Here is a 510,221-nt window from a genome sequence, read left to right as displayed (position 1 = left end):
AGATTAACTTTCCCAAGGTCATAAACTTAAGAGATAATAATTTGGGGCTCGGGATATGGCTCAAGCGGTAGCACGCTTGCCTGGCATGCGTGCGGCCCGGGTTCGATCCTCAGCACCACATACAAACAAAGATGTTGTGTCTGCCAAAAACTAAATAAATAAATAAATAAATAAATATTTTAAAAATTAAAAAAAAAAAAGAGATAATAATTTTAAGTCCAAGAGTCCATTCTGAAGCTTGACCCACCTCTGAGTTTTAACAGGAACTAACACATCTTTATTAGTTTATTTGTGTTTTTTGTACTGGAAACTGTAACTCCCTAACTAAAACAGATGAGTTTGGGAATGTGGCTCAGTGGTAGAGTGCTTGCCTAGCACACATCAGGCCCTGGATTTGATCCCCCAGCAACACACACAAAAAATAAATAAATAAATAAATAAATAAAAGCCCTGAATTTGAATTTTAGTTCCAATAAAACGTGTAATGTTCTACAGGTAGAAATATTAGTGCCTCACATTTTTATAGGAATTGTGTTTACAGAATGCTGTGGGGTATTCTAGACAGAGGGAACAGCAAACAGAAAAAGACAAGACTATGAGGGCTGGGGATATAGTTCAGTTGGTAGAGTGCTTGCCTCACATATACAAGGCCCTGGGTTCAATCTCCAGCACCACCAAAAAAAAAAGACAGGACTATAAGCTAGAAGAAGGTATGAGTTGAGAAAACTAAATGTAAAGGGAACTGGTTTTTATACTCAGCTTGATAGAAAATGGGAATCATTGGAAGGTTTGCACAGAAAGTGCTTTCAAACTAATCTGGTTCAACCACCTTGTTAACCCTCCCAGCAACCCCACAATGTTACTTCCAGCTTTGTCCCCATGTCACAGATGAGGAAATGTAACAGCCAATGTCTCAACACATGTAGCAACCAGGATTTGAACCCAGGGCTGTCTAAGCCCCAACCATGCATTCAACCACTTTCTCTCCCCATCATTAGAATTAATCCTGCTGGCCAGTCATAGTGGTGCACGCCTGTAATCCTAGCACCTCGGGAGGCTGAGGCAGGAGGATCATAAGCTCAAAGCCAGCCTCAGCAAAAGCAAGGCACTAAGCAACTCAATGAGACCCTGTCTGTAAATAAAATGCAAAAGAAAAAAAAAATAGGGCTAGGGGTGTGTCTCAGTGGTCGAGTGCCCCTGAGTTCAATCCCTGGTACACCCCCCCAAAAAAAATTAATTCTGCTGTCGCAAAAAAAAAAAAAAAAAGATGGCAGCAGTCAGGTCAAGCTGAATTCCTATAAGCCGAATCCCATCTGGAGGAGGTAGAAGAGCGGGAGAGGAGAATCAGCATGTGGAGATGAGGAATGTTAAAAAGACAGAGGCTTGTCACCTGCAAAGTCACCTTGTCTTCCTCATCTGCCTTTGACCAACTCATGGCAGCCAGGAAGCAGAGAGAAAGAGGCAGGAAAGCCATGGGGACAGACAGAGTTCCCAGGCCATGCATGCCCCCAGCGAACTACTTCCTCCAGCCATGTCCCACTTTTCTTATGCCTCACCCAGTAGTCCATTCACATTAATAATCCATCAGATGGATTAATTCACTGATAAGGTTACAGCCCTCACAATACTATCATTTTGCCTAACATGAGCTTTGGAGCAAGGAAGGGAAGAGGAAGAAATCCCTGATACAAACCATAATGGATAGATACTTCCCAGGCCAATAATGCACTTTCCAGTGTGGATGGCACCATATCTTTCCTGCTCTGAGATTTGGGAATAAACCCTCTCTTTGCTCCTACCTGATTGGGGTAAAGAGTAGTCCCCGCAGTATTGCTTCAAAGCCCAGGATATAGCCAGGTTTCTCCATTGCAAATTCAAAAGAAGTCAGGCTAACAGAAGCATAAGAGAAATTAATCAGGAGTATATATGAGCAGTTCCCAGAATTGATAGGACGGCTGGAGAACTCAGAAAATGAGCCAAGGGGATGGGAGCAAATACTTGAATGTTGCTGTGACTCTTTCTTCCAGATCTTGTCTTTCATCTCTGCATGTGAGCTATTCTCAAGATTGGACACTCAGCTGCAACAGCTGTCACCACTCACAGCTCTCGGCTGCTCCATCAGAGCAAACGAGGCATTCTGCTTCTGGTCTTAAGTACAAAATTTTAGGGAAGGACTTTGATTGGTAACCATCCCTAGACCAGTCATCTATGACTGGAGGGCTAGGCCCTGTGATTGGACCAGCTTAAGCCAACTACAACTCTTTAACCAATCATTGTGAATGGGAGGTGGGACATATAAAGAGATCTTAGCAGTTCAGCTGGAACCATACAGCCAAAGAAGGGGAAGGTGCATTTGCCATAAGATGTGATGCATGGTGTGAGTAGATTAAATAATAGATTTTTTTATTTTAACCTACCCAGAGACACTTTATTGCTTTCCTTATTGCGCAGCTCTCATCCTTCTTCCTTTATTCAGAAGCCTTTAATGGCTTCCCATTGCCATGCCAACAACATGGATCAAAAATCCAGATGCCTACAGGGGGCAGAAAGTAGTTTAGGAGCAGGACAGTAGGACATAGTGAACTGGAGAGCACACACCACACAGATACGGGCCAATTAGTCAGCTGTTGCTAGGATTTAAGTGGTGAGATGCAGGATTTTTCAAGAGAGCCCCCCCATATCTTAATTTTCATCTGAAATTTCCCAGTTTTTAAATATTGGCTCAAACATTTTCAAATTGCCCCATAAGAGCCAAATAAATTTTGTCTACAGGCCAATTATGGTAGACTGTGCTCTGAAAATTGGCATTCTCTGGTCTTTAGGATAAAGTCTATCATTAGGCACCTTTGAGGTCTCTGTTATCTATTGCTCTATACCAAACCACTGTAAAACTTACTGGCTCAAAACAATGATTTGTTACTTCTTATACATTTATTGGTTAACCAGGTGACGTTGGATGGGAAAAGCCTCCTCCCATCTCTACCTCCACATTTTCCAGTATTTCTTTTTCAATCCCATGAGTCATTGATGCCTCCCCCATGAAGCCCACCTCATCTTTCCAGCCAACACAGAGTCTAGATAAGTGTAAGTGAAATGTTCTGCCCTCCCAAGCTTGTCCTTTACTTATAACTATTAGAGCATATATCCAGCTCACCTTGGACAGAAACCTGTCTTGTCCATTTTTTGTACCCTTGTCACTCTGGAAGTCCCCATAAATGCTATCAGTTTAGATTGAGCTGAATTAATCTTCGGAGATGCTGAGTCCAATTTGCCCCATTCTATAGCTAGAGAACTAAGCTTACAGAGGGAAACATACATCAGGTACACTGAAAGCTGCAGATCAAAAGAATTGCAGAATAGGTGAGGCCCTCGCATCTTGACTCCTAATGTAGAGTAGGTTAAAATCTATTTAATTCTTGTCAATGTGGATGTCTAGGACCTGAATAGGAAACATTTCTCATTTCAGGTGCATCCATTAGCAAGTCTTAGCCAGGATCCTGGCCCTTCCTTGTATTCAGTCATTGATGACACCAAAGTCAGAAATCAGATGAATAGGACTCTGTTCAAACCCCAATCCTGGTACTTACAGGACAAGATCCTCAAGCTTTGTATGCCCCAGTTTTCTCCTCTGTAAAATGGGCATAAATTACATTTACCTTGAAAGTTATTGTGAAGTCTAGAAATAATGCACGTAGTATCCCCTGACACATAGAAGGTGCTCAGGAAACAGTAAGCTCTTAGAATGATGGTTATTGATGATGAAGAGGATGGAAAGCAAGAGCTCTGACTTCTCAGAGAGGAGAGGATCATTCCTGAGGCTCATCTCTTGAATGACATAAATCTATATCTTTTTCCTGAATAAATCCCCTTGTTAGGAAGAAAGAAAGGAAAGCAAGGATAGGGAAAAGAAGAAAGGAAAATAGACAACAGGGAGGAACGCTCTTCCTGAGCCTCACTTTGCTACCCCCACACCAAACTCTGGTCCATTCCATTTCCATGCTGAGCTCAGACCATTCACAGATGTGTTCATGAGAGACTACCAGCTTTGAGCCATCTTGACTGGGAGGAAAAAAAGATGCATATGGTATAATCAGAGAACCCCCGCAGAACAGCAGAGAGCAGAGCATACTGTCCCTCGCCCTGTGACTGGTGGCTAGAGGTCTTAAAGTTATGGGGGAAGCTCTCAAAGCAAGATATGTCTCTCATTCATTCCCCACTGGCTCAGAACCCTTGCTCTCTGCCTTCCTGCTGCAACTCCATATTTGTTTTGTTTTGTTTTGTTTTGTTTTTAAATCAAACAAAGGACAGCCTGGCATCTTTAAATTATGGTCTCCATTAAGTAGGAAGCAGATCATTCCACATCTTCCCTCCCAAGGCCTCCCTCACCAGTGCCTTCAAGCTCCTAACAAGAGGGGCACCTCCTCCCACTTCCCACTGACCTTCCCCCTCACCCCTGCCCCATTGCATCTACGAGCTGCACCACAGAGATCAGATGCAGCAGCGTTAATTGAAATTGACATTAAGGGCTCACTTGCTCAAGCAGAAGCATATTAGAAGAAATATAAATGAGGAAGGCATTGCATCTTTGGCATTTGTTTTAATGAGAAAAACCATTTCTGAAGTATCTTATTCAAAAAGGATTGCATGCCCAGGAAATGACAGATACATATAGACTTCCACCCCCACCACACTCCCAGTGTTCAGAAGAATCTCTTACACACACACACACACACACACACTTTACACTTTTCCAGAGACTTCCCAATTAATTCTGCTTTGGTCCTGGTCTCCCAGGTGCATTTCTTCAGGTGACACCTATCACCCTCCATCTTTTATTCTCTGCTTCTCCAAATTGACTTCTCTTCTATTTTATTTTTTTAATTATTTTGTGGGGGGTGGTATTGGGGATTTAACTCAGGGGCACTCAACCACTGAGCCACACCCTAACCCTATTTTGTATTTTATTAGAGACAGGGTCTCGCTGAGTTGCTTAGCACCTTGCTAAATTTCTGAGGCTGGCTTTGCACTTAGGATCATCCTGCCTCCGCCTCCTGAGTTGCTGGGATTACAGACGTGCACCACCACACCTGGCTTTGACTTCTCTTTTATGTGTTTATTTTTATTCTATTTTATTACATTCACTTATTTGTGCTGGGTATTGAACACAGAGGCACCCTACCACGTAGCTACACCCCAACCCCTTTTTAAAATTTTTTGAGACACAGTTCTGCTAAGTTGCTAAGGCTGCCTCAAATCTGTGATTCTCCTGCCTCTACAGGAGGATCTCTATCATGCCTAATCTCTTCATATTATTTAAGAGTTATGGCCAGATGTTGGACCCAGATGTTTTTATTTGCTGTACCTCACTCAGGACTTCTTGATCAGATGGCCTGAAAACTTTTTGGTTTTGAATCCATCAAGGATTCTGATGGCACCTGAACCAGATCTGGCCATTCAGGACACTGCACAACCCTGCCCACTATGGAGTCCTTCTCCACACATGGACACATGTTGTGGTTTGGATGTGAGGTGTCCTCCAAAAGCTCACGTGTGAGGCAGTGCAAGAAGGTTCAGAGAGAAATGACTAGGTTGTAAAAGTCTTTACCCAATCAATGATTTAATCCCCTGATAGGGATTAACTGAGTGGAACTGAAGTGGTAGGGTGTGGCTGGAGGAGTGTGTGGCATTAGGTATATATTTATATCTGGCAAGTGGACTCTGTCTCTGCTTCCTGACCACCATGTGAGCTACTTCCTTCTGCCACACTCCAGGCAAAGGCCTACCTCTTCACTTAAGCCATTAGACTCCAGGAATAATTGCAGAAAACTATTATTTTGTTGGCCTTCAATGAACCAGGCTCCTGGGCATTCACACTCCTTATGTAGTCCTCTCCCACAGGAACTTGGGGCTTGGCCAAGTGTTGTACACTGGCCAACAGGCCATCAGCAAGCAGGATTCAAGCAGGAGCTTGATAAATGCTCCCCACTGGGGTCTGGTCTTCCTGGAATGTTCATTCTTGGGAACCCTGGACAACTATTTAAGAAGTCTAGGGGCTGGGATTGTGGCTCAGCAGTAGAGCGCTCACCTAGCACAGGCGGGACCCGGGTTCGATCCTCAGCACCACATAAAAATAAAGGCATTGTGTTGTGTCCATCTACATCTAAAACATAAATATTAAAAAAAAAAGAAGTCTAGAGAGACTATGTAGGGGGGAAAAGGCCCTAAAACTACATGGAGTTGGGGGCCTGGGCTTGTAGCTCAGTGGTAGAGAGCTTGCCTACCACATGTAAGGCACTGGATTTCATTCTCAGCACCACATATAAATAATTAAAATAAAAGTCCATCGCCAACTAAAAACATATTAAAACAATGACAAAAAACTACATGGAGTCAGAAGCCCAGCCATCAATCAACCTGCCAGTTATATGAAGCCACAAGAGTGATCACTGCCCACCTGCGCCCAGCCCAGCCTGAATAATCTGCAGCAAATCAAATGGTTATTATTTTAAACCACTAAGTCTCAGGGTGTCACATAGCAGTAAACAACCCAAACAGCAGTCAAGTTCAACTGTATTTCGTAGCTCCATAGAATCCTCAAGCCCTTCACTCCTAAGAGAATGGAATTGTTATTACCCCCATTTTACAGGTGGGGAAGCTGAGGCCCAAAGAAGGAAGGTAGCAGAGTCCCAGACAAGCAGAGGCAGAGCTGCCAAACTCACGTATCTGAGCCAGCCTCTTCTGCTGCCTTCCACTGCTGGAGCTCTCATCCAGATGAAGAAGTAGAAACAGCCGTGCTGTGGGAGCGCCAGGCTGGGAGTCACAACGGCCTAGTTTGAAGCTGCCCTTTTGATGGCTGTATGGGAGCGGACACCACTCAAATCACCTCCCGCTCTGAGCCCCAGCCTTTCCAATTGTTCAGTGAGTGGGGAGACAAGCTCAGATGGTCACAGGGACCAGGCATATAGCAGAGACCAGGGAGGCAGGCCAGGGGGGACCATGGTGGGTGAATACACACCTGTTGAAGGTAGGGGGTCACAGCCCAACTCCAGCTAAGGGTGACCATGTGGAATCTGGACTCCGTGTGGCCAGATTAACAGATTTGTCTTTCCTGAGTAAGGCAAGAAATATATGTTACGAAGTGAAATTTCCCAACATTAAAATAGTCATCTGCATTTAAAAACAGTATTGTGTGAGATAAATTAATACACACACACCCATTAGCCTTCAGGCTACTAATCTGAGACCCTTTAACTACGTTATTTCATAATGTCTTGCCAAAGGTTATGCCAGCATCAAAGGATGCCTACCATCCCACACCCAAAGAATGGTTCTTTCTGCCTATCCCACCCCCATCATGGGGCCTGAATATCAGGGAGGGCTTGGGTGTGACTATCGTTGTTCCTTCCTCAGATTTTCATCTTCAGTCCTCCCATCCCCTGTCTGCAGGGAAAAGGTACAGAGACCCAGGCTCAACTCTGTAATGCAGTTGGAGCCTCCTAGGAGGGCCAGGAGTGGAAAGGAATTAACACCCATTAAGCACCTACTGTGGGCTAGACATACAGTAGAATCTTTGCTGCATCTTATAATAGTGAAGGGCCCAGGCCATCCAGTCAAACAGACCTGGGTTCTAATCCTGGCTCTGCCACTTGTGAAGTGAATATCCCTAGGCTACTTCCTTGCCTCCCAGTCTCAAGTTTACTCATCTATAACAGCAATCACGTTTCTGGTCTCTCAAGGATTTAGTGGGGATTAGATAGGAGCATGCATTATGTGGTAGATACCATAAATCAGCTGCCTCCAATTGTTTCCAGCCTCCCTTGCCATTCCCTTGGCTTGATTTCTTAGGCTCTCTAGCAGGTAGGGTTGGTCATGGGACATAGTTTTGGCCAATGATATGCAAGTGGAAGTTGCTTGGTGTACCAGAAGAGGTATTTTGGTTTTTTGTTTGTCTGTTCGTTTGTTTTAAGAAACATAGGAGGCTGAAACAGGAGGATCATGAGTTTGAGCCTTGGCAATTTAGTGACACCATCAATAACTTAGTGAGATTCTGTCTCCAAATAAACAGGGCTACGGATGTAGCTCACTGGCAAAGCATCCCTGGGTTCAATTCCAAGGAAGAAAGGAAGGGAGGAAGGGAGGAAGGAAAGTACTCAACTGGCAGTCTTCAGCCTTTTGCATTCCCTCTCTCCCTACCCTCCATTCTCTGCCCCCCATCTCCATGTTCTACCTGGAACACAAATATGATGCACAGAGGCACAGCAGCCATCTTGAAAACTCGAGAACAAAACTTGACTTGATGAGGATGGCAAAACACAAATAAAGAGCCTGGATTCTTTCAGACTTTTTGTTATAGGAGATAAACAAAGCCTCCTGTGTTTGTGCTGCTGTTACTTTTGATTTTTCTTCTTTCTGTCAAGCACATTTCTGACTCACACAGCACAATATCTGGTTCACTGTAGTGCTCAATAAATATTAGCTATAGTTACTTTGCCTGCGTTACCTTTTATAACCATAACCACCTATGCTGTGTGTATTATTAACCTCAATTTAGAAAAATGGATTTCTTCCCAAGGTGGGTTTTAACATTTCACTGAGATGGGTAGGCACCGCTTATCTGAACTGATACAGTTCTAAATGCTTCCTATAAGCTGGGCACAGTGGCGCACACTTGTCATCTCAGAGGCTTGAGGCTAACACAGGAAAATTGCGAGTTCAAAGCCAGCCCCAGCCATGGTGAGGTGTGGACTAAGCAACTCAGTGAGTCCCTGTCTCTAAGTAAAATACAAAAATACAAAAAAGGGCTGGGGATGCGGCTCAGAGGTCGAATACCCAAAGTTCAATCCCCGGTACCAAAAAAAAAAAAGAATTCCTATATATTAACTTGCTTAATCCTCAGAGCAAACCAGGAGTAAAATGCTATCATTACTCCCTCTTACATGAGGAAACAGAGAAGTTATGTTGCCCAAGGTCATACAACTAGCCAACTGCAGATCCAGGATTCAAACTCAGCAGCTTAGGATACTATGTGGGGTGAGTGTGTGGTGTGTGTGTGTGTGTGTGTGTGTGTGTGTGTGTATGTGTGTGTGTGTATGTTTTAATTATAAAGAAGAGACTGCATAGTCACACATAGTCAGAGAGAGGTGTGTCAGGATTTGAATCCAGATCCAGCTGACTCCAGAGCCACATCATCCAGGGGATCCTTGTAGGTGAAGAGATGTGTGGCCCTGCAGTGTTGAGGCTGCTGCCCCATCCAGATAAAGAATCCAAGGCTCAGAGAAGAAAAGTAACTTGCCTAAGGTCACCGGACTAGAAAGGGACATTGCAGGGACTGGGATCCCACTCTACGACTGGAGACACGCCTAAGGGATGCAGGAGCCCTTTTCATTCTGATCACAATGAACCTTCAAGACAGGCAGCCACAGTTGCAGCAGCAGCAGGAAGGGATGGCCCAGCTATGAATTACACAAATTAAGAGGGCATTCAGTAAAAGGGACACACACCAGCCCTTCGGTCACCAGCCAGTGCTCTGACAACCTCACCATTTTCCGAAAAGGCCAGCTGGGCTTGTGTAGGGCTCAGAGAGTAGCCCCTCACCCCATGGCTCTCTACTAAAAGCACTTAATTGTCTGAAAGAAAATACTAGCCCTTTTGCCCAGCTCTGGATGAAGCTGTAATAAACTAATTGAAATTAGATAACTTGGATCTCAGGAGGAAAAAGGCCACTGGTAGAAAACCTAGAGCGGGTCTTTTTCAACTTATATTTATTTCACATCTTTTATGTGCTTGGCACAGTGCTACATGCCACGAACATGGTAATGATCAAAGAGAGAGACACCTGTCCTCATGGAGATCATATTTGTGAGGATGTTGAACTTTACCTTCTATAACTCATAGGCACACACACACACACACACACACAAAAGTTAAGAGTCTTTATTTTCTATAAGTAACTAAACTTTTTTATTATTCCTTTTTTTTTCTTTTACTGAGAAAGAAAAACATAAAACTGATTATTGACTATAATCTAATCTCTTCCAGTTTAAAATGGTGTCGCTCATGTAGACAATTCCTTCTTTCTTTTCCTTTTGGGTGCTGGAATTTGAACCCAGGGCCTTGTGTAAGCTAAGCCCATGCCCGACTTCTGAGCTATGCCTTCAGCGCTTTTGAGTCAAAGATTTATCTTTTGGTGTTCTCTACCCTTTCTTCTACTCAAATTGGTGTCTGGGTATTGGCAGTCCCCACACAGGTCATGCCATCATCTGGAAATGTTCCCTGAGAGGACAGAGACAGTACATGGACCTATATGTAGACCACCCTCCCTTCCCCTGATTCAGTGTTAGGGTTGGATAGACCCCAGGAAGTCATAGTTTAGAGGAATAAAAATTCTGCCAATGTCCCACCTATATCTTCTCAGCACTCCAAAGGTATTTACTACAGCAATGACCCTGAGGGTTCCTGGCCATAGGAGCAAGCTTGGCCACTCACTGGACACAATAGAAAGACTAGAGATGTAAAACTGCAGAAATATCCTTTAGCCAATGACAGATGAAGAGCTGACTCTGACACTGCTGTTCTTCCCCATCATATAGGATAACTCCCAAGAGTGTGTGTCTGACTGTCTTCCAGGGGTCCCAGGAGAACTAAGCCCCAGTTACTCACAATGGTAAATTGCTTTGACACACATGATTTATTGGCAGCTCTGTCTCACTCTCCACTCAAATTCTGTTGCCTCGGCTCATCCCTCAAGCAAACTACTTGGTCTCAAATTTTTGTCCCAAGATGTGGATCTGAGGAAACCCTGAGACTATTTTTTAAATGTTGCATCCATTATGTATTCTATTAGGGGGTGATATACAATATACATATATGGTAAAAGCTCCTTCATTCCATATAATCAAGACAGACTTTTAGGGGTGTAGATAGTGGTAAAGTGTGTTTCCCTAGCAAGCACCAGACCCTGAGTTCAATTCCCTGTAACGCACACACACACACACATGCGCACACTCATATTTAGCCTGTCGATGATTATTAATTCAAATGTGAATTACTCATAACAATGATACATATATATATATATATACATATATAAATATCTTAGCATACTTTAAAATGAATAAACATAGATGACAATCTTTTTTTTTTTTTTTTTTGGTGTCAGGGATTGAACTCAGGGGCACTTGACCCCTGAGCCACACCCCCAGCCCTATTTTGAATTTTATTTAGAGACGGGGGTCTCACTGAGTTGCTTAATGCCTTGCTTTGCTGAGGCTGGTTTTTTGAACTCGTGATCCTCCTGCCTCAGGCTGCCGAGCCACTGGGATTACAGGAGTACGCCACTACTCCTGGCAAGTGACAATCTTTTGACAAAGGGCCAGTCTTCAGAAAACTCCACATCACTCCCTAGGCTTCTGAGCAATTGGAGATACTCTTGAGGGCAGATTGAAGAAAAGGCAAGGGAATGACAGAAGGGAGTTGATTGGTGGCATGGCAGAACCAGCTCTGGAACTCAGGCTGGTGAGTCCCAACCCTCATGTCAAGGTCAAAATGCTCCAAGCCTCAGAGTCACAATTACAGCAAAGCTGGCCAGGAATCTGCCCTCCCATAGGTTCAGGGACAGGGGGCAATCATGTTTCCAACAATGCTGCCCCAGAAAGCTGCCAGCTGCTGCCTGGTTTTAGACAGCTACACTGGTGGCATTTAATCTGCCCCAGCCACTGAGCCACAGGGACCAAAGCCAGAGGGCCACCAAAGAGAGTGGGAAAGGGAGCTGCCTCCCTGAATAGTATGCTATTTTATAGCAAGGTTGGTCATGGATTGTCATTGTGGGAGGGACTTCCAGATCACCCCCTCCTACCCTAATGTACAGATGGGCCTTCTGAGGTGCAGACTGGGGAGAGGGCTTGCTACCCTCTGGGTGATTCTCATAGGAGCACTATAGTTCATACAAATTAAGTGGTTTCATTGTTCCCAGTGATTTCTCTGTGGCCACATTGGTGATTGCCACCTTTGGACATTGTTGGTTCACGCTATGCACATTTAACTCAAGCCAGGCCAATGAGCTTGTAGCTTTTTACATCAAAGCTAAGGGGAAAATGTTCTCTATGCTCTGGGAGTTGCTAAAGCCAGACAGCTGGGGTTCTAGAGTTGCCAAAGTTCATACTCCTCTCCCTGAGAAGAAAGGTCATCTGTGATAGGCACAAATTGCTACAACAAACAAAGAGCAGTAGAAAAAAAAAAGAAAAGCCTTGATGGAATTTGAATATTTGAATCCAGGCATCCCTGGAATCAGTTCACCTTGCACTGTCCAGGGTTTGGTTATGTGAACCAATAAATCTCCTCTCTTGCTCTAATTAATTGCTATTGGATTTATGTCACTTCCAACAAAGGACCCTTTACCAATCATGGAAGAGGAGGAGCCTTCAGGTGGCCTCCCAGACATAGGCAGGGGCTTGACAAGAACAGGGTGGCTATATAGAGATAGTTGCCAATAATTGGTCTTTGGGCATGTAAGAAATACCTTGCAGCGACTCCTAAGAATACACATATCTAAGGCTTAATTCTTCTATACACACACATACACACACACACACACACACACACACACACACACACACACATTCCAGGGATAAAGGAAAAAAAGTTTAGGGAAAACCTATCACCATAACACAGCATCCTAAGTCAGGAGCTCTATTATATAACCTCTTTGTGAAGCCCATTCCCCAAGTTTGTTCTCTTCAGTTATATAAGGCAGCAAAGAAAATAGATGTTTTTGCTATTGTTCTGGTTCCTATTCTCTCTCTCCTTTCTGAATCATTTCTAAATTAATTTATTACCTTTTATAACCTTATATAACCATAAACCGAGAACAAAGCCACTCTTTATGAGGAATTGCTCAATACACATCTCCTCTCAAACAGAAGGTCTCCTGGGCCTGTGAAAGCCTGAGTATAAAGCACTGGAGTTACTATCAAGTCCTTCAAGAGCAGGACCTAGCCCGATGGGCAGAGGAGGGAGCTCAGAAGCATAAACTCTAAGGCAATATTTTATTTCTTCTTTATTATTGGGGAAAACATTGGTTAATTAAGAAAAAGGATTATAAATTGCTCTAAAGCCCTATTCTGGGAGATGGGGGAGGCACCCATCATGTGAATATTCATTATTCAAGTTTTCATTCTACTTCAGTACTTATTTTTCCCCTTTGGTACTGGGGATTGAACCCAGGGGTGTTTTACCACTGAGCCACATCCCCAGCCATTTGCTTTTCTTTTTTTTTTTTAATCATTATTATTAATTTTGTTTGTTTGTTTGTTTGAGACAGGATCTTGCTAAGTTGCTTAAGGCCTCAGTAAGTTGTTGAGGCTGGCCTTGAACTTGTGATCCACCTGCCTCAGCCCCCTGAGTCATTGAAATCACAGGTGTATGCCACCACTCCTGGCTCTACTCTGGAACTTTGGGGTTAAAGAGAGAACACAAGGAAGAATTTACAAAGAGGGCTTGAGGTCCCATATGAATAAAAAAAGATAAGACCAACCACAGGCTTTTGATAGATTAGCTTGATGACAGGAGCATTACCTCTCTTGCCTTCCACTTCCATGAGTGGAGCATACTTCCTCACCCTGTGACTTTGGGCTCGACCATGAAACTTGCTTTGGCCAATGGAATGTCACCAGACACAAAGCCAGTGGCCTGAATTAGGCTTACATAGTTGGGCATGCTTTCTTGCAATTCTATCCTCTTCAAAAGCTAAGAGTGTTCTGGTCCCAGGAAGGGGACGGGAGATACACAGAGCAGAACCACCCCAGCCAACTTATGGAATGAAAAAGAGTCACCCAGCTGACTAGAAACTCAGGACCCTAAACGAAATGCCACCAACAGTTTGAATTTGGTTGTTATATGGCATTATGATAGCAATAACACATTGACACAGCCATTAGTGTGATTTCCCTCGAATGTTCAAATTAGAGAAGCCCAGCAACATTTGGGTTATTTTACCAATAAAAGTTAAAGTATTGGGACTTGGGCTGGAGCTCAGCAGTAGAGCACTTGCCTTGCAAGTGTGAGGCACTAGGTTTGATCCTCAGCACCACATAAAAATAAATTAATGGGCTGGGGATGTGGCTCAAGCGGTAGCGCGCTCGCCTGGCATGAGTGCGGCCTGGGTTCGATCCTCAGCACCACATACAAAGATGTTGTGTCCGCCGAAAATTGAAAAATAAATATTAAAAAAAACCTCTCCCTTTCTCTCTCTCTTTAAAAAAAATAAATAAATAAAAAATAAAAATAAATTAATAAAGTTTTTTTTAAAAAAAAAAGTTAAAGTACTGAAGTGAGCCAACTGTACACTTTTTATTATTAACAGTTAGAGTTGAGATGAACCCCGTATTACTTCTACCCTGCCATTTTACTGACCTTAGGCTGTGCTTTCAGGAGTGAGGGGAGGCAGTGGCAGTGTTTCAGCTCTGGGACCTCACGGCACCCCCTAGCCTACCTGACCTGGACCGTGGGGACAGGGATATGCATGTGCCCAGAGCCTCCCTGTATGTTCTTTTTTTTTTAGTTGTAAATGGACACAATACCTTTTATTTATTTATTTATTTTTATGTGGTGCTGAAGATGGAATCTAGTGCCTCAAAGCGCTCTACCATGGAGCTACAACTCCAGCACGCCCTGTGTGTTCTTGCTGGATGTGCCAGGAATAAAAGTTCCTGACCCTACCCTTGACTCAGGTCATTTCTCAGGGTTGTATTTGCAGCAAGCAAACTTGAGGAATGAAGTCATGTCTTCCTCCACACAAAGATCAGGCTTGCACTGCTTACTGTAAAAGTGGTAGCTTCCCCAAGCTCAGTATTCTCCTGTGACACAGCTCACCTTGTGTGAAGGCCCACCTGTACCACCTCCTAGGGACTTGGGAAGCACCAGGAATCAGGCAGAACTTGAAGCTCTGCCTACGTTTTCTCTGTGACAAATATACTTCCTTGTCTCTGACCTAGGAGTCTGTGTCTTTTGCCAGCATTCCAGAAACAGCCTAGCTGATGAATCTGCAGATAGAGTGAAACCTCAGACTCTTCACAGCTCCTAACATGGGTTACCTAACTGCTGCATGCATTACATAGGAAAGAAATTTGTGAACTTCTTCAGAGAAGTGAGATTTCTGGGGCAACACGCAGAGATAAGCTGGAAAGGGAATCTCATGTATCCTCAAATGTAAAAATTAGAAGAAAGAGACTTTTGTGATCAGAAGAAAAGTGTTGTGCAGTAATTCCTAGAAGGGGTTTTGCCCCTGGTGGGCCACAAGATAATTTTAGTTGACATGTGGAAAGTATGATTTTTAAATTTTAGTAGCATTTTTTCTAATATTTGTTATAAAAGTATTTTAAAGATATCCCGTTTATTTATCTATTTAGACAGGATCTCACTATGTTGTCCAGGCTGGCCTTGAACTCCATGGCTGAAGGGATCCTCCTGCCTCAGCCTCTCAAATAGCTAGGGCTACAAATGTACACCAGCCAGAGATTTTCCCCTTTAAAGGCATGTTTAAATGAAAAGAGTAGGTTGACTTAAAGATATAAATAAATAAGACTACAAATATGTATTAAATCACAAGAACCAAACACAGTAATCTCACATATTGAAAAGACTGAAAGTTCTAGCTATTTCTGCCTAAAAATCAACTCACTTCAGTGATGTAAAACAAAGACAATTTTATTCTGCTCCCAGGTTCTCAGGATCAGGGATTCAGGTGGGGCACAGTGGGAATAACTTCTTGGTGTTCAAAAGAGACTTGCATGGCAGAAGGTTGAAATCGCCTGGAAATTTTTTTCCTCATATATCTGGAGCCTGGGCTGGGGTGACTCAAAGGCTGTTTGCTCAGTGGAGCCTGTTAACAGCTTCTCCAGGTGGCTGGGTTTCCTCCTAGTATGGCAGCCACAGTGGAGTCAAAATTCTTACACAGTGGTTCAGAGCTCCAGGAGCAAGAATGCCAGGGAGCAAGATGGCAGCCACATGTTCTTTTGTGATCCAGTCTCTGAAATGATGCAGTATCACTGCTGCTGTACTCTATTGATCAAAACAGTCAAAAGCCCACCCATGTTTTAAAGGAGGAGACAGGGCTGGGGTTGTAGTTCATTGGTAGAGCACTTGCCTAGCAAGTGTAAGGCACTGGGTTCGATTATCAGCACCACATGTAAATAAATATAATGAAGGTCTATCAACAACTAAAAAAATAAAGGAGGAGACAGATACCACTCTTTGAAAGCAAGTACAGGGATCCCTTGGTATCCTTGGGGGTTGGTTCCAGAACCCCAAAATCTTTAGATGCTCAAGTTCCATACATAAAATGCCATAGTATTTGTATATAGTCTTAATTATTAGCTTACTTATAATACCTAATGCCAGGTAAGTGCTGTGTAAACAGTTGTTGTGTTGCTTAGGAATAATGACAAGAAAAAAAGCCTACATATTCAGAACAGACACAGTTTTCTTCCCCAAACAGTTTTCATCCATGTTGGTTGAATTCATGGATGTGGAACCCACAGAAATGGAAGGTCAACTGTATATCAAAGAATTTACAGGGCTAGCAAAGACTTAAATTTCCAAAAGACCTTCAGCAGATAGCTTTAAATATATCATTTTTTTAAAAAAGATTCTAGATTTCTGTACTTGAGATGCTGCCTGACACTAACTCTAAAGTGCTCAGAAAATTGCTTATTATGATCACTCAATCCTTCCAGATTTTTCCCCACATGTATTGTACTATATATAGGTATTTAAGTATCATTGCACACCAATGAGATATTATAAAATTCTATAATTTAAAAAAACTGCAATGTGGGGCTGGGGTTGTGGCTCAGTGGCAGATTGCTCACCTAGCACATGAAAGGCCCTGGGTTCAATCATCAGCACCACATAAATATAAATAAAATAAAGGTATTGTGTCCAACTACAACTAAAAAATAAATATTAAAAAAAATTGCAATGTGGAGCTTGGCATGATGGCACATGCCTATAATCTGAGCAATTTGGGAAGCTAAGACAGGAGGATTGCAAGTTCAAGACCAGCCTCAGCAACTTAGTGAGATCCCATCTCAAAATAAAAAATAAGAAGGGTCTGGGGATGTGGTTCAGTGGTAAAGCATCCCTGGATTCCATCCCCAGTACCAACAAACAAACAAAACAAAAACAACAACAACAACAAAAACCTATAGCTATAAAATCATCCCTTTTTAAAAATGTTTTCATTGCAGAAAATTCCAAACATATACAAAAGTAGAGGGAATCATGTAACAAAGACCCATGGGCCCATCACTCAACTTCAGTGATTATCAACTTGTGGCCAGTGGAGTTTCATCTCTCACACCCGTTTCCTTTCCTCCTAGAATACTTTGAAGTGAATCGTAGACTCATTTCATTCGTAAACATTTTAGTATGTATTAGAGATCCTTTCTCTCTCCCTTTTAGATGATAAAAGCAAATACCCGATTGTTATACAGAAACAATATTTTAGACACAAACACAGAAAATAAATATTCCTTATAGCCACAACCTCTAGAGATATCTGCTATTAACATAATCTTAATGAATACCCCTCTAGATCTCTCTTTCTGTGCATGGACTAGCATATATTAATGTTTTTCAAAATAAAACAGGCCCATTTGGTGCATTTATTTGCAACAGGAATATTTTACTTAGCATCGTATCTTGGACATTTGCAGTAAAGGTTTTGTTTCTTTCTGGTAGAGTCTCCCAGCTCCTGAGACTGTGGGAAGATGCTGCAAGTTCTGGTGTGAAGATTTTGAGGGAAGCCACTGTGTAAACTCAGGAAAGCCAGCGTTTCCACCCTCCCTCTCCTCCTCTCCTGTCTTGGTTAGATTTCTAGTTAAATTGGTTCAGCTCAGTCAGGACTAGTAAGGGTTGGGATTTGACAGGAGTTCTGAGCTGGTTTTGACATGGCTCCCCAGCTGCAAACCACACAGCTGGCCTACTGGTCTGTGCCTAGAAGTGGCAGTGGATCAGCGGAGTGGTGAAGTGTCAGCCCCGGTGGCAAGCACGCCGGTGGCCCAGTGGTACCTGGCATGAAGGCGTGGCCAGCCTGAAGCACCGCAGAGCCAGGGCAAGTCACCCCGGGCCTGCACACAGTAGGGATGCCTGCTGCAGAAGCACACTGAGGGCATCCCTGCAGTCCCATCCCACGACCTCCACCTCCCACTTCCTGACCTGCCACAGGAAAATGGAAGTGGGACAGACCTGAATGAAAGTTGGGACTCAAGAATTGACCAATACTGTTAGTCGTTTCCAAGTCCTAATTAGCATAAGTTTGGACCAATGAGACTGAACCACGTGGTACAGAAACCGCTAGACTAGCGTACTCAGAGGTAGGAAACCGGCTGTGTGGTCCCATTTGTACTGCAGGAGTTCTGTTCCCGGTTCTGGTTTTCAATGAACCCTACTGTTAGGCTCACTGGTCTGTGAATTTCACTCTAAGAATTCAGTAGACCGCGAGCTGCTGAGGTCTGCGGCAACGCAGGAGGGCATGGCCCGCTATTAAGAGCTGCAACACAGATCCGCTGCAGAGGTCTGCAGCCTGACACAGACCTCACCCGCCGGCAGAAGCAAAGAATCCGGTTTGAGTTCAAAACTTTCAGTTTCAGTTTCTCCAGGAGCAGCAGTAATGGGGGGTGAAAGGCAGACAGGCCCTTGTGTGAGCAGGCTTCCCAGTACACGCAAAGACTGGAATTTTGTACACCTAAACCTGTTAATCTTGACTCTGACCTTTGCCTCCTTTATTATGGATAATGTATTGAAACAGCTCTTTTCCAGATAGCTTGTAAGGATACAAGAGAGGAAATTGAGCTGACAAAGGTGCATGCATATAATCCCAGCTTCGTGGGAGATAAGGCAGGAGGACTGTGAGTTGAAAGCCAGCTTCAGCAATTAAGCAAGACCCTGTCTCTAAATAAAATATTAAAATGGGCTGGGGATCTGGCTCAGTGGTTAGTTGCCCCTGGATTCAATCCCTAGTAGCAAAAAAATAAAAAGGGAATTGAGGTCACTTTTTAATTTTTTTCTTTGGTACTAGGGATTGAACCCAGGGCCGTTTTACTATTGAACTGCATCCCCAACCCTCTTTATGTTTTATTTTGAGATAGGGCCTGTGTTGCTGAGACTGGTCTTGAACTTGTGCTCCTCTTACCTCAGCCTCCCAAATTGCTGAGATTACAAGTATGGGCCACTGTACCTGGCTGCCAGGCTTCTTCTTAATAGGTCATCATCTTATTAGGCATAAATTTGGAAAAGACAAATATATTGCTACTTGGAGGAAAGGATTATGTAACTGGAAATATTTTAAAAAATCAATTAATAAAAGAATTCAGGGCTAGGGATGTGGCTCAAGCAGTAGCGTGCTTGCCTGGCATGCACGGGGCGCTGGGTTTGATCCTCAGCACCACATAAAAATAAAATAAAGATGTTGTGTCCACTGAAAACTAAAAATAAATAAAATAATAAGTATTTTTTAAAAATTCTCTCTCTCTTTAAAAAAAAAGAATTCAATAGAATAACATGGTAAAGGATTAGTAACAACTACTGCTTTCATATGTGCAAACAGCAACCAGCTAGAAAACATAATGGAAGAAAACATCTCATTTATAACAGCAATAGATTTGAACAAATAAGAAAACATATCATGCTCCTGGATAAGAGAACCAAATAATGCAAAGACATCATTTTTCATGTGTATTTGTGTTTGTGTGTGTGTATGTATGTATATATATACACATATACCAGATATATACATGTGCGCACGTATACACACAGACACACATACACCCCAGTTAAGATTATAAAGGTATAAGAGTAGGGAGGGAATTGATGTTGCTTTTATTTATTTATGTAGTTTTTATACCTTTACTTTATTTATTTTTATGTGGTGTGGAGGATCAAAACAGGGCCTCACACGTGCTAGGCAAGCGCTCTACCACTGAACTACAGCCACAGCCCCTGAGGTTGCTTTTTAGTATATGTTTAAATTGATGCCTTTAAGAATCCAACAGACTTATAGTTTTTAATTAAATTTAAAAAAAATTTTGGTACTGGGGATTGAACCTGGGGTGCTCTACCACTAAGTCACGTCCTCAGCCCTTTTTAAAATCTTTTACTTTGAGACAGGTTCTTACTAAATTGCTTAGGACCTCATTAAGTTGCTGAGGCTGGCTTGGAACTTATGATCCTCCTATCTTAGCCTCTCCAGCTGCTGCGATTACAGGCATGCATCACTGTGCCCAGGAAACAAGGTGATTTTTAATTTCTTTTCTTTTCGGTAGTACTAGGGATTGAAACCAGTGGTGCTCTACCACTGAGCCCAGTCTTTTTTTGATCTTTTTTTGGTGGGGATTGAACTCAGGGGCACTTGACCACTGAGCCACATCTCCAGCCCTATTTTGTATTTTATTTAGAGATAGGGTCTCACTGAATTGCTTAGTGCCTCACTTTTGCTGAGGCTGGCTTTGAACTTGTGACCCTCCTGCCTTAGCCTCCAAGGCTGATGGCATTATAAGCATTTGCCACTGCACTAGCTGTTTTTTTGTTTTTGTTTTTGTTTTTTTTTTTTGAGTCAGGGTCTTAAGGTCCTGAGGCTAGCCTTGAACTCCTGTCTCAGCTCCCTGAGTCACAGGGATTGTAAGTGCATCATGCCCAGTTGATTTTAAATTTCATTAGAAAAATAAATAGACAAGAATAATAGAAAGGGCTAAGGATGTAACTGAGGGTAGAGTAGTTACCTAACAGACCGGAGACACTGGGTTCAGTCCCTAGCACTTTTAAAAGGAACAAACAAAGGCTGGGGTTGGGGCTCAGTGGTAGAGCACTTGCCTAGCATGTGTGAGGCCCTGGGTTCAATCCTCAGCACCACATATAAATAAATAAATAAAGGGATTATGTCCATCTACAAATTTAAAATATTTTTTTAAAAGGAGACAAATAAAAAAGAATAACAGAGAGGATTTGGGGTGTAACTCAGTGGTAGAGCATATGTGAAGCCCAGGTTCTACCCCTAGTTCTGGGTGAAGTGGGGAGAGAGACAGGGAAAACTCTGAAAAGAAAAAATAGTGAGAAAGCCCTATCAAGCATTCAAACTTACATGGCCATGACAATTTAAATAGGGTTGTGATGATGCATGAATAGTTGAATGATCAACTGAACATACTAGATAGCACAGAATACACTCAAAATGTATATAGGATATAAATATATGATAACAGTGGCATTTCACATCATAAGCGTTAAGAGACTTTTTTAAAGAGAGTTGAAGGGATAACCAGATAGATATAAGGGAAAAATTCGATCCATGGTTTCCTTCTTTCTTTTTTCTTTTTTTTTAAGTTATACTAGGTGAGCGTTCTACTGCTGAGCCACACCCTAGCCCCTAGATCCATGATTTCTATATGGATCAAAGAATTAACTTTTTAAAAGTACAAATATTACAAGAAATCAGGGAAAATCTTTTTAGGGAGTGAAAAAGGCCAATTTATGGCTCAATATTCTGAGATAATTGTCTAAAAATGACAAAAAAAAAATCTTATGCATAGTAAAAAATACCATAAGTGAATTTAAAAGACAAACAGTAAATTGGAGGAAATTTTTCTTGAAATTCACATCACAGATGAGGGGCTAATCTAACATGTAAAGAGCTCCAAAAATTAAAATAAACAAACAGTAACTAAAAATGGATGAGGGATAAGAACAAATGATTCACAGAAAATAAAATACATGAAAAAAACACTCAATTTGATTTGTGGCAAAAATGCAAACTAAAGCACACTGAGCTACTTACCACTTTTCACTATCAGGTTGACAAAAACCCTAATGTCACTCTGTGCTGGGGAGGTCAAAGCAGTCTCATGTCTCTCAAGTGAAGAGAATGAGGAATATGGGCATACAGGGGAATTTGGAAATATAAAATATTTAAACATATATGCTCTCTAACAGAATAATTTCATTTCTGAGAATTTACAACAGCAATATATACCATTCAGTGTAAAATGAGGAATGCACAAAGTTATTCACTGTGGCATTGTTCACACTGGCTTATGATTAGAATCTAAGTGTTCATCAGGAAATTGATTAAATACATTGCAAAACATTCACATAACAGTACATGGACATAAAAAAAGAACCTGTGGGACTTCTAGTTCCATCAAAATGCAATAGCTCTATTTCTCTTAGGTCCTCTTGCTTGCAAATAAAAAGCCCTGAAAATAACATAAGCATAGGAAGGCTCTGAAGGGTAGAAAGGAATAGACACACTACAAATCCATAGCAGTTAGCCTGGGGATGTAGCTCAATGTAGCTCAGCAAAGCGTTTGCCTAATGTATGTGAGGCCCTGGGTTCAATCTCCAGTAGTGAAAACAAACAAACAAACAAAATCACTCTTATAAACTTATATTAGCAAATCAAATCCAGCATTGCATAAAAAGAATCATACATTGATAATACATACACCACGATCGAGTGAGATGTATTTCAGATATGTAAAGTCTGGTTCAGCATTTGAAAATAATCGATTTGATCTATGATATCAATAGGCTAAAATAGAGAAATATATCATTGACATAATCATGAGAAAACTCTCAGGAGACTGGGGAGATGGGGGAATTTCTTCAATTTTATAAAAAGCATCTGAAAGCACATGAAAGAGAATACAAAAAGAAAAAGAAATGGAGGCTCTCTTTCTCAACAGACCAGTGATGCTTTATTCAGCACTGGAGAAGCACATCTGGGGGAGGGCAGGGCACCACCAGGAGGGTATGAGTTTTACAGCAGGCCCAGGTCATGGGATGAGTTGGTCGGTTACTTTTGGCAGGCTCTTTGGGGGTGGGACAGGAGGGCAAGTAAGGAAATTCCTGGGGCCTATTGTCCAGGGGCCAGCTGATTCAGTCAGGTGGGGGTCAGGTGAGAGTTCCCTCTATGTCTTTGTTTCCTGCCTTGCCACTGACTGAGGACTGGGCTTCTAAATGACAAAAACTCCAATTTACCACAATGTCTTCTTGTACCCAGGGAGGCAGGTAGGGGGAACAGCTGCAGATAGGGGAAATGACTTGGGGCTTATTCTCCATGTCCTTTAGCATCTACAAAAATCCTACTGCTAATATCATACAACAACAAAAGACTGAGTGATTCCCTCCAAGATGTGGATGTCTGCTATTACTATTCTTTTTTTTTTTAAGTTTGCAAAATCATTGTATACTTACTATATTTAGCTTATTTTTTTGTTTTTTGTTATTTATTGGTTTGTTTGTTCTAATCAGTTACACATGACAGAAGAATGCTCTTCAATTCATTCTATACAAATGGAGAACAATTTTTCACTTCTCTGGTTGTACACAAAGGAGGGTCACACCACTTGTGCAATCATACTCTTTTAAAAAATATTTTGTTAATTTGTATTTGTTTTTTTTTTTTTTCAGTTGTTGATGGACCTTTATTTTCTTTATTTATTTGTATGTGGTGCTGAGAATCAAACCCAGTGCCTCACACATGCTAGGCAAGTCTCTACCACTGAGCCACAGCCCTAGCCTCAATCATACATTCTTAATTAACCCATGTCTAGGAGTTATAGACACTGCAATATGGCAAGGAAAAAAAAATAAGAGATAGGAAGAAATAAAACTACCTCTGCAGATGACATGAGTGCTTATACAGAAAATCTCAAAGAATCATTGTTTTTGTTATTTGTTTTTGTGGTGCTAGAGATTGTGCCCAAGGTCTTGCATATGCTAGGCAAGTGCTCTCCTATGGAGCTATATCCCCAGATGTACAATCATTGTTTTTTAAATCTTAGAACTAATAAGCAAGTTCAGAAAGTTTATGGATGTAAGATCAACACACACAAAAAAAGTGTTATCTATGAACTAACATGTATGTCTACTTACTAACTATAGACTGACATTGAACATGTGGAGATTGAGATTGAAATTTAAAACACAATAAATATCATTTATTGGGCTGGGGATGTGGCTCAAGTGGTAGCGCGCTCGCCTGGCATGTGTGCGGCCCGGGTTCGATCCTCAGCACCACATACAAACAAAGATGTTGTGTCCGCCGATAAATAAAAAATAAATATTAAAATTCTCTCTCTCTCTCTCTCTCTCTCTCTCTCTCTCTCTCTCTCTCTTTAAAAAAAAATAAAATAAATAGCATTTATTATGACTCCAAAGAAAAATAAATACTTAGGTATAAACATAACAAAACATATATAGATCTGTATTATGAAAAAAATCACAAAATGCTGATGAAAGAAATCAAAGAATACCTAAATAATTGGAAGAGCATATTATATTTTAATTGGAAGACTTGATATGGTAAAGATGTCAATTCTCCCCAAATACATTCTAAAGACTTAATGTAACTCCTATCAAAATTCTAATAAGGATTTTTTTGTAGACATACAGAAGTTTAGACTAGTTAAACCAATGTTGAAAAGGAGAAATCACTCTACTGATATTAAAGTCTACTATGAAAGTATGATAATCAAAACAACAGTATTGGCAGAGAGACAGACACATAGATCAACGGAACAAATGGAGAATCCAGAAATAGAATACACAAATATGCCAAACTGGTTTTTGACAAAGGGGCAAAATTCAGCAGAGGAAAGATAGCCTGTTTAACAAATAGTGCTGAAACAAAATAGGCCAATAATAATAATAATAATAATAATAATAATAATAATAATAGAAGGAAAGAAGGAAGGGAACAGGGTATGGTGACATACACCCATAATTCCAGAGGCTTGGGACACTGAGGCAGGAGGATTTCAAAGCCAGTCTCAGTAATATAGCAGTGCCCTAAACAACTTAGTTTGACCCTGTCTCAAAATAAAAAATAAAAGGTGCTTGGGATGCAGCTCAGTGGTTAAGTACTCCTAGATTCAATCTGTAGTACCACACACACACCCACAAAAAAAAAAAAAGAGGAAAGAAACTAGACCTAAAACTTAAACCTAATACAAAAATTTAATTAAAAATGAGTCACAGACTTAAATATAAAACTATAAAAATTTTAGAAAAAAAAATAAGAAAAAACCTTTGGGATCTAGTGCTAGGCAAAGAGTTCTTAGACTTGACCCCAAAAGTATGGTTGGTAAAATGGATAAGTTGGTCTTTATTAAACTTAAAAATATTTTCTCTTTAAAAGATCCTGTTAAGCGACATACTGGGAAAATTTAAAAAAGCGACAGACATATCTGAGAGACTAGTATCTAGAAGATAAAAAGAACTCTCAAAACTTAATAGTAAAACCCAAACAATCCACTTAGAAGATGGACAACAGACATAAATAGACATGTCACCAAAGAAAATATACAGAAGGCATACAAGAACAAGTGAGCCCTGATGGACATGCCCATCAAAACTTGAATGAGATGTCACTATGCACCTACAGAGTGTCTAAAACAAAAAAACAATGACATAACATGCTGGTGAGGATTCAGAGGAACTGAATCACTCATATATTGCTGGTGAGAATGTAAAATGATACAGCTACTCTGAAAAACAGTTTAGCGGTTTCTTATAAAAATAAGCATGCAGGTGGTTGCTAGGGGCTGGGGGAGGAAGGAAGGGGGATAACGAGCACAGAGTTTCAGTTTTGCAAGGTTAAAAAAAGTTCTGGCGACAGATGGTGGTGATAGTGCGCTGCAACGTGGATGTTCTCAAAGCCACTGAACTCTATGCTTAAAAATGGTTAAAATGGTAAATTATGTTGCACATATCTTACTATTACTAAATATGCAACTACGGCACCATCCGGCAGTTACATGGTTGGGCATTTATTCTAGAGAAATGAAAGCTTACGTTCCCATGGGAAACCTGTATACAAGTGCACCTAGCTGTGTGACTAACAGTAACCTCAAACTTGAAACAACCCAGATGTCCTTCAGTGGGTAAAAAGTTAAACAAGCTGTGGGGCAGCCATATCAGGGTCTACTTGTCCATGATAAAAAGAAACAGACTATTGATACACACAAGAACCGGCATGAATCATCAGGAATTATGGTGACCCATGCTGTGCAGGGGTGGCGCTACCTGTAATCCCAGCAGCTTGGAAGGCTGAGGCAAGGAGATTGCAATGTCAAAGCCAGCCTCAGCAATTCAGTGAGGCCCTAAGCAGTTTGGCAAGACTCTGTCTCACAATAAAAAATAGGGCTGGGGATGTGGCTCAGTGGTTAAGCACCCTTGGGTTCAATCCCCGGTACCAAAAAAATCAGTCCCGGAAGGTGACATAGTGCATGATTCCATAGTGACATAGTGCATGATTCCATTCTTCAGTTAACAAAATTATAGACATGGAGAATAGATTAGTGGATTCCAGGGGAAAGGGAAGAGTGGGAAGGAGGAGGCATGGAGGAACCAGTGGGGAGGAAGCTGACTGTGGCTGTAAAAGGACAACACACAAGACCTTTGTAATGATGTAACAGTTCTGTGTGTTGACGACAATCCTAACAGTATGCAGGTTGGATATTGTACTATGGTTTTCAAGATGTCACAGTTGGGGGAAATTGGATAAATGGTATATAGGCTCTCTCTGTATTATTTCTTACAACTGCATGTGAATCTATAATCATCTCGAAATAAATGTGTTATGAGAGAGAGAGAGAGAGAGAGAGAGAGAGAGAGAGAGAGAGAGAGAATGAATGAAGATGCTCTCTGTACTGATCTGGAAAGATCTCACTGTCAAGTAAAAGTTAAAAGAAAAAAAAAAAGAAAGAAAAGTTCCCAAGAGTCTGGGTATTTGTATGCATAGAGAAATCTGGAAGGAAGCACAAGAAATTAGAGTGATTCCCTGAGGAGAGGATGGGAAGAGATGAATGGGCGAATAAGAATACACATTTTAATAATGTTTGGCTTTTTAACTATATGCAAAAACGTATACACGTTTTTTATAATGTTTAGCTTTTTAACTATATGCAAAAACTCAAAAAATGAAAAGAATCCAAAAGCTGCTATGTTGAGAGTAGACTGGAGAGGCCAAGTGTGTAACTGGAAAGAACAGAAAAAGGGAGAGTCATCGTCACCCACCAGACAGAGTTCCACACTTCAAAGCTGCCTAGCTTGCCTTTGAGAACAGAAACCTTCATACCCCTAGTTCATACTCTTGGGACAAAGGCAGCAGCTCAGCAAGGCGCTGGGGGCACTTGGTCCCCAGCTGTCCTTACCAGGCTCATCCTCTCTCACAGCCTCATCAACCATGATGCTGTCTTTGTTCTGTGTACTCTGTGCCTTTGCATACGCTGTGCCTGCTCCTGGAATGCGTGTCCTGAGGATTGTACCCTGGGGGGTGATCTATTACTGAGCCACATCCCCAGCCCTTTTAAAATTTATTTTGAGAAAGGGCCTTGCTAAGTTGCTGAGGCTGGCTTTGAACTTGCAATCCTCCTGTTTTGGCCTCCCCAGCCATTGGAATTCCAGTCATGCACCATGGTACCCAGCTGACCCATTCATCTCAACTGCTTTCTGTTAGGTGTCCCCAAATACTCTGACATTTTATCACTTGCAAGATTGGCAGAGGGCTGGGGATGTGGCTCAAGCGGTAGCGCGCTTGCCTGGCATGCGTGCGGCCCGGGTTTGATCCTCAGCACCACATACAAACAAAGATGTTGTGTCCGCCAATAACTAAAAAATAAATATTAAACTTCTCTCTCTCTCTCTCTCTCTCTCTCTCCCTCTCTCTCTCTCTCTCTCCCTCTCCCTCTCCCTCTCCCTCTCCCTCTCCCTCTCCCTCTCCCTCTCTCACTCTCTCTTTAAAAAAAAAAAAAAAAAAGATTGGCAGGTACTCAGGTGTCACTGTAATTAATTGTTGTTAAATACAGATGCTCCTCGATTTACAATTGGGTTATGACCCAATAGGCCCATCCTAAAGACAAAAATCTGTAAGTTGTCTGTAATTGAGTGGTCGTTTGTTTAATAGCCCTTTTCCCTTATTAGATTGCCAGTTCCAGGAAGGGTAGAGCCCCTGTCTATCTCAACCTAATTGACTGGGACAGTGTCTAGGATGCTGGAGCTCACTGCTAAGGACTTCTCTGAAAGGCCTGGGATCTTGAATCTCCACTGTCTTAGTCTGTTTGTGCTGTTATAACAAAGTACTGGAGACTGGGTAATTTATAAAGAATGGAAATTAACATCTGGGATTGTAGCCCTGTGGTACAGTGCTTGCCTAGCACATGTGAGGCACTGGATTTGATTTTCAGTACTAAGTAAAAATAAAAAATAAAATAAAGGTAAAAAATAAAATAAAGGTATTGTGTCCATCCACAACCTAAAAAATATTTTTTCTTTTTTTTTTAAATTTATATATGACAGCAGAATGCATTACAATTCTTATTACATATATACAGCATAATTTTTCATATCTCTGGTTGTATACATAGTATACTAAAAAATATTTTTTAAAAAATAATAATAGGGGGCTGGGGATGTGACTCAAGCAGTAGCGCACTTGCCTGGCATGCGTGCGGCCCAGGTTCGATCCTCAGCACCACGTACAAACAAAGATGTTGGGATCCAACATGGCGGCGGGCGGGGAGGCAGCGCTTTCAGTACCTCCTCAGTAACGGGGTCAGAGAGACGCATTGATACACTTGGATTCAGGGCTGGGGATGTGGCTCAAGCGGTAGCGTGCTCGCATGCAAGCATGCGTGCGGCCCAGGTTCGATCCTCAGCACTACATACAAACAAAGATGTTGTGTTCGCCGAAAACTAAAAAAGATACACTTGGATTCTACCTGCTGAGAGGCTCCTGGCGAAATTCCTCTGAAGAGAGACCGGCCGGCAATTGGTAGGATTTTTGGAGGTGACAGTTTGCCCCAGACGAGTGAATCTCTGCCACACGGCGCAGAGGTCCAGACCTGCCAGCCGCTGCCCGTGGGACGGCGACCATCAGCCGCCCACCCGCGGCCCCCGCGACCCCTGCGACTGGGCTGCTAGCCTCTGAGGCGCGGGTCAGCAGGAGCAGCACAGGGACGCTAGGAAGAGGTCTCTAGCCAGGCCTTCATGAAGTAGCGAACTGGGAACTGAGACCAACCAGAAACAGACCAGTCCCACCCCTCCCTTCGGACACTCCGGCAAGGAGCCTGGGGCCCGCCATAGCAGAGAGGTGACGTCACCGGAGTTGAGCCGACAGAATTCCTTCCAAGCGGAATCCACTTTAGCAGGTGTGTGACTCCCACCCCCTCCAGATACAAGCAGCCAGGAAACCTCGGGAATCTCTCTGGGGGCCTGTCTGTAGGGAAGCAGAGGGGATTCCCGATCCCCAACTCCCCTTACCACCAGCGGTGACACCCAAGGTCTTAGCCGCCAGTTTCCAGGGGCATGCCCACCAAAGGGGTCCAGAAAAATTAAACTGTTGGTCCCCAGATCACCGCATCACAGCACTGGGGCTTAGATGAATGACAGAGAGAGTCCTCAGTCATTCGGGAAATAGGACACGCGGTGGGGCTGCAAGTGTAACCAGATCTTTGGGGAACCGCCTCCGGTGAACAGGACCTGGCTGGCTGGCTGGCAGGAGGAAGGTGGGTGAGGGGCCGGAGAAGTGAAACGGCTCTGGACTAACAGGATTGAGAGACTCCTAGGAGCCGCCTTACAGGGATTGCTATCGGCACATAGAGGGCAGAAGCTTGGCTCGGAGGGCACACTGGAAGAGAAGAAAATGGATCTCTAAGACTTCAATTATTTTTTTCTCTCTTTGTTCTTTTCTCCCCTTTCCCTTCTTTCTTTCTTTCCTGTTTCAAGTTTTATTGTTCTTTCCATTCTCCTCTAATCTATCTATCTCTCTCTCCTTCTTTCTTTTTAAGAGCACCTTCCTTCCCCTACCCCCCAACTTTAATCCCAAGTATTACGTCTTCCATTACGTGTAATTGTCTAAATGCAAATAGGTGAATGTTTCGAGGCTGTCTATAGGGCTCCTAAATATCTAGCTACTACCAACACCCTGATCCAATCACCTGTTAGTATCCCCCTTCAGTAGAGCAATCTTCTAAAGTAGCCAAGACATACTAACTCTCATACCATCATAGCACCTAACCTAAACATAAAGTCCTAAGAACAGACAACAAATCACTATATGCATACAGAATTCAGAAGCCTTTTATGAATTGAATGAATCAGGTTTAAAGTACAATAAAGCCCAACATTTCTAGGCATAGTCTCCCACCACAAAGGAGAGACAACAGAGATATACAAAACCAAAACAAATTTATAGGAGAAAGCAGAAACACAGCAGTCAAACAGAGCTGGAAAGTAATGTGAACAACATGAAAAAACAAGGGAAAAAAGGATTACAAACCTTGCAGGACAACTTAAATCTACAGGAGGATCTAGAGGCATCAGAAAAATGGACAGAGAAAGAACTCAAGTCATACCTAACTCAGATGGAATGGAATATTAGAGAAGACATGAGACAGCAAGTCCAAGCAATGAAAGTATATTTTGAAAACGAATTAAACAAACAAATTCAAATGGTAAAGAATGAGCTCTACCAGGAGATAGAGATTTTTTTAAAAAATCAAACAGTAATCCTAGAAATGCAGGAAATCATAAACGAAATTAAAAACTCAAACGAGAATATTACAAATAGACTAGATCAAGTAGAAGTCAGAACATCAGATAATGAAGACAAAGTTTATCAACTTGAAAAGAATATAGTCAACACAGAAAGGATGCTTAAAACTCACGAGCAATCTATCCAAGAGATATAGGATGTCATAAAAAAACCAAACTTGAGAGTCATTGGGATAGAAGAAGATATAGAGGTTCAAACCAAAGGAATGGAGAACTATTAAATGAAATAATCCTAGAAAACTTCCCAGATATGAAAGATGGAATGGATTGCCAAATCCTCCTACAGGACCCCAAACATTCAACACCATAATAGACCAACTCCAAGACACATAATTATGAAGATATCCAACATACAGAACAAGGAGAGAATATTAAAAGCTACGAGAGAAAGGAGGCAGATTACGTTCAGGGGTAAACCAATTAGGTTAACGGCTGATTTTTCATCACAGACGTTGAAAGCGAGAAGATCCTGGAACAGCATATTTCAAACGCTGAACAATAATGGGTTTCAACCAAGAATACTGTATCCAGCAAAATTAAGCTTCAGATTTGACAATGAAATTAAAATATTTCACGATAAACAGAAGTTAAAAGAATTCGCAGCCAGAAAACCAGCACTGCAAGGCATTTTGAGCAAAATACTACAAGAAGAGGAATTGGAAAATAGCACCCAAAACTAACAGTGGGAGGTATCTCAGTAAAGGGGGAGAAAAATAACCAAAGAGGAAAAACTAGCCAAACTAAAATAAATAAATAAATAAACATGACCGAAAGTACAAACCATATTTCAATAGTAACCTTAAATGTTAATGGCTTAAATTCACCAATCAAGAGACATAGGCTAGTAACCTGGATTAAAAAAACAGATCCAACAATAAGCTGCCTTCAGGAGACTCATATGATAGGAAAAGACATACACAGGCCGAAGGTGAAAGGTTGGGAAAAATCATACCACTCACATGGCCCTCAGAAGCAAGCAGGAGTGACCATACTCATATCGAATAAAATCAACTTCAAACCTAAGTCAATCAAAAGGGATAAAGAAGGACACTATATACTGTTAAACGGAACCATCCACCAACAAGACATAACAATTATCAATATGTATGCACCAAACAATGGTGCTGCAACGTACATAAAACAAACTCTCCTCAAGTTCAAGAGTCAAATAGACCACAACACAATAATTATGGGTGACTTCAACACATTGCTCTCTCCATTAGACAGATCCTCCAGACAAAAGCTGAATAAAGAAACTATAGAACTCAATAACACAATCAATAACCTAGACTTAACCGACATATATAGACTATATCAACCATCATCAATTGGATACACGTTCTTCTCAGCAGCACATGGATCTTACTCAAAGATAAACCATATACTATGCCATAGGGCAACTCTTAGTAAATATAAAGGTGTGGAGATAATACCATGCACCTTATCTGATCATAATGGAATGAAACTGGAAATCAATGATAAAAGAAGGAAGGAAAAATCCTGCATCACCTGGAAAATGAACAATATGTTACTGAATGATCAATGGGTTACAGAGGACATAAAGGAGGAAATCAAAAAATTCTTAGAGATAAACGACAATACAGACACAACATACCAGAATCTATGGGACACAATGAAAGCAGTTTTAAGAGGGAAGTTCATTTCCTGGAGTTCATTCCTCAAAAAAAGAAAAAACCAACAAATAAATAAACTCACACTTCATCTCAAAACCCTAGAAAAGGAAGAGCAAAACAACAGCAAATGTAGTAGAAGACAAGAAATAATTAAAATCAGAGCGGAAATCAACGAAATTGAAACAAAAAAAAAAAATTGAAAAAAATTGATAAAACTAAAAGTTGGTTCTTCGAAAAAATAAATAAGAAGAGAGAGAACTCAAATTACTAACATACGGGATGAAAAAGGCAATATCACAACGGACACTACAGAAATACAGAAGATAATTAGAAAATATTTTGAAACCCTATATTCCAATAAAATAGAAGATAGTGAAGATGTCGATAAATTTCTTAAGTCATATGATTTGCCCAGATTGCCCAGGAAGAAATAGAAGAAGCCATCAAAAGACTACCAACCAAGAAAAGCCCTGGACCGGATGGGTATACAGCGGAGTTTTACAAAACCTTCAAAGAAGAATTAATACCAATACTTTTCAAGCTATTTCAAGAAATAGAAAAGGAGGGGGCTGGGGATGTGGCTCAAGCAGTAGCACGCTCGCCTGGCATGCGTGCGGCCCGGGTTCGATCCTCAGCACCACATACAAACAAAGATGTTGTGTACGCCGAGACTAAAAAATAAATATTAAAAAAATTCTCTCTCTCTCTCCCTCTCTCTCTCACTCTCTCTTAAAAAAAAAAAAAAAAGAAAAGAAATAGAAAAAGAAGGAGCTCTTCCAAATTCATTCTATGAAGCCAACATCACCCTGATCCCGAAACCAGACAAAGACACTTCAAAGAAAGAAAACTACAGACCAATATCTCTAATGAACTTAGATGCAAAAATTCTCAATAAAATCCTGGAGAATCAAATACAAAAGCATATCAAAAAAATTGTGCACCATGATCAAGTAGGATTCATCCCTGGGATGCAAGGCTGGTTCAATATATGGAAATCAATAAATGTTATTCACCACATCAATAGACTTAAAGATAAGAACCATATGATCATCTCGATAGATGCAGAAAAAGCATTTGACAAAGTACAGCATCCCTTTATGTTCAAAACACTAGAAAAACTAGGGATAACAGGAACTTACCTCAACATTGTAAAAGCTATATATGCTAAGCCTCAGGCTAGCATCATTCTAAATGGAGAAAAACTGAAGGCATTCCCTCTAAAATCTGGAACAAGACAGGGATGCCCTCTCTCACCACTTCTATTCAATTTAGTTCTTGAAATACTAGCCAGAGCAATTAGACAGACAAAAGAAATTAAAGACATAAAAATAGGAAAAGAAGAACTTAAATTATCACTATTTGCAGATGACATGATTCTATACCTAGAAGATCCAAAACGGTCTACAAATAAACTACTAGAACTAATAAATGAATTCAGCAAAGTGGCAGGACATAAAATCAACACGCATAAATCAAAGGCATTCCTGTATATCGGCAACAAAACTTCTGAAATGGAAATGAGGAAAACCACTCCATTCACAATATCTTCAAAAAAAATAAAATACTTGGGAATCAACCTAAAAAAAGAGATGAAAGATTTATACAATGAAAACTACAGAACCCTAAAGAGAGAAATAGAAGAAGTTCTTAGAAGATGGAAAAATATACCCTGTTCATGGATAGGCAGAACTAACATCATCAAAATGGTGATATTACCCAAAGTTCTCTACAGGTTTAATGCAAAATCCCAATGGCATTTCTTGTAGAAATAGAAAAAGCAATCATGAAATTCATATGAAAAAACAAAAGACCCAGAATAGCAAAAGCAATTCTAAGCAGGAAGTGTGAATTTGGAGGTATAGCGATACCAGATTTCAAACTGTACTACAGAGCAATAGTAACAAAAACAGCATGGTACTGGTACCAAAACAGGCAGGTGGATCAATGGTACAGAATAGAGGACACAGAGACCAATCCACAAAATTACAACTTTCTTATATTTGATAAAGGGGCTAAAAGCATGCAATGGAGGAAGGATAGCATCTTCAACAAATGGTGCTGGGGGCTGGGGATGTGGCTCAAGTGGTAGCGTGCTCACCTGGCATGCATGCGGCCCGGGTTCGATTCTCAGCACCACGTACAAACAAAGATGTTGTGTCCGCTGATAACTAAAAAATAAATATCAAAAAATTCCCTCTCTCTCTCTCTCTCTCTCTCTCTCTCTCTCTCTCTCTCCTCTCTCACTCTCTCTTTTAAAAAAAAAATGGTGCTGGGAAAACTGGAAATCCATATGCAACAAAATGAAATTGAATCCCTTTCTCTCACCTCTCACCATGCACAAAAGTTAACTCAAAATTGATCATGGAGCTTGATATCAAATCAGAGACTCTGCGTCTGATAGAAGAAAAAGTTGGCTCCGATCTACATATTGTGGGGTCAGGCTCCAAATTCCTTAATAGGATGCCCATAGCCCAAGAGTTAATAAAAAGAAAAAACAACTGGGACTTACTTAAACTAAAAAGTTTTTTCTCAGCAAGAGAAACAATAAGAGAGGTAAATAGGGAGCCTACATCCTGGGAACAAATTTTTACCCCTTACACTTCAGATAGAGCCCTAATATCCAGAATACAAAGAACTCAAAAAATTAAACAATAAGATAACAAATAACCCAATCAACAAATGGGCCAAGGACCTGAACAGACACTTCTCAGAGGAGGACGTACAATCAATCAACAAGTACATGAAAAAATGCTCACCATCTCTAGCAGTCAGAGAAATGCAAATCAAAACCACCCTAAGATACCATCTCACTCCAGTAAGATTGGCAGCCATTATGAAGTCAAACAACAACAAGTGCTGGCGAGGATGTGGGGAAAAGGGTACACTTGTACATTGCTGGTGGGACTGCAAATTGGTGCGGCCAATTTGGAAAGCAGTATGGAGATTCCTGGGAAAGCTGGGAATGGAACCACCATTTGACCCAGCTATCGCCCTTCTTGGACTATTCCCTGAGGACCTTAAAAGAGCGTACTATAGGGATACTGCCACATCAATGATCATAGCAGCACAATTCACAATAGCTAGACTGTGGAACCAAACTAGATGCCCTTCAATAGATGAATGGATAAAAAAAAAATGTGGCATTTATACACAATGGAGTATTACACATCACTAAAAAATGACAAAATCATGGAATTTGCAGGGAAATGTATGGCATTAGAGCAGATTATGCTAAGTGAAGCTAGCCAATCCTTAAAAAACAAATCCAAATGTCTTCTTTGATATAAGGAGAGCAACTAAAAACAGAGCAGGGAGGAAGAGCATGAGGAAAAGATTAACATTAAACAGAGACAAGTGGTAGGAGGGAAAGGGAGAGTGAAGGGAAATTGTATGGAAATGGAAGGAGACCCTCAATGTTACACAAAATTACATATAAGAGGTTGTGAGGGAAAGGGGGGAAAAAAACAAGGGAGAGAATTGAACAAGAGCAGATGAGGTAGAAAGGGAAGATGGGAGGGGAGGGGAGGGGGGATAGTAGAGGATAGGAAAGGTAGCAGAATACAACAGCCACTAATATGGCATTATGTAAAAATGTGAATGTGTAACCGATGTGATTCTGCAATTTGTATTTGGGATAAAAATGGGAGTTCATAACCCACTTGAATCAAATGTATGAAAGATGATATGTCATGAGCTTTGTAATGTTTTGAACAACCAATAAAAAAAAACATTAAAAAAAACAAAGATGTTGTGTCTTCTGAATACTAAAAAATAAATATTTAAAAAATTCCCTCTCTCTCTCTCTCCCTCTCTCCCTCTCTCTCTCTCTCAAAATAATAATAATAATAATGGAGCCAGGCACTGTGGCACACACCTGTAATCCCAGCGGCTTCGGAGGCTGAGGCAGGAGGATCGTGAGTTCAAAGCCAGCCTCAGCAAAAAGCAAGTTACTAAGCAACTCAGTGAGTCCCTGTCTCTAAATAAAATACAAAATAGGGCTGGGGATGTGGCTCACTGGTTGAATGCCCTTGAGTTCAATCCCTGGTACAAAAAAAAAAAGAATGGAAATTAATTTTCTTTCAGATCTGGAGCTGAGAAGTCCAAGATCAAGGTGCCAGCAGGTTCAGTGTCTGGTGAGAGCTGCTCTCTGCTGCTGAATCCTCTGGAGGGGACAAACACTGTGTACTCACATGGCAGAAGAGACACATGGGGTGAGCTTGCCCCCTCGAGCCCTTTGATAAGACATAAATCTACTCCTAAGGGCAGAGCCCACATGGCCAAATCACCTCCTAAAGACCCACCTTTTAATACTGTTGCACCAGGTGTTAAATTCAACACGTACCTTGGAGGTGAGGCCAACATTCAAACCAGAGCACCCACTCATCTTAGAGGAACAGCGTTCTGCATGTGATGCCCAGAGCATGTTCTAATCAGTGGCTCCTACATCCCCATTATTGGATCCCTACCTAAATAGGTGACTGATCTTCTTGGGCTTCCAGCCCAACAGAGTCAAGCCCCTGCCGCATAGGTCAGAGTGCATGTCCAATACAGGAGCCATGCTGTACGTGGCCATTTATATTTAAATTAATTAAAGTTAAGTAGGGTGTGAGTGGCTCACACTTGCAATCCCAGCTACTTTGGAGGCTAAGGCAGGAAGATAGCCAATTTGAGGCCAGCCTCAGCAATTTAGCAAGACTCTGTCTCAAAACGAAACAAAACAACAACAAAAAAGCTGGGGATGGAGCTGAGTGGTGGAACCCTCCTGGGTTCAATCCCCAGTACCACACACACACACAAAAATTAATCAAAATTAAATAAAAATTCAGATCCTGAGCCAAGCTAGCCAGTATTTTAAATGCCCAATAACCATCTGTGGCAAGTGGCTCCCGTAAAAGACAGCACATAAGATTAGAAAACATTTCCATCATCACAGAAATTTCCACTGGACATCACTGGACTAGAGAATTACCATTTACTATTCTTACTACAAGATACAACATCTGGGCTGGGGCTGGGGCTCAGTGGTAGAGCGCTCAACTAGCATGTGTGAAGCCCTGGGTTCGATCCTCAGCACCACATAAAAATGAATAAATAAAATAAAGACATTGTGTCCAACTACAACTAAAAAAGTAAATATTAAAAACAAAAACAAACAAACAAACAAAAAGGTACAACAGTCTGTCGAAGCATCTCAGAGGGCATGCTCTAGGACCAGACTGGTTTTGAGCCCCAGTCACCAGCTCTGCCAATCGCTAGCTGTGTGACCTTGAACAATATATCTTGCCTCTCTGTGCTTCATTTTCTTCAGCTGTAAGTTGGAGAATCACACTACTATCTACCTCACGAGCTTCCTGTGAAGATTCAACGAGATAATACGCATCAACCCCTTGAATAATACTCTGATCCTTAGTGAAACCTCAGCACGTGTTATTTTAATTGATGCCTCGCCATGGGTGCTATGATGATTCCCATTTACAGATAGGGAAATTGAGTCCCAGAGAGTAGGAGGAACTTATCCAAAGTCACATGGTGATACAGTGGCCAAGCTGGCTTTAAACCCCAAAGTGCGCCGTTTTCTAGACTCAAGCTCCTTTGAGGAGTGGGAATGGATCTGTCTGAGCTCCAGCTGGAACTTGGTCTTGTTCCACAGCTCTCTGTGCCAGATGAGCTCCTGCCAACCCTACCAGGGGCTCCAAGCACTCCAACGGTGTGCCCTGTTCCCATCAGCAGGGACCTCAGCCTTCATCTGCAACCTGTCAGAAAGCCTTCTTCCTGCTGCCCTGGATGAGATGCTGGACCCGGAGCGCTGTGCAAATAGAACATGAATTGTGCTGACAGGGTAATAATAAGGCTCCTAAATCAGCACTTGGGCTTTTTGCTTTACATATATTACTCAAATTACATGTCAGGGATTAATATACATTATAAACCAGATGTGCTAGATGCGTATTTCTCTCTGAACGCTCTCCGGTGCCTCCTGAAACCGCCAGTGGTGTTAATCACACATTCTCCCCGCCATTCTTGAGCCTCGGTGAGGCCACACAGACAGCCGGAGGGACTGGGAGGGGTCAGGAAGAAAGGGCAGCCTACAGCTGCTGTGAGGGGTCCCTGAGGCTGATTTTCTGGCCCTGGATCCAGGCCCAGCTGTGTGGAATTTCACAGCCACTTTGCTGTCTGTCCACGGCCCAGTCTGCGTATTTCAGCTCGGGATCCTCAGTTCTCAGAAAGGATCTTAAACACAGTACATTTTCAGAGGATGTGACTGAGGCTGCCGATTGCCTGCCCAAAGTCTATTCTCTCCTTGTTTCTAATTAAGAGGCTCCTGATATTATTTGGGGCTGTAAAATATCAAGCTAAAAATATTCTTCTTCATATTTCCTTTGTCAGTGAGATAAAAGAAGAAGTATGCTGGGGATTTCTAGGAAATTTTAACATGAGGATACTCCTTACTTCTCAGCTTCCTTTTCTCCCTGCCTGTAATATAGGTGTGATGGTCACAGTGGCAGCCATCCTGTGAGCATGAGGATACAGGCTTGGATGAAAAGATGGGTAGAGCATGGAATCCTGTGGCCATATCTAGCTTTTGCACCGGCTCTGTTCTGCCCACCCCCCCCCCGACATGTGAATATGCAAATAAATAAAATAAATAAGCCCTTATTTTAAACTTGCAGTTACTAGGACTTATTGCATTCCTGATGCATTTGCTTTCAGTACACTTGAAAACCACAAAGAAGCAATTCTTGGGGTGGCCCCTCAGCCCTTTTCTCTCTTCTCTGAAGTGTGCCTATCACCACATTCCCGCCCAGAACCCCTTGTAGACAGTTTCCACCACATTCTTTACTGGTGGGCAGTGGATGGTGGCCATAATTGGCTATGCCAATGGAATAAACCTGACCCAACCCGGTTGTCTTCCTGACAATTTCAAATGGACCCAGAGATTTACATTCAGAACGCACCAACTGGCATCTGCAGTCTGTTGTGGCCTCAGGAAGGTTTCACTTGGCCTGAACAGTGTTTTTTTAGATTTGTGGAAAGCATCCGACTTCACATAGAAATCTGGATTCCTGGCTTCACTTGAAGCCATGGAGAATCTGGCATTGCTGGGCTCCTATTCCACACCGCAATAAATGGCTGTTGCTGAGAAGTGATTTTCTCTTCCAGATGGGCTCAGGTCTCCTGTTTTCCCATGGTTCCCCCCTGGCCCTGATGTGGCTGTGTACATGGCTCCCCTCACTCTCTCCTGGTGCTTGTCTGGCTCTCGTAGGCATTGGAGTGTATGACGCTGCTCTAGGGAGTCTCCACGAGGCTCTTGAGTCATGACGGTGATAATAACGGTGATTATAAAGATAAGAGCAACTGTTATTGTTGGGTACTCTGAGCCAAAGAGCTTGGTGAGAGCTTTATACGCATTATCTTATTTAGTCCTCAAATCAAGGCAATCCCAGTATTATCCCCATCGCACAGTTGAGGAAACAGCTCAAAGAGGTGCAGTAACTTGACCCAAAGCTCGTAGTTAGAACACTGCTCGTCTGGGATTTTGAATCCAGACATTCTGACGTGAAAATGGGGGCCTCTTCCTAACTAATGGGCCATACGGAAGAGCTGGAGAGGATAGGGCAGAGAGAGAGAGAGAGAGAGAGAAGGCTCCACAGTGAAAAGCAGAGGGGGGTCTGCCTGGACTCTTTTCTGTCTCTTGTGAGTGCTGCACGGGGTGCAAGGAAATCTCCCCCTGCTGGGATTCATAAATGCAAGAAAAAGAGACTGGCTCTGGGAATTTAAGCAGAGGAGGAATCAGTGGGAAAGATAAAGGGGAGCTTTTGGCTTTTCTGGGAAGAGTGGCACACAGACCTAGAGGCCATGATGGCAAAAGCACAGAGCTGATCTGGTGGCGACTCTGCTGCCCTCACTGCAGGGTGCAGACCCCTCGGCTTGCCCCTCTGACTCCTCACCTGGAGACTAGGAACTGCCACTGGCTCCACCACCCAGGCTGCTCCACAGGCAGGATGGTGCTACTTCTATGCCCACCAACACCAGGCTAGCCCTCCTCCTCTAGTCCTTGTGCCTCTGTGTCACTCCTCCTCATTCAAAGCCTAGTTTGGGCCTCTGACTGGCTGAGCTTAGATCACATGTCAGACCCTAGCTGCAAGGGAGGCTGGGAAACCAAGAACCAGCCCTTCCACTTTCCATATGGGGAGTGAGCTAGACGTCCTTCCCAGCAGGACTCATACGGTGGGAAAGATCCCAGATGTTGAGTATGGATTTCTGAAGTTGCGCAGCCAAAAGGGACAATGATCCCTGTAAATTCATGGGTGTCCTCTTTTAAAGCAGCTAGCTTGAGTGATTGTCATGGTTGAGTGACATCAGGAGAGAGATGATGAACATGGAGCAATAGCGGAGCATATCAAAGTGCAAGGGGGTTGAGGGAAGCCAACAGGAAGGGAAGAGGGACGTCATGACTCAAGGCCTGAAGGAGCAAGGAGAGAGGGTGCTTATGGGTCTGCAAAAAAGAGCTGGAGTTGTAGAAAGGTCTTCATAATGATTCTGGTCCTTGGCTCCAGTGAGAGGACACTGGGGGAATAAATACCCTCATTTCTCCTCCCTCTAAACTCCTGGCGGTGGCTCCCATAGAAGCCGGACAGCAGGGAATCCTGTGGACATAGTCCCTAAAGGAGAGTCCCTGGTGCACGCCCAGGTGGGCAGGGGGAAGGATAGCTCTGCAGGGCCAAACAGAACTGCTACCAACTGTGTGTGAGCTTGGCCTATCACTCTGAACTGGTTTTCCCACTTAAGCTCAGGGGTCCTAGCTGGGTGTGGTGGCGCACGCCTGTGAAGCCAGCAACCCAGGAGACTGAGGCAGGAGGATCACAAATTCCAGGCCAGCTTCAGCAATTTATCAAGACCCTAAGAACTTAGTGAAACCCTATCTCAAAATTTTTAAAAAAAGAAAAGAAAAGAAATGGGGTTGTGGCTCAGTGATAAAGTGCTCCCAGATTCAGTCTCCAGTAGAATAATGATAATTCTTCATCTTCATCATCATCATCATCTGAGGTGTCCTGACATGTTGTGGTCCTCTCAGGTCCCCCCGTTGGCTGCACCTCCAGCAGTCTCCTTTCTGGCCTGCCTCTGTCCCTCTTGCAGCCTCCACTGAAAGGTCAAAGCCTTTGGTTTCCAATATGCAGCGTCTCTTCTGTGTGGTCACAGGGATTCTTCGTTGTTGCCAGTGGAACCAATTCTCTGTCCAGCTTCTCAGATTCTGATGTGAGAACTCCCCAGGAATTTTGCTGTACAAGCAATTTGCCCTTTCAAGGCATATTGTCTGCCAGATTTCAAGAGCTGCCTTGGTGGGGCTGTTTCTTTAATCCTTTAATGCCTCACTTGCTGTCTGTTTTCCTCTTAGGCTTGATCTTCCAGCCAAATTCCACCCTGGCTTCCCACAGTCCCCCTGGAGTGATCATTTTTCTGTGACCCAGATCTCCATCTCTCTCTGAATCCTGTACCTTAGCTACAGTTTGGTGACTCCATTTCCAGCATGGATTGAAATTGTTCTTGCCCAGATCTCTAAAGGGAGAAGCAAAGTTGTTCCTCATTCCTGGATAAATGAGCAACGGTGCTCTGAAGACAGGGCTCAAAACAGAGACTTTTTTTAGCTGGGGAGGGGGGTTTACAGGTATTGAACTCAGGGGCACTTGACCACTGAGTCACATCCCCAGACCTACTTTGTATTTTATTTAGAGATAGTCTCACTGAGTTGCTTAGCACCTTGATTTTGTTGAGACTGGTTTTCAACTCACAATCCTCCTGCCTCAGCCTCCCAAACTCTGGGATTACAGACGTGCGCCACCACGTGTGACTCTCAAAGCAGAGACATTTAGCAGTGTGATCCTAGGGAAGGTATATGTAGCTAAGGTAACAAATTCAATAAGGGAGTCCAAAAGTGTAATGTATATCTGTATCATGAGTGACAGTCTTGTTATTAAAGTCAGCATCAGAATTCTTAGGGAGCTGTAGCCATGGAGCAGAATCTGATTTCCACACAGACCCTTTGACTAATGAAGGAATTATTCTGCCAGCTACGAGGAGTACAGTTGACAGATGACCCTTAGCTATACACACCCTTTAGGGAAGGCCGCAGCCTCTATACAACACTGATCAGCTTGAAAGCCTAGAGGTTTGATTCCCTTTGCCCATGGAGTCAGTCAAAGCCTGGTTCCGACATCATTGTTGAACTACTTCCTTTCTTCATTCAGCTGCTTTCTCTCTTCCACCAACATTGATCCCAAGAGTCCTCCTTCAGTAACCTCCTGCATGCTCAGCTCCATCTCAGAATCTGCTTCCCAGAGAACCCTACCTGGGGTTCCCTCCCCACCATACCCACACCCCTTGGAATGTGAGTTAGCGGAATCTGAAGAGATGGAGTCTAATTTTTCCACACCTTGGATCTAAGCTGGTCTTGAGACTTGTTTTGGTCAACAGATTGAGGCCAAAATGACCTTGTGCCAGTTCTGAACTGAGTCTCCAGGAAACTTGCATGCTTCTGCTCTCACTCTTGGAGCCCTGCCACTGCCAAGGGAACAAGCCAGCGCTAGCCTGCTGGAGCTAGATAGCCAGGCCACCAAGCCACCACTGACAGTGAACCAACCCCTGAAGCAGAGTCACCCAGATGACCACAGTGTGTGAATAATCTTAGCCTAAACCAGGGATAATACCTCGTTTCACCCACAGGTGGCCAACCCAGAGACTCATGTGCTTGATAAATTGTGTTTTAGGATGGGTTTGCTGTATAGAAATTCCTGATCCCAAAGGGAATTGTGTTTGAGAAGCCACTAATTGTGAGAGCAGGAGTACCAGGTTCATAACAACCAAAAAAGATGATTAAGCAGCTTTTCATGCGAAAATGGAATTTATTTCTGGCCTTTGTGAAGATGGGTGGGAGCATAAGAAGAAGGAAGGAGGAGAAAGTAGTCAGCAAGAGGGTGTGTGCAAGGAACAATGTGGGTTGAAGATACAGGTGGGATTCCCCGAGGGGCATGCACCTAAGTTCAAAAGGCCAAGTGGCAGGAAAACACAGAAACTCCCAGGTGCCTAATAGTTATTTTGAACCTGGTTTCTTTCTTTCTTTCTTTATGTATTTGCTTCACTGTTTATTCATATTCCATCCAAATTTTCAGAAAATCTCCTTATAAAACAGGAGCCTTCTTACTCTCGCAAGTGAAGCATAAACATGGCACAGCACTTTGGAGAGTAATTTGGTAGTATTTATCCATGGAAGTACAGAATGGCATGCCCTTTGACCAGGAAATTTCACTTCCAGGAATTTACAGAGAAACTCTTGCACCTGTATGCCAGGAAATACATACAGCAGTGTTTGCTCTTCAAAGCATTATCCGGAACAGAGGAAATTTGGGGAAAAACCTTAATTGCTTACAAGTAGAGCTTTAGAGAGATACATGTATAAATATTTATGTGATGAAGTGCCACATTACAGTTAATATGAATGAACTATATATGTATTTGTCCATATATATCACCAAAGATAGTTCTCAGAAATACATTATTACATAAAAAGCATCTTGCAGGAAATAAAATATGATAGCATTTTTGTGCATTTTAAAATCACACAAGACAAGCATTTATGAATACATTATCTACCATAAAACTATAGACACAAGATGTGGAAGGGCAAAAAAAATCAAATTTCTGATGGTGGATTCCTCTGGGGGTGGAGGTATGCTTAGATTTCACTTTTAATCCTATTATGTTTTTAAAAATCAGAAGTAAATACTGTAAAATGCTAACACTAAATTCTGAGAGTTGGAGGGCATGGGTATTTTGTTAGATTACTCTGTGTTCTCTTCTGTATTTAAAATTGTTACCAACTGAGAAAAAAAAAAAATCTAATTATACCCATGAGTGCTTTTTGTGATTTGAGTGGTTATTTGTCTGTGTGTGGCTGAGTTTCACATCTGGGTCACTGAGATTCATGCCAGAATCAGGACCTTGGAGGCAGATGTTACTAAGCATGTGAGTCCTTTGGGGTCTGCAAGCGCTTGAGAAGCGCCAGTGGACCTACAGGCAATGGAACTGGAATGGAGTCCATGTTCCTGAGAGACCCTGGGGAACATCTGGGTAACACGTGTAGTTATTACAGGCACTGGCACCAGTAGTGAGCAGGTCTCATAAATTAAAAGGGTGGTGAAAAAATGCTTCTCAATTTGCTAATTTCCCAGTGTCTATGATCTGGCTTGATAGAGAGGGTTATTCTCTGATATAATGTATAATCCCACATGCATTTAAAGAGAAGTTTCTGGAATTACTGAGATGTCAGCATTGGTTCATGAGAGACAGATCAGAGCAGAGGAGGCATGGGGGAGTTAGGAATGAAGAGAAGGCTCCCACTACAGGGGTCAGGAGGCCCCTGGCTCTCAGTCCACTGTGGGTGCCTAATTCACACCCACCTATTGCCTCTCTGGCTAAAATTTCGTCTCCAAAATCTCTTACCATATCGCTTGCCTCACCTTGAGTCCTGTCCTGGCCCTCACAGAGTCATAGACAGCTGGCTTTACATCCCATATTAGCTGTGTGGTCTTGAACAAGTCACTGAAGTCCCATAAAATATGGATTGCAATCTTACTTTCCCCATAGGACTGTTATAGAAGATTAAGTAAGATTACAGACATGCTAGCCGACTCATAATCTGTGAGGCACTAGATAGAACAGTTACAAGCTATTTCATAACTCTTGGTAGCAACTGCTATAGATCTTTTTATTTCTTTAAATTAAATCTAAAAGTGACGGGAGCCACCCCACATTGCTGTCACTGCTGTTGCTCTGCTCTGCCGGGAGAGGGAGCGATCACAGTGGTGGACCTCCTGCGTCTTTAGGTGCTGTGGGTCTAGGCTGCAGCAACATCTTGCAAGACTTGTTGTAGCCTGGGCCATTGTAGCCTTGGAAGGAGGACCTTCCACTACTCTGGGCCGGTCTTTGACACCAGGTACTCAGGTCACAACTCTTGTACCCAGCCTTTCTCCTCTGGAGTACAGATGTTCAAGAGGCTTTTTTTTTTTTTTTTTTTTTTTTTTTTTTGGTACCAGGGATTGAACTCAGGGGTATTTAACCACTGAGCCCCATCTCCAGCCCATTTTTGTATTTTATTTATACACAGGTTCTCGCTGAGTGGCTTAGCACCTCGCTAAATTGCTGAGGCTGGAGTATAGATGTTCAGAAGGCTTTCTTGCCAGAGCTATTTAGACGTCTTTTCTTTATAAAAACCACAATTATTTTTCCCTCTTTCTGGTCTAAAGGATAGATCAATTTCCTTCAGGAGGGATGAGGGCAGAGGTATTAAAAATAAAGAAAAATGTAAAGAACAAAATAATAACCCATATTTTACCATGTTTCATCTTGGCATATTTTCTTGCAGTCATTTACAAAATTAACCCTATTGTTTTGTGAAAATGATACAACCCTTTTATGAACAATCTAATAATGCAGAAAAGGAAGTCAAAAGGAGAAAAGAAAATCATTCCAAACCCTGTGTTTAGAAATTACAAGACATGAACATTATTTAAAACATCTCTCTATGCCAATATAAAATTAGAATGAGAGAAATATTTTTATTAAAGTGGGATTATATTATAAGTTCAAATTTTAATTAAAAGCATTACTTTATTTATTTTTATAATTTACAAGAAGAAATAAAAACAGAAAGGAAAAAAAAAACTAAACAAATCACTGAAAGCCAAATAAATGTTTTTTGTACTTCAAGAGATAATTTCTTGAGGCTGGGTTGTGGCTCATTGGTAGAGCACTCGCTTCGCATGTGAGAGACCCTGGGTCTGATCCTCAGCACCACATAAAAATAAATCAACAAAATAAAGATATTGTGTCCATGTATAACTAAAAAAATATTTTAAAAAAAGAGGTAATTTCTTAAAATAGCCCATTTGCAACATTGAAGTTGGGGTCATTATGTTTTTATTTCAAACTTTGGGCTTCATATTTGTTTGTCTTCCTTTTTGAAAATGATGAGACTAGCACTCTTCCCTCCTTGTTTTACCTCTTAATTTTTATTACTTATTACTTATTATGTTGTTCAGATTCTTGTCAATTTTTCTAATGATAAGTTGAATGGATTTTTGTATACATTTTCATTAAGATTTAAACCTTACAAAGAAGTCACTAATTTTTATATGTGTGTGTGTGTGTGTGTGTGTGTTTAGCTGTAGATGGACACAATACCTTCGTTTTGTTCTATTTGTTTTTATGTGGTGCTGAGGATCAAACCCAGTGCCTCACACGTGGGAGACAAGCACTCTACCACTGAGCCACAACTCCAGCCAGAAGTCACTATTTTAAAGTATAAAATTTAGTAGTTTTCACTAAGCAAGATTGTGCAGCCATCACTGTTATGTAATCCCAGACTATTTGTACCACCCTAAAAAGAAATCCCATTATCTGTCACTCCCCATTCCCACCCTTCCCTTCTCCCCAACACCCGCTGGCAATCATTTACCCACTTTGACTCTCAACAGATTTGCCTAATCTGAACATTTCTCATAAATGGAATCCTGCAACCTGTGGCCTTTGGGCCTAGCTTCTTTGCCTAACATAATGTCGTCCAGGTTCATCCATGTCACATCATGTTTCTGTTTTTCATTCCTTTTTGATATTGAATACTATTCCATTACATGAATATACAATGTTTTATTAATCCATTCATCAGTTGATGGACTTTTGGGTTGTTTCCACTTTGAGGCTATTAGGAGTAATGTTGCCATAATATTTGTGTGTATATTTTACTATGAACATATGCTTTTAATTCTCTTGGATGCAGACCCAGGAGTAGAATTGCTGGGTTGTATGATAGTTCCATTTAACATTTTGAGGACCTGCCAAACTGTTTTCCAAGCGACTGCACCATTTTACATTCTCATCCACAATTTTTGAGTGTTCCAATTTCTCCACATTCCCCCCCAACATTGTTGGCTGTTTGGTTTTTGGTTTGGGTTTTCAATTTGCATTTTTCTAGTAGCTAATGATGATGAGCATCTTTTCATGTTCATCTTGGCAATTTATATGTCTTCTATGGAGAAAGTCTTTATAAATCCTTTGTCCATTTTTAAATTGCATTTTTTTAAATGGTTGAATTGTGAGAATTCTTTATATATTCTAGATACTAGATTTTTATCAGATACACAATTTGAAAATATTTCCTCCCATTTTGTGGATCTTTTGCCCTATTATAGCCCAGAAGTTTTTAATTTTGGTGAAGTCCAGTTTTTCTACTTTTTGTTGTTTGTGGCTTTGATGGAAGCTATTGTTTGTCTCAGCCAAAGTCACAAAGGTTTTCCCTTATTTCCTTCTAAGAGTTTTATAGTGTTAGGTCTTACCTTTAAGTATTTGACCCATTTTTTAATTACTTTTTATGGTGTGAGGTAGGGTCCAACTGTATTCTTTTCTATGTGGATGTTGTCCAAGTGCCATTTGTTCAAACAACTGTTGTTTCCCCATTGAATTGTCTTGGCACTCTTGTGGTAGGTTTGGTCTCATACGTAATATTTCTTATTAAAATATTTCCAGCAACACTGCACTTTTTCTACCGAAGATTTGTGCTTTTTTTTTTTTCCATTTCAGAGAAATTCACTTGCTTTATATTTTGACTCTATCTTCTTTTCATTTGTTGTATTCTCCAGTTCATAGATGTCAGTTATCTGAGAAGAGGAGGGGAGGGGAGGGCCACAGGGAAGATGCACTAAGTCATCTTTGTCTGCCTTCCATATTTAGTAGTTTCTAATTGTTTTAAACCCACATTCTTTTATTTGAATTTACCATTATTATCTCACGTCCTTAATGGCAATAATAGCTATTAAATAATAGTTTTGCCATTTTTCAGTGGTATAAGTTCTTTGTAGCTTTAAATTACTAGTGCCATAATGAAGCTATTTTGACCTTTAGCTGTTTTCTTTGAATCCTATCTATCTAGATTCGTCATTTTGATCATCTTTTTTTTTTTTTTAATGAGTTTGGGTGTTACAAGCTTTTTTGTTGTTGTTTTAATATTTTTTAGTTGTCAATGGACCTTTATTTTTATCTATTTATATGCAGTGCAGAGATTCTAACCCAGTGCCTCACACATGCTAGTAGGTGAGCACTCTACCACTGAGCCACAACCTCAGTCCTCATTTTTATCATCTTATCTTGAGCTCTTTTTTAAAAAAAAATAAAATTAGGGGACTGGAGATGTAGCTCAGTGGTAGAGCACTTGCTTAGCATGAGCAAGGCCCAGGGTTAGAGTCTCAGCACAACAAAAATAAATAAATAAGATTCTTATATTTTTGAAATATAAAGCTATTTTCATTAATTTTTCGTCTGTCTTTGAAGTTATGTTTTCTTCCCATGTATGCTCTCTAGTTGTACTATTTTTTTTAAGAGAGAGAGAGAATCTTTTTAAATATTTATTTTCTTTAGTTTTTGGCGGACACAACATCTTTGTTTGTATGTGGTGCTGAGGATCGAACCCGGGCCACACGCATGCCAGGCGAGCGCGCTACCGCTTGAGCCACATCCCCAGCCCTAGTTGTACTATTTTTGATGGTGGGAAAGAGGGGTGTTTGCACATGTGTATGTACACACACACACACACACACACTAAAGAGCTCTGGCCTGTCTTCTTTGCATTTGGCTCACTTTTTTATGGTTCTGTCTATATGTATTCTGTTTGCTCTGTATTACCCTGTCCCACCATAATTAAAATAAGTTTAGGACTGAGGATGTGGCCCAGTGGGCAGCCCTGGGTTCAATCCTCAGTACCTGCCCCCCTCCCCCCCAAAAAAAGAAAAAGAAATTTACTTATTTTTCCCTCTGAAACATAGTATAAGAGTTGTACATTTGATGTCTACTTTTTTGCTGTTTGTGGAAATTATGGAGGGAAGGGGACAGAGCTCAGCTGTGATTGTGTGTGAACTTCCCTCTCTTCTGAGCTTTTGCTGAACAGCTTATTCCAATGTCCACTCCACCATGGCCAGGGGTGTGTCCCATTCCTGAGGGAGAAAGCTAGCTTCAGCTTTTGGATCAGTCTCTCAATTCAGTGTGTTTACTTCATCAGCGAGACACAGCAATATTGCCCACTTATTTTCACCTGATTCTTTCTGGTAGCCATCTCTACTATTATTCCATCTGGAGAAGGAAAAGATGAGGATGCTGTTTTAGTCAGATTTCCTGGCTGTGACCAAAACACCCAACAAGAAAAGTTTATTTGGGGCTCACGGTTTCAGGAGTCTCAGTCCATAGATGACTGGCACCATTGCTCTGGGCCCAAGGTGAGGTAGCACATCATGGAGGATTGGCCCAGCAATGGCTCAGAAAGCAGAGAGAGAGGGAGGGAGAGAGAAGAGGAGGGGAGGGGAGGGGAGGGGAGGGGAGGGCCACAGGGAAGATGCACCTTCCAGGGCACATCCCCAGTGACCCTCTTCCTCCAGCCACACACCACCTGTCTACAATTACCACCCAGTTGGTTCCATTTAAGCTAGAATGGACTGATTAGGTCACAGCTTTCATATCTACTCCTTTTACGTCTGAATATTCCTACAAACAGGATCTTTAGGGGGACACCTCATATTTAAACCATAACAGATGTTCACTCATCTTGCTCTTCTCCAAATTTGGGTGTTCTAGGGAATTCTGTGGATTTTGTCAACTCATCAGTGTTTCAGGTTATGGGCTTACTCCAGAATCTTCTAGTTCTTTTTTTGATTATCTGTTCTAGAAATTTTTCACATTGGGTCATGCCCTTTCATTATTTTACCATTATATTAGTTTTAGGCTGATATAACAAAATAGCAAGCTGGATGGTTAAAAACTTATCAGCGGACAGTTTCAGGACTGGAAATCCAAAATCAAGGTGTCAGAAGGGTTGATTCCTTCTGAGGCTGTGAGGGGAGGATCTGGCCCACACTTCTCCCATTGGCTTGCACACGGCCATCTTCCCATGTCTCTTCACATCATCTCTACGCGTGTCTCAGAACCTAAAGTTCCCCTTTTAATGATGATGTCATACTGGATCAGGGCCCACCCTAATGACCTCATTTTAACTTGATTACCTCTGTAAAGACCCTATCTCCAAATAAAGTCACATTCTAAGGCACTGAGGTTAAGAGATGTGAATGGGGGAGGGGGGCGGGTCACAATTCAACCCATCTGTGTTTTTTTTTCGTTTTTTTTTTTTTTAATTGGTTGTTCAAAACATTACAAAGCTCTTGACATATCATATAACCCATCTGTTTTGTTTAGTTTGCTAGTTTGTGGTTCTGTCATTTTTCTTCTTGCTTTTTATTATCTTTTGCTCATATTTTTAAGTATAAGAGAAGGAACATTTCAACTGATTCTCTTAACCCGAAAACCTCTTTAGTTTCCTTTGTAACCCTTGAATTGCAAAGGGTTCATTCTATTTCCTTAGCTTCTGGGAAGGGTTATACCTACATCGTCCAATGTGGCTAGTGTGAGCTCGGTGCTGTGATGCTTGACCTGTAATCCCAGTGGCCTGGAGGCTGAGGAAGGAGGATAGCGAGTTCAAAGCCAGCCTCAGCAAAAAGCAAGGTGCGAAGCAACTCAGTGAGACCCTCTCTCTAAATAAAATATAAAATAAGGCTGTGGGTGTGGCTCAGTGGTCAAGTGCCCCTGAGTTCAATCCCGGGTACCAAAAAAAAAAAAAAGAAGAAGAAGAAGAAATGTGACTAGTGTGAATCAAGATGTGCTGTAAGTTAAAGTTCACACTGGATTTCGAAGATGTGGTTCAAAACAAGAAATAATATAAATAGAAATTTTAGGGCTCAGGGACAGAGTATTTGCTCAGCATGTGTGAGGCCTTGGGTTCAATCCCTAGCACCACACACAAAAAAATTTTTTTTAGAACGATGTAAATTCTTTTGTATTACGTATATCACATTTTACATTCATTTTATCACATTAATAATTTTATACCAATAACATGTTGAAATGGTATTTTTATTTATTGGGTTAAATAAAATATTAATGTCATCTATACTTTCTAGTGTGGCTACTAGAAAAATCTTAATTACAAATGTGACTTGGATTTGTGGTTCATATTATGTTTCTACTTGTTCTATATATTTCTGGAACTATACAGCCAACCCTCAGTATCCATGGGGCCTTCGTTCCAGGACCTCCTCTCCCAAATATCAAAATCAGAGGATGCTCAAGTCCTTTATATAAAATTGCATACGGCTAGGAATATGGCTCAGAGGTAAAATGCTCACCTACCATGTGTGAGGCCCTGGGTTCCATCTCCAGCACTGCCAATAAAGAAAGAAATGGAATAGTATTTTTGCACAAAATCTATATGCATCCTCTTGTATACTTCAAATCATCTTTAAATGACTTATAATACCTAATGCAATATAAATGCTATGTAAATAATTTTTAGACTGTATTATTTAGGGAATAACGACAAGAAAAAAGTCTGTACGTGCTCAATACATACACATTCTTTTTTCTTTTCTTTCTCTCTCTCTCTCTCTTTTTTTTTTTTTTTTTTTTTTACAAATATTGAATCTGCAGATGTGAAGCCAATGAATACGAAGGGCTGACTGACTGTATTCTCTATTTGGGGGTTGACCTGGACTTCAGAAACTCCATGATATTCACCATGGTGCTGGCAGGGGTTGAAGGTTATCTTGCATGTCCAACCCAAGAACAGGGTGATGTACCAGTAACTCTTTTGTTAAAGCAGAAAATGCACAAGTTAAGTCTTCCCTGGGCCGCTGTGCTCCTTAAAGCATCAGTAGGTCATCTCAGTATATATCCACCAGTTTAAGGTATTGATTATTATCATGACCTCGGGTGTTCCTTGCTTCTCCTGATCTCACCCATCGTAACTCATTTTGGAACGGAGCCCCTGAGCTCTGGTACCTACCAGCTGGGCCTGTAGCTTCACTTGGAGGCAGCCTGCACTCGAGCAATGATTTATTCTCTGAATTGGCTCCTGCCCAATCTTTGCAAAGGATCTGCCAAATTGCATCTCCAGATGAGAACAGCCTCCTCCCCTTTTCAGTCCTTTCTATCATTTTAGAATATGTAAGACGATGTAAATTTCCCTTCATCTCGGTGAAAGTGTGAATGAGTAATGCCCACCAAAAAAAAAAAAAAAGTAAACCTACAGGAGCCTGAGCCACTTACATGAGGAAGACTCAAATATCCATTCCAGATCGCACACAGGCCCCCCAGAGGGAGGCATTCAGTGTGAAATTCAATTACCAGACTTGGTTTCAGCTGTTCCCTGGAAGACCAATTAATTTCCCCCCTTTTTCTGCATATGGAGCCTCTTTATAAAGCTGCAGTTAAGAGGCTTCCAAAAGCAAAACCAGTTCTAAGTTTTAGGTAAATACGATGATAGGAAGCAGATTCTTATTCTTTCTGTAAGAGGGGAGCCCAAGGCCCAGGAAGTAACCCACACCTGTGGACAGAGCCCCTATCCAACTCTCCATGCCTCCCCCACCACCACCTGGGTCTGCCAGGGAAATGTGGAAATGCAGTGCGATCCCTTCTTTTGTGTTTGCAGAGGATCTTGGAACTCCAGGATCCCCAGGACGCTGGGACAATTCTGAAGGACAAACAACGTCCAGCTGCTGGGAGCCAAGGGCTAATTGGTGTAATTAGCATCATACAGCTCTGTAAAGGAAAGAGGCAGGCGGTGGGATGGCAGGCAGACACCTTGTCCCATTGCCACTTTTTCTAGACTCTTATTTTACTTTATTGTATCTTTTTGTTTGTTTGTTTTCATCAGAGGACCTTCCTTAGGGCTACCTAGGACGATCCCTAAACATCCACAAGGCACTGTTTAAAAGCCCCTGGGAGCTGGCATGGTGGTGCACACCTGTAATCCCAGTGGCTCCAGAGGCTGAGGCAGGAGGATAGTGAGTTCAAGGTCAGCTTCAGCAATTTAGTGAGGCTGTAAGCAATTCAGCAAGACCCCTGTCTCAAAATAAAAAATGAAAAGGGCTGGGGATATGGGTCAGTGGTTAAGTGTCCCTGGGTTCAATCCACGGTACCAAAAAAAAAAAAAAAAAAAAAAAAAAAAAAAAGCCATGGAGTTGAGAAGTTATCTCCAGAATGTCCCTCTTAACTGTCTAGTCCAAATCCTTTCCCAAGCTGGAGCCAATAGGCAATCACATTCTCATCCTGACTTGTCCAAATCTACAAGCCTCCTGGTGACATCAGAAGCACCTACTTCATTAGCTTGTAAGAATGAAATGGGGAGCGCATAGCACAGCCTATGGCACACAGTGGGTATGTGATTGTTCTAACAGTTCTTAGTCCTGGACTCTGACACTCAGCAGGTTGCCTCATCTGGCAATTCATCACGCACTGATGCACTGACAATGGGCTCCTGCCTGGCCCCTGGGTCTGGATTCCCACCCCCAACCTGCCCTTGGTCTAGGAGGCCCCCGGCCCAGGCTGGAGAACTTCTGGTCCTGATGCATAGGGAAGAGTCCTCCCAGGTGCCAGCTTTGATTCGAACGGGTCTTAAGTTCTAAGTTATTTTCACAGGGCCTCTAGGCCACGTCTTCTGACCTACATGGTATTCAAACCCCTGTCCCTTTTCTCTTGCTATAGTTTGGCTCTTGGAAGTCCCTTTGCTCATGTGTCAAAGACTTATGTCCCAGCTTGGCGCCATTGGGAGGCGGTGAAAACTTTAAGAGGTTGAGCCAAGGGGGAGGTCCTCTGGTCATTTGGGGTGTTCTCTTGAAGGGACTCTAGGACCTCAGTCCCTTCTCTTCCTCTCTCACCACAGGCTCAACAGGACCAACCAGCCATGGACTGAAACCTCCAAAATTAAAACCCAAATAAACCTTTCTTATTTTTAAGTTGATTATCTCAAGTATTTTGTAATAGTAATGGAAAACTGATCAACACATTCCTAAAGTCTGTGGAGATGCCCTGGTACCTGCTGCAACATCCGCTGAAAGTTTATTTTCTTACTTGATGATCCCTCATATTTTCATACACTTAGGGATTTCCCTTTCCTCCTCCTAAACTTAGCTGTGTATCAAATACATATGTTTTAAGACTTTTCTCTTGCATTCCCATATGTTTGCAGCTGCAGCAAGCTTGGTAGGTTACATTGCCAAAATCAGATTTTTCTTTCAAATAATGGTGTAAAGACTTCATGTTCATTTTTACTCTCTTGTGCTACTAAAAGCCTGGATCTCTTTTTTTCTAAGGAAAGTCCTCCCACACTGATTGAGTAGTAGCTGTCCTTCTCATGTGGGAATTATGTCCTAACTTCAACACTGTAAGGCATAAATTACTCCTTGCCAAAATGATCCTGAAAATTCTGTATAAATTATCTTCCAATCAAAGATAATTTTAATTATCTTTCAAATTCCTAAAGACCTAGATTTTTTTTTTTTTTTTTTTGGCTTCTCTTTCTATTCAATTGTGCCTTGTTTTACCTGAAGCAGTGAGAGTAGAGATCTGATGAGAAAGGGGTAAGAAGGGTCAAGGGTAAGTGCAGGATAATACATGTATATTGTTGCTAATAGTTGAGCCCACGTCATTCATATTTTGTCTATTATAGTCTCTACATGCCTGTAAGAAGACACAGCATTTCTTTTTGCCTGGTGCAGTGGTTCATGCCTGTAATCCCAGCAACTTGGGAGACTGAAGCAGGAGGAGTGCAAGTTCTAGGTCAGCCTGGGAAAATTAACCAGACCCTGTCTCAAAATAAAGATAGAAAAAAAAGGGCTGGGGATGTAGCACAGTGGTAGAGGCTCCTGGGTTCAAAACAAAGCAAACTGATCAAGGCAGCATAGTGTTTCTTTCTTTTTATTTTTTGATTAATTAATTAATTATTTTGAGTTGGAAATAGACACATATCTTCATTTTATTTATTTTTTTATTATGTGGGTGCTGAGGAGCGAGCTCTTGCCACACCTGCAGTCCCCACAGTGTTTCTCTTTATAATTTGCACTGCCTTCCAAGGAGGGGAGGGCGGGTAAGTGGAAGGTGTTTGTGTTCCACTGTGGGTGGGGAGGGTGAGGCTGCTTGTGCAGGGAGGCTGGGCGGGGAGAGCAGAATTAATCTCATACTTAAGGCAGAAGAATCTGGAGGGGGAGATCCAGAGTCAAAGGGGGAGAGATAGAAATGGTGGAGGAACAAGGAGCCAGAGAGAAGGTGGAAGGGCGGGGGCTGGGTGGGGTGCCCTGGGGAGGGCCTGTCGCAGGAGGCCTGGAGGAAACTAACAACTCTCATGCTGGGCGAGGCTCAGTGGCAGAACGTGGCCTCGCACGTGTGAGGCACTGGGTTCGATGCTCAGCATTCATATAAACAAACAAACAAATAAAGAAAATGAAGTTCCATCAACAACTAAAAAATATATATATATAAACTGTCACATCTAAAGATCAACCTGAAGCAACTTGTGTAACAAACAGTAAACCCTTCCTCTGCCATCGTACCCTCGTGCTTTCTGTAAGCTCTACCATATTTACAAAACAAACTATATAAAGATATATGCTTTATTATTGTGTGTGTGTGTGTGTGTGTGTGTGTGTGTGTGTGTATATATATATATATATATATATATATATATATATATATATATATTTCTTCTTGATGTTGTTGTTCCTTTTTTCTTGGTGGGAGCGGGTACCAGGGACTGAACTCAGGGCCACTCAACCACTGAGCCACATCCCCAACCCTGTTTTGTATTTTATTTAGAGACAGGGTCTCACTGAGTTGCTTAGGGCCTAGCTTTTGCTGAGGCTGGCTTTGAACTCATGATCCTCTTGTCTCAGCCTCCTGGGATAATAGGCGTGTACCAACACGCCTAGCTTGTTATTATTTTGAGGTGAGGGTCTCTCTATGTTACCCAAGCTGGTCTTGAACTTCTGCACTCAAGTGATCCTCCTGCCTCAGCCTCCTGAGTAGTTGAAACTAAGGGCACAAATCACCACACCTAGCTAAAAAAAAAAAAAAAAATTCACATTGATTTGTTTTTTTGTTTTGTAAGTTTTATTTTAATTTTTCAAACTGTTACATAAAAGCCTAGTTACATATTAAGGGTGTACCATCTAATATTCAAAGCAACAATTTTTTTGAGTGGGAGTTTATATGTGGGAATTAAGAAAGATATGGGATTTCACATCTGGATCAACAAAGTACAAAGTAATACCAGCTGAACCTTATAGGATGCTGTCTGTTTGGGCATATTAATTTCTTTAACCTTTATAACAACCTGAAGAGGTAAGTGCTATTATTATTTCCATTTTGCATATGAGGAAACTGAGGACCGAAGAGGTTAACTTGCCCAAGGTCACTCATAGAGTAAGTATTAGATCTGGGATGCAATCCAGGAAAGTCAGACTCAGAGTCCACACTCTTTTTAAAATTAATTAATCAATTTTGGTACCAGGGATTGAACCCAGAGGCACCTAACCTCTGAACCACATCCCCAGCCCTTTTTATATTTTATTTTGAGACATGGCCTCACTAAGTTGCTTAGGACCTCACTAAGTTGCTGAGGCTGGCTTTGAACTCGAGATCCTCCTGCCTCAGCCGCCCAGGTAGCTCGGATCACAGGTGTGTGCCACCACCTGCCAACTTCTGAATTTCACCGTCTCTCAAGACAAATATTCCAGAAACCTGTAATCAGAGGCACACAAAAGTGATTCATAAAATTCACAGGACATTGTCTAGCACTGTTCTGATCCTTCATAAGCACTAACCTGTATACAAGGGGCAAGTGGGAGATTTGAATTCATCTTAGGCTGATTCAAGAAGCTGGAAGCCCTGCTTTGATGGGAGTTGCACACTTTATCTCACTGACTCCTTGCAGCAACTTCCTAAGGCTGGCATTGTCCCCACAGAATTGACATGGAGCCCCAGGATCAGGGAAAAGACATCTCCTGCCCAAGATCACCAGAATGTGCAAGGTTCATACTGCAAAGCTAGACGTTGAATGCACATCTACCTACCTACCTCTGAAGCCAGGCCCCCGGGGTCTCCTAAAATTCAGTATCCTCAAGGTGTAGACCCAATTGGGCCAGTGCCCAATGCCCAGAGCAGGGAAGCAAGCAAGTTGTTTCCAACAGTTTGCAGATTAATGAGGCAGTCACTGGCTCATCCAAGCAGCTAAATGGCATCTAAACACGTTTCAGAACCACTTAGCAGAGGCTTCGGAGATGGCTCCCCTGAGCCTAGGGAGTCTGATTCCACAAAGAGTAACAGGACAGGACAGGGAAGTCATGAATTAGACAAGGCACACAGCTTCCCCAACCAATGCACAAGGGTAAGTCATTTGCTATGTGTTGACAAATACAGCCCTGGAAATAAAACGGATGGGACCCAACTTCAAATGACACCCACATTTCATCCTCTAGCTCGAAAGCCACAGTATATTGTAAAATATTCAAGATCTCAGCCTGGGCTGCTGGAGAAGCTGGGGTGGTGGTCCAACAGGCTAAGCAATCATCTTACAGGACTATATGGAAATATGGGGAGCAGAATAAGCCCTCTGCCCATTTCATGGATAGGATAGGATATAAGCTATGTCTTAAGGCTACAGACACAGAAAGGGACCTAACACATAGAGCAGGGAAACTGGAACAGAACTTGATGTTGGGGGCTGAGCTCCAGTGGGAGAGCTGTGGCTGAAATTCAGCAAGTGTCTCAGTTACTATTGCTGCATAACAAAAACTCCCAATTTACTGTCTTAACACAGAAACCTATTTCTTTAGCCTGCAATTTTGGCAGAGCTCTGCAGGGACAGCTTATCTTTGCTTATGCAATGACAGATGGGCCATCTCCACTGAGGTTGGAGTATTCTCCCAGATGGCAATTTGGCCTTTCCATGTGAGTCTTTTCTTAAAGCAGCTTGGGCTTCCTCACAGCATGGTGGCTAGGTTTGAAGTATGAATATACAGGCTGGGCATTCACGTAATCCTGTTGAAGGGACAAACGAGACAAAGCAATGAAGATAGCAGGAAACAGTTTTATTTGGCTGCAGCCAGGTTCAGAGGGCACAACTTTTGCTGTAATCAATTAATCCCCTGAACCCCGATTTCAGGCAGTTTCAGAATTTTATACCCAGCATGTAAGGGGAGGGGGTCAGAAGTTCACAGTCTGCAGAAGTTCACTGTTCTGGGCAAGTTAACCCTTCAAGGACAGCACCTGAGACGGGGAGAGCTGCTTCTCCCCTTGCTTTCCTCCCGCTGCCAGCTGTTACCATGGAGCCCAATTGTAACTTATCTTAAAAATATAGACATCTCTGTGAAGCCCCAGCTCCAGGCCAGAGGCCTTATTTGCACATTTCTTCAAAGTACTATACTGGATATGTTTGTGAACAACTAGTAAGGGGGTATCCAGCACCTGGAGTGCTGTATCTTCTTGGCCAATGGCCAAGTATAACAGGCAACATGAAAATAGGAAGTTTATCTACATTGAACTTTTTTGCAGAGACTCTTTTACTGACAGTCCTAAAATCAGTCTGGGTAAAGATTTCTGGAGAAGCCCAGTTAAGTCTTTTCTGTGGAGAAAGAGGGTGCCACTTCAATCTCAGCTACTTGGAAGGCTGAAGCAGAAGGGTTGCAAGTTCAAGACCAGCTTTAGCAACTTAGGAGACCCTGCCTCAAAATTTAAAAAAAAACGTGGGGGGCTGGGGATGAGAGCCTGGATTTGATCCCCAGTATCACAAAGAAGAAGAAAGAGGAGGAGGGGAGAGGGGAGGAGAAAGAAGAGGAAGAGGAGGAGGAGGAGGGTTCAAAAAAACAGAAAGGAGTTGTCAGTTGCCAGCTTCTGAAGACCTGCTCCTGGAAACTGGTATAACGTCATTTCTGCCATATCCTATTGGTCAAGCATTCACAGTGCCCAGATTCAAGAGGAAGTATCATATGTACCACCATTTAGTAGGAGGAATGTCAAAGAATTTGAAAACTTTATTTTAAACTGCCACAGCAAGAATCTTCCCTTGCATCCTTTTATCATAAAAAGTCCCATTTTGTTGACCTCCTCCAATTCATTAGAAGATATGGCTGGACCACTGTACCGAGGAGCTGGGAACTGTCCTCAGCCTCAGCAGGAAAGAATGACATGACTGATTAGTGACTGCATAGACACAGGAGTGGGGAGTAGAAGCATGTGTGCAACAAGCATTTGCCATCTCTCTCTCTCAAGGGTTTAGGTTCCAGAGCTGGAATATCTCTCCAACACTTTGTTCTGTTTATTCATTCATTCATTGATTTAAACAATATTTATTAAGCACCTACTCCGCTGCAAATACACCACAATAGTGGTGCATAAAGCAGACCTGGAAAGCACACCCATGGAATTTATGTACCATGGAGGAATCAGATGATAAGCAGGTAAACAAACAAATATGTATTTCTTTTCTCTCTCTCTCTTTTGTTAAAAATATTTTTTTAGTTGTCAATGGGTCTTTATTTTATTTATTTATATGCAGTGCTGAGAATCGAACCCAGGGCCTCACATGCTAGAGCTCTACCACTGAGCTACAACTCAGTCCCCCACCTCTTTTTTTTTTTTTTTTTTTTTTGGCACCAGGGATTGAACCCAGGTATACCTAATCATTGAAGAATATGTCCAGCCAACCCAATTTTGATACAAATTGTCGATAAATTGCTGAGGCTGGCCTTGAACTTGTGATCCTCTTGCCTCAGCCTCCCAAGCCACTGAGATTACAGGTGTGAACCACCCACCGTGCCGGCTCTTCTGATTTATTTTTTTTTATGTTTCATTAATTACTTTATTTTTATGTGGTGCTGAAGATCCAACGCAGGTCCTCGCCTGTGCTAGGCGAGCCCTCTACCGCTGAGCCACACCCCCAGCCCATCTTCTCATTTCTTATAAGAATACTTGTCACTATATTTATTCCTTACCTGGATAATCCAGGATGAGCTCATCCCCAAATCCTTTAATTAATTATATCTGCAAAACCCCTTTTTTCCAAACAAGGTCATGTTCACAGGTTCTGTGGCTTAGGATATAAATGTATTTTGGGGGGGAGGGGCACAATTCAATCTAAACTACTGGGGTTACAGCTGATACTTAAAATCAGGGAACAATGGGAACAGAGGGTCACCACAGAATGAATCATCTCTTAAACAGAGTATTAGATGTTGCTGTGGCCAAAGTCAGCTCCCAAACCCCACCCTGTCACCACTGTCTTGACTTCTTCCACCCTGGGCTGTTGGCAAGCGCTCTCTTCCCCATCTCCCCTCTATGTGTTATTTACAAACATCATTAAAATAAAGTGCTAAATAAGGGCTGGAAATAAAGAGACGGGCAAAGATATACAAGGCAAAGGAAAAAACCCACACTTGGGAAAACCCAAAGGCACAACACCACTGGCCCCTGGCAGGCATCTCATCCACCCCTGGCATTCCTTTGCCTAATCAAATAGGTCTTTTGAAATATTTTCCCAAACAAAAGAACTGTTCTCACAAGGAAGGATTCCAACATCTGCCCACAGACAGGGATTCCCACAGACTGCCTGGACACGGACACGCTCCCTCCCAGCACCCGGAACCCCAAGTCCAGGCAGGAGGAAGGGCTTTCAGGCTCCCTGTTCAAGAAGGGATTTTGCTGGGACTGGAAAAGTTGTGGGTCCAGGGACTATTGAGCTAGACTGTGCTCATCATTGTTTTCTCCAATTGTTCCAAACAGAAAAACAACCCTAACTTATGTGTATGTATCTGTGATTTTTAAATTTTTTTTTTGGGGGGGGGAAGGGATGTCCTTTCTCTGGGCTCAGGTTTTTTTTTTTTTTTTTTTTTCCTGTCACCAACACAGGAGGGAGAATGCCCAAGACATCTGCAGAGAGACCTTGGAGGTTGCTGCCTGTCATCTGTTCCATGTTAGGTTCCATGTGACATAAGATTGAAGGTGAGTGAGCTCACCGACTTCTAAGGGCCTGTTGAGTTCTGCCTTTTGTTGGGCTGTTCAATACTATTTACTGACCCCTGCTAGGCCCCAAGCACTGCTGTAGGTACTGTGGACATGGCCGTGAAGCTGACAGGCACAGATCCCTGCCCTGGATGGTGCAGCCGCTGGGGTGGGAGGACAGGAGACCATTTTCTTTTTAAATCAAATTGTGCATTCCACTAGGAGGTAAGGGATGCTCTGGAAAAGACAGGGGGAGATGCAGTGTTTAAAAGGGCCACCAGGGAAGATTTCCGCCAAGGCAATATTTGAACCCATCAAAGGAAGTGAGCAGTGAGCCTTGTGGGTATGGGGAGGAGCCTGGTGACCGATCTCCCCCATGCAGGCTCCAGGTCCTCGGTCCTCTGCTAGCTCCTCAGACTGTGTCACTTGTCACATTTAGCTGAAGATACTCTGTGTGGGCTCTGATGGATCTCATGCCTGGACCACCCATCTCATGCCGCTTGCCCCAGAAATTCTCTGTTGATGCTGAAGTAGGGGACCAAAAACTTACTGGGGGACCCCAAAGGAGCCACCAGGAAGGGCAGGAGCGTTCATGCCCCACAAGGGTGAAGCTCTGCCAGTGGAACCTCTGTTCAGTGGAACTGCGACCAGTGGATGGATCTCTCCCCACTCCTCCCTCAGGTGGACAGTCCTGAGTTGACTTCATTGACATGGTCTCTCAGAAGATTTCCATGGGATCAGTCAGGGGCCACCTGCTTGGTGGTACGCCCTTGTCCTGGGTCTTCCCCCTTGGAGTGTACCTCCTAGCAAACACACACAATAAACAAGCAAAGGAAACGGGAAGTGCAGAAGCCCGAGACAGGAGCAAGTCTGGTGTGACTCAAGAACGGCAGGAGGAGACCAAGTAGCTGGAGCAGAGGGACAGAGAAAGGGAGAGGGAAAATGGTAGAGGGGACTAGGACAGGGGCTGAAGGAAGACCCTGGGGGAGCGCTTAGGCCAGCCTGTGCTTCTCAAATTTGATGTGCATATGAATCACCTGGGAGCTCGTTAAAATATAGACTGTGGCTCAGCAGGTCCAGGGTGAGATTTGAGATGGCCCATTTCTATCAGGTCCCTGGAGATATGGATGCTGCAGGACCACACTTTGAGTAGCAAGGTGTTGGCCATAGTAAGTTCTATGGCTTTTACTCTGAGAGGAGAGCCACTAGGGGGTTTGAGTGGAGAGAGGACATGGCCTGATATTCATTTTTAAAGGATAACTCCAGCCGCTGAGAGGAAAATAGATGGGGGTAAGGGCTAGTGAGAGCGGAAACAGATAAGTTAGGAGGCTATTTCAATAATCCAGGAGAGAGAGGATCTAACGAGTGCCTAGCGTTCATGAGGCCTTGGGTTCTATCAGCACTGCAGGGGCCACCAGTTAAAGCAGGATCTTGAATTTCTCAACAGCTCATCTCAAAGTTTGTCTTTTAAATTTAGTATTTATAATCATCTCCTAAAATGTAAGAATCAAATCAATGCTAGTATATGAGATCATTGCAGGTAAGACAAAGTAACTGTGCTTTATTGTGAGTTATGTGTTTACTGAAGCATGTTTAGTTTTCATTGTAAGTGATGATGGACAGTTATCTTTTCAAATAAAAAATTCAAGTTTATGAGCAACAGTTGATTTAAAATAAACTACTAAGTAAATTAGCAGCGGTGACATAAATCTTATGGTAAATGTGAAGGTGGTTCCAAAAGACCTGAGGTCCAGGAAACACTGACTTTAAAATTCATTATTACTGGTGGTTGTTTATTTCATTAACTTATTATAGGTAGTAATTTTTTTTAAGTTCTTGAAGAAAGTGTCTCATAGTCTCTGATTTTAAAAAAGAGAGAGAGAAAAAAAAAATTGGGAACCAAAAATTCACACCGGCTTTGTGAGCTCCTTTCAAAAATGCATCCTAGAGTTTGATTAACATTTACTTTTCATAAAATTGTTGTCTAAAAGGACAGTAATGGAGGGGCACCCTTGAAGGATCCCCCACAGTGGCTGATTCAGGGGCCACCAGTTAAAGCAGCTATCCTCAAATCCGGCAAACCATGGAAACCTCTTTGAAAGAAAAAGAAAGCGCAGGCCCCAGCCCAGGTCAGTCACATCAGCCTCTGAGGGTCAGGTCTGGCGGGGCTGAGTGCTGAGAGCTCCCAGGTGATACACGCCTGTCCGTCTTCTCGCTCCCAGGTACAGAGGAAAGGGTTAAGATAGGCCTGGGTTCAAGTCCTCCATTTATATTCGGTGTGATCTTGACACTTCTTTAGCCTTTCTGAGCTCTGTGCTGCTTATCTGTGCAAGAGGAAGAGTGGCGCCCACCCCTGAGGGCTGCCGTGACTATTCAATGACACAGAATCGGCCATGTGTCACAGTAGAGGTCTGAGCCGACTATTTGGGGGAGTAACAACGACTGTGAATCAAATCCTTAATTCATTATTTTCCATTTAATTAATATTTAATTATATTAGATACAGTTGAATCACTCTTTTTTTAAAAAAAAAATTAATAGAATGTTATAAATAAAGCACAAGCCTCTTTGCTCATTCCCCACAATCCTGGCCCATGGCCTCCTTCCCAATCTTGGATTTAGCTGGTACCTCCCAGGCATTTAAAAATACACTTACAGAGATGGAAGTGGTAGAATGAGTACCTAGCATTCATGGGTTCTATCAGCACTGCAAACAAATATTATCACACTGTGTAATGGGGTTTTAGTGAATAGGTGATGATTTTTTCTTTTTTTTTTTTTTTTTGGTACCAGGATTGAACCCAGGGGGCTTAACCCCTGAGCCACATCCCCAGCCCTTTTTATTTTTTGAGACAGGAGATTGCTAAATTGTTCAGAGCTTCACTAAGTTGCCGAGGCTGACTTTGAATTTATAATCCTCTTGCCTCCAAGCCACTGGGATTACAGATGTGCACCACCATGCCTGCCTGATTTTTTAATTGTATATATCTTTATGCAATTTCTCTTCATGCAATTATAATAGAGGTTCACTTGTTGCTTTGACTGTATCCCTTGTGGCTTTGAAACTTACATGTTTTTTTTTTTCTTTTCCCCAATCTTCTTTCCCTAAACTTCTCCCTGATCTTCTTTTCCCTGATCTTCTCCTTCCTGATCTCGTTTTCTCTGAATCACTTCTATAAAAGTCCCCTGCGCTTCTCCTTTGCTCGCAAACCCATAAACCTTCTTTTTTCCTTTTCCTCAAGACCTTGTCTTCATTCTTGAATGGGCGTCAAGGACGAGGACCAAGCTTTCAGTTACAAGTACAATGACCTATTTGTAGGATTCACTCTTAGTGTTACATACAGCTGAGCTCACTTTTTGACTCTTTCATATTATTCAATTATAAGAATGCACCATAATTTTTGTAAGTGTTTTCCTATTGATAGACATCTGTCAGGTGTGTGTGTGTGTGTGTGTGTGTGTGTGTGTGTGTGAGAGAGAGAGAGAGAGAGAGAGAGAGAGAGAGAGAGATGTTGGGGCTCGAACCCAGGGCCTGTGCATCCTAGGCAGGTGCTTTCCCACTAAGCTATATCCCTAGCCTAACAAAGCTACGGTACCCACCTCCTCATACTTACGTGTATCTTTCACCTTCACTGTTACTCTTCATTCATTCAGTAGTGGAATGAGTACCGGATTGGGAGCCAGTGCACTTTGAGCTGGTTGCCCGGAGCCTCTGAATCCTAGGCTCTCTACCCTCGCGACAGGTCTCTGTGGCCTTTCCACCATGATTCTCTCACCTTAACCGTGACACCTCCCTCATTACTGAGCTCCCTGTCTCTGGCTGGATCTCTGGATCTTCCCAGTCTGCCCTGTCATCAATCATCATGTCCTGCTTAAAAGAGGTGAAGCATGGGAAGCTGAGGCAGGGGAAGGGGACAGGCAGAAGCACTGAGAAGGGCCACAGGGAACTAGCTGGGTGTGGTGGCACATGCTTGTAATCCCAGCGACTTGGGAGGATAAGGTAGGAGGATCCAAGTTTGAGGCCAGCCTCAGCAATGGAGACCTTGTCTCAAAAAAAAAAAGAGTCCAGGGATGTAAAGTGTTCCTGAATTCAATCCCCAGTACCAAGAAAGAAGAGGTGGGAAAGGAGAGGGAGAGAGAGAAAAGGGGCACAGGAAGGGGACAGCATAGAACTACAAAGACATGGAAATGGCCAGCCTGAAGACCTCCCCACCAAGCACTCAAACACCTCTCCCCAGGAAGACTACCTGGGTGTGGTGCCATCCTACCTCCTATTTATTAATTATTCACAGTGCTGGGCTCAATCCCCAGGGCCTTGTGCATGGGGAGCGTGCGCTACACCACTGAGCCCGCACTCCCACCTTGTGTGCCCCGTGGGCCTGTGTCCTGCTACTATTTCAGCACCTTGCACACTGAATGTTAGCACGTCATCTTGCTGCCTGTTTCCCCTTTGGCCTGGAAGCTCCTTGGAGCCTGAGAGTGTCTCTAAATGCTCAGTGACCAGGGCTGGCTTGATTTAAGTGAGATCTCTGAATCAGTGTTTGTTGAAGAATTGAGCAAGCTTGGGCTCGGAGCTGGATGGGCTGGCCAGCAGAGCAACCCTGACAGGTGGCCGGCTTCTGGAGAGCCACATGTGTGTCAGTCCAGATTTCTGAGTTTGACAAGATATAGTGTACAACATCCAAAGTGGCAGACGGGGAGCCCGACTCCAGTCCTTAGAAGGGCTGGTGTGTCAGTTGCCCATGTTTGAACAAGCCTCTCCTCCCAAGGCTCAAAATGATTTATTATTATTTACAACTGTGGGGATGGCCAGGCAGAGCTGGGCAGTTCTGTTCCACTGGATGTTTGAGGGGGTCATTCCCACATTCAGCTGGGAGATCAGGGGCTAGAATTTTCACATGGGAAAGCTCTGGCCCCTTCCCCATCCCCGGGTTCAATCCTGAACCTCAGCCCCAAACTCCTCCTACCATGGTCCTGCCTCTGTGCTCTGTTGGGAGTCTGGACTGTCAAGGGGAGTCTGGAACAGGGAGGGGCTACTTGGTTCTCATTCTTCTGCAGATTAGTTGGACTTCTTTCTCTCTCAGAGCTCCAACAGAGCACCTGCAGCCCAGACTCTTAGGACTAGGCCAGGAATTGGCACAGTAGCAGGTGAAAGCAAGTTACAAGGTCAGCCCAGACTCCAGGGAGGAGAAATGGCGCCACCTCTTGACAGGAGAAGCAGCATGTGTGCCCAGGGATGGGAGATTGTTGGCGGCCATCTTTGGAAACCGTCAGCCAGGGTTGGGAAATCCTGGACTCTTCTCACCCACATGCCAGCCTTTACAGCCACCTTTTTCCAGGTCTTAGCTGGCGAACTGGTGGGGAGAGGACAGGTGGTTGGTGAAGCCCATGAGAGCGGTCCAACATTGGTAGAAAAAATTCTAGATTTGTCAAGAACTGCCAAGAAATTTTAACCTAAGAGACCACAGGTCTCACTCCCCAGAAAGGGCTCTGGATCCTTCACCCTTTGAAATCATTCCTGAGCCCACCCCATCCACACCTGAAAGCAAAACAATTTTATTCCAATATCCTGCAGTTATAGAACAAGGGCATCTGTCCAGTCTCTCTCCTGCTAATAAATATTTGAACAGTGGTTTGTTAATTTTTCTTACTCTCTACAACAGAGATTAACTGCTATTTTACATTACACTCAGCTTCTATTAGCTTAGGATTTACTCTCTTGGTGATATTGCTAGCATTGGGCTTCAATAAAACATTTTAGCCCAGACAAACTCATTATATTCTTGAAGGCAAGTGGACAGAGAGGAGGGGGAACAAGCCCTAGTTTTGCAATTTTGAGGCATCAGTTAAGATCCATCAAGCAAGTGTCAAGCAGATTGGGGTTAGGGACATACTAGATGGTGAAGGGTGGAAGCCACTGGAAGGACAGTTGTTCAGTCCTGCTGGCCTCAGCCATCAGAACCAGCCCTTACCCAGAGACAGTCCCACTGCTCAGCTGACTTCTGACCCCAAGTCTTCACAGTCTCAGATCCATAGAGCTTCTCCTGACTCAAATAGGAATCCATTTCTCCGTCTGTTTCAAATCATCCTACCTCTGACCACTGACTGGGTCATATTTTTAGGATCTGATTAACTTCTCAGACTTCACACTGAACCATGCAGAGAGTGGAGCTTTCTCTTCTGTAACCAGGAGACGTTGTGATCATGGTCAGGTTCACCATCATTATTATCATGCTTCCCATGCTGTCCTTGACCCGAGAGCAGGACCCCGCCTGGAGATCCCCCATCACCTGTGGTACCTGCCCATCTGTGACAGTCACGCCCTGTGTGGATGAGAACCCCTGTTGCCCAGAAGCCAATTTACCCACTCGTCTCTGACCCTGTTCCCTACAGGGTCCATTCCTCTCTCACCGTGCCGAAAAAGCCCAATAAATTCTGGAGGAAGAACTGAAGGAGAAGGTGTTTAGATTTTAGAAATATAATTTATGATCTTCCTCTCAGTTTCCTGGAAGACTTCCAACTTCTGTCTTATTTTTAAGAGTTTGACCTTAATCCTTCGACTTGACATTCAGCTCTGCTGAGAGGAGGGAAACCACATGCCCAGGGTAACAGCTAGAGGGAAGGAGGTACAGAAGGCCAGTGTCTAACATGCTCATCGGTACAGACTTCCTCTGTACTTGTGGCCGTTTTCCATGCGGGTCTTTGTCATTTTTTCTCAGGGTCCTCAGTCAAGCTCATTCCAACCCATTAGGATCTGATCATGTTTTACCCCCAAAGAAAGGAGCAGGAGACCTCAGTTCCTGACCTTCCGGCAGCCCTTGGCCTGCATGCAAATTTGCCCAACTCAGCTCCAGACACCACAGGTCTATTTGGAGGGGCCTATTTATGATGCCACAGAATGCCTTTGGTGGTGCTGTTCCCCCAAAGCAAAAGGTATCCACTAATTTCACAACTGCATATTTCAGAGGGAAGTTTCTGGAAGAGTTCAAAGAGAATCTGCTGCACCTGGTTTGGGAAGTTTATTGAGTAACACCTGACTTCCCACTTAATAAGACCACTTGGAAAGTCAAGGGGAGAGACGCGGGCAGTGCTCAGGCCAACAGGAGAGCCTCGGGACTTTTCACCCTGCCCCTGTCCTGGAGTTCATGCTTTCTCCCCTCCCCCAGCTTCCTTGGCTCATACTCCTTTATACTGTTCACACGCCACCTGTGTTCTGGTCCCCCAGAAACGGACCCTGAGACAAAGATTCATGTAGAAGTAATTCACCTGGGAAGTGATCCCAGGAAATTCTGGTAGGGATGTGGGAAAGGGAGACAGAGACAGGGAGGGGGCATGGTGAGGTCAGTTAATGCTGTGGACAGTGGGGACCCAATCCTACCAGGGGGCTCTGGACACAAGGTAGAACAAGGATCCGAGTTATCTGACTCCAGGGCCAATGGAGCTGCACTGAGCCCCCCATCAGTTCCCTGGGCACTAGCCCTCTGGCTCTGGTGCTGCCTGAATGCAGATGCCTGTGTCCAGAGCAGAAAAGAACCAGACAAAAGCCTTTAGGTGGAAGGTGGCAGGTCCCCGGTGTTTGCAGTAACATGACCAGGATGTGGAGCTGGGGCTCTTGTAGCTTTGGGTAGAGAGCCAGCCATGGCTGTTCCCTTGTCCCAGCCCAGACCCCTGCCCTTTGTATTTTGGGATTTGTGTCCTCTCAATATTTGTGTGTTGAAGCCCTAACCTCCAATACTCCAGAGTGGTTATCTTGAATATAAAGCCTTTAAAGAGGAGATTAAGTTGAAAGGAGACTGTTGGGGCAAGCCCTAATCCCATCTGACTGGTGTCCTTCTAAGAGAAAATGTGAACACCCAAAGAGACTCCAGGGATTCTCGAACACAGAAGGAAGGCCAGAGGAGGACACAGTAAGAAGGCATCCACCAACAGGCTGAAAAGAGAAGCCAAAGGAGAAACCAACCTTGCTGCTGCCTTGATCTTAGATTTCTGGTCTCTAGAGCTGGGATAAATAAATTTCTGTTGTTAAAGCTGTCCTGTCTGTGCCCATTTGTTACAGCAGCCCTAGTAAACCCATACAGCATTCCCTGGTTCCATCTTTTTCATTGCCAGAATTGCCTCTGCTTGGTCCATCTCTTTGAGCCAGGCTACAAGTCAGAACCACCTTTGGTCAGATGTCCAGGAGAGTCCATCAGCTGTTAAGGGAAGCACAGCCACATGGTCAGGGCTGTGGCTTGGCCTGTACCTCGGCCTGGGATGCTCCTGGACTGAGCTGGCCAGTCACCCACTTACTCACTTTCATCTGGGCCATCTCCATACCAGTGTCTGCCCTGGAGCTGGGTCGTTCGGGAAATAAGTCAACACAGTGCTGAACATATAGACGCTGCTTCCAACACCCCACACCTTGGGGCACGTGTGGGCTGGTTTCCTGGCTCAGAGATTGTGACAAGGAAAGCTCCAAGTCCCGTCCACTGGGACTGAATCGGAAGATGAGAGGCACAGCTCGCCTTGTCTGGAAACCAGCAGGATGTGATGCTGACAGTTAATTAGGTTAATTAGGAAACCATGCCTTAAAATGTAATGCTGCTTTCATGAGCTTTTAAAGCCTATCAAAATGTTTGCTGAGCTTTATGGCCGGTAATTAACAACCTTGTAAAAATATACCAGGAAACAAGCAGATATGAGGCAGCTGCCAGGCCCACAGAGCTTGGTCCTTACCTTCCTATCACCTAGGTTCAAATCCCAGCGCTGCCCCAATTTGCTGTGACTTCAGACAAGCCGCGTACCCTCTCTGCTCTCTGGATATGGATAGCTTCTTCTGTCCAAGGAAATGACTGGGCGACCTCTGAGCCCTGGGCCGCCATGTTTCTCAGGCTCTCTCTTTCTTGCGCTTCAGAGCTCAGCCTGCTGAACTCTGAGGGCTCTTTGATTGTCAAGATTGGAGTGTTTCCACAGTAGGGTAGGAACCTAGTATCTCTGGGGTACCCTTACCATCCCACTGCATGGAAGTGGACATACATAGCTTTTGTGGTCCATGCACCCTACTTGGGTAACCAGCTTTACCTTCGGGAGGCCACTCCCTCACAGTTCACAGTCTGACTTAGAATTCAACTCCACCCCTAGTGCTAACGGGTTGTTCATGTGACTCAGCTTAGCCGATCAGATCATCTTAAGGATAATCACTTGACCTAGTCAGAACCAATGAAGCACAATGGACAGTCAGGCTCTCCATTTATTTCCACTGAGATGACTTCAGACGTGGCACCATGTGGAGTGTGAACGCCAGTCCAGCGTGGAGCAAGGCTGAGCCAGAGGGTGGAGAAAGACCAAGTACCATTGTTTGGGCTCCTGAGTTTAGCAAAGTCTTAAATTTACCCCTGAACTTTTCAATCCCATGAACCTCCACATCCTGTTGTTTGTTTAAGCTGCTTTGAGGTGAGTTTTCTGTTAGTTGCAAACAAGAATTCTAATAGTTACATGGTGTGTTTGTAAAGGTAAGGGTGTGAGAGAGAAAGGGGGAGAAGAAGAAAAAACAAAGACATAAAACAGAGAAAAAAAATTTAAGTGTATAAAATAAATGCCAGAATTGGTATATGTCATTCTCTGTGCACAAAATGGTATTGACTCTCCTTTTCCCTTTGAGAATTCCTATTCTTCCTCTCAAAACCTCAGTGGCGTCTCCTCTTTCCCATCTCCCCAGGCAGTAAGTTGGTCACCCAGTGGCCCTGGGGTGGTTGACATATAAACTTGACTGATTTCCTTTCCCCCTTCTAACTTTAGCCCTGGGACTCACCATATTTAGATTGAAGTGGATACCCAGGGCAAGTACCTGGGTCAAGTTGTCAGAAAGGGACCAGGAAAAGAACATTCAAATTTTTCAATTTCTCAGCTTGAAAATAAAAAATGTTTGGAAAGGAGATGAGAGCAGAAAGAACTAAGTTTTGCCTGTTCCAGCTGGTCCTCTGCCTCTGTGTATTCAACCACCCATGGATCAAAAAGCTGTGTCTGTTTTGAACACACACAGACATTTTTCTTGTCCATATTCTCCAAATAATACAGAATAACAACAGTTTGCATAGCATTTACATTGTATGAAGTATTCTAAATAATCTAAAGATAAAGTAGTCTAGGGGGCTGGGGATGTGGCTCAAGCGGTAGCGCGCTCGCCTGCCATGCGTGCGGCCCGGGTTCAATCCTCAGCACCACATACAAACAGAGATGTTGTGTCCGCCGAGAACTAAAAAATAAATATTAAAAAAAAAAAAAAAGATAAAGTAGTCTAGGAACAGTGGCACATGACTATAATCCCAGCAGCTGGGGAGGCTGAGGCAGGAGGATTGCAAGTTTTCAAAGCCAGCCTCAGCAACCTAGTGAGGCCTTAAGCAACTCAGTGAGACCCTGTCTCTAAAATAGAATACAAAAAAAGGGCTAGGGATGTGGCTCAGTGGTTAAGTGCCCCTGGGTTCAATCCCTGGTACAAAAAAAAAAAAAAAAGTTAAAGTAGGAGTGTGAACACAAGTTATATGCAAATATGACACCATTCTATATAAGCAAGTTAAGCATTTTTTTTGTGGGGGGGGGTCCTAGAACCAAGCCTCTCCAGCAGATACTATACTCAGTATCTGGGACTGAGTATAGGGACACCTGTACTCAAACCTGTTCCCCTTTTTCCATAGGAATAGGGCTTAAACCAGGCACATGGCAACTCCCCAGCTCCAGACAACATGTCCCAGCCTTCTTTGTGGCTACTGTGGCTGCACGGCTAGTTGTCACCACTAGCACGTGAACAGAGGAGGCAGAAGCACCTTCTGCCTGGCCGCTCTTTCTCCTTCCCTGACCACAGATGTGCTAACGCCAAGCTCTGACAATGGCGCTGAGCAGAACACCCTGAGAGATACAGAGGAACAGATGCAGGGTCTAGGGTACCGATGGGCAAGCAGAACAGCTACCCGCAAACAGAGCCACCTATCTGCAGGCTGTTCCACGAGAGTGAACACATTTCTATTTTCTTCTCGACACCATATTTTATGTCCTTTTTATTTCAGCTGCTTAGGCTTCTTCTAATTAATATGTTCCCAGGCTCCTCTAATGATCAGAAAAACCCTAAGGATGAAATTTTGGAGGAAAAAAAAGAGAGAGAGAGAAGAGTTCAGGCTATACAATCCACCTGCTGCCCTTTCCCCTGAAACAAGCCACTGACCTGATGGCAGAGGGAAACACAATAAAACTCCTTTTGAAATTTGGGGGATTAAAGAATAAAGAGAACTCATGTCTTATTTCCACCTGGAATTTGCACTTCCTGGTAGGAGGTGAACATCTGTTACTTTGTCTCCCAGCATCCCCCACCCTTCTTCTGATCATTGTGCCCCAGTATCCTGGGAAACCACCTTCTCGCCTTTGTAGAACCTGAGAAATGCCCGGAGCTGTGTCTTGTCACACTAAGCCTGCTTTTTACAGCTGTGTGGTTTGCGCACTGCACAACCTTTGGGAGCACATTTCACATAGGCCAATGTGTGGCTCCTGGAGTTGAGTGGCAGGGCAGTCCACACTGGCTAACTCTGTTCTCCATAAAAATGATCCCTTCCTCATGTGGCTTCCTCAGGAACAGAGCCATTCTCAAACTGGATGGAATCGGCCATGAATCCATGATGTGATAAACACTTAATGAACATGACAGTGTCTCTCCCACACTGTGCTTCCCATGACCAGTTATATCCTGGGAGAACACTGTTCCCCTGTGATTCTGCTATAACCCTATTGTTGACGACCTTCATTATCCAATACCTCCTTTGTAAGAATTCAGGATAAATTCCAGATTGGGCTGGGCGCCTTGAACAATTGGGAGATTTCTTTCTTTAGTGACAGTTATGGGATCCTTTGCATTTTCCTTTTGTTTTCCCCATCACAAGACCAAGATCTAAACTAAGTGCTCTTGTCAAGGTCACCAATGGCCATGACCGCCACGTTGCTAAATCCAGGCCTCCCATCAGCAGCGCCTGACACAGAAAACCGCTCGCCCCTGAGAACATTTTCTGCATTTGGCTTCCAGGACCCTTTGCTCTCAGGGTTTCATTCCTGTTTTACTGGCCACTTCCTACTCTCCTCTGTTGATTTTTCCTCATCTTCCTGACCTATAAGCAAAGGAAGCTCATAGTGTCCGTCCTTCTCTGTGTACTAATTCTCCTCTGGCCATCTCTTAGTCTCATGACTGTAAATACCATCTTGTTGACCTTCTCTGGACTTTTCTCCCAAGCTCTGGACCCGTATATGCAAACACAACTATTTTTTAGTTGCAGTTGGACACAATACCTGTATTTTATTTATTTCTACGTGGTGCTGAGGATCGAGCCCAGGCCTCACACTTGCTAGGTGAGTACACTACACTGAGGCCCAGCCCCAGCCCCAGCCCTGTGCAACTGTCAATTTTGATATTTCTTCTGAAACACCTAACCGACTTCTCAAACTACACATGTCCAAGACTAAACTCCTTCTCATCAAATCTCCTCTACCCACAGCTTTCCTCACCTCAGGAAGTGAAAATGATCACCTTTCAGTTGCTCAGGCCAAGAGCCTCGGAGACCCACAGCCTGCTCCAGTCTGTTAGGTGCAGGACAGGCTGGCCTGCAGGTCATGCCAAACAAAGTTAGCAGCAGGATGACCTGGCTTCTCAAACCCTCTGTCTGGTTCTTTATCTCCTGTTTGCTTCAAGCCCAAACGCCCAAGCCCCCGCTCAAGGCCAAACATTTAACCCCCCTTGTGCCAACATGGCAGCTTGCAGACCCAGAGACCCTGTTAGATTTAGGCAGCACAGCAGAAGGGCTATAAAAGCCTTCCCCAGCCAGGCCCCGCCACTTCTCTCTCTCTCTCTTTTCTCCTCTGTTGCACTGCTGCAATAAAGATCTCTTGGTCGCTCCGAGTGTTGTGGTCACTTTCCTTTCACAATCCATCAGCAAATTCTCTCACCTCTGTCTTGAAAATATATCCTCCACCCGACCTCAGCTCCTTGCTGCATCCACTCTATTCCAAACGACCAGCATCCCTTGCCTGGATGATGACAATCTTCTAGCTGTTTTTCCTGCTTCTACCCTGCGTGAGCTTTCCATTACTGTAACAAAAGACCTGAGATAAGCAACATAAGAGGAAAGTTTATTTTGGCTCATGGTTTTGGAGGTTACAGTCCAGGGTCATTTGGCCCCAATCTGTGGATGGTGTCTCCTGGAGTTATCTGGGGCCTTTGGCAATACAGCAGATCATGGCAGAAGTAAAACCAAGAGCAAAACCATTCAACTCATGTCTGGGAAGCAAAAGAGGAAGAGGGGACGTGGGTCCCACTCTGCCTTTCAAGGCCATGCCCCAGCAACCTCAAGCCTCCACTAGGCCCTGTCTCCTATTAGAGTTCCCACGACTTCTTAATAGCACCATGGTGGGTGAAAGTGTTTGACAAACAGACCTGGGGAGATATGTCGGGTCCAGTCCATAGCATGTCCCCATCACTCCCTGGTCCATTTAAATCATCACCTCCAAAGAGATTTCTTTCAAGCCGTCACCCTATCACGACATCCTCTGACCCTCCAGTGGTGCCTGCATTCTTGGAGTTAAGGCCAGAGCTTCTTACCTGGCCCATGTCTGTCCCCCCACCTCTGATCTTTCCCATTGATGACTTCCTCTCGTGCAAAGATGGTGAGGTGTGGTCGTGGGAGCCGCTGAGGTCATGAGGACAAGGGGAGTAAGCTGGAGGAGAGGGGAGGGGAGAGAAAGGGCGAGGACAGGGGCCTGGGGAGACCTCGGGGTGAGCTGAAGAAAGGGCTGCCAGAGAAGAAGGAAAGAAGCCAGGTAAGGTGGGTTCAAGGCAGGGCCAGTCTTAAGAACGAATGATCTCAAGTTCAAAGCCAGCCTCAGCCGCTTAGCCAAAGCCTGTCTCAAAAGAAGAATAGAAAGGGCTGGGGAGGTGGCTCACGGTAAGTACCCCTGGTTTCAATCCCTAGAACCAAAAAAAGAGGAGGGAATGACCTCTCACTGAGATCAAGGCAGAATGTCCCATCCCTTTCATGCTGTTAAAAATTTTAAACCTTTTCAGATGATGAGCAATTTATCAGGGAAGCAGCATCTTGGCAGCCAAGCTGGGGAAGGAGAAAAAATATCAGCATCTCTCGACTGGTCATTTTTCTCCCTTTTCAGCCTCAGCAGGCCAGAGCCAGTTCCCATGATTAATAGATGCATGTTTTATTGACGGTATAAAGACCAAAGATTTGTAACTTTAATAATCCAGATTCTTATTTCAAATTCTCCAACATTATTACTCATTGATCGGCTGGGGGTGTTTCTTTGGTGATTGCCAATCTGCCAGTTCCTGGAGGGAAAATACAAGTGGTGGAATTAGAGGGGCAAGTGTGGGATCTGACTCAGTCCACGACAAGATGAGCACCCTGTCCGCGCCAGGCCCCAGGATAGACAAGGCTCAGCCTGCACCTAACTGGAGAGGCAGTCAGATAAAGTCATACAGAGACTGTAATGGGCAGGTGTGTCAGAGAGGGACAGAGTTGAATGGGGCTATGGTCTAGGTGAGTGTCCCCCAAAGGCCCAGGTGTTAAAGGCTTGGTTCCCAGGGAGTTTTTATGAAGGGAAACTTTGAGAGGTGGGGTTTGGTGGGAGATTTTAGGCCATTGGGAGCATGCCCTTAAAAGGGATGATGGGACCCCAGACTCTTCCTCTTCTCTCTTTTGCACCCAGGTTTGAAGTAGGTGAATAGGCCTCATTCACCATGTACTCCTGACAAAGCAACAAGGCTAATCAGTCATTGACTGCAACCCTCAAAACTGTGAGCCCGGCAAACCTTTCATCTTTTTAAATTGATTAACCTCAGGCATTTGTTATAGTAATGGAAAGCTGACTAACACAAATAGTCAATTTTTTTTTCCCCTCAAATTAGGAAGATTAAAATCTCAGGGGCACAATTTACTGGCTGTTTGATCTTGGTCATGATGTGTTCCCTCTCCAAACCTCAGCTTGTTCATCTATAAAATGAGGATAGCACAGGGTTGTCCTTAAGATTAATTTAGCTGGGCTGAGGTTGTGGTTCAGTGGCAGAGCGTTCACCTAGCACATGTGAGACTCTGAGTTCAATCCTCAGCACCACATAAAAATAAATAAATAAAATAAAAATTTTTTTTTAAAAATATTAACTTAGCTATTGATGCATACATTGTGTTTGGATGGTAGTCTACATGTAGTCAGCCCTCATTAAGCTCTAGCTAAGGTGGTAGTGGTGATGGTGACATAATGGGGAGCACATACTCTGGGTGTTAATTCTTTCTGGAGGAGGGGTATTAAGAAAAGTTTTCAGAGAGTAGCATACATTTGAGCTACTTCTTTTCTTTTTTCTTCTTTCTTTCTTTCTTTTTTTTTTTTTTTTTTGAGTACTGGGGATTGAGCTCACAGCCACTCACCCACTGAGCCACATGAGCCACATTCCCAGCTCTTTTTTTATATTTTATTAAGAGATAGAGTTTCACTGCGTTGCTGGGCTACCACCCTTCTGCTTTCTCTTTCTGATTTGAACTACTTTAGATTCCTTCCTACAGTGTTTGTCTTTTTGCGATGGTTTATTTCACTTAGCAAAATGTCCTCAGGCTCCATCCCTGTTGTCCAACACGGCAGGATTTCCTTCTTCTTAGAGGCTAAATAATGCTTCAGTGTGCAGATAAATCACATTTTCTTGACCCAGTTTTACCTTCAGGGGTGTTAGGCAATGATGTGGTCCAACACGGTCTGCGATTTAGAACGGTCGCTCTGAGGGGGCAGGGTGGTGACTAGACTAGCACAGAGGGGCCAAAGTGGTAGCAGGAGTCCAGGGAGGGGCTGGCACAGGGGTTCAGGTACAAGATGACAGCGTCCTCACCCCAGGTGGCAGAGGACTTGGATGTCAGAGACATTCTAGAGGCAGAATGGTGGACTTGTCCGCGTGGTGGGTGGTGCACTCCTGTAATCCCAACAGCTGGGGAGGCTGAGGCAGGAGAATCATGAGTTCAAAACCAGCCTTGGCAACTTAGCAAGGCACTAAGCAACCATGAGACTCTGTCACTAAATAAAGTATCGAAAAAGGACTGGGGGTGTGGCTCAGTGGTTAAGTGCCCCTGGGTTCAATCCCTAGTACAAAAAAAAAAAAAAAAAAATGAAGTGGTGAGATTTCATAATGGTGACAAGATATCTGTTCTAACTTAGAAATACAAAGGCAGCTTAGGTCTTACCAAAAAGAGGAAAGGAGAGTCTAGTTGGTCCCCTACCAGGGTGAGGAGGGAGCTAGAGGTTGCTACGGTGGGTGAAAGGCCTTCAGCAAGTTCCTGCCACAGGCCCTCCCTCCTCCAGCAGGCCGGACATTGGGCAGGATGGCAGACCCACTATGTGGTGAGGGAACACAGCCCCGAGGCAAGAGGGAACTCTTCCCGTCCCCCAACCCCTCGAGACTTGCAGTGTGACCTTGGATAAGGCTGCCCCCTCTCTGGGCCTCCGTTTCTCTGGGTACTGTGGGCCCCGGGTGCTGGTGGTGGTGGCAAGGACGGCAGCCAACTTATTCTGAGCACTGACCCCACGCCAGACACCCTGCTCCTTGCTTCTCAAGCCTTCATGGATCCACTTCCTCTCAGGCACTATTATCATCTCATTGTCAGATGAGAAAACGAAGGTGCCTGCTGGAGGTCACAGGGACAACAGAGAGCTCAAATTCAGATTCAGGCAGCCCAGCTTCAACCAGTACAGCCCTGGAATAGAGCATTAAAATGTCCGATTCCTGGGCCACCCCAGACCTGCTGGCCCAGGGCCTCCAACGCAGTCCCCGGCAAACATGGCTAAGGCCTTCTCTGGTCTTAGAGAAGGTGGGGTTGGAACTGTGGGTCCCACGGAGACGTTCAACTCAAGTCTGGCCTGAGAGAAAGAGAGAAGCCTGACTCTCCCGCCTGCCCTGAGCATGGTTTCCGTGGGCCTGGGGCTGAATGGCCCTGTTGGGGGGAAACCAAAGTGGGTGCCCAGGTGGCTCCCACCCTCTCATACATGGTCTCAAGGGAGCAGCCCCAACCTCCCAGCCCCCATCCCCAGCCCTGCAGAGAGGGTCCCTGCAGGATCCACAGGAAACAGGCGACAGACAATCCTCAGAAAAGACACTCAACGTCTGGTAACCCAGGAAATGGGGTTAAAGCAGCAAGAAGACGCCCTGGAAAGAGGGGAGAGAGGTGGCCCGACGCCCTGCTGATCAAACCCAGCCCTGCTCTGTCTGGAACTTGAGTGTAGCTGAGGGATTTCAAGAGCTGAATCATTCCTTTATTTTTTGTACATTCTATAATGACAGTATTAGACTCATGAATATCTTAGCATTTGGTTTTTTCCTTAAAGCATGACATTATTGTCAGACTAGATACCAACAAACAGTTATCACTAATCACTTTTTTCTTTTCCTTTTCTTTCTTCCTTCCTTTCTTTCTTTCTTTCTTTCTTAAGTACCAGGGATTGAACTCTCAACCACTGACCCCTTTTTCGTATTTTATTTTGAGAGAGGATCTCCCTGAGGTTGCTTAGGCTCACTAAGTTGCTGAGGCTGGCTTTGGACTTGCAGTCCTCCTGCCTCAGCCTCCCGAGTCCCTGAGATTACAGGCGTGCACCCCCATGCCCTGCCACTAATTACTTTTTAAAATTTTAGTCTAAAAAGGAATTCAGGAATGACTGCTGCATACAACAAGAGGGAATCTCGCAGATGTAGTGAATGAGGAAAAAAGCCAACACAAAAAACTAGATACCAGCGATTCCATCTTATGAGTTTCAAGAACAGACAAAACCAACATGTGGTGGTAGAAGTCGGAATACCGGTGTCTTTGAGGGGTGTTGACTGGGAGGGAAACTCCCCGGGGGACTGGGAATGTCCTGCCTCCTCCTGGGGGGACTTCATGGGTGTAGCCAATCAAGGTTTTCTGGGCTGTACTTTTGGGATTCATGCACTTTACTGTGTGCAACTCATAACCCCAAACTGTTTGAAGGGTTGGAGTTTTAAAGCTGAACGTGGGTGGCACACACGGTAGTCCCAGCTACTCTGAGGCTGAGGCAAGAGGATGGGTCGAGCCCAGGAGTTTGAGACCAGTCTGGTCAACATAGTGAGACGCTATCTAAAATAATAATAATAATAAAATAATAATAAATTTTTTAAAAAATTTAGATTATTAGTTCTGTGTGGCTATCCCTGTCTCTCACTGAGATTCAGCACTGACCAAGTGCCTACAGCGAGTACAGTCACCTGCACGGGACAAGTGGCAGAAGCAATGGGCCACCAGGGCTTTGCTTTCTACCAGCCAGAAGCTGGTGCTTGGCTCTGGACCTAGAACAAGGCTTACAGTGGAGGCCAACGGTGCTTGATCCCCTGATATCCCCACTCCCAGACGCCTCCCCAAAGACCAGGGCCAGACCCAGGAAGCCTGCTCCACTGGGTGGGAGATGACAGTCAGCCCAGAGAGAGACCAGAGACATCAACTCCTGCCCAACGTCACACAGCAAGTCAGGGAATGGGTCAGGCCGGGACCCCACGACATCATCTGGATGCTCCAACCGCACCTGCCCTGATTCTTCGGAATACGTGCATCATTTTAAAAGTGGAGGAGAAGAACCATCCCACACTACCCCACAGATCTGTGCCATGTGGGGAAGCATAAACAAACAGAAAGAGTGATAATGACTTCTAAATCCAGGCGAGGTTTATGGAACGTGAACCGTTTGGGTAATCGGCTGGGGCGGTGCCATGAAGTGGTAATTAATTTGTGTTTTTCTTTTTTTTTTTTCCTTAAAATGCTTTACTTAATTAAGGGAGGTGCTGATTTATATCCACCCGTCCCCTGGGGATGGTTTATAAAACAGGAGAAAATCCTGACCATCCCCCTGCCACGTTTTTCTTGGAATTATTTCATTACAGTCAGATACACTTTTGCAACACTGATTGTGACAGATTCCGGAGTTATGAGCTCATAAATACTGGTGGGGGGAGCCCAAGACGCACACTTAATGGGAAATGTTCTCATAATCAAAAGAATATTTCAGGCTGTGACAATGCAGGCCAAGAGAGGGAGAGGGAGCTGCTTTTTTTATTTTTCCAAAGAATAATGGATGCTGAAATCAACCAGCACCTGGGATTTTGTCTCCCTGGAGTCAGCGGGGCTCCCAGGTCTCAGCCGGCACGGGGCGGAAGTCAGGAGAATGTGGATCTTGCCCTGGCTTTGTCATAACTCACTTTGAACTGATAATAGCTTAACTTGGTTCTTCCATTTATTCAATTACTATTTATTGAGCACCTTCTACGGAGCTGTGAATGTAATACTGAACATCAAGGCTTGTTTCATGCCTCCATGGAACTTCTAGTCTAGTGAAGGAAAAATACTATAAACAAGTGAAAGAATAGCTGGTAAATATGTGCCCATTTTATGATCTAGCAATTCCCAGGCATATATTCAAAAGAAATCAATGCACATCTCTACCAAAAGACGTGCAAAAGAAAATGTTCATAGCAGTATTATCCAACAGCTGAAATCAGGAATATCCGGAAGCTCCATCAACAGAAGACTGGATAGATGAATTGTGGTATATTTCTATAATGAAATAGTACACAGCAAGAAAAAGGAACGAAGCTCCTGTAGCAGGTAACCACTTGCAAACATGGGCAAGTCTTACAGTGACAAAGAAAGAAGGTGGACAAAAGGAGCGTAGACCACAGGATTCCACTAAACTAATCTATGATGGAAGGCAGAGGTAGAATAGCGACTACTCTGGGGGCAGGAAGCATGAGCCCATTGGAAACATTCCATGTCCTACTATTGGAAGTGGTTACATGTTTACAAATATGACAGCTCATTGAACTGTACACATAATATTATACCTAAATTACAACAAACCTTTCTTTTAAAAAAGAATACCTAAATGAAAACCAATCCTTTTTGTATTATTTTTTTAGTTGTAGATGAACACAATAACTTTTATTTATTTGTTTATTGTTTGTTTGTTTTTATGTGGTCTGAGGATCAAACCCAGTACCTCACACAGGCTAGGCAAGTACTCTATCACTGAGCCACAACCCCAGCCCCAAACAAATGTTTTTATAATAAGACTAAAAGCCTGGCATGATGGTGTGTGTCTGTGATCCCAGCAATTCGAGAAGCTGAGGCAGGGGGATCACAAGTTCAAGGTCAGCCTCAGCAACTTAGGGAGACTGTCTCCAAATAAAAAATGAAAAAGGGCTGGGGATGTGGCTCAGTGGTTTATCACCCCTAGGTTCAACTCTAGTATTTATTTATTTATTTACATTTTTTAATTTTTTAGGTGTAGATGCACACAACACAATGCCTTTATTTTTATGTGGTACTGAGGATCGAACCTGGGTCCCGCCAGTGCTAGGCGAGCTCTCTACCGCTGAGCCACAATCCCAGTCCCTCAAATCTAGTATTTAAAAAAAAGAATTGTTATGGGCCAGGCTATATGGGCAATTACCAAACAGACGCCACCTACCCTGAGACTTCCTATCATGTAAGAAATGCTTTTCCCGTGGGAAAGCCCCGCCTCTGTACCCATTAATAGTTACCTAGCATAACATACTTGGCAACGCAAAATAGCAACTCTTTTTTTTTAATATTTATTTTTTAGTTTTTTGGGTGGACACAATATCTTTATTTTACACTTATGTGGTGCTGAGGATCGAACCCAGTGCCTCGTGCATGCTAGGCAAGCGCTCTACCACTGAGCCATAACCCCAACCCCAACCCCAAAATAGCAATTCTTATACAATGTAAAATCATTCTCTTTGGTTTCCATTTTTCTTGGGCAATCTACTTTGGCAGAGATTGACTGTCCAGACGTTAGTGACCATTCTCTAACTTATACTGAACTAGGGTCATTTTGACCCCCTTCCCTTCTGCTTGCTTACTGCCCTGCCAACCTGGAGACTCCCGTGGGAAATACCAACGTGCCCATTGCATTGTCTCGCTAACTGCCCAGTCCAGCTTCTGCACCTGCTTGCTTGCAGCTGCGTCAATCTGGATGTGGTTTTTGTATAAATATGCTAATGCTCAGGCTCAGGGCTGTTCCTTGCAGAGACAGTTATGGGTCCTGCGGGGGCAGTCTCTAGCCGGCTAAATACAGACTCTTCCATTTGGACAGAACTGGGACTTGGCGTGTTTTCTGAGCGACCTGCCCCACAACAGAACGAGAGAAGTTTTTATACTAATAAATAGCTAATAAGTTCACACAGTGGCAGGAGACAACCAGGCGTGGTGACGGGGAGGGACTGAGGGTGGGAGTGGAGGTGTGGGCAGTCCTAGGGGAGAGGCCAGGAAGGAAGAGGCCCCTGGGAAAATCAGGATGATTGTCCCCGACAGAGGACCCAGAAAGGACAAAGCCCAAGTGGGAGCCCCTGGCGTGTGTGAAGAGCAGCTGGAGTTCCAGGTGGGAGGGGAGGAGGGGGAGAAGAGGCCACAGAGGGGCTGGGTGGGTTTGTAATGTGAGCCGCCCGAGAGCCAATCCGGCAGAGACCTGCCTCAATTAATGGATTTTAAACTCTGAGGCTCTCCACTAGAGCAGGAAAGAAAGGAAAGAAAAAAAAAAATACTAAGAATACCAAGTGCTGGTGAGGATATTGAGCAACAGGGACTTTTACACATTACTGGCAGGAATGCCAACTGGTACAGCCACTTTGGAAAGTGCTTTGGCGGTAAGACGTTAAGCATACCCACACCAAACGACCCAGAAAGCCTACTCCTCAGTATTCACCCAAGTGAAGCCAAAGCCTGCATTAAATAAAAAACCCGGATGCAAATGCTCATATCAGCTCTACCCCCTCCATTTGGGGAATAGATTGACAGTCACACAGTGGGGCACTAGTCAGCTATAAAAAAGGTCAAGCAATTGACATTTGCAACTACTTGGATGAGTCTTAAGTGAATTTTTTTTTCTGGAAGAAGCCAAGGACAAAAGGTTACCTACTATGTGAGTTCATTGATGTGACTTGGGGAAAAGGCAGAACTAAGGATGTAAAAGTTCTGTGGATGCTGGAGGGTGAGGGAAGGAGAGGGGAGGGGTTGGCGACAAGGGGGTATTACAAAAGAACCTGCAGGTTGACGCACTTCCTCCATGTAGACAGTTCTACTTTTGAATGTGATGGTAACTTCAATTCTGCATTTCTCAAAACTCAGAACTATACACCAAAAAAGAGTAGATCTTACTGCAAGTTCAAAAACAAATTTTAAACTTAAAATAAATAAATTGGGTTGTACCTTTCTATTAAAAATAAAGACCATCTGGCTGGGTGCAGTGGCGCATGCCTGTAATCCTAGCAGCTTGGGAGGCTGAGGCAGGAGGACCATAAGTTCAAAGCCAGCCTCAGCAACTTAGCGAGGCTCTAAGCCACTCAGTGAGACCCTGTTTCTAAATAAAACACAAAAGAGTACTGGGGATGTGGCTATGGTTAAGCACCCTGGGTTCGGTCCCCAGTAAAAATAAAATAAAATAAAATAAAAACATCTGAAAAGTTGAGGCCTTATGGGTTCAGGATGTCCCGGGGAGCAGTCCAGGCCCTCTCAAGTAGGAACTGGGGAAAGAGTCCCCTACTCACACTCAGCCTTGTCTCTGGACACTAAATTTTGCGAGAGCCCACTGTCCCCATCTCAGAGGGATCAATTTGGCTGCAGATCCAAAGCAAGGATCCCTGGGTTTATTAAGGTTGTTTCTACCAGGAGCTGGTGACGGGGCCTGCGGGAAGACGGGAAAGAGAAGGAGCCACACAAGGTGCCGCTTCAGGGACAGCCCCAGCCTCAGCCTGGCAGCCAGCTGGGGAAGGTCTGAGTGTGTGACAGGGGACAAGGGAGCAGGGGCAGGGGAGGGGTATCCTACTCCTGGACCCCCTGGTCTACGGCCCAGGACCACCTGAGGGAAATGAACGCAGGCACTCTCAGGTCCCTGCAGGGGCGGCAGGTGGCTCCAGGAGCCCAGGGCCATCCTCTGCTCTAGGATTCAACAGGTTCATTGACAAGCGCATTCTGTAAAGGTGAGGAGTGAGTTGGGAAGTCATGGAGAATGGAACGCAAGGTCTCACGCACACTAGGCGAGTGCTCTGCCTGAGCTACATCCCTAGTCACCAGGACAGCAGTTTAGGGCTCTGGAGGGCACAACTGGTATTTGTCCCAAAGCCCGACTATGTTCACATCTTGGTTACTATGAAACTCACAGACATCCTAGCAAACCCCTTTGTTTTCTCTCTCTCTCTCTCTCTCTCTCTCTCTCTCTCTCTCTCTCTTTTTGGCATATTTTTAACCCAGGGGGGTGCTTAACCACTGGGCTACATCCCCCGCCCTCATTTAATTTTTTTTTTTTTTTTAGTTGCTGATGGACCTTTATTTATCTATCTGTGGTGCTGAGAATCAAACCCAGTGCCTCACACATGCCAGGCAAGTGCGCTATCACTGAGCCCCAGCCCCAGCCCTTCTCATTTAACTTTTTAAAACATTGTTTGTCACCCTACTTGTTCCCATACTTTCAGAGGGACAGAATATGACTGGAGTTTGTTTCACGGATGATGAGACTGATGGGAATGTCCCAAACCATTTCATTTGTGACTGACTTATTATCTTGGGAAAGGGGGAAAAAAAGACCCACTTAGATCCTCTCCTCAAAACGTCTTCAAAAGTCATTGCAGCTAAATGTAAGCAAACATTTAAATCTAGAGAAAAAAAAAAAATAGAAATAGCCAGGCATGGTGACTCACGCCTGTAATCCCAGCAACTCAGGAGACTGAGACAGGAGGATCGCAAATCTGAGGCCAGCCTTAGCAACTTAGCAAGACTTGTCTCAAAATATACAATAAAAAGCATTAGAAGTTTAAAAAAATATTCATCAAATGGGATAAGATTCTTTAAAGTCAAAAGCACTGGAGAAAAAAAAAAGTCATGCTGAGAAAAAAAGATTGATAGATTTGACTCTCCGAAGTTCAACCACCTCTACAGAAACCACTCACAAACTGGGCATGTAGGCAAGCAATGAATTGGGATGATAGTTGGCCCCCCAAACATCCTTAATATAGATATTTCTTGCAAATCAACAGGTAAAACGCTAAGATCACCAACAGATAGGGTATTGACAGTTTTATACAAGAAGAATTACCTATGGTTGATACATGTTGGATTCAAATGTTCAGTATTACAAAAATTCAAGAAATCTGAAGAAATTGAAAAGTTCAGTTTTTATTTCTATACAGTAAATTAGTAAATATTTTAAAAGAAATATCAATTGATGTTGGAAAGGGTATATTTAATGGTTACATATACAATTTAAGCATGATTAAAAATTTGTTTGGATTTTGGGATTTTTAAAAGTGAATTGCAGGGCTGGGGCTGGGCTCAGCGGCAGACGCTTGCCTAGCATATGCGAGGCGCTGGGTTCGATCCTCAGCACCGCATGAAAATAAATAAATAAAATAAAGGTATTATGTCCAGCTACAACTAAAAAAAATTAAAAAAAAAAAAAAAAGCGAATTGCAGGCTGGGGATGGGATGGGATGTAGCGTGGAGGTAGAGCATCTTGCCTGGTGTGCATGAGGTTCTGAGTCCAACCCCCAGCACCGCAAAAAAAAAAAAAAAAAAAAAAAAAAGAAAGAAATTGCCCTAATAAGGCTTTTCTCTGCTCTCTATCTTTGCCTCTGTCCTCTGGAAGGCTCCTCAGTCCTAATTGGCACCTAGGATCTCTACTGATGGTGTGTGAATGATATAAATGGTCATTAGAGAATCTTCATTAGATTGAAACAAGTGTTAAAACTTTATTAAAAGGACATCACATGTGTTTTCATAGCCTGGCTATAAGCTTGACATCTTACAGTCAATATGTTTCTCAATTTATATTTATTATCCTACTAAAAGTCTTAATGACAAAAATACTGGGGGGAATGGCATCTCTAAAATGTTTACAATTCTTGGACCTTGATTACACTTCAGGAATATGAGTCTAAGAAATAGTCTGAAACAGTGTGAGACTTTATATACAAAGTTTTCTTTTAGTCACTGTATTGTGATGCAATGACTAAAAAAACAACTTTAAAACAATCCAAATTTCATCTGGGCATGGTGGTGCATGCCTATAATCCCAGCTATTCGGGAGGCTGAGGCAGGAGGATCACAAATTCAAGGCTAGCCTCAGCAATTTATCGAGGCTTTAAGCAACTTAGTGAGACCCTGTCTCAAAAGCCGGGGGGGTGGGGTGGGGTGGGGATGTGGCTCAGTTGTTAAGTATCCCTGGGTTAAATCCCCAGTACTGAAAAAAAAGTCCAAATTCTGGAATTATCAGTAAATTTCCCAAACAATGGTGTTCAGTATAATTATTAAAAGTAAAATCATGCTGGGTGCAGTGGTGCATACCTGTAATCCCAGCAGCTCAGGAGGCTGAGGCAGGAGGATTACAAGTTCAAAGCCAGCCTTATCAAAAGCAAGGCACTAAGCAAATAGTGAGACCTTGTCTCTAAATAAAATACAAAATAGGGCTGGGGATGTGGCTCAGTGGGTAAACGCCTTTAGGTTAACTCTCCAGTACCAAAAATGAAAAATTTAAAAATTTAAAAATCATGTTTGCAAAGAGATTTTAGGGGTATGGACAAATATTCATGTAATAATGGTAAGTGAGGAAAAAAAGCAAGACATCAAATTGTATATTTGCTGTGTACTCAATTATGGGAAAAAAGGAAAAAGAAAAAACAAATGAAAGTTAATAGTGGTTTTCCCGGGAGGTGGGACAATGGGCAATTTTAATTTTTCTACTTTGCTATAAATTTCCCAAATTGTCTACAATGCCCACGAGTTGCATATATATATATATATATATATATATATATATATATATATATATATATATATATAACTTTTATATACTTTTTACTTTGTTCTAATTAGTTATATGTGACAATAGAATGCATTTTGACACATCATACATAAATGGAATACAACTTCTTTCTCATCTGTCTGGTTGTACATGATGTAGAGTTACACAGGTCACATAATCATATATGCACATAGGGTAATAATGTCTAATTCATTCTACTATCATTCCTACCCCCATACCCTCTCTCCTCCTTTTGCTCCCCTCTGTCTAGTCCAAAATACCTCTATTCTTCCCCTGCCCTTTATTGTGAATTAGCATCCACATACAGAGAAAACATTTGGCCTTTGGTTCTTAGGATTGGCTTATTTTGCTAAGCATAATATTCTCCAGTTCCATCCATTTACTGGCAAATGCCATAATGTCATTCTTCTTTAAGGCTGAGTAATATTCCATTGTGTATATATACCACAGTTTCTTTATCCATTCCTCTGTTGAAGGGCACCTATGTTTAGCTATTGTGAATTGAGCTACTATAAACATAGATGTGGCTGCATCACTGTAGTATGCTGATTTTAAGTCCTTTGGGCATAAGCCTCGGAGGAATAGCTGGGTCAAATGGTGGTTCCATTCCAAGTTTTTATTAAAAGGGGAGATTTTTTTGGAGACAAGGGAGGTTGATTCCAGGACAGAGGGAGGAGCCCCAGGGAGGCAGGTGAGGGCGGAAGTTGAGGCAGAACTTTCTCACAGACAGCACCAGGCCCTGGGGAAGCCAGCCATGTCAGCAGGGAGAGAGGCCCCACCCCCAGGCACACTCAAGCAGAGACCCGGTGACCCCTTGGCAATGGTGCCACCAAAGAGGAATTCAAGGCTGGAGGGGGTTAGGACGGATGAGGAAGGCTCCAGTTTGCCCTGCCAGGAAAGGGTGAGGGACCGTGGGAGACCCTCTGTCGCCGAGCAAGGCAGCAGAGAGTTTTGTTCAGAGAGGGGAACGGGATGGGGGATTGGTGTCCTTCCAGCCTGGGGGCAGAGTGACCCATGGTGACCATTCTGGGTACCGGATGGCACTTTGGGCTTTCTCCCCTGTCTTGGCTGGTGACAGGAGGCTCTGAGGGCGAGCCTTCCACTTCTCCTACCTTCCCTGTCCTGGTGAGAGGCCCTGGGTCCTGATAAAACCCTGAGGCGGGACTGTTGTTGACCTGTTTTATAGGCAAGGAAGCTGGGAAGAGGGAAGGAAGGGTCGGCCCCCTTTACGTGGTGTGCAGAGACTGCCTCTGAAGCTTCAGGGACTTTCTGAGGAGCTGAGGGGACAGGCTGGGCCACCCACACCAGCTAGACCCTGTGCTTCACCTGCTGGGTCTTTCCCACCCTCCTGTGAGACAGATTCCGTTCCTGTACTTCAACAAGTCCACCATGGCATCGATAGGCACCATTATTATATTACCGCCAAGAAAGAAAGGAAATGTTACTGATGAAAACTAGGACACACCAGCTCTATAAGATAGTCCATTTTCAGTGTGAAATCTATGATCCTGGAATCAATAAACTATGGCATATTCCCATTTTTCAGATGAAATCACCAAGGCAACAAGAGTTAGTGTTCTGTTCAAAATTACACAGTTAATAAGCAGCAGAACCAGGATTCAAATCCGCGTCTATCTGACCCTGAGCCTAGTTCTGAGGCTGCCATACACTATTCTGCTGAGTTTTGTCAGACAGGATGAGCCCTGGACGATGACTGGTGTCTCTGGGAGTTGTGCAGTGCCCATCCTGAGCAGCTGTAGTTGGCAGTCCTGGATTTGTTCCTCTGAGCCCAGCTAAGTGGTAGGGTTAGGATGGTAAAGAGCATCTCAGGAGCAATGGGATGTACACAGCCAAGGCGCTCGGGTAGGAACCACCATGGAGCCTGGGGCTGGAAATCAGCCTGACTGCAGAGGATGCCAGACATCTGGCTCCTCTACTGCTCACCTAGGTTTGCAGCTGAGCTGTTGATATTCCCGCCATGATCCAGCTGGCGTTTCCCTTCCCTTCTTTCCCATGGCCATTGCAAGTTTCATCAAAAGGACACTTGTCCAATGTGTGGCCTGAGGATGCTTGGCGCCTGGAGAGGTTATTAGGAGGGCTCCTGGGGAAGCCGCCTCGCTTCACACCTGAAGCAGATCCTGCAGTTGACAGAACTTGTTCCTGATCCTTTTGATCCTTTCTCTCTTTTCCATCCTCAGGGCTGCCGGCCCAGCAGGCTTAAGCAGCAGGGAGGTGGTATCCCTCTGTCCCTCTGTCCCTCGTCCCTGCCTTGACTTCCCACTGTGCAGACGCCTCTTTATCTGACTCCCAGGTGTTTCCAGGATGAGGCGAGTGTGGCATCTCTGGGCTCCCCAAGAGCAGGGAAGAAGCCGGCAGCAGCCACACACCAGGACAGGTTAGCCAGAGCTCCCGCAGCGCCCGGCGAGCTAGTGAGGAGCTGTAAGGAATGCTGAAGACCGCGATTTATAAAAGAAAAGGTTGGTTTGGGCTCATGGTTTTGGAGGTTTTAGTCCATGATCAGTTGGCCCAGTTGGTTTGGGGTCTGTGTCAAGACAGTATCACGGCGGATGCATGTGACAGCAAAACCACTGCCCTCATGGCCGGGAAGCAAAGAGCCAGGCACGGTGGTACACGCCTGTAATCCCAGAGGCTCGGAGGCTGAGGCAGGAGGATTGTGAATTCAAAGCCAGCTTCAACAAAAGCAAGGCCCTAAGCAGCTCAGTGAGACCCTGTCTCTAAATAAAATGCAAAATAGGGCTGAGGATGTGGCTCAGTGGTTGAGTACCCCTGAGTTCAATCCCTGGAACCTGCCCCCGCCCCCCAAAAAAAAGAGGAAGAGAAAGAGTCTCAGTCCTACTCTTCCCTTTAAGGTCACAACCCCAAGGACCTGAAGACCTTCCAACAGGCCCCCCCCCTCAAAGTTTCCACCACCTTCCAATATGGCCATGGGATGGGACCAAGCCTTTAGCACAAGGGCCTCTGTGGGACTTTTTATTTTTGGAGGTGCTGGGGATTGAACCCAGGGCCTTGTGCATGCTAGGCAACCGCTCTACCAACTGAGCTGTATCCCCAGACCCCATGTGGACATTTTAGATCCAGACTGTAGCACTCCTTCCATGGGCGTTCGCCCAGCCATGGGTGGGGAGTCTGTCATCCAGCACAGGTGACAGAAACCCAATCCACACCAGCTTCAGAAAAAATGGAAACTGCCTCATGCAAACCGGAGATAAGCTGAACAACCACCACTCAGGCCAGGGAGGCACACCTGTACCTTGGTGACACCTGGTACTCAGGACTAAAGGTGACCATGGTCCCTTCCCTTACCTCTTGGCTGTTTCTCCGTATGCCAAACTTGTCCTCTCTCGAGTGTCCCCCTCCTTGCTCCAGAGAGCAGAGCTGACTCTCCATTACAGATTCAGGGACTCCTCCTGGCCCAGCTGGATAGCTGCGGTCAGAAGTCGGGCCACTCGGCTGCGGTTGGGCGGGAAGGGGCCGCTGTCCCAAACCTGAGGCTCCCGCTAGACCCAGGTTAGACCAGGAAGGATCAGGAAGGGAAGGCTGGTCCCGAACATCAGCACAGCCAGGGTCCCATTCAGGTGAGCATCACCCCGCGTTACAGTTAAAGAAACAGCAATTGCTGATCAGGAAGGGAGGAAACAAGGCATTCCTCCAAACGTCTCCCTTATCCAGGAGGAAATCTTAACAGAAGCCCCCAGCACGCTTGCCCTTCCTTATTGTGGACTGGAATTGACATAATAATTTGGATCACTCTTAATTCATCCCTGGCAGCTGATCACATGGCTGCCTGGACAATAAGGCATCTAATTCCCCATCTTCTAGGACTGTCACCTTCATCTATTGGCTGGGTCCACGTCTGGGCTCAGGTGGAGATGACTCCAGGGCGCCCCCTGGGGTTCGCTTAGGCTTCTGCTGGCCCAACCCATCGTCCCCAGCTCCCTGAGCGCACTCCCCAACAGCCTTCCCACTGTCTCCACCAATCAGTCTTCTGTCCTGCTGAGCCTGAACAGAACCTCAGAATCCTTCTCAACACAGCCTCCCAGACCACCACTAACCATGGGATCAGATTTATCACACCAGGTACAATCATTAATCTAATCCTTGGATCTAAGAGAAGAGCTCAGAGAGAGGAAAATTCCAGTTTGTTCCAATTTACTTTGAATTGATCAAAAGAAAAGACACTTTACAAAGGAACCCGTAGATAGACAGTCAAATAATTGTGACAAAGATTTCCAGATTTCCCCAAGTCCCTGAGGTTTTTCCTCCCAGCCCACAAAAATAGCTGCTACCCGTCAGATGTCCTCTGTTAAAAACTAGTTAATGATCGCCTAATAAACTTGATAGCTGCTGTCCCTAATGGTGACAGTTGGGCCCTACAGAGCAGTCTCAGTATATTTCTGTTTCCCCTGTTCGGAAGGCCAGCCCTGGGGGGCGTGAGCACTGTTTGACATGCCAAGACAGTTCACAGACAGACCAGCGTTTTAACCTGCTCACACACCTGTCCTTGACTGGGCCCTGGTGGAGTGGGAAGGAACCCCCTTCAGCTTTCTAGAAAGATGGTATATTTCTCCGAATGTCTCTGTTATTATTATTGATCTCCCTGAGTTTCTTTATGGCCAGAAATAAGAAATACAATTTGATTAGGGACAGATTTGGCCTCCAAGGCAAGACGCATCAATGCAAAGCCGAGACTCAAACAGGCACGGATCTGGTTAGAGTTGGGGGGGCACAGGGTGGAGCAGAGCCCACCCTCGCCCCTCAGCCACCCCTTACAGTGTCAGCCACTGTCACTTCTCTGCTGACCCCCAACTGAGATGAAGGGTAATAAAGAGACAGGCACCAGGCACAGCCAAGGGTAGGGACATCCCACGTGTCCACCTCTGTCCTGTCCTCTCTCTGGTGGTGCAGAGAGGTGACATGCTGGCTTTGGAGTTGGACCCTCTTGAGTTCAAATCTTAACTCTCAGGTGCTGGAGGGCTTCAGGTCAGTCATTGCCTCTGAGCCCCCATTTCTCATTTGTAAATGAGCATGATTATCGGGGTCCCTTTGGGTTCCAGTGGCAGAAACCCTGCCTCAATCCCTTATCCTTCCTTCCTTCTTTTCTTCCTTCCTTCTTTTCTCTGATGGTCCTGGGGATGGAACCCAGGATCTCTTTACCCCTGAGCCACCTTCCTTTTTATTTTTTATTTTGAAACAAGGTCTCCCTAAGTTGCTGAGGCTGGCCTTGAACTTGCGGTCCTCTTGCCTCAGCCTCCAGAGTCGCTGGGACTACGGGCGTGCGCCACGGCACCGGCTCAAACCCTTATCCTCTCCAAGCCTTACCCAGGCTCTCCGGGGCCCTCCAAGGTGCCCCATCTCCTGCCCAGAGCCTTGCAGGTCTCAGCCTCCAGGACATTTCTCCTGCCTCCCTCTCCCTGGCCCTGGGTCAGGGGTCCTGGCTTTGGACCCCGTAGGGCTGTGTCCTCGTGTCACGGCCCTCATCTCTCTGCAATGCCAGGGCCTCCCTCATGAGTCTGTGAGCCCTGGGAAGGCAGAGACCTCATGTTTCTTTTGTCCCTTGTCCTCCGTGTCCACCACAGGACAAGGCCCAGCGCGGGCACTCAGTGATTGGATCAGGCGGCCTGTGGTGATGAGCCACTGTTCTGTGTCTGTCACTGCATGACGTCCACCCCCCACCGGCCTTCAACCACTGCTCTGCTGGGCTCACGGGTGTGAGGGTCAGCGTCCAGCAGGGCACAGCGGGACCGGCCTCTCCTGCTCCTGGAGGTCTGCAGTCTTGGCTGGGGATACTGGACGGTTCGTCACCTCTCCCTCGGGGTTGGCTGCGGGTTGAACCCTCAGGGTGGACTTTAAGCACTTGCAGGTGGCCCAGCTTCAGGTCGGGCCGTGGCGGGGTAACTGGGAAAGGACAACAAATGCGGTCACCCTTAGTGACCAGCTGTGGGCAGGGAGGGTGCGGGATCACTGAGAAGGCCCCACCCCCAGGCCCAGGGACACCACAGTCACCATCTCAACAGCTGGAGCCTCTGTAAGTGACAGGCCCAGGCCCCGACCCGGGGGTAGCGGACCCTCATGGGGCTCACCACGGGAGGACCCGGGGGAATCTGAAGACCAACTCCGGGGACAGAGTGGCACAGAGGGGCGTCAGCGGAGGAGGGCTTCCGGGGAGCCTGTCCCCTGCTCTCAGACCCTCCTCGTCTCTGGGCCTCAGATCTCAGAAGGGGAGGGGTGCCACGCAGAGGGAGCAGCCCCCCATTCCCGGTGTCTCTCGGGTCACCCCCTCAGCTCCTCTCCCGGGGAGAGCCAGGGCAGATGGCCAGGCAGAGGGGACACCTGGGCCTCACCCTGGCGCCTGGGGAGCCAGCGTGTGGAGGTTCCTGGAAGCCATGAAGAAGGCCCGGGGGGACCTGCCGCGGCCCCGGGGAGGGCTGGCTGCCGGCCACCGAGGGCCCGGAGGAAAGCAGGGGGTGAGCTGTGGGAGAGAAGGAGGCAGCGGAACTGGCCTTGGGGGACAGGGGCCGCTGAAGGACACCCATCCATACCACACATGAGGGCCACCATTTGGGTACGGATGACACAGAAGTCTCCAGTGGCCACTCGGGTGGACTGAGAAAGGACATTGGCCGCCAGGAAGTATGAGGTGAGAGGCCCTTTCCCTGTCCCCTCCCTCTTCTGGCCTGGCCCACCTTCCTGTCCCCCTGGGGGACACACTGTTGAGTTGACTCAGATGAGGTGGGGGCTGCCTGGTGGGGACTTCCTCATACGCCACAGCCATCAGCCATCCAGGGGACAAGCTCGAGGTGTCCTGAAGGGACAGGGAAGCCGAGTCCAGGGAGCACAGCGATGGCAGTGGCAGGCGGAGAATCAAACCCAAAGCACTGAGCTCGGTGCCCACGAGAGTCTCTCCAGCCAAGCAGTGACGCGGGACACAGCCCTGTCTTCACTGGCTTTGACTTCTTGTCCCCATTATGGCTCTGGGTAAAGATCCAGTTTCCCCAGAGGCAAGAGCCAAGTGCCATTAGGTGTAATTGGGCCCTGTCCCCCGACCCCCAGAAAACGTCCTGTTGATGTATAACCTCCAGGACCTCTGAAGGTGCCCTTCCTTGACAGCAGGGTCACTGCAGATGTGACTAGTTAAGATGAAGTCATATGAGACCAGGGCCAGCCCCTGACCCAATGCGACTGTGTCCCTACGAGGAGAGACCACGTGGAAACGGGGGGCGGCCACCGATGACAAGGGCCAAGGCTGGAGTCACCTGGCTGAAGCTGAGCCACACCAACGGCGCTCTGCAGGGCTCCCAGGGCCTCACCCGCTTCACCGCAGCTTTCAGACTTTTGGCCTTGAGCTCTGTGAGAGAATGATGTCTGCTGTTTTAAGTGACCCAGTTTGTAACAGCCGCCCCAGGAAACTAATATCTTTGAAAGCGTGTCACATTCTGCCTGAAAGAGGTGGCTGGCACATCCCCAGGTGGACAAATCATGATCAGATTTAAATAATTAACGAGAACTGATATCTGTTGCTCAGGAAGTGTGCCTACTATGTTTGGGGTCCCATCCTAAGCACAGTGCGTGTATTAACCCAAGCGAGTAGGTACTGTTGCAAATCTATCTCACAGATGAAGAAATGGGGGGCTGGGGATGTGGCTCAAGCGGTAGTGCGCTCGCCTGGCATGCGTGCGGCTCAGGTTCGATCCTCAGCACCACATACAAACAAAGATGTTGTGTCTGCCGAAAACTAAAATGTAAATAAAAAAGAAAAGAAATGGAGGCACAGAGAGGTGAAGTTATTTATCCCAAGTCACACAGCTAGCAGTTTTCAGGGTCAGAATTTGAACGTAGGCTGTCGGACTCCCAAGCTAAGTCTCTTAATCACCCCATCTTCCTGAACATATCTGTAACCCTGTTCCCTGTGCCAGGCAGAGGCCCATTCGAGGGGCAGGGGATGTAGCTCAATGATGGAGCGCTTGTCTGCCCTGCGTGAGGTCCTGGGTTCACTCCCCAGCACCACAAAATAAATAAAAATATAAGAATTCTGATTTCCGTTTGCGAACAATCACACATCTCCCCTCTGTCCCAACCCTCCTGGGAGCCAACACCCAGGCAGCCTCCTGAGGCCGAGTGCGGACTCCCTGGGGCAGCGCAGACACCGCCAGCTTGGAACTGACCTGCGCTGAGCCTGCAAGTGTGAACACCATCTCCGCCGTGGAGCTGGCCTGCTGTGCTGTGGTCTGCAGGATGAGTGACTGCCATCGGTGTTAAATTTGTGGTTCCCGGGGTGGCCCCTTAAGGAGGTGATGTGATCTTTTAAGAAGCAGGGCCTAGTGGGAGGTGCTTAGGTCATTGGCAAGGTGCCTTCAAAAGGAACCCTGGCTGGTTCTCTCTCTCTCTCTCTCTCTCTCCTTCCTGGTTTGAGGTGTAATCACTCATTCCAACACACACTCCCATCACGATAAGCTACTCTCCCCTGAAGCCCAAATCCACAGGGCCACCCGGTATTTTTTTTCTGGGTGGTACCAGGGATTGAACCTAGGGGCTCTTTTTTTTTTTTAGTTATACATGGGCACAATATCTTTATTTTGTTTATTTATTTTTATGTGGTGCTGAGGATGGAACCCAGGGTCTCACACATGTGAGGTGGGTGCTCTACCACTGAGCCACAACCCCAGCCCAAACCCAGGGGCTCTTAACCACTGAGCCACATCCCCAGCCCGGTTTACTTTTCATTTTGAGACACAATCTCCTTAACTTGCTAAGTTGCTGAGGCTGGCCTCGAACTTGCAATCCTCCTGCGTCAGCCTCTGGAATCTCTGGGATTACAGGTGTGTGCCAGCATGCCTGGCTGGGGCTGCCCAGTCTTGAACTCGAACCTCCCAAACCCTGAGCTAAATAAACCTTTTTTCTTTATAAGTTACTTGACTCAGGCATTTTACTGTAGTAATACAAAGTTAACTCTAATATATGGTCAGAGGCAAAGATACAGAGCAGGGTGCATGTGAGTGTCCCCTATCCATGTGTACACACATCTGAGCATACATGGGTGCTTTCACGCATGTACTAGTGAAAGTTTGGAGGGGTCTTCATATCAGACTCTGTTGCTGCACAGAATTAGGATTTGTCCTCTCCTTCTATGACCATTGATCATCTACCATGCACCAGGCCCTGTCCTAGGAGCTGGGGTCCACCAGTGAGCAAGACGATCGAATCACTTGCCCTAAGGCAGATGGTACACGGGAATTTCAGATGATGAGAAAATAGTTGATGTTCAGTCAGCGCTGGTGGCCGTGACAAAATACCAGGGAGCAGAGCCAAGACAACAGAAATTCCTCTCCTCCTAGCTCTGGAGGTTGGAAGTCCAAGATCAAAGTTCTGGCAGAACTGGCTTCCACTGTCCTTGGCCACCTCCTTGTGGAGCCCTTGTGCCTCATCCCTGGTGTCTCTTCCTCTTCTTTGAGGCCCCCAATCATGTTGGGTTAGGGCCCCACCCTAACAGGCTCATTTTAACGTAATCGCTTCTGCACAGACCTTACTTTCAAATACAGTGACGTTCTGAGGGACAGTGTTGGCAAGGCCTCGTAGGTCACAGGGTTTTGCTCTGTTCTTTTCCTGCTTCATCAGAGATCTCTGGGATGCTGTAAGAGGTACCGGCACACAGTGATAAACCCCCTCCCACTGCCAAGGGGCTCCCAGGCCAGGCAGGCAAGTAAACAGAGGATGTAATCCATCCCCACCATCCTGAGGCACAGGGAGTAAGGGGACCCCAGAGGCCCAAAGTGCCAGCTCTGCTGAACTTTGTGGGGTCAGATATCTCCAGAGGGCTGCAGTATTCATGACCTGAGGATGCACTGCCCAAGATAAAGAAACAGAAGCACCTTCCAGGCAGATGGAACGGCATGGGCAAAAGCTTAGAGAAGTGAAAGGGCCGCGGGTGAGCTCAGGGAGTCTGAAGCGTCCATCACCTAAGAGCTTGCTAAAGTAATTGGGTTCAAATCATGCCTTAATCCATCATCTGCTGCTGTAACAAAATACTTGAGACTGGGTAATTTATAAAGAAAGGAAGTTTATTTGGCTCATTGTTTTGAAGTCTGGGAAGTACAAGGGCTGGGCATCAGTGGCTGCTCAGAATCTGTGGAAGGCTTTCATCATAACACGTGGAAGGCATCACATGGCAAGACACAACATGCCGGTGCTAGCTTGAGTCTCTCTTCTAAGATAAAGTGACTAATGGTATCATAGGACCCCACCCTTAGGACCCAATCTAATCTAATCTAATCTAATCTAATCAACCTCTCAAAGGCCCCACCTCCAAATGTCATTATCATATGAATTTGGGGATTGTGTTTCCAACACAAGAACTTCTGGGGACACAGGAAAATCATCATAAGCTGTACAGTGGACTATTATGCAGCCACACAAAAGAATGTTCCAAACTAGGCATGGTGGCACACACCTGTAATCCAGTGACTCAGGAGGCTGAGGCAGGAGGATCGCAAGTTCAAAGCCAGCCTCAGCAACTTATTCAGGCACTAAACAACTTAGCAAGATACTGTCTCAAAATTTAAAAAATAAATAAATAAATAGGGCTGGGGATGTGGCTCAATGGTTAAGTGCCCCTGGCTTCAGTCCCTGGTACTAAGAAAAAAAAATGCTAGCTCTCTCTCTACAGATCTCCAAGATACATTAAGTACAAAAAGCAACATAAAGAACCATAATAAGCTAACATACCAGTAAAACTATGAAGGGTTTGAGATTTTGCTCACATTTGCATGAACTCTGGAAGGATTCGTGAAGAACGCAGGCGGTGGGGCTGGGAACTGGGTAGATGAGGGCTGTGGGCATGAGACGTGTTCTCCTATGTGCCTTTTGAATTTGCTGTTTTGTTTTGGTGGTGCTGGGGGTCGAACCCGGGCTTCTCCCATGCTAGTTAGGCACTCAACCCCAGCCCTTTTTTTTTTTAAATTTTTTATTTTGAGACAGAGTCTCACTAAGTTGCTGAGGCTGGCCTCAAACTTGTGATCCTCCTGCCTTAGCCTCCTGAGTCACTGGGATTAAAGGCACGCACCACCACACCCAGCTCAAGTTGGATTTTTGTAACCTCTGATTGTATAACCCATTAAAAAATAAAATAAATAAAACTAAACAAGAATACAGAGGGTGAGTACTGGGGGCAGAGTGCTGCAGAGACCAGAGTACTATGGGACACATATCTTGGCTGTGAGATTAATGACAGCCCTAAAGCCCCCTCAAGCATCTCACAGAGTGACACTGTGTCACTTAACAGCCTGCTGCAACCTGGCCTGGGGGTTCCCAGGAGACAAGGCCACCCTGCACAGATGCGCCTTCGTGAACCTTCCAAGAGGCTCTCCCTGATGCGAGTGGCCAAGGGCTGCCTTCTGAAAGGACCCCCTGGCACCGCAGCAGCCGGAGGCGGGGAGGCCGGGAGGCCGGACGGAGGCCCATCATCCCCACTATCCAGCCCCGCCATCCGCCTGCTCCTCTGTCTTCCACCCAGGAAACGACCTGAGCGCCGGACGCGTCCACAGCTCACCTTGATGTGAGTCCAGCCAGGACAGCAGCCCCCCGGGGAGCTGGTTATGGAGGACCTCCGGGACCCCAGCCATGACAGCTGTCTGTCACCTGTCACGCACACAGGGAGGAGCCATGGGGAGGGAGCCCAGAGGTGGGGAAGAGATAGAGGTGCAGGACATGCCCAGACTTGTGCGTGGCCAGCGGGGAGAATGGCTTACAGGGGGCAAGACCAGAGCTGCCAGGGCAGCACAGAGGGGGCCGGTGTGACCGTCCAGCAAGGGGCCACAGAGGTCAAAGGCAGAGTGAGTGAGGCCTCCGCCGTGGGGCGGGGACAGAGGCTGTCAGTGGTCCTCCCCCATCTGAAGGGGTGGGGGTGTCGTGCCCAGCCCCGCCCCCAGCAGCCCCGCCCCTCGCCAGGGCCAGCGCCGGCCCCAGCTGAGCGCCCGGTGGAGGGTGGGAGGCTGCGGAGGCCGGACCGAGCCAGAGCGGGGGAGCCTCCCGCGGGCTTTGGGCAAACAGCCAGCCCGGTCCTGAATGGGACCCCCGGTCATCCGTCACACAAGGCCACTGCACCGTGGCGAGGGCAGCGCCGCTGACGAGATCAGGCCGCCATCCCCGAGGCAGGGGGGGAGGGCCGCTCGCGGAGGGGCGCAGGCAGCAGGTGCGAGTCACCAGGGCTCAGCCCCGAGTCCCTCTCTGCGCAGAAAGGTCCCACCCAAACCCGCCGGCTCTGCTCCCTTACAGGGGAATGCAGTCTCTTCAGAGCGGGGAGAAAGCCACGTGTTCCTGCCGTTGCATCAGGGGGTCGCCGTGGACAGACCCTTCTGTCCAGGAGACCAGACCAAACGGTGGCGGTATTGAAGATGGGGTGCTGGGAAGGTCCAAGCCGGCAGCCTCTCGGGCGGCTTCATGGAGCCATTCACCCGCTGGTTGGCCACCTGGGACTTCCAGTTGGGAAGGGGTTGGTTTGTTTTTTGGTACCCGGGATTGAACCTTGCTGAGGCCGAACTTGAACTTATGATCCTCCTGCCTCAGCCTCCCGAGCATGCATTTTTTGGTGGTGCTGGGGATTGAACCCTGGGCCTTGGGTGTATGAGGCAAACTCTCCACCAACCATGTCCCCAGTCCTGGGCTGTGGTTTTGATGACTCCCTGAGACGGAGCTTGAAGTTCCAGGCCCCTTGACAGGCAGGAGCTGGGCCTCCTCCGCTCCCCACCTGGGGAAAAAACTGGAAATGAGCTGCTGCCCCATTCTGGAATGGGAACTGGAAAACAGCCCCAGTTACCCGGGGCCTGCAGCCTTCAAGAAGGTTCCCTGCCCTGACCATAGAAGGAAAAAGCCATCCAAGAAAAACTGGCCAGGGGTGGGGCAGAAACTCAGCAGAGAATGTCACAATGGTCCAGTGGATTCATTTGCCAGGGCTTCTATTAAAAAAAAAAAGATACCACCCATCTAGTGGCTTCAATAACAAAGATATATTTTCTCACAGTCCTGGAGGTTGGAAGTCCAAGACTAAGGTGCTGGCAGTCTGGGTTCCTTCTGAGGCTCCTCCGCTGGACTGGCAGATGGCATCTTCCCTCTGGGTCCTCACGTGGTCTTCCCTCTGTGTGTTCCCACCCCCATCCTCCACCCCTGTCCTTTTGAGCATCCAAACCTCTTATTATGACCCCGGTCATTCTGGGTTAGGGCCCTAACAGCCTAATCACTTTTTTAAGGGCCTTCCCTCCAAATGCAGGCATATTCCACGGGCCTGGGGTCAGGAGTTTGGCAGGAACACAGTTCAGCCTGTACCGTTTAGATACCACCGAAAAGAAACGCTGCCCAGAGGACCTGTCAACCCAGAGTTAGCGCACGGAGAGATACAGAAATGCAAATATGAAAGAGAAGACCCATCACACCTGATAGGCAGACTCCAATGGAGACCATAAGGAGGCACCGGGAGGGTAACTCAGACAGTCCTCAACTTACCTACCATCTTTTGACTTTATGATGGCGTGAATACCCATTTGTTGAAACTGCATTTTGAGTTTTTAATCTCAATCTTTCCCCTGGCTAGTGATATTCGGCGGACACTCCCAGGTGTTGATGAGCAGTGGCCACGGTCCACAGCCCCCGTGAGTCATGTGATCACAGGGGACCAGCCAACACCCTCGGGTGCTCTGTGCTGCTCAGCTCTGAGGTTCAGCAGGCAGATGGATCAAATGGCTTAGGATGTTTTCAGTTTGCAGTGGGTTTATTGGGATGCGACCCCAAGAAAAGTCAAGGGGCACAGGTCCCACCACGGTTAGACTGTCGCATGGATGGCAACCAGAAGATCCTGGACTGACCAACATCAAGCTCCCAGCCAATGCTCTATGACCCCTCTGGGAATACAGAGACCAGGGAGTGACGGCAGAGTCCCATGGGAGATCCAGAGGCCCACCCTCCCCGCAGAGCACGTCTTAGGGAGATGTCTTCCACCTGCCCTGCTCCGAAAAGCGCCAACTCAGATTCACCCCTCCGCACACCTTTGCCAGGGAAGAAGTCGGTGTGGTCCCGCTGCCTTCCTCTCTGAGCCCCAGGGGCTGTCCCACTGGACGGGGCTGGAACAGCCTGACTTCCCTGATTGGTTCATCAGCACAGCTCCCAGCCCCTCTGTCCTGTGAGCTAGGGGTCCACACTTGGGTCCCAAAACCCTGAGCTCAGCAATGGCTGGGGCTGTGGTTAGTGCTCCATCAGGAGGAAGTTCACAGACTCACGGCTATTTCTGAGCCTCAGCAGAGTGGCAAGGAGTGGGGTTTGGTTTTTGCTGGGCCTGAGCCCTGCCCCTGCCACTCCTGAACCTGGACAGGCGTTTTCAGCTGAGTAGGGCCAGCTGGCCCCCACCTGACCACGTCTCTGGGAAAGGTGCTGGCGAGGCAGGAAGGCCCTCCCTGGGGGACCCCCGGAAGGAAGCCTGTTATGGGGCAACTGCTCAGAAAACACTCTTAAGTCTGGATTTAAATCAAATTAGAGAGTCTTTTATTATCTGGCCAGAGACTGTTCCTCCCAGAGTCCAAGGGACCCTAGGGAAGAACAGCAGCCATCTGTGAATAGGCCAGAAACCACATGTCATGAAACCTGCGAGTTGAAAGCCAGCAGGACACAAGGGCTGAGAAGGCAGTTTGCAGAACAAAAACAACCATATCCTCATTTATGCGGCTTACATCCTCATTCGTATGGGCGGATACTCAAAACAATTTCTTTTAAAAAACATCTTAAGAACAGTCTATATAACAAGTTTATAGAAGAGTCATAAAATGGAGTCACTATGGCTATGCTCATCTATATTTGTCTATGGCAATACTGACTTAACCTTGTCTATAGCTAGTGAATCAATTAGCCTACCCTTATCCATACCTACTGACCCAAACTTATCCCCTTACAGCGTAAATCCTGTGTCTTACACTTAGAAGACTGTTCTACTTATTGCTTATGCTTACTCATGAGAAACTAATGTTTATTGCTCCTAACTTATAACTACAGTAACTTAACATTACTTGTCTTAAAATACTATTATTTATTAATATTTTATAATCTATAATCTGTAATCTATATATCTATATTGACTATCTACATTTATATTGACCAAGCTTAGACCATAACAACCCGAGGCAAGCAAAATCCCCTCTCAGTGGCATTGACCAAGGGCAAGTGGGCAGGACACTGGCCATGTCCACTGCAGGAAGGTCAAGTGTGGTGTGGCTTCAGAATAGAGGAGACAGGAGGTAGACTGCAAGGATTCCCTCTCTCCCCAACTCCTCCTCCTCCATGTGTTAGTCAGGGTTCTTCAAAGAAACAGAATCCATCAGAGAGACAGAGAATTTTTTAAAGGAACTGGCTCACACAATCGTGGAGCTGACCAGCCTGAAATGTGGGGGGCAGGTCTCAGTCCAGGCACTCAGGCAGGATTTAAGCTGCAAACTTGAGGCAGAATTTCTTTTTCTTCTGGAAGCTTCCCCTTCTGCTTTTAAAGAGGCCCACCCACATCACCTTTACTTAAAAGTCACCTGTCCACTTTAACCTCATCCACAAAATACCTTCGCAGCAACCCCCAGACGGGTGTTTGAGTCACCACAGCCTCGATGAGTTGACATGTGGGTCCGTCATCGCACCCTGCTCCTCTCCACTGTCCCCTCTCCTTCCATGGAAAGGCCCCCACAGGTTTCCTCTCACAGGCGGGGAAGGCTGTCAGCCTGCTGGCTTGGGGACGCCCCCACCACCCTGTCAAGGAACCTGGAGATGGCACCCACCTCTTCAACACTAAGGTGCCCCAGCTTCACTGTTCTGGTATCTCCTCCAGCCATGCAGTCGACACCCGCGTCCCGGGAGGTGTACAGAGGCCCAGAGCAGACCTTGCTCAAAGTCCCTCAGCTATTAAGTCGAGGGTCCAAGATTTCAACCCAGGTCCTCGTGAAGCCAAAGCCCAGGATGGAAACTTCTCAAAGCTCCCTTCTCCCTCTTACAAACAGCCTTTCTGGAAAAGCAAAGATCTGGAGTTGATTCAGATTTGAACCAAACCTTGGTGCCCCCAGTGTGTTCAGAAAGGTGAGGTCTGGCCACGGGGACAGTGCTGGGAGCAGGGAGGGTGCTGGTGTCTCGTCCCAGCTTCTTCTGGGTCCCCACCACTGGCCACAACTCTGACAGCAGCTGCCCTCACGCTCTTGCCTAATTAAAAAATAAAATAAAAAAGAAAACGTTTTATTGTACTTCCCTAATGGTGGAAAAGAGTTTCAGACATAAAAAGGCATTCAGCTGGCGACTTCCCAGGCGTCAAAAATTAACAGCCACTACATTTTATTCTGAGGAATTAATGGAAATTTTTACATGGTGGTGTAAAATGCAGGGGACAGGTTGAAGGACAGGATTCTTCATGGAAGAGCTCAGCCCCTCTGAGTCTGCCTCTGCTCTGAGCAGGAGCCACAGGGCCTCAGGGCCTAGAGGGGAGGTGCAGGGGACAGGCTCCAAAGCCTCACATTTGACCCTGCCCTGATGAGTTGGCAGCTTTCCTGCAAGCCTCTCTTCCCTTGAAATAATTGCTGTGGTGAGAACTTCAGCCCAAGGGGCAGTGGGCCTAGGTTCTACTCCTGGTTGCCTCAGTCTCTCCATCTGTGAAATGGCCACAAGAGCTCTGGGAACCCTCTGGCCCCAGGTTAGATATAACCCCCAAAAGCTCACCTGCGAGACAATGCAAGCCTATGCAGAGGCGGAACCACTAGATTATGAGAGCTGTAACTTAATTAGTGGATTAATCCACTGATACGGATTAACTGGGTGGTAACTATAGGCAGGTGGGTGTGGCTGGAGGGAGTAGATCACTGGAGGTGTGACTGTGGGGTTTCTATTTTTCTCTGCTTGCTGGTTGCCTGTCCTGAGCTGCTTTCCTCCACCACCTTCTGCCGTATATTCTGCTTCACTCGGGCCCAGAGCCATGGAGTCGGCAGACCATGGACTGAACCTCTGAAACCTTGAGCCAGAATAAGCTTTTCCTGCTCTAAGTTGTTTGTTTGTTTGTTTGTTTTTGGTACCAGGGATTGAACCCAGGAGTGCTTAACCACAGAGCCACATCCTCAGCCCTTTTTTACATTTTATTTAGAGACAGGGTCTTGCTGAGTTGCTGAGGCTGACTCTGAACACACAATCCTCCTGCCTCAGCCTCCCAGGTTGCTGGGATTACAGGCGTGCGCTACTGTGCCTGGCTTCTAAGTTGTTCTTGTCAATCCTTTTGGTCACAGCCGAGAAAAGCCGACTGAAACACACGGTCATGGTTTTCACCTGTAAACCTGAACAAGAACCTGAGCTTCGGAGCTGAGCAGACCTGGGCTCAAATCCTAGTTTGACCGCCTATTGGATTTCTAGCCTTAGTCCAGTCGCCTTTTGGAGCCTCAGCTTCCACCCCTGTCAGGCTGACTGGAGAACCTGGACTCTGGTTCATCTCGTCTCCTCTAGTTTGGGGACCTCCCAGGTGAACTAAGGACACAGGCTTTAGCTCCTCCTAGTTCTTTCCTTTTTTTTTTTTTTTTTTTTTTTTTGTGTGTGTGTGTATGGAGTGTGGTGTGTGTGTGTGTGTGTGTGTGTGTGTGTGTGTGTTTGTGGTGCTGGGGATTGAACCGAGGGCCTTGTGCCTGTGAGGCAAGCACTCTGCCCACCGGACTATCTCCCAGCCTCCTCCTATTTCACTCCCCCCAGGCTAGTGAGCCCTCAACACTTAACCACCTCCATGTCGGGTGGATTATGTTACCCACAGCCAACTGCTGGAGGCCCCCTTTGGAACAAAGAGCAGAAGCAGCGCTCAGATACTCTCTAGAGGGTAGGATGAAGGGGCAGGGAGGACAGACGGCCTTTTCATTTTGTTTGGAGCGCCAGGGGTAGAACTCAGTTGTGCCCTGCCACTAAGCTACATCCCCAGCCTTTTATATAAATTTTTTATTTTGAGGCAGGGTCTCACTAAGTTGCTGAGACTGTCCTTGAACTTTCGATCCTCCAGTCTCAGCCTCCCGAGTCACTGGGATTAGAAGTGTGCCACCACATCCAACTTCACAGACAGGTTTTTAAGAAACGTATAATTTGGGCTGGGGCTGAGGCTCAGTGGCAGAGCGCTTGCCTTGCACGTGTGAGGCACTGGGCTCCACCCTCAGCACCACAAATAAATAAATACAAAAAAAATTTTTTTTTAAAGAAATGTATAATTTAAGTCTATTTGGGAAAGGCCATATCTAATTCAGATATCATGTCTCTACTTTTTCCTTAAAATGTTTCTAAAATCCAAATTTTGAGTATATCAACATATTTATTTTAAAAGTAAATATTAATATTTGAGCTAATATTGATGATGAATTTCTCAGAGGGGCGGTAAGCCCTGCATAATGTCACACTTCTCTGGGGGCTTTCTGTCCCCCCTGGAGCCTTACTGGTCCCCTGCCCAGCCTTGCTCAGGCTCCTTCTCAAGCTAGATCTTTCTCCAGACCATGGGTGCTGTGCCTCTGGACTCTTCCTCGAAGTCCTTCCACCGAGCACCCAGTGCAACCACAGGTGCTCCACGGTCCCCACCCTGACTCCTCCCACTCATGTGAGGCAGAGTCCCAGGTGCCAACAGCCCCCCTGGGGATCCTCCCCGTGGAACTGGAGTCTGTCCCCTCCTCTCCAGGCCTGCTGCTCTCACCCTAGCTCGGGCTGTCACTTGACACCTCCCTGGTCATTGCCTCCCCATGCAGGCGGAATGAGCTTCCTCAACACCCTGCCCTCACATCCCTCCCCTGGCCCCAACAATCACTGGCTCCCTAGGGCCCAGGCCAACACCCCCACTCCTCAGCACCAACGCATTGCAGGACCCGGCCCCTGTGGGTCTCTCCAGCCTCATCACTGGAGCGTTAGGTTCTGGTGACAATCACACAGCTCCATAGCCCTTTTACAACATCCTGACACCAAGCTTTGGCTCACGCTGTGCCCTCTCTCTGGCATACTTCCCACTCTTGCCTCCCCTACCTCATCTCCACATCCTTTGCACCTCACCTTCCAGCCGGGTTCAGCCAATTGGCAACACTGTTCAAAAGTGTGTCATGAAACCCCAGTGCAAGGGTACAGCCCACAATCCCACTATTCAGGAGGCTGAAGCAGGAGGATCACAAGGTTGAGGCCAGCCTGAGAAACTTAGTGAGACCTTGTCTCAAAATTTTAAAAGGCTGAGAGTGGACTGAGGCTGGGGCTCAGTGGTAGAGCGCTCACCTAGCACGTGCGAGGCCCTGGGTTTGACCCTCAGCACCACATACAGATAAATAAATAAAGGCACTGTGTCCAAATGGAGGGGAAGCCAATAGGACTGGTTTCCAGAAGAAGCCTCACACAGTGGAGGAACCCAGGTTGGCTCCCTGGGGAGAGGAGGCGAGCCAGGCTGGCAGAGGAGGAGTGCGGAGCCTGCGAAGGAGGAAGGAACCGTTCCACAGCAGAGAGCCCAGCGTCGGCAAAGGCCTGGGGCTGCCATGTCTAAGGAGGCTTGACTCCTCCCAGGGGCTCCTTTGCCATGGACTAGATCTGGAACATTCCCCACCCTCCACTGCGCTGCCTGGAGGAGGGCCTCTCTGAGGACAGGACTTGTTTAAGTGGTTGTAAAATGAAAGCCAGGCCAGGGCTGGGCAGGAAGAGCGGAAAAGGAAGCAGAGGGGGGCCGTCCTCCTGCCCCAGGGCCCCCCAGCCAGCACCTTCCCTCTGCCCAGTGCTCCTCCAACACAGTTCCTCCCAACCACACACAGTGAGCACCTGCTGTTTGCCACCCCTGAACCAGGTGCCAGGGATTCAGCTGCTAAAAAGAAAAAGGCCCTCCTGTCAGCCAGAGATAGATAGGCCAGAGGGGCTGCCGCCAAGGTGGCAGGAACCCTGGGGCCATGAGAGCCAGAGGAGGCCCTGACCCGGCCTGGAGGTGAGGGGAGTGAGAGGGCTGGGTGGGGCGGCCTCCAGGGCAGAGGCCAGGCTACTGCCTCAGCAGAACCCCCTCAACCATGGCACAAGACCCCTCTGCCTTTCTAGGGGGCTCCATCTCTGCCAATGGTCTCTTTGAAGATTCCTTCTCTCCTGCAGGGATGGGACAATAATGGGACAATAACAGCTTACGATCCAATAATTCTCCTTTCTCTGTCCCTTGCTGGTTTCCTGCTTATGGAGAGAAAACAGGAGGAGGGGTTGGGAGGTGGCTGGGACCGCAGAACTTGCTGCTCTGCGGCGAGGGTGTGTCCAGCCTCATGCTGAATCTGCTCCTTAGAATGTGGGGTATCCCGTGCCTTTGCCTGACTCCAGTCACTATTTCTGGGGCCACAGAATCCTTTAATCCGGGATCATCCTGCTACGCACACAAAGATGTTCACTGGCCCCTTATCTGCAAAACCTGGACTCAACCCTAGTGCCCAATAGTGGGAGAGGATGAGAACCCACAAGAGCAGGGACAGCATCCTTATTTTTCATGGTTACATCCCCAGTGCCTAGGGCACATAGTAGGTGCTCAGGAAACATTTGTGGAAGAAGGGGAGAAGAAGAAAAGGAAGAGGAAAACTCTGAAAGGTTCTTCCAGAATCCCAGAAATGTCCCCTTCAGCGGAACTGAGAAGACGAGCTTTCAGAGGTTGTTATTGTTCATTTTTAAAACTTCCATCAAATGACTCCAAAATTCAATTCCACCCTGAATGTTTTTCTTTTTCATTTTCGCCCTCCACCATCTTCTTAACACTCTCTGTTGAATTTCCTGTTTGGAGAGGCTGATTGAATTGTGGCTCTGGGGACTTGTGACAGTCACTTTAGACACTTAGAGTTCCAATCACGCTGCTGCCATCCCAGCCCCCCTGCCTCAGTGCCAGAGAAACCATCTCTTGTGAGAGCTGATTACATCTTTACAGCCCAGAACGTCACACTCTAAAACAGGGGCTGTAAAATCAGAATCCTCTGGGACTTACGTAGTCCAGTGAACATACTAAATGCTCTTTTAATGGGAAAAGCCTGATTAGGAAAAATTCCAGCGCTGGTGACGTCATTGGAGAATCACCAGGAAGAGTCTGGGAAGGCTATGGAGTCACCTGGCCAGGAGTCCAACATCCCTCAGGCCCTGGGGTTTCCACAGTCCTCCCTCCAGAGAGAGCGGCAGCCAAGGAAGTCCATGGGGGTGAACCAGGGTGGAGGGTTGAGAGGGATGCACACTGTTTGAGCACCTACCGTGTGCTAGACACAATCTCACAGAATCCTGGGAAGAACCCTATCAGGGAGATTTATTTCCACCCTTTTACAGAGGGGGTTTCCTGCAGGGTCTCAAAGGCTGAAGCAGTGGGAGCAGGTGTGGTGGCACAGCTTGTTATCTCAGCAACTTGGGAGGCTGAGGCAGGAGGATCACAGTGTTCAAGGCCAGTCTGGGCAACTTAGTGAAATCCTGTCTCAAAAAATAAAAAGGACTGGGGTGTGGCCCAGTGGTAGAGCACCCCCAGGACCAATCCCCAGTACCAGGGAGAAAAGGGGAAAAAAAAAAAAAAGCCTAGGTTAACTCACTTCTCTTATTCCCAGGACCCATTGGTGATCCCCGATCTAGAAAGAGATGAGAAAGGGACACACAGGAAAGAGAGAGATTGCAGAAGGAGGGGGCAACATGGGAGGCTGCCAGGAAGTGAAATCAGGTAGGGCAAGAAGGGCTTGTGACATGCAAGTACATACTGGGCCACACATGCACGCACACACAAGAAGAGTGCACACACGTGCTCACAGACACACGGGTGCACGCGCATGCACGCAGGCCCACATGCACCCCTTTCCATACACAGGGGTGACACCAACGAGGAGGAAGCGAACACGCACACGCAGACATGCGCACTCAGACCCACGACGTGTGTCTGCATGCAGACGGGCACACACGTGTGCACGAAGCCCGCGCCCTCCCAGGGTCCCTGCCCACACCTCACAAAGCCCTGCCGGTTCCAACCCAGCAGCCAGCGACTCAATAAATATGACAAACAGCCCCTCCAGATGGCGCCGCACACGCCCCACTCCTCATGCTCGGAGGAACGGCACTTTCTATGCCAATAAATCCTCCTGTTTGGAAACATTTGCCTTCTTAATTGGCCCGTTTATGGGTAAAATATGTTCCTGGGCACAGCTCTGCCAGAACGGGCCGCGCCGCAGGAGGCGGGGTCTGACGCCCCGCCCACGGGGCCCGCCCACCCGCTCCCGGGACGCGGCCTGGGTGGGTCTGGGGCTCCCGGGGCCTCCCCGCCCCGCGCCTGGGTTCCTGATTTCTCCCGGAGGACTCACACTTGCTGAGGCGACTGCACCAGCGCCGAGGTCTTAGAGGAGAGTCCTGGGGCCCTCACTGTCACTTCTCTGTGAGGTGTGGTCCACTGTGACATCCCCGGAGTGGGCTGAAGTGTGGCCCCCCAGAGGATATGTCCACACTAGGCCCCGAGACTCTGAGAACGTGACCTTAGTGGAGAAAAAGCCTTTGCAGATACAATTGAAGGTTTCGAGGTACCATCTTGAATGGGGCTGGGGATGTGGCTCAGTGGTAGAGCACCTGCCTGGCATGCACCAGCCCTGGGTCCCTTCCCAGCGCCACCAAGGAAAAAAAAAAGAAAAAGAAAGATCTTGAAACCCCCCAGTGGCCCTGAATCCAATGACAAGTGTCCTTACAAGAGAAGACAGAGAGAACAGAAAGTGATGAGAGATCAGAGGCTTCAACTCCAAGGGCTGCAGGCTGTCGCAGCAGGGCAGCCCCCCAGAAGAGGCAAGGAAGGACTGTGCCCTAGAGCCTCTGCAGGAGCGTGGCCCTGCTGACAGCTTGCCTGGAGACCTGGGCCTCCTGGGCCCGAGAAAGTAGTTGCTGTGGTTTCAAGCCAGCCAGTGGGAGGGGATTTGTTATGGCAGCCTCAGGGACGGCTGGTTTACATGGAGGCCTCACACCTCCTGTGGGTTCTGCGGGAGATCCATGCTGGAGGTGGGGAAACTGAGGCCCTCAGAGGCCAGGGCATCATCCAGTGCTAACCAGCCCCCTGACCCTCCTGGTGCTGCACCTCCTGGCCGGTCCTCTCTAGGCGCAGAGCAGGCAGCTACACCTTGCCCAGGGCAACCTCCTCCTCACCTGCCCCCCACCCCAGGCAGGGGGCACTGATGTCCATTCCCCCCTTGCTCAGCAAGCGTCTCTCTAGCTCCTGGGTCACATCCCACCCCAACTCCTGGGATTTCCAACCCACGTAGCCAGCCTGCCTCTGGGGGAGGGAGGTCGCGGGGGGGAGGGGGGGGGCACAGTTACTTCCCAGGGCCAGGAGACACAACCAGGCCATAGACGGCCCTGGTTCCTCTTCCTCTCTTGTCCTTAAGAGCTGGTGTATAGTTCAGTGGCCCCACTGTGCCTGGGGGCCACAGTGGGTGGGAAGTAGGAGTCCCCCACTGGGTGACTTTGACCAACTCATTCCCTCCTCTGAGCCTTCACATATTCAACTACACAACGAAGATCATAATAATAACCACTCCTGCTGGGCACAGTGGCACATGCCTGTAATCCCAGCAGCTCAGGAGGTTGAGGCAGGAGGATCTCGAGTTCAAAGCCACCCTCAGAAATTTAGCAAGGCCCTAAGTGATTCAGCAGGGAAAGAGGGCTGGGGATGTGGCTTGGTGGTTAAGATGTGGCCTCTGGGTTCAATCCCTGGTACCAAAAATAAATGAATTAATAATTATAATGATAATAATTACAATAATAACAACCATTCCTAAGGGTCACTGTGAGAAAATGGTGGAAAAACTCCAGGGAGCCCTTCTCAACATGCTGGGCACCCAAAAAGTGCTTAATAAATGCTGGCAGGTATTAAAGAGAGCTTAGAGGCCTGTAAGAAGGGGCGCTTAGCCTCTGGCTAAAGGAGGTCACCTGACCAAAGAAAGGCCAGGGTGACAGCAGAGCCAGGGACAGGCAGGCTGCACCAGTGGCCGATGGCCCCATGGGGCTGCAGCCCGCCCCCGCGCTCTACACAAGACACCAAATCCCTTGCTCGTGACTGTGACTCAGCTTAGATGCTGCTCTCAGAGCCCGGGGGTGGCCCAGGGTGATCCACGCACAAGGAGGAGGGGAGCTCGGGATATCATCTGGATTTACGACCAGTGTGACAGCCAAGGTTCAGAGTCTGGCTAATATGAACGTAAACCAGGTTATTAACATGCAGCCAAGAGGTGTTGACTAAGGTTAAATGTAGGGAGCACAAAGGAGACCTGTAATAGTGTTGTCACCAAACCTTTCACAGTTCTGTAGAAACACTGAGTGTACCATCCAGGCCAGGGCCTCGGTCTCTCACCCCCACTGCAGGCAAAGCCACACAATACCTGTGGATACAATGGCAGCTGCTCTTGTGGAACTTACGGTCTGCAGCGGGGGGGACTGAGGCCTGCAGAGGGTCAGGGCATCACCCAGGATCCAGACCCTGACCCTCTTTGTGTTACACCTCCGTGTAGACAGTACCTTATAAGTAAATGTAAAGTTTCTACAGCAATGAGAGCTAAGCAGGGACACTCAAGTGACAAACTATGAGAATATATACCAAAGGAACCAAGGGTCAGGGAAACAGACCAGGCAGAAGGGCCTCTCCCAGCTCATAAGGGCAGATGGGATTCAGGGAAGTGACAAGACCTGGCTTAGATATTCAAACACACCCCTGGCTGCTGGGTGAAGCATAGTTTATAGGGGGTCAGGAGATACAGGAAGGACAGAGAAGAGGTCATGACTGGCAAGTGATGCTGGTGAGCTGGATCAGAGACAGCACAGATGTCACCAATGTGAGACCTATGCAACTATACAGGGCCCTCAGTCAGAAGGGTCCACACTAGTTTAAGACTCTATTGTTTCTGTCTTGAAATTCTTAATAATTTTGGAGCCACAGGCAGTGTGTTTTCACTTTGCACTGGGCCCTGTGGGTTAGTGACCAGCCCTGACAGAAGTAGCCTCAAAGACACCTTTCCCCCCTTGTGTGCTGCAGCTGCTGTCCCACCTCCCAGAGCCAATTGGTTCATTTTGATTTTTTTCTTTAAAAAAAAAAAAAAAAAAAAAAGGTTTGAAGGGGCTGGGGCCTTGGTAGAGCGCTTTCCTTGCATGTACAAGGCCCTGGGTTCGATCCCCAGCATTGAAAAAATGGTTTGCAACTCACCATTTACGGAATTTTTGCAGCAAACATTAGCCCCCAGCCCCAAGGCTGTCTTTATCAGCTATTCCCAGAAAACATCTAAGGTCCACCTCGCCCTGGGCTGAAAAGACAGTTTTGGGCACCCTCCCTAGGAGACGGGTCACCACAGTCCCCTAAGTCTGGAGGTCCAGGGCAGGAAGGCAAAGGCCCTCATGGGAGAAAGAGGCAGAGGAAACCAGTTTTGTGGGGTGGAAACACTTGGCCTGGGCTGCTGAGGTGGGCTGCTCATTAGGACAGAGAGGGCAGCAGTTTGGGGCCCCAGCTTCAGTGTCCACTGCAACCACTGAAGTCCCCAGCCTTGGACCCGCTTTCCCCCACTGGATGGGCAGTTAGCTGTCCCCCAGCCAAACCAGGAAGAAGGTCTGACCACGTGCTTTCCTCCTTGGCCAGACTCAGGGCCCAGGAGGGACTTCCCAGAGGGTGAGGAGCCCCCACAGCAGCCCTTGGCCTGGCAATGCAGGGCCCTTGCAGAGCCGGAAAAGGAAAATGACGACGATTGTCACCACTGCGTCACCACTGCTGTGGTTGCACCGGTCCCACCTTCAGGCTGGCGTGTCCCACTTCCTACTCCCTCTCCTACCCGCCAGGACCCTGCGGGAGCCAGGACACATTGCACCCCCTGCGTGTTGGGCTGGCAGGGGTGAGGGGGGTGGGTGAGGGAGTAGGAGGTAACAGGGGTGGCCAGGGACACGGGGGTGCCGGGATCCTAAGTGGACACCCCTCTTCACGCTCCACCTGGCAAAGAACCCCCCCCCAAGGACCCAGCCTCCCCCGTCAGGCCGCGCGTGGGCCTCACTGCCTGGGAGATGGCGCCACCTGCAGGCCCCCTGGCGCGCTGCCGCGTTGGCCCCTCGTACCCTAAGCCCCAGGCCCTGCTCCCTCTCAGGACTGGGTCACTCTGTCCCTCAGCGTTTCCCAAATGGTGTCGCTCCTTGATCCAGTAGTTTGGGAAATGTCTTGGAGATTCTCAACGCACATTTGACTTGAGTTTACTCCTCAGTTCCCTGAATCCTGAGGCTGTGGGAGAAATGACTCATTCTGGGCTTTGGTTTCCTCATCTGCAGAATGGGCTGAAGGTGTTGCACTAGAAGAGATGATCTCAAAGGCAAGGTGGGATTTTCAGATTTTAATGAGATGCATCTGAACGCGTATTTAAAATTCAAGTTTCTGGGCTGGGGCTGAGGCTCAGTGGTAGAGCACTTGTCTGGCATGTGTGAGGCCCTAGGTTCGATCCTCAGCACCACATAAAAATAAATAAATAAAACTAAGGTATTGTGTCCATCTACAACTAAAAAGAAAAAGAAATTAGTTCAAGTTCCTGCTAGATGTGGTGGCCCACGCCTGCAATCCCAGCAACTGGGAGGATAAGGCAGGAGGGTATCCAGATTGAGGCCAGCCTGGGTAACTTAGCAAAACACAGCCTTAAAATTTAAAAATTAGTTCTTAATAAGCAGGAGGGAAAAAATAGGGGTGTGACTGAACAGTAAAGCACCCTGGAGTTCAATTCCTGGTTTCATAAATAGATAAATAAGCAAGCTCCTGGGCGCCACACCCTTAGAAATTCTGACCCATGCAGGAGTCTGGTGCAGAAGGTCTGCCCAGCCCAGGGTGAGATGTGGAAGGAACAGGACTTCAGTGGGCTACAAAAGCAGGCAAGGGCCAGGTCCTGCTGGGACCTGATGTTGTGACATCCGGAGGTCAGCAGAAGCCAGGGGAGGTTGTAGAGGGTGAGTGGCAGCCCTTTAGAACACTCACTCTGCCCCAACAGGTAGGAGGGAGGCACTGGTGGGAGTTGGCCAGGTGGGTGGCAGAGACCAGGGAGGTAACTGCAGAAGTCACCCAGAGAGACAATAATGTCCTGGGCCCAGTGCTGGCAGTGGAGGGGGACAGAGGGATGAAGCAGATTTCAGGGGTAAATCCTTTCCCTTCTTTGGAAGATAGGAAGAAAGCTCTGGAATCTTTATTATGCTTATTCTTATACCGACCTTTAAAAACTTCAGTAAGTTGTAGATAGCTCATTACACACTATAGCAGTATAGTAGTACATATATAGAATAGATAGATGAACATGATATATATTCAAAATATTCAAAAATATTCAAAAATACTTTCAAGGGCTGTGGCTGTGGCTCAGTGGTGGAGCACTTGCCTAGCATGTGTGGGGCCCTGGGTTCGATCCTCAGCACCGCATATAAGGACATAAAATAATGGTCCATCTACAACTTAAAAAATATTAAAAGAAAAAATTTATCTTAAAAAAAATACTTTTGACATGAGTCGAGAGACCAGGTGAGTTAGCGGAATACCTGGCACACACGAAACCCTGTCAATTATCACAGTAGACTGTGTTTCCCAAAGATGGACCCAGTGACATCTCCTGCCCTACCCATGCTCTGAGAACTAACCACGTCCCTATCAGAGGTGGACTCTTCTTCCCCTCCTCTTGAGTCTGGGTGGGTTTGCAACTCACTTATAATTAATGAAATCAGTAAAGTATCCTTGTGGCTTCTGGGGCTAGGTCACCAAGGTGACACGCCTCCCGTCTTACTGGCTGGGACAATAGCTTTGAGAACCCTGAGCTCTGACGGTGTTGAGGCTGACATGATGTAAGGAAGCCCAGGTCACAAGGAGAGACCACATGTTCTCGCTGACAGACCCAGGGCAAGTCCCAGTGGCTAGTGACATCCACTCACTACCACACACACAACATGACCCAAGAGGGCAGAGAGTGGTCCCTGCCTCCAGCACTGGGTCACTCCAGCCTCCACGCCTTCTCAGGTAGGCCTCAGTTATCACAGATCAAGCAAATCACTCCACCGAGGGAGGGGGGTTTGCAAATTTCTAATCCACAGAATCTGAGAGTTCATTAAAATAGTCCTTTTCCCAAATAAGTTTCAGAGTGGTTTCTTTTTTCTTTTTCTTTGTTTGGTACTGGGGATTGAACTCAGGGCACTCGACCACTGAGCCCCATCCCCAGCCCTATTCTGTGTTTTATTTAGAGATAGTGACTCACTGAGTTGCTTAGTGCCTCGCCATTACTGAGGCTGGCTTTGAACTCACGATCCTCCTGCCTTAGCCTCCCAAATCACTGGGATTACAGGCATGCGCCACTGCACCCGGCTCAGGGTGGTTTCCTGGAAGAGGCCTGGACCGAGAGAGACGGGAGCCAAGTTCACGCCTCAGCTCTACTAGTGAAGCTCCCAGGCACCTCAGCGCTGCAGTTGCGTCATCTATAATTCATTTCCTTGATATCCGCTGTGTCCATTGACTCTGTGCCATTGTCCTGCTCAAGCCCAGAAGCAAGCCTAGAGTGGCCCCGGGCCTTTGCACATGCAGTGAACTGCGACCTGTCTCTGCCATTTCATTTCTTTTCCCATGCTGAGTCCTCATCGCCCCTCGACCTTGGCTGAGACAGTACTTCCTCCCACAAGCCCTCCTGAGTCAGGGGCCTTCTTTCCAGTGGGTTTCATCACGCTGGTTACCCAGTCTGTGGTGGCAACAAGGAAGAGGTAAATAGCAAGGGTCCTTTTTGCGGGGAGCGGGTAGCCAGAGACTGAACCCAGGGGCATTCAGCTACTGAGCCACATCCCCAGCACTGTTTTATGTTTTATTTAGAGACAGGGTCTCACTCTTGCTTAGTGCCTCTCCATTGCTGAGGCTGGCTTTGAACTTGCAATCCTGCTGTCTCAGCCTCCAGAGCCGCTGGGATTACAGGCATGCGCCACCGCACCTGGCTGCAATGTCCTTTTTAGTCATCCCATCAAACCGTGAGCTTCATGAGCACTGGCACAGAGGTGCTCAGATACATTTGCAAGGTTTCAAGTGGTAGAATTCGATTGGCAGAATGTCGGGGGCTCTGGTAGAATGTTAGGGGCTCTGGGTTCCATCCCCAGCACCACAAAATAAATCAGTGAAAAATAAAATTTAAAAAAGGGACCAAGAAGGCTGCAAGGAGGAGAGGAAGGCCAAGGGCCAGAACTCTGGGTAACAGGAGTTGGGGGGATATAAAGGAAGGGGCCCATCATAGAGGGGCCACGAAAGCCATTCTGAGAACTGTCCACCTGAATACTCCAGTGTGGGTCCCAGCCCATCTACATTAGAATCACCCAAGGAGTGATTCTCCAGGCCCCAGTTCTGGGGCTTTCAACCAGCTTCTTGGGTGATTCTGAGGCACCTTTAGTTTTCCAAACACAGAAGAGAAGGTAGAGACTGACTAAGGGGTTTGAAAGAAATGTCATGATCTGACCTGCTTTTAAAAGAAACCGGTAGCACTAACCACCTTCGGGTTTGTTTGTTGGGTCTGATGATTGTGGGTGTCAGCTACCCAGCCACCATCCCCCTCTTCTTCCCAGGTATCAAGTGGGCGGGCAGCAAGAATCGCAGGGAAGGGTGGCCCCACGCTCAGCCTTACGGGAGAATCCTGACTGAACCCCTTTGTCTGGCTCCCACTTTCCCAGACTTCCTTGGAGCACGTAGTAGTCATGCGCCAGGCATGACCCATGAGTCCTGAGGGCATTTACGTGGGTCTTCCAGGAGTCTGCCTCCTGGTGACGTGGGCAGGGTGAAGGCAGAGTCAGCAGGTACTGATGACAGGCTCCTGGCCTCTGGGGTGTGACGCAATGCCAGTTAATGACCCAGAGGTGGCAAGTCCAAAGAGGAAAAGCCTATGTGCTCAGGACAGCAGAGCAGAAGGACCCCAAGAGCCTGGTTCCTGAGGACATGGTTGAGCACTGCCCCCAATCCCCAACCCACCACTACTACCAATCCTGAGATTAGAAGATTGTAACCAACCTGAAGGTAGAGACCCCACCTGTGGGTCATGCACTCCCAGTGCCTTCAATATACCTGGCACAAAGGAGGTGCTAAATAGTTTTTAAAAATAAATGTTTATTTTGTTATTGGGGGTGCGTTACTGCAGATTGAACCCAGGAGTGCTTAACCACTGAACCACGTCCCTGGTCCTTTTCATTTCTTAAGACAGGATCTCACTAAGTTGCTTACCGCCTCACTAAATTACTGAGGCTGACCTTGAACTTGCGATCCTCCTGCCTAAGCCTTCCAAGCTACTGGGCTTACAGGCGTGCACCACCATGCACAGCAACTTGGAGTGAACTTTGAATGAATAAGTGAATGTCACTTAGGTCTGTTGGTTGAGTCTTCTGTTGCAGGTGAAGGGGGGATGCACGGCCACTACTCTTCTTTTTTTTTGGTACCGGGGATTGAATTCAGGGGCATTGACCACTGAGCCACATCCCCAGCCCTATTTTGTATTTTTTATTTAGAGGCAGGGTCTTACTAAATTGCTTGGTCCCTCAGCATTGCTGAGGCTGGCTTTGAACTTGTGATCCTCCTGTCTCAGCCTCCCGAGCCACTGGAATTATAGGGGTATGCCACCATGCCCGGCTTCCTGGTTGGTTTTAATCTTAAGAGGTTCGGGGAAAATGCGATATCCTTACTACTGCCAATTTGCATGCATACTTTGCGATGAACATGCATAATCTATTTTGCTTAGAGTCTAAAGTGTTCATCCAATTCTCCAGCAGGTACAAGAGTTAAAAAAAGTGGAGAGAATGGAATAGGCTGGACCACAGTCACATGGCAACCCGCAGCAGACTGGAAACAAGGGTTTGTGTTAATTCTGTCACTGCCTACACTTCCTCCCCAGGGAAAGGCCAATTTCTTCAATCCCACTGGCCTTGCCCAGTGGGAGCACCAGGGTTTCCAAGAGGAGAGGCTCCTGCCCGTGGACATGGACAGAAGAGGACGAAGACCCTGGAACTACATGAGAGCCAACTCACCTGAACTGAGCCCAGGGGATCCCCAAGCAAGGTGAGCCTCACAGATCCAGGGCCTCTAGAACCAGAGTAGATGTCTGATGAGATAGGATCCGCTCTTTGGCTCAGACTATTGATATATGTCATGTTCAAGTTTTCCATGTTTCCATAGACACCACTGGACCCCATGCTGGCCTGGGAAAGGTCAGCTCCCAAGGTAAATGACAGACTAATTGAACACAACGGCAAAGTATGAAAATTAATTGAGATATTTAATAGACAGTGCAAACCATAATTTCATCTGAATATAAATGTATGCACATGTTTCCAATGAGTTATCTATCAGTTATCACAAACAGCAACAAGGACCTTAGAGCCATGTTAGAAAACCGTAAAGCTGGAATTTAATTCTAACAATCTCACTTGCTCTCAAGAGAACACATCCATTTCAAATCAGTGTCACAAACTCCAAAAGAGCAGGGGGGTGGAAGTGAGGAGGGCCAGGGTGGTAAACACGGGGGCCAGTACACAGGTGACAGACAGAAAAGAAACACAGCTCTCGAGGAAGCCAAAACCAATGCGATATTACAGCTAAGGACAAGGAAAAGCCTATGGCTTTTAAAAAACGACTTTTCTGCCAGTACCATACAGTCTTACAAAGAGATGTGCGACAAGTCAACTGACTTAAAAGGACAGAGGCTACATTTTCAGATCATTTCAACTGCAAATGGTCGACCCTTTCCATTGAGGATTCAGCAGTGGAGTTAGCATAGTCCAGAAGCTCAATGTTGGATTTGCAAATACAGTTTATTTTACAGAAATTCAACATTATAAACAGCAGGCACCTCCCTCCCGCCCGCCCGTCCCTCCCCCCGCCCTCCCGCTGGGCGCAGACCATGCTCTGCGAGAGTGAGCAGCGATGCGGCCTGCTGCTGCTTTGGAGTGAGATTGAGAGCGATGGAGGCTGCCTGCACCACATCCTGCCTGCCCGCACACGCAGCGCCTGCCCGCAGCGCAGGCCACCAGAGTCTGTCTGGGCCCAGCCTGCACTGGACCAGTTATATGGATCCGGCCCAGTTTTCCAATTCCTTCATGTCGTCGTCCTCCTCTTCCTTCTTCTTGGCTGTTGAAGACAGAACAGGCTGTTTAGGGGCTGGCTGAGAGGATGCTGGCGCACTCTGGCTGGGGACCAGGGCTGCGCTCCACCCTGCAGGCCCCTGGCCTCCAGGCTGTTAACCAGCGGCTCCTCAGGGCCTAAACTTGTCGCACAAAACTCCAGGACCCCAGGCTCTCCCTCCCCAGCACCTCCCCTCGGTCCAGCAGGGGCAGACAGATGAGGAAGTCTCCACACTGAGTCACCAGCATTCCCAAGAGGTCTCAGTCTCAGAGCACCACAGGCGGTAGAGAAGGGAAGCAGTTCACAGGAGCTCGATCCTCGCCAGCCTCCCACCTCCACCCCAACTGCTTGAACCCCCAGGGCACGGCCCCAGGAGGCTTGCTGGGCACTGACTGTGTGAGAGGCCTCTCCTCTTATACAGAAGACACTGGTGACTACAGCCTGGTCTCACACCACTGCCTGGGTGCTCTCTCCACACCAGATCAACTGCTTTACCTTTTTTTAAAAAATATTTTTAGTGTAGATGGACACGATACCTCTATTTTATTTACTAATTTTTATGTAGTGCTGAGGATAGATCCCAGTGCCTCACACATGCCAAGTGCTCTGCCACTGAGCATTTATCAAGAAGCTCTGGGTGGAATATTTTTATCAGGGGTGAAATATCATGATGGGGAGGGGAAAAGTGACAGGGAGAAGGAAACCATGGGACAGCCAAAGCTGTGCCCCACCAGGGGCTGTCTCCGAGGGCCTGGGCTTTTCAGGTGTGCATAGCACAGGATACTAGATGGAGCATGAGCTACTCGACTAAAATTCTCATACCTTCTCACAGTGCCTAGAACTTTCTCTGGCGAAATATCAGTCTAGAATAGGGGCTCTCAAATGAGAATGAGTCCCCAACCCCCACTGCCAGAGGACATTTGGCAATGCCTGGATAAGCTTTTAGTTTCACAAAACAGAGGGCGTTGCTACTGGGGGAGGCCAGGGGTGTTGTTATTGCCCACAGTGCACAGGACAGCCTCCCAGGCTTACCCCTACCTTCAGAATTATCTGGCCAAGTCCACAGTGCTAAGGTTAAAACAAAACAAAAACAACAAAAAAAACCTGTTCTAGAAACTAGAAAAACTCAGAAGTCATTGTTACTGTGGCCACTGCAACACATTCTGGTTCTCAACCCTGCACAAGCCCAGGACCCAGACTGAAGTCAACCAACCATAAGACACCTCTCACCTGGTGCCAGTAGATGCTGGCTGTAATAAGAAATACTCACTGGGTTTGGAGGGTAGGGCTATAGAGGGAACATTTGGTAGAGGAACTGTTTCGGGTCCACTGATCTCCAGCAAATTCTTGTCTAGCTCCTCCTGTTCTAGTTCTTCTAATTCTGCCATGAGCTCATCCTGGTGAAAGAAAACAGAGTGAGGGAGGTAAGTTAAGAGGCTAGGCTGGTTTCTCCTTATTTGAAGCAAGTCAGAGAACATAAAAAATTTGAGAAGGGCTGACCTTCAAGGGACTCAAATCTAAGGCATAATGAAGTATCCTCACTAGGGGCTGCTACTGTATTTTAAAAACCCAAGGGACTCCAAGTCCCAAACTGTAGAGCAGCAATGAGTAGGTAGGTGGCCAATGTCCAGAAGGATGGTTCAGAGATCAGAGCTAAAAACTCCTTCCCTGGCTTTTCCTTTATGTCAGAGCTGTCCGAGGGGAAATCCTGTATACTTCTCCAGGACATGGTCACCTCTGCTCCCCCACCTCTGAGCCCAGTGCCCACCACGGAAAGGTGCAGGGTAACTGCTTGTTGAAACCAATTACGGAGCTGACGCCCGATGAAGGTTCCTTTAGGTCAACTACCCAAAACTATGACAGCATCCCTCAAAATCTAGCATTCAGGAAGACTTAACACCATGCCCGTCTCTATCCAAGTCTGGAGGGGTAAGAACTGGTGATTTCCAAACCACACACCCCTGCTGAGAACCTTCAATAACACATCAAGGGATGGCCTGGCCTGGGTGTCGCCTGTGAGGTTTCTGTGATCTGAATGAAACCACTTACCTCATCAAATTCTTCTCCAAATCCTACAGGTTTTGAAATAGCTGTTGAAATCTCCTCTGCAAGTTCTTGCTGGTCAGCAATGTCCTGCATTAACTCATCGACTTTATCGATGTCCCTTGAAATGAAATGAACAGATTGTCATATTGGCCGACAGGTCTGCGTGAGGAGCTGCAAAGCATAGCAGAAACCCTCCGCACACAGCCCGCTTCCCAGCTCCATCGCTACCACCACTGGTTCTAGCCCCAGTTCTGTCCATGCTCACACATAACCCAGGGCGTGTGGCCTTCCTCCTCTGGGATACAAGCTTCTCCTTTTGATGAGAAGACTTCCCAGCTTAAAAAGTACGCTCATCACAATAGTAAAGAATCAGGCAAAAATATATTTTTTTCACCCCACGAGCTTTGCTTCCAAAGGCAACAGGATTCATAATTATAATTCATTTTAGAAGGCTCCCCAAAAGAAGGCAGATTAAATCAAATTCGGGTGCTTAAATAAGTCAAGGGGTCCACCCTAGGACACAGCCTGAGTGTGTGCGGCAAGCCAGGGCTGCCCTGCACTTGGATGTTCCTTGCACCAGCAGTGACACGTACATGTTGTCATGGGCAGCCTTCATGGCCTTGGCGGCATAGCCCATGTTCTTGAGCACCTCGGTGTTGGTGTTGGCGTTCTCCAGGGCCTCCCGCTGGAACTCAATGGTGGACAGCGTGCCGTCAATCTGCGCCAGCTGCTTCTCGTACCTCTTCTTGCGCTTCAGCGCCTGTAAGGCCGCTGCATGGGGAGAAAACATGATTTCAGAGAGCCCAGACTTGGGAGATGTCCTAGAAGTCACTTGAGCCTTCCCCCAGTTGGGACCTCGGTTGTCGCCTCCACTACAACCAATGGTTAATAAAATATTCTCTTCTACAAAGAAAGCACATTAATTTTCTAAGAAAACACAAAAAAATTGCATACCTCAAAGTGCAGCCAAGGAGCAAGCACACAAGCAAAAGTTCACACCTCTGCCAACACACACCCAAACCAAAGCACCCAGAAGACCACTTCGAGGTCAAAGTCCAGCTCCCAGATGTTGGTGAGCTAGTAAGCTTCCTGCTAGGTTCACTAGCTAAGAGTAAATAAAATAATGTATGTAAACACCTAGCACCTTAACATGCAGACACCCCCGCCTAAAGCCCAGCAGCACTGATTATTATAAAGCAAAATTAAAGCACCAATTAATGCCAACTAATTCTAAAAGTAATAAATGCCTATACCAAATACTAGGTGAATTCACATTAAAATGCTAAGCCAACAACTCTATAAATGTTTGCATGTGCCATAGTACCCAGCCTGGCTTCTTAAAGACTGTAGGGGGTACTGGGGATGTGGCTCAAGCAGTAGCGCGCTCACCTGGCATGCGCAGGGTGCTGGGTTCGATCCTCAACACCACATAAAAATAAAAGATATTGTGTTCATCTAAAACTAAAAAGTAAATATTAAAAAAAAAAAAAAAAAGACTGTAGGGGTGATTTTGTTTTAAAGGCCCAGTCAAAGCAAGCAATTTGACCAAGATGAATTTGTGAAAAAAGCGGTGCCAAAACTACATTTCTCAAACCCAGATTTCCTTCCCATTACTGTCTCAGTTCCCCTCTTCAGCACCCATCTTAGATGGGCATCAAAGGCAAAAAGGCACCTCAGCAGCCTGAGGCAGAAGGAATGATTGAGCTGGGCCACACTGGGCTGTGCAGGCTGCCCAACCCCACCTCAGGCCCAGGAGCACCAGGCCCACAGACACACACAAGCCTATGCGCTCCCTGGGGTCCAAGAGCTACAGAACCAGAGCCACCTCCTGCAGGCTATAGGTTACAATCACCCCCCCCCACACACACACACACACAGGGCTGTGGTTTCTCTGTCACACCAACATGAATAGCTAACAAATTTCTTCTACTCACATACACTGTTAGTCTAGGATTCCTTCCTGAGAACCACTCGCCAAGGGAAAATGGCTTGGCCTCTACGTTAGTGTCCACAGGTCCTCCAAAAGCAACAGCTGAAACAACCAGGAAGAACTCCCCCAGCCAAAGGATAAAGCAGGCTAAAGAGAACTTGCAGCAAAAGTGAAGAACAATAAAATGTGCCTCATTAAATCTGAAAAGCCACTTAATCTGTTTCTCTCTTGATCCTGACATGAATCACTAAAATGGCTGACCCCAAAACCCTTGCTGAAAACCCTCACCTCCTGCCACCACTAAATCACATGCATGCTACAGAATTCCTCACAACGGCTACCCTGTAGGCAGAAGAGGAAGCTGAGGTTCAGAAAGGTCCCGTAACCCAGTCCAGGTCGTCAAGGTAGTGGAGAGGGATTTAAGCCAGGTGTGGAATCCCAGGTCCATGCATGTCCTGCCTTTCTGTTGTGCCTCCCACTTGATGGAGAGGGCAGGATCTTGCCCTGGAGGGGCTATGAATCCATCAGTGAGTGCCCAGGGGACTGTGGAACAGAAGAGGGAGTGAAAACCAACCACTCTTTTGCTTGAAAAATCTCAAACCCTCCATCTGCCCCAGGACAAAATTTCCACATGGTTTCATGTGGCCTGAAAGGACCTGCAGAATCAAGGGACTGGGATTCTCTTCATAAACCTGAGTCTTGGGAGCCCTAGCACCAGGTCTTCAACATTACCATGACAGAGAAAGCTACCCTGGGAGAATCCTGCGGCTGCTGACCTGCTTCCTTCCTGGGTAACTTCCTTGCTGCTTCTCCTGTGACAGAAAACGGCCTAGACACACCCTAATCACCCAGTGACAGTTCAAGCTCAGCTCAGGCACCCTTTCCCAGGTTTCCCACCCCAGCCGTCCCTTGTCTACCATTCTAGATTCACCAAGGCATTCTAAGAGCCTGCCACCAGCAGGGCAACAGTCCCACCCATCTCATTTCATTGAATCTTCTGGCACTCAGTGATGATAGAGAGCCAGACCCCACTCTAACACGGACAGTGTGGGTCAAAAGGATGAAAGGACACCCAGGCCAGCTGTGTGATGTGAGGAGGGGAGGGCTCGGCCACTGTCTGTGTAACTCCCAGCCCTCTGCTTTTCCCTACCACAGGCTCAGAATGACAGCAAGCAATTCAGGGACAGTTCTCAAGAACAAACACAGAGATGATGGAGCAGTCTTGCTTTTTAGTGTCCCAAGTGTAACAGGAGCCTGATAAAATGTTTATGAAGCTGATTTTATACCATCAACATCCTGATCTGTAAAAATTAAAGTTAGTGTTTCCAAGGGGAGGGGGCCTGCGGGTAGGGATGATAGTAGAATGAATCGGACATTATTACCCTGAGTGTAACTACATCATGTACAACCAGAAGAATACACTCCATTTATGTATGATGTGTAAAAATGCATTCTACTGTCATGTATAACTAATTAAAACAAATAAAAATTTCAAATTAAAAAAAGATAAAGTTATTGTTTCCATATTAACATCACAAATTTAGAACTGCTTTTTCTTTTTTGTGTGTATGTAGGGGGGTGGGGGGGGCACTGAACAAAAAGGATGCTCTTTCTCTGAGCTATATCCTCAACCCTTTTTAATTTTAAGACAGAGTCTTGCTGGGCTGCCAATGGTAGCTTCAAACTTGTGATTCTCCTGCCTCAGCTTCCAGTAACTGGGATTATAGGCTTGTGCTATCACACCCAGCTTGTTAAAACATGTCCACTGGCAGTGACTTCTTGATGCCAATCCTAAATTTCTCTAACCTCCACCTCCTCTTCTCAGCATCCCCCAAGCAATAAATGATCTGGAAGCAAATACTACTACACAATGAAGATAAGCAAGAGACACCCTGCAATGAAAAATCATGATAATACTATTTATCTTTGCAGACTAACATCTAGCACAAGGACTAGGTTCACAATATGTACCTAGTATATATTAAACTGAATCTCTACTTTCATCTGTTTTATAAGATTTCTATACACACATAGTCTCCAATTTAGAATCTTTCACTTTACAACAGTGCAAATGCACACCTATATAACCACTTCGATTTTCATTTTCAGTATGGTATTCAATAAATTACACAGACATTCAACAATACTTCATTATAAGTAGGCTTTGTGTTACATCATTTTGTATACTTGTAGGCTAATGTAAGTATTCTGAGCATATTTACAATAGGCTAGGCTAAAATATGATGTTCAATATTAAATGCATTTTTGAAGCACCTATATTCTGGCGAGGGTTCCCCATGTGAGTGCAATTCCGCCTAAGAGGAAAAATGACAGCATCTTGTTGAAACTCAGACTAGAGCAATCATCTGGCATGATCCTCTCCCTGCATCTCTTCTGTTCATCAAATAGGACCTTCTACAAGCTACTCACCATGAAGTGTACCCCTCTGAGACTGGGAACGGGTTCCCAGCAAGGAGCCTGGTTCCAGCAGCCTCTACCTACTACAAGGTTGGCGTAGCTGCCTCCCCTCCAGGCAGGTTCAGGGACTGGTGATCTTTTTTACTCCATCTAACTTCCACATGTATTTCTAATTCACTAAGAATGACAAAAAGAAAAGGTATATCCTGAGAAAAGCCTAAACACGATTCACAAGTAAAGTAACCCTTTCTGCATGTGGGCTGCAAGAATGTGTGTCAATAAATAGTCACAGCACTGGAACCATCCCATCCCGTACAACCTGAAGCACCGCAGTGGAGTGTAACTTGGGGTACACAGAAGGCTGAGAGGAGCCCATTGCTTCTAAAGGTAAGCAATACCCTTCCTGAACAATATCCTTAAAACTTCCTCCAACACAACCATATTCCTGACCATAGAGATTTGCTTCTACATGTAGCCAAAGTCCAAAAGGCCAAGTCCAATGTTTACATAAAAACATCCAGGCTTTTAATGCTGTGCCTAAGGTTTATAAGTTCCTGATGGTTAGATTAAAAAACAAGCATTTAAGGACTGGGGATACGGTGCAGTGGCAGAGTATCTGCTTAGTAGGCAGAGGACCCAGGTTGGATCCCTAGTACTACTTCTTATTTTTGACTAATGAGGGGCTGTTCATCAAAATCAAATATTCAAAGAGGTAGCCAAAGAAATTCCTTTTCTGCCAGAGAACTCCCGGTGTCATTTGTAAACAAAATGGCTTTAATAACTGAAATCTAACCCAGACCAGGCTGATAGAAGTTTAAGAGGTTGCTTTTAGATGGAAAAAATAGTCCTTGGAATCTCCATATTTAATTATGCCTTTGCTGGTTCCAAGAGAGTAATTACAGCAGCAATTACAGAATCTAATAACCAGCTTTATTGGCTCTGAAAGCTGAAGCAAAAACAACTCCAACCATGTTGAAATAAACATTGGTCTCCAGACAGTTGCTTCATTAGACCCTCCAACAGCTATTTGGGAGAAAGATACAGAAAAGACACCCTAAGAAGCAAAGAGACCAGTGGGAAAGACATTCACTTAGGATCAGAAACCTTTTCTGCAAGGCATCTATTGTGACCACAGAAATCATTTTCAGAGACTACATCAGTTCAACACAACTAGATAGGACACAGCTATCTCCTAAGCAAAGGCCAACATCGCTTTGAAGTGGTGTGAGAGGAAGGCAAGGCTGCCTGCTACAATGTGCCCGAAATTCAGCACAGGGCCAAATAGCCCAGAGTATGTCTAAGACGCCACAAAGTCATGACCACGCAATCCCTACTAGCACAGAGTCTCTGGCATGTAGAGGAGGGCCCAGTGATCTGCTCTCACTAAACACACAGTGGGGTCCACAGCTCTTTCAAATCCAAGATCCTACATTTGAAGGTATCTAACAGAAGGGCTGGGAGGAAAGAAGTGCCCACTGTCAGCATGAAGAAGACAACAAACACAAGCACACTCCAAAGGACACTTACACACAAATGCAACACTGAACTCCAGCTATGGGGAGAATTCTGAAGAACCCTCAGCAGCCTGGGGGCACGCAACAGGGCACTGGCAGGCAGCCAGGCAAGTGAGGCCAGGGAGCCCCAAGGAGCCCCGTTCTCCCTGCCTCCCCCCATCGCTCAGACATTTCTGGCTCATTATGCTTGTGAATCGACTTCAGATGATGAGGGAACCCTAAGCCAGAAGAACCACATCTGGCCCCCAAGCCACTAGCCACTTTACCAGAGGTGGGGTGGGTAGGGGTATCATCTGTCATCTGCCTCCTGTATCTGAACAAGATATTGAAAGTCAAACCCACAAAATTAACCAATGCCAAAGAAACTCATCCTGTGGTACCATCCCTGTACCACATGACAATGTGGTATGAACTTGACCAGTTAAGAGTTATAATCTTTTTTTTTTAAAAAGAGAGAGAGAATTTTTTAATATTTATTTTTTAGTTTTCGGCGGACACAACATCTTTGTTTGTATGTGGTGCTGAGGATAGAACCCGGGCCGCACGCATGCCAGGAGAGCGCGCTACCGCTCGAGACACATCCCCAGCCCCAAGAGTTACAATCTTGGTATCAAGGGCAGAGAGGTCTCAGAGGTACTGAATTCAGTCCAACTCTTCTCATTATATAACTGAGAAAAATGATGTGCAGAGAAGTGGGCACAGGCTGCCAGGACCTCACAGAAAGTCAGAAAAAGAATCAGGACTAGAACTAGCTCAGAACTAGTTACTAGTTCAGGTAGTTACGCTACCTCAACTCTGTTATCTACAAATTAACTTGCTAAAAATAAATCAGCAGCTCCCCTTGCCATAAGAAAATATCTGCCTAACTCTCTTTCAAAACTCTTCTCTTTGCAAACCCCATTTAAAAGTTTGTGTCACTAGGAGGCTGAAGCAGGAGGATAGCAAGTTCAAGGCCAGTCTCAGCAACTCAGCGAAGCCCTAAGCAACTTAGACCCTATCTCAAAATAAAAAAAGCAAAAAAGGCTGGGGATGTAGCTCAGTGGTAAAATCTCCATTACCCCCCCCCCAAAAAAAAAAAAAAAAAAAAGTTCCTGTCAAGTCAGGCTTGTGGCACATGTAATCCCAGCTACTTGGGAGGCTGAGCCAGGAGGATCCCAAGTTCAAGGTCAGCCTCAACAACTTAGTGAGACTCTGTCTAAACATAAAATTTAAAAAAGCTTGGAGATATGGTTCATCTTGCCTTATGAGTGTGAGGATCTGGGCTCAATCTCCAGTATCCCATAGGGAAAAAAAAGTGCATGCTAAGAATCAGAAAGCTATCTAATTTGCTCTTAGAAGTCCCCAGTTAGAAGAAAAAGAAAGAATGGAAAAGAGGTGTTAATTGGCCTGAGTCATGAGTATTTTCCCAAATGGGTGCTACCAGTCTTACCTACAGTTTCAGAAGATGGAGACAGGGTGGGGCTCCCATTTCTCTACCCTGTACGGAGGTGGCAGGAATAGCATGGATCTATAAGGCTTACAGAAAATTCTCAGATTTTGGGCTGGAGATGTAGTTCAGTGTTATAGCACCTGCCTAGCATGCAATTCAATCCCAGAACCACCAAAAAAAAAAAAAAAAAAAGCTCAGAAACCAAATGCACCTTTGAAGCCCTAACAGACCGTTTTCTGTCAACCACTGCTCAGTGTCCAGGCTCACCTGCAGGCCTGAATGCCTCCTCCTGCAACAGTCCTGGACTGCTGTCCCAACACTGCTGTATTTTTCTCCCAGGTACTTGTGGGCAGAGTGGTTGAGGCCAGAGGCACAGACACATTTTCCAGAGCAGCCTCCTTCTCTGTGATATATCTCCCTGTTCCCCTAATGTACGCTCCGTGGCCGGGAGCTAATATGCTCCATTTAGAGATGGTAAAATAAGTATTTGTGTATGACCAGGAAATCAGAGTCTGAAGCCCTGCTGACTTCATCAGCAAACACACAGGGAGTACAGTACTCACTGCAAAGGAAAATTCTGGAGAAAAAGAAAGCCTTTTATTATTTTAACAGGGACAAAGAAGAAATAAGCTAGCACCACAATAAACAAACTAACAAAATAGCAAATGCTCCAAAATCATTTATTTACTTTTTTGGGGGGAGGAGGTACCAGGGACTGACTGAGTTTACCAGGGATTGCTTAACCACTGAGCCATATCCCCAGCCCTTCTTATTTTTGACTTTGAAACAGGGACTCACTAAGTAAGATGCTAAGACTGGTTTCAAACCTGTGATCCTCCTGCCTCAACCTCCCAAGTCACTGGGATTACGGGCTTGTGCCACCCAAAATCATTAAAATAGCATATACAACTGATGTTCTTTATAAGGCTTGATGAGGCACCTGAGCAGTCAAGAAAGCTGGGCCACTTCAAATTACAATAGTGGTTTAAGGTTATCCAGTTTTCCAGCTTCAACTTTCAGTTCCACCATCAAGTCCCCCTAAGCAAATTACTTAACCTCACAAATCCCCATGATAACAACAGCACCAGCACACAGGGCTATTGTAGGATTAGGATGAGGCAAGTATGTGATGTGCCAGCACAGAGCCTGAAACACAGTGAAGCGCTAAGTGTCTGCCACTTGTATTTGTAACTGCAGGATTTCTCAGAACCTGTTTTAACGGGAAGAGAACATACCACCACCACAATCCCCGACCCCTCGGAAACCATTTGCAAACCACATTGGGAAAAGTAAATTTAAAACCACCTTGATCATTTTAGCCAATGCAGATTTTGTCACCCCTACCATGGCTGAAGCTTACCAGCACTGTAAGAAAACCAGGTCAGAAACCTGTCTCTAACCCTGAGTGTCAGGTAAGTTACTTCAACTCAAAATGGGTGTGATACCACTACCGCCCGGGACGGATGAGCTCTATGAAGACACTTGATGAGCATGGTGTTCTCTCCCGCCTGCCTGCTTCCTCCTCCTCTGCCTCTCGTGCCCTGCTGGTGTCCATTATGCTCTCTGGAATCTCTAACTTCCAGTTCTTGTCCCATCTCCTAGTTTAGCATGTCCCTCTAAGAAAGAGTATGGTAGAGAAAAATACAATCCTGTAAGTAGTCCCCCTTACCTGTGGGAGCTCGGTTCCAAGAACTGGGTAGGTGACTGAAACTGTAGACAGTACCAAACTCTATAAATAATATTTTCTCCTATATGTACATACATGTATGTACATAAAGTTCAGTTTATAAGTTAGGCTTAATAAAAGATTAACAATAATAAAGCAGAAAAATTAGAACCATATATTCTAATAAAAATTTTATGAACTGTTTATTTCTGGAGTTTCTCATTTAATATTTTCAGATCACAGATAACCTGTGAGTAATTGAAATTGCAAAAGGCAAAACTGCTGCTAAAGGAGTGCTACTGTATGAAACAGAGTTAACATTTATGAGGGGTGCTAACCACCATGAGTGGTATGTGCTCACTGGCTATGCAGGAGTTGTTACTGTTCCACTTGGCAGATCAGGATATTGAGGCTGGTCAAGGTCACTAAGTCATATGGTTATACAGTGGCAGTCTGGGATCAAAGCCAGGATATGCCTGTCTGCATAGGGCATATTCTTTCTCTGCAAAGGAACACCTATCCTGCCCAAGTAGGCAACTGGGCCTGTTTCTGCCCTAAGCCTGGCAATCTGAGAGCCTCTGCATCCCACAGATTCTGCAAGCTAGCAGTCTGATACCAAGGGCTTTCAGGGGCTTCTCGGTCTAGCCAGAAACTCCACTAACTGGTAATCCAGGTGGGAAGGCAATAAAAGCCTCTGAACAAAATTTCTTTCTCATGGATTTTAAATTGGTTAAAAGCACATGTGATAAAATTCAATCACTTTATCATCTCCCTGCACTTATGCTGATGATTTGACACAGCTGGGAAGTGTACAGAATTCTTCTTTCTAGGTTTCAAGGGATAACTGTCTTCTCCCATGCCTGTCCTATGTCTTCCCTAGACAAGCAGCCCCTCAAGGGCAGAAGCTACCTCTCTGTGTCCCTAACAATACTGAGAAAGGAAGAAAGGCAAGGCATACCAAAATGCTCAGTCAGGTCCTGTCACTTCTTTACCAGTCAATGCCCTCTGTCTCCTAGTGGCCTTCCTTCTACATGCCAGAGGTCCAGGGACCTTCGCAAGACCTTAAGGTTTCCCACATTTCTGTCATTGCCTGCTTTTTCCCTACGTTAACCCCATTGAGATTCCAAAGGGTCCAAAGGGTTTGTTATCAGAGATAGTCAGCCTGGGACCTCCCCTGTGACTACCTGGTACCACCTCAAGGGAAGAGGCACAGACCCAGAGTGAGCAGTGGTCTGTTCCAGAACTAGGCAGCAGGAGTGGCCCAAGCTATGAGAAAAAATGGCTAAGGGAAATCAGGCCCACCAAAGGGACCAGCAGAAGGGTCTGTGTGGCTGGCTGTGGCTTCCAAAAGGGTGGCTGATAGCTTCCCATAGCTCTGTTGCAATTAGATTCTATTCAGACAGAAAGAGGAGATTGATTTTTTTTCTTTTACTTTTGGCAGTGCTGGGATGAACCCAGGGTCTCCTGCATGCTAGGCAAGCAATCTACCACTGAGCTACACCCCCAATCCCAAGAAGAGCTGTTTCACTTCCCAGACACAGCAGGCAGCAGAGAATATGTAGCTCTTAGTGATAACTCAGGGCCAGGATGGGATAACTAGGATCCTAGGAAAGAAAGTGACCTACCCCTAGTTATTGAGAGTCATAGTCAAAGTCTATGCTCTGAAATCCAAGGTCAAGGTCCTTTCTTATACACAAAAGTTTACAGAATTTCATTAAAACAGCTTTCAGAGGCTAGCACTGAGCATCCATGAAGCCCACAGATTTTTTTTTTAATAGTTGTAGATGGACATAATATCTTTATTTTTATTTATTTATTTATTTATATGTGGTGCTGAGGATTGAACCCAGGGCCTCACATGTGAGGAGCAAGTATTGTACCAACTGAGCTACAACCCCAGCTCCACACAGATGTTTTAATTGTTCCAAGTCTTAATTAAAACATGTCTTAATATGTAAATTTGAATGTTACATATTTCACACAAAAATTCATCTTTGGGGTTTCTTTTGTAAATTCAGAGTATCTGAAACCACACTGGCACCTAGCAACAATCCATTGGAACTGAGTAGCTGTCATCTTTTAGAAGGAGCACACTCCCATTCACCTCAGAACCTACCACTGCCCACCACCTGCTTCTGGACTGGCCCTCTAACACCTGACACTAATCTGGAGGAAACTGCTAGGAGTTATCTGGTACAAACTGCTTGCCTTCAAGCAATTAAGGTTATGCCCAATTTAAAGCTAGTTAAATAAAGTCCCAAAAGTTTGCTTAAGGTCACAAAATTAGAGGTAATAGACAAAGAATCCAAGCCAAGTGTCCTGAATAGCTTAACGCTCCTTCAACAACTCCTGAAAAGACTTGTGTCCAAATACCACCTGCAGCATGGTCTTGTAGTCCTGTATGTGGCTTTCATTTCCAACTATGCCAAAACCAAATTATGTCACTAAACAAGTTTTCTCACTTCTTAGGACCTCAGACTTCTCATCAAAGACAAGGGGAAGGTAGATATTCTAGTCTTCCTCCAAATGAAACACGATACAGGAAGCCATGTGGTTCTAACTAGATTTAAAAAAAAAAAAAAACTTTTTCTGGTTGACCTTGTGTGATCCTGAAAATGTAATTAACATCTTTACAATCCATTTCCTGAGCATGTCACATAATCAAGTTTGCCCTGTCCAATGAAATTAGCAGTTTCTCTCTCATTTTAACTGATTTCACAAACTGAGTTAGAAAGATCGGAGACTCCCTCCAGCCTCTGAACTCAGCTGCTCCAGCTGGGTAAAGGCAGCCAGTACTGAGATTCAATGCTCACCACAGATGTCACTCAGGAAGAAGAGGTAAATGCAGTCAGAATGTGAACCCAGATGCCTCACGACCTTACAAATTCTAGCAGTGTTGCCCTCTTGCCTGAAAATCCTCTCCTGCCAGCCCTGGACGACACCCTAGCATGGCTCCCCTACCCAGCAGCCATTTCTTCCCCCCCCCTTTTTTTGACAGGGGAACAGGGCTGAAGATCAAACTCACGCATACTAAGCAAATGCTCTACCACTGAGCCACACCCTCAGCCTTAGCCATTTCTTCTTGTGCATTTTTCCTAAATCCTTTCCTTCTTCTAATTCCTAATGGTTGGAGCTCAACCTTTGGTTCTGAGTTCTTCCTTTCTCACATACTAACCTAAGTTAACACCTATTCAGAAAGTTGGTCTTTCATTTAATCATCATAGTAAGAAATACATTTAGTTAGCCTATTTTGCAAATGAGATTTGAGGCCTAGAAAGATTAAAAGTGACTAACTAAACTCTAAAAACTTGTGAATAATGAATGAGCAGACAAGATTCAAATAAATGCAGCGCATGGTGGCTCGTGCCTGTAATCATAGCAACTTGGGAGGCTGAGGCAGGAGAATTAAGTTTGAGACCAGCTTCAGCAACTTGATGAGGCCCTAAGCAACTTAGCAAAACTCTGTCTCAAAATAAAAAAATAAAAATAAAAAGGGCTGTAGATGTAGCTCAGTGGTAAAGAGTGGCTCTGGGTTCAATCTATAGCACCAAAAACCAACCAAACAAACAAATAAACATTTTTGCTTCAGCTAAGATAGAGTGGAAGGGACTAGATTTACCCTCCCACCCAAGATAAATGAAAAAGTAGTTTTCAAGACACTGAATATCAGGCAAAAAAGGACAATGATCCCTGAAATATAGGCTATAAACAAGGTGAACCCATGACTGCCCCAGTCCTTACTGCTTTGAGAGTTTCTAGGCCGAGGTACAAGAAGGCAGACTAAGCTTACATTCAGGGTTGACAAGACAGAGCTGAGAGTCTGCAGAGACCAAAGTAGCTGTGGCAGAACACAGGGCACCAGAGAAGAGAGCTGCAGAGGGTAACCCTGAAACAGCAGAATAGTGACCAGCACACACGAAGCAGCAGCAGCTACCTAAGGAACCATAAAAAGGATGAGAGAGAACAGAAGTAGAGGCCAGTTGGAGTACAGTTCCTCAGCCAGACGGGAAAAGCCTCATAATTCACAGTTTTTCAGCAGGGTCTTATCTCGAAGTAGGGAATAAGTGCCTTGTACTAGATTAACACTGCTCCGACCCTGCCTAACAAATCTTAAAAGCAAGACCCAGAAGGACAAAATGTTACCAAGAAAATTATGCCCAAGACAAAGGTAAAAAACATGTAAAGGAATACAGAAATTTTACCAGAGTAAAATTGATATTTGACATCCAATCAAATATTAGTAAGCATGCAAAACAGTGGGTAAATAATATCCATAATAGGAAGAAAAACAAATCAACAAACTATCAAGTAATTCAGAACTAATGTGGATGTCAGAATTAGCAAAGACTTTTATTAAAACAGTTATAACTGCTATGTGTTCAAAAAGTTAAGGAAACATATGGAAGATTTTTTTTAAATCCAAATTGAGCTGTGAAAGATTAAAATTATTAAATGTGATTAACAGCAGATTAACACTGCAGAAAACAAGACTGCTAAACTTGAATACATAACAACATAAACTATCTAAAAGAAACACACCTGGTACTAAGTGAAAGAAATATTTCAAGAAATAATGGTTTAAATTTTTCCAATTTGATAAGAAGTATAAACCTACAGATCCAACCTCAACAAACCCTGAACATAAGAAACACGAAGAAAACAACACCAGAGCATAGTACAGTAAAATTCATCAAGACCAGAGATTAATAATAAAAAAAAAACTCAAAAGCAGCCAAAAGAAAATACAATCATTATTTATGAGTGTATGTATGTATGAGGAACAACGATAAAAATGACAAGTAGGGGCTGGGGTTGTGGCTCAGTGGCAGAGCGCTTGCCTAGACTGTGTGAGGCACTGGGTTTGATCTCAGCACATAAAAATAAATACAGGGGGCTGGGGATGTGGCTCAAGCGGTAACATGCTCGCCTGGCACGCGCAGGGCACTGGGTTCGATCCTCAGCACCATATAAAAATAAAATAAAGATGTTGTGTCCACCAAAAACTGAAAAATAAATATTAAAAAATTCTCTCTTAAAAAAAATTAAAATAAATAAATAAATGTGGTCCATCTATAACTAAAAAAAAAAAAATTTAAAAATTGAACTTCTAGCCAGACTGATCAGGAAAAAAAGATTACAAATACCAGGAATGACAGATGTAGTATCACTACAGATTTCACAAATAAGAAAGGGATAAGAGGGGCTGGGGATATGGCTCAAGTAGTAGTGCGCTCGCTTGGCATGCATGAGGCACTGGGTTCGATCCTCAGCACCACATAAAAATAAAATAAAAATATCGTGTCCACCTAAAACTAAAAAATAAATATTTTTTAAGAAGAAAGGGATAAGAAGGAAATATTATTAAAAACATCATGTCAATAAATTTGACTACTCAGATGAAATGGAAAAATTCTTTGAACTATCCAAACCTATGCTCTTTTTTACTATATCAGAGATTATATTTTGCTCATGATATTTTGCTAGGAACCTAAGGACAAAAATTATACAGTCCCAAGGCTGAAAGAGCTCCCAGGCCAGTAGAGACAGGTAATGGGAGACAATGAAAGAGGTAAGCACCAGGTGCTGGAGAAGACTTGAGGAGGAAACCTGACTTTGAAGTTTTATATATATATATATTGGTACCAGAAATTAACCACTGAGTCACATCCCCAAATCTTTTTATTTTGAAACAAGCTCTAAGTTATTTAGGGCCTTGCTAAATTGCTGAAGCTAGCTTCGAACTTCCTGAGTCAGAGTTATAGTTGCCACCGCACCCTGCTGAGTTATCACACATTTTAAAGGATGGCAAAGGGCCATCTCCCAGCGGGAGGAACCCAGAGGCACCCAGAGTAATAAGCAAAGATAAAAGTCTAGGAGAGAAACTAAAGAATAGACTTGTATGTCTGGCTACGGAGCTGCTGGACTTTATCCTAGGGTTACTAGGAAGCTATTAAAAGATTCAAAACAGGACAGAAATGTGAGCAGATTTACATTTCAGCAAGATCCCCCTGGTTGCTGGGGGAAAAAATATTCAACCACTGCAATAATCAGAGGGTTTGGTGTCAAGGGTCTGAACTGAGGCCACAGCAGAGGGCTGGCCAGAGGGCTTGCACTTGAGACACTCAGAGGAAGACTCCAGGGGCCTGTGCCACCTGTTTGAACATCCAAGCAAAGGAAATGGAAAGAGATTCAGGATCAACTTCCAGGTTCCTGGCAGGGGTAGCCAGGTTATGGAGATGCCATTTAAAAAAAAAAAAAAAAAAAATCACTCAGGGAAGACAGGGCCAATACCAGAAATCACTCTCCAGATCTTTCTGTGGAGCTGTGGCCTTCAAAATTCAAATTAGCACCTGAGATTTGAATTCTCATTCTCATCCATATGATGAAGATGAAATTCAGGAACTTCTGAATGGGTCAAATCGAAATAATTTCTCACAAAACTATAAAGAGCACAGGATTCAAAGGTATCCTAAGAAGCTGGGAATGGTGGTACACTCCTGTAATCCTAAGGGCTTGGAGGCTGAGGCAGGAATAAGTTTTGAGGCCAGCCTCAGCAACTCAGCAAGACCCTTGTCTCAGTATTATAAAATAAAAATAACTGGGGCTGGGGATGTAGCTCAGTGGTGCAGTATTTGCCTAGCATGTGTGAGAGGCACTGGGTTTGATTCTTAGCACCACATATGAATAAATAAAATAAAGGTCAATCAACAACTGAAAATTAAAAAAAAAAAAAAAGACTGGGGATGTAACTCAGTGGTAGAGTTCCCCTGGGTTCAGTCCCCAGTACCTCCTGCCCCCCCTCACACACACTCGAAAGGTAACCTAAGAGTTACTATTTATGCATGTGTGTGCATCAGGAGACTGTACAATCATGCATTTGTATTTGCAGGGACTATTTTGGGGCCTCATAGCCGGTCACCTTTGAGAGACATAGAGTAGGTGGGGAAGGAAAGGTACTTTTAAAATTATGTACCATTTATAGGACAGGCTAAAAAAAGTATAAACAAAAAAGCAACAGCCAATTTCTTCCTCTCCTCAGACAGAAAGTCAGTTGTATTTAAAACAGCAAAGGTCAGCTAAGAACAGCCTAATTGCATGACACTGGAGCTACAGTCTGTCCCACCCATAAAAGTGAAGGCCCTCCCCGCACCCACCAGATCCCAGACTGGATGCTCTTAGCCAGACTTGCTCGGGTGAGCAGGTTCTTGGCTGAGACAGAAGGGGAAAAGGCCTCCCTTGGTTTCCGTTCCCAGGCTGGGATGCACTGTTTCTTTTCCAACTGGCTTTTCTTCCTCTGCTTCCAGCTGAATCCATGCCAACAAGAGCCCCCTTCTGCCTGAACAAACACAAGAGTGGCAACTGAGAGGACAACAAAGGGCTAGGGACTGGGACATTTGTAAGGAGGTGGGGGGAGAGGGGAACATAAGTAGAAAAGTATTTCCAACTTGTGGATGCTGCTCTTGTTAGAAGAGCAAAGCAACAGGGAAACTAAACCAGCTAGTTCTCCTTTAGCAATCAAAGAGAAATGCTGAGGGGGCGGGAAGGGTTGGGGGTTGGAGAGACAAATCATTCTCCTGTGGTGGCGAGGGATGAAAGGAGACGCAGGTTCTCTCTGGGAAAAGGTAGCCTTCCCTTGGTCCACAAAAAATGTGGCACACAGTCCTGGTATCCTACTGAGTATCTCCTTTTTAAACTTCATGCAATTTAACTAGAATGTTCACTCCTGGAGGACAGGCACAGAGCCATATTTACCTCTGAGTCCTTGGTACAAAGGAGGTACTCAGTGTTGACTGGTTCAACACTCGTACTGTCAGGGAAACTAAGGCTCAGGAAGTAGATGCTCAGCAAAGTCTCCTACCTTTCCCATCAGCCCTGCTGGGGTTACGCACCAACAGGAGCTAGGGAAGAGGAGAAACAGGACCAGGCAACTGTTTTCCTAAGGACCAACTTAAAGACCAAGCCTTTGCAAACAGACTGGCCTCCCAGGCCATAAAGTGGTGGGACAAGCCTGGGATCCAAGCTAAGACAAAGAACCTGGTTCTCTGGATTATAGTGACTGGCTAGCCATGAGCACATGATCCCTGGAACCAATCAGAAGCCCGCTCTGGGATTTTTCTAATATAGCAGGGAGAGAACTGAGATAGATGGAGGGACTTTCCCTCCAGGAACCAAAACTATAAACCTTAGTGGCCTGCAGCCATGGACTTGGACTCACAAGGAAGTCAGTACCTAATAAAGTCAACAGGCAGAAAGAGAGCTACCCTGCCCTTTCCCCACAGTCATGAGAGTCAATAATTCCCTTTCTGCAAGGTAAAATGGTATGAGCAAGCATGCTGTCACCTGTAACTAAAAAGTACAGTTAGCAAGGTGGAGTCTGAATTCAAACTCAGTTCGCTGACTCCAGAGCCATTTTTACAGTCGAGGGCCCAAGCTCCTAGAGGTCAAATAGCTAATCTTAATGGCAAGAGCCAAATATAAGCACTATTTTACTTAAGAGCGAAACAGATTGGTACAACAAGAAGTGGCACAGAACTGCACACTTATAAATGGTTAAAATGGTTAATTTTATGTTGTGTATATTCTACCACAATTAAAAACAACAAAAACTGGGGATGGGAATATAGCTCAATGGTACAGTATATGCCACTGCATGAAGTGATATACACGCATGAGGCCTTGGTTCAATTCCCAGAACCAAAATAAAACCCTAAACACTCTGTACTCGTCTCCTTGCCATAACCCTTGCCTAAACTGATTAGCGCCTTCATGATCCATCCGACATAAGACCTGATTCTGGCTCCAGCTCTGCTGCCAGCCAGCTCTGATCAAAAGTCTTATTTTCCTCATCTGTAAATGGTGTAGGTAAATGGACCTAAATGATTTCTAGGCCTGTATTTCTGATGAGACACAGTAACTCATTGGAACCCCAACAAGAGTCAGTCAGGCTGAGCCATCGCCCTTCTTTCTTTCCTATCTGCTCTCTACACATGTACCAAGATGTGGCTCTGTAATGTTCAGATGTCCTAGGGTGCTGTCTCTTCACACTGCCCCTACCTTAGGAACTGGTCTTAATTACCCCAGCTGCCTTTCTTTAAAGAAGACAATCCCTGTGCATCCACTTTGGACATGGCCTTCTTGCCTCCTACCAACCACAGAGTCATATGCCTTTATTAGCAATTAAAATCAAACAAAAACTTGATTCTCATGCAAAGGCTCAGAAAAGCCCTTCCTGGGTATGTTTTCACTTAAGAAATAGAAAAGTCTACGTTTTAAAGTATACCACCGGGCTGGGGATGTGGCTCAAGCAGTAGCACTCTGGCTTGGAATGCGTGCGGCCCGGGTTCGATCCTCAGCACCACATACAAACAAAGATGTTGTGCCTGCCGATAACTAAAAAAAAATAAATATTAAAATTCTCTCTCTCTCTACCTCTCTCTACCTCTCTCTCTCTTTAAAAAATAAAAATAAAAAAATAAAGTATACCACCAAACAGGGTAGAGAAAATCAGGCCAAAATTACCTCACAAGACAAAAGAGAAGTCAGCTGGGCTGGGGTTTAGGCTCAGTGGTGGAGCTCTCTCTCCTGGCATGTGTGAGGCACTGGGTTCAATCCTTAGCACCACATAAATAAATCAATAAAAATATTGTGTTCATCTACAACTAAAAAAAAAAAAAGGAGAGAGAGAGAGAGAGAGAGAGAGAAGTCAGTTCCTCAGAGCCTAAGGGCTAAAGAAGGGAAGGAAAGCTTGTTTTTGCTTCTGCTTTCAGCCATGCTGTCCCAGTTGCCACATGCTTCCCAGAGGAGAAGGCAAGGCTGAGCAAACTCCACGACTACAGATCTTCAGCCGGGCTTGTACCATTCCAAGTATCAACTTGGCTGGAGAATGCAAAGAACTGGCTAGAAGTGGCTATAGTTCATGTGGGTTTACAAACACTTCAGAGACTGGGAAACTTAACACGCATGTTACATAAACATGCACACACTTTCCTCTCCCCCAAGTTTTTTCTCCAGCCCTTCTCACTTTTTCCCTTGGATTCTGGTCATAATCCCTTGTGGGCTATAAACCCAAGACAGAAGCCAATCATTCCTCATTTCTGTGCTCCCAGCAATACCTAGCACAGCATCCTGTACTATAAGGTGTTGGGGAAACACATGGAATGAATAGAAGGATAAATGGCCTCTGAGATTCTTAAAGAAGTTGGGGGCTCATGCCTGTAATCCCAGCAGCTCAGGAGGCTGGCAGAGATTGCGAGTTCGAAGTTAGCCTCAGCAAAACCAAGGCACTAGGCAACTCAGCAAGACCATCTCTAAATAAAATACAAAATAGGGCTGGGGATGTGGCTTCATAGTTGAGTGCCCCTGAATTCAATCCCCAGTACCAAAAAAAAAAAAAAAAAAGAAGTAGTAGTTGGGGTAAACAAATTCTGCTTTCTTTTCAAGTCCTCATCTGTTAAAAAAAATCATCAAGACTGCTACAAATGTGCTCTACACTGCCTGAATATACACACATATGTATACATTTGTAAAAACTTACTGAGCTACACAATTAAGACTTGTCTGCCTTATTATAAATATGTTGAACCTCAATTTTTTAAAAAGACACCAAAAATTGCTATTTATGTACACCAACATTTTCTTAGGTCTATCTACAGATTTCCTAATCCTCCCCAGTCTTGTAAAATGGGCTCAAAGAAATTATTCTGAACTGTTAGATGGGAGGAAGCTGGGACACACGGAGAGACAGTTACTTATCAGCCTGCTCACACAGAGTCAGAAATGTAGCAGCAACAAGACCTTGGGATTTGTGATTCTCCACTCAGGCTGTGCCAGCTCACCAAACCACTGACAACCAGTTACAACTCCAAAGAAAACAACCCCCTGAAATAGCAACTGTTTGCTCTGCCTCTCCTGTCAGCTGGCTTTCTGCATGACAACTTTAACTTTATTTTCAAAACCTGGCAGGTTGGGAACTGGCCGCCACAGAGGCTGTTTGAGGAACAGTGAGGCTGCAGAACTCACTGGATGAGGAAACCGGAACCACAGGTTCCCAGTACCAGCTCTGCCTCCAGTGAGTTGTCTCTATTAACAGGTCACCTACCCTCTGGGTGTGGAATTTCTCTAGGTATGGATAAGATGAGCTCTGAAGTTGTGTGATTTTCCAAAGCTGCTTAAGAGACAGGAATACACTGTGCACGTTAATAAAAGGGCAAGAGCTGATTTAATGGGCACTAGTAGGGACTTGAGGTTTTAAAGGTCCTAATTTAGAACCAGGTGGGTGATGTTTTCCATATTCCTAAGAGGCTTAGCTGCTCCTGCTGGGGCCAGGACTTACATTAAGCACAAGAACACAGGCCTCTTTCCAACACTCCCCACATCACCACTGGAGATGGTGATCACTAGTCACCATCCTAAATTAGAGTAGATTTAACCACAACCACTCAAGTCCCGCCAGCCCTTAGCAGCTGCTTTGGTTCTCCACTATTCTTACATAAGAGACAAATGCCTTAATACCCTGTGGTCCCACAGGTGGGTCAGTGATCAAGTAAAGTCCTGTCACAAGGATGCACCCCTAGTGTGCTTAACTGGTCGCTGCTGGGTTTCTGTCCAGTAGGGCTTGAGCCTGCTCATCCCCAAAGAAATCTCTGATTTGTCAAAAGGCTGGCAATAAAGTCAGGGAGGCAGGCCATTGATTGAAAAGAGGCCCAAGCACCAGGAAAGTCTCCCTCTGGCATTTATGCTTCTTGCCTAGATGGAGGCTCAGGGGAGCAGCCAAAAGCCATTATTCAGCACTGGCCTCTGAACCAGGAAATCAAAATGGAAAAATGTCCAGCACCTCTACAAAACAGCCTGTGGCCGCCCTCAACTTTTACAATGAGCAGAGGCATACCCAAGCTGTTAACAGACAAATGAATGCTGAGCTACTCCATCATTTTATGCCGCAAAACTGCTTGAAGCAACACCTGGCTTTCTGGAGGGTCACTGGAACATTGCACCTGTTGACTCAGAGGATGGTAGCCAGGAAAGAACCTCAGACTCATTTAACACAGGCTTCTCTTTTTATTGTTGAGAAAACAAAGTCCCAGAGGTGGGAAGGCACTTGCCCCAAAAAACACAGTAACAGAGGAGAACTAGAACCTGGGTGCACAGAGTCTTGAAGTCCCCTGGCTCTGTTTGACTGTCATGGGTGATGAAGAGAGCACCCAGGGGTGTGCTTCTCAAGATTTTTGTAAATGAATTCAGAGTCTTAGCTGAACCTAAGATGTATTGCCTCAGAAACAGGTCACTGTCAGCCAAGAGAGGCTCCCACAGACCCTTCCAATGGTCCTACCCCTCCCTTCCTCTGTCCCAAATCCCATTCGTCTGTCAAGACCCCATGAGAATTCTCCCTTCCATGCTGGAATTCATTTCTCCCTCCTTCCTTCTCCTGCCATACTTTAAATACCAATGACAATGTGCCTCATTGTAGAGATGGCTGTCTTCTCCAGCGCTCACCAGACTGGAGCTCCTGGAGAGTGCTATACTGTGTCCTACACATGAAGTTTCACAGTGAATACTCAAAATGTTTGTCTAATTGGGTGGAACTTACTCTAACAACATTTTTCCTTTTACTGTCATTGTCTGAAAGATGCCCAGGAGGAGCCTGGAAGGTTTCCTCTGTTTTAAGGGGACATTTGTGTGGCCTGGCCTCTCTACTTCTCATCTCTGAAATAAGAATAATAGTTCCTGTCTGAGAAGCTGAGTGCTTTGAGATGAGAGTCTCTAGAAACACAGATTCTCAAGTTCAAGGCCATTATTTTAAATTCCCTTTAGACCCTTGCCCCATTTACCAACTAATGCTAGAAATTTAAAGCTTGTTTCTAGCCAAATGCCTCTTCTTTGATCACAAATGCCCCAGTGTATAGCTGTTGAGAGAGCTGCCCTGAGGACTCTGGGTAGCCTGTTGACTTTTCATTTCCAGAGTGTGGAGATTTCCATCTCAAGTGTAGAGACAGTTCATGGTTTCAGGAAAAGGCCAGAGTTTCAGACCTGCTATTCTCTTGAATCTCCTGGTAAAATGCTTCTAATAGTCAGTTCTCAGCCTACAGGTTGTGAACCCACTGGGTTCCCAGTTAGCACTCCAGTGCTCTTGACAATCTGCCTATAAGCATACCACACTCTAATATAGTATCTACCACTTGACCACCTGCTATCACTTATGACAGACAGCCCTAGGCTAGAGACACAGAAAAGTGCATGCTTAATGAAAATTGGTTGAAGGAAATTATACGCTGTATTTTCTCATTAATGGATACTAAAAGTACAACTATTATCACATGACCATTCCTGATGTGTTTTGGAATTAGAAAAGGATTGTCCAACCTGAAAATACTGAGGATCTTTGGGATTGATTAAAAAAAACCCTGGGTGGGAAGAATTCAGGTTTGGGTCCCAGACAAGCAAGACTCCCAGAAAGCAAAGCCAGGTTGCCCTGAGCTAAGACTCTAGTCTTCAGCTTCCTCAGAACAACAAAAGTGTATGACTAAAAGTATTCTATCAGGTCCTCTAAGCCTGCTCTTTATGACCCTTTCATCCTTAGATCTGACTCTGGCATTCTAGAGTGATATGCCTCGGCTGACAAGCCCTAGAGCAGTGGCACTCAACTGAGGAGCTTCTGTCCTCCCAGGGGACATTTAGGAATATTGGGAGACATTTTAATTGCCATAACTGGAGAAGGATGCTATGGACATCTAGTGGTTAGAGTCTAAAGATGCTGCTAAACACCCTACAATGCACAGGTCAAGCTTCCCACAACAAAGAATTCTCTAATCCAATGTCAATAGTGCCAAGGCTGAGAAACACCATTCCAGAGACTACAAAGAAAATTAGCCTGTCATGGGAAAAGGCAGAAGCCAGGTGAGGAAATGCACAATGCTGATGTCACAGCAGACTGTGAGTAGATTAATATAAATGAATAAAGGTTATCAAATCATTCCAGACATGTATAAACAGTCTCTCTTTCTGCCTTTCTGGCCCTAGTACCACTGTATGCAGTATGATCCAGCCACACTAAGGACTCCATTCCCAACCTGACCTACCTACTACAAGGCTGACACACAGCCTTGCTGAAGCTGGCAGGGGAAGCTGAAAATGAGAATAGGAAGGAGCCAGGTGGCAGTGTGACATGGCAGGAAAGCGCTAAATATAGATCTTAAAGAGGGTTCTAGCCTTGACTCTGCCTTTGGAGAAACAACTTAATCACTCTGAGCCTTAGTTTCCTCTTCTACAAAATGGGGCTAAATATCACATCCATCCTCCCCTGCTTGCTTTAGGGCTTTGCCGAGTTTCAAAACCAGATTACGACAAATAAAAAAATTAAAATTAAAAAAAAAAACAGTTTATGATGGAAAACTGATTTGGAAGCCATAAAATCCTGTATAAACATGAAGTACTCCTCTACAGGTGCTCACACTAGGGAGGAAATATTATAAAAATTCTCTCCCAATAAAAGCATTCTGTCCACTGACAATTTATGAGCACTCAAGGATGTGGAGTTCTAGCCTATGTGAACACCAAAGACACCAGAATTCAACGGGACGCAGTCCAATTCAGGACCCCCAAGTCTGACTTGGGACAGTCCAGTGATTCATGTAATCTGAACACTTTCTCATCTTTGAAATGGGACAATACCACTGAACACATGAGGTTACTCTAATGATCAAAAGTGATCAAGTTTACAAAGTATATGACATTTCCAAAAGATGGGGGATGTTATTATTTTTTATGATTTTTCCCCCTCCAGAAAAAATTTTAAAGTTTGAAATACAGGGCTGATGATGTGACTCAGTGGTATGATGCTTGCCTAGCACACATGAGGTCGTGGTTCGATCATTTGCGGGAGGGAGGGAGGGAGGGAGGGAGGGAGGAAGGAAGGAAGGAAGGAAGATTGGTCAATCAATCGATCATTCTTGGGGGCGGGGATGATGAAAATTACCTAAGTATTTCTATACTGTTATCTGTTTTTCCTGTATCTGTTCTTTACAACTCTAAAATCTAAGCATTAGAAGGACTATGTGTAAGCCAGGTATGATGGCACATACCCATAATTCCAGCTTCTTGGGAGGCTGAGGCAGGAGGATTTTGAATTCAAATCCAGCCTGGGAAACTCAGAGAGATCCTGTCTCAAAATAAAAAAGGGTTGGGGGGATATATCTAAGTCGTAGAATCTTTGCCTAAAAATGTACAAATCCCTAGGTTCAATTCCAGTTTTTTTTTTTTTGGGGGGGGGGGCGCGGGGAGTGAAGGACTGTGTGAAAGCTCTGAGTCCTGCTGCCCTGTCAACTAGGAGTCCTGAGCTGTACGGAAAGCAGGCTGACACCAGTTCCCCCCTTGCATTTGACCACAGAAAGCTACCTATGCATTTACAACTTGACACTCAAATCTTTTAACTCCAGACTTGCCAAGAAATCAGTGACAATGAACTACCGGTGTGTAAGACTCTAAGGGGAGAAATGCTTTGGAGAGGTGAAAGCCACTGACCCACTGGAGAAGAATTAGCTTTTTTTTTTTTTTTTGTGGTGGTGCTGGGGATTGAACCCAGGGCGTTGTGCATGCGAGGCAGGCACTCTACCAACTGTGCTATATCCCCAGCCCTGGAGGGAGAATTAAAAACTAGCAATCATTTGGGTTTTAAATGTCAGCTTTGCCAGTCAATGACTTCAAATTTTAAGAACACTGGGACACCTTCATAATCAACTTCTTCACCCCAATGGGGAAGTCACAAAGTAAACACTTCATTCCGGGTGCCTAGTCTGGGCAGCAACTCCTCTCAAAGCCTCTGCAGGGAACAGCAGCCAAGTTACACACATGGACAAGACTTGCTTTTACTTTTATAATTATCAGATCTTATAGGAGTACAACAAGGAATTTACAGTCCTGCTTATGCAGACTGTAACAGAGAAAACATTCCTTAGATTTCTTAGATCCTACTTCTTTTTGTAGGAAGCAAGACAAATTAATTATCAGAATATACTATGTCTTAAATTTAGTATTCCAAGGCTAATTATTTTATGACTAACCTAAATTAAACATTGACCCATTCTTATGGCCCCCCCACTCTAGGGGTTTCTGATTCAGATAAAGTGCTTTTAAAAACTACTACATATATTTCCTTGTTACTGTTTTTTTTCTTTCTCAAAACACTTTTCCTATCAATTCAAAGATATACGCACTTGCATATTTTGAGTTCCTTTCTGAATTAACATTTCACTACTCTCCAAAAAAACTATTCAATAAAACAGATTTGGGGCCCCTCCAATGTAGCTGAAACTGCCTCAGCTCCCTCTACTGCATGTCAAGTACTCTGGATTCTGAACATGCCTCCAAAACAGATCACACTGTACCCCCAATTTTTACCTGCCTGTTAGACTACAAGCTCCTCAGAGACAATGACCTGACTTGTCTGCACTTACCTAGCAACTAGGACAGTATCTGGCACATAGCTCCACTTAAAATATGCTTATCTTATCAAATGGATTCAGGAATGAAGCAAAAGTTTCCAGCTACTTTAAAAAAAAAAAACAAACATGAAATTAAATGCAAATGTCCATCTATGCAGCATTAAGACTAAAAATATTAAATTTCAACACTGGAATCCCTAAACAGTATTTCAACACTGGAATCAGCTTCAAAATACCCTAAACTTTAATCAGTATACAAACCACCTAGGGAATCTCATGAAACGGCAGGTTCTGCTTCAATAAGTCAAGATGTGGCCTTGGAGTATGCATTTGTGACAAATTCCCAGAAATTTCCACAGACCACAATTTGTACCAAAGCCATAATACTGTGATCTGATTTTTGCAGTTTTAGAAGCTACTGCTCACCAGGCATGGTGGTGCATACCTGTAATCCCAGCAACTTGGCAGGAGGATCATAAGTTCAAGGACAGCTTCAGTAACTTAGTGACATCCTGCCTCAAAATAAAAGATAAAAAGGACTTCGATATAGCTCAGTGATGAAGTGACAACAGTGACAATTACTACTTAGGGATACGAGGAAACTTGCCTAGAATTACAAAACTACCAAGTGGCAGAGATAGAATGTGAACTCACAGGTCTTCTAACCCCAAACCAGCACCTTTCACTATGCTGTGTCACTAAACTTTTGAGCTAAATAGCCACAACCAAAGGGATGTATAGCTTCCCCGACTCTCTCAAATAAATTCTCTAGGCAGCTTTGCCCTTTAAGAAAGAAAGAGAGGTTGAATTATGGGAGAATAAAGCCTGTCAGTTCTTCATGTTAACTTCGTGTTTATTTCTTTTTTTTTTTCTTTTAATAAGAATTTTTTATTTTATGTTATTATTTATTTATTTGTGTGTGTGTGTGTGTGTGTGTGTTTTGCTAGGGATTGAACCCAGTGCCTTGTGCATGTGACGCAAGCACTCTACCAACTGAGCTATATTCCCAGTCCCTATTTATTGGTTTTCTTTTTTTTTTTTTTTTAAGGTATTGGGTTTTGCACCCAGGGCATTCTTACTACTGAGTTACATCACCAGCCTTTATTTTTTCTTTAGAAACACGGTATCACTAAATTGCCTAGGATGGTCTCAATTTTGCAATCCTCCTGTCTCAACCCTCCTAGGCGCTGGGACTAAAAGTGTGCACCACCGCGCCCAGAGCTCACGTACACCTCAATCTTTCAATTCTTCAGCTAAGACTTTTTTTTAATTTTTTTTTTTTTTTTTTTTTTGGTACTAGGCTTTGACTCAGAGGCACTTAACCACTGAGCCATATCCCCAGCCTCCTTTTATTTTTTATTTTAGGACAGGGCCTCATTAAGTTGCTGAGGCTCGCCTTGAACTTGCAATCCTGCCTCAACCTCCCAAGCTGCTGGGATTATAGGCATGTGCCACCTTGCTGGGTTCTTGACTCTTTAAAAAGGGGTTGGAGCTGTAGCTAGCTCAGTGGCAGAGCACTTGCCTACCACTTGCAATGCACTGGGTTTGATCCTTAGCACCACATAAAAATTAACAAATAATAAAGGCATGCTGTCCATCTAAAACTACAAAAAAAAAAAAAAGAAGAAGAAGAAGAAGAGGGCTGAATAAGGGGCTGAGGGTGTAGCTCAATGGTAGAGTACGTATTCAGCATGTGAGGCCCTAGGTCTAATCCCCAGCACACACACACAAACAAAATGGAATGGCTGTACAGAATCTAAACAATTCTTTCTTTTTTTTTAAATATTTATTTTTAGGTGTAGATGGACACAACACAATGCCTTTATTTTTATGTGGTGCTGAGGATCGAACCCGGGTTCCGCCCAAGCTAGGCGAGCGCTCTACCGCTGAGCCACAACCCCAGCCCCTAAACATTTCTTTATTATCAAAAGGCCACAGGAAAGTAGGATTGCTTTTTGGTTGTGGTGGGGGATCTGTCTCAGTAATATGGAAATTATCAGGGCCAAAAAGCTACAGAATTAAATTAACTCCTAAACAAATGACTTGACCCTGTATGTTCTGGTCTGTGCTACTCAGACCCTGGCTGGAATATTCTGAGTATTCAGCTCTGCCCACTGCACACTATGAGAGCATACTACAAGAGCAACATGTGAACAGGAGTGTATCTAGAGGACGATCACAAGGAAGGAACAGAAACACCACGTAATGAATAATCAAGGGAACTGAGGTCTATCCCAGAGAAGTGCAGGCTTAAGAAATAAGCACCATCTTTCTCCATCTGTCACCTCGAAGGGGGATCAGATCCAATCTCTGTGGCCCCAGGATGAAGAATTAACAGCCTGTTTTCCAGTTTACAGTTGTCTAATGTCTGAGCTGGGATTTGCCCCCAGACATTTCATCTCCAACATGACTCCACCAGCCCAGGTTGCTCCCCTACAAAGCTACCACCCCAATCTGTATCCAAGGTACTGTGGAAATCAGGCCTCAGTTTCAAATAAAAAGGTGATTTCACAGTCAGAGCTGTCCAAAGACAGAGTAGGCTGTGATATGCGAGGACAGAGCACCTAATACAGATGCTGTTAGCACAGGGGTTCAATTGGAGGTTGATCACTAGGCAGGAATACTTACAAAGCGAATCTGGGCTTGGATGGGTGCTGGGTAAGACCAACTCCGTCAATTCCAGAAGAATTCTCTCTTCCCGCTGTGTTTTCTTCTAATGCTTCATTTGTATCTTACTATAGTCTGTCTTTCATCATGGTTACTTGTACCAGTGTGGGTTTTCCTTGCTGAACTATTGAGTCCTGGTGAGAAGGCAGGACTTCTCACCAGGACTTACTCTTAATCCTTACTCTGCCTAAGACTATATGGAGGAAGCCAAGGAAACACCTCTCTCCTATGTGCCAGCCCCTCTGCTAAACACTTTGTATACACACACCACTTATTCCAGACCCTCACAAGAAGCCTATGAAGAAAGTAGTAGTATTTGCTTTTAACACATGGGAAAACGAAACGCAGAAGAGGGTAGTAACTGCTGGTAAGTAGTAAAGTTGTATGTGAACTGGGAATCTTTTGCCTACACCACCACGCTGCCTTCCTTCCAGAAGGCAGCTGACTTGAGCTCAACACCTTAAGAGCAGGTAAGTACCATAACAGCCAGATCTGTTGTTTCCCGTTGGTGTGCTTAAATTTTCCTTGCAAATATACTCATCCTTCCTCAAAATGACCAATCTAAAGTTGTTTGGGAAAATCCTCTCTCAAGACTGGCACAGCACAAAACAATTCTGAGCAAGAGGACTATGTTTTCAGATCTTTGTTCCTCCCAGTGGGCCCTGACTCCATGTCAGGACTCTGACCACTGGAAATAAGTGAGATCCTGGCTTTCTGCCTCAGAAACTGGTGGCCTGTCTACATCACAGGCTGTTCTCTGGGACCTCACTCCCCACACTCAGTTACAACTCTGGACAACTCAAGATCTCCCCCAGCACAATGGGCCAGCTTAAAGGTCCTCACATTGGTTAAATTTCCAAGCAAAATCTATCTTGAATTTCAAATCACATTATAAACCTACTCCAGCAGGCACTTAAAAATATTTAATCTCCCTGCCAAATGGGGCAAGAAAAGATTTTGTCATTTGAATCAAAGGCGCCAGCATGTTTGTACAGCCAAAACATAGGGCCACTCTGACACTCCATCTGTCTTAAGAAGTAAAGCAAACCCAATCTGGCCAACTATTTCTTCTAATGAGAAATTTCAATATCACTAAGGGAAATTCTCACTGCTTAGTTCCCTGGGTGGGTTTCAGGTTTTCCACCTCTGGGTTTCTGGGATAGGAGCTCCTGTTGGCACATATACCCTTAAGATGCTGTGGTTTTCAACCTGATATCTTGAAATGCCAGAGAATCAAAAGGCCATGTTCACTATAAATTTAACTTATTAAGATGTCTTCCCATATGCTAATGTTTTAGAGTGACTTTATTAAATATGAGAATGCCACCCTTGTTGCAGCAATGAGCAAGAACTCAATGAGGATATATTTCCCATGAGCTCCTGGCCTCTTTGAATCCATCAACATTCTCAGCTGAACCTAAATTAACCTGCAAATGAACTGATTTGCATCCATAAATCCACAGAAATGTACCAATGTAGGGTGTTTGAGATACCCAGTCTCCATTTCCTAATCTCACACAATTCTCTTATTGAAGTAAGGTCCTTTCTACAAATCATTTTCCAATTTATTAAAACAGGGGAAAAAAAGGGAGGTGGGTAAAATCTGAACCACCTAGGGTAGATTTTTTCCCTTAACTTGTTACCATGCCATAAAAAGAAACTGATCTGTAGCTGGGCACAACAGCACATACCTGTACTCCCTGCTACTTAGGAGGCTGATGCAGCAGTATGGCAAGTTTGAGGTTAACTTCAGCAACATAGTAAGACCCCATCTTAAAATGAAACATAAAGGATCAAAGATACAGATCAAATATATAGCTCAGTGATTGCCTAGTACAGCAAAAAAAGAAAGAAAAGAATCTTATGTTTCATTATCTTTTTTAGGTAGAAAACCAGAGGTATCATCACTTTTCTCTCATTTCTTTCTCACTTAGCACCACACCTTGTATAGGTGGGGCATTTAATAAACTAAGAAATAACAAAGGCCATGATGATACCTTTGGAGATCATGGGAGTAAACAGAATGCAAGAAGCCCGCAGCCACCAAATATATTAGTCTCTGAGTTGAGTTCCACCCCCTTAAGCCTCATTCTCCTCTCTGTACAATGGGAACACCAGAACATACCCACAACACTGAGCATTAACCAAATGCCAGGCGGTGTGCTGGGATCACAGTGGTGAGCATGATCATAACTTCCTGCTGTGAGCCTCGAATGTAAGAGTTTCATAAACTTCTGTACTGTTATGACACTTCTCCCCCTGTTTCCCGGCTTGCTTAATGGCATCACCATCTACAACAGTCCAAACTGTAAACTTTGGAGTTGTTCTCTTCTCTCCTTCATCCGACCCACTCCCACAATTCCATTAAATCACCAAGTCTTCCTTGATTCTCCTTCAGAAGTCCCTGACATGTGTTATTTCTCTTTCTGTTTTCCATGCTTCTACTCTGGGCCCTCTGTTCCCACCTGAACAACTGCAGGTCTCCCAGTGATAATGATAATGGAGGGCATTTATTGATCTCTCACCATATGGCAGGCACTATGCTAAGAGCTTTGCATACATAACATATTTCAATCCCATAAGGCAAAGACTAGAACCGTGATTTATAGAGGAAGACTCAGAGGCTTGGAGTAACCTGCCCCTGACACACAGCTAGAAAGTAATGAAACTATAGCTCAAATCCAGGCCTTCGAGATTCTATCCATCCCTTACTGTATTCCTGCCTCTCAGTCCCTTCCTGGTCAGTCTACACTCCTTTATTTATGCTAATGAGTATAGGACAGGAGGTAAACTGACACCCTCCAATAGGGCCCACCTCATTCTCCTTCCTCTTCAAAGCCCGTAACAGCCCTTCCACAGAAACTCACCTCTTCAGCCTCAGCCACGTAGACATTCATGCTTTAACACTGACATAATTACTCTCCACCCTCCCCCACCCCCACACTTCCAATCCTGACTTCCTGGAGGGCAGGCACAGTGTCTGCTCATCTCTGAAGCTCAAGGTCCCAGCACTGTAGCAGGTCAATAATTATGCTGAGTGATTGGTATGTAGGTGGTGGTGTTAACACCTCACAGAAGCATTCCAGGAAGCAGATAAGACCCTTCTTACAGAGGACAGTAACAAAAAGACAGGCTAACTCAAGGACAGACTAGAACCCAGCCCTGTGTTGAACACCTGAAATCCCAGCTACATAAAAGTCTGAGGCAGGAGGATTCCAAAAAAGAAAAGACTACTTTGAACAGTAATTGCCAAGTGAGACTGATGTTCCAGCATGCCAGCAGCCTTTCTCCAAACCTCCTGAAAGCCAATTCAATCACCTGTACAACTGCAGAAACTACAGGACAACTGCTCTCTCAGATGGGAGAGGAGGTAAACTGAAACCTCCTCCACTACCCTGCAACAGGACAAGCTTTCCACAGTGCAGACAGACAGAAACCATGATTCTAATTACCACTGGCAAATAACAGAATCCTAATCAAGGGAGAGTTCTCAGAGAAAAAAGCTAGTGACAGCAAAATACAGCCTTGCTCTCTATCTCCATAGTTACAACTGGAGTCAAGGCCTCAGATGGACATCTACAACTGCCAGATGACCCGCCTCCTTACTCCAGCCCTCATCCCCTCCCACTTTCCAAAGAGCAGTTAGACAATGTTTTAAAACTCTTATCACTGATTAGGGCACACTCCAACATAAAACTCCAAAATTCTTCTATCCACTTAGAATCCAATCCTTGAACTTACAACTGAAAAGTTTGGATTCTAAGTTGAAGGTCCAATTGGACCTTCTCCTTATTTCACATCACTCTCCCTTCAATCACTACACTTATTTTGCTTTCTTTCTCTTTTGGCCAACTTCCTGGCCTTTTCCCTTGCACTTCTCCCAGCCTAGAAGGCTCCTCCTTCCATCTCAAGGCTCAGTTCAAACTTTACCTTTTCAAAGAGGCCTTCCCTGATCATTCTATCAAAAGTGACATCCCTCCTACCCATCACCTGTTTTTCTTGTTCAGTACTTAATTCCATCTCCAAAATGAATTCTTTCTTCATTTATTGTTCTGTATCTGTCTCTCCCCCACTGGGGTGGAGGTCATGTTTTGTTCACCCCTATGAGTACACCATTAGGCACTCAGGAAGAATTTCCAGAATGTTTGTTGATTATTGCAGAATAGTATTCTTGGGATACACAATTTTTTCTTTTTTAAAATGGCAAAAACAACTATTTAGCTCCTACTATGTGCTGAGCACTGTGAATCCAAGATCTTCCTTTCAGAAGGGTAAATTAACTAGCTCAAGGTCACACTACAGACTTTGCTAGCTGACTTCTGAGTTAAATACTTGTTTGACTCTTAAACCCCTCTCATTTCTGCCCTCTTTGAGGGGAAGCACTGCTACTACTATGATTCTTTATCACATTACAGCAACAAAAAAAACAAGCTTTACAGTTGTCAAAGCATTTTCACATTCACCTCACTCAAGAAAAATAAAAAGTACTTGCTCAGAATGCAATAAAACAACAAGAAGTAAAGTAAGGGTGCCTCAAAGATCAACAACCGGGAGTGTGGACTGGGGAGGAGTCTGGCCAATGAGGCTTGGAGTCCATATTTCTAGTTCAGAAGCGATGGGGAAGCAGTGAGTCACAGGATTGCAATACAAGGAAACTGATAAAGCCAAGCTGAGGCAACCAAAAGTGAATCACAGAGCTGGAGGACACCTTAGGCCTCATGGAGGCCAAACCCTAGCTGATGGATGGGGAAACTGAGGTCTCAGGGGAAAGCAACTTGTTCAAGTTCACTTAGAATGTAAACAGAGCTGAAAGGGGGGGGGGCTCTTGTCCCCCAATCTTCTTTTTTCTCCATCGAGGAGAGTTTTCAAGGAGAACCCTGAGTCAGGGGTAGGGAAGGGGCTAAGGGCAACTCAAAGACTCCACGTAGGGGTCGGGAGAGGGCAAGGGTGGGGCCAGGAAGCACTTAAATGTTAGGATGGGGGAGCAGACAGGAGCCAAGAAGAGTCAGAAGCAGTGGCCGGGAAGGTGGGTGAGAACAAACAGAGGAAAAGGAGGAACAGACAGGAACAGAAGGCAAGTGCTGCCAGATCAGGGTCTGAAGGGGCCTGGCAGGGTGAGGAGAGCCGGAGAGGAGAGGGGTGGCAAGAGTCTGGTGTGGAAGAGCCCAGGGTCGGGAGATACTGAAGAGGTCAGAGGCGTCCCAACCCGGAAGGCCACAGAAGGGAGTCTGACGGGGAAGAGTTCCAGGGTCGTAGAAGACCCCGAGGCGAATCAGACGAAGGTAGAGTCCGGGCCCGGGGAGCCTGAGGGGAGCGAGTGGGGAGGTGGCGGGGCCCGGCTGCCTCACCGCGCTTGTTTTTGGTGCCGTGCTTCTTAGCGGCCGTCAGCTCCTGTTCGATCTTCTTCTCCAGGAACTCCTGTTTCTTGCTTAGCATCTCCTCCGTGTCCCGCAGCCGCTGGATGGCCTCTTGGGGGGTCGGGCCGCCCTTGCCGGCCTTACCCCCTCCAGCCCCGAACAGCTTCCCGAACACCGACATGGTTGCTGCTAGCCGAGGCGGCCTTCGCCGCCCGCTCCGGCTCGGCTCGGCTCCGGCGCCCGCTCCCGGCCCCGCCGCTCCCTGCCGCCGTAGGCCTCTCCTCCGCCTCCGCCCCGCAGCTGGGCCCGGCCGCGCCACCTCCCACAGGCCCCCACGCCCGGCCCGGCCGGCGTCAGGGCAACGCGCCGCCGACTACAACTCCCGGTGTGCAACGTGCTGGCGGCGCCTCGAATCTAATGGTGGGGCCCGCGCTGCATGCCGGGAGGCTATAGTCTTCCGGCTTGAGGAGCTCCACGGCGCACCTTTTTGGTATCGCTGGGGTCAAAGGGCGAGGTGGCATGCTGGGAAATGTAGTCCCCTAGGACTAAATTTCTGTAGGGCTGGAAGAACAGGAAGGGAATTAACAGCATTAAAAAGATAGGAGTTGGGGATGTTGTATCAAAAAGGCAGGAGTGGTTGGATGATGTTAGAGCCCTGAGTGCGATCCTAGCTCCTAAAAGAATAATAATTATAATTATATTTATAATATAATAATATAATATTATGTTATCTTATATATTATATGATAATTTTTAAATATTATATTTAATGATGTTATAATTATAATGTTATAAAATATTATAGTTGTTATGTTAAATGCTATATGTAATATATAGTGTGTACTATATATTATGTGATATTATATAATTAATGGGCACATTCTATGAACTACACATTGTGAAATGTGTTTTACACATATTATCAAATTTAAATCCCATAAGCAGCCCATGATAGATAATACATGTTCCTATTTTGTAGATGAGAAAACCAAGACTCAGAACTGAGTGACACAAACTAGTTTAATGTACTAGCCCTATTTTTACAAATGCTGTTCCCTCTACATGTAATGCCTTTCTACTCTTCACACACCTAACAGGTTTCTTGAAATAAGGGAGAGGCTAACTACCTTGGCACAGGGCTTAAACTGCAAAGCTTCAAAATTTGCCTTGACAACTTGGGCAAGTTACTTCCCCTACCCTGTGTGCCTCCCTTTCTGCAACTGTAACTGAACATGATGATAACAGGACCTCCTAGAAGTTTATGTGAGATAGGGAATGTAAACTGCTTACTTAGCATAGACCTGGCACACAGCAGGCAGAAGCACTCAAAAATGTGTATTTGAGCCAGGTGCTTACCTGTAATCCCAGAAACTCTGAAGGCTAAGGCAGAAGGATTGCAAGTTTGAGGCCAGTTTTAGCAACCAGTGAGACCCTGTCTCAAAATCAAAACCAAAAAGGACTGGGGATGTAGCTCAGTGGTAGAGGGCCCCTGGGTTCAATCCCCAGTGGGGGGGGGGTGTATTATTCCTAAGCATTCTGGATCATCACTATGGGCAATTATAATTAAATCAGGGGGCAACCCAGCACTTTCAAAACTAACAAAAGTGTTGAGGATTTTTTCCCTTTGTAGTAAATATGCCTCACCGGTTCTAGAGCTGCATTTCATTGTTATTCCTTATCTTTGCTGTCAAGAATCACTTCTCAGAACTGTAGATAAGGCTGGAGCTGAGTGGTAGAATGTGTCAAGGCCTGAGTTTCATTCCCAGCACTGCAAAAACAAACAAAAAGAATCACTTCTCCGTTAATAGCTGATTCTTCTCCAAATACATCATTCTAATTTGCTGCTTTCAATCTTTTGCATTTGTTAGACTCACATGAAAACAGAGTAAATCAGATCTGAAGTGTTCTACAATAAAGAAAAATATGATTTCTCAAAGGTCTTTTATTCCTCCCTGGACCTTTCTACGTTACTTGGAAAACAAATTTTAAATAAATGAGAATTTAATGAACTTCTCCTCTATTACATGAGAAAATATAGAAGAGTCTTATCTCCTCCTTTGGCTACGATCCACATATAAATAATAACCACGACTTGGATATTGTTGTTGTTGTTTCAATATGCCACAACCCCTACCTGCACATACAGACAGCCACTCCCAGAGGGGTAGAGTTCATGTTACCCAACTTTCCATGTTGGAAGAAATTTTCAAATGTGGAAGATATGCTAGAACTGTCAAGAACTCAAAGCAGCACAAATTGTGAAATATAAGTCACACTTGTGTTTGCTCTGTAATTGAGACATTGCAATGCTTTCATCAAAGTAAACAGAGAGAGAGAGAGAGAGAGAGAGAGAGAGAAAGAAAGAACCAAGAATGTTTCAACTAAGCCCTATAATGGGTACAACAACCACTTCAGATCTGAGCAGTCTGCACCCTTGCCTCGTATCTAAGTCATGCTCGCAGGCACACAGATGATAAAAGATTTGCTAGGTTTGAGCCTTTTACCCAAAAAATATATGAAGAGGCAGGTGCTGCAGACCTCACCATCCACAGTCTCACAGTGCTGTGGGGCAAGCTGAGCCCCTCATGTCATAACTCTGTGAACCCAGAAAAATGTCTTGGGAATATTACAGCAGAAAACTCAAATTTAATCTCAAGTACTAGCCCCTAAGCAATTGGCATTGGCCACCTGCGCTGCTTGGTTAAGAATAATTTTGAGCCTACCTCAGGACTCACCTTGGTTAAGAATAATTTTTTCCCTACCTCAGGAAAAAAGTGCCAAGATCAATTTGTGATGTTCACCTAAGATGCAGGATGGGAAGTGGTGACACGTGGGCAAAGGAAGCTGCATCTTGGCTGACGTTTCAGCTGCCATGGTGAGTCCTCACAGGGTGAACTGCTTATCAATGGGGATCCTTGGACTTTAGTTTTCTGGGCTCTTGTGCAAATGCACAGCCTTTTCAAACCTTGACCAACTGGTATTAGTTCATTTAAAACTATGTGAAAAAGAATAAGCCACCAGTACATGTAAGCTTGGAAGACTAACAGGTATTATAGTGAGTGAAAGAAAGCAGACATAAAAGCCTATTAAGAATGTTCAAGCTGGGGATGTGGCTCAGTGGCCAAGTTCCCTGAGTTCAATCCGGAACAAAAAAAAAAAAAAAAAAATGTTCAAGGGGCTGGGATTGTGGCTCAGTGGTAGCATAATTGCCTGGCATATGTGAGGCATGGGTTCGATTCTCAGCACCGCATGTAAATAAAAAATTTAATTGTCTATCAATAACTAAAAACAAACAAAAAAAATTTAAAAAAAAGAATGTTCAAAATTGGCAAGGGGCTGAGGTTATGGCTCAGTGGTGGAGTGCTCGCCTAGGATGCATGAGGCACTGGGTTCGATCCTCAGCACCACATAAATGTAAAATAAAGATATTGTGTCCACCTAAAACTAAAAAATAAATATTTTTTTAAATAGGCAAAACTAATCTATGATGATAGGAGTCATAACAGTGGTTACCTCTGGTAATACAATTACAAGGTATTGGACAGGTTCAATAGCAGGATTCTATGGTGTTCACATGGTACATGAGAATTCACCAGTCTTTACACATAAGATCAATGCCTTTACACACTGTATGTACTTTACTAACATGTTATACTGCAATGTAAAAGCCATCTCTAGTTAGAGCAGCAATAGAAGCATATGGTTTTATTTGAAAAATACCTTTGCATACAAGATCCTATCTCATCTCCATCATCCTTCAAAGCCCTGTAATATATAAGCATACTATATCACCTCCTATTGTACAGCCCAAAGATAATAGGAATTACCCAAGGTCACACAGTTTAGGATGCCCAGTCATCAATTTGTAGTTTTCTTTGAAAACTTGTCAAAAAATGAAAAATTAATAAAACCTTAATAACTTGGTCTCATATAATTCTGTTAAATTAAATATGGAAGATTTTGCTGATTTTTAGTTGCCAAGACAATCAAGTGAAACCAATATATTCTCCTGATTTAAAAAAAATTTTTAAAAGGCTGGGGTTGTGGCTCAGTGGTAGAACGCTTGCCTAGCATGTATGAGGCCCTGGGTTCGGTTCTCAGTACCTCACATAAATAAAATAAAGGTGCATTGATAACTAAAAACATGTTTTAAAAATTAAATAAATAAATAAAAATTAAAAAAGATTTAATGAACTTTAGGAGAGATCTGCTCAAACTGGTTAAAGGATATATCTGAGAAATCCCAGATAATATCATACTTAGTAGTGAAAGACTAGAAGTTTCTCTCCTAATCAGGAATAAGATAAAGATACCTATTCTCACCACTTCTATAAAACACCATAGTAAAAGTTCTTGCCAGGGCAATTAGACAACAACAACAAAAAAGATCCAGATTTAGAAAATAAATTAAAACAATGTCACTTTGCAGATGACATGATCTGAGATATATATATATATATATATATATATATATATGATATAAGAATATATATAATATATATATATGATATAAGAATATATATAAGATATAAGATATATATAATATATATATATGATATAAGAATATATATATAATATATGTGATATAAGAATATATATAAGATATAAGATATATATATATATATATATATATATATATATATATGATATAAGAACTAAAAATATAAATCTCTTAGAAGGAAATGTGTAAACTCTGTAACCTCGAATTAGGTTAAGTTTCCTAAATATGACATCAGAAGCAGAAGCAAAAGCAATAAAAGAAAAAAATAGATATTGAACTTCATCAAAACCAAAAATCTTTTGGGGGCTAGGGTTATTGCTCAGTGGTAGAGCATTTGCCTAGCGGGTGTGAGGCCCTGGGTTCCATCTCCAACTCCGCAAAACAAAATAACCATAAAACCCTACAAACTCCTTTGCCCATCAAAAGAAGTTATCAAGGGGATGGGGATGTGACCTAGCATGCGCGAGGCACTGGGTTTGATTCTCAGCACCACATAAATGTAAAATAAAGATATTGTGTCCACCTAAAAACTAAAAAATAAATATTAAAAAAAAGAAATTATCAAGAAAGTGAAAAGATAACCCTCATAATGGAAGAAAATCTTTGCAAATCATATATCTGATAAGAGGTTAATATTCAGCATACACATGTGTGTGTTTCTTTTTCTTTTCTTTTTTTTTTTTTTTGCAGTTCTGCAGTGCTGAGGATAAACCCCAGCGTATTCAAGCACTCTACTACTAAGCTGCACCCCCAGCCCCCAGAATATACTTTTTAAAACTCAAGAACAAAAAGACAAATAATCCAATTAAAACATAAGCAAAAGATTTGAATAGAGCTCTTTTCAAAAAAGTTACATGGTCAAGAAGCACAACCCGGCCCAAAGATTGTTAACATCATTAGTCGTTAGAGCAATCAAATGAAAATCCCAATATCACAGTGAGATGCTTCATTCCCACTAGGAGGGCAGAAACTCGCCAACAAAACAGAAAATATTGAATGTTGGCAGGAATGTGGAAAACAGAAATTCTCATATATTGCTGATAGGATGTAAACTAATGCTGCTGCCGTGGAAAACAGTTTGGCAGCTCTTCAAAAAGCTAATCATAGAGTTACCATATGACTCAGCAATTCCACTCCTACTTTTATACCCAAGAAACATATGTTCACAAAAAAACTTGTACACCAGTGTTCATAGCAACATTATTCCTAATAGCCAAAAACTGGAAACCACCATTGATATCTAACAAGGGTAATGAATAAACAAAATGTTCTATATTCATACAATGGAATATTATTTGGCTGAAAAAAAGAAATGAAAAAAAGAAAATAAAAAAGTTAAAAAACAAATAAAAAGGCATGAAGTTCTGACTCATGTTAGATTCATAAATTAACCTTCAAAATGTAGCACTAAGTGACAGAAACCAGACACAAAAGGCCTTATGCTATATTCCATTTATATAAAATGTCCAAAATAGGCAAATCTGTAGAGATAACATGTTAGTGGTTGTCAGATGATCGGGAAGGGAAAATGAGGAGTGAATGCTTCCTGGGTACAGGGTTCCTTTTGGGAAGATGAAAATTTAATAGAACTAGAGAGTGGCAATTATCACACAAAATTGTGAATATGCTGAAAAGCACTGGATTATATGTGTTCAAATAGTTGAAATGATGAATTTTATGCCATTTTTTTGATACTGAGGATTAAACTCAGGGGCGCTCAACCACTGAGCCACATCCCCAGACCTATTCTGTATTTTATTTAAAGACAGGATCTCACTGAGTTGCTTAGCGCCTTGCTTTTGCTGAGGCTGGCTTTGAACTCTCAATCCTCCTGCCTCAGCCTCCTGAGCCGCTGGGATCACAGGCCTGTGCCGCCACACTTGGCTTTATCTCTATTTTTTAAAATATGATGAAGTAATGAAAAGAGAATATGCTTTGGTGCCCACAAATACACATTTAGATTACAATTGGGGTGCAGGGAGATTTGTGGAGCTACTGATGTAGCTCAGGAGCAGAGACAGGGCTAAGCTTGCATGACAAGAAGCCTTGGGTTTAACCCCAGCACCAAAAAAAAAAAAAAAAAAAAGAATCAAGGCTATGGCATTCTTTCATGTACTTTACTTGCCTCGGTTTCCTCATCTGTAAAACAAATGACATCATCTTCCTCACCATGTCATTCTGAGAATTCAATGAGAACACAGAAAAAAGTACCTGATACTGAGTGTGCATCCAATAAGTATTTATAAAATAAACAGCCATCATAGGAATAAAAATCAACAGCTGTCGAGCCCCCACTCTGGGTTAGACAGCTCACATAGAATATCCTATTTAGGCTGGAACTGGGGCTCAGTGGGAGAGTGAATGCTGAGCATGCAGAAGGCTCTGGTTTCAATCTCCACCACTAAAAACACAACCCCAAAAAATCTCATTTAGGGGCTAGGGCTGGGGCTCAGTGGTAGAGCGCTTGCCTGGCACGTGTGAGGCACTGGGTTCGATCCTCAGCACCACACTGAAAAATAAATAAATTTTTTAAAAAAATTAAAAAATTATAATTTAATCATCCAATTACAGCCCTGTGAGGCAGATAGGTTACAGCTGAAAAAACAGAAGCTTAGAGGTTGAATAACTTGCCCAAGATCACACCATCATTAAGTGGTGAGGCTGCCACTTGGACCCTGAGAAAATAATAGAAAATCCTTATGGAGCACTTTTAAAGCCACACCAGACACTGAGCTGAGCTTGCTACGTGCATTATCTTGTTTCGCCCACACAAGTGCCTGAAGTGGTCCCCATTTTAGACATTAGGAGCTGGAGAAACAGGCGGAACAGCTTTCCAAGGTCACATGGTTTGTAGGCTGCAGAGCTGGGATTCATACTGTAAAGGGCAACAGCTCGGCCGCTGGCCTGTCCTGCCTGCATCCAAATGAATGAATGGACAGAGAGACGAAGGCACAGAGGAAAGTAAATGAAGTGTGGTTGGTCTAGGAGCAGGTGTGACCTCCCTGGGGAGGGGGTCAAGTTAGCAGTATGGTAGATCAGACCCGACCCGTGGGTTGGAGAGGGGCCTACACTTGAGGTGATGGGGGGTTGCAGGGCCTACTCCATGCCCATTCAACTGAGCACATACTGACCAGTTGGCAAGTACTAGGTTCTCTCAAGGGCCACAGAGGCTCCAGGAAATGACTTGTGACCTCCTGACCTTACCCCAGAGAAACTTCCTCACCCAGGCCTAGGCCCAAGGCCAAGGTAAACTAGAAATTTCCTTCTGCAAGGAAAGAAAGGTCCATGTCCAAACCTGTAGACTATCTGGTTTGTTCAAAATACATCCAGAATCCCACTATTCGTAACCATTTTCACAACTGTCCCTTTGGTCCAGGTCACCATCTCTTTTGCCTGGACTATTGCAGGAGTTTTTTGTCTTCCGAAGTTGTCCATGTCCTTTCCCTAGAATATCCCCTTAAGTGGACTTTGCAGGGCCTGAGACAGGGAGAATATTCTAGGGTATCTGACTGGATACAATGTAATCATAAGAAGGAAGCGGAGGGTCAACGAAAGCAAAAATAATTGAAATGGGGACAGACCTCAACAGATGGACGATGCCTTTTATTAACAAGCAGCAGGGTTAAGCATCAGAGGGACACCTTTTCAGGAAAGATGACAACTGGTTAAAAGAAGGGTCTGATTTTTATAGGGTTTAAGTGAGACTTGAATCATAGCAGCATCTGTCCTTGGGCAGCCTGTGTCCTTGGGCAGCCTGTGTCCTTGGGCAGTCATCCCTTGTGAAAGTCCAAAGCCTACTGTTTTCCTTCCTCCCCAGGACCCGTTCCGTCCCTGGGGGTTCTTGTTCCCCCTTTTCCCTGGGGGCTGCTGTTTTCCATATCCTTCAGTCAGGGTGAGAGAAAGACTGCCAGATGCTACCCTGCCTGCTCTGAAGCTAGATAACAGGGCCACAAAGAAGGAATGTAGGTGATTTCTACCTGCTGGAAAAGGCAATGGAGCAGATTGTCCTCACCTCCCCCACAGCCTCTAGGAGGAACACAGCCCTGCCAGCCACCTGATTTGAGTCCAAGGATAAGTACAGACTTCTGATTCCCATTCCTGTAAGATAATGAATTTGTGTGGTTTTACGTGTTTGGTAACTTGTTACAGCAGCTATGGAAGCCTCATACACTTTACCACTGGCCTTCCTTGCCCCTTCCACCCTCTACGTGGCAACCAGAAAAGTCTTTTAAAAAATATGTCAGATGCAGGGTGGGAGGGAAAGGGAGGGGGCAGGGGAGTAGCAAGGATGGTGGAATGTGATAGACATCATTATACGAAGTACATGTATTAAGACTTGAATTGGGTGTCAACATACTTTATATACAGAGATACAAAAATTGTGGTATATATGTGTATTAAGAATTGTAATGAAAAAAAGAAAAAAGAATAGCATTACCTTAGATTAAGTAGAGGGAAGTGAAAGGAGGGGAAGGCAGGAGATGTGGGGATAAGAAAGATAGTAGAGGGCTGGGGATGTGGCTCAAGTGGTAGCACACTCGCCTGGCACGCGCAGGGCGCTGGGTTTGATCCTCAGCACCACATAAAAATAAAAAGATGTTGTGTCCATCAAAAACTAAAAAATAAATATTAAAAAATTCTCTCTCTTTTTTTTTAAAAAAAAGAAAGATAGAATGAAACAGACATTATTGCTTTATGTATGTGACTGTATGACCAATGTGATTCTACAATATGTATACTCAGAAAAATGAGAAATCATATCCCATTTATGTATGATATATCAAAATATATAAGTACATTCTACTGTCATGTATAACTTACTAAACAAATTTAAGAAATTTAAAAAGTTTAAAAAAATAAAAAATTTAAAATTTTTTTAAAAAATGTCAGATGCAGTCAACTACACTGCCCACAACCCTCCAACAGCTCTCCATGTCCCATCAAGAGTAAGAGTCAAAGACCTTTCAATGTCCCTCTATGATGTGTCATGTTCCTCCTGACCCCTCCCCTGCTAGGGATTGAACCCAGGGGCACTTAACCACTGAGCCAAAACCCCTAGCCATTTTTTTTTTTTAGGGTCTCACTGTGTTGCTTAGGCCGTCCCTAAGTTGCTGAGCCTGGCTTTGAACTCACAATCCTCCTGCCTCAGCCTCCCAAGCTGCTGAGATTCTAAGCGAGCACCACCACACCTGGCCCCATCTTCCTTTTCCACATGTCATTCCAGACACATTGGCCATTCTGCTGCTCCCGGAACACGCCTGCCCCAGCCCCATGCTCCCCATGCTCCCCAAACCTCTCCTGATTTTTTCTTTTCTTTTCTTTTTAAAGAGAGAGAGAGAGAATTTTAATATTTATTTTTCAGTTCTTGGCGGACACAACATCTTTGTTTGTATGTGGTGCTGAGGATTGAACCCGGGCTGCACACATGCCAGGCGAGCGCGCTACCGCTTGAGCCACATCCCCATCCCTCCTGATTTTTTCTTTTCCGGTACTTAAAGGCTGCCAACACATTACATGGTTCACTTTGCTACTTGACTTCTGCTCTCTCCACAAGGGATCATCACAGATCATTGTTTCTGATGTCCTTTAAATGCCTAGAACTGTGCCTGGCACGTAGTAGGTGTTCAACAAATATTTGTTAAATGAATTTATGAAAGGACCAAGGTAGCAGTGACCTAGGGGGCAACCTTTCTGCAGCCTAAAGCTGGCCTTTGGCCACCAGCCCTGGGCTCTGTGTCTAAGTATGCACCGAGCACCCTGGGCAAGTACCCTTAACTCAGAGGTGGTGCTAGCCTTCCTGGTCGCCCCTCTCAGGTCCTGGGAAGCCAGGCCCTCACTCACTGGCTGGCTTCTCTGGCTGCCATGGGGGCTGGGACAACCTGCAGCTGCCACCTCTACTCCTTCCTCCCCAGGGAGGCAAACTGGTATGACCTGTTTTTCTGGTCCACAGGGACACCTGCTCTGTCAACTGAAACCTCCCAGCCACTGCCTCATGAGATTCTTCCTGTCTTCAGTTTTATCAGTATTATCTCCCAGGATTTGGGGCCAGGGGTGTTTCAGCCTACATGCAGGCTCTCACTGGGGAAAACGCACCTCTTTCCCTACCATGGGAAAGAGGATGGGTCAGGTGTGCCTCGTTTTCTCAAGTGCTCTTGTTCTTCCGCCAACAAATACTGATTGAACAATTCCTGGGCACTCCTAGGCACTGTAAATGGACCTGTGAACAAAAGAGGCAAAAGCCTTGGCCTTTGTGGAACTTTTGTTTGTAATGACAATAGACTATATGTCTAATGTGATGTCAAGGGTGATGAATAAAAATAAAACAGGACAAGGAACTAGGAGAATGTTGGGGGTCAGGCTATTTTAAATAAATCCACTGAGAAATGCCACTCTGAGGAAATGACTCTGAACAACTGTGAACAAAGGGAGTGGGGCTTGCAAAATGAAAATCTATAGGAAGAAAATTCTAGACAAAGGTAATAACAAGTGCAAAGGGCCTGAGGCAAGAATTAATTTATGGGGCTGGGGATGTGGCTCAAGTGGTAGCGCGCTCGCCTGGCATGCGTGCAGCCCAGGTTCCATTCTCAGCACTACGTACAAACAAAGATGTTGTGTCCGCCGCTAACTAAAAAATAAATATTAAAAAAAAATTCTCTCTCTCTTTCTCCTCTCTCACTCTCTCTTTATAAAAAAAAAAAAAAAGAATTAATTTATGTACTTGTGGAAGAGCAAGAAGATAGATGTGGTTAGAGTGGAGGGAGAGGAGAGAGTGGTGGGAGACAAGGTTGAAGAGTTAGTAGAGGCCATGTCAGGAGAACCTTGCAATCTATGGGGGAAATGTTGGATTTCCTGTTGGGAGAGATCAGAAGCCACTGAAGGAGCCAGGTGTGGTTGTGCAGGCCTGTAATCCTGTGACTCAGGAGGCTGAGGCAGGAGGATTCCAAGCTCAAGGGCAGCCTCAGCAATTAGTAAAGCCCTAAGCAACTTAAGCCTGTCTCAAAATGAAAAATGAAAAGGTCTGGGGATGTGACTCAGGGGTTGAAAGAAAGAAAAAAAAGAAGCTGAAATTGACACTAGAGCCACTCAGGCAAGTCAGCCATGATGGGAACGCCCATTTTGTGTGTGTGTGTGGTTCTGGGGATTGAACCCAGGGCCTTGGGCATGTGAGGCAAGCACTCTACCAGCCGAGCTGTATCCCCACTTTTGCTGCTAGAGAAAATGAGGCCAGCAAGTTCAGAGGGTGATGGAGGACCACAGGGGAAGAAGGGAAGGAAGCAGGTCCCCGGGGTCCAGTCACGTACCCACAGAGTCCAGACAACAAGATGGATGAGTGAACCCGACAAGGAATGTCGAAGACCACGTGGCTCTTCCTGGCCACCTTGTTTTCCTACTTTTGCGAGACATGGAACTTATAAATACTTCTCTATAGTATAGCAGATAGCAACTGATATTCAGTCACAATGTCAGGAAGACGGCAGGGAAGAACAGGGACGATGGCCACCTGGAATGCAACTGTCCACCTAAAGGGACTGGCTAGATCGGCTCCACCTGCTACCACACCGTGCCAGATTATCCAATTTTTTTTTTCATTTATTTATTGTGCACTGCTGGGGATTGAGCCCGGGCTCGTACACATGCTAGACAAGCACTCTACCACTGAGCTTCATCCCAACCCTTTTTATTTTTTGAGACTAGTTCTCGCTAAATTGCCCAGGCTGACCTAAGTTACCATCCTCCTGCTTCAGACTTCTGAAAAACTGGGATTACAGGTATGCACTTAGGTCCTTAGGCTAAAGTGACTCCATTTAGAAATTCAGCACCTGCCCACCCAGGTATGACCTTCCCATTAGGCCTACCCGGAGGGAGTCCTTAACTACCAAAACCACAGATAAGACATCAAGTAACAATCACAGCACAGACGGGTTATTTTTTATTACTCCACTGTATTTGACTTTAGAGTTAAGAAGTTTTTTTCCTAGCAGGTTGCTACGCCTTACAGAAGGGCAGCCTGGCAGATATTCTGTCAATAAACCTTTGCTTGAACTCAGAGCTGTCTCTCTTGTGGATATTTGTGCCAGATACCCTAACATGCACCATTTTTTTTTTTTTTTTGGTACTAGGGATTGAACCCAGGGGAGCTTAACTACTGAGCCACACCATGTCCCCAGCCGTCTTTATCTTTTTTATTTTAAGACAGGATCTCACCAACTTCTTAGGGCCTTACACGTTGCTAAGGCTGAACTTGTGATCCTTCTACCTTATCCTCCTGAGTCACTGGGATTATAGGCTATGTGCCACTGCACCTGGCTAAAATGTCCTAATTTAATTACATTTTTAAATTTGCCTCTAGAGTAAAGGAACACAGTAAATTTGTATATATTGATCAGCTATTTCAGCATCCTTGCTATTATCTTATCCTTTCTGATTCTTTTATCTTTTTCTTCTCTTATTGCGCTGGCCAGGCCTCCAATGCTATGTTGGAATAATGATAGAAGGCATCCTTGGAGGCTGGGGCAGCACTTGCCTAGCATGCGTAAGGCACTGGGTTCGATCCTCAGCACCAAATAAACAAACTAAATAAACAAATAAAGGTATTGTGTCCATCTACAACTAGAAAGAAATTACAAAAACAAAAACAAACCCATGGGGGGAAAAAGGCATCCTTGTCTTATTCCTGACACAGAAGAAATGTATCTTACATTTTGCCATTGCAGTATGTATTTTTTAAAAATATTTTGTTTTAGTTGTAGTTGGACAGAATACCTTTATTTTATTTCTATGCAGTGCTGAGGATTGAACCCAGTGCCCTGCATGTGCTAGGTGAGGGCCCTACCACTGAGCCACAACCCCAGCCCTGTAGTATATTTTTAACTTCATAAGTTTTATTAATTTATTTCCATAATGCTGGTGACTCAACACTGTGACTCAATACAGTATGCTAAGCAAGTGCTCTACCACTGACCTACACTCCCAATCCAAATTTCATTATTTTTAAGTGTAAGCTCACTTTTTTTCAAAGATCATAAATGCCAATTTGTCTGTTGGCTGGATTCAATCCACGAGTTGCCAATTTGTGGTCTCTGCTTTGTTTGGATTATTTCCCTGAGTTATAACATCTGAAGGATACGGAAAATCCCAGAGGAAAAGGGGAATAACAACCTTCAGGGAGAAAAGAAGAACAGTGTGACATGGGAGGTGGGGGAGGGGGGAGGCAAACAGCAGGCCCTGGGCTCTGGAGTTCCACCCTTTCCCAGCCACAGTGGTTATGGAACTTTTGCAACTGTTTCCCTGACTTTGAACTTGTGCAACTGTTCCCCCTGACTGCCCAACCCACAAACTTTGCAAATGATTCAAATCTTATTTCTTATGAAATAAGAACTTAAACATTATAAAAATAAATATATAAACATTATAAAAATCCCAGACATTTTTCTCACCTGAGAATGTGCCATTCTTCTGCCTAATAAAGAAAGCTTGCTGATTCACTGAGGTCTGTTCCCCATTTGGGTTATTTTTGCTTTCAACATCAATCTCATTGGGGAGGTATGATTATTATTTTTTTAATATTTATTTTTTAGTTATTGGCAGACACAACATCTTTGTTGATGCTGAGGATTGAACCCAGGCCGCACTCATGCCAGGCAAGTGCACTACTGCTTGAGCCACATCCCCAGCCCCTGATTATTCTTTTTAGGGACATGAGGAGACTGAGACTCAGAGGTGAAATGACCTGCCACAGCCAAAAAGCTTGGAAGCAGCAGAATCAGCTCAACCTGATGCCAAAGTCTGTTTTCTTTCTGAAGTGAGAGAGGGACCCTGGACCCCTTGGGCCACCTTCTCTTCACACTCTGCCTGGCTCAACATCTTGGGGCCCTCCAAGGGGGCTCTGGAGTCCTTGTCATCAATTCTCTGTGACCCTACCCAAAGGCCTCTTCATCTCTGGGTCTCAGCTTCCCTATCTGTTAACCTAGGAAGGACTCAAGTAGGGGAACCCCAATACTGTCCCAGCCCTGTCCCCCCATCCAATTCTTCATCTGTGAAACATCAGACCTGACCTTTTATTTCCCTTATTCTGTGGCCTGCTTCTGCAGCTTACCTGCTGTGATACTTGGACTGCTTAACCTTGACACACCTGTTACCTCATCTCGGCTGCAAAATGGGGTTAAAAGCAGTACCTACCTTGGTGTTATGGCTCAGTGGCAGAGCGCTTGCCAGGCATGTAGAGGCCCTGGGTTCCAGCCCCAGGACTAAGAAAAAAAAAGTAATACATGCTTCGAAGTTCTTGGAATAATACCAGCCCTGTGATAAGTGTCTAGTAAGTGTTAGTTTTCATGATCACTAGTAAGTGTGTGTATGTGTACGCTGACAAGAAGAAGTTGTACTAGAATAGAGAAATGGTTCTATTAATGTCATTGCTCCAAATTAAAACCCTGTTTGCTGCGTCCCATGACTCCTGCATTATAGAGAGTGAAGTCCAAATTTCTTAACTCAACATCCAAGGCTCTCCTTTGCCATCCACCCATGTTTCAAAAGAGCAAAGCAGCCAGGAGCCCGGTGTGGAGGCAGGTCTCCTGGTTCCAACCCCAGCTCTGCAGCTCACTATCTACGTGAGCTTGGGTGAGGAACTTTGTCTCTCTGGGCCTCCGTTTCTCAACTGTAAAATGTGGAAAGTAACAGCACTCACCTGATAGGCTGAGGCAATGTGAAGTAAAAATGGCTTAGCCAGCATCCATCACAGGGAGACGGCTTAAAGAACTGGCAATTAGGGGCTGGGGATATAGCTCAGTTGGTAGAGAGCTTGCCTTGCATGCACAGGGCCTGAGGTTCAATCCCCAGCACCACCAAATAAATAAATAAAATAATAATAACTAAAATATATATATATATGTAAAATCATCCCTGCCCCCGTCCAAGTCTCTGGTCAGCCCCAGCCCTCAAGGTCTTAGCTTGCACCTTGCTCTTCACCATCTGTCCATCCAGCAGAGCCTCCTCTGCAAAGGGCCCAGCTCAGATGTCGCCTCCCCTGAAACTTCCTGTCCCCACTGGTCCCTCCTCTGGCCTCCTGCAGGCTGAAATGCTCACAGCCCTCACCATCAGCTTTGTCCCCGCTGACACACCACGCCCTTCCTGCCCAAGGATGCCAAAAGTGTGGCCTGCTCTGAGCTGCAGCCCTGGATGCCAACACTGGGGCCTGAGGGACGCGCTGGTCTCTGAGGAAACTCAGTGTCTGCCCTGGCCGCCCTCCAAGCTCAGCTTCCTCGCCTGTAACAAAGGCAAAGTGGCCCCGGGGCCCTGAAGATACATGGGAGACCTGGTCAAGGCCCCTTTCCTCCCTCCTGTCTCGCACCTGTACTAGCTGGGGAGGGAAGAAGAGGGGACAGGAGAGGCTGGCGTTGCTGGCCATGCAGGGGTCCACTCAGGATGGGCTCCTGGCTCTGGGCAGAATTCCTGGTTCTGAAAGGTTGGGGCGAGGCCCGGGATCCTGAATTTTTCTCAGGCAGGTATAAGCCTCCCCCGGGGTGTGTGCCCAGACCAGGCTCTGTAACAACCATCCCAGGAGCACACACACTCCTCCTCATAACCTCACAGTGGCTGCAATGTGCCAGCTTCCCAAGGCTTTGGAGGAGAAGACTGTCACCTAGGGGCTAAGAAAGGAACTGCCAGGCTCGGGTCTGAGCCATTTGGACACATATGATAGAAACATTTATTGAGCACTTTCCCAGCGCGGGCACCACACCAGACCATCTGCACATTTCGCCATACTGAACCCCCAAACCAACCCCAGGAGGTGGGGCCATCACAAGCCCCACTGTATGGATGAGGAACAGGGGCTCAGAGAAGTGAAGTGACTTTACTGAGGTCACAGAGTAAGTGCTTGGCAGCTTGGGTTTGAAGCCAGATCTGGCTCACAGCTGCCATCTACCTGCCATACTGAAGTGCCTCCTAAATGCCTACCTCACACAGTTTTCTGGGGACACTGTGAGGAACCCTAAGGGAAAAGGTCCACTAGGTAAGGACTCTGACCAGTCTCCTGAAGAGAAGCTTGATTAGAGGCCATCCCAGGCGGCTGGAGAAGGGTGGCTAGGGCCACCCTGTCTGCCTTGGAGGTGGTCTCACCACCAGCCTAGCTTAGCCAGGCCCGGGCTTCTCAGGCTCCGGCCTTCTTTCTTGCCATTGCTCTGTCCTGGGGACGAATCCCAGGATGCTGCAGGGCCCTCCAGCAGACTGAGGGCGCAGAAGGGCAGCCAGGGGCCCGGGCTTACATTCCAACAGGGCTTCTGCCACGGCTCACTTCCCCTGGAAGGATCCCTGGTCCGCCTGGGCCGCGGGGCCCACAGGCATCAGGTTGGCCTGTGGGAGCAGGAGCTCCACCTCACTCGGAGGCCTGGATGTAGACAGGTACCGCGAGCATGGCACACGGGCCCTCGGCCCCCGCCTGCAGCTCTGCCAGTGCCAGGTTGGAGCCCAGCCCCTCAGCGTGGCCTGGCACTACCAGCTCAGGGTCCCCGCCTACAGCGCCACCCACTACAATGGACAGCACAGCATCCTGCTCCGAGAAGGGTGGCTTGCCGGGGGCAGCCTCGGGCACTGGCCCGGCCCCTGCATCCTTCAGTTCCTCTAGCCCCAGTGGGTCCTGCAAGGGGGCCACCACCTTGTGCCCACCACTGCTGCTGCCGCCGCCACAGTTGCTGCGGGGAGCTGCCCTCCTCCGGGGTGGCCGCCGGGTTTGCAGGTCCTTGTCTTTTGGGGGGCCAAGGCGGCAGCGGTGATCCTTGAGGTACTTGTGGCGGGAAAAGCCCTTGGCACAGCCGGTGCAGCGGAACTTGTAGTTGCCCGTGTGGGCGCGCTGGTGCTCGGCGAGGTGGGCACGACGGCTGAAGGACTTGCTGCACAGGGCGCATTTGTGCAGCTTCATGCCTGAGGGGGCAGAGGCAAGTCAGTTTGAGGCAACAGACCCTCACCCTGCAGGGGTGCTTTGCCCAAGGAATGACACTCAGTGTCCTGACTACTAGCTCCTGCGGGATCTGGCCCTGGCTTCCTCCACTCTCCTCTCCCACCTCTTCCCAGCTAGTCACTCTGTGCCAGCCACATACTTCCTTAATGCAATAAGCTGGCTCCTGCCCCTGGGCCTTTGCACTTGCCATTTCCTCCGCATGGACCAGTCCACTTAATCCTTAAATCTTGGTAAACTTTGCAGGTCATCATGATCTCTCACCTGGATGACAGAGGCAGCTACCTCCTCTGGTCTGCCTACCTCACTACAGGGAGCTAGAAATGTCTTTGCAAAACATACAAACCAGCAAGGTGTTCCCTGTTTCAAACCTCCCACTGATTCCCTATGTTCCCTAAAAAGCACGCTGCTGTCTGGCAGCCCCCTCACCTCTCGGCCTCATCTCGTCTCCAACCAGGCCCTGCGGCTTCCCACCTCCTTCTCCCCCACCGTGAGGTCAGCTCTGTTGCCCCCTCTCCCACAGAGCCATTTCCTGGCTCTTCTCATCCTTCGGGACTCAGCTCCCAGGGGCCTCCCTCATCCCCACACCCTTCACTCTCCGCCCTGTTTCCCTCCTCCCTGCACCCAGTGTGCTTTGCTGCTTTGTATTTATTTGCTCACTGTTTACTTTTGGTCTCCCCACTAACTGGGAAGTTTCCCGAGAGGGCTGGGTGAGTTCTGCCTGTCTGATGCCCCATGCCACCCACGCCTGACCCAGGGCAGGCCTCGAGGCACTCCTGAATGCACCCCTGCTGCTTCCACATCACCCTCCAGTCAACCCAGCTCCTGCTCACCCTGGTCCATGCACATGCCCTTGGTCCCCGCAGCCTTCTTGGGATGGAGGCTCAGAGAGGCAGTGACTTGCCCGAGGCCACCCACCAGCAAAGTGACAGCCCTGATTCAAACCCAGATCCTGCCTCAACTCCTTCATCTACTCTCAGTTTTCAGGGTTTCTTTAGCCACTGAGTCCTGTCTGTGACCAGTGGTTCTCACCCCGGGGGTGACTTCATCCCATCCCCAGGAGACTCTTGGCCATGCCTGGAGACACGGCTGATAGTCACACTACTGGGGGGAAAGCCATTGACACCAAGTGGATAGACACCTATCAGGGCACAAGACAACCCCCATGACAAAGAATTATCTAGCCCACGGTGTCAAGGCTGCCAAGGTAAAACACCCTCTTCAAGACTAAGCAGTGGGTGGAACCCCAGAGATGCTGCTCTACGGAGCCCCTGGGAAACGAGGAGTGGTTTGAAGACCCTGCCCAGCCAAGGAGCCTCCCAGCCACATCTTGGATCACACCTGATCCGCACTCCTCACACCGGGCACCACTCCAATTCAATTGTCCCTTCTCAGGCTGGCTTCCCCCTCAGACTGGGGGGCTGTGAGATTCGTCTGTACCCCTCAGGTTCCAAGCACAGACGGCTTCCAGCCCACGAGGGCAAGTCCGTTGGCTGGACTCCACCAAGCAGGGACAGTTGGCCTGGCGGGTGTGTCTGCTTTTCCTCCTCCTGTCCTCGTCACCCAGGGCTTGGGCTGAACCGGCCACCTGGCAGACTGTAGGTCCCTTACCTGAGTGGGACAGGATGTGAGCCTTCAGCTTGTCTGGCCGGTTGAACTCTTTACTGCAGCCCGTGTGTGTCCTGGAACCCACAGCCATGAGTCAGGGGAGCACAGCAAGCTTGGAGCCCTCTTGCTGGCCCCCCAGTGGCCCTGGACAGGACGGAGGGACACCCTTTCGCCCTAAGGGCTGGGAAAGGAAATAGAGCGGGGAGTGAGCAGGACAAGCCCGAGGAGAGAGGCCTTCTGCCTGCAGGCCTGGCGTTTTTAGGTCCAGCCCTCCCTGTGGGGACTCCACACTCCGCCACCACCTGCCACAGCTCTACTCACGAGAAGGGACATTTGTATTTCTTGAAGGGCTCGTGGATCAGCATGTGCCTCTTCAGCTTGTCCTTGCGGTTGAAGGCAGACTCGCACACGGGGCATTTGTAGGGCTTCTCACCTGCAGGAGACACCCCACCAGAGTGAGGGTCCCAGGGCTCCCCACTGAGCCTCTCAGGGTAGCAGCTCCACCACGGAGGTAGGCTGGGAAAAACAACTTCTCATTTCTTGATTTTTGTTTTACCAGGGAGAAGAGGGGGCTTTTTTTTTTTTTTTTTTTTAAGATGGGGTCTCGCTGCATTGCCCAGATGCCTCTGAACTCCTGGGCTCAAGGGCTCCTCCGAGGGACTATTTTCAACAGGCTGGTGGGAGAGGCCTCTCCGGTACAGCATCTCAGGAAGAGAGACCCCGGGACAGGGAGCTGCCAAGGAAACGCAGGCAAGGGTCCAGGCAAGATGGGAAGCAGAAGCATGCTGGGGTTCCTGAGGAGCCCCGGGAGGCCCGCATGGGGAGGAAGGGGCATGGGTGAGGTCACCAGGCAGCTGGCCTCATGGGAGGACCTGAGCGGCTGAGGTAGGACCGTGGCTTGCATTCTGAGCCAGATGAGAAGCCAGCAGAGGGTTGGAGCAGAGGAGGGACAGGCCCCTCTGGCTGCGTGTGGAGAGCAGACTCGGGGGAGTCGGGGTGCGGGCTGGGTGGAGGCTGGGCAACCGGGAAGCGGCTGAGGACAGGCCAGGTCGGGGAAGTGGGGTCAGCAGCCCTGACCAGGGGATTGGCCATGCATGAGAGGAAGAGAACGTCCAGCATGAATCTAAGGTGTGCCTGAGTCATGGTGGATGGTCACAGTGTCAAAGCCATCGGGTCCACAATGGAGAGGGAGACTCACACTTTATCCAATCAAATCCGTGCCACAAACCCTGAGGTAAGGACTACTATTGTCCCCGTGTTACAGCTGGGAAAGAGAAGGTCAGGGTGACCAGCCCGCAGTCCACACTCTGGCTGGGCAGCTAGGATTCCAGCCCAGCAGTGCGATCCAGAGCCCACCTGAGCTGCCCCAGGTCTTCCTGCTGCTAAGCTGAGCCCATCCAGCAGTGGAGGGGTGTGTCTCACCTGATGGCTGCAGAGCCCTCAGGACACCAAGAGAGGTGCCTACAAAGCTCATGCTCTCTGGAAAGGGCTATTCCGGGCTGATTTGATTTTCTGTCCTTGTGTCCTCTCTGTCCTCCCGCAGAAGGAACAGTGCTGTGGAAAAACTTCAGTGCAAGTGCTTACGGGAATTCTGGTGCTTACTATGGAATGGTCTGCAGCCAGCAGGGTGCAGTGGTGCATGCATGCCTGTAATCCCAGCGGCTCAGGAGGCTGAGGCAGGGGGATTGTGAGTTCAAAGCCAGCCCAGGAAAAGCGAGGCCCTAAGCAACTCAGTGAGACCCTGTCTCTAAATAAAATACAAAATAGGGATGGGGGATGTGGCTCAGTGGTTAAGTGCCCCTGAGCTCAATCCCCAGTACCAAAAAAAAAAAAAAAAAAAGACAAAGGTCAATCTGTGTTCTGTTCTCTCATCTGGAAAGATCCCTTAGCCAAAGTGGCAGAGGAAAACTATAAGGTAGTTTAACAAAGTCACTTTCTTGTTAGGAAAAAGTATGATCCTTATGCCTCATAAAACCCCAGGGGAAGCAGGGTATAGTGGTGCACACCTGTAACCCAGCTAACACGGAGGCTGAGGCCAGCTTGGGCAATTTAGTGAAATTCTGCCAGGACAGGTGACTAAATCAGTCAGGGTCACTACAGGTGAACTGGGTTGGCACTGAATAATCACACAGAGACAGAGAAAATACCTTTTTCTTGGGGTTCAACGACAGCTCCTTGGCCCCAGCTCCACAAGGGAAGCAAGAGAGGCAGACAGAAGAGCGCCCGCCTGCAGCCCTGTTTATTGGGGGGGAGAAAGCTCCACCCACATGAGGCCAGGGATTGGGTCTCAGTCTCACTGGGTGACGCCCACTCCCAGAGCTTCATTCCTCTGCCAATTTTGAGATCCACCTGTTTCCTGTGCAGGGCAAACCAGTGGATGTGCACGCTCAAAGCTAAGGGTGCTCAGCTCCTATCAAAAATCTTGTCTCAAAAATAAAAAATAAAAAAGGCTGGGAATGTGGGCTCAGTGGTTAAGTACCCCTGGGTCCAATCCTGAGGATGAAAAAACAACAACAAAAATTACAATACTTAAGACTTTCCTTTTTTATTAAAGGTAAAATATATATAATATAAAATTTACCATCTTAGCCATCTTTCAGTATTCATGTTGTTCAGTGGCATTAAACACATGTGCACTGTCAGTAGCCAACAAGACCATCCATCTCCAGAACTTTTTCCATCATTCCAAGAAGAAACTCAGTACTGCACTTACATTTTATTTTTATTTTTTTATTTTTATTGCTACTGGGGATTGAACTCAGGGCATTTTACCATGGAGCTACATCCCTAGCCCTTTTTTTACTTTTACTTTTTTTTATATTTGAGACAGGATCTTGCTAAGTTGTTGAGGCTGGCCTCCAACATATGATCCTCCTGCCTAAGTGGGGAGTCCTTGGGATTACAGGCATGTGTGACCACACCCAGCCTGCACATACATTTTAATCTAGCACTTTCTTTTTTTTAATATTTATTTTTTAGCTGTAGTTGGACACAATACCTTTATTTTATTTATTTATATGTGGTGCTGAGGATCAAACCCAGGGTCTCGAACATCCTAGGTGAGCACTCTACCACCGAGCCACAACCCCATCCCTTAATCTAGCACTTTCACTGCTGGGAATATATGCTACTGATCTATACCTGAAGTTTGCCAAAGGACCCACATAGCATCGTGTGAACCTTACAAACTAACAGCTGAAAAATAACTGAAGGGCCTGCCCATTGTTCTGCTCAACAAAGGAATACTATACAACTATGAAGACAGAGTTGCTATTCAAGAACATCTTCAGCTATACTGACAAGGAATTCTGACACAGAATTCCAAATTATATTCTATGTTCATCTACATAAAAGTAAGCAAGTATGTTGTACAGATATAAAATAAAACCAGGGCAGCCCCTACTAGGTCCTCTCTCACCCTGTGAGAACTCTGGCTCTTTTCTTCTCACTTGAATAAATCCTATTATTTTATACTGGAAAGAATGAGTGAATAAATAAATAAATAAAATAAAACAAAACTAGATTGACCCAAACTAGACAGTAATAGCAGTTACTTTTAGAGAGGGGATTAGGAATGTCTTACAAACTCCCAAGTAGCTGGGAATACAGGTACATGCTGCCATGCCCAGTTGGTAGTTATTTTAAAAATTGAACATAATTGAAAATATTGCTTTGTGAAACTTTGGTTTCAATATATCCTATGTGCATGTATGGATTTCCTGGGTTGTGATACAAAATACACTTTACTAAAAAGAATTTGAAAACTGGATCGTCCATGTAATAGAGCACTAGCCTAGCAAGCGCAAGGCCCTGGGGACCGTGGGGGGAAAATAACATTTAAAGATTAAAAAAAAAAAAAAAAAATCAATGTCTCAACTGAGGAGAGAGGGTTTCGCCCAGATTTGGGTGGGATTTTGGGAATTTTGCTCTAGAGTCCCGGAGCAGTCTACGGGAGCCGACTCTCGGGGCAGAGCCAAGGTGCCCCCACCAGCCTCTAGGAGCCTCTCCCTGCTCTAGTGCTGGTGGGCACCCAGGGTTCATGAGCGAGAGCTGGTGGCCTGGAGGCCGGGCGCAGGGCGGGAGGGGCGGGGCCTGGGCAGGAGTGGGCGGGGCGAGGCACCCACCTGAGTGGATGTGAGCGTGCAGCTTGAGGTAGTGCTCCCTCCGGAAGAACTTCTTGCACACCTGGCACTTGAACCGGCCTCCGCTGCCATGCGTGGGCAGGTGACGCCGCAGATAGCGTTCACAAGGGAACACCTGGAGGCAGAGGGCTTGGCTTCAGTGCTGCCCCCCCAGGCCCCCTCCCGCGCACCTTCAGAGCTCACGAGCCCCTCGTGTCCACCCGCAATGGAGATACCCTTCCTTCTGCTCACCTGAGACCAGGGCCCGCAGCGGCAGACCCAGCCCTCAGCACCTTGTGGGCTTCCCTACTCACCCAGGAGACAAGCCCAAAATGCACCTTCTCTGAGTTTCTGCCCAGGCTGTTCTTCCTACCCGAGGGCCTTTCTCTCTTAGTCTCACAAACTCCTACTCATCCTTCAAGACCCAACTCGGATGCCAGTGCCGCTGTAAAGCCTTCCCTGAATTCCTGGTGCCAAGCAGGATCCTGCCTTCCGGTGATCACTCACGTTTTAAAATCAGCATTTAACCCACTGGACTAGGATCCCTGGCTTACATGGGGACTCTAAGAGGGCAGAGAGGGACTTTCATTCCTCAGCAAAGAGCCCGGGTCAAACGACTGTCGGGTAAAGGAATGAACAGGAAGGTAATAAAGACCCAGAAAACACAGGAACCCAGACCTTTCCCTGTAGACGGAGGAAAGGCTTCACTCACTCACTGGGTTAAGAGAAGCCGTCACGGGCACAGACACAGCGCCCCACCCTCATGAGGCCCATCACTTCCTAGCTAGGTGGCCTCTCCGGGTCTTGTTTCCCCACCTGTAAAACGGGGATAGGAAGAGTATATCTGCCCTCCAGGGCTAAGTGGGTCAATTCAGAGAGAATAATGGCACCCGGCAGGTGCTTTTTTCTCGATTCATGATACTTTTTGCTTAGACCACAAATTCTGAAGTTAGGTATGTAATTAGAAACATCTAGAACAAGGCTAAAGTGAAGAGGAAAAAAAAAAAGGCTGTCCTGGAAAATCTGCATGTAAGGTTGTCTCTCATGAGTAGAACCTGGTGACGGCCACCCAGGGGAGCGATCAGCAAACCCAGATGGCAGGAAGCCCCACAGGGCCGACGGCCCAGTTCCTTCAAGAGATAAATTAAAAGGGGGAATAAAAAAGGAGGCGCTGGGGCAGGGCGCGGGTTAACAGAAGCTTCTGTTGTGTGGATAACTGCAATATAGGGACTGATTCAAATCAACCATGACACTTGAGCCGGGGACAATGGAAACACTTCCTGGATATCTGATGGCATAGGAGCAGGTTTTAGGAAGGACTTCCAGAGTCACCAACAAGAAGGTCCAATGATGACGACTGGATGGTACATTGGGAAGCTGGAGGCCACACTCAGATGCCTGTGGGTCCCCCGCACCCACTGGCACTTCCCGAGGTGGAGGAGAGACAGAAAGGGCGAGACATTTACCCGCCACCTCCCTTGCCACCACCCGTAGGGCCAGCATTGGGGGGGAGGGGCAGCACCCACCTTCTGGCAGTGCGGGCAGGGGAAGTTGTGAGTGGCGGTCTGCAGATGATGCTCCAGGGCCTCGGGAGTGGAGTACTTGTTGACACATTTGACACACCTGAGTGGGGAGGAGCCGCAGAGGTGAGAGCAGCTGGGCAGGCAGGTCCAATGTCCGGCTGCCCCAGGCCATCGTTAGGAGGCAAGGGCCTGAGTTTCCCTGATTCTCCAGTCAATCCACTCCTCTCTCCTGCCACTGCCTCCATCCTCCACCCAGCTGCTGCCCCCTCCTGCTGGGACATGCACAGTAGCCTCTGGTTCAAGTTCCTGTCCCCAACCTGTCCCTGAACATCCATTCAGAGGGCAGGCAGAGGGAGCCTTTAAAAATAAAAATCAAGGGCTGGGGTTGTGGCAGAGCGCTCGCCTAGCATGTGTAAGGCACTGGGCTCGATCCTCAGCACCAAATAAAATAAATAAATAAAATAAGGGCATTATGTCCATCTACAACTAAAACAAATATTAAAAATAAAAAAACAAAACCAACAAAAATCAAGCCAGCCCTGGTGAAGAACACCTATAATTCCAGCTACTTGGGAGGTTGAGGCAAGTTTGAGGCCAGTCTTGACAACTTAGTGAGACCCTGTCTTAAAATAAAAAATAAAAAGGGCTGGGGTATAGTTCAGTGGAGAGCACACTTGCATTCGGTCCTAGCATGATAAAGGAAATCAACCAATCAATCAATCAATCAGTCAGTAGCTCGGTGGTGGAGCGCTTGCCTAGCGTGCACGAGGCCCTGGGTTCCATCCCCAGCACTGCACACACACACAAATCAACAAATAACTAAAAAATGAAAGTGACAGTGTCCCCCAGTTGCTTGCACTTTGTTGCACACCGTGGCCTGTGAGGCCCTACGGTCTGACCCACTCCTACCCCCAGACCTCTTCCCCTACTCCCTACCCAAACTGCTCTGCCCCAGCACCCTGGCCTCCTTGATGAACCTTGTGCACAGCAAGATCATTCCTGCCTCAGGACCTTTACACTTGCTGTTCCAGTTCAAATGTCACCTCCTTGGAGAAGCACTCCTTGACCATTCTGTCTCAAGTTGCCCCCCACAGTCTACCCCAGGCACCCCCTGTTATGTCACCCAGCTTATTTTCTCCTTAGCACTAATTACTAGGAATTATTTTATTTGCTTGCTTGGTTATGAACGGTCTCCTCCACTACACATGGTCCCTAACAATGGAACTACACCTTTCCTATTCACAGCTTGCTCAGGGCACCAGTGAGAATCTGTCATATGCAAGAGCCACACAAAGGGACGCAGGTCCAGCTCCTTCCTGCCTGATGCTCTAGGTTTCCTCACTTGTGACATGGCCCTGTCTGATGGTCATTCTAAGACTGCCACAGAGTCGAAGGACACAACTGTGCAGAGTGGCTCATAAACTGCAGAGTGTGGTAAGCACAGCTCCTGTGGCTGACATGCCCTTGGAACAGCACGTTCAGGGGCTGGGTGATCAGTGGTAGAGACTGTGCTTAGCATGTGCAAGGCCTGGGTTCAACCCCCAGCACCACAAGGAGAAAAACGGAACAGCACTTGTAGGTCCTGAGCCACTCTGACTCTGAAGGAATAAGACCACCATCTCCCCACCAGGAAGACATTCACCAGCCAATGGACCCCTGTGGGGCATGTCATAGGTGAGCAGGCAAATCATGCCAAAACACAAACATGTGAGCCCTGTCGTCCTTACACTAGTGCCACCCACAGGAAGCCCCAGGAAGGCGGTACCCTTGGTGGATCTAGGGTCCCCTCAGACCACACTCTGAAAACCATTCACAAAGTTCTCCAGACAGCGAGAGGGAGAGGGGGTGCACTGGAGGGAGATTCCAGGGGAGCAGAGACCCAACAAGCTGGTGAGGGGACAGGACAAAACCTCAAGTCTGGGGCCAGGGAGATCAGCAAAAGCCATGAAAATCAAAACTCCCTGCCAGAAATACCTTCTTCACTAAGTCATCCAAGGCAGCACAACAGGTTACGGGACACATGATCATTATGTGCCTCCTGAGATGGTGCCCGCAGAGGGACAGTGTCACTAGTGATGTTCCTGCCAAAAGTACACATCCTGGATATAATAGCAAGGTAAAATCCGGCAGACCCAAACAAAGGCATTCTACAAAACAACTCAACGACACTAAAAACATCAAGGTCAGGCTGGGCACGGTGGTGCACACCTGTAATCCCAGTGGCTCTGGAGGCTGAGGCAGGAGGATCATGAGTTCAAAGCCAGCCTCAGCAAAAGCGAGGAGCTAATCAACTCATGAGACTCTGCCTCTAAATAAATACAAAATAGGTCTGGGGATGTGGCTCAGTGGTCGAGTGTCCTTGAGTTCAATCCCTGGTACCCCCCCAAAAAAAAACCTAGGTCAGAGCCAGGAGTGGTGACACACACCTGTAATCCCCAAAACTTGGAAGGCTAAGGAACAAGGGTCACAAGTTCAAGGCCACACTGGGCAACTTATCGAGGTCTCATCTCTAGATGAACAACAGGAAGGGCTGGGGATGTGGCTCGGTGGTTAAGCACCCCTCGGCTCAATCCCTGCTCGCTCTCTCTCTCTCTCACACACACACACACACACACTCAAGGTTAGGCTGGAAATGTCGCTTAGCACAAGAGCACTTGCCCACGTGCCCAAGGCCCTGGGTTCACTTCTAGTTCTTCAAGGTCATGAAAAGCAAAGAGAGGATGAAACTGTTCCAGCTTCAAGGAGGTGAAAGAGGCATGACAATGAAGGTGAGGTGTGATCCCAGGCTGGACCCTGGGCCAGAAAAATTGTGTGTGTTTTTCTTTCTTTTTTTTTTTTTTTTTATAAAGGATATTAATAGAACAATATGGAAGTTTTGAATAAGGCCTGAAGATGAGCTAATAGAATTATACTGATTTTTTTTGTTGTTTTGTTTCGTACCAGGGATTGAACTCAGGTGCACTCGACCACTGAGCCACATCCCCAGCCATATTTTGTATTTTATTTAAAGACAGGGTCTCACTGAGTTGCTTTGCATCTCACCATTACTAAGACTGGCTTTGAACTCTCAGCCCTCCTGTCTCAGCCTCATGAGCTGCTGGGATTACAGGCATTTGCCCTATACTTCCCTTGTTTGGGGCAAATGCACACAGAAGATAAAAGGGGAAAGAACATCACATCTTCAAATGACTCTGAAATGCTTCCAAATATGATAAAACAAACGGGATATGACGTGTGCAATTGGGAAATTGGGTGAAGGGTAGATATAGGAATCTCTGTACTAGTCTTATAACTCTTTGGGAAGTTGGAAATTATGCCAATATAAAAAGTTTTAAAAGAACTTATTTCTTCACAGTAGGGCCTCACGCATACAAAGCTAAATTTTTTTTAAAATTTTACTACCTGTGATATTGTTACTGGAGTCCTATATATATTCTTAGTGTTTACTTTGAGTATGTGGTACTAGGGCTTGAAGCCAGGTGTCACATCCCCAGTCCTTTTTTCTTTATTTATTTTGAGACAGGGTCTCACTAAGTGGCTGAGCCTGGACTTGAACTTGCCATTCTCCTGCCTCAGGCTCCCAAATCACTGAGATTACAGGCGGGTACTACTACACCTGGCAGTTTTTACTTTTGAAGTTAAATTTGGAACCTATAGATCAATGGGATAATTATAATCAAGTGGTTCTGTTTTCAACAAGGACTACATAGGTTAAAGCATTGGCAAAAATCAAAGGATATTTCTACACCTCTCCTAAGTGGATCTCACTCTGACTTTCAGATATGGCCATATTGATTAAAGTTCCATTCCTACAGTCCCCAAAACTGAATCCATCAGAAAAACCATGAGCTCAAAAAGGCAGAAGAAATTGTTTTTCTTAATCATAGGTTTATAGCTGTGAACAACAAAACAGTAAAAAATTCTCTCTAGTGGGCACTGAGACAAAATCGGTACTTTCCATTATTATGCAAAGCACAACAGAGATATCCTCAAACTAGCCTGGTTTCTCTGTGTACCTCATGTCTCTTCCCTGCTAAGTGGTACCACAAAGTTACAGAATCCAGACTTCCCTATTAGACAAAGGGCAGAGGCCCGGATTGGTTTAAAAGAACCCACACTGGTTCAAAGGAACCCCAAACAATAAGGAAAAGGAGGGGCAAGGGCTGACATGCACCATCAGGGAGAACTTACCAGGGCTCAGAGTTCAGGGCCTGTAGGTCCAAAAGTTTATTTCTCTGCTTCACCAAATCATGCTAAATGCAGCCAATGCTGGCCCAGAGTGGAAGGAAAAAAAGAAATCCCTGAAACAAAGATAGTTTCAGTAGCTGCAAAAAACTGCCCTTTCCTTCCCTTGGCCAGGCTGTCCAGGGGCAAGTAGCTGATGCCCAAATGTCTCCTGGCTGGCTCACCAATATGTTTGTCAAGAGTCCTAGGCCGGGAGGCCTGACTCCAGGGGTTCCACCAAACCAAGTCTAGCTATTCACTCAAAAAATGAAACTAAGAAGTTAATGGTAAAAAGCAGACAAGACTTTAATCAATATGGCCAGACTGGGAAGTCAAAGTGAGACCATGCAACTCAGTCCTCTGGGGTGTTCACATGAGTTTTAGATTTAAATAGAGGAAGAATCAGGGGAGGGGAATGAGAGATATGCAGAATTAAACAGTTTTGGTTCAAACTGTGGTCTGGACGATCATGATCTCACTCTGGTTCTGTAAGGTGTGGCTCAGGAGAAATCCTTATTACTCGAGGGGGCAATTTCCATTTTCTTCTTAGAATGCAGGAGGTTTAGTTATCAGACCTGTGATCCAGGAAGCGGGTAACGTGGTTCCTATGAGACAAGTGCTTCTGCTTAGGGGGCAGTCTCATCATGGGTGATTTGTCTGCAAGATTCCACTCTTTCTGGAAGGTGTGAGGTAGACTGGAGATTTCTTTTTCTTTTTCTTTTCTTTCTTTCTTTTTTTTTTTTGGGGGGGGGGGGTGTGAGTGTGGTGCTGGGGATTGAACCCAGGGCCTTGTGCATGAGAAGCAAGCACTCTACCAACAGCTATATCCCCAGCCCAAGACTGGAGATTTCTAGGGACCACTCCAAGGTTCTGAAACAGGATGAAATTCAAATGTCCCTACAATCTTTCCTCAGACTTGAAGGGAGACAAAGACGGTTTAGGTAATTTAGGGCTAATAAACCTTATATTGCCAGCTTTTAAATGAACATTCCTTAAAGAATCAACATGCCTAATGCAGAGCTGAGCAGGTCATAAAGTTTAAGGTGATAAAGGAGACAGATACAAATGAAGGCAGAGAAGCCAGGTTTTATCATGCTTTTAGTTCCCCATTGGGCACCTGAAGGCCTAAATGAAGAATCACTGCTGTTAGCAAAAGCAGCTTCTCTAAGTTCCTGTTACAATGTGGAGAAGTGGGTCAGGGTAGATGAGGAATTCCTACTCACTCTGTGCCCATTTATGGTTTTTAAATATTGTACTATTTGCACATAACAATCATTTTTTGAAGGGGGCAAATAATCTTTTTTTAGAACCTTCATGGGTCTCTGACTTGCAAAATTGTTTCTAGGAACTTACAAATGAGTAAAGACGTATGTCCAAAGTTATTCCCTGTAGTGCTGTTTATAATAATGACAATTGGAGATAACCAATTATCTAGGAATGAGGGATGGTTTAAATAAGTTATAGCACATCCGTGTGCAAAGGAATACTCAGCAGCTGTCTAAAAGAATGAGGCAGATCTGCTTATGCTGGAAAGTAGAGATGTCTATATTACAGTTTAAGTTTTATAGTTTAAAGGCTGAAATAACACAAGGCAAGAATGGATAAAGGGAGGCTGGAATTGATAAGTGAACACTACATGCATGTGTTAAAATATCACACTAAACACCATTTATGTGTACAATATGTTAATCAAAAATAAAATATATAATACATATATAAGCATGTACACGTGTGTGTGTGTGTGTGTGTGTGTATGTGTGTGCGTGTAAGACACAGAGTCTTTCTGTGCGGCCCAGCTGGACTTGAACTTGTGATCTTCCTGCCTCAGTCTCCTGAGTAGCTGGGACTACAGGTATTTACCACCATACCCTGTTAAAATATATATTTTTAAAAATAACAACACTAAAGGTACAGAGGAATCCCTCTAAGTTTCAGTCCATTTGTCTTAAGCTGCACAATAGAAAGATGGCGTGATGAATTTTCACCAAATCCTATGACCATGTTTAGGATTACCAGACTCAATGTGTGTGTGTGTGTGTATATATATATATATGATATTTATATCTGTATCTATATCTATAATCGTATACATTACAGATATATACCAAAATACACCAAGAGATTAACAGTGGTTATCTTTGGGTGATAGGCATTGTGAGTTTTCTCCTGTGTAAGGTTTTTTAAAAATCCTTTCTCAGGAGGCATGATGGCACTCGCTTGTAATCCCAGCAACTCAGGAGAATGAGGCAGAGGATCACAAGTTCAGGGTCAGCCTGGGAAACTTGGTGAGACCCTGTCTCAAAATAAAATTTTCAAAAAGGGCTGGGAGGGCTGGGGACATAGCTCAGTTGGTAGAGTGCTTGCCTCACATGCACAAGGCCCTGGGTTCAATCTCCAGGGGGAGGTGAGGTAGGGCTGGGAATGAAGCTTAAAGGTACAGCACCCTTGAGTTAAATCCCCAGTTCTGCCCCCACCCCAAATCCTTTTTCTCGGTATTAAACATGGATGACTTCTGCAATCAGGAAGGAAAAAATCAATTACATATAGATGTAACTTACATATGCATATAAGTTTCATATAATGTAACATGCATGTGTGTATGTGTATTTTAAATCAGGCACACTTTACTACTGAGCTACATCCCCAGATCTTCTTATTTTATTTCTCATTTGAGGCAGGGTTTTACTAAGTTGCTGAGGCTGGCCTTGAACTTATGATCTGCCTGCCTCAGCCTCTCAAGTCATTGGGATTATAAGCATGCACCACCAAACCTGGTGATACCCCTTATATTTAAAGTAAAAATATAAGGCTGGGAAGGCAGCTCATTGGTAGAGCATCCACCTAGCATGCACCAGGCCCTGGGTTCAATTCCCAGTGCATCCCCCCCACCAAAAAATAATCCTCAGCAACAAAAGTGAGGTAGGGGGGATTACAACATCAGAGCTTAAATTAAACTACAGAGCTATAGTAACAAACACAGCATGGTATCAGCACCAAAACAGACATGAAGACCAATGGTACAGAATAGAAGACACAGAGATAAACCCACATAAATACAGTTATCTCATTCTAGACAAAGGTGCCATAAACATACATTGGAGAAAAAATAGCATCTTCAACAAATGGTGTTAGGGAAACTGGAAATCCATACATAGCAAACTGAAATCAGACCCCTATCTCTCACTCTGCACAAAACTCAACTCAAGTGGATCAAGGACCTAGGCATTAGACCAGAGACCCTGCACCTACTAGAAGAAAAAGTAGGCCCAAATCTCCATGTCAGCTTAGGAACCGAATTCCTCAACAAGACTTGTAAAATGCAAGAAGTAAAATAAAAAATAAATGGGGAAAAGGTACACTCATACATTACTGGTGGGACTGCAAATTGGTGCAACCACTATGGAAAGCAGTACGGACCCAGCTATCCCACTACTTGGTTTATAACCGAAGGACTTAAAATCAGCAGCCACATCAATGTTTATAGCAGCTCAATTCACAATAGTTAGACTATGGAACCAACCTAGGTGTCCCTCAATAGATGAGTGGATAAAGAAAGTGTGGTATATATAGTCAATGGAATACTACTCAGCTTAAAAAAAGGAGTGAAAGTCTGGCGTTTGCCAGTAAATGATTGGAGCTGGAGAATATCATGCTAAGTGAAATAAGCCAATCCCCAAAAAACCAAAGGCTGAATGTTTTCTCTGATATGTGGATGCTAATTCACAATAAGGTGGGGGGCACTAGGGAAGAGTAGAGTCACATTAGATTAGGCAGAGGGAAGTAATGGGGGAGGGGATGTGGGGATAGGAAAAACAGTAGAATGAATCAGACATAACTTTCCTATGTTCTTATATGAATACACGACCAGCGAAACTCCACATCATGTACAATCACAAGAATGGGAAGTTATATCCATGTCTGATATGTCAAAACACATTCTACTCTCATGTATAACTAAAAAGAATTTTAAAAAATTAAAAATGCAAAATACATATAGCATAAATACAGCAGCAGATATAAGATTCACTTCAGAGCTCTGGGAAGGTACTCACAGGCAGGCCAAGGCTACAGGACTCCCAAGGAACAGAGCAACCACAGGCTCCGACAGGCCTGGACCTCTAAAAATATGAAGGCACCACACCTGCTCCAATATTAGAGAAATTCTCACCTTTTTCAGTTACCATTACTCTGGGTCTCTATTTTATGCAGTCAAACCTACACTGAAGTAATCCAATAACTGTAGCAACCAACTTCACTGAGACCCACGATGTTCCAGGCACCATGTCCACATGCCTCATGCCTGTCTTTCTAGATCATAAAGGGTCCAACACGGTAGGCACTATCATGATCCCCATCTAAAAGATGAGGAAACTGAGGCCCTCGGTAGCTGAGTGCTTTGCAGTCGTCAATAAGGCTTGCAGTTAATGGGATCCTAACACAGGTAGTGGCTCCAGAGCCCTACATTACCCATGACACCATTCCACCCTCGGGTTTTGCCGATGGCTATCTGCTCCTTGACCAAACTTTGGGACTATCAGGTCAGCCTTTTATCACAGTGAACAGTGTGCCTCCCTGAGCAACGCGTGCTTTCTAACCTCAAGGCCTGTGTTTATTTATCTCTAAATCTCAGAAGCCTCACCCAGGAGTTCCAGGGCTAATGGAAGTACCAACCAAGTCCCTAGAGGTACAAGTTTGTACAGAGAAATGTACAAACGGCCCCCAGACAGACATCCCTCTAGATTCCCGGGCCCCATCCCCACACACAGGATTACAGGCAAATGTACAGAGGAACACCTGCAGGGCCAAAGCCCAGGATGGGGAAAGGTGGGAAGTGGGTGTTTGCAGAAAACACCTGCTAGAGGGGAGTGCCTGACAGAGGCCTGGACAGCAGCCGGGAGCCCTCCAAAGGACCACCACAGGGCCAACACCCCAAGGAGAACTACCTGAGGATCTAAGGATGAGCACAAGGCCCCCGGGGGGCCTGCATCACTCCTGCCCAAGGGACCTTCTTAATGACTCAAAGGAAGACTCAAGTGATGGGAAGGGGATCTGAAAAGTCACCCCATGTCCACCTACGCGAGGTTCACTCCTTATCCATCCCAAGAATCAGCACCCAGCTCCAACTTTACCCACATTTAACAGATCATTAAACCAACAACTCTTATTTTTAGGATTTTTGCTTTCCAACATGTGCTTGTTCGAATTTTTTAGTTTAGAAAAAACAATCAAACCTTTTTCCCATTACAAAAGAGGAGATATTAGTTTCCTTTTTTTAAAATATATTTTTTCTAGCTGTCAACGGACTTTACTTTATATCTTTACATGTGGTGCTGAGGATGGAACCCAGTGCCTCGCACACGCTGGCGAGCGCTTTGCCACTGAGCCCCACCCCGCGAGGTTCCCTTTTTCAGGGTGTCCTTGTCTCTAGTGAATGTCCACCAAGTTGGAAGCCACGTAAGCAGGGCAGCACCGGCTCCCAGCTGTGCCAACATGCAAACCCACCCTGCCAGGCTGGACCAAGGCTGTACCTTGCTTCCCCCCCGCCCTCCCGCGCTGTCCCCTGCCTCGCCCCGTGCACTGGGAGGGCAGGTGAGGCACCTACTTGTAGACGGCACTGTCCTTCTTGGGGCTGTGCTGCGGCAGGAGGCTGTGGGAGTACTGGTGCACGCCCAGGTCGTACAGCGAGGGGAAGTCCTTGCCACAGAGGTGGCAGCGGTAGCTGAGCTCCTCCTGGTGGCTCTTGATGTGTTCCAGAAACGCGTCAAGCTTGGGGAACGTCTGGGCGCAGCTTTTGACCACACACTTGTACACCTTGAGGGGAGACTCGGGAATGAGGGGAGGCGGCGGGGAGCCTGTGACACCAGCCTGGGGCACTGCTGGTGGGCACCTGACCACGGTTGCCCTGCTCCCTACTGCCGGAGCCCTGGTTTGCTTTGCTTGGTTTTATTTGATTTGATTTGATTGATTTTGCGGCATTGAGGGCTGAACCCAGCTGCTCTACCACCGAGCTATACCCGTGGCCCTTTTTATTTTTTGAGACAGGGTCTTGCTAAGTTGCCCAGGCTGGCCTTGAACTATGATCCTCTCACCTCAGCCTCCGGGGAACTGAGATCACAGTGTGCACCACCATGCCCAGCTTGTATATGGATGGTCTTTTGAACCAACTTTAATAAGTGAAATTCTGACTTATGTTCAGGGTCTCATCTGTAGAAGAGGTATGTTTCTAGCATTTTGAAAACTATATTTTGATAAGTATATTGTGGGGTGCCCACACAATATCACACACTCTTTCTTCCCAACAAAATGAACCCCAATTTACTCAGGGTAACAACATACCTACTTCAAACACTGGATTCCCCTGGCTTACTTGAATCTAGTGTCAGCCTCGTGACTCCTTTTTGACAATGATATGTAGGCAGCAGTCTTTTAGGATGGCACCCCTCCCAGAATGAAAAGGTAAGAGAAATTTCCTAAGAGAAATCCCCTCTACCTTTTGCATTTGTCCTGACTGGAATATAGATGTGATGAACAGAGATATAGTAGCTATTCTGTCACCTTGAGAATGCACGCTACTAGCTAAGGTAGAAGAGAAGAAAGCTAGGAGCTAGAAGAATCCTGGTCCATGATGCCATGTCTGAATTACTATGCAAGCCCAGCTCTACCTACGTATGGGCTTCTGATGTGAGGGAAATCAAACTCTTAATATTAATCCAATTTCCTCTTATTTGCAGCATAGTAACACATTTCTCAATGACAGAGCTCTGGACAATCAGAGATCTACAGAATGCCTCTAGGAAAGGTTTCCTTGCTGCTCTTGCTGGTGGGGACATAGCTCAGTGGCAGACTGCTTGCCTAGCAAGCCCGGGGCCCTGTGTTCAATCCCCAGCTCAGCAAAAAATAAGTAAAATTCAATGAAAGAAAAAAAAAAAGGTTTCCATTGTTTCCAAATAATATGATTGAATTGCTGCCTAGGAAGAGTGGCCACCACCCAGCAAGGCAAGGAGAGCCACGCAAAGGACAATGGTGGCAGCCAGAGGAGGAAATTGGTTGAGTCACCTGTCACCCTATCTCAGGCCTCTTGTGCCCCAGATGACAGACTTCTCAACTGTTTAAGGTCTCTGTGATGTGCCCTAGGGTGACCGGACTTACTCCAACACCCCTAAGAATCTCCCCTAAGGAAAGAGGAGGGATGGGACCAAGCTGCAGAAAACACTGTGGCTGCGCCCTGTCCCTTCAGGACAGCATTCAAGACCCTGGCACTGGCCAAGGCTCTTGATGACGGCCGTGGCCACTGCCGCCCACCACAGGCCTACCTGCTGGTTCTTGTGCTGCGTCATGTGGGACTTGAGCTGGAAATAGGTGCTGAACGTGCTGGGGCAGAACTGGCACAGATAGGAGCTGTCGATGAGGACCACCTGCCCGGGTCCCAGCTTGTCCCCCTCTGCCTCACCAGCAGCAGGCAAGGCCTGGGGCTGCGGGGGCGCGCTCGACAGGCTCTGGCCCAGCCCTGTAGAGGAAGCCAGGGGAGGAAGTCACCGAGAAGCCGATTAAGGCTCCAACCAGGAGCCACACATTCAGGTGGGACTCAGAACACCTACTGCATACTCCTCCGGGTTTCCCCTGCCGACTGCCACGCGCCTGGTGTGGCACATGTCCTCAGGTCCACAGTGTGCACCAGCACAGCCAGGCCGGAGGCATATAAGCAAGGCCTCAGGCAGCCCTCCTGGCCTTGGCCTCCCCTCCTGGCCTTGGCCTCCTCTCCTGGCCTCCATGAACACCCTGCACATGCTCCTCGCTCACTCCTGCCTCTCCAGGCCCTTGTTCCCATTACAATCATTGCTCCATTGACTTTCTTCACTAGACTGCTCCTCACTCCCCTGCACCTCTGACCTCATCTCTGTGTGACCTGATGCACAGTAGGCTCCATAAAAATTTGCTCAGTGGTGGAACCTTTGGTGCTAGGCACTGTCGGGGTTGCGAAAGCACTGAGAGAAGGGTCCCTTCTCTACGGAGCTCCCAGAACTCAGGGCATGCTCCAGCAGGAAGCCCTGATGGCCAATCAGGCAAAAGTGGTCACACACTGTCACCCAGCCAAAGTCCCTGTTGAGCAGCTGTCATGTGGTTGGCATTGCTCACCCTCGGTGCTATGTGGAAAGGCTTTGGCTCTGCTCTCCACTGTCCAACACAGTGACTGTGAGCCACACATGACAACTGAGAACTTGAAGTGTGGCCAGTCCAAATCCACATGTGCTGTCTATGTAAATACACACGGCTATGGAGACGGAGCAAATTTTATCATGTGCATTTATAAACATGGCATAATGAATCCCACTATCATGTATGATTATAAAGTACCAATAAATTTTTTTTTTTTGGCAGCAGGGATTGAACCCAGGGTTGTTTAACCACTAAGCCCCGTCCCCAGACCTTTTATATTTTATTTAGAGACAGGGTCTCGCTGAATTGCTTCAGACCTTTCTAAGTTGCTGAGGCTGACTTTGAACTTGTGATCCTCCTGCTTCAGCCTCCGAGCCACTGGGATAACAGACATGCACCACCACGCCCAGCAGTAAAATTTTTTTTAAAAAGTAAATACACATTGGATTTCAAAAATTTAGTATAAGAAGCATATAAAGCATTTCAATATGGCTGAGAGCACAGCTAGGTGGTAGAGCATTTGCCCAGTGAGCATAAGGCTCCGAGTTCAATTCTCAGCCCCTCAAAAAGAAAACAAAACAAAATTAAAAAAAAAAAAATCACACCTCAATAATTTATTTATGTTATATGTTAAATGATAATATATTGGACTAAATTAAGTATATGATTAAAATTAATTTTGTGTTTTCTAGAGTGATTTACCCCTATGTGGTGCTCACGTTATACTTCTGTTAGACAGCATCACTCCGACCCTAGTGAGTCCCCAGTCCCTCTGCACAGAAGAAATAAATCAACACAGGGGCTGGGGATGTGGCTCAAGCGGTAGCGCGCTCGCCTGGTGTGCGTGCGGCCCGGGTTCGATCCTCAGCACCACATACAAACAAAGATGTTGTGTCCGCCGAGAACTAAAAAATAAATATTAAAAAAAAAATTCTCTTTCTCTCTCTCTCTCTCTCTCCCCCACTCTCTCTTTCAAAAAAAAAAAAAAAAAAGAAATAAATCAACACGAGGGACAGAAGCATTAGCTCTGGAACAAGTGACAGCTTCAATGAATGAGAACCCAACTGTCCCCAGGTTTCAACTCCTAATCAACCGGAGTCATTGCCTGGAACAATAAATTCAAAATAAATTATGAGGTGGGATCCGGATTCAGTGAAAAAAGAGACAGGTAGTTAATTAGGGATGTCTGCCCGAGGTACAGTGCTAAGGTGATGCCTCACATATGTGCATCTGTCATCTTTCCTTTCATCCTATGCCCTCTTTTATAAAGTAGACTGAAGCCCAGAGAGGTCAGGAAGTTTGCTCAAGGCCACACAGCTGGCAACAGACACCTAAAAGCTGCAGGAGGGATGAATTGGGAGAGTGGCTTTCCTCACATCCACCCACCTGCATTCTCCTCTTCCTCTTGCCTGCTGGGGTCTAAGGCCATGACTTGGACAGTCACAGAGTTGCGAGAAACGGTGCCACCACTGCGCCCTGGAGGCCACACCTTATGGGTCTGCATGTGTTTCTTGACGTTGGACTTCTGAGCGAAGGCACGGCCACACGCAATGCACTGGAAGGGCTTCTCACCAGTGTGGCTGGGGAAAGAAGGCCGGTTAGCTCACGTGTGTAGGAATGGGGACCCAGTCTCCGCCCAGGAGCTCCCAGCCACAGGAAGGCCCACAGAGCAGGCCCAGATGGTGTGGCCACTCTGACCCCCTGTGGGTACATCCTCTGGTTGAGGAAGGCAGAGAGGGGTGGAAAGACCCTGAGCTCTGGATCCTGTTACTGAGCTGCTGAATCAACAACGCTGGAGCTGACCTGCTCCGAGGCTATCTAATATCTAATACCGTGAGAGCAAACGTTTCCTAATTGCTCCAGCCCATTCAATGGGGACTTCTGTTATTTGAGGAAAACAACATAGCTGCCAAAGCACAACACCTCTACCTCTTTTTTATCAAGTTGGGCGTGGTGGCATATGCCTGAAACCCAGTGGCTCCAGAGGCTGAGGCAGGAGGATCACAAGTTCAAAGTCAACCTCAGTAACTTAGCAAGGTCCTAAGCAACTCAGTGAGACCCTGTCTCTGAATAAAGTACAAAAAAAGGGCTTGGGACCTGGTTCAGTGGTTAGCAACACTGGGTTCAAGCCCTAGCACCAAAAAAAAAAAAAAAAAGAAAAAGAAAAAGACACTTTTTATCAAATCAATTTATTTATTTATTTTTGGTTGTCAATGGACCTTCATTTATGTATATGTGGTGCTGAGAATTGAACCCAGTGTCTCACACATGCTAGGCAAGCGCTTTGCCACTGAGCTAGGACCCCAGCCCCAAATCAACACACTTTTTAAAAAATTATAGCAATTTTGAAATGAAGAGTCCTACTGTTACTGGATATGAAAAACTACTCGTCATAAATACCAAGTAATCAAAATTGCAATAATTCTAAAATAATGTCAATATCCAGAGGTGCACTGTTCAATAAGATGGATACTAGTCACATAAAGCTATTTACATTTAAATTCGTTATTTTCGTTAAATTCGTTAATAAATTTTTTTCAGTTCAGTTTCTCAGCTGTGCTAGACACACTGCAAGAATTCAATAGCCACATATGGCCAGTAGCTACCCACAGTGGACAGCACCAGTTGGCATTTACATCACCACAGAAAAATCTACTGGAGAACAGCAGCATAGACCGATGGTTCTCAACGGAGGTTGACCTTGCTCTTCAGGAGAGACCTGGCAATGTATGGAGATATTTTTGGCTGTCAGAGCTGTGGGGTGGGCAGTCACTGACATCTAATGGTTAGAAATCAAGCTTGCTGCCAGGCACGTTGGTACCTGCACGCCAGTGAGCCCAGCAGCTCAGGAGGCTGAGGCAGGAGGATCACAAGAACAAGGCCAGCCTCAGCAACTTAGTGAGGCCCTAAGCCACTTATTGACCCTGTATCAAAAAAAAATAAATAAAAAATAAAAAGGGCTGAGGATGTGGTCATGATTAAGGGCCCCTGGGTTCAATCCCTGGTACCAAAAAAAAAAAAAAGACAACGACGAAATCAAGGATGCTGCTAAACGGTCCCCAAAGCACAGCTCGGCCACCAGGAAAGAATGATGTGACTCCAAATACCTAAAGGCAGCAGGAACATGGTCTGGAAAGAAGTCGTCCCTGCCCCGGTTGGAATCTGAAGCAGCCTCTCCTCCCCGGCCTGAGAAGAGCAGGTATGTGCAAGTATCAGACAGTCTAGCACCAAAGAGAGGGTTGCTGTGATTCTCCAAGAGCTGAAACTGCAAGGGGAATATTCTCACCACATCTTTAGATTTTTTTTTTTTTTTTTTTGGTACCGGGGATTGAACTCCAAGGGAGTTTTGCCCCTAAGCTACAGTGGCCAAAATTTTTTTTTTATTTTTTTATTTTGAGACAGGGTCTTGCTCAGTTGCTGGGGATCACACTAAATTGCTAAGGCTGGCCTTGAACTTGCCATCCTTCTGCCTCGGCCTCCCGAGGTGCTGGGATCACAGGCACATGCTACTGTGCCTCGCTAGAACTTTTCAACGCTGTGTCTATAAAACACCTAAATCACTTCACGGATCAATATATGTCATTGTTCATAATTTGGAGATGTGGTGTCCCCAAAAGCTCATGTGTGAGGCAATGCAAGAAAGTGCAGAGGTGAAATAACTGGGTCAGGAGAGCCTTAACCCAATCAATGCATTAATCCACTTGAGTGATCAGCTGGGCGAGGACTGAAGGCACTTAGGGTGTGGCTGGGGGACGGAGGCGGCCCCGGTGACCTCCGGGGTCCATGCTGCTCCTGGTGACCAGCGCTCTCTCTGCTTCCTAGTGCCATGTCCTGAGCTGCCTTCTCCTCCACCCCTTCTGCCAGGACGTCCTGCACCTCAGGGCTCGGAGCAGGGGCGTCAGCCACCTGTGGGCTGAGACCTCTGGAACCCCACCCCCAGTGAGGCCCTTCCTCTATAATAGGTCCCATCAGGCCTTGTGGTCACAGTGGCAAAGAAGCTGCCGACGACCCCCAGGTCTGCGGAGCTCTCGACACGACTCCACTCACACGCGGAAGACGGGCCTAGACAGGCGGGCACCTCTTGGGACGAGAGGCCCAGTTCAGCCGAGTGGCCTGGCAGCTCCCCGGGGCCACGCAGGACTGAGGTGCCTCACGCAGGCGCGGAGCCCCTCTCGCTCAAGCACATCGCCCGCACCCTCTACCAGCCCAGACGGTCCTCTTGCACTGCGCCCGGCCTGGGCTGGGCCCTGCACACCGTGACAGTGCGGAGGGCCGAGGTGACCCCAGCCTCGGAGGGAGGAGGGGCTCGCCCACCTACCTTCGGATGTGCTGCTGCAGGTCGAAGTTTTTGGTGAAGGACTTGTCGCAGTAGGAGCACTTGAGCTGCTGAGCCTTGGGCTTCCCTGCAGCTGAAAGACATTGCCAGCAGGGGCTGGTGAGGCTGGGGCACCGCTGAGGGGACCGCCCCATCCCCCGGACCTGCGGCCACACAGCCCACACCCAGGAAGGCCACGTCCATGCACAGGCAGGGCGAGAGGCATGGGGGCTCCTCCCAGTGCCCCGGGAAAGCGCGTGCTCTGGCTGGAAAGCAGGACAGCACCCTCAAAGGCTCCCCTTGACCCGGGCTAAAATCCCAACTTTCCTATGGCCTCCAGCACCCGCACCCTCTGATTCTCCTCAATCTCTCAGCCCTCCACCCAGCTGCAGTGGACTCCTTACTAACCTTGAAAGACCTCAAGCAAGGTCCCATCTCTGGACCTATGCACCCGCAGGTCCCCTTGCACAGATACCCACAAGGCTGCTTCCTTCCCCTCCCCAGATGAACAGGTGGCATCATTTGGGCCGGGGCACTGGGGATTGAACTCAGGGGCGCTTAGCCACTGAGCTACATCCCCAGCTTTGTTTCATTGTTTATGTGGAGACAGGTCTGGCTGAGCTGCTTAGAGCCTCACTGAATTGCTGAGGCTAGCCTTGCCCTTGAGATCCTCCTGCTCAGCCTCCCCAGACTCTGGGGATTATAGGTGTGCGCCACTGCGCCCAGCCAGACGGCATCACTTCCCAGCCTCTCCCCAGCACCTGAATCACAGAACCCTGCTAATCTCCTTCCTAGAGTGACTCCCAGATATTTATTTCCTGTCTCGCTCTCCCAGTAAGCTCTGAGTAACTGAGGGCAAAGGCATCATGGGCCAAGATATGAGACCCCGGTGCCCGACGTGGAGCCTGGTGCTCGCAGGTCAACACATATTTGTGGAAGGAAAGAAAAGGAAAAATGGTTGACTGGAAAGCCTCTGGGAAATTCTCAGTATCTTTCCCTCCTTCTACCTCCTGCTTCTGTCACCCACCCCATACTCAGCACCTCCAAAAGGGTAACAGACACTACTACTTGTCTGACAGCCATTCTCTCCTTCTTCCCTCAAAAATTCCCTTACCTAATGGGAACATCAGTGCTCCTAGCTAAAGCAGACATTTCCCAGCTTCCTTTCCAGCTAGGTATGGCCATGTGACTAAGTTCTCACCAATTAGATGTAAGCAAAAGTCTCATACAGAACTTCTGGAAGCTGGGAGGTACCCCTTTTACCCTTCCTTTCTTCCTCCTTCTTACTGCCTGGAATATGAAATTGATGACTGGAGCTCCAGCAGCCATTTTAGATGATGAGGCACCCTGATAAATGAAGCCATGCTCTGGGGATAGAGGAACAGAAAGACAGAAGATACATGGGTGCCTGGTGACCACGTCACATGATCCCCAGATTGCCTGCTTCTGGTCTTGTTCTACCCAGGACAGAAAAGAAATTCCATCACTTTTTAAGTCACTTATTTTAGATTTTTCTATTACATACAACCAAAATTAATCCTAACCATTACAAAAGGGAAGACCAGAACCAAACAGCCTGCGGATAGGCTAATGCCAAGGGAAGATGCTCATGGCAGGCTGGGGGCCCACCTTCCGGGAGTCCACTGGCACCTTTAGCCCGTCTGGTCTTCAGTGTTGGTGGGGAGTCAAAGGTGGCCACTGTGCCCCCGGTGGCGCTGGTCATAGGGACAGCAGGGTTAGGTCCTTTTGGTTTGAATCCCTGTTTGCCAGGGCTGTACACCGGAGGTGTGGGGTACACTGGAGCCTCCACACACTGATTTGGCACCTAGAAAGACAGCACGTCAGGGAAAGAGCCTGGGGCAGGAGGGCCCCAGCCTCACCACCAGCCTCAATGGGGTTCAGACACCTGTCACTCCAAGACCCCCGGGAACTTCCAAAGCCTGGGGTCAAATCCGGGCTCTGCACTTACTATTGAAGTGGCCCTGGGTTTTAATCTCTCTGCCTCAGTTTCCTCCTCTGTAAAATGGGGCTCATCACAGCTCCCTCTCATGGGGTTGTGGTGAGAATTTAAAAAGGAGTAATTAAGAGCTTAGAGCAGAAGTCGGCATACATTAGGCACTCATAAACATGAGCTGTTATTAATGCCATTATAACGCCTTCTTTTTTTCCTTTTCAGTGCTGGGATTGAACCAGTGGGGGCACTTTACCACTGAGCCACATCTCCAGTCATTTTTTATTTTTTCATTTTTTATGTTCTATTTTGAGAGAGGGCCTTGCTAACTTGCTAAGGCTGGCTTCGAACTTGCAATCCTCCTGCCTCAGCCTCCTGAGCCACCAGGATCATAGAAGTGTGCCACCACACCCAGCTATTATTGCTCTTGGTGACAGATTTAGCACAAGAGAACAGGAAGCCAGAGGGCCCGTGTCCTCACAGCTGACTAACACCGCCAGACGCGCCAGTGACAGCCTCCGGTCAACTGGGAGCCGAGGCTGATGCCACAGAAAGCTGCTGAATGAATTCTAAGTCATTCACAAAACTGAGTTAACTAAGCCGGGATCATGACTGACACATTGTGAAGAACTCATCTGCATATCATTCATGGGTCTTTCTGGGATATTCTACCCAAAATGACACTTCCTATCCCTCTCTGCTTTATTTTTCTCCTTTCACTTACTGTTATCTGAAATTCTGAGCCAGGAATGGTGGCACATGCCTGTAGTCCCAGCAACTTGGGAGGTTGAGGCAGGAGGATTGCAAGGTTAAGGCCAGCTGCAGCCACTTAGCAAGGCCCTAAGCAATTTAGCAAGACATTGTCTCAAAAATAAAAAATAAAGGGCTGGGGTTTTGGCTCAGGGGTAGAACACTTACCTGGTATGTGTGAGGCACTAGGTTTAATCCCCAGCACCATATAAAAAAAACTAAATAAACAACATAAAGGTATTGAGGCCATCTACAATTAAAAATATTTTACAAAAAAATAAAAATAAAATAAAATTAAAAAGGCTGGGGATGAGGCTCAGTGGTAAAGAGCCCTGGGTTCAATCAATTAAAATCAGACATTTTTCCTGTTTGTCCAGCTTCATTCCACAGGGCAGGGAGTTCTGCTCCCTACTCCAGGCCCAGGCTCAGAGCCATGCTTGGCTCGAGCAGGTGTTTCATAATGGTCTGCTGAACGAGCGCACTCCCTGAGGCACTCAGTGGGCACCCGACAGGGCCCAGGCTCAGCCCGGAAATGCACCTCCCTCGACAGTGTGGTTTTGAACTTAAGACTAGGTTCTGCCCAGCAGCAGCTTCTGCGTGAGATCTGGATGCACAGTGGGGCAGAGAGCGCCTTGTCCGGCAGCCATGTGGGAGAGGGCGGGCTGTGCAAGTCACAAGCAAAGGAGCCGCTGGCCCCGCTCTAGGCGCCCCTGCTGCTCCCCAAGCCCCATGCCCCAGGCCTCGGGCAGCAGCAGACTCCACGCCCCACGGGCCCCTGGCATCAGGGCGCAGCGGCCACACCCTGGCTCCCTGGGCCGAGCTCTGACAGCGGGCCTGAAAACCAGTGGCGCTTCTGCAGCCCTTTCTCCAGCTCTGAAGACACCTACCTTCTGTATTAAATCCCTCTGCCAGAAACGCACAGTGTGGTGTGCACTTCCCTGATCGACCCTGATCAGGACTGCACTCGATCAATATCTGTGCCAGGCACGAATTCACCTATCACTCAAGGCCTTCCTGGGCAATCAGGTGACCACCACTGGGTCACGACATGCTGACTGTACCGTGGCCCCGACTCTTCCCTCCCTGGACCCACGCCTGTGCTGGACCTTTGCAGGGTGATTCTACAGCTCTTCCCACTGAGAAGCGGCATCAGGTCGGTCCCCTGAATCTAGGCTGGCCTCATAGCCTGCTGTGGCTGGGAGAAATGACTCGGGTCCTTACAGGTCTAAGCTTAGGGTGGCCTCAAGCATTTCTGTGTATTCGCCTCCATCACGGCCAGGAGAACCCACAGGGGGATGAGGGCCACAAAGAGCAGAGCTCAGTCTCATCCTTGTCCAGGCCATCCCAGGGCAGCTGACACCCAGCCAAGGTCAGCAGAGGTGCCTGGCCGACTGGCAATAGATAACTGATTCATCTCGCTTGTAAAAGAATGAGACAGTTATGCTGATAATTTGGGGGGGTCTTCTCCCCAGAGGCAAGTATCCTGACCGTTCTGACTGCCCCTGAGCAGGGCTAGTGTTTCTGCTCCCACCTCTACTTCATCCCACCTCCCCAGTCGCATTTTCCATTGGTGGCTGTGATGCTTCTATCGAGGTCCCGCTTTCTCCCACGATGCATCTCCCACGAGGGCTGGGGTGGATCTGGTTCAGTCCCCCACGGTACCACACCCCAGCACAGAGCCTGGCACACAGCCGGTGCTCAGGAAAGGCCTTGGCCATGCCCAGCTCCCGGCACCCCTCCCTGCCCTGGCTCACCTCCAGTGGCGGGTAGGGCTGCATCCCCAGGGCCTGGATCTCCACCGTCCCACTCCCAGCCATGGGCGCAGCAGCACTGTACACCTCCACCACGCCACTGCCACCAGGGTTGGGACGCCCGGGGGGGCCCAGGCTCTGGGGTGGGGGCGGCGGGGGTTGTGGGGGTGGAGGTGGTGGCAGAGGTGGTGGGGGTGGAGGAGGTGGCGGAGGCTGAGTGAGGTAGCTGGGCACAGAGTGCATGTTCAGGCTGCTCTGAAATCAGAAGCAAAGCAAAGCAAAGCATTAGAGCTGCTGGCTGCCACCAGCATCGACGAGGAAGACTGTGTACCTGCGCCTCCACAGGGGACGGGAACGACTCACAGGGACCTCAGAGGGCACAGGGAAACAAAGTCCCAGAAGAATTCTGAGGGGGGCATCAGCCTGGAGCCGCTATTCTTTTTTCTAAAGAACATCAGCAAAGCCGACCAGCATGTTGCCATCTTCAGGAGGCCTGTTTACAGGGCTGGATCTGACGGGCACCCGAGAACACAGCTTTGGACACTCCTGGCTGATAACGGCTGCTCTGCCCGCCAGCGGCACAGACCACACTGTGCCAGTACCAGCTCATCTAGACGCTTTGTACCAACAGTGTGGTTTACTGGGAGCATCTCCGCCCCTCCTGGGAGTCTGGAATTGGTGTCACGGTGGCCAGTCGCCTATGGGTACTAGAAAATCCCAAGGAGCCTCGGTGTATCTTCTAATATTTGGGGGCGGGAGGATTTAACTCAGGGACACTTTATGACTAAGCTACATCTGCAGAGACTTGAACTTGTGATCTCCTGCCTCATCCTCCCAAATCACTGGGATTACAGCACACCCAGCTGACAAGGGACACTTTTAAAAAACAAAAGCAGGAGTCAAAATAGCCAAACTGTGGCAGTTCCCTCACGGCAGTGGGGCTGGCCATGGGAGGCTGACAGGCCCCCTCAGCATGGAGAAGGCCGGCCCAAGCCCCCTTTTTTCTACAAGGTACTGAACACAGGCCTGGAGACAAGACCCAGTGAGACATGTGTAAGGTCTCCAGTTTGATCCTCAATACTACAAAGAAACACAAAGAACAAAGCAAAAAAAAGACCCTTTGAGAAGCCTGTGGCCTCCTTACCTGCACAGGCGGGGGCCCCTGGGGCATGGGCTGGTCCAGGGACGTGAAGGCGGACATGGCGGACATGAGCACGTCATCGCTCACCAAGATGTTGCCTTGCACCAGGGTCTGGATCAATGGGGACGGGGGCACTGTGATGTACGTGGAGATCTGAGCAGTAAGAGAGACAGACAGACAGGAAGGGATGTGTGAACACGTCTGAGGCTCTGCAGGGAAGCTGAGGGAAAGATCCAGGTTCCCGAGTCCCACAGACCCGACCGTGTGACCCTGGCCCTCCACCTCTCCGCTCAGTCCTCCCCAAAGCAGAATAACAGACACCTCTCTGCAAAGTACAAGCCTCTGATCCAGCAATAACACTTCCGGTTTCTAGACCAGGGAACTGTTCACATGCTGCACAGGGAGCCCAGGTGAGAGGCTCCCATGAGCCTTGATTCTTTACCACTAAGCCACACCCCTGGCCCTTTTTCTTTTTTGAGACATGGTCTTGCCAAGTTGCTGAGGCTGGCTTTGAACTTGCTATCCCCCTGCCTCAGCCTCCCCAGTCATTGGGATGACAGTGTATGCCACTGGGCCAGCCACACAGCCTTGTTTCCAACAATGGAAAATTAAATAATGTCCACCAATGGGGGAATGACCACAGGCCTGGGGCTGGAGCACTTGCCTAGCATGCGTGAGGCACTGAGTTTGATCCTCAGCACTACATAAAAAGAAATAAATAAAATAAAGGTATAATTCTTTTTAAAAAATAACATCATATTCCTGGAATAGAATACTGTATGGCATAAAAAATAAAATTGCATATAATACGAAGATTATGTGTTTTTATTTTTTAAAAAATCTAAAACAATAGCATATGATTCCTTAGTTACTTAAATAAAATATTTGAATGTACCTTAGATCATGAAGGATATCTGCCAACAGCTACCTGGGGGCAGGGGAGAGGAGCAGCACCAAACGAGTCTTGATTTGTACCCTTCTAACTTTCAAAAGGTACAAGGGGGCTGGGGCTGTAGCTCAGTGGCAGAGCGCTTGCCTCACTCGTGTGAGGCACTGGGTTTGATCCTCAGCACCACACAAAAATAAATTAATAGACAAAGATATTGTGTCCATCAACAACTAAAAAATACTTTAAAAAGAGAAAGTAGGAGGCAAGGCCTGTATTACCAGCAAAGGTACAAATCAATAAAAATTAAAATATCATGCTTACAATAGTGAGGGGGACAGGCAGATCTTACAAGAAAGCGTCAAACTGGCTGGGTGCGGTGGCACATGCCTGTAATCCCAGCAGCTTGGGAGGCTGAAGCAGGAGGATCGCAAGTTCAAAGGCAGCTTCAGCAACTTAGTGAGGCCCTAAGCAGCTTAGTGAGACCCTGTCTCTAAATAAAATACAAAAAAGGGCTGGGGATATGGCTCAGTGGTTAAGTACTGGGTTCAATTCCTGGTGCCAAAATAATAATAATAATAAATTTTTAAAAGTAAATAAATAAAATAAAATAAAAAACGTTGTCGATAGAGCAAAAAAGGGGGGGGGGGGGCGGCGCACCAGGACGTCCTTGCTCTAGAACCATGTTCCAGCCTGCCCTCCTTCTGACCTCGGCCTTGGGGTCTGCCCCCCTCTTCAGGTCCCAGAGCTCGTCCAGGTGAACTCCTAATACCCTGCTAAAATACTCTCCTGGTAGCTTTCCCACTTTGGACGATGCAACTCCAACTCAAGTCACCCTTGACTCCTCTTTATGTCACATTCCTCACTAAACTGGCCTACACACCCTTTTGTTAACACCTTCAAAATATTTCCCAAGTCTCCTTCTAACCCCTTCCTCAGGCACCACCCTGGTGCAGCGCACCACCCACTGCCTGGAGCTGCCGTCACACTGCCTCCTGGCTTTGCTCTCCTACCTGTCAGAGTCTATGACAGTAGCTGGAGAGACCTGGTTAGAGCGTAAGTCAGACTACACCCCTCTGCTGCTCAAAGCTTTCCGGCACTTCCCATCTCACTCCAGGTGAAGCCCACAAGGCCAACCCACCTGCCAGGCCCCTCTTGTGGGCCCTGTCACCCTCCGTCTTCCTCACCCTCCAGCTGCTGTCCCCTCCTTGTACCTGGAATGACCTGGCATACTTCTGCCTTAGGTTTTTGTACCTGCTGATCCCTCCACGTGGAACTCTCTTCCCCTCACCTCTTTGGATCTCTGCTCACATATCACCTTTCCACAGAGCCCTTCCCCAGGTACCACTCTGCCTTGGCGTCCCCTAGCTCCGCACTCAACACGCTGAAGGAAGTACAGCTTCATGTATTTGTTTGCATACTACCCGTGTCACTCAGCTCCACAAGGGCAGTGACCTGATCTATTTTATCCACTGATCTACCTCCTGGGCCCAGCAGTGCCCGACACACAGTAGGTGCTTGGAAAGATCTGCTGGGACAGATGTGGTGGCGCACAGCTGTCATCCCAGCTAAACTCTGGCAGCTAAAGCAGGAGGATGGCAAGCTCAGCCTGGGCGACAGCAAGACCTAGCTTAAAAAAAAAAGCTGGGAGGATAAATGAGTGAATGAATACCTGGCGATTGGCAGGAGGCGGGGCCTGCTGGACTGTGGCAGGCGCTGCTGGAGGCGTGTAGATGCTGTTTGTGGCCAGCGAGACGGTGGCCAGGGCAGGGGCGTTCCCCTGGCACTGTTCTCGCTTGTGGGTCATAAAGGCTGGCAGCGAGTTGAACTGCTTCTTGCACTTTCCGCAGAGAAAGACATCCTCATCATCTAAGGGTCATACCCAGATGCAGGAAGGGACCGTAGAGGGATTAAGTAATGGGAAAAAAAGCAAGATTAAGTCAGGGGCATTATGGTGAAGAGCAGGAGACTGCAGAACAGAGAGAACAGCAACTCTGGACAGCATTCGCGATTTGTTAAGTGTGTCGAACATCAACCGGGAGCTTTCTGGGAGCTACACAGGCTCCTGTGGGAAGAGCCAGCCATGTGCAGCTAGGTAGCAAACCATTAGACACCAGGAAATAATAGAGTGGGCACAGTTCAAAGTTGAGAATTTCAGATTTTTTTTTTCTTTTTTGGTACCAGGGATTTAATACAGGAGTGCTTAAGCACTGAGCCACATCCCCTGCCCTTTTTTGTATTTTATTTAGAGACAGGGTCTCACTGAGTTGCTTAGGGCCTTTTCGGAGGCTGGCTTTGAACTCACGATCCTCCTGCCTCAGTTTCCCAGACCCCTGAGATTACAGGCTTGTGCCATTGCACCCAGCTAGGAATCTTTATCCTGCCTGAATTTATTCCTCTGTCTCCAAATGGACCAGGTGAGCACACTGCCCGCTGCTGAGCTGCTTCTCTTAGAACAACTCATTCTGCAAGGCTCACCTCCTCCAGGAAGGCTTAGCCAGAGTTCCTTCCTTTGGGTTCACCTCTCATATATTAGCTTTCTCATCATCACCAAACTGTGAATCCCCTAAGGGAAAGAAATGTGTCTTCTTTATCACCACAGCTGAGATATCTTCTGGACACTTAGGTCCTCAACGGATGTTTGCTGAATAAATGAAAAGTTAATTGAGCCAGGCATGGTGACACATAATAATCCCAGCAGCTTGGATCACAGGTTCGAAGCCAGCCTCAGTAACTTAGTAAGGCTATAAAGAACTCTGTGGGACCCTGTCTCCAAATAAAAAAATAAAACAGGCTGGGATGTGGCTTAGTGGTTAAGTGTCCCTGGGTTCAATCTCCACTACAAAAAAAGGAAGGAAAGAAGGAAGGAAGGAAGGAAGGAAGGAAGGAAGGAAGGAAGGAAGGAAGGAAGGAAGGAAGGAAAAATTAGTGTGAAATATGGCTTCCTAGTTAAAGGTGTGAGTGAGTGACAGACATGCTTCCCAGCCTGCCTTGTAGCAGCATGTCATGTGACTGAATTCTGACCAACAGAATGACAGCAGAATGTACTGTATGTGCAACTTCCCCTTAAAAGGAAACGGCATGATTTCCACTTCTTTCTTTCTTCCCTTTGTGTTGGCCGGGAGGTGGCGACCACAGTAAGAGCTGGGTGGGGCAGCCACCCTGGACTGCACGTGAGGACAGCAGACCCACAGAAAGAAATCACCACTCACCTCAAATGCCCACCAGGGCTTCACCCAACAGAGAGATAAATTTAATCTTCTAAAAACCATAAGAAACTTTCCTTTCTCATCTACAACAGTTGAAACCAAGTCCCGAGTACTCTCATAAGGTTCCTATGACATAGGACAATTATCCCCATTTAACAGACATGGAAACCCACGCATAGGGAGGTTGATTCACTTGGCCAGGGCCACAGAGCCAGGGACTATGGACACAAAATTCAAACCAGGTTTTTATCCTTTTGTCCCGAGAGTGCTTCCTAAGTGCTTAAGAATGTTTGTGGAAGAAATAAATGAACACGCAGTCTCACATAAGGACTTGCAACAGAGTTTTGCCCTGTGTCTTAGGGACTTGGTCTTTAAATTGAAGACATTCATGTTCAGCCTATTCTTTCTGGAGAGTTGAGAAACAACTTCCAGAGAAAATGAAAAGCATTGCCCAGCATCGGGCTCCCACAGCCACTAAGTGAGAGAGCGTTCTCAGAGCTACGAGAGAAGGCCTGAATAAACCTGAAGGTCCAGGCTGGAGGGTGGGAGACAGGGTTCAGATTCCCAGGGACATCCTGGGGACCCAGTGACAGTTTACTCCCTCGCCCCCTCAGGAGCTCTACGTGCTCTTCCTAAGCTCGGAGCCACTGACTCTCCACTGGTGGGCAGAGCAGATACTCACCCAATGGCTGGATGGCAGGGGGCGCACTGACACTCTGGCCTGTTGGATCAGGGACTGCTCCTTGGCCATCCAACAGTGACTGGACGGCCAGAACAGTCTGATTGTCCATTCCTGAAAAAGACAACACGGGCTCTGAGGAAAGTGGGCCCAGACCTTGCTGTCTTCATCCTCCCAGACCCACTGCAACACCAGGGTAGAGACAGCTGGCAGCGCCCAGTAGATGTTCCCTCCTACTGCCCTGTAACAGATCCCAAGATTTGCTGGGCACGGTGGCACACATCTGTAATGCCAGCAGCTCGGGAGGCTGAGGCAAGAGGACTGAGAGTTCAAAGCCAGCCTTAGCAAAAGTGAGACACTAAGCAACTCAGTGAGCCCCTGTCTCTAAAGAAAATAAAAAATAGGGCTGGGGAGGGGGCTCAGCGGTTAAGCACCCCTGGGTTTAATCCCTGGTGAGAGAGAGAGAGAGAGAGAAAGATCGATCTGGAAAGATTCTGGGCCTGTGAGGAGCCTGTACCTGCCATCCTCACACCGCAAACTGACTTCCACTGGATTCTCCCATGAAACAAACAATGTTCCAGCCTCTTTCCGTCACTGCTAGTTTGGGTTCCTCTCTTACTGATGGCTACCTCTAATCCTAAACCGTGGAGCCCCTCTGGAAATCTTTCTCACCCAGGCCCCATATCTCACAAGTCTGTCTGCATCCGGGCACCCTTGCCCTCTTTGTTCCCATCTGTCTTCCCTTCACTATCTGCTGAAGGCTGTCCTGCTCTTAATCTACCTACCTTCCAATCCTCCTGCTCCAGGGGGACTTAAGCTCCCACCTACCACCAAAGACCACCTGGCAGCATCCAGACACGCCATAGAACACTTCCTTCTTGGCTCCAGGCACCACCCTTCCAAGGTCTCCTCCTCCTTTCTGGGGACTTGCTGTAGTTTGGATACGGAATATCCCCCAAAGCCTCGTGTGTTGAAGGCGTGGTCCCCAGTACAGCAACAGTCAGAGGTGGGGCTTTGGGAAGTGATTGGATCATGAAGGTCTCATCTCATTAACAGACTAACCTCTGATGGGTTCATGCTTGAATGGACTACTGGAAAGGGGTGGAAACTAGGAGGTGGGGCCTGGTGGGAGGAAGTGCGTCCTTGGGGACATGCTCTGCAAAGCATACATTCTTGACCCTGGCCCTCCCTGCCAAGATGTGGTGAGGCAATGTTCTGCCTTATCACAGGCCCACAGCAATGGGGCCAGCTGTCTAGGGACTGAAACCTCTGAAACCATGAGCCGAAATAATCTTTCACCCTTTAAGCTGTTTATCTCAGGCATTTCATCATAGTTATAAAAAGCCGTCTAGCACACATCTCCTTTCCTCTCCGGTCTGCTCCCTAAACATTGCTATTTCCAGAGGTTCCTTCTGCCTCTGGACTCTTTCCTATCCTGTCCCTGAGCAGGATGCAAAACAGTGTTTTAGAATCTGGGTACAAATCTATACATGAATGTCCACAGAACTTTTACTCATGATTTTAAAAATCTGGAAACATTTCAGAAGACCCTCCAGTGGACGAATGGTTAAACTGGATCATCCATACCATGAAATATTCAGCAATAGGAAAAAACTAGCCACGCACAAGGGCACACACCTATTATCCCAGTGGCTCGGGAGGCTGAGGCAGGAGGATTGCAAGTTCAAAGCCAGCCTCAGCAAAAGTGAGGTGTTAGGCAACTCAGTGAGATCCTGTCTCTAAATAAAATACAAAATAGGGCTGAGGGTGTGGCTCAGTGGTCAAGTGCCCTGAGTTCAATCCTTAGTTACCCCTCCTCAGAAAAGAAAAGGAACAAGCTATTGATAGCCACAACAACTTGATTCAACCTTCAACTGAGATGTGTGGGAAAAAAAGCAAGTCTCAAAGGTTATATATTCTACAATTCCATTTATAGGATGTTCTTTTGTGAGTGTGTGGGTGCTGGGGACTGAACCCAGGGCCTTGCACATACTAGGCAAGTGCTCTGCCAGTGAGCTACACCCCAGCCCTATAATATTCTTTAAATGACAAAACTTTAGAAACAGAACAGATTAGCAGTTGCCAGGGATCAAGGATGATGTGAATGGAGGAAGGATTTGTGGTGTGGCTAGAAAAGGAAAACACCTGGTAGTGACAGAACTGTTTTGTGTTGACTGACAGTGATACTCTCCAGTGTTACAAGATGTTACCATTGGGGGAGACTGGGTATAGGATATAGGGGATCATTCTATTATTTTTTAATTGGTGCATTATAATTATAAATAATAGTGGGATTCAACTGGGTGTGGGGACACACACCAATAATCTCAGAGACTGTGGAGGCTGAGAGAAGATAGAAAGTTTCAGTCCAGCCTAAACAACTTAGCAAGACCCTATCTCAAAATAAAAAAATACAGAAGGTCTGAGGTTACAGCTCAGTGGTAGAGGGTCCCTGGGTTCAATCCCCAGTACCACACACATACAGAACAGAGCACCACTCCCAAAATGCCTCTTGGGCACCCCTTCATTCTTTCCTTACCTACTGCTCCCTCCTCCACTTTCTGGACTTTTGGCAAACCTAGCTACCAAATTTGTCTCAGATCCACTCTTTCAATCCCCTCAGCTGTCCCCTGGCCGGGGCCACCATCAGTTCTCAGCTGACAACCTGGGCAGAGTCCTCACTCACCTCCCAAGAGCCACTGTGGCCCCCTCCAGTCTGTTCCCGCAGAGGCCATGGTGAACTTTATAAAACATACATTAGCTTGTGCGGCTCCCCTGCTGAAAATCTTTTCTTAGCTCCACACTGATCCCAAGATAAAGTTCAGAAGCTTCATCAAACCAATGGAAGCCTCTTCTCTAGCTGCTCCCCTGCATGAGAAACCAAGGGAGAGCTTTGCAAATGCAGTTCCCACTGCCTGGGTCATTCAGATGACCCTCTCCCCTGGATCTTCAGGCCTGCTGCCCTTCCCTCGCCCAGCAGGCATGGTGATGTCCTAGGGGCTGATTTCTCTTTTACTTATTCATTTATATTTTGGTGTTGGGAACTGAACCCAGAGCTTGTGCATGACCCTCCTCTACCACAAGCTCTAGTCCCAGCTGATTTCTCTTTTAATTTCTTCTTTATTCAATACACAAGTTAGTTCTTGTAATTATCATTCTAATAGTGCAGATGAAAGAGAAAGGCCTCACTCCATCTTCTTATCCTCCCGCACAGAACCCCCACTGACCCTCACCCTTCACATCCATCACCCCTATTTTCTTCATTTTGCACAAATGGCCAGCTGAGATCTCCTTTCACCATCTACCTTTTCTAGAATTCTATCATTTCTACAATTGCTTGTTCTATGTCTCTCTCCACCACAACCACTAGACTGGGGGTGCGGATGGGGAGTGTGTCTGGCTCAATGACTACTCTTGAAATTGAACCCCCCTCCATGGTGAGAACTCTTAAACGTCCAAGAAGTAAAGCAAGTGGCCCAGATTTCCAAGGGAGGTGCAGGACTCAAAGTCTCCTCCCGCCACCCACCCCACCTCACCCCACCCCAGCCCCACCAGCCCAATCCTCTTTGCATTCTAGCCGACTACTCATCATTCTAGGGTGTGTATTTCCCCCAGGGTCTACTGTGTGCCCTGGTCCGGGGTAGCTAAGGCCCTTGCCCGCTGATGCCAGCAGGTGCACATGGAGGCGCTCCAAGCTTGCTGTATCTGAAGCCTCCGATTCTCTGACGCTAAGAACCACTCTCCATTCTGGGATTCTGCAGATCACAGGGCAGTCAGTGGGCACCCAGTATTTACAGCTTGGATCTGAGAGCAACGCGTCCCGCCAGGCACACGCCGGCGGGCATCGTGTGTTGCTCTGAGTGTGCAACACTCGGTACCCCAGCAGGGCACACGCGGAAGAAGCCCAGGTGTGCGGGCTTGGGTCTGTGAGCTTGCACACCGATGGCGCCTCTCCCTTGCCAGTCTGCATATAAGGGACTACGTGCCAGCACGAGGCACAGTTCGCACAGGGAAGCTCTTCGTGGGCAGGGCGCTGGCCCAGCCGCCCAAGCCCTGGCGCCGTTCAGCGGCTCCTGCACCGCGTCCCTCCGCGCCCGGGTCCTGCGGAGCAGCGGCGCGGCCCGGCTGTTCCCGCCGGGACACCCCTCCCGCGCCGGCCCGAGGCCCTGAGGCTGGAGCTGTTCCGGGCCCGCGGCCCCCTCCCCGCTGGACCAGCTCTCGACGGCTGTTCCGGGACCGGTGCCCCCGCCAGGCCTCGGCTCCCGCGGCTGTTCCGGTCCCGCTGCGCCCTCCCCGCCGGACCGCGGCTCCGCTCGCCTGCGCCCCTCCCGCCCGCGGCTGTTCCGGGCCCCGCGCCCTCCGCCCCGAGGCCGCCGCGCGCCCTGGGCCCGGCGCTGCGAGGGCGCGGCGGGAGGGGGCGCAGCGCGGAACAGCCGCCTCCGCAGGCCCCGTAGCTGCTCACCCTCCAGGGCCTCGAAGATCGCCTGCGCCATCTTGGAGCCGCCGCCGCCGCCGCGGGAGCCCAAGCGGGGCTACGCGAGCATTGTGGGAGCAGCGGCGGCGGCGGGGTGGGGCCGCCAGAGGGCGCCCGAGAGCCGCCGCCGAGCCCCGGCCCCCGCACCCGGCCACTGCTGGCGGACCCCAGCGTCCCTGGGTTCCCGCATCTCGCCCCGGCGACGCAGTGTCCGGCGCCTCCGGGTCCCATCCCCACCTCCCTGGAGGACCTCAGTGGGCCGCGCCCACGGGACCCTCCCGCCCTGTTATCTGAACCACTCACCAGACCAGACCCCCCACCGGCACCCCAACCCGCTCCCATCCCAACTTTGCAACACCAGCTCACGCGGACCACTCGACTCTTGTCACAAGGACTCCCGCAAACCCCAACTGGGCGACCCAGGTTCCACCCCTTGTCACAGACTTCCCTCCCGCCGAAGCCCCCATCTTTGCCCACCACCGGTCTCTCCTCGTGCAACTTCCCACCACTGCCTGGGCTTAATCAGGGCAGCAGAATAGAATAGACTTTATGATTGCTGTATGTATATAGGTGACTCTATGGCCAGTGTGATTCTGCAGTCTGTACAATCAGAAAAATGAGAAATTATACTCCAATGATACAAATGTATGAATTGCCAAGATCATTGTAATGTCATGTGTAGATAATAAAAAATAAATTAAAAAATAAAAAGCTTGTGAAACTGAAAAAAAAAAAAAACTCCTATCACCTCAGATTCCTCCATGGCTGAAGACCCCTCCCATTTCCACCTTTTGGGGGCCTCCTAGTTTCCTTTCCTATGGATCCATTCCCAGGGACTCCCATTTTCTTTTTGCTTTTTTGAAACAGGGTCTTGCTGGATTGCTGAGGGTCTCCCTAAATTTCCTAGGCTGGCCTCAAACTTGAGATCCTCCTGCCTCAGCCTCCTGAGTAGCTGGGATTACGGGGACACACTATGCCCTGCTAGAGACCCTATTTTTGACACATAAATCCCCAGTGCTCAGCCAGTCACTCCCAGCCCAGCCTCACAAAGGTCCAATCAGGTCTCACAGGGACCCTCCCACCTACCTCTCTCTGTGTCTCCCCGCCAAATTCATATTTCTCTCTCTCTCTCTCTTTCTCTCTCTCTCTCTCTATCTCACACACACACACACACACACACACACACACACCCTCACCCTCTATACAACCAAATTCTCTTAGCTCTAAAAATTCACTGATCTTTCCCATGAAGGAGTGGGAGAAAACAGACATTCAATCTTTTTTTTTTTTTTTTTAATATTTTTTAGTTGTTAATGAACCTTTATTTTATTTATTTATATGTGGTGCTGAGGATCATGGAATCATAGTCTAGCAGGCGAGATAGGCTGTAAACAGTGCCCAGTGCCTCAAACATGCTAGGCAAGCGTTCTACCACTGACATTCAATCTTAAAAATCATTATTTTTTTTTAGCGGGGCACAGTGGCTCAGGAGGCTGAGGCAGCAGGATCTCGAGTTCAAACCCAGCCTCAGCCACAGTGAGGTGTTGAGCAATTAATTCAGTGAGACCCTGTTTCTAAATAAAATAGGAAATAGGGCTGGGGATGTGGCTCAGTGGTTGAATGCCCCTGAGTTTAATCCCTGGTTCCAAAAATAAGATTAATTTTAATTTTTTTTTAATGGTTCTGGGGATGGAACCCAGGTCCCTGGCGCTTGCTAGGGAAGTGCTCTGCCTGGTGCTGTGCTGAGGTGCATCCCCAGCCCATCTACTTTCATTCTGCAGACCCCCAAACCACTACATACAGATCCCCTAAGGAGGGTGTGTGGCTCAGTGGTAGAACACTGCACAGTATGTGTGAAGCCCTGGGTTCAATCCCCAGCACCCAAATAAATTAATAAATACATTTATCCTAAAAATTAAGCCATATTCATTCAAAGCTTCTCCCCTTGTGGAATGCTGCCAGTTCACTGTTCTGATGACTTGCTGCACAGACCCTCTGTTATCCACCACCCAAGACTCATTTCTACCAATGAACTCCCCACCCTGCTCTGAATCACCCCTGTTCCCCCACTACTGCCACCACCCCCTCCATTCCCCCTTGCACATGAGCCCTGAGCAAATCTCTCCCACAGAAAACCCCCTCTTCTAGACTCTATACCTGGCTCCTTTCCTGGGAAACTTGAGACCCAGGGCCTACCCTATTGCCTCTCGGGTAGGAGTAAGAGCAGGGTTCCCTCTTCGTATAACTTTATTATTATTATTATTATTCAAGTAATAATATATCCACATTCATTTTTTTAAAATCGTGGACGTCTACTATGTGCTGTACTGTTCTAAATGCTGGGGCCACATCCCTGACAAAAAGACAAAAATCCTTGCCTTTATGGAATCATAGTCTAGCAGGTGAGATAGGCTGTAAACCAGAGAGAGAGGTTCTGTGACTTTGATTTTTTCTGAGAGAAAGCGAGGCTGTTTCAATGAGGGTGATCAGGAAGGGCCTCTCTGAGGAGATGGACCTGAGAAATGAGCTGGAGTCAGCTATACGCAGAGAGAACACGAAGATCAGAGCGGACACTGGGGTGGGCTCAGTGGTAGAGCACTCACCTGGCAGGTGTGAGGACTGGATTCCATCCTCAGCACCACATAAAAATAATCACACAAGATAAAGGTATGTGCCCATCTACAACTAGAAAAAATATATTTTAAAAAAGAAAAGAAAGGCAGAGGGGGCAGGTGCAGTGCCTTAGGCCTGCTGGAATCCCAGCTACATGGAGACTGAGCACAGAGGATCAAAAGTTTGAGGTCAGCCTGGGCAACTTAGCGAGCCATTGTCTCAAAATAAAAAATAAAAAATGGGGCTGGGGTGGTAGCTCAGTGGTAGAGCGCTCACCTAGCATGCATGAGGCACTGGGTTCGATCCTCAGCACACATAAATGTAAAATAAAGATATTGTGTCCACCTAAAACTAAAAAAATAAATGTTAAAAATAAATAAATAAAAAGTAAAAAATGCTGGGGATTGGACTGTGGCTGTGGCTCAGTGGTAGAGCCCTTGCCTAGCCTGCGTGAGACACTGGGTTCGATCCTCGGCACCACATAAAAATAAACAGATAAAATAAAGGCATTCTGTTCACCTACAACTACAAAATTTTTTTTTTTTAAATGCTGAGGATGGAGGCTGGGGTTGTGGCTTAGTGAGAGAGCACTTGCATAGCCTGTGTGAGGCACTGAATAAAATAAAGTCATTGTGTCCTTCCACAACTAAAAATTACAAAAGAAGAAGAAGAAGATTCCACTCACACAAAGCAACACAAAACATGGTGGTTTTCCAACATGCACATAGTATATTTTGATCACAGCATATTTAAAATTTATTTTTATATATTTATTTTACAGTAGAATGCATTTTGACATATTGTAGACAAATAGAGCACAACTTCTCATTCCCCTGGCTGTGCATGGTGCAGAGTCACTCTAGCAGTGTAATCATACATGTATATAGGAGCACTGCAGTGAACTGCCCACTAAAACTATCAGCAAGCACCTGGTGGAGGAGGCCTCCATAGGTAAGTGGCACCTTTATAACATCTGGTATCCGGTTAAGGGAGATCTCTTCTGATGACAGAGAGGTGGCCTGGCAAGGCTCACATATACTCCTGTCCGAACAGTAACGAGAAATCGTTCTGTCCTCTGTTCTGTTCTGTAGGGAATTCCTCTGGAAGGGTAGAGAGGTACCGAGGGGCACGCACGCGCTCCTACCCGGAACTTTAGCAAGACGTTGCATTGCATACGTTTTTTGTTTGTTTGTTTTTGGGCCTTTTGTTGTGTGATTTCTGTGGTAAAAACTTAAGGATGTTGGACGTGAAAATGGGTAACAAAGCAAGTAAGCCTGACACCCCTTTGGACTGTGTTTTAAGGAACTGCGATGAACTTTACCCCCCTTTGTTAAGCAGGAGGAGAGAAGCCCCTAGCTGGCTGCTGGAGCACACCCACTGCAGAGGGCAATGCCGCTGGGGATCTAAGAACTGAGTATCTCCCAGGTTAACAAGTGAGACTCCTTTAAAACCCCTTGTCCCTTCAGATCAAGAGAGTCCCCTGTGTTTCTCCTTTGTTAGCAAAGCAATAAACCTCCCTTTTTCTTTTTCTCAAAACCCTGTCCTCATTATTAAATTGGCATTAATTGGCTTCAAGGTCAGGAACCGAACTTTCAGTTACAAATTTGGATGCCACCACCACCCCCCCCAGAACTTTTTGAGAGCTGACTACTGAAATGCTAGGAGACGGAGCGCGCCTGGGGTGGAACCGAACCAGAGGAGCTAATCCTGTAAGTAAAAGGAGGGACTGAGGGACTCCCAGCAGCTGCAGAAGCCCTGTTGCTTCGGGGAATTCCCTCCTTCCTTCCTTGCACTGTAAGGATTATGCCACCTCTGTCTTCTTAAAAAAAGAGAAAAAGAAAAAGGGGACACTAAATGCAGTAAAGTCGCCATGGAGACCCTTGATTTTACATTTCAGGTTGCCCCTCTGTGAAAATATCTGGTCCCCTTGTGGGGACATCTATGGTGCCACTGGTTGTAGGAGATTTTTCTCTTATCTGCTCTGTTTTAAAGGTTTCTGTCTGTCAGCCATAGTCTGGAGCGCCTTTCTGTCTGTCTGTCCTGTGTCTTTGTTTCTGGCCCTTTAAGACATGTGCAATAGTGCCAATGATCTTGGCTGAATGTGTGTCTAAAAGATGATGTTTTATTGTAACAATCTGCTATCTGAATGGGTTTTTGAAGCATTGCACAATCTTGCAGTTAAAAGTTGGGTTTAGGTAATTGTTTAGTTTATGATTTCAGATAATTCATGCCAGAGAACATAAATACTTAAGATGGAAAACTAAAGAACTCTACTTCCAAGTTGGCAAGTAACTTCCCAATCATTCAGTTTTTTGTTTTGTTTTTTTTCCCCACCAATTTTGAATTGGGTAGCCTGGGAAAATGTCACTGTGTGTACCAGTGCATTAATTTGGACAAGGATAGTAAGTCATAGTATGGTATCTGTTGACAAAACAAGATGTAAAGATATAAAATTTTGTGAATTATATCTTAAACTTGCATCATAATTTTCAACATCCGAACCTGAAAACTATGACTTATGGTTAAAATGCCTTAGGCCTGAGGTGTCTGCTCAGAATAGCAGTTTTTCCCTGCTCCTTCCAGACCTCAGCCAGGACTTATGTTGAAATGCAAATGAAAGAAGCCTGCAAGCTCAGTAGGAGACTGATCTGAGGCCTAAAAAAAAAAAAAAAAAAAAAAGGTAAATTGTATGATATTTACTATTACTGGCCAGTCATTTTTTTTTTTTAGGACCCTTGTTTTTTTCTTAGATTCTGTATTTTTTGAGCTCATGATTTTGATCCTACAGACCTAGGTTAATGTTTTTCTGATCAGTTCTATCTTTGACCAAGTGTGGAGTTTTTAAAACATTGCAATGGAGATTTCACCTGCGAAAAGCTACAAGGCCTTTACTGTTGTTATGTGTGCACACTTGTGTTATGTGTTGTATGTCTATATATACATATGTCCGTATATCATATATATGATATACAAATTAACATATATAAGGAGGGCTCATAAAAACAAATTTTAAAAAGTGGATCCAAAAATCTTTAATTCATGTGATTTAGATAGTTCAATTTAAATTAGATAAACAGATAAAAATAAATGTCTTTAAATTTAAGCTTACAAGTTTTTCTAGGTGTTCAAAAATCTCATAAAATAATGTCTATAAAATGTCTAATATGCCTTGGTTCTAGAACTTTTCCTTCAACAAAAAAATAAAAAATGGTTAACACTGTTCAACACATTTGTCTAATATTTTGATAAATAAGTAAAGTAAATTTGATATGGGATTACTCATTCATGAGTACTTTTGTTAGATATCTGATTGATTTACTATATAAGTTTGTATAAGTTTGTTTTTACAATCAGTCATGTGTTAAAAAGACAAAAATTTCTTAAAACATAAGTTTACCCATAGCATTGTGTTTATTAAGTTTTATTTTTTTCTAGAGCAAACAACCATAAAAATTAAACAACTGGGGGCTGGGGATGTGGCTCAAGCGGTAGTGCGCTCGCCTGGCATGCGTGCGGCCCGGGTTCGATCCTCAGCACCACATACAAACAAGGATGTTGTGTCCGCCAAAAACTGGAAAATAAATATTAAAAATTCTCTCTGTCTGTCTCTCTCTCTCACCTCTCTCTTTAAAAAAAAAAAATTAAACAACTGGTTAAATAAGAACTGTTATTTTAGAGCATTGTACTGCCATTTCTTTAAAAGCTAAACTTGGTTAATATAAAAACATCAATGTAATTGTGATGCTATTAATGTGCTCATATCTTCCAGGTATACAAGTCTGTAAGGTAAAAACTTTAAAAGAGCATTATATCAAGATGATGTTCTAAAGTTGTATGGTAAAAAAATATATTGGAGATTTATTTACCTGTTATCAATAAGATATGTAAAGTTTTATGTTACTTTTTACATTGGGAAACAATTTAAATGTATTTTTAAGTTAATGAGAGCCTAATCTATGTAAAGGTTAAAAACTTTCAGCCTTTCTTTAATTCATGTTTTAAATGTGATATCATATGGTGTTAGCTAATGTTCATGTGACCTCAAACAATTTATGTAAACTTTGTAAAATGATATTTAAAAAACAAAGATCAGCTTTAGAACTAGAACACTTAAGATTTATAAAGAGGGCTGGGGATGTGGCTCAAGCGGTAGCGCGCTCACCTGGCATGCGTACAGCCCGGGTTCGATCCTCAGCACCACATACAAACAATGTTGTGTCCGCCGAAAACTAAAAAATAAATGTTAAAAAAACTCTCAAAAAAAAGGTAGAAAAAAAAAAAAAGATTTATAAAGAGCCCTGCCTTACCTGAGATAAGTCTCTGTGTCCTATCTTACTACGTGTGAGAATGACTACGAAAGCAGTAGGCCAGATTTTAGTTCATTTAAAGTTATGTTCAAAAGTTGTTTTTTTCTGTCAAGATTACTAGGATCTCAAACAGGGGATATAATGTTTAACTCAGCCAAAAATTCAGGGTAGCTATTACACGAACTAAATGTTTTTACTCTTGTTAATTTTATTTTGTAATTTCCTTATAAGTGATCTAAAGATTCCCTGTTAGTGTTTTACAGAAGTTTGCTTTAAGAACACAAAATGGGTTAATTTAAGATAATAAGCCATCACCTATAAGACAGATAGGATAATACAGGCCCCAATTAATTAAAAAAAAGATAAATAATTGTAAAGTTATAGACATTAAAGCCCAGAACTCTTAATATAAGGCTGTTAAAATTTATTTGCTGGATGTTTAAGATTAAGTTTTAAAATTAAAGTTAAATTAAAAGGACCAGAAAAATCAATATTTGGCTCTTGCCCTCTGAGTCAGTCTGAATCCAGGGAACAGGGGACTTCTCTAAAGAGCTTTGCAACTCTGGGCCACATAACCTCCCGATCAGGGAGACTAATGAGACCACTGGAGAACAGAAAGCCAATCAGGGCATTTGCTATGAAGAGGAGAGTCATCAGAGAAGGGAGACATCCCTGATGCTTCTGAGGGAAGCCACATCGTCAAGCAAGACTTGGACCCATCCTAGCGCAAATGGCACTAGCAGAACTGAGAAGCTGCTCTCAAGTTTCCCCAGGAATGACTCCCATAAAAACTCAGCTGACTGATAACAATAGATAGAAACAAAAGTCAGTTTGACTGCTTCATCTTAAACACTGAGCAAAGACAGTTTAAACCAAAACACAGCCATTCCTGGGCATTTAAAATAATAATGATAATGAAATAATAATAATAATAATTATTATTATTTAAGGTATACACTTTATGTTAGCCTCCCAAAATAAGTAAGACTGGAGGCTACAAAGAAGGATTCTCAGACAGAAACACCTGATAACTATAAAAAGAGACTATCAAGAGGAGCTGCCAGAGACAGAAGTTTTTAGTTTAAGGCCTACAGCTATTCCTAACCTACACAGGTAGGCTTGGTGTTTGTGAGTATGATTGTCCAGCCCTGAGTAACAGAATTAAAGGTTTCTCTATTAGACACAGAGATCATACTAGTAAAAAATTTTTGCAAGATCAGATGACATTAGATTATTAAACTGTATCTTATGGGGAGGGACAACTGTAACAGTGAAAGTTAAATGTTATGCTCACAGTCCTGATAACTGGGGACGATAAAGCCTGGTGAGGGAACTTCTATACAGTGACATGTTCCAGCTGCAGCAACATTTATTCAGTACTCGTGGTTTTTGTTTCTCTCATAGAAGCACCATCCCCAGATGACTTTACAACCTGTTCTTCCCCAGCCAGACTTCAAACCGAACTAAAAGGAAACTCATGTCCCTCACGCCATGCCCTCTCACGTCACCCTCTCTCAGCTCAGAAGAAGCCAAAAGGAGCGACGCCCCTCTTCTTACAACAATGGAGCCAAAAATAGACTGTCAATATAAGTAATTAATTAAGTCAGATCAAATCAGGGAGACCGGTTTTGGGTGAGTTCTAAAAGGTTGGAGACTGTTTCCTGAGGGATTAAAATTCCCTCAGTGCTCTTCCCCTACCCTATCAAAGATTTGAAAGAGACACATAAGAAAAGGGGGAAATGATAGACCCAACCTGATCTTTTCTTAAAATTGGGAGCCATCTTGCCACAAAGCCATGAAAAGATAATTTCAGCTTTACCATATATTACTGCAAATTCTGAACCTGCTTGGAATGCCTGCCCGTGCCTTGAACTCACCCATGCCTGGCTCTCTGACCAGAGAGCAGCCCTCTCTGAAACTTTAGTGACGCCTCACAAATCTTGGCCTTCCCTGGCCAGCCAACGACCCTCTCTGAGGCTCTAATGGTCCTCATAAATTCTGATGTCGGGGCCAGCAAAAAAATGTAAACTACCATTAGTGTGATGCTTGTCAGAGTTCTGTTATCTGTAACCCCCCTTTGTGTAACTTTCTGGGCTCTAAAGCTGGGCTGCAGGAAAGCTGGGGTGCTGTCTTGTTCCCACCGTTTTGGGAGGGAAAGGCAGCCCGGCCGGTCGAAATAATAAGCTTGCTTTAATTTGATTTTAATTGGAGTCAGTGGTGTTTTCTTGCGTCCTGGTCTAACAAAACCCCTATTATGTGATACTCTGCTATTGACGGTTCTGTTTTTCTCCACTCCTTCCATGGGGAGCCCTATGTTGAAGGAGTGTGGTGGGGTGGGCACAGTGGGCCACTTCACCTTTTGAATATGGCCCTCGTTGCTCTCGGGCTTATTTTTAAAAAAACATGTTTTTTTTCTCTTCTCCCCCTCCCCCTCTCTAACAAGATTAGGGTGACTGTGTTATCTTCCCCTAGTTAATTGCCCTTGAACACACTTGCCAAGGAAGGAGCTATCTGTCAGAGGATCTAAGAAGTGAATACCTAACACAGTTAGGGTGCCCCCGGACCCCCTACTGGATGCAACCCTTGAAGGAGTTCTTTAAAATCTCCCTGTTCCTCCTGATGGACAGAATTGCAGCCTCTGGGACAGGAATCCCCTGTGTTTCTTCTTTACTTGCAAAGCAATAACACTTTTTTCCTTTTTCCCAAGACTGTGCCCTCATTATTAAGTTGGCATGAATTGGCATCACCAGGGACAAGTTGGATCTCAAGGCTTGGCACAGAGGCAACCATGGAAAGGCCCTGACTTGATGGGACAGCTCACGAAGGGCTCCGAGATGCAGAGTTCTAGAGCTCCACCCCAGCAGGCAGGCAGCCCCCTGCCACAAGCTTTCAACACCAACATTTTATTAGTCCCATGTCCCATTTCCTCAGGGCCACCTAGTTGACACTGAACAGCTTGATCTGGTGGCTAATCGCAGCTTAGAGACTTCTGGGACAAGGAGTCATGTAGTAATTCCAGGCATAGAGCCAAGTAGGGAAAAGGGAAAGTTTGAGAAATTTCTAGTGTCCCACTCCACAGTGAGTGTCCCAGCTACCCCAGACAAGTTGACTTCTGTATCGGGAGGGGAGAATCATGAGGCGCTGGAACCAAACTCCCAGTGGAAGAGGAGTAGAGAACACGCCGGGAGCAGCGCTGGGCCTCGCCATCTTGTTAGACTTGCCAGCATTGAGACGAGGCAAAAAAGCATGGCAGCTGATATGGACTGAACTTGTGACATTCCCCCGCTGCCACCAGAATTCACATACCTCAGAATGTGGCTGTATTTGGAGATAGGGCTTTTACAGAGGTAACTAAGGCTGATTGAGGTCACATAAGTGGGCCCTAATCCAATATGATGTGCTTGTATGGAAAATGCGAGGACCCACCGAGGTGGGCAGAGCGGGCAATCATGTGAGGACACAGAAGGTGGCTATTAACAAGCCAAGGAGAGAGGCCTCAGGAAAAAGTAAACTTACTGACCCCCTGAATTTGAACCTCTAGCTTCCGGAACTGTGCCACCCAGTCTGTGGTATACTGTGATGGCAACCTTTGAAAACTAATATAGTGGTTAAGATAAAGGACTCTGGAGCCAAGGCAGGAGGCCTGGACTCCAACCTGGCCCCATCTCTTATTATCAGTATCATCTTGCTTTTCTGTGCCTCAGTCTCCCAGAGGATAAGTGGGCAGGGTTATAGAAACTACTTCTTAGGTCGTTGTGACAAGGAAATCATTAACAAAGCATTCAGGGGCTGGAGCTGGGGCTCAGTGGTACAGCACTCCCCTACCATGCAGGAAGCCCTGGGTTGGCCTCAGCACTGCCAAGAAACTGTGCCTGCCTTCCAGAAGGGGGAAGGCAGGCACAGTGGTGAATGCCTGTATTCCCAGCCTCTCAGGAGGCTGAGGCAGGAGGATTGTGAGTTCAAAGCCAGCCTCAGCAACAGTGAGGTGCTTAGCAACTCAGTAAGACCCTGTTTCTAAATAAAAGACAAAATAGGGCTGGGGATGTGGCTCAGTGGTTGAGTGCCCCTGAGTTCAATCCCCAGTACACCCCCCAAAAAAGAAAACAATTTCTGGTATTCAATAAGTATTTCAGGATGTTCATTAAATAAATTTTATTTATCTGGTCAAAGGTCTCTATTATTGAGAGACTCAAGTTGTGTAAATTAAAAAGTGTCACCAGGTAATAAGTGTTTCTATTGTAGCAACTCATTACCCTTGCCACTCTGGGAGGCTGGTGAGGGCAGAATTTATTCATCTATGTAAGAAAAGGATTAGCAAAAGATGTCACCTGGAAGAACTTACCAAACCAAAGAGTTTCCAAATATCCTCTGCTGATGCCAGACGATGTCATGGCTTAGTGACTAATTCTCCATGCAAATAGCAGGTGACATTTCTAAAAGTTTCTATGCAGTTCCTTTTCAAATTAGCTATATTTTTAAAAGTTTTTTTTTTTGTTATTTGTTGCTATTTTCTAACTTTGAATTTTGTGTGCACTATTTTCTTAAAATCTGTCTGTATTTATAATACCTGAAATCTATGTTAATCTGTTGGTTCTTCGAATTGTCTTGGGAGTCTGGTATCTCTGTGATGGGCATCACACTTGAAGAATTATTTATGGTGGTTCCCTGAAACCAAAGATGGATATGCCCTTCTCCAGAGAGGGTTTGTATTTGCTTTTGTCAAGGGTGTGGGTCACTCTTCATTATTTATCACCTCAAGCCAGGTTCCCCGTTTGTAGCTTGACATAGCTTGATTCACCAGTCTCTACTTCCTGGGGTGCACTAGAACTCGTCAATGGTTACAACTTCCCAAGGAAGGGCTTTCAAACAATTAATTTGTCCTTTCTCTTCAACTGTTCTGCTCAACCCCAGACAGTGTTTTCTGCACTTCCCTGGGCCCAGCCAATCTGGTTTCACAAGTTCTTCATGTTATCAGTGGGTTCTTATCGCATTAGAGCAAAAAATGAAACTCTTGGGGGGCAGTATCTCAGCTTAATGTGAGGAGATTCTGCTGTAAGACTCCCCACTTTGGGCAGGCCATGGGCTGACACTTCTCTCCCTCTTTTCCTGTGTGGTTGACAAACTGAAACTCACAGGTTCAATATTTGCAAATGCCCTCATATCATAAGTGGCTTTAGTGCACCAATATTTGAATTCTATTGTTTATTATCTTATTACCAGCTTGCCTCAATAATTGGCCCAGACATTATAAGAGGATATATATCCACATACATATATGTGTATAAAAATACATGCCTTTTTGGTATATAAGAGGATATATATCCACATACATATATAAACTCTTTATTAATAGAAAATGCCTATAGACTCATTTCTTTTTTTTATAACCTATTTTTTTTATAACCTATTTTTTAAAAATATTTACTTTTTAGTTGTGGTTGGATACTGAGCCACAACCCCCAGCCTCAACCTATTTTTCTTTTCTTTTAAGGAGAGAGAGAGAGAGAGAGAGAGAGAGAGAGAGAATTTTTTTTAATATTTATTTTTTAGTTCTCGGCGGACACAACATCTTTGTTTGTATGTGGTGCTGAGGATCGAACCCAGGCTGCATGCATGGCAGGCGAGCGCGCTACCGCTTGAGCCACATTCCCAGCTCCTATAGACTCATTTCTTCTGGGACACACTATGGTACAGACATGGTGACCAGTGGTCTTGGTGTTCTGGCCTCAAATGTGAAGTGCCCAGAAGTGGCACAGGCCTCTATGGGTCTTAATCTTCTTCAGTTGCTCCCCATCTTCACAGAGATTGTTGTGCAGATCAATTGGCCAGAACTTTGGGTGTCTGGTATCTCTGATTTTTTGCTGGTCATCATGTGCTGGCTATATTTTCCCCTCTTTACATCTTTCTATCTGTTCAAGAACCAATCTGGAAGCCAGCAGCTTGTGAGGCTGAGGCAGGAGGATCTCAAGTTCAGAGGCTCTAAGTAACTCAGTGAGACTCTGTCTCTAAATAAAATACAAAATAGGACTGGGGATGTGGCTCAGTTGCTGAGTGCCCCTGAGTTAAATAACTGGTTATCTTCCCACCCCCCCCCACCTCCCAAAAAGTTTTATATACTATCTAAGAAAGTAACTTTTTGGAGGAATGATTAACTAAATATACTAGTTCACCATTACTAAAAGGGAAAAAAAAAACCCAGAAAATCCAGTTTTAATAATAAAACAGATCCAGCAATTCTCTTCTTCACTGGGCTTTGATTTTGTCCTCTGACATTGCTTGATCCACCAGTCTCTACTGGCAATAATATCATGAGGTAAATATCGTATGGTCCAAGGGGACACTGGTACAAGTCACAGCCATCAACCACTCACAGTTGCTCACTCCTGTAATCCCAGTGACTCTACGGAGGCTGTGGCAGGAGGACTGAAAGTACAAACCAGCGTGGGCAACTTAGCGAGACCCTGTTTCAAGAAAAAACAACAACAACAACAACAACAAAAAACACAAATGGCAATGTAGCCTAGTGGTAAAGCACCCCTGGGTTTGATCCTCGGTCAAAAAAAAGAAAAGTCACAGCTATCAGTCAGTGTGTAGCTGTTAGCCAGTGTCAACCCCACACAGTATATGTAAATGTCACCCATAAACGCTTTGAGACATGAAAGCCCCAAGCTGTATTGCCAAGTCGCATTGCTTCCAAAAGCATGTATGGATTAGGGTTACATCAAAAACAAAACGAAAACGAAAAACAAGACTAACAGCGAGCAGTGCTATTTTCCATGGGATATCTAGGAAGGCCTCTCTGATAACATGGTGTGTGAGCTGAAACCTGAAGGTTGAGAGGAAGTCAGCCATGGGAAGAGCTCCGGGGGAGGATACCCGGTGGGGAAATAGTTACGTGCAAAGGGTTTGCGGCAGAAGGGTTCTTGGTAAGCTCAAGGAACAGAAAGGGAGCCTGTTGGGTGGAGAGGAGCGAGTGAGGTGGCAAGTGAGGAAGGTAGCACTAGTGAGGGAGGCGGGGGCCAGGGCATAAAGTTCTTCTCCTGTGGACCCTGGGGAGGAGTTTGGCTTTTAAGACTTGGTGGAAGTCACTTAGGGTGTCACTTGATTTATGCTTTGAAAAGATGGTCGTGATGTGGGCTACCAAGTCAGAAGCGTCATGCCAGGTTCCTCCTAATGTCACCACCTAAATCGTCTGTTCCAACTACAACAAGCCCACCTCTTCCTGGAAGCCTCCCTGCTGGCCCATGGCTGCCACACCCCCTTCCAAGCCCCTCGGTGAACCGAACACGCCTCTAGGGAAAGGTGGCTTCTAATTGGACAACTGCAGGTTTGCCAACCTTCCGGAGGCAGAGTCATTGTGATTGGCTAAAGCTCTCCTCTCCCTTCCAATCAGGCGGTTATTTTTAAGAGTGAAAGCGTCCCATTATTGTTGTGGACGAATAAGCTTTTGTGATTGGCTCACTCTACATGAGTGACGGCAGATGTAGCCTATGGGTACAAAGACGTGGCGGCGCTTTCCGTAGGCGGTGAGCTGTGCTACCGCAACCCCGGCCTGTCAGTGTGAGTCCAGCTGAGTCCATCCACCCCACTTGCCTCCCGCGCTATGGCCGCCCCGCCGCAGCTACAGGCTCTACTCCAGGCGGTCAACGCACTGCTGCGCAAGCGCCGCTACCACGCCGCGTTGGCCCTGATTAAGGGCTTCCGGAACGGGATCGTGTGAGTGGGGCGATAGGGCTGGGAGGGGCTGAGGGACCCGGCCAGGTTGAGTTGGAGACGCGAGTTCGAGGCCCGGCGCCGCTGCCTGTTGTGCCCTTGAGCAGCCGTCGCGTGTCTCTAGGACTCGGTGTCCACCATCTGTGCAGTGGGAGCCGGGTTTTGACTTCCAAACGCCTTGCCACCTCTGAGCCAGGGCTTCCACTGCGCTGTTTCTGGATCCTCCCATGCCAGCACCTGTATCCCCTTATTTGGGCCCAGTTCATTCAGCCTGGCAGTGCACCCTTTGGCCTATCTGGCTTCTGCGGCCCTTCTACACAAACTGGACTCTGGTCTCTAGCAGGCACCTCCTGTCTATGTGCACCCATTAGGCTGCCTTTGGGCTCACATCCTTCGGCGCTAAGTCCTCATTTGACACTGGGGACTCCTGGGGGAAGTCAAAGAAAGTAAGAGAAGCAGCAAATATTTGCTGGGCAAATTGATTTCACCTCTTTATAACCTGAGGAGTGAGGTCTTGGGGTCATTTCACCTGGCTGGTGCCCTAAAGGGAGCTTGGCCACCTTTAAACCTCATGCATGACAGTCACCATTTATTGACAGCCTACTGTGTTGGAACTGGCGACCAAGCAGAGAACCAACCAAAGACCTGTGTTCCCCTGAGATGACATTCTTGGTGGCAAAATGGCATGGTGGCAAGCATTTGCACTGTCAAGATTTGAATCCTGGTGCCACCTATCTGTGATCTTGAGCAAGTCATTTAACTTCTCTCAATTTCTGTAAAATGAAACAGGAGTTCTTAAGTCATACTGTCAGAGGACTGAGTCAATATGTGTGGAATATTTACCCCCCCCACATAATTGTTGGCCGTTATTGTGTTACAGTCACGTGATATCTACCACGCTCACTCCCTCACCTTTCACAGGCCTCTGCTTAATTGTCACCTCTTCGTGGCTGGGGCCATCTCTCCGCCTCCTTTTCTATTTGTCTCTGTGGTACTTGTCACTATGGGATGCTAAAGCATTTGCTTATCTATCTTGTTTTATGGTCCAACTGCCTCACTAGGAAGTGAACTTGATGAGGACAGAAATGTTTACTGACTGTGTCCCTTGATGTATTCACAGTACCCACCTCATAACTATAAATTCTCAAATACTTATTGAACGAATGAATGCCAGAAAAGTAGGTATTGCCATTGTCCCCATTTCCCATATGGGAAGATTGTGGCTCAGAGAAGTATACTCATTGCTCATGGTCCCATCACTTGGTCAGGGCTTGAGCCAGGATTCGAGCCCAGGGATGCTCAACCCCAATGACAGACTCTTGGCTTTCATAAAAACTCAGAGGCAGGTGGAAGCTAGTTCCTGCTGGATCTGACCAGATCATATCAGCCACTCTTTTTGTGACCAGGGTGGGGTGAGTCCTGAGATAACATCAGTATCCCCTTTGCCAACATGTTCACAGGACAAAACAGAAGTGAATAGGAGTCACACAGCCCCAGGGTCAGCAGGCATTGCCCAATAATGTTGTCTTTGTACATCTGCCTCTGCTCTAGCTGTCCCTGTGCCTGCAGTGGACCTTCCCAGCCAAGGCCAACACCTTCTGGGTCAGATCCTTGGGCTCTAATCCCAGATCTTTTATCTTTGAAGCTGAATGATGCTTCATCTCTTTTGGCCTCCATTTCCTGCTCTATAAAACGGAAACAGTCAACTCACCCACTCAGGAGTGTTCAAAGGCAGCAACTGGATTACTGGTTGGTGCTACAAAACTATGCCCATCTGTAAGGACCTCAAGTCCAAAGGGGAAGTCTGAGTTAAACTACCATGGCAGTACCAGGTGACAAATGTCTTTCACAGGAGGTGGTAGTTGTTTTCTGAAGTTGGGATTTTTCCAGAGAAAGGAGGGCATCCCCAGCAAGGGAATGATCAGAATGAAATCTGGAGGTGGAAAAGAATATCCTGTTTGTGAAGAGAGGCTATTCATTTAGAGAGGCAACTTAGATGACGGAGGTGTTTGAACTTGGTAAAAATTTAACTCACTCTGATGTTTCACTCCTCAATATTTCAGTGTCAAACTTTACTCCTGAAATATTTCATAGCGCTTCTCTAAAACTAAAAGCATTTTCCTATACGGCTAAAGTGTCATGATTGCATTTAATCAATTAATGATAAGAATTCTATAATATTGACCCTTGCTCAGTCAATAGTCAGATTGTTTCAGCTGTCCCACAAGTGTCCTCTATAGCTACTTTATCCAAGTCAGGACTCTCCAGGACATGACATCGTCCTATCATTATGTCCTTTAAGTACTCCTTGATCCATTTAAAAGAATAATCCTGTGAACAGGAGAGTAACTGACTGGATCTTGCCGGATCATATCAACCACTCTTGGCTATGACAAATCTCATTATAGTTTGAGGACTTTGGGAAGGGGCTTGGCTGATATAGGGAGTTGGGGGCACTGTTCTGATTGTGTTTGGGGTAAAAGGAAGGGCCATTTAGCTTTGGTCAACTGGAGAAGGCTCAAGGCCTCTCTGTGCAGGAGACATAGATGTGGCTCTGGAGGGTCCTAGAGGAAGACAGCTTCCTGAGCTGAGATGGGGGCTCTGGGCCTCCTGCTTACTGTCAGGCAGGGAGAGGACAGGAGGTTGAGTGGCCTCTGCAACCATAAACCAGTTTTTTTGTTTTGTTTTGTTTGGGGACTGGGGATTGAACCCAGGGGCACTTAACCACTGAGCCACATCCCCAATCCTTTTGTTGTATTTTTATTTGAGACAGGGTCTCATTAAATTGCTTAGGGCCTCAGGGCTGGGGATGTGGCTCAAGTGGTAGGGCGCTGGCCCAGGTTCGATTCTCAGCACCACATACAAACAAAGATGTTGTGTCCGCCGAAAACTAAAAAATAAATATTAAAATTCTCTCTCTCTCTCTCTCTCTCTCTCTCTCTCTCTCTCTCTCTCTTTAAAAAATAAAATAAATTGCTTAGGGCTTCACTAATTTGCTAAGACTGGCTTTGAACTGCGCTCCTCCTGCTTCAGCCTCCAGAGCTGCTGGGATTACAGGGGTACGCCACCACACCCAGTTTATAACCAGCTTTAAATTGTTGACATTTTAAAATTTCTTTCTCATTGTTCTTTTTGACACTGATGATAGAACCCAGGGCCTTGTGCATATATTCAGCAAGTACTCTACCACTGAGCTACATTTTCAGCTCATTTTTAAATTTATTTTGAGGCAATCTCATTAAATTGCCCAAGCTGACCTCAAATTTGCAATCCTCCTACTTCAGCCTCCTGAATAGCTGGGATTACAGGTGCATAATCCCACTGCACCTTGCTAATTTCATTTTTTAAAAAATTAGTTAATGGAGCTGGGCATGGTAGTGCACACCTATAATCCCAGCTGCTCTGGAGGCTGAGGTAGGAGGATTGTGAATTCAAAGTCAGAATCAGCAAAAATGAGGTGCTAAGCAACTTAGTGAGACCCTGTCTCTAAATAAAATACAAAAGTAGGGCTGGGGATGTGGCTCAGTGGTAGAATGCCCTGAGTTTAATCCCTGGTACCAAAAAAAAAAAAAAAAAAAATATTGGTTAATGGGTTAGAGATGTAATTCAGTGGTAGGGTGCTTACCTAGCTTACCTAGCATATAAAGATGTGCTAGAATCGTTTACATGTGTTATATCTTATGTGAAATGGAGAATACCTTTTGTTTTTTATTTTTAAAATTTTGGGGTACTGGAGATTGAACCCAGGGATGCTTTATCACTGAGGTACACCTCCAGCCATTTTTAGTTTTTGTCTTGAGACAGGGTGTCACTGAGTTGCTTAGGATCTTGCTAAGTTGCTGAGGCTGGCCTTGAATTTATGATCCTCCTGTCTCCATCTCCCAGATCACTGGGATTACATATATGTGCCACCATGTCTGAGGAGAATACCTTTCATTGATGGGGAAAGGAAAGCTCAGAGGTTAAGTGATTTATCTAAGTTCACCCAGCAAAACATGGTAGGGCTTTGATGCCAACTGCCATTGTCTTTCTACTACACGTTTTTTTTTGTTTGTTGGTTTGTTTGTTTTTTTGGTGGGGGGATACCAGGGATTGAATTTAGGGGCACCCAAGCCCTGAGCCACATCTCCAGCCCAATTTTGTATTTTATTAGAGACAGAGTCTCACTGAGTTGCTTAGCACTTCACCGTTGCTGAGACTGGCTTTGAACTCCTGTCTCAGACTCCCAAGCAACTGGGACTACAGGTGTGTGCTGTGCCCAGCCCACTACCCATTTTTAAAACAGTGAAGGTGAACACTGTTTTGTTCATACAATCCCAGATGCTCAAAGGAGAAAGTTGAAAGGACAGTCAGAGGGAAGAGATTTGAATTTTAAAAAGAGGCAAGTATGTACCATCTAAAAGCAGTGCTTAGCTGGGTGCGGCGGACATGCCTACAATCCCAGCGACTTGGGACATGAAGACAAGAGGATTACTAGTTCAAGGTGAGCCTCAGAAAATGAGTAAGACCCTGACTAAAGATGTAGCTTAGTGATAAAGTACCTCTGGGTTAAATCCCTAGTACAGTCAATCAATGCATGATTATTAGAGATCATTTTGGAAGTGCTAAAAGGTTAAAAAAGCAAATAAAAACAAATTCCCAGGCTGAAGATGTAGCTCAGTGGTAGGGTTTGCCCTGGGTTCAATCTCCATTACCCAAAAGAATAATAAGTAAACTCCCATATTTCTCAAGATCAGGAAAAAACATTGTGATGTATTTCTGTCAAATCATTTTAAATGTCTAGTCTTTCTTTAATGAATAATTAAAAACTTGGGGTCCAGTGTATAATAGTTGTCAAAACATATGTATTAAACATGTAGAAGAAAGTGAAATGTTACGTGATGGGCTGGGGCTCAGTGGTAGAGCGTTTGCTTAGCACAGATGAGGCACTGGGTTTGAGCCTTAGCACCTATGTGGTGCTATTTATTATTTATTTTTAAATAAAATAAAGTAAAGGTATTGTGTCCACCTACAACTGAAAAAATACATTAAAAATGTTACATGACAGATGTTTTAGGGAATCTCTTAAGTTGGACTAAGCTGAAGATAGAACCTTCTAGAAATCACCTTCCCTCATGAGTAATTAAGGACTCTAATAGAATCAGCCAATCAGTAATCATTTACTGAGCATATGTTAGGTATCCTTCTGGGTGCTTGGGGACTCTGCAGAGGACAAACAAGACCCAGTCCCTGTCCTCATAGAGCCCACAGTCCAGTGGAGGAGGGAGTTAACTATAAAAGGATAAATTACTAGGGATAAATGAGCCTTTAAATTGGGCATATGAAGAGCTGCAGAAAGATAGCAGAATACAACAGTCACTAGTATGGCAATATGTAAAAACGTGGATGTGTAACCGATGTGATTCTGCAATCTGTATACGGGGGTAAAAATGGGAGTTCATAACCCACTTGAATCAAATGTATGAAATATGATATGTCAAGAGCTTTGTAATGTTTTGAACAACCAATAAAAAAAAAAAAAAAAAAAAAGAGCTTCAGAGAGCCAGGCGTAGTGGTGCTCACCTGTGATCCCAGCAGTTTGAGAGGCTGAGGCAGGAGGATCTAGAATTCAAAGCCAGCCTCAGCAACCTAGTTAAGACCGTGTCTCTAACTAAAACACAAAAGGACTGGGGACGTGGCTCACTGGTTAAGCGCCCGTGGGTTCGATCCCTGGTACCAAAACAAATTTTAAAAAAAAGAGCTGCAGAGAAGTTTGGGGGTCTGTGGGGCAATAAATATTGCCCAAACCTCGTCTTAAGGGTCAGGAGGTCCAGCTGAGATTAGAAAGCTGAGGGAGAAAAGGTGGCTGGGGAGGGTCAGGGAAGAGCACGCTGTGGACCAGGGCAGGACGGCAGGGGCCGGGCATGTCAGGAACTGCAGGGAGGTTAGCAGCTTCCATCAGAATTATGCCCAGAACCCCGAGGGTTTGCATCTCTTTTTACAGTTGGGGAAACTGAGGCTCAGAGATGTCCAATGACTAGCTGTGTCCATCCACAGGATAAGAAGAGCTGAGCTTGAACCCAGATCTCACTGGGGAGCCATCATTATTTCCTTTCCCTGAGGGGTATCAGAATGAGGAATGGGGAAAGGGGACAGGGTTCAAAGGGGGTGTCCAAAAAGAAGCTACGAGCCCGTGATGCCAGAGTAACTATTTTCTTTTGTTTCTGCAGCTATGGAGTCAAAATCCGGGCCCCTCACGCACTGGTCATGACCTTCCTCTTCAGGAGTGGCAGGTACCACCCGTTCTGGGCGTCCGTCAAACCAGCTCCACCCTCTGTGCCAGGAAGATAGTAGTGCCTGGCTGGGTGGAGCCTGGGCCCTGCTGTACCTAACTCCAGCTCTGGTCCCACGTCCTTGCTTGAAAATGCCCAGGCTCCCCACTGTTTTCCAAAGAAGCCCAACTTCCAGGCCTGGCCTTCAGTGCCTTCTGTAGCCTGGCCTCAGCTCTGTCCCCACTCTGTCCACCCTAGGATGCCCTGGGCACACAGAGCTCCGTACCTTTCCATGCATTTACCACAAGTCGTTCCACTTCCATTTGCCCAGCTCCACCCACCTCCAGGATGCCCTGTCCTCCTCCTCCACACCTTTACTTCCCTCCTGTCAACCTACACCTGCTCTCTGTGGCTCTGTCCTCTGCAAAGTTGTCTTTGATCCCTCCTCCCTCACTCAAGCATCTCTGTCTTCCTTCTGATCTCCCATAACTCTTCCCTTCTCAGAAGACATCTTGTGGTGCAGTGACCTACCTGGAGCTTGTAGGGGTCACACTCAGGCTGCCTACCAACCACGTCCAACTCGCAAGAGTTTCTCATTTTGTATTTTTATTTTGTTGGTTTATTTTTGTTTGGGTTTTTAACCCTCTGAACTTTTTTTTTTTTTAACTGATTAATTTAACAAATGTTTATCAGGAGGACAGGGATGGTGAGGTGAAAGGTGAGGAAAATATTTATTTACTTAACTATAAAATATTTATTTACTATGTGCCAGACAGTGTTCTAGGTACCAGGGATACAACAGTGAAAACTATGATTGTGGTGCTGTGATCGCAGAAGCTCAAGAGGCTGAGACAGGAGAGACAGCAAGTTCAAAGCCAGCCTCGGCAGCTTAGCGAGGCACTAAGCAACTCCATGAGACCCTGTTTCTAAATAAAATACAAAATAGACTGGGGACGTGGCTCAGTGGTTAAGTGTCCTGAGTTCAATTCTCAGTACCAAAAACAAAACAAAACAATGATTCCTGCCTTCCTAGAGCTTATCTTCTAGCAGCAGGTGGCAGAAAGCCAGCATATAAATAAAGAAAGCAGATGGGGTGTCAGAGGGTGAAACAGACTGTGGAAAAGAAAAATTGGAGCAGGAGAGGGAAGAGTGGAGGGTGCTGTAGGCAGGCAGGCTGCCAAATTCAGTAGTGAGAGCTTCCATGAGAAAGTGATATTGGCAGCCGGACCTGTAATCCCAGCAGCTCGGGAGGCTGAGGTGGGAGGATCACAAGTTCAAAGCCACCTTCAGCAAAAGCAAGGTGTTGAGCAATGCAGAGAGACCCTATCTCTAAATAAAACACAAAATAGGGCTGGGGATGTGGCTCAGTGGTTGAGTGCCCCTGAGTTCAATCCCTGGTATCCCCTACCCCCCCAAAAAAAAGAAAAAGAAAAGAAAGTGACGGTGGCATCATGACTAGAGTGGGTAAAAGAGCTGGCCATGCAGTCACCAGGGGAAGGAGCATTCTAGAGTGCTAGAATGGTCAGCGCAAAGACTCAGGTGGGATCATGCCCAGTGAATCTGAGGAGGCAGGAGCTAGGTGGTTGAAGGGGAGAGGACAGAGGAGGGTCACAGCAGCAACCTGGGTCAGGCTGTCCAGCTTAAGGCCAGAGAGAGGAATTCGGCTTTTCCTTTAGTAAAACAGGAAGCTGTTGTAAGATTTTAAACAGGAGTTGCCATTGACCCCCTCCATGGGGATGGGGGTCTTGCTGTGTTGTCCAGGCTGGCCTCAAACTCCTGGCTTCCATCCTCCTGCCTCAGCCTCACAAGTGGCTGGGACTACCAGCACATGCCACTGTGTCTGGCTTATCTGACTTACTGCAGTGGTGTGAGGGTTACTAATGTACAGCCGGGTTAAGAAGAGATTGGCAGGGGAGGTGGGAGTGGCCAGAGTAGGTGTGTGCATAGGCTGACAGTGGTGCCACAGACTGTCAGGGAGAGGCCAGCTGCTCAGGAGGCTGAGGCAGTAGGATCACGAGTTCAAGGCCATGCAACATATTGAGAGCCTGTCTCAAACAAACAGAAGTAGGTGTCCATTAGGAGACAGGGGCAGTGACCTAGGTGAGCAAAAACTGGCCCGGACTGAGATTTCACAGGGAAATCCAGCTTTCTTTCCTTAGAACTGACAATGCTGGGACCCATGTTCTGGTGGGGCAAGAACCAGCTGCTCCTAGCAAATTTCCAGTGGGCCCAATGAACCCACCTCACTCCTTTAGGGTCCTTGAAGGCTCTCAGATGTGGTATTCCTGATTGAGAGGTGTACACCCGGCTTCTCCCACCATCTCTTTACTGCCACCTAGTGGGATTTTTTTGTTTTGTAGTCTGGGGGTTTAACCCAAGGTCTCATATATACTGGGCATGCGCTCTACCACTGAGATCCATCCCTAGCCCTTTTTATTTTAATTTTGAGATAGGGTTTTGCTAAATTGCCTCCAATTTGCCATCCTCCTGCCTCAGCCTCGCCAGTAGTTGGGATTACAGGCTTGCTGCGGTTCCCAGCGCCCCCTAGTGATCCTCAAAAGAATCACCTCTATTAAACCGGTCCCCTTTCAGGATGAAGACAAAGCTCAGGGTGGCCCCTCCTCCTGCTGCCCTGCATCATTCTCCCCACACATTCTCTACTCATAGCCACAGTGGTCCCTCTCTGTTCCTTTACCCCATGCTCTGTCCCTCCTCAGGGACTCTGCACATGCTGAGTCCTGTGCCTGGGATGGTCCTCTCTCCCCACCTGACTTCATTGATTCCTCCCCATCTTTCAGACCCTGGTACCATCTTTTGTCGAAGTTGGACCCTCATTTTGTCATTATGTCATAGTCCCCTCATAATTCCCATGAGGGCAGCAAGCATATCGGGTTTTTCTTGGAATCATGTCCCCAGACCCGGCTCAAACTGGGGAAACAGCCACTCTTTCATTTCTTCACATGTTCAAAAAGTTTTGTTTTGTTTGGTTTGGTACCAGGGATTGAACTCAGGGGTACCCAACCACTGAGCCCCATCCCCAGCCCTATTTGGTATTTTATTTAGAGATAGGGTCTCACTGAGTTGATTAGTGCCTCACTTTTGGTGAGGCTAGCTTTGAACTCAAGATCCTCCTGTCTCAGCCTCCGAAGCCACTGGGATTACAGGCATGCACCACTGTGCCCAGCTCAAAAAGTATTTTTTTTTAAGACCTACTATGTGCCCGGCCCTGTCCTGGGCCCTGCAGATGAGTAAGCCAGATCTGGACACTACCTTCCAGGTGTGGGGGTAGGGATAATGGAACATGATACAAACCAGGAAAGGTCAGGTGGTGAAAAGAGCCATGAAAAGAAAGTAGGGTATGGGGACAGGGTGTGGTGGCATTCCCTGCGTGGGTGTCAGGGACCAGGTGGCAGTGGTGAAGGCCCAATCTGTTGAGAGAGCTGCAGTCTAGGCTTAACAAGCTTCTGCCCTAGAGCTCCTCGCCTAGTTGACTTTCAACGTGTGTGATGGGTAACTGCCCTTGGAACAGCTGGGCCCACTCTCACGGGAGCTCCCTGTGTCTGTGCAGCCTCCGGGACAAACTTCGAGCCATTCTGCAGGCCACCTACACCCACTCCCGGAATCTGGCTTGCTTCGTGTTTGTCTACAAGGGCCTCTGCGCCCTGCAGTCCCACACACAGGGCAAGACCTACCAGTCGCACTCGTTCCTGGCTGCCTTCATCGGGGGCTTCCTATTGTTTGGAGACAACAATAACATCAACAGCCAGGTAAAAATCCCCCTCACTGGGCTGGGGATGTGGCTCAAGCGGTAGTGCACTCGCCTGGCATGCGTGTGGCCCGGGTTCGATCCTTAGCACCACATACAAACAAAGATGTTGTGTTCGCCGAAAACTAAAAAATAAAATATTAAAATTCTCTCTTAAAAAAAAAAAAAATCCCCCTCAGGTGGGGCTGGGGGGCAGGACAAAGTTTAGGTATAAAGCTCGGGGTGGGAGTTGAAGATGAACCCTTGACTATCTTCCATGTCTGAGGTCTGTGACTGGCCAGTCCTTGAAGGTCACTTCTCCCCTCTGTTTCCCCATCTGTAAATCCAGCAACTGCCTGGAACTCATGTCTCCCAAGTCAATGTTACATTGCTCTCTAGGGAAAATAAATTGTTTTTTAAAAATTTGCTCTGTAAACTGGGCACAGGTGGCACACACCTGTAATCCTGGTGGCTTGGGGGGCTGAGGCAGGAGGATCACAAGTTCAAAGGTACTAATGCTTTGACAGATATATTTTCATAAGTATCTCTCTCCTTCTCTCATCTATAGCTATTCTTCTTCTTCTTTTGGTACTAGGGATTGAGCTCAGGGCCAGTTACCATTTTACCACTGAGCCACATCATTTTGTTTGTTTGTTTGTTTTTTCTTTATTTGTTCTAATTAGTTATACATGACAGTTGAATGCATTTTGACACATCATACATAAATGGAGTATAACTTCTCATTCTTCTGGTTGTACGAGATGAAGAGTTACACAGGCTGTGTAATCATATATACACATAGGGTAGTAATGTCCAGCTCATTCTATCATTCCTACCCCCATGCCCCCTCTCTCCCTTCACTCCCCTCTGGCTAATCCAAAATACCTCTATTCTTAACCCCCCCCTTTAATTCTCAGACAAGGTCTCCTGGGCGTGGTGGCTCATGCCTGTAATCCTAGCTGCTCAGGAGGCTGAGACAGGAGGATCAGGAATTCAAAGCCAGCCTCAGCGAAAAGTGAGGCACTAAGCAACTCAATGAGACCCTGTCTCTAAATAAAACACAAATCCGGGCTGGGGAATTTGGCCCAGTGGTTGAGTGCCCCTGAGTTCAATACCTAGTACCCGCCCCCTCAAAAAAAAAAAAAAAAAAAAAGACTGTTTGTCACTGATTTGCTTAGGGCCTCACTAAGTTGCTGTGCCCGGTCTCAAACTGGTGATCCTCCTGCCTCAGCCTCCTGAGTCTGGGATCACAGGCATACACTGTCCTGGCTCCAGCTCTTCTTTTCAATCTCTTCACATGGATTTTCACAGAGAAAATTTTTAAATTTCAAAGAGATTCAGTTTATCAAAATCTCCTGTTATGGACTATATTTTTGATATCAAGTTACCTTTTGGTTTTGAACCAGGTATATTTATTTAAAATATATACATATATATATAGTGAAAAAGAGTAATAAATAGCAGACAACTAGAAATCCTAGATGTCTGCCACCTGCCGCCTCACACCATCTTGCACACCTACTTTGAGGAGCACTGGGCCCCAGCCCAGGAGAGGTCCCGGTGTGGGGACTGGGGTGGGAGGAGGGTCCCCGGTGGCCATGTCCATGAGTAACCCAGGCACCCCTCTCCGCAGATCAACATGTACCTGACGTCGCGTGTCCTCTTCGCGCTGTGCCGCCTGGGCGTGGAGAAGGGCTACATCCCCGAGCTCCGGTGGGACCCGTTCCCTCTCTACACGGCAGTGGTTTGGGGGCTCGTCCTGTGGCTCTTTGAGTATCACCGGCCCACGCTGCAGCCCTCGCTGCAGTCCTCCATGACCTACCTGTACGAGGACAGCAACGTGTGGCACGACCTCTCGGACTTCCTCATCTACAACAAGAGCCAAGCTTCCAAGTAGGCGGCTCCCAGGTGCTCACCCCGCCCCGCAGGCACCTGGCGAGCTCCGCTGGGCACACCCTCCAGAGGGTCCTGCCTTCTCGAAGTCAGGCCTCACACTCCGACTTGGCTCATCCCAGGGCTCCATTTGTGGAAGTAAAAGCACAGATTTTCACGTCTCAGTAGGTACTTTGAACAGTGCGACAGTCCGACAGACGGCTGAGTCAGGTTGAGGAGTCCACGCTGCTGCCCTCCATGACCAGGGCAAGGTCTCTGGGCTTCAGGGGTCCTCCAGCCCAGAAGAGGATCCTTAGAGAGGGTCTCTTTCTGGTGGGTATGTTCATTCTTCCATTGTTCTTCTGTAACAGAGGGCACCTGGATGGTGGGCAGCGGGTTGCAAATACTTTTTAAAGAAATATGAAGTTCCTGTCTCTGGTGTTGTATTGGAGAAGTTCTAGAACCGCACTGTCCAGTAGAAACATAATATGAGTCATACATGGAGTTAGATTTTTTTTTCTAGGGCTGGGGATGTAACTCAGTGGTAGGGAACTTGTCTAGCCTTTGTGAGGCCCTGGGTTTAATCCTCAGTGCTACCAGGAAAAACTTTTTTTTTCCTAGAAGCCAACATTAAAAAAAAAAAAAAAAATAGAAAGAAACAGATGGGATTAATTTTAATTATATATTTTGACCTAATGTTAACAAAACATTATAATTTCAACAAATGATTAGCATAGTGAGATATTTTACCGTCTCTTTTCTTATACTAAATCTTCAAAATCAGGTGTGTGGCCAGGCACAATGGCACACACTTGGAATCCCAGTGACTTGGGAGGCTGAGGCAGGAAGATTGCAAGCTTGAGGACAGCCTTGGAAATTTAGCAAGACCCTGTCTCAAAATAAAAGAAAAAGGACTAGGGATGTAGCTCAGTGTAGAGTGCCCCTGGGTTCAAACCCCAGTACTCCCCCCCCCAAAAAAAATCAGTGCATATTTAATACTTCCGATACACCTCAGTTTGGATGAGCTACATTCCAGTACCCAGTAGCCACATGGGGTTAGTGGCTTCTATATCAAGCAACACAGATACAGAACACTTCTATTCCCGAAGAAGTTTCTAGTGGACAGTGCAGATCTAGAGCTGGAGGATATGACTTTTGTGCTCCCACTCTACTGTGAACCCTTGGGGAAGGTTCTCGACCTCTCAGAGCCTCAATTTCTCATAAAATGAGAATAATCATAATAATACCCAGTGTCCACATTGGACTCTTACAACTACAACTTCTGCCACTACTACTGATTCCTTCCACTTAGTGAGTTCTAATTTCCTCCTGGGTGCTTTGCATATTTTTATTTTTAATCCAAACAGTGACACTGCAAGTGTGTCTGTTGATCCCCATTTTATGGATGTAAAAACTGAGGGTCAGAGAGAGGAGGTAACCTGCCCAGGGAATACAGTTCATGTAACAGCCAAATTAGTATTTGAACCCAGATCTGCCTGATTCCAAAACCCATGTCTTTTTTAGTGCCTTGTTTTAAATTTTGAAATCTAAGCCATGCCATGCAAATATTAGCTAGTCATAGGATCTGGCCCCAAAGGGGTACCAACTCAGATGCCTGCAGTCGTCCCTAGTGGCATAAATGGAAATGTTTGGGGTGCTCTGCAGTGGAAAGTGACGGGCACAGTGGATCAGAGCCTAAGTGCCAGTGGAATTTTTTCAAACCACTGTGCAGAACAAGTCTCCAGGAAGACATGGTCCATAGGCTATCAGTCTGGGACCCTCGGTCTACTAGGAATACTTCCATTAACACACGTACCACTTCCATATCCTTTTGTATCTTAGAAGTTACTAGAAATGTCCACAAAAGTCACTAGAGAGCTTGTAAAAATTGGATTCTGATGGATTGGGTCTGGGTTGGGGATCAGACAGGCTCCCCCCACCCAGGACTCCCAGATGAGGCTGGTGCCGCAGCCCTGAGCCCCACCCCAAGTAGCAGGGTGGTGTGGGGCATGACAGAGCCAACCATCATTATTCCCTGTGACCAGTGCGTCACAGTGTGGGGTGACTGAGGTGGCATCATGTCGGATTGGACAGGCAGTGCTCCTAGCACGGTTGGCTGCAAGCTCAGGGGAGGTGATTCTGGGGCTCCTTGCCCTCACTGTGGAGGTGTCCGGGGGGTGGTCGGGCCATCTCAAAGCAGGTTGTACTGATGAGGTGGTGGGGAGCGTGACCTGCTCCACCTCCTCCAACCTGCCACTTCCACGCAACCAACCACCTCTCCTGTTGCCACCATCTCCTGCCTGAGGATTCGCCTGTCACTGGGTTCCGCTTCTCCAGCTGCAGCTCCCCCTCTGGTGGGGGAAACCCTAGGCTTGAGCCCTGTGCTGGCCCCCAGAGCTCCCCAGCTGGATGGAGCCTCAGGAGACCACAGTGGGCTGGCTCAAAGTCACGCCCTCCCTGCACTCTTTCTTGAGCCTCTGCCAGTGCTTCCTGGGGTCACTTCCCCCTCAAACCACTCAAGTCCTTGCCTCAGGGTCTGCTGTTGGGGAAACCCAAACTAAAATTGGCCTCTGTACAGCAGGTGGAGAGTGAGCATGACATGGCAGTTAGGGACATGGGCTTTGGAACCAGACCGCCTGGGCTCAAGACCTGGCCTGGCCCCTCTTGGGCAAGTGACTGACCCTTCGTGCCTCTGTCTCCTCATCTGTAAAGTAGCTTTGTAACAGCTCCTGCCTTAGGAGGGTCTGGGTGATTAATTGATTCGACATATAAAAGTGAACACTCAATAAATGTCATTATTTCTAACATGGCGTCTGATGCAGATGGATGCGAGGTCCTGAGAACTGAGTGCACCCCGCTCTTAGCCTGCCCTGCTCCCTGGCCTTGGCCGCCTGCCCTCCTGGGGTCCCCCCACTGCTGTGGGGTAGGTCTGCTCCACCACCGACTGTCTCTGCTCTCTAAGAATAGGTTTCCCTCACAGATGGCATCTCCCTGGATCCTGTCGGAGCATCTGCTGCCTCCAACTGCACTCACCAGGGAGGAAGGCGGTGGGGTGGTCCCTGCCGGGGAGCAGGACTCTGCCTTCCAGCAGCCGAGGAAGAGCCCTCAGCTCCTTCCTAGCTGGGCCTCCAATGCCAGGGATTGAACTCAGGGGCACACAGCCACTGAGCCACTTCCCCAGCCCTATTTTGTATTTTATTTAATAAGAGACAGGGTCTCTCTGAGTTACTTAAGGCCTCACTAAATTGCCGAGGCTGGCTTTGAACTCTCGATTCTCCTGCCTCAGCCTCCCAGGCCACCGGGATTACAGGCGTATGCCACTGCCCAGCAGAGTTTCCATGTTCTGTGATCTGTGAAATGGGATGGCCAAAGGACGCTCTACACGGTAGCCACTTACTGTTCCCGAATGCTAGCTCCTGAAACAGCATCCTGGTTTAACCTGTATTTACTTAAGTCTTTTGACATGCAAAACTATAAAAATAACAAACTTTAAATCAATTATACGGACACATAGTACAAAACTCAAATGGCATAAAAAATGTGTAATGGAAAAACCAGGTTCCCTCCTACACCTAAGCTCCACTCCAAATGCCTCCTCTGCCAGGGGCGCCCACTCTCAGCACTTTCCGAAAATACACAGCCACCTCTCCTCGTCTCATAAGAGACTGTACATTGCAATGTCATCTCACCTCTTTGGTATTTCCTTCCTTGTCCTCTGTGTGTTTGGTTTCTCTTTGGTTAATAATCCAGTAAAAAAGTGAGTCTGTGGGCCTGGCCTGTCCCTTTGCCCCCATGTCTACCTCCGGAATGGCTTGGGAAGTCCTGCTTGTGATCAGTGCAATAGTAAACCACCCTGGACATCCTGAGCTTCCATGTAGATGGCGCCCAATGTTGCGGCCCCAGAACACCAAGTGAAAGAGGAAGGACAAAAGTGAAGCTAATTTGAGGCCCTTCTGCTGCTCAGCTCCCAAATTAGAGCTGGCTGAGCAAGCCCACGGGAGAGCGATGATTCATGTGCCGAGCCGCCAAGAAACTGCCTGGTTTGGTGCTGGTCGCTTGGGCCGTCCACACCCGCGCTCCAGAAAGGATCCTGGGGGGGCATCTCCCTCCACGCCGCCGTCCACTCTTCCTGCACCATGACTGCACTTTGGCTTTGAAGCTGGCATCCCCCCAAACCAGGGCACCTCATGTGCTCCACCTCCTGGAACCAGCCCACAAACCCACAACTGTGACTTCAAATGGCCGCTTTCTTTGACAAATTAGAGGGTATTTATAAAAAGAAGCGCTTTTTTTTCCCTCTCCTTTTCTTGTTCCAGTTTCCCAGGGGGAGAATGTCTGTCTTTAACCTTAAAGGGCTTTTTTTTTTTTTTTGGTAAATGGGATTGAACCCAGGGTCTAGTGCCTGCTGTGCACACACTCTGCTTCTGAGCTACACCCACAGTCCAACAATATTAAATTTTCTGTTTCTAATTTAAATTATTATTATTATTTTGATACTGGGATTGAACCCAGAGGTGCTGTACACTGAGCTGCATGCATCCTCACCTTTTTTTTTTTGGTTGTACTTGGACACAATAACCTTTATTTTATTTATTTATTTTTGCGCTGAGCCACAACCCTAGTCCCCCTTTTTATTTTTTATTTTGAGACAGGGTCTCGCTAAATTGCTCAGGGCCTCGCTCATTTGTGGAGGCTGGCTTTGAACGTGATCCTCCGGCCTCACCCTCCCAAGCTTCTGGAGTTTGAGGTGTGCGTGACCGTGCCCCAGGCTGAAGGGCATTTTTGAGTGAGGAGGTTTGGGTTTTCAGCAGAAGGCCCCTTTTAGGACTCACTGTACTGTAGGTAGCAGGAAGCCAGACTGGCCCACTTAAGAGGACAAAGAAAGACTGTACTCTTTTCTGGTGTTGATTTGAGGAGCTTCCCAAGGGAGGACTCTGTTTTCTGTACCAGAACTCTGTGCTCAACACTGCTGTGGATGTCGTGATTTAATAAATGAGACAAAAACCAGGCAGAATTGAAATGCAGGTCCCAGGGCTGGTGTCAGAAACCCTGATCTCATTGCTCTTCCGGGCTTCTCCCTGGAGTCTCTGCCTGTGAGCTGCCTGTCAGCTGAGAGTAGGACCCCGGGCCAGGCCACATCAGCTCTTTTAAGACACTTCTTTTAGAGTGTCTTTGTTTACGTGTGTCATGAACCCCTTTGGCATTTGGTGGAGCCTATCAACCCTCTTGAGTGCTGCTTCCAAAACCCATTCAATAAAATACATAGGATTACAAGAGAGACCAATTATAATGAGTATTGAAATGGTTCTCAGAAAGAATCTGTGTGTGTGTGTGTGTGTGTGTGTGTGTTGGGAATCTAACCAAGATTGGTACTATAGCTGAGCTATACCTTCAGCGTCCCTCCCCCATTTTTTTTTTTTTTTAATTCATGATAGGAATGTATGCTCTTACAAATACATTAAATGCAAGTTCTAGAGGCAGAGTCCAAAACCATGATTTTAAAGTTGTGATAAACAGTATCCCAGGTTAATTGCAGCAAGTCGGTCGTGGTGGTGCACGCCTGTCATCCCGGCAACTTGGGAGGCTGAGGCAGGAGGATTGCAAGTTCAAGGCCAGCCTCAGCAACTTAGTGAGAAACTACCTCAAATTAAAAAATAAAAAAGGACTGCAGATGTCGCTCAGTGGTGGAGCACCCTTGGGTTCTATCCCAGTACTAGGGGTGGGAAAAGGAAGAAGAAAGAAGTGCTAGGTTCTGTGAAGGCAGAGTCATGGAGGGACCAGAGAGGGGGTGTTGTGTCTCCCAGGGGGTGAAGTTTGCTGTGAGCCCTGAATAAAGAGAGCTGTGCAAAGCGGTGGAGGAAGGTTGTTTCTGGCCAGAGATCTTCAAAGTGCACAGTCTCTGAGGAGGGAACAGCTGAAGGCACTGGCATTCCAAGGCCCTGAAGAGGAGACTGCAGCGGGCTCCTGGAGGGGCAGCCCAGAGGCAGGCTGGCCTAGGGCAGGCTTCTCGGGCTGGGGAAAGCATTGGGTTTTCTTTTAAGCCTGATGGGCAGCTTTTGTTTTTAGGAGGTAAAGGATGTGATGTGGTGCTAGTTACATGTGGGCAAAATGCTTCTAGCAGCTTATGGAGGACAGAGCATAGGGCCAGGCTGGCAGCAGGAATCCATGTGGCCTAGAGATGAGAGACCATGGTGACCAGGACAGAGGCCGGGATGGTGACAGAGATAGAGAGCAACAAGCAGATCTGGGGTGTACTTTGCAGAGGCCCCATGGCCCAGGGCCTTGGAGGTGCAGTAAGGGGGGTAATGATGGCCTCCATGCTTCCCCTCTTTAGGCCTTGCCCCTGGCTAAGAAACAGGCCCTGACCTTGCCCCCCACCTTGCCTGTTCGGCCCCCCACTGCCCTCCCTGGCCCCTCTGGGGCCTGCCTGCCTACCCACCAGGCCCCTGGAGTGCCAGGCTTCCCAGCTGGCCCTGATTGTTGTCACTCCCCAGGGAGCCATGGGAACACACTCCGCCTGCCCCGCCACCCCCCTCTTCCCAGACAGGCCCAGGCCCTAACAATGCCCCCACCGCCAGCCAGTGGTCTGCACACAATGCCCCTGTTTCGGTTCATCGCCAGCCCCCGGAGGCCTGGTGGGTTTCCTGGGCTGTTTGGCATATATATAACCCTGGCTTCCAGCAGGGATTTTTTTGTTGTTTAAAAAAAGGGGGAGGGAACCTCTGGCTCCTCCTCTCTGAATATCTTAATATATTATAAAAAGCCTTTCTCTTCCCTCCCTGAACGCTCCCCATGGCCCTCCCTGACTGCATTTGCCCTGTGCCTGTCAACCCGGGTACCAAATGCAGAGCAGCAGGTGTCATCAGGAAAACAAGAAAAGGATTAAAAAAAAAAAAAAAAAAGGCGCTAATGGTTCCCAGTGGCCAGCCTCAGCCTCGGATGCTGAAGATCCTGGGGTAACCTGAGGGCTGTGACAAGCCAGGTGCTGAACCAGGGCTGGTGTCAGAAACCAGTGCTAATTTTTTTGGTGGGTGGGGGAGGATGCAGGGGTTGCTGGGGATTGAACTCAGGGTGCTGCATGGGCACCTGCTCTATCGCTGACTTACACCCCAAACCCCTCCGCATTTAAAAATAATTTTTTTTTTAGCTGTAGATGGGCACAATACCTTTATTTAATTAATTTTTTAATGTGGTGCTGAGGATCGACCTCAGTGCCTCACACGTGCTAGGCAAGCGCTCTACCACTGAGCCCCAGCCCCAGCACCCCCCTCCGTGCTTTTTGAACATCATTTCTAAGATGCCACCAAAGATGAGACTTTCAATTTTTTTTATTCGAGGTGGAGGTACCAGGGATTGAACTCAGGGGCGCTCACCTACTGAGCCCCATCCCCAGCCCTATTTTGTATATTGTTTAGAGACAGGGTCTCACTGAGTTGCTGAGGGCCTCACTAAGCTGCTGAGGCTGGCTTTGAACCCCAGATCCTCCTGCCTCTGCCTCCCGAGCCGCTGGGATTATAGGTGTGAGCCACCGCGCCTGGCAGATATTTGAATTCTTCTATAGGATTCCCTAATTTTTAAACCTTAAAACAAATTCATAACTGAAAAAATTACTCAGTGGGAAAATTATATCACACCTGTGGGCCAGTTGGTGAACTCGGCTTGTGTTCTCATGTGACCCTGACACCCGTCCTGGTACCCCTGGTTCTGGGGCTGAGGTCACACTTCCCAGGTCAGAAAACCAAGAAGGCCCAGAGCTGACGTGCCTGACTCCGAGGCCTTGCTCCCAGGTTACACCACTGCTTGGCTGGGTCGGAAGGAGGCCTGTTCAGACACAGTCCCAGCTGGCACAGTGACAGAACAGCTCCAAGGACAGTAAACTGTCAGTCAGTGCAGCGTCCCTGGGCCATTCAAGAGGAACGGGGAGTTGCAGATGCAAAACTCCCCACTTCCCTCTGCCAGGACTCAACAATGGATGTCTCTGTGCCCCTTAATAAAATTAAGTCACCACAGAACCATTTCTCCCAATTATGCATTCCTTATAATGATGACACATTCATATTTGGGAGTTTTTTTTTAAGATAAGAATGCATATTTGTGGGAGGTGCTGTGTGTGACATAAATAGTTTTCAATTATTTGTGTCAGTTGTCAGACTTGTTAATGAGGGTACCGTGTTAGTCCATAGGAATGATTCTTTACTTTCCCACTGGACTGTGAGCTCCAGGTGTCCAGGAGCAGTCTGTTTTGTTTATGGCCGTCTCCCCAAACACCCAGCACAACGCCTGATTACACGGGAGGTGCTCAGTAAATATCGGTGGATTGAATGAGTGAGGCATAGAGGAAATGAAGGGAATCACACAGACCAAGATTCCTATTTATGTCCATGTGATTTGGAAGTCCCTCCTATTACCTTTATGTCATCCTGCATCTTAGAAAGAAACAAGGGAAAGATGTCTCTAGGCAGAGGGCCCCTGGCCTAGGAGCTTCTGCCTTCATGGATTCCTACAGAAGAGGTAGAGATAATGATGGGTCTAAACACCTACTAACTATGCTATTATCTACCATAATGAATTTTGGAAACCACACATTATAATCTCAACAACCCTGAGCCTGGCTCTTGGGGTATTAACAGAGGGCGGCAAGATTTTGCAGTAGAACAGGCTAAGTTACCATTTCAGTTCTGCTGTGTGACCTTGAACTGTGAGTACCCCTCTCTGAGCTGCCTCCTTCCTGAGCCATATAGATAAACAAGCTTCATTTTCAGGATTATTGGGTTGAAAGGGGACCATCAATGAAAGTGGCTGCCCAGTGACTGTGGGTTTTTGGAAGCCAATCAGCTGGAGAACTGCTGACATTGAGAACAGCCTTATCAGGATCTTCCAGGCTCAGGGCCAAGAGGCCCCAACTCTCAGGCCTTTCTGCTTCCCAGTAGGTATCGACAGATGCAGAAACCTTTATCTCTTCCTGGTTTCATGCTGGAGATCCTGGTCTTCACTCCTTTCTACTGCAGCAGGACACCAGGGATTGTGGGAAGGAGGCAGCTGCTTCCACCTGCGATGTGTACTGAAATAATTTGGGCAGGGCTGAACTTTGAAAAACCCCTGGCTTTGGCCTCCTGAAGCATGAGTGATTCCTTTTTCATCGACTAGGCAAGCTCATGCTCTCTGGGCCTCAGTTTCCTCATCATAAAACTGCAATAACAACAATCTGTTTCCCCTGTCCAGCAACCACCATGGTGAGGCTTTGTGCCTGTTGAAAAACTATGAGGTAGGAAAGGCCTTTACAAAAGGGAATTTTATTGGGGCTGGGGTTGTGGCTCAGTGATAGAGCACTTGCCCAGCATGTGTAAGGCCTGGGTTCGAGTCTCATCACCACATATAAATAAATAAAATAAAGTTACATTTACAACGAAAATGAACATATCTTTTAAAAGTGAATCTTACTGTCATTGGGGCTCTTTAGGAAGCAGTGGGAAAGGCTGAGGACATGGCTCAGTGGTAGAGTACTTGCCTACCATAGGTGAGGCCCTGGGTTCCATTCCTAGCACCATCAAAAAATTAAAAGACGGGCTGGGAATGTGGCTCAAGCGGTAGCGCGCTCACCTGGCATGCATGCAGCCCGGGTTCGATCCTCAGCACCACATACAAAGATGTTGTATCTGCCGAAAACTAAAAAATAAATATTGAAAAAAAAATTAAAAGACCATATAAAAAAGGAAGGAGTGGGGAAAGGCAATGACTCCATCTGCAATGGGAAAGTGCTAGCCTCTCGGCCTCTGGCTGACTTTCCCCTTCCCGGAATGGACCTCATTTTCCCATCTGTACAGCAAGAAGCTTATGTGGTCCCTGTGGGCCTTTGTAGTTCTGATACATTCTAGGATTTTTGCAGTACTAAGGGTTGAATCCAAGAGCACTCTATCCCTGAGCTATATCCTCAGCCCTTTTTATTTATTTTGAGAAAGAGTTTCACTAAGTTACTGAAGCTGGCCTTGAATTTGTAATCTTCCTGCCTCAGCCTCCCAAATTGCTGGGATTGGGGCATGTGCCACCATATGGGTTTATATAGCCTAGGATTTATATTGGACTAATTTTATAAACTGCTCATCAGAGGGGGGAAAAAAACTCCTGCTGCTTTTTGAAACCACTTCATAGACAATAAAAGATTTTCAAATCCCTTGTGCTTTTCATCCTCATAGCAGTCCTAGAAGGGGCAGGACAAGGTCAATAATATACCCATTTTACAGAGGAGGAAATAGGCTGAGAAGCATCTTTAGGAACTTGAGAGACACATCGGTTGTGTATCAATTTGTTCTCAAAGGTAAGTATACATAAAAATCACCTGGTAAGTTGGGTATGGTAGCATACACCTGTAATCCTAGATACTGGGGAGGCTGAGGCAGGAGGATTAAAAAATCAAGATCAGCCTGTTCAGTAGCAGAGGGCTTGCTTAGCATGTGCGAGGCTCTGGGCTCAATCCTCAGTCTCTCTCTCTCTCTCTCTCTCTCTCTCTCTCTCACACACACACACACACACACACACACACACACATAAAATTCAAAGTCAGTCTGGGCAATGTACAGAGACCCTATCTCAAAAATATAAAATAAGGGCTGGGGCAATAGCTCAGTGTTGAAGTGCTTGCCTAACATGTGTGAGGCACTGGGTTTGATCCTCAGCATTGCATAAAAATAAATAAGATTAAAAAATAAATATGAAAAAATATATATATATAAAATTAAAAGGGCTGGGGATGTAACTCAGGGGAAGAGCGGATGGCCCTAGTTCAAAATACAAGTACTGCCAACAACAAACAAAAACCTCACCCAGTATGGGGTTGGGGGTTGCTTATTAAAATGCAAATTTTTGGGCTCCTAGAAATTCTAAATTGTCAGGGCTGAAGTAGATCTGAAGTTAACAAGTGCCCAGGTGATTCTGAAGCCAGGTCCCTAAGGACCATGGCGAACCTGGCGAACCGTGGCCTCCTTTTTGTGTCCTTCCTCACAACGTTGGGCTCCATTTCTCTCATAATCTTTTTCAGCACCAACTGGAGGCCAGGCCAGTGGGAGGAGGCCTCGCTGGAGCCCCCAGACTGGCAAGGAAGGCAAGCGGAGGAATGCAGGGTGTGGTCAGTGTTGGGACGGACATAGCCTGGGCAATGGAGAAAACGAGGGACCCTGATTCCGGAAGGCTCCCGGGGGGGAAGTGGCGCTGACGCTGGGCCTGAGGATTTGATTCTTGTTTGTATCCTAGCTTCTTTTTTTACCCCTTGTGGGTCACACGGGTCACACACCAGAGGGCAGGCAAGTCTGTAGACTTCACTGGTAGTGTTTCACATCTGTCCTCAGTGCTGGCACATGGCCTAGCCCAGAGAGGACAATATTGGTCGGATCGGCTGACCTGAGCAATGAGAAATGCTGATGGAACTGTCCCAGGGCCTCAGGATTAAATGCATTTTCACGCTCAGCATCCTTACCTTCTCCCTTTGTGAGGTCTAACATGGAGTTTATTTTTTTTGGTACTGGGGATTAAACCCAGGGAGGGGTTTACCACTGAACTACATTCCCAACCCTTTTTATTTTTTAAGAGAGGGTCTCGCTAAATTGCTCGGGAACTCTCTAAATTGATGAGGCTGGCCTCGAACTTGCGATGCTCCGGCCTCAGCCTCCAGAGCCGCTGGGATGACAGGCTTGGGCCACCCAGCTTGGAACATGGATTTACCTTTTAATGGTTGACTCTTCATGATACCGTGAACACGTTTTCTCTTCCCCTTCTTCCCTTTTCACTAGACTGTGAGCTCCGTAAGGCCCTAAGTCAAGGTCTGAACTAAGGATTTCTGAACTAAGTAGGTTCTCAAAACGTCTCTTGCGCATTCGGAGAGGAGTGAGTGAACGAGCTCAAGCTGAGGTGCGCCAGTGCCCTGGCGCTGGGGGTATGTTGCTATTGAAGGGACTGCAGCTAAAACTGGGCTTGGGCACTGGGCAAAAGGGCTGGGCCAGGAAAAGGTTTTGAGTAAGCGGTGTAGGTGGGTCAAGCTGAGGATGGCGCAGGTGGCGGCGGCTTTGGAGGTGGGAGGTGGGCCTGAGCATCCAGAAAAGAGGAGGGGTCCGTTTCTGGAGTTCTGAGCTGAGGTCTGAGATGAGGGTGTGGGGGCTTCAGGTGGAGGGTTTGGGGGTCACGTGGGGTCTGCTGACGGGGAGATGTGCAAAACTTTGAGCTAAGCCTTCACTACACCCGTATCATCAGGCAGGGTGTGTAGGGGCGGAGGTGGGGTCAGTGTCCCCACACCTCCAGCAGAGGCCGTCGGACCTGGGGGCGGGGAGAAAGAACGCGCCTGGCACCGCCCCGACAAAGCCTGCGCGCGCCCCGCCCCGCGATTGGCCGCCCCGCCCCGCGCCGCCGCCCGGTCCCGCCCTTCACAGCCGGTCTGGCGCGCTGCAGCCAATAGGAGGCACCGCCGCCGCCTCCGTCAGAGTACGGATAACCAATGGTGACGGCGCTCTGCGGCTCGTGGCTCTTTCGCGGCAAAAAGGATTTGGCGCGTAAAAGTGGCCGGGACTTTGCAGGCAGCGGCGGCCGGGGGCGGAGCGGGATCGAGCCCTCGCCGGGGCCAGCCGCCATGGGCCCGCGCCGCCGCCGCCGCCTGACACCCAGGCCGCGCGGGCCGTGAGCACCATGGCCGTGGCTGGGGCCCCCGCAGGCGGCCCATGCGCGCCGGCGCTGGAGGCCCTGCTCGGGGCCGGCGCGCTGCGACTGCTCGACTCCTCGCAGATCGTCATCATTTCCACGGCGCAGGACGCCAGCGCCCCGCCGGCTCCAGCTGGCCCCACGGCGCCCGCCGCCGGCCCCCGCGACCCCGACCTGCTGCTCTTCGCCACGCCGCAGGCGCCCCGGCCCACACCCAGCGCGCCGCGTCCGGCTCTTGGCCGCCCGCCGGTACGGACCCTAGGGTCGCCAGGCCCTGTGCGCCACCGTACCCCCGCGCAGACCCGGCCTGGCGCGGTGTTTGACCCCGAGGCGGCGGGGGAGGGGGGGACCGTGGAGTCTGGCTGGGCGGTGCAGAGCCTGGGTTGGGCCTCTGGGCCCCGCCCCGGGGTGCGGGGTGACCTCGGGCCAGTCCCTGTTTGCTTCTCTGTGCTTTGGGCCTCAGCGTCCTCACTGGAGCCACTCAATCGTCGATCAGTGACAGTAATGGCCCACATGTATTCAGCTGGTGCTTACCATATGCCAGGCCTTTGGTAGACTTGAAGCCAGCTAAACTGTGAGCTTGATGTCACTGTGCCCATCTGACAGATGGAGAGACTGAGGCTCGGAGGGGGAAGTGACTTGTCAGACAGCTGCAGATGGTGGGGCTGGGATTTGAAATGATACCTGTTGGCTTCGACCAGAATCTGTGGCTGGGTAGTGGGCACAGTTGTGGGGTGGGGGAGGCGGCGGCGGAGACTGGGGAAGGCCCTGGAGCTTGACCGTTGGGGAACCATTAAGAGCCCCTTTCTGCCTAAATGCAGGACTGCCAGGTGCAGGCCTGTGCCTCCAGGCCTCTGGGGATAGGCCTCCTGACTGGGAGGCCTTCTCTGCAGGGGCGGGGCACTGGGCCAGCTGCTGATCCCCTCCCTCAGCCTGTCCTTCCATCTGCCACCCTCCCAGCCCCTGGTTACCATGGAACCTCATTAATCAGGCAAACCCCTGAGCCTCTGTAGTAAGACTGGGTGGGCTGGGCCTCTGGGAGCTGGAGAGGAGGCCCCTAGTGCCAGGAGAGAATGTCCCAGGGAGATCCCTGGATAAAGTCCTTCCTGACCTCCCAGCAGCTGGAAGCTCAAGACCAGTTTAGACTGGGGGTTCTAGAAGAGGCAGCTGAATTACAGAGGGAAAAGGGAGCAGAGGCCTGAAGCTTGAACCTGTGCAGGGCAGGGTGTGGAGACCAGTTTTACTGGCATGGCCTGTGACTGAAGGTGGGGCAGGGGCAGGCAGTCAGAGGTTGGCTAGGCAGGATGGGGGTCTCAGCAGGGGGCCTGGAGAAAGTGGAAGGGGTGAGGACAAGGAGGGAGCCTCTTCTCAACTGCTGATGGGAGTGTGGGTGGCAGCTGGTTCCTAAGGCATCCTGGGAAGGCCCCCAACCCCCTTGGCCCAGTGCCCAGTGCTGCTTTCCTTCCGGAATCACCAAGATGCTAATAATAATAACAATAGCAGCTACCATTGTTTTGAGGATGTTTTGTGTGCCAGGCTCTGTGCCAAACATTTTACCCAATTAACTCATTTAACCCTGTCAGCAACCTTCCCTTTTTGTAGATGGGGAAGCTGAGACCTAGGGATGGTGGAAACATCTCTAGTAATTAAGCCAGCAAGTGGTGGGACCAGGCCATATTTCCTGAGTGTTGACCTTCTGGAGATGCTGATAGAAGTTGAAGAAACCATAAGTTGTTCTTAGGGGCTGGGGATGTGGCTCAAGCGGTAGCGCGCTCACCTGGCATTCATGTGGCCCAGGTTCGATCCTCAGCACCACATACAAACAAAGATGTGTCCGCAGAAAAAAAACTAAAAAAATTAATAAAAACACTCTCTCTCAAAAAATAAATAAATTAATTAATTAAATAAAACTTTCCTTTAAAAAAAAAAAAAAAGAAGAAGAAGTTCTTAGGACCCCTTCCTCCTAATGAAGGACTAGAAGGGCAGGTTGTATAGAGGGGGTTAGCTGGCTTGTCTACTATATACTCCAGGGACTTGTCCCTGCGGGTACTAGCTTGTGGCAGTCCTAGGGCTGCAGAGACCAACAACTTGTGGGTGTTGTCCTCAGGAAGCTGAGCTGCAGACTCAGAGGAGTGGACTGTGATGAAGAGAAATGCCCTCTTCTAAGCATCCCATTCATTCAATTCCCACCACTGCAAAAAAAAAAAAAAGCCAGCAGTTGGTGAGTTAGTAAGTGCCTCTGATGTGCTAGGCGTAGAGGCCAGGAAGGATCCTTTGCCCTCTTAGGGCCAGTAGGCATTTCTCTATGTGGGCAGTGGAGGGGCTAGCACCATCCTTGAGCTCAAAGCCAGAAACACAGGGGCAGCTTTTGACCTCCACCAATTCCTCTGACCGTTTTGTTGGTTTTGGTATCACGGCTTGAGCCCAGAGTGCTCTACCTCTGAGTTACATTCACTTTTTATTTTATTTTTAACTGAGGGTTGAATCCAGGAGTGCTTTACTACTAAGCTAAGTCCTCAGTCCGTTGATTATTTTCAGACAGGGTCATATTATGTTGCTGATGCCAGCCTCAGACTTGGAATTCTTCAGCCTCAGCCTCCTGAATTGCTGGGATAACAAGCATACACCACTAGGGACTAAATAAGTGTTTGTGGTCGTTCACCCCCCGCCCCCATGGATGGGTATGAGAGTCTTTTTTTTTTTTTTTCCCAGTGAATGTCTCCACTTCTGGCTTTTAGGTCCCCTGTGCCAAGGTTTATGTAGAGAGCAGTGCCAAAAATGGGCATCTGCTTGGGCCCTCATTTTAGGGTATGGCTGTGACCTGTCTTGGGAGAGGGCAGGGACCAGGTTACCAGGGAGAAAGTGATGGCTGTGGCAGGAACATGCTAGGGTTCAGGCCCAGCTGCTGATCTGAAGAAGGGAGTATATTTCTTTGGTCCTTTTTTTTTTTTTTTTTTGTGCTGTTGGGGGTCGAACCCAGGGCCTTGTGCATACAAGGCAAGCCCTCTACCAACTGAGCTATGTCCCCAGCCCAAGGGAGTATATTTCTGTCTGACTTGTGGGGGCCTCACTTCTAGACTGGGCTTTGTATCAGCCTGTTGGGGTACAAATCTTGGCCCCACTCCTTACTGGTGGGTGTCCCCAGAATAGAGGCCAGAAGAGAAGTGAGTGCGTGCAAGAGGGAGCACCATGTACCACAGCATATGAAGAGATTCATTTGGCAAACGTTTGGTGCCTAGGTCCCATGGCAGACACTGGATACTCTGAGAGTGAGATGGACACCATGCAGAAGTTTGTAATGAGAGACAGCATGGAAAAAGGTTGGGTTTGAGGCAGTTCAGACGGAAAGAGGTAGTATCTCTATTAAGAGATGGGAAAAGTTCCTGCTCAAGTGAGAGTAGCAGGTGCAAGGAGGGAAGGGAAGGGGCCAGTGTGGTCTAGGGCTTGGAAGCACAGATTTGTGAGAAGACACCTCAGCAGAAGTTCACATGGAGAAGCAATGCCAGAGGAAAGTCTTAAGTAGGGGCTAAAACATGATGAGACTTGTAGGGAGACTGTTGTAGAGGGGACAGATGGAGGGAGACCCAACGGTCCAGTGGGAGGTGATAATGGCTGTGGTGATGAGTTCTTGGCAGCTAGATGTGGTGAGAGTGGCTGGTGGAATGGATGGTACGTCAGGTTTTGTTCAGGGCACTTGAGTTGCCTGTAGGACCTCCAGAATAATCTCCAGGCTCGCGAGCATGACTAAGCTAGACAGTGTAGAGGTCAGCATCTTGTTTTCTTCTCAGACCGTCCTGGGTAGGAATCCTGGCTATATGATCTTGGGCTTCAGTAGCCTTCTCTGCAAAATGGGGTCATTATTGTATTGTTGTTCCATGGGATGGAGTAAACTAACGAATGCAGACAGTTGGTGAGCACCAGCTGCTGCCATGTTACAGATTAGTAGATTTCTTGAAAACCACAGAGGAAGTGACTGCTTAAGGGACATGTGTACTCAGTGGTTTAAAACAAGCATTTAGTCTGGCACGGCACTCCCCGTGATGCTGGAGATTGAAGCAGGAGGACCACAAGGTCAACTTAGCAAGACCCTGTCTCAAAAAGATCTGGGAATGTAGCTCAATGGTAGAGGTGTTCTAGGTTCAAGCCTCAGAACTTTAAAAAAAAAAAAAAAAAAAGAAATCTGTAATTTCTGTGGGTTAGGGATTCAGGGGAGACTTAGTTGAACACTTCTGGCTCAGGGCTTTTCTGGGGTTACAGCCAAAATGCTGGCCCCAGTTGCAGTCAGAAGTCTTTTTTTTTTTTTTTTTTTTAATTTTTAGTTATACATGAACAGCGCTGGGGATGTGGCTCAAGTGGTAGCGCACTCGCCTGGCATGTGTGCGGCCCAGGTTCGATCCTCAGCACCACATACAAACAAAGATGTTGTGTCCGCCAAGAACTAAAAAATAAATATTAAAAAAAAATTCTCTCTCTAGTTATACGTGAACATAATACCTTTATTTTCTTTATGTGATGCTGAGACTTGAACCCAGTGCCTCATACGTGCTAGACAAGTGCTCTACCATTGAGCCACAACCTCAGCCCCCCCACAAGTCTTAGCTTGTAGGATTTGCTTCGAAGCTTGTCTACATTACTGTTAGGAAGTCTCAGTTCCATGTGACTGGGGTCCATCATTAGGGCTTCTTGAGTGTTCATGTGATGTAGTACCTGGCTTCCACCAGAGTGGGTGATCTAATATAGAGGACAAGGAGGAAGCTCCAGTGGCTCTGTGACCCAGTCGTAGAAGCATTACACCATCTCTGCTGCAACATTCTGTTCATTCAGAACAAGTGCCAGGTCTGGCCCACATTTAAGGAGAAGAGAATTAGCCTTAATCTTTTGAAAGAAGTAACAAAAATCTGGAGATTTAGGGGTTGTAGTGTGCATGAAGCCCTGGGTTTGATCACCAATACCACATTAAAAAATATTTTTCAGATACATTTATTTATTTATTTTGGTGCCAGGGATTGAACCCAGGGGCATTTAAACACTGAGCCATATACCCAGCCCTTTTATTTTTTGAGACAGGGTCTCACTATGTTGCCTAGGGCCTCCCTAAGTTGATGAGACTGGCCTTGAACTTGAATTCCTCCTGCCTCAGCCTCCTAAATTGCTGGGATTATAGGTGGTGGTTAACCCAGGTCTTCTGCCTTCCACTTGAGGGTCCTGTGTGGTAGGATTATAATGCTCATGTTGTGTCCCCTACAATATGTCCCCCTCACTCACACACTTAGGCATTCTGGTAGAGAAACAGAGGCAGGGGACAGGCATCCCAGGGCCACCATGCCTTTACCCAAGTCTTGTAGCCTCACTCCTGGTTACTGGGCATCCTCCCATTGTTTCTGCCATAGGTGAAGCGGAGGCTGGACCTGGAAACTGACCATCAGTACCTGGCTGAGAGCAGTGGGCCTGTTCGGGGTAGAGGCCGCCACCCAGGAAAAGGTACTGGTGGAACTCAGCCTGGGTAGGCCCCTCTGACCAGGCCCAGGTTAGGGTTATACGTGGATAAACATGCTTGCAGACTAAAAAATCTAACTGGTGAGGTCTGAGCTTAAGTCAGGCATCTGGGGGCCTGGCAGGCAGCTGGAGTGGCCGCCTGGCATGACTTCCCTGGGCACCCGGGGTGGGGAGTTCCCCAGCCAGAAGAGAAATGCTGTGGTTGGCAGGCAGAAGTCACAGGGCCTCCCTGATTGGCCCTACCAAGGGGAGGAGCCACCTGCCCCCCAGTACTGCTGTTCCACCTTGCTTGAACAGTCTCTCCGACCAGGTGCAAAATCCCCGGGGGAGAAGTCACGCTATGAGACGTCCCTGAATCTGACCACCAAACGTTTCCTGGAGCTGTTGAGCCGCTCAGCTGATGGCGTTGTTGATCTGAACTGGGCAGCTGAGGTGCTGAAGGTGCAGAAACGGCGCATCTACGACATCACCAATGTCCTGGAGGGCATCCAGCTCATTGCCAAGAAGTCCAAGAACCACATCCAGTGGCTGTAGGTACCAGGCAATCAGGAGGGCAGGCAGAGGCTCTGGGCAGGCACAAATACCTGCCCATGCTGCTGGCAATACCCACTGACTTCTGCATTCCCGTCTTATAGTTGGGGCACTGAAGCTGCAGATGTGGTTTCCCTGGGCTGTTAGATGCTGAGAAGTACACAAATCTTTTTTTGTACTGGGGATTGAACCCAAGACCACTTTACCACTGAGCTGCATTCCCAGTCCTTTTTATTGAGTCAGGGTCTTGCTAAGTTGCTGAGGCTGGCCTTGAACTTGCAATCCTTCCCCCGAGTCACTGGGATTATAGGTGAGTGTCATCACACCTGGTAACAGACACAGATTTCAAACTTATCCAGCTTACTGTAGCTGTACATATTTGTTCATCTGAGTAACCCTCTTGGCATAAAAGTTAGCTAGTGAGATCGAAATAAACACACAGACTCAGTTACCTTTTTCTATGACCAGGTCCGAGACGGCTCCCCTCTCTGGTTCCTTCCTCTAACCGCCTGGCAGGGCAGCAAGGATTACTCAGGGCTAACAGGAGAGAGAGAGAGAGAGAGAGAGAGAGCACACCAGGGAGTAGCCTTTTATTGGGGAGCAAGAAATTCAGGGGAGAATTCCATCCAATGAAGGTTGAAGGGGGGCCGCACTCCAAGGTCAGGGTCAGTGATTGGGCCTCCGGGGTCAGTGGTCAGTTACACCCCCACACGGACAGGTTCTCTCAACAGGAGAGGGCCGGGAAAGCTCCCACACAGCCAGAGCACCTCAGACCCTAACCGGGAGTCACCCAGTCACGTGTGAGAATGGCTCCCGACAACAGATTTCAAACTTACCCAGCTTACTGTAGCTGTACATATTTGTTCATCTGAGTAACCACCAAGATCAAGATTTTAAAAAAACTCAACACCCAGGAGGTTTCCTTGTGCCCCTCCCTGGTCATTGCTCATCTCATACTACCAGGTAGTCCCCATTCTGGCTTCTGCTGCCATTGATGAGATTTGTTTGACACAGATGTATAGATGTTTTAGATATGTTCCCCCCCCCCCATTTTTTGTTTTTGTTTTTTAATAACATCTATGTCTCTAGGCTGGCCTCAAACTTGTGATCCTCCTGCCTCCTGTCTCCAGGTAGCTGGAACTAGAGGTTTACGCCACCATGCCTGGCTATCCTGTTAATTCTTTATTTTTCCCTTCTCGCCTCTCCCCAGGCAACCCTACTACCCTGTCTTTGACACATTGGTCTTTTCAGTTTGGGGTAGATCATCCTATTCTGCATCACTTTGTTTTTCTTTTCACTTGACAACATGTCTTGGAAATAATTTCATGTGTACATCTAATTCATTCTCGTCCTTTTATACAGCTGGGTCATTTTCCAGGGCGTATCTCTGCCATCGTTTATTTACTCAGCCTCCTGGTAGAGACATGTAGGTGTTTGGCAGTCAGGCCAGTCTGATTTGGAACCCAGCTGAGGAGCTGGAGCCAGAGAGGCGAAATCCTGTCAGAATCTGAGATCAGGGGCTGGGGCTGTGATTCAGTGGTAGAGCACTTGCCTTGCACATGTGAGGCACTGGGTTCTATCCTCAGCACCACATAAAAAAAAATAAATAAAGATACTGTGTCCATCTACAACTTAAAAAAAAAAAAATTAAAAGAAAAAAAAAAATAATCTGAGATCAGTGGCCACAGCAGACTCTGTCCCAAGGGCCAGGGCTGATGGGCAGAGGGGCTGGGAGCTGCTAACCCCCCTGAACACCTCTTCACAGAGGCAGCCATGCCACAGTGGGGATCGGTGGGCGGCTTGAAGGGCTGACCCAGGACCTCCAGCAACTGCAGGAGAGCGAGCAGCAGCTGGACCACCTGATGCACATCTGCACCACACAGCTGCGGCTGCTCTCCGAGGACTCTGACAGCCAGCGATATCCTTAGATTGGCTGGGGACTTGGAGGACAGGTGTGATAGGTGGGGTTACTCACCCAAGTGGGTGGAGAGGCCCTGGATCTCAGATTCAGGAGAAGGCTCTGGCACTGAGTGCTTGATCAAAGCCTAGGGTTTAATTCCTAGGACCTCAAAAAATATACATATATTTTTGGCCATAGCCATCAATTGACACCAAGATCCCAGGCCAATATACTTTCAACACCAGGCCTGGCATCGTGTTAAGCTTTTTATGTGGAATTATCACAGTCAGCCATCATTATTAGCTTTGAATGAGATGGGTAGATAGTCCCACTGTACTGATGTGGCCATTGACGTCCAGGGGAATGAAGTGTTGAACACCAATTATGTGCCAAACCTTATGGTGGATCAGGAAGATGAGTGAAAAGGCAAGTATGGACCCTGTCTTGGGGGCTGTCACTGTGAGTGGCCTCCAGAGGCCAAAGATCATATACTCCTTGACTCCACCAACCCTGGCCTATGTGACGTGCCAGGACCTTCGTAGCATTGCAGACCCTGCAGAGCAGATGGTCATGGTGATCAAGGCTCCTCCTGAGACCCAACTCCAAGCCGTGGACTCTTCAGAGGTAAGACCAGGGACTTCAGGCCCAACGAGGACAAGCTGGGCTGGGATAGTGGTCACCTGGGCCTCAGGTAATTCTGCCTGCTGCCTCTACCCAGACCTTTCAGATCTCCCTCAAGAGCAAACAAGGCCCCATTGATGTTTTCCTGTGCCCTGAAGAGAGTGTGGGCGGGATCAGCCCAGCAAAGACTCCATCCCAGGAGGCAGCTTCTGGAGAGGAGGACAGGACAGCTGACCCCGTCACCACAGTGCCACCACCATCACCTCTGCCTTCGTCCCCTGCTATGGATCCCAGCCAGTCCCTGCTCAGCCTGGAGCAAGGTGGGTAAGGGTGAGTGGGGGGGCTCCCCTAGATGGGTGAGCAGGCATGGCAGCCCCCTCTGTCCTCTCTGCTGGGCCATCCCTGGCCTGTGATGCTCCCCCGTCTCCCCAGAGCCACTGTTGTCAAGGATGGGTGGCTTGCGGGCCCCCATGGACGAGGACCGCCTGTCCCCGCTGGTGGCTGCTGACTCACTCCTGGAGCATGTGCGGGAAGACTTCTCCGGGCTCCTACCTGAGGAGTTCATCAGCCTCTCCCCACCCCACGAGGCCCTCGACTACCACTTTGGCCTTGAGGAGGGTGAGGGCATCAGAGACCTCTTCGACTGTGACTTTGGGGATCTGACCCCCCTGGATTTCTGACAGGTCCTAGGGGGCCAGGGTCTCCTGAGATGCCCCTCCCTGTCTCTGCAGCCCTGGAGCCCCCTGCCCTAGGCCATCCTTCCAGCCCTTTTGGAAAAGTATAATTTATACCCTCTCTCCTATCTCAGCAGCTTCTAGCTCTGGGGTCTGGCTGCCACCAGGAGGTTGAGCAAGCCAGGAAGGGAAGGATTCTGTTTGTGGTGTGTATGTGCATGCACCCAGCACCCCACGTGTGTGTAACTGGGGTGAGTGGTGTGTGAGTATGTGTGTGTGCATGTACCGGGGAATGAAGGTGAACACATCTGTGCGTGCACTGCAGACACGCCCCAGTGTGTCCACGTGTGTGCATGAGTCCATGTGTGTGCATGGGGGGCTCTAACTGCACTTTCGGTCTCCTTGCTCCAGGGGCCCTTGAAGGCCCAGGGTTGGCCGCCTGCCCCCAGAATCCTGTGTGCTGACCTGGCCAGGCAGGGAGGCCTTGGCTGGCTGGGTATGCAAGAGCACTTCTGTCTTAAGGTTTTCTGATCGAAGCTTTAATGGAGCGTTATTTATTTATCTAGGTCTCTTCGGCAAGCCTGGGAAACAAGACTGGGAGGGATGTGGGGTTGATACCCTAATTCCCTGTACCCCTGAGCAAAGACAGGGGTCCCCAAGTGGTTCTTTTGCCCCATCCCGAGGGAGCTGAGGCCTGAGCGATTTATTTATTGGGGAAAGGCAGAAGGGAGACAGACTGACTGACAGCTATGGGTGGATGGAGGGGTGGTCCCTTTCCAGGGGTCACTTCAGAGCCCCAGATGACCTCCCCATGGATATGAGATGGGAGAGGTGAGTGGGGACCTTCATTGACAGGGTGGGCAGGAGGGGTGGGTGAAGGGCTCCCCAGCCTAGACTGAGGGGCCCCTCCTGTGGTGTTTGAAGTGCCCCCCTCCCACTTATTGCTCTGCCCCACCCTCCAATCTGCACTTTGATTTGTTTCCTAACAGCTGTTTCCTCCTGCTTTGGTTTTAATAAACATTTTGATGATGTTTGGGCTGGGTTTTAGGTCTCTACTTGATGTAAGTCTGGGAGTGGGAGAGACCAGGGTTTTTAGGGAAAATGCCCATTCTCCTCTCCTCTCTGTCCCTCAGATGGATTTCATTCCATTTGAGTTTCATAACCCTAAGAAAGGAAGGCTTCCTAACAAAGTTTTTTTTCCTAACTTAAAAACTGATCCAGTAAATATTGTTGTAGAAAGTCACACATGCTGCCAAAGTGCCGAAGTAATAGGTGAGTTTCTCTCCTTTCAGCCCCAGGGGTCACTGATATTTTTGGTATGTTCCTTCCAGAAGTTTCTAGGCATTAGTAAACGTGCAACAAATACAATGGACTGCATTTGTATCTGTGTCAGGTACTTTCCAGTCTTGGGGTGAGTGGGTTCCCTCCTCTCAAGGATGTTTTGATGGGAATTTGTGGAAAAATTAGGGGAGAGCTTTCTGGAAGAGGTGGTGCTTAGGCTGAAAACTGAGTCAATAGGGGTTAACTGGAGGAAGGAAGAGGAACACACCAAGCAGAGAAAAAAAGTACGGGCAAAGAGGCCCTGGGGCCCAGTGGCGCAGGTCAGAGGAGCTGACCTAATGAGGCTGGAGTCCTGAGGGAGGAGAGACATTCATTTTAGGGTTTTATTCAGGGTTCAAAGAGTCACCAAGCAGTCTAAGGAGGGACATGTCCTGTTTCATATTTAAAGCTCCCTCTGGCAGCTGTACAGAGACCGTTTGGGGCGAAAGAAGGCTGAGGACTCTGAAAGTGCAGACAGTGTGGGGTCAGGACACTTGAGACCCGGGAAAGGGGAGTGACAGCAGCATGGACCTGTGTAACAGACCGTTGAGTGGGCGGTCTCTGAGCTGGCCCAATTTAACCCCTTTACATTCAATGCATCACCACGATAATCCTACGGGGGCGTCCACTTTTACCCCCATTAGGCAGACAAGCCTACAGGCTCCGGGAGAAGACGACCCTGTGGGTTTCGCTTCTTCAGTTGGCCGCTGACCCTCTGGGCCTTGCGTCCTGTGTTCGCGCAGCCCTCCCGTTCTGCTCCTGCGGTGCACTCCCGCGCTGGCTGGATCTGCTCGGCGCGTCCCGAGTGGAAATTACCCCTTGGGTGGTTCCTCACTCCTCGGTGGCGCACCCGCGGGGAGGGTCCAGGCTGTAGCCGTTCAGTGCGCAGCCTGGGCTCCAGACCGGGAAACCGAGGCCCGGCGTGGCCAGCGGAGGCCAGTCCGGGGCGCGCGGCGGGGGCGGGGCGGGGGCGGGGCCGCGCTCGCGCCGGCGCCAATGGGCGGGAGCCCCCAGCCCCCGGCCCGCCGCGGCGTCCGGCCCGAGGGAGCCACAGCGGAGAGCGGCCGGCGGAGCACAGCCAGCCGAGCGGGCGGCGGCGCCATGGCGTGCGCAGGGCTGCTTACCGTGTGCCTGCTCCGGCCGCCCGCGGCCCCGCGGCCCCCTGCGTCCCCACCTGCCGCCGCCGCCGCCGGGCCCGCCGGACACGCGCTCTTCCAAGACGTGAGTGGGGCGCGGGCGGGGCGTCTCCCGGGCTCGCTGTCACCGTCTCCCGGCCCCGTCTCTGCTCCCGCATCTCGGTCTCAGTGCGTGTCTCCCTGACCCTGTCCCTCTCGCGATCTCTGACCCAGCTGTCCCTCTGTCCCTCGTCTTCCTTATTCCGATCTCGCTGCCTCCCGCGTCCCCAGTCCTGTCTCTTCATATCACTCCTTGTCTCTGCTCCAGTGTCGCTGTCCCTTTGCTGTCCCAAACCCCCAAACAATCTGTCTGGTGGGGGTGGGGACTGTCATCACAATTAAGATAGCAGTCACTGTTCCTGCTCTGTGGTGGCGCCTGGCCACATTAGGAGCCCTCTCCTGACCCTAGTAGTACTTCCAGAGCCCCTCTGACCCAAGGGCCAGAGGAGTCCCGCAGCTGGTAAAGGCTGCCCACAGCCATCCTCTGTGGTCTGGGTACCACTCCATGGGGCAGCAGGTGGCCCTGCAGCCCCCTTCTGTGAGTGTGGAGCAGCACTTCTGGGTCTCAGTCACTCCCTTTTACCCCTGTGCTCAGTCCCCACTCCAGAGGTCCCTACCAGTGGGAAAGACTGTAGTCCTGCCCCCTCCCCACAACCCCCAGTGACTCAGCACCTTGACCACAAACAGTTCTGACTGAAAGCTGATCCTCCTGCTTCTCAGGAACACCAAGGCCTGAGGGGATATGTCCATATTGAAGCAGGGGCATTACTGGGTGTGGCCCCAGGTGTCTGAATTCTCAATTTAGCTCCCTGCCCATATCTCCATCTACCCACCCAGGCCCCATTGGGCTGCTGTGTGATCCCAACCCTGTAGCATACCTTCTCTGATTCAGGCTAGGCATTAGATTGATTCTTTAGACCCACTGACCCTGAGGGGATCATCCAAAGGGAGTGAGGACTTGAAGCTATGAAGGCTCTCTGTCCAGGCTTTGGTCTGCATCTCTTTTTTAGGCCTACTGGGCGCCCTTTGCTGGGCTTTGGGGGACCTGAAAGTTTCTGGTCCCTGAGAGGCTGTCTTACTGCCTCTGGTGCCTTTCATCTCCGCTTCTCTGTAAATAAAATCTGCTGATCTTTGCCTCCCCACCCTCACCTCCCTCGGGCACTCACACACCTACCCACAGCCCTCACATAAAGTTGTCTCTGTGGGAAGCCATGGCCCTGAAAGGGTTAACCCTAGGCTGCTCCTTGGGACACTAGTGGGAAAACTGAGGTATGGCAAAGAAGGGAATGCACAGGCATGCAGGGGACCGGCTCAGAGGGCGAAGACTGGGGTGGACTGTGGGTGGCCAGAGTTGGGGTCTGGTTTGGATCCTTGGACTGCATCTTGACCCATCTCTGCACCTTCTTCAAGCGGGGACCATGCCAGGGGCTGATGCATCAGACAGAACTCAGACTGGCGTCCAGGTGTGTGGGAGGTGGGGTGCAGGAGCTGGCCTGGGGCACCCCATGGAGCCAGGCTCTGCAGGAGCAGGGAGCAAGCAGTGGGACCTGCTGTGCGCCCTTCCTGTGCCTCCCTTGTTGGAAAAGCACCTGCAGGCTGAGCTGAGCAGGCGGCTGGGGCAGGCTGAGCAGGAGGTAAGGCCAGGCAGCGGGGAGGCAGAGCAGCTGGGGCCCTGGGGTCCGGTGGCGCTTCCTGCTTCTTACCCCCACCCAGCTCCCACTCGTGTCCCTTTGTCCTCTAGGTTTTCCGCAGAGCAGACAAGAATGGTGAGTGTCGCTTTCCCTGGGACTCGGTGGTGAGTGGGAGTCCATCAGGGAGACTCAGGGGAGAGTTGGGGAATTGGGGGAGAATTTGAGTGGAGACAAATCTTGGGGGCCCTGAATCAGGAAATCAAATCAATGCATCTTTCCCGGAGGAAGTGCTATTCTGAGTCAAATTTGGAAGGGAGAGCAGAGGGAGAGTGGTTTGGGTAGAGGCTGGAAGTGGGGGCTTGTTTTCACGCAGTGCCCTGGCACAGGGTACTTCCGGTATGTGACCTGTGTTGCCTTGCCGGGCCAGGTGGATTGAGATTCCTCACCCATTTCACAGACAAAGGAGTAGAACCCTAGAGAGGGGAAGCAAGCTGCCTGAGGTCACACAGCCTTTAATTGGTGGTGATATGTGGTCCTAAATTCCGTGTGAGGGGCTCGGAAGGGTGGGATAATGGAGGCCCTGTGGGGTACTTCACCCAGATTTTTAGAGGTCTCACTTTCCATGTGACTTACCATCTAGATCCAGCGAGGGCTCAGAGGACACAAACCCAGCCTTTGGGCAAGGATACAAGTGGGGTCCAGTAATCTGAGTCAGCTCCTCCTGCCCCTGGTCCAGCCTAGTGCGCTGTAGGTTTGCTGCCTCTAGATGGCTGGGAACAGCCCCCTGTAGTGACCAGCCAGTGGAGGGTCTGAGCTGAGGGGGCCATTTTGCCTGGAGCTCCCCTCCCTCTGGGTCTTTACCTCCCCCCACACCCCCATGTTCCACCCTCCTTGAGATGGGGTAGTGTCCCCGCTCCTTGCTCCTTCTCCTTGGGTATTTTTTAATTGGTGGGAACCATTTGTCCCAACCCACTGACTGAGACACATGCCTGTAATTCCAGCAGCTCCAGAGGCCAAGGCAGGAGGATCATGAGTTCAAAGCCAGCCTCAACAACAGTGAGGCCCTAAGCAACTCAGAGAGACCCTGTCTAAACAAAACATAAAAATGGCTGGGGATGTGGCTCAGTGGTATAGCGCCCCTGATTCAATCCCCAGTATACCCCCAACCCTTCTCTCCCCCCCAAAAAAAGACACATCTCCCCTTTGATTGGAGCATTCCTTCTGGAGAGCCTCAGGCCTTACCACCCCTACTCCTGCTCCACAGCTCCCCCTCCCCATTTATTAGTGACTCTACATCATTCAGGCCGACTCTCTGGCATCTTTGAACATCCCACTCAACTGCACCGCTTGGCTTACCCTGTCCCCTAGGGACAGCATTTCCTCCAGAGCCAGCCTGAAGCTTCTTACAGAGTTCTAGGCCTCCCACTGGCTTCTCAGTGAAGGTTCTGGGTCCAGAGCACAGAAGTCCTTGTACCCAGGGTGAAGCTAGCCAGCCTCGGGGCCAGACACTCTGCCCTAAGTCCTCCCCAGCGAGATCAGGCTGTGCTGCAGTTGTGTCCGGGCTGATTTTTCATTTCCTCATTTGGCTAACATTGGATCCTCCCCTGTTCTGGGAACTCCAGTCCTTTTCTCCCAGCAGTCAGGGGCTAAACTCAGAGCCCATGGCACCTGGCTAGGTGGTTGTGAGATACTGGGAGGCCTGGAGGGGCTTGGACCTGGAGGCAGGGCATGATCCGGGCTCAGGGACACTGATGCTGTCCCTGCCCCTCCTAGATGATGGCAAGCTCTCATTTGAAGAGTTCCAGAACTATTTTGCCGATGGGGTTCTCAGCCCCGGGGAGCTACGGGAACTGTTCAGCAGCATTGACGGCTGTCCCACTGAGTGAGTGAGAGGGGGTGACTGAGCGTGGGTGGGTGCCAGGCCAGGTTGTCCCAGCCCCACTTTGTCCCCTACTGCCTCCGTTCTTTTTGGAGGACTGGGGTGGGTCGTGGGAAGAAAGGTGCCAGGGTTTGGTGCCAGCTTTACCCCCGCTTCCAGCCTTGCCTACCACGCTGCTTTCGGCTGGAACCCCAAAATAGACCTGAGTCACCACCTGTGGCTCAACCTCTTCATTCCCGCTTCCTGCAGGAACCAGAGGCTGCCTGGGGACAGCTGGGCTCCGCCTGCCTCCACTCGCCTCCACCCAGGGGTGCAGATGCACACACACACCCCTTCCCACATCTTCCCACGTGTGCTCCCACGTCTACACATCTTGGCAGGGCGAATGAGCTCCTCCCAGCTACCTCGCTCTGGTGCACACACATCGCACATGTATATGCCTTCCCTTCTCCTCAGGATAAAACTCCAGACTCTGGGTTGGCATGCGGGGCTCCCAAGACTTTGGCTGGACCCTTTGTCTGCAGCGCTCTCCCCCACTCACTGACCAGATACCCCAAATTCCTTGTCAGACTGAGTTGGGAGTCAGGGGTGGGGTGGGACATTCCAGTTTGCCAGGCCAGGCCTCAGGGTCTGAAGGGTGTCTTTTTTTTTCTCTGCAGCAATTTAGAAACAGAGAAACTATGTGGTGAGTAGGTGCATGTTTCCCAGGTCCCTGGGCAGGTGGATATGGTGAGGGGCTGTTGCTGGGTTCCTGATGGGACAGAAGGGGCTGGGTTCAGGATATGAGAACTGCTTGGTAGCTGGGGAACTCTAGGTGGCCAAATTCCCAATTGGGGAGCAGGGCTCAGAACTCATGAGCACCTCTTCTCCTTGCAGACTACTTCTCCAAACGCCTGGGTGTCTACCGGCCTGTGCTGGCTGCACTGGAGTCACTGAACCGTGCAGTACTCACTGCCATGGACGCCACCAAGCTGGTGAGTGGAGTGGCTGATGGTGGGTCCCCACATGGGTATCTGCTGTGCTTTGGACACTCTGTTGTCATGGCTCAAGCCTGCAGAGCTTCTCCCACTTAGTGGCTATGCCTCTTTGCCTCTCTGGACCTCAGTTTCCTCATCTGTCTGTACTTTTGTTGTGATAATTAAATGAGAATGAAGGCAGAGATTTTTGCATAAGTTTTGTTTTCTTTGTTCCCAGCACCCAGAACAAGGCCTTGCACACAGTGGGTGCTTTAGACCTGGAACAGCATTGCTGTTTTTGGTTTTGGCCAGACATAAATGCTGGGAACTTTCAAGCCAGAACCCAGTGGGCATGGGCTGGTTCATGGGGGGACGAGCTCATCATGCCCAAAGGCCTGTGCTGGTGCATGGAGCCATGGGGTCTTGCCCTAAGGACATATGTGAATAGGCAGGTATGTGTGTGGCATGTGTTTGTATGTGTGGACACCTTTGGGCAGAAGTGTAAACAGTGCTGACAGCTAGGGCTCCAAGTCCTTGGAGAGTGACTTCAAAAAAATAAGTCACCCCTCCCTTTATGTATTCTTCCCTCTCCCCCTGCAGTGCTGGGAGTCAAACTCAGGGCCTCAAGCATATAAGCAGGCAGCCACCTCTCCAGTCCTGTGCTCCTTTTAAGAAATGTCTCCCCTTCCTTTTGCCCAGCAGCTCCTCCAGTTGGGGCTGAGTGGGGAGGAGCAGTGAGCAGCTCTGGGAGAGTGCCCGATCCTGCCTTTTTAAATTATTTATTTTTCCTCTATTGGGGATTGAATCCGGGGCTCTGCACACGTTAGGCAAGTGCTGTATCTGTCAGCTACATCCTCAGTCCTCTGACCCCACTTTATACCAAAAGGGAAACTGAGATTCCAGAGTTTAAAAGATCACACAACTAGGGACAGAGTTTCTACTGATTGCTTTCATGTGACATAGCCTTGGGCCTGGCCTTGCAAATGGAAAGCTGGACTGACATTCTCTGAACTGGCAGTGGGTTGGGGGATTCAAACTGCGAATCAATGTGAGGGCCCAGTGGGTCCCATCTGCCCCCTCCTGACCCAGAAAGGGAGTGGAGTTGACCCACCTCCACATGATGAGCCTGCCAGCTCCAAACACTTGACATTCTTTATCTAGTCTCAAGGCTGATAGGACAGTGACTCAACCTAGAGCCAGTGTCCCTGCAGTCCCCAGGTTGCACCACCACCTCCTGGCAAACATGGCTCAGTTGAACACTTCGTGCACCAGCCTGGAGCCACATTCCTGGTACATGGCACGAGTCATCCAATCACACTGGAAGGAGCCCAAGGAGGCCACCATGGAGCCTCCAGTCCACACAGCTGAGCCACGCCCAGGGTTGGCCACCAGGTGGGGCCGTAAGGCGGGATAGCCGTGCCGCCGGCACTGACCCTCCAGCTCCAGGTCCAGGCGCTGAATGAAGCCAGGGAAAAGCGTGGAACCGCCGGCGAGCACCACAGTGTTGGCTAGCCCTGTTCGCAGTGTTGGGGGCATTTTCTGCAGTGCCTGGAAGGCCAGTGCAGCCAGTCCTGGCTCAGACTGGCCAAGCAGACACGGCTGGAAGATGGGTTCGGGGCAACAGAAACGCTCGCTGGTGATGCGCAGATAGCACCCCTTGCCCAAGCAGAAACTGGCCGGATGGTGGCGGGCAGGGTTACGGAGATCACCCTCGAAATCCAGCGACACATAGCAGCAGCGCTTCTTAAGCTGTGTGATCGTCTTGCGGGGCAAGGCCTGCACCCCGATGTTGGGACACGCTGTCACCAGCAGGTCTCGCAAGTAGCGCGACAAGGTGCTGCCTGCTACATCCTGCCGGAAAGTGGCCTTGTGCCACGAGTGACCCCCGTAGATGGGCGTGGCGTGGCACACGCCCGCGCCAGCCTCTACTGCCAGCCCGCTGAGCGCGCCGGAGGAACAGAGCGCCAGCAGCGCGGTGCTGGCCATGTGGCACGCGGGCACTGCCAGGGCCTCGAACAGCAGCTCAGCCGCTTTCTCGCGGTCCTCAGGTGGCGCCGATGGCGAGTTGCTCACCAGCACCGGCCACTGCTCCGGCAGCACTCGCAGGCCGCCCACCAGCAGGCGCTGCCAGAGCCCCTCCAGCGCCTCCCAGTCCACCACCACGCCATGCTTGATGGGGTGCGCCCGCGCCACGCCGCCCGCCAGCTCGCAGCCCAGCGTGCCTGGCTGCACGGACCGGTCCCAGCTGGGCACCAGACTGGAGCTCTTCAGTACTATGCGCGGCTCCTCCTCGCCCGCGAAGCCCGCCTTTGTGAAGCCCGAGCCCAGGTCCACCACCACGGCGACGTGGCCCAGGGAGTGCCGCCGGCGGACCCGGCGGCTGCGGGACGCAGACGCCACCTTCCGGCGAAGGCTCAGCCCTCAGAGACTCGGCCCGGCCCCAGAGCCTGGTCCGCCTGAGCCTCCAAGTCCTAGTTTTTCCCGCGCTGGATAATTGTCCCTCTCAGTCCGTGACTTCGTCCGCTGGCCGTGTGCCCCCCACCGCTTCGGGCAGAGTGGCCGCCTTCTTTTCTGCTCGTGGCTCCGCCCTAGGCCGGAGGCCCCGCCCTCAGCTCCAGGGTCTACCTCCGCTCCCGCGGAGTCCCAGCGGCGTCTGGGTTTGGCTGTCCTAGGTTGCAAGCTCCAGGCTCCTCCAGGCCCAGCACTTCCTCGGGACTCGTGTGGTCGCGCGGACCCGCCTCCTCGGGTCTTGCTGGGGTGGATGACGAGAGGGCCAGGCCAAATCCTTCTGGATACTGAGAAACTGATGGGAAAGCAGAGCTCAGGCAATGGAAGGCCCTTGTGGCAAGGCCATCAGGACATATATCCCCGCCCCCGTGGGGATGCTGGAGTCCTGGCTAACCCTTAAGCTCCAGGCAGTCTCCTGGCACCTCTCGCCTGGCTTGGCTAAAGAAGTTTCTCGTTGTGGAGGTGGGAGAGGACCGTCAGAGAAGAGAACTTGTATTGGGGCTCTTTGTGACCTCAGCACTGACTGAGCGTCTCTGGCCCCTCCCCCCAAGAAAACGCTGGGCCTATTTTCCTCTTCTGTCCAAGCCAAGGGCAGCGGTTTGGGCATTCATGTTCTGGCCTCAGCTGCCCAGCACAACGGAGTCTGATTCTTTCCCAAAATAGCTGAATTATCTGCTCTATTCGTGCCAGATGTACGGCCCTTTCACTTGCTAAAGAGAAAAAGTTTTTTTTTTTTTTTTTGGTTGGGGGGTAAACGGAATTGAACCCAGGGGCACTCAACCCCTGAACCACATCCCCACCCCAATTTTTTATTTTTATTTAGAGACAGAGTCTCACTGAGTTGCTTAGCGCCTTGATAAGTTGCTGAGGCTGGCTTTGAACATGCGGTCCTCCTGTCTCAGCCTCTTGAGCCACTGGGTGTGCACCACCAGGCAGGGCAACTAAAATAAGGATTTTATACTGAATCTTGTTTTATCTTATGGATACCAAGGATAAGGGTGAAATCAGTTTTCAGGAAGAGAGTCTGACCTCAGGGTTGAGGGGAACCAGAATGTGCAGTCTTTGTGCGGTTTTTATTCCTCTGAAGACTGGCTTTAGCCAGTCCACGTTCATGTAGAAGTCATTGTCCCTTACAGCTCCCAAATTTCAGTCCCAGAGAAGGGGCTGATAAAAGTCAGCTTGGGCTAGTCACGCACACAGGAGTGCAGTTATCCTGACTGTAACCATCTGGATGGCAGGAGAGTCAGTTCTCACAGTGTAGGGGCTGCTGTATGGGTCACGCAACCTCCTGTGATGTAGGCCTTCTGGAGGGGATGTCCCTTGTGTTGACAGTAACACAAATGTGTCTGTAGCAGAAGCTAGACCTGTGGCGCTAGTGAGCTGGGCTATCCCCAAAGGGGGCTTTCTGAGATTGGTCACCAGTGTGGGGTAGGAAGGCAGGCTGCAGATATGGCACTCTGGGGTGGCTTTATGGCCTGGAGCTGGGTTTGAGAACCAAGAGTGTGTGGGAGGAGAGGCAGCCCAGATTGTGCTGGGCCTCCTGTGATACATGAAGTGAGCTTCACGTGAGACCACAAGTGCTGATTTGGCTAGAGCAGGGATGAGGGGGCACCACTGAGAGGCCCTCAGAGGCTGGGGAGAAGACCTGCAGAGTCCCAGAGCGCAGTGGAGAACCAGTGAGACTTAGGAGGGAACTGCCCTAGACACTGTTTGGAAGCAGTCTTTGGTGAAATGTGAGAAGGGACAGTACAGAGTAGGGACAAGGGATGAATCTGAGGTGCCTTGGGAGTCATGGAGCACAATGGGGGTAGGAGTGATGGCTCAGAGGCCCAGGGACGCCAGCTCCTACTCCTGGCTGCTCCCACAGGCAGAATCTGCGTCTCAGGCCTCACCCATCTGCCTGGGGATCCTTGCTGTTCTCCCTGGGGTGCTGCCTATCTGCCGGGACCTCTCCCTCTGCCTGAGGAAGATTCCTGAATGCCAGGGACTCTTGGAGATGTCAGGCCTTTGCTGGAAACAGGTCCTTCCAGCGTAGCCAAGACCGGATTTGCCAGAGTCTACCTACTTTGAGCTTGCAAGACCTGGCAGGGTCTGATTAGGGTCTGGAGTGTCGTCGGAAAGAGTTTTGACCCTTGTGTCACAAGCAAGTGCCCCAGCTCCAGGCCATCGGCGGTGACTGCATCGGCTAAACTCTCGTTCACCCCTGCCCCTGTAGCCCGGGACAGAACCAGCAGACTCCGGAGTTGTTCTGCGCTCTTTATTGGGCTGGATCCCGGGCCGGGGCAGGGCGGGGCCCCCGCTCAGGGCCTCGGGCGAGGGCAGCGGCGCCGCTTGCGGGGCTGCTCCTCGCCAGGGTCGCCCTCGCCGTCCGCCTCGCTCTCGGTCAGCAGGCGCGCGTACAGCCGCTGCCAACCCTGCGCGGCCTTGGCCCCGCCTCCGGGTCCGCCCCCCGATCCGGCCCCGCTCCCCGCGCGGCGCCCCTCCTCCTGCAGCCGCGCGTCCAGCAGCAGCAGCAGGACCAGGATTTTCTTCATCTCTCTCGCGCGCGCGCCTTCGCGCGTCTCAGCGCAGTCACCCGCCCCTCGCAGCATGGGCGCCGCCGCCGGGGCGCCGGATGCGTTTTCACCCGACCGGCCGGGCCGTGCGCCAGGGCCCGCCGCCGCCGCCGCCGCCGCCGCCGCCTCGGCCAGCTGCTGCCGCTTGTCCAGCGGGAAAAGCAGCACGATCTTGGTCTGGGGGTGAGGAAACTAGGGCACAGGAAGGTGAAGGTGGTTGAGAAGTCTCTTTTGAGAATCCCAAAGTGGGTGGCACAGGGCCTGGCACATGGGCGGGAGGGAAGGTCGCGCCTGCGGAGGAGCGCACCACCCTCCAGAGCCCGTCTCCTCCCAGGAACTGTTATATTTCTGGGACCTTTGTCATCTTGCCACGCGTGGGAGTGCGGGGACCCCATCGGGTCCTGGGAAGGCGCACCCGTGTGTCCCCACTAGAGGCAGGGACCTTCCCCACCCCACTGGCTTGCCGCGACCCCGCCATCCCCTCTGGAAGCCCTCACCCGCCCCAGACCGACCTACTGCCGGTCCCTGCCTCCCCTCCAGCCTTGATGCCTGGGGCTCTCACCCACCTCAGCCTGGTCAAGGGCCTCTCCCCAGGTGAAGAGGGGGAAAGTGGTATGTTTTGAGCCTGCGGTCTGGAGAGAGGGCGAAGGGAATTCCCTGTGTCACAGCCACAGTGGTACCAACGAGGGCTACTTCCTCATGCCTGACCTCCAGGCCCATTTTTGTCCAGGGTCGGGGGAACCCCACTTCTGTCCATCTTCCTGGGCTCACAGATCTTGTAGACCCTTCTAGGTTTTGGAACCCTTGCCCTCCCTTCTGGGCTTTCAGGAGCCCCACACCCACCCATGTGGACTTCTGGAACCTCTGTCCTCTGGAGGGATGCTGTAACCCCTCTAGGACTTCTGCCCACAGGCCCACACTTAGAGCATCCCCTCCTGTCCAGGACTTCCTATTCCCACCCCCTACTTGTTCCCCCACCTCCCCAAACTCACACTTGGCTTCTTCCGCTGGAGGTGGCTGGAGAACTGTTTCCGCCGGCCCTTGTCCATGTCCGGTGGCCTCTCCTTGTGGGCCTGCTTGGGTGCTTTGGTCCTCTTGTGGGAACTGTTGTTTCCCATGGTAGGGCTGATTACCACTGGGGGCCACAGCCCATGCTGCCTCTGCCCTGCCCTCTGACCTGGGGCCCTGCAGGGGGGTGGGGTATAGGAGGGAAGCTACATTGTGACCTCATGGGTCCACCTCACCAGCTGGACTCCAACCTCCTGCTCTCAGAACCTCCAGGTGAATCTGGGCTCCATTCACACTGTCTGTGACCTCTGATCTTGATTTCCCAGCTGTAAAACTGGGCAAATGATCATCAATGAAGCAGTGCTTGTAAGGAGCTTGGTGGTGAGTGGAAAGGCATTTCTGTGGCTTGGCTTTGAAATCTGGCCCTGTCACTAACTAGCTGTGTGACCTTGACTGAAGAAATCAATCTCTCTAGACTTCAATCTTCTCATCTGCAAAATAGGGTCGGTTATAGTTCCTGTAAATTGTTATGAAGGTTAAGTGGAATTATTCCTAGGATAGTGCCTGACACGGAGTGGGTGCTTGAGCCAGCTAAGTTTTTTGATTCCAAGTCACGGAAACTGATCAAATATCTTCAGCACCGAAAGGGAGTTCATTGGAAGGATTTCATGCAGACAGAAACACTAGCCTAAGAAAAATATGACTCCATCCCTCTTTCTCCAGGACTCCTGTCATGGGTGTGTGTGTGAGAGAGAGAGAGAGAGAAATAGATATGGGGCTGAGGAATTCTCAAAACATCTGTGACTGCTGGGTCACAAGTGGGCAGATTCCTTATTAGCAGTATATTTGACAAATATCGACAGTTCTCCTGGTATTGAAACTCTTGTGCCAGGTACTGGGCCCAGTCCTATGTAGGAATTAACCGAGGTAGGCTCCCAGTAGCTCAGTGGGATGAGACTTCTCACTCCTGTTTATAGCTGAGGAAACTAGGGCACAGGAAGGTGAAGGTGGTTGAGAAGTCTCTTTTGAGAATCCCAAAGTGGGTGGCACAGGGCCTGGCACATGGTCAGACTGGGAGGAGGTGCTGGCCTGTGTGTGTGCCCGCTCACGCGTGGGGGTGTGTGTGTTGTGTACAAGTCAACAGGTTATCTTGTATTGGTAACTCCAGAGAGCATGTGGTGACCTTTGGTGGCAAGGTTGAATGAATGAGTACATGTGTGGACACATGTAGATTGCAAGTTTGGGGCCAGCTGGGTCAATATGGGGCCACATCACACCATCATCTTGCACCATGTGCCAAACTAGCCCTTGGATGCCTGTGACCACCACTACCAGCCCCACCCTGTCACCCTGTGTGATTATGATGGGGCCTCACTAGCCATGCTGCCCAAGGTGGTGGGCCCAAGAGGAAGAGAATTTGAGATCCAAAAGGGCCCAGCACCCCAGCTGCCAGCTGCTCCCTGTGGGCTGGCCTCCCAAGTCCCAGCAGGAGAGGCCAGGGCTGGACAAGGAAGGGTCCAGGCCCTCCCTGCCCTGAGTCTCGGTGCCCCACTGTTTGGGCCAGGTCTGATGCTCCCCCTCTTTACACTCCTCTATTACCCGGATGGGCATAAGGCAGCCAACCAGGGAGGCGGCTCACCACTCGGAAATACCTGCTCAGGGCTCAGAGATGCTGTCCACTTCCTCTCTGCCCACAGGAGTATGAGCAGGCCTCCAAGGTGGACCAGTTTGTGACACGTTTCCTGCTGCGGGAGACGGTGGGCCAGCTACAAGCTCTGCAGAGCTCACTGGAGGGAGCGTCGGAAACCCTGGAGGTCCAGGCCTGTGGCCTGCGGTATGTGAGGGCCTTGCCAGCCTGGGGTCCAGCGCAGGAATGCCCATTGTCCCTGCATTCCAGACCCCTGGTGTCATCACATTCTATAGCTCCACATCATGGAGCCCCAAGTCTTGGGCAGGGAGGGGTGAGGAGGGGTAGCTGCTCTGAGGAGACCTTTGCCCACTGAAGCCAGGTTCTCTCTGGGAACCCCAGTCCTTGGCCCAAGGTTCTGGGGGCCGCAGGCTGACCCTCCACTTCCCCAGGTCAAGTGAACAGAATGTGGAAGTGCAGAGCAGGCCCCGTGGCAGCCGGCGGGCAGGACGCAGGGCCCTGAGGAACGTCAGTCGGTCACCGTCCTGGTCTCCTGGCTCCTCTGACATAGGTGTGCCTGGGGTAGGGTGGGAGGCCTGGCTGCATGGGGTCCAGGGCAGGCGTGGCACCTCTGTGTCCATAGTGCCTGCTCCTCCATTGCTCCAGTGGCCTCCCAGCCTCTGGGACCCACAGCTGACCCTGGCCTGGCCTCCACCCCAGGACGGAGCTCAGAGGCGGAGATGCAGTGGCGGCTCCAGGTGAACCGCCTCCAGGAGCTCATAGACCAGTTGGAGTGTAAAGTGAGTGGCCCTGTGGTCAGCACCCTTGGGGAGCATCCCTGGCATCCGCCCAGGCACACTTGCCAGGGGCTCAGCCCCCATTCTGTGTCCCTTACAGGCCCCCCAGCTGGAGCCCCTGCATGAAGAGGACCTTGCTAATGGTCCTGACTCGGTGAGCCTGGGCAGAGGAAGCTGCTGGGTGCTAGGGAGTAGGGGTGCTCATGAAGTGAGGACTTTATGGAGCCCACCCTCTGCTGTCATATGTGCCCCATTCCCCAGGTCTGGCCAGCAGGTGCTGGGTTCTGGTCCTTGCTATATAATCCTGCAGAAATCACTGCCTCTCTAACTAGACACAGTGGCACATGCCTGTAATTCTAAAGACTCAGGAGGCTGAGACAGGAGGATCACAAGTTTGAGGCCAGCCTCAGCAATTTAGCCAAAATGGGGAGAGTCTGAGGATATACTTCAATGGTAGAGTGCCCCTGGGTTAAATCCTACAGAAAAGAAACCACTGCTCTCTCAGTGTTAGCTTTCGTTCACTTATACTTCTGAAAGTCACGTCTGGGGCAGTGGATAGAAACTGAGGGGGACAGTGGATAGAAACTGAGGGGGACAGTGGATAGAAACTGAGGGGGACAGTGGATAGAAACTGAGGGGGACAGTGGATAGAAACTGAGGGGGACAGTGGATAGAAACTGAGGGGGACAGTGGATAGAAACTGAGGGGGGCAGAAGAAAGTGGTGGCATTCTGCAGAACAGGGGTACAATGGCTGGGTTAAGGCTATGATCTTGGAGGATAGAGTCAGAGACGCCGAGGGGCTTGTTGGCGGCAGGGACATAACCCCAGTGTGAGCCAGTGGGATGGGCCCAGGCCAGGAAGGGCAGAGTCCTCCCCCTGGGCCTGCCCTACTCAGCTGACCAGATGCCTCTCTCATCAGCACATCCTCGTCGCCCAGAGGCAGGTGCAGGTGGCAGAGGAAGCCCTGCAGGACTTCCACCGGGCCCTGTGCTGCTACGTGGACTTCACCAGAGCCCAGAGCCACTGTCTGCAGTGAGTCTCTGCCAGCTGGTGGGACAGCTGAGGTGGGGCGGGGATGCATGAGAGGGATATTGGGCTGGGCGTCCTGGGCGGGGTCCTGTGAGGTCTGGCACGGTGGCCCTGGCCTGGCCTGGTCTCTCTGGCCCCACAGTGTATCCGCTCAGAAGCTGCTGGGCAGCGCCTCCTTCAGTCTGTACGAGTTCTGGCGGGATGAAGCCTCCTGGAGAAGGTATGCAGTCCTCTGCTGGCTGATTCTGAGGTGGCCTGAGCCGCCAGGTCCGCCTTCAAGCCCTGCCCTCAAGCCCTGCCCTCCCAATCACTGGAGTGTGACCTCAGCTGAGCTACCCAAGCCAGCTGAGCACATCGCCTCCATTTTAAAATGGGGGCAATGGCAGTCCAGCCTCCAGGGGCAAAATCCGATGTGTAAGGACCTGAATGCAGAGCTGAGGAGGGAGAGCGGGAGGCCCCCTCCCAGAGCCTCTCTCTCTCACACACACACTCCAGAATGCAGTGCCAGGTACACAGGAGGCGCTCAGTGAGCGACACTGTTGCTGTGTGCCACGTGCACCCTATTGGGGCCTCATACATTCAGCGAAGCAGACACTCTGACCTCCTCCACGGAGGAGTGAGGCCCAGCCATTATGGGAAAGGTCAGGATCTAAATCAGGCAGCAAAATGTGGTGGGGGGACCCAAGAGCACGTGACCCTGATCCTGGAGCAGATGGATTCAGTCTTGGTCCCCTCCACGGCTGTCCCCAGGCACCAGCAGTCACCCTGCAGCAAGGCCTTCCAGCGCATCCTCATCGACCACCTGCGGGCTCCAGACACCCTCACCACGGTGTTCTTCCCAGGTGGGCGGCAGCCCACAGGGTCTCCACAGCCCTGGGACCCCCCTGGGGGGCAAGGGGCCCCTGATGGCTCCTGACCCCCCGACCTCTGACCCACAGCCTCCTGGTGGGTTATGAATAACAACTGAGCCTGACCTGCTTAAGCTGATGACCCTGAGGCCCTGCCTGTCTCCTTCTAGAGTCTTCTGCACTGGTCAACTCAACACTAAGACCAAGGATGCTGCCTTCTCCTGGAAGCCCCAGGGCCTGGCCCGCTGGGAGGCTCAGCCCAGGGATCCGGGACTGGGCTGCTTGCTATTTACTATTTATTAGTGTGAATTCTGGTCCCCTCTGCCCCTGCGTTGCTGTGACCAGCCAGGTCCCTTCCCTCTCTGGCTGCCTAGTGGCATCCTGCTTCCTTCCTGCTGTCTTGGGGCCAGGCTTCTGCTCTTCCCCAAACAGCAGCAGAACCAGGGCTGAGCTCAGGGACCCCCAACCCCTCATACCTCAACTCCTGAGGTTGGGCCAGATCAGTATGGGGTAGGGACTTGGGTGTCCCCATCACCCTCCTGGGCCAGCACCAGACTTCCATCCAGCACCCACTACACCATGGACCTCTGGAGGAACCTGGGCTGGTCCACATTTGCATATCATTTGCATAGCATTTGCATGCTTACAACCCATCCATTCTCAGGGCACTATGGGAAGCCCCCAAGGTGACCTTGCCAAGTAGCAATAATTTGGGCTTAGAGTCACCTGCTGTCCCCAGAGACTTCTGAACCCCAGCCCACGACCCCAGCACAGAGGCAATAAAAGCAGCGGTCACCTCTCACATTGCCTCCTCTCTCCTGTGTGGTGACAGGACCCTGCGCCTCCCTGACCAGAAACTCAGGGCAGGATACCTGTCTTCAAAATCGGTCCATTCCAGACTGGGAGTGCAGCTCAGTGTAAAGTGCTTGCCTGGCATGCCTGAAGCCCTGGATTGGATTCCCAGCACCAGGAAAAAAAAAAAAGAAAAAAAAAATTTAGTCCATTCCTGTAGCAGGGATTGGTGGTACACACCTATAATCCCAGCTACTCAGGAGGCTGAGACAGGAGGACTACAAGTTTGAGGCTACCCTGGGCAAAACTTAGGGAGACCCTGTCTCAAAATAAATTTTAAAAAGAACTGGGGATGTAGCTAAGAGGTGGAGTCCCTCTGGGTCAGTCCCCAGTGCTAAAAAAGCAAATACCCTCAGCTGATTCCTGTCTGGAGTGTTGCACCTTCAGAGTGGATGCTTCACCAGAGCTGGTACAGGTTTTCTTGGTCCAGGCCCCTGTGTCCTTTGGGCCCTGGCTTTGGGGCCCTGCCTGGGAAAAGGAGTGACATGGTCCAAAATCCAATGGGAGTTGTAGCTTTACCCCACAGAGACCTTCCCAGGTCTCAGAGACTTGGCTGGATTCCTGGGGAAGACCTGGCCTGACACGACCTCCTCTGCCAGGCTTGCCACCACCACTGCCACCTGACACAGCAGATCCAGGAGGATAACGGCCAAGTCACAGAAGGACCAGTCACAGAGGGACCCCCTTGGTGGAAGGGACTGGGTAGCAGGGATTGGTGGTACATACTCCCTATAAAGGGGGAGGCGTGTGGCACCCCAAGAGCATAGGATGGCATCTGACCTGGTCTGGGGTCTTGGGGTCAAGAGTTTTCTAGGCAGACCAAGAGGCTCGCCTGGGCTTTGAGTGGGAGGGGCGGGGGCCCCCTGAGCTGAGGGAAGCCCAGCAGCGGGCTGAGGCCAGGGACAGGGGAGTGAGCCAGGTGTAGCCAGGGAGGCAGGGCCCCAAAGGTGCTTCATCCTGAGGAGGCCATGGGAGGTGTTGAGCCAGGGTTGGTAGCTGGGGGACTGGCATTTTACCAGTGTTCCTGAAAGCTGCTGGTCTCAGGTCAGATAGTACTGGCTCCGGGGACTGCACCCCGCCCCAGCAGCCTTCCCTATAGTTCCTCCCTGACGGCTCCTGAGGGTCAGTCTCTCTACCAGCCTGGCTGCTCAGGCCCAAGACCCAGTGTAGGGTTCCTGGTGTCTCCTTGGTCAGTGCCAGGCTACCCCCGACCCTGCCTGGCTCCCAGTGGCTCCTAGAACATGTCGCCAGCATCTGGGCCACACACGGCACCGGGTTGGCTTGGGAGGTTTGCTCCTCTCCAATTTCAATGTCTCCTTGTTAGAGAAGCCAGTCCAGGGGGAAATCATCCTGCCCTTGGTCCTTGTTGTAATTTCACAAATAGTAGTGAAAACAAACCCTTTAAACTAGAAAATTTGTCACTGCCAACTGTGAACAACCTGTAGCAGTGCCTTCTTCGAGTCCCAAGCACCTTATCAGGTTTCTGAGTTCACATTTTTTTTTTTTTTTTGGTACTGGGGATTGAACCCAGGGCCTTGTGCATGGGAGGCAAGCACTCTACCAACTGAGCTGTATCCCCAGCCCCATTTCTCTTGGCATCCAGGATTGAACCCAGGGGTGCTTAACCACTGGACAACCCCCAGCCCTATTTTGTATTTCATTTAGAGACAGGGTCTCCCTGAGTTGCTTAGCACCTTGCTTTTGCTGAGGCTGGCCTTGAACTTGTGATCCTCCTGCCTCAGCCTCCTGAGCCATTGGGATTACAAGCGTGCACCATGGCACCCCGCACAATTTTCTCTAAGACAATGCAGTCCTCCCTGCCTTACTGAAAGCCTGGAGCTGTTGGAGGACACTGTAGGGCTGGCGAAGGTGTCTTGGCCCTTGGGGTGGGGCGGGGCAAGAAGCATGTTGTGCAGGAGGACCCTCAGTATAAGGATGTGAGTCCATGCCCCGGAAGTTGCAATGCTGTGTTGCAGGTAAGGGGAGCCAGACGGGAGCTACGGGGTGTGGGCAGTCGACACAGGAGGCTGGAGTCACAGCCACAGAAAAACTCACGTCTGAGCTAGGGTCAGGGCAGTGGGGACACAGAGTGGGGCCCTCTGATGCCCACTTTCTCTCTGTCCCCACTGTAACACACACACAACCTGCAGCAGCGGCGTCACTGAGTAGGCTTCCGGCTCCACTTTGAGCCATTCCCTGTAAAGAAGCAGGGGAAGGGGGCTCTCAGAATGTCGTCATGGTGACCATGTTCTTCTGGCCCAGACCCTTCCATGGCTTCCACTTTCTTCAGCATGAAGATCAAGTGTGGTTTTGTCCTGGCATTCAAGGCCAGTGAGCTCCCCTTCCGATCTGTGTAGCCACCTCTGCCTAAATCACTCAGCCTGACTGAGCCGTGCGCAGCCTTGGTCACTCCCTGCTTAGGCCCCTGTCTCGCTTATGTCCACCACCCACACCTCCCGAGCCTTCCACGTAGGTCAGAGCCAGGTTCTTCTCTCAACCCATGTGCTTATGCCATTGCTCTTAGTGGCTCTTAGTTCCTTTTGACAGTTGCTGGGGATAATGAGATGTCCTATACTAGTGTCAAAACCCAGGTCGAGGGCTGGTGGAGTCCCACAGACCCGAGTACTCCAGGCACTTCACCTGCTCCCTGCACCTCCTCCCCATTCCCCTCAAGCCTGTACCCGACTCACCTGCACACGTGCAAACCTTCGGCAAGCCAGGGGAGGGGGAGAGCATTGGTCTAGGTGTGGCTATTGACCTATATAGTTCTGAAGAGAGGCAGTTGCTGAGGGCCGGGGGCGGAGGGCGGATACCTGCTCACTGAGTTCCCTGGATACAGCCTTTGGTGGGGCTAAAGGAAGGAATAAGAAGGAACAAGGAGGTGGGGCTGGGTGTGGTGGCACTTGCCTGTAATCCCAGAGGCGTGGAGGCTGAGGCAGGAGGATCGTGAGCAACCCAGTGAGACCCTGTCTCTAAACAAAATACAAAATAGGATTGGGAGTGTGGCTCAGTGGTCAAGTATCCCTGGGGTCCCCCTCCCACCAAAAAGGAGGAGGTGGGTCCCCAAGAAGTCATATTCAAAACAAATATTACTTGATCAAGACAGGTAGGCTCCACACAGAGTGCTGGAGGCAAAGATGAACCTTCAAGGAAACACAGATCTGAAAAGAATCAGGCTATGAGGGCAACCATGTTTACAGTGGCTCCCTGGGCAACAATACCCATGTCATCACATTTCACCCTCAGGACCCCCCAGTGGCAGAGGCATTGCTAGTATCTCCCAGCGACAGAAGAACAGAAGCTCAGGGAATAAGTGCCTTGCTCTGGTCACATAGCAGGGATCCTCTCCCTGACACCAACTACTTGCCATTGGGTGTGAAAAGAGCTGAGAGGCAGGGACAACTATGACAGAAGGAGAGAGTGTAGTCCCTGGGCCTGTGGAGTTGCTCATGGGGATGGCAAGGAGGAGCCCAGCACAAGGTAGAGGGCAGACTGACCCTCAGGGAGGCTGGATCCTGACAGGTTCTGGAACTCCCTAGGAGTGCCCAGAGAGCTGCAGCGGAACTCAAGGGCAGGAAGGGAGCCTCATAAAAAGCTGGTGCAGAGAGAGAGAGTGGGGGGCGGGGGGAGGGAGAGAGAGAGAAGGGGGAAAGAAAAGACTGGTGCACAGGGAAAGGCCTAAGTAACAGGTTACCCAGTAGCAATCTGGCTAGTGAATGGAGGCAGCAGAGGTAGCAGGCCCAGCTCTTTCCACCAGAGGGCGCCCGGCACCCAGCAATGAAGCCAGCGAGGCATAGAGGGTGAGGACAGATAGAGCTAATTCACCACCTTGTAAAACCAGCAGCAAGAAATAAGCCCAGAAGGCCAAGGGGAGTCGAGATCGCTGTGTTTGCTCATCCTGAGATGATTATCAACTATTTCCTTCAATACTGAGAAAACCAAGCCACGTGACTTCCTGTCTCCATCCCCTCCCAACTTCCCTTGCAACTCTATTTTCCATCTGACTTGCTGTGACAAGGAGTCATATGGTAATGTGCCAGTAATCTCCAAATTCACCTAACTTGCTCTTTAATGATGCGCTATTTCAGTGACTGTCATTTCCACTATCTATCTTCAGATCTGCCTGACCACCTGCCTCGGCTCTTATTTTTCACTCATTTTTTCCATCACCCCCTTTAGAGGTTTCCTATCACACTTTACAGCCTCCCTCTGCCAAGTCCAACAGTCCAAGTCCTGGCGTCCAAATCAATCACTTATTGTTCCTGCTGACACTTGCTCATGGTGGCTCACTTCCTTAGATGAGTATTTAATTTGCTCAGTAATTTTTCCGGACAGCCTGGGACACGTTAACATGTACTATCTGGGATTCCTGAAGGAAGACCCTTTTCTCCCAAACATTTACATTTTCATGACAGACACCAGGAGATTCCAGCCTAGAATCATCTTAATTTCTCAGCCCTGGAGTTATTAGACCTCTGGAGTAAACCTGAACTAGGTGACAGCAGACCTAAGATTACAATCTCTGCTGAGGTTCTTTTACTTTCTCTCAAGAGGGGATGGAGATGTCTCGAGGTCAGTTCCCATTGTAACCAGGCAGATTCTCCAAGGCTTTTTCACAGGGTCAAAGCCCCTGAGTGACCTGGCTTCCAGGAGTGGGATGAGTCCCAGGCAGCTCATCTCTCAAGCTCTGAGTTCTTGGAATATTTTCCTCTTAACAGCACACGTTTCCTCTTTTGTATTGCATCGCCGCTGGGATAAGCTCACTCTTAATTTTCTTCTGACCCTTGAGATTTCCTGTATAAAGGAAGTACCTTCATTAGTATTACTCTGCATTTAGGTGTTTTATTGTTTTATTACTCTGCATTTAGGGTTCAACCCCCAGTACCAAAATAAATAAGTTATTAGGAAAAAAAAAAAATGTCTCTAGTGCTTTACCTTATTTTTCAAATTTCCTGTGGCTGAATTTCCCTTATCAAAAGATCATACAATGGTGAAGAGAAGCAAGAACAAGGACCTGGAGTGCGTTGTGTGTGCACAACTGCAGGCAATGGCTGCAGGCCTCTGGGTGGGCATGTGCAACCAGCCTGCTCCCCTGGGCCAGACAAGGAGACCCAGCTAGCTTCCCACAGGGCCCAGCTGCAGGCCCTGAAGGGATTCAGTGCTGGAACCATCTCTGTAGCAGCTCAGCCTCAGCAACTGGGCAGGAGCACCTCTCCCTCCGCCCTCCAATTTGGGAACTAGGGGGAGGGGACACAGAACCCGTGTCAAACCACTCACAGTGTACACCTTCCCTCCCAGGCCCAGTTCAGTTTGACTCAGAAAAGGAATATAGCCTTTTTATTGACTACTTTAAGTAGAACAAACTAAATACATATTTAACAGTTTTGGTTCATTTATACAGTACATTAAATAAGTTATGCACAGAGTTAAGTAACAAAAGTTCCTATCAGAGTAAAATGACAAAGCACAGAAAAATCAGACTAACGCATTCTGCGGGTGGTTTCACATTCATGTCCCCCTTTGAAAATTGCGCTCTGCGGCTTAGTTTTCTATTTATTTACATTATCAGCTTTCTTTTATGGACGGAGCCTTTGTAGCCTTATCAGGAACTTGGAAAGCCATGTCAGTGGGCTGAAGGCCTCTTAGCCAAACAGCCCTTTCAACCATTCACCGAATGCTTATTGCTGCTTCTCTCTGCTGACTCCAAGGCAGGGACGGGGCCATCCCTGACAGACACCAGCCACACATGCCCTATTTGGTTTAAGCATCAATGAGAGTATACACTGGCAGCTGGAGGCCTGACCAGATGGGGGGGGGGTGCGTGGGAAGCGCCATTTTCTGTGGCTTGGAGGGGGCCTGCCCTCAGGCTTCCCAACCTCCTGGCTCATGATGGGAAAAGTCACCTGCTCCATCATCTTTGGAAATGAGCATGTCAATGCACCGGAGCAAAGAGGCCGGTAGTCAGCATTTTGGTTTCACAAGAACTATCCTCAAATGGGAAGGGGCCTGCCAAACAGCCGACCCTGTCGCCCAGTTGGGCCCAGGCAGGGCTCTTCTGACAGCTGGCCATCTGGCTGTGCTGGGACAGTCGAGGTCCTTCTGGCTTTTCTCACATTTGGTTCAAACATGCCGCCACCCAAGTAAAAACCATCCAAAAAACTGGCTTGGAATCCACAGCCTTTGAACCTTGGTTCCTAGTTCAGTTATGAAGAAAGCCCCCAAAATGTATCGTACTGGTAATGCTTTATTCCATCCGCGGCCCTCTACAGTTTCCAGAACAAATGGCCATCTGGTGGTCCTTTATGCTCTCTCTGGACAACTCACTACCATACCTTCCAATTATACTGTTGAATCTTCAAACACAATTGCTGAGATATCTTACAGAATGACCCAGACCGATGTCTACAGCCTTGTGAGCAGTGACAGTTGGGGATCACTTCAACTTTGGGACAGGGTTGAACAAAGAAAGCAACATGTAGATGTTTCTGTCTGGAAGCTAAAGATGCACAGGTTGACACCAAGAAATGATGAATTCTAGGGGAACTGATGGGCAGACAGGAAAGGGTCCACACTGCAGAGGGGAGCAGTCAGCGCCAAGGGTAGACGTGAGGTTCCCAGATGTAGCTATCCTGGCAGACAAGACTCAGGGGCGCCCTAAGAATGATCCATCCACCCAATCTGAGCAGATGTGCTGAAATTTCAGCCCTGGAGCTGGGGACATCCCCACCTCACAGGGTGGACTTGAGTCATCTTCACGGTTGCATGGAGTCAGGACAGTGCAGGTGAAAGGGGACACAGAGAACAACTGAAGATAGAAACCCTGCCCTCAACTATCCCTTGGGATACTTAAAAAGTCTGTCCCAAGCCAGGTATGGTGATGCACATCTGTAATCCCAGTGACATGGGAGACTGAAGCAAGTTCAAGGCCAGACTTAGCAACTTGGTGAGGCCCTAAGCAAGTTAGGGAGACCCTATCTCAAAGTAAAAAATAAAAAGGGTTGGGGATGTGGTCAGTGATAAAGCATCCCTGGGTTCAATCTCAGGATCCCCCCCATACACCAAAAAAAAAAAGTCGGCTCCTACTTCGGCCACATTTGGTGTTCTCTGGTTCCTGCAATCATTCTTTTGGCAAAGAACTTATCAATGTCCCTCAGCAAGTGATGCTGAGCACTAGCCTTATGCTCTTTGCTTCTGGTTTCCAAAATCAAAGAGCTTCTGACTGCCTTGCCCTGCCCCCTTTTGTACCATCATCCCAGCCTCTTAGCCTTTTTTATTCCCTTAAATTTTAAGAGTAGAGGCCAGACCTCTAAGCAACCTCATTATACAGATACAACTTCTTTTAAATCCCAGTGGAGATGAGAAAGGTGTGTGTGTGGGGGGGGCGCTTTATGCTCAACCCCAACCTGGGACCTGGACTCATATCTGTCCCCCCAGCCACCTACCTCACTCTAGGTTTTGCTCTTCCCCTCAATTAGGGAGTTGGATTAGAGAAAGGAACCAGAGAAAGGGATTCCTTAAGTTTGAACAGTTAGTCCTGTACTGATGCCCTAGTGACTTGTGACACTGACCAGAATGAACATAGGGAATGGTCTGAGAACTGTGGTGCACAATTCTGCTCAAGTTTGCAGACAGGCTGCCGGTGTCACATGAGCAAAGCAGTCTAGAACAGCATTAAAGACTTGGTAACAGGAACTGTCATTGAAACCAGAGCCCACAGAAGTAGGCCAGGCCCTACACCCCAAATCGACCTCAAGCCCTGAAAAGTAGTATATTGGTTTTGGCTCTTTATTCCAGCCAGTAAAAAACCTGAGCTTCCCTGGCTAGTCTTGTTGCCAGTGAAGATTTTAAAAAGCTGTTTAGGTGTTCCTCTAACTTATTTAAGGAAAATAACCCGAGGACAGATCCAGTATATAATGTGAGATGCCCTCCTTCCACAACTGAGTTAGAGGCTCAAAGGGCTTTTCAGAAGATACCCCCTTTCTTATGGAAATGTGGGTGCGCAATCTGAGGACTGACTCCATGCCTAGTCAAGCCAGGCTGCCCCAGCTGCTAGGGCTCCAGGAGGTAGAGGTGGTAAGGACACAGCCATACAGGCTGACGGAAAACAGGGGGTCTTATGTGGTCAAGGAGCATGATTCTCTGTTCTTCTTTTTCTGAGTCTATCTTGCTTTATATGATGGAAATCTAGGGATTTTAAAGGTGTCTTGTATTGAGTGTCTAAGACTGGAAATCCTTGGTTAAGATGAATCAGGTGGGTTCTAAAGGAAGATGCCCCTCTACGCAAGAACACCACTGTGTCCATCCCTCTCCTGCACTCTGTCTGTGTGAAGGTGGTGATCTAACCCTGGCTCTCAAGCCAGCAGGAACAGGGCTAACCACGTCACTCCAACTGATTCCACGGGACAGGACACTAGAGGCTCAGAGGTGCCAAGCAGGAGAGGCAGGCAAGGTCCTTGGGCTCCCGACAAAACCCAAATGGCAGGAGAGAACCTGTGAGGCAGTGGCCACTACTGTGAAAGGGATACAGGTAATGTCAATTTGGAGTGCCAGGAAGCAGGAAAACTCCTGGAGACAGGAGGAAGAACGGGTCAGGCTTGCTTTCCTAGATGAGTCCCACACTCCATGAACCTTGCAGAGATCAGAGGGAAGGTACTGAACAGCTAAGGGAAGGTAAACTGAGACTGTGCCTGCTAATGACTCCATGGAGCAGGTCTGAAGGATTCCTTCAGGTCCAGGAGGGCTGCTCAGAGAAGACCAGGCCTTGGTGGGTGGAGCAAGTCCTACAAACACATCACAGCACATCCAGGGGGACAACTGTGGCTAAAGGTGCCAAACAGAGTCCGTGGGCAGAAGATGCCCACAGCAGTCTGGACGTGTGTGGTCTGAGAGAGAAAAGGACATAGAACGAGACAACTGTGCAATCAGCCAGGCGAGGGCAGAAGGCTCTGCATTTCCAAGGGATGATCCACTCAGTGATTTTGATGACAGGAGGTGGTCAACATGCTCAGAGAGAAAAGACTAACATGATGGAGTCTCATTCTCTCTTGGACAAATCCATGCGCTGGAAAATATATTCTGCACAAGCAAAATCAAGAAAGAGGGAGAAAAATGGGTTCCAAAGTAAAGTAGCCAGCCAGGTTGGAAAATCTTGTCCAAAATGATCTGTGTTGCTTAGGGAAGATTTATTTATTTTTTTATTATCATGGGTGCTCATATTAAAGTGGTGAATTCTTTCCTGTCATTTCTGAGCATCTTAAGTCTGAAAGCAGGGTTGAGGAGGGAGTCTCAAGTGATGCTTTTGGTATACCCAAGTGCCCATGAAGCCAATCAGTGACGCCTTCTGAGGATGCAAAAGGGCTCAAGGAGCTACTCAGTGGGAGGGGGGAATCCTTCTCCTCTTCAGTCTGCTGCCAGGCTCGAGGCCTATTCCATCCGAGGACCATGGACAGAGTGGGAGATAGTGCATGGCAAGCTGCTGCCAGCCTGGCTGTCACATTCATCAGTCTGCTGACTCAAGGAGCTGGGGAAGTTGTGGCCTCCAAGGAGCCAAGCCAGCTTCAGCTGGGAAGGAACACACCATGAAAGCCCCCAGAAGAGGCAGCTCAGATGGGCTGCCTGTGTGCAGAGAATGGCACTCGTTCTACCAGGACACAGATGCAAATCCAAGACAGACCACGGAGTGCTGCTTGGATGTTTCCTGCTGCACTTCATTTCTTGCTGATGACCCAAGCTACTTATTCCAACAGCCAGGCCCTTTGGTGCAACGGTTCTGTCATTCAGAGTGGTCATCAGAGAAGTGGAACTTGGGGTTTAGAGTCCATTGGTATCAATGGCTGTCACAGAGGCAGGAGTTGAGGAACGTGAGGTGGCTGCTGAGGTCTTGTCCAGGGCTGGGCTGGGCACACTGCAGTCAGCAGACCTGACCGAGGAGCCTCTCCCTCCAGGAAGCAGCGGCCGGCCCTGGCTGTGGGGACTCTGGCCATGCAGGCTCTGGCCACAGAGGCGGTGGTGCCGCTCCCAGTCCTTGTGCTGGCAGAAAGAGCCACAGTACCGCGCGATATTGCAGCCACTGCACGTCTCACTGGCTTTGCGGCCACAGTTCCAGCAGTTCTGCAAGACACAGGTATCATCAGTTAGTGGTTGCTGGGATCTTGGGGGATGGACTTGTCATGTCACTTTCTCCTGCATGACAGAGCAAGGACTGTGGAGCTACACATTGTGGTTGAGTCCTGCCCCTGCTGCTATCTGCATAACTATGGGACATATGCACCCCCTTTCTGAGCATCCTTCATCTGTAGAGCAAACAAACTTCCTTCTCATGGGGCCATGGGCAGAGTGAGGGCCTATGTGAAGACACTTTGATCAGTACCAGCTCTAGAAGGTGGTTCCCATCTTCTGCTTAAGGCACAGACTCTCTGTCTCTTTTCTCCCCTTCTTCTTTTTGGTGGAGATTTAACCTGGAAAATTTTTTTATTTGTTTATTTTTTATGCTGCTGGGGATCGAACCCAGGGCCTGTGCATGTGAGGCAAGCACTCTACCAACTGAGCTATATCCCTATATCCCTAGCCTGAAAGTTGTTTTTAACCACTAAGCTACATCCCCAGCCTTTTTTATTTTGTGACAGGGTCTTGCTAAGTTGCTGAGGCTAGACCTGAACCTCCAATCCTGCCTCAGCCTCCCCAGCCTCCGGGATCACAGGCATGCACCATCATGCCCAGCAATATATATTTTCTTAAACCAAAGACTAGTGCATAGGCCAAACTGATCTTAAAAAGTCACCTGGGAAGTGGCTATGCTACTTCCAATTTTATTCTCTTCCTGTCTTCCCTTCACTGCTGTGTCTCTTTACAGACTGCGCTATGATCATGGGAAAGTTAAAAGCCCAGTCTTGGGGCCACTCAGCACTCAGGGCTCTGGAAGTCTAACTTAGGGCATCTTCTTATTACTTCCTGTACTTTCTCAGAGTGGGCAGGTGTGACCAGGGTTCAGTAGAACCCCTGGGGAGAGTGTACCAGTATAAATTTTATTACTGAGGATATGAACCAAGTGAGGCTTGGGGAGGGCTGAAGCAGTGCCATGAAGCAGCAATAGAATCAGTCTCTGCACAGACAACCTAACGTCTCCCCACTTAGCTCAGAGGGAGGAATGCATGGGAATAAACCTGGCCACAATGCAGGCCCCAGTGCTGCGGCCTTTCTTTCCTGTAGGCTCCCTAAGATTCACCAGTGACACGTCAATGTTCTGCAGGACCTATTGCTAAGAGAAAGCTTTGCGGCAATGACCAGGTGAAGCTATCAGCCAGCGTTCCTGCCCACAAAACCAAGACTGGGAGAAGCCAATCTCCAGGCTGGCTGTGAAACTACTTAGGCAATAATCATCCCTACCTCCAATGAAATCAGGATGTCTGACCTGAGTACAAAACAGGCAACAGGACAAAAATGGATGCTGGGGTCTCCTTGACCACCTTGTATGTTGTACAAATGGGAAAACCGAGGGCCAGACTTTCTAAGGTTACAAATGATCAAGGGGCTACGCAAAGTCTGGAACCTGGACCTCCTGATACTCCATGTATGAATCTGGTTTCAAAGCCCGTTAGAAAAGACTGCTGATGCCCTGCTAACACAGGCTTCCCAGGAAACACACTGTAGGGAATGTCAAAATTTGCCAACACCAACACCAGAGGACCAAAATAGGGAACAGATGTAATTCTTAGGTTACATTTACAGACCCCTCAAGCAAACTGTGTTCCAGACAATTTCCTACTATAGAGTCCAACAGGCTGACTCCCAAAAACCCTTTGGCTGAATGTTGTCACTTGTGGGGAAGAACCCAGCTGCTGCCTCACAAGCTGCCACCAGCAGGATGGGCAAGCCTCTTCTTCCTCGGTCAAAAAAGGACTTCTCAGAACTGGATCAGAGTATTAAACCTCTGGTACTTTCATCTTTGCTGCCATTATTTTTGAAAAAGCTTTTGAAATACAGAAGGTTTATGAAAGACAAAAAACAAAGAACACAGCCTCCCCCAGAGGCATACTCACAGATGTGCAGAATAAGAGTGTCAGAGCAGCCTGGGGTGACAAGGACAGTTTCCTGTTTTCTTTCCCTTGTTGGGCTTGTCCCTGAATTGACTAAGAGGGGTTTATTTTTTCCAAGATATGAGACAAACTCAGGTGTGGTGCTGTGTGACGACTCAGCAGACTGAGGTAGGAGGACAGCTTGAGCCCAGGAGTTTGCGCCAGGCTGGGCTCAAGACCCTAATGAAACAACAAAAAGAGCCGGACGAGGTAGACATAGGGCAGTGATCCCAACAACCTGGGAGGCTGAGGCAGCAGGATAGAAAGTTTGAAGCCAGCCTCACAACTTAGCGAGACCTTGTCTCAAAATAAAAAACATAAAGGGTTGGGGATGTAGTTCAGTGGTAAAACACCCTTGGGTTCAACCTCCAGTGTAAAAACAAAAAACAAACAAACAAACAAACAAAAAAGACCACACACATACACACACAAAAAACCCCAAAACAAAAAAACCCAAATATTATTGTAGTCACCCTTCAAATCAGCATTCAGCTATAGCTTTGAGGCAAGAAGCTGACTCTCAAGGATACACTGTGAAGAAAGCTGAGACTAGAGCTCAGGGCTCCTAACCTCTTAGCCAAATTATGCTCTGTGGATAATGGGGCAAGGTTATAAACCTTCCAAGTTACTGGTCATGGAAATCATAAATATGATTCCAGAATTTTCATTGTCAAATGGGGGCTATCACTTATGTCAGCATTACTCCAAGTGTGGGCCAGGGTCCACAAGAACCACCTGGTGCTTTCCAGAAGCCGTGGAACCTCCCTGACCTTACTTCGATCCTCACAGGGGAAAGAATTCCCCATTTTATTGTTGCCTGCTAGCCCATTATGTTTGCCAGGAGACCCAGGCTGGGAATAGAACATGTCCTATAGTACAGACAAGGGGACCTCTCACTTGTCCCTTCAACCTAAGGCACCATAAGGAAGCTGGGGTCTGGGGCTGTGCTGTGTGAGCCGTCAAAGCTTACATACTAATGACACAACAAAGTCCTTTCTACCTGCACAGTGCTACCAGGCCAACAGGAAGGCACGACTATATCCACTGTACACAGAAGGAAGCTCACTCTTAAGGGTACACTGCTAGTGTGAAGGAAGCTGGGACTGGAGCTCAGGGCTCCTAACCTCTAGTCTGCTTCCTCATACCAACCAGTTTCTCACAAGGTAAAAGAGAAGGTACAGATACTTTATAAAATTTAAGGAGAATTTTCTGGGATGAAGTCCCAAGAGAATTGGCCTTTCTGGTCAGTAAAAACTCACCCAAAGCTTAGGCCCTCTATTCCCCTCCTATTTTGGAAAGCAAGTTTGCTGGGATGGAAGCTGCTCTACCCCTCACCTACAGGCCACTCTGTGAGCTGTTTAAAACTATAGCTTCTTAAAAGCACAACGCTCTAAATGGACAGCTGGGATTATAGCTAGGCAGTCCAGACTCAGAATCCATGTTCTTAGCCAAAAGCCACATTCCTTCTTTGGAGACAGACACGGTTAAGGATAAACATAGATATAAAAGTAGATAAATATGGGCAGATTGATATTGATATAAACAGTTAAAGATACAGAATTAAACACAAGGAACAGAAATAGATATTATTGCTCAAGAATCATTCTATAGAAAAAGTAGGAGTGGGGAAGGAAAAGAGAGAGGTTTACAGGAACTATATTCTCATACTTGATATCTTCACTATAAGAGAACCAGAAAGCTTTTTACTCCTTCTGCCGCAGTGACAGGACAGTTAGGCATTTTCATTCCCACAGTGCAATGCTGGACCTTGCTACACTGAATTGGAACATTTAAATAAACAAAAAAGTACTTTAATTTAAAACCACTTTTGGGACTGTTAAGTTTCTGCCATATGTAGGGTTTTGAACAACCAATAAAAAAAAAAAAAAAAAAAAAGTTTCTGCCATACCTCCACCCCTCTTTTTTTTTCACGTTTATCCTTGTTACATAGAAGCATCACCAAGTTGTAGGCTCCAAGTCCTGGGCACTGGGCAAGTCTGCCCAATCTGTCACTTCCATCCATAATAAGTTTTATTTATAAAAAACTAGATTCAAGGGGCTGGGGATGTGGCTCAAGCGGTAGCGCACTCTCCTGGCATGCGTGCGGCCCGGGTTCGATCCTCAGCACCACATACAAACAAAGATGTTGTGTACGCCAAAAACTGAAAAATAAATATTGAAATTCTCTCTTTCCTCCCTCCCTCCCTCTCTCTTTAAAAAAAAAAAAAAAAAAAAAACTAGATTCAAGTAGAACCTGCCCTTTCTTACCCCTGTACTTATTCTCAGCACTGTGGGTGTCAGTTATATTCCCTGAGCCACTGCTGCATCTACAGATAATGGGATTCAATAATACCTACCTTCCATGCTCACTGTGAGGACCAAAAAGAAAACACACTTACATAGCTGGGTTTCTGACACCCAGTCAGTCCACTCAAGTCAGTTATCATTATCAAGCAATGACACAAACTCTACCCTTAGGATAAGTTTTCAAAACTTAAAGTAACTGTAATGAGGTTTTGTGTGTAAATACAATACAATAATTTAAAGTGAGAAATAAAACTGTACTGGTATTGACTAAAAATTCTAGTCTCGTCCACGATTGAACTCTGTCTTCCTGCCCAGCACTTGAGGCAGGCAGTGCTGCTCCCCGAAATGCCCAGCCCCAGGCCCTAACAGAGTGCTGACCTCAGTCGACTCTTCCTGCTCGTTGATGACAAGGAAGGCGTCCTCCGCAGCCTGTCGTTTGACGTCCGCTATGGTCTGCTCCATTCGCGCTCTCTCTGTTGCAATCACTTCAAAGGCTTTTTGCTCAGCCTCAGCCACGGCCTTCTGAACTTCTGACATGGCCTGAATTTTCACCTTATTCACAGCTTCTTCTAGAAGAAAGTGACAGTAAAATCAACTGGTCAAGAAATCTTTCCCCCCACCCCACAGCATTTCCAAAGATGGAGCAGAGACAAGATGCACAGGGGTAAACACATGGCATATGTAGGTATATTCATTCTTACAATCACTTGTCCATTCATGCAATAATTTTTTGGGTGTGCAGATGGAGGTACCTACTGTGGTGGGTTTGGGGATACAAAGGAGACAGAACATTGTCCACACTCTCAGAACTGTTTTTCTTATCAAGTATAATGGTGGCTTAGGTGCCATCATGTATGTCAGTATGAAAGGCTAAAGTTTGAAGGAGAAAAGTGGGAGGGAAGGATCAAAAAAACACACTCTGCCCAGGACAGTGGCACACGCCTGAAATACTAGCAACTTGGAAGGCTGAGGCAGGAAGATCACAAGTTTCAAGGCAACCTTCAGCAATTTAGCAAGACCCTGTCTCAAAAAATAAAAAGGGGCTGGAGATGTAGTTCAGTGGTATACTGAACCCTGGGGGTTCAATCCCCAGTATCAATGCCCCACTCTCAAAGTGCTCTGGTTGAGATGGCAGGTGGAAATGAGATTTTGGAAAGTTTTGCATGCCTTACTTGGCCTTATTTTCTAAAGGAAATGTGAACCCCTTAAAGAATTCTCTGGAACTGGCAGGTTGTGGCAGTCATCCAGTTGATAGAAGAGACTGAATTTAGGCAGGAGCAAGTGGCACCCAGAAAGGGAAGAGCCAAAGGTTGGTAGCACTAAAGGGTCTAGAAGTGGAGGTAAAAGAGATGAAAGTGTTATGCAATAAAATGGGTGTATGTAAGAAGCTGGTGTGGAGGCAAATGAGATGGTTTGATGTGTCTCTGGAGAGCCAGGTATAAATGACCAGGAGGCAGAGTTGTTCACATGATATTGAGCACCGCAGAGAAAAAAAGCTGAAGACACAGATTTAATTTGACTGCCCTGGGCTTCTAAACCCTGTCCAGTCACCATCACACCACCTGATGACTTCCTCCCATCTCCACTACCCTGGCATGGTTTCCATAAGTGGGCACTTTAATGACATGTTCCATGCATCTGAGCCTCGATCTCCAATGTGAATGTGAATGACCTTCCACACGCATGAGTTCACAAACTACACAACTTCTCTCTTGAGTGGTACAGGTTGTTCCATCACGGTCCACTTTGAGAAAAAGGAAACTGAACTCCGAAAAGTCCCAAAACCCTTGGCTATCTGCACAACTCCTGCACTATGTATGCCTCGTAGTCACCTGCCATTGCCACTGTGAACCTCTGGACTGCTCTGATGCCGAATGCCTTTAACTGTCCACACCCCACTAGACAGAGAACAAGAACTTTGGCCAGGTGCAGTGGTGCAGGCCTGTAGTCCCAGCAGCTCCGGAGGCTGAGGCAGAAGGATCATGAGTTCAGAGCCAGCCTCAGCAACAGCGAGGCACTAAGCAGCTCAGTGAGACCCTGTCTCTAAATAAAATACTAAATAGGGCTGGGGATGTGGCTCAGTGGTTGAGTGCCCCCGAGTTCAATCCCCAGTAACCACCCCGCAACCAAAAAAGGAACAAGAACTTTAGGTTACTTCCCCCAACTTAGCCCTCTTTCAGCAGGAAGCAGCTTGGAGATGTTGGCATCTATTTTTCCATAGAAATGGAATGTAGAAATTGACAGGAAATATAATAGTGATTCACTTTATGCTCTGAATATAGCCCTTACTGCTCTGCCACTGTGACTTATTTTTAAAATGGACCTGTTCTTTCTCTTCCTCTCTCCCTGCTCCTCTCTAATCTTTCCCCATCCCTAATCTCAAGGGAAATAGTATTACTGTTCTTCCCCTCCTAGATAGATTTATCTGTCCTTGAGTACACACCCACCATAGGAATGAAGTAATCCAGACTTTGGGGATGGCACCAGTAAGATCTCAGAAACTGGTAATTTTCCAAATTAACCAGTGAATTATAAGTCCAACAGTGAACACATAGAATGCAGCCTTTGAGTCACCTCTTTAGTTCTTTGGATGAGCAGAATCACAACATCTGGGACAGGAGTCCCTGTTTCTCCTTTGCTAGAGAAGCAATAAACCTCTTTCCTTAACAAACAAACAAAAAGACTACATAACTTGCCTAAGGAAATCCTTCCATGGTCATCTTTGGCTTAATGATTATCTTCAATTTCCACAACTATATCCCACTTATTATGACGGTGATATACATTTTCCCATTTCCAATTGCATGAAATTTTCTAAATCATTTTAAATTTTTATTTTGTTGTGGTATCAAACTATAAGTTAACTATAAGTTAATAGATATTTTGGCATTTTCCATATTCAGGTTGCCTCAAGAATTTACTAAAAACACTCTTTTTGGTACGGGATGGAGGGTGTACCACTGAACAACACTCCATAAAAACAGTTTCTTTATCACTTACAATTTGTGTTTAGTCTGGATAATTTGCTTTTGGAAGGAAGCATTCAAAAGCATGGGAGTGAAGAATCAGCATGTAATAACTGTTGGTAACATTTGACCGTTTGACTTTCTATATAAAAATGAGGAATTATCTCGAAAATTTTGTCTATAACTGGGTGTTAAGGATTTTGGGTGCTAATTTATTGGGATTCATTTATCATGCACATCTTGCTTACTGAGGAGAAAATTTTACAGTAAGTTGATCTGTATTTGTCATAGCATAATCTTGTCTACTCATATCCTTTTGTTCATTTGTTTTTTTTTTTTTTTTTCCTGGTACCAGGGATTGAACCCAAGATCACTCAACAGCTAAGCCCTTTTTTTTGTATTTTTTATTTAGAGATAGGGTCTTACTGAGTTTCTAAGGGCCTAAATTGCTGCAGCTGGCTTTGAACTCAAGATCCTCCTGCCTCAGCCTCCCAAGCTGCTGGGATTACAGGCGAGTGCCACCACCCCTGCAGACAGATTAAAGGGCTGCTCCAAGAGCAACATCGAGTGAATGTGGCAGCAGTGTGAATAGTGTGTGATGCTAGCGAGGAGATCAAGCAGAAATGAATTCAATTTATATCAAAAGGGTGGGAAGAGCTCATTACTTCATGCCACAGAGTGATCCAACAGAAAGGTGAGAAAGAACCTGGAGGGAGCTATCCCAAATCCCTGACCTGCAAAGAAACATGACAGGCAGCCCAGGACAAGGTGGAGGTGGGGGAGAAGCAAGAGCCATGAGCTCCACCAGGGGAAGTTTCTAGACAACCAGACAGCTAGTCACCAACCTTTCCCCCAGTGTGTGTCCCCTGCTTATACAAACTAGTGAGTTCATGCAGGCTCTAAGCAGATAGACACATACCTGTTTTCTTCCAAAACTCCACAGGTACGTATCCTGTTCCTGGTCTACTGCTGAATTCCCGCTGAGAATCTACAAAAGAAAGATAAAGAATATAGGGCCAGAAGCTCTTTTAATCAGCAGTTTCATTTTATGAAACATACACAATTTTTTTTTTTTTTTTTTTTTGGTGGGGATGGGGATCAAACTCAGGGCATCGTGTGAGCTATCACTACCACTAAGCTATCACTCGGAGCCCTGAAACAATTTTTCATCAGACTTTTCATTCATTAGACTCAAAATGTATTGCCTTAGTCCAAAAAAAATTCTGATAAAGGAAAATCAGATTATGAAATAATATCAAATATTAATAGTATTTCAAAACAGTGAGATGATAAGCCCAAGACATATGTACATGCGTCTCTGTGTCTCCATTTTCTATTTAACTCTCTCCCCTTGTGCACACACAGGTCTCTAGCTTTGCTGTGTAGATGTCAGGGAGGATAGCTTTAGTTTCTTGGCAACTAAGAATCTCTATATGTAATTTAAGGTGGTTTCCTTTAAAGATTCTTAAAATGCTTGTGAACTAAACTAAGGGAAGGAAAAAATAAACAAGTAGTAAAGAAAATACACAGAGGGGGCTGGGCTGGGGTTCAGTGGCAGGGCGCTTGCCTAGCATGTTGTGAGGCACTGGGTTCCATCCTTAGCATCACATAAAAATAAATAAATAAAGGCATTCTGTCCATTTATGGCTACAAAAAAATTTTTTTCAAAAGAAAATATAGAGAGCTGGGGATGAAGGCACACACCTGTGATCCTAACTACTCAGTTTGCTGAGGCAGGAGGATCAAGTTTGAGGACAGCCCTCGCAACTTAGTGAGACCCTGTCTCAAAACTTAAAATAAAGAGAAGAAAAAAAGAAAAGGTGCAGGTCTAAAATAGTGCTAAGCCCAAAAGACACCCCTGTGATTCATTAGGAAGGACATGGGTAGAGGGTGACTCATCAGAGTGTTTGCCTAGCACATGTGAGGCACTAGGTTCAATTCTTAACACTGCATAAAAATAAATAAAAGCATTCTGTCCACATATATTTTTGGTGGTATGGGTGATTGAAACTGGAGGATGGGGGTGGGGGGGCGATTACTACTGAGCTAAATCCTTAGCTCCCAGTCCAGGTACTTCACCACTGAGCCACATCCCCAGCCCTTTTTATTTTGAGACAGGGTCTCAAATTTGCTTAGGACCTCACTTTAAAAAAAAAAAAAAAGTGTTCTAATTAATTTAATGCTGTCAACAACCGACTATTATTATTTTCTTTGAGCTTTAAAAAAATGTATAGTGTGGTAGCAGACACCTATTATCTGAGGCAGGAGGACTGCAAGTTCAAGGCCAGCCTGGGAAACTTATGGAGACCCAGTCTCAATATATAAAATAGAGCCGGAGATAGTGGCACATACCTGTAATCCCAGTGGCTCAGAACACTGAGGCAGGACGATGCCAAATTCAAAATCAGCCTCAGCAATTTAGTGGGGTCCTAAGCAACTCAGACCCCGTTTCAAAATAAAACTATAAAAAGGGCTAGGGATGTGGCTCAGTGGTTAAGTGCCCTTGGGTTCAATCCCTGGTACCAAAATAAATGACTGAAGATATATTAGCTCAGCAGCAGAGCACCCCTGGCTAACCTCCTAAATGTATAGGACAGACAGAGGATCTCTAGGTCAGTGATAAGAGAACTTATTGGAGCCCTAGCTTTGGTGTCCTGTGCAAAGGGGATGGGATAAAATAGACCTAAAATTTGCCATTTTAAAAACTGAGGTGAGTTGGATGTGGTGACACACACCTATAATCCCAGCAGCCTGGGAGGCTGAGGCAGGAGGATCAAAACTAGCCTCAGTAATTTAGCAAGACCCTGTCTTTAAATAAAAAATAAAAAGGGTTTGGGATGTGGCTCAGTGGTTAAGCACCCCTGGGTTCAATCCCTGGTACTAAAAACTACCACCACCAACAACAAAAAATAGTTGATTGGGTTACTGGGGATTGACTCCAGGGCACTCTACTACTGGTGAGATCCTGTCTCAAAATAGAAAAATAATAAAGGACTGGGAATTTAGCTCACTGGCTCCCCTGGGTTTAATCCCCAGTACCAAAAAAGTTACAAAAAGTGGCTGAGACTATCTACTACTGAGCGTCATCCCCAGTTCTTTTATTTTACTTTGAGATAGTCTTGCCAAGTGGCCAAGACTGGCCTGAAACTTGCAATCCTCCTGAGTAGCTGGAATTACAGGTGTATACCACCATACCAGGATAAGTATAGAACTATGTTAAAATGACTTTCTTCAGAAGTAATTACAAATGAATAGTCTGTGCCCCCACCCCAAAACTGGTTCAACCTAGATCTCTCAGATCTTGGCTAATTTTTGGAATTACTTCAATTAGTACTCTATTTTCTTGGCCTTTTTTTTTTTTTTTTTTTTTAAAAAGATTTTTTTTTTTTTTTTAATGTGGTGCAGAGAATTGCGAATTGAACCAGTGCCTCAATATGTGCTAAGCAAGCGCTCTACCACTGAGCCACAACACCAGCCTTCTGTCTCTTTTGTATACTCCTTCTGGAATTTGTGACTTGGAGTATGAGTTGAGTAGTTCTTCTAACATTCTTTTTTCCCTCGACGAATGATAATAATATATTTCCTGAAGTTTTCTTTTCTCTGAAGAACTGCTATCAACTGCCACTTTTGTCTTATTATTCGCTTCTATCTTTCATATTAGAGGCTCACTTCTGGAGCCTGCTCACCCTTAACTCCTCATGCATGCCACTAAAGTTACATGGGTCAAACATGGTGGTGAATGCGCCTAGAATCCCAGGGGACTCTGGAGGCTGAAGTAGGAGGATAGCAAGTTTGAGGTCAGCCTCAGCAACTTGGTGAGATCTTGTCTCAAAATAGAAAAATAATAAAGGACTGGGAATTTAGCTCATTGGCTCCCCAGTACCAAAAAAGTTACAAAAAGTGGCTGAGACTATCTACTATGGTCTTAACTATAGGCAATTATCCAATCTTGCCTGATTATTGGACTCATTGAACAGATATATTCAGATTCTTGAGTCCCTGAACCCTTTAAGGAAGGACCTATAGAAAATACACAGGCTGACACTCATTTTGAGGAAAAACTGATAGCAAGATTCATTTCTGTCCTTTAAAAAACACCCCCTCAGTCAAGGGAGAATGTGAGCTATCTCAAGAGTGAGCTTTGGGGGTAAAGCAAGGAATACATATACACACTGAAGGGAGACCATGAGTTTCCTCCAGAGGGAGAAAGAGCCTAAAATTTTTTAAAACTAAAAATTATAAACTGACCAACCCATATACCTCAATTCAAGACAGAACACTGCCAGCCACCCCAAATCCCCAAGAATCAAGTAGTGGCAGGTAAGCCAAAGCAATGTGTAAATGATGCCATCTAGACGGGCAACCCTGTCCTTAGAACTGCTGACAGACTCATTAATAGCCCACTAGCTATGTCTTCTCCATTAATGTCAGAGGAAACCACTCATCTGACTTCTGTAAGAATTTTCTTCTTCATAATTTCTGCACTTATTTATGTTTCCTTAAACTATCAAAATAAATCACTTGTTGTTAGAACAAAATTGTTCCTGAAAATACTGTGAATCTCAAAGTTTTCAGATGAGAGATATGTGTTTTATTTCATTTATTTATTTTTGGAGTGCTCTATCACTAAAAATGTTCCCAGCCCTTTTTATGTTTTTTATCTTGAGACAGGACCTCTCAGTGAGTTGCCAAGGATGGACTTGAACTTGTGATCCTCCGGTTTCAGCCTCCCAACTTGCTGGGATTACACTTGGTTAAATTGGTTCCAAATTATCTTATTTTTTGAGAGGAAAATATTAGTAATAATGATGACAGGATACAGATTTAAATTAGGACCACCCCAGGTAAAACTGAAAATATAATCAATCTAGCTAGAAGGAGGAGTATTGGTAACGCACAGCAAGCAATGTTTATAAACACCACCAAGATGTGGAATTCTGGCTTGAGAACACCACCTCTCAGGACTGTGACCACGCTGCTCTCTACATCAGCTCATGTGCACACACACACACACACACACACACACACACACACACTCACTTATTGATAGAAGGCATGTGGTACGGAAGGTGAATTTCAGCAGTTTCTGCAAGTTGTTATCATGAATATTTTTAAGGGTGTAGATGGTGAGGGAGACCCAAGGGTTAGATCTGTCTGTTTTTGATGTTTTTATCAAAGGAATCACACAAGTACAAATATTCTGGTATCTTTCTGTGCTACACATACGTAATGGTGCTATAATCCACAGCTGGATCAAGAGATAGGGCTGCTGGTGGGGTGGGAGAGTGGGCTCTTTTAGCCACTGAGCATTTGGACACACGAAATTAATTCTGGCTCTGTCTCAGCAAGTTGCAGTCTTTTTGAGACTAACAGCTGTCTTCTCTGGAATGTGCTAGGTCTGTCATAAGAAGAAATTTGTTCTCCCAGATGAACATTTGGGAACTTAAAAGCGGGTGGGTGGGTGGGGAAAGAGCGTGATCACAGATGGCCTGTCATTCAGCTGTGCCTGTGGATAGGGTACCTTTTCAGTTACTGGGTGAAAGTAAAGGAACATTTGGGGGATAACTCTGGCTTCTTAAATATATTTTTGAGAGAAGAACTATCTTGTCTCTGCTGCCTCAGGCTGGGAAAACGTGAGATGGGACAATACAGTTTGGTATAGCCAAACCTTTTGTGGAAGGCTACCAGGAAGTGGTTGATAGTTTTATTTTCCTGAATGAGGTACTAGGGAAAAGAGGAGGGAAAGTGAGGTGAACACTTTCTAGGTTATTCTTAGAAATAAAAGTGATGGCATGAGAATACAGTTGTTATTATGATATGCACACAAGAAAAAAACTCTATTCTTCCCCCACTTTTGTTAGAGCTGGCCATAAGGAAATTCTCTAAACTACCTTGTCTGATAATTGGTTAGTAGATACTCCTCATTCTACAGAGGTCCTGCCCGTGCCCTGAAGGAAGAGCTGCTGCAAAGAAGACAAGGATGCTGGAGAAGGTGGTGCTGGGTTTCCCCACCCAGTCCACTGGCATTAGATATGCAATGAAGACTTCATAAACCCAAGGGTCAGGGCTCAGAGAGCTTCAGAACACAGTTAGCCAGACATGTGGAGACTGCTGAAAGGTGGCAGGTCTGGAGAAGGCATGCAAACTCTGTGTTCCTTCCCCTATACCCTTCCTTATACGTCACGTCACTTCATCTGTATCCTCTGTAATATCCTTTATAATAAATCTGTTCCCCTGAATTCCACAAGCCACCCATCCAAATAAAAGAATCCAAGCAGGGAATTGTGGGAAGCTTGGTTTATATCCAAGGGGTCAGAAGCATGGGTAAAGCAACCTGGGGCCTGTGACAGGCATGTAAAGCTGAGGTGATACATGTTGGGGACTGAGCTCCCAACATGTGGTAACTGACAGTACCTCCAGGTAGACTGTGTCAGAACTGAATTGGACTGGAGGACAGTCAGTGGGTCTCCACTGCTGCAAGACCGCTTTTTTGCTGATGTGGAGAAATCTTTTGTGGTGATTGTAGTGTGAAGAGCACAAGAAGGAAACAGACACTGTTTTTCCTGACAGGATAGTACATTCAGCAAGCCTGAATTTAACAACCACTCTTTGATCATTATCGTGTGTGTGTGTGTGTGTGTGTGTGTGTGTGTGTGTGTGTATGGGAAGGGGAAAAAGAACAAAATAAAAAATATTCTCATTCTCTGAGGAAGAATGAACATTCTTAGAATATGACAAGTACCAGCACTTCACATATTTTTTCCTTTACTCTTCATAGTCACCCAATTCTCCCTAACTCCACAGTGTAGCACCACTTTTCTTTTAAAGTAGAACAGATCTGGCATATTAGGTGGAATCCACAGGCTGATGTTTACTCTGAGTTCCGTCAGACCCTGCCCTTACCACTGCCCAGTGAATCTGCACTCCCAGGGCTGTGCTGCCTGGAGACCAACTCGGTCCCTGTTTTCCTCATCTCTGTGTTTTCATTAAATCGTCTTTTCCAGTAGTTGAGTTCTTCACGATCAGATTCCTGGCAGCGCCTCAGAACTGCCATGGAGCGCCTTGTTTTCTCTACCATTTCCATAATGCAATTCAGGGCCTGACCGAGAGAGAAAGTAAGGCTGAGATGAGGAAATTCAAACAATGAATACTGAAAATTGAGGACAGGCAAACACAATATTAAAAAATAAAAGTTCAAGGATTTTATAGGTTGGGAATATCAAATTTACATCTGGGAGTCTTTCTTACAATTACTCATTAAACATATCCTTACACATTTATGTGGGATTGGTTCCAGGACCCCAGTGGATACCAAACGCCATAGACATTCAAGTCTTTTATATAAAATAGGGTTGTATTTGCATAATCTATGCATATCCTCCCATATATCTTAAATCAACTCTAGACTACTTAATATTGTATTACTTTTTTTGGATTTCAAAAAAACTGTGCTTTGGATTCTTCCAAGTTGAAGTAACCATACAATCTCATTATAACATGAAGCTTTAAAAACTGATTAAACCATATTAAGTCTCTGCCTAAATATATTTAGTCATCTGATAAAGCTAGAGATTTCTATAATAATATAATGAGACACAAGGATCAGCAACAATGATTGCTCAAGGAGAAAAAACTATAATATGCCCACTTCAAACAGGCACTACACATTTTATTCCCTTTTTAAGACAGGAAAATTCTTCCAAAGGGAAAGAGCACCCAAGCTTACATTCTGTACACTACTAATTATTGTTTGTATTTGGAGGAGTTCCATTTATTTAATTAACACTTTCTTTTTTTTTTTTTTTAAGAGAGAGTGAGAGAGGGAGAGAATGTTTTTTTAATATTTATTTTTTAAGTTATCGGCAGACACAACATCTTTGTTTGTATGTGGTGCTGAGGATCGAACCCGGGCCGCACGCATGCCAGGCGAGCGCGCAACCACTTGAGCCACATCCCCAGCCCATTAACACTTTCTATGTGTCCGGCCCTATAATAACCACGTTATATATTGGTAAAACCCTACTGTGAATTCAAATAAATATGCATTCTTTATGTATATATAAAAATTAAGGCTAACAAAGGAAAAACAATTAACTCAGCTGAAGAAGGCAGGAAGAGGAAAAACTGGAACATTAACTCATAAGCCTATGCTTCAACCATTTTCTATAGGATCACCTGGTTCATACACTGAAGAGATCATCCTACCAAGAGCTGAATGACTCCGTAGCTCTCCAGCTGAGGGAGTAGTGGAGTAGTTTTTATTAAAAGAAAGGATCTCATGGCTCTCATTATGTTCACTTCAAGCATACATGAACTGTTGGTAGTATTAAGAATTAACGGTAATAAAAAGTTAGGGAACTTAAACATGCTAAGCTTCTTACATGGTCAAGATGTTTCCATTCATCAGCCCATTCCCTTTCTGTCAAACGGTGGTCTACCAACTCATCCTGATAGCCTCCATTTAGACCTATTAGAAAATAAAGAATAATATAAAGAGTGAGAAGAATACAGAACTAAATTCTGCCAAGTAAACATACACACAACCTTAAAAACTTTAATCATATCATAAACATGAAAAGATACTCCACACTTACAAGCAGTTAGGTTTTTATTTTTATTAAAAATAAAAACTTCACTGAGAAAGCAGTTCATATCCAACACAGTGGGAAAAATGAAAATTTCAGATTAACTTTGCTGACAGAAAAGTGATACAATATGACTGCTTAACCACTAAAACTAGACTGTATAATGGAAACAGCAGTGTATCACCAACATTTGATATATACCAAAATTTCTTTTTTACTGTGTGTGTTTGTGTGTGTGTGTGTGTGTGTGTGTGTGTGTGTGTGTGTTAGTTATTAGGGATTAAACCCAGGAGTTCATGCAAGATAGGCAAATGCTTTACTCCTGTGCTATAGCCCGACCCAAATAAACATTGAAATTTCTAGGAATACCATGGGGATTTTGTGAATCAAGGGTACACCAAATCAAGAAGTAACACTGTTTTGAAAAACTCGTATGTTATAGACAGTAACACACTGATTATAGTCTTTGACTCATTAATAAAACACTCTCACCATCAGTCTGAATTTACAGGTATATTCATATTGGTTCTGTATTAGTGCAAGAATCTGCTTATTTCATCTTATTTTCCAGTGTAGCCATGTCTGAACACAAACACATTTAATAATGTAATAACTTCTTACATATTACAGTTATGATAGAATATTGATCCTAAAATTATGGATCTAAAGTAGGCTACAATAACCATGAAGTTCATTTTAGAAGAACAAGAGGGGTAATATATTTGCTTAAGAGGGGTGGGTTCCATGATGAATTAAGTAAGGATTAAGAACCATTTGGGGGGTCTGGGGATATGGCTCAAGTGGTAGTGCGCTCCCCTGGCACAGGTGCGGCCCCAGGTTCGATCCTCAGCACCACATACAAACAAAGATGTTGTGTCCGCCAAAAACTAAATATTAAAAAAAAAAAAAAAAAAAAAACCATTGGGGGTGGGGGTGGGGGGAGTAGAAGTTCATTGGATTGCACAAAGGAAAGAGGGGATGAGAATGGGAAAGTCAGTAGAATGAATCAGACACAACTTTCCTGTGTTCGTATATGAATACACAACCAGTGTATTACATCTTGTACAACTATAAGAATGGGAAGTTATACTCCATATATGTATGATGTATCAAAATATATTCTACTGTCATATATAACTAAAAATAATAAAAAAGAAATAGATGTCAAATAATTATAAATAAAGTTGTCATTTATATGACAACAACAACAAAAACAAACCATTATAATAGAGGACATGTTTTCAAACAGGTCTGGGAAAAATTAAGGAATCTATAATGAGCCTGGCAGACAGAGTATTGACCCTAAAAGAAACCATCAAGGGAAATCATAAATAATCATTCAAGTGGGGCACAGTAGCACATGTCTGTAATCATAGCAGCTCACAAGGCTGAGGCAAGAGGATGGCAAGTGCTAAGCAACTCAGTGAGACCCTGTCTCTAAATAAAATACAAAATAGGGCTGGGGATGTGGCTCAGTGGTTAACTACTCCTGAGTGTAATGCCCAGTACACAAACAGAAAAATAAAAATAGATAAATAAACAAATAATCATATAAAGTATACTTCAAGATAATAGGGAAAAAAGTCTAAAATTGTTAGAAATACAAATGAAATCTGTTAAGATACATATGGCTAGTTTTTAGCTTTCTTTTCTCTCAATCAACCGGCAGAAAATGTGTATGTGGAGCTGGGGTATGGCTCAGTAGTAGAGTGCTCATCTAGCATTCACGGGGCACTGGGTTTGATCCTCAGCACCACATAAAAATAAGATTTGTCCACCTCAAACTAAAAAATAAGTTTGAAAAAAGATAAGAAAATGTGTATCAGGAGGTGGGGTGAATAGATACTGGTGAGTGAAGGCAAGGACACTATACCACTCTTTTTTTTTTAAACAAGGTCTCCCTAAATTGCTGAGGCTGGCCTCAAACCTGCAATCCTCCCACCTCAGCCTCTGGAGTCACTGGGATTACAGGCACCACCATGCCCAGCTAGCAAGTCCAGTTTTTAACAGATAAATAAAGAGGTGTGGGAAAATAAGAAGTAGGTGTTAAAGGAGGATCATGATATACTGCCAAGACCGAATCTCTCCCCAGAGTTTGCATCTGAATCTTGTTTCTGCCATTTATTAAAACACAAAAAGTGTAAAATAATGTGGTGTGAGGGGATCCGAGTTTGCATCTGAATCTTGTTTCTGCCATTTATTAAAGCTATGTGCTACTGGCCATAGTTGTTCTTTATCACATCTGTTAAATGGACATGAATGCTTTGGGCTTCTTTGAGAATTAAATTACATACTGCAGTGTTAGCAAAGACTCAGTTAATGCTGGTAGCCGGAAACACCATTTAGCTACCACTGCATGAAGTCTGCAGCATTAAGCCTCTGAAAAAAGCCAGTGAGCCAAGTGGGGGTGTGTGTGTGTGTGTGTGTGTGTGTGTGTGTGTGTGTGTAATATGTTGCAATATTTTACTCCACAAGGTAAGTGCCTCACAAATGGAAATGTAGGAAAAACCCTGGAAGCAAATAGCCCTTTGATTCTTCCTCCTGATCAATGGTCAGCAGTTAAACTCCAAAAAAAAATCTTCTGCATAAACTTGTTTGAATACAATCTAAAAAATTCTAAAAACAGATCACAGATTAGATTTGTTGGCTCCCCGCCAAAATTTAATGGTTTGAGGCTAGGATATACAAATTTAACAATCCAGCAAAGGGACAGTTTTTGCTCCATTGCAGAAATTACTATTCTTGAGGCTTAGAGAACACAAGCAACTTCCATGAGATCACACAGCCAGTTAGATGTAGAGCCAAGATTTTTTTTTCCCCCTGGGGCGGGGTTGGGGGTGGGGTTTCTGATGATACATATAACCCAGGGGTGCTCTAAAAGCAGAGCAATATGCTTAGCGCTCTTTTGTTTTCACTGAGACAGGATCTTGCTGAGTAGCTGAGGCTGGCCTCAAACTTGTGATCTTCCTGCCTCAGCCTCCTGAGTTACTGGGATTACAAGTATGTACCACCAGGCGGGGCAGATGAAGAGGCAATATTTAAGTTTAGTCTTACCTCACCTCCTTATAAAACTTTCACCGCTCACACCACATTATTTTACACCTTTTGTGTTTATTATTATTTTTAAAATGTTTTTGGTACCAGGGATTGGATCCAGTGGTGCTTAACCATTAAGTCACATCCCAACCCTCTTTTTATTTTGAGAAAGAGTCTCCATTAATTGCTAACATTGGCTTAGTGATCCTCCTGCCTCAGCATCCTGGTCTGTTGGGATTACAAGCATGTGCCATCGTGCCCGACTTTTGTGGTTGATTTTAAAGACTTAATTCTAATATAAATTCAGACTTACAGAAGTTATGAGTAGTATAAAAAATTGTTATAGGCCAGCATGGTGACACATGCTTGTAATCCCAGAGACTTGGAAATAGAGGCAGAAGGATCACAAGTTCAAAGCCAGCCTCAGTAACTCAGCAAGCCTTAAGCAACTTAGGGAGATCCTTTCTCTATTAAGTGCTCCTGAATTCAATCCCTGCAAAAACTGTTACATAGCTATTATACCTTTTGTATAGATTTCCATGTTAACATTTTACCTCATTTGCCTTTTAATTCTCTATTTTATTTTGAACCATTTGAGAATGAGTGAAGCCCTTTTTTTATTCCAGTGTATTTCCTAGAATTTGTTCAGTTCTAGTCTCAGTTCTAGTCTCTATTTATCATTGTATGTATTTTGCTATTTTTGTAAAATTGATTTTCCCTTCAGATTTTTTGCCTTTTTTTCCCCTTATGTTTGAAAGCAGGGGTGCTCTACCACTGAGCTACATCCCCAACCACCTTTTTTTTTTTTTTCCCCATTTTTTGACAGGGTCTTGCTAACTTGCACAGGCTGTCCTCAAACTTGAGATCCTCCTGCTGCAGACTCCTGAGTAGCTGGGATTGAAGATAAGAGCCACTGGGCCAGATTTCAGTTTTCCTTCATATAATGGAATAGCAACAATATTTGAAGCCAGTTCAACTTCTAATAAGATAAACTATAATTGTAATATTCTTTTTTATGTATATTATTGCTTTAATTTATCATTGAAAAGAAGCAATAGCACTGGATTTTATTACTGAGTAGGAAAGAAATTCAAGGATTCTGTCTAGATTTAGACCCTCAACATGCTGTTTAGGATACTTACTAAGATTGTGGTGCCTTTCACGAACTTCTCGATGTTCTAGCATCTTATTGGGTTCCCGATATAGGTGAGAAGTTGCAATATCTTCTAATGTATAGTGCTGGAGAGGTGGAGGAGTAGGATGGAACTGGCCCCCAGGATTCATAAGGGGCACAGTGAGGGCAGGACTGTGCCTAGGAGCAGGGCTGATGGTACACACTCTCTTGGCTGGAGGCTCAGGAGGAATAGTATCTCTTTCAAAATTACTCTCTTCCCTTCTGTAGAAGAAACAGAAGTGTATATCTGAGCATGTAAACAAGAGTTTATGCAAACATTTCCTGAGCACTACTCTACATGTACTGTGCCAGCACTTTCTTAAGCAGGAAGATTGTAATGAAAAGAGTCTTGCTATGCTGCTCAAGTTAGCTCAACTTCTGGGCTCAAATGATCCTTCTGCCTTAGCTTAGGAGAAGCTGAGACTATGCCACCATGCCTAGTTTAGGAAAGATTTGAGGCATAAAATGAATGGTCTTTAGGGGCAAAGATATTATTATTATTATAAATTGCTGATTTATTCCAGCATGAAAAGAGGTCAAATCTATCCATAATCAGGCAGAAACATATAATCCTCATGAAGAGAACAAGTAAATGACATTATTTTTCTATGAGAGGGGAATATGGAAGGTAATGAGTTCAAGTATGTTTTGGGAATATTTTAAGGTCAAATGTGTTACTATGGAGGTGGATTATTAAGAAGAACAATATGGGCTGGGATTGTAGCTCAGTAGTAGAGCACTGTGCATGTGTTTGTGTGTGTGTGTGTGTGTGTGTGTGTGTGTGTGTGTGTGTTGGGCGGGAGGTACTGGCTTTGATTCTCAGCACTCATATAAATTTTTTTAAAAAGCCCATCAACAGGGGCTGGGGATGTGGCTCAAGTGGTAGCGCGCTCGCCTGGCATGCGTGCGGCCCGGGTTCGATTCTCAGCACCACGTACAAACAAAGATGTTGTGTCTGCCGATAACTAAAAAATAAATATCAAAAAATTCTCTCTCTCTCTCTCTCTCTCTCTCCCCTCTCTCACTCTCTCTTAAAAAAAAAAAAAAAAAAAAAAAGCCCATCAACAACTAAAAAAAAGGGGGGGCGGGGGACACATAACTAATCCTCTTATTACTTGGTAGGATTTTCAATCACTCAGCTTCAACTGTCACCAATTTTCCATTGTTGTTAAAATATTGCTTCCTTGATAAACTACTTGGGATATTGTGAAATAAATATTTGGTCTTCATCCAGTTTCCAGGCACACAAACTCCTAAAATCCTTGGAATCTTCAAAGTGTTAAGTGTCTTTTTCTATGTTAATGACTGATGGCAGGAAGCCCCAGGGTAACTTCCTCATGGGGGATGGTCCCTGTAAGGACCAAAGCAGCTTTAGAGGGCTGGGACTTTCTGACCAACCCCCAACCTCTAGGGAGAGAAAAAAGACTGAAGATCAAATTTTTACTAGTGGCCAAGGATTTCATCAATTATGCCTATGTAATGAAACCTCCACAAAAATTCAATGGATGGAGAACATTTTTTTGAGGGGGGGGGATGACAATAGGGACTTAACCCAGGGGTGCTCTACCACTGAGTTATACTCCAGCACCCACCCCCACTTTTTGAGACAGGGTCTCACTAAGTTGCCAAGGCTGCTGTCCTTGAACTTGTTATTCTCTGGATTCGGCCTTGGAGCAGTTAGGATTATAGGCGTAAACCAGCAGGGTCAGAACAACAGAACAGGGAAGATCCTGGAGGGTGGTGCACTTACCAGGATAGGGTGTGGAAACTACACTTTCCATCCCCCATATCTTGTCCTATTCATCTTTGTAGCTGGTTTTTATTAATATCCTGTGTAATATCCTTTATAACATGCCAATAAATGCCAATGTTTCCGAGTTCTGTGAGCTACTAGAGCTAATTAATAAAATTTGAGGAGCAGATATACGAAGCCCAATTTATATAGCCAGTTAGTCAGAAGTACAGGTAAAACAATCTGGGGTTTGTTTTAATAGCATCTGAAGGAAGCATGCAATTTAGGGGTCTGAGCCTTCAAACCACAGAATCTGCCATGGAATTTCCAGGTAAACAGCGTCAGAACTGAAGGACAACCTCTATAGAACTGATTGCTTGCCTGATGTATGGGGGGAAATATCCACATTTGGTCAAAGAAGTCTTTTATGTTGATTGCTGAGTGAAGGTATAGGAGTAAATGAGTTTCTTCTGCTTCTGGAGCAGTGGACTACAGTCATCTGAAGAATTGCTGGGACAAAGCAAAACTAACCTTAGAAAGTCTGAGACATTATCCATCTACAACCACAGCAATTAAATTCTTTCTTTCATAATCAAAGAGGAAGGTCAGTGAGATTCCAGAAAGCAAGAATAATAGATCTTTTCTTTGCTCACCTCTCTGGACTGGGTCTTTTTCCATTTCCATGAACCTCCATGAGCAGCTCTGAAGAGTCGGCAGGAGACGCGATACTGGTGTTGAGCAGAAGGTGTTCGTGCTGAGCAAGGTACTGGGACGGGGTCTGCTTGGCAGCCCGAGCACAGTGCAGCAGTTCTCGCTGCAGCAGGGGCAAGTTGGCCTTGAAAACAAGAGGCAATTTTCCCAGTGTTGAGTCCTACACAACAGGGATTAGCACCTCAAAGAGCTTTCACAAAGCAGGTTAACACAAGACAAAAGCTCTCTGCTTCTTAGTCAGATTCTCATCAGCATCTTTTGTGAGTGAAGTGTGGTCTATTATGCAGTACTTGAATTACTGCTACTTGTTTCTTGCCCCCAAAGATGTAAATGAATCCCCTTCAAGGAAGGGACTGTGACTCATTTACTTTTGTGGCCTAGTAAAGAGTAAAAGTTCAATAAAGATTTGTTGATCATAATAATTTTGAAACAATTTTTGAAAGACCCTGGTCAGCTATAGCCTACACAAGAATAGGAGAAATTAACTCTTTACCATTATAAACCCTAGTTTCTCTCTTCTGAGTCTCCATCTATCTCTGATAGCACTATTTAGCCTTCTCTTCATGTTCTCTAGAGTGTTACCTTTGAATTCTGGAAACTGGAATTATTCTAGAACTTAAGGGATTTTTTTTTTTTTGGGGGGGGAGGTAAGGTGAGGATGTTGGTACTGGAGGTTGAACCCAGGGGCATTCTACCACTGAGCAACCAACATCCCCCGCCCCTCCTCCTCTTTTTTGTTGAGACAGGATCTTGCTAAATAGCTCAGGCTATCCTTGAACTTGCTATCCTGCCTTAGCCTCTGGAGCCATCTCAACCCACTGGAACCGGAGATTTTGAAAAAAAAAAAAAAAGTACTGGGAGTGATGTAACCATGAAAGGAGAATTAATTACATACAGATATTTTTTCTTCTCTTAAGTTTTAAAGGGTACAACTCAGAATTCAAATTCCTCATACACAGAATGTCAGGTCTGGCAGTGACTTAAGAGGACAAAGCAGCCCGCACGGGAAAGAAACTTGTGCCATCAGAAACCCCTGTCAGTAAGGGGGATCTCAGGGCTAGCACCTGTCAATCAGCAGGGTCTTCTGACCAATCCTGGAGTTCAGCCAACTCCCCTGACCAACTCCAGCAGGACAAGGAACTCTTAAAAACACCTTTTCCTGTCCTAAGCCCTTCCCTTCCTGCTGTAACCCCCTTAAAATCCCAGTCTGGTCGAGCTCCCACGCGGTTTCTCCTGGACCCTTCTCCTGTCCACTCTGCTGCGGGAGTGACATCTCAATAAAGCCTCCTTCAGGGGCCTTTTTAAATCTGCCTCCTTTGGTTGCTGCCCACCTCGCTTGAACTCACACAGAATAGCATTTTCCACATTTATTTCATTTAAATAAACTGAAAAGAATTATATTTCTCCCCAAATTTAAACATAATTCAGGCTTAAGCTTGTAATAGAAGGCTTTTATTATAAGGGATAGATGAGCAAGTGAAGGAGAGGGTTAATATCAGTGACTGTTTTAAAACAAATAAATTGACAAAACTCCACAAACTAGCTAAAAAGCTGCCATAACCACCTACCTTGTGCTGTTTTCCAAAAACAGGTTCTAAGTCTGTTCTACAACCCCAATCTTGTTGCAACTATAAAAACGGAGGGCTGTGGTTGTGGCTCAGTAGTAGCGCTGGGTTGGATCCTCAGCACCACAAAAAAAAATAAAATAAAAATCTTGTATCCACCTATAACTAAAAAATAAATATTAAAAAAAATAAGGGAGTTTGTCTCTTAACCCCCCCCCAAAAAAAACCCTGAAAAAAAGTCATGTCAGATCTTTATATTTGTGATGAGTACCTTTTAGTGAGTTTTTTTAAAATGCTAAATATTTTTTAACACAAATTTCACAAATCTTTCTTGACTTTACAGTTTTAGGGGAAATAACTAACTGCCAGCTCTGACATACAGAAAGGAGATCAAGATAGAAGTAGCACCCTTGTTTAAAGGCACCATAAACTGCTCTGAGCACAAAAACTTCAATGCCACTAGAACAAAGCAGCAGCTAGGCTTGTGCACCTTGGATGGATCTGCACTTTCCTGCAGGTCTGCCATGCTCTGTTCACAGAAGGTTTTTAAAATCAGAGCATGGCAGACCTGCAGGAAAGTGCAGATCTAGCTCTCCTATACAACTTTGTATAACAACTCATTTTTTTGAAGCTGTAACATTTTCTTGGGGGCTGGGGATCCAGCTCAGTTGGTACAGTGCCTGCCTTGCATGCACAGGGCCCTGGGTACCACAAAAAACAAAATGAAACATTTTCTAGGGAAATGAAAGTAAGATAAAAGAGAGTAAAGGGGTTATATTTATATGGCTTTGTATTAAGTGTTAGGCTTTGTGAGGCAAGAGGCAAAATTAAAGTTATTAATATAGGTACTCATAAAAAGAAAACAATTTCCATATATATTGTATTAAACAAAACATAATATACAGTTGAACAGTTTTTTTTTTTTTTTTTTTTTAGGGGGGTAATTATCAATCTACTACTAATGATAAGAAAGGAGACTCCAGAAGGATGGAATAACACTTAGCTTAATTGGAGTTCAAGTTACTAATCCCTATAACCAAATGAACTGCAAATATTTAACTGTAAAAGCTATTCTTAGTTGTACAAAACCATGTGGTGTACTAGATTTGGATCATATTTCACTAAACTTGGTTTACAACAAACTGGTATGTGACTCTATCTAGTCTTTGGTTGCCTCTGAGTTACAACTCAGTAACTTAGAGATAAATGACAGTGGTGGAAGTAACTGTTGCCTATGGACATGCAAATTATGGCTGAGGAGGTTTAACTGACTTCTCTTGCCCACTGGAAAAGAAGATAGTTCTACTTGTGTTTGCAAAATCCTATCAGTATTTTTTTTTTTTTTTAAAAGAGAGAGTGAGAGAGGAGAGAGAGAGAGAGAATTTTTTGATACTTATTTTTTAGTTATCGGCAGACACAACATCTTTGTTTATACGTGGTGCTGAGAATCGAACCCGGGCTGCACGCATGCCAGGCGAGCGCGCTACCACTTGAGCCACATCCCCAGCCCTTTATCAGTATTTTTTTTTTGAGGGGGGATACTAGGGATTGAACCCAGGGGCATTCAACACTGAGCCACATCCCCAGACCTTTTTATATTTTATTTAGATACAGTTATCTCACTAATTTGCTTAAGAGTCTGGCTAAACTGCTTAGGCTGGACTGAAACTAAATCCATCAGGCTGGATAGGAAATCTCAATCCTCAGCCTCCAGAGCCAATGGGATTATAGGCATGTGTCATGGCACCTGGCCCTATCAGTAATTATGATATATAAATGTTTCTATTATTTTAATTCTTCTTTGAATTGTTTGAGACATCTTAATCCTTCCTTAACTATGAACTAAATAAAATCTTTGCTATGCATTCACTGTTACTTATGAATGATAATATTATCTATTTTTGGAAAATTATGATAAAATTGGAGAAAACAGTAACTTTATGGTGGGAAAATATGACAGATATTGACCCAACGAAGTGTCAAATCACTACCTAGCTCTCCTATAGCTTGTCATAATCCACTATGGGCTTTGCTTTCCAAAATCATCACCAGATTCTACTCATAAAGAGTGTTAGAACAAAACAAATTAAGGAGTATTCTATAAAGTAACCTACGTAAACCTTAAAAAAAAAAAAAAAAGTAAAGTTCATGAAAAGCTGAGAAACTGTTCCAGTGGACTAGAAAGGCAAATAAATGTAACATGCGACGCTGAATTCAATGCAGGATCATGCTCCCAGGCCCCACAAAGTTTTCTTTTGCTGTAAAGAACATTAGTGGGACACTGGTGAAACATAAATAAGGTCTACAGATCAGGTAACAGTATATTATAAATATCTGATAATTGCATTTATTTATTTATTTTTATGTGGTGCTGAGGATCGAACCCAAGGCCCCATGTGTGCTAGGCGAGCACTCTACCGCTGAGCCACAATCCTAGCCCCTGATAATTGCATTTAGATGTATCAAGCATTTCTAAAGAAATACATATTGATAATACAACTGTGGTAAAATGTTAACTTTAGTGTAGAATCTGGGTGAAGGCAATACAGGAATTTTATTTTACTATTTTGTACTTTATCTGTAAGCACGAAATTATTTCAAAATAAAAAATCTTTATGAAAGGGTCATGATTCCATATAAATATAACACTGTCTCACTTAACAGGAAACCTCGATGATTTTTAGAAGTGTCGCCAAAAGTTATGATCCAGAAAATAGTTTCAGAGGATACTAATAAAGACTAATTGGAGCTTGGGGAGACACAAACATTGCCTTCTCACTTCCTACAGACCTTAGCATAAGATCAAAATGTGTCCTCTCAGAGAATACTCTTTTCTACCTCCGCCACACCCTAAAGATTTACTGGCCAGTAATTTCTTAGGTCTTCACTAACCCCACTCAACTCCTCCTCCTGTCTCTACTTGCCCCTTCTGTGTATTATCAACAGTGACTGCACAAAGTTCACAGCACAAGGCTATTAAAATTCTCATCTCATCAAGCATGAGGCTAATGTATTTGGCAAACTGCATTCACACCTCTCTACCAGCCCCCAATAAAACACTGATATGAAAATGTGGCAACCCATCCTGATTTAGATCACATAACAGGGATCCCTGGATCTTGTGGAAATGCTGAAAACAATTACATTCAGTGGTTCTCATAGAATTACCTTGAGGAATGGAATCACAAAAGGACGAAGAGGAAAGTTTGTAGCCTCTTGGAGCTTGCAATGAAATTCTTCAATTGTCACTGTTGAGTTCTGAAAAGAGGAATAATGCTGTTATTCAACTTCCATCACTGACTCAGTGCCAAACCCTTTTAAATCATACAGAACTTAAGAACTCTAATCTTACTCAAAGGTTGACTCAATTCTGTTCCCCCACCCACCCCATTGGTTACCAGATATTTAACCCAGGAATGCTTTACACCACTGGGAGTCACATCCCCAGCCCTTTTTGTTTTTTGTTTTGAGACAGCCTCTCACCAAGTCGTTTAGGGTCTTACTAACTTGCTAATGCTGGTCTTGAACTGGCAATCCTCATATGTCAGCCTCCTGAGAAGCTGGGATTACAGACATGCCTCACTGTGTCCGGACAAAATGCTGTTTTCTTTCTTTCTGTTTTTTGAGCATTTTTAAAATTTGTTCTTTTTAATTATATAGGACAGTAAAATGTATTTTCACATATCATACATACATGGGGTACAAATTCCCATTCTTGTCGTTATATATGATATGAAATTACACTGGTTGTGCTCCAATTCATTCCACTGTCTTTCCCATTCCCACCTGCCCCTAGTCCAATCAGGTGGAAACCCCCCCCTCCCATTGTGAGACAGCATCTGCATATCAGAGAGAAAATTTGGACTTTGCTTTTTGGGGATTAGCTTATTTCTTGGCATTATAGCCTCCAGTTCCACCCATTTATGGGCAAATGCCCCAATTTCATTCTTCTTCATGGCCAAGGAACATGCCATTGTGTATATTGATCACAAAATGCTGTTTTATTAATGGCAGAAATTCTAGGACCCCCAAATCTAAATTCTTCCTTCTGGGAAAGAATAGGCACTTCATTCCTCACAACCCATGAAAAGAGGCCTTCAGGTCCCCTCATATTGAGGGGGTTCACTGCAAGTCTTCTCAGTTCCACAGAATCAAGCATACAGTTCTTCCTGAATTAACAACCTAGTGTCATACTTTTTGAAAAGTTCTTTTTTTTGGTACTGAGGATTGAACTCAGGGGGACTTAACCATAGAGCAAAATCTCCAGTCCTTTTTACATTTTATTTAGAGACAGGGTCTTGTTGAGTTGCTTAGGGCCTTGCTAAATAGCTAAGGCTGGCTTTGAACTTCTGGTACTCCTGCCTCAGACTCCCAAACTACTGGGATTACAGGTGTGCACCACTGCAATCCACTAAAAATTCCCTTTTTAAGGCAAGGATTCACACATGCTATGCAAGAATTCTACCAGTGAGCTACATTCCTAGCCCTGAAGTTCATTTTTTTCATAGGCTCGACATACTTCCTGGGCATAACTTTCTCAATGTTCTAAGGAAAAAAAGAAAAATAAGAGCAATAGGTACATTCTACCTTGAAGTGCCCTGTGTACTATAAGAACAATTCCAAAAGGCAAAGCTTCACTGATTGATTGGTTTTTATTACTCTAGCACTTCCCCCTATTTTTAAAAAAGAAGCTACACTTTGGAGAGCAGCCATTACAGGAGCTGGAACTATGTGTTAAGGCTGCATTCAGAGGAGAACCTGGGATGGGACTGTAGCTCCGGGGCAGAGCACTTTCCTGGCAGGTGTGAGGCACTGGGTTCAATTCTTAGCACCACATAAAAATAAATAAAATTAAATAAAGCATTCTGTCCATCGACAATTACCAAAACAAATCAACAACAACAAAAAAGACAACGTCTCCAAAGCACCTAAAGTCCCTATGGGAAAAAGCCAGTAGGGATGTTACTGCTACTGATTGGTCCTTCCTTCCCCAATGTTGAAGTATAACACCAGAGAAGCATGCTGAGGCAAGGTCAGAATGGAAAATAGAAGCTTATTAAAGGACAGCAGAAAAGATTCTCCTGGAGGAAGAAGGGGTCCCAAGAGATGGAATCTGTGGAAGTGTGGTTGCTTCCCCTTTTTATAGTTCTTTCATTGATGGAATGTAGGTGGGAGGGCCTGAAGGGTGGGGCACAGGTGGGGCAAAGAAGTAATCTTCATTAACATTTCTTTGGGATGGGCTCCGGGCTTTTCTGGGACCTCATTAACATTCCAAGTGTTGTTCAACTTTTCCTGGAATTCATTCTTAACATGGCCTCCATTTTGGATCTTACTTGTATTAGATTTACTAGACTACCTAACTTTAAATCTGGCTTCAGGGAAACTGGCTGGGACTGGTGAAGTCCTGGGCAAGAAACTGGAGGAAAGAGACTTTGACAAGGCATATGTCATTCTTGGTCAGTTTTCGGTGCTAAAGAAAGATGACCTCTTCTGGGAATGGCCGAAGGACACATGTGGCACCAATGTCAAGCAGTCCTAGAACTGCTTTGAGTGCACTGGAGAGTGTTGTGACGCATTATTGTGATATTCTCTGGGGACTCCTTAATCCCCAGCTCCATATCAAGCCTTGCAGCTGAGTGAGTGCTCCTTGTCATCTACAAAGGAAAGATTGCTGTTGTCCTCCCGTAGGGTCCTCCCCGCATCACTGCAATCTTTCTGGAATTACTGCTCTTGCATTCAGCCTCCTTCCTCTCTCCCCTGCGAGGTCCATGGACACAGTTAACCAGCTTTTCTTACTGGATTCCTGACCCCCACCTTTACCTCTGGTCTGTTTGATGCTACACAGCCTTTTTATAACCAGAAAGAGATTCACTGGTTTTTTTCCCCATATTTTAAAAAATATTTATTTTTTAATTTTAGGTGAACACAATATCTTTATTTTTTATGTGGTACTGAGGATTAAACCCAGTGCCCCACGCATGCTAGGTAAGCACTCTACCAATGAGCCACAACCCCAGTCCTCCAAATTTTTAATTATCATCATTGCACCAATACAGCTTTACATACATATATCTTTTTAAAAAAATGTTTTTTATTTTTTATTTGTAGTTGGACACAATACGTTTATTTTATTTATTTATTTTTATGTGGTGCTGAGGATGGAACCCAAGGCCTCGCATGTGCTAGGCGAGCACTCCACTGCTGAGCCACAACCCCAGCCCTATATACATATATCTTAAACTTCATTTTCCATTTTTCAGCAATTCAAATACATAATATGTTATCATTTTGAGAATACAAAGAACACAACACAAAGGAAGATTGAGAAAATAGGTTCCCAGGAGTTAATCACTAGTGATTTTACAGACTTCCCTTTAGTGTTTTCTACTGGGATTTTAAAGTGTCCTACCATGGCTCTATAAGAAAAGGGCTTCCTGTATGGAGAGGAATGATAAATATGAACCCAAAGTTAGAAAAATTTAAGAATGAAACCCAGGAGAAAAAAAAATGTATTTTGAAACCAAATATAAGAATCCCTCTTCAGCCAGAATGTACATACCCAAATAGGTGCTAGGGAAGAAATTATATCCTCCCATTTCATTCTCAAAATTGCCTATTAACAAACAAACAAACTAGGTGGTGCCCATTCATCTAGAGGTGGTGAACTGTCCTTATAGCATGGTGAAAGGAACAGCAGGACAGAGAGAAGGAAAAGTGATGGGAGAGCAACTTGCTATTAAGATACCCTAGCTGGCGGATATCAAAGTCTAAGACAAAACTTATCCCACATAAAGCTGTGATTCTCCAACTTCCTTCATAAATGACAATATATGTAATAGCGGCTTTCTACTGAAGAGCTAGATGGATTGGAAAATAATTGTATGGAAAGGAGTCAGATATCCAGGCAGCAAGGCAGTGAGATGGAATGTTTTCAACTGTAGTTTTCCATTTCAACTGAATGAGAGGGAATGTTTTTAAATCTCTCAGATCAGGTTAAAAGCACAATTCTTCAAATTAGGTCAAATAAAGGGGTGAATATAAATTAATGCTGTGCTTCAAATGTAGCAACAATATGGAGATGCAGAAAATTAAACACTTAGAATATAACTTGGAAAGCACAGCTCCGTGAACTTCTATCACTACAGAAATATTCACTGTTCAAAGATGTTGCACTATTCAATAAAAGAACAGTACTGGTGCCACCAATACACCCTCTTATCATAGGAAGAGACACGTAAACCCACAAGAGATTGATGGAGCTGCACCTAGCGCTGAGGTTCATTGAACAGGACAAGCCTAAAGGAGGCTATATATAGAAGAGACCCAGGATACCCATCTTTCTCCAAACCTACCCTTATTAAACTCTGAATTTGTAAATACTGAGGTCAGGCTGTCCATTTTCAGTGTCTTTTTTGGGTAGTGGAAAAGAAAGTTTCAAGGCTTTGTCTCCCCTGAAATTGTTGAATAGGGTTTCACAATCAGGCACACAAGGATCATGAGGCGATTCTGAAATCAGCTCAAGAATTTAAAAGATAAAGAAAAATTCTACAGATTAGAGGTTATTTCCCCTCAAAAATTTTGACAGTGGTTGTTTGAACCCTGCATAGCCAGCCACAAGTACAGTTAAGATCTACTGTTTTCCTGCACTGGTCATCACCAGGAAAACATAGACACTCTCTGGCTGTACAGTAAGTAATGACATAGGAGACTAACATAAATCAGCTTGAATGTAATGGAGAAGCTATGAAAAAGACTGCCCATTCATTTTGGTTTCAGGGACGGAAGTGGTTCCTAATATCCCCCATAGATTGGTTTCCTCAAAGCCATTTTTTTCTGCAAGTCTGTCCTTACTGTCTTCCAATGCTATTCAAAACTGGACCCAGTTGGATGGTTGTGGTGCCTGGTTTGGAACAGAGCTGGATGCAGTACTAAAGTCTCTGCAAAAGTCATTGCTTGCAGAAACTGGAGCTGGTGCTCATGTTGTGACAAGTGCAGGATAATCCAAATCTAAGGCAATATCCGAATCACTTCCTCCGAGGTTGGATTTTGGAATGGGTCATGTAGTGCCATGATTACTGAAGGCACCTGAGGAAGATGGTGGGGGAACAGTGACTGTGCCTCCAGCGGGAGGAGAAAATAAGCTTAGGCCTCCAGCTCAGGTAGTCCTGGGAGTAGAAGGATCCCCTTTCTTGGTTGTAATGTAATGACACTCAACTTGATGATCTGTCCATCTGAGATTTCTAAATCTCAGATTCCTGTTTTACCCACTTGAAGTGATCTTACAAAGAGACATTAAAGTCAAAGGCATCTCCCGAATCTGTGAATCCAACACAATTGAACAGACTATGCCCAGTACCATCCTGGATCTGAATTACAAAGCAGCAGCGGAGACAAGAGAATTGCAAGTTCAAAGCCAGCCTCAGTAACAGTGAGGCACTAAGCAACTTAGTGAGACCCTATCTCTAAACAAAATACAAAATAGGGCTGGGGATATGGCTGGATGGTGAAGTTCAACCCCCAGTATCAAAACCAAAAATAAAGTAGCAGGTAGAATCTGTCACTGACTCCACAGCAATACCGAGATATTGTTCCACTGAGGCCTGAGCAAAGAGCTCTCCAGAAATTTTATCTTTGAGTTTGATATAAGCATTCTTCCTTTTGAAGTGATTCAGAGACTACCAGTCAAATCAGGTTGGTCTAATTTCCAGTCAGATGACCTGTAACTGAGGCCCATGGCAGAATCCAGTAGACATGAGTTCTCACTTAACATAAAGCACAGATTCATATCACAACTTGGCCACCATCTTGGCTCTCACTGTTTTTTGGTAAATGAGCTTTGGCCAATTAAAAATTTTACTCTTGATTTTTTTTTTTGAGGGGGCGGGTAATGGGGATTGAAATGTGGTATACTTTACCACTATATTGCATTCCCAGACTTTTAAAAATATTTTGACAGGGTCTGGCTAAGTTATTTATGGCCTTGCTAAACTACTATGGCTGGCCTTGAATTTAAGGTCCTTCTGCCTCAATTTCTGAAGCTGTTAGGATTACACTGATGCACCACCATGCCCAGCTTGAAATTATCTTTAAGCACAGACTCTACTTTAAAGTAATTTGCTGCTGGAATTGCATAACATCTTGATGTCTGCTCTATTTTCAACTTTGGCATTCAAGACAAAGTACATTAGTATAGATCCAATAAGACTTTTCTATAGTAGTCTAAAATTGACCAATAGTTTTTTTTTTTTCCTCAAAAAACAAAATAAGAAAAAAAAAGACTATAAACACAATACACATCTAGACAAATTTAAAAACAAAACAAAAACAATCCCAGATTTTTCCTGATAGGGGTATCCCGATAGGTCCTCACTCACTGTACCTAGACTGTTTCTGCTAACAACATATATGATTTAGTAAACACCTACTTTCCTTCTGGAAGGTGCCAGGGATAGAGGGTCTATGTGACCAGGTCCCAATAAAGCCTTGAGTAGACTCTCTAATAGCCTTCCCTTGGCAGGAGCACTGCATACGTGCTGCTGTATACTCCCTGCTGGAAAGAGAATACATTCTGTATGACTATTCAAGAGAGGGAGAGAGCACAAAGGAAGATGAAACATGGATTTATCCAGACTCTGCCATGTCACTCTTCTTTTTGATCTGGCTATGTATTCTTATTATATACCTATAATAAATCATCACTCTAGATGGGCATGGTGGTGCATGCCTGTAATTCCAGTGGCTCAGGAGGCTAAGGCAGGAGGATCACAAGATCAAGGCAAGCCTCAGCAACTGAGAGAGGCCCTAAGCAGCTTAGCAAGACCCTATCTCTATGTCATCAATGATGGAAGTCACTTATTGCATTTGTTTTGCATAAAGTTGTTTCTTGAATATTAGACTTAGAAATCTTCTTAGGAAACTCCAGACAACTTCTAGAATTAATTAATGAATTCAGCAAAGTAACAGAATATAAAATCAATACCCATAAATCAAATGCATTTCTATACATCATAGATGAATCCTCTGAAAAAGAAATTAGGAAAAATTGGGAACGAACTTAACAAAAGAAATGAAGGAAGACCTCTACAATGAAAACTACAGGATGCTAAAGAAAGAAATTGAAGAAGACCTTAGAAGATGGAAAGATCTCACATGCTCTTTGATAGGCAAAATTAATGCCCATACTACCCAAAGTGCCAGATTCAATGCGATTCCAATTAAAATCCCATCATCATTCCTTATAGAAATAGAAAAAGCAATCATGAAATTCATTTGGAAAAATAAGAGACCCAAAATAGCCAAAGCAATCCTTAGCAAGAACAATGAAGCAAGAGGCATCAGAATACTAGACATTAAACTATATTACAAAGCTCATAGTAACAAAACAGCATGATATTGGCACCAAAACAGACACGTAGACCAATGATAACAGAATAGAAGACACAGAGACAAACTCACAGAAATACAGTTATCTCATATTAGACAAAGGTGCCATAAACATACATTAGAGAAAAGATAGCCTCTTCAACACATTATGCTGGGAGAACTGGAAATCCATACGTAGCAAAATGAAAAAACCCTCTATATCTCACCATGCAACAAAACTCAACTCAAAGTCGATTAAGGACCTAGGAATTAGTCCAGAGACCCTGTGCCTAACAGAGGAAAAAGTAAGCCCAAATCTTCATCCCATCTGATTAGGCCCCAATGTCCTTAATAAGAATCCTAAAGCATAAGAGTTAAAATAAAAAATTAGCCAAACGCAGTGGTGCACACCTATAATCCCAGCGGCTCAGGAGACTGAGGCAGGAGGATCATTAGTTCAAAGCCAGCCTCAGCAAAAAGCAAGTCAGTTAGATCCTGTCTCTAAATAAAATTCAAAAAAGGGCTGGGGATGTGGTTGAGTAGTCGAGTGCTCCTGAATTCAACCCTGGTACAAAAAATAAATAAATAAATAAATTAATTAATTAATGGGATGGACTCAAACTAAAAATCTTCTTCTCAGCAAAAGAAACTATCAATAAGGTGAATAGAAAGCCTACATTTTGGGAACAAATTTTTGCCACATGCATATCAGATAGACCATTAATCTCCAGGATATATAAAGAACTCAAACTTACCACCAAAAAAAAAAAAAAAAAAAACCCAATCCAATCAATAAATGGGCTAACGAGCTGAACAAACACTTCTCAGAAGAAGAAATATATTCAATCAACAAATATATGAAAAAAATGTTCAACATCTCTAATAATTAGAGAAATGTAAATCAAAGCTACTCTAAGATTTCATATCACTCCAGCCAGAATGGCAGTTATCAAGAATACAGACAACAATTAGTGTTGTCAAGGATGTGGGGGAAAAGGTACACTCATACATTGCTGGTGGGACTGCAAATTGGTGCAACCAATATAGAAAGCAGTATGGAGAGTTCTTAGAAAACTTGGAATGAAACCACCATTTGACCCAGCTCTCCCCCCTCCTCAGTCTATACCCAAAGGACCGAAAATCAGCATAATATAATAATGCAGCCACATCAGTGTTCATAGCAGCTCAATTCACAATAGCTAAACTGTAGAGCCAACCTAGATGCCCTTCAATAGATGAATGGATAAAGAAACTGGTATATAAACACAATGGAATATTACTCAGCATTAAAAGAGAATAAGATTATGGTATTTGCAGGTGAATGGATGGAGTTGGAGAATATCATGCTAAGAGAAGTAAGCTAATCCCCCCAAAAATAAAGGCTGAAATGTTCTGATAATTGAATGCAGATTCATAAAGGGCGGTGGGTGGGGGAGATGGAGGAACTTTGATTGGAAAAAGGGAGGGAGAGGTAGGGAGCATACATGGGGGCAGGAAAAATGGTGGCATGAGATGGACTTCATTACCCTAGGTTCATGTATGCATATATGGTGCGATGCTACATCATGGACAACCAGAGACATAAAAAGTTGTGCTTCAATTGTGGACAATGAATCAAAATGCATTCTGCTGTCATATATACCTAATTAAAATAAATAAATTTAAAAAAAGAAATCTATTAAGGAGTCAGTTCTTAAACCTTTTAGTCTCAGAATCCCTATAATTTATGTGAATTACATCTATTGATATTCACACCAATTTAGAAATTAAAACTGAGGTTTTTAGAGCCAGGCATGGTGGTGCATACCTGTAATCCCAGTAGCTTGGGAGGCTTGAGTTCAAGCCCTGTCTCAAAATATAAAAACTGGCTGGGGATGTGGCTCAGTGGTTAAGTGCCCCGGGTTCAATCCCTGGTACAAAAAAAAAAAAAAAAGTTTTAACCTATTTCAAAATAATCCATTACATATTTTATAACATTTTAAAAATAAAAATTTTTCCGAGAGAAATGTGCTGAGTGTTCTGTTTCACAGTTTTATAAATCTCTTAAATATCCAGCATAACAGAAGACAACTAATTTCTACTATCTGCTTCTATATACTTTAACTTTTGCAATATTTCATGCCATATAGCTCCTAGCAAATTCCACTGCAAACTCATTCTCCATTGCCCACCTTCCACCCCATCCCTGAATCCAGGTCAATTTACCACTGAACTACATGCTCAATTGTTGAGAGCCACAGCCGAAGGGGCTCCAGCAAACTTTCAGACTGCCAGCTGATGATTGGCTCACAGCGGCCCCAGCAACAACTAGCTGATTGGCTCCTCTGTGGAGATGCTCATTGAGCTGTTTCCCTGCCCTTTCAGACTACCAGCTGATGATTGGCTCACAGCGGCCCCAGCAACAACTAGCTGATTGGCTCCTCTGCGGTGATGCTCATTGGGCTGTTTCCCTGCCCTTTCAGACCACGGAGCTGCTCATTGGGGGACTTTTTTGGCTCCGCCCATGCGACCCAGCCAATCGGCCTCAAGAGCAGGAGGATTGTGGGAAGAAGAGGTTGTTGGGTGTGTGGCTTGTGGGAAGCCGGTGGTGGCAGTTGGGCTCTGAGGGTTTTATTCCTGAGGAGCTGTTTTGTTTATCTTGTGTGGTTCTAAAAATAAAGTTAGTTTCTTTTGACAAGTGGCTCCTGAATTGTGCCCAGCCAGACTGCGGCATTTGGTGGCCCGTACGGGGAGCGACTGAGGGTAAGTAAACCGCTCGCCCCTGAGGGCAGGGTGAGAGGATGGGGAGCCATTTTAAGATTCCTCTTTTGTTTTGCCTCATTTTTGTTTTAAGTTGCCTGTCCCTGGAGATGAGTGAGACGGAAGAAAAACCGCTCACTTCTGAGGAAAAACTATTTACGTCTGAGGAACAGATAGGGAGAAAGGACGGATGCACATGTAAGGAGGATAGAAAGGTTATAATGATTTTGTGTGGTTCCATTTTTATTTCATTCTGTCTCGGTTTTGTTTGGCGTCATCTTGTTGGGTTGTATTATAGTAGAAATATGGGATCAGAAATTAGTAAAAAACAAACCGAAAGAGTGTTAAGTAAATTGTTAGAGGAAGGAGGCATCCCAGTAAAATCAAGAGCAGTCAGGGCATACGTTGATACAATGCAAAAATGTAGCCCATGGCTTTTTAAGGAGGAGTTGTTAAATATATCACAATGGAACCATCATGGTGAAGATTTAAAAAGAATAGAAAAGAACAGCCCAGGAACTCTGCCAGCTGGCACATTGCCATTGTGGACTTTCGTATCTTGTTTGCTTAGTCCAAAACCTTCAATTCAGACAAAGGTAGAGGAAGGAGAAGACATATTGATTCAAGTAAATGAGGAGGTCTCTCAAGTTAGTCAGAAAGAGGAAAAGATTCAAGGAAAAGAGAAGGTCTTTCGAGCTAATCAGACAGAGAAAGAAAGTTTAGAGCAGAAAAAGCCATCAGGGGGAAAGTTACAAAAGGAGACTGCTACTAAAACCTTTCTATCACCAGAGGGCTTACGTGTCCAACCAACAGCGCCACCTCTACAGGAGACTGCTACTAACACCTTTCTATCACCAGAGGACGTAAGTGTCCAACTGACAAGGCCACCTTCATATGCTGAGAGGCCCCCAACCCCCGCAGTGGATAGTTCAGATCCTGAGACAGGATCTCAAGTATTAACATGCCCTGTATTTGAGGTAGGAGGGCAGCGAGTTTACCATACTTTAAATTTCAAAACAGTGAAGCAGCTAAAAGAGGCTGTGACAACCTATGGTCCTCAAGCACCCTTCACTGTAAGCTTGGTCGAATCCATTACCAACTTGAACATGACGCCAGCAGATTGGGCTAATATGTGTAAAGCTGTGCTAAATGGAGGACAATACCTGTTATGGAAGGTTGCCAATGAGGAATTTTGCAAGGAGACGGCTAGGCGAAATGCAGCAGCTGGTTATCCTCAGAGAAATCTAGATATGTTGTTAGGAAAGGGACCTTATGAGGATCAGCAGCAACAAATTGCATATGATCCTGGTGTATATTTACAAATTGCTGTAGATGCAGTTAAGGCATGGAAGACTTTACAAGGACATGGAGGTTTACAAGGTCAATTATCTAAGATAATACAAGGAACTAATGAATCTTATGCTGAATTTGTAGATAGGCTTATTCAAACAGCTACCAGAGTTTTTGGGAATACAGAACAAGCAATGCCATTAATAAAACAACTGGCTTATGACCAAGCGAATCGTTGGTGCAGAGATATCATTAGACCATGGAAACATGAAGATTTAAACACATATATTAAATTATGTAGAGACATTAATGAACAAGAGCAAGTCATGGCAGCTGCAGTAAAACAGGCTTTAGATGCCAGAGACATTAATGAACAAGGGAAAATTGTGGCAGCTGCAGTAAAACAGGCTTTAGATGCCAGAGACATTAATGAACAAGGGCAAATTGTGGCAGCTGCAGTAAAACAGGCTTTAGATTCCAGGCCAAGAACATGCTACAATTGTGAACAAACAGGACATTTTAAAAGGAATTGCCCCATAGGAGGAGGGTTTAACAAAACTAGGTATCAAAGGAGTAGAATACCGGGTATTTGCCCACGATGCCGTAGAGGGAGACATTGGGCTAATGAATGCCGTTCTCAAACCACCATAGAGGGTACTCCATTATCAAAAAACGAACAAGGACCAAGTGTTTATCCACGATATCGTGGAGAAAGGTACTGGGCTCCATTGCCAAAAAATGGACAGGGGGGCCCAATGCTCCGGGGCCCAAAACCACAAATATACGGAGCACTGGAGGAACCCAGCAACCCCATCAGGGTAGTGCCCAGGACACATTGTCCATCAGATCCCTCATCAGACAAACCAGAGGGAGCGCAGGGTTGGACATCTGCGCTTCCGCCAGATCAGTACTAACTCCAGAGATGGGAGTTCAAATCATTCCCACAGGGGTGAAAGGACCTCTTCCCAAAGGAACAGTAGGCTTATTATTGGGACGCAGCTCTTCTACTCTAAAAGGACTTATGATAAGTCCTGGGGTAATTGATCCCGATTATGAAGGTGAAATAAAAATTATAGCCAGTTCTCCAAATGGTATATCAGTAATTTCACCAGGAGATAGAATAGCACAGTTACTAATAATACCAAGCCTACATGATAAATTTTCCAGTCGTGCTGTAGAAAGAGGTTCCAAGGGATTAGGCTCCACAGGTGTAGATTGGGCTATGCTGTCTTTAAATTTAGATTCTCGCCCCATGCTAAAACTAAATATTCAAGGACATGAATTTAATGGGCTACTGGATACAGGTGCAGACCTTAGCATCATCTATCGTCAAGAATGGCCAAAACATTGGCCATTACAACAAGCCACTCAAACGCTTCGAGGCCTAGGAGTGGCGACTAATCCCCATAGAAGTGCAATGGTATTAGATTGGAAGGATCCTGAAGGATGTGAAGGAACTATACAGCCATATGTATTGGATCATCTTCCTATAAATTTATGGGGACGAGATGTCCTAGATCAATTAGGTTTGACATTAACAAATAACATCAACCAAAATGCACCCACTATTATGACTAGACAAGGTTTTAGGAAAGGAAAAAGATTAGGAAAACAAGAACAAGGTATAGCAGCACCAATACAAATAGATCAAGGAACAGACAGACATGGGTTGGATTTTCAGAAAGGGCCACTGAGACAATAAAAATTACTTGGAAATCAGAAAGACCAGTATGGGTTCCTCAGTGGCCCCTGACTAAAGAAAAGATACTAGTAGCCCATGATCTGGTCAAACAACAATTAGCAGAAGGACATATACAACCTTCTGTATCTCCCCATAATACTCCCATTTTTGTCATCAAAAAGAAATCTGGTAAATGGAGATTATTGCAAGATTTAAGAGCCATTAATAATGAGATGGTTATTATGGGACCTGCTCAATCGGGGATTCCTCAATTGTCTGCTTTGCCAAAAACTTGGTATGTTTTAGTTATAGATATTAAAGATTGTTTTTTTTCAATTCCAATTCATCCTGAGGATAGTCCACGTTTTGCATTTACTATCCCTGCACTGAATCATGAAGGTCCTGATCAGAGATATGAATGGAAAGTACTCCCTCAAGGGATGGCTAACAGCCCAACTATGTGTCAAATTTATGTTAACAAAGCAATCCAGCCACTTAGAAATCAAAATCCTGAACTACAAATATTTCACTATATGGATGATGTATTATTAGCACACAAAGCTAAAAACACATTGCTAGACTGTTATGCCACACTTACAAACTTATTAAAAAATTATAATCTAGAGATAGCAATAGATAAAGTACAATTAAATTTTCCAATTAATTATTTAGGAGTTCTATTATCCTCAACCATGGTCCGTCCACCAAAAATTCAAATACGAGTAGATCAACTCAAATCACTTAATGACTTTCAAAAGTTATTAGGAGACATAAATTGGATAAGGCCTTATCTAGGTATACCAACAGGAGAGTTGGGACCTTTATTTGATATCCTAAAAGGTCCATCAGATCCAAATTCACCCCGAATGTTAACGCCTGAAGCAAGAAAGGCATTAAAAATCATTGAAACATATATGGAAAATATGCATTTGGATAGAATTGATATAAGTTTGCCTTTATTATTTATTGTACTACCAACAAAAAATATTCCTACAGGAGTATTTTGGCAAGAAGGCCCATTATTATGGATACATTTATCTTATTCTCCTAACACTATTCTTACTAGGTATCCTGAGGCTGTAGGACAATTAATACTCAAAGGAATAAAAGCAGCAAAGGAGTGTTTGGAATTCCAATAAAATTATTACTCCATATACTATGAATCAAATTGATGAGTTAGCTAATGAGTTAAATACTTGGGCAATAATCATGTGCAAATCTAATGTTTCATTTGATAACCACTTACCATCTAATCCTTTATTGTCTTTTTGGTCATCGCATCCTGTAATTTTTCCAAAAATGACAAGAAAAACACCTATCGGGAATGCTCCAAATATATTCACTGATGGATCAAATAATGGTACAGCAGCAATAGTTACACCTGATCAAACTTTTACATTTTTAGTACCCAAACAATCAGCTCAAAAGGTAGAGCTTAAGGCAGTATTACAGGCTTTTGTGATGTTTAAAAATTCTGTATTTAATTTATTTTCCGATAGTCAGTATATAGTTAATGCTATAGTATCCCTTGAAGATGCTGGTAGGATTTCCCCTTCCTCTACTATTTTCTCTTTGTTTTCCACTATACAAAGTCTAATCTGGGACAGAAAAGATCCATTCTTTATAGGACATATCAGGGCACATACAGGATTGCCTGGAGCCCTTAGTTTGGGCAATGATTTAGCAGATAAAACTACACATGACATACATATTTTCTCTACACTAGAAGAAGCTATAAATTTTCATAAAAAGTTCCATGTCAATGCTAATACTTTACAAAAGCGTTTTAAAATAACTAAGGAACAAGCTAGACAAATAATAAAACAATGTCAAAATTGTGTGACCTTTTTACCACAAGTTAATCTTGGAGTCAATCCTAGAGGATTGATACCTAACCATATTTGGCAGATGGACGTCACACACTTGCCAGAATTTGGAAAATTAAAATATTTGCATGTTACAGTTGATACTTCTTCTGGATTTTTGATGGGCTCCCTTCATGCCGGAGAAAAAACTAAAGATGTTATAGCTCATTGCTTACAAAATTTTGCCACTGTGGGCGTTCCAAAACAGTTAAAAACAGATAATGCCCCTGGTTATACTTCTACCTCTTTTAAACAATTTTGCTCATCATTTGGCATTACTCATATAACAGGAATCCCATACAATCCACAGGGACAAGGCATAGTTGAAAGAGCTCATCAAACTATTAAAATGTACTTATTAAAGCAAAAAGAAGGAATTGGGAAGGGGTATATATTCCCCAAAGATAAACTTAAAATAACCCTTTTTACTCTAAACTTTTTAAATTTGGATTCATCAGGGCTTAGTGCTGCGGAAAGGCATATGTGTCCAAAAAATGTATATAAGCCCAAGGTACTTTGGAAGGATATTCTAAGAGGACAATGGAAAGGTCCTGACCCAGTAATTATCTGGAGTCGGGGGTCTGTTTGTGTGTTTCCACAGGGAGAACAGCAGCCGATTTGGATTCCAGAGAGATTAACTAAGGTCCTGACCCAGTGATTGCCTGGAATCGGGGGTCTGTTTATGTGTTTCCACAGGGAGAACAGCAGCTGATTTGGATTCCAGACAGATTAACTAAAGCGATTTCTACAGACCAAAAAGAAGATGTGATATCCAGAACTCCAGTTTGGTTATTCTTACATCTGCGACAGAACCAGAATGCTTTTTTCAATATCTATTTTATTATTGCCCTTTCCCATATTTTTTTTTTTTTTTTTTGAGCTCATACAGACCTAGGTTAATGTTTTGCTGATCAGTCCTATTTTTTGACTATAGAGTTTTTAAACATTGCAATGGAGATTTCACCTGTAAAATGTTATAAGGCCTTTACTATTATGTTATGTGTCATATGTATTATGTGTGCACACTTGTGTTTTGTGTTTGAATGTACGTATGTCCATATGTCGTATATGATGAGCGCTCATGAAAAAATGGATCCAAATAATTTCTTTTTTTATTCACGTGATTGATTTAAATGGTTTAATTTAAATTGGGTAAACAGCTGTTGAAGATTGTTTTAATATGTGAACAAAAAAGGAGGTTAACAGATCTGTTTGTTTACTTTCACCTTTCCTTTTCATTATATTTAATAATTCTCTTAAAGATAATGTAAATTGTTAAGAAAATTGTTTTCTTTTAATGCCTTCTGGGACGTTACATAATTTTTTCTTTAGCCATTATTGCCAGAATTCCTATCTTCAGTGAAGACAATGTAAATTGTTAAGAAAATTGTTTTCTTTTAGTGCCTTCTGGAATGTTATATAATGTTATATAATTTTTCTTTAGCCATTATTGTCAGAATTCCTATCTTCATCCCAGTGCATGAAGACAAAGATAAAACCAATCTACAGCTTCTGCAATAGCCATCACTGAACTGCTTGCAGAACTTGCCTGGACTATGTATCACTTATATGCATTGTGAACTCACTTGTATGCATTGTGAACTATCTGTTGGTGCAGCAACTTCTGGTAGTGTTGGGGTACTTATGCTGATGGTGTCATCGGTGGTACAATTTTTCCAAAAGGAGCCGTCAGCTGGCTTGGTGTATCTTCCTCCCTTCTGTTTGTCATGATCGTTCAGCTAAAATTTGGGGGCCAACAGAGGTGAGGCAAAGAACCTCACCCCCCTGCTGGTACGAAGACCTCTACACAGGTGTGGCTGTATACTGGACTGGTAGTCAATGACGGGTAAGATCCAATTACTATGGTACCAACCTAAGACAGGAGGCTGATGCCTTGAGGTCAGCTCATCCAATAACGGGTAAGGACCATATGTACTATTGGACAACCTAAGGCAGACACGGTCCCTAAGCCACATGCTTCTTGTTTAAACAGAGAGGGGGAGATGTTGAGAGCCACAGCCGAAGGGGCTCCAGCAAACTTTCAGACTGCCAGCTGATGATTGGCTCACAGCGGCCCCAGCAACAACTAGCTGATTGGCTCCTCTGTGGAGATGCTCATTGGGCTGTTTCCCTGCCCTTTCAGACCACGGAGCTGCTCATTGGGGGACTTTTTTGGCTCCGCCCATGCGACCCAGCCAATCGGCCTCAAGAGCAGGAGGATTGTGGGAAGAAGAGGTTGTTGGGTGTGTGGCTTGTGGGAAGCCGGTGGTGGCAGTTGGGCTCTGAGGGTTTTATTCCTGAGGAGCTGTTTTGTTTATCTTGTGTGGTTCTAAAAATAAAGTTAGTTTCTTTTGACAAGTGGCTCCTGAATTGTGCCCAGCCAGACTGCGGCACTCAATCGTTTTATTTTTATTTTATTGTTATTTTTTGGAGATAGGGTCCACAAAGTTGCTGAGGCTGACCTCAAAATGGAAATCGTCCTGTCTCAAACTCCTGATCCTCTGTGTGTGACACAATGCCTGGTTTTACTTTCAATCTTAAGACCGGGTCTTACTAAGTTGCCAGGCTAGGCTCCAAATTTGATCCTCCTGCCTTGGCCCTCCCAAGTAGTTGGGATTATAGGCACATGCCACTGAGCCTGGCTCACTGCAAACTTTTGTTTCTTCAGTATCAGGAATTGAATCAGGAGTGCTCAATCACTGAGCCACATCCTCAGCCCTTTTATATTTTATGTTGAGACTCGCAGTTGCTTGGGGCCTCACTAAGTTGCTGAGGATGGCTTTGAACTTGCAGTCCTCTTGCCTCAACCTCCTGAGCTGCTGGGACTATAGGCATGTGCCACTTCGCCAGGCTCACCACACATTCTTAAAAGAACAACAACAAAAAGGCAAATAAATGATTTAATATGGCTATGAAAATAATTCTGACCTTTTGGACCACCAGAAAGGATTCTGAATTAAACTCTGAGAAATGTGAGAAATGTGACATGAAGGTAAATAATGTGACTGTCAGGTAAATAATGGTAACTGAATAATGTGTTAAAACAGAAGCGCAGAGCCAGGCATCAGTGCCAGACCTTCATTTTCTTTTTATCACATGTATGTTAATATGCAGGAAGGAGTACAGAACACTTTTCTTGAGATAAATTCTGAAGTATCTATCTGACATATACTGAAAACTGGTAGCATTTCCCTTATAAACTCAGAGAGTCAAACCTCATTCAGCTAGTGATTTCAGAAAAGCAGTATTTTACAATACAGGCTCACCATGTTCATGTGTACCTTAAAAATCCTAAAGAAACTGTATGCATGATGAGCTGAACAATATAATCTTTTGATACTATTTATTTAAATGATGAAACTTACAATTTTACAAACCATTATTCTAAAAATCAAACTTGATACTTCTCTATTCTCTTTGGTTTGGAAACAATGCACTAGGGACTAAATATATTAAATCACAAAAAAACCTTGTATTAACCTCAGCAGATCTGCTGAAACCAGTTTTAAGCCAAATCCTAAGCTTATTAGAATTAAATCAACACTTTAACCAACAAGGTAAGCATTACTGACTTTGTTACTTTTATAAACCTTACCATCATGAAGCTATAATTCAACAGCTTTATATAAATTATAAAAATCTACAACTTCTCTGCTGGCTATGGATGTGACCCACATACCCAGGGCACAGAGATGCTATACTTACCACCAGTGCTAGAACGAGAGTCCGAACCTTCTCCCCAATCTCAGGCGAGATATCATTGCCAAACTGTTGTAGAGTGGTGAGAAAGCGTTTCAACTTGCTGAGTTGCCGAGCTCCACAAGTGGCTGGTAATTGTTGATTTGTTAGCGCAGATGAAGTGGAAGAGGCAGGACCATTGCTGAATCTCTGTGGTGGTGATGGAGCGCCATTCAGGGTAGGAGGAGAATGGTTGATACCATTGCTTACTAAAAGGAAGCCAAAATTGAAAGACTCAATTTACAGACCACGAAGGCCTTTGTTAATTTCTTCTGGTTTGTGTTCTCTTTCATTTATTCATTCAAATTTTGTAAAGTACATTTTAAAAGAATATGCAAAGCTGTTTCTGTCCTCAATAATACTTTTGTGTATAATGAGACAGACTGTCAGGTAAATAATGGTAACAGAATAATGTATTAAAACAGAAGTGCAGAGCCAGGCATCAGCGCCAGACTTTTTTTTTTTTTTTTTTTTTTTTTGGAGGAGCTATGTTCTTGGTGGCATGACATAAAAAACTCCTCTGTCACTGAACAGTGAGATAAAAATCACCTAGTCCCAAGTTTCAAATAGATTTTACTTAATCATAAAATCTAAGGTGAGCTGGGCTTGGTGGCACAAACCCGTAATTCCAGTGGCTCAGGAAGCTGAGGCATGAACATCGCAAGTTCAAAACCAGCCTCAGCTGACAAGAGGCCTTGTCTCTAAATAAAAAAATAGAAAGGGCTGGGAATGTGACTCAGAGTTAAGCATCCCTGGTTCAATCTTTGGTACCAAAAAAAAAAAGAAAGAAAAGAAAAAGATATCTAAGATGAAAGTATCTAAAAATGTAGGAAACAATTTAAGTCAAGAGTTGAGAAAAGTTGAAAAGCCTAATCATGCAGTCGCGGTGGCATATGCCTATAATATCAGGGACTTAGCAAGATTCTGTCTCAAAATAGAAACAAAAAGGGCTCAGGATGTAGTTTAGTGCTCCTGGGTTAGATCTCCAGTACCTCCCCACCGAAAAAAAAAAAAAAAAGGCATTTAATCTTTACGTAGCTTAGAAAACTGATATTTACCTGTATTATGTCCACAAAAACTAATCAATCACAATCATTTTCCTACTTCACTTTTCTTTCCTCTAAGTTAGTCAAAGTCACCTGACCATCTCTGTTCTCTCTTCCTGGACCAATCCATATTCAAATTTGACCTCTATAGCTTAGGTATCACCTGTATTAAGAAGCTTTCTTTGACAAACACATTGCTGCTCCACTTTAAGTTTAAATGTTGGCAGATTTAATAAATATTCTTTGTCGCCTGTGTACATACTTTCACTATTTTACTTTCTAAACTATACTTCTTTCCTTCTTTCTTTTTTGGTGGTACTGAGGATTGAACCCAGGCATACTTTAGCACTGATCTATATTCCCAGCGCCTTTTGATCTTTTGAGACAAGCTTTCACTAAGTTGCTCAGGCTGGTATCAAAATTATAATCCTCCTGCCTCAGCTTCCTGAACAGCCGGGGTTGCAGTCAGTCATAAGCCACCATGCACATCTACTTATTTTTTTTTCTATATTTGCATTGCCAATTTTTTTTTTTCTCTCTCTCTTTCTTTCTACCAGGGATTGAACCCAGGGGTGCTAAACCACTGAGACAACTCCAGCTTTTTTTTTTTTTTTTTAAAAGACATGGTCTCCCTAAGTTACTGAAGCTGGTTTTTGATCCTTCTCAGATGCCTAAATGCTGTGACTACATGTGTGCACCACCACATCTTGATGAGAAATACTTTACACATTAGTGCATTCTCTTAAGCTTTTGTAAACCCTATATACCATATGTGTACTTTTAATTTTTATTCATTAGTTAACCAAGGTAAGTTTTCAAGGAAATAATGCTAAATGCTTCACTGCATAAAACACTAGCTAAAGCAGAGGAAAAATGGGTGAAATTCTCTCCTATTTTCTTAAAAGAGATTACTAAAGCCACTGGAAAGGAAAGCTAAACATTCAACCTCAACAACACAAAAAATTAGTTATAATGGTCTGTCATTTCTTCGTTTTCACAGAAAGGTCAATTCTCAGCATAGAGCTGCCCTCTTGAAACAATGTAATAAGATATTACTGAGGCTTTTTTACAGTCTTCTTAATAAAACCTTATGCTTACATTTTCCAAAATAAAATATATCCACTTCCATGCAGCCAAATGTGGAGGTAAAAAAGACTAACATTTTATTTATTTATTTATTTGATTTATTACTACGGGATATTTCAGTACATGTATACATCAGGGCTAGATTTACATATACCTATTGTGTGTGTGTTAAAATTTGAACGATAAGCAGGGTTTTTTGTTGTTGTTGTCGTTGCTGTTTTGTTGGTACCAGGGATTGAATCCAGGGGTGCTGAATCACTGAACCACATCCCTAGCCCTTTTCATTTTTAATTTTAAGACAGAGTCTTGGCTAAGTTTCTGAGGCTGGCTTTGAATTTGCAGCCTCTTGCCTCAGCCTCCTGGGCTGCTGGCACTACAGGTGTGCACATTGGCACTCAGCTAAGCAGGAATTAAATTTGTTTCATTTCAAGTCTACCTATGACTAAGGCTGTTTACTTGTGGGATACAAAACAGAATTTAAGAAAACTTCTTTTATTTTACTCTGGTTCAACTGAATGCTACAATTATTAGTTATCCGATTTCAAATGTTTTTGGAAAATAATTAAACCTTTACTAGGGCTGTACATCTTACACTCTCTTGCCTTTTTTTTTTTAAACCTTTTTTTTTTTTTTTTTTTAAGAGAGAGTGGGAGAGAGAGAGAGAGAGAATTTTTTTTTTTTTTAATATTTATTTTTTAGTTCTTGGCGGACACAACATCTTTGTATATGGTGCTGAGGATCGAACCCGGGCCGCACCCACACCAGGCGAGCACGCTACCGCTTGAGCCACATCCCCAGCCCCCCCCCCCTTTTTTTTTACATTTATTTTTTAGTTGTAGCTGTCAATACCTTTATTTATTTATTTTTATGTGGTGCTGAGGATCGAATCCAGGGCCTCACATGCACTAGGTGAGTGCTCTATGGCTGAGCCACAACCCCAGCCCCTCTCTTGCCTTTTTTTCCTCCACAATTGCTATATTAGGATCATACCAGGGCCTCAAAAATGCTAGGCATGTGGTCTATCACTGCACTACATTCCCAGCCCTCTCTTGTGTTTTAAAATGATAAACATAAAAACACAAATTTGAGCAAGTATAATATATAAGTTGTACAATCCATTTAAATAAAACAATATACCCAGCATCTACCACAATGCTCTGACATGTTTTCGGCACTCCACAAAGAGCAAGTGTGTTCTGGTTTATGAGGCAAAATACGTACAAGAGGGTCAACATGAATGCTGGCAGCATTTGCATGAAAAGTAGAATTAAATCAAGACATATATGTATGTATCTAAGCCTAGATTTTAAACTGAGGTTTGTTTAAATATATGAATGAGTGAAATTGCTGACATATAAAGTGTGTGGAAATTCAGCTTTGGAACACACTGCCAAACAATTTGCACAAGTGACTGTACCCAATTACACTTTAACTAGCAATTCACAAGTGTTCAGATTGCACATAAATTCACAGCAAAACTTGACATTCTTTTATACTTTGAACATACTAGTTGTGCAAAGGTATTATACTAGTTTATAATATGCATTTCTTTGCTAGTGAGGTTGAATCCTTTGTTATATATTTATAGGCTCATGTAAATGTTATGGACTAAATTGTGTCTGCTTGAAAATTCACATGCTTAAGTCCAAACCCTTCATACCTTAGAATGTAAATATATTTGGAGACAAGGACTTGAAGGAATACACAATGGTTAAATTAGATCAAATTAGTGTTCTTATACACAGAAGAAGAGATAGCAGCTATGCCTACACATAGTGGAAAGGCCACGTAAGGACCAGTAAGAAGGTGAGCATCCATAAGCCCAAGGAGAAAGGCTTCAGGACAGACCACACCTGCCAACACCTTGACCTTTGACTTCTAATCTGCAGAACTTTTAGAAATAAATAAGTCAACCAATGATATGATATTTTGTTTTGGCAGCCCTACAAAACTAAGACCATAACATTTTCTTTCATAAAGGGATTTAACAATGATAGTCCTGGAACAGTTTTAGAAGTTGTTCAATAATTTTATAAAATTTATTTTGAATCTTATAAATCAATAATTTAAATTCATTTTTTGAGTAAAAGTTAACAACTAAAGAGTATAAAAGCAATATACTCTACTTAAAAAAAAAAGCAATCAAACTTTTTTTTTTTTTTACTTTTAGATGGACATAATATCTTTATTTTTATGTAGTGCTAAGGATCGAACCCAGTGCCTCACGAATGCCAGGCAAGTGCACTACCACTTGAGCCACATCCCGAGCCCTCCATTTTATTTTTTTTTTAAAACCTAAGCTTATTATAATTTTCAGAGAGAATAAGAAACTTATGAAAGTTGGAAACAACCATATCTATTTGTTAATATTTTAATAGCATTTTGCCTTTTTTTGATACACGGAATTAAACCCAGGATCACTTAACCACTGAGCAGTATCTCCAGCCTTTTTTTTTTTTTTTTCAATGTTTTGAGACAGCGTCTTTCTGAGTTGCCTAGGGCTTCACTAGGTTACTGAGGCTGCCTCTGAACTGGCAATCCTCTTGCCTCAGTCTCCCAAACTGCTGGGATTATAGGAGTGCACCACTATATCTGGCTTACCAGTACTTTGAAAATGTTGAATAGTGTATGTGTAATGAAAGCCAGTCACTTAGGTACAAATGTCACTCTGAACCACAAACCCAAGTAATTAAGAGTTCTCACATGCTGTAGGAGTAAAGGACACTGGCCTTGGTCCTCCAGGATTTATTGGTGGGAGGGGTGGCATGATGGGAGGTGACGATCTTGACTGTATCTTCACTTCCACAGGCGATCCAGGCATTGCTGGCACCCTTTTCTCAGAACCAACTGAAGAGAATAAAATAAATGGAGGTCAGAGTTCCTATAAGGCATTAAAACAGCAACATTAATTTGCAATTCCAACTTGTTTTCCTAGAAGACTGAAAAGTAGAGGTTTAGTACAATGGGTGAAATGTTTGCTTCCAAAAAAGATTATGTCTACTCCTAACATCATTTTTTAAAAAATATTTTTTAGTTGTTGATGTGCCCTTTATTATCAATCTATCTATCTATTTATTTATGGTGCTGAGGATCAAACCTGGTGCCTCACACACACTAGGCAAGTGCTCTGCCACTGAGCCACAAACCCAGCCCCCATTTCCTAACATCTTGATGTGTGAATGCTACCTATTGGGGAGAAGTGTCTTTGAAGATGTAATTAGGGTAAGGGACTGCAGAGATCATCTTGAGTAATTACAGTGGGCTATGAATCCAATATGAAGGTGACTTTAAAGAAGAAAAGACAGGTCTGTGGGTGCCGCCACTTTGTAGTAGAGCACATGCCTGGCATGGGTAAGTTCCTAGTTGATCCTCAGCGCCACAACAGATAAATGGATAAATGGACAAACAGGTACGTAGGTAGGTAGATAGAAGACACACACACAGAGGGAAGTATATATGAAAATCATCACATAGAAGATCGTGTGGCAATAAAGGCACAGACTCAAGGATTCATCTACAAACTAAGGACTGCAGAGAATATTGGCAAACACCAGAAATTGGGAGCCAGGCACAGAACTGATATATCCCTCTGAGGACTCAAGGAAGAATCAGCCCTGCTCGAGAATGAGATCTCGGTCTTTCTCTCTCCCTCCCTTCCTACACACACATACACACCCCTTGATTTTGATTTTGGACTTCTGGCTCCTAAAGTGTAAGAGAATAAATTTCTAACATCTTAAGGCAACCAGTTTGTGGTACTTTGTTTTGTCAACATTACAAACTAAAACAAGGGAACAAGGACAAGAGGTGATAGGAACTGAAAGTTAACAGTTTACAGAGTGTCTGAGAAAGGGAGAAACCAGATTCCAAACTTGGGTACCTCAATTGTATTCTTTCTAGACTACTCCTTATAAACAAATCAATTAAGTAAAGTGGAAACAGCTAAACTATAAACAGCTAAAAGGCCTCAATTGCATGACATGGAAACAGAATCAATATCAGTTGTATATAAATTTCTGCTGGTGATGAAATACTAAATTTTTATATAGTCAACTATACTAATAAAGGAAAAGAAGGTAGAGTCAATGTCACTTATGATATAAGCTATACAAAAAAAAAAAATAAAAAGTAGAACTGACTCTAAATTAACAATGAACAATTTCATCCCTGTACGTAACTGACAACAAGCAGCTGTTTGATAACAATGAACAACAAAGAAACTCCAGAAAGAGAAATTAGATAAATTTACTGACATTGAAAAGAGTTTTCAGGTGCTAGACATAGTGACTCATTCCTACAATTTCAGTTACTCAGAAGGTTGAGGCAGGAGAATGGCAACTTTGAGACCAGCCTTAACAACTAAGCAAGGGGCTGGGGATGTGGCTCAAGCGGTAACGTGCTCGCCTGGCATGCGTGCGGCCCGGGTTCGATCCTCAGCACCACATACAAACAAAGATGTTGTGTGCGCCAAATACTAAAAAATAAATATTAAAAAAAAAATTCTCTCTCTAAAAAAAACGAAAAACAACTAAGCAAGGCTCTCAGTAACTTGTTTATTTATTTTTAGTACCCAGAACTGGAGACCACTGAGCCACACCCTATCCCTATTTTATATTTTATTTACAGACAGGGTCTTGCTAAGTTGCTTAGCGCCTTGCTTTTGCTGAGGCTGGATTTGAACTCGTGATCCTTCTGCCTCAGCCTCCCGTGCTGCTAGGGATACAGGCGTGTGCCCATGTGCCCAGCTTCAGTAATTTATTTTTATTTCAATATAGGGTTTTGATAAGTTGTCCCACCTGGCCTCAAACTTGATATCTCCTGCCTCAGCCTCCTGATTCACTGTGATTATAGGCCAAATTAATGCTTCAGTTTATAGTGACTGCATTTTGGGAAAGGATATAATGAATAAAGAAAGTCAAGGGAGCCAAGCTCCCAAGTTACAAATCCCTGTCAAAAATGTGTAGTATTGGGGCTGGGGTTGTAGCTCAGCGGTAGAGCGCTGGCGTAGTATGCGAGGCCCTGGGTTCAATCCTCGGCAACACATAACAATAAATAAAATAAAGATATAGTGTCCAACTACAACAAAAAATTAAAAAAAAAACGTGTAGTATTCTGAAAGCCTTTGTCATCCCTCTGCTCAGGACATTTTCCCTGTGAAATTGATGGTCATCCTGTCTGATTAGTGGACTAATGAGCTGTTGCGCTTGCCTTTTTCTCCCTGACAGTGTTTTCTCAATGCCCTTCAAAGAACACTTGACACATTTCCAGCTCTTCCATCTGGGCCCCAGCTTTCTGTAGAGGGTGGAGAAGGGAAGGAAGGAACTGACAGTTGTCTAGCACTGTTATGTGTATGTACCGTGTGCAACAACCTGGAGGGAGTCTTTCTTCAGACCACCTGCCTTTACAGCGAGGGCGCCAAAGGCCCGAGGAGGGCGTAACAGTGAGATGTGTTTTAACATTCAGCATTTGGCAGGATAAAAACGGTGGAATAGACCAACTGCACTGACATGATGGTCTTACCAACTGAAAGTTTAGACAGTGAACAAAGCTCAGCCTCGAAAATACTGTTTACACGCCTATCTTACTAACTTCATTACCCATAAACCTGCAACCTCAGTGTCATTCCTCAGGTTTCAAGCAATACTACAGCAGGAAAATCACAGGTAAGGAAATAGATTTGGTGTGAAAACTTTTCTGTTACATGGATTTTAGCAAATCATTTTACCTTTCTGGATCTCACTTTTCAATACACGTAAAAGTGAGGGATAATAAGAACAAACTAGGATTAGGAATATAGCTCAGTGGTAGAGCGGTTGCCTAGTATGCATTAAGTCCTGGGTTTGATCCCCAGCACCACAAACAAACAACTTGGCAGCCAGGCATAGTGCTGCATACCTGTAGTTCTGGCTACTCAGAATTTTTCTGACTAATAATTTATCTATATATAACTTCAGACATACTATATAGAGTGATCCAAGAATTTAAAGGCATAAAAGCACCAAATACAATATATGTATTTTTGTTAGAGCCTGGGTTGCATGAATGCACCTCATATTTTGTATAACCTGATCAAACTGATCAGTTGCTCAGATGACAGGTAAAGGGTATGTTTCAAAGAACGCATTTTAACTCTGCTTGGGGTCACAGTAGGAGCACAGGAATTTCCTATAGGAAGACAGATAGCTATGGCATGCCCTTATGTCATCATTGTGAAAGTGACTTCTTCCTGAAATTTTTTTTTTTTTTTTTTTTAGGGGGAGAATTTTTTTTAATATTTATTTTTTAGTTTTTGGCGGACACAACATCTTTGTATGTGATGCTGAGGATTGAACCCGGGCCACATGCATACCAGGAAAGCGCGCTACCGCTTGAGCCACATCCCCAGCCCCTGAATTTTTATGAAATCACTGTTTATATATATTTTAGCTAAATCTCTTTAAGAACCAACCACACACATCTTGACCACTTTTTAATTTCAAAAATTTTAAAGTTCAAGAAACAGAAAATTCTTTCCATTGCCAGGCACAATGGCACATGCTTGTGATCCCAGTTACTTAAGAGGCTAAAAACAGGAGGGTTGCAAATTTGAGGCCAGCCTGAACAATTTAGCAAGACCTGTCTCAAAATACCACCCTCCATATTTTTTATTGGTGCATTATAGTTATACATGATGATGGGATATGTTACTACATATGTGCATGCACACAATGTATAAAAATAGAATTTGGTCAATATCACTCCCTAGCACTCCCCTCCTCCCTTCCTCCCTTTGGTCCCTTTCTTCTATTGATCTCTCTTCGATTTTCATGAGTTCTACCTTCAAAACAAAAACTTTTGGAAAGGGATGTAGTTCAGTGGTAGAGCGCTCCTGGGTTCAATCTCTAAACCATAAAAACAAACAATCATGAAACTATAAAGAGTTATTCTATGGTCCACAAAAGAAAGTACTATTGAATATGTTTTTGGTAAATATCCTAGACAAGTACTATTTGAGAAGAATCCTCCATGAAAAATTGCCCACAAACAGGGATATTTACAAATAATTATAAAATATACTTCCTTGGAAGTTTTTTAAACTTCTTATGAGGCTGGCAAAGAAACAACAAAGAACAGATATGTAAATATGAGATCAAAAATAATGCTATAATGTGAGGGAAAAGACTACAACCCAAACTGGAAACATAAGAAATTCCTAGATCTAAAGGATGGCACCACATTTAGAAAAAAGAAGCTGAGTTTGATGTGTAAAGGATATTTTATAACGATAGTTGGTTTTTTTCCCATTTGTCTTTGGGGATTACTCAACAAAGGCTGGTTCTGGGGGTATCATAATGAATATAACAGAGGCTGGTATGCAGCACACTCATACATGTTTTACTTTAATTAGATTAAAAATTCGTTAGAATTAATCATTTTACTTGGTTTTTGAGATAGTTATCTAAACTAAATTTTGGAAAGAAGATATGGTCAAATATTCCTGCGTATCATCACTGAGAAAAAAAAAAAAAAAAGAGTAAAATGTAGATTTTTCAGAAGTATGCCAAAAATAATAATTCCAAACAGGATGGCCAAGGAAGCCATTATATCTGAATCTTTAAAACCAAATCAGTCTGCTAAAAAATATTGGGAGAGCTGGGTAAGGTAAAACACACTTAGGAGGCTAAGACAGAAGGATCTCAAGTTCGAGGCTAGCCTTATCAACTTAAAGTTGAGAATGTCTCACAGTAATTTAAGCCGGGGAGGGCACCTGAGGATATAGCTCAATGGTAGAAGAACTGTCTAGCATGCATGAGGCCCTGGGTTCCATCCCTAAGAGACAGAGACAGAGAGAGAGGGAGGCGAGGAGAGGGAGACAGACACCCCCAAAAGAAGATATTGAAATGGCTAATATACACATAATAAAATGCTCAACATTAGTCAAAGAATAACAAAATTATAACACACAGGAACTAACTCCTGACACACATACATGGATAGATAAATGTCTAAAAGTATTAAGGTAAGTGAAAGATGAAAGATGCCAAAGAGCCACATAACACATTATTTCATTTATATGAAACTTTAGACAAAGCCGACTTTGAAAGCAGACCAGTGGCTTCCAGGGACTGATAGAAAGAAATTAAACATGAAGGGGCATAAGAGAAGACAACAATGAAGCTGAGAAAAAATAGTAAACCAAATCCAACAGTGTATTCTTTACAAAAATCATACTCAAGTTTCTTCGAGGATACAAGGATAATTTAATATTAGAAAAAAGCAAAGCCATCCAGCTGCTGTGGTGTGCATGCCTGTAATCCCAGTGGCTCAGGAGGCTGAGGCAGGAGGATCAAGAGTTCAAAGCAGCCTCAGCAACTTAGTGAAGCCCTAAGCAACTCAGCAAGACCCGTCTCTCTCTCTTTTTTTTTTTTTGGGGGGGGAGGGGTGCTGGGGATTGAACCCAGGGCCTTGTGCATGTGAGGCAAGCACTCTACCAACTGAGCTATATCCCCATCCCTAAATAAAATATTTTTTAAAAGGGCTGGGGATGTGGCTCAGTAGTTAAATGTCTCTGGGTTCAATCCCTGAGTACTCCCTACACAGGGAGAAAAAAAAAAAAAGGGAGGAGGAAGGGAATGAATGAACAATATAAACAGATAAAAACTCCCCATATAAACAGATTAAAAAGAAGAAAATTTTAAGATTATCTCAGTAATTAAAGAAAAGGCATTTGGGAAAACATAGTTCCTATTCATAAACATCAACAAAAGCAGAAATATTTCAATTCCTTAATAAAGGATTTTTTCCAATAACCCACATAAATGCCATACTTATTGGGAAAATACTACAAGCATTTCTTTCAACTCAAAAGAAACAGGTGTCCAATATAAACACTTTTATTCACCATTTATTTAGGAGTCAGGCCATAGTGGCATGACAGCAAAAAGAATACAGGGTGTAAGGACTGGAAATGAAGAAAGAAAATCTTTTTGAATAAACCAGATGACTTTCTACATAGAAGGCAAAGAGAAATTTACAACCCAGTTATTAAGATTAAGACATACGAGCACTCGCCTGTAATCCCAGCTGCTCAGGAGGCCAAGAGAAGAGGATTGCAAGTTCAAGACCAGACTCAGCAATTTAGCAAGACCTTGTCTCAAAATAAAAAGTAAAAAGGGCTGAGGATGTGGCTCAGTGGTTGAATGACCCTGGGTTCAATCCCTGGTACAAAAACAAAAACGATATAGGTTCACCAAGATTGTTAGAGGAAGATCTAGCTTTTAAAAATTAATTGCATTCTCACTGGATATGTGGGCACAAACTTATAATCTCAAAGACTCAGGAGACTGAGGCAGGAGGATTGCGAGATTGAGGCCAGTCTGGGAAACTTAGAAAGATTCTATTCCAAAATAAAAATTTGGGGGTAGGGTGGGATGTGTAACAATAGGTTTCCTATTGCAGAAGATAAAGAATTAAAAAAAAAAATAGGATTACATGAGACAGGTCAAGGGACAATCCTGAGATTTTATCCTGAGCAACTGGAAGGAGGAGTTGAAATGGGAAAGAAGATAGGCTGAGGAGCAGCTAAAGAATGGGATTAACTGGTGAGATGCCTAATAGATATTCCATCAGAAATGTAGGACACACAGCCAGGTATAGAAAGAAGTCTAGAGCTGAGGCATGAGGTAGAAAGAAAGAACTTGTAATGAGATGTTGTTAATTAATGGTATATAAATATATAATTCCTATTTATAAATCCTATTTAATGCACCAGGGAGCAGGCCCAGCATGGTGGTGCATGCCTGTAATCCCAGATACTCAGGGAGAACAGGAGGAGAGCATGTTTGAGGCCAGCCTCAGTAACTTAAAAAGACCCTGTCTCAAAATAAAAAGGGCTGGGGATGTAGCTTGCATGGGATGTGCCAAGTATCTGGGTTCTATTCCCAGTACTTAAAAAAAAAAAAAAAAAATCAGCTTAAGACCAAATAGCTACAAGAAAGTGAGAATAAAATAGAGGTTCAAGAACTGATCGTCATGAAAGTCAATAATCTAAAAAAGGTGACTGAACAGAGCAGCCAGCCGAGTGTGGTGACACATGCCTGTAATCCTGGCAGCTTGGGAAGCTGAAGCTAGAGGATCCCAAGTTCAAAGCCAGCTTCAGCCTAAATAACTCAGTGAGATACTGTCTCTGTCTCTAAATGAAATATTTAAAAAGGGAAGGGGATATAGCTTAGAGGTATAGTGACCTTGGGTTCAATCCTTGGTACAAAAGAGAAAAGAAAAAAAACTATGGATATTTTATTTGTAACAAAGGGTATATAAATATAAACATGTAAAACACTGTACACAACTCTCACTCTAGAACTTAACTGAATGAGGAACAATGGTTATATACTACATTAGGCCAGATAAGTAAGTTCATCTCTTATCTGAAGCAGAACAACAGAAATATAAAAAGCTTGTTTGCAGCAAAGATGAAAAATGCAGTTTGGCAAATGCATAAAATTCTACACCAGCTAGAGATTTATGTTCTTGAAGAGTCATAGGCAGGCTACTGTAGAATGACACTGGGCAATGAAACTGGAAGCTGTGACTCAACCCTCATTCTGTTAATTTATCAGCTACTGTGGAACCCTGGACAAGTCACTCCAGAGCGCTGGCATCCTCATTTGTAAAATGGAGATAAGTAGGGTAGGGACTAAAAAGGGCAATTAAAGTAACAGATAAGAAACTGCTCTATCAGACCCAAATATAAGGTTTTATTAGCTACCCAATGCATCAATAATCACCATGCTACTATATGCTGAGAGTAACTCAAGGGTCTCTTCCAATGCTAATGATTTTAATATTTAAAGATACATTGAAATCAGCCTGCCAACATCAACCCTGCCCTCCTTGATAACCTTAATGCAGTTAAAAGCAGCAGCAACACAGCTGACCTGATAACATAAATAGGGAAAAGTGAAATGTGGATTGCTGCTTCCCAGCTCCAACAAATGTTTACTTGGAATAATATAGTTATCTACTCCAACTGCACACCATCTGTTTCAAGTCTCCACCAAGTTAATATTTCTCACATGAACAGACATTACTTAAATTACATTTGATGAGCATCTTGTCTTCTTATGGAGGCTATACCTCTTTAACACTGTGCAGCAAAGTCAGAGAACTCAGAGAATCTGAGACTGTCAGGGAATAAACTCTAATCTTGGAGGTGGGGGGGGCGGAGAAAAAGTTTTTTTCCTCCTGGAGACTCCTTTTTGGGGGTGGTGGAGTGGAGGATAAATCAAAACAATTTTCATATCTTAAGGAGTGATTCATTTTTTTTTTTTTTTTTTTTTTGGTACTGGGGATGGAACCCAGGGGTGCTGAACCACTGAACCACATAACCAGCCCATTTTTATTTTTTAGACAGGGTCTCTAGTAATTTCAGGGCCTTGCTAAATTGCTGAGGCTGGACTCAAACTTGCAATCTTCCTGCCTCAGTCTCTTGAGCTGCTGGGATTATAGGTGTGCACCACCATGACTAGCTTAAATTTTTTTTTGTTTTGTTTTTTTAATTTTCAAAGTGTGTGTGGGGGGGGGGGTTCCATAAACATAACTTGGGGGCCTTAATAATTTTTACAAGGGTAAAGGGATCCTGAAACCAAGGAGTTTGAAAAATTCTTATTCCAAGTTTTTCAAAATCACCTATTCTACCTGTCCTGCCCCTTACTATAGAATGAGCTATGCTGTCATTTTCTCTATCAAATATACCAAGAGAACTCCACTTCAGTGTCTTAGCTCAAACTATTTCTTATGCTTAGAATTGCTCCCAGGTCCCACTGTTCATGTATGACCTCTTGCCATTCTGATGTCACCTCAAATGTCATTTGCTCCAGAGGGATCTTCCCCAATTCAAGTTCTCCTCCACTCCTTCTACCAGATTATCCCACAATATTTTCTTCACTGCACTTGTTACCTGAAAGTGCCTGTGGTGCATAACACTGGAATAACAAAAGCTTTGCCCATTTCCCTGACATACCCTCAGCAACTAAGGCACCCACACCAAATTACAGTGGTCTAAAGTGGCACTGCATTAAGTCTCGACTGGACTTTCAATTTTTCTTCTTTCATGTCCCTGGGCCTAGCATAACCTTGTCATTTCTACTTCTTCATAAGCATCCCTGATCCATTCCTAGGGCAGTTGTTTCTTGCCTCTCTCCTAAATGAACCTTCTCAAGGATTCAACCTAATTTGCACTCTACTGCTAAGCACCTACTTCATCAGGAATTCCCACTACTTTCTTCTGCTCTCAGACTGGCCTTCATGGTCCTCTGGATGTTGCTAAATATTTCTTCTATAACCATGAAAAGGGATGGGGATGTAGGTCATTGGTAGAGAGTCCCTAGATTCAATCCCCAGGATCACACACAAAACAAAACAAAACAAATGAAAGACTTTGAGTTTGGGGCGAGAGAGCAGTTCCAAGTAGAAGCTGCCCCGTGTGGGAAATTGAAGTAGAGAACAAGGAGAGGTTTCATCCAACTGTTGGTATCCAACAGATGTAGAATAAATCTGTTGGTTCCTTGAGTTAACAAATGTAAAAGAACTTTGGAGCCTGCAGCAGGAAAATCCCAAGTTCATGGCCAGCTGGGGCAGGTAAGCAAGACCCTGTCTCAAAAGGTATGTGGTAGGGGAGAGCCTAGAGATGTAACTTAGTGACAAAACACCCGTTTTCAACAGGTAATATCGAAAGTAATTAATTAATTAAAAGAGGAGAGAGGGGGCTGAGGATATAACTCAGTGGTAGAGTGCTTGCAAGGCCCTGATTTGATTCCCAGCACTGCATTTTATTCCTTTTTCCTTTTCCATTTCTACTTTGTTCAGACATTTACTATTTTCTCTAGCTCGGTCTGTTGTGATCCTCTTGTTTGGATCTAAATCCTTCTGATGCATCTTCCTTCCAACTACATCATAGTAATCACAAAGATATTTTATCTTTCAGAACATAAACCCACTTGTTACTTTCATGCTTAAACCCTTCAGTATCTCTCTTGCATGTACTTACTTGACAGTAAATCTTATGCCTCCTTATGGTAGCTATTGATGATTCCAACATTACAATACAGTAGCTGACTACTACAGAGCAAATAGAAGGAAAAAAAAAAAAAAAGAAAATGTAATCGGTTGTGCATGCTTGGTTGGAACATAAAGTGATACAACTTCTGTGGAAAACAGTGTAAAAGTACCTTGAAAAATAAGAAATCAAATAACCATATGATTCAGTACCTTCACTTCTCTGTTTACTCAAAAGAATTTTTTTTTTTTTTTTTTTAATGCCGCAGTCTGGCTGGGCACAAATCACGAGCCACTGAAGCAGGAACAAACTTTATTTTTTTTATTTTTTTAAAGAGAGAGTGACAGAGAGAGAGAGAAAATTTTTTTTAAATATTTTTTTTTTAGTTCTCAGCGGACACAACAACTTTGTTTGTATGTGGTGCTGAGGATCAAACCCGGGCCGCACGCATGCCAGGTGAACGCGCTACCTCTTGAGCCACATCCCCAGCCCAAGAATTTTAAAATCAGGATCTTGAAAACATACTTATACTCCCATAGTCACGGCATTTTTCACAATGGAATCAAACCAAATGTACTGAACAGATGAATGAACAAAATGTAGTACATATCTACAGCCTTGGAATATCATTCAGCCTTAAAAGGAAGGCTTGAATTCAAGCCAGGTGGGGGGGACAAACACTTGTAACCTGACTAGGAGGCTGAGGCAGGGGTATTCCAAATTCAAGACCAGCCTCAGCAATTTAGTGAGGTCCTGTCTCAAAATAAAAAATAATAAAAGGCTGGAGATGTGTTCAAGCCAGTGTTCAAGCACCCTGGGTTCAATTCCTGTACCCCAAATAAACTTTAAAACAATAATATAAAAATTAAAAGAAATGAAATTCAAACATGCTACAACATGGAGGAACCTTGAGGATATTATGATCAACCGGTAGCCAGAAAAAGACAAAGACTATATGTTTCCACTTATATTAGGTATACAGGATAGTCAAATTCACAGAGAAAATAGAAGGGTAGCTGTCAGAGGCTGGAAGTAGAAAGAAATGGAGAGTTATTGTTTAATGGACAAAGTTTGTTCTTTGAAAAGCATTCTGGAGATGGATGATGATAATGGCTGCAAAACAGTACGAATGTACTCCATATCACTGAACTGTAACAAAATGATTTAAGATGATAGTTGTAATAAATTAGTATTTTACCATATTAAATAAAGTTAGGAAAAGTTTTTATAAAAAACAAAGGACAATTATGGTATTTAGTTATAATGGCACAGTTATAAGCAGGTTATATTTACTGTAATTCTGGGTCACAGACCATTCAGTTAATCTTAAAAATTCAGGCAGCTTTATGTGATAGGAGAGACAAAGAATTATATAAATTCTTCAGTATCACTAAATAAATATACCATTAATACATCACTGTGACGTTAAAGAAGACAACACAACGTTATAGAAATCATGGCTCCATTAATTGTGTTAATTAAGAAGCTCAATATGTTATTAAATTGCTGTGTAATATTGAAGACTAATGCATACATCACTATTTTTGTTCATAATAATTCTCTCCGTAGGCTTTTCCATCTCAAAGATGCTTTATTTACTTATTTATTTTGGTACGAGGGATTGAACTCAGGGACACTTGGCCATTGAGCCATATCCCCAGCCATATTTTGTATTTTATTTAGAGACAGGGTCTCACTGAGTTGCTTAGCACCTCACTTTTTGCTAAGGCTGGCTCAGACTCCCAAGCAGTTGGAATTACAGGAGTGTGCCACCATGCCCAGCAAAGATGCTCTATTTATTTAGATGTATCCTCCTCCTCCATACACGTGCTGTTATTATTTCATATTGAAAAATATTAACTTTAGAGCCAGGCACGGTGGCACAAGAGTGTAGTCCTAGCAGCTTGGGAGGCTGAGGCATGAGTATCACAAGTTCAAAGCCAGTCCCAGCAACTTAGTAGGCACTTAGCAACTCAGCAAGACCCTGTCTCTAAATACAATTTTACAAAAAAGGGCTGAGGATGTGGCTCAGTGGCTAACAGCTCTTGGGTTCAATCACCAGTATGGGGGTAGGGGTGGGGACACAACTTTTTAAAAGGCTGTTAACTTTAGCTATTTAAACTCACCCAATACAAAGGAATATGTGCCCATTCCCATCTTTCAATTAGAAAGTAAACTTGATCAAGTTCACTGTGACTTAAAATATATTTTTTAAATTACATTACCCTATACAGATAACCTGTATGCTGTAAATATATATTTTTTTCTTTTTGTACAATTTCATCTGTCAACCTTTAAAAGAACTTTCCATCTGTGAACTGTAGCTCACACCTATAATCCCAGTGACTCAGAATGCTGAAGCAGAAGGATCATAAGTTTCAAGCCAGCTTGGGTAACAGCAAGACCCTGTATTTAAAAAAAAAAAAAAAAAAAGGCTAGCTAATGCTACGGTTTCAACTGGTCAACGTCCCTTAAATTTTGTTGTTGTTGTTTTGGTGGTGCTGGGAATTTATCCCAGGGCCTTGTGCATGTGAGGCAAGCATTCTAAACGGAGCTATGTCCCCAGCTCTCCTTAATATTAAACAAACTGATTTTCTTAAGTTCCCTCAAGCCGCTGGCCAGTCAGCCCATTTAGCTTTTGCTCTGGGATGGAGAACCACAAAGAGAACTGAAGATCAAAGATCCAGCTCTCTCCCATGATGGGAAGCCCCTGGACAACATCCCTGCTTGCCTGACAGCTTCTGTTAAGGAACTTTTGGCACTCAGGGCTTTGCCTTACTACAAAGATAGCATATGCCATTGCCAATTAACTGGGAAGTAGTTTTTGGCAATGGTTACCAATTGGTGAAAACAATCTATCATGCCTAATCAAAAAAGACAGGTGGTTGTGTAAATCCACCAAACCTCATATTCCTGCTACATGCATATAGCTGTAGTGAAGTCTGGGCAAAATGAAGCTTTATGTGTTTTAATCAATCTGGTTAAGAGTTTACACACCTTCGGAGGTAAGAAATACTTAAAAATAAACTAGTGTTTGAACCTTTATTTTAACCACTTTTTGGAAGCTCTTTTGGGGCAGGACAATAACATGGCAAAAAAAAATTTTTTTTTTTTTTTAAATGAGCAGACCTGCCCCTGAGACATGTCAACAAATAAATATGTACTGAATTTTGAATTATTTATAGAAAACTCTGGTAAATTTGCCATGTAAGGCAAAGATTTATTTATAGGTTTTATTTAACCTATTTATTTATAGGTTTCCATTTGTGGTGACCAAAATACCTGACCAAAACAACCTGGAGAAAAGTTTATTTTAAGCTCATGGTTTCAAGTCAGGCATAGTGGTGCACACCTGAGACAGGAGGATCACGAGTTCAAAGCCAGCCTCAGCAAAAGCAAGATGCTAAGGAACTCAGTGAGACCCTGTCTCTAAATAAAATATAAAATAGGGCTGGGGATGTGGCTCAGTGGCTGAGTGCCCCTGCGGTGCCACTGCTATCACCATCCCCACCACCAGAGAAGAGAAGAGAAGAGCAAAAACGCAAAACGCTCATGGTTTTAGAGGTTCAGTCCATGATTGGCCAACTCCATCTCTGGGCCTGAAGTAAAGGCAGAGCATCATGGCAGAAGAGAGCTGCTCACCTTAAGATAGCCAGGAAGCTGAGAGATATTGGGAGAAGCCAGAGACAAAATATATCTCTTGCAAGGAATGCCCCCAGTGACCCACTTCCTCCAGCCAAGCCCCACCTTGCCCACAATTACCACCTAGTAATCTATACAAACTATTAATCCATCAAATTGGATCAATCCATATGTTGCATCACAGCTCTTATAATTTAATCAATTCCACCTCCTGCATTAACACAGGAGCTGTCAGGGGAAACCTCATATCCAAACAGTAACATTATGTAACTTACCACAGATTTTACATTTTGTAAGTATAGATTTCTGCACAGGTTTTTATAATATAGGTCTATATTCCCCAATATGATAATCAATAGCTACATGGGATTATGGAGCACTTAAAATGAGGTCAGTCTAGACTGAGATGTGCTAAACATTTCAAATACTTAATAATTAGAAAAAATGTAAAACATCAATAATTTTATAATGATTATGCACTTAAATAGATATTACATTAAATAATTGCCAAAAATAATTTCAAACAAAAGAGAAAAGGGGAGCAAAGGGAAAACAGGCTGAAGTGGCTAACCAAGAAACTACATTCTACCTGCAGAAACAGACAATTAAAATGAGGCGAATTCAGTCTCTGGTGAATCAGGAGAAAGAAGCCAAGTTTGATTAATCATATACCATGTCTTACCAGTGGTCCCTGTCTCCCTTCTTGTATAATCCAGAGGAATGAACTATTTTGTAAATTCAAACTTTTAGTAGCTCCAGAAACATTTTTAAAAGAAGATAATCCCCTAAATCATTCCCTTTAAATGTAAATGATATTTCTTTTAGAAGTGAAATTGTTTGCTGGCTTTTGTTTTTTGGGGGGGTACAAACAGAAAAAAGTAGGATGTTGAATTGTGGGAGGCTTGGACCATTTTAATAATCCATAGGTGAGAGGTTAGTTTTATATCCCACAATACAAAGCATATTATACTGTAGTTTGGAGCTGAGAATAAAAAAGAAAAGAAAAACCTTACCCATTTTCTTATTTTGTAAATAAGGCTTTCAGGATATTTTAAATTACATATGTGATCTCTTTTTTGTTGCTTGCATTATATTTCAGATCTGGTGTGCTAAAAGAAAAGAATACATGATCTGTATTCAAATTTTCTAGTTCTTTGATAATGAGAATAGTTCCTCCCCAAAAGTCTGTTTTCTTGGGCTGGGGTTGTGGCCCAAGTATTAGAGCACTTGCCTAGCATGTGTGAGGCACTGGGTTCTAGTCTCAGCACCTCATCTAAATAAATAAAATAAAGGTCCATCAACAAAGGAGTTGATACTAACACATGTAAAAGTTGGAAAAAAAAAAAAAAAGTCTTTCCCTATTATTATATGCATTCAATACTGTCCAGCAACCAGGGTTGTTGTTGGCAATCAAATGAAAAAAAAAAAAAAAAAAAATACAAGCTAGTGCAGATTCCATGCCACAAAGAAAGAAATTCATCTTTATTTATTGTTTCCTGAGAAATATGAACTATTAGGATCTTACCCTCTTTAGGCAGAGAAATTAAGGGTTTATTTTTCCTTTCCAGAGCTCAAAATCAAATTGGCTGGGAAGTAGCTCAGTGGTAGTGTGCTTGCATAGGTGTAGAGGCTCTGGGTTCAATTCCCAGCAGTGCAACAAACAAACAAAAAGAACTCATGTAACAGATCATTTTGGGGGGCCTAAATCTTTAAGGAATGTCAAAAATGAATATGAACATCAGGTGTGGGTGGTGCAGTGGTATACACGTGTAATCTAAATGACTTGGGGGGTTGAAGCAGGAGAATGGTGAGTTTAAAGCCAGCCTCAGAAACTTAGAGAGAAGCCCTAAGCAACTGAGTGAGAGCCCGTCTCCAAATAAAAAAAAGGGGGGGGGGCTGGGATTGTTACTCAGTGGTTAAACAGTACTCCTAACTTCAATCCCCAGCATACCACCTCCCCCAAAAAAGAAAGAAAGAGAGAGAAAAGATATATGAGGTGAATGGTAATGGCACTTTATTTAAAAATATATTTTTTGTTCATGTGCATTTAAGCTTCTATTTAATTATAGGAAACTCTTCAAATCATTCATATTTTTATCTATAAGTTCATCATTTGAACACTTAAGCAAAGCTCAAACAAAACTACCAATGCATACTTTAAAATGTCAACATACCACACACTCAAAATTAATAAAGAGGACAGAAACTGGGAGGGGACAGCCACGTTTTCAGCTTTGATAGTGATGATGATTTCATAGGTGCATACTTTTCAAACATTGAATACATATATACAGCTTCTTATAATGTCACTCATGAAGTTTCTTTTACACAAAAACTAATTATAGGGGGTTGGGGTTGGGGCTCAGTGGTGGAGCACTTACCTAGCATGTGTGAGACCCTGGGTTCAATCCCCAGGACTACATAAAACTAAATAAACAAAATAGGGGTGTCGTGTCCATCTACAACTAAGAATATTGAAAAAAAAAAAAACTAATTGTATTTCAGTCTGTATTTCCACATTGTTGGAAGTTTTCATCATCCTCTTTCAGTGTGTCAACTGAATGATTCATTTTACATTCTTGACTTCCTTACTATCAAAAATTTCTAAAGCAATTTAAATTATCTGAATGAAACCATGTTTAGAACAAGTGGTCCAGATGTGAGCATCTGACTGATTTGCCTTAGGATAGAAATTCCGAGTTAAGATTAATGTCTTTAAATACCAAACAGACCAGACATAACAAATTAAAGTGAAAGGCATGTAAAACAATTCAACTTTTGTCTTAGAAATATCCAAGATGTTTTCTATGCAGATTCACTAAGGAAATGAAATTAAAGCTGACTTCAATGAACAAGGCAGAGACTATTTATTATATTTAGATAGTGAGGTTTTAATTGAGAACTTTATTTTTAGGTCAAACTCATTATGTTGCCCAAACTGGTCTCAAACTCTTGGGCTCAAGCAATCCTCCTGCCTCAGTCTCCAGAGCAGTTGGAACTACAGGTGCATGGCTTTCCTATATATACTTTTAGAATGCTATCAATCAAGTTTGTAACTTCCAAAGTAGAATAATTCAGAATTTTTATGCCCTAATTCCTATTTTCTCTTAAGGAAAAAAGAAACTGACTGTGGAATCACATCATCAGAGATGTTTTTCTATTGGTATTTCCTCTATTATGAGTCCTCTTGGCTCTTCAAGTTCTAATCACAAAGTCCTTTTTCTTTTCCCATTGCTCGGGATCAAACCCAGGATCTTGTAAACTCTAGGCAAGTGCTCTATCACCGAATTACACACCCAGCCCACAGAGTACTTCTGATTACTTATATAGTACTGGTTTTGAAGAGATTGTAAGATTTTATCTATATTGAGTTCATAGCCAATGCAAATTTCTGCTATAGAATATGAATGGCTGCCATGAATCCAGTTTCTGCTTAAAACTTAAGAGAAAGATGGGATAAGAGTATATTCCACTGTTTTAAGAATAGACTCAAAATCATTTAACTTCAGTTTTTTCATCTCTGTAACAGAGTTAACAATAATAATTCATCATTATGTTGACAGAATTATATGAGTCCATACTGGCAGTGCTTTTGACACTACAAATTAAGCATACCCATTAATTAGCTTTTTAAAGATGGATATGTACAAAGAAGAATTAAAGGACTAAATTCAACAGCAAACCACAAAGAATAATCGTGCTTTAATTCTAGAGTTAACTTTAATTTTATTATAGCCAAGGTTTAATACTAATTTCCCTACATTTCTTCCGTTGACCCTCCATTCAACCACATCAAAATGGGTGGTGAATTTTGGAAGAAAATAAATATGTATTTCTAGTTCAGGCTAGAAGACTTTCTAGATTATCTATATGGTTATTTGCTTCCATTAGTTCAAGTATCCAATTACTAATGTACCAGGGAAAAAGGCACAGAAATAAATGTCTGTTGGCTGGGGCTGTAGCTCAGCGGTAGAGTGCTTGCCTAGCATGCATGAGACACTGGGTTCAATCCTCAGCACCACATAAAAAGAAATAAATAAAATAAAGGCATGCTGCTTATACAAAAAAAAAAAAAAAAAAAAAAAGAAAGAAAGAAATGTATGTTGAAGTTCCAACACAATTAGTGGCATTAAAAACCAAACCAAGAACATTTCTTTCCCAGTAAATTGTTCATTCCATTTGACTGTCTGACCATTCTCCTGGGAATTTCTCCCTAAGAAAACAGCTGAAAAAGAAGCAACTTATTCCACAGAGGAACAATAAATTAAATGGTGGAACCACATGTTAATATGAACTATGAAGGCATTAAAAGTCATAATTATGAAGATCATCTGACACTTGAGGAAATATATAAACTACAAAGCTAGGTGGGGGAAACAACTACAAAAATTATATATACAGTATAATTACAATTATTTATAAAAAAAATAAATACATAGTCATAGCATGAAAAAGAACATGAAGATGGAACTGATGACATGGTAGGGGAAATGGGTAAATACCAATTTCCTTGAATCTTTGGAACACTGCTTATTTCATTTGTTCACTGCCATCCCCTAACCCCAACCTGCTTTCCTACAGAAGAATTACTCGACATTCACTGAACTGCTAAACATTACTAACATGTTAAGTCTTTTTCATATAGAGGTAGCATTATCCAGCTGCAATGACTTCTGAACAAAGCTGAAATTTTTTCAAGTAAACTTGAAGGAACACTAAGGTAGAGTACCTAAAAATAGCAAAAATTACCAAAAAAAAAAAAAAAAAAATATATGCTCAAAGTCAGAAGCCCTAGACCTCAGACTTTCTCCACCTTAAAAGACATAAATGGCTAACAAACATCCCCTCCAATGAGACTGACTGCTCTATGCTACAATCAACAATTTACTGATCAAACACATCTCATTTAACCCATTTAACCTCATTGTGAGTTTAAAGGATATAATTTTTTGGCATTTACTAAATGTTTAAACAAACAAATACACCAAAAACTGTGGCTCATCATCTCTGTAAAATAGGCAATTAAGTCTGCCTTTCTCTCTAATCTGTTTTGCTAGTAGGAAATAAAACTTAATAATCCAGTTCTGAAATGCATGCCATTATATAAAATGTTATAGTTATCATCTCTACTGCCCCTACTAAGACCTGGTGGCTTAAGGTGAAATCTTCGAATCTTAAAAGTGTTGTTTAAACCAAATGGCAAAGGTGAGAATACACAATAAAAAAGGAAAAATACAATTCAATACATGCTATGGTTCATATAGGAGGGAGTTCGGAAAATGCTTTCAAATTTCAAGACAATTATCCTCCCAATGGACAATGAAAGTACTGAGAATGAATACATAATACAGCAGAACTCCCTGCAGAAAGAATACATTTGCTAGTAGAAATTCCGGTCATCATTTAAATTTAAGCAAGTTAGAACTTAATATCTACCAATCTTCTCTATAATTACTTAAATTTGACAATTCAGTCTTAATTGTATGTAGTTACCTTTTACAAAATATATGATTTAAAAATATTTACTAAATATGGCTTAGTAAATATGGTTTAAAAAATATGGTTTGGGCTGGGGATGTGGCTCAAGTGGTAGCGCGCTTGCCTGGCATGTGTGCGGTCCAGGTTCGATTCTCAGCACCACATACAAACAAAGATGTGTGTCCGCCGAAAACTAAAAAATAAATTAAAAAAAATATATGGTTTGCTTGGGGGCTGGGGCTGTGGCTGAGTGGCAGAGTGCACGTGTGAGGCACTGGGTTCGATCCTCAGCACCACATAAAATAAAGATATTGTGTCCAACTACAACTAAAAAATAATTTTAAAAAATTTTAAAAATATATGGTTTGCTTGAAGGGAAAAAATACTCTAAGCTTCATCATATATTATAATCAATTTAAAGGTACATAGAAATAACTTCACCTCCTCAAACAATTAATTAAAGAACTTTAAACCAGAAAGCCATATATAGTCATCCCATCTAGACAAAGAAAAACCTAGACAAGGTTATATACTGGGACTCTTAGGCTGTGGCCCTGGAAAGGGGTCAATTATCATGTGGCTAGAACAACTTTGTAGTAGTAATATGTAAACTGAAACCATTGGTTTCTCAAATTAGTACAACAGTGTTCCCCAAAAAAGGACAGCTAGATGGTAATATAATCTAATGAAATAATGGTACCTTATGTTGATAAAAAACCAATACATTCTGGGTGCAGTAGGGCATGGCTATAATCACAACAATTCAGGAGGCTGAGGGAGAAGGATTGAAAGTTCAAGGCTTGAGCAATTTAGTGAGGCCCCGTCTCAAAAATTTTAAAAAGGGCTGTAAAAGATTGGGGATATAGCTCAGTAGTAGAGCATTTGCCTAGCATGTGCAAGTCCTGGGGGTTCAATCCTCTGTACCACAAAAATAAATAAATTTGATTAATTTAAAACAGTCGAGGGGGTTGTCACTCAGGCAGGGCACTTCTGGATTAAATCCCCAGTACCACAGTGAGTGGGGGGAAAAATGCACATTCTGAGCCTAATTCTCCATAGAAACAACAGATACACATAACAGCAGCACAGAAAACACCTTGATATAATGAAAGAGCAAGGTATAATTCACATTTGTGAAAACAACATGGAAAAAGTCTGTACATGTGTAAGCAAAAGCCAGAAAACAATGTTGAAGAAATAAGAAGTTGGTTTTAATAAAAGTAGCGCTCTCACTTTTTTGGGGGGTACTGGGGATTGAACTCAGGTACTTTACCACTGGGCTACATCCTCAGTCTGGTGTTTTGTGTTTTGTTTTTGTTTTGTTTTGAGATTGGGTCTTGCGAAATTGGTAAGGGGCTCACTAAACTGCTAAAGCTGACCTTGGACTTGAAATCCTCCTGCCTCGGTCTCTTGAGTTGCTGGGATTTTACAGGTGTGCACCAACATGCCCAGCTAGTACTCTCACTTGTAATACAAGAAGTTAACCATGAGGCAGGCAGAGGAGCGCTGGGGGCTGGGACTGAACCCAGGGTACTTTACCTCTGAGCTACATCCCCAGTCTTTTTTATTTTTTGAGATAGGGTCTTACTAAGTAGCTTGTGATCCTACTGCCTTAGCCTCCTGAGTCTGAGGCATGAGCCACAATGCCCACACCATGATTCTTTTTTTTATTTTTTATTTTATTTTTTAAATAGTTATAGATGGATAGCATGCCTTTATATGTTTAGTCTTTTATGTGGTGCTAAGGATAGAATCCAATGCCTCACACGTGCTAGGCAAGCGCTCTGCCACTGAGCTACAGCCCCAGTTTCCATGATTCATTTTTATCATGTTACTAAAAGGGTAACCTGACTAAACACTGTTCTAAGTGCTTGGTATACAAACATAAAGCTGAGATACAAAGTTGTGCTTTCAGAGCTCAACAAGTTCATGAAGTAGCTAGGTGGTCAGAGTTAAGTGCCTACATATAGATGCAAAGTTCTCTCCTCAGACTTCACTAAGCCCACCTCCTTAATTCTAAGACTAAGTTTCATTCGGGTTTGGAAATAGGGAACAGATGGCCTATGCAGCATAAACTCTCACAAGAACTAATTTTTACCAATCACGTGTGGCTAAAATCCAGACTTTTACCTACAGATTAGTGAGCAACAGAAACCCTTATAATGATGTGACAATTATTCAGTGTGACAGTTGTTTGTATCACTACCAAATGTGAGTTTTAAAACATAGGCTAACACCTCTGGTTCCCCAGGATTAAAGCAAAACAAAACAACAACCAAAAAAAAAAAAAAAAAAAAAAAAGCATGAGAAATATAAAACAAGTCATAGAAAAGAAATTTTTTTTTTTTTTTTTTTAGTGAGTAATTCTTAGAAAGTAGGTAACAAAGAAAAATACAGATATAGAGAACTACTCATTCCAGTATTCATTATACCATGGCTTCAGGAAATATTCTCATTAAATAATAATCATCATCATCAAAGGGAATAAAGTTATCTGTATACTACTTATTCAAATTGTGATGCTTTCATCAGTGACTGCTAATGAAGAATACTGAAGACTTCTGTTCACATCACAAGGTCCTAAATGCATCATTTGTTCCTTTTTGTTTCAGAAGAAGTGAGCCTCTGCCCTCAGGTTGCAAGCTCCTTGAGAGTTGGTATCATGTCTGTTTTGATCACCGCTGTATTACCAGTGCCAAGTCCAGTGACCAGAACATAGTCCATGCTTGTTTTTTACTTGTATGTAAAGTCAAATTTTAGATATTTCTTAGTGTGTTACACAGGTTATGTCACCCATGTTTACCTAATGATAGGACTGGCTTAAAAAAAAAATCAGGATTCAAAATTAGGACTAAATGTCAACTTTGATTTTAAATACAATGAAAAACAAGGTAGAAGCAGGTGTGGTGGCTAATGCCTATAATCACAACAACGCAGAAGGATCACAAGCTGAGGTCAGCCTAGGCAACTCAGGTGAGAGACTCTATCCCAAAATAAAAGGGCTAGAAATGTTGTTCAGTGGTAGAGAATCTACATATCAAGTGCAAGTTCCTGGATTCAGTTCAATCTCCACTACTGAAAGAAAGAAGGGGGGGGGGGCACCATTAAGAAAATGAAGAGTTGATTCACAGATTGAGAAAAATTGTTCACAGCTCATATTACCTGACAAAAAGCTTATACAGATCTAGAATGTACAAAGAAATTCAACAAAAAAACCCACAAGTAATCAAAATTTTAAGTGATATATATGAAAGAACAGAGACTGTTCATATTGAACAAAATATCATACCTAAAGATAAAGCAATATGCACATAGGTGGTAAACATTTATCATCAAGGAAATGCAAATTAAAAGCACAATGAGTTATCATCACTTACTCAATAAAATAGCTAAAATAAAAATGAATGACTAAATGTTAAGAAGAACACAAAGCATCCAGAACTCTAAGGCACTGTGGTAAGAGTTTTAAATGGTACATTTTGGGTAACTATTTCACAGTTTCCTATAAAGTTAAACATACTTCTACCCAATGGCTTTATAATTCAACCTCAACACAAATTAAAACGTATGTTCACAAAAACTTCTCCAGATATATTTACAGCAGTCTTACTTGTAATATAAAAAAGTCTGGAAATAACCCAAAAGTCCACCATCAGATGAATGGAGAAAGTATGGTACATCCATAAAATAGAATACTGCAACATTAAAATAAAACCCTTTTGATTCCTGCAATTACATGTATGAAAACTCACAAACAAACAAGCAAAACACTAGAGTATGCACACTGCATGATTTCATTTACATGAAATACAAATACAGGGGGAGAATTGAAATAATGTCGCAGGGAGGTAAGCAGGAACTTTCTGGTAAAAGTAAGTGTCCTAAATTTTTAGTTACTAAAAGTTACAGAAATACAGATTTATTTAACTTATTTATTTACTTTTTATTTTTTTGAGCAGGGCATTTACCAGGGATTGAACCCAGGGGCACTTAACCACTGAGCCACATCATCAGACCTTTTTATTCTTTGAGACAAGGTCTCACTTAGTTATTTAGGGCCGTGCTAAGTTGTGATCCTCCTGCCTCAGCCTTCAGAACACTAGGATTACAGATATGTATCATATTCTTCTAGATAACTACTTTTTAAAAACTCATTGAATTGAACATGTATCTCTGCATTTAATTTGACATATATATTTCTAAAATCAATGCAAAAGGATTTCAACACTCATCCTACTGTTAACTGCCTTATGTAAGGGCAGTTCCAGTATATAAACATCATGGTATTTCTTAACACAAAGAAATACTTAGGATTATCTCTGTGCAGCTCTGTTCAATAGCTATGAAAAAAGGGTCTTCTTTCAGATTATCTGTACAGCTAGTTAAGTCATCTTTCATTTTCCTCCAGCATTTCATCCTGAAGGCTGAGCTTGATAATCAGACTAGCACTATTACATCCTGACTGACCAGCATTCACTTCTAATCAATAGCAGGTGCCAGGTGGGCCTTAAGCCAAAGTAACAATTTTTATCCTATTCAAGAGCAAATACCCTTCTTAAGATCTAAGTCATCCAAAGAGAGAGAATGACATCTAGAAATACAATGCAATGCCATGTGTTTGGCTCTTTTGGAGGATAGCTCTTCACACAGAAAGTTGTTGTGTTAGCCTCATGGAACACCACAGAGTATAGCAACTCCACACCTTGCAATATGGAGAGTCAATGGCTGCAATCAAAAGTAACTTAAGAAAACTCCTTTGATTATGGTACTTTTGCAAACAGAAATTGTTTATCTTATTTTCACACTAAACTTTAGGCCTAAATTCTCTATTTGTTCAGTCTTCTCAATTCTTTGCCATTTTGGGGGTGTCTATCTCTTAAAAATTAATATTCCCCCCCAAAATCATTAATCAATGCAAGATTTTTCAATCATATATAGATTGCCCTTAAAAATTACAAACTTTGTGGGTAGGGCTGTGGCTCAGTGGTAAGCACGCTTGCCTGGCATGCATGAGGCACAGGGTTCAATCCTCAGCATAATAAAAGCAAAATAAAGATATTGTGTCCAACTACAACTTTAAAAAATACATGTTTTCTTAAAAATTACAAAATTTTAAAGAATTTTTCCAGTGTTGAGGATTAAGCCCAGGACCCCACACATGCTAAGAAAGACTCTACCACTGAGCAACACCCCCCCCCAAATTTTCAATTAGGTGACTTTTTAAAATAAGCTATAAAGCAGTCAGTTGTAAAGGGAAAAGGAGAAGAGAGGCCACTTTACCACTTTACTCAACCAGAAACTAAGGCTCACAAAATTAAACCATGCCCATGAAAATTTAGATAAAAAGAGGTGACAGTTCTGCTGGGCTCCAGAGACTGTAACTATAGCAAAAGTCTGAACTGAGTGAGGCTGAAAGAGTGAATTATTATAAAATTCAATGAAGCTTCTTGTACATGGTGGGTGACCAAGAATTTATAAGAGAAAAGAAATGAGCACTGATCACAGATTTTATATTACAGTTGCTGTCTTTCTTCACAAATATATGGGGGCCTGGGGTTGTAGCTCAGTGGTAGATCACTTGCCTTACATGCGTGAGGCACTGGGTTTGAGTCTCAGCACCACATAAAAACAAATGAATGAAGATATTGTGTCTATCTACAACGAAAAAAATATTTTAAAGAAATTTAAAAAGTAGTGCCTGTGTCTGAAGCAAACCCTAGGAAAGTTAGAAGGAAAATAATACAACAAGTTTTTATTAAAGAGGAGCCCATTTATATCCTCAACTGACAATCAAAAAATTTTTAGACAAAGCAAGCCCACTGTCACTGAATGGGCTTGAGGACTGCAGTGGGAGTACTTTAAGGTGTAGTAACGAATAAATCAAGATTTTGAAAATGCTGGTTCCACACAGATCACACTTTCCTTCCTAGTATAATTCAACTGGGTGTCATGGTGCATGCCTGTAATCCCAGTTAACTCAGGAGGCTAAGGCAAGAAGAGTCCAAGTTCAAGGCAGCCTGGGCAACTTAGTAAGACCGTGTCTGAAAATTAAAAAAAATAATAAGGGTTACAGGGTAACTTGGTGATAAAGCATCCTTGGGTCCAATCCCCAGAACAACAAACAAACAATAACAACAATAAGAAACCTTAACAATCCAGAAAGCTCATTCCTTCACTATTTCCAAAATCCACAAACTTTAGAAAACTGGATAAATACAAAGTATAGGCATAAAGGATCAAAGGCTACTCACTGAAATTGACTATTTTAACAAAAACACCCTAAAACATAATCTGAGATCCTATGTTTTCCAAAACAGACTGAAGGACTGAGACAGAACAAAACTAGTTAGAAAAAAATCTCTTTGGCAAACACTTCAGAGACGCAATTAGCACCCACTCAATTCATCTATTATGATAGCTCAAACTTATTTTGGCATTTAACTAAAATTGGTATAGGGATGATGGCCTAAACATAACAATAAATGAACTGAGAAAAGTACCAACTGTGGGATCTCATAGACAACCCCACTCAATATAGAATACTCCCAGAGATAAAGCACATCTATAAATTTGGAATGGTTTAACTTGCATTCTTCCAAACTCTGTAACTCTTTACAAGTGCAAGTAGAAATATAGATATGCTGTAGCAAAAAGATACAGCTGCAGCTAGCAGATGTCAGGCTCTTTGCTCTGTGATCATCAACTAGGCCTGTGTGCCTTGCCAGGGTTTTCCTAGTGGCTGCCTAAATCAGCTCTCTGGGCTATGCCCAGAGAACTGAGGGAGGTTCTTCCTACTAGACAGCAATCTAGAACTAAAATGTAATAGGATGATAATGGCTCAGCTTTCTCCTCTATAAAAAATAAAAATACCATTTATCTGGGTTTTCCTCCATATCTTGGGGGGAGGGTTCATTATGAGGATAAAAAGCTCTGAAAATTAAAAGTGCAATGCAAATATGAAGCCATTAATATAGTTGGGACTGAATGTGAACAACATAAATGGAAGGTAGATGGGTACTTCATCAGGGCAAATAACCATGATGGTGTTGTAGTTCAGTGGTAGAGTACTTGCCTAGAACGTGCGAGGCATGGCTTAGATCCTCGGCAGCACATAAAAATAAAAGTATTGTGTCTATCTATATGTCAAAAATGTGTGTGTGTGGGGGGAGACCAATAGATAATTAAACAGGCAGTATTCTTTATGTCCTGCCTCTCCTGTCACAGGTAATTTAGAACTATTCCTACTTAAAGCTATAATTCAAACATCACCTCTTCATGAATACTTCCTTATACTCACCTTGAGAGAATTAGATCCTCCCACATCTGCACTCTTACATTACAGCCCCATAAGTACTTCTATGGTGTCACCTGTCATAATGTACCAAGTGACTTATTTTCTATGCCTGTGACTGTTGATTTCCTGGAGCTCTTCACTTCTATGACCACAGCTCCCAGTGTCCTATTTGGACACACTATATATTCTAACTTTTCTTAATTCCAGTTAATCAACTATGATACAGTGGAAGAAAAGTTTCTATATATTTTTTCTGCTAAGGCATATTTCCTAGATACTAATCCACACTGATAAATGAACGAATTAATGAGACACTGATTTATTCAGGCTGGGATGGCCAATCAACTTATTTTCTATTGTGCTATGATTTGAAAAAAGGTTAGGAAACACTATGTAAATGTCAAATTTTAAATTTTTTAAATATTAAACTAATAGAAAAGCAGACTTAAGCACTAAACAAATAGGGACATCAATTAAAGCATCAAGAAAAAATACAATGACTAGAATAATTATTTCACATAGTGTTGACTAGAAAATAAATATTTCAGAACATTGGCATCAGGTAAAGCATCATATCCTGAAAGAGAAAAATAACACAGCTACCTCACATAAGCAGTCAGTCTGTGCAAACACCATATGGTCTGCTAATTAAAAAAAAAAAAAAAAAAAACAGAATTTACTTTTTTATCCTGCAGATAAAAATGAAAATGGAGCTGCCAGAAGTATTTTAGAAATTGTTTTCCCACCCCCAAATGTCTAATAAAATACATACTTAGTACCCTAAGTTTGTTCATCAAACTCCCTTGGAAAGCACAAAATGCTTCATCAGCCACATTTTTTTAAAAAGCAAAATTGATCAGGTTAACCTTTTCACTTTAAATCTGTATTTTAAAACCACATTCTTGGGGCTGGGGATGTGGCTCAGGCCTAGCATGCGTGCGGCCCGGGTTCAATCCTCAGCACCACATACAAACAAAGATGTTGTGTCCGCCGAAAAACTAAAAAATAAATATTAAAAAAAAAAACAAACCACATTCTTTGCATTTTGCACTCCACAAGTTCAAATCCTCTTCCCTTCCCTCTCTATTCCACCTACAAAATTCAGGCCTCTGCCATCTCTTGCTTATTCCTACCCTAACCATCTCAAATTGCCTCCCTGACTTTAAGATTGCCTCCATAAAATTAATATTTTCCCAGTAAATTACCTCAAGAATACTAATAAGTCATGCTTCCCTTCTTAAAAACAAAACAAAACTGTAACTGTTTTAATTCTATTACGTATAGGATAAAATATATGCTCTTACATAAAGCATAGAAGGTGTTCTAAACCTAGACATCAGTTACCTATCCAGTCTTATTTACCTCCACCCTCGACTTCATCCTCCATGAGAACTCTTTTCTCCATCTTCTCAAAGCTAACTTTCATACATACAAGAACTGCCCTGGGTATTATCCCTTCAGAAGAAACTTTTCCGGGCTCATTATTCAAGAACTGAAAGCCTCTCTGGAGTGTGTTCTCTAACCAGATAAGAGGATTGAGGTAACAACCTTATTTTTACTAAAAGGAAACCTAGATTAGTACAAGGCTGAGCAGCAACAGCTTCACTTTACTATTCAAATTCTTTGGCTCTTGATCCTCTGCCCATTTTAAGGGTTGTCTTTTTAATACATTTTTGTTGTTGTTGTTGTATATACCTCAAAACCCTTGTTCATAGATTAATATTAAAGCAGAATAACCTTGCAAGTTGTTTATAGGGAATATTTTTCTGTCGGTAACTAAATTTCCTACTATATAGGAATGTTTTACATTCCTATTTCCATTGTCTTACCAAGACCTATACCTCACCTTTTCTCCCCCTACCCCACCCCATCCCACCCCACCACTGAGACTGAACACGGGGTCTTGCACATGCTAGGCAAGTGCTATTCCACTCTGCTACACCCCAGCCCTTTTAATTTTTTATTGAGACAGGATCTCGATGATAAGTTGTTGAGGCTGGCCTTGAACTTTTGGTTCTCCTACCTCAGCATCCCAAATAGCTGGGACTACATGCATGCATCATCATGCCTGGTGACCTGTACTTCTTTAAGCCTTACACTGCTAAAAAGGATGAATGCCAATATCATAGAGTCAGAATTATACCCCATAAGGAATTATTATCATCAAGCTTATTAATCATAGTATGTACTCAAAAGCTGAGACAAATGTGCCACATACAACGCTGAACCCTAATATTTACCTTCTTTCCATTTCAAAATCACCTTTCAATGAGGGTCCTCCCCATACCCTCAACTTAATCTGAATCTTCCTCTTTCCTTAGCCTTTTCATTTTTGTAACATTTTAAATATCAATCACCTTAAACATATAAAACATATTTTCAGGCTGCATATATATAACTTTGCTGTTTGTCTCTTCCATTAGAATTGAATTTCAATGAAGGCAAAGGCTTTGTCTTATTCCTTGATTTAACTTCAATAATAGAATGCTGCCTGGCGTGAAGTCAGCAGTTAAATATTTAATAAATGTAAATCAGATCACATAACTATCACACTGATAACCCTTCAATGGTTACCCATCACTCAGAATAAAATCAGCATCCCAATTCAGAACACACAAGTTTCCTTCTTCAGACAACTCTAAGCTGACCACTTAATATTATTCTGTTTGTTGTTGTTAACAGGAATCTATTAATCAGTATTCTATTTCTTTTATCCCAACTTAAAAAGGATTATTCATTTTGAAATAATCTCAAATTTTCAATAATAATTCAAAGAACTCTATGGATAGCATTACCCAAATACACAAATTGATCAATTTTTATCATTTTCCTTTTTTCTATCTACCTACCTTTTAATCTCCCTGTTTGCCTAAACCAGTTGACAGTAAGCTAGAAACATTTTATGACTTTACCTGTAAATATCTTAGTGTATAATTATTAAGAACTAGAAGACTGGCCAGGCACAGTGATACTTGCCTGTAATCCCAGTGACTTGGGAGGCTGAGGCAAGAGGATCCCAAGTTCTAGGACACCTCAGCAATTTAGCAAGACCCTCAGTAACTTAGCAAGACCTGTTTCAAAATAAAAAGTTTTAGGGATGTAGTTCAGTGGTAAAGCACCCCTGGGTTAAATCCTCAGTACCAATAACAAAAAGAAAGAAAAAATTTACTTATATACTCATAGATAATTATCAAAATAACTAACATTAATATCATACCATCATCTACTTGCAAACGTAGTCTAAGATTTATATGGAAAGGCAAAGCCGAATGTTTTCCTAGGATCAAGGCAAACAGAGATAGCTGGTTACTGTACTACATGATGGAATACTACTTCACCAACAAACTACTGATGAACATAAGATGAATCTCAAATGTGTTACACTAAGTTAAAGGAGCCACACAAAGAAGGCTATATACTATAATTCTATTTAAATGACATTTTATACACATATCAGGCAAGTGCTCTACCACTGAGCTACATTCCCAGTTTGGCTACATGACATTTTTAAAAGGCAAAACTTAGGGAACAGAGAATAGGTGTTTGCCATGGGATATGACAAAGGAGAGGACTTAGGTAGACCCTGTGTCAAAACACAAATTAAAAACTAAGGGCTAGGGTTGTAGTTCAGTAGTAAAGTTCCCCTGGGTTCAATCCCCAGCATCAATAAAGTAAAATAAAACAAAAATGGAAAATAATATTTCTAGAAAATCAATCACACTAAGTTTGCGATCCTTCCTTATTTGAAAAATTTCTGAAGATGAGTGGGATGGGTAAGGATGCTTGGGATCCAAAATAAGTACAAGACTGACCTTCACAGTCTGCACCTTAGGTACCTCACTCATGCCCCCACTAGTCCCAGCCCTATTGAAGTCTCCAGCAAATATTTCATTTGGGCAGTCAAAGCACATAGAGTTACTTGCTATGCCTCTCTTCTTGGGAAAACAGAAGCAAACTTTCCTTGTGAAAATGCAGTTCTCATTCAAGGGTGAAAAAGATTTATCATAGTTTTGTCATGGCATTAGTTCTAAGAATGGTACAGGAAAACATACCTCATAAAATTAAACGGATAGAAAAGAAAATTAGTCTCAATAGTCACGAAAGGAAATCCCATCCTTCATGAGTACTAAAATACAAAGGCTAAAAACACATGCACCTGCTGTAATCCCAGTTACTCAAGAAGTTGATGTGAGAGGATAGAGAGTTTAAGCCCAGCCTGGGAAAGAAGGAGGGAGGGAACCAGGGAAGGAGGGGAGGGAGGGGAGAGGGAAGGGAAGGGAGGGGAAAGGGAAGGGAGGGGAGAGGGGAGGGAGGGGAGGGGAGAGGGGAGGGAGGGGAGAGGGGAGGGAGGGGAGGGAGGGGAGGAGAGAGGGAGGGAGGGGAGGAGGGAGGGAAGGAAGGAGGGAGGGAGGGAGGGGAGGGGAGGAGGGAGGGGAGGAGGGAGGGGAGGAGGGAGGGAGGGGAGGGGAGGAGGGAGGGGGAGGGAGGGGAGGGGAGGAGGGAGGGAGGGAGGGGAGGAGGGAGGGGGGGGAGGAGGGAGGGGAGGAGGGAGGGAGGGGAGGAGGGAGGGAGGGAGGGGAGGGGAGGAGGGAGGGGAGGGAGGGGAGGGGAGGAGGGAGGGGAGGAGGGAGGGGAGGAGGGAGGGGAGGAGGGAGGGGAGGAGGGAGGGAGGAAAAAAATTCCCCTTCCAGATTTGTGATAAAAGCTCAGTGTAGCTAAGTTTAAGAAGAGGAGGAGGGAGGGAGGGAAGGGTGGAGAAGAGGGAGAGAGAGAGGTGGGAGGGGAGAAAAAGTAACTGAAATTGTTACTTTTTTTATTTGTCAGTACTGGTGATCTAACTCAGAGCCTCCTGCATGCTAGATAAAAGCCCCCTACCTCTGAGCTACATCCCAGCCTTGTTTCATTTTAAAATATCATTTTGTTAAATTGTCCAAGCTGGCCTAGAACTCCTGATCTACCTGTCTCAGTCTCCAGAATAGCTAGGATTATAGGTTTGCACAACCACTCTTGGTTGACATTATTACTTTAAATGTTAGACTTATTAAATAATTTAATTTGGAAGTTAACTGAAGACTTAACTTTAAAACTGAGTTGCATATCTAAACACTCAGCAGTCAAAAGTCAATTACTTCTCCCTGGGCCGTTAACTTGTGCAGGCAACCAGGACTCTTGGCACTAACTGATAAGGGTAGTGACTTTACTAAGGTTACAATACAAATTATCAGGAGCCAATAACAACTTCAGACTGTCCTTAAAATTGGATGTAGAATTTTTAGTAAGGTACTTAAAATTACCTGTTTATAATCTTAATTTGCAACCCTAACCTAAATTTTAAACACTTAAATTTGTGAACTGATTAAGGAAGAAGTCTATGACACCAACCTTCTTCCTGTGCTTTTCATTCTAAGTAAACTAGAACAATATTTGTACAAACAAGATAATGCAATACTAAAGGATTTTTAATATTGTTACATAATTTTTTCAGAAAAGCATACTATCATTTTTTATTGTGTTTTTTAACATTGTAGGAAACTAGAGGTTTTTATTTTTATTTATTTATTTTTTTTAGAGAGAGAGAGAGAGAATTTTTTAATATTTATTTTTTAGTTCTCGGTGGACACAACATCTTTGTATGTGGTGCTGAGGATTGAACCCAGGCTGCACACTTGCCAGACGAGCATGCTACCACTTGAGCCACATCCCCAGCCCACATACTACCATTTTAAACTAGGTCCCTTTCCTAACATACTGCCCACCCCAATTAAATTTAATGAACCAAAAGGCAAGTGATGAAAATTTTTCTTCCCCCGACTCCCACTCCAGGGACCTATTGGGCCATGGTTTACTTGAATATTATGGGTGTGGTATGAAATATTTAAACCACTAACTAAAATTTTCCATAAAAGCCCATCCAAAGTCGAACAGTTTTACTACTTAGAAACAGATTTATCTCAAGACACTGAAAAGATTTACTATTCTACTTATGACACTCTGGTTTTTCTACACTTAATATTTAGGTAGGAGGTGGTAAAGGGGGGAGAACGAGGGCGTAATTAGTTTTGCTTGTAAAACGTTCATCACAGTTGTAGTGCCAACTGAGCCATACAGCCTATTGGGGGTCTAATAGATTTCAGAGTATTATAGTTTGAGTAATAGAAGTGGGGGTTGTGGTGGAAATCAATAAATGGCTACTACTTCTTTGCACAGACCCATATGGAAGTAATCAAGCGCAAGGGTGGCAGCTGGGGCCAATAACAGTCACCTGCAGTTGAGGGACATGGGGGTTTCAGATGGGTTTTTAATGCTAATTTCCTACAGAAACAATGAGCTAGAAAGAGCAGAGTAACAGACGAGGCCGGATGAAGAGAGACCAGCCAGAACAATGGCTGCACCTGGTGCTGGGAGCAGAGGGACAGAGCCGGCACGCGCCTGCCGGCAACAGAGGGCACATCTGTCACCCTCAAAGGGGCCCATCCCCCAGCTCATCAGCAGGGTAAGTAATGCAAGGTTCCCAAACATTAACAGCTTGCCACACAGCAACAGGTTTGAGTTTTTAAGGCTGCTGCATTCTCTACACACACCTTTCTCTCATAACTAAGAATCAGTTAAGGAAGCAGGTTGGTCAGTCTGAAGTGAGATATTCAAAATATTCAAGAAACACATTTAAACTAAAATCTTTCAGTTATTGTGACTTCAATGTTTTGAGGGATAAGGATGTACCTCAGTGCTAGAAAGCTTCAGTGCCTAGCATGGTTGAGGCCCTGGGCCAATCCCCTGCACCACAGAAAGAAAACACATACAAATCACGTGGAAAGATAAATCTCAGTAACTAGTATGCTTCACAAATACTCTCTAATTTAATACTTTAATACTCATTTTTATTTCCACATTACAGTTTAGAAAACAGAGGCTCAGAGGAGAAGGTTAAATTAGCTCACAGTTACAGTCTCATGCCAAAGCCTATATACAATATTTTCATCACCTTTTTTCCATCTGTCCTAACCACCACAACCAAACTAAAATCCATATTCTATTTGTTTTAGCTCCAGCTGTAAGATGTCAATTGCAGATATTATGGACATACATGTTCTACACAGAACTGCACTCCACCTTACTAGAGATCTCTAACAAGCTGCTCAGGATTCAAAGATAGTAGGATTTCACTAGCTGTTGCTTAAACAAAAACACAAAGAGTTGCTTTTAGCAGGTTTTGACATATTTTAGAAAAGTAAATCCATATGCATTTAAATTTCCTAGCATAAATCTGTGTCATTACCTAGTTCTTAAAAGTTACATACTATTTCAGAAGCACATCAGCCAATGAGAATATAACAATCACTTATAATGGGTTGTTTTCTTGCAAGATACAGCCACCACTAATTCCTTTATTTGCTGGCTTGGAGGGGAAATTAAACAGTCCATCATAGTAGAAACCTTTTCAATTAGAGCTTCCTGGTATGTAAACCACAAATTTAAGGGAGAAGAAAAATGTATGTGCATAGATAAGTATCTCAGAAGCAAACAACTGTTCTTGAATTTGGAAAGATCACCACAGCTAGGCATACTTCAAAACACAGTAAAAATTAACACTGAGTAAGTATGCATTTGACAAAGTCTTATTTAAGGCACTGACACCCAGTGGTACTTGAACTTTTCTGTGTATCCACTACGTTCCTTCCAAACATGAGGAGTACAAATCCTTCCTGTCCTGCAATATTTTCTAATCAAATGCAAACCTCTTTTAAGAAGGCTCTCTGATTTCCTCCAATTGATACTAATTTCTAGACTTAACTACTATTGTGCATTCATGAAATATTTTATCTTCTCTATGAAATTTCACTAAAAAAAAAAAAAAAAAAAAAAAGAAAGAAAGAAAGAAAAAAGAGGAGCACTTTACCACTGAGCCATATCTCCAGCCCTTTTGAGACAAGGTCTTTCCCTTTCGGAGCCAGGATGCCTTGAACTTGGGTTCTTCCTATACCACCCTTCCAAGAAGCTGGAATTATAGGCACTTTATTTATCTCTTAACACATTTTCCCACACAACAGGCCATCAAAAAATGTCTACAAGTCAGGCACAGTAGCAGACAAATGTGCATTTATAAAATGAATGTCCTAGAAGATCCGAACACATCCCAGTCCAATCACCAATTACAGCTTGTAAACTCTAGGCCAGGCAGACTTTTTACCACCTCTTAGCCTTTTCTCAAGTTTCCTTACTGATAAAATAAAGCATCTGACTAGATCACCTGTCCTTAAGATGCTTTCCAGTGATAGGTCACCACTGGAAACTTATGAGCATTTCTTACACTGAGTGGCCTTAAAATAACCATCAATGAACTGACTTAACCAATCTTTCAGATCCACTTGGATTTTTCTACTCATGTATAAAATGTTAACTCACACTCAAAAGCACTATTTTTTTTGATGTTGCAAAGATGCCATTTGTCATGAACCTCATCTCTAGTTTGTTGCCATTAATGCATTATGTGCTTTTAGTCCAACACAGACACTTGATATGAAGGAAAAAAAAAAAATCCATCACTACCAGAAACCAAATAAGAAGATCTTTCCCCCCCACTTTGGTGGTGCTAGGGAACGAATCCAGGGCCTCGTGCATGCAAGGCAAGCACTCTACCAACTGAGCTACATCCCCAGTCCAAGAGATTTTTCTTCTCTTCACAGCAGTAAAGCTTCATAAGATGCTTTCAAAGTCTTCAGAAAGTATATGATTTTACTCTAGCAGTACTTAACTCAAAGATGTCTTGGTTACAATCTTAGTAAGAAGCAACTATTCTCCTAAACTGTTTTATCCTACCAGGACATTTAACCAACTACTTTATTTAAAGTCAGTGAATCTTCGCTTGTTATAATGCATATTATTTATCATTTCTTATGTTTCTTAACTCTAGCATTTAAAGTATTTCTGTGAATCAGGGGGTGTAGCTCAGTAGTAGAGCACATGATTAAGCATACGCCAGTTCAATTTTCATCACCAAAATAAACAAACAACAACAAAAGTAAAACAAAAAGGTATTCTTTCTAACATGAACATACAGAACTATAACACCCTTTTCAGGCCCTCCATAGTAGACCCCAGCCTAGACTATTGCTTCATTCAGCATTAGATCTTTTTCTCCCCACTCTTCCTTAGAATCATGTCTCCTAAGTGAACAATGTAATGTGTTTGCTCAAAGAGGGAATACTGCATAAATTTACTGTAGACACTATATCCTTTCAAATATTCAGACAAGTCCCAAAGATGCTGAACCTATCAACTGGAAGCCTCCAATTTTTACTAAACCATTTGGTCAATCTGGCATAAAAGAAAACTTTTACAATAGTCCATTTAAAAAAGGTTCCTTCCACCTCAAGAAATCTGACCATAAAATTAAAGAAAAAAATTGAATAGTACTGTACTGTTCTCTTAAAATACTGATATAAGATTGAAGAACTTTAAGCAATAAAAATATTTTTAAAACTTATTTGAAATTAAAACAAAAACTTTCTATTTGAGAACTCATAGAATTTTGGAGTTGGGGGGGTACAATTTAAACAGTGCTGTCACAAACCAGTGCAATTTAGGATCTCTCTCTTGAATGTTGATTTTTCTCAAAGTTCTGTTCTGGTGTAGTCTAACAGGTTCATTTGCATTACAGAATTGGAATGTTCTCCAAACTCTTTATAAAACTTGGAGAGGCAAAGATGGCATGTAACATTTATAACAGATACAGCTGATTTGGAAGGTAGGTGCAGCAATAGGAAAGGTACCCTGAAAATAAGTGCCCCAAACAAGACCGTTTTCAGTTCAAGAACTGAAAAAAGGGCTGGGGATGTGGCTCAAGCGGTAGCGCGCTGGCCTGGCATGCGTGCGGCCCAGGTTCGATCCTCAGCACCACATACAAAAAAAAAAAACACAAAGATGTTGTGTCCGCCGATAACTAAAAAATAAATATTAAAATTCTCTCTCTCTCACTCTCAGAAAAAAAAAAAGAACTGAAAAATGCAAAAGGGTTTAGGAACTATTACAACAGAAAAATAATCTAGGAACACTTATACTAAAATGCATACCACCTTCTATGTACTGTCAAATTTCCCCAATAACATGAATCAGGAACTAAACAAAAATTAAAACTCAAACAGAACATAGAGATAAAAGCACTAATGAATAATGGCTATACAGTATGGGCAACTAGTGGGACATAGTGTTGCAGGCCTCATAGCAGAGACTCATGAGGCTGAGGCAGTAGTATTATAAGTTCAAGGCCAGCCTCAGCAACTTAGGCAGACCTTATCTCAAACATAAAAAAATAAAATAAAATGGGCTGAGGACATAGCTCAGAGGTAGAGCACGCCTGGGTTTAATCCACAGTGCCACAGGAAGGAAAAAGTATACCTAATCCACTAACTCATGTTCTTCCATAGGTGTCTGAATTTGGAGGTCTCAAAACATGATGAATACAATGTACAATAGCAGCAAAAAGTAGCAAAAATCCAAAATAGACATCAAAAACTACCATGATTATAGAACATGGTAGTTATGTATGTGGTACCCCCTACTCACAATTCCAGTTGGATTTGATATTATTTATTTTGCACACAGGAGTAAAAAGGAGAAAACAGCACAGGAAAAAAATGTAACATAAAGAAGCTAAATATGTTACTAGTTAAATATGTTACTAATTTTACTGCAATTTCTTTTAGTTGTAACTTGCCTGAACACATTGAAATAAAACCTGACAAATAAAGTAATTGTAAGTAAAATGTGTTTTATGAGCCATTTCTTTAATATTGCCCATTTGAAGTATGCATACTTTTTTTTTTTTTTAAAAGAGAGAGAGAGAGGTAGAGAGAATTTTTTTTTTTAGTATTTATTTATTTTTTTTAGTTATCAGCGGGCACAACATCTTTTTTTGTATGTGGTGCTGAGGATCGAACCCGGGCCGCACGCATGCCAGGCGAGCACGCTACTGCTTGAGCCACATCCCCAGCCCGAAGTATACATACTTAAGAACAAAATTCCCTCAACACATCAGAGAAGAATTCAATGTTGAAGAGTTTACAGAAATATTTGTACGATGTCTTTTAGCTGTAGAATTCATACATTACATCTGACTATTAACTAAAGTTTCCATTCAAAAAGCACAGTATTCAAATATAAAGGTGGCAACTGAAAAATGAGATAGAAACATGAACAAAATGAACCATCAAAATGAAACTGAGTGAAGACTGAACTCAAACATCACCATAATTTAAAATAAGTAAAAAAGCTTGGAGAGGCAGAGAATTGTGCACTTTCTCCCCCAAAACTAAATAAAAAATGTACTTACCCTGAACGCCCAGGTTATAACAATCCAAGTTTTTAGTACAAAATTTATTTGAATTAGATATTTAAAAGCTCTTCTTTTTCTCCTCCTAATCTTCAAAGCCCAATCGGAGACCAGCCTTCCTCCTCCTTTCATTAGCTGGACATGTGTCAGCTCTCTCACATCTGCGATTTCTCACTGACTGGAGCTGCCTGTCCCATTCCAGGGAAACACAGATGGATCCCAGATGGGAAGGTCCTGCCAAACAGACCAGCTCTTCACCTTGCCAGAATCCCCAGATACAGTCAGTCTCTCTGTGTCTCTTTTCCTCTCTCCCTCCTGCTTCCTCTCTCTCCACAACCCTTACAACCCTCCCTGTTACCAGGGCTCTTTGCCAGCTGATGTCACTAAGTACACACCTCCCAGTGGCTCCTGGCCAATCTGACATTAACTTGTTAAATACGTGTAATTTGTTTATGGCTGACAGTAACAGCAAAGATATTGTGCAAAACCTATCTGTGCAAGTCCTAGTGGAATAGCATATAGATACACACTAAGATTTCTGAGAACATGCAAATGTTTAGCAATTGCCATTTAAAGTCCTACATATTGTGTGGTTTCCGCTATTGTTTAATAGTTCTGCTCTTTGAGCCAATTTTTAAATCACATATGACAAATTCCTTCATAAAATGAATTATTAAAATGTGTTTTGAACATATAAGTGGATAAAAAATATAAAGTTGCAAATTAATTTGGAGAATATAAACAGAAATGTATGTAAATGATTCACACAAGCTGCCTCTCAGATCCAGACTTGGTAGCACTGCAAAACTGGCACGTGATTAAAATAAGACAATGCAGGCAACATGGTTCTGGTGCTGTAAAGATTATAAAACAAAGATGGGAACACAGTGTAAAAATTGTTTTAAAAGAAAGTAAATATGAAAGTGAGGAATAACAATGTTTTAACATTAAAAAGAGCTGCAAATATAAGTTTCAACAAAGAACACAAGAATAAAAACTATATTTGGAGACAATTATTTGACAAGCCAAAAACAAGAAGAACTACACAAGGTCAGAGTTTAATCTACTCCCAAGAGCTGGCATATAAATAGCTGCTTAGCTGATTTCTGCTGAATGAAAACTGATAATTAAAAATTGATATTATAGTTACATAAGACATTACCATTGAGGTAAACTGATGAGGAGTCACTTACATAAGATGTTACCATTGGGGTAAACTGGGCAAAGGATACAGGGGACCATCATATACATTTTTTCCTTTTTCTACTGCAACTTTCTATGAATCCATGTTTTAAAATAAAAGGTTAAACTGGGCGTGGTGGCTTGTGCCTGTAATCCCAGGGACTAGGGAGGCTGAAGAAGGAGGATTACAAATATAAGACCAGTTTGGGCAACTTAATAAGACACCGTCTAAATCAAAAAGGGGCTGGGGATGTAACTCAGTGATAGCAGGCCTCTGTGCTCAATCCTTAATACTACAAAAAAAAAAAAAAAAAAAAAAAAAACAATAATAATAAAAAAAATAAAAGTTAATGGAGGAGGGCTGGGCTTCTTCCTGGATTATGTTACATGAACACATTTCTTACTACTAAAATGTACATTAATAGAATACAAATAGAAGACTGTTCATATACATAATCGAACAGGATGGTTATAATTCTCTAACCCTTAATTGTCTACCAATTTGAGATATCTAGAATCTACAATAAAAAAAAAATCTTCTGCCTTGGCAATTTTTGGCAAATAAGAAGGAAGATTATTTCTATCTAGGGCAACTTTATGACTATGTTTCAGGTCTTTAGTTCATTACATTGGTGGTAGTGGTAAATATAGTAGCAGCAGGTAGAGATTTACCATGAATATTCTGTAACTGCCAGAGATTACTCGAATTCCCTGAAACATCATGAAGATTGGGGAATGAGGGTATTCTCCAAAACTTACTTAACACCTGGAGCACTACTCTTTATTGTCAACTAGGAATATGAATCAAAAGATGCTACTGAGCTGAGCTTGTTGGCTCATGCCTGTAATACCAGCATTCAGGAGACGGAAGGAGGAGGATGGCAAATTTGAAGCCAGCCTCCACAAATTAGCAAGTCCCTGTTTCAAAATAAAACAAAACAAAATGGGTTGAGAATGTAGCTTGGTGGTGGTAGAGGGCCCCTGGGTTCCAATTCCAGTAACACATACAAAGCTACTGAAACAGTATGGTGACATGTACCTGTAGTCCCAGTTACTAGGAGGCTGAGACATTAGCTCACTTGAGCCCAAGAGTTTGAAGCCAGCCTGAGCTACATAATGAGACCTCATCTCAAAAAAATAAAAGATAATACAGACTATCCGGAACTACTCAGCCCTAAGAGGTCCTTCTAATGATGAATTGAGATTTCTTGCCAAAACTCAGTATCACACTAGTTCACTATGTTAAGTAAAACAATCTTTTTTTTTTTTTTTTTTTTTTTTTAAGAGAGAGTGAGAGAGGGAGGGAGGGAGAGAGAGAGAAGTTTAATATTTATTTTTTAGTTATTGACGGACACAACATCTTTGTTTGTATGTGGTGCTTGAGGATCGAACCCGGGCCACACGCATGCCAGGCGAGCGAGCCACCGCCTGAGCCACATCCCCAGCCCAAGTAAAACAATCTTGACAGCAGACCAGACCATTAGCAACCTGATAAGCCACCTTGGAATTATGACCTAAAGAAACTGCCGAATATAATAAATATTTCTTGTTATCCACAAAGGAAAAAGGCAATGGTTTGGCTTTTTTTTTAACTTCTACCACAGATTATGGATCCTAAATATCATTTCCCAATAAAAGTAAGCTCTTTAGAAAAATAATGGACCCCAATTATGAGACAGGAAATGTATAAAATTTGTCATATCAGAAAGCAATCAGGCTGGGCTGGGGGTGTACCTCAGTAGTAGATTGCTTGCCTAGCATGTGTGAAGCACAGGGTTTGATCCCCAGCTCCGCATAAAAATAAATTTAAAAATGAAAGTATTCTGTCCATTTACAACTTAGAAAAATAAAAAAAAATTTAAAAAGGCAATAAGGCTATCAAAGATTTCTGGAGTTACATCCAAAGAACTTGGCCAACCTTAAGAAGCTTCCACTAACATAGATGAAATAATTTGAGCATCAATAAGAAATAATTGCAACCCATTTAACCAAAACAAAATGTTTAAAACTGTGAGTTCATAATGTTACTACTTGTAAAAAACCTAACTGATCCGGCTGGGGTTGTGGCTCAGCAGTAGAGCATGTGTGAGGCCCTGGGTTTTTCGATCCTCAGCAGTACATGAAATTAAATAAATAAAATAAAGGTATTGTGTCCAACTACAAGGAAAAAAAAATATTAAAAAAAAACAAACAAAACCTAACTGATCACCTTTTGGGGAGTACCAGAAAACAAATTCATACTTCTGAAAACTGCTGAATCAAGCATTTCACTAGTTTTTCCTATATTACTTGTGTCTGTAAGTAAATAAATAATTGGACAAAATAATATAACTAATAAATGAGAAATAACATATCAGTACTGTCATCATTATGCAAATATTTAATTAAAAAAAAAAATCAATCTATCCTAAGTTATACTCTATGTATGTATGTCAAAATACACTCTACTGTCATGTATATCTAAACAGAACATTTAAAAATGAATCTAAGTAATGATAAATTGTTACTAATATAAGATGAAAGACACAGATATTAATGTGCTTTCTAATGACCATACCATGGCTACAAAGCACTCTTGATGAAATAAGTAAATCTGAATTTGACAGAGCCTCTAAATCTAACAATCAGTTTACAGGACATTGAGGAGACATATGAACTAGTTGTTAACAAGATGGTTACACAGTTAGCCAAGTCCAGAATGTGGGTAGATTCCAAAACAACCCAGATTCTTCACAAAAGAAAGATGGGGAAAGAGTGGAAAAGAAACTATACATTAAAAGACTAAAACAAATGCAAATTGTAGACCTCATTAGGGCCTGGTTCAAACAACCAACTGTTAAAAAAAAAAAAATCTTTAGCCATACATAGTGGCACATGCCTATAATGCCAGCTACTCAGGAGGTTGATAAAGGAGGATCACTTGAGCCCAGGAGCTCAAGACCAGCCTAGTCAACAAAGCAAAAAGTTAGATAAATGGAAATGTTTAAGACTCACTATTTAATTATATTGAAATTATTTTTAACTTATTCATGTATAATTATACATTTGTTTTTAAGAAAAATACTTATATTTTTATTTTTTTAGTACTAGGAATTGAACTCATGGGTGCTTAACCACTGAACCACATCCCCACACTTCTATTTTTTATTTCAAGACAGGGTCTCAATAAGTTGCTTAGACTGGCCTCAAACTTGTAATCCTCTTGCCTCTCAGTCTCCCAAATTGCCGGGATTACAGGTATGCACCACCACACCTGGCAAAGTATTTATATTTTAAGAGATATGGATGAAAATATTTATGGATAAGTTTATGTTATTTGGGATTTTCTTCAAGAAGAATCAATTTTGTAATTATCCTAACAAAGTGTTCATCTTGTCCATCTGGGGGGCTATTTAATATTTTCCATGATACAAGGTTTTAAAAATTTTTTAAAAGACAAGCCGGGCATAGTGGCACACATCTATAATGCTAGGTACTCAGAACACTGAGGAAGGAGGATCTCAAGTTTCAAGCCAGCTTTGCTAACTTTGTGACCCTGTCTCAAAATAAAAATTAAAAAGGGGCTGGAGTTGTGGCTCAGTGGTTCAGCACTTGCCTAGCATGTGTGAGGCACTGGGTTCAATCCTCCCGAGTACCACATAAAAATAAATAAAGGTACTGTGGGGCTGGGGATGTGGCTCAAGCAGTAGCGCGCTCGCCTGGCATGCATGCGGCCCGGGTTCGATCCTCAGCACCACATACAAACAATGATGTTGTGTCTGCTGAGAACTAAAAAAACAAATATTAAAAAAATTCTCTCTTTAAAAAAAATAAATAAATAAAGGTATTGGGTTCGTCTACAACTAATAAAAAATAAAGATTGGAGATGTACTCAGCAGTACAGTGTCCTTGGATTAAATCCCTAATGTCACTATAAATAATAAATAAGTGATTAAATAGTATGCCAAGTTATACATGAGAATGACAGATGGATAAGGAGTTTGTTTTGTTTAAGTAACTCAGACAAAAGGAATTCGTGTCTGCCATGAGGTTCAATATGGTACCAACACAGTCATTTAACTCTGTAATCACATCACCAGTTCATATACTATGAGTTTTTGAAAATAATGAGAAACAAACAGTACAAGATGATCAGGAATAGTAAAACAGCTTCTAAATTGGTTACTCTGTAACATCATTTGTAAAGTGGTTGATAAGGATCCCATGTTGTTATAGTTGTTGTTATTTGGGCTTGTCTTTTTTTTTGGGGGGTGGTACTGGGGATTGAACGTAGGGTTCACACATGATACAGCCAAACGCACTCTGTCTACCACGAAGGTACTGTATTCCCACTCATAGTAATATTGTATTTTAATTGTAATTAATAATCGATGATTATTTGATGGATGTGGTGGCACATCCAGGAATTTGGGAGGCTAAAGTAGAAGGCCCAAGTTCCAAGCTAGCCTATGCAACTTGTGAGATTTTACCTCAACATAAAAATTTAAATAAAAATAAAAACCTGAGGATGTGCTTCAGAGGTACAGCAAGCACCTCTGGGTTCAATTCCCAGTACTGAAGGAAAAAGAAGTCCTTATAGAGGATTTGTAAGATTGTGTAATAAGAGTTTCAAGTCCAATAAAATTAAGAGATGATAGTTTACAGCAGAGGTCAGCAAACTATAGTCTGCTTACCTAAGTTCCTCTAGAACAGAATCAGGCCTGTTCCTTTATGTATTGTCCATCAATGGCTGCTTCCAACTACACAGGTTTTATTTGTCCCACAGAATCAAGTATGTTTACCATCTTGCCTTACAAAAAAAATCCTAAACTCAGATTTATAGCAATGCAATATCATTTAGAAAAAAAGAGTGCTAGCCAAATGCAGTAGTGCACGCCTATTATCTCAGTGGCTCAGGAGGCTGAGATTGGAAGATCATGAATTCAAAGCCAGACTCACCAGGAGCGAGGTAGCAAGGCACTGAGCAACTCAGTGAGACCCCGTCTCTAAAAATAAAATACAAAATAGGACTGGGGATGTGGCTCCGTGGTTGAGTGGCCCCGAGTTCAATCCTCAGTACCAAAAAAAGAAAAAAAGAACACTGCTGGCCAGGCTCCATGGCATAAGTAATCCCAGCAGCTGGGGAGGCTGAGGCAGGAGGATCAAGGACACCCTCAGCAATTTATCGAGGCCCTAAGCAACTCAGTGAGACCCTGTCTCTAAATATAAAAAGGGCTGGGGATGTGGCTTAGTGGATAAGCTCCCCTGGGTTCAATCTCTGGTACCAAAAAAAAAAAAAAAAAAAAAGAGAGAGAGAGAGAGAAAGAAAGAAAAGAACACTACACTCAAACACTGCAGTTACAGAGAGCTTACATTCTGCTAGAGAAAAAAGTTAATTATCATACAAATAAATGTATAATATATAATAAGTGCTATAAAAGAAAAATAAAGGTAGAAAGGGCAAGGGGTACTCTATACAGAGTAAGGGCTATTCTCTGATGAACTTAAATTTAAAACATGAGAAATGTGTTTGTTTTAAGAGATGGAGATTTTTTCAGACAAAGGGAACAAGATATACAAAAAATAAAATCTGAGATGGTAAGAGATATGGCTAAAGCATTAAGAAGGGCAAGTTTATTTTACTGTCATGAATATCTAAAAAGAACAAATAAAAAGAAGGGGAGTGGGGCATAAAGTGACACTGGCCTAGCTACTCCAAAGGCTGAGGCAGGTCAATCCTTTGAGAGCAAAAGTTCATGGCCAGCCTGGGCAACATAGAAACATCTACACACACACACACACACACACACACACACACACACACACACGCACCCCTTACCTAATCTCGGGGCAAAGAGGGGAGGGGGGAAAGTAACTGATCAGCAGGACTAGAAGCATTAAACCTATAGGAGGAAGATGAAACAGGGACAAGCAAAGGAAGACCACCTAGAGCTTTTCTGAGGTGGAGAGCACAGCATAAGCAATTTGATTCAAAAAACTCCAAAGACAAGTCTCTCTTAATACTTTTCATATCCACAGGGCCTGACACAGTATACAATAGTAGCATTTAAAGTTTGAAATATACAAAAAATGGAGTGTTTTCCTTTTTAGGTTATCTACAGCAAACATTTCAACAGTCATTGGTTTCTTTGGAATTCAGTAGAAAAAGCCTACAGAAGTGTTCCAATTCAGTTATGAATTATCTAAACTCGTAACCTATCACCTGTTAAATCAGAGGGCAGGACTGACAAAGTTGTATCTGCTGTCCCCTGCAAATTTTGTCTTTTTATCTAGCACTTTTTTAAACTGCTCTAGATCAGTTAGTCCTCCATATAGTCTCTAGTATCATCATTAAGCCAAATAACCTGGAAATAAAATAGAGGTTTGAGGCTCTCAGAAACAAGATGCAGGCCAGGCTCCTGTGGCACTCACCTAGAATGCCAACAGCTTGTGAAGCTGAGGGTTAGGGTTAGGGTTAGGGTTAGGGTTCAGAGTTCAAAACCAGCCTCAGCAACTCAGCAAGACCCTGTCTCTAAATAAAATACAAAAAGGGATGTGGCTGAGAGATTAAGTTAACTCAGACAAAAGAGATTCTGCCAGGAGGTTCAATATGGTACCAGTAGTCATTTAACTCTGTAATTGTATCACCAGTTCATATACCAGGAGCTTTTGAAAATAATGAGAAAGTGCTCCTGTGTTCAATCCCCAGTACCGAAAAAAAAGAAAGAACAGAAATACTGGCTCTTTTCTGATTTACATGACAATAGATTCCCTTTTTATTAACATATTCATAATTTTCCAATTATTTTTTGTTTTATGCACATAATTTTACAAAGCTTGGAAACAATTTTCGCCAACTTAAAAACAGAGAAGCACCAAGCACCCAGTACATGTCTATAATCCCAGCTACTCAGGGTAGTGAGGCAGGAAGATCAGATTGCCAGACCGGTCCAGGTAACTAAGTGAGACACTATCTCAAAATAAAAAATTAAATGGACTGGAGATATAGCTCAGTGGTAAAGCATACTCCATTCAATTTCCAGCACCACAAACAAAACAAGCAAACAAAATTAGAAATGATTCTGAAAACTCAAAACTGAAATAATTCTGATGTTTGAGATAGTCATCAGCTTGGGAATCCTCCTGCCCCAGCCTCCCTAGTAGCTGGTATTACAGGCATGTACTACCAGGCCCAGCACTTATGGATACTAGTCAGGCTACACTCAAAATTTCAACATTAAGTTGTTGTTGTTTTTAAATACTTTTTTAGTTGTAGATGGACATGATATCTTTATTTATTAAGTTAGTTATTTTTATGTGGTGCTGAGGATCGAACCCAGCACTTTACCACTGAGGTACAGCCTCAGCACCCCCACCCCGCTTTTTTTTTTTTTTTTTTAACATTTTTAAAGTTGAAGAAACAAAATCACAGAAAATAATTGGACATAGAAATTCTCATTTGCTGGAAGAAACCAACACACAACACTACATATCCTTCATAGTTTATTCTAAACTATGAAGGATATGCAGTTATTCTACTCAAATCAGACCACTGACCTAATTTCATTCCTTTACTATGCACAGTTCTTTCACATCAATTATTCTCCATACCCCTCCCTATTCAGGCTATCTGGAGCCAAGATTTATACTTAAATTTTTATTCCAAGCATCTTGCCTTTGGGAGAGATGTTTCCTGAAATAGCTAACAATTAATCATCCCATCATGTAACTTGATAATATTTTAGATAACACTAAGACAGTACATTAATAGTAAAGATTTCCAATTATTTGTTGGTCAAAGTTCTCAATACTACTTCCTGAGGGGTGAAGGAAATGTTTTAGTTAACGTACTCAATGCTTAATTGTTGCATAAATAATTTTAAATATTCTTTGAAACTGGGGATACAGTTCAGAGGTACCACACAGGTTTTTGTTTGTTTGGGTTTTAGTACTGACATTTGAATCTAGGAGCACTTTACCACTGAGCAAAATCCCCAGCCCTTTTACTTTTTTTATTTTGAGACAGAGTCTAAATTGCTGAGGCTGGCCTCAAACTTAAGATCCTCCTAACTCAGCCTCCCAAATCAACAGGATTACAGGAATTTGTCACCATATCTGGTGAGAGCACACATTCTTAGAGGCACAAGGGCCTGGGTTACATCCCCAGTACTATAAAATATAAAAATAAAACATCCAGTTTGTTTAAAAAATAAACTTAAGAGGATCAAACCACAGAACATAGGCTTTAGAAAAAGTTTTACAGCTATTCATTTAATTAAAAGGAGAACAGAGGATAAGGTCAAAGGTTGAATTACTCCTATATTAACTGTGATATATTCAACACAAATTATGTTCTGTTCAATAATTTTTTATGATATATATAACTATTTGTTTTGTTGGTTTGTTTAGTGATCCTAGAGACTGAACCCAAGTGGACTACTTCGGAGCTACATTGCCAACCCTTATATATTTTATATTTTGAAATAGGGTCTCAATGAGTTGTCCAGGCTAGCCTCAAACCTAGAATCTTCCTGCCCCAGCCTCCGCAGTAGCTGGTACAAGCGTGTACTACCAGGCCCAGCAAGGTTGTTTTTTAAGGTTTTGTTTTGATGCTGGAGATGAACCCAAAGCCTTGAGAATGTTAGGCAAGTACTGAGATACATCCCCAGTCCATGGTTCTTTTTGTTATTGTTGTTTTGGTATCAGGGATTGAACCTAGGGGTGCTGAACCACTGAGCCCATCCCCAGCCCTATTTTGTATTTTATTTAGAAAGAGGGCCTGAGTTGCTTAGCGCCTCGCTTTTTGCTGAGACTAGCTTTGAACTTGCTATCCTCCTGCCTCAACCTCCTGAGCTGCTGAGATTACAAGAGTGTGACACCGTGCCCCGCCCATGACTGGTTTTGTTTTTAATATTTATTTTTTTAGTTGTAGTTGGACACAATACCTCTATTTCATTTATTTATTTTCGTGTGATGCTGAGGATCGAACCCTGGGTCTTACACGAGCGATATGAGTGCTCTATCACTGAACCACAACCCCAGCCCCCCATGACTGGTTTTTTAAAGGACTAAAAGTTATTTAATAAATAAGACCACTTTGTAAATAACTATTTTTAAATAATTGCTCCAGAGCTGGTTTTCCCAAATATGGGGCCATTTTTGCTACTCTGTCCTGTCCCAAATAAAATATGATTCATCCTTGGAGTACAAACCTATTTGGAAGGATAACAGAAAGCATTATAACATTGGTCAGGTTAAGATCTGTAGTTCATACTATCTTCTAAAAGATTATGTGAAAAACAAAATTTGATGTCCAAATTCTTCTCAGGAAAGACAGGTGTTTATATTTTATAAATTTAAAAACAAGGTTATGTCTTTGATACCCTTATACCAAGGGTATGGGTTCATGTAGGCATAATATACCCGCCCCATGACTGGTTTTGATTTTAATATTTATTTTTTAGTTTTTAATATTTATTTTTTAGTTGTAGTTGGACAAAAAAACCTTTTTCCCCCTTGGGGGGAATTAAACTAGTACCACTCTACCATAGAGCTATATCCCCAGTCTTTTTTTTTTTTTAATATTTTTTTAGTTGTTGATGAACACAATATCTTAAATCAACCCACATTAAATACAAAATTCAATGATTTTTAATAAATATATGGAGTTGTACAAGCATTACCACAACATCATAACATTTTTACCACCCCACAAATCCCCATGTCCCTTTTACCATAAATCCCATTTTCATTTTCATCCACAGTCGCAGACAATCACTAATCTGTTTCTCTGTCCTCATAAATTTGCTTTTCCTGGACATTGCACATGGATAGAATAATGTGTCTCCTTTTGTGTTTTTGGCTTCTTTATTCTAAGTAACTTGGAATACCTTTGAGATACATCTGTGTGGTAGTAGGAATCCAAACTCACACCTCCTTACTGCTGAGCAGAGTTCTATTGATGAACATATCATCAGTATGTTACGATGTTTATCAATTTGCATTGTTTATTGAGTTGTATTTTTTAAATTTATTAGTTATTGATGGATCTTTATTCATTTATATGCGGGGCTCAGCACTCTACCACTAGCCACAGCCACAGCCCCCGATCTGCATTTTGATAGAATGTAAATTGTTCCAAATGTTTGGCTACTGAGTAAATGGCACTGGGAGGATTAAAATTATTTTTTTAAATTTTATCAGCATTTGGAGAGAAGATTTGCCAAGCATATTACTCTGCCATTGCAGAAAGGCTACCTCAACCAATTTTTTAAAAGTGATACTCTCTTTATATTTTGAAAGATTCCAATGTCATCGGTAGTTGGTTACGATTGTGATATCACATACAGAAAGTTTATCCCTCTCTCACTCTTACAAGCTCTTGAGCAATGGTCATGGCTTCACTTTCTAAATTCAACAACGCCCCCCCCCCCTTTATTTTTTCAGTGCTAGGGATAGGCCCAGGGTCTCACACACGTTAGACAAATATTGTACTGCTGAGTTATATCCCCAGCCCTTTGAAAATATCATTTTGAGACAAGGTCTCCTTAATTCACCCAGGCTAAGCCCCAACTTGGGATCCTCCTGCCTAGCCTGCTGAGTAGCTGGAATTATAGGTGTTTGCCATCATCATGCCCAGCTACCATTCATTCTTTACTACAATTTATTTTATTCTTTTTTTTTTACAATTTTTTTTCTTTTTTAAAGAGAGAGAGAGAATTTTAATATTTATTTTTTAGTTTTCAGCGGACACAACATCTTTGTTTGTATGTGGTGCTGAGGATCGAACCTGGGCTGCACGCATGGCAGGCGAGCGCACTACCGCTTGAGCCACATCCCCAGCCCTACAATTTATTTTTGATACATGTAAAAATTCCGAGTTGAAGTCTATCCATTACCGAGTAAAAAAATCAATGTCCAAAGACTATACATAACTAAGACCTCAAAACTCCAGTAATTGGGCCAGGTACGGTGGTGCACACCTGTAATCCCAGCGGCTTGGAGGCTGAGGCAGAGGAGGACTGTAAGTTCAAAGCCAGCAATTTAGTGAAGCCCTAAGCAAGTCTGTCAGACCCTGTCTCTAAATAAAATATAAAAAAGGGCTGGGGATGTGGCTCAGTGGTAAAGTACCCCTGGTTTAATTCCCGGTACCAAAAAAAGAAAAAATCCTTTAGTAATCAAGATAAAACTAATCCCACAGGTGAAAGCTAAAAATCACGAGTCCTACCATTTACAAGATATCTGAATAATCCAGAGACTCTGCCTTCCTTATAAATTTCTCACTTTATATATTGGGATTATTTATTTTTCTACTCTTCAGTAAAATGTTTCTTGTTTTATAATAAAAGCTAGTAGGAAAATAATGTTCACAGAGAGATTATTAAAACTAGTTTTATTGAAATGATTTTATTCAAAAACCCTAGTGTCAAACATGGTGGTGCACACCTGAATATCAGCAACTCAAGAAGCTGAAGCAAGAGGATAGTAAATTTGAGGACAGCCTGGGCAACTTAGTAAGACCTTGTCTCAAAAAAATTTAAAATAAAACTGGGAATGTTGCTCAGCAGTAGACTACCCAAGGGTTCAATCACCAGTCCCACAAAAAATACCAAACCCTGGAGTGCCTGTATGATTTTTATATTAACCTCTGTTACTTTCTGCCAAGCAAATTTATTGTTTCCTGTCTTTGACAGAACCTAAGAAAACTTAAAACCATTCAGTATTTCATGCACACAGTCAACATCTCTGTTGGAAACACAAAATAGTAAGGTTAACAACAGAACTATAACTATAGAACTTATAGAGAAATATATAATTCATATATCCAACTGGAAGATCCTACAAATTATTCAAATATTTCTAATTATTCCTATGAATCTTAATAGAAAATTATACTTCTCATATTCCTTGATAATTTCCTTAATAAGGCCTAATTATTTCACACATTTAACAAATTCTGGTTCATAAATGAAACTAAACAGAAAAGCAATGTAAAATTATTTTTCTGTATTCCAAATTATAAATTTTTCACTGCAAAGAAAACATACCCAGATAGGCTATGATAAGTTAAAGTGACTCGGAACTAAACAAAACAACAAAAAAGAGGGATTCAAAACTCACAACTGAAAATTTCATTTCCTCTAGCTTTTGGAGTATGACCACTAATGCCCAGCTTTATAACCTTCATTATTTATCCTACCATAAAGACCACCATAAAATTTTTTTACTCTGGATGGGCACAGTAGTACATGCCTGTAATCCCAGCTTCTCTCTCAAGAGGCTGAGGCAAGGGCTGGGGATGTGGCCCAAGCGGTAGCGCACTCGCCTGGTGTGCGTGCGGGCCCAGGTTCGTTCCTCAGCACCACATACAAACAAAGATGTTGTGTCCGCCAAGAACTAAAAAATAAATATTTAAAAAATTCTCTCTCTCTCTCCCACTCTCTCTTAAAAAAAAAAAAAAAAAAAAAAAAAGAAGCTGAGGCAAAAGAACTGCACACATTCAAGGCCAGACTGATAAACTTAGCAAGACCCTGTCTTAGAAATGGTGGGGGGGAGGGCGGGGGGAGGGCGGGAGGCGGGCACTGGAAATATAGGTCAATTGGTAGAGCACCTGCCTCACATGCACAAGGCCCTGGGTTCAATCCCCAGCACCACATAAAAATAAAGATATTGGTAGAGCACCTGCCTCACACGCACAAGGCCCTGGGTTCAATCCCCAGCACCACATAAAAATAAAGATATTGTGTCCATCTACAACTAAAAATATATTTTTAAAAGCAGGGGGTGGGGGCTGGGGATGTGGCTCATATGGTAGTGAGCTCGCCTGGCATGCGTGCGGCCCGGGTTCGATCCTCAGCACCACATACAAAGAAAGATGCTGTGTCCGCCGAAAACTAAAAATAAATAATAAAATTCTCTCTTTAAAAAAAAAAAAAGCAGGGGGTGGCCTAGGGATGTAGTTCAGTGGTAAAGTACCTCTGGGTTCAATTCCCAGTTCCACAACCATCTTTTTAATGTTTATTTTATTATGAAATCACTGCAAATCTTTTAGGAAAACTCTGATTCTAAAAAAATGATTTAGAATTGAGTGATAAGCTATCATCTTAGGCTAGAACATATAAGTCATAACTGTCTACCACATCAAGCCGCTGCCTGAGCAACAGGGCAGGAGAAAAAAACTTATCTTTAGACTTTACAAGGCCCAGATCTAACAAAAGAAGAGCCCTGCTTCTCTTTCCTTGCTCAGCTACGTGAATCATCATCAATTTCAAGTCCCTTCCATGTACCTACAGTATAATCTAAGAATGATAACTAGTCAATCTCCAGTCAATAGGGAAGGGGCAGGTAAGGGGATTTCCGGTTACATTTGACACCAAAATAGGCCTAATCTCTTTCCAACCACTTGGCCTCTGAGTGAACTTCTAATCATTTGACCTTTGACATCTAGACCACATGATTGCCACCTTTTAGTACCCTCAAAGCTGCAGTTTGATTTCAACTCTATCATCTAAATTCAAGGAGTAATGAAAAAGAATCTAATCAAAGTACTCCGTGGCACTATGACAAAGTCTAGGTTTCAGTTAATGATTGGTTCCAGAACTCAGATTTCCTGGCTGCCTGCAAATTACTTTCTAGTGTCCCTCAGTGCATCTTAAATTCTAGCTCTCAAGCAATGTTCATACAACTTTAGTGACTTATTAGAACCAAAGGCATTAAGCCAAATACCTCCTACTTACATAACTCTCAGGGTTACCTTTTACATTCACTTTCTATAAGAACAGAACCTCACAGAGCACAACTCCAGAATGCAATGTGAATGGTGACCCAAGAGTTATAAACTGTATATTAAATAGGTGTCCCAACAAATATCTTATATTTGAAGATTTATAACATAATTTATAAGCTAACCAACTAAGGAAAAGTCTGATCCAAAAGCTCTGAATGCTTATTGTGGGGTTTTTGTTTGTTTTCATACTGAGGGATAAACCCAGGGTGCTTTACCACTACATCCCCAGTCCTTATTTTATTTTTAAATTTGAGACAGGACCTAAGTTGCTGAGACTGGCCTCCAATTTATAATCTTCCTGCCTCAGCCTTCAGAGTAGCTGGGATTACAGGCTTATGTTTTGAAAAGGAGATCTTGCTGACTGGTCTCAAAACTCCTTGGCTCAAAAAATTCTCCCGTCTCAACTGAGTAACTAAGAACAAGTGTATGTCACATCTGGCTTATATCATAGATTTTTTTGTTTGTTTGGCAGTACTGGTGACCGAATCCAGAGCCTCCCACATTCTAGCAAGCATTCTACCACTAAACTACATTTTCAGCCCTATACTGTAAATTTTTAACACAATAAATAAAGGCAGACTGAACCATCTCTGGTTTTGAAACCTCTTATTATAATATGCTAATTAGTCAGACACATCTTGCTCTAATCAGCTTAGTCTTACCACAGAACTTCTTATCAAAAAGCTTATGATGCACCTGTAATCCCAGCACCCTGGGAGGCTGAGGCAGGAGGATGGCAAATTCCAAACCAGATTCAGCAATCTGACAAGGCCCCAAGTAACTTAGTAACAGCCTGTCTCAAAATAAAATATAAAAAACGATTGGGGATGCGGCTCAGTGGTTAAGCACCCCTATGTTCAATACCCCCCCCCAAAAAAAGGCAAGGGATAGGTGCTGAGGATATACCTCAGTAGTAGAGAACCCCTGGGTTCAATGCCTACAGATTAAAAAATAAAAAGTGGGCTAGGGATGTGGCTCAAGCGGTAGCGCGCTCGCTTGGCATGCGTGCGGCCCGGGTTCGATCCTCAGCACCACATACAAACAAAAGATAATGTGTCTGCCAAAAACTAAAAAATAAATATTAAAATTCTCTCTCTCTCTCTCTCTAATAAAATTAAAAAATAAATAAAAATAAAAAATAAAAAGTTTGACAAACGTGGTAGTACACTTCTATAATCCCAGCAACTTGGGAGGCTTAAGGCAGGAGGATTGCAAATTCAAGACCAGCTTTAGCAACTTGTTGCTCAGTGGTTAAGCATTCCTGAATTCAATGACTATTATTTAAAAAAAAAAAAAAAAAAAAAAAAAGTTCAAAAGATATATTTCCAGGGCTGCGGCTGGGGCTGGGGTTCAGCGGTAGAGTGCTCACCTAGCATGTGGGAGCCCTGGGTTCAATCTTCAGCGCCACATAAAAAATAAACAAACAAAATAAAGGTATTGGTGTCCATGCCAAAAACAAAAGTATTTAATAAAAAGAATAGAGAGAAATAAGTAACTGGAATGCACTTTATTAACACTGGAATATGTGTCAGATTCAAAGGGCCTGAAAAGAGGCAAAAGTATCCCGAGATGAGAGAACAGCAAAAATAACGGTAAAGAAACAGGATATGAAGCCAGGCACATGGTCCACGCCTGTAATCCCAGCAGCTTGGGAGGCTCAGGCAAGAGGATCTCAAATTCACAGCCAGCCTGAGCAATTTTATGAACCTTATCTCTAAATAAAAAAGGTGGAGGGAGCCAGGCTTGGTGGCGCGCACCTGTAATCCCAGCAGCTCGGGAAGTATGAAGCAGGAGGATTGCGAGTTCAAAGCCAGCCATAGCAGCAGCGAGGCACTAAGCAACTCAATGAAACCCTGTCTCTAAACGAAACAAAAAATAGGGCTGGGATGTGGCTCAGTGATGGAATGCCCCTGAGTTCAATCCTCAGTACTGAAAAAAGAAAAAGAAATAGGATATGGAATCAAGCATCCGTTCAGTCGCTCAGTACTTACCTTAGTTCCAGGATAAATATTTGCTTACTACTCACATTGTATTGTAGGCACAGGACTAAGATTACTGTGTTCTCTCTTTTAATCCTCACAACATACTATAAAGACTCTCCTGTGTTACTGTTTTCCTACAGATGAGCAAACAAATCCAAAAGTTAAGAAACTTGCCCTAGATTACACATAGACTTTAAGGAACAAAGCAGAAATTCAAATCAAATTTCCCAAAACAACTCTGATGCCCCCTCCCCATCATTTTTTAAGTGGGAGCTGGGCTGGAATAAATCAGACTGGTGTTTATAAATTAATTATTAACAGGAAGGGAAAGATCCTAACGTGGAGAGATAAGTTAGGACTTCATGTAATTGGTACATGGGAACCATTATATGGCTCTGAACAGAATGAAACCACTGTTTTCCAAAGGCAAATTTTCACAGTCACAAATGAGATAAACTAAAAAAGAAAAACTAGTATTAAGAACTCGCTTAGACCACCAAGTGATTTTCTTAAATTATTTTTTTAGTTGTCGATGGACACAATACCTTTAATTACTTATTTATTTTTATGTGGTGCTGAGGATTAAACCCAGTGCGCCTCACACACGCAAGGCAAACACTCTCGACATTGAGCCACAACCCCAGCCCCCATTAAGTGATTTTTAAAAAACAAAACCAAAAAAACATATGATATGGTAAAGTCTAGGACCAAGAAGATGACAACAGGGACCAGAAAAGGACAGAATCTCTGAACTGACAACATAGAACACACTGGTAATAAGAAGTAAAATAAGTGAAAATTGGAAAGAAGTAAAACTGTTCTTATTTGCAGTTGATGTGCAGAAAAATCCAATGGAGGAAGGCAGGAACATGCCTCTGTTGGATAGAATTCATGCTTCGCATGTATAAGCCCCATTATACTAAAAATGAAAAGGAAATCCATTGAAATATATTTTGTCAACTAATAAAATGAGTGAATTTATCCAAGTTATGGAATACAAGATCAAAATACAAAAGTCAACTTCATTCCTATTTAGAAGCAATAGTCAAAAATCGGGACTACAGTATGACTCGGTAGAAAAACATTCACCTAGCAACATGAGGCCCTGGGTTCGATTTCCACCACCACACACAAACACACAAAATAAAATTTAAAAAACAAATAAATAAATAAATGAATGAATAAGGTAGCATCAAAAATTATGAAATACTGCTAGGCACAGTGGTGCAAGCCTGTAATCCCAGAAGCTCTGGAGGCTGAGGCAGGAGGACTGCCAATTTCATGGAAGCCTCAGCAAAAGCAAGGCACTAAGCAACTCAGTGAGACTCTGTCTCTAAATAAAATACAAAATAGGCTGGGGATGTGGTTCAGGGGTTGTAATTCATCTTGATAATAAGTATTCAAAAACACATGGTTTACCAGACAATATCTGAAACAGACTTATATTTCTAAGTTGCTTCAAACATGAAGAGAAACTACATCTAAAATATATTGTTATAAGTATAACATAAATGTCATGTTCTAATCAGCCCAGTAAAAAAGAGCTAACACATCACTTACACTGCTGTCTCAGAGATCCATCCCCTACCCTCTTGCTTCAACCTTCTATTATAAGATCAAATGCCTTATTATTATTATTGTTTTTATTTTTTTAAGGGGGTTGGGTACTGCAGATTTAACCCAGGGCACTTTACCACTGAGCTATATACCCAGCCCTTTTTTTGTTTGTTTGTTTTTATTTTGAGACAGGGTCTCACTAAGTTGCTTAGGATGTCCTTATATTGCTGATGCTAGCCTTGAACTTGCAATCCTCCTATCCTGGCCTCCAGAGCCCTTAGGATTATAGGCATGAGCCCCTGTATCCAGCTAAATACCATCTTCTTGATAAAACCTTCCTAAGTCTCCTCTTCACTGTGTTCCCTTGATAGAATTACATATTTTTGCCCCTAAACCTACACTGGCACAACAACTTATTTCCCTTAGCTATGAGAGGTTAAGTGATGTCCTACCCATAACAAAGCCTAAACACAGCGTTCTGCATATACAGGCTCTAAAACAGGGGAAAGAATTGGTTGATGGCAGAAGTTCAAAAAGGTGACAAGACTTAGAGAGGTCTGGAGACCAAACCCAGGGCTCATAAGAGTACTGGTTTCCTTTCATTCTGTCTGATAACTGTAGCTCATTGGAGATAAGGAGAGAGATCAAGGTGATTTACCGCATTATTCTGTCTACTTTTGTGTTTATTCAAAATTCTCAACAATAGCTGGGCATGGGGGCACATGACTGTAATCCCAGTGGCTTGGGAGGTTAAGACAGGAGGATGCCAAGTTCAAAGCCAGCCTCAGCAGTGGCGAGGCACTAAGCAATGTGGCTCAGTAGCTGAGTGAGTACTCCTGGGTTTAATCTCTGGTACAAAAACAGAACAAAAAATAAATAAATTCTCAACAATAAATTGTTGGGCAGGAGGGAGAAAGAGATAATAGATGGAGAAGTCAGGTGTGGTGGCACACCTATAATCCCAGCAACTAGGAGGCTGAGGCAGGAGGATCACAAGTACTAGGCCTCAGCAACTTAGAGAACCTGTCTCAAAAAATAAAAAGGTTGGGGAATCAGCTCAGTGGAAAAGTACCTAGGTTTCATCCCCAGTACAAAAAAGAGAGTAGGTGAAGATATGATTAAATCTTTCTTGTTCTTACTTTCCTACCTTTGAACTTTTCTTTTTCCTTTTAACTTGATCTTTGCCAGTCTCCCCTTTTTGTTGTCAACAGGTCCACTGGGTCATTAGCCATTTAACAAATGGTGGTTAGGAGGATAAAAGACAGATCCTTTGTGCAGGCAGTGGAATTCCAAATCCTAGACTCTTGGCTCCACAATGTCTGATTCAGAAGAACTGCTGGGAGCTATTAGTTTAGCTTGCCCACCCAAGCATTTAAGACTCAGAGTTCTTTTACACCACTCCCATATGCCTCTCATTTATGCCTTCACAGTTTTGTGATTGTATGCTTTCATTTAGCACAGGAACAGATCAGGCCCAATGTGACCACAGCCATTATTAGGAAGGTCCAAGGATAAGGAATGCAGGCTAAAGCAGTTTCAATGTGAAACTGTTAACATATTAGAATGTTTTTCCCTAGAAAAATACAGTTCAAAATCCCCAAACACAAGATGAAGAGGACATATAGTAACAATATATGAGATGCATTCTGGCCTAAATGAGAGCATTTGTCATTTGTAAGCATCCCTCTTATACTTTTCTACCTCTGAGATTTTGCTAACACTCTCCCCTGTACTTGTAACTGTGGTGTATGTAGATCATGTCATCCTTCATCATGGAGGATCATACTCATCCTTCAGTGAGCACCTATGAATACTATACTCAGACACTGAAACTACACTGCACTGCACCCTGGCATTTAGTCCCTAAGCCCTTGTTCTCAAATTCCTCTCTCTTACTCCACCTAAAAGCCATCTCTTGGAAGACCCAAAGCACTTTTTATGGTGCATCCCACAAGCCAAGTCAAAACGGACACAAGACCTAAAAGCTAAATTAGGCTATTTTCCTAGACTCTTAAGTGGAAAGCTGACAATGTCCCCTCATGTTCCCTTTCAGGATGGGGGAGGTATATGAACATGCAACATTAGCCACTTTGGTAACCAGAAGTGAAGTCAGCTTTCAGGGAACTCAGACCCTGAGCAAGAATACATTAGAGAAACAAAGGAACCTCGGTGCTAATTCACATCATGGAGTTGTTGCAGTAATCAGTCCTGAAGTCCCTCCGCCACACTAATACTCCAGTCCACATACCAATACATCTTTCTCGTTTATATTGTTCCAATTTTCAGATATCAGAAACCAGTCCAATTTTCAGATATCAGAAACCAAAAGGAGATAGCAAGTTTGAGGCCAGCCTCAACTTACAAGGTCCTGTCTTAAAATACAAAATAAAATGGATTGGGGATACAGCTCAGTGGGAGGACCCCTTGAGTTCAATACCCAGCACCCACCCATCCCCACACCCCCCAAAAAGCCTATTTTCCTTTTCAATACTGAATTATAAACTCTGATTTATTTTGGTGTTCTCTTTGAAGAGGGCATTCTTCAACAGGACATGGTAACATAGGCCTATATTCCCAGCAACTCAGAAACTAAGGAGGCTGATACAGGAGGATCATAAGTTTAAGGCCAACCTGAGCAATTAATAAAGTCCTCAAGCAACTAGGGGGACCCCGTCTCTAAATAAAATACAAAAAGGGCTAGGGGGGTGGCTCAGTGGCTAGTGGGGCAACAATCCAAGAAAAATACAGTTCAAAATCCCCAAACACAAGATGAAGAGGACATATAGTAACAGTATATGAGATGCATTCTGGCCTAAATGAGAGCATTTGTCATTTGTAAGCATGATATGTATGATACCAAAAATAAAAAAAATAAATAAATCTTTAAAAAAGGGATGGGGCTAGGATATAGCTCAGTGATAGAGCATCTCTGGCTGTAAGCTCTAATACACAAAAACAAAAAGAAAAAAAGATAACTTTCTCCAATTCTTCCTTCTGGGTAACATATATAAAACATATTATTTAGGTCTACTACACAAGACATGCTCAAACCATTAAATAAAAGAACAAAAAAGCAAAACACCAATTTTCACATAAGAGTTGTCGTCCCACTTGCCTAAACCCTTGTTCTCAATTCCTCTCTGTTACTCCAGAATTCTGTGACAGGAGTGATGGTTCCAAGCAGATTCCTCCATACACAAATCTAGTTTTCCCTAACAACTGCATATCAGACATATAAAAATCACAAGGAACCCAAATCTTACCCTAGAATTAATTAGACCATTAAAATTCAAGCCCAAAATCTAGTTTCATGTTCTAACAACCCAAGTCCTCCTGTCATACAGGAGCACACAAGTAGTAGGCTCCAAAACTGTATGCCAAGCCAACTCCACTCCCTCATAGTGAAGCTAGGTATTTTGAAGCAGACCCCAAATGATAAATTGTTCACATTATAAAAACTGTTTTAAGGGGCTGGAGATGTGGCTCAAGCGGCAGCATGCTCGCCTAGCATGCATGCGGCCCGGGTTCAATTCTCAGCACCACATACAAAGATGTTGTGTCCACCGAAAAACTAAAAAAATAAATATTAAAATTCTGTCTCTCCCTCTTTAAAAAAAAAAAAAAAAAAAAAAAAAGGCAATGCCTGCTGGCGCCTTTTTTTAAAAAAAATAAATAAATAAACAAAAACTGTTTTAAGTCAGGTGCAAGTTTGGAAAACACATTTTCCCATAAAAGTATTATTAAAGCAAGGTGAAATGGTGCATACCCATAATTTCAGATAACTACTCAGGAAGGTGAGGAAAAAGAAGGATCCCAAGTTCAAACCCAGTCTGGGAAGCTTACTGAGACTATCTCAAAATGACAAATAAACAAACCTGTAAAATAAAAGCGTTATTAAAAGAGCCAAAGGAACTGGGCTATAATGGCCCATACCTGTAATCCCAGTGGAGAGGCTAATGTAGGAAGACCTTTATTCTTTACCACTAATTTCACAGGATATTCTTTGGGAAATACCATAATGGACAATAGTACTATTGTCACCGTGATTAACTAAGCAAATTTTGTTTGTTTTTTTTATGGTGCTGGGGATTGAACCCAGGGCACTGTGCATGTAAGGCAAGCACTCTACCAACTGAGCTATATCCCCAGCCATAACTAAGCAAATTTTAACAAACTTGAATATGGTTTTTACTGATCTTAAATGTTGGACTCAAAGAATAAAAGTTATTAGGAAAATAACAAAGGAAACAAATTTACAGTGATGATGTAGAAGCTTTGGGAGGGCTTATTTTAAAAAGAATGGCATATCTGAATCTCTTAATTCATTTTTTAAGCTGTAAATGAACACAATATCTTTATTTATTTATTTTTATAAGGTGCCAAGAATCGAACCTAGTGCCTCACACATTCAAGGCAGGTGCTCTACCACTGAGCTATAGCCCTAGCCCCTCTTAATTCATTTTAAAAATTATTATTACTTCTTTCTCCTTTTATGATACAAAGATACTAAGGTAATTTCATGTCTGGCTTGCTATTCTTTTTTTCTTAACACACACACACACACTCAAAAAAAAAAGAGGGTTGGGAACAGTGGTACTTGCTTGTAGTCCCAACTACTTAAGAAAGGCTGAGACAGGAGGATTACTTAAGCCCAGGCATTTGGGTGCAAGTAGGAACAACACAGAAAAATCTTGTCTCCTAAAAAGAAAAATAACTAAAATCAATAAACAAAGAGAGAAAGATTTCCTGCAGTAATTACACTAGAGTTGGAAGAAAAATTATGGGACGTTAAAGCTTAAAAGTTTAAAGAATGCTAGAAGGTTTGCTAGAAGGTTTGAAGAGAACAGATACGTAGTAAAAAAAAAAAAAAAAATGTCAAAGTTAAAGTCACTGGGTCCATATGTAACTAATTAGAATAAAAGAAAGAAAGTAACTGGGACATCCACAGTGCAAATTCCCAAAAGGGAAAGAAAAAGGTTAAATAAACACTTCCTCCTACCAGCCAACTAGTGCTCCAAGAGCTTAGGACATGGTACTGGCTGGAACAGATTAGTTCTTAGGCAAACAGCGATCTCAACCAAATGAGTGGAGAGTATAAAGCTTGCTGAACCCAGTTGAGTATACAATTCTGGCAAAAAAAAAAAAAAAAATGTAGAAGGTATTAAGAGGCCACATAAGTCATATCCACGATTCCACACACAGAGTTGGAACAGCCAGGCAAGTGGCAACACCCTGTAATCTAGTCAATTTTTAGCAGCACTGAGTATTGAAACTACCGGTTCCTGTGTGCTTTACCATTTAGCTACATTACCAGCCTCTATCATTTAGCTATATCACCAGCCGTTTTTTGCTAACTTTATTTTGAGACAGTTTTACTAATTACAGAGGTCCCAAATTTGCTATCCTTCTACCCCAGCCTCCTGAATTGAGGCCACATTGCTGGTTTACAGCGGTGTGGCCCCAAGCCTCAACTTGAAGTTTCTGAAGAGCTGAGAAACTAGTCTTATATAAAATTCCAGCTTTCTGCTAAATACACACACACACACACACACACACACTACACACACACACATTTTTTTTTTTGTTTGGTTTTTTTGAAACAAATGAAATCTGTACAAACCACAATCTCCAGACTGCAGGAAAATGAAATCTGAATAATCAGAAAACACTTCTTATAAAACACACAAATTAAATGATAAAATTATATCTAAGAGATAGAGAAAAATAATTTTTAGAAAGGCTCCTGGGTTTAGCACTTTACCAAATATATGTACAGATGGCTAGCTCAAAGATAGGCTTGCATGTAGCTGAGAACTTGAACTAAAATTGCTTACTGCCAATTCATCCTATAAAATTAGGAAATTTTAGAATGATTACATACTCAGGTATTGACAAGTGTAGAGATCTGTTTAGACCATCATTCAAATGAACACCTGCACTCACTTAAGTGTATATTTGTGGCCTGACTCAGCCTAAATGCTGAAATAAAAGCCAGGAGTAAGATATGGAACAAAGAGAATTTTCTAGGCATTCCAACCTTAAAACATAAGACTAAATCCCTCTCAGAGTGATCTTTAGAACAGTCTTCTTCACATGGAAACATGGCCTAAGATTTGTACTTCCTTTATTACAATCAATTTGAAATTTTTATTTGGCCCTATTGAAAAAAGTAGAACACCCACAATAATCTCTCAATATTACTCCAAGAAGGTAATTTACAATTCTGAATTTCAGTCTTCAAAAATTCTATGCTTTTATAGTTTTGACTTAAAATACATTTATTCATTAATTATGTTTTGAAGCTGAGCATGGAGGCCTATGCCAGCAATCCCTTGGACTCAGGAGGGTGAGGCAGGAGGATCCAAAGTTGGGGGCCAGTCTGGGCAACCTAGTAATCTGTCACAAAATAAAAATTTTAAAAAGGGGGCTGGGAATGTGGCTCAGTGGTAGAACGCTCACCTAGCAGGGGAAGGGACTGGGTTCGATCCTTAGCACCACATAAAAATAAAGGTATTGTGTTGTGTCCATCTACACCTAAAAAATAAATAGTAAAAAAAAATTTTTTTTAAAGACTAAGGGTATAATTCAGTGGTACAATGCATGTTGAGCATACTAAAGATCCTGGGTTCAATCCCCAGTACAATAAAATAATTTTTAAAATACTGGCCACAGATGTGGAACCATTCACAATAAAAACCCTTATACACTATTAGAATCCTCATCCACTGCCAATGACAATTTAAAAATGGAAAAATTATATGACTTCATATAATTAATAGCTACATATAATAAATAGCTACATGCCCAGCTATTTTTTGAGACAAGATAATATGTCTCCACAAAAACTAGCATCCATGTTTATAACATGTTTCTTAATAGCCAAAAGTAGAAACAAATCAAAGATCAACTGAGGAAAAGGTAAGTAAAATGTGGTAAAGTAGATCAAGAAGCTGAGCAGTGATACCAGATTTCCTGCTGACTCCCTGTTTAACCTCACCTGACAGTTTTCATCCAAAATAATCAAGTGAGGCATGTTTTCTTTAATTACCCTGAGTATGGGCAAGAGGGCCTCAGGGCAGCTATTACCTCTAGAATGGCCATTATATAATGTATGACAGCAATTGCAGGAGGGCAAAGGAATCAGTGATTGAGAATAGTCTCAGAAAATAATGATCTTTGTTTTTGAGATTTATAGAACTGAAAAACAGCTCCTGACTAGAAGAGGAGGGTTAGGATCTTATGTGTGACACCTGGTCGCAAACCTCCCACTTTGAGATGATGCCCACCAGTCCCCTATCACTCATCTCCTATATACACCACTCCTAAATCAGCTTCCCCACATATTCCAATCAGCTATCTCATCTTAATGAAGTTCTTTCTCTGACCTCTTGACTAACTGGCTTCTGATGTGCAGTGAACAGACCAAGTGCAGTAATAATCCTTGCTATTGCTATTGCCACTAAAATTGAGGTAGCCAATACTGAACCATTGCTCCTGGGAGAAATACAGGAATAGGATCCTGTGAGCCTCCAAGTCACGTTTTTGTCAACCAATCAGTATCTAATTTTTTTTTTTCTGTTTAAAGCATCTGACTTAATATATACATTACTACTGAACTATTAGGTCTTTAGCATGGCAACCTGAAGCTTACTAATGTTTTCTCCATTAGGTACACTCTAACAGATGCAATGGCACTTACCTGTAATCCTAGCTATGCAGGGGGCATAGGCAAGAAATAACAAGTTGGAGGCCAGCCTCAACAACTTAATGAGAGCATGTCTCAAATAAAAAATAAAAGGGGCTGGGGATGTAGCTAAGAGATACAGCATCCTGGGTTCAACTCCCAGTATAGAAAAAATAAATTTGCAATAAAATTCTTACATCTGAAAACCAGAACATTTGCAAGTTTGCAGTATGCTTATCTAGGCAGTTGGGAGGAGGCAGGGACAAAGGGGGAGAAATGTTACAAATCTCTTGAGAACCCACAGTCTAAAAAACCCTTAGTTATTTCCAAAACCATACCCATATGGTGTGCAACAGAGTGGAGACCACTTCTCTATTCAGATCCTCAGATTCTGGATTCCAACAGAATACAAAAATCACAGTATGAGAAAGGGAACAAATAATGTACCTTTAAAAAGTCACTTAAAGTGCACTAGTCCCCACGATTCCATGTCCTTCTGCATGGTCTTACCCATAATTATCAGCCTACAGGACTACTTGCAGGTCACGCTGTAAGTTGTGATTTTCTTTCTTTCCTTCCATCCATCCATCCATCCATTTATTTATTTTTGTTCCAGGGGCCCTTTCCTACTCAAATTTGAGGCCAGCCACATTCCCAGTCCTTTTTACTTTTATTTTGAGGCAGAGTCTAACTAAATTGCTTAGGGCCTCAGGAACTTGCTAAGCCTGGTCTCAAACCTGTGATCCTCCTGCCTCAGCCTCCCAAGTTGCTGGGACTGCAGGCGTGCCTGGCCTTGATTTTTTTAATAATAGAACTTGAGACTTATTAGAAGGCATTTTTTTAAAAAATATTCTTTAGTTGTAGTTGGACACAATACCTTTATTTATTTATTTTTATGTGGTGCTGAGGATTGAACCCAGGGCCTCACACATGCTAGGCAAGCGCTCTCCACTGAGCCACAACCTCAGCCCTAGAAGGCATTTCAATTTTTATTAAATGTTATGTGCCAAGCACTGAATCACAGGCAATTCTTAAAAAAAAAAACCTGTGCCTATTTGTGTCCTTAAAACTGGTATCTACTCTAAAACCTACCTGACCAAGTGACACTATAAAACAAACAAAAACAGACATAGGAATACACCAAAAGATTCTCCAACACCTTAATCTGCTTACTTTTTTCCAAAGTATATCCAACTGGGGTTTTAGCATATCATCTGTTTGCTTGTTAGCTATCTCTTGTTACAAGCAGCCTAGTCCAGGGACCCTGCCTGGATATTGGCTGGCTAGATTAAGCCTCAGGCCCACATAAAATAGGCAAACAGTACAAAAGAAAAAAAAAATGAATTTTTTTCTTTTCTAATACTGAGAATTGAACCCAAGGGCGCTCTACCAATGAACTACACACCCAGTCCTTTTAATTTTTCATTTTGAGACAGGGTCTTGATAACTCTGTCTGGAAAAATGAATTTTATGCAATTTGATTAAACTGAGAAGTTTGGTCCTCCAGTCCCACAAAACTGGTTACAATTTACAGGTGATAATGTGGACTTAACCAGCCAGGGAATGGGTCATTCTTCATTTCCTTGGCATCTACCTTCAAAAGTAGGAATTAAGAAATAATGGGGAGGTGCTGGGGATGTGGCTCAAGCGGTAGCGTGCTCGCCTGGCATGCGTGCGGCCCAGGTTTGATCCTCAGCACCACATACAAACAAAGATGTTGTGTCTGCCTAAAACTAAAAATAAATATTAAAAATTCTCTCTCTCTAAAAAAAAAAAAAAGAAAGAAAGAAATAATGGGGGACTGGGGCTATAGCTCAATATGTGAGGCACTGGGTTCAATCCTTAGCACCACATAAAAATAAAGGTATTGTGTCCATCTGCAACTAAAAAAAAAATATTTAAAAAAATAAGAAATAATGGGAAGAGGCTGGGTTTGTAGATCAGAGGCTGGGTAGAGCACTTGCCTAGCATGTGAGACACTGGGTTTGATCCTCAGCACTGCATAAAAACAAATAAATAAACAAAATGAAGGTATTATGTCTGTCTATAACTAAAAGAAAAAAAAATAATGGGAAGCCAGGTGCAGCAGCATACACCTACGATCCCAACGACTTGGGAGGTTGAGGCAGGATTGCAAATTTGACACCAGCCTTGGGAAATTCAGGAGGTCCTAAGCAATTTAGTGAGACCCAGTCTCAAAATTAAAAGTAAAAAGGGGCTGGGGATGTGGTTCAGTGGTAAAGAACCCCTGGGTTCAACCCCTCACACACCAAAAGAGAGAGAGAGAGAGAGAGAGAATGGCTATAGAAAAAGTTACCACAAATTTGCTTTTAATTTCAAAGAGGTCTGCTTCAACTACACTGTAAGCCCTCCTGGGTAAGATTCATCTCATCTAAATAATAACCCATATGAAAAATGCTTTTGGATACTGGGCACAGTGGAGCATGCCTATGATGACAGCTGTGGCTGAGGCAGGAGAATCACAAATTTGAGGCCATCCTGGGCAGTTTAGTAAGACCCCCTCTCAAAAAATAGAAAAGAAGCTGGGCACAACTGGCACATACCTGTAATCCCAGCAGCTCAGGAGGCTGAGGCAGGAGGATCAAGAGTTCAAAGCCAGGGCTGGGGCTAGGGCTCAGCGGTAGAGCACTTGCCTGCGACACGTGAGGCACTGGTTCAATCCTCAGCACCACATAAAAATAAAATAAAGGTATTGTGTCAACAACTAAAAAAAAAAAAAATTTTTTTTTTTTTTTAAAGTTCAAAGCCAGCCTCAGCAATGGTGGGGCGCTAAGCAACTCAGTGAGACCCTGTCTCTAAATAAAATGCAAAAGCCGCCTGAGGATGTAGCTCATAGGAAGAGCTCCCTTGAGTTCGTTCAATCCTCCATATTGCAAAAAAGTAAATAAAAATTTAAGGGCAGGATGATATAGGTCAGTGGTAGAGTGCTTACCTAGCATGGGCAAGGTTCTGGGTCCAATCCCCAGTATCACCAAAACAAAACAAAAAATGCTTTTGGAAAGTAAGAATTGATTATCTTAATTCATTACAGTTTATGGTTTGTCATGCACAGGAACACATGCCAATAATCCCAGCAACTGAGAAGGTTGAGGAAGGAGGATTGAAAGTTTGAGGCCAGCCTCTTCAATTCAGCAAGGACCTAAGTAAACTTAAAATAAAAAATAAAAAGAACTGGGGATGGGCTGGGGCTGGGTCTCAGCAGTAGAGCACTAGCCTAGCACATGCAAGGCCCTGAGTTAGGCCCTGAGTTCGACCCTCAGCACCACATGAAAATAAAAATGAAGGTATTGTGTCCAACTACATATAAAACATAAATATTAAAAAAAAAAACAAAAACAAAAACAAAAAATACCACAAACCAAGCAAGGTAATGCACACCTGTAATCCCAGAGATTTGGGAGGCTAAAGCAAGAGGGTTGGCAAGCTCAAGGCCAGCCTCAACAATTCAGCGAGACCCTGTCTCAAAAACTTTAAAAGGGCTTGGCATGTAGTTCAGTGGCAGAGCAATCCCCTGAGTTCAATCCCCAGTACCAAAACAAAACACCTTAAATCACTTATTCAGCACTGATATTTCTCTCTCTCTCTCTCTCTCTCTCTCTCTCTCTCTCTCTCTCTCACACACACACACACACACACACACACCCCTTAATTTGCTTACTTACACCAGCCAAATTTGCACCCCTTTTGTTCACTTTTGCTGTCACTGTCCTGACCAGAGTCAACACCTATGTCAAGGTAAAGGCTGTGCTTAGGTATATGAAACTGGAAAAGCAATCAATTATCTCTTCTCCTAAGTCTCACCAGCTGTGTTTTCCTGATGACACAGAATCTGTCCACCTGCTCACACAGATGGTACAGCTGCACTTTAAAAGTAAAACACCTGTTTCAGTTTATCCATTCCATTCAATTAGAACAATACTAGCTACAGATCAGGCAAGCCCTGGTCAACATTTTTATTTTACTGCCCAGATAAAGACCAAGGACATTTATAGGATGCTAAAATACATCTTTCATCCCCAAAACACAAATACAGCCATTTGAAGTTACTATAATAATAGTCAAAAATTGTAATAAGGTATTATAATCCTAGATTACAAATACAGCTATAAAGCTAGGTATGGTGGTCTCAGCTATTCAGAAGACTGAGATGAGATCATGAGTTTGAAATGATCCTGGGCAACATAGTAAGACCATTTCAAAACAAAAAAACAAATTTTGGTTTTCGTGAACCACTTCTCAAACTACTTAATTTAAAATATTACTCCTAGTAAAACAGGCTCATTACTCACTTGCAGTCAGAACTTCAATAGCAGTAAACACGCTTAATGGATGGATAATGTTAAATAAAAAGCAGGTGACACATAGGAAGTTCTTCCTTGTTTCATACCTAAGAAATTTTGTAATTGAGAAATATTTTACTTTTCCTGTGGGAACTTAAATCAACTTCACCTTCACTTAAATTCCCAGAGGAATTTCTTCTAAGGAGACTCATTAATATTGGTGAACTAAAAACAGTGATTATTTCCTATGCAGATAAACAAAAACATTCATGAGATGATAGATGATTTATGTCATATCCCATGAGTTAGTCTGAGTGTTGAAAAGTTTTACATTTTAGGGTAATTTGAGGGCTTATGGAGAAAGTAGTGTAGTGTGTTGGAAATCAAGGATGCTCCAGGAGTACAATAAACAAATATGAAAGCTTGGTTATTAAAGGACATAAATAATATCATTATCAGGAATATCAAATAAAAAGCAATCAAATAAAAGATATGTTCCTCAAGTTTAAAACAAAATCTGGGCTGAGTATGATGGCACACACCTGTAATCCTAGAGACTCTGGAGGATCACAAGTTCCTGATCAGCCTCAGGAATTTAGTGAGACCCTAAGCAATTTAGTAAAACCCTGTCTCAAAACAAAACATAAAAAAGGCTGGGGATGTAGCTTAGCACCCCTGGGTTCAATGCGCAGTACCAAAAATAGAATAGGTCTGTGGACTTCCCATCTGACTGGAACTTATAAAGACTGCAAAATATTACATGCAGAATGATGAAAACACTGTATTATACATGTATAAAATAGATAAACAAAAATATCTGGAAGTACAAACTTTCAGTAATGAAGTGAAAGGTAATTTTTACTTTTTACTCAGTTTAACTAGAAGTTCATTTAGAATATCTTAGGCTGGGGCCTCCCCAATACCTGGGGAGGGTATATGGGCCTCCCCATGTATTGCCTAGCATATATGAGACTATAGGTTGAATCCCCAGAACCACAAAAATAAAATCAAAGAAAATCCATATGTGGGTCTGGGTATGTAGCTCAGTGGTATAGTGCTTACCTAAGCATGCTGAAAGCCCTGGTTAGATCACAGGGAGGGGAAAAGGATTTTTGGAGGGGGAAAAAAAAATAGTGAGTATAATGTCACTCCTCTGCTCAAAAACCTCCAATGGCTTCCCAACTTATTCAGAAAATCCAAAATCTTTACCATGACCCTAAGTCCTTGTCTGCCTTCTAACATTGGCTTTTACTGCTGTTCCTGCTGGCCTCATGCTATTTTGTGAACCTATTAAGTATGTTCCTACCTCAGGGCCTCAATACTTATTATTCTAGTTGCCTGAATTGTTCCTGTCCCAGATGTGACATGTGCTTCTGTCAGATCTTTTTTCAAATGTGATGCAAGCCTCTAATCCTGGCTACTAGGACATCTAAAACAGGATATCAATTTAAGGCCAGTTTCAGTAACTTAATGAGATCCTGTCTCAATATAAAAAGGGCTGGGTATGTGGTTCATTAGTGGAACTCCCGTGGGTTCAATCCCCAGTACTACCAAAAACAAATGTCACTTGTTCAGAAAAGTTTTTCACTTTCAAAGAACATTCTTCATCACCCTCCTCTCTTTATCTTCATGGGGGGGGGGGCAGGGAGACACACACTCGGACTTGGAGGTAGAGTTTCACTATGTTGCCCAGGATGGTCTAGAACTTGGGGGCTCAAGTGATCCTCTTACCTTGAGATAAGGATTTAGGATAAGTCTAAGTATGGTCCATTGAGATACAAAAAGGGCCCTGGAACAAAGGCAACTCCTAAGCACTTATCCTTGACCCATGCCCTTTAACAAGGGAAATACGCAAACACAGGAAAAACTGGTACAAAATTATGTAGCTCCACCTTGGTTCCACCTCTAGTTCAGACTCTAGTGACCACCACTCTACAAATATTAACACCCCACACCAATGAGTTGCATTCCCTCCTTTCCTCCCTCCCTAGAACTGCCTTCCCTCCTTTTCTCCCTCCCTGAAGAGAGCCCACATCCCCCTTGAATGTCTATTCCTTGCTTTACCTCAAAGGCATTTCTCTTGAGATTGCTCCCATTCTCCCTTGACTATTTATCTACTTACTTTCCTAAACATGCCTCTGTCTATGCCTTTGACTGGCTCCTGCTGAAATTCTTTACCCTCACCAAGAATCCCATTGATCCAGAGTCAATTCCCCCACTTCTCTCTGTGAACTCCTTGGACACTTCCTTTTTTGGAGACATGTCTTCTGTTTGACCTCAGCCTGCACATGCCACCATGTTTCAGTACTAGGGATTGAATAGGGGGTGGGGGAGGACTCTACCACTGAACTACATGCTTAGCACTTTTTTAAATTTTTGAGACAGGTTTTCACTAAGATAGTGATGCTGGCCTCGAACTTGCGATCCACCTGCCTCAGCCTCCCAAACTGCTGGATTACAGGCAGACACCACCACATCCAGAATAAACAGAACTCTTAAAAAGACTATAATCCAAGTATTAATTTATACAACAACTCTGAAAAATGTTTTGATAGTAGCAGTATCTAATGAAGTCAAACACACACACACTTGGAATTGAAAGAATTGGAAGAATATAGTCTTCCAATTCTACTCCTAGGTATGTAGCCAACAAAAATGAATAGATATGTTAATATGTGCAAGGCCCTAGGTTCATTCCCTAGCACCAAGATAGGGCGGAGGAAATGACATCCATGTACCCAAAGACACGGAAGACTGTTTCCTGCATTATTCCTAATAGGCAAATACTAAAAACAATCAAAATATCCATCAACCAGAATGGACAAACTGTGGCACATAGGTAGAATTCTATTCAGCAATGAGAATGAACTATTGTTACACACATGAACATTTATTATTATTGAACAAAAGAAGCCAGATACAGAAAAACATGCTATATATGACTATTTGTATAATGTTCCCCAAAAGACAAATTCTAATGAATGGGATAGAGATCAGAATAGTAAGCAGAAGGAGAGATAAGTGGCAAGTAAAAGGCAGGGTGTTTTATTTTTTGGGGGGGAGCGGCACAGCACGAGGTGAGTAAACCCAAAATTGAACAACTGAGGGGCACTTGCCTGCGGAGCCACATCCCCAGCCCTGTTTTTTTTTTTTTTTTTTCTTTTTTTTAAGATAGAGTGAGAGAGGGAGAGAGAGAATATTTTTTTAATATTTATTTTTTAGTTTTCGGTAGACACAACATCTTTGTTTGTATGTGGTGTTGAGGATCGAACCCGGGCCGCACACATGCCAGGCCAGCGCGCTACCCCTTGAGCCATATCCCCAGCCCCCCAGCCCTATTTTGTATTTTATTTAGAGACAGGGTCTCACTGAATTGCTTTTGCTGAGGCTGGCTTTGAACTTGCAATCCTCCTATAACAGCCTCCCGGCCGCTGGGGATTACAGGCATATGCCTCCACCGAGCGTAGCAAGAGATGGGTTTCTGAAGTAGAAAATGTTTTATATGTTGATTTATGTAGTAGTTACACAAGTATGATCGCTGTTACAGTTTGGATCTGGAAGGTCCTCCAAAGGCTTATGTGTTGAAGTGTTGGTCCCCTATGCACCAATGTTCACAGGTTGGGCTGCTGGGAAGTAATTGTGTGGGAAGCCAACCTTACACACGACTGAGTTACACTCCCCGCTAGGTGCTGAGGCTCTCAGTCGCAGAAATGTGGCACCCTTCTTGGGCGCGAGGATGGGTGTCTCGTGCATGGGTGTGCCTTCCTACAGCCCCATGGGTAAAGCTATGCTCACCTGTTCCTTTGTAATATAATCCCTTGCCCTGTTTAGGATAGAATCTTCCATGGAAGATTAGGATAGAATCTTCCATGGAAGTGCCTTGTGTATGTCTCCTTCTCTTACTGTGCCCTTGGGTGTGGCCTAACCAGGTGTCAGTCAACCTGCTGACAGTGGACATCATGAAGATACTCAACCCCCTGAAACCTGACCCCTTGCCTCATTTGAATAGCTTCTCTTCAATAAAAGGGGTCAGTGCATGCTCTTGTTCTCTCTTTCTGCAGACCCTTAAGGTCAGAGGAGCCGTCACAGCGACCCCAAAGAAAAAGGTATTTGTGTCTCTTGTGTGGTTATTTCATGCAGCCCAGTTAGCCCAGTTTAACTGGAGTGACCCCTGAGACTTTTAGTCGCGAGAACAGAAACCCGGCATAATTGGACCATAAGGGTACTAACCTGATCAATGGATACCCTTTGAAGGGTATGTTTTATTCCTAGACACTTCCCAGCCCCTTTGGCTTCCTGGCTGTCATCATGTGAGCAGTCTCTTCAATCCAACACTCATGCCATCATGATATTTTGCCTCACCTCCATCCCAAAGCAAGAGCCAGCTGAACCTGGACTGAAAACTGAGACAAAAAAATAAAAATAACAATCTTGCTCTCAGGTTATTTTGTCATAGAAATGGAGAGCTGACACATCACTTTGTAAAAATTCACTTTGTGAAAGCTGTATGCTTACAATTTGTGCATTTCGTCTGTTTAATAAAGTTCAAACAGGGAAAAAAAAAGAAAGCTATCTTCCAGTCAGATTTAGTGGCACATGCCTATAATCCAGTTATGTAAGAGGCTAAGATAGGAAGAACATAAGTTCAAAGCCAGCCTCCACAACTAAGTGAGCCCCAAGCAACTCAGCAAGATCCTGTTTCAAAATAAAAAATAAAAAGGGGCTAGGATGTAGTTCAGTGGTAAAGGTCCCTGGGTTCAATCTCTAGTTCTAAAAAAAAAAAAAAAAAAGGAAGGCTATCTTCCAAAAAAGCTATAATAGCTAATATTTATAACATCCTTCTAATATTGGCCATAAGCAAAAAATGTGTATTTTTTTTATTTAATATATAATTCAAGATTAAATGATGGGCTAAAGCCACAACTTGAGTCACCTATAAAGTGCAGTCTAATTATTGAGTAAACATCCAAAGCTCCTTTCTCACTAGGCCCTGTCGTTTATATAGATAGATGGATCTTTCTAAATAAGGAAATTTTTACACATCTATTACACATAGACTTTCCCCAAAGATTTCATTTTTCCAAAATGCCATTATTCAGGGTAAGTAATAAAATTTGTTTTATTGTTTTTCCCCTTAATCTGTGTGATCTGAATCAGTCTGTCATGAACAAATTTTTAATTGGCATGGATTCCTCTGCCTGTTTCCCTGTTGAGAATAGGATTCATATCTAAATATAATTGATCTGACAACTGAAGAAATGCACAGATATCCCTTCTTTAAAATAAGTTTGGGCTCTTCCACATATTGCCAAAATCTCCCAATAAATTAACCCTTCAGCAGCTCCCAAGCAAATCAAACCAATTAAACCCTATTCAGATCCTGACTTATTTCTGATAGAAGTTTAAATAAACCCCTCTTGGTTTATGAGCACCTTCAGTGAGTACTCGGCTGATCTTCCCATATAATCCTGTCACACTTAGTTCCAAATCTGGTGTGGGCACCTTAGCCAGATCCTGTCACAAACTTAATAAAGGGGGGGGGTGTGTCTGAGTGGGGATGCTGGGCCAGGAATGGGGTTGCACAAGAGGAGTAAAGAAAAGAGACTGCAGCATGACTGTCACATTCTTTTTTTTTTTTTTTAAATATATTTTGAGTTGTTGATGGAGCTTTATTTTATTTATATGTGTGCTGAGAATCGAACCCAGTACCTCACACATGCTAGGCAAGCGCTCTACCACTTAACCACAACCCCAGATCCAACTGTCACATTCTTGACTCCCAGCTTAGGCAGGAGCTCACTAGGTCCAAGGCCCCAGAGCTGGACAGCTGCCCTTAGACTTTGAGTTGATTGGCCTAATTAGCAGGAGCCAAAGTAAAACTTCCAGGGGCTCCCAGGAGAATCAAGTCACCACATGACCCACCAAGGGCCGAGTGATGTCCTGAAGCAACTGGAGTTCCTGGGGTACTACTCCCCCAGTCCTGCTTCATGTCTATCAGGACCTACACATATTCTGTGAGACAGTAAACCTCAAGATGCTTTTTAAGGAAGTGTTTCAAAATCATACAAATTGAGAGACGCTGCACATTATACCTTCTGGGGAGTCACAATCCCAATTGACATGTTAAGGGCTGTGAAAAGTTTTCATAGCTGTTTTGGAATGAAACATGTTAATATTTAATAAACTTAATATGTGTGTGGTGGGGAAAGGGCTGGGGCATAGCTCAGTAATAAAGCAACCCCTGGGTTAAATCCCCAGAACCACACACACACACACACACACAAAAAAAAAAAAAAAAAAAAAAAAAAGAAGAAATAAAAAGGAAAAAAGCCCTGGAAACCTCAAGTGATTTAAAAATTGAAATGACAGTCAGACATGTACTCCCAGGGACTTGGGAGACTGAAGCAGGAGAATCACAAGTTCAAGACCAGCTCAGCGACTTAGTGAGACTATGCCTCAAAATTAAAAGTTTTTACTTTTAATTGGAGGATGTGGCTCAGTTTGAACCACTGGGTTCAAATCCTAGTACCCCAAAAAAAGAAGTTCAAAATAATAGTCTTGACCAGAAAAGATGACTGATCAACTAAATTTGACCAAATTGTTTATAAACTTTTCACATCACAATAATCTATAAAGTCATCTCATTCACTTACAGCTATTAAACCAAGCAAGCAAACAAGTAATGGTTAAAAGTTTCCAGCTATAAGGTATTATGTAATTTAGTCAGAGAATTTTATCAGGAGTTACTGCCTTTTTATTTCATGGAACCAGCCTCTGGAATGAGAAGGACCTAAGAATTCCTTGAAGGTTCCCCCCCCCCCCCGGTTTTCCTATATTTGGAGCATCCCTTCACCTCCACAAAAATCTTTATGTCCATTAACTGCATGTTAGCAGGTGCACAGAATGCCTTTAAGAACATAGGGGCAGGGGCTGGGATTGTGGCTCAGCAGTAGAGTGCTCACCTATCACAGGTGGGACCCAGGTTTGATCCTCAGCACCACATTAAAAAAAAAAAAAAAAAAAAGGCATTGTGCTGTGTCCAATAAATAAATAAATAAATAAATAAAAATAAAACATAGGGGCAGTAAGAGCAAAGTATCCAATCATTATCTTTGGCTTTGTGCTGATAAAAAGCAGTCTTCAGAGCCTGACGCAGTGGCATATGCCTATAATCCCAATGAATCAGGAGGCTGAGACAGGAGGATCACCAGTTTGAGGCCCACCTCAATAATTAAGTGAGGCCCTCATCAATTTACCAAAACCCTGTCTAAAAATAAAATAAAATAAAAAGAGCTGAGGATATGGCTCAACCACAGATACAAAAAAGAAGGAGGGTGGCTCCATGATGGTGGACATAGGTCAGTGGTAAAGCACTCATGGTCTCAATCCCTAGCAAAAAAAAAAAAAAAGGCAGTTTTCACAAAAATAAGAAGAGCTGATTTTTCACTAAGGCACAAAGCTAAGACAACAAACTGATACAAAATAAAATCAACAAGGCTGGGCATAGTGGTACAAACCTGTAATTCCAGTGTCTCAGGAGGCTAACACAGGAGGATGGCCAAGGTTTAAGTCAGCCTCAACAATTTAGCAAGACCCTGTCTCAAAACTAAGAATAAAAATTAAAAAGGGCTGGGAATGTAGCTCAATGGTCAAATCCCAGATTCAATTCCCTACCAAAAAAAAAAAAAAAAAAAAAAGGCTGATCAGGAACTCTAATACTCCCACCCTCAGGCGTGTAGTAAATTTTGTGTGTTCTTTTCAAAACAAAGGTTAATCAAGCTGACAATATAAGTTAGGATACTCACTGCCAAAAGATATGCCAGAGGTCAGCAGCCTTTGTGGGATAGGAAAATTCCATCTCAACTTTTCCTTCATGCTACAAAATGAAAAAAACAATGTAATCCCACCAGCACTGGAGATAAAGTGAGGGCAGGAGTCAAAGGACAGAAATTTGTTCAAATAACTGCTCTTACCCTGAAAGGCACAGCATGAGACTCACATAGCAGGTTTTTTCAAAAAATAAACCAGAAGTTGAATTGAGGATGTGGCTCAGCGGTAGAGGACTTACCTAGTATGCACAAAGCCCCAGGTTTAATCCCAAGTGCTGTCCCCGGGGGAAAAAAAGTATACCAGATGTCCTCCCCCAGAATATTTCAAAACATGCTGTCACACTGTTATCCCAATAGCTCCCTGAAGTAATTTCTGATCACACACATCCATTCCACCCATTGACAACCCTTACCCCAGAAGAAAACTAGTTTTCTAGAACCAGAGGCTTAAAAAAAAAAAAAAAGGAAAGCTTACTCAACTGTAGAGTTAAGGGAGCTGTTTCATGAAATTAGTATATTACTGACCTCCAATTCCTGGACTCAAGTGAGCCACCCACCTCAACCTCCCAAAGGATTGAGACTACAGGTGCATCATCCCATCATGACTGGCTTATACTTTCTAAAATGATGAATTATGTAAATATATTGCAGTCCCAAAATTAAAAATTGTTGGAAAGGGAGGGGCTGGGGTTGTGGCTCAGTGGCAGAGTGCTTGCCTAGCATGTGAGAGGCCCTGGGTTCGATCCTCAGCACCAATAAAAGTAAATACATAAAATAAAGGTATTGAGTCCAACTACAACTAAAAAATAAATTTAAAAAAAATTTGTTGGAAAGGGAAAATATATTTGGGTCAAGACAGGCATAATTTTCTTCTAAGAAGCCTTTTTTAAAACACCCATACACGCAAACACACACATTAGGTCAGATGCCAGCCTTTGTGGACCATTATCACCCACGCATACCACTCCCATTGTTACCATTTGGAACTGAAACTATCCACCTGTCTTATCTCCCCTACTGGCCTTCCTATGAACTCCTTTAGGGCCTTAGAACTCTCCTTATATCCCCCAGCACCTGGTACTAGGGGCAAAATAAATGTTTCTGAAAGTAACTGAAATCAAGAGTATCTTAGAAAGTCAATGACCCTTGGTCATTATAATGATAACTCATCATACTCAAACTTCCAGTATAATTAGTGGTTCCTTTTTCTTTTTCTTTCTTTCTTTTTTTTTTTTTTTTTTTTGAGAAAGAGAGAGAATTTTTTAATATTTATTTTTTAGTTTTTGGCGGACACAACATCTTTGCTTGTATGTGGTGCTGAGGATTGAACCCTGGCCGCACACATGCCAGGCGAGTGCGCTACCGCTTGAGCCACATCCCCAAACCCAGTGGTTCCTTTTTCTAATAGAATACAAATATTGGACACCTCAAATAAACGATTCATTGAAAACAACCAAATAACAAGAACCAAGAGACTGAAATGGCAAGTGAGCAAAAATAATCCACAAAAAAGGATATCCACTGATCAGGATAATTTTTATATTTCAAGCAGCTAAACAGCCATGATTTCTATGAAAACTCTCATCATTTACTATATCATTCCTCACAGTCCAACGGTCACAAAATTAGCATGGACTATTTAGAGACATATAAAGATCATAGCACCAAATGTTGATGTTCACAGCTGCAGTTAAGTACTCACTGCCTCTGAGGCATGGATGGCATCCCATTTTTCTTGAAAAATTCTCTGCTTCTACTGATTAAAACAGAATTCTTGTGTCTCTATTCTCAACACAACCCTGCCTACCAGCATCAATTACAAGAGAAAAAGATGAATAACCACTATAAAAACTTAACTGAAACCCATTTTGGGGTTGGGAATGGATGTGGCTCAGTGGTAGGGTACTTGCCTGGCATGTGAGGCCCTGGATTCAATCCTCAGCATCATGAGAGAAAAGGAAAGGGGAAAAAAAAAAGTTTCCTCACAAGAACAATCAACAAAGTGTTAGAAGATAGAAGGAAAGACAAACTGGAAGATCTCTCTGAGGACAGAGATGGAATCTTACCGACGTGGCAGCTCCACAGCACTTAGCAAAGTCCCTGCATCCAACAACTTCACAATACAGTTGTTAATGAATGGCTGCCTTCACTTAGACCAGGAAAGGAAGTATCACTTTATTGTTTTTTATTTTTTAAATTTTTTTTTAGTTTTTGGCGGACCTTTATTTGATTCATTTATTTTTATGTGGTGATAAGAATCAAACTCGGTGCTTCACACAAGTGCAAATGCTCTACCACTGAGCCAGGACCCCAGCCCAGGAGTATTACTTTATCTTCATTGTTTACATACATACATTTACTTATTTATGGTACTGGAAAATGAACCCAGGGGTACTTTACCACAGAGTCCTATTTTCTATTTTGAGACAGGGTCTCACTGAGTTGCTGAAACTGGGCCTTGAATTTACAAAACTCCCTTTTGGCCTCCTGAGTCACTAGAATTACAGGTGTGCTACTTTTCCAAGCCCCACTTCTCCCTATTTCTATACATTTTTTTCCCCAGCAAACTTGGTCCCATAAAATTAGGGAAATCAAACAAATTAGTAGTATTACAAAATTATTCATGTAATAACATAATGTTCAAAACATGGTTAACAATCCAAATATTGATCCTTGCTTTGTGAGGTAGACAGAAGAGGTATGGATGTTTGCCAAGCATGGTGGTGCACATCTGTAATTCCAGCAAATGAGGCTGAGGCAGGAGGATGGCATGCACAAAAGCCAGCCTCAGCAATCTAATGAGGCCCTAATCAATTTAGTGAGATCCTGTCTCAAAATAAAGAATAAAAAAGGCTGGGGATGTGGTTCAATGCCACTTGGTTCAATCTCTTGTACAAAAAAAAAAAAAAAGTGGGGGGTTATAGCTCAGTTGGTAGAGTGCTTGCCTTGCATGCACAAGGCCCTGGTTCAATCCCAGCACTACCAAAAATAAAAGAGTTAAGGCTATCCACATTTCAAATGATGAAATAAACTCAAAGTCCAAATATGAATTGATCAAGGTTGCATTGCTTGTGAAATAAAAGTAAGAAGATTGGGATGATATCCATATCTTCTTTTACAACTCTCTTAAAGACCTAAGAACCAGGAACAGGGACACATGCCTATAATACCAGCAACTCAGGATGGTGAAGCAGGAAGACTCCAAGTTGGAGGACAGCCTGGGCAATTTAATGAGACACTGACTTAAAATAGCAGAGGGGGGGAAAACACTGGTGATGTAGAGCTCAGTGGTCGAGTACCTCTGGGTTCAACCCTTTGTACCACAAAATCAATAAATTATAGGTACATAAATTAAATAGCACAGAGTTGGATAGGACAATACCTGTAATTCCCAAGACTTAGAGGCTAAGGCAAGAGGATAACAGGTTTGAAGCCAGCTTGGACAACTTAGAACACTATTTCAAAATAAAAAGGGCTGGGAATTTATCTCAATGATAAAGCACTACTGCGTTCAACCCCCAATTGGGGGGGGGGGGTCACCTCAGGTGCTTCTCTTTTCTAAGGAATTAGTATAATGTTGAGGGCTGGGGATGTGGCTCAAGCAGTAGCGCGCTCGCCTGGCATGCGTGCGGCCCGGGTTCAATCCTCAGCACCACATACAAAGATGTTGTGTCCGCCGAAAACTAAAATATAAATATTAAAAAAAAAAAATAGTATAATGTTGACAGAGTTCATTCTTGTAGCTACCACTACCCGACTTTCAACACCATTTACCAATTTTCCCCATACAAAACCTTCAAAAAGGGCAAACCAGAGTTATCCATCTGCAAATATATTTGAAAAATTAGCACACTAAAATTGCTTTTGTGAAGTTGCAAAGGCAAATCAGTAAGTAGACTAAAGCATTAATTATCACCACAAGAAAAAAAATTAACTTTTCACTATCACTAAAAACAAGAAATCAGCAGGTGCAAATTACTATGCCCATATAAAATGTAAAAACTGATCATCTGGGGCAAGGTAAACACTCCATGGCTGAGTTAATTAAAAGCTCTTCCAAAAGGTGAACAGAAATGCTGATATTTATTTGAAATAAAGAATTTCAAGTTATTCTGAAATTCTGCCAAAAGGCAGAACATGGGAGAAATTCTTAATATTTTTCATATATATGATCTTACATAATAAATGTGTGCCTAAAATTACAAAATAATGGCTGAAGATGTAGTCTAGTGGTAGAACATTTGCCTAGCACAAGTGAGGCCCTGGATTCAAACTCCAGTACCACAAAAACTGCTGCAGACTGGCTGGGCACAAATCACGAGCCACTCAAGCAGGAACAAACTTTATTTCCAAACTCCCCCGAGCGCCACCCACGCCGCCTTTCCAGGGACACCACACACCAATTGGAATTCCCTCCACGGGAACTTCACCAACCAACCCCCAGGAGAACTCCAAAGTAGCAGGCGCCCCAGACAGCAGAGGTCTATATACAATTGAATACACAGCCTAATTCAATCCAGTATCATCCAGTCACAGCAATTATACACAGCTTAACTTAATTATCATCATCTTAATGGCTCGCCTCTCAATCATTACTTCTGGCAAAATGCCAGGGGCCACTCGGACTGGCTGTGGCTCTCAACAAAAAACAAAATATTGATCATGGCTCTGCCATGAACTACACCCCCAGCCATTTTTTTTTTTTGGTAGTAGAGATTGAACTCTGGCAATTTACCACTAATCTACATTCCAGCAATTTAGGAGGCTGAGGCAGAAAAATTGCAAGTTTGAGACAAGGCTCAGCAATTTTTTTTTTTTTAAATATTTATTTTTTAGTTTTCGGCGGACACAACATTTTTGTTTGTATGTGGTGCTGAGGATCGAACCCGGGCCGCACGCATGCCAGGCGAGCGCGCTACCGCCTGAGCCACATCTCCAGCCCAAGGCTCAGCAATTTAATGAGATCCTGCCTCAAGACAAAAAAAGCACCCGTGGGTCTAATCCCTAGTGGCACAAATAAATAAAGTCTGGGGATGTAGCTAGCTCATAGGCAGAACACTCCTGGTTTCCATCACTAATTAATCAAATTAAACCAAATGATTAAGGAGTGACCCCAAGTTATGGCACGGCCCAGGGTCCTGAGGATGTTAGGTAAGTGCTCTAGTGCTCTAACACTGAGTTACAGCCACAGCCCAGTTTTGTTTAGTTTTAAAACAAGGTCTTACTAAGATATTCAGGCTTGGCTCAAATTTGTTATCCTTCTCCCTCAAAGGCCCAAGTACCTGAGATTACAGGCATGAGCCAATGCACCTAGCCCAAGCTAACTTTTCAACTCAATATATTGATTATAAACTCTCAAGCTTAAAAGAAAGAACAAGCCAGGTGTGGTCACGCACACCTATAATTCCAGCAGCTCAGGAGGCTGAGGCAGGAGGATCACAAGTTCAAAGCCAGCCTCAGCCAATTAACAAGGCTCTAAGCAATTTAGGGAGACCCTTTTTGAAAATAAAAAAATCTCAAAAGGACTAGGGATGTAGTTCAATGGTTAAGTGCCCCTGGGTTCAATTTCTAGTACCAAAAAAAGAAAAGATTGACTTAGCTAAACACTCAACTCCAACTTGTAGATATTTCATAGAAACATGGTTAGCAATTCTAAAGCTATTTGTGGTACCTTCTATGATTGAACAAATAAACAGGTAGATTGTGGATAAGAGGAGTTGACCTTTTCAATACAAAAAAATCACAAATATGGAAAGGAGAAAGGCTAAAGGAACTTTGCCGTGTTGGGCTGGAATTGGAGGAATTAGCATGAACTCATGTTTTTTATCATATATAGACAAAAAATAAATAAATCATCTATGTACAGTGGCACAAATATGTAATCACAGCAACTCAGGAGGCTGTGAAATAGGAGAATCGCAAATTCCAGGTCAGTCTCACTAACCCAGCCTGATCCTGTCTTAACATAAAATAAAAATGAAAAGGAGCTGGATTTGCTGTCATATACCTGTAATCCAGCAACTCAGAAGGCTGAGGCAGAAGGAGCACAAACTTGAGGACAGCCTCAGCATCTTAGGGAGACCTTCAGCAACACAGCAAGACCTGGTCTCAAAAATAAAAACATAATAGTGCATATCTGTAAACCAAGCAACTTGGGAGAAGGAGGCAGGAAGACCACAAATTCTAGGCCAACCTGGGCAATTTAGCAAGACCCTAAGGAAGCCGGGCATTGGTGGTGCATACCTACAATCCCAGTGACTCAGGAGGCTGAGGCAGGAGGATCTCAAATTCAGGGGCAGCCTCAACAATTTAGTGGGGCCCTAAGTAACTTAGCAAGACTATCTCAAAGTCAAACATAAAAAAGGGCTCTGGGATGTGGCTCAGAGCCCCCTGGGTTCTATCCCCAGGACCAAAAAAAAAAAGGCTGGGGTTGTAGTCTGTGGTAGAGAACTCCCCAATTCAATCCCCAATACTGCAAAAAATAAAGTGACTTATACAAAAACATACATAATATATTTTAGAAGAGCTTAAGAGTCAAGCATTGTATAAACTTCCATCAACAGCAGACCATACATACAGTGGTCTATACATATACAGTGGTATATGTCATAAAACCGAGGCATGCAGTAGGCCATGCCACTACCACCTCAGTTTAAGCCCAATATGATTCCCACAATGACAAAAATCAACTAAGGATGCATTTCTAAACACATTACTTTCAGGCTGGGACTCAGATCAATGGCAGAGCACTTGCCTATCTTGCACCAAGCCCTGGGTGCAATCCCCAGTATCCCCAACAACAACAACAAAAACCAAGAACATATTCCTGTCATTAACACATGACTGTTAACTGGCCAGACCAACCCAGGGAAAATTAAGGAGAACCTATGAGCACCTGGGGAATCCAAAAGAGGCCAAGACCATGACCTCTACCCTCAAGGCTGATTTCATTTCCCTATGGGGAAAAAAAAGAGATAATATTAAAGACAAAAAAAAAAAAAAAACACCTGCCACATTTTTAGTGGGGAAAAAAGGTCAACACATTAGTTTTTATTTGGGGGACAGAAAGTAGGTAATGGGAAATGGTGAGAACAGTGAACTAGATAAAAATTACAAGGGACCCAGGACTGCAAAAGAAATAAAAATTTTAAAAATTATATATTTAAAATACATAAAAACTACAAATGTATTAATTGAAATTCAGTTAGGTATGGCTAGTGTAGTTCTAGGGATATGAACCTAAAGTGAAAATCTGTGCTATTTGAATGTCTGTTCTCATATGGCTTCAAAAATCAAAGGCAGGCAGGACCTCTGTATGGCTGGCTAAGTTAACAACAAAGGAATAAGGGAGACATTTGTAAGAGTGGAAAAGGTCAAAGTAATATGTCAAGGGAGCCTTGCAATGCCTGATACTAACATTTCACTTGAGGGGCTAGGGATGTGGCTCAAGTGGCAGCCTGCTCGCCTGGCATGCATGCGGCCCGGATTCCATCCTCAGCACCACATACAAACAAAAAAATGTTGTGTCCACCAATAACTAAAAAATAAACATTAAAAAATGCTCTCTCGGGCTGGGGATGTGGCTCAAGCGGTAGCCTGCTCGCCTGGCATGCGTGCGGCCCGGGTAAGATCCTCAGCACCACATACAAACAAAGATGTTGTGCCCGCCAAAAAAAAAACTAAAAAAAATAAATATTAAAAAATCCTCTCTCTCTCTCTCTCTCTCTCTCACTCTCTCTCAAAAAAAAAAAATGCTCTCTCTCTCTCTCAAAAAAAAATTTTTTTTCACTTGAGCTGCTGCAGAGGTCAGATTACATATTTGTCCCCATCAACTAATTTAATTAAAAGGTCTAGCCATCTCTAAAACAATAAATTCAGACTAAAGGATACCTACTTCTGGGTTACTCTGAATTTTACTTTGATTTCTACATTTAATTAAGCAATACAAAACCTAGGGGAAGGATCAAATCTTAAGAAGTCATATTGAAAAGTAGTCCATATCCCACAGTTCAGAATCTGTTATTTGACAACTCCTCACAGAGCCATACAAAATTAACATGGACATTTTCTTGAGCTTTTGATGTTCACTGCCATCATCTGCTTCACAGTTAAGATCAGGAAACATATGGGATGGATTGGTAAAGGCTGCTGAGTTTCTGTTATGTTTTTTCCCCTCTAATTCATATCTAAGACCAAGTTAGGACACCCCTGAACAAGACCTTTGATATCCATCTTTAAATCATCTCAATTCTAAGAAACAATTGTTTAGTTAGTTGGTTAGTTTTATGGTACTGGAGATTGAACCCAGGGGCACTTTTCTACTGAGCTACATCCCCAGCAGCAGCAGCATTTTTGGAGACAGGGTTTTGCTGCTAAGTTGCCCAGACTGACCTCGAACTTGTGATCCTCCTACCTCAATCGCCTGGGTTGGTGGGATTACAGGCATCTGACTCTAGGACAATTTTATTTTACATTTTTTTTTAATAATTGTAGATGAACACAATACCTTTATTTTATTTTTATGTGGTGCTGAGGATTGAATCCAGTGCCTTACACCTGTAAGATGAGCGCTACAACTGAGCCACAGCCCCAGACCCTCTAGGCTTTAAAATAAGAGACGTTAAGGAAAGAAATTTGAAGAAATATGATGGAAAAAGTCAAGTATCTTAAGAAACCTCTGGGCTCCTCTAGAACATTCATCTAAAAACCTCTAGTCTAGTAAAAAGAAGCAGCCATGTAATGGAGAATAAAAAAAAAAAATGGTCCTGCCAAGTGTAGAGGCACACAACTGCAACCGCAGATACTTGGGAAACTGAGGCAAGAGGATCTGAAGTTCCAGGTTAACCTTTAAAATTCTGCCTTAAAAAAAATTATATATATATATATATATATATATATATATTTTTTTTTTTTTTTTTTTTTGACTGTAGCTCCATGGTGGAGTACTAGCATTTGTGAGACGCTGGGTTCTATCCCCAGTACCACAAAAAGAAAGAAACAGGGAAAAAAAAAAAAAAAGGCATATTCACTTGACATATCTGCTACTGACTCATTTGGAAAGTATAACTTATTGTACCGCAGTCCCTATAATTTCAGATAGCCTCAAGGCCTTCAAGATGCCAGAGACAAAAACCAGAGACAGAGAAAAAAAGCCATTTCACCAACTGTAATACAACCCAGAAACAGGGTCTGTCACATGTACATACACTAGTGCATACTGCACTCGCACACTGTCAACACAGCTCTATTAAGGTCCAAACAAGAACTAAGATTCTCTCTAATTAACCTTCAAGCTTTCATGAATTTGAAGCAAATGTTTACAATCCAGTGATCACTTTCTGTAATATGAGGTTCAAAACACTTCTCTGAAATTAAGAAATGAAGATAAAACTGAAGGCAAGAAACACAGTTCACCATCTCTCTCCTCCATATTCCTTGTCTTGGAAGACATATAAACAGTGAATTAACTAATCTTGATCCTAGTGCTGCATTATATACTACCATTTAAACCATCTTTCTTCATACTTACAAACATTCATTAAATTCAAATAATTGAAGCGGGGAATAATGGCACACATCTGCAATCCCAGCTACAGGGGAAGCTGAAGCAGAAGGATCTAAAAGCTTGAGAACAACCTGGGCAATTTAGCCAGTCCTTATCTCGAAAATAAAATTAAAAGGCTAGGCGCAGTGGTGGATGCCTATAATCCCAGCAGCTTGGGAGAGTGAGGCAGAGGGATCATGAGTTCAAAGCCAGCCTCAGCAATGGCGAGGTGATAAGCAACTCAGTGAGACCCTGTCTCTAAATAAAATACAAAACAGGGCTGGAGATGTGGCGCAGTGGCCAAGTTGCCCTGAGTTCAATCCCCAGTAACCCAAAAAATAAAATTTAAACTAAATTAAATTTAAAGAGTTAAGCATGTAGCTCAGTGCCAGAGTGTCCCTGGGTTCAATCCCCAGTACTGTTGAAAGAAAGGAAGGAAAGAAGGAAACAAACACAACTAAAGAACAAGCTTTAAGTATCTCTCTCTGCTTATTTAATTCTGCTATGAGCTGGGGACTCAGACATCTTTCTGTTTGAAGTATATGCAGAATACAAATAAGTTTTGAATGACAGTCTCAGGAAAAATGGAATAGTCCAGTAAGGTAATTTAAGAAGGGTTTAATAAGGTAGTAAACAAGTGTGAATGGGCATAATATATTTACAAAGAATAATAGTAACACTTTGGGATCAATGAGAGCACTTTTATGCTAGAGGAACAAAGGGAAAAAATTTCCCAAACCCAGAAGGAGGGAATCATGTAGAGAGAACCTTATTTATTTTTTTATTTTATACTGGGGTTTGAACTAAGAGGCGTTTTACCATTGAGCCACACCTCCATCCCTTTTTATTGTTTACTTTAAAAGGGAGGGGTGTTGTGGCTCAGTGGTAGAGAGCTCGCCTAGCATGCATGAGGCACTGGGTTCGATCCTCAGCACACATAAATGTAAAATAAAGATACTGTGTCCACCTAAAACTAAAAAATAAATATATTGGGCTGGGATTGTGGCTCAGTGGTAGAGCACTCGCCTAGCACGGGCAGGACCCGGGTTCGATCCTCAGCACCACATAAAAATAAAGGCATTGTGTTGTATCCATCTACACCTAGAAAATAAATAAATAAAGAAATAAAGAACAGGGTCTCACAAAGTTGCTTAGGGCCTTGCCATATTGCTTGAGGTTGGCTTCAAATTTATGATCCTCCTGCCTCAACCTCCCCAGTCTTGTCATATATTGTTCTGATGAAGATTGTAAGTTGCTGGGGCTGGTTTAAAGCCTCTTTAAATGTTACCTACCTCTTTACCCAGTCCTTACTAGAACCCTCAAATAACAACTAGTTATGCTTCCTTTGTATCCCAAAAGCCTTTGATTATAACATTGAAAGCACTTTATAACTGTTTAAGTCCCCATAGACTGAGATCCTAAGTCATCTTTTTGTATCCTTAACCACAGAAAGCAAACAAAACAGTGTATCGAGCATTGTTTAAGTTGTTTACATAAATTAACACACACATCACATTAACATATATTACTCTTGACCAGTGCACGGCATGCATATAATCCCAGCAATTTGTGAAGCTGAGGCAGAAGAATCACTTGAGCCCAGGAGTTGCAGGTCACCCTAAGTAACAGCAAGACTCTGTCTCGAAATAAAAAATAAAGGTCCAGGCATGGTGGTGCATCCCTGTAATTCCAGCAACTCAGGAGGCAGAGGCCGGAAGACCCCAGGTTCAAAGACAGCCTCAGCAACTTAGTGAGGCCCTAAGCGACTTGGTGAGACCCTGTCTCAAAACGAAAAAAATAAAAAGGTCTGAAAATGTGGCTCAGGGGTTAAATTACATATAAAATAATAATAATAATAATAATAAAAAGAGCCGGGATGTAGCTTAGTAGTAGAATTGATCCTGGGTTCAATCCCCAGTACCACAAAAAAATTAAAAAACTGGGGATGTAGCTCTGTTGTAAAGTGCCCATAGGTTCAATCATCAGTACCAAAACAAGAAACTATTAATCATGGCAATAAAACTGTAAATGAGGGGGTAGAGTTGTGGCTCAGTGGTAGATTGTCTCCCTAGCATGTATGAGGCACTGGGCTCAATCCTCAGCACTACATAAAAATAGATAAATAAAACAAAGATGTTTTGTCTATCTACAAACAAAAAAAAAATAGGGGCTGAGGCTCAAGTGGTAGCGCGCTCGCCTGGCACGCGTGCGGCCCGGGTTCGATCCTCAGCACCACTTACAAACAAAGATGTTGTGTCCGCCAAGTACTGAAAAAAATAAATGTTAAAAAATTCTCTCTCTCTCACTTCAAAAAAAAAAAAAAAAAACCTCTAAATGAGGTAGGACTGCTGTGTGTGTGTTACTTGGGATTGAACCCAGGCATGCTCTACCACTTAGCTAAATCCTCTCCTTTTAAGACAGGGTCTTGCTAAATTGTCCAGGCTGGCTTCAAACTTGCAATCCTCCTGCCTCAGCCTCCCGAGCAGCTGGCATTAGGCATGTGCCACTGCATCAGGCTTAATGTAAGAACTTTCATTGTCTCAATTTCACAGATGAGGAAAATAAAGTGTAGAGAAAGTTCCAAAGTCTCAAAGCTTATAAAGACTGGCCAGGCACAGTGGTGCACACCTGTAATCCCAGCAGCAGCTCAGAAGGCTAAGGCAGGAGGATGTAGAGTTCAAAGCCAGCCTCAGCAACTTGAGGCCCTAAACAATTCAGAGATGTTGTCTCTAAATAAAATATTTTAGGGCGGGGGATGTGACTCAATGTTTAAGCATTTTTGGGTTCAATCCTTGATTTAAAAAAAAAAAAAGGGGGGGGCTGGGGATGTGGCTCAAGCGGTAGCGCACTCGCCTGGCAAGTGTGAGGCCAGGATTCGATGCTCAGCACACCACATACAAACAAAGATGTTGTGTCCACCGAAAACTGAAAAATAAATATTAAAATTCTCATTCTCCTCTCTCTTTAAAAAAAAAAAAAAAAAGGCTTATAAGGACTAGCCACCAGGTTTTCAACCTATGCCCAACTCTAGAATTCCCAACTCTAGAATTAATTTCAAAAGTTTAGAATTTCAACCTAAACTGTTACATTTTACTACTTCTTTTTTTGGGGGGTGGGGGGGGAAGTACCAGAGATTTAACTCGGGCCACCTGACCACGGAGCCCCATCCCTAGTCCTACTTTGTATTTTTTTATTAGAGACAGGGTCTCACTGAGTTGCTTAACGCCCCACTAAATTGCTGAGGCTGGCTTTGAACTTGCAATCCACCTCCCTAGCCACTGGGATTACAGATATGTGCCACATTATACTTCTATTGAATAAGCCAGATTTTTTTTTTTGAATTTAATCTTTATTTTGTTGTTGTTGTTGTTGTTTATATGGTGCTGAGAATTGAACCCAGGGCCTCACCAGTGCTAGGCAAGAGCTCTACCGCTGAGCCACAACCTCAGCCCCCAGATTTTTTTTTTTTTTTTTTTTTTTTCAGGAGTAGCAGACCTAATGGGTTGAAGGAAAGGTCCCACTATAAGATCAATGATCTCCATCACCAGAGGAATAGTTACTATTCACACACTGGGATGTGAAAAGACAATACTGGAACTTCTACAAATATTTATTTTTAGCTCATTCTTTTGTAAAATGTTGCATGTTACAAAATATATATAAACTACAACTATAAATTTTTTTGTATGTGTGTCAAACTAGGGATTGAATTCAGGGCCTTCACATGTTAGGCAAGCACTAAGCTACATCCTCAGCCCTTTTCTAAATTTTGAGATAGGGTCTAGACAACTTCCCAGGCTGGCCTTGAACAGGGTCTAGACAAACTGCCCAAACTGGCCTAGATCATCCTGCCTCAACCTCCTTAGCAGCTCTGATTATAGGCACATGTCACCAAACCTGGCAATACTATCATATTTCAATGCAATTTACTTGATTCTTCTACATTAAAAGAAAAAGTACAGTAGTTGTGGTGGCACATGCCTATAAAATCCTGAGAAGCTAAAGCAGAAAGATTGGGAGTTAGAGGTTATCTGGCAAAAGACCCTGTCTCATAAAATAAAAATAAAAAAGAAAAAGAGAAAGTATACCAAGTACACAGTCTAGAAATTTAAGATAAAATCCCCTTATGAAGCAAGCAAAGTTGTACATGCTTACAATCCCAGCTATCCTGGAAGATTTCAAGTTTGAGGCAAGTTTTGAGGATTTAAGGAGAACCTTTCACAAAAAAGGGTTGGGATTTTAGTTCAGTAGTAGGTAGCCCCAGCATTCAAGCCTCAGTACTACAAAAGAAAAAAAAAAAAAAAAGTTACATTAACAGAACCAAAAGTACTTATAAAAACAAAATATTTAGATATAAAATTTTTAAATTCAATCAGGCATGGTGGCACATGCCTGTAATATCAGTTACTCAGGAGGCTGAGGCAGGAGGATAGCAAGTTTGAAGCCAGTCTGGGCAATTTAGAGAAACTTTGGCACATGCCTGTAATCTCAAAGGCTCAGGAGGCTGAGACAGGAGGATCTTGAGTTCAAACCCAGCCTAACAAAAGCAATGTGCTGGGCTGGGGATGTGGCTCAAGCAGTAGCACGCTTGCCTGGCATTCGTGCAGCCCGGGTTCGATCCTCAGCACCACATACAAAAAACAAAGATGTTGTGTCCGCCAAAAACTGAAAAATATTAAAAATTCTCTCTTTCTCTCTCTCTCTCTCAAAAAAAAAAAAAGGAAAGTTAAAAAAAAAAAAAAAAAAAAGCAAGCAATGTGCTAAGCAACTCAGTGAGACCCTGTCTCTAAATAAAATACAAAATAGGGTTGGGAATGTGGCTCAGTTGTCAAGTGCCAGGTACAAAAAAGAAAAAAAGGGGGCTAAGGATTTAGCTTAGTAGTAGAGTGCTCCTGGGTTCAATCTCCAGCACAGAAAAAGGAAAAAAAATTAAGTTCAGATAAAAGATCCAAACTTGTGGGGTCACCTGTCTGTGTCTCTATTGATAAATTTCAAAAGGTATGGTTCAAACCAAAACCAGCAACTACAGATCTAATTACGAAATGCATGAACTAAATGAATCTACTTTGTATTTCTTCAATGCAACATTTAAGGGGTACCAAAGAAGGAATAAAGGCTGCATAAAACTTCCCCCCTTGTTTTTGCATTACAATTCTTATTATACATACAGAGCACAATTTTTCATATCTCTGTATATAAAGTATGTTCACGCCAATTCATGCCTTCATACATGTACCTTTTTGTTTTTGCATTACAATTCTTAATACACATATATACCACAATTTTTGTAAGGCTTCCCTTTTATTATGTGTTGAAGAACATTGCTCTGGGCCTAGAGTTCTAATGTCACTCGGTTTCATCCTCTGCAAAATGGGTGTATTTAAATACCAAACTCTTTAGATTTTCACAATGCTTAAACAACTGAGAAACCATTTATCTGTTTCTTCATTTATTGGGTCTCTTCCTTCTCTCAATTAAACTCAAAAGCAGTCTGGTCTCTCTTTTTTTGTTGTTGTTGCTATATTTTCAGGGCCTAGAATGGTACTTTTTACTCAAGAGATGATTTAATAAATATTAAATGAATAGAATTGTAAAATGCCTCGTGCATGAAAAATGTTGGCTATTATTGCTATTCTAATGAGAAAGACTTAAAACAATTAAAATTTTATTGTTCTTATTAAGAGATGCCACCCTTCCCCCAAGGATCTCACAAGTCTAGGAGGTACATTAGATAAATGCTGGAATGGCGAAATGGAGGTAAGAATAACAATTGGCAACTGGATCATAGAGTACCACTAACCAACGACCACATAAAATCTTAAATACCCAACCAAGAGTCCAATTTCAGTGAGGTTCACACAGAATGATTAATAAACTGCGATTACAATAATGACAGTTTTCACGCTGGTGTCTGTGCCAGGGTGTGCCAATCATTCCTCTAGCTTCACTACACCCAACTCTGGAGAATGGAGAAAACGTTCTTCACACCCCCATTTTTCAGAAGGGTAACTGAGACCAGGGGAGAGAGCCAAGGTGACAGACCTGAATTGGGGGGGAAGAATGGGAACCCAGGCAGTCCGACCCCTGAGCCTGCACGCAACAGGCCCCTCTGCGGCGCCATTCTCACCTGCTCCAGCACTGACCACACAGCTCTCATAATCAGGCGTGTGTAATATTTCCCCAGAGCCGGACTTTTGGCCCCAGCGCCTAGAGAACAAAACAATTCTTGTCTGCCGCAAGTCGGATGGACGCCCGCCCGGCTGGGCTTCGAGGCCGCGGTCCCCAGTTTCACTCACACCTTGAGCCGCTAGACACCCGGAGGCGCAGGAAGCGAAGGGGTGGCCTCGGGGGCTCGCGAAGCCCGGCCCGCCCCGTGACCTTGGACTCGCCGCCCTGCGTAGGGCCTCAGTTTCCCCATACCGGCCTCGCTCCGGGAACTCTTGGGAATTTCGCGTCGGTGGAGCTGCAGGCCCCTCACACGCCCCCCTAAGCCGCCCGCCTTCCCGCCCAGCTTACTCTGGAAGGCGGCCGCTCCAGGGACGCCCACCATCGCCGACGGCCGCACGCCGCGCGCCTCCGCCCGCGGCCCGGGTGCCTCACAGGCGCCGCCGCAGGACCTGAGGGCGCCGAGCCCACCAACACCAGCTCTGCTGTCGTCGTCGCCGCCGCCGCCGCCGCCGCTGCCGCCGCCGTTAGGCCGCGCGCAACCCCGCCCCCCGGCTGGCCCCGCCCCGCCCCGGACACGCCCCCGCCGCGCGCTCTCCCCTGCCAGACCAACGCACGCGGAAGCCCGGCCTTAAGACCTACTCCCGCTAAACCCCGCCCCCTGACCCGATCCGCCCCTTCCGCGCGAACCTATGGACCTATCCCGGCGCATCCTACTTCTCAGACCCACCCACCCCCCTGCGTCACGCGCTGGCGTCTCGAGCCGCAGCTTCTAGCCCTGAGCTTCCGGATATGGCCAAGGCAGCCCCCGAGGCGAGGGAGATGAGGGGGTAACTGGGCGGAGTCGTGGGGGCGGAGCTTAGGGGAAGGTAACAGGTCTCACCTGAGTTCACCAAGTATAGGCCTGATTACCTTTGCCCAAGTCTTTGGGCAAGTTCCCTTTTTGGGTCTACAGCGTTCTAAATGCCTAAAATGTCATAAAATTAGTAGCTGTTAGTTACCATTGTTATTGAGCCCTTTGTCAGGTTCAAGTGCTGTTTTAGTACAATCCCTGCAGTTAATCCTCTCAGTGGGATAGAGAAATATTATTCCGCCTTTTCTACGTATGAGAAAAGATCTTGCCCATCCATTTCTGTTGGAGAAATGAAAACACAGAGGCCATAAAACCAAAGTAATTCTGGCTTCAGATCTAGTGCTTTAAGATTTTTCTGAACTAATCTGACTCCAAAGTCTGAGAAAGGGGGATTAAATCTACAATAAGGGATGGGGGTGTAACTCAGTGATAGAATCCTTGCATAGTACGCACCAGGCCCTGGATTCTCCAGAACCCCCAAATAAATAAATAAATAAAGAGTAGTATGAGCAAAGATGAAGGAAGTTCTCTATGTTGTTTTGACTAACACAGTAAAAGGCCCCAATTTACTCAGGGGGTACCAGGGGCTTTTAGCTAAACCTGAAAGGAATTCAAATGACAGAAACAGCGAGGCTGAAATGTTATTTCCTTTGTGAAAATCTCTCCAATGCTACTATCAAAAAATAAATTTCAAATAAAATTAAAAACAAAAAGAAAAGCCAAGTAGCGACTTGGGAAACTGAGGCAGGAGGATCACAAGTTCAAGGCCAACCTCAGCAACTTGGGGAAAATTTGTCTCAAAATAAAAAAATAAGGGCTGGGGTTGTGGCTCAGTGGTAGAGCGCTTGCCTAGCATGTGTGAGGCACTGGGTTCTATTCTCAGCACTGTCAGCAAAATAAAGGTCTATTGACAACTAAAATAATATTGTAAAAAATAAATGAATAAAAAGGATTGGGGTCATGGCTCAGTGGTTAAGCATGCCTGGGTTCAATCCCTGGTATGAAAAAAAAAAAAAAAAGTGAGGAAAATGTATGTAATCGGTCTGGGTGTGTGTGTGTGTGTGTGTGTGTGTGTGTGTGTTTTTGCATGTGCCTGCAGGCAGTACTCTGTATCAAACCCTGGAATGCTCTACCCCTCTACCGGAGCCATCTGTCCCCATCCCTTTGTTCATTTTTTTTTTTTTTTTATAATATTCTCTTGGTTGTTGATAGAACTTTATTTTTTATTTATTTATATGTAGTGCTGGGAATCAAACCCAGTGCCTCACACATGCTAGGCAAGTGTGCTACTACTGAGCCATAGCCTCAGCCCCCGCTTTGTTCATTTTTTTAAGACAGGATCTCCCCAAGTTGCTCAGGCTGGCCAGGAACTTGTGACTGGATCAAGTTTAAATGACCATCCTGTTCCTTTTGCTCCAAAGAATCTAGAACTACTGTCAAGGAAGGCCCTACCCTGTCCATCTGCCTGTCTCGGAGCTAGGGAAGAAAAAGAACTTGCATGTTGGTGAAGGAAGAAGTTGTGTGGGATGAAGATGAAATTTACAATAAAATCCAAACTTGTCCAAGATGTGCTGCTGCTTTAAATAGCTTTAAATCAGATGTTATTTTCAATAGAATGCCTTTTTTTGTTGTTCAAAATTATTGGAATGCACTTTTTTTTGGGGGGGGGCAGTATTGGGGCTTGAATGCAGGAGCACTTAACCACTGAGCCACATGTCCATCCCTTTTTACTTTTTATTTTGAGAAAAGTTCTCACTAAGTTGCTTAGGCCCTCACTAAGCCTCACTGAGGCTGACCTTGAACTTGCAATACTCATGCCTCAGTCTCCCAAGTCACTGGGATTACAGGCATAAACCACTGCACCCAGTGAAATGCACAATTTTTAATTACTAAATAAAAAATTCTGTTTTTGGTTTTGCAGTACTAGAATTGAATTCAGAATCCCACACATTTTTGGTAAGTGATCTACCATAGAGCTAAATCCTGAGATCCTTATAATGTTTTTTATTTTTTATTTTTAGATACTGGAGCTTGATCTCAGGGACTTATGAATGCTAGTCAAGTGCTCTCCACTGAGCCATATGCCAGCCCTTTTTATTTTATTTTTAAACAGGATCTCACTAAATTGCCCATGCTGACTGGGGACTTGCCATCCTCCTGCATCAGCCCCGCAAACACCTGAGATTACAGGTGTGGCCGCCATGCCAGGCTATCCCTTTATCCTTTTTTTTTTTTTTTTTTTTTTTAATAGTTGTGAAGTATGCCATTGTTGAATTTCATTACCTTCTACTGTTTTGGAAAACAAACACTTTCTTGTTGAGGACCTCAACAGGCCTACCTTGGAATGTCTCAAATTCTGTTTCTCAAATATAGAGATTATAAATTAATCTCTGAAAGTCACTCTCTCTTCTTTAGTGTTCTTGCTTAATCATAGTGCAGTATGTGTTTTGGGGTGGGGGATAAGACCTCTGGGAACAGGCCACAAAGCATCAGACAGTATTGTTTAGTTACCTAAAGTCTAAGGGTTTAAGTGTCAGGGATGGGGCTGGAAGATGAAGCTCAGTGGTAAAGCCCTTGCCTCAGGAAGTTCAGGGATTATTCCCTAGCAATAGGATTGGGTGCATTATAAAGTGAATTTGATTTCGGTTTTGCCACACTGCATTTTCCTGCCAAACACATTAAGTTCGAGAAAGGTTAAGAGACACTATAAAGTCTGCTCAAGTCTGAAGCTCAGCAGAATCTCAAATAGAATCAACTTGTGACCTTTTTTTTTCTTTTTTTTTTTTTTCTTGCAGTGCTAGGGATCCAACTAGGGACTCCCATATGGTAAGTAAGTGCTCCACTGCTGAGTGACCCCCAAGTGCCTCTGACATTTTTTTCACAATTTACTAAAATTGTGAAATTTGGGGGGGTCTGAGGATTATCAGTAGCACACTTGCCTGGCATGTGTGAGGCACTGGGTTCGATTCTCAGCACCACATATAAATAAATAAAATAAATCTGTCAACAACTAAAAAATATATATATTAAAAAATTGTGAGATTTTAGGTTCTGGGAGCTGGGCATACTGCTCAATGGTAAGAGCACTTGTCCAGCATGCATGAGGTTCTAATGTGGCCAGGACTCGAAAGAAAGAAAGAAAGAAAGAAAGAAAGAAAGAAAGAAAGAAAGAAAGAAAGAAAGAAAGGAAGGAAGGAAGGAAGGAAGGAAGGAAGGAAGGAAGGAAGGAAGGAAGGAAGGAAGGAAGGAAGGAAGGAAGGTTGGTTAGTTGTAGGTTTGATTCATGTCCAAACCAAGTGAATGTTTCCCCCAACCTTTACCCCAGCCCTGAATGTTTTTTTTTAGTGACAGGAAGGATAAAGATGGGTGGCAGGGAGAGTGCATGCTGCCTACCATCTGCCCTGGACGTGCCCCTTCTGCTAACGAAGGATAAACACAAGGCTAGGCCAGACAGTTAGTAGGGGAAGCAACTCAAAGGTATATGGTCCTTGGATAAACAGGATTCTGAAATATCTGTAGCTGTTTACAAAACCTATCTGTGTGCCAGAGAAATATTTGTCATGGTTGCAAATTTTCTAACAGGAAAGCCTTTTCCCCAAAATTAGTTGAAAAGTTCAAGAGCTCCCAAAGAAAGAGATAAACAGGTTGAGTTTTTACATACTAGTTAAACTATTAAAATGTAGTATTTTCTATAATTATGAAAGGAACATGAGCATGCTCATGGTCAAGAATCTGTACACTGAACAATAAATAAGATTGTGAAATGGAAAAACAACTCAGGTTTTTGTGGGGGGTTTTGTTTTTGTTTTTGTTTTGTGTGTGTGTGCTGGGGATTGAATACAGGGATGCTTTAACCACTAAGCCACATATCCTCAGCCCTTTTTATTTTTTATTTTGAGAGAGGATCTTGCTCATTTGCTTAGGGCCTTGGTAAAATGCTGAGGCTGGCTGGAATTTACAATGTTCCTGCCTCAAGCCCCCAAATTGTTGGTATTACAGGTGTGCACCACCCTGTGGGCTTCTCTCCTCTTCTCTACCTTCTCCTACTGTAGAACCTCCTCCCACCTCCTCTGGTACTAGGGATTGCTCTACCACTACATCCCCATCCCTTTTTTTTCTTTATTTTGAGACAGGGTTCTCCTGTCTCAGCTTCCTGAGTGGCTGGGATTACAGACATGTGCCACTATGTCCTGCTCCCACTTGCAGGACTTTTGATTCTGTCACATGCTGGTTCTCACTGAGGGGAATGAGAGAGACCTGGCAAGGTGATCTGAGCTCCTGAATGCTTACATGGAGATCTGGGGAAGGATATTGAAGCCTGGAGTAAAGGACTGCACATAAAAGATATAAAAGAATAAAAGGTTTTTTTTTGGGGGGGGGCAAGAGATTGAACCCAGGAGTGCTTAACCACTGAGTCACATTCCAAGCCTTTTTAAATATTTTATTTAGAGACAAGGTCTCAGTGAGTTGCTTGGGGCCTCACTATGTTGCTGAGACTGGTTTTGAACTCTTGATCCTCCTGCCTCAGCCTCCCAAGCTGTTGGGATTACAGACATATGCCACCACACTTAACTAGCATATAAAAGGTTTCTATTTCACTCTGAGGCTTCTGATTTGCCATATCCTTCCCTTAAACAAGAGAAGAGAAATCCAGAGGTTTCTTTTTTTTTTTTTTTTTTTTTTTTTTTTTGTGTGTGTGTGTGTATGTGTGTATTGTGGTACTGGGTATTGAATTTAGGGGAGCTCTAACACTGATTAACACTTGGATCTCTGTCATAGAGAATTATTATATTAACATAGACCAAAAACATTTGTGTCTTTCCACAATGTCAGAATTTATTGAATTACATTAAATTCACAAGCTATACCACTCTAATCAGTGGCAGTTCAGTAAATACTTATGGATCGCCTGGTGGTCAAGAGCCAGGCAGTCACAAATTCTTTTATTCCGATCTTAATTTTTTGGGAGGGAGGGTACCAGGGATTGAACTCAGGGCACTCGAACACTGAGCCACATCCCAAGCCCTATTTTGTATTTTATTTAGAGACAAGGTCTCACTGAGTTGTTTAGTGCCTCATCATTGCTGAGGCTGGCTTTGAACTCGTGATCCTCCTGCCTCAGCCTCCTGAACTGGCTCCAATCATAATTTTTTAAAATATACTTTTAGTTGTAGATGGACACAATACTTCCTCCCTCCCTCCCTCTCTCTCTCCCTCTCTCTCTCTCTCTCTCTCTCTCTCTCTCTCTCTCAATTGAACCAGTGCCTCACACATGCTAGGCAAACACTGTACCACTAAAGTATAGCCTGAGCCCCTAATCTTACCGCTGAGCCACAACCGCAGCCCCAATCACACTTTACATTTTACACAATCACTTCTATAGGTTACAGAAAGGCTAAGAAAGGGTTGAGGTTCCGGAGGCTGAAGTGAGAGCATTGGCAGAGAGAGGACTACAGACAGTCACTGGAGGTGGTCATATAGGATGAAGAACCGGCCTAAGAACTTGGTCAGGGCACAGAGCTGTCAAAGGAATTTATTCTAGCAAAGTTTGAAAAACCCTGCTTTCACAGTGTCAGCTTGAGAAGTCAACTTGGAGAGGGCCATGCATGGTCTCCAAGTTCAGGAGAAACCACATTCTGCTAAAGCCCAAGGACAGAGACTCATCACTACGGAGAATTTCCTGGGCAAGTTTCATGATGAGTGATCAGGTGACAGGGTCAGAATGTCCAGTCTCGGGATACTTCTCCTTTTATGGATCATTGCCTCATTTGGTGGTCTGGTGTGTTCGATAAGCTCATGGGCCTGGTTTTTCTGATATGAGTTTAATACATGTGAGGATGGCCTTAGGCCTGAGCCTAAGAAACTCCATTTTAAAAACTCCAGTTTGAAACCACAGTCTCAGTAGGCACACCTAACAGAGCCCTCCAATATGGCCCTCAGACAAGTCACTTCCCCTCACCCTGACGAACAGAGTGAAGCTTCTGGCAGACTGTCGTCAGCTGATAAGGGAGAAAGGCGAGAAGATCAGAGTGGAGACCACCAGACCAGATGTTTCTGACCCTGGGGTAAATGATGTCATGGAGAAATCTGGTGGTAGCTGATAAGGATTGAAAGGGGGGTCAGAAGCCCCAAAATTTAGTATAAATAATAGAGCTAATGATCAGGGATTCAGCCAGCCGAAACAAGGATGCACTGGAGCTGGAGAGCCTGATGAGGACCTGGACTGACATCCCATCACTTGTCATCGTTTTCCTGATCCTCTGCGTGATCCTCACCGCTCTCAAACTTACCACCTCATCTGGACCCTGGTGAGAGCCACAACTTCTCCCTAAAACCCTCTCCACGCCAGGAGAAACCTGCCTTGGTTCCAGACCTGGTCACCACGGTCTGAGTGAGTGAGCATCTGCTGGACGTAAAGCCTAAGGCTTGAGACTTTTGAACTTAGCATGCAGAGGGAATGTCTATCACTAACCTGTCATGATTGAGTGTGTTTGCAGTGCCTAGAATTAATTTAGAATTGTTTGCAGTGAATTAATTAATCTAGAATTGTTTGCTGTGAATTGATGATGTCTATTGCAGTGCCAAGCATTAGGGATTGTCGTTTTCTTGATTAAGAACCTATAGAGTGGGCTGGGGTTGTAGCTTAGTGGTAGAGTGCTTGCCTAGCACATGTGAGCCCTGGGTTCGATCCTCTGTACCACATGAAGATAAATAAATAAAATAAAGGTATTTTATCCATCTACAACTACAAAAAAAAATTAAAAAGAACCTATAGAGTGGAATTGTAGGAATAATTTGAGTGAATAAAGCAGTGAAAAGGGCAGAAGAGCATGGACATTCTTTATTTCTCCCCCTTGACTGCATACATCACAACTTTGCCCCCTGGCAACAGTACACCTGAGCATACATATGCTTCTGATTAATTTGATAAGTTTACAGGTGGTCATTCTCCTTAGCACAATTAAATTTATTTATCGGTTTGTGCCTTATGGTTGTGCCAGGCAGATGGTGGCTGTTTGTATGTACGAACAAGGTGTAGAGTCATTTCACCTCAGTACTTAAATTCATAATAGAGCAGCTTACGAAAACTACTGCTTTACAACATGGGGTAACACAAGTATAGGCACAGCCTGAAAATTGCTGTTGTCTACACCATGGAGTAACTCAGAACAGGGCACAGCCTGCTGTACTGATCACTAAATTGCCCAGGCTGCCTTCAAACTTGAGATCTTGCTGCCTCAACCTCCCAAATTGCTGGCTTATAAGCCTGCAGTACTATGCCATGGCGAGAAATCTAGGGATTTGGAGTTTCCTCTGTTAAAAGTTCATCTATTTAAAGCTGCCCACCCTTAGAGCAGAGAATCTCAACCCTCATTCCTATGCAACTCAATCCACCTGGGAATTCAGAATTTGGACTCCTAGTCAGGAGTGATCGCAGAAGCCTGTTATCCCAGTGGCTGGGGAGGCTGAAGCAAGAGGATCGCCAATTCAAAGTCAGCCTCAGCCATGTAGTAAGGCCCTAAGCAACTTAGTGAGTCCCTTTCTCTAAATAAAATATAAAAAAAGAACTGGGGGTGTGGCTCAGTAATGCAACACTTGGTTTAGCATGCAAGAGGCCCTAGGTTCAATGCTCAGTGTCATTAAAGAAAAAAGAAGTTTTCTCTAAAGAAGTGATACGCACATTCCTGAAACCCAAAGGTCACTGAGCTGCTTGTGATTTAGTGAGAGAACAAGTTGCTTTTGGAGGAAGATAGCATGTCACTGATAGGACATCAGTACATAACTAGAGAAAGGGACGAGGGCAAGGGCCACAGAATGGGGGCCTACAGAGCCAAAACAAGGAATTTGGCTTTGTTCAAAATCAATTTCCACTTAAAGATTGGGTGTGGTGGCTCTTGCATGTAATCCCAGCTACTGGGGAGGCTGAGGCAGGAAGATCACAAGTTTCAGGTCAGACTGAGCAATTTAGTGAGACGGTCTTAAAATAAAATAAAATTTATGCAGAGCTTGGTAGTGCACTCTTGTAATCCCAGCAACTTGGAAAACAGACAAGATGATTTTCAAGTTTGAGGTCAGCCTGGGTTACTTAGTGAAACCCTGTCTTAAAATTTCAAAAAATTAGCACTCAGTATAGTTTCCCACTTGGCTCTCTGTGGTGATTGATATCTCCTGGTTTTCTCTCTCCAGTCCTTATGTCTAAAGCAGGAAACCTGGGCCTCAAACCCATCCCCTCCCTAATTTGACATTATGTATTGTGGGGGTTTTTGCTGGTTTTCTTCTGAAATTGAAATATGCAAAATTTTAAAAATGCAGTTTTTACCAAAAAAGGCCAGGTGTGGGTGGGGGGGCATTAGGGATGTAGATCAGAGAGTGGTAAAGCATCTCTGGGTTGAATCCCCAGTACCTAAATAAACAAATAAATAAAATAAATATTTTAAAAGGGCTCAGGAGCCAGGAATGATGGCAAATGATCATAATCCTGTCAACTGGAGAGGCTAAGACCACCGGAGGATCTTAGACAGACCTTTAGCAATTTAGCAAGACCTAGTCTCAAAGTAAAAAGAAAAAAGGACTGGGGTTGTAGCTCAGTGGTAATGCACTTGCCTAGCATGCGTGAGGCCCTGGGTACCATCCCTAGGACTGCAAGAATAATATGTAATTTCATTTCAGAGCCAGTAGATAGTTTAAAGCAAAGGAGTGATATGATTTTTATCTACCCAGGGTAAAGAGTCTCCTGGAGGCGGTCAAGGTAGAATGTCACTAGAGTGTTCCTGGAGGGAGATCATGATGGCCACCAACAGGGGTGGGGCCATGGAGTGGTGAGAAGGCATTGGATTTAAGATACATTTTGAAGGTGTAGCAATAGGATTTGCCCAAGGCTTGTTTGTGTGATGTAAGAACAAGAAAGGTCAAAGGTAACTCCAAGGTTTGGATCCTGAACAGCTGAAAGGATGGAACAGCCTTCTGCTAAGATGGGGACAGCTGTGGGATGAATCAACACATCCTGAAGGCAAAAGCAAGAGTCCAGGTGTGGAGATGTGAACTTTGAGATGCCGAGACAGTCACATAGTAGTGAAGATATTGTTGTTGTGTTTGCTCAATTCCTGCTTCTCTGCAGAGAGAAGGTAGGGTCACAGCAGATGTGGGATGTGTAAGGTTTGAAATAGTCTAAATGTGACCCAGTCATCCCTTCCTCAGCCTCTGGTGCAGCTGAGCCTTGGCCACTGGGAAGGCTGCCAGCCCCCCTCCCCCTCCCCTGGCCTCTGAGCCTCCCATCTGGCACACCTTCCCCAGGTGTCAGCTGTGCTGGAAACTGCTCATCCCAAGCCCAGGCTGTGTGACCTTAAACTGCCTAAGGGAGGTAGTGGGGACAAGGCCCACAAGTTTCAGTACTTTCCCTCCCTCCCTCACCTCCAGGAGGGGAGGCTCCTATTGGGGCCTGGAACAAAGTTGGGTGCAGTTGTTTGCTTTACAGCACAGACAATTGAGCCCACCCCCAGGTGCTCTAGGGCACAGCTCCACACCTGTTCTCCACCCTCCACCCAGGTGCAGGCCTGCAGAAAACAAAAGAACACCCACTCAGCAAGGTCATTACTTTGTTGGGGGCAGGGAGAAAGGCTGCCAAAGCAGGAGCCCTGTTGCAGAAAGGGAGAAAAACTCTGGAGGATTCCTGGTTTGAATCAGGAGCTTCCAATAAAGCTTCTTGTGATGATCTATATCTGTGCTGTTCAGAATGAGGGTCCCCAGTATATGCCCTGTAACTATTTTCTTTCTCTCGTTCTTCTCTCTCTTCTTTTTTCTTCCTTCCTCTCTTTCTTTTTTTCTTGGTGTGTGTGGCAGGGATTCAACCCACCACGGGCACTCAATACAACCCTGGTTTATGTTTTATTTAGAGACAGTGTCTCATTGAATTGCTTAGGGCCTCACAAAGTTGCTGAGACTGGCTTTGAACTCTTGATCCTCCTGCTTCAGCCTCCAGAGCTGCTGGGATTACAGGTGTGGACTACTGCACCCGGACTTTTTTTTTATTTTTTTGAGATAGGGTCTCACTAAATTGCCCAGGCTGGTCTTGAACTTGCTATCTTCCTGCCTCAGCTTCCTAAATTGCCTGGATTACAGGCGTGTGCCACCACACCCGCTCCTTTTCTTTCATTTTTTTTTTTTCTTTTTTAATGCGGTACTAGATAGAACCTAGAGCCTTGAGCATGATAGGCAAGTGGTCTACCAATGAGCTACATCCCTAACCCCTACATGTGACTCTTGGGCATTTAAAATATGGCTGTTGTGACTCAGAAACTAATGTATTTATTATTATTAGTGGTACTGAGTGTCAGGTCCGTGGCTGTGACTTAGAACAAAGCAGCCCGCCCCAGAAAGAAACATCAATCAGGCGCCAACAGAAACGCCTGTCAATCAGCGGGATCTCCTGACAAACGCCTGTCAATCATCAGGACCCCCTGGCCAATCCTGGAGTTCAGCCAGCTCCCCCGGCCAACTCCAGCGGGACAAGGGACTCTAAAAACACGTTTTCTTGCCCCAAGCCCTTCCCTTCCTGCTGTAAGCCCCATAAAAGTCCAGTCAGGTGGAGCTTCCACGAAGAAGCTTCCACGCGGTTTCTCCTCAGACCTTTCTTCTGTCCACTCTGTCGGTCTGATCGAGTTCCGCCGGCCGGGGAGTGACATCTCAATAAAGCCCCGATCAGCAGCCTTCTTTGGTCCCTGCCGGACTCGCCTGATCTTACACTGAGGACTGAACCCATTGATGCTCTATGGCTGAGCTACTTTCCCAGCCCTTTTTGAGATATGGTCTCACTAAATTGCCCAGACAGGCCTTGAACTTGTGATTCTCCTGCCTTGATCTTCAGCATTGCTGGGATTATAGTTGGGCACCACCAGCCTGGGCAACTGTGGATTGTTTTTCTTTTTCTGTCTTTCTTTCTTTCTTTCTTTCTTTTTTTTTTTTTTTTTTTGTGTGTGTGGTGCTGTGAATGAACCTAAGGCTTTGTGCATGCTAAACAAGTGCTCTACCACTGAGTTACATCTCTAGCTCTGGTCTCAGAACTGTCTAATCCTCCTGCTTCAGCCTCCTGAATAGCTGGAATTATAGGCTTATGCCACCATGCCCCACTTGATTTTAATTAATTTGAATTTAAATAGCCACATGTGCCTAGTAGCTCCTGTATTGGATAACACAGGATCTAACCGTTGGCTCTGGAATGTTTGAATGATAATATATTTAAATAATAAGTAATAACAGCCATCATTTGTTGAACACACTCTTTATCCCTGAATCTCATTTCCTGCTCATAAACACTCTGTAGGGAAAATATTCTCCATTTGACAGATGAAGAAACTGAGGATAGACTGGCAAGTCACATGGCCAAAGTCCCTGGGTAAGGAAATGCTGAAGATGGAAAGCAAACACCCCCCAAATCACATGTCAAAACCCCTCTCAAAAAAAAAGGACCAGACAGACTTGGCATCAGTCTAGCTTTCTATAAATGAATGGGGTGTGCAAATCGCTGAAGAATGCAAATCAGCCTTTGATTTGGGGCACAATAGCTCAGGCCCTCTGATCACACCCTGAGTCTCTTTGGGCTGTGGGCAGATATGGGCGGAGGCTGAGTGACAGGGAGGGACCTGAGAGGAGGGGAGATTGGGGCGGCGGTGGACTCGGCCAGCTGGTGTCGGCGACCCAGGACATCAGCTGGCTGGCGGGCCGGCAGGCTCAGACAATGGGCCGGGGGTGGGAGGTCTGGCCGGAACCCTCCTCCCTCGGTGCCTAGCCCCTCCCAGCACCCTGGCCAGCTGCCGCGGGCACCTTCTCAGGTCTCGGGCTGAGGCCTGAGAGGCACAGGACCGCGTGCAGGGGGGCAAGAGAAGGGAAGGTCTGTCTGGAATCGCCTGAGGTGGAGGTGTGGATGGGGGACGAGGGTGGAGGACTGGGGAGGTTGAGAGCTTTTATGAAGGTCTCCTGAGTGCTAGACATTGTGCTGGAGGATTTGCATATGTCCTTCCGCTTGCTCCTCCCAAAGTCCCCCTGGTAATAGTAATAATAATTATTACCAACAATAGCAATCCAATGGCTCCCGCTGAGCCCGCCTGCTGGAGCTGAAGGCGTTATCTCAGTTAATCCTCATGACCGCCTTGGGAACCAAGGACTTTTATTATAGCCCTTTCCAAATGAGAAGCCCCGGGCTCAGAGTGGTTAAGGGACTTCCCTGACACCAGAGAGGTGGGGCAAACTCCCCCCAAAGAAAGCTTTATCTCCAGGTTTGGAAAACCTTTCCCTCACTCTAAAAGTTAGGTGTAACTCAAACTTTATGGTAATTACAAGAATCTTTTGCAACTAAACTGCACACACACACACACACATATATATTTTGGTCTATGGCTCATGTTGGGCATGACTGATTGCTATGACAGCAGACAGAGAGACCCAAACCCGCTTGGCTCATCCAGCCTCTGTTTTAATGTGTTCCTCTTTTTGATGGAAAAAAAAAAAATTTGCCCACCCCTGCTCAACTTGGCCCCTTCCCCAGAAGCTGGCTCCAGAATCGGGTGGAAGCCCAAACGCTCAGTCCCCTGAAGATCCTTCTTTCCTTGGCATCCCTGATCCTTGGCAGTTCTTGTCTCTAGCAGGTCCTTTTCTATGCCGCCTGTAGGAGTGTGACAGGTGTTTACAAATATTGTATACCAGGCACTGTCTGGGCGTGAGGCATAAAGTAGAGTGGTCCTTGTCTCTACATATTAGTCAAAAGAATCACCCAGAATCTCTAAATACAAATAGTACAATCTTAGGAACAGATTTCTGGACTGGAGGTGTACTGTTTTTCTAGCTTGCATGAGGCTCAGAGTTCCTTCCCAGGTGCTGCTAAAAACTTATAATTAAAAAAAAAAAAGCTAGGCGCAGTGGCTTATGCCCGTAATCCCAGCAGCTCAGGAGGCTGAGGCAGGAGGATCTCAAGTTCAAGTCCAGCCTGGGCAAAATAGTAAAAGCCCATCTCAACAACAATAACAAAGAAATAGAATGGAGGAGCTTGCAGAGCATTCAACAAGGGAGCCAAATCAATCTGGTCATCAGGAAGAGCTTCCTGGAGGAGGTGATAGCAGTTTAAAATACAGAAAAATGTACCAGGCGCCATGGTGTACACCTGTAATCCCAGCAGCTCTGGAGGCTGAGACAGGAGAATCGCATTCAAAGCCAGCCTCAGCAATGGCAAGGCGCCAAGCAACTCATTGAGACCCTGCCTCTAAATAAAATACAAAATAGGGCTGGGGATGGGGCTCAATGGTCAAGTGCTCCTGAGACGTTTCCAGGATCTGGGACAGCCCCCTTCCAGACTCACTCTTCCTCCTCCTTATTTCAATTCCTTTCCCTCTCCTAGGAGCCTCAGGATTTTGTCTCAAGGGAGCTCCATTTTTTTTTGGGGGGGGGCGGGAACATGGCACAGCAACTCCCCCATTCACCATGAGTTAAAGCATGACTGGGGACAGGTTGTTTCACCAGAATCAGGTGGGTAGGTTAGCATCACCATTTTTAAAAGTGGTCCTATGAGGCTGGACATTGTGGTACACATATAAAATTCCAGCTGTTAGGGAGACTGAGGCAATTTTGAGGCTAGACCCTGTCTCAAAAGTTTTAAAAAAAAAATGAATAAAAGGGCCTGGGATGTAGCTTAGCGGTAAAACACCCCAGGTTCAATCCCCAGTATCACACATACACACAAAGGATTCTATGGGGGTCTGCTAGCAGGGAGGCCTGCATGGCGGGAATACTAAGACACCATGAAATTCAAATCAATAGGACTCTTGAGTCATGGAATTCTGAGTAATAGAATTCTGTGGCCATGGAATGCTAATCAATATTTCTCTGGTGCCATAAAATTCTAATCAATAGAATTCTCCGTCTTGAAATTCTAATAGAACTCCCAAGCCTTACAATTCAAATCAATCAGGAAACTTCCCTATAAACAAGAAAGAATATACCCAGAGGGCAGGAGGTAAGGTCCTGAGGCAGAAGGGTGGAAAGGTTAAGAAGCTGGAACTGCTCCTAACCAGTCATTCCATCAGTAAGACCATTATTGTAAAAGGGTCCATTTTTCTACCTTTGAACAACACTAGAGTTTTGTTAGCAGGGAACTTTTAAAACTCATATACCCAACTGGGCATGGTGGTTCATGCTGTGGCCCCAGCTACTGGGGAGGCTAAGGCAGGAGGATTGTACATTTGAGGCCAGTCAGGCAATTCTGTAAGATCCTGTCTCAAAATAGAATTTGTCTTTTAAAAAAGGGGGGAGGGTGCTTATGGATATAGCTGAGTGGTACAGTGCTTGTCTAGCCTGAGAGAGGACCTTGGTTCATTTTAAAAAAAGAAGGCTAGGTGCCCCACCTGGGCTGAGCCAGATCTCCAATTCCAAATTTTCCTCCAACCAGGCCTGTGGCCAATGTGTCCCTCTCCACACTGCACTGTCAGGAGACTCTGCAGTGATAGTGTTTGGCCACTCTGCTCCTTATGAGCATTAGTTTTAATAATGGAGTTTTTATAGACTCCCTCTTCTCTCCCCTCTCACTCATTCTTCCATCCAGTGTTATCTTTAGTAATGGCATTAGCCACCTCTGCTGTGTGCCTTCCATGAAGCCACGTGCTCTACAATCATGGTTACTGGCCTAGTGCCGTGGTGCAGGTCTATAATCCCAGGGACTGGGGAGGCTGAGGCAGGAGAATTGCCATTTCAAAACTAGCCTGGGCAATTTAGTGAGACCCTGTTTCAAAATTTAAAAAGGGCTGGGCTGGGGATATAGCTCAGTGGTAAAGTGCCTCTAGGTCCAATTTCCAGTACAAGAAAAAACAATTGTAAGATCAGGCAAGGCGTTAGTCAGGAAATCCTGCTGATCGACAGGCATTTCTGTTGGGCCTGATTGATGATGTTTCCTTCCCTCCAGGGCTGCTTTGTCCTAAGTCACCCCCACCGATCTGATCTAACACCAATTATGACTCAAAGTTTGGTCATGAGTAATGATAGTATCCAAACTGTGACCATAAAATAAGCAAGAAATAGAGCATGTTTAGAAACTTTTTTTAAGCATTTATTTTTTAGTTATAGGTGGACACAGTATCTTTATTTTACTTTTATGTGGTGTTGAGGATCAAACTCAGTGCCTCACTCATGCTAGGTGAGCGCATTACCACTGAGCCACAGCCACAGCCCTAGCTAGCCCTTAGAAACTTTGTTTTTAACCCAGAGGTGCTATGAGCTACATATCCAGCTCTTTTTATTTTTTAATTTTCTGATGGGCTGGGGATGTGGCTCAAGCGGTAGCGCGCTCGCCTGGCATGCGTGCGGCCCGGGTTCGATCCTCAGCACCACATACAGACAAAGATGTTGTGTCCACCGATAACTAAAAAATAAATATTAAAAAATTAAAAAAAAAATTTCTGAATCAGGGTTTTGCTAGGATACTGAGGCTGGCCTCAAATTTACAACCCTCCTGCCTCAGCTTCCTGAGTTGTTAGGATTACAGGTGTGTACCACATCACTTGGTTTAGAAACTGCTGTTTTATAGCAATTTGATATTACTGTGATATCTGAGCATGTGATTATTTTTCTGGTAATTCACTTAATTGTGCTTTACAAAAATATCAGTCCCCATTGGATTGGAAACAATAACTTTTCCCTTATCACAGATAGTGAGAATAGCCCTGCTCAACCCATTTTAAGTGTGTGTGTGTGTATGTGTATGTGTTTGGGGGGTGGGTTCTGGAAATTGAACCCAAGGCCTCACACATGCTAGACAAGTGCTCTACCACTGAATTACATGCCCATCCCTCCCTGTGCCTTTTCATTTGTTTGTTTGGTTTTTTAACGTAACAGTGCGGTTGTGTCTGGTGGCACATGCCTGTAATCCCAGCTGCTCTGGAGGCTGAGGCAGGAGAATCAAGAGTTCAAAGGCAGCCTCAGGGGCTGGGGATGTGGCTCAAGTGGTAGCACGCTCCCCTGGCATGCATGTGGCCCAGGTTCGATCCTCAGCACCACATACAGACAAAGATGTTGTGTCCGCCAAATACTAAAAAAATAAATATTAAAATTCTCTCTCTCCCTCTCTCTCACTCTTTCTAAAAAAACAAAACAAACAAACAAAAAAAAACAAAGCCAGCCTCAGCAAAAAGTGAGGTGCTAAGCAACTCAGTGAGACCTTGTCTCTAAATAAAATACAAAATAGGGTGGGGATGTGGCTCATTAGTCAAGTGCCCCAAGTTCAACCCCCAGTGCACATCCCCCCAAAAAAGAGTTAATGTAACAATGCTGAGTGACCCTAGGAGCATTTTAACTCTGAGCTTCATCCCCAACCCTTCTTTTTCTATTTTATTTTGAAACAGTGTCTCAAAATAGGATGGCTTTGAACTTGTGATCCTCTTGCCTCCTTTCCTAAGTAGCTGGGATTCTAGGTGTGGGCCACTACACCCAGTTTTCCAGTCCTTTCTTTGTGTCCTTTCTTTGTGTGTACAAGTCCTTTCTTGTTAGTGGCCCAAGGCTTGATCCTAAGATCCATTCAAACCTGGTGATGTACACCTCTAATTCTAGTGGGGGGCAGGCTGGGGCGCATTACCACTAAGCTACACCCCCAACATTTTTTTTTTTTTAAATTTTGAGACAGGGTCTCGCTAAATTGCTGAGGCTGGTCTCAAATTTGCAATCCTCATGTCTTAGCCTTTGTAGTAGCTGGGATTCCGGGAGTGTGCCACTTTGCCCAGTTTATAGGGTCTTGTTACATTGCCCTGGCGATGTCCCACTCCTGAGTGCATACCATTGTCCTGCCTCAGACTCCCAAGTAGCTGGGAGTAGAAGTGCAGGTCACCGTGCCCAGCTCCTGCGTCATCCTTCCTGATCACAGGTCCCCATCAAATTGTGCTGCTCCAAGCTTCTTTGTTCCTGTTCTCTCCCTTCTGGTCTTTTCTCTCTTCTACATCTGGGGCTCTGAGAGGCTTTTACTTTGTCAGTGTCTCCCCGAGAGCACCAGGTAGGGCAAGATCCAGGTCCCAGGTTTCTAATCTCCAGGCTCTACTACCCACTGGGCAGCCACCACATGACCTTGGGCAAGTTCTCTAACCTCTCTGAGATTGGTTTTAAGGGGCAAGGCCCTGGGTTCGATCCTCAGCACCACATAAAAATGATTAATTAAAGATATTAAAAAAAAAAAAAAAGCAATGGGCATGTAGCTTAGTGGTGAAGTGCCCCCAGGAGCAGGTGCTGGGAGCCTAGGGTTGAGGAATGCTCCTGTGTGTGTGTTGGGGACAGACTTGACTTGTTATGGGACCCAGCTAGGTTCTTGGAACCTGAGCAAGAACCCACCTAGGAAAAAAACAACAACAAAAAACCCATCTGGCTTAGGGCTGGCTGGGTCCTGAAGGAGGATTTGGGAGCCCAGGAAAGCTGGTGGAGGTCACGTGACATCTGAAACCTAAGTTACTGCTGATGGATGGCCTGAAAATCATGGTCTGAAAGTCATGGCCCACAGATCACCCCCCAGGTACTTAAGGACCTTCCAACATGGCCTGCTGTCCACTAGGTGCGTCCACTAGGTCAAATGAGAAGCCCTTTCCTGGGGTCTGCTCAGGGTAGGAATGGAAGAGGAGACAGAAGAAGGACGTGAGGTGACAGAGCATGCCAGGAAGGACAGTTTGAGGAGTCTTTTCATTTCCTGGAGGCAGGAGGCACCATGGGATGTACATCGGCATACAGTTCTAGCATGTTCCAGGTTGGAATCCTGAGTCTTGCATACTTAAATGAGGAAGCTGAGGCTCTGAAGCCACACAGACAATGACATTATTAGCTGTGTCATTTTGAGGCAAATCCTTTGAAACATCTGAGACTCTGTTTCCAAATTAGTAAGGCGACAGCATACTACTCAATGGGTTTGGGAGAATTCAGAACTGACATGTGGTGCCTAGCACATGGGCAGTACTCATTAAATATTAGTTATTATATTATTTGTAGTACTAGTAGTAGTATCAAGGATTGAACCCAGAGGCACTTTATCCCTGAGCTACATTCCCCAACTCTTTTTATTTTTTGTTTTGAAACAGGGTTATGCTAAATTGCTTCAGGCCTCAAGTTGCTGAGGCTGGCTTTGAACTTGCCATGCCCCTGCCTCAACCTCCTGGAATTACAGGTTGCACCAGGGAGCCCAGCTAAATATTAGTTATCATCATCATTAAGTTAAACTTTCTGATCTTCAGGGCCCTTATCACTGAATTCATGGGATCAGGATGAGTTGACATGGGAGGCAGCGAATTGTAGCAGAGAAGCATTTCATCTCTGCTGGGCACAGTGGCACATGTCTTTAACCATATCTACTCTGGAGGCTGAAACAGGAGGATCACAAATTCCAGGTAAGCCTGGGCAACACAGTGAGACTCTGTTTCAAAAAAAAATCAAAAGAGGTGAGGATGTAGCTTTAATGGTAGAGCACTTGCCTAGCCTGTGTGGGAAGCCGGAAAAAGAAAAAGGTTCATCTCTGGAGTCAGATTCCCACCTCTGCCAGGGGTGACTCCATTTTTTCTTCTCTACAGTGGGGAGGAATTTGAATCTGTGCAGTGCTTGGTCCTCCTGAACAGTTAATGGACCTCCATTTTCTTCACGCAGCTTTCTCTTCCCAGCCTTTACAGGCTGATCTCCTGGATTTCTGGCCAGATTTCTTTCTATGTACCAACATTTGCATAATCATTACTTCCGGAATTCTGGATTGCTACTCCACTCTTTCCCTGGGTGCCAAATATGGACCTGTTCAGTGCCACACAGTGCTGATATTTGGATTGTGGGACATGAACCTGATCTGCCATTGTGTTTCTTTTAACATAGGGACACTTTGCTTTTCCTTCTTTCCTTCCTCCCCCTCTCTCTCTCTCTCTCTCTCTCTCTCTCTCTCTCTCTCTCTCCATCTGTCTCAGTCTCAGTCTCGGATTCTCTGTTTTTAGATGGAACTGGAGATTGAACTCAGGAGCACTTCCCAACAACTACATCCCCAGCTCTTTTTATTTTTATTATTTTTTTGAATTTTGAGATAGAGTCTTGCAAGTTGCTGACCGGCCTTGAACTTGTGGTCAGCCTCTTGGGTCACTGGAATTAGAGGTGGGCACCACAGATCCTGCTTCCAAAGGCAGTGTCTTTTTTTCTTTTTTCTTTTTTTTTAGTTGTAAGTGGACACAAAATACCTTTATTGAATTAATTAATTTATTTTCTATTTGGTGCTGAGTCAGATTCCCATCTCTGCCAGGTGAGACTCCATTTCTTTTTCTACCACTGAGCCCCAGCCCCAGCCCAAGAGCAGTGTTTGAGGGAGTCTTAGTCATGCCTTGGAAGGGGGTGACTTGGGAACACTGTTGACAGGGTAAGGGGGTCTGGGTTCTAGAGGTATCAGGTGGTCTTTTTTTTTTAAGGCAGGAAAGTGGGATCGGGCTGGATTGGTGACTTAATAGTTTAGGGTGATAGAGAACTAACCAAAAGCTCTTAAACAGGATATCAACTGTGGTCTGGTCACGGATATATTTGCTAAGGTGAGCAAACTCTTTGCCCAAACAAATTGGTTTGCAAGTATTTCCTGAGGCAAACAGTGAGGTTATTTATTGGTTTACAGTCTTGTCTTTCTGGGCAAGAGTTTCCTGGAACAGTGAAGTCACGTTGACACAGGGACCTCAGTTCTCAAACCCCAGTGTAGGGTAAGGTCGAGGAAGATAGGCACAGCTCTTAGACTTATCCAGTCTCCTTCTGATGGGCACTTACTTCCCTCCCAGTATTTCTCTGTCACCTGCGGTCAGTGCTGCATGACACCCTGAACATGCATTGTGAGAGTTTCTGGGGATCCCATCCATTGCTAGGCAGTGAGACATGAGCAACTGCAATTTTCCTAGAGTTCTCTATTCTTTCTAACCTCCCTGCTTCCCAGAAGAGGAAAACCTCCCTTCAAGGGCCACCAGAGCAGACGGCAGGAACTGCCAGGGCTTTGCCCACACCGGCTGCCTGCCCACCCGCCCGCCCTCCCTTGTTCTGTCAGATTAATGGTGACCTGTGACCTTGACAGGCTGGCCACACTCCCGGCCAATTTCAGCCTGCGGAAAGGAGTCCCAGGGGTGGTCAGGGCCTGGTGATGTGTTGGCCAGATGGGCCTGGAGGTCTCGTGTTGGCTTATCCCAGGAGGCAGAGCAGGTGGGCAGCCCCTAGTGCCCCCCCCATTTTCCCCATCATGCATCACTAGGCTGGAGGAGAAGCCAGATGGCGGGGATGGGGCAGCCTTGCAGCTTCTGGCCTGACAAAGGATCCTCTATGCTGCTCCCCCCGCCACTGATCCTGACCAGCTTGGCGAGGCTAGTCTCCCGCTACCCCGTCAGCCCTGGCCACCTCCTGCCCTGGGCAGCTTTTCTGCTGAGACTGTCTCTTCCCCCATCTCATTCACGGAGGAAATTTCCAGGCAATGCTCCTGGAGGACCTTGGACTTGGAAACCCTCTTCTCAACCTGAGAGTGGGCAACGATGGCCAAGCCTCTGTGACCCCTGTGCTTGTAACTGGTCACAGATTCCAATGCAGTAGCAGGATAAGCGCCACGGGTCAGGTTGGGATTGTGATGGCGGAGGCCTAGAGTGGAGGGCGCTTGGGGAAGAGTCTCATGGTGAGAAGGGGTCTGGGAATCAGGACTAGCTCATTAGAGAATCCATATCTGCTCCCCAGAAGGAGCCCTTGAGATGGCTGCAGTTATCAGTCTCCCCATCGGAAATGGGGCTAATTAAATCCTTATCATAGAAAATAGTCCTCAGGGTGACTTTAACCTAAGGGTGGGATAAGCCAACCCAAGACCTTCCCACAAGGAAGAATCTGGTAGACACTAAGCACTCAATACTTGTGAACTAAATCTCATTCTTTTTCTAAATCTAGAAAAAATTTGCAAGCCTAAACTACCAAAAGCCGCAGGGCGGGAGATGAGGATCCCAGGACATCAGCAACCCAGTAGCCAAATGGTTCAGGCTTGGAGTCCTCCCTGAAGACTTCTCCGGTTACAATTTTGTGATCCTCTTGCTGGAACTCGGTTTCCTTATCTGTAAAATGGGTTAACTGTCAGCAGTTGCCCCACGGGGGTACTGTGAGTAGTAAGTCAGTTCTCATTTGGGAAGTTCAGGGAGTATAATCAATAAGTATAGCTATTATCAGGAGGCAAGTGGGGGGAAACTGAGGAAGGTGTTCAGGTTTGGGGGTCCCCCAGGTTAAACCTGGAAGCATCTCCAAGTCAGATCTGCCTTGGGGATTAAGGAAGGGGAGAAAAGGGAAAAGCCTGTACAGGGTGGCTGGGAAGCCTAGGTTTCCTTCTAGGTTCTGCCTCTATTTTGCTGTGTGACTCCAGGCCTCTGCATTGTTTGGCTTCTACCATTTTTCTTTTTCTTCCTCTCTCTTTCTTCCTTCCTTCCTTCCTTCCTTTCTTTCTCTCTTTCTCTCTTTCTTTTAAACTAGAGATTGAACCCAGGGTGCTTAATCTCTGAGCTACAATCCCAGACCCTTTTATTTTTTATTTTGAGACAGGATCTCACTAAGTTGCTGAGGCTGACCTCCAATTTGCAATCCTCCTGCCTCAGCCTTTCAAGGGCTGGGATTACAGGCATGTGCCACTGCTCCTGACCATAGTTTTCTTCTTTTTTTCTTTTTGGTCCTGGGGACTGAATCCAGGGGTGCTTTACCACTGAGCTACAATCCCCAGTTCTTTGTATTTGTGTGTGTGTGTGTGTGTGTGTGTGTGTGTGCGTGCGCGCGCGTGCACGCATGCATGGAGCTGGGGATTAGAACCCAGGGTCTTGTGCATGCAAGGCAGGCACTCTACCAACTGAGCTATATCCCCAGCCCTATATTTTTATTTTGAGACAGGATCTTGATAAGTTTCTGAGAGTCTTGCTAAATTGTCGAGGCTGGCCTCAATCTTGCAATCCTCCTGCCTCAGCCTTCTAAGTCACTGGGATTACAGCCTGCACCGTCTTCTTTTTTGTCCTCTACCATTTCTCAGGAGCCTGTGGTTCAAATACACCCTTTTATTTGAGTCAGAGCATGTGGAAGCAAAGGCCCGGGAAGAGAGAAGCAAGCCAAGGCCAGCCCAGGGGCTGTGGCCAGGCCAGCTCTCCTGAGGGGCTGCCTCCAGGAATCCCTCCACACACACAGAGCCTCGGAGCCAAGTGAAGTCTATTAATAACAAAGTAATGAGGTAATTACTGTGATTTGGAAAAATTACCAGTGACTGCTTTTTTTTTTTTTTTTTTTTTTTTTAAAGAAAGAGTGAGAGAGAGTGAGAAAGAGGGAGAGAGAGAGAGAATTTTAATATTTATTTTCTAGTATTTGGCGGACACAACATCTTTGTCTGTATGTGGTGCTGAGGATCGAACCCGGGCCGCACGCATGCCAGGCGAGCGCGCCACCGCTTGAGCCACATCTCCAGCCCCAGTGACTGCTTTTTGAGGGAATTCAGAAGAGAGAGAAGGGTGAGGGAAACATCTGTGAGGAGAGGGATGAAATGTTTTCTGGATGAAGCGTGAGTGTGGGTGAGGTCTGGGGCCAAGGCAGGGAGCAAGGGTTCACGCGGGGTGGGAAGCATGCGTGTGGGACTTCTGGAAAGAGCAATGGAGGTAGGGGCCTGTGCGTGAACCCGTGGGTGGGATTGCAGGTCCTAGAGACACCCTGACTCTGGCTGTTGCAAAGGAGCAGTTTCCAGGGTGGGGGAAAACCTGGAGCCCGAGGCCAGATCCTTTTCCTACCCCAGCCTGCAGCCTCTGAGCATCCTGGACTGATCCCTGTCCTCAGAGTCACCAGTCTGCAGAAGGACTAGGTGAAAGACTCCAAGCAGGAGAGGCTGGGAGGAGCTCAGAGCAGAGCCTGTCAAGATGTCATTCTTGGATTGGCAGCCCTGTCCCCACCTGAGAATTTGTTATTCTCGGTCTACCACAGACCCAGTGAACCAGAAAGTGGAGTGTGGACTGGAAATCTGTTTTAACAAGTCCTTCATAGAGGTGTGAAGGAGAGGCGGCGCCAGGCCTGGGAGATGGAGGATGGAGACTGCTTTCAGAGCCATTTTTTTTTTTTGGTACCCATGATTGAATCCAAGGGTGCTTAACCCCTGAGTCACATCCCCAGCCCTTTTTATTTTATATTTTGAGACAGGGTCTTGCTAAATTGTTGAGACTGCTTCCTGAGTGGCTAAGGTTACAGGTGTGCACCACAAATCCACAGGAATTGACGTCACGGTGGCTGTGGAAGATAGTATGGTACTAGTACCTGGAGCCACAATAATTACAGTGACCGTGACAGGACTATATTTTGCATTTTATAGATGCTACCTCATTTCATCCACAGCAGCCCCAATGAGTAGATATTGAAATGATCCTATTTTTTTTTTTTTTTTTTTGGCATCACTGAGGAGCAGAGAGGCTAGTGGCCAAGGTTGCACAGCTGATAGGTGTCGGAACCAGGATGCAATTTCAGCTTCCGGATGCTGGGATTTTACTTCCTCTCTGAAACCAGGCTGCTTGGATCGTCTGAGGAGAGCGACCTGGTGAAATCAGCACTGCCCAGGGGAGACACAAGTTCAAGGGAGGCTGCGTTGGTCAGCTGTGTGTTCCTATAGTGAAATACCTCCCACAGGCTACTTGTGAAGTAAAGAGAGGTTCTCTTCGGCTCACAGTTCTGGAGGTTCAAGTCCAGGATTGGGAAGCCCCACTGGTTTGAGCCTCTGTTGAGGGTGGCACATCGTGGCAGAAGTGCATGTTGAAGCCAGTGTACATCTCTAGTCAAGGAGAGGTGGCTGGGAGGGGGAACAGGCAAGATCCTGTAATCCTTTTATTTATACATTTCCAGCCCTTTTTTATTTTGTGACAGGATCTCACTAAATTGAAGAGGCTGGCCTCAAACTTGTAATCCTCCTTCTGAGTTTCCAGAATTTCCAGGATTACAGGCATGTGCCTAGTTAGACTTATTTCCAACTATACTATTTTATAGATAATGTCATTGAGGCTCAGAGATTGCATAGTGAGTGGCCCAATAAAAATTTAAAGCAAGGCAGCAATAATTTGGAATTCTGGCTTTTAATGCTGATATGCAGACCCTAGACTTGAAGGGACCCACCCCACTCAGAGTGGTACTTTCCTGGTTCTTGCTGACCTGAAATACCACTCTGTCCCCAGTACTTAGGACAGAACCAGGCAGAGTATAACCACAATGAATGTCTGTTAAATGACATTAATAATGTAAGTCTAAATAAAATATCTTTTTTTTTTTTTTTAAACAGTGTTAGAAATAATCCCTAGTGTGCTGGGCAAGTGGTCTGCCACTGAGCTACCACTCAGTCCAATAAAATAGTCTTCAAAAGCTAGGAGCTGGGATTAAATTGATGAAGGCTCTTTCACATGTCAGGCCCTTACCCCAGGCCAAGTTAATTCTTCCAGAGACTTCAGCTTTTCATTTTCTTAACCTCATTTTAGAGATGAGGACAGAGACTCAGGGGGTAAGTGACCTGTTTATGGTCCCACATTAAGTCAGTGGAAAGCCAGGGTTTGGGTCCAAGTCTGTCTGGTCCCCAAGCTGTTCCTTTTTTCTATTGTCCCAGTCTGTGACTCAGGCTGGGGGAGTAAGGATGGGATGGGCTAAAATATTGTGGCAATAATAATAATAATAATAGTTATCACCGTGGGTATGTAATCCTCACATGGAGAAGGAAGGAAAGTGCTTCAAAATTGAGGCTGAGCCTGCACAGTGGTGCCTGGGAGGCTGAAACAGGAGGGTTGCAAGTAGCTCAGTGGTAAAGCACCTCTAGGTTCAATACTCAGCACAAAAACAAAACAACAACAACAAAAAGTGAGGTTGAGCCAGCCACAGTGGCACTGTTATCCCAGCGACCCAGGAAGCTGAGGCAGGCAGATCAGAAGTTCAAGGACAGCTCAGTAACTTAGTAAAACCACTTCTATGAAAGAAAGAAAGGAAGAAAGGAAGAAAGAAGAAAGAAAGAAAGAAAGAAAGAAAGAAAGAAAGAAAGAAAGAAAGAAAGGCAAAAAATTAAAGAGGGCTGGGGGTAGTGCGCCCTGGGTTCCTCAGTAGCAAGGGGGAAAAAAGTGAGGCCAATGCAGCAGGATGCACGTCCAAGGGCAGCTGGGCAACTTAGAGCGCTGTCTCAAAATAAAATAAACCGGGCTGTGGGTGCTGCTCCGGGGTAGAGTACTTGCCTAGCATTTAGAATGCAGAAGGGCCTGGGTTCAAACCCCAGTAGGCAAAAAATAAAACACAAAACAAAACAAAGCCCAGCACAGCAGCACATGCCTGTGATCCCAGGGGCTCAGGAGGCTGAGGCAGGACCAGCCTCAGCAACAGTGAGGCGCTAAGCAACTCAGTGAGACCCTGAATCTAAATAAAATACAAAATAGGGCTGGGGATGGGGCTTAGTGGTTCAATGCCCCTGAGTTCAATCCCTGGTACCTAAAACACAAAAACAAAAGCCCCAAGAAGCCTTGCTTCCCACCCTCCTCTCTCTCACATACCCCTCACCTCCACCACCGCCGAGCTATCCCTTGCCCTGTCTTCTGCCAGACCTGAGTTGGCCTCGTTGCTAGTACCCTGGACGGTGCAGCCCTGACTCTCTGCTGCCCCCTTCTGGTATCTTTTGGATGTGGTGCCTGGGTGCAGAATCTGCCTACCCTTCCGCGTTTAGCCTGTATTTAGCCCTTGACACTGTTTTTTTTTTTTAAAGATGTACAAGTATTTATATACATGTATATTTTAGTTGTAGTTTGACACAATACTATGTTTTTTAAAAAATTATTTATTTTTATGTGGTGCTGAAGATACCCTTTCTTGGGCCTCTGGTTCTTCCTTTGTGAAGTGCTGGACTGTCACTAAAAGCTCTCAGACTATAAATCTGAATCTACTGGCTCCTATTTTCTCCGGCGTTCCCTACCTGAGCTCAGCTTGAACTGTCATCATCACTCTCAGGTTTATTTTCCCGTCCTGGGGTCCAGGATTCATGTCTGGTTTGGGAGAAAAGCCTTCCTCTACTCACCCTGCCTGCCCCCATCCCACAGCAAGTGTCTTGCTTCCTCAGGTCACTCTCTTGCTGGAGAGAGGCTCCAGGGCTCAGGGCCTGGCCTCTTTGTCCTCATATAACCTTCCTCTTAGGTTATCTAGATTGAGGAGAGCAGGCTGTCTGTGCCCGCTCTGAGTGACTTCATGATGTACTGAAATGAACGGTAGCTTTCGGGCTGTGCTCATCCCTAAGTTACCCCCTTTTGTAAAGCCATAGTTTTGCCGTGAGTGCTTCATCTTGTGTCCAAATGCCAAGATAGAATGACCGTATACTTTGTGCCAACTTATCAAATGAAATCAAAAGCATCTGGACACACGGATATCCCAAATCATATCAGGAACACCAGACCAGGAGGTTATCAGCCTTGCCAGAGGTAACCCCTCCCCTAAAACCCGTAAGAGGAGGAGCCCCACCAGACTGGACACAGCAGCACCCTAACCCTGTCACCTGGTCACTCATCATGAGCCTTGCCCGGGAAAATTGCCACAGTGACAAACTTCTGGCTCTGTCCCTAAGGCTTCAGTCCAGCTTGGGTTCTCCTGCCTGTGACTGCCATTTATGGCCCACTGCGAGCTGACATCTCATGCTGACACTGAGACTGCCAGCTGTCCCCTGTAGTCTGCTCTCTCGGGTCTCGACAATTCTGTGGAACTGGGGCTGTAACTCAGTGGCAGAGCGCTTGCCTCGGCCGTGTGAGGCACTCAGCGCCACATAAAAAATAAACAAATAAAATAAAAGTATTGTGTCCATCTAGAACTAAAATAATTTAGTAAGACTTACAAACAAGCAAACAAACAAAAATCCCTTGCCTGCCTGGGTGCAATGGTGCATGCCGGTGGTTCCAGTGACTCAGGAGGATGAAGCAGGAGGATTGCAAGTTTGAGGCCAGTCTTTGTAACTCAGTGATATCTTGTCTCAAAATAAAAAGTAAAAAGGTCTGGGGATATGGCTCAGTGGTAAAGCACCCCTGGGTTCAATCTCCAGCACCAAAACAAACAAATAATAAATGCACTTGGCGCACAGCCCTGTGATCCCAGCTACTTGGGAGGCTGAGACAGGGGGTTGGCAAGTTCAGAGCCAGCCTGGGAAATTTAGTGAGACTCTGTCTCAAAATAAATAAAAAGGGCTGGGAAAGTAGCTCAGTGGTAGAGTGCTTGTCTGGCATTCATGAGACACTGGGTTCAAGCCTCAGTATTGAAAAAAACAAAGTTGCATCTATACTGAACACATACAGCTATTTTTAATGTCAGTATTCCCTTAACAATGTAGTATAACAACCATTAGCACTACCTTTACATTGTATAAAGTATTATAAGTAATCGAGACATATTTATAGTATATGGGAGGTCTGGATGCAGCAGTGCAGGCCTGTAATCTGAGCTACTGGGAAGGCTGAGGCAGGAGGATTGCAAGTTTGAGGCCAGCCTGGGGTGAGTTAGTAGGACCCTGCCTCAAAATTAAAAAAAAAAAAAAAAAATACTGGATGTAGTTCAGTGGTAAAGTGCCTGGGGTCCAATCCCCAGTTCTGCAGATAAATAAACGAATGAATAAACAAGTAAGTAAAGTATACAGGAGGATGTATGTATGTTACATCCAAATAGCTCTATGTCATTTAATAGAAGGGACTTGAGCACCAATGCATTTTAGAATCTGTGGGGTGGGTGATGGAGTTAGATCTGGTGACATTTGAAGGGAATCTCCTAAATGCCAAGATTTTAGGGTGCTAACATTCCTTTTCTCTAAATTCCATATGTCTACAATTTAAATTCTCTAACGCTCTGAGTGTCTGATTCTAACCAGTGTCCTAGGGTAGCCCAGTGTCCTAGGGTAGCCCAGTTGAAGGGCTTTGGATTCAGAAATCACCTGGTTTGTATCTGGGCTCTGTGGTTTATTTGCTGTGTGACCTTGAGCAAAACGTTTTCCCTTTCTGAATCTTGATTTCTTTTTTCTGCAAAATGGAGGTGATAATGACCGCCTATGAGGCTGCAATGAGAACTAAACGGCAACATGTAAGGGACACCAGACACAGGTGTTGGTGTCAGCCTTGTCAGAGGTGACCTCTCCCCTAAGACCCATAAGAGGAGGAGCCCTACGAGACCGGACTCTGTAGCACCCTAACCCTGTCACCTGGTCACTCATCACAAGCCTTGCCCAGGAAAATCACCGAAGTGACAAGCTTTTGGCTCTGTCCCTATGGCTTCAGTCCAGCTCAGTTTCTCCTTCTCCATACTTTTTTTTTTTTTCCTTTTGGTAACAGGGATTGAACTCAGGGGCACTTACCACTGAGCCCCATCCCCAGCCCTTTTTATATTTTATTTAGAGACAGGGTCTCACTGAGTTGCTTAGGGCCTCACTAAATTGCTGAGGCTGGATTTGAACTCACAATCCTCCTGCCTCAGCCTCCCAAGCCTGGCTTCTTCATCTTCTTTCTCTGCTAGCTCCTCTGCATATAGAACTCCTCTGCTTCTTCCCTCCCCTTCCATTCACAGGAAACAGTACCCAGGGGAGGACTTTCCTCCAGGGCTCTTTCTCTTGGGATCATTTGATTCCCATCCCACACTCAGAGCCTTAGACACCTAAATGTCTCGTAGGGTGCAGTGTCACGGTAAGCTGTGGTTTTAGACTGCCTGTGTTACTATGTCATGTCTCTGAGCCTCAGTGTTCTCATCTGGCTAATGGGAATAGTAATAAGACCTCTTTCCTAGGATTGTATGTAAATTTAAGTGAGATGATCCGCAGAAAGCACTAATTAAGTAGGTCGGTCATGCTAACTCTCATTGTTACTGCTGTCTCTGGGTGTGGGAGGCCATGATTGTAGGAATCTCTGCTCCTTGCCCTGCAGCCCCTGTCGGAGCAGAAACTTCCCTGTCTGAGCAGGACCTCAAACCCTTGCTCCAAAGGTGGCCTGTAAGGCCTTCAGTGAGCTAGAAATTTATCTCCTTCTTTATTGTGTGTGTGTGTGTGTGTGTGTGTGTGTGTGTGCTAGGGATTCAACATGGGGCCTCATAGGCTAGGCAAGCACTCTGCCAGTGAGCCACATCCCCAGCCCATTTTTAAAATATTTCATTTTGTCTGGATGCCATGGCACATGCCTGTAATCCCAGAGACTCTGGAGGCTTAGTCAGGAGAATCTCAGGTTCAAAGCCAGCCTCAGAACTAAGCCAGATCCTGTCTCAAAATAGAAGATAAAAAGAACTGGGGATGTACCTCTCAGTGATAAAGCACCCTGAGTTCAATCCCCAGTATTGAAAAAAGATTTTATTTTGAGACAGAGTTTGGCTAAGTTGCCCAGGCTGGCCTTGAACTTGCCAAGACTTTTGCATCAGTCTTCTGAGTAGCTGGAAATGAAAGTGTGCACTACCGTGCCTTTTCCCTCCCCCACCTCTGATTCCTTCAGAGTGAACAGGTTGCCTCTGGAAGCTCTGTCTGGGGTTTGGTGGGGAGCCAGGCCTGTGGCCATGGAGGGAGGCAATTTGTTAGTCACAGCAGAGAAGGATCAGCTGACCAAGGGGAGAAGAGAGTGTTACTTCAGCTACAGGTTCCTGAGACAGCTGGCACGACTCAGGTGATTGGCACTGCCCCTACTGTGTGATCACAGACATGTGCACGTGCGATGCATGTACTATACACACACACACACACACACACACACGTGTGCACACGGCACTGTTTTCCCCTGCTCTTCCTTCTCTGCCAGCTCCCTGCATACACATCTCCTCTGCTTCTCCCCTCCCATTGATTCACAGGAAACGGTGCCCAGGGGCGGACTTTCCTCCCGGGCTCTTTCTCATTAAGTTTGCTTGGGTCTTATTAAGTCTCTTTTAAGCAGGGCAGTACGTGGGGGGACTTTTAAGAATCTGTTCCAGGCTTTGGTCCTGGGAAAGGAGCCTTGCTTCCTTCCGTCTCCTGCCTGCTGTCTCCGTTTGTCCCTTCTCTACCATCAAAGGGAAGCTTCCAGAAGCCAAATAGGTTGGGATTCTCTTGCTGATCCTAAGTTCTTACCCCCAACTTCACAGGCTGTTGTACAATCTTTAAGCAAAATCATGCTTTTGAAATATCAATGCTCATATATAATAGAATTCCCTCTTTTTCCCACTTCCCTTCCATTCTTCCTACCTTTCCTCCCTTCCTCCCTTCCTTTTTTCTTTCTTTCCTCCCCCAGTCCTCCCCATTTCTTTCTTCCATATATTTATTGTGTCATACATATATCATACATATGCAGAACATGATATTTTTAAAAAATCTGCACCGGGGATTGAACCCAGAGGCATTAGACCAAAAAAGCTGTATCCCCAGCCCTTTTAAAATTTGAGAACAGGGTCTCACTAAATTGCTCAGGCTGGCCTTGAACTTGAGATCCTCCTGCCTCAGCCTCCAGCCTCTGAGTGTCTGGGATTACATATATATGCCATCATGCCTGGCTTAATTTTTTTTAAAATTAACCTATGTTTCCCCCTGTTTTGACACTTAGTACTTAGTTGTCTACATTAAAAGCTATTTAGTTGATGCTTGTCTCCCAAGATAATTAGAATATGTACATATATGTGTGTGTGTGTATGTATTGTGTGCGTGCGTGTGTGTGTGTGTGTGTGTGTGTGTGTGTGTATGGTTAGTTAGTGATTGACCCAGGGGTGCTTAACTACTGAACTATACCCACAGCATTTAATTTTTTTTTTAAATTTTGGGACGGGGGTCTTACTAAATTGCTTAGGAACTCACTAAGTTGTTGAGGTTGACCTTGAATTTGCAATCCTCCTGCCTCAGCCTGAGAGTCACTGGGATTACAGGTGTGCACCACAGTGCTGGGCCAAACATATCCTTTTCTTCTCACTGGATTGTATGCTCTGTGAGGTAAGATTATGACTAATCTCTACACCTAGCACTATGACACAGAGTGGCTATTCAATAAATACTTTTTGTTTTTTGGAAGTACTTGGGATTGAACCAAGAGCCACATCCTTAGCCCTTTTAAATTTGAGACAGGTTCTTGCTAAGTTGCTGAGGATAGCCTTGAACTTGTGCTTCTCCTGCCTCAGCCTCCTGAGTTGCTGGGATTAGAGGTGTGCACCTCTGTGCTGCTCCGTAAATACTTGTTAAATGAATGAATTGTAAAACCATCCCCTCCTACTATGTGTGCTTCAGAAAAAAAGCAGGAGGTATATGAACTTGGAAGCCAGATAGACTCAGGTAAGAATAGAGGTCTATTCTCCCCGCAACCCCCAACCCCCATTGTACAGGGATTAAACCCAAGGTCTTATTCATATTAGGCAAGCATTCTTTCTTTCTTTCTTTTTTTTTTGGGGGGGGGGAGTACCGGGATTGAACTCAGGGGCACTCAACAACTGAGCCATATACCCTGCCCTATTTTGTATTTTATTTAGAGAGTTGCTTAGAGGCTTGCTGTTTCTGAGTGAGGCTGGCTTTGAACCTGTGATCCTCCTGTCTCAGCTTCCTGAACCGCTGGGATTACAGGTGTGTGCCACCATGCCCATGTGTATGTGTGTTGTACAAAGAATTGAACCCAGGGGCACTCTACCACTGAGTTACATTCCCAACATTTCTATTTTTTATTTTAAAGTCTTTTTTTTTTTTTTTTTTTTTTTTTTTTTTTTAAGAAAGAGAGAGAGAGAGAGAGAGAGAATTTTTTTTTTTAAGAATGAATTAAGAAATGCAGGGAATTTTTTTTTAAGAGAGAGAGAGAGAGAATGTGTGTGTGTGTGTGTGTGTGTGAGAGAGAGAGAGAGAGAGAGAGAGAGAGAGAGAGAGAGAGAATTTTTTAATATTTATTTTTTAGTTTTCAGCGGACACAACATCTTTGTTTGTATGTGGTGCTGAGGATCGAACCCGGGCTGCACGCATGCCAGGCGAGCGCACTACCCCTTGAGCCACATCCCCCCCTCTATTTTTTATTTTGAGATAGGATCTTGCTAAATTGCTGAGGTTGGCTCCAAACTTGGGATCCTCTTGCCTCAGCTTCCCAAATCACTGTGATTACAGGTGTGTACCATTGCACTGGGCTTCATTTTTACTTTGAAACAGGGTCTCACTAAGTTACCCAGGCTGGCTTTGAATTTGGGATCTTCTTGCCTCAGCATCCCAAGTAGCTGGGATTACAAGCATGCACCATGCGTGCAGTTTAGGTGGGGGTTAAATGACAATGTATATAAATCAGCCCACTCATGTGCTGTTATATAACAAATACTGAATAAATGACATCAATGCATGGCCTCAGGGGATTTCCAGTGGTAAAGAGCTATTGTTGGACACTTTGGTTTGTGTCTGGTGATTTGTGGATAAGTTTATTGTGGACAACTGTATATGTGCCTGTTTTCTTATGTTTTCTCTTTATTTCCTTGATAGTATTTTACATGGAGGGTTCTACCCAAGGGTGCAGAGAATCTCTACAATAGTGTGGCCTTACCTATTTATTGTCCAACATGTTCCAGCTGGGAGTGAAAGATAGAGACAAGGGACAGAGATGGAGAAGGCCAGTTGTAGTGTGTGATGTGATGAGATTTTTTTCTGATAAAAATCAGGCCTTATTTCATATTCAGCAGCTGTCAGTAGAGCAGTTCCGTGCCCAGCCATTGGCATGGCTCAGTTTGAATCCCAGATCTGTCCTGCTCATAAATGTGTGACCTAGGTCAATAAGACCTTGTATTTTTTTAAAAAATATTTTTCTTCTTGGTTGTTGATAGACCTTTATTTTATTTATTTATATGAGAGGCTGAGAACTGAACCCAGTGCCTTACACATGCCAGGCAAGTGTGCTATGGCTAAGCCACAGCCTCAGCCTGGCCAATTAGACCTTGCAATCCAAGTTTTTTCTTCTAGCCACCCCCTCCATCCTAGGGATTAGATGTAGGTAGTTCCACCACTGAGCTACTCCCTAGCCCTTTTAATTAATTCTGGGGATTGAATCCAGGAGTGCTCTACTACTGAACTACACCGCCAGTCCTTTTATTTTTTATTTTGAGGAAGGGTCTCACTGAGTTGCTTAGTGCCTCGCTTTTGTTGAGGCTGGCTTTGAATTCGCAATCCTCCTGCTTCAGCCTCCAGAGCTGCTGGGATTACAGGAATGTGCACTGTGTCCAGCTCTTTTTATTTTTTGAGACAGGGTCTTGCTTAATTGCTGAGGATCTCCCTGAACTGCTGAGGCTGGAAATTGTAATCCTGCCTCATTCTCCCGAGCTGCTGGGATTGCATGCAGGGGCAACCGACACCGGCAAATGGCTGTATAATGTGGGTTTCTAGTAGAGATTTCATGAAGTGACTATAAAGAAAATACATGAAAAAAACTCAGTGCTGCAGTTGGCCATAGTAAGTATATAATGAAAGTGATTTTATCAATGAAAAGGCGTCCTAGACATTCACAGTTTAGGACGCCTTTTCATTTCGATTCAATCCCTACACAAGTCCTGCAGGATAGGGATAATTAGGATTCCCATCCCATAGATGAGATCAAGACCCAGAGAAGTGAAGTTCAGGGACTAAGGTCAACTTGGAGTTGACTGAGTTTCTGGGCAAGCATTCAACATTAGGTCTCCAGACGTCTAAATCTAGAGCATCCAACCCTGCAAACCTCTCACAAATCGGAAGTTCTGGATTCTCTTGCTAGATCTCCCAATATGGGCTTTTGAGCTTTTCTGTACTCAACTGTGAACAGAGCAGGGTGTTAATTTCTTTATTTTTTAAAAATATTTTTAAGTATTTATTTTTTAGGTGTAGATGGACACAACACAATGCCTTCATTTTTATGTGGTGCTGAGGATCAAACCCCGGTCCCGCCCGTGCTAGGTGAGCGCTCTACCACTGAACCACAATCCTAGCCCCGGGTGTTAATTTCTTAAACTCCCCTCCAGTTTTGTTATTTTCGGGGGATACTGGATATTGTACCCATAGGTGCTTTATCACTGAGGGCTACATCTCCTGTGCTTTTTAAAAAATTTAATTTTTTTTTTCCTTTTGAGACAGGGTCTTGCTAAGTTCCTGAGGGTCTCTCTAAACTGCTGACGTTAGCCTCGAACTTGCAATCCTCCTGCTTTAGCCTCCAGAGTCTCCGGGATTACAGGCATGCGCACCACTCCTGGCTCCTCTCCAGTCTGTAAGAGTTCAATCCCTCTTCAAACTCTAAATGGGAATTTGCGGAATATCTCCTTCCAAATGGGCAGGGGCTGCTACCTTTCGAAGCTGCACCTCACACCAAGTCAGGCAAATAGACCGAAGCCCAGACACCAGAATGGGAAACCAACTTCTGGAAACTCCCCGACTAGCAAACCTGACGGCGAAGTCCCTGGAGCTCAGCGCTCCGCCACACGTTGCTCAGCCCAGACGCCCAACCCCTCGCACCAGGACCCAGGGTTTGTCTTTTTTTTCATTGTGCTCCCAAGGCCGTGAGCAACGGTTTGGGCCTTTCCACGGCGTTTCCCAGGACAGAGTCTCGTCCCGGGATCCCTGGGTCCCGCCCCTGACATGAAGCCCAGCCCCCCGAGGACCCCACCCAGCACCCACCCCTCATCGGCCTCCTTCTCTTACTTTGTGGCCCCGCCCCGACGCCTCTGGTCCCACCCTCCAAGCGGTCCTGCACCCCGTCCTTAGGCTGCCGGGCCTCGTCTCAGCCTTTCGCTCCGGCAGGGGGCCCCGCCCCGCCCCGCCCCCGGGTATTAGCCACACCCCGAGCCAGTGACGCCCCCCGAAGCTCCGCCTCCAGCAGCCCGGGGTAGGGTGGCGGCTGGCCCAGCCGGGCCCCCGCTGCCCTCTGCCCTGGGCCCTCGGTCGGAGGCGGCCGGGCGCAGCGGGACCGGGCGAGCGCGGAGGCCGGGGGGCTCGGAGGCGAAGATGGCGTCAGGCAGGCGTGCCCCGCGCACCGGGCTGCTGGAGCTGCGCGCCGGGGCGGGCTCGGGGGCCGGCGGCGAGCGGTGGCAGCGGGTGCTGCTCAGTCTGACGGAGGACGCCCTGACCGTGAGCCCCGCCGACGGCGAGCCCGGCCCCGAGCCCGGCGTTCCACGGGAGCCGGAGCCCGCGCAGCTCAACGGCGCCACCGAGCCGGGCGCAGCGCCCCCGCAGCTGCCCGAAGCGCTGCTGCTCCAGCGGCGCCGAGTGACGGTGCGCAAGGCCGACGCCGGCGGGCTGGGCATCAGCATCAAAGGTGGGCGCGGGGCACTGAGGGCACGGGGTCGCTGTGTGTGGGGCCGCCGAGGGCGCAGGGGTCGCGGGGGCTGGCAGTGCACGGAGAACGTGGAGTTGGAGGCCTTCTGTCTTTGGCTAAGGGGAGTCGAAGGAGATAGAGGGAACCCAGGGCACTCAGAGCACCAAGGTCGGAGGGGGTCTCAGGGTGCCACGCCAGGCACAGTTGTGGAGGAGATCGCGGGTGCGCCAAAGACACATGGGTAGAAGCCATAGGAGTCAGAAAGGAACAAGCTAGGGTGGACATCAAGCACAAGAGGGACCCCAGAAAAGCAGGCAGGGGAGAAAGAGGGTTGAGGCCTGGGGGCAAGTCCCAGAGCGAGAACCAAGGTGGGGCAAGGCGAGGAGTCTGGGAAGCTCCAGTAGAAGATGTAGATGCAGGCACAGGTGCTGCCGGCGGGGCCAGAGAGGACCTAGATATCTAAGGCCCCAGGAAGGTTCTGTACCTGGGCAGGGAGCTGTGACAACTGGATTTGAGACTCCTGACCTGGCCATCTCTGCTTTACCCAGGATGGAGAGGGTGGACCCAGAGTTGCCATTCCTCCTGGAGAGCTCTTAGCCCCTAAGACTGACAGCCTTCTTTAGGGTCAACCAGAATGAGTTGGAGTCCAGGGTTGCAGTGTGAACTTGGACAAATAACTTCCCATCTCTGAAACTTAGTTCCCTCAATTGTATAATGAAGGTGATGATAGAGTTGTGATATTCCTATGAGAATGGGGCCAGCACATATTAAGTGCTTGGTTTATTATTGCTGTTAGATGAGAGGAACGTGGAGGCCAGGAGGGGCTTCCAAAAGCAGCTAACCACGGTGCTTAAAATCCCTTCATATCCCCAGTAGCTGGGTTCACCATTCTTGTCCATCTGCCAGTCAGAATTCCAGCTCCAGTCTCAGCAGGCTGCCTTGGGAAAGGGTGTCAGTCCTTTTGTCACCTTGATTGTGCACTGTCCCCTCCCAGGCTGCCTGCCTTGGTGCTGGCTGTGTTCACTGGTGCTGCCAAACCCTTTGGCCTGGGTGAGGGGGCCGGAATGATAGTGAATGCTACTACTATGTCCTGAGTGCTATGAAAGTACACTTGGCTCATTATCTACTTCATCTTGGCAACAAGTGATGAATGGTAGTGGACATAATCCCCATGTTGCAGGAGAAGCAACTGAGACTCAGAAAAGGAAAATGATTTTCAGAGGATCCCACTGTCCGTGATTGGCAGAGCTGGGATTTGAACCTTAATTATCAGACTATGATTCCCCTAGAGAGCATATAGGAGTTGGTTCTTCCCAATGGAAGGACACATCCCCAGGCAGCTAACCCACAGGGTCTAATGGGGGAAGTGGGGGAAATCAGAGAGTGGACACCCATCTAACCCCCAAACTCTAGCATGGGATAGGGCAACAAACCCATCCCAAAGTTGTACACTCAGAGTGTCAGAGCTGGAAAGAAACTTATATAAAGTTCCATTTTGCAGATAGGCAAAATGACTCTCAGGGGAGCAGGATCTTTCCATGGGCACACAAAGTTACTCCCCAGCTCTGCATTTACAGATGGATGTGAGGATACTTTTAGGAGGCTTTCAGGGGAAATACCAGCTCGATCCAATTCCTTGTGGATGGAGACGGGGCTCTTGTCACCATGGTGATCTACACTCTGGGGTCCAGCTGAATCCAAGGCAGCCATGAATATCATAACTTCAAACTAAACTGAAGTCCCTAGTTTTATCTCCTTTTGTATCTCCCTTCACCCTTAGCTTCCTTCCTTTTCTTATGTCGTGCGTGCTAGGCAAGTGTTCTACCACTGAGCTATATCCCTGCCCACATTCTTAGTTTTAGGTAGGGGGGAGGGCAGATATAAATAGAAATCCCTTCTGCTCATAGACCTCAAGCTTTTTTTTTTTTTTTTTTTTGTCAATCATGATCTGGCCTTGAGCTAACTATTGGGCCTGTGTGGGGATCAGGAGAGGTGTTCCACTTTTAGCTCTGCCACCAACTTGTGTGACCTTGGAACAATGACCTTCTGCTCTTAGTGATTAGTTCCTGATCTTTAGTACTCCTAGGATAGGCCAGGAGTATGAAATTTCAGGGCCTGACTTGCAGTCTACCATAGGGTTAAGAGTGTGGTTCTGGATCCAGGAGACTTGGTGGCTTTGCCACTTATTAGCTAGGTGACCTTGGTCAAGGGGTTTGTTTCCACACTGCCTGTTGATGGGGTGTTGTGAAGATGTGGAGGGACAACAGGGAAAGCATTTAGTACATTATAGACTTGATATGTGTAACTAGACTGAACTCATGTGATCTGATATCTGTTATTACTTTTTTTTTTTTGGTGGGGAGGTAGTCCTGGGGATTGACCTCAAGCATGCTAGGTAAGTGCTCTACCACTGAGCTACATACTAGCCCTTTTTGTATTCTCCAATCTGAGATGGAGTTTCACTGTTGCCCAGACTGGCTTTGAACTTGTGATCCTCCTGCCTCAATCTCCCCAGGAGCTAGAATTATAGGCATGCACCATAGGCCTGGCTGTTCTTACTATTTATTATTTAAAAAGCCATTTAGGAGTTTAGCAATAGGAGCTGGGGTTGTAGCTCAGTGGTAGACTATTTACCTAGCATGTGTGAGGCACCGAGTTCAATTCTCAGCATCACATATAAATAAATAAAAAATAAAAGGTCCATCAACAACTTAGAAAATACTAAAAAAAAAAAAAAAAGAGTTTAAGTAGGGCTGGATTTGTGGCTCAGTGGTAGTATACTTGCCTGGAATGTGTGTGAGGCCCTGGTTTTGATCCTCAGCACCACATATAAATAAATAGATAAATAAATAGAAAATCCATTGATAATTAAAAAATAAAAGAGTTTAGCAATAAAGCAATTCAGTAAAATGTATTAGAATTGTTTGCATCAGAGGTGAAATTCAGATTGGCTCTGAAATTCCTAGTATCTTAGGCCTTGGTTTCTGGTCTGAAGCTTGGATTGCAAAACTTTATGATTGCTGAGGAGGTATTTGGGGCCATAGCAATCACTGACTTCTATCTTAATTCCAGATCAGAGGGTTTCAGCGAGTTTCCACATTGTAGGAAAATTGATTAAAATCCAAAATATTTAACTCAAGAAAGAACTATTGAAGTTACTCCAACAGTGGTGAACATGCAAACATTTAACCAAAAGATCCAGCACTGGCTGGGCACCGAGGGAGCCCTTCAGAAGTAATCTTACCTTCCCAGTGACTAGGAGGCTCAGGCAGGAGGATCGCCATGTTTAAAGCCAGCCTCAGCAACTTAGCAAGTCTCTAAGTGATACCCTGTCTCTAAATAATATATAAATAAGGGCTAGTGTTAAGCACCCTTGGGTTAAATCCCCGGTACCAATAAATAAATAAATAAATAAATAAAAAGTAAAAGAAGAAGAAGTAATTTTACCTTGGTGTGACTCCTAATTATTGGAGTGTCTGCCTCACTGTCTTCCTCCTCTGTGCCTGTGCAGGAGGCCGGGAGAACAAGATGCCCATTCTCATTTCCAAGATCTTTAAGGGACTGGCAGCGGACCAGACGGAGGCCCTCTTTGTGGGGGATGCTATCCTGTCGGTGAATGGTGAAGACTTGTCCTCTGCCACCCATGATGAGGCGGTGCAGGCTCTCAAGAAGACCGGCAAGGAGGTGGTGCTGGAGGGTGAGCGCTGGGGTCTAGAGCCCGGAGGGCTGGGCAGGGGTGTTGAATTCCTTCCCCTCTCCCCCAGGCCTGAAGCGGCCTCAGCCTGGCCTAGAGGGATGGGAGGTAGGCAGAAAATGGAGACTAAACTTGGAAACCTGCCTGGAGCCAGTGTGGGCTGGTGGAGCACAGAGCTAAGCAGACCTGGTTTGCAGTTCCTTTGGCCCACTTGCTAGCATTGTGACCTTGGATGAGTCACTTCTTTTTCTTGAACCTTAGTTTTTTCATCTATAAAACGGGGATATAGCTCTTGCCTTCCTGGGTTGTGGTATAGGACAAAAGGTACAAGGTGGGATGCACAACCCAGTGAGGGAGAGGAGTGAGGACTGAAGAAGGGACAGTTGAGATTCCTTCCCAGAGGGCCTGGGGAGCTTTGAACTCTTGGTTCTTCTAGCACACAGGGGCCCTAAAATCCTGAGATCCTTCTCCTCTCTGGGAGAACTTGGCCATTAGGTAACAAGACCTCATATCCCTCCTCCAAGGATAGAGATGGGTTTGGTGGCAGGAACTGTGGCCGGGTAGCATTCTCCACTGTCCCTTTGTGGTTTTGGATGAGACTCTTGCCTTCTCTGGGCCTCAGTTTCCCCACTGGTGTGGCGGGCCTCCTGCTTGGCTGCCCCGTGTCTCTTTGCCATCTCTGTCAGGAGCTTTCTGCTTTGCTCAGCCCTTTCCTCTGACTCTACTCTGCCAGCTCCGGAAGACCATGGGGGCCTGAGGAATGTGTCTTGGCTCCTTGCCCAGAATAGGCACAGGGAGGTGGCAGGGGCTGATGGAGAGGCCAGGGCCAGCAGAGCTGCTTGGCTGAGTCCCAGGTCCAGACCCCACTAGATTGCCTTGGTTTCCCCTCCAAGAGGCCACCGAAGCAAACAGGCTGTGGGCCTCTGGTGATCTTGGCACACTCATGACCTTAATTCCCACTTGATTTTGTTTTATTTTTATATTTTGGGAATATCTATAAATGCTACTGTTGCATTTTCTTTTCATACTTAAAAAGGGCTGACTTGAGAGCATTGGACCCTAAAATCTTCAGTGTTATCAATCACATTATGTATCTGAACCCAGGACCTCATGGGTGCTGGGGTGTGCTGTTCCCGAGCCACACACCCAGCCTCTACCTCTCACCTTTTAAGAGCTAAGTCAAATACAGGGTCAAACATAAGTGATATGAATGTAAGAGGCTTTCCCCCAGATGCCTTATTACTTTGATATTTATAGTCAGAGTGCAGTTTAAAACAGTTGACATTCATTGAATGTTTCAAGTTGACTTGAAAGCTTTTTTTAGTTTCTGCTATTTGAAAATTTAGTCTACAGATGGTAAAATTTCTACTGTAGCTATGTTTCTTTTCTTTCTTTTTTTTAATTATTATTTTTTTTACTGAGGTATTGGGGATTGAACTCAGGGATTAGCACATGCTAGGTAAGTCCTCTACCACTGAGCTACAGCCAAAACCCTTTTTATTTTTATGTTGAGATAGGATCTCACAAAGTTTCCCAGGTTGGTCTTGAGTTTTTGATCCTCCTGCTTCAGCTTCCCTAGTAACTGGGACGCTGGTGTGTCTCCATGCCTGGCCTGTAGCCACATGTCGATTCCACACTGAGATCCCTTCACCCTTCTTATCTTTAAGTTGAGAACATCTATGTCAGGGTACTTAGCATGTACATCATTTTTTTTTTTTTTAAAGAGAGAGAGAGAGAATTTTAATATTCGAACCCGGGCCGCACGCATGCCCGGCGAGCGCGCTACTGCTTGAGCCACATCCCCAGCCCAACATGTACATCATTTTGAGAAGGAAATATCTCTGAATGTTTGACACTTGAAGCATCCCTTGATTTTAGGAGCTGATATCCAGACTTTCCCTGTAACACAAGTACTCCATTTCTTCCTACTAAGTCAAGAAACATTCATCGATAGGTACTTCCTGCCTGGTATATAGAGCATTGGGGTCAGAAGTACAGCCAGACCCAGGCTTTTGGGGAAGACAAAGCATAAACACTGGTTCCTCCCTGCAAACTGAAAATCAATTCTTAAAATACTGTCTGCACTGTGATGAATCAGAAGAGACATCCAACAGTTTTCATTTAGAGTGTTAGCTCCCCTGGTAGCTTACTGAGAGTCCCATATTTGGGAGGATTGTGAGGTCTTGTCTGGGCTCAGCAGAAATGATCTGGAGTTGATTAGCAATGTCTACCCCAGATGCAGTACGGAAGAGAAGTACCAGTGTACCATTCCAGCTCTCAGTCTCTAATTTATATGTTCTGAGATTTTTTCAAAGGGAAGATCATTTCTTGGTAGATTCTTCTGTAGACCTAGAGAAGAGGAAGGAGATTATGGTCTTTTTTTTTTAAGTTGTTGATAGACCTTTATTTTATTTATGTATTTATATGTGGTGCTGAGAATCGAACCCAGTGCCTCACACATGCCAGGCGCTACCTCTGAGCCCCAGCCCCAGCTCCGAGATTATGGTTTTATTGTTGTTTTTTCCCAGCGTTTTCTTAGTTGAATTCTTTTTTTTTTTTTTTTGGAGGGGGGGTTACTAGGGATTGAACTCAGGCACTTGACCATTGAGCCACATCCCCAGCCCTATTTTGTATTTTATTTAGAGACAGGGTCTCACTGAGTTCTTTAGCACGTTGCTTTTGCTGAGGCTGGCTTTGAACCCGTGTTTCTCCTGCCTCAGCCGCCCTAGCCACTAGGATTACAGGCATGTGCCACTGGCCTGGCTGAATTCTCTTTTGACCTGGTTTCCTGGCCCAGCAGATAGAAGTAATTCCACCTAAGGCAGTACTAAGAGCTGGTGGGTGGGGTGTGGGGTGAGGAACTGGGCCAAAGAATCTCTGAATTGGGCTGGGCATGGTGGTGCACACCTGTAATCCCAGTAGGTCCAGAGGCTGAGGCCAGAGAATCGCAAGTTCAAGGCCAGCCTCAGTCATGGTGAGGTCCTGAGCAACTTGGCAAGACCCTGTCTCAAAATAAAATATAAAAAAGGGCTGTGGATGTGGCTCAGTGGTTAAACACTCCTGGGTTCAATCCCGGGTACAAAAATAAATAAATAAATAAATTAAATAAAAATGAAGAATCTCTGAATTGCAGGAGCAATGTGGGAAACCTGGAGCACAAGGACAGGAGGGTGTTGGCTTGTGTCTGGTCCTTGAGACTTCGGGGAGTTTGTGGAGAAGGTCAAGGTTCGGCAGTTGCCTTCTCTGGAACAGGGTTCCTGGGAGCCCCTCTGGGCCGAGGTCCCTTCTGGAGCACATCACATCCACATTGTTCAGAATTTCTTCACTCCTGACCTGTTTCTGAGGCCACTTCCAAGGAGCCATGGAAGAATGGCCTGTCCTTTGAATGTGAACTTGGCAAGGCAGCTTGGGCAAATTTCTTGGGGCCTGGGGCTTGGTAGGTACAGAATCCCTGGAGAATGTCCTGGAAGAGGTCTGGCTAGCAAACTCCAGGTGCCAGCCAGAGCCCTCATTCCTTAAGTTGGGGGTTCAGCCGTGCTTCAGCAGCCCAGCTGCTGGGACCTTGCCTCTGCTAGGTCAGAGATTTGCACAGAGCCTGTTCTCAGCCGCAGGGATGTGTTTGTGACAGAGTCTGGGTGCAAGCTGGCAGCCAGCACGCCTCTGCCTGCTGCTTAGAGAGGCCCATTGTGTGTGCAGAGCGCCTGCCAGGCCCAGCCGGGCCTTTGGAGACCAGGCCTGGGGGAAGAGGGAGGGATGTCTATGAGGAAAATGCACTTCCCTCTTCCCTCCTCCAGTGTGGCTGGACACACTGACAGCAACCACAGTGAGCCTGTCGTGCATTAAAAGATAATACTAAAAGCTAATTTAGTGCTTTGTACAAAGTAGAAGTACATCCTACACAGAAATTGGGCTTTTAAAAGACATGAGCATGTAGTAGCCTTTGAATACATGTGCATGATAAAAGTCTGTAGAGTGGGGCGTGCTGGTGCACACCTGTAATCCCAGTGACTTGGGAGACTGAGGCAGGAGGATCACAAGTTCAAAGCCAGCCTCAGCAGCTTAGCGAGGCCCTAAGCAATTCAGTGAGACCCTGTCTCTAAATAAAATATTAAAAAGGGCTGGGGATGTGGTTCAGTGGTTTAACACCCCTGGGTTCAATGCCTGGTACAATAAATAAATAAATAAATAAAACAGTCTGTAGAGTAATAGGAATTGCTTTCATCCCCATTTCACAGATAAGATTGCAGGAGCAATGTGGGAAACCTGCAGCACAGGGACAGGAGGATGTTGGCTTGTGCCTGGTCCTCAAGACTTCAGGGAGTCTGGGGAGAAGGTCAGGGTTCAGCAGTTGCCCTAATCTGGAACAGGGTTCCTGGGAGCCTCTCTGGAGGGGACCTAGGTTCTTTCTTTCGTACTAAGGATTGAATGCAGGGATGCTCTAACTCTGAGCCACATCCCCAGTCCTATTTTTTATTTTATTTAGAGGCAGGTCTGAGTTGCTTAGCACCTTGCTAAGTTGCCGAGGCTGGCTTTAAACTTGAGATCCTCCTGTCTCAGCTTTCCGAACTGTGGGGATTACAGGCATGTGCCACCATGTTTGCTGAAAACCACTTATTCTGAACAAAGCTTGAAAACTTCGTCTGTGCCAGATGTGGGGGCACATGGCTTTAATCCCAGCACTCCAGAGGCTGAGCAGGAGGACTGCAAGTTCCAGGCCAGCCAGGACAACCTAGTGAGACCCTGTCTCAAAATAAAACATTAAAATGGCTGGGGATGTAGGTCAGTGGTAGAGCACTTCGTGTTCAATCCCTGGTCTCCCTGCCCCCACCCCACACACAAAAGAGTAAGTACGCTAATCAATTCAGTGAGATCCTGTCTCTAAATAAAATACAAAATAGGTCTGGGGATGGGGCTCAGTGGTCGAGTGACTCTGAGTTCATTCCCCAGTATACCCCCCCCCCAAAAAAAAAGAAGAAGAAGAAGAAGAGGCTCAAGGCTCACATGGGGCTTGACTGACTCCCGAGCTTTTCTCTGTTATGAGTGTTTAGACTCTGAGGCCAGTGCCCTGCCTGTCCTTTCTCTGGGAGATGGACATTGCCAGGTGTCCTGCCCATGGTTTGGCTCCATGCCTTACTGCTGTCAAAAGTGAGATGCAGCTAATTTGGGGTCACCCTGTTAGCTGAGCCAAGTATGCTGGGCCCCTGAGGCACCTGAGGGACTCCTGCCCCGGTAGGCATGAAGGGAGCCCCCACCCAGGTCTCTGGTGGCTGCAAAGACCTGTTGTTCTGACCATTGTTCTCAAGGAAACATTTATTTGGCTGCATACACACATAACTTTGGACCATGTGATTTGCCACAGTCAAAACTTGGCCTAATCCATCCTTGGCCTGATCCCCAGACCTCAATTAAAATGCCGGTGGACCTCTGGAGGTAGGCTCTGACCCGTGAGCTGTGTGACCCTGGCTGTTATAGTGGTGGAGAAAATCACAATGATAATAATCAGGAGAAGAGGTCTACTACTTATTGAGCACCTACAATGTGCTGGACATTGTGCTAAGTGTCTTTCATGTAATATTTCATTGAATCCGCATTGCCACCCCCACATTATTTATCCTATTAAACAGATGAGAACTCAGGTGGTGACTTGTCCCAGGTTACACAGTGGCAGAGAGAGAATTTCAACTGGATCTCTCAGAAGCCAAACTCCATGGGCTTAACTATTTATACTGTGCTGAAAGTCATGTCACCCCTCTGAGGCTGGGTTTATCCATCCATTAAACAAGGAGATCAATTCATTTTATTGAATCGGTAAAATTAGGTGAAGATGTGTTTGAGAAAGATGAACTTGGTATTTGGTATGTAGTGCTCCTTTCTCCCTCTGCTAATATCCTAGAACTCTGAATCTTGGCTTCTTGAGTTGATATGGGTCCTTTTTTAAAATATTTAAATTATTTATTTTTATGTGGTGCTGAGGATTGAACCTAGGGCCTCGCACATACTAGGCGAGCGCTCTACTGCTAAGCCATAACCCCAGCTCCGATATAGGTTCTTTTCAAATTTTCTTTTGTACCAGGGATTGAACCCAGGGATGCTGAACTACTGAGCCACATCCCCATCCCTTTTTATTTTGAGACAGAGTCTCACTAAGTTGCTTGGGCCTTGCTAAATTGCTGAGGCTGTCCTTGAACTTGCAGTCTTCCTGGGTCAGCCTCCTGGTTTCACTGGGATTATAGGCATGTGCCACGGAAAGTCATGTCACTCCTCTGTATATATGTTTTTATCAATTAATAAGTCAAGGTTGTGTAACTCTTTCTTATTCCTTTTAATGGTTGCATAATATTTTGTTACTGGGATTCATTAATTCATCTAGCAAGTATTTACTGAACCCTTCTCTGGGCCAGGACTTGTTGTAGGTATCAGGGATGTGTGGTCTCTGACAGTCAGGAAGCTTATCTTTTTTTTTTTTTTTTCTTTTTTTGGTAACAGCAATTGAACCCAGGGCTACCCCTTAGCTCCATTCCCAGTCCTTTTTATTTTATTTTTGTATTTTGAGACAAGATCTTGCTAAGTTGCTTAGGGGCTAACTAAATTGCTGAGGCTGGCCTTGAACTTATGACCTCTTGCCTTAGCCCCCTGAGTTTCTGGGATTACAGGCGTCTGCCCTCCTGCTTTGGTGTTAGCTATAGAATCTTGATAGGTGGTATCCTCTGCCTCCCTGCCCATACTAAAGGGTGTGTTAAGGTGAGATTTTATTTTTCAAGGTGTGGCAGTCTGGGCTTTGCTGGTCAGCCCTGATGCCAGGTCTGCCGGTGTCCAGGAACTATTTTTAGTCCAGCCTTGCTAGGCCAGTAAATCCTTAAAGATCATTCCTCTGAGCCTGTTGGAATCTCAAGTTTTCTCCGCCATCCTGGGCAGGTGGTGGATAGCTGATCATGAATCCTCACAGTGCCTTGCTTAGAGAGCTGATGTATCAGAACCTGTTATACAGGCAAAGGAACTGAGGCTGAGAGAGCAAATCCCAGGACCTGTATTCCTGTTCTCTCTTTGCGCCATCACATCCTGTGTCTGTCTCTTCATATTGTCATGCTAAACATGGCACTACTACTGTCAACTGAAGAAGCATCCTGTGCCAGGCGGGAAAAGTGCTTTATAAGTATTGGGTCTTTCAATACCTTATGAGGTACGTATAATTTTACTCTCATTTTAAAAATGAGGAAATGTGGGTTCATGGAGGTTAAGTCACCTGTCCAAGATCATAGATCAAGGATGTGAAACCAAGGCTGCCTTCCTCCAGAGCCACATTCTTTTTCATGTTCTTGCCCCAGGCTGAGAAGCCCTAGGACTTTTAATGTCCATTCATTTAGCAAATTTCTTCCCTTCCCTGTACTTGCCATTGAACACAGGGCCTTGCCCCTGCTAGGCAAGCCCTCTACTACTGAGCTACGTCCACCCCCATCTCCGTTATCTAAGACATGTCTTCTCCATCAATTACCTGGTGTACATATAGAAGCTTGGCGATCAAGAGATCAGGTTCCTGTGCTCATGGGTTCAAGGAGAGAGGCCCTGGACTAGTAAACAAATGGATTGATCATGGAATTTCAAGCAGAAGTAAATAAGTGACCACCCACTGAACAGACCAGGAACAGCTTGAGCTTGGCAGAGAGGTTTTTCTGCAGCCAAGACTTGAAGCCAGGACATTCAGTCACCAACATTCATTGAGCCCTGGGATAAGTTCTGGGGATGCTGTGTTGAGCCAAAGCAGATGTGTCTGCTTCTCTCAGCATCACATGTGACCCCATACCCCTCACTTATACTGGGCCCGGTGAATGGTCCTGCCCTGTTTCTGTTCTTTGCGTTTCTAGTGGAATCTCTTTCCTGGTTCTTGGGGCCAGAGCTGGGTCCTGGCTTTTCTCCTTGGGGAAGCTGGATGTCCCTGGGTATTGGGGCCTCTGTTTGTGTCTGCCCCAGGTTCTCTTAAGGAGGAAGGAAGGAAGTGCCCATGTGAGCTTTACCAGGCTTGTGGGCCAAGGGCTTGGCTGGGGAGCGTGGACACTGGGTGGGCCTACTCTTGTGCCCTTAGCTCCTGAGGCTGAAGCCTGTGGGCAGCCCCGCCCTGCCTGGTCAAATGACTCAGTGGGGAGGAAGCTTCAGAACGGGGCTATTTATGGCCACATGCTGGGGGCCCCCAGGATCCCACCCCCACTCTGGGTGAGGCCACTTGGTTTGTGAAATCCAAGCCCCATTTCTGGCACCAGCAGTCTGGTGTGCTGTCCATTTATAGCATGTTCCTGAAGGAAAGGAGAGGAGGGCCCTGTCTGGTATGCCCGGGTGAGCAGGGACTTCAGCGGTTTCTCTGGCTTCAAAATTGACAAATGTTCATTTGCTGAGCACGTAGCATATGAGATCCCTGCTGAATTCTAGGGAGATAGAAATGAATCACACGAGGTCCCTGCCCTCACAGTGCTCCTGCCTGGTGGGGGACACGAACCCCACATAATCAATCGGAGGGGAGTGTGGTCTTGGGAACTGCAGAGGGGTGGGATGGATCCAGACCGAGCACCTGGGAGGGCTTCCTAGGTGAGCTGGGCTTGGGCATCCTGAGCTGTGACATCTTCCTTCTGTTCAGTGAACCTATCCCAGTGGGGACTGCATTTTCAAAGGTGTGGTAGTTCAGAAACGGATAGCTTCTGAGAGCTGAGAGTAGATGGTCTGATTGGATTAGAGAGTGGGATTAGGGATGTGGTAAAACCAGGAGGTAGGCAGGGCATGTCCTGGAGGCCATGGAAGTTGGGTAAAGGTGCAGGGGAGGAGCGTGGGCTTTTATTGGAGATATATTATATATAATTAGTTGTATATGGACACAATACCTTTATTTTATTTGTTTATTTTTTATGTGGTGCTGAGGATGGAACTCAGGGTCCCATACGTGCTAGGCAAGTGCACTGCCACTGAGCTCCAGCCCCGGCTCCGCCCCAGGAGTGTGGACTTTTTGCAAGGAGGTACAACAGTTGCACCACTGGGGACTGTAGTATTCAGGATGGTTAGTTTTTTTTTTTTTTTGGTGGCACTGGGAATGGAACCCAGATCTTCTTCTCATAGTCTAGTTAAGTGCTCTACCACTGAGCTCCAGCCCCAACCCAGGACACTTTTTGGGTTTTTTTTTTTGGTACTGGGGATTGAACCTAGGGGCACTTTACCACTGAGTTAAGTCCCCAGCAACCCCTGCCTTTCTTTGGAGACAGGGTCTCACAAAGTTACTTAAGGGCCTTGCTAAATTGCTGAAGCAACTTAGTTGTAATCCTCCTGCCGCAGCCTCCTGAGACCCTGGGATTACAGGCATGTGCCACTGTGCCTGGCCTAGGATGCTTTTGAGTGCAAATAATAGGAGCCCAATTCAAGGATTTTTTCCCCCTCTTTTTAAAAATTTTAATTGAGTGTGTACATATATATGGGTACAGTGTGATATTTCAATAATAGTCAAATCGAGATAATTAGCATATCCATGACCTCAAACATATTTCTTTGTGTCGGGAATGTTCAAAGTCCTCTCTTCTGTCTACGTTGAAATATATAAGTAATTATTGATGACTATAGTCACACTCTTATGCTATAGGACATTTGAATTTATTCCTATACAACTATGAGTTTGTACCTGTTAATCAACTTCTCTCTATCCCCCTCCAATAAATGTAAGCACTGAATAAAATATGTCATCTTCTAGAACATCTTGAAGCAGCATGGATCAGGGTAGATTAATTTGGGGTCTTAGGGTCTTTGAAGACCAAGGTCTGTCCATCTTTCTGCTTCATCATCCCCAACCTTTAGGTGAAAATGTTGGTTACCATTTCTCTTGGACCAAGTTCTCTCCCAAGCAACTTGGCAAGGCTAGAAGAGAGAAAAGGAAGGGAGTGTTTTCCCTCACATCTCATCGGCCAGAATTATATCATCTGCCCCTTTCCAAACCCATCACAAGCAAAAAGTTTAGAATGAGCCCGATTAACTTTGACCAATCAAGACTCTCTCTATAGGTTGGGGGAAGCTGAGCTTCCAGGGTTCAGGATTCTGTTAGCATGGAGAAAGTAGGGAGATGGTTTTTGGCTGTCAGGTGAGCTGTGACGTGTTCCCCCCGCCATGGCCCTTTGAGACATAATCTAATAGTTCCCAGGTAAGTCACTGCTTCAGTGATGAGTCTTTTTTTTTTTTCAATACCAGGGATTGAACCCAGGGGTGCTTAACCACTGGGCCATATCTCCAGACCTTTTGATCTCTTATTTTGAGACAGGATCTCCCTAAATTGCTTACTGCCTCACAAAGTTGCTGAGGTTGGCTTTGAACTTGCAATCCACCTGCCTCAGCGTCCCGAGTTGCTGGGATTACAGATTTGTGCCACTATGCCCAGCTGACGTGAGTCATTTTTAGTTCTGGTTCCCAAACTGCAGGCTAGGCTTAATTCTTAAAATAAAACATAAACAAACAAACAAACAAACAAACCCTACCCTTGCTTTCAGCATAACTTCTTGTCCGCTTCGCTGGGGTTTGTAAGTCTGAACCTTAGTGGTGTCTCCTATGACAGAAATAGCTCTCATGGGGTTGTTCCAGGGAACTGGGCCAAGAACTGCCTCCTAACCCTGTCCTGGACTGTCCACTCACAGGCAGGACATGCTGGACTTAATTGTGAGACTTTGATAGCTAACTAGCAGATGGCCATGGCCCTGGGTGTGGTTGAGGGGAGAGGGAGGCTGACGGGTATCAGGCACTCTCCAGTAGATCAGCATAGGGCATGGCGTGGCTGAGGAAGTCTGACCAGGCTTGAACAAGTCTTCTAAGCATCTTTTAAAAAATGTTTTTAAATATTTTTTTTTAGTTGTAGAAGGACACAATATCTTTATTTTGTTTATTCATTTTTGTGTGGTGTTGAGGACCGAACACCACAACCTAGTACCTCCCATGTGCTGGGCAAGTGCTCTACCACTGAGCCCCAGCCCTCTTTTAACCATCTTGGTCTATATACTGTCTTCTAGTAGCTCATTTTAGACGTGAGGAGACTGTCCTCATCAGAATTGAGAAGAGCCCAAATTCCCCAGGGAAGTGTGGTAGACACTTTGAACTATTTCCTCCTCTTCCTCACTAATAGAAACCTTATTTCATAGTCCAAGCGGAACTATAGCTTATGATCATTCCCTTCTGTTGACTGGGCCAGCAGGGACACACAGTTCACTTCTGACCCATGAGATATCAGGAAGTGTCTGTTGGCTGCTTCATGGAAATTCCTAACTTTTCGATAAGAGGGAATTGTGAGGAGAGAATGCATTGTCCCCTCTGTGCCTGCTTTGGGTTTTGTCCCAGAAGGAATGATCAGCTTGAGCTGTGGTCATGAGGAAGAGAACCAGAGAAAGCCAAGGGGCCTGCCCAGAATCCAGGGTCATCAGCCCCTGACTCAGTCCTGAGTCCCCTTCCTCAAGATTCCTGTCTTTCTTTTTCCCCTGGTACTAGGGATTGAACTCAGGGATACTGTACCACTGAACTACAGACCAGCACTTTTTTTTTCTTTTTAATTAATATCCTTTTTTTTTTTTTTTTGTATTGCTGGGGATTAGAACCCAGGGCCTTGGCCATGTGAGCTATATCCCAGCCCTAGCCCCAGCACTTTTTATTTTTATTTTTATGTTTGTTTGTTTATTTTTTGTACTGGAGATTTAACTCAGAAGCACTCAATCATTGAGCCACATCCCCAGCCCATTTTGTATTTTATTTAGAGACAGGGTCTCACTGAGTTGATTTGCTCCTCGTTTTTGCTGAGGCTGGCTTTGAACTCATGATCCTTCTGCCTCAGCCTCCTGAGCCGCCGGGATTAGGTATGTGCTACTGCAAGTGGCTCTTTCCTTTTTTTTTTTTTTTTTTTGTTTTGCTTTCTTTACAGTTATTTTATTGACATGAAAATATACCTGAAGTTTCAACAATTGTCTTGCAGTTTGTAGGTAGAAGGACAAAAATAGGAAAGAAGAGTTAGAATTTATAGCATCAATATCAGCAGTTTCTGACCATATTCTGTAGATCTCTGAGCCCAGGGACTTTTTCTTTTCTTCCACATTTTTTATTGGTGTCTTATATTTGTACCTAGTGATGGGATTTGTTGTGACATATTTGTAGATACACACACTATAACAATAGAATTTGGCCAATGTCACTCCCCAGCATTTCTCCCCTCTTTTCTTCTTTTTCGTTTTTGGTATTAGGTTTTGAACCCATGTGTGCTTCTTCCAGTGAGCCACATCCCCAGGATCTTGCTAAGTTACTTAGGGCCTTACTAAATTGCTGAATCTGGCCTTGAACTTGTGATCCTCCTGCCTCAGCCTCCTGAACTCCTAGGATTACAGGAGTGTGCCCCTGCACCTGGCTCTTTTCTTTTTTAAATGCCATGATAGGAAGCAGTGTATTATAGAGAAAGGAAACATTTCCCACCCAAAATATAGAAATCTGTACAGTTTCATGACAATCAATGTACCTGAATGGTACAAATTTAAACCAGTTCATAATTTACCAAATGAAAGAAGTATATGGAATGCTTCATGAATTTGTATGCCATCTTTGCAAAGGGGCCACACTAATCTCCGTATTATTCCAATTTTAGTATGTGTGCTGCTGAAGCTAGCACCTCAAGAGTTGTTAAATTAAATCATAAATATTTTTTTGGTTAAGACCCTATTATCATGTATTCAATTATTTGCAATTAAACCCATCTAATTGATTTAACAAGAGTGTCCAAAAGGTTTTATTACCAGCCTTAATTGATTTGTAATGACACTATGATTGATCAGCGATGTCTTCCATGAGCAAGGGATAAAGAGGTGGTGGCACAAATGTCAGGTGTTTGCCATCTGGTCCTAGGGCCAGGCCAATACCTGGCACGTAGTAGGTCCTCAAGAAAGCTGGCTTGTCCTTGACACTCTCGACTCCGGCCAAGCTTTTCCCAGATCAGCTGTGTGGTTCTGTTGCCCTTGGCTTCCAGCTGCCTTGGTGGTGAGATCTCCTTTTCTTTTCTACAAGGGTGTGGGACCCTAATCCTTATCACAGGGGCCCCCAATATCAGAACCTCAAGTGAGTTTGCAACCCAACTTTCTGAAGGACAGACATCAGAAACTGGAATGTCAGCAGGTAGCTGGCAGACCTCTGCACCAGTCTCTTTCTGCAGACCAGTTTTCTTCTCTTCTGTCCCCAGAGAGCAGATGACAGTCAGGCTCTCAGTGTAGACTTCTCCAGTCTCAATCGGGATCGCCTGGTGTGGCTTTGGTGTTCACCCCTGGCCTTCCTAGCAGGATCCCATGTCAGAACAGGACTTTCTGGGTCAGTTGGGCAGAGAAACAGGTCTGGGCAGGTATCTAGAACTGTTCTGTCCAACGTGGTTGCTATTATCTCTATGTCATTATTTGAATTTAATTTTTTCCAATTCCCATTTAAACAGTACCACCTTTTTTTTTCTTTCTTTCTTTTTTTCTTTTTCCTTGTTCGTGCTAGGGAATTGAACCAGAGGCCTTTTAGCACTGAGCTGCATTCCCAGCCCTTTTTGTATTTTTATTTTGAGACAGGGTCTCACTAAGTTGTCTAGGGTCTTGCCAAGTTACTGAGGGTGACCTTGAATTGTGATTCCCCTGCCTTAGCCTCTCAAATTACTGGGATTACAGATGTGTGCCATGGTACCCAGTTTATCTTCTTTTTTTGTGTGTGTGTGTGTTGCTGGGTATTGAACCCAGGGCCTTGTGTATGTGAGGCAAGCACTTTACCAACTGAGCTATAACCCCGGCACTGAAGCTTATCTTTTTAACATGAAAAAAAGCCTCAAGTTCAACACAAAATAGAAATCTGAAGTATAGATTAAGATAAAAATCAAGGATAGGGAGGATTGAATTTAATTTTAAGATAACAAAGTAGGGCTGGGAATGTGGCTCAAGCGGTAGCGCGCTCACCTGGCATGCGTGTGGCCCGGGTTTGATTCTCAGCACCATATACAAACAAAGATGTTGTGTCTGACAAAAACTAAATATTAAAAAATTCTCTCTCTCTTAAAAAAAAAAAAAGATAACAAAGTAAATAAAAATCTAAAAATCAGTTTTTTATACTAACAAGTACTCATTGGCTACATGTGGGTAGTCACTGCTGTATGGTACAGAGTATAGGTCACACGTTTCCATCCTAATAGAAGGTTCTGTTAGAGAATATTGATCCACAAGGTGACTACTGCATTTACTCAGTGGGAATTGGCCAGACCTTCAAGGGCTTCTGAGCAACCATATATATATTTTAATTTTTCTATTTTAGTTGTTGATGAACCTTTATTTTATTTACATTTTGTATGTGGTACTGAGAATTGAACCCAGTGCCTGACACATGCTAGGCAAGTGCTCTACCACTGAGCTACAGCCCCAGCCCTGGGCAACTATACTGATTAGTGTACAAACTATGCTACTGTTAGAAGAAACCCATAAACTTGTGCCGTAAATATAACAGAAGGTTGGACTGTGGGTGTATAGCTTGGTAGAGTGCTTGTCTTGTATGCACAAGGCCCTGGGTGCAATCTTCAGCACCCCTCGCCACACACAAAGAGTATGTGTACATATACATACATATGTGTGTGTGTGTGTGTGTGTGTGTGTGTGTATGAATGAAGGTTTTTGCTTTCTTAGTTGACAGTCCAAGTCTGCCATGGTACCTTGGAAGCATCAGCATCTGCTTATTTCTATTTTGTTGGTTGGACTTCCTTAAAGTATGGCTCATGTTCTCATGGTCAAGATAGTGCTCCACCAGTCTGGTTTCTAGACAGTAAAAGGTGAAGTGAGGAAGGGAAGGGCACACCCCTTTTTATAGTGGGCAAAACCTGATAGCTATACACATCGTGTCTGTTCTCATCCTATTGGCCAGACTTGGCCATGTGGGCACTTATAGTTGTAAGGGAACCTGGTAAATCAAGTCTTTTTCTTTCTTTCTTTTAAATAATAACTTTATTTTACTTATTTATATGTGGTGCTGAGGATCGAACCCAGGGCCTTGCACATGCAAGGCGAACGCTCTACCGCTGAGCCATAACCCCAGCCCCTAAATGAAGTCTTTAGCTGAGAAGCTATCGCTATGTTGGAGGACAATGAGTGGCTTCTATTATAGGACAATCTTTTTTTTTTTTTTGCACCAGGAATTGGTACTTAACCACTGAACCACATCTCCAGCCCTTTTATTTATTTTTATTTTGAGACAGGGCCTCACTAAGTTGCTGAGACTGGTTTTGAACTTGCAATATTCTTGCCTTAGCCTCCTGAGCTGCTGGGATTACAGGCATATGCTACCACTCCGGACCATATCATAGGACCATCTTATTCCAACTTTTTTTCCCCCTGCAGTACTGGGGATCAAATCCAGGGGCAGTCTACTACTGAGCCACATCCCCATCCCTTTTTATTTTTTACTTTGGGAGAGGGTTTTGCTAAGTTGCTTAGGGCCTTGCCACATTGCTGAGGCTGGCCTCAAACTTGTGATCCTCTTGCCTTAGACTCCTGAGTTGCTGGATCAACACCTCCTTTTTGCAGAAGCAAAGGATGAAGAGATAGGAGAAAGCAATAGGACAGTGACAGAGCAGTCACATGTCCTGACGCCCACCTTATGCTCGTCGCCTGTCTTGCTGCAGCTGCTGTCTGTTTTCCTTAAGTGGTCATCCCAAAGGCCCAAATCCAGTTGGGCATGTTGGTACATGCCTGTAATCTGAGTAACTTGGAGGCTGAGGCAGGAAGTTAATTCACTGATGAGGTTAACATCAATGAATTAACAAAACCCTGTTTCAAAATAAAAAATAAAGAGTACTGAGGGTGTTGCTCAGTCATAAAGTGCTGGGTTCAGTCTCCAGTACAAAAAAACAAAGAAACAAACCATAGGTCTAAACCTTCCACTTTATGGAGAGAATTTAGTCACTTGGCCATACCTGCTGCAAAGGAGGCTGGGAAGTGTAGTCTTTCTTACAGTTGGCCAGGTGGCCATAGACCAGGGGGCAGGTAAGTGAATGGATATGAGCAGGCATTCAGTACTTCCTGTCTCACTCACTGCCCTGAGAGAGGCTTTAGCTTACAATAAGGTAGTGATATTGGATATAAATTAAGCATTTTTTTTTAGTACTGTAGAGTAAACCTAGGGTTTTGCACATGCTAGGCAAGTGCTCTACTGCTGAGCTACATCCCCAGCCTCTTTTTTTTTTGTATTTTATTTAGAGACAGGGTGTTACTGAGTTGCTTAGGGCCTTGCCATTGCCGAGGCTGGCTTTGAATTTGCAATCCTCCTGCCTCAGCCTCCTGAGTCAATGGGATTACAGGAGTGCACCACTACACCTGGCTTTTTTTTTATATATATTTTCTTCCACCCTCTCTCTCTCCCTCCCTCCCTCCCTCTCTGCCTCCCTCCCTTCCTTCCTTCCTTTCATGCTGAGGATTGAACCCAGTGTCTCACACATGCTAGGCAAGTGCTCTGTCACTGAGCCACAACCCCAGTCTCCATCCCCTGCCTTTTTAAATTTTAATTTTTTTAGCTGGGCACAGTGCATGCCTGTAATCTCAGCAGCTTGGGAGGCTAAGACAGGAGGATCGTGAGTTCAAAGGCAGCCCCCCCAAAAGCGAGACACTAAGCATCTCAGTGAGACTCTTCTCTAAATAAAATACAAAATAGGCCTGGGAATGTGGCTCAATGGTTTAATGCTACTGAATTCAATCACTGGTACCTACCCCCCCAATTTTGTGTGTGTGTGTGTGTGTGTGTATGTATGTGTGTATGTGTGTGTGTGTGTGTGTGTGCGCTGGGGATTGAACTCAGGTGCACTTGACCACTGAGCGACATCCTCAGTCCTATTTTTTTGTATTTTATTTAGAGACAGGATCTCACTGAGTTGTTAGCGCCTTGCTTTTTGCTAAGGCTGGCTTTGAACTCACCATCCTCCTGTCTCAGTCTCCTGAGCTGCTGGGATTACAGGTGTGTGCCACTGCACCTGGCCCCCACCAAAATTTTTTAAAAATTATTATATTTTTACTGTACTGGAATTTGAACCCAGGGGCACTTTACCACTGAGCCACATCTCTAGTCCTTTTAATTTTTTGTTTTGAGACGGGTCTCACTAAGTTGCTGGGCTGGCCTTGAATTTATGACTCTCTTGCCTCTGCCTTCCAAGTTGCTGAGATTATAAGCATACACCACAATACCTGGCATAAGTTAAACTATTTATTTTGTGACACTGGTGTTTGAAACTAGGGGTGCTCAACCTCCAAGCTATAAGCCCAACTCTTTTTATTTTATTTTGAGATAGGGTCTTGGTAAGTGACCCAGGCTGGCTTCAAACTTATGATCCTCTTGCCTCAGCCTCTTGAGTTTCTGGGATTATAGGTGTGTGCCACTGTGCCCTGGCTTTCCCTTTTAATTAACTAGTGACACTTGTGGGCTACATGGGGGCCTGTGTCCCAGTGGTAACTGCTGACCTCTCTCCTGACCAGTCAAGTACATGAAGGAGGTCTCACCATATTTCAAGAACTCTGCCAGCGGGACCTCGGTTGGCTGGGACTCACCCCCGTCCTCACCCCTTCAGCGGCAGCCTTCCTCCCCTGGTCCCCAGCCCCGGAACCTCAGTGAGGTCAAACACGTGTCCTTGAAGATGGCATATGTTTCAAGAAGGTGCACCCCTACTGACCCCGAGCCCAGGTAAGGCTGGCGTAAGGCGCTGTTAGGTGGTGAGATCAAAGGAGAGCTTCCTCTGTGTTGTACAAATGGCAGGCACAGTGCTGGCACGTAATAGCTGCTTAAGAAATGGGTCGAATGGATGCGCGGAGAGTGAAGTCACGGACAGTGGTGTGCTTTGCTTCTCATGTTTTCCTCTGGGCTGTTCACATCTGAGGAGGACCTTGGTCTGGGTTCTAGTCCTGGTCCTCCTTGACCGAGCTCCTTTTCCTCACTGGCCTTTAGACTCTCCATTGTGAAATGACATTGTTGGGCCCAGTGATCCCTCCAGTCTCTGCCACGTTGGGGGAGGTTCTGAGATGTGGCATTCATGTCAGGGCCACGGAAGGTTGTCATCCCTCACACCTGAGCAGCCTTCAGCTGTTCACTAACGAGGTTGGGCCTGGCCAGCATTTACTGAGTGCTTACTGTTTACCCAGCACTGTGTCTCGTGGTACCCAGGCACAATTTCATCTCACTCTCACAGAGCCTTTGAGTAAAGTCCTGTTGCTCACCTCTTTTTATGATGAGGACCGAGGCACTCACCTTATTATTATTTTTTGGTACCAGGGATTGAATTCAGAGGTGCTCAACCACTGAGCTGCATCATGTGCCCTTTTTCATTTTATTTTGAGATAGGGTCTCGCTAAGTTGCTTAGGGCCTTACTTAATTGGTGAGGCTGGCCCTGAACTTGGGATCCTCCTGCCCTAGCCTCCCTAACACTGAGATTACAGGTGTGCCCGACCATGCCCAGCTTTCTGTCATTTTTTATTATGATATTTCTTTATGGAGGCAGGGTGATGGCTGTATCTTCAAGCATTTTGTCTAATTCCAAACAGGAAGGAGAAAAAGCCTTTGCCTAAAGGCTATTCTCTTCTAGCATAACAAACCATCCCAGCTGAGCACGGTGGCACACACCTGTGATCTCAGTGACCTGGGAGGCTGAGGCAGGAAGATCATGAGTCCAAAGCCAGCCTCAGCAACTTGGCAAGGGTTTAAGCAACTTAGTGAGACCCTGTCCCAAAATAAAACCTAAAAAGAGCTGGGGATGTAGCTCAGTGGTAAGCACCCTTCCTTGGGTATAATCCACAGTAGCAAAAACAAACAACCAGCCACACCCCCCCAAACCCCAATTATCCTAAACTTAGTACCTTCAAAAATAACAATTTATTATTTCTTCCAATTTGTTTCCGGCACAGTCTGCCATTTCTTTTGTTCCCTTTGCTGTCTGCTGTGGCTTGAAGGCCAAGCTAGCAGTAACACCCTCTTGTTTCCTCGGTGGGAAGGTCCAACCTCTGGGGGCTGACCGAGCATTTCTCTTCCTATCTGGCCTTTCTACACAGTTATCTGTGCTTCCTCATAGCATGGTGGTCTCAGGGTAGCTGGACCTCTTTTTTTTATATTTATTTTTTAGTTTTGGGTAAATAGCTTTATTTTACATTTATGTGGTACTAAGGATCGAACCCAGTGCCTCATGCATGCTAGGCGAGCACTCTACCTCTGAGCCACAACCCCAGCCCCAGCCCTGGACCTCTTTTTTCAAAACATATTTTTAGTTATAGGTGGACAAATACCTTTATTTACTTAGGTATTTATTTTTAAATGTGGTGCTGAGGATCGAACCCAGTGCCTCACCGGTGCTCAGCAAGTGCGCTGCCCCTGAGCCACAATCCCAGCCCCTTGGACTTCTTATATAGTGGCTTGGAAATTCCACAGTGTCCCTTCTGCCATATTTTCTTTGTTGACCCAAACCACAAAGTCTAGGAGAAGGAACACAAACCTCAGCTTCTGCGGGGAGTAGTGGACTATGTGTACAGGGAGGGATGGATTTGGTGGAATCCGTCTTTGGGGATGGATCTGCCCTTCACTTGGAATGGTCACCCTCTCCAGAGACTTTTAGGTGTGTCTTTTTGGTCAGAACTGGGCCACGTGGTCAGCCCTAGCTGCAGAGGAGGCTGGGGATTCAAGTACCTTGCTTTCTAGTTCTGAAGCAGACATGAAGGGAGCAGAACTGGTGTAGTAAGCCACCCTCCACTTCTGTCCCGCCCTATCTAGTTCAGAAATGCCAAAGGGGAGTGACTCTTTAGTGCCCCACAAAGCCTTCTGAAAATGCCTTGCACACTGTGCCCGTTGAAACCCCCCTGAAACTCTCCCTCACAGAGGCCTGCATGTCCTTGTCTCCTCCCTTACCCCTACTTCATTTCCCAAGCTCTTTATTATGTAGGTCCATTTGGTCTCTTGACCACTTTCGTGTTTTTTCCCCTTGTACATATGCACACTACTTTGGTTTCATACAAAAAGGAGAACCTGGGAGCTGGTCCAGCAAAAGAATCTCCCTTAGAAAATAGGAGAAAAGAGCATGATAATTACTCAGAGTAAAAATTTTGTCCCCCAGAACACATGTTTGAGTGTAATTGTGTGTTTGTGCACATGTGTGTGTATGACATAGCCCCGTGTCCCTAGACCCTAACAGCTGGAGCTGGGGCCCCAGCAGTGAACGTTGCTACTGATTCTCTCATGGACATTCCCTGTGGCTGCTTCTGGTTTGGTGGTGGATTGGGTTTCTTAGGCCAGACTTCAGGGTTGGACAGTTGAAGCCCAGTGACAGGCCTCCCCTGCTCCATTTGTGCCCGCAGGTATCTGGAGATCTGTGCAGCAGATGGCCAAGAGACGCTCTTCTTGAGGGCCAAGGATGAGGCTGGTGCAAGGTCATGGGCTGGTGCCATCCAAGCCCAGATCAACACGCTGATGCCCTGGGTCAAGGATGAGCTGCAGGCACTGCTGGCAGCCACAGGCACAGCTGGGAACCAGGACATCAAGCAGATTGGCTGGCTGACGGAACAGGTATCTGCCGGGTCCTCGGTGTAGCCCTTACTTTGACGCTGGCCTGTTCCCAATGCCCCTCTTCCTCCTCACTCTCCCTCTGACCTCTCCCCTTCCTATCCCTCCGCAGCTGCCCAGCGGGGGCACGGCCCCCACCCTGGCCCTGCTGACTGAAAAGGAGCTGCTCCTCTATTCTAGTCTCCCTCAGACCCGTGAAGCCCTGAGCCGACCAGCCCGGACTGCCCCGCTCATTGCCACCAGGTATCCATGGGCACGGACTGTGTGACTCACCCAGAGCCTGGGGACAGATGCTCCAGATAGGTCCAGAAGCTATGCATTCCTGCCCTATTCTTCCCTGAGTTATTCCCTAAGTGATCTGAAGCAAGTCTCTGCCTTGTCTGGGCCCTCGGTTTCCTCATCTGTGAATTGGGGACTTGGAGTAGAAAGGTGTAAGGTCCACTACACCCCATGCTGCATGGTTCAGAGGACTCAGAGCTTATCCCAGCAGACACTGCCCTCAGGGAGAACCCAGCCTGGTCCAGGAGACAAACCTAAGAGGTGACATTACAGTGCAGGGTTGAAGGAACCACTTATCTCTACCTGGCCTGGTTGGGGAAGGCTTTGGGGATGAGGTGACATCTGAGCTGGACTCGGTGGGTGAGTCGATTACTTAGGAAAGGATGGACGAGCCTCTCATGCAGGGAGCCTCGTGATCAGAGGTGCTGAGGCATCCAGGGCTGTGCGTGTTCGTGGAGCTAGGAGTGCAGCATAACCAGGTACATAGTCCACGCAGGACACGGCGGGCCTGATCTTGCGGGGCCTCTGCTGACTGGTTAAGGATGCTGGCTTCCCTTTAAGACCTGTGGCAGAGCTGAAGGGGTTAAGCCAGGGAGTCCAGTGACTGGGGTTGTGTTTTTCAAAAAGTCTCCTGTGGCTGTCACTTGGGAAATGCACTGGAAAGGGCAGGATGGAAGCTGGCAGCCCCTGCAGCCTGCAGGGGAGCTGGTGTGACTGGGGGAGGCAGGTGGGCGGAGGCAGCAGATGGGGAAGAGAGGCAGCATTTGCAGTGGAGAACACACATCGGGAAAATTCACAGCCTGGCGCTTGCCAGATGGGGAGGGTGAAGGAGGTGTCCCAGGATGAATAGGAGGTTGCAGTTTGGGGGGTGGGTGGGACTGGAGGTGGGAGTGCAAAGGGAGGAGGCTGGAGTGAGGTGCTGAGTCAGGTCCAAAGTGTGTGGGGGACGGATATGGAACTTGGATAGGGAGTTTGGGGTCTTGCAAGTCTGTGGCTTATGGCTGGAATGTAGGAGATTGGGTGTCAGAAGGAGCCCCGAAGAGAAACTAGAGCTCCAGGAGAGAGAGAGAGAGCGGACAGGGTGAAGAGCAGAGAGGGCTGTGGCCAGAACTCTGAGGTCTGCTGATCAGAGAGAAGCAGTGAGCTGCCCAAGGCCACACAGCAAGAGGCTCCTCTCCTTGGGCTGGTTCTGGCCTGTGTGTCAGGAGTTTGCTGGTTACTGGGGACAAGTGGGTAGTAGATTGCCTACTTAATCAGCTGACTTACTAAGGCAACAAATGTGTCGGGCATGGTTTTGAGTTACTGGAATAGTGGTGGACGAATAGACAAAAATTTCTACCTTAGTAGACATTCCAGTGAAAAAGCCAATGGAAGCAAATAAATAAAAAGCGCGATTTCTGGTGTCATGAGGAAAAGTAGGGCTAGTGAGAGAGAAGGGTGCTGTTGGCCAGGGCGGCCAGGGTGGGAGCTGTGATCAGCCTTTCCAGTGCTGTTCCCAAAGGCCTGACAAGAGCAGCTTCGGAGGAGGAAGAGTCTGTTTGGTGCTCGTGGTTTCAGAGGTCTCAGTCCGTAGATGGCCAACTCCATTGCTCTGGGCCAGAGGTGAGGCAGGACATCATGGCGGAAGGGCCGGCAGAGGAAAGGAGCTCCTGAGAGTGCGCCAGGAAGCAGAGAAAGAGAGAGATCTTTTCAACAAGGACAAAGGCATGTCCCCAGGGACCCACCTGCTCCAGCCACAGTTCCCTGCCTTTCGTTGCCACCCAGTTAGTCCCTATCAGGGATTAATGCACGGAGAACCCAATCACTTCACCTCGCACACGTGATCTGTTAGGGGACACCTCATATCTAAAGCCTGACTCTGGGCTTCTCAGAGGACGTGACATTTGAGCAAAGATCTGAAGGAAGTGGAAAGGCGAGCCGGGGAGACTGTAGAGTTTAGGCAAAGGGAACAGTGCGTGCAGGGGTGCTGAGGCAGGAGTGTGCCCAGCGGGTGTGGGGACACCACTGTGGCTGGAGCCGGGCCACCGGAGGAGGGTGGGAGGGACGCCTCTTGCTGAGTCCCCATTAGTGGGAAGGATCCACGGGTCACTGATCACTGCCCACTTTGCCCAGACTCTTCCCCCACCCCAGGGCCTCACGCGTGGCCCTCTGCCCTCCACCGCAGGCTGGTGCACTCAGGCCCCTCCAAGGGCTCGGTGCCCTACGACGCAGAGCTGTCCTTTGCCCTGCGCACGGGCACACGCCACGGTGTGGATACTCACTTGTTCAGCGTGGAGTCACCTCAGGAGCTGGCTGCCTGGACCCGACAGCTGGTGGATGGCTGTCACCGGGCTGCTGAGGGTGTGCAAGAGGTGTCCACAGGTGCGCTGGGTGATCTGGGAGTGTCTGTCTCGGAATGAGCCTCTTCTCCCGGGAGGAGGCATTCAACCTCTTCCTCTTCCTCCTTTTCCTCCCGCCTCCTCATTCCTTTTTAAATTATTTATTTATTTATTTGTGGTACTGGGGATTAAAAACAGGGGTGCTCTACCACTGAGCTGCATCCCCAGCCCTTTTTATCTTTTGAGACAGGGTCTCACTAAGTTGCCCAGGCTGGCCTTGAACTTGTAATCCTCCTGCCTCAGCCTCTTCAGTAGCTGGGATCACAGGCGTGTGACACTACAGCTGGCTCCAGCTCCTTCTTTAGGGTACCCTAGAAGGGGGAGAGTAAGTGGGGTTTGGGTTCTCCAGAGGCCCTCTCTTTTGGATATGTAGATACCCTGGTAGGTCGTGGGTCTTTTCCCTTGGACCTTTCAAGCTGTGTCCTTGTGAAAGTTGACACTTGGGGTGGGGCTCCAGATGAAATGCAGGACACTCAGTTAAATTCGAATTTCAGATAAACAACAAATACTTTTTTTTCTGATGGTTATTTATTTATTATTTTGATACCAGGGATTGAACCCAGAGGCATTTAACCACTGAAGCACATCCTCAGCCCTTTTTATTTTTATTTTTAAATTTTTAGACAGGGTCTTGCTAAGTTGCCTGGGGCCTTGCTAAGTTTCTGAGGCTGTGTTTGACTTCTCCTGCTTCAGCCTCCCGAGATGCTGAGATTTCAGGCACATGCTAACCATGCCCAGCTAATAGTATATACTTAAAAAAAAAAAAAATCTAAGTATGTGTAAATTTTCTGCTGTTTTTCTGAAATTATTTTCTTTTTTGTTCTGAGGATTGAGCCCAAGGGTGCTTTACTGCTGAACTACATCTTCATTCCGTTTTACTTTTTATTTTGGGACAGGGTCTTGCTAAGTTACTGAGGCTGTCCTTGAGCTTGCAATCCTCCTGCCTTAGCCTCCTGAGTAGCTGGGATTACAGGCCTGCACCACCATGCCCACCTGAAATTTAAACTTAGCGAGGCACCTCTATAGGTCTCTGGGACCATGCTTAGGGGGCTTGCTGATGTCTCTTTGGGGAGTGAGCCTCTTGCCATGGTAGATTCTTAAGCTCCCCCCTTTCTACTTATGGGGCTGCTAGGTGAGACTGGAGTGGGACTGGAAGCAGGCGCAGGTTCTCTGAGGGCCTGTCTTGCTGTGTTTTAGGGTGGTGGTGACTGCACAGGGAGGTGAGCCCCCAGCCCTGGGGGTACTTTAGCCCCACTTTGTGGAGCTGCTGGTGGGGTTGGAGGTGGTCACATGGTCTCTGAGGTGCCAGCTGTGCCTGTGCCCGTGTGCCTTCCCTGCAGCCTGCACGTGGCATGGCCGTCCCTGCAGCCTTTCCGTGCACATCGACAAGGGCTTCACGCTGTGGGCTGCTGAGCCGGGAGCAGCCCGGGCCGTGTTGCTCCGACAGCCTTTTGAGAAGCTGCAGATGTCCTCGGATGATGGCGCCAGTCTCCTTTTCCTGGACTTTGGAGGCGCTGAAGGCGAGATTGTAAGTGGAGGGTCACCTCTGTACCGTGAGGGGGGTGCACTCCAGGAGGCCTGGCTGGACAGGGCCCTGACCCTTCTCTCCATCCTTCCTGCAGCAGCTGGACCTGCACTCGTGTCCCAAAACCATGGTCTTCATCATCCACTCCTTCCTCTCAGCCAAAGTCACCCGCCTGGGGCTCTTGGCCTAGAAGTCACCAGATGGGCTAGCCCTGAAGAGGGGGTGTCTGCCACGTGACCCGGCCCTCTGCTGACTGCCTGCTCACTGCTGGGCTGAGGGAGAGGAGAGGAGAACAGGGCCTGAGAGACCCAGCCTGTGAGGGAGGCTGGATTGGTCTTGGGGGCCAGGACCCAGACCCAGGACCCAGTGGACCCTGCCTGTGATGGGGTGGCTTTCCTGCTGCCCTCCTCCACCAGTGCCTTTTGCAGAGAGATATTTTGTGTACACAGAAGCCATTCCGAGCCTGGGACCTGCCGACCCCAGCTAACAACTGAGCTGCCGGGCCTTCTGAGGCCCCTATGCCACCCCAGAGGCCCCATCTGAGGGTGGAGTTCCCTGGTCAGCAGCAGGAGAAAGAAGAGGAGCCTTTCTGTCCACTTTCCCTTCCGCCCACCACCTGAGGGCACCTGGTTTTTCCCTCCACCCGCCCCCCCACTTCCTCTCTCTCTTCTCCTTCTGCTTGGATAATAAACAGCCTGTGAGCACATAGGCAGCCTGGCTCAGACTCTGTGGTTTGCACCTTGGTTTGGGGGCCCTGTGGTGGCTCCTGAAGTTCCAACATGAATCAGACCAAGGATTGGGGCCTCTCTCCCTGGAGAAGAGGAGACCCCAAAGAGAGTGTGTTGTGTGTGTGACGAAGTACCTTCGTATTCAGCGGTGCAAAACAACAATATGTATTATTTCCTAGGTCCTGTGGGTCAGAAGTTTAAGAGGGGCTCAGTTGGGTTGTTTGTGACTCAGGAGGCTGCAGTCACCTGGGGTACAGGGGCTGTTTCCTACATCGCTCTCACATGTGGCTGTTGGTGGGAGGCCTCAGTTCCTGAGCACAGAGGCCAAACCACACAACTCCCCGAGTGTCCTCACAACATGGCAGCTGGCTTCCCCTAAATTGAGTGACTCAGAAAAGAGCAGGGAGGGAGCCACAGAGCCTCCATGACCCACTCTTGTGTCATGTAGTCACTTCTGCTTTGTTCTATTCATTAGAAGTGAGTCACCAAGCCCAGCACACATTCAAGGAGGGGGTAAGTAGGTGCCACTATTTTTTTTTTTTTTTTTGGTACTGGGGATTGGACCTAGGGGTGCTTTACCATGCCTTTTTTTGAGAAAGGGTCTCGCTAAGCTGTGTAGGGCCTTGCAAAGTTGCTAAGGCTGGTCTCTAACTCTCAAGTCTCCTGTCTCAGCCTCCGCAGCTACTGGGATGACAGGTATGCACCACTGTGCCTGGCTACACCTTTTGTAAAAGAGATGGGGGTCTTGTGTTGCCCATGTTGGTGTTGAAGGCAATCCTGCATCAGTCTCCTAAGTAGCTGGGACTGTTGTGTGTCTGGTGACTTAAACACTCAGGGGTCACTCCAGGGGAACTGGGCCGCAGGAAATAACCACACAAGAAACAGAAATACCTTTTTCTTTGGGGAGTACTGTGATGGCTCCTCTGACCTTAAGGATCCGCATAGAGAGAGAAAGAGAGAGAGAGAGAGAGAGAGCGCGCCAGCACGTACTGACCCCTTTTATTGAGTAGAAGCCATGAAGCCATTCAAATAAGGCAAGGGGTCAGGTTTCAGGGGACTGAGTCTAGCTTCATGATGTCTGCTGCCAGCAGGTTGACTGACATCTAGGAAGTCCACACCCAAGGGCAGAGTGAGAGAAGGGGACACACAAGGGGCATTTCCATGGAACATTCTATCCTAAATAGGGCAAGGGGGTAATATTACAAAGGAACAGGTGAGCATAGCTCCACCCAGGGGGATGTGGGAAGGCATGCCCATGCACGAAGACACAGTCTCTTGACCCTAACATCTGAGTGCCAGAGGATGCCACACCAATCAGAAGAGGAGACAAATGTGGTCACATGCTAGTCAGCCTCCCACATGGGAAAATGCCCATGTCACCATGCCTAGCTAGGATCCACTTTTTTTTTTTTTTTGTACCAGGCATTCAACTCAGGGGCACTTAACCACTGAGCCACATCCCCAGCCCTATTTTGAATTTTATTTAGAGACAGGGTCTCACTGAGTTGCTTGGTGCCTCGCTTTTGCTGAGGCTGGCTCTGAACTCGTGATCCTCTTCCTCAGCCTCCAGAGCTGCTGGGATTACAGGCATGTGCCACAGTGCCCAGCCCCCATCCCCTTTTTATTTTTTATTTTGAAACAGGGTCTTGTTAAGTTGCTGAAACTGGCCTCAAACTTGCAATTCTCCTTGCCTCATCCTCCTGAGTCACTGGGATTACAGGTGTGAACCACCAAACTGGCTTAACATTTCTTTTTTTATACTGTTTTGAAAACTCAGGATGTATTTTACACCTTAGCACATCTCTATTAAGATGCCAAATTTCAACTGAAATACTGGATTTGTGTTTACACTTTTTAAAAATATATATGTATATATACTTCTGTATGTATATTTATATATGTATTCTAATGAATAGAATACATATATATACACACATATATATTTTTAGTTGTAGTTGGATACAATACCTTTATTTTATTTATTTATTTTTCTGTGGTGCTAAGGATTGAACCCAGGGCCTCACATGTGCTAGGTGATCGCTCTACCTCTGAGCCACAACCCCAGCCCCTGTATTTATTTATTTATTTTTATTGGTTGTTCAAAATATTACAAAGCTCTTGACATCTCCAGCCCCTGTATTTAGATTTTATAACTTTTATATTTGAAAAACATAGATCCACATACTATGTTATTATAAACATTCTAAAATCTTCCATAATTGCATTGTGTGTCAGATTTTAAATGAAAATAAAATCCAGTCTCTCATTCACACTAGCTGCATATCAAGTGCTCTGTAGCCACACGTGGTTCTTGCTTTGGGCTTAGTGGTTCTAATTGAGCCTCCACATGAGGCAATGGGCACATGCAGCTACTAACAAATCAGACCCAGAGCTGGTTCCAGAAGCCAGGTAATAGAGAATGGGGGGATGCAGGTAAACAGAGCCATTCCGACCTTGCTTACCCATCCATCCATTTACCCATCCATCTGTCAACCCGCTGTTCATCTGAGAAGCATCTTGTTTTCTGCTCTGAACTTGTCCCAGGGCCAGGAGATGATGTAGCCGTGAGAGAGGCAGACAGATCCCCATCCTTAGAGAAAGAAATTCGTTAGCAGTTTCTATAATCAAATGGCGTGACTCCAATTGGGCAGACACATGGGGGTGGCAGGGAGGCCAGTGGGATCTGACCTGAGCAGGGGGGTAGGGAAGGGTTCTCTCAGGAGGAGACACTGACATGGATGTCCACCAGAAGGAGCATGCGCTAATCAGCGCTGTCTCAGTGGCTACAGCAACTAGCGTCTATATTCATGCTCTGGGCTGCATGGTGATGAATTTGACTAGTATAAGCTAGGCTGGGCGGGGTGGTTTTGCTCCAGATTGTAGCCTGAGTTTGTGTTCCTTCTAGAGCCCAGGATGAGGGGGCTTCAGCTCTCAGAGCAGGCTCTTCCCATGGCAAGTCACTGGGATACAAAGAAAGGTAAACTACGCAAGGCATATTCATGGCCGCAGCCTGACATCAGTGGGAAAGGAAATGCACTCCACCCACAGCGGGTGCAGAACGGTGGGAATAACCGCTCAGCATTATTAGGACATTCACTGGCCAGCAGGAGCCGGGGGGAAGGTGGGAGGGCATCTCAGGCAAAGCATTCAGGAGAAAGGTCCTGAGGGAGGATGGAACCTGGGTTCCCCAATCTGGAGAGTTTGTCACTTTCACTGCCTAAGATACCACACCAGTCCAGAGGTCCAATGGCCACAGTCCCCAGATACTCTCTGACTGGGCTCCCTGCTCCCTCTCCCGCCCTCACTGCAGTGTATTCTCCACACAGCAGGCACCACCTAGGCAAAGACCCTGGAGTCAGCAGGGACTGGCTTGGCCGTGGTGACCATGGAAGCAGCAGTGCCTCAGTGGGAAGCTGGCCCGTCTAAGGCTGGATCAGTCACCCATGGGGAGAGCAGGGCTTCAGGATCAGACTGGCCTGTGGATAGATCCCAGCACAGTGACCTTAAGGAGCTTCAGTTAGAGTATTTGGGTTCATCTCTATAAACTCACCCGTGCGTGGAATTCACTTTCTGTTCCTGATCCTCCCACTTTATAGGTTTGCCTGCCTTCCTGCCTTCCTCCCTCCCTCCCTCCCTCCCTCCCTTCCGTACATACTGGGGAATGAACTCAGGAGCACTCAACTACTGAGCCACATCCTCAACCCTTTTTATTTTAAGGCAGGGTCTTGCTAAATTGCTTAGGGCCTCACTAAATTTGTGGAGGCTGGCGTTGAACTCTCAATCCTCCTGTCTCAGCCTCCCCAGCCGCTGGGATTACAGGTGTGTGCCACTTGACCACTGAGCCCAGCCCTATTTTATATTTCATTTAGAGACAGGGTCTCACTGAGCTGCTTAGCACCTCGCTTTTGCTGAGGCTGGCTTTGAATTTGCGATCTTCCTGTCTCAGCCTCCTGAGCTGTTGGGATTACAGGCATGTGCCACCATAGGGTTTTTAATGAGGAGTGAAGAATTTGGGTATAGCAAGGGTTTTCAGGGACCTCAGTGCTCAACTGGTTCAGGGTTCCAGAGCATTTTTGCATCTTATTGCCAGAGGGATTTCCTCCATCATCCTCCATCATCGGTCCCTCCACATGGCAAAATAGAGGAATTAGCACACCCAGCAGTGTCCTTCACCCCATGACTATAGTGTATAACTATCCCGACTCCCTCTCCCCTTGGGTGGGATACTTCTGTGGTTTATGAATATATTGGGGGTTCTCCAGAAAAACAGAACTAACAGATTATATCCATATGTCTGTATCTAAGTCTGTTTGGGCTTTATAACAAAAATAAATTACCAGGTGTGGTGGCGTCTACACGCCCAGTTACTGGGCCCCTGGCAGTGTGGCTTATAAACAACAGAAAGTTATTTCTCATAGTCCTGGAGGCTGCAAAGTCCAAGATCATGGGGCCAGCAGATTTACTGTCTAGAGAAGACCCACTTTCTGATTCCTACACATCATCTTCTCACTGTCCTCACATGCAGAAGGGGTGAGGGGTCTTCTGGGGTCCCTTTTACAAGGACACAACCCCTATTCCTGAGGACTCTACCTTTACAACCTAATCACCTTCCAAAGACCTCATTTCCTAAAACTATTCCCCTGGGTTAGAATTTCAATATCTGGATGGAGGGTACACAGACATTCTGACCATAGCAATATCCGTATTGCTACAGTATATATCTACAATGATATTTATTATGAGGAATCGGCTCACGTGGTTCTGGCAGCTACGTCCTACAAATTGCCTCCTGCAATCTGAACAACAAGGGAAAGTGGTAGCATAAATTTCAGTTCTGAGAACCAAGAATGCTAATGGTGTGAGTACTAGTCCTAGGGCAGGAGAAGATGGATGCTCAGTTCAAGCAGCAAGGCAGAGAAAGAATTCAGCCTTTGTCTGCCTTTTTATTCTCTGTGGGCCCTCTAATGTCCACCCATCCACACTGGACAGGGCCATCTGCTTTACTGAGTCCACCAATTCAAATACTATTCTCTCCTCCAGAAATACCTTCAAGAACACAGTCAGAAATAATGTTTCACCAGATATCTGGGCATCCCATGGCCCAGTCAAGATGATACATAAAGTTAACTATCACAATATTCTACATTATTTCCTAGAGTTCCCAGCAGAATTAAGACCCAGATGCCCATAGAAAACTTGCTTGATACTCCTATTTATTAGCTGTCTGTCATTCCTTATCTCATTCCCTGACTATCCTACCATCATGTCCTGAGATCATCTCCAAAGCCAAGTACCTGCACTCAAATGCTTATCTCTGGGTTGGCATCTGGGGAACGCATAGTAAGATAGAAAGCAAAACAAGCATTTGTTAAACCCCTCAACAAGTCAGGCCCTGAGTAGATGGTGGGAACATAGAGGCAAACAAGACCTAACTTGTCCCTGCTCTCAGGAAGTTGAGAGTTGGGGAATGGGGGATGGCAAGTAAACAAATAATGCCATAATTTTTGATAGTGACAAATATGAGAAGAAAATGATCTGATAAGTGATGGGAATTGTTTTAAGACCTCTCTGAAGATCTGATATTTAAGCTGAGTTCTTTAGGGTGAAAACTAGGCCAGCCATGGAACAATTTGAGGGAAGATCATTCCAGAAAGATAATGGTTAAGTACAAAGGCACTGAGATAAAAATGTGCTAGGGATATTGGAGGAGCAAAATTAAATTATGTAGTTGAAGTATACTTAACTAAAGAGAATGTTGTAGGAAAATTAGTAGTAAAAAGTAAGAGGGTAGCCAGGTGCACGCTTCTAATCCCAGTGGCAACTTAGTGAGACCCTGCCTCAAAATAAAAAATGAATAAATAAATAAAGAGGGCTGAGGATGCGGCTCAGTGGTTAAGCGCCCATGGGTTCAATTCCTGATATCAAGAAAAATAAAAAGTAAGTGGATTGGTAAAGTAAAACTATAAGTAAGCAGGAGTCACATCATGCAGGTCTTAGGATGCAGTGGGAAATCAGGATTTTCTTTATTTTTCTTTGTCTTTTTGTTGTTGTTGTTGTTGTTTTTTGGCTCTTTTGGGGATTGAACCCTTATACATGCTAGGGAAAGTCTGGGTTTTATTGCAATGGCAAAGGGAAGCTGATGGGAATTTTCAGCAAAGGGGTGATATGAATCTGATTTAATTAAACAAAAAGGTAAACTCTTAGGCTTTGTAGGAGAACAATGTCAAGGGCAAATTGAGACTAGTTAGCAGTGGATTGTGATTGTTTCCAGTGAGATGATGGTGGCCTGGGCTTAGAATTGTAGAAGTGGAGGAAGGGAAATGGACAGATTGAGATATTGAAGTCAGAGCTGACCTGCTGATGGACTGACTATGGAGATTAAAGGACAGGAAACAAAAATGACTCTTTGGTTCCTAGTGCAACTGGAAGGGTGGTTGATTCCCTGAGATGGGACAGATTGGCAAAACAAGAATGTGTGTGTGAAAACAAAGAGTTCTGTATTAGGTTAGAGATGATCATTAGACACCCAGGGGATGTTCCAAATAGGCAGCTGGGTTACTGGTCTGGAACTTCAGGGAGGTCCTGGCTCAGAGATGCATCAAGAAGTCATTGATCTACACAATGTCACTGTCCAATGCAAATGGAATGAGAGCTATGTATGTGATTTAAAATTTTCTAGTAGTCACATTAAAAAAGTAAAAAGCAGAGTGCTTACCTAGCATGTACAAGGCCCTGAGTTTGATACCCTACACTGAAAAGAACTTGAAATAATAACTCATGTTTATCCCAGCAATACTCACAATAGCTAAGTTATGGAATCAGTCTAGATGCCCAGCAGTGAATAAATGGGTAAAGAAAAATGTAGTACATGTACACAGTGGAATATTATTCAGCCATAAAGAAGAATGAAATTATGTCACTTGCAGGAAAATGGATGGAACTAGAGCTTATCACGTTAAGCAAAATAAGCCAGGTTTAGAAAGAAAAATATCACATGTTTTCTCTCATATTTGGAAGCTGGGGAGGGAGAATAACATGAAAATAAAAGGGAGATGTTAGGGAAAGGGAAAAGGGTTGGAGGGAAAGAGGGAAACAGGAAGGCTGGATACAATCAAAGCACCTTATGTGTATATGTGAAATTGTCACAGTGAAATTCCATTATTCTCCGGGGCTGGGGTTGTGACTCAGTGGCAGTGCACTTGCCTAGCATGTGTGAGGCACTGGGTTCAATTCTCAGCTCCGCACATAAATAAGTAAAATAAAGGTCCATTGAAAACTAAAAACAAACAAACAAACAAACAAAAAACTATGGTTTTTAACAAATGTTTCTTCTATCCCTCACGAAAGAAGGTGGGGGCTGTGACTATTTCAGTTACTGAAGTCTTAACTCCATAAATTAAAAAATTCCATTATTCTGTACAAATAATATGCGCTAATTATAAAAAAAGAAAAAAAAACAGATGAAATTAATTCAAATAACATATTTAATTTAACCAATGTATCCCAACTATTATTTCAACACATAATCAATATAAAAATCGTCGATAGCGTATTTTAGGTTTTCTCATTTAAAAAAGGTGTATTTACTACATTTTGAGATTTTCTTTTTGGTGGTGCTAGATACGAGTCCAGGACCTTGCTTACACCAGGTAGGCATTCTACCTCTGGGCTACACCCCACCCTAGTTAAGGGTGCATTTAATTCGCATTCATCACCCTTCAAGAGCTCAATTGCCTCCTGCTGGCTAGAGCGTGTCACGCCGCTCCGCGCAGCCCTTGGATTTTTCCGAAGCCAGGTGCCTGGGTCCACTGGGACCATATAGAAGAAGCACTTCCGTTGGGATGTCTCGGCGGAACGGAAGTCCTGCGCATACACGCGCAGCGGCGGACAGCTGAGTGGAGGACCGCACCGCCTAGCGGAGCTTCCGCTGAAGGACACTAGATCCGGCGGCTAGTGGAGGTGAGCGGCGGTCGGCGAGGGCTCGGTGAGTCACCTGCCCCTTGGCCGCCCCCTGGAAATGCAGGGGGCTTATGGGGAAGTTGTCATAGTGGCTGAAGCGCGGGGCTGGAGTCTGGGGTTCGTGCCCGACCCCGCTGCGTACTCCCGTGTGACCTTGGGCAAGTCACCCCACTTCTTCTGAGCACTAGCTTCGTCACCTGTGAAATGGGGATGATAAAACGAGCCTCACAGAGTTGCTGTGAGTTCTGTGCAGTAATCCTTGAAAAGTGCTTTGCTGCATACTTAACACGTTGTAGCCATCTAATCAAAATGTGAGCATGTTGTAGGCTGTTGTAGTCGACTTACGAAATTCATCTGAGACTCCCGATAGGCGCCTGCATCGCTCTGCAAAGCATTATACCTGTGTCATCGCAATTGATTTTCACAACAGACTTAACAGAGATCGGTGCTGTTATTCTCATTTCACGCAAAAATGGAGATTCCCAGAGTTTAAGACAGGTGCCTAAGGTTATCTGGTTAGGCAACATTTGGGTCCGATTCTGACTCTAATATCCATACTTTTTTTAATATTTATTTTTTAGTTCTAGGTAGACACAATATCTTTATTTTATTTTTATGTGGGCTGAGAATCGAACCCAGTGCCTCACACTTGCTAAGCGGGTGCGCTACCACTTGAGCCACATCTCCAGCCCTATCCATACTTTTAACCACAGTGCTCTTATATCCCTCAGGAAAGAAGGTGGGGGCTGTGAATATTTCAGTTACTGAAGTCTTAACTCCATGCCAAGTTGGGTTTTTAATATCTTCCTTAATTCTCATAACACCCCTGGAGGGTAGGTATAACATTTATCTTTCGTTTATGGATGTGTGATTGGCAGCCTAGAAAGAGGCATTTGACTTGCCAAAGGTCACACAGCAATTAAGAGACAGAAATGGATGACTTTTTTTTGGGGGGGCGAGGTGGGTTCCTAAGAATTGAACCCAGGAGCGCTCAACCTCTGAGCCACATCCCTAGCCCTTTTTTATAAATTATTTAGAGACAGGGTCTTGATGAGTTGCTGAGACTGGCTTTGAACTTGAGATGCCTCCCGAGTTTCTAGGATTACTGGTATGTGTCACGGCACCTGGCTAGGAATGGGTGATTTTTAAAGTTCACACTAAAAGTATAAAGTGCTGATAGTAGATACTGCAGGTGATGAAGTTGGAAAGGTAACAGTGCATTATACACGTGTAGCACTTGCCACAAGCCATTTCCTAAAATTGCTTAAGTGTTCTAGAACTGGGAGATGCTGAGGGCATAGAAATAATGAGATTTGAGGCTGGGGTTGTGACTCAGTGGTAGAGTGCTTGCCTAGCACATGTGAGGCCCTGGGTTCGATCCTCAGTACCACATAAAAATAAATAAACAAAATAAAGGTGTTGTGTACAACTGAAAAATAAATATTAAAAAAAAAGAAAAAATGAGATTTGTTTATTGCTTTCAGCAAGCTTCCAGCTTACAAGAGATGGCAGAGTGTAAGTTGTATTTGACAGAAAAGTGTGAACATTATGTGTGTGTTTATTTGTTTGTTTTTGCATCACTGGAAATTGAACCCAGGGCCTCACGCAAGTATTCTCCCACCGAGCTACATTCCCACCCTTGTGAATGAGTCTCGTGATGGAGAGTTAGAAGAGAACTTTGGGAACTCAGAAGAGGATCCCAGCCTAAATTGGGGATGGTGGCCAGGGTAGGCTTTAGGAGGAAGCAGGGACCTGAAGTGGTACAGAAGTTGGCCAGAGGGAAGATAGACTAGCCAGAGAGGACAGCATGTTTTAAAATTGAGAAGCTAGTGGTAATCAATACAGAGGTGCATTATAAATGCAGAAGTGAGGCAGTCAGACCGTAAATATTGGGTCCATTGAGAATGTGTGTTGTGGCCTGAGGGTATAGCCCAGGGGTCATGTGCAAGGCCTTGGTTTTGACACACTTTCACTCAAAAGTAGTGGAAAGTATATTTTCATCTCCTGTACTTTAGTCACTTAAGTCTTTTTCTGAGAGGCAACTATTTCTTAGGCATGCTAGCAATATTATATATACCTAAAAATACATATGCCTCAATATTTCCTGCCACTCCCCAGATTTAAGTATAGCATACTATAGGTAGTACTGAGCGCTTTTCTTCCTTGTTTTTCTTGTGTATAGATTCAGGCTCATTTTCTTTTTTAATTGTCAATGGACATTTATTTATTTATTTATTTATATATGGTGCTGAGAATCGAACCCAGAGCCTCACACATGCTAGGCAAGTGCTCTGCCACTGAGCCACAACCCCAGCCCTCAGCCTCATTTTCTAACAGTTGTATCTTATTCTGTTGTATGGATGTAGCAGGACTTATATAATTAGTTCCCCCATTGATGACATTCACATATTTTCCATTCCTTTGCCATTAGAAACACTGCTGCACTGAATATGATTTTACAAATGTCCTCTTGAACTTGTTTATCTGTAGGATAAATATCTGAGAATGGAAGTTATTAGGCAAAGAGTTCATGCATTTGTAATTTTGATGGAAAGTGGCAAATTGTCCTTTGTGAAAGTTGTGCTGTTTTCCACATGAGAGGGTCTGGGTAGGATGCTTTTGAAAGTAGCAGTTTGAGACTCTTGGAACATGAAAGGAGTCACACAGTAGATGCTGTCCTTTTGAAGGAACTCAAAGGAAGATGCCCTCAGACAGTGAGTGGTTTTTAGCAGGAAGCAGTATAGCAAGGTGGCTCTGGGCATGGGCTTTAGTTGAGTCCTGGCTCTCCTGGCTGGAGGAGTTTAGATTAAGTTCCTTAAGCCTCTTGTCTGTTTCATCATTTCTGAATGTCAATAATAATGGTGCGTTTTGCCTTTTTTCTGGCACTCCTCTCTGGGTTCTTGGGCATGTTACCTTAGTTTTTTCACCTGTAAAACATGATGATGATGATGATGGTATTGTTGTTGTTGTTATTATTATTATTATTATTATTACACTGGGGATGGAACCTAGGGGCACTTTAACACCCCCAGACTTTTTTCTGTTTTTTCTGTCTTTTTCTGGGGATTGAACTCAGGGGCACTTAACTGCTGAGCCACATCCCCAGCCCTTTTTTATGTTTTATTTAGAGACAGGGTCTCACTATTTTTTTTTTTTTTTTTTAAGAGAGAGAGAGAGAGAGAAAGAAAGAGAATTTTTTTTTTTAAAGAGAGAGTGAGAGAGAGAGAGGGGAAGAGAGAGAGAGAATATTTTTAATGTTTATTTTTTAGTTTTCGGCAGACACAACATCTTTGTTTGTATGTGGTGCTGAGGATCGAACCCGGGCCGCATGCATGCCAGGCGAGCGCGCTACCGCTTGAGCCACATCCCCAGCCCGAGACAGGGTCTCACTAAGTTTCTTAGGGCCTTGCTAAGTTGCTGAGGCTGACTTTGAACTTGTAATCTTCTTGTTTTGACTTCCCAAATTGCTGGGATAATAGGCATGCACCACTGTGCTGGCTTATTATAATTATAATAATAATAATTATTATTTTTGTACTGGGGATTGAACTTAGGGGCACTTGGCCACTGAGCCACATCCCCAGCCATATTTTGTATTTTATTTAGAGACAGGGTCTCCCTAAGTTGCTTAATGTCTCACCGATGCTGAGACTGGCTTTGAACTCATGATCCTCCTATCTCAGCCTTCCAAGCAGCTGGGATTACATGTATACACCACTGTGCCCGGCTTATAATTAGTTTTTAAGAAATGGTATTGCCATATTGGCCAGATTGGCCTTGAGTTCCTGGGCTCAAGTGATCCTCCTTCCTCAGACTTAAAGTAGTTAGGTCTGTAGACATGCACTACTGTGCTCAGCTTGAAATAATATTATTAACCTCTTCATGGGCTTTTGCGAAGGATAAATGAATCAATATACACATGCTCAGAGCAGTATCTGTACATCAATAAATACATCAATAAATATATAGTATGTCTCATTCTTTTGCAGACTTTGGGCTACTCAGCGCCATGCATCCTTTACAATGCATTCTTGGAGTACAGAGGTCTCTAAGGTGGGAACCGTTGACCTCTGTGTCCTGGCTCTTGTTCAAGACCTGTAAGGCACACAGCACTCTCCCCAGCACTGCATGCCCCAGTCCAGGCCAGCAGGAGGATGGAGTTCGCAAGGATTTCAGCTCCAGGTTGGCCACTGGACCGACTTTTCAGCATTTTTTAAGAGCTTCAGCTCCTCAAGAGAAACCATCCTCCCCAGAAGCAGAGGACCCACCCCCCTATCTCACAATGGATGAACTTCTAGGAAGGCAGAGAACAGGTTGGTTTTACTTTTCTTTCTCTTTTTTATTTGTGTTTCTTCAAACTGGGGATGGAATCTAGGGGCACTTTAACACCCCCAGCTTTTTTTCTGTTTTTTCCTGTCTTTTTCTGGGGATTGAACTCGGGGGCACTTAACCGCTGAGCCACATCCCCAGCCCTTTACCACTGAGCCATATCCCTAGCCTCTGCCCCCCCCCCCCCTGCAGTGCTGAGGATTGAACCCAGGGCCTTGTGTATGCTAGGCAAGCACTCTACCAACTGAGCTATGTTCCCAGCCCCCATCCCTTTTTATATTTTATTTTGAGTCAGTGTCTTGCTAAAGTGCCCAGACAGGCCTGTAGCTTGCAATCCTCCTGCCTCAGCCTCTGGAGTGGCTGGGATTTCCTGTATACACTGGTGCACTTGGCTCATTTTGTGTTTTGTTTTGTTTTGTTTTCCCTGTGGCCACCACATTGCTTCCAGGGGCTGGAGAGCCTCTTCATTTCTGGGATGAGTGTAACATGTGGATTTAAACTTATTTTGCTCTCAGGCTGATAAACTGATCACTGGTCCTTCTTTTTCTGTTTTATTTATTTATTTATTTATTTATTTTTTAATTATTGGTGGACATAACATCTTTCTTTGTATGTGGTGCTGAGGATCGAACCCGGGCCACACGCATGCCAGGCGAGCGCGCTACCGCTTGAGCCACATCCCCAGCCCCTTTTTCTGTTTTTATAACCATATTTCCTCATATTTTAAATGACATGGCTTGTAACTGGTGATGTATATAATATGGCATTTCTTTTGTTTAGAAACGCTGCAATTAATTTGGGGTACATCTGGCAATCGATGGTATTTTAGGATAGAGGCAGTAGGGGACTTAGTGGGTAATCGGTTGCCTCAGGTGTTCCTAAGGCTCTTGACGCCTTTTGAGACATGTGACTCATTGTCATGTTCTTCTCATTGCAGTCTACCTTGAGACCTATGGCTGCCAGATGAACGTGAATGATACAGAGATAGCCTGGTCCATCTTACAGAAGAGTGGCTACCTGCGGACTAGTATCCTCCAAGAGGTGCATGCATTTCCTGCTTCCTTGTGTTTTCTGGTCCTGGGAGAGACTGCGTTTATTGCTAATTCTTAAGTGCAGCCTGCTGGGAGAATCTGTTGTGTGGGGTGTACCATGGGACGGAGATGTACTTTTGTTCCAGCTTTTTTTTTTTTTTTTTCCCGTACTGCGGATTAAACTCAGCCACATTCCCAGTCTTTTTTGTATTTTATTTTGAGGGGGTCTTACCAAGTTGCTTAGGACCTTGTCAAGTTGCTGAGTCTGGCTTTGAAGTCATGATCCTCTTGCCTCAGCCTCCCCAGCCACTGGGATTACAGGCTTTTTTTTTTTTAAATATTTTTTTAGTTGTTGGCAGACCTTTATTATTTATTTATTTGTTTATATGCGGTGCTGAGAATCAAACCCAGGGCCTCACACATGTCAGGCAAGTACTCTACCACTGACCCCAACCCTAACCCCTACAGGCTATTTTTGAGACTCTTATGATGACACTTAACTTTAGGCAAGGACTTAAGTTAAAAATATGCTGTGGGGAGGAGAGGCGGAGAGTTAGTACTTAGTGGGTACAGTTTTAGTTGTGGAGGATGAGGTAGTCCTAGAGGTAGACGGTGGTGATGGTTGCATGACCGTGTGAAGGTTCTTAGTGCTGCAGAACATCATCGTGTTTGAAATGATAAAAGTTTGTATATTTTTTCCTAGGGTGCTGATTCTACAAAGCCATTTTCAAAGATCACAATTTTCCTTTTTTCCCTTGTTTTCTGTTCAGGCTGATGTGATTCTTCTTGTCACTTGTTCTATCAGGTATGAATTTTCTTCCCCAAGAAGGTGAATGTATCTTACGTAATTGTGCCAGAGCTAACAGCATGCAGTGGACTTACCAGTGGAGGCGAGCCCATGGCTGCATGTTAGCTGACTTGTAGTTTTCCTGCAGTGGAACTGGTCTTGATGCAGCCGACTGCCATATGCTGAGCACATGCTGTATGTCAGGTTCCACATGAACACTGTACATGTGTTAACGAGTTTAATTTTCATAACCGCGATATAAGGTTAGCACTCTTATCAAACCTATTTTATAGGTGCAGAAACCCCAAAGTGTGTTGAGTCATCCAACCTTTCCTGAGGTCTTCCTGGTTACTAATGGCATATGTGTATAATATAACTGCCTGAGTAAAGGTGCAGCCAGTGGCTGGGGGAGAAAGAGTTCTTCACAGAGATGCTTCCTGGCATCCATTAGGGGTGTCCGGGAAGCCCTTGGCTGTAGGAAGCCATTTCCGTGTACAGGCATGTTAGTGTTTTCTTAGCTGGTTGAGCCATCAACTGTGATTCATCATTTTTATTCTGAGGGCCTTTGCTGTATGGCACATATGGCACACAGTGAGGAGCTTTAGGAGAT

At 44.8% G+C, this 510,221-nt stretch overlaps 10 protein-coding genes, 2 non-coding genes and 1 pseudogene across 17 annotated transcripts in view; 5 read left to right on the top strand and 8 right to left on the bottom strand.

The window, feature by feature from the left end:
* Positions 1–118,950: 118,950 nt before the first annotated feature.
* On the bottom strand, positions 118,951–154,970 carry Chmp4b (charged multivesicular body protein 4B). The gene is made up of 5 exons (XM_076851710.1): positions 154,645–154,970; positions 121,830–122,007; positions 121,240–121,354; positions 120,461–120,587; positions 118,951–119,196 (listed from the first exon to the last, which is right to left on the bottom strand). Exons 1-5 carry the CDS (start codon positions 154,832–154,834, stop codon positions 119,132–119,134), a joined length of 675 nt encoding a protein of 224 aa, XP_076707825.1. The 5' UTR covers positions 154,835–154,970; the 3' UTR covers positions 118,951–119,131.
* Positions 154,971–170,834: 15,864 nt separating this feature from the next.
* Positions 170,835–210,947, bottom strand: Znf341 (zinc finger protein 341). Its single transcript, XM_076849055.1, has 15 exons — positions 210,884–210,947; positions 206,425–206,535; positions 204,206–204,402; positions 201,651–201,800; positions 200,510–200,761; positions 197,684–197,879; positions 196,058–196,148; positions 193,126–193,319; positions 190,896–191,089; positions 189,185–189,393; positions 179,362–179,458; positions 177,839–177,971; positions 174,036–174,147; positions 173,718–173,788; positions 170,835–172,072 (listed from the first exon to the last, which is right to left on the bottom strand). Exons 1-15 carry the CDS (start codon positions 210,912–210,914, stop codon positions 171,528–171,530), a joined length of 2,583 nt encoding a protein of 860 aa, XP_076705170.1. The 5' UTR covers positions 210,915–210,947; the 3' UTR covers positions 170,835–171,527.
* Positions 210,948–225,345: 14,398 nt separating this feature from the next.
* Positions 225,346–240,201, top strand: Pxmp4 (peroxisomal membrane protein 4). The gene is made up of 4 exons (XM_076851704.1): positions 225,346–225,531; positions 231,738–231,800; positions 235,348–235,546; positions 237,158–240,201. Exons 1-4 carry the CDS (start codon positions 225,419–225,421, stop codon positions 237,419–237,421), a joined length of 639 nt encoding a protein of 212 aa, XP_076707819.1. The 5' UTR covers positions 225,346–225,418; the 3' UTR covers positions 237,422–240,201.
* A 9,791-nt stretch (positions 240,202–249,992) lies between these two features.
* E2f1 (E2F transcription factor 1) lies at positions 249,993–260,297 on the top strand. The gene is made up of 7 exons (XM_076849054.1): positions 249,993–250,326; positions 255,468–255,558; positions 255,884–256,103; positions 257,870–258,022; positions 258,514–258,628; positions 258,723–258,945; positions 259,058–260,297. The coding sequence occupies exons 1-7, from the start codon at positions 250,066–250,068 to the stop codon at positions 259,303–259,305; spliced, it is 1,311 nt and encodes a 436-aa protein (XP_076705169.1). The 5' UTR covers positions 249,993–250,065; the 3' UTR covers positions 259,306–260,297.
* A 1,360-nt stretch (positions 260,298–261,657) lies between these two features.
* On the top strand, positions 261,658–277,435 carry Necab3 (N-terminal EF-hand calcium binding protein 3). 2 transcript variants are annotated; one of them, XM_076849052.1, is made up of 13 exons: positions 261,658–261,840; positions 263,536–263,560; positions 265,199–265,307; positions 265,964–265,989; positions 266,181–266,278; positions 274,029–274,165; positions 274,411–274,529; positions 274,679–274,758; positions 274,856–274,909; positions 275,676–275,788; positions 275,928–276,005; positions 276,536–276,627; positions 276,804–277,435. In XM_076849052.1, the coding sequence occupies exons 1-13, from the start codon at positions 261,721–261,723 to the stop codon at positions 277,145–277,147; spliced, it is 1,395 nt and encodes a 464-aa protein (XP_076705167.1). In that variant the 5' UTR covers positions 261,658–261,720; the 3' UTR covers positions 277,148–277,435. The 2 variants fall into 2 exon arrangements, with proteins under 2 accessions (XP_076705167.1, XP_076705168.1); XM_076849053.1 differs by having other exon boundaries at positions 276,724–276,894.
* Positions 267,509–268,246, bottom strand: Actl10 (actin like 10). The gene has a single exon (XM_076849050.1). It carries the CDS (start codon positions 268,244–268,246, stop codon positions 267,509–267,511), a length of 738 nt encoding a protein of 245 aa, XP_076705165.1.
* C3H20orf144 (chromosome 3 C20orf144 homolog) lies at positions 271,012–272,609 on the bottom strand. Its single transcript, XM_076851703.1, has 3 exons — positions 272,316–272,609; positions 271,890–271,955; positions 271,012–271,515 (listed from the first exon to the last, which is right to left on the bottom strand). Exons 1-3 carry the CDS (start codon positions 272,439–272,441, stop codon positions 271,069–271,071), a joined length of 639 nt encoding a protein of 212 aa, XP_076707818.1. The 5' UTR covers positions 272,442–272,609; the 3' UTR covers positions 271,012–271,068.
* A 5,443-nt stretch (positions 277,436–282,878) lies between the features above and the next one.
* On the bottom strand, positions 282,879–430,738 carry Cbfa2t2 (CBFA2/RUNX1 partner transcriptional co-repressor 2). 2 transcript variants are annotated; one of them, XM_076851700.1, is made up of 11 exons: positions 430,582–430,738; positions 338,146–338,289; positions 333,278–333,519; positions 314,804–314,893; positions 310,013–310,194; positions 307,596–307,849; positions 303,214–303,299; positions 301,736–301,931; positions 295,752–295,820; positions 292,245–292,435; positions 282,879–287,595 (listed from the first exon to the last, which is right to left on the bottom strand). In XM_076851700.1, the coding sequence occupies exons 1-11, from the start codon at positions 430,613–430,615 to the stop codon at positions 287,296–287,298; spliced, it is 1,788 nt and encodes a 595-aa protein (XP_076707815.1). In that variant the 5' UTR covers positions 430,616–430,738; the 3' UTR covers positions 282,879–287,295. The 2 variants fall into 2 exon arrangements, with proteins under 2 accessions (XP_076707815.1, XP_076707816.1); XM_076851701.1 differs by having other exon boundaries at positions 292,245–292,432.
* Positions 319,503–320,439, bottom strand: LOC143394412 (adaptin ear-binding coat-associated protein 1-like; annotated as a pseudogene).
* Positions 343,859–343,931, bottom strand: Trnav-cac (transfer RNA valine (anticodon CAC)). Its single transcript has one exon. It is a non-coding gene; the product is annotated as a tRNA-Val (tRNA).
* Positions 430,739–465,881: 35,143 nt separating the features above from the next.
* Snta1 (syntrophin alpha 1) lies at positions 465,882–495,494 on the top strand. Of its 2 annotated transcripts, XM_076849049.1 has the most exons (9): positions 465,882–466,326; positions 469,838–470,023; positions 487,534–487,738; positions 490,391–490,598; positions 490,708–490,838; positions 493,039–493,257; positions 494,326–494,335; positions 494,593–494,780; positions 494,875–495,494. In XM_076849049.1, exons 1-9 carry the CDS (start codon positions 466,017–466,019, stop codon positions 494,984–494,986), a joined length of 1,569 nt encoding a protein of 522 aa, XP_076705164.1. In that variant the 5' UTR covers positions 465,882–466,016; the 3' UTR covers positions 494,987–495,494. The 2 variants fall into 2 exon arrangements, with proteins under 2 accessions (XP_076705164.1, XP_076705163.1); XM_076849048.1 differs by lacking the exon at positions 494,326–494,335 and having other exon boundaries at positions 493,039–493,235.
* LOC143396025 (U6 spliceosomal RNA) lies at positions 482,572–482,675 on the bottom strand. Its single transcript, XR_013090920.1, has one exon. It is a non-coding gene; the product is annotated as a U6 spliceosomal RNA (small nuclear RNA).
* Positions 495,495–503,400: 7,906 nt separating the features above from the next.
* The window catches only part of Cdk5rap1 (CDK5RAP1 mitochondrial tRNA methylthiotransferase), a 34,734-nt gene continuing 27,913 nt past the window's right edge, over positions 503,401–510,221 (top strand). For 2 of the 3 annotated variants that reach the window (XM_076851699.1, XM_076851697.1), the window contains exons 1-4: positions 503,401–503,489; positions 507,454–507,777; positions 508,731–508,834; positions 509,595–509,629. In XM_076851699.1, coding sequence (XP_076707814.1) covers positions 507,474–507,777; positions 508,731–508,834; positions 509,595–509,629 — 443 coding nt within the window. In that variant the 5' untranslated portion in view covers positions 503,401–503,489; positions 507,454–507,473. The remainder of the gene's footprint in view (positions 503,490–507,453; positions 507,778–508,730; positions 508,835–509,594; positions 509,630–510,221) is intronic. The other variant, XM_076851698.1, reaches the window with a different exon arrangement.

Source organism: Callospermophilus lateralis, chromosome 3 (assembly GCF_048772815.1).
Source record: "Callospermophilus lateralis isolate mCalLat2 chromosome 3, mCalLat2.hap1, whole genome shotgun sequence".
In the NCBI taxonomy this organism is placed as follows: Eukaryota; Metazoa; Chordata; class Mammalia; order Rodentia; family Sciuridae; genus Callospermophilus; species Callospermophilus lateralis.
The sequence above is the reverse complement of the archived record's forward strand: the minus strand, read 5'-3'. Positions and strand labels throughout refer to the sequence as shown.

Coding starts and splice junctions, on each gene's coding strand:
- Znf341 (XM_076849055.1), bottom strand. CDS start 210,914: ATGGCGCAGGCGATCTTCGAGGCCCTGGAGG. Junction 193,320..196,057: donor CTGCAGCAGCACATCCGAAG/GTAGGTGGGCGA, acceptor TTCTTTCCCCAG/CCACACTGGTGAGAAGCCCT. Junction 179,459..189,184: donor AAGGACAGTGCCGTCTACAA/GTAGGTGCCTCA, acceptor CTCCCCACTCAG/GTGTGTCAAATGTGTCAACA.
- C3H20orf144 (XM_076851703.1), bottom strand. CDS start 272,441: ATGGGAAACAACAGTTCCCACAAGAGGACCAAAGCACCCAAGCAGGCC. Junction 271,956..272,315: donor TCCAGCGGAAGAAGCCAAGT/GTGAGTTTGGGG, acceptor CCCTCTCTCCAG/ACCGCAGGCTCAAAACATAC. Junction 271,516..271,889: donor AGGCCCTTGACCAGGCTGAG/GTGGGTGAGAGC, acceptor CCTGTGCCCTAG/TTTCCTCACCCCCAGACCAA.
- Cbfa2t2 (XM_076851700.1), bottom strand. CDS start 430,615: ATGGTGGGCGTCCCTGGAGCGGCCGCCTTCCAGA. Junction 307,850..310,012: donor AAAAGACCCAGTCCAGAGAG/GTGAGCAAAGAA, acceptor TTTCTTCTACAG/AAGGGAAGAGAGTAATTTTG. Junction 287,596..292,244: donor AGCAGGAAGAGTCGACTGAG/GTCAGCACTCTG, acceptor TGTGTCTTGCAG/AACTGCTGGAACTGTGGCCG.
- E2f1 (XM_076849054.1), top strand. CDS start 250,066: ATGGCCGTGGCTGGGGCCCCCGCAGGCGGCCCATGCGCGCCGGCGCTG. Junction 250,327..255,467: donor CGGCTCTTGGCCGCCCGCCG/GTACGGACCCTA, acceptor TTTCTGCCATAG/GTGAAGCGGAGGCTGGACCT. Junction 258,023..258,513: donor GAGGACTCTGACAGCCAGCG/ATATCCTTAGAT, acceptor GACTCCACCAAC/CCTGGCCTATGTGACGTGCC.
- Necab3 (XM_076849052.1), top strand. CDS start 261,721: ATGGCGTGCGCAGGGCTGCTTACCGTGTGCCTGCTCCGGCCGCCCGCG. Junction 263,561..265,198: donor CCGCAGAGCAGACAAGAATG/GTGAGTGTCGCT, acceptor TGCCCCTCCTAG/ATGATGGCAAGCTCTCATTT. Junction 266,279..274,028: donor CCATGGACGCCACCAAGCTG/GTGAGTGGAGTG, acceptor CTCTGCCCACAG/GAGTATGAGCAGGCCTCCAA.
- Pxmp4 (XM_076851704.1), top strand. CDS start 225,419: ATGGCCGCCCCGCCGCAGCTACAGGCTCTACTCCAGGCGGTCAACGCA. Junction 225,532..231,737: donor GGCTTCCGGAACGGGATCGT/GTGAGTGGGGCG, acceptor TTGTTTCTGCAG/CTATGGAGTCAAAATCCGGG. Junction 231,801..235,347: donor TTCCTCTTCAGGAGTGGCAG/GTACCACCCGTT, acceptor GTGTCTGTGCAG/CCTCCGGGACAAACTTCGAG.
- Snta1 (XM_076849049.1), top strand. CDS start 466,017: ATGGCGTCAGGCAGGCGTGCCCCGCGCACCGGGCTGCTGGAGCTGCGC. Junction 466,327..469,837: donor GCTGGGCATCAGCATCAAAG/GTGGGCGCGGGG, acceptor GTGCCTGTGCAG/GAGGCCGGGAGAACAAGATG. Junction 487,739..490,390: donor CCTACTGACCCCGAGCCCAG/GTAAGGCTGGCG, acceptor TTGTGCCCGCAG/GTATCTGGAGATCTGTGCAG.
- Chmp4b (XM_076851710.1), bottom strand. CDS start 154,834: ATGTCGGTGTTCGGGAAGCTGTTCGGGGCTGGAGGGGGTAAGGCCGGC. Junction 122,008..154,644: donor CGGCACCAAAAACAAGCGCG/GTGAGGCAGCCG, acceptor CTCCCCATGCAG/CGGCCTTACAGGCGCTGAAG. Junction 119,197..120,460: donor AGCCCTACCCTCCAAACCCA/GTGAGTATTTCT, acceptor TGTCTTCAACAG/CCAAGAAGAAGGAAGAGGAG.
- Actl10 (XM_076849050.1), bottom strand. CDS start 268,246: ATGGCCAGCACCGCGCTGCTGGCGCTCTGTTCCTCCGGCGCGCTCAGC.